We start from the raw sequence: 565,365 nt of genomic DNA, 5'->3' as shown, positions 1-565,365 counted from the left end.
TGGGTTGAGCAAGTGATATGGAGATGTAAGCCAAATAAACCCTTTTCTCCATAATTTTGTTTTAGCCACGGTGTTTCCACTGCAGCAATAGAAACCCTAACCCAAGTTTCTGAAGAAAACACTTTTTAAAAACAAAGAACATGGTGAAAGATGTCCATTATCATCAGTGATTAAAGAAACAGACAAAAACCAAGTCATAGCCATTAGGATGCTATAATCAAGACAGTTAAAAAACAGTCACTTGAATTTTGACAAAGAAGCCAAATCTATTCAATGAAAAAAGGATAGCATCTTCAACAAATGGTGCTGGTCTAACTGGATTTCTATATGTAGAAAAATGTGATTAGACCCATATTTGTCACCATACACAAAACTCAAGTCCAAGTGAAATAAAGACCTCAACATAAAACCAGAGACACTAAATCGGTTAGCAGAAAAAGTGGGGGAAGAGCCTAGAACACATTGGCACAGGAAGCAACTTCCTGAACAGAACAACAGCCCAGGCCTTAAGGTCAACAATTAATAAATGGGACCTCATGAGGCTGAGAAGCTTCTGTAAGGCAGGAGACACTGTCAAGAGAACAAAGCAACAGCCTACAGACTGGGAAAAGATCTTCACCAACCTTACATCTGACAAAGGTCTAATATCCAAAATATATAAAGAACTCAAGAAATTAAACACCACCAAACCAAATAACCCAATTGAGAAATGGGGCTCAGAATTAAACAGAGAATTGTCAACAGAGGAATATCAAATGGCTGAGAAACACAAAGAAATGTTCAACATTGTTAGTCATCAGAGAAATGCAAATCAAAACAACTCTGAGAATCCATTTTACACCCATAAGAATGGCTAAGATAAAAAATTCAAGTGACACCACATGCTGGCGAGGATGTGAAGAAAGAGGAACACTCCTTCATTGCTGGTGGGAATGCAAACTAGTACAACCACTTTGGAAAGCTATCTGGTACTATCTCAGAAAAACGGGAATAGGGTTTCCTCAAGACTCAGCTATTCCACTCCTTGGAATATACCCAGAAGAAGCTCCAGCACACAACAGGGACATATGCTCTACCATGTTCATAGCAGCCTTATTCATAAAAAACAATGTAAGGAAGACTCAGACAGAATTCTACCTAGGCCTGAAATGGTCCAATCAGGAGGCAATACGGTCCCTTCCTAAAGGGACATTCCTCAGTACTGATCAGCCCTTGAAATAAATCATGTTCAATCCTGATGTGATGAAGCCCATTAAATCAATTATCTAAAGAAATCCACATCAGTACAAGCATGTTGTCCTACAGAGCTGGGCTTCAGACTAGTGTTTGGAGCTCATTCGGTCCACTCATCCACTGAGCAGCTGAACTGACTATTGAAGAAGTAGCCATTGTTTGAATATACTGATTTTGTCAACTATTTTAAATGAAGCCTCTCTCATTTCATCCTTCTGCCAGTTCACAGCAAAACTGATTATTAAACTTATCCTTTATAGCTTAGCCGACCTAGGTCTTTTACTCAGGGTATGATGTTTGCCAGCGCAATGGTATGCACAGGTAACAGGAAGAGTTCTAAGATAGGGCTGTGAACATTAAAACTTTCTGCCTATGAAAAGGAATTGTCTATCAAATGGTGGCACAGTATGGTGTTCAGCTATGTATTTACACCAGAGCTTTTATAGTATTTATGCTAGACATTGGGTGAAGGCTAAGGTCGTCTTTATTTCAAGTTGAGCATACTATTGAAAATTAGTAATAATTAAATTTGACTTTGTAATCAGTAGAAGGAAAGTCATCCTAGGCATGTGTCAGCTAGAGTAACCAACAGATAAAAGAATTGACACATAACCATGTTATGTGTTCTTTGAGTTCAACAGAGTTCTTGGATTTTGATAAGTTTTACTTGGAAAGTTAGGATGCCAGAAGACCAATGTTCACCAAACCCACCCCCACAGTAACCCCTAAGTTCAGTTTCTTTCCCAAAAATATTAAGGAATCATTGACAAGGAGCTAGAATAGGGAACAAAGATGCATTAAGGAGTGGTGGTTAGAGAAGGAATGGCCTCCATGGATTGCGTATATGAATGCTTGCTTCTCAGCTGGGGGAACTGTTTGGGAAGGTTTAAATACTTTCCTTTGTAAGTTGCCTTGGTCATGTGTTTTATCACAGCAAAAGAAAAGTCATGGCAAGTGGGAATGAACTCATCCTGAGAGGCAGAGAGTTTCCAAAGGAGGAGTGTTGGCTGTGTTGCCCTGAACCAGAGTTTTGATGGAACTTATGGCAGCAATCAGATAAAGGCTGAGGTATCTTTATTAGGATTGGTCCTTTGTGAGTGCATCACAGGTTGGGCCAGTAAAGGGCCTCCATATCTTTCACCTCCTTCTGCAACTGTCCTAACAGAGAGATGACCCAACAGGAGAATGGTCACATGTAACTAGCTCATGCTCAACATGAGCCCCACGGGGACTGTGTAAAGGAAGCTTAATTCCTGCCTCAACTTTTATTAGTGAATAATATACACATTTATGAATGCCTGAGCATATGTTTGTATACTATATAATCACATGCAATAAAGTGGCAAGAAATGATTATTTGGCTTAGCACATTTCTTCTTATCATCTTTCCCTCGTACAATTTAATATCTCACATTTTGTCAATAAAGAATTATGTACAGTGTTCAATTAGCATTTAGCATCACATACTATTTCAGAGGCCAGAAGAAGGTATTGGATCTCCGAGAATCAGAGTCAAGACAGTTGTGAGCTGCCATGTGGATGTTATAAATTGACCCCAGGTCTTCTGGAGGAGCAGCCAGTTCTCATAACTACAGAGCCATCTTTCCAGCCCATGGATTTATTTTTTTTAAATAAAAATGATATTATAGGACTGGAAATATGCCTCAGAATTTAAGAGTAAATTCTGTTCTTGCAGAGGATGCAAGTTCAATTCCCAGAACCCACATCAGGTGCCTCAGAACTGCCTCTACAAGAAGCTACACACACACACACACACACACACACACACACACACACACACAGAGAGAGAGAGAGAGAGAGAGAGAGAGAGAGAGAGAGAGAGAGAGAGAGAGAGAGTTAATAAATAGCCATCCTCAGAAGAAATCAAAGTTCAAATTATCCTCAAAAATCAGCCAGAATCCAGAATATGCTATAAACAGAACCCTGGTCTACTCTTGTATGCTCCTCTGTGTCCTACACAAATTCATATGCAGAACCCTAAGCTCCAAGCATGGCTACTGGGGAGACATGGTGTTTAGGAGGTAATTTGGGTTAAGTGCGGTCATAAGAGTGGGATCTATCCCAGCTATACTGTGGTCTTATGAGAGAAATGTGACTCCACTCTCCTATGTCAGAGGACACAGCAAAGCACCAGGAGGAGCCCCTGCACTAAAACAAAGTCTGCCAGAAACTGGAGTTTAGATTTTTTCAATCTCTAAAACTGAAAAGAAAAACAGACTTCTATTTTGAAAGCCACTTTGTTCTGCAGCCCCAGGTGTCTGATACCATCAAGGACCTAATTTATGGGAGAGTGAGTCAAGATAGTCCTAAAATTCTTTTTATCTAATCCTAGATGATCCCTCAAGACCTCCTAAGGTCTCACAGTCTGATCGCTCCGATCTTACAGACTCAAAAGATTTTACCTTGAATAAATGGAGTGCAACTAGCTACCATGGAACAATTAAAGCCTGTGGGTGCATGTACACACACACACACACACACACACACACACACACACACACACACACACATTCAATATCACTGTAGGACCAATGCTGCCCAAACTTTAATTCTCAGTCTTACCGAAAATCTAAGTATAACCTATATTTTTATTCACTTAAAACTTGCCTTTAAAGTGTAGAGAAGAACAGTGGTCACCAGGCTAGGAGGGTGCTAAGAGGTGGAATAGATAGAGGACAGAAACAGGACCAGCTAGAAGGGAGGAGGAAGTTCCAGTGTTCTATAGTGGGATAATCTTAGTTACAATAACTGTATATTTTAACATAGCTAGTATACAGAAATTGGAATGCTCCTAACACCACACAAAAATGATAAATCTTTGAAAAGCTAAGTACCCAACTTGAACATTATGCGTTGTGTATCTTATTTTTGGTTTTGTTGCCTTTTTTTTTTTCCTTTGGCTTTTTGATACTTGCTATGTAGCCTAGTCTGGCCTTTAACATTTAATCCTTCTGTTAGGATCAAGTCATGCATTGCCTCACCTGGATGTACACAGTATACTTGTATTGAAACATATTATATGACATAAACATCAACATCTACTGTGTTTTCACTAATTTGTTTATGTGAGAAGAAATTGATTGGGGATGAAGTTCAGTAGTAGAATGTTTGTGTAGCATGTGCAAGGCCCTGCTTGCCATCCCCAGCATCATCAAAAATGAAATGAAATTGGCTCACTCAAAAAAAAAAAAAGTAGCTACATGCTAAACAATCACAAGTTGGATAGTGGCCATCTTTACTCATTTTTGCAACGATAAAAGAATGCATATTCCATACAACAGAGTAAGCAGCCAAAATTGCATCCTAGAATTCTGTGCCTCATCTTAGTGGCGCATGTGCTAAATTCAGGGAGCTAGCAGAGTAAGTAGTTCATGAGAATATGGATACAAACATTTCCTTAGAATGGAAAACCTTATGTTTATTAAGGAAACTTATCTGCTACATTTGTTAATTTTCATTAGTTTGAGGGTCTGATTGCATATATTGCTGCTGACAAGGGACAATAGGATTTTCAGCCAATGCGTAGAGTTTTTGTTTTGCCTCTGAATTAGCATAAATCCCACTCTCGTCATGCCATGTGTTGATGCCAAATCTTTTGGTGCCATTTAGGTCTGTGAACTGAGAACGGCACTTCCTGTAGACTGTGGAGCACTCATCTTGACGTGGACAAGCCTACAATGAGAAAAAAATAATATTCAGTGACTGACATATATACTCAAAGGAACATGCCCCAAAAGTTGGTTCTTATAACTAAAAGTGAATTTTCAAAAACTGTTTAATGAAGCACAACCAAACACTTGCTACGGATTTATAAATACTTCCAATCCAGAAAGAAGAATCTAGCTCACAGCAGTTTGATTTATAAGACTTTAAAAAGTATGCATGTAAAAAGTTTCTAAACTAAGTACAAATATGGAGGCCAATTTAAACACTATGGTAATCTAAATAAAACTAACATAATCAGAGTTAACTATGTTTTTTAAACACCTTTTGTTGATGAGTCAGGATTATTATGAAGAACAGTATCTCGTGTTAAATCTTTGATAATTATGAAATCATGCTTCCCACAGTGGTAGATGTCAAGCTCCAAGGCTCATTCCTATTAGAAATTGGACTCAAAACAACCCAATATAATTAAGATGCTTATCTTTAGGCCACTTTAAGCTTCATAGGGATAAATATGATGCTATTATCGATCATTTCCCAAGGATACACTGGTTCTTTCTGGCTACTCCAGGAGTGATGGAAGACTCATGAAAACTCATCTCCTGCTTCCTGCTTTAAGTCAGTTCTAATTTTAAAGCCCCAGAGCAAGATTGGAATGAAACTTCCCAAGCTATAAAACCATTAAGAACACCAAAGACACACCTTCATCTTAGGTTTAGGTTTTTTTGTTGACATTTTAACCATATGTTCACCCATAATGTCCACTTAACTGTGGTGTGCCCACTATGGGCTGAGCACAAATATTTTAGAGTTGATATCTTCTGGTCCATAATGGGATACTGGGTTTGAATCTTACTCTCATTTTGCACATAGATAAAGGCTTTCCTAAAACTCCAGGAGAGTGGGTAAAGGAAGCCAGTGCTAACTAGCTGAGGCTGGTTACAAACCACATCTGACTTAAGACCAGTGTTGCTCCAGAAGCTTTTAGGAGATGAGAAGGGTCTAAACTATGACATCACAAAGCCATACAATATCTGTGATGCTGTTTGAACATGGTTTGGGATTTGGCTCTTGTCATTGTGTGGCACTTTCAGGATGGAGGGACTTCTCTATGGCTTGGTTGGTTGGTTGGTTAGAAGGAAGGAGAGCTAGATGGAGGGGTTCATGGATTGATGGTCCATCAATCAAATACAAGTATCTTAAATGAGATTTTGTATTACTGAACAAAATTATCCCTTCAGAAGAATCAGAATCTTCTCATTCCTTTTCTTCCTGGAGTCAACCTGAAGAGAGTTTCAAACACAAGATCAGTGTGTTCCTTTAGCGTCTCATAGGCTGAGAGGACAATGTATTTTTATGAGGTAAATGGCATGTCAAAGAGTTATAAGAAGAATGAGTCTGGCAGCATAAATATTAAAGGACTAGATATAGAGAAGACTGGATTCGAGAACTGGTTAAAATTGGGTCTCAGTAACTCAGAGGGCATTTTCTGATGCATGGATAAACAGATATTACTCAGAACCAAGAGAAAGAAAATGCTAATGGATGCCATGACATGAGTGAAAACATCGCTCAAAATGAAACAAGCCGAGTACTTAAAAGGGATGGATTGTGTGGTATGTGGATTAATGTTAGCAAAAGGGTTTAAAATCAACATGTGCGTTGATGAGGGTGATTCTGAAGTGAGAGAAACTAGATAAAAGTGCCTGTTGACTCGCAATCCAGCACGCCTGCCAGTTCAACAAAGGAGACAGTGGGTAACAGTAGCCAGCTTCTGCGGCATAAATAGCCCTGCTGTTGTTGGTTTCAAGAGACCAGAGTGGTCAGGGAACTAATGAGGACCTGAGCTTAATTTTTGACACAAAAGTGTTGAACACTCTCCCATGTTGCCCGGAGTCCCCTTTCCCAGCGTGTAGCTGCCAGTGTGAAGTAGGGTGGCCTCAGCCCAGAAGTAGAAATAGACTCTAAGTGGACTAAGAAAATTGGTGTCTTTGTGCCCCATTCTCAAGTCAGCAGGTCTTAAAAGATTAGAGTAGGCCATTAGGAACCTTGCCAACCTAAACCAGAAAGCGTATAGACCAGATCGCTACTGGAAGCACCCCACCCCCCACCCCCCTGCAGCCAATATATCATGAAATCAAGTTTTTCCTTTTCTTTTTATTTATTTTCAGTGTGGTATTAAGCCCAAGGTCTCTCCAACCCCTAAAGCCAACACTTGTAAAAGGTGGCTTGAAGAGTCAGTAAGAAACAGGATACATTATTGTATTGATCCTTTCCCAAAGTCTAACGTTTCAAAAATGTGAGCCCAATTGATTGCTTTTACTCCTTGGATTTTGTGCATCTTGCTAAAAGCATCTTGACATAGTTTCTCATGTGACATGAGAATCCTGAGGCCCTTGGAACAAGGAAATGAGTCAAAACTATTCACTAGAAAGAGAGAGTGAAGGCAAATGGTTTGTCACAGGTAGATGACTGGGAATCAGAAAGGTCCACATACAGAGCAGGTGAGCAAAATAGGCATTCAGAAACAAATAAAAATGATTGGAACTAGAAAGCTTAAATTTCTAGTAGGAAGCAAAGCAGAGCTTGTTTCTTTTTAAAGAAAACAAAAACCCTGAGATGGAACGTGAGAAAAAAGCAGGGACCCCACAATGACTGCAGCTCAGATATGAGGACAAAGCCAGGATAATGGGAGTTCCAAACAAGCAAGCCATTTGGAGTGCCATGCAAGTCAATAAACGCAAGGGGATAATATAAAAATTAGTGTGTTTTTACCTCAGTGTATGTTCCCACTCATTTGCTCAAAGGGAGTTTAAAATGTGTTTCAGGACAATACCAGTCAAAGACCAAAGCAATGTTGACTTGCTGCATGGAAAACAAAGTTCTTTTTTTCAGCAAGATATTAGCCTCGTTGTAAATGCACAGGCTGGAGGAGTTAGAACACTCCAGTGATCAACCCCTGGGCCATAGGGTTCCCTTCAATGTATACAGAAAACACTTTTTACTCCAATGGCTTACAGATGACTTGGGGAGAGAAGAAAACAGTCTATCTGGGAATCCTTAGGAAGAGAAGGTGAGAAAGAAAATCAGGACAGCAGAAAAGGCCAGTGTTTCCCCATCCCTGTTCTTTAATTATGGAGGGTCCCTTTCTTCTAAACAGGAAGAAGTATAGTAGAGAAGAAAAGAAAAATCTAGAGTTCTCCTGGTCCCAATCCAGTTGAGAACTCTTATCATCGGTGACCTCTCACACTGCCTTTTACTTGCTTTGGGTGGTTAAGCAGAAAGGACCTCTAAGAGTCATCAATCCTGCCGGGTGGTGGCAGTGCGCGTCTTTAATCCCAGCACTTGGGAGGCAGAGGCAGGTGGATCGCTGTGAGTTCGAGGCTAGCCTGGTCTACAAAGCAAGTGCAGGATAGTCAAGGCTACACAGAGAAACCCTGTCTTGAAAAACAAACAAACAAACAAACAAACAAGCAAATAAATAAGTCATGATCCTGAGCCACTTTGGGTATCATGGTGTGGCGAAGATATGGGAAGTAGCTGCAGTTCTGAAAGGGGGGTAGTAAGAAAGCAGAGGTGCGTGATGGAGTAGAGACAAAAACGTGAGTCAAAGAGGCTTCTGTGGCATCTATAGTACCAATGAGAATGGAAAACGGCCAAGCCATCTCCAACTATACTCAGGAAGGAAGAAGGCTGTGAATTACAGCAGTGATCTACGTTAGACACTGATGACAACAAGGAAAGAGCACCAGGTGGACCAAAGTGCCTTGCCAGAGATGGGAACAGATAGAGAACACCACATGTAAACTGCTTTCTTTGGGCCAGGAGTTCAGACAAGGTACAGCAAAGATATAACACAATGTGTAGGGCATCAGCTGGGATAACCTGAAACTGAGGGTTCCTGGAGGGCTAGGGCCTGGGAGCATCACCTTACTACTGTAGCTGGTAGTTGATGGTAGGTTTCCACTGGGATCTGCCCTGGGCTACCGGCTAGAATGACTGCACAGGCCCTTCCTGTGTGTTTGCTTCAGCTTCCTCGGTGGTGGCCAAGTCCTGAGAATGAACGTGACACAAAGCAAATCAGGAGGAATGGGCATTGGTGTAAATCAAAGCCACACAGCACCATTTCCAGCAGAGGCACAGCTCACCCAGATCCCAGGGCAGGAAACATACCCTGCTTCTAGCAAAGGGCATCTATCCATGTGTGTGGGTAGGGGGCGGGGGACACCGAGTATAGGCATTTTTATCACATTTCTTTCTCTTCTCTTTTGGGAGAGAAGCGTAAGTTGGATCAGGAACCTCAAATCCCCCTCGAGTGTGATGATTTTCTAGGAAGACTCGTAGCTGGGTAGCTAGAGCTCTACAGAGCACTGCGGCTATCTATCTCAAAAGGACAGAAAGCAAAATAATGACAGAGAACAGGTGCATGGGCTAAAGCCCAGAGGACAGCAGGTGCAGACCTCTGGACTGCTACCCCAGCGAGCTGACAAGGGCAAAGCTTCTGCCCAGAGCAAGCTCACTAGAAACACATGCCCAGGGTTCTCATTGGGCACTGGGCACATCCAACCTCAGCACGCACCAAAATCTCATACGTCCAGAAGAAAAAAAACAAGTGTTTGGCATAAACCATGTGGGTTGCATGATTCGCTTTGGCACAGGGAACCATTCTGATAAGGGGATTGTGATTCTGAAAGCCAGGTTTCCTGACACAAGCCAGGCCAAGATCACAACAAGGACCTTGAAAAGATAGTCTCGGCTCTGATTCATGAGTTCGTGGCACACAGGGCAAAGATGATGTTTGAGAAAGTGAGAGTATTTTCCAGAGAGACCGAGCTGCATACAGTGGACCAGTACTATAGTGGCCTCACTTAGGAGGCTAAGGCTCAAGGACTGTCTGACTTGGGTTTAGCCTGAGCTACAGTGGGAGATCCTGTCTCTACAAACAATTTCAAGTAGATAGAGAAGGACAAGAAGGCAGAGAGAGAGAGAGAGAGAGAGAGAGAGAGAGAGAGAGAGAGAGAGAGAGAGAGAGAGAGATGGATAAATGGGAGAGAGGAAAAGACTTAGAATACTTTGTATGGTAACAAAGTTGTGGCACTAAAAGAAGGTTTTATGTGGGGAGAGGTGTCATCCACAGTGATAGGGTTGGGAAGAAGGCTGGCTATCACCTCCTCCTCGGACACAAGCTGAAGACAATTATCATGCACTCAACACTCTAACAGAAGAGCTAAAATTTTTGTCTATTATTTCCTTAGTGGTTGTAGGAAGAGTTTAGAATTATATAGGTGAATATATATATATATATATGTGTGTGTGTGTGTGTGTGTGTGTGTGTGTGTGTGTGTGTGTGTATGAGATGGCTCAGTTGTTAGAGCACTGACTGCTCTTCCAGAGGGCCCAAGTCCCAAGTTCAATTGCAAGAACCTACATGGCAGCTCACAACTGTCTGTAACTCTAGGATCCAACACCCCCACGTAGACATACACACAAAACATCAATTTTTAAAAATAGAATTATATATAGAAACAGACATTTGAATAACTATACATTGTTGGCGAGCACAGTATTCGGTGCTATAAAGACCATGGTTTCCGTCTGTTTCTCCGAGGCAGAACTAGGATTTGATGGATCTTTCTGAGCTGTGCAGGTGGATGAGGACTGGGAAGCACGTGCTTTGTGTGTAGTAATAAGTATTATTGTACTGACATTCCCACAGAATCTAGAGAAAGGGCATTTCACAGAAGGAGCTTAGAGCACTTTCGTGGCTAACTGGGCACAAAGAATCAAAGATGATTCATAGCATCAAGTCTGCATGGTGGGGAGAGTTGTAACACCACTAAAAAGAATAAGGCACAGGGATGGGGGAGGATGTGTTCTATTGGGGGGAAATTATGAGTCACACTTTAGACATTTCTAATTTGAGATTGCATCAGTACAAAATGTTTATTTGGAAGACGGTGCAGTGGGACAGATGGCCTGGAGAGAAGTCAGTGCCCTACACGCAGCAGTGATCATCGGCAGGGGACAAATAGCTGCAGGGAACGTTACAGGACCCATGGATGCTATCTGTTGTAAACTGTGGGTTACGTAACTGTACCCCATGCATTTCCTCCGAGGTTGGAAACTGTGTCATAGCTACGCGCCCTTGCTCTGGCTTACATGTCAATTTATTTACGATAAAGAAACATGGTTCAGGTGCCTATTTCCAGAGGATAAGCAACTGCTGACCCCAACAGAGCCTATGTGCATGCGTATCCCTGTGCATTTACCGAAATGTTCTTATAATATTTAAATTATTTAACAACCAAAAACTGTACCCCCAGAATGACGGGTACAGAGCTAACAGGGCAGATGACTTCTCTAAGGTTGGGTAAAATTGGAGGAGCAGTGTTCGGGGACCCAAAATGTTAAGGGCACCCATGGCTGGGCCTAAAAAAGCAGAAGTGGGTAAGGAGACTACTGTAGCTCTAGGAGGACCGGGGAAGTTGAAGAATTCAGTGGGAGCCAATAACACTAACTTTGAAAGAAGTGACAGAGCAAGACCTAACAAAACACAGTGGGATGAGTACATTTCTAGGGACCTTAGCATAGGCTGCTCAGAAAAGGGTTAAGGAAGTTCAATTAAACATGCTGATAAAAGGCAGAGACGAAAGGAGTGCTGGGGGCTAACCAGCCCTGTACTGTAGACACTGGAACCTACTGAAGCTGCAGCAAGATCCTACGAAAGGCTAGCCTGGGGAAAACTGGCTGAGGAGGTTTCTTCTTCCCATCCTTTTGTTCTGCTTTCTTCTTTCTCTTCTATGAATCATAGCAAGACAGGACAGGATGTTACAACAGGCTTCTCAGTGAGCAGGTTTCCCAACTGACCTTCACTTACTTGGAAGACAAATGGCATGCTTTTACCCTACAGACTGACACACCATCTCTACATAACAGGCTTGCCCGAGACCGTACCACCGCACACCCTGCGCTTCCTGGGTGCTACAATCTCATTCTTTACGATGAAGGAGCATGGTTCAGTCACCAGTATTCTGTGAATAAACCACACTGACTCTGCCAGAGGTTATGTGGGTATCCCCAGTGTACCCCTAGCTCCTGCATCAGTTTTCCCTGACAGAATGACACCGCTGTTCCTTAATCAACCTGCGTACCTAATCCTCAGCCAAGTTTTCCAAACCATCCAATAGGACATTCTGTGGTTATACTCTTCCTGGTTTCGTTCTGGTTCCTTGACTCCTTTCTAATTTGATAGGTTTTTCTCCCCAAGGTCGTTCTTAGTGGGTGACCAGCCTTCTGGAACATTGTTAACTGCCTAATTTTGTATCATAATTTGAAAGCAGTCTCAGCCCCTCCATCCAGCTCATCCATAAACATGCATAATGGGTTATTTCCTGGCCAAATCAGTCACTGTGAACTAACCTTGTGTGGACTGTAAAGACAGCCATTATCCACCTGGCATTAGGACAGCAAAAGCCACCCTTCCCTAGGATGCCCATAAGTGTATTCATTTTGGGGACCTCCTTTACTCTTAAAAGGCATTTGAAGCAACAAGCATCTGATGTGAGTGATGTGACTTGTCACATGGACAAAACCAAAGTACATGTATTTTATAGATTGCCTATGAGACTTTATTTTATTATTTTTAGTATACATCATGGATAAAAACTCCATGGTTCCAGTGCACCTAAATGAAGACCCCCCACCTCCTCCTAGTGACATCTTCTAATCACATATACAGAGCAGCATGGGAGGAAATGAGCAAGAATCTGCTTTACCTACCCTGGGTGACACTGGGTGACAGCTTACTCATTTCTTCACCAGACATCACATGAATTGGCTCCTACTGCTCAATGGTTATGTTACAAAAATAATAGTATTCAGCCAATATAGCAAGAATAAATATGTAACTAGTAGGATGTGCTTTGCTATATATTTAAGAAGTACTTACTATTTATCTTTACTTAATAATTTTCTAAAGGAAATTTGTGTACGTCCAGACATTCAATCACAAGGAAATTGTTACAGAAGGTATAAAGATGCTGAGGCTGCGAGCACAAATATAAATTGCTACAGTTTTGAAATATAGCAAAGCATCTGAAACACACATATCAATTTTTATTCTTCAGTCCATATTATGCGAGGACATTTTTCTCTGACAATGATTTGTATTTATAACCATATGACACAACATGTTGCATGTAAATCCAAAGCCTAAGGCTCGCAATTTTTAAAATATTTCCCCTTTATAGAAGGCAGGTGTGTTCCTGTAGAAATGAATCAGTTGAAAAGAAAGTAAAATCTCTCATAGTCCCAAACTCTCTGACCTCGCCTAGAGGCAAAGATACATGGACGCTGACTACTGTTAGGAGGAACATTGCAATCAGGACAACTGTGACATCTTTCTAGGGAAAAGATATGACACAAACTCACTTTGGAATCTGACTTTCCTGAAACACAACCCTAGAATATCAGTGACTCACCAAATGAACAGAAAATTATAACATGTATTATCCAGTTTTCAAATTGACAGAATGAAATGTCTGCCCAGGTCTTTAAAAAAACTACTTGGTAATAAAACAAATACTTTTCTAATGGAACAGAGTCAACGAGAACAAGGTCACGTCATCTCAAACAATTGAACTAAGAGGTTGGAACTTGGCGGGAAGCAGGCGGGCTACCTGCAGGTCTTCACCTCTCCATCTGCTCTCCAAACCCAACCCCAAGCCCTACCCCCAATTCTGTAGCAGCCCACTTGCGATCTGACCCCATTCCTAGCAGATCATTAGATCTTCTCCTTCAGAATTCCACCCCCTCCAGTTATCCCAAGCCCCAAGCCCAGCAGACATTCTCTGTGAACCCATCAGCCAAGTCTGTCAAGAGAAGCAAGTAGGGCCAGATGAGCAAGTAGGCAAGCTTCAGATAGTCACTCTCCCTCCTGCCCTCCATATCCTATGCCCCAGTCTCATCCCTAGCTTTGTAGCCAACTACCTGTTGTGGCCTCTCCTTCCTCTCTGCCCCAGTTCTCAGGGAACTAAGCAAATACTTGTAGAACTGCTTTCTTCCCTCCTCCACTCCATCATCCTCTCCTGTCTGCACCCCTCTCCCCCATCTCTGTTTCTAAGTGTCAATGTCCAATACCTAGAAACAGAACCTCTAGTGGCCACAACCTGGAAGAATTCCTTACCAGGCAACACACAGCTACCACATTCCCCTAAGAACAGGAGAGGGCAACAGAAAACAAGGAACAAAACACCCACCCAACAAAGACCAAGACCAGTGATCAGTACCTAGAATTACCATCGTCACAAACCCAGATGCCAAGACTCTATAATAAAAACAAAATCATAATAGCAAGACAATACGTCTCCACTAGGTCCCAGCAATCTTAATACAGTAGGACTTGCAGAGTGCAACATGGCTGAAGCACAAAACAAACCTTAAAATAGCCTTTACAAATATGCTAGTGGTCTTTAAAGAGGAAATGACTGAACAAATGGTGGAAGGAAATGAATAGAACAGGAACTTTAGAGGCAACTCTCACCAACAGAATACAAGAGATAGAAGAGAAAATCTCAGGCATTAAAGGCGTGACAAAAGAAATGGATACCTCAATCCAAGAACATGTAAAATTTAAAAATATTCTGACACAAAAAAATTTTCAATGAAATTATAGAAGAAAATTTCCCTAACTGTAGAAGGTAACGCCTATGAAGGTACAAGAAACACACAGAACACACCAAACTTGGCCACAAAATTCTCCAAAACACTTGATAATCAAAAACACTACACATACAGACCAAAGAAAGAATATTTTAAAAAAGACTAAATAGTATACAATGGCAGGCCTATTAGAATAATACCTGAATTCTCATTGGAGACTCTAAAAGCCAGAAGGGCCTGAGCAGATGTATGGCAGACTCTAAGGAACCACAGACGCCAACCCAGACTACTATACATAGCAAAACTTTCAGTCACAACACAATATACAGAGAAAAGAAGATATTTCATGATAAAACTAAATTTAAGCTGTATCTTTAAACATCCCTAGCACTATAGAAAGTGCTAGAAGGAAAATTCCACCTTCAGAGGTTAACTACCCACAGGAAAACACAGGGAATAATTAATCTCAGACCAGCAATCAAAAAAGAGTAAGCACATGTGAGTGCGCGCGCGCACACACACACACACACACACACACACACACACACACACACACCAGTAACAACAACAGGAATCAACAATCACGTCCACTGATATATCTCAACATCATTTGTCTCAATTTCCCAATAAAAAGAGACTAGCAGTGTTGATGCAAAAACAAGCTCCACCTGTCTCTGCATTAAAAAAAAAATACACCTCAATATCAAGGATAGACATCATCTCAGGGTAAAATCAGAGAAGAAATTCCAAGTAAGTGGATCTAAGAAGCAAGCTGATATAGCCACTGTAATATTTGTCAAAGTAGACATCAAACAAAAATAAACCAAAGAGATAAGGAAGGACACTACATACTCATCAAAGATAAAATTCTCCAAGAGGACCTCGCAATTCTTAACATCTATGTCTCAAACACAAAGGCACCCAAGTTCATAAAAGAAACACTATTACAGCTTAAATCACATATTGACTCTCACACATGGACCACTCTTTGTAGCTTCCTTGTCTGAAAATGCCATGTCAGGGCTTTTTAATTTTGTGTTTTATTTATATGCATATTTCTCTCTCTCTTCTCCTCTCCTCACCTCTCCACTTCTCTTCTCTTCTCTTCTTTTCTCTCTCTCTCTCTCTCCTTCTCTCCCCCCCCCCCCATCTCTCTCTCCCTGCCACCCACCCCATAGGTCCTTTTTGTATATATTATGGCTTTCAGTTTTGTGTTTTTATGTGATTTCTCAGTGTGCAATGAGTAAGTCTCTGGGTGTATATCTGCTTCTTGTGCCTTTTCTTGGTCTCTTTCTCTTCTTTTTGTTTGTTTTTCCCTATTCAATATGTTAATTTCTGTTTTAGCTTATTTTATTTTATCCTTTAGAAGCCTGGTTGTTTTCTAATGAGAGACAGGAAAGGAGTGGAGTCAGATGGGAGGGGAAATGGGGAGGAACTGGCAGGAATAGAAGAAGGGAAAACTGTAATCAGGATATACAATATGAGAAAAAAATCTATTTTAAATAAAGGAAAAAAGAATTTGGAAGAAATGAGAGGACTAGATAAGGAGGAAGGGAGGGAGATAGAGAGGAATAATACACATGTGCCTAGGGCGCCTGCCTAATTGTGCACCTGTGCTAGCTCACCTCATAAACACCCTGTGAAACCATCCCATTAGAATTATATATTGGGAAATCTATGCTCCATACTTGGAGTTCTACACTCTGTAGAGGTTAAATCTTAGTAATAATGCAGCAGATGAGTATTCAAAATGAACCCGTCTGATGTGAGATGCCGTTCTTTGAGCCACTTGTTACAAATATGACTCAATTGTATCCTTTGTAACTGCAGGCCTTGTGTTCATCATTTGAGGATTATTGGCTGAAGCAGCCTCCCCTTCTCTCCTGTCTCCTCCTCCTCCTCTTCTTCTTCTAAATTAATTATTTTTTAAATATATTCTTATAACATTTCTGTGTTTTAAAAAAGATTTATTTATTTATTATGTATACAGTGTTCTACCTACATGCATGCCAACGGGCCAGAAGAGGGCACCAGATCTCATTACAGATGATTGTAAGCCACCATGTAGCTGCTGGGAATTGAACTCAGGACCTCAAAAAGTACAGCCAGTACTCTTTTCCACAGAGCCATCTCTCCAAGCGCCAGGCTGGTGCTTTTTCTCTCTGCTCTGGACTATTCCAGGCACCTCTGGATATTTTCTCTCTCACTTTTCAGTGGTTTCCTTACTGTGCCCCTCTCAAACACTGGGGTGCTAGTGTAGTCTACAGAGGTGCTACTTGCTGGAGAACCCCACCATGTTCCAGACTCACTTTCTGTCCCAGTTCTTGTTCTCATGAGCTATTCTTTGCCTTGTCTCCTTCTGAAAGCCTCTGGTAGGCACCTTCTGCACAGCAATTGGTATACTCAAGCAATTCCAGCCTTCAGGGAACTCCATTTTTGAGAAGGAGCCAAATCGAACAAGAGTCTAAATGCTTTCAAATTTGTCCAAGAATTGCACATGTAAAGGTTATAGGCCAAATGAGTGGCAAAGCCAACTCATGCTAAGGTAACATGGTGAACTCTCCAGCAAGGTAACATAGTCTGCTTTCTTTGTCAGTATTTTATGAGTCATGCACATGTTAACTTCATTGTAAGAGTCCAGTGCAGGTCTTGTGTTGTGACCATTGGCAGTTACAATTTAAACTATCTTATTGTTCTACCATAATATAATAGCATAAGCATTTGTTATAAAGTGTTGTGAAAAGCAGTACGAAAATCAGCCCTCAAAATCAATCACTTTGGCATCAAAATAGAAGTGAATGAACAAAAGTCCACAGTTAAAGCCCAGCAAATGTTCTGGCATGTTTTGCAGCTATGGTGGAAGTGAGCAAAGAGTGGAATATTAGAAGGAATGCCAAAAATGTGAAGAGCAGGGATGGCTAAAGGCTTATGCATGCCAAGAACACAGCTCGCATTCTTCTTTTTTTCTTTTTTCTTTTGTTTTTGTTTTTTGTTTTGTTTTGTTTTTTGAGACAGGGTTTCTCTGTGTGGTCCTGTCTATCCTGGACTCGCTTTGTAGACCAGAGTGGCCTTGAACACACAGCGATCCACCTGCCTCTGCCTCCCTTCCGAGTGCTGGGATTAAAGGCATGCGCCATTATGCCCGGCACAGCTTGCATTCTCTAAAGGTATATTTTGTCTTTCAAACTTTGTGGGTTTTAATGGTCAACTTGATGCAAACTACGGAGCTGCCTGGGAAGACAGATTTTCCCCCAAAGTGAGGAGTTTTGTACACATACGTTGATCACATTCACACCCCCAACTCTTCCTAGATCCCCTCACTTCCCCACTCGCCCAATGTTGTGCCATTGTTGTTTCTTTAAAAGCCTTCAAGACCAATTTTTATTACTCAAATATCTGGAAATATAGTCTTACTGAAGAATTGTCTAGATCAGTTGGTATGTGAGCATGATTGTGGGATATTGTCTTGATTATTGGGATGGGAGAGCCACCTTAAACATGGGCAGCATCATTTTCTACTCTAGGCCCTAAGCTCTATAAAAATAAGAGAAGCTAGTTGAGCAAAGGGGGCAAGCAGGTAGCATGGGAGCGTTTGTTTCTGTCTGCCTTTACTGTATATGTGTGTGGTGGTTTGGATGGAAATAACCCCCAAGGGCTCATAAGTTACATTACTTGGTCTCCAGTCAGTGTAACTGTTAGGGAAGGGTTAGAAGGTACACCTTGCTGGAGGAGGTGTGTCACTAGGAGCAATTTTTGAGGTTTCAAAAGATGCTTGCCATTCCCAGTCTCTGTCTTACTCTCCTCCTCCTTTTCTTCTTCCTCTCCCTCTTTTCTCCTCTTTGTCCCTGTCTGTCTCTGTCTCTCTGTTCTCTATGCCTCTGTCTCTTCTCTCTCCTCTCTCTCTCTCTCTCTCTCTCTACACACACACACACACACACACACACACAGAGAGAGAGAGAGAGAGAGAGAGAGAGAGAGAGAGAGAGGGAGAGAGAGAGAGAAATCAGAATGATGTAAGCTCTCAGCTGCCATGCTCCCACCATGACGCTCACACTCTGACCCTCTGAAACTAAGCACCAAATCAACTCTGTCTTTGCATAGCATCTTATCAGAGGAATAGAAAAGTAACTAAGACAATATGATATGGCCAGTTCTTTCAAGCTCCCACTGTTGTACCTTCCCCTGAGGGATGGGCTACAACCTGTGCTTGTAGTTAGGATTTTGTAACTGCAGCATACATGAGATTAGAACTCACACGTTCTTTGTTTAAAGATAGAGACAGAGCTTTTGAAAATAAGGGAATAGGTCTGAAATTCATTTTGAAATAATGTGTTCATTTCCTTATGCTTTAAAACAATTTCTTGTATTTATTCATCGTGGGAGGCAGAATCATGTATCATGACATATATGGAGGTCAAAGGACAACTTTTGTGTGTATGTGCTCTCTATCCACCAGGTGGATTCTAGGGATGAAAACAAAACAAAACAAAAAACCCTGAATCACCAAGACAATCCTGTACAATGAAAGATCTTCTGGAGGTATCTCCGTGCCTGATCTCAATCTGTACTATAGAGCAACAGTAATGAAAACAGCATGGTTATGGCATAGAAACAAACAGGTGGCTCAATGGAATCGAATCAAAACCCAGAAATAAGCCCACACACCTTCATTTGACAAAGAAACCAAAACCATACGATTGAAAAGAGATAGCATCTTCAACAAATGGTGCTGGTCTAACTGGATGTCTACATGTAGAAAAATGCAAATAGACCCTTACTTATCACTCTGCACAAAACTAAAGTCCAAGTGGATTAAAGACCTCAACATAAAACCAGATACACTAAATCCATTAGAAGAAAAAGTGGGGAAGAGCCTTGAACTCATTGGCACAGGAGAAAATATCCTGAACATAACACCCAACAGCTCAGGTTCTAAGATCAACAATTAATAAATGGAACCTCATGAAACTGAAAAGCTTCTGTAAGACAAAGGAAACAGTTAACAGAACAAAACTACATCCTACAGACTGGGGAAAGATCTGCACCAACCCTACATCTGACAGAGAGTTAAAATCCAAAAAATATAAAGAACTCAAGAAATTAAACAACACCAAACCCAAAAATTCAATTAATAACAGGATGGACTATAATTTTTAATTATAAATTATAGGTCCTGTTTCAGTAGAAATTTCTAAAAAATATAAAGATAAAGAAAATCATCAAAATTTCTCATTCAATGGTCTATTTTGCCAACAATTTTGAGAACTTCTCCATGTTTTTAAGTTTTCTCTAGATTTTCAGATACCTTTCATGAAATATGCATGTTTATGCTAATTTTTAACCTTCAGTGAAAATTTATTAAGAACTATTTCTGAACAATGTTAAGGCTTCACATCGCCACCTGTGGTTATAAAGTATCAATATTATCTCTAATGCTATTAGTTATGCGTTCTCCAAGTTTTGCTATTATAAATAACACACTGACTAGCATATTTTGTAATATTTTATTTTGAATTATTTTTCTTCAAAGAAATTGCCTTCAAGGAGACTTTATTGGGTTAAATGGTAACCTAAAATAAGCTGACAAATTTCTTCCCAGGCAGGGTGAAATCTCCAAGTGTATAATCTCCTAAATAAATCAAACTCACCACTTCATCCCATCTTAGTCTCGCCCTCACTATTTGAAAAAATATTGCTAATTTTATTTTAAGAACAAATTAACTCATATTTTTTACTTTTAAATGGTATCTTTTCCCTATATTTAATTAATTGGATTTCTTACCATACAAACCTCTTGTATATATTCTTTGATCATTTCTGTAGGGTCTCTAACACTTCTCTGCAATAATTGTTTCAATATGTGTTAAATTTATCTACCCATAAGCTATCATAGTTTCTGTTTTTATGTACTGAGTTATTTTCAATAAGAAAAAAGAGAGTAAGAATGCTACAATAAGAGTGATATCATAAATTATTTTCTTCTCTAAACTGGTAAAAGTTCAATTGGCTTTACAATTTTTTCAAAACATTGTTATATTTCTTATTCTATTTGTTCTTGCAAATAATACCTATAATCTTAAATTCTGATAGAAGGCAAAACTCCATTGAGGCCCTAGTTACAATAAACTTGTACATTTTAAAAATAATTTGTTTCCCATTCTTGTCTCTTTTATTCGGCTCTTGGAACCTTTTGCTTTTGTTTTTAGCAAGCAAAGGAAAGAACCCAACAGCTCCATCCTCCTCCAGAGTGTCTCAGAAGCTAGAGCAACTGGAAGCTGCAGTTAGACTCCAGCCTTAACCAAGATGGGTACCCAAGATGGTTTCCTCTATCTTGAGCCATGCCCTTCAGTGTTCCTCCCCTTACCCCTCCCTGGTTACTCAGGACAGCAAAGGATGAAGTAGCTAGCACAAGGCCAAATCAGTCACCTGCCAGTCCAGGCTCTAGAGACAGGGAAATAGTCACCTCTTGGTGAAGGAGGAGCTGCTGCAAGTTAGAAAGTCTGTTTTCTTGCCTTGACCTTGGAAAATTTCTCTTCAAAAGAGTTTTTCGTGTTGAGTTATTATAATTGTGTGGTTTTCTCCTTTACAATTTACTGACTAGTTAGTGTTGGATGAAGGAAAGCTTTTCCTCAACTTGGATACTTGTCAGTTTAATATCTTGCTTCTTCTAAGTAAGTAATCATACTATTTGAGAGAATGATGGCATTTTCCCTTCTTTTTCAATTGTTAAACATTATCTCATAGCTACTTTTCTGGTCAAGATGCATAAGATAAAACCAGTAGGAAGCCACTTTTATTTAGGTTCTGTTGTATACATTTCCCTTCCCCTCCCCTCCTCTCTCTCTCTCTCTCCCTCTCTCTCTCTCTCTCTCTCTCTCTCTCTCTCTCTCTCTCCCTCCCTCCCTCTTCTCTTCTCTTCTCTTCTCTTCTCTCTCTTTCTCTCTCTCTCTTTTTCTCCCTTCAACTCTTTGTTCTTGAGGTGAACCCAACACTTTTCAGACTACTCAAGTGCCTTAAAGCGGAGATGTTCCCTTCAGTCCTATTGTCTAATTGTTAAAATATAAATATATTTAAAACTGTAAACTGGACTTCAAAAAAATCAATGCTCAATTTCCAGAGCTAAATTAAATCCCATACTTGTGTGTGCTCATCAGATAAAAGTAAATAGAAAGGTAGTTTTCATTTGGTGTAAGTTTCCTTCAGGGTGGAGGCAATAAACAAGCAAGGGAGAAAGTGATTAATATGTCTTCAATAGTATAATATTTTCTCCACTAAGAAGTCCATTAATTTCCAAAATAAATCATAGCTATTAAACATCCTATCGATTCTCCCAAGCAGCAAGTATCTCTTAATAAATATAAGACATCGTAAGTCTCAGCAGTCCCTTCTCTCCAAGACTGACTCATGCACCAGATATGACGAGGCATGTACACAGGTAGGATTAGAATGTGAGTCTTTGTACTTACAGGTGGTTGATAATCATATTGCGGAGCATAATCTTCAGAGTACGTTGTCAAAAAACACCTAGGATGGAAAAGCCAAGATGTCAGAAAGATGCCTGCCAAAGGAAGATACCAACATGAAACAAACACATTTCAGGGGAGATTGGCACTGATAAAATCAAGTCCAGTCACCCCAGGGCCTCTTCACAGTGTGACCTACCACCAGCAACAGCCCTTCATTACTTCTAATTCTTCACAACTCGCCACCAAGACCCATGTCTGCATCTCCAGGTGCTCTGATTTCTCCAGATTCTCTCCATCACCCGCTTGCTGCCTGAAAAAGCCTTTGACCTCATGTCCCACTAAAGAGATTGTGGTCGATACCCAGGTGGCTAAGATCACAGAGTGCCCCCAACCTCCACCAAGTATCTAAGCCGCTGTAGCCCAGTTCACACAGAAGTCCCTAGAGTTCTGGAGATGAAGGCGCATGCTACGAGAACCACAAAAGCTGACATACTAAGCCTACAAAGAAGAAGTTTAAGTATAGATAAAGAGCAAGAGAAGTGGTCCTAGGTTCACTGTATATGCACATTAGGGAGACTGGGGAACCCCAGTTACAAGGCCAGAGAAACTTGCAAGAGTCTCTCTGTTTTAGAGCTCTGGGAAAGGAAGAAGTGATTTTCTATAGAAATGAAGCCATAGTTGTGTTCCCAGCAATATTATAAGAATGGGTGGTCAAAGAAAATGTCTTGGTTTTTGTTTTGTTTTTCAAAGCAAGAGCATTAAACAAGAATCTCAAAACAACAAAATCCAACTCAGGCATGCTCATGGGTACAGATGGTAGATTTAGTCTAATGGTAACCACTGATTCTTGCCAGCTTTCTGTGTTGTTTCTTGAGCAGTGGCAGCACCTAGGGGCCTGAGACTTATGTGAATTCAGCCTTCCCTGGGTTTGGAGGAAGACCCCAGTGGATACCAAACTCTATGGATGCTCAAGACCCTTCTGGGACTTTGTATTTGTGTATAGCACATGTACATCCACCTACATGTTGCATATCTTCTCTAGATTGCTTATACTACTTAACATAATGTAGATGTTAACTCAGGAGTTCAGACACTACGTGGTTGCTGGAATAATGGTTTTTAAAAATCTGTACAGGTTCAGCAGAAAGTTGTCTTACTTCCAATTACTTTCAGTCCATGATCGGTTGAGTCTGCTGATGTAAAACCTATGGATGTGATTGTAGTTAGGTCCTACCCCAAGTCTACTGAATTAGAATTTCTATGGGCAAGGCTCAGCATTCTGGAGTTTAACAATCTCTCTAGATACTTCTGATACACACTTGCATTTGTGTACTGATGATTGAAAGAACAAATATAGAAATTCATATGAGGGGAGAAAAGCCTTAAAGGAATAATAGAACATATAATACAATATAATATATATAACATATAATATAATACAACATATATGATATAACAGATAAGGGGGCCATGTTAATGTTTAAGATTTAAGCAAAGAGAGGGGATAAAGTGATGAGGAGGGATTAGAAGTGGGTTAACTAAAATTAAGACTGTATGAAGACATCTCATGAAAACCTACTGCCTTGCAAACTAATTAAAAATACAGTTTAAAAGTTCGAACATAGGTAGCCTGCAAGGGGGGAACAATGCTTCTACTAGAAGACATGGGATATTAAATAAAAATCTCAGCATGTGGGAAGTCCCTTACTGAAGTTATTGGTCAGGGAGGTCCCCAAAGATCCCTGAAAAAAAACCTCAAACTATCGTCACTGCTTTTGGTTGTCCACTACAGCTAGATGGTAAGATCATCTTGCCAAAGCCATTTGTTGAAGGACACAGAGGAAATGAAATAACTAACCTGGAGTCTCTCCCTGCTAGATAGTTTTCTTAGTACTAGAAGATGCTGTATATGGTAAGTCACTGGGAGAAAAAAAGCCATCAATAGACTTACCAATAGCGGACTCTGCATGTTGTGATATCAGCCTCCTTATACCATAGCAATAGTGGCATGACTGTTATAGTCAATAGCTTTCCAGTTGGATTTGAGGATGGCCCCACAGAAGGAAATTCGTGCCTGGTGCTGTAAACCTGATAAAACCCCATAGTTGGGGAGGTCAATGGCCCTAGGGAGTAACTTACTACTACTGTCTTGATAATTAGGCATGTTATTAAACTACCTTGTAAATATTTATGTTTATACCAATAAATTTGTGTAGCTCTCAACCTTGGTCAGAGAAGCTTCTTTTTTGCAGTGAGTAGTAAGCAATCAATGCAGAGTCTCATAACAGTTCAAAAGCACAGAGAATAAGTGACTGTACTCAGGTCTAAATTGGTTACCTGTCAGCATCCCTCCATATACCTCAAGGCTCAGGAGATATACTGGAAGCAAGGGGCAGAAAGAATTTAAGATCTTGAAGATGGGGAAGAGTTCTGTGTAACGATGTCTTCCAGACACGACATCATCACTGCAGTCATGATCTCACAGCAGCTGTGGTCATTAGCATAAGACACGACACATACAAGAATAAATCAACCTATGTCCCAGCATGAAAGAGCTAAAGGCAAGTGATGGCTGCTGGAGGAAGGAGGTAAGTTTTCTTCCTCGGGACTTTGACCATGCTTTGGTGGATGGCCCTATACTAATGAGAATGCAGGCAGCAATAACTGGACCCAGTGACCAATGGGTTGATATAAAAAATAGAAAAAGGGGGAGGAAGGAGGAGTAGAAGCAGGGGGAAAAAAAGAAGGTGGAAGGTAGACATACGCATGGGATCCAGGGGTAGTGAGGAGGTTGGATGTGCTTAAGGTAAATTGTACACATGCATGAAATTGTCAAAGGATAAATACAAATTATAACATAGATCAGATGCCCAACTTTTAAACCTTCAAGTCAGTAAATGAAATCTGAGAGAAAGACCACTTGAAAAAAAGGAAAAGGGAAGGAAGGAAGGAAGGAAGGAGAGAGGGAGGGAGGGAAGGAAGAAAGAAAATAAAGGAAGAAAAAAGGATTAAAGTAGGAAAAATAAAGTATTTAATATTGTTTGGCCCTAAGTTGCATATCACACTATTTCTTATAGACTAATCTATATGCTTTAATACTTAACAAAATTGTTTTCAAAGAAAGCTTGAAAGCAAAATTATGAAAACACACACAAGTACTAGCCAAGAGATATATTCTTCTGGCAGTAGCATTTGTTAAAGATAAAAAAATTTAAAACCACTAGTTATAGAAATCATTTTAGTATTTTCTGATTCTAGAATTGTAAATAAAAGCCAGACCTTTGCATCTGTTACAGTTTCGACTTTGACTCTTTAAGCTTCAGTTTGTATGTGGATAGGTTTTAAAAATCCTGTCAATAGAGCTAAATCAAAGCCATAATCCCACCCTGATGTGGGGAGATGCTAAGATAGGAGGATTTGAACCACAGTTTTCAAGCAGGAAGGACCAGAAGAGGCAACTAAGATATCAGAAAAGAACAACCCTGGAGCTGTAACACAGCAGCATCGCAGCATCAGCAGGCCTCCACTTCTTACCCCACCCCTGGTGTCAATTAAACATTGCTTCAATGGTCTAACAGAAGATGGCACTCTTGAACTAAGATAATGAGCAAACTTCCCATACTCCTCATTTCCCTCCTTAGGATTACCTGGATGGGATTACCTGTGATTGCCACTAGTGCAGGAAAACTCAACATGGAAAATCCAACATAATTAAAATAAGCAGAGATAAGTAACATTACTATGAGAAAAATTAGAATCAAAATTGAGCTCATGAATATCTTTCCTCCAGAAATATTCCCAATCACTGAGTGAGCCCTCCATTAGCATTTTTATTTAAAGAGCTACTGCAGAGCCTACAAAATGAAACAAAAATGAGTGTACTACAATAATTAGAATAGGAATGTAAAATCTTACTTTCCAAAGTTGAAAAAAAATTTTTTTTAATCCAGGAGAATCCACAAATTATACCAAGCAAATCCCAGCAAGGTTGTCAGATACAGGGTTATTATACAAAGTAGTTAACCCACCTATTAAGAAACAAAGAATGGCAACAGGTAAGTGGAAAGCTCTCACAATTGCACCACATTCTCTAAGTTTTCTAGAAGAATCCATATAATTAATGCTTTATAATACACCTGAAAAGGAGAAATTGTGGTTCTCCTCTTCCCTGTGGGGCTTGCTAGCCCACCAAGGCAAGAGGAGCAGGAGGAGAGATGCAGAGCTCGGAAGACCATGAGCACAATGGAGATCAAACACTCCGGGTACCACTTCAGGGAGCTAGTTCAACCTTGCTCAGGGAGAACAAAGGCTATATAGTCTTTGAGGAGCAGATGGGGGACTTCCAGGATAGGTGTACATAATTGGTTGAAACTAGGCGCTGTAATGGTGCTTGATTTACATTTGATAACACACAGCAGGAACACAGTACCTAATTATCCTAGAGACACAGGGAGGGAGAGCTGGCAGGGAGCCGTGTCAAGGGTCATATATCAAATGTGGTTAGGGGCATCTATGTCTATAGACACTCTCCAGATGGACTCAGGCAGAGAGTAGGAGGCCCTGCTGGGGAGGGGTTCTGCACTTAATGCTGAGCTCAGAATGGCTATCTGGACTGGGAGGACCGCAACCTCAAACAGCAGGGTCCTTCTAACAGAACTTAAAAAATTTTGATGGGTATAGAATAATTCTTTACTTATGAGTAAGATTATTCATTGATAATGATAATTTTTCCATCTAGCTGATTAAATGTCACAAATCAAAGTACTATGGTATTCCCAAAACTAAGGCACTTCATGGAACTTGACAAAAAAAATTATAATAGACATAGAATTCCATAGAATGCCAAATGGAATGATGACAACTTGGAAAAGAACTGGTTAAACTCACTCCCCAAGGTACAAAGAAGTAGTCGAAAGTCACAGTAATTAAGATGCTACTGTGGCTGAAAGGCAGGATAGGCTACGGAGCTCAGAAACCAAGCTGCTTACATGGGGCTATGCAGCTATGATGGAAAGGGCTTAATGATGAAACATTTAACAAAATGATGCTGCAAGAACTAGCTAGTCTCCTGTTACAAGCAATGCATGGACATTACATATGAGATCTGTAGCTTCTAAGAGGATGAAACGGAGCAGTTTGGCATTTCGTATATCTTTACTGCTACTGGACAAAACAGTACCTTACATAGTTACAAGGAAAGTTAAAGAAGATATTTGCACACATTTTACCAAGACAGAATTAGTACCCAGAATTTTTTTTTACTTTATACACACACACACACACACACACACACACACACACATGCCAATAGGAAAATAAACTGAGGCTACACACAGGAAATCCTGAAGGGTCATTGCTGTTGGGCAATAAATTCAATCATAAATCCAGTAATTAGTGAAATATAAAGTAAAAAAACAATGCAGTACCATTTTATTTACATTATGAAATTTGTTTACATTTTTTACAGTATGAAAGAATGAGTATTCATATGCCCCTGGTATTTACTAGTGTCCAGGAATCCTGTGCTCCTGGGGTTATAGGTAGATCTGCCAAGTCTAGAGTAGAGCCAGAAGACCTCAGGGTCGGGCACACTAATCAGACTCAATGGCAGCCTACAGTGAGTTGACATCATCATTGGGAACCACTGGGAGCGCCTTTGTGCCCTACCTCTCCCTTCCCTACCTGGAGCTAATAGACCCAACGTCAGACCCAGGCCCACATTATCAGGGATCTCTTTGGGGATTTCCTTTAGTAGAAACTGATAGAAAAGAGCCAGTCACACATCTGTGCCAGGAGCCGCAGACGATAATGTCTCTACTTCACGGAAGAAGCTACAGAGAGAAAATGCTGCGGGACTGGAGACCTAACAATAGGCTCCCTCACAGACTTTCCAATTGTGCCGTTGGGTCTTTTAACACACTTACTCTTTGGCTAGGATGACCTTGTATCTCTGTCACCTACAACTACAAGAGTCCCTTTGCAGAGTGTGTGGCCATTAATCATTGGAATCGTATAACCAATTCCCCTTGCTCAGAGGCCAAACAATCTGATCATAAGCTGGCTTCCCATATGGTTTCTGCAGAGGGAGAATGCTTCATTAAGCTGACACAACTGTCTGGGGTGCTTGGAATTGTTCTCATTATAAATTAACTAATTAGAAGTGTGTGTGTTTGTGTGCACGTGTGTGTGTGTGTGTGTCAGAGAGAGAGGGGGAGGGAGAGAGAGAGAGACAGAGAGAGATATAGAGAGAGACAGAGAGAGAGAGAGAGAGAGAGAGAGAGAGAGAGAGAGAGAGAGAGAGAGAGAGAGAGTGTTTATCGGGTACGAGTCAGTCTACATGAGTCAGGTAAATGCTGAAGCACAGATAAAAACGGCCTTTCCGGAAATGAGACCAGATGCTAGGAGATTCATGAGGACAATGCTATGCTGTCAGGGTGTCTGGAAGTTGGACAGCTGGCTTTCATCCAGCGCCACCCACAATTTGCCACACATACCCTCACTGACCTTTAACAGGTGCAAAGAATAACTAAAGGTGTTTTGTGAGAAGAGCAAGTCTGATATTTATCATCAGGGCTGTGGCATTAGTAAAGTATCTACACGTGCACTAACACAGGGCAAAAACTGTAGATGGGTGACAGGATGATGCACCCCAACACATGGAGTTCCCCTTAACTTCCAAAAACCTTAAAGCTTAATGGCTTATTTCCTATTTTGTCAGAGGCACAAGGAGCTATTTTCTTACCACATGTCCTAGGGACTAGAACAAGGATACAGCATACTTATCACATCCCTTGGTGCCATCTAAATATGAGTGACTCAAAGAGAAATAATTGATTTCAAATTAATCTCTTCCCTGGCAACAATAGAAATACTAATTACTAAGACAAGTCTAGTCACTGACAGCCAAGGGGTGAGAGGAGAAAGTTTATGTACTCTGGGAAATTACATCCCATTGTGATGCATAATTTTATTGTAAACTGCATGCTGATCTGGATACAATGGTACAAGTCTGTAATCCAGCATTTGGGAGGTAGAGGCAGGAGGATCAGGAGGCCGAGGGCCATCCTTGACAGCATGGCAGGTTGGAGACTGGCCTGAGTTAACGTGAGACACTATCTTCCCCTGCCAATCTTACACTGAGCTGACTAGAATGCGCCTGTCATTTCTCCCTGCATCTCCCTCCTGACTAAGTCAGATGGAATTCAGTTGCTGTTCAGCAGCATCCAATCACAGGCGGCTTTTAAGAAACTATCTCCTAAGAAGCCAGTGAGTATGTGATGGAGAACAAAGATGAGTTGCAGGACAATATGGATCTACCGGTAACCCTGACCCAAGGTCAGTCCTTGCTGAAAATCCCTAGCAGCTTTGTAAGTGTTCTCCCTCCCACTAAGATATAACCCAAATGTTCTTGTTTCTGCTTTGCCCTTGAGTCATTCTGGAGCAATCAGAAAGTCACTTAAACACTCTGCATCTTAACACCTCCCATGTGTATTTATTCCATAAATATTTATGAACTAGATAAGCAGATTAATTAATGGGGAATCAGATTCCTTGTTTCTCTGCCTTAATTTCTTCCTCTACACAGATAAGGTCAGCCCCACCCAAATGACCTTGGATGGCCCTTGGGAAGGACAGGATACAGGAAACATGTAGAAGTTCTGAAGGACTGCATGTGTTACTCAGATTTAAGTGTGAAACACAATGTATTTATTGATGAAAAACTCTGCCATCAACCGGACCAGACCAAACCAACAACAACAAAAGTTCTACTGATTTCTAGGTCCCTTCCTGATTTGGGGAAAGTCACAATATCCCACTGAGCCCTATTTGGTGAGAAGTGTTACAGCATATAAAGTATATTCTTTATACTCTTAGAAGAAGAGTGTTAGCCGGGCGGTGATGGTGCATGCCTTTAATCCCAGCACTTGGGAGGCAGAGGCAGGTGGATCGCTGTGAGTTCGAGACCAGCCTGGTCTACAAAGCGAGTCCAGGACAGCCAAGGCTACACAGAGAAACCCTGTCTTGAAAAAACAAACAAACAAACAAAACAAGAAGAGTGGTCAGCTGTAAGATGGAGAATGATTGAAAGGGACAAAACCGGAGAAAGAAGAACCAGCTCGCATACTGATATCAGCCACCGAGGATGAACCCGTCTGTTCTCCAGTCTCAGACACCTGACCTCTGATGCAGCCTCAGCAAATGGCCTCATCCTCCTCTGGATACCTAAGCTGGAGGACAAGGAACCAAGCTGAGGTCATCTCACCCTCATAATTAACCAGGAATCCAGCAAATGTCAGTTCTCAATGCGTCAAGAAGCTGCGCCCTTCTCTCCTGCCACGCCGCCACTGCTGAAAAGCGGGTTCTTGTCTTGGTACATTCCAGAGCCTCCTGATGGCGGTCTCCGTTATCTACTAGTGTTGTGCTTTCTTAAACACACATATCTGATTTCTTCTTTCCTGTATTTGAAAACGTTTCACATCGCTGGCACAATCAAACTCAGATTCCTCCCATGGCTTTCAGCGCCTGTTCACTCAGCTTTCATGACCTCAGACTGACCCGGTGATATGCCCTGGTTGTCCTGCCTCAGAGTGTCCCATGTCCCCTGATGAAGAGTGTCCTTTTCTCCCATTGATCTGGCAGCTCGGGTGTCACTTCTTCCTGGAAGCCTTCCCAGTCTGCGTCACCTCGCTGCCCTGTATCTTGTGTTCGCCCCAAGTGTGCAGCAGTTTTCTGGTTGCTGCGTTTACTAATCCAGCCTCCCTTCTCTCATTTTTCTCCACCTAGAAGCTGAAGACTATACTGTAGTCAAGGTGACCCTGCTAGGGTCTGCTCACGAAGTGTGGGATGAAGATCCTGGACAGGGCTTCCTTTCTGCTCTTCACTGTGTCCTTTCTAGAATAGCTTTATGTTTGCAGCGTAGGGACCAACCTAAGACTGTAAAGATGAAAAGTAGCTAACCTAGGTTCCTTAAGATATTGGTTAGCACCATACCAGTCATGGACTCCTTGTGCTTAAAGTCCATGTGAAGTGGCCAAATTGATCAATGACTCAACTCCTAGCTAAGTTTTATGTTTCTTTTAGCGGAGCCTTTCTTGCTCATTCGCCAGTACTGATGACTTTCCCTGCAAATGAGCCTGTCTTTTCCATCTGTACTACCAACGTCAAACTTCCTGGCTGGTGCAAAGTAGGCAGTCATCAAATGGGTATGTTGGAAGAATTTTCACAAGCCCAATACTTTTCGGAAGCCATTTGAAAAAATAAAGTATCCGGGTTTACATATTTCTTTATTTAAATGGAAGCACAGACCCAAATATACACAGCAGCAAAAGTTTCTGTAATTCTAGAAGGTTCTTACTTTCTTAAACAGTATCTCTACCTCAAAGATGTACTACCCACTGAGACCAACTGAAGACTTCAAGTGATTGTCTAAATGACAACTGCATAACTTATAATATTATGGCCGCAGTCTCATCCTAGCTTAAGCCCTACTCTCCCTGAGTGTCTTTTTGCTCATTGATCTGGCAGCTCAGAGTCACCTCTACCGGAAACTCTGGCTTGGGACATAAGAAAGTGGCAGATGCTTGTGAACTGTCCCTCATGACCTCACCACTCATCTTGGGCTTTGTTGTGGTTGCTGTTGTAATACAGAGTGCTCATGGTTCTGGTGTGTGGTCAATGAATTTATTAATACTGCCAAACTCACAGAAATATCTCCCGGCTGTTGCCTTTTATTTTGTGGTTTGAATAGTCATGATGCACTCTCTTAGCAAAATTCAAATGTGTAATCCTAAAGTGTCAATACAACACCTAACTGTACAATAGATCTCTAAAACGTAGTCATCCTTCAAGATGGGAATTGTGTGTCCTTTGATCAACATTGCTCCACGCACCGCACCTTCTAGTCCTTGGTAACTACCGCTCTATGATCTGATTCTAGAAAGCTGAACTTGTACATCTCACTTGTAAATTAGACAGTGTGGTACATTTTTGTGTGTATAGTTCACACTCTCTGATTTCACCTATAGTTTTAAAAATAAGACTTCCATGTTTAAGGCTAAATAATACTCCACTGTATACATATACCATGAAGTCTTCCATCAAAGCATTCCTGGTTTGCTTATCTTTGCTTATTGTGGTTTATGCTGCAATAAAATCCAGTGTATAAATCCCTCTGTGAGATATCAGTTCATCTCCTATGGATATATATACAAAAAATGAGGACACTACACCATAGCACAGTTCTATTTTTAAAATTCTGAGTTATTTCCACACTATTTTTCATAATAGCCTTTGGACTCTACATGCTCAGCAATATAAAAAGCTCCAGTTTCTCCTTATGCATAAACTTGGCATTTTTGTCTCTTTGATAATATATATCTATAGTAAGAGGAATGAGGAGGTATTTCACCAAGGTCTTGATAATGTGTGTATGTATGCTTGCGTGTGCATGTGCATATGGAGGGCAGAAATCAACCATAGGCTTTGCTCCTCAGAAACTAGCCACCTTGTTTGTTGCGACAGGGCCTCACCCATTAGGCTAGCTAGCTAGTGAACAGCTTTCAGGAGTCCTCCTTTCACTGACCAATAACCTCCAGGGACCCTCTCATGACAGACCTCCAAGGATCCTCCTGTCACTGAACACTGAGCTCCAAGTATCCTCCTATAATGGACCAATGAGCTCCAAGTGTCCTTCTGCAATGACCAGTGAGTTCCATGAATCCCGTCACTGACCAATGAGCTTCAGGGTCCTTCTGTCTCCGCCTCCTCAGCACTGAGATTATGAGCACACGGCACCATACCCAGCTTTCTACATGTGTGCTACAGATGAAGCCCAGTGTTTTAGTTTGGTTTTAGTTGCTATAAAAATACACCATGACCAAGACAACTCTAATCAAGGAAAACATTTTACTGGTGCTGGCTTACAGTTTCAGAGGTTTAGTCCATTGTCATGATGTCAGGAAGCATGGCGGCATGCAGGCAGACAGGGTGCCGGAGAAGGAGCTGAGAGTTCTACACCTTGATCCACAGGCAGCCAGGAGGAGACTGTGTTCCATACTGGGTGGACGCTGAGCATAGGAGACCTCTAAGCCCTCCACACAGTGACACACCTACTCTAACAAGGCCACAACTCCTCCAACAGGACAACTCCTAATAGTGCCACTCCCTTTGGCCAAGTATTCAAACACAGGAACCTATGGGAGCAATGCCTATTCAAACCACCACATCCAGATACTTGTGTAAGCACTTTACTGCCTGAATCCTCAGGCCCCTGGATTTGAGTTTTGTTTTCCTGATTTGTCATGTTGAGCACTTTTTTTTTTCGTATACCTACTGCCCATCTCTATGTCTTCTTTAGAAAAATGGCTATTGAAATTCATTGCCCACTCAAGCGATTAAAGCGTTTATTAATTTGTTTATGAGTCCCCAACATTTGACCTGCCAGTATCTCTATTTTGCAATGATAAAACTGTACCTACAGGTCTAATATCAGGAGAAATAACCGCATAAACATGGTTCTAAGATTTGAAGCTAGTGGCACAAAATAGCCACTTTATTATCTGATCATTTTCTCTGATCGTTTGGCGGGGTGATTGGGCTCAGTGGGGTTTTCTGTTCTACCTGATGTCAGACCACTATGCTATCCAAGATGGCTCACTTCCACCTGGGTGCTTATTATGTAAGAACTCGGCTGGAGATGTCAATACAGTGCGTTGTCTCATCTCCATGTGACTGCCTTATGCATTTTAAGCTTCATAGTGTATCCAGGAATCAGAGAGTAGAGGTCGTCAGTGTTCTTAAGGTCTGTACTGGGAAGTTTGGAATCTCACTTCTGCCGCACACTGTCACAGCCATCACAAAGCCAGCCCGGCAGCAGAGGGGAGGGAAATGACCGCTGGCTCTTTCTGACATGCACAGAAAAGAAGAGCTATGGCAACCACCTGAAAGGCTGGTACCCACAATAGGTAATCAAGGATGCCTAACTCTAGCATCTTGATTACCTCTTTGAGCATGTCTAAAAACCCAAGAAGCCCAACTTTGTGGATGGACCTAGAAAGACTACTGTAATGGACTCAGGTGTGGAAAATAAATAAGGAACAAAGGGCAGTGTGTATCAGCCATTAGTCAGTTGTTACGTCAAACCTCGAGATCCAAGAGACAGGGCATTACACGTTTTGACATAAATTTTGTTATCAGATTATTTGAATTGCAATGCAATGATAGCAAATGGAACAAGTTATTACCAGGTGCTAAAACAATCCTTGCTAAGGCACACAACCCAAATTTCATATCAAATCAGGACTTGTACCACTACTCCAAATATTGCTGTAGGGCAAGGCATCCCACTGATCTGGCAGTGGTATACATCAGCTAAGCAGTGATACACTACATGCAGGAGTCATGTGAGGAGAAATGGTACTTAGTTGGCTCTAAGTACCATTCCAGCCAGTATAGCCAACTAGAAAGGCTCTCAGTCCTCCAAACATCCCACTCCGGGGCCAGAAGCATGATCACATGATCTCTGCCTCACAGGGGAAAGTGTCAAGCCAGAGTCTATGCATGTCTGAGTAACCAATAGCCCCACTTGATTAAAAATGAAGTGATTTATTTGAATGCTAGGAGCTTGGTACTCACAGTGGTTAATTTTATATTAATCTGACTGGGCCAATAGATACATACAGAGTTAGTCAAACATTATTTCTGTGTATGCCTATAGGAGTGTCTATGAAAGAGACACAATTAGACTTAGGAAGGATGCTTCCCCACCCCCTACCCTACCACCCATGTGAGAGCACACCCTTCAGTGTGTGTACAGTCCCAACAGAATAAAAAGCAGGACCATATCTATTCTCCGTGTGCTGGGAAGTCATGGCCTCCCACCCTCAGACACCTGAGTTCCTTGATCTCAGGACTTAGGATTCTGAACTTACACTCTATCCTCATGTTTATTAAAAAAAAAAGTAATGTACAGAGAACTAAAGTACATATCAAAATTCTAGTCATTCTACCATTCTTCTGAATAACAAACATCTCAGATCGCAAGTTTTGGTGTTAATAAAATTTTATTACATTATTTTGTGGGTGTGCTCACACGTGGTGGCTATTTGTGGCCATCCAAGGACAGCATCTGGGAATCAGTTCTCTTTTTCCATTATGTGTGTCCTGGGGTCATTAGATTTGGTGGCAAGTGCCTTTATTTGCTGTGTCATCTTACCAACATCTAAATGTCTCATCTCAAGTCCTGACTTGTTATTAAGTACTACCTGTGAGAGTAGTGAGTAACTTTAGTCTCTCTGCATATAGTTTACTCTACAGAATGCAAATGAATCAATTTAGAGAATTCTTAGGAGAAATGGATTAAGATATATAAAGCCATTGGAATAGTGTTGATTCATAATTAGCAATTTGCTTTAATTAGTTTTACTTGCATGCAAGCTATTGGAGCCCAACTCAAACTTGAATAATAAAAGAAAATACTCACATATACAAAAGGATGTCTTCAGAGCTCTTGCTTTCTAGATCTACTTAACTTGACTTTCTGATAGCTGTTCTCCCATGAGCAAGATGTCCTCTGAACTTGAAACTGGGGCAGGAAGAGGCATTGCCCCAAAACTCTATTTATTATTATAGCATGTTCCCCAAATGTCTCAGTCTGGATCATGTGACCAACACCTGAGTTTGTGGGATGATAATAGGAACAGAATTGACCTGGCCATCACATGGCCTAGCTGGGTTACAATGGATGCAGGCAAGGGCTGCCCAAGAGAGCAAGCCTAGACAAACAAACGGTTCTATAGGAGATAGAGATAAGACGTGGTGGTGCCCGCCTTTAATCCCAGCACTCAGGAGGCAGAGGCAGGTGGATCGATGTGAGTTCGAGGACAGCCTGGTCTACAAAGCGAGTCCAAGACAGTCAAGGTTACGCAGAGAAACCTAGTTCAGATCTGTTTGCCTTCTACTCCGTGTTCTTTCCGCCAACCTCACACTCCTTGTCACAGTTTCTTTATTATTATCTACTCCACGTCCTCACAGGGACATTTTTTCCCCAGTGTTTTCCTTCTTGAAATATGTTCAGCAACTAGATGGTATTTCACCAAGAGACTAGCCATCACACAGTAAGTAGAAAAGAAAATAAATGTTTTGCTTCATATTTTCAGAAGGGAAAAGACAAAGAGAGCAAAAACACTCTCGTGATTTATGTGCAGTCCCTTTTTCCTGCAAAGAGTGCAGCAGGTTTTAGAGATGCCAGCCGCCCTGTGAGAGGAACAAACTGCAAGCATAGCAACTGTGGCAGCCCAGCTTGCTACTGCTACTGTGAAGACACCACCTCACTCAAGTGGCGAGGAGCTTCTGCCAACAGTGGACACTTAGCTGCCTCAACTACCCTTTGGTCTCATTTAATTTGCCTATTTAGATACCTTTCCCCTTTCAGCCATCAAATTAGCATAGTAAAAAGGGTTTTTACAGCTCATTTGGTTCAAACCTTTCATGTTCCAGATGGAAGCAAGAGAGGATTATTAACCTAGAGCAAGGTCACCTAGTACGTTCCCTATTTTCCCACACTGTACTCCTTCTGAGAAGTCATTTAGTGTCAAAAGCAACTCAGTGACTAATGTACTGTTAATTTTTTTCATCTGTATTCTGGAAACAAGACACCTATTACAAAATTTCAATGAATATGCACCAGTCACTCCCACAGAAGGCAGTGAAATTTGATGACAATGACAAGATGAAGGACTCGGAGCTGACCTTGTGCAAAGTCTTCCTTAGGTATTGCCCCACCCAGCAATGGGTGCTCAGTAGTGGATTCCTCTCAAATAATGCCAGCCTCTGTGGGCATACTTCTCATTCCACAAACAGCTTGTGCCACAGTGGAATTTTCTCTACCCAAAAAGGAAAAGAAAAAGGAAGGCAGGCAGGCAGGCAGGCAGGCAGCAGGTAGGCAGTGCTGACTTCTCCTATGGACTCTTATCGCATGACCATACATAGGTACATAGGTGTAGGTGTGCGTGTGTGTGTGTGTGTGTGTGTGTGTGTGTGTGTGTGTGTGTGTGAGTGTGTGTGCGCGCATCTTCTTATAACTAAGACTTTTGATAAAAATGAGTTTGTATTAGATAACCAAACAGTCAAGGACCCACTTACAAGCAAGTTTCCCACATCTCACAAACATTGCTTCCAAATTAAGTCAAACTTATTTTAGAGGCTTGGAGCATATTCAGTAGACCCATGTCCCCATTTTTTCCCCTATGTGTTTTAAGGAACTGTGCCTCACCCTGACTGCAATCATGGAGTAAAATTAATGTATATTCAAGATTGTAAGTCAAAGACCAAAAGCAAAAGAACACAGTTGGTATCCAAAAGATATTTGAGCATCCTTGGCTTTCAACTCTCCTATCAGCAGCCATGGTCAATACCTTGATCATGGTCAATGCCTTGAGAAACCTACTGGTAAGAAAGAACTCTCTCACAGGAGCGGAAACACTAAATAACTCAGCCACCAAGTCTACAAATGTCATTTCAAGCTTATGTCTTTGATGTCAATTTTAGTCTCCATCTAACGGCTTTCTTTGTTACTCAGGGTCCTCTAAGGGAAGGGACCTGACAGAAAGAATATGTTTATTAAAGGGGGAACTATTGGATTGCCCTACAGGATGTGATCTGAGTAGTTCAACAATGGCTGTCTCACACTGGAGAAGGGAAAATCAGGTAGTTGCTCAGCATATGAGGCTGGATGTCCTTTCTAGCAGTCCTGAAATGGAGCTGAAGGATTCCTAGAGAGATGCTGGGGTTTGGTCTGTATTGGAACCCCAAAGAAACTGGTTCTCACATCAGTGAAGGGCAGCCTCTAGGAGGTGCTTCTCACATTTTAGGATGTGTCTCCTGCTTCAAATAATCTAATCAAGAAATGCTCTCACAGGAGTGGCCAAGAGTTTGTTTTAGTTGATTACAGATGCCATCAACTTGGCAAATCAAGACCAGGGCCATCACATTTCTCTTTGACAAGTCTTCCCTTTTTCCTTAGCCCATAGCCTGTGAACAGCACATTGCTTATGTCTCAGCAATGTTAAACTAGCAGTATGAAATCCTATGGTTGTTCTGATAGCCAGCATTTCACTGAGGTATCTGCCACCAATTTATGAATAGTGTTTTCTTCATATTTGTGCAAAGTGGTGTAGCAGCCATGGTTTGAGTCATGAGGAAATGAAGCAGACAGACCAACACCATTATAATATAAATGGCATTGTCTAGAAATTAAGGTAACAATGGATCCTAACTAGTAAGGCTTTACCCACATTCTAATTTTGTTCCTTAAGAGATAACATGAAGTTTAAAGTTACATTATGAATACAGCTTTCTTTTTATAAGCTGAGGTACCTTATTTTGGTCCATTGAGCAAACTCATTCTTATTCATTGCCTTTTAAACTTGACATTTAACTTCCACAGCTGTACCGCTAGCAAATAGCAAAAGAATTTTTAATATTCAAGAGGGTAGATTTCAAATCACCACAGAATTCTACTGTATGTGGCATCCTGTAGCTAATATACATTTGCTGAAAGGAAGAATTACATATGAAATTAGTTCAAGAGGCTTTAAGTTGCTCACATATTTATTTCTTTGCTCATACTCACAAATCAAATTACACAAACAAGTAATTCTTGCAATTCAAGCTAGTGTTGGTTTCTGGAAGGCTGTCTTCTAAAGCATTTACTAAAATAGATTTGAAAATATTTGAATCTACAGGCCCTGAATCCCTAAACCAAATACGAATTTGGCATCCCTCTTCCCTTATAATTTTCTGTGCAACCATAGAAATAAGTAACGTGTTGAAGATGTAGCTGAGCTACAGCTACTGCAAATCAGGCTCTCCACAGCCCAGAACTCGTAGGGCACAGAGCCATGGCAGCCTTGCCCTTTGGAGAACAGAACTTAGCAAAAAAGACAGGAATCCAGATTATATAAGAAGATGACCAATGCTTAGACAAGAGGTTCACAGTGCTCTGGGCATGTACAAGGAGGGACCAACGCACGTTGTGGGAATGGAGGTGACATTGTAAGGTTGTCAGGAGAAGATGATCTATCAGGAGAGATTGCATGGCTTTAGAATTAAACCTGAACGTGTGCATTGTCATGCTTCTTCAAAGACACCAAAACTTCAGATTGTATTTATTCATTTAGGAATATATGTACACACACACACACACACACACACACACACACACACACACACACACCTATGTAATAGCAATTAATTTTTAAAAAGAGAAAAAGAGGTCATGAATTTGAAAGAAATCCAGGAGGACAGTTTGGGACAATTTGGAGGGAGAAAAGAGAAGTGGGAAATATTATAGTTATAACCTCAAAAATTAAAAATATACTTTAAAAACTTTATTTTTAGACTCTTTTAGAAGTTAGAGCCCAAAAGAACACAGCAGAAGAGACAGAAGAAACAACGTTTGGGAGCTCAAGAGAAGAGGGACAGTTGGTTAATCCTAAATCGGGAAAAGGAGTTGGGAGGAAATATTTGCTCCAACCCCTCCCTCCCTCCTAGCCCCACCCCTCCTGAGCAGGAGTCACACACAGGAAAGGGTAAAGGAGAAAGTCCTTGGTCAACAACACAATCCATCCAGTGACTCTACAGTGTAGATTTGGTACTGGCATCCCAACAAGATCACCCTTGCCTTCAAGGACAACAGTCTGTCACCCACCACTGAAAGACTGGGAGCCTCCACTTGGAACCTGCCTGGTGATGCTGCTTTGGAAGGATCACCTGCATAGAAGCCACCAACGAAGCATCAAGTTAGAAAGTTTCAAGATCATAAATAAGCAAAGACTGATTGCCAGCCTAGAAAACTGCGTCCAGGATAGCTAGACAGCTCACAAGGGAAAAAAAGAAAAAAAGAAAAAACTTGGAGAAAACAGGATATGCATACCAGAAAGAAAAATCAAGAAAAATATTAATATTCCAGATACAGAAGAGAAATTCTTGTGGGTATGAACTCAGATAACAAAAGGATGTCAAGAGAGAGAGAGAGAGAGAGAGAGAGAGAGAGAGAGAGAGAGAGAGAGAGAGAGAGAGAGAACCAAGGAAAAACCGGGCACAATGGCATATGCCTTAATCCTAGCACTCCAGGAGTCAGAGGCAGGTGGATCTCTGTGAGTTCGAGGCCATCCTGGTCTACAAAAGTGAGTACAGGACAGCCAAGGCTACACAGAGAAACAACAACAACAACAACAGCAAAGTCAAGAAAATCAGAGGGTATAGACAAGCAACCCCCAAATAAAGGATTTGCAGGTACATCCAACAGAGTGGTTATAAGGCCAGCATCAGCACTGTGAGTCCCGTAATATACAAACGTATACTTCTCATGATGCTAATGAATTTATTTCTGTGTATTTATACATTAGGAAGGGGATGCTGTGTCTTCTTAAGGAAGATGAGTGGGTAAGAATTGTTTATGCAATGACTGCTCTCTTTACCCACATGGGTAAAGACATCCACGTCTTGCTGTACAGTGGACTCTCTTTGTTCACTGCCACACTCTAGGACAAGGTCACAAAAACTGAATTAGCAAATACTGAACCATCAAGAGAGCAAAGGAGATGTTAGGTTCCTGCAAGCCTCTGTTTTTGTTTGTTGCTATTTTGTTTCGGTTAGAGACAGAGTCTTATGGTGTAGCCCATATGGCCTCAAACATGCAATCCCCCTGCCTCTGCCTCACAACTGCTAGGATTACAGGTGTGAATGTATCTCATCTTTAAGCCTCTGTTCCCACTTGATCAGCTGGTCATCACACAACCTTATTGTGTGCCTCTGCTTAGAGACACCTTATTTAGAATATATTTGTGGTTCCAGACCATCGACGTTAACCACCACTACTCTATAACTCTTGCCTGAATGAAGCTTCCTTAATGCCTGGATTTCCTTAACTCCAAAAGGCACCCCAGAGTTCCCTTGCACAAGGCATTGCTCCAGCTCTACATTTAGGCATCATATTTAATGGGACTGACAAAAGGCACGGAAGTTAGCAAAGCACAGCACTTAGTGATCCGCGTGTGAGAGCCACAACAGCAACACATCTTTTTTTAAACCTCAGCTAGAAGTGTGTGCACAGGTGACCAGGATTATCTGCTCATGCTCCAGATGATTTCATCTGCTTCACAAAGTATTGATTTTTTTTCAGTGCATGTTTGTTTTGCCTGTTTTGGAGAAAGTTCCCAATATATAACCCAAGCTGGCCTGGAACCCATAACACCGTCTCCTCAGTGTCAAAAGTGCTGGCAATACCAGCACGTCCATCATTTTAAGATTGCAAATAAATGTTAGAGAGGAGGAGAATCCACAAAGAAGTATTGTTGTAGTCATTGCTATTGCTATTGTCATTATTGCTAATTGATGCTAATGCCTCTTTATGGACAAAAGTCTGCTGTTAAAGGGAAGTGCAAGACATCACATAAAGGGCATTTTGTTGACCTTGAACCATTCCTCTCTCCAGGAAACAAAGCTGTGGAAACAACATTCTGTACAGTCAGCAGCAGTTTAGGGACAACTCACGGCTTTCTCTGATTTGGTGGGGATTCCACATTAACATCCCGAAAGCCTGTAGGAGGTAATTCAGGGTCCCTGTAAAGCAAGACAGAAATATATCAGCCCGCCACAATTTCACAATTCCAAGTCATTGAGAACTACTTTAGGGATGATGACTTTTAGGGAAAAATTTTAAAGTTTGCAATGTTTATATAGTTTGAAAGCTAACTTAAACCACTGTGATTTTAAAATATTTTGCCCTTATTTTGGTCACATTTTCCAATAGTTACAAAGCAAACTCTCAAGAACTCTCTTCTCTCTCTACAGAAGCACACACCAAAAAAACCAACCAACCAACCAAACAAACCCTCCAGTGCCCTGTGAAACAGACTTAAAATACAATGGCAAGAGCAGCTAACTAACCCCGGTTGGTGACAGCTCTCCTTATTCCGACCATCCAGCAGCATTTCTAGGCACATTTGCATTTTATTTCTTCTAAATAATTCCCATTTTGCACACGTGCAAGCGGGATCATAGATGCCAAGTAACTTTCACAAGAAAGTTGTAGCAGCGAGGTTTAAACCCAGATAGTAAGAGCCCTGAGCCAGAAAGCTATCTAAATAAAATGCAAGCTTTAGTTGAACACTGAGTAAATTAAACCTTGATTGGTGAATGATTAAGGGTGAAGAATCCTCTTGCATGAGAGGCAGAGAATAAGCAGAAAGGGACATTGGTGACTCGGGCTCTGCACACGGCTGGGACTACTTGCATCTTTCCTGTGAATATAAAACCCTCCCTGGGTTGTTGTGAGGTCTACAAGTAAAAGAAGAGACAATAAACACCTTTCCAAAATCCCAGGACATGTTGTTTTCTCATTGACCAAGGCCTTTTTTTTCTTTTCCACGAAGTCTTTGTTTAAAAACACCTGGGACATCTGTTCATGTGTTTCTGATATCCACACCTGGAGAAATAGAAGCCACATATAAGAAAAATTAATTAATCACCAACAGGGTCAGCCACTAAAATATTTTCTTACTAAGGCATATTCTGATTCTAATCACTGACTCCAGGTGACATTTAAGTCATGCTATTTCATCATAGGTATCCAAAAATAACAATCCCTGTGTGTTGTTGAAAAAATGGGAGGTGTTCATTCAACAAGGTACTGATGCCTCCTAGTTCCTTTTTTAAAAACAATTCCAGAATTGATTTTTTTTAACTTCCCTAAGAAAACCCAAAAGGTTTTCAAAGTCTTCAAACATCACTGTTGCTATCATCAGTGTTGAATTTGGGGATTATCAAGCAATTATTACTATGAGGGGCCATCTGAAAATTATAAGACATTCTTAGACCATGTGCAGAAGCATTATGGGTAGCCTCTAGGATACCTTAGGAATGGAAGCTGTTCTTTCTAAGAGCAGGAGACTATGGTGAGCTAAAGATTCAGTATTTGTACCATAGAGTTGTAGATGATCAGGACTCTAGAGGCCCAGAACAGAGAAACAGAATTTATCACTAAGAAAATGTATTATTTTCCTAGCCCAGAAGACTAGATTTCCCAAGACAGCCAGTGAAATTCCAGAATACATAATATCTCAAAGAATATGTTGTGTGTGTATATGTGTGTGTGTGTGTGTGTGTGAGAGAGAGAGAGAGAGAGAGAGAGAGAGAGAGAGAGAGAGAGAGAGAGAGAGAGAGAGAGAAAGAGAGAGAGAGGAGAGAGAGAGAGAGAGAGGAGGGGCACAAACTTTGGAAACCTCAACTCTTCCACTGCAGGATTATCATAGCTACAGTCAAATGTTTCTGTACAGTTTGGATAGCACAGGCTCTGCTGTAGCTAGCCAAGGCATTTCTAACCCGTGACTCTGGGCGTGGTTCCTTGATCTAAGCCATGGCCTTCCTGCTCCATGGCCTCTCTGACCACTGATCTCAAAAGATCACAACCTTCTGAATCACAGGGCCTTCCCAGATTACTTTCTCAGCTCTGATCCATATGCCTTCAGCTGAGTTAGTTTTCTTCTTGGATTTTCCTACTTAGAAATTAGGAGCAAGAAAAACTAGATTGGGCCTTATGTATCTTAGCCATCATTTTATTTCAAGGTATAAGATTTTAAAAATTAACTTCCCAGCCCTCTGAAGGCTATGTGAAGCAAAGGTGTTTCCAGATATGAGGAGTTTTAAAGGTCCATGTAATAGTTAGAATATAGTAAGTGGTAGACAAAGAAGTAAAGAGAGACAAATGTTCCCCACTGATATTAGGTTTTTCTTCTTCTTTCTTTTCTTTCTTTCTTCTTCTTTCTTCTTTTTCTTTCTTTCTTCTTCTTTCTTCTTCTTCTTCTTCTTCTTCTTCTTCTTCTTTCCATTCTCTTCTTCCTTCTTCTCTTCTTCTTCTCTTCATTAACAGAATCTCACATTTCAGCTGGACTCACGGAGTTACGGACTACATTCTCCAACCTCCCATCATGCTTAGACAAGGTATACACTGCACTATGGAGCAGTAGTGGAAGTCAATGATGAAGCTTCCTGAACCAGTCTTATATATTCCTGCTCCTATGACACAGAGGGACTATTGTGACTGGTATCCAGCAGCCATTCTGGATCTTTCTCAAGGTATGGCAGAGCAGAAAGCTACAGGAATAGGTGTCTTGTGACCGTATGTGAAACTTCCACACTACTTCTACTTTACTCTCTCCCAGACATTTTACAGAAGAAATAAAATCTTCTCCGAACAGCCTCTGTTGATCTCTGGGCTTAGGTGCTCATATCCAAATGTAATCCTACACCATCTTGGTGTGAAATCACTTTAGAAACTAGCATAAGCATAATTCATAAAAGCACTTCCATATGTTCAAAAGTTTTTTGGGGATATATATACATACATTGTGAGATTGTGAGATATATATAATATATATTATATATATGTGCTGAAGATTGGCAATTTCATACATGAGACAGCTAAATTAACATAGCACAAACTCACAGGATACTCACTAAAGTTTCCTTTTGATTTGCATAATAAAGTCTAACTTGAGTCCAGTGATACTATTTTTTAAAATTTTTTTACAGAAAGATCATTTCAGTATATCATTGATATTTCTTATTTTCTTCAAAGTCAAGTTGGTTTTTTTTTTATGATCCCAATTTCTAAATTTTCAGAATAAACTCCCCAATGTGTGTTCCGTTTAAGAAAACGCAGTAAGTACAAAGTCTAAGTAACAGGATAGAATGGGAAAGCCCCTTATAACTTCCTCATACATTGCCTATCTGAGAGGCGCCAGCATCCTGCTCAGTGTGGCTTACAGCATCCCAAGGCTAGGTTCATTTCAGAAGTTCTTACACTGGTAATTCGTCTTGGTTCCTATAGGGCCTAGGAAAGCATATTCCTCTAAAAGAAGTACAAATACTTCCTAAGTCAAGTGTTTCCTCTGATATCACAGGCTGCTTCTGGAACTTTCTGTTCTGTAGTCTTTTGACTTGTATGGCTGAAACCCTAACCTATAGGGAGCACTATGTCCCCTAGGCAGTATTCTCAAGGCCTTGACGCTTACACTTTACCCTTTAGATGTGATCACTCCCTTCACTCTCTTTTCACATGATTCTTCCACCCTCCAAATAAATACTTTTGGCCAGTTCTTTTCAATTTTACATTGTTTATTTTCAAAATTCTGAGTGAATAAGAGACCAAAATATTGAAATCTAGTAATATATTGCCCAAATGCTTTTTTATGGTCAATATGAGCAGCATGTCACTGTACATTAAGATAAAGATGAGATATTAGCTCTTTGGTAACTAATAAGGAATGTCTTAAGCCTGTCAATTGTACTTTTATTCAAAGATGAAGGTTTTTTGCATCATTGCCAAGAAACGTCATCATCATTATCAAATAATAGCCATGCACTGTAAAAAGCCGTCTACTCAAAAAACACCAGTTCTTTCATTCCACTATCCCCTGACTTCCTTTTCATCCTGCTGTAGCCTCCAGAAGCTTCTCCTCTCCCTCCCCCTCCATTCCCTGGGGACTCTAAAGGCCTCTTATTATGGACCCAGGGTCCCATGAGCTCCTTCTTGATGCCTCTCTCAGCCTTGATTCCTACTCCATTTCCGTTCCTTTTTGTCACTTAAAAATCTGAAGAAACACTCTCTACCAGGTACCTCACTGTCATCCCATCTGCCTAGGATTCAGTGTGGGCAAGGGCAACCAGAGAACACAACATCCACTCAACAAAGACAAGACCAGATACCTACATCAAGAAACAGCCCAGCCAGGAGTGGTGGTGCACGCCTGTAATCCCAGCACTCAGAGGCAGAGGCAGGGAGATGACTGTGAGTTCGAGGCCTGTGGTCTACAAAGTGAGTCCAGGACAGCCAATGCAACAAAGAGAAACCCTGTCTCAAAAAGCAAAACAACAACAACAAAAGAAACAAAGAAAAGGAAAGAAACAACCTGATAGGCTGTGATCATACAGTGGAGGAGAAGGTCCCCTTCTGTCACAGACATAGGGGAGGGGAATAGAGTGAAAGAGGGAGGGATGGGGGAACAGGAAGATACAAGTGAGGGGATAACAACTGAGATGTAATCTGAAAAAAATCACTTAAATAAAAAAAGAAGAAGAAAAGGAAAGAAACAAAGAAAGAGCCCAAACATCAGAATTCCAGACGCTTAAATCCCAGGACAAAAGTACTAATATGAACAACCAAGACAGTATGCCTCTTCAAGAAGACAGCAATCCTATTGCAACAGGCCAAGAGAAAAGCAATTCAGCTGAAGCCCAAGACAAGTACTTTGAAATACCAATTACAAATATATTCAAAGACTTTAAAGAAAATATTAATAAATGCCTTATTAAAAGATCATGAAAATACAAACTGTTGAATGAAGACATTTCAAGACATGAAAATACATTTAATAAAACAGATAGGATCACTAAAGAAAACCCAAAATGAAATAAGGATGGAAATGAAAAACTTAGGATATCAAACAAGAGGCCCAGAGATAAGCCTCATCAACACATTGAGAGAATTTCAAGTTCTGGAGACAAGGTAGAAGAAATAGATATCTGAGTCAAAGAAAATGTTAAATCTAAAATAAAAAAAATAAAAAAATCCAGTCATTGGTTTACAGTTTCAAAGACTTAGTCCATTATCAATGCAGGAAAGAGGGCTGTGTGCTGGAGGAGCTAAGAGTTCTATATTACGATCATCACACAGCAGGAGGACACTGCCTGGAGCTTAAGCAATAGATGAGGCCTCAAAGCCCTGCCTACTCAGTGACAGGCTTCCTCCAACAAGGCCACACCTACTCCAACAAGGTCACACCACCTAATAGTGCCACTCCCTATGTGCCAAGCATTCATACACATGAGTCTATGAGGGCCATACCTATCCAAACTACCACACTAGAAAAATACCAAAACTACAAATAGTAGGGGTAAAAGAACAAGAAGAAACAAAGGCATAGAAGAGAGTTTGGAAAAGTCATAGAAAAAAATTTCTCCAATCTAAAGAAAGAAGTGTCTATTAAGATACAAGAAGCTGAGTGAAGACCATGTAGACAGGACCATAAAAATATTCACTATAATGCATAATAACCAGAACACCAAGTGTTCAAACCATAGACAGGACATTGTCAAAGAGAAAAAGACCAAGTTACATCTAAAGGCGGGCACATTAGAATAACGCCTGGCTTTTCAATGAAAAAATGAACACCAGAAGGGCCTGGACAGATGCTCAAAAAACTTGAGAGACTGCAGATGCCAGTTCAGACTGTGGTATCCATCAAAACCATCAATCACAAATAGGCGAAGAAAGAAAAACATTCAACAATAAAAACAAATTAAAGCAGGACCTAGCTACAAATCCATCTCTACAGAAGGCACTAGAAGGAAAACTTTAGTCTGAAGAGATTAATTGCACCCAAGAGAACACAAGGACTACATAATGCCAGAACAATAAGTCAAAAAAGGAGGGAGAAGCCTACCCCATTACAAGAAAATAGGAATCAATAACTACAGCTCATTGATAACTCAATATTAATGGTCTCAATTTTCCCAATTTAAAAAAAAGACATGTACTAACAGATTGTATTGGAAAACAGGATCCATCTTTTTGTTAATCAAAGAAAGACACTTCACCATCAAGGATATGCAACATCTTAAGGTAAAAGAATGGAAAAAGGTATTCCAAGCAAAGGAACCCATGAAGACAGTATGTGTCACCATTTTATATCTGGCAAAATATACTTCAAATCAAAACTAATCAGAAGAGATAGGGAAGGACACTACATACTCATTTTAAAGGATATTACAAATTCAAACATTTATGTTTACAACATAAAGACAGTCAAGTTCAGAAAAGAAACATTTCTGCAGCTAAAATCACATATTGGTCCTCACTGTGGGTGACTGTGGGTGACTTCAATACTCCACTCTCACCAGTAGACAAGCAATCCAGACAAAAACTAAACAGAGAAATGCTAGAGTTAAATCATGTCTTAAATCAAATGGACCTAACAGATATATGCAGAACATTGCAACCAAACACTAAATAATATGCTTTCTTTTCTCCAAAATTCCCCACATATATACATACTAGCCAGAAATTAGAAACAGCCTACACACCCATCAGCTGATGAATAGATCGTGAAAATGTGGTATGTGATGCAAATAGATTATTCAGCTATTAAGAAAATTTAATTTATTAAATTTGCAGGCACATGGATGAAGCTAAAAACAGTCACCTTGAATGAGGTGACTCAGATCCCAAAAGACAATAACTATTAATTTGTTAGCTTTCAGTATGTGTGCTGCAATCCTAATGACCACAGAGGTCAGGCACCGAGGAAGCGACCATAGGAGGTACCAAGGAAGGAGAAGTAGAATACAAAGCAACGGAGTGGGAAAGGTGACACTGGAAAAGCAGGATTAAGTAGGGAGGGGGGTGGGAGAGGAGGAAAGGGAGGAAAAGGTGATCATCAACCCAGGTACAAACCCTAAGACCTGCAACTGACTTACCTGCAGGAAATGCTGACGAAGTAGGGGCACAGATGTTATGGTACTAACCAACCACTTTTCATTGGATTTAAGGCCCACTCCATGATATGAAACCCATAATGCTGAAGGGACCAAGAACCTGAGGTTAGATAGGTCATGGGCCGAAAGGAAAATCTACCACTATTATTTTGCAAAAGAAACAGTAATAAAATGACCCCTAATGATATACTGCCATGCCTGTAGATCAGTGCCTTGTTCAATCCACATCCAAGGAGCTTTTTGCAGTAAATTAGAATTAACATAGAGACCCACAACTGGACAACGTGCAGATAGTGAGAGACTTTGGGTCACTCAGTCATAAATAGAATTTCCTCAACAAATTCCTTCCTTCGAGGCTCAGGGATCGGTGGAGCATGTGCACTGTGTGTCCAGGGGAACTGGCCCAGAGAAAGTGAGATTGAGACGTGTTCAAACCCCAAGAGTCTCATCTTGAAACCAGCAGGAGTAAGGATCACTCTCTCCCTGGTTTGGGTCTGTATGTCCTAACACATGACACGGTAGTCTTGTCACCCCTACCTCTCCCATCCTAGAGGTGTCATGTAGTCACATGGCCTGGTGGCCAGGTTTCAGGGTTCCTCATAAGGACACCTCTGAGCTAGCACCTGGAATTCCTTTCCGTTCAAACGAAGCATTCCCGGCAATTCTCAGCCCCAGCCCAATGATGCACAATCACCCCCCCCCCCGAAAACCCCTACCCACTTCTGCAAGGTTTATTTAGCGCTATTCCCCCGCCCCTCCCCCCACCCTATAAAGCAGAGCTTTATCACTGGAAGAGCTAACTGTATTGGAGAAGGCTTCCCTGCACCCCAGCACTCACCCGTCACTGCTGGACCAACAGCCTGCTAACCCACCCGCCCTGCTAACCTTCATTCATTCCGGTCCAGCGTCTGTAAGCTTCCATGCCTGGAAGCCCCAAGGGGAAGCAGCAAAGCCTCTGGCTAGGGAACAACAGGGATCCAAGAGGAAGAGGAGGCAGGGAGACTGTGAGAGCCAGAGGTCACGGATTAATCCAAGCAAACAGTGTCTCTAGGCACAAAAGGACTGAACTCGAAGAGACTGTGGCAGCGTGCCCAACACCTGAAAAGGCTCAAACCATACAGCGCTCGGAGAGGGAAGTGGACAGAGTCCCAGCCCTAACCAAGAAACTGTAACAGACACCTGCTGGCGAAGGGCAAGCCAGTTTTCTCCAATAGAGCTTCACTAGGTGTATTGACTACACTTCAGAGCAGGTCTCAGGCCCATGAGAAGTGGGCCAACGCAAAATAAACACAATGGTATGTTTGTGAACTTCTTCATTTTTCTGTGTTTTGGCATTCTTTTGTCTTATTGGTCTTTTACCTGTTTGCACTGATTTTAGTTTTTCTGTTTTGTGGGGCTTATTTGCTTCAAAAAAAATTTTTTTTTTGTTATTTTCATTTTTGCTTCTTGTGGGTTTTTTTGTTCACTTGTTTTTAAGAGAGAGAGAGGAGGGGAGAGGGAGAAACTGTATGCACATAATGATGGGTGGGGAGGGGAACTATGGTCAAAACATATTAGAAATATTTTTAATTAAAATAAATTAAAAATGAAAAATACAACCCAAGCCACCTGCATAAATAAAAAATGATCTCCGTAAAGGCCATTCTTTGTTGTTGTTGTTTTGTTTTGTTTTGTTATTTTGGTTTTTCAAGACAGGGTTTCTTTGTGTTATCTTGAATGTCCTGGACTCATTTTGTAGACCAGGCTGGCCTGGAACTCACAGCAATCCACCTGCCTCTACCTCCGAGTACTGGGATTAAAGGTGTGCGCCACCACGCCTGGCTCTGGAAAGGCCTTTCTTGTTTCTCAACAATTATGCTGTCCTTGGGGACCTGCTTCCACATCTAGATCAACTCAGAACCTAACAAACCCCTGAAAGGTCCCCACGAGTAAAATCACCTTTGTTTTGAACAAATGGGACTCATAGGATACAATCAGAAAAATATTTCATTCTCCCCACTACCTGTTCAAGCAAGCCTTTAAAAGACTAAAAGAAATAAATTCTAGGAGATCTTTTTTCTTCTCTGATCTTTCTGACATGGAACAATTTCCTGTCACAAAATAGTTTTGGCTATTTAGTTAATAGTAGACAAATAATCACAAAAGTACCTTCTAATTGTTGTTCCGGTGTCTGAAGTGGGGAAAGCGGATCAGTTAGGAAAATAGAAAATTAGTCACCTTCCCATCCCCTCTGCAGTCTTTTCTAGACCCAAAAGTGAGCTGTATATTTTGATAGAAGAGAAAATCCTAGGCCTTAAATGAAATTCACCATTTTGATGTGATATTCTAATTATTGGAACACAACCAATAGGCTTTTTTATGATTTAAAACTGACCATACACTTGATGGCACTTGTACAAGATATGTACAGTGGAATTTTATTCGGCCATAAAGGAAAAAGTGAAACTAGCAAGAAAGTGGATGAAACTGAAAGACACTGTAGGCAGCAATGTAACCAAGGCTCAGAAAGACAACTGCCACAGGCTCTCTCCTCTGTAGATCCTAGCCTGTAGCTGTTAAATATTTATATCTAGGTGGGAGTAGATACGTAAAGGCCAGGAAACTAGAAAGAAGCCCGTGAAATGATAAAGAAAAAAGATGCTTTAAGGAAAGGTGTAGGGCAGACAATAAAACTGAGTGAAAAGGGGAAACAGTGAGACAAAAGGGAGCAGCGGAGAAGGGAAATAGAGAAAGGAGATGTGGTGGGGCAGCGACAGAATCAGCCAAAATGATGTACGAAAATGTCACACGTAAACCTGTTACGTTTTGTCTTAGGTGTTTAAGTGCTTTGCCAACATGCATGTCTGTGTAACATGTGAACGCCTGGTGCCCGTGGAGGTCAGAGGAGGGCAATGGATCCCCTGAAAATGCAGTTACCAGCAGCTGTGAGCCACCATGTGGGCACTGGGAACTGAACCTGTGTCCAGGAAGTGCTCGTAACTGCTGAGCCATCACCCCAGCTGTTGCTTTAGAAGCTAATTTTAAACAAAATATTTAAATAAAGAAAATAAGTACTAGGGATAAATTATGACCTACTTTGGGTAGACACTGACTCAATAAAAGGAAGTAAGTTGAAAGTGGAGCAAAAAAAAAAAACTGATTTTTTTTTTTACTGAAGGAAGTCTAAGTTTTTTTAGTAATTTATTCAGATTACATCTCAATTGTTATCCCATCACTTGTATCCTCCCATTCCTCCCTCCCTCTCGCTTTCTTTCTTTTTTGTTTTTTATATATATATATATTTGTATGGTCTTTTTAATTAATTTATTCAGATTACAACTAAATTGTTATCCCATCACTTATATCTTCCTGTTCCTCCCTCCCTTCACCCCCACCCTATTCCCCTCCCCTAGGCCCATGACCGAGGGGGATCTCCTCCCCCACTTTATGGTCACAGGCTATCAAGTCTCATCTTGGTAGTCTGCCTATTCTTTCTTTGAGTGCCACCTGGGATCCCCACCAAGAGGAGGTAGTCAAATATGGGGCACCAGAGTTCATTTCAGAGTCAGTCCCCGCTCTCCACACAACTGTGGAGAATGTCCTGTCCATTGGCTAGATCAGAGTAGGGGTCCGATATTTACTACTTGTATTGTCCTTGGTTAATGCAATAGTTTGAGCATACACCCATGGGCCCTGATCCACCCATTACGATGTTCTTCTTGTAGGTTTCTAAGATCCTCTGGATCCTTCTATTTCCCCATCTCCTACAGATGTGAGGACATCCTACTGAGACTCTGGTTTTATTTTTAGTTTAAAGTTTCAAGAATCCCATATATGAGTACTATACCATTCCTGGTGCTCTCTCTCCCCCCTCTGAAGCTCATTTCCATGTCACTCCCACCTCTCAAATTCATGACTTTATCCAAGCATAAAGAAGCAATGACAAAGCAGTGCAAACAGATGGTGGAGGCAAAAAAAAAAAAAAAAAAAAAGTGTGAATGTCCCACCATGTTTGCTTATCCATGACCATACCATTTAAGTTTCATTAATCAAATGTATACCTGCTTAAACAAACTGCTATTCATGGGGGGGAAACTAGTTTATGCTAATGCTAAACTAAGGCACGTTGACTGATGCAGATGCAGAGCAGCAAAGGAGAGGTGTGTGATCTAAAGGTCTGTGTCCTGCTTTCCTTTCTGTCCCAAGCCCTTAGAAATTGCAGAGGCAATATTTGGTAGAAGAAATAAACCCACAGATGCAGCAGAAATCAGGCAAGAAACACTCGATGGGCCAAAATGTTAATAGAACTCTTGAAAGAGAAAAGGCAGATGCAGTCTCGTTGATGCTAGAAAATATGGTCCAGAGGAGTTCCAGGGCAGGATGGACAAGAGGCTGCCATTAGGAGGATGCAGAGGGGAAAAACAAGAGGATGCCCTGGCCCAGCATCCCACTGCCCCCAAAGGACCCCCCTTTGATAAAGGCACTTGAAGTGATTTTATCTGTAGGACTCTGGTTTATGGGTTTCCTTCAGTTATTTAGGTGGAAACACAAGAGGCATCTTTAAGATTGCGCCATCACATTCCCATCTACTTAGTCAAAGACAGCTATCTAAATTGATGGAGTGCATTGTACTGGAACTTCTGGGGTGATATAATTATTTCCTCTCATTACCCCATTAGGGTCATTAAATTTAATGCCGTGTTTTCCACCAACACAGTTTACATTTCGGCATATAAACTGTCCTTTTAAAGGTCTTTTCTATTTTTATCAGATAAATACAAATTATATGAATTTATAGGATGTGATGTTCCAACGTGTTGAATTGTACAACGACCAAACCCGAATAATTGTTATATTCATTACTTCAAATATTTATCATATCTTTAAAGTAAATACATACAAAGCCTTCTCTTTCATCTAATTTAAAACCCCCACTGTTATGAACCACAGCCCTGGTGCTGTGCAACAGAACACCAGCACTCACCCCCACCTAATTGGCACTTTGCACTACTTACTTACTCTGCCCACCCTCCCTCCCCAAACTCTCTCCTTCAACTTTACTCAGTTCTACAAACAAGATTTTTACTTCAAGAGGAGGCACAAAATACTTCTTGAAAAGTGGTCCTTTCTTGTGCTTGGTGAAACACAAAACCAGCCCCAGGACTCTTCTGGTTACCCTTGTAGTATATATTTTCTCTGGCTATTTCTTTCCCAAGAAGAACCAAGCTGGCCAGGTGAGATGCTCAGTTGCTATACAAAGGTCACACCTTGTTTAAAGTCAAAGAATCTTTGCCTTGGGGCTTGCTTTGGCCTGCTTTACTTCAGTGGGAGCAGGGGCTGCAGCTGTCTTCCTGCACTCCTGGAATTGGTCCCTGCTCTGCAGATCCCTCTTGTCTGGGTCGGAATGAGAGGTTGCTGATGGAAGGATCTCGGGATGCGAGGCAGGAGAGATTCAAGAAGGGCAGGATGCAATCCGTTTCTTGCTTCCTCTGGGGATGTCTGTGTTTTACCACCCATTCCTGACATATATTTATGAATATTCAAAGATGACCTTCTTGAAATGCTCTGGTAGCTTTGAGCTCCTCTCCGGAAGAATAAAAGGTAGTTCTCACGACTCTGGCTGGGTTTTAAATTACTGTTCCAAAGGTCATGAATTTGAAGTCAAAAGGAAACAGGAGGAGTTGTCAAGGGAGTGGAAATTATGCCAATACAGTACTCTTGTGTGAAATTCCGAAAAAAAAAAAAGAGTTTAAATGAAATAACAGCCTGCTTCAACCCTTTGAAATGCAGGTGGTCCTCCCCTCAGTCTACGTGAGGACAGGCTCTGAGGTGACCACATGTCACTTTTCCCTTTCCCATGGCACGCACTTGGTTCACAAGAGCCACTTTTTGGCCCAAGGATGTCCTTGTGCTACCCTAGACAGACATGCAGCCAGCTCCTTCCTTCTGTGCTGCTTCTCCCGGTAGATCGCCAGAGCCTTGTGTCCGTAATTCCCTATTGTCCAAGGAGCTTTCCAGATGCAACTTAGAGCACAGCCTTACCCAAACCCTCAAACTCCTATGCCATTCACGTGAACGGGGCCTCATGGTGCCAACTTCTCTGAGAACCTTGCACAAGTAAGTTCATGGTTCACTTCAGCTTGCGAAACTTTTATTTTGTTCTTAGCCCTTTAGAGCCTTAGCTGAAATATAGACAGAGTATATGCTGTTACAAATAAGTGATGCTCACGGTAATCCCTGCAGCCAGGGAATTAAAGCATTACAGACTTTTAACCAGCTAAACAGAAATATTATTGGACATAAGAGGTGGCCACTCAGCAGCAATCTTTCAAAAAAGGAAAATGCTAAGAAAGCATTCTGGAGGGGAAACAGATGGGAAAGAGCTAGCCAGCATGTTTGTACACATAAGTCAAGGGAAGGGGACAAAAGATGAAGCTACCCAACATATACAGCGATATATAACTTATTATATACATTATTTATAATAATATTATACACACACACACACACACACACACACACACACACAAATATATTATTTCAAGCAAGACCACAGAAGTCAGGATGCAGTTGTATGAGGATCAAAAAGCTATCAGACTCATTGTGAAGCTGTGTGGCAAATCCAAGTGGCAGATGGAAGAGTATTTAAAGCATTAGACTTTGGTGCCAACTTGAATATTTGACCTAGCTATTTGACCTTGAACAAGTGCTTTCATAGGATCTCAGTTTCCTTCTCTGTACAATACAGGTCACAGTTGGTACCTGTCTGAGTCATGAAGAAGGTAAAACCAGGCACTTTTCATACTGAACTGAAGTATCATCACATTGATAGGGGAAATCACAAAACTATTGTAGCCAGGCTGCCCACGTCTGTCCCCCATACCCAGTGTATTCCCATCTTTAGCTAGATAGAAGGATTAGCCCAGTTTTATAGATTTTCTGGGCTCTTCATGTGTCCAGAATTATATAATTCCATTTATAAAAGTCCCCAGTCCAGCGAAATTAGCACTTCTATTATACCAAGTGCCCCCTTTCTCAGCTCAAGGCTGCAGGCCTGGGAGTCTGCAACTGCAAGGATGGAGCTTTGGACTCTGCTGCTGCTTCCCTTTGCTGACTCCCTTCTCTTTTCATGGTTGCCTGCTAGTTCTGGCTGAGGGGGAGAGATAGGTGGAAAGATGTGATTATATATATACATATTTTTTTTTTCATGACAAGGTTTCTCTATGTAGCCTTAGGTGTCCTGGACTCACTTTGTAGATCAGGCTGGCCTCGAACTCACAGAAATCTGCCTGCCTCTGCCTCCCAAGTGCTGGGATTAAAGGTATGTGCTACCATTGCCTGGCTGGAAAGATGTGATAATATTAAGTAGCCCTTACTCCCTTGACATGAGCCAGAGAGCATGGGTTTGGCTAACGGTTGAAATCAACTCCTCTCCTAGGACATTTTTTAGATTGCTTTCTGACATTCTTTTTACTGAGCATTGCAGTACACTGGAGAGGCAGAGCTTCACCCCTCCACTCGCTATCTGACACCCCCAACCCCCAGCCCCCGCCCCAGGCTCAAACAAGGTAGAACAGTTCCTTCTAGCATGTGTTTTACTTCAAATATTTTTTTTAATGTTAACTCCAAAGATATGAGGAGAAAGACTACTGACCCAAGTCACCAATGGCCAAATTAATTAAAGCAAGCAATTACTTGAAGCAAGCTCTTTTATTTCTGTACACTGGCTGCCTCTCCTAAGGCAAGGTTCAAGAGATCAGCATTTGATGTGGGGAAGATAAAGGGTAGCTAAAGATAGCTCAGGAGTAGGGAGTTTCCAAATTGGAGGGTTGGGCAGGCAAATAGACAGAGTTACAGAAAGAGAACATAACAAGGTAGTCATAGCAACAGGTGGTCATAACAAGGTAGTCATAACAAGGTGGTTATAACAAGGTAGTCATAACAACCATTGATCATAATAACCTTTTGAACAAAGGTAGGGTTACAAGATGCTCATAGAAACTTTTGGAAACAAAGACATAGTTGATGCTTCCTGGGACAGGCAGTACAAAACAATTTGTACTTAAGGTTATAAGTGTGGTATAGCCCAATCCCTGAGAAACAGAGGTTTAATCATAAACATAAATGAACCTACTTTGTCTTTACTATAGATGGCTTTCAAGCTTAAGGCAAGCTGGTTCATCATTTATTTTTCTGAAGGGGCAACTCAGTCATTGTCTTGACTGATTATATTTTACTACCCCAGCTTATGATCTGAGTCCTTTCCAGTTTATCTCAAATCCCTGCAGTAGTAGCCCTGATGTCTACATACTGTGACTAGCCAGGCTGGTCCCTAACTCCAGGCAGAAACTATCATATTATAACTGAACATGAACTGCCACCATTTATGCAATAATGATTTCCCCTGTGCCAGTAGGACCTCATGGAACCAGGCCTGAGATCATGACCAAGAAGACCGCAGTTTAACCAAGATGACTGTGTATATTTCTTGGCTCCTCCCTTTTATTCTTCCATATAATCCTGAAGTTCTCATTGGTACCCTGTTGAGGGTTTAGGATGTCTCTCTTTCTGTTCCTTCTCAGTGTGGCAACAGCAGATGAATTCTTCCTGCCATCGCCATGTCTCTGACTGGACTTTGGAAGCCGTGTGGTCTATTAGAAAGATCCCCTCCCCCCACATACACAGAGTCAGTCCTCTAGCCTAGCATTGCAGTAACAGCAATCCCTCTTCTGGGCTTTGGTATTTAGCAGATCTTTTGTGCTGCACTGTTGACTCTCTGCCCCAGTTCTACAGTCTTTCTGAGAGGACTCCAGCAGATTTTACCTCATGACTCATCTCAGTGAACACATTCAGAGATACTTGGACATTCTGAGGGCAGCTTCCTCCCTCTGTCCTCTCTTCTGCCACACCAGGAACCAGGCCTAACATTAACATTCTCAAGCTAGAGTCACATACCAGGGCCCTACATCTTTGAAATGTCAGGACACATGTCTCTCAGAATAGTTTCCATGACATCCCTCTCAACTAGGGAAAAGGGAACAAGCAATCCTCATGTACACAAATCCTCTTTCTTTGGACAGCACTTTCCAGAAACCATAACAAGCCAGGACCATCTCTCTCTGGTTTGGAGGTCTCAGGTGGCCCTGCCTAGGCTGACTCGCTCCTCAGGTTATGTGATGCCTGATGACTATCAGGAGTGTTCACAGCTGGCTGTAGTGGCGACACTTGGGAGGTGGGGGAAGAAGGATTAGAAGTTCAAGTTTATTCTCAGCTTGAGGCCAGCCTGGTCTACATGAAACACTAGCTAAATAAATAAACACACAAACAAATAAACATTTACAGAGTTGTTCCAGACTTTAGGCTTCTGTAAAAACTTTGGGAAAGGGGATTAATTAATTAATTAATTAATTAAGCCAGGAAGCCCTGAACTAGTGTCTACTTCTCCCTGGACACTGGGGACATTGAGTGAGTGATGTTAAGATTGATAAGGGTAGGTTTAGAATGAGAATAATAACAGCTTCCTCAACAACTTTATAGCTTATTTTTAAAAAAACAAACAAAAATGCATAGATTTCTCTATCAGGGAAACTACAGCTTATTAAAATATGAAAATTGTGATTTTTATCAGAAATAGTAGTTTCTTGATCCATTTCCTTTGTATCTAAACCAGACTAGGAACTGGTAGAAGAAGGGCAGAGCTTTTATGATCACCACCAAATGTGTAGGAAAGGCCAGCTGTCCTGTTAAATCTAAGCCTTGACCACGACTGTACAGAAGCCAAGGAAAGAAATATCCAAGATCCATAAACCTCAATTTCCCCTCATCTCCCACAACCCAGACACCAGTGTACTTCTTGCTTGACTTTCTCTTGTTCTACTCAATCATCTGCTTAACAAGCCTGGAGTTTGGGAAGAGCATAGCAGGGCTGCTATTGACTGAGTTCAGCATCAGATACATAAGCTCCTCCTACATTCTGGTTGACTGCCCATGAGACATCTGGGAGCAAAGAGTAAGGAGCTTGGGTGAAAACAGAAATCTCACATTGCCTATGTGATTTGGGCTGGATCAAGAGAAAAATATGAGAACTGAGAAATAGAGATGTCAAGGGAACCCTGTGTGTGTGATTGGGAACGCTGCAGAGGGAAGTGCCTTCTCTGCCATTTCATTGGCCCCTGAAAGTTGCCTCATTCCATATCAAGGCAACTGTAACTATACTGCATCTCATTTCCCAGGTCATCCTGCTTGGACTCTGCTCATTACAACTAAAAGAAATGGAGGAAACCAAGCTGACACGCTAAGATAATTTATTCCTGCTACTCTAGAGAATAAAAAATATTTTAGAATAATTTTAAATCTATAAGCATGTCTTTTCTTAGGCTTGCCAATTTCAAAAAAGTGATCTGAGAGTATCGGCCTTTGGGGGAAAATATGAGATATACCCAGTGTTCTCAGCATGTTCACCTTCAGAAGCTCAAGAACGTCCGGGTTTGTAAGTGGTGTAGCAGCGGTGTCATTGACTGAGTTCAACATCAGACACCTGATCTCTACCCACATGCTGGCTGATGGCCAACAAGACATCCCAAGGTTCAGACAGATTTGTTGTGATCTTTATAATTTATTTGTGTGCATATGGTTTTGTATGTGTATGGTGTATGTGTACACATATGTGTAAGTGCTCATGCCTTAGATCTCAGTGCCAACACAGAGGCCAGAAGAGGACATGTGTCACTCTCTATTATTCTCCCCCTGTTCTTCTTGGGGTTGGGTCTCTTCCTGACTCTGGAGTTCCCTTGTTTTCTTCTGACAAGGCTGATCTTCCTGTGTTATGTGTGAGCCTCAGATGTCCTGCTTGTTGTGTGGGTACTGAGCTCATACCTCTGGTCCTCATGTTTTTGCAGCAAGTGCTCTCAATGATTGAATCATCTCTTCCAGCCCCTAAGATGCACTTTTATGTAGCCCCAAAGCTGCTGCCATTGTTCAGCACAACAGGGAGGAGTTTTTAGACCACTAGGCTCCTTCCTGTCTTCTGTTGACTGGGCAGACACTCAAGTGGACAAGCATTAACCCACTGCTTAAACAAATGCATATTCTTTCTGTAACTGGATCCAAAAAATGTTGTGACCATATTAATAGGTTTAATTTCTTGTACCTTGAGAAAAGCATTTTTTAAAAAAGAAAAAAAAATCAGAGGCCCGGGTTCAATCTTTATTTTCCACTCTCAGAAATCTCTCTTCCTGCCTCTAGAAAATGGAGCTAAATGCCTGGTTCACAGGGTTGTTCTGGAAGATAGAGAGGTTTATCCAGCAAGATGCTACTGCTGCATCACAGCATCACAGTCCTTGCAAGGCAGAACTGGGAGCCACCAAGGATCTTTAAGATGAAAGAGACTCTCTTTAAGAGGAGTTCTTGAGGTTATACTCTCAAAAGAAATTGGGGGACCAGTTTTATTGTCCCTTTTGTCTTGCCTCAAAATGGGGCTACTCAGCCTGACATGCATTCCTCCAATGACACGCCACCTTTATCAGACCAGGGAGGTGACCATATTTTGCACTTCCACCTGCAGAACTGTGAGTCACAAATAAATATCCTTACTTCATCCATAGCATGTGTCAGATATTTTGTTATAGCGTCAGAAAGCTAACTAATACAGTAAGGCAGCAAGCTAAGCACTTTGTGGTGTCTAGCTCACCCAATAACCTTAAGAAATAGGTTCATTGTAAAGGTTTGCTAAGTGCATTGCAACTCAGCTACATAATTAATTTCACAAACGACTAACACCATGGGAAAGAATACTCCTCGCCTTACTTCTTACTGGTTCAGTATGATGATTTCAGAAAAAGAAATAAACAGCAACTACTTACAGGACACTCAGTTCCAAGTCGCCAATATGTTGAATTACATAGTTTTCTCTCTGTCTCGGGATTCTCTATATCATAATCTTTTGGGTATCCTTCTCTGTCACGGTGCCTTCAGGGAAAAAAAAATTAAAGTCCCTTAGGAATAACACCTATTGATCATGTATTGCATTTAGAACTTTAAGTTTACTATATTTCATGCTATTATTTTAATCCTAAATTTGTACAACTCATGATGAATGATGTATTTCTCACCTCTCTTCAAGGAATGCTGAAACGACTGCTTAAAAACAACCTGGCACATTCAATAAAACTGATACTGTCACAAAAGCACTACTTAACCAACACAGTAATTACCCAGTAGCTCCAGTGAACTGAAACTTATTTAATAATGTAGATTAATTACTGACAATAAATTCTAAAATGAGATACGGGAATAGCTTTAAGATGCAACTTGTCACTTTAGAAATTCCCTCTACCGTGAATTTTAATTACATTGTTTTTCAAATGAGGGAGGATGCATTGATTGGTAGCCTTGTTTCCAAAGAGCACCTAAGGAAGCTGATAGCCACAAGCTAAAAATCAACAAAACCCTACTTCTTAAAGTGGGAGAGGGAAAAAAAACAAAAACAAAAACAAAACACTCCAGTCATCTTGGCTAAAAAGTGGTTGGGACTAATTTTATTTTTTAATGTATTTTTATTAAAATTTATTCACATAACATCCTGATTGTTATCTCCTTGCTTCTATCTTCCCACCCCCACCCTCCCTCCCTCTCCTGCCCTATTCCCCTTCCCTAGACCTCTGATAGGGGGTGCCCTCCTACCCCACTATCTGGCCTGTTAGGTCTCATCATGATATCCTGCATCCCCTTCCTCTGTGTGCCTGCAACGCTGTCTGGCCAAGGGGCAGTGAAGAAATTGTGGGCACCAGAGTGCATGTCAGAGGTTCAACAGAAGTCCCCTCCGCTCCGAGCTCCCCCCCCCACATCCCCACGTGGAAAATCAGCTGTCCATCTGCTGCATCTGAACAGGGAGTATTGGTTGGTGCATCAGTTTGTGCAGGAACCCCTTGGTCAAGGTCTGCAGGCTTTGGTGGTCTCCCAGGGGAGTTCCTGTTCCCTCATGGATCTTCCATCTGCCCCGAAGTCTTGCCTACAACTCTCAATGCTTCCCCCCTGAGTCTAGCTTTGAGTCCCAGCGTCTGTCCCAATTCCCCACTGGGTGGAGTCTTTCAGAGGGCATCTATTTTGGGCTAATATCCACTTATAAGTGAGTATATAACATACGTGTCTTTCTAGGTCTGAGTTTCCTCACTCAGGATGATCATTTCTAGTTCTATCCATTTGCTTGCAAATTTTAAGATTTTCTTGTTTTTAACAGCTGAATAGTATTCCATTGTGTAAATGTACCTCAGTTTCTTTATCCATTCTTCGGTTGAGGGGCATCTAGGTTGTTTCCAGATTCTGACTATTAAAAATAAAGCTGCTATGAACATAGTAGAGCAAATATCCTTGTTGTATGATGGAGCATCTTTTGGGTATATGCCCAGGAGTAGTATAGCTGAGTCCTGAGGTAGCACTATTCCCAATTTTCTGAGAAAGCGCCAGATTGATTTCCAAAATGGTTATATAAGTCTGCACTCCCACCAGCAATGGAAGAGTGTTCTCCTTTCTCCATACCCTTGCCAGCATGTGCTGTCACTTGAGCTTTTATCTTAGCCATTCTGATAGGTGTAAGATGAAATCTCATTGTCATTTTGATTTGCATTTCCCTAATGACTAAGGACATCGAGCATTTCTTTAAGTGTTTCTCAGCCATTCGATATTCCTCTCTTAAGAATTCTGTTTAGCTCCATTTATAAATTGGATTATTTGGCTTATTGGTGTTTAATTTCTTGAGTCCTTTATATATTTTGGATATTAGCCCTTTGTCAGATGTAGAGTTGGTGAAGATCTTTTCCCAATCTGTAGGCCGTTGCTTTGTTCTGTTGGCAGTGTCCTTTGCCTTTCAGAAGCTTCTCAGTTTCATGATTTATTAATTGTTGAGGCCTGGATTTGAACAGGTTGTGCCCCCACTGAAGGAGGGAATAATAGAAAGAGATTTGTTATAACGAGAAATGAAAAAGATGTGCTGTGGTTGACAACAGAAGTAAATTTTCCTATAGCTTTTTTTTTTTTAGGTTAAATAAAGGCAGTTGAGACCAAGCATCCTACAAAAGGGACTCAAAGGGATGCAAAGCAAGAGCTTTGCGTGGGATACTCAAAAATTCACTTAACTATCTGTTTATTCAGCTACAATTTGTAAGGTCCAGCTTGGTGAGTTTGAACAGGATATGCCCCCTCTGAAATTCAGGTATACATTTTATTTCCTCTGTGGCAGTTCTGGGGAACAAGGCTAGAAAGAGTTAATTATATCATTAAGAGACACTGGAGCTTTCCCTTACTGGCTTCACTTGGTAACACTGGGTGAATTCCCCACCTTGAGAGACTGGGTTAGTTACCTAGAGAGCCGACTGCTAGGTGAAACCACCCCTTGCCCTGTCTGGCATCTTCTGCTCCTCCAGCCTGACCTAGTGTGCTTGGTGGGTGCCATCACCTGGCCTTGAACTTCCAAACTTAAGTGCCATGAGCTTTCTTTTATAAATTACCCAGAATTGTGGTCTGAATGTGAAACTTCCCCCACAGGCTCATATTTTTGGTCCCTGGCAGTTTGGAAAGTTATAGAAGATTTTAGGAAGTGGGTCCTTGCTGGTAGAAGCGAGTCATTGCAGGTTGGCCTTGAGGTTTGACATCTAGGCTGTTTCCTGTCTGCACTCCCCGCTTCCTAGCTGAGGCTGTCTTATGACCAGTCAGCTCAGGTTCCTACCTCTATGCCCCCTCAAGTATAATACACAGCGTGTCCTTGAACTGTGGGCCATAATAAACCCTTCCTTTCCTCCTTCCTTCCGTCCTTCCTTCCTTCCTTCCTTCCTTCCGTCGCCTCTTGTCAGGTCTCTGGTCACAGGAACAAAGAAAATAACAAATACACCCAGCCACCAAGCGTTTTGTCTGAGCAACGGAAAGCCGACTGAGACAATGTTACATTTTATTGGGCTACATTTGCAACAGGCAAAAGAAAGCTACTCCCAGCCTCTGCACAGACAGACATTAACTTAGTAATTAGGAGGGAAAACCTTAACTTGGCCACTTTCTTCCAGCTATGAGAGGGCTTTTGTGGTATTGTGACAACCAGGATTCCTCTTTGCTGTCTTTGCATCTACAGAAGCATCCCCAGTTCCCTCGGTCTTCCATTATGAATTCATCCATGATGCTGATCACTCATGTATCTGTTGGCCATCTGTATGGTTGAGAAATGTCTGTCCAAGTTCGTTGATATTTAAGTTGCCTTACTGCGTTTTTTGTGATTGAAGTTTTTAGTTCCTTGCATATTTTGGACATGGACCTTCTGCCAGATGAATAGTTGGTTTATATTTTCTCCTCAAACTGTCTCCACTACTGTGATGAAGCTTTTAAAATGATGTAATTTAGTTAGTCTGGTTTTATTGTTATTGTTCTGTGATTTTTCTGGGTGGGGGTCTTGAAATAATGGACAGCACCCCAAAATTGGAAGATGTCTTGGTTCTAAAACCAGCAGCCTTAAAAAAAATCTTTGACATGTTGTTTTTAAGCTCAAATTTAAGAAATAAGAATTTTTGTGGCTTTAGCTCACTAGGTTGATACAAAGATTTTATATAAAAATATAAAAACACTCAGAATAGAAAAGCAACAGAGAAAGTTTTAAACATTGAACTATTTTAGAATCCTAAATATAGTGCAACATATATCATTAAAAGTCATAGTAAACACAAAAGACTCTGGGCAGCCAAAGTAATTCTCAGCAAAGGACATAGATGTAAACTAGAGCTCCAAGCGCTCGACAACAATGGCAAAAATACATATTAAAGGGGAAAAGACAGTATTTTCAATAAATGATGTTTGGAAACTTGGTATCTGCTATGAAAAGGTAATTTGATCCCTATCTCTCACCCTGCACAAAAAAAAAATCAATTACAAATAGTTTTTTTAAAAAACTCAATATAATACATAGACCTCTGAAACTATTAAAAGAAACCCTTCATGGGACGGGGTAGGCAAAGGATTTATCAATAAGACTCCAGTCACTCAGGAAATAAGACAAAAGCCTTTTAATTTCATGAAGTCCTATTTTTATTTGTCAATTGGAAATAGCTTACTAAGTGAGTAATACCCCCTACAGGGTAGTAGAATGTCTTTAACATCTATACATCTAACAAAGGAGTAATGTTATCTAGCATATGCAAAGAGCTCAAAGATCTAAATAATAGTGTTCGTTGTGCCACTTTTCACAATAACTAAGTCATGGAACCAGCTCAGATGTCCACAACAGAGGAATGGACGTTAGCCATAGGGAATGAAGTTTGCAGAAAGATGGCAACTGGGGATAACCATATTAAACAAACTAAGCCAACTTTAGATAGACAAATATGTTTTCTCTCACTTCTTACTCCTAGATTCTACATAGATAGATAAAATCACACACACACACACACACACACACACATATGTATGAAACATTAAAATAGAAGCAAAATTGTCTAGAGGGACAAAGAGGATGGATTGACAGAGAAGAAGATACGGAGGAATTGTAGAGAACATGCTTAAAAAGTATTATATGTTTGCATGAACATGTCCCTATGAAACTCAGCATCATGTACAGTGAAATTTAATTTAAAAGAATAACCACGCTACAAGGATCTTCCTGGGAAGAATAAATAGATTAGATTCTGCAGGTGGACTGGAGGCAGGTAGTATTGGGTACTGGGAAAGATGACTGGAATTAGGGGGGGGGACATTTGGGGAACAAGATAAAAATGTAGTGTAATGGAAACCCCACGGAATTTACAACAGTGACACTAGCAACGACTCCTACATATGGCGGAAACAGAGCCTGAGCCAGCCATCTTCTCTCACCAGGCAAGGCCTCAAGAAGAGGGATTGAGATACCAACCCATCCATAAAGCCTTCCAGTCTACAGTATGTCATGCTTGCATGTTGTGCTAGGACCAGAGCTGACATAATCATCATTCAAAGAGACCAGAGAGATTTCATCCAACAACTGATGAAGGTAGAGTCCCACAGCCAAATATTAGACTGAGCTCAGAGAGTCCTGCTGAGGAAGGTGGAGAGGGTGGAGGACTGGAGGAACCAGAGGGGTCAAGGACACCACAAGAACATTGCCCACAGAATCAACTGACCAGGACTCAGGTGAGCTCATAGAGATCAGGGAGCCTGTGAGAGTCTGACCTAGGTCCTCTGCATATATGTTAAGATTGTGTAGCTTGGTGGGTTTGGGGGATCCCTAACAGTGGGTCAGGTGCTATCTCTGACTCTTTTGTCTGCCTTTGGGGACCCTTTTTCTCCTACTGAGTTGCCTTGTCCAGCCTTGATTTGAGAATATGTTCCTGGTCTTATTGTAGCTTGTTATTGTACATTTGGCTGATGTCCCTGGAAGGCCTTGCGGTGGTTTGAGTAGGTATGGCCCCATAGACTCATGTGTTTGAATGCTTGGCCCACAGGGAGTGGCACTATTAGGAGGTATTGTCTCGTTGGAGATGGCATGGCCTTGTTGGAGGAAGTGTGTCACTGTGGGGGTGGGATTTGAAGTTTCTTCTGCTCAAGGTACATCTAGTGTGGCACATAGTTTCCTTCGGCTGTCTTTGGATCAGGATGTAGAACTCTAAGCTCCTTCCCCTGCGCCATGTCTGCCAGCACACTGCCACGCTTCCACCATGATGACAATGGACTAAACCTCTGAAACTGTAAGCCAGCCCCAATGAAACAGTTTCCTTTATAAGAGTTGCCTTGGGGAGGTCGTCAAATATGGGGCACCAAGTTCATGTCAGAGTTAGTCCCTGCTCTCCACATAACTGTGGGAAATGTCCTGTCCATTGGCTAGATCAGAGTAGGGGTTCGATGTTTACTACTTGTATTGTCCTTGGTTAGTGCAATAGTTTGAGCAGACCACCCTGGGGCCTGAAGAAAGAATAAGCAGGCTACCAAGATGAGACATGATAGCCTATGACCATAAGGTGGGGGAGGAGATCCCCTTGGTCATAGACCTAGGGAAGGGGCATAGGGTGAAAGGGGGAGGGAGGGAGGGAGGAATGGAAGGATACAAGTGATGGGATAACAATTGAGTTATAATCTGAATAAATTAACAAAATTTAAAAAAAAAGAAACGTACTTCCCATATGAGTAACAATTAACTTACAAAAAAAAAAAAGAATTGCCTTGATCATGGTGTCTCTTCACAGCCACTGAACCCAAACTAAGGTAGGCCTGCTCTTTACTAAGGCAGGTAAGTTGGGTAGGGGGGAGAAAGACTGGGAGGGAGGGGGAACTGCATATTTAGTTAGAATGCAATACATAAGAGATTTTTTTTTAAAAGAATGGGCCTTTTTCTTCAGAAGACCTTTCTACCAAGCAAAATATGGCTATTTTTTTACTATTTTTCTTTTATTTAAAATAGATTTTTATACAATATATTCCGATTACTGTTTTTCCTCCTAAAACCCCTCCCAAATACTCCCCTCCCATACAAATCCACACCTTTCCCCTCTCTCTCCTCTCTCCCCCCTCTACCTCTCCTCTCCTTTCTTTCCCTCCCTCCCTCTCTCTCTCCCCTCTCCTCTCTCTGCTCTCTCTAAAAACAATAATAAAATAAGATAAAACAACAAACTATAATAGGATAAAACAAGCAGAAGAGAGACAAAGAAAAAGCCCAAGAAACACATATAGCTACAGAGACACACATTCATACACAGAGAAATCCCATAAAAACATAAACACGGAAATCTCACTATATACTCTATGACAATTTCTTTATAAAAAGTTGTGAAGGATAATTTTATGTCAGCTTGATGGAGTCATTTGAGAGGAGGAGACCCCCAACTGAGAAAATGCCTCCGTAATATTAAATGGGCTTCCGTTGAGCTTATAGGGCATTTTCTTAACTGGTGATTGATGGGGGAGGACCCAGCCCATCGTAGGTGGTGCCACCCCTAGCATACTCGTCCTGAGTTCCATAAGAAAGCAGGCTGAGCAAGCCAATGGGGAGCAAGCCAGTAAGCAGCATCCTCCACTGCTTCTGCATCAGCTCCTGCCTCCAGGTTCCTGCCCTATTTGAGTTCTGTCTTGACTCCTTTCAATGATGAACAGTGCCATGGAAATATAAGATGAATAAACCTTTTCCTACCCAAGTTTCTTTGATTATGGTGTTTCACCATAGCAACAGTCACCCTGGCTACAACAGAAATCCTATCTGAGGGCTGGAAAGGCGCCTGCTGCCAAACCTGCCGATCAGAGTTCAATCCCTAAATCCCACATGGTGAAGGCTGAGAACTGACTCAAATCGTCTCCTCATTTCCATTCAAACCATGGCACACATACCCGCACACACACATGCAAGACACATACAAATTAATTTTAATTAATTTTTAAAGCCTATCCTATCTGAGCCATCAGTAGATGCGGCGTTTTTGGCTCTCCTATTTTATGAGAGAAGCCACATGGCAAGCAGTATGACAAGCCGTACGACATCCATCAGAGTTTAGAGGAAGCAACTGGTTTAGACTAGTTTTCTACACAACCCTCCAGCAGACCAGACGAAACCAGAATGAAATCACTGTGCCAAATGCTATGCTGAGTCAGTATGATGTCACAAATGTCCTCAATCTTAACGCTCTAAAGAAGTCTTTGAAATGGCCAACACACTTTTTAACGTTTCTGTTTTCTCAACTCTTTCCTGCCCACAGGAGTAAGGTTTGTTTGTTTGTTTGTTTGTTTGGTGTTTTTTTTTTTTTTTTTTTTTTTTTTTTTGTGCTAGTGTTAACCAAAAATTGTGTTTCCTAGACTGAGATTCTGCCTGGTTGTAGAGTTATAGTAAGGGCAACTTGATTCTTACACCAATTTTGCTGCACGTTTCTATTTTCACACTATAAATAGAATTAGGAATGGAAAAAGGGGCTGATGAGGCAGATTCCAAATTGCAAGCTATATAAAAGCAGCCTTGAATTCTGACCCTGTTGTCAGTGATAGCGGGCTCAGGGCAAAGACCAGCACAAGTAGGTCCCACACTGGATGATGCCCTGAAGACCCGTCTAATTGGAGCAGAGCCTCTAATCACCGACATCACCTGACCCCTCCAGCCCTCCATCCTCCTCCTGCATCTTGAGCTTGACTCAGTTGCAGTTCACTCTTTCATCAAAAGGATGTGGCTGAGTTGCAACCTGGGGCTCTGTGGGAGCATGAATACTCCTTCAAGACTGGTATATGATTCTATACCCTATAGATCGGCAAGCCCCTCTTACACAAACCTGCATCATATTCCCCAGATGATGTAAGGCTCAGCAAACTACTCCAGAGCTTCAGGTGAGGCAGGAAGCCATAGCTCCCCCCTTCAAGCTGCCCCACTGCAGAAGAACCCTGATCCCCACTAGTGGAAGACAGGTGGATTTGGGGAGTAGGGTTCTCACAGTCAGGGTACACTCTAGAGTTTCTGTGGTCTCTTGTTTATAAGGAATGGGGATGGAGGGGGAAGTTTGCAAATACACTTTTTGTTGTTGTTGTTGTTGTTTTCTCACTGTGCCATACTTCACACTGTTTGATAACAATCCATTAAGCGTCTAGCTCCCCTTTGCGCGTCTGGCGCGTTGCAAATGATTAGATCTTCCGTGATTGATGGGCAGCTCCCCTTTGCGCGTCTGGCGCGTTGCAAATGATTAGATCTTCCGTGATTGATGGGCAGGTTGAATCTTTCCACATTTTGTTTCTGCCATCCTAATATAAATGCTGAAAGCAAAGGCTTTCAAACGTGTCCATAAAGATAAAAGAGTATCCTGGCTTGGTCTTCAAAAGCACCAGTCAGGAAAGCGTGATCATGCATAGAGGCAAGCTAGCTCTCTGCAACACCAGCTTGTCCCTGGAGGAATTGTAAATCTACCTGCTAAATGGGAACACTCTCACTACGCATATGTATCACATGGATTGCAAAAGGCTTTGAATGTGAGACGTACCTGACACGGGAACAATGAAAGCCTGAGCTGAGTTCCAGCTTCTGGTTACTTGACAAGAGACACATTTTCTTTGCAGATTTCAAAGATGTTAAAAAATGTTTAGTTAAGACTCCAGATGGCAGAATACATTAACTTTAAGCTTTAGAATTATTAATGTAGTTTGCAGCTATGCTGTCAGCTATTGTATTTTCTGATGTAAATGTGGTGCAAATAAGAAGAGAGATAACATTTCTGTTGCGTTTCACAATCCTCAGCAGCCTAACAGAGGGTTACCCTGGAGAGTCAGCTAGATTCCCTGACACATTAGAAACTCAAACCCAATGGAAGGAAGAACTGCAAAGAGAGATTTGACAGTCCTTTTAAAAATTACATAGGCAAAAAGATTAACACACCACTCTAGTGTTATTTAGTGGTTTATACACTAAACCGGCAAAGACATTTAGATATATTTGTGACGTTGTAAAGGAAATGTTATGTTCTCGGGAGAGGAATTCTGTCATTTTAGAATGGTGAACAGGGACTTTAACAGTGTATCCTATGTTGTGCGTGATTTGCACATCTGCACCATGGTCCCAAAATTTGCAGCCCAAACTGTGCTCTAGAGAAAATTACCTGATGAAGATGGATATGCCATATTTTCTTCATTCAACATATATGGAGTGGCATGCAAATAAAGAATTATCACTATAATAAATTTTCTACATAGAAAAATCTTCCAAAACAAGAAATCCCATAGAGAATATTGTGAGGAGCTGGGGGTGGGGGTGGGGAGAATGAGCACAGCAGCTGGAGGCATAAGCAGTTAAGGAAATGTCAGTGTGATTGACTGCCAGACATATAACTCACAGATAGCTGAAGAAACACATATCAGGACGGTGACAGTACAACTGATTACACCTCCTGGGACACTTTTCCTGATATGATGGCCAATGGAAGTAATGACAACCATCCTGCTCAGTCAAACAAACAAAAGCGCCTGGACCTCAATTAGCTCCACGTTCTGGTATGCTTCTCAGGGTTTCTGTGACCTTCACCTCCAAAAAGTAACTTGCATTGGTTGGCCAAAGATGCTCTTGGGCCTGGTATGGTAGTTCAGGCCTATAATCTCAACATGTGAAAGGCAGAAACAGAAGGGTCGTGAATTCAAGGCCGGCTGTGGCTACATAGTGAGAGACTGTGACTTTAAAAAAAAAAATGGTATTCTGGGTGGTGGAAAAGGGGGCTCAAGGCAAAGAGAAAAATCTTCAAACATGAATTATACAGTCACTAAAGTTTACTATAGTGCAAAAACAAGAAAACCTAGGGCAATGTAGGCATAAGGTTATTATATAGTTTAAATTCTGATTTTTTTTGTAAACTCTGCTCCCCAATTGTCCCCTGGATATGTCAATAAAGTAGTTTACAGCCAATCAAGGAGCAGGGTAGAGAATAGGGCTAGACTTCCTGCCAGACAGAAGAGGAAGCAGGAGACTCAGCCTGGGAGTGGAGGGAAGTCCAAGGAAGATCAGGAGGGAGGAGGGGGAGCCCATAGCGATGCAAAATGCCAGTATCACTGTGATGTTTGCTGGGAGCTGGACAAAACAACAGAGAGAATTAAGAATAGGCAGAAACTGCTCAAGATTGTGTTGTGAAGCTTATTTTTAAACAAATATTAAAGAGTCTCAGTTATTTGTGTGTTGGCCGGGTTAAGGAATAAGCTAAGAGAAACAAACACTGTTTTATAAAAATAATTTCAACGGAGCAGTAGTTCTTAAGCTGTGGGTCACAAGCCCTTTAGAGGCTGACCATGCCCTTTCACAGGGGCTACATATCAGATGTTTACATTACAACTCCTAACAGTAGCAAAATTACAGCTATGAAATAGCAACAGAAATAATTTTATGGTTGAGGGGTCACCACAGCATGAGGAACTGTATCAAAGGGGCGCAGTGTTAGGAAGGTTGAGAACCACTGCTCTGGAGAGTATTAGCTGGCATGGAAGTAAGCTGCCCTTCATGTGCAAAGGGGCAAACAGCATCTGCTTCCTCTCTCTCTACCCTTGCTATCATTCTAGAAAATATCAGAGGGCCATATTAAGAGAGGCTAATGTTATTTTCATGTGTATTTCTGTGATCCTTAGTACCATACACATTGAATAGATAATACAAGGTTATTTGGTTTCAGAGCAATTCATTTCATCTTATTTCTAATCCTCTGCTACCTAAGACTTAAAAACAAAAACAAAAACAAAACAAACAAACAAACTACCCAGGAGAGTCAGCTAGATTCTCTGACACATTAGAAACTTAAAACAAAAACAAATGGAATTTTCCTTGTAACTAGATCTAGAGTTAAATGTTGCATCATAAACATAGCTAAAGAATGCTCATTTTCCATATTCTTAAGAGGAAATCATTCAAAAGCAGAAAAAAAAAAGAAGAGGTAGTTAAAAGTGAAGCTAAAATCCTGGCAGAACCAGGAACTATAAGCCCTATAGTTATTATATCAAATATATGAGCTACTGAAAAGGAGCCAGGACCAAGTGAAAATGAGTGGGAGACAGACAGAGGAGACGCTGTGGAAAGCAGTCTGTACAGTCTAGCTTTATGTCAATTTGGCATAAGCCGTAGTCATCTGAGAGGAAGGAACCTTCTTAACTGAGCAACTATCTACATAAGATTAGGCTATAAGGCAAGCCGGGGGTGATTGATAGGGGTTAAGGGAATCCCAATGTGGGTGGGGTTATCCCTAAACTGGTGGTTCTGGGTTCTCTATGAGAGAGCAAGACCATTTGAGCTATGGAGAGCAAGATGGCAGGCAGTATCCCCTGTGGCTTCTGCATCAGCTCCTGCCTCCAGGTTCCTACCCTGTTTGAGTTCCTGTCTTGACTTCCTGCAATAGTGGATAACAATGTAGAAGTATAAGCCAAACAAACCCTTTCCTCCAGAACCTTTTTGGTTTTTTGTCATAGTGTTTCACCATAGAGAAAGTAACCCTGACCTAGACAAGGTCTCGGTGATGATGAGAGGACTAACAGGTGGGAAGCTGCAGAGTACTGACTGGACCAGACCACACTGCCTACGGCTGTGCCCATGGACTCTTGTGATGTGAACACTGAAAAATGCGAGGTAGAAGACACTTAAATTTTGTCTCACATACTAATTCTCAAGAGCTGAACATCCAGGTCAATTTTTAAATGAAAGCCAGTGGAAAGGTCAGAATAGCCTTTGAGTCAACCCTGCCCTCAGTGTTTTCCAACACTACTCTTCAGCATGGGTGACAGGTCCAGCATCTTACACACATCAGTGTTAATGGATACAAGCCTATCCCAGAGTCTGCTTATGGGACATTTACAAAACAGTCTTCTACGTGTGGCATACACTGTGCTCACTAGTACAATTTCTCTTTCATTCCTGGGACTACAGAAGATCAGAATCCCAGGGCCTTTGGTAGGGACTGCAGAGACATTTAACTGGTTACAGCATGAAACTCAGAGACCGCTGAATGCATGACCATGGAAGGGATTGCTATGTCACCTACTCCAAGGCTCAGATTGTATCACGAAGATGGGGTGGAAAAGATGTAAGAGCCAAATGAAGGAGTTGAGTGAGCAGGACCTTGTCTTTGGGATGTAGCATCACTGTTGCCTCCTTGAGCTCACAAGAGCTGTGATACAGGAACAAGACCTGTGTAAGAGGGACCTGTCAACATCCTTCATGGCAGAGGAAAAAGGGCCTTGAGCTCCCCACTCCCAGGACCTATACCCAAGATCATGGTAATGGGGCAGGGCCAGGGAGAGGGGTGCCCAAGAGGCTCCACCCCTCCCTGAGCATCAATGGGCACTTAATGCTACTGTAAATAATCTTTCAACCAGTACCCTGTAGGCAACGCTAATCAAACTCACTGGGTCAACAAAATAAGCAATAAAGACATGGAAGTAGAAGAGGGACTAGGTGGGGAGGGGAAGAGAATCAACAGGAGTGAGGGTGGGATAGTTTAGCGTGGTGAGGGAAGATAGGGTAGAAATACATGGCATGCATCTATGGAAATGCCACAATAAAACCCGTTATTATGCGTAATCTGCATATATAATGAAAAGAAATTAACTAAAATGATGCCCAAGCCCCTGCACCAGACCAGATCAGACCAATAACTATGAGCAGGAATTACATGGTTGGAGGGCTAAGCTGAAAGTGGAGGATTTTTTGTTATGGCACAACATGAGGATGGCATCACGTGGTGGGGGGAGGCTGAAAAGGAGAGGGGGATGCCTGCCTTACAATGGAGCCACTGTCAAGATAATAGCATCAATCCATTCAGGCAGGGGCCTTGAATGACCCACTTTCAGTTAGCATCTCAGTAGCACTTAAATTTCAACATGCATTTTGGAGGAGACAATTTAAAGCTGGTAAGGAACTGGCCTCAGAAGGAGCAGTGGTTCACCGCCCCTCCCAGCAAACACAAAGGCTATTATGACATCAAGAAATAAATGTTTATACGCCACTGTGGTGGGGGAGGTGTTTGTTATCACATATTTATTCAGACTTATAGGAATCTGAAGCAGAAGTGGGGAGAAACAGTGTCACAAAAATCTAAAGCAGAAAGCACTGACATAAGCCGCACAAGATGAGAAACTAGGATGTTCAAGTTATTTATTAGTCACAGGAAGAAGAAAGTCAGACCATGTGCCCATGAGGCCAGAAAGGGGAGCAGAAAGGTAGGTGGTTTATAAACTACAGCCAACCATTTCTGCCATTTTCAAAAGTAAATGAGTTGAATTTAGAAAGTCACCAGGCTGCCTAACACAGAGGACGGAAAGAGAAATGACATATCACAATAGTTGAAGCCTTCAGATATTTGTTCTCTGGGTTTAGAACCAACCACCCTCCAGAGCTAGAAGCAGGAGAGAAACTAGTGCGTATCGATTGCATTGGAGAGTGTAGCCTATGATTAGAATGCGCGTCCCTTCCTTGGTTAAGTGTAAGCTTGCACCACACATGGGCAGAAACTGAAAGCACTCTCTGATGACCTCCCTAAAGAGCTTCAATTCAAGCACATTTCCTAACAGTGAAGAAGCCATATTTGAAACTATGTTATGTTTTCTAGCTACCGAATAACAGGTGGTAAAACTAGAATTAATTAATAGCTCAAATGATGTGGAGATAAGCAGCTTATCAAACAACTTGAGTCAAAGATCATTACAACCTTAAATTGCCAAATTCCGTGGAAATGCAGACAGTAGAACACCACTCTTTGCTAAGTACCCATGATTCAAGCACTTGACAGGAGGGTCAGAAACTCCAGGTCAACCTTGTCTACATAGTGAGTTCAAGGCCAGCTTCAGCTGCATGAGACCTTATTAAACAAACAAAACAACAAAAGCCACTCACACGAATACATGCGATTTACCCAGAGAAAATGCCAAAGCTTTACATATGTAAGTACTAGCATCACTAACTATGAAGGGGGAAATTTTTAAATAAAACATCAAATAACAACAGAACCAAGAAGTAAATTAGTTTCTCAGAGGACTTCGGGAAGATACGGAACTTGCAGCCAGACCCTGGGCCAAGAGCTGATGCACCAACCAAGGACAACGCAGACAGAGTACCTAGACCTCCTGTTCAGATGTAGCTGATTCTCCATGTGTGTGGGGAGGAGGGAGAGGGAGGACTGCCTCTGACATGAACTCTGGTGCCTGCAATTTGATCACTACCCTTGGCAGGGGGGTCTTGCAGGCATACAGAAAAAGGGGATGCAGATACCCTGTTGAGACCTGATAGACTGTGATCAGATGGTGGGGGAGGAGCCTCCCCGGCCTCCCCATCCTCGCCCCCCTCCCTGGCCTGGCTAGGTAGGGGAGGGGAATAAGATGGAGTGAGGGTGGGAACTGGAGGAATGAGGAGGGGATAACAATCGAGATGTAATATGAATAAATTATAATAAATAAATACATTAAAAACAGGAAAAAAAGAAAAAAGAAATAAATGACTAAGTAAACCACAAAAGTCACTATTTGTTGAGTCAAGGAAAAGCAGGGAGTTTGGATTGATACAGTATCCATACTATAGAATAGTAGCAAACAGAAAAAAGAAACAAGCCTTGGAAACAGTATACTAAGTCACAAAAATCCAGTTTTGTCACATGTATCAGTTCTGCAGCTCCCTTTCTATGAAGCGAAAGGCAACTGTATAAAGACAGAAAATAGCTTAGTGCTTGCTGGGGCTTGGATGTGAGGGCTAGGGCATGTTTGGAAGGAATGTCCAAGGGGCGAAGAGGTTCAATGGGGGAGAGTATTAGTTATCTTTCTCTTGCTGCAGTTAAGCACCATGACCAAGACAACTTACAGATAGGAGAGTTTATTGTGGCGTATGGCTCCAGAAGGATCAGAGTACACTCCTAATAGAAACAAGAAATTGGTCGTAGTGGCAGACATGCTCCCGTGAATGCAGTAAACTCGATGAATTTTGTATTCTAAAGGGTTAATCTGTGTAAAATGGGACTTATAACAATATATCATTTCAGGAGATGGGATACAGCTCAGATGGTAAAGTGCTTGTTTGCCTGATATGCACAAGGCTTTGAGTTCAATCCACACACTGCATAAAACTGTATGTGGATGTATGTCTATAATCCCAGCGCTTAGGAGATGGAGGCAAGAGGATCAGGCGTGCAAGAGGATCCTCAGCTATGCAAGGAGTCTAAGGCCAGTCCATATATATGTACATGTATGTGTGTGTGTGTGAAATGTATGTATGCATGTATGCGTGCATGCATGTATGTATGTGTGTATGTGTGCATAGAAATAGAAATCTTAAACCCTACATTTCCAAAATTCTATGCATATATATTTAAAGCTAGGCGCCATACAGAACTTGCAAAGAAAAAAATTATCAAAATTTCTCCTAGTGGAAACAAAAAGCCACAATAGATGATTACTAAGGCCGAAACAGAGAAAGTTTTCAAGTAGCAAATACTTATCCTTCAGGACATTATCAGTCCCAGATGGTTTTATAGGGGGAAGACACTTCAAATCTGTGTCTGACACATGACAGGACATTTGACATGCTGTGTCCAGTCTATTTGTGGAACAGCACTGGCAAGTGCAGGAGCAGTGAGGGTGGGTGTGCTCAGTAGAGTTTCTACTGCGCTGATGAAACCATAGTCAATCATATGGGGAGGAAAGAGTTTATATTTTTAAGATGTATTTATATATTATTTATACAATATTCTGCCTGCATGTCTGCCTACACACCAGAAGAGGGCACCAGATCTTATTAGAGATGGTTATGAGCCACCATTTGGTTGCTGGGAATTGACCTCAAGACCACTGGAAGAGCAGCCAGTGCTCTTAACCTCTGATCCATCTCTTCAGCCTGCATCCTGCTTTCTTAGAGAACCACCACCTCACATGTGTCACATGTGGCGACACCAACAATGGGCTGGGCCCTTCCCATCCATCACTAATTAAATGCCCCATAGCCAGATCTTATGGAGGCATTTTCTCAATGGAGGTTTCCTCCTTTCAGATAACTCTAGTGATGTCTAGGTGACATAAAACTACCCAGCACAATGGGCCAGTAGATGAACCTGAATTCACCACCTTGACTTTGACATTAGTATATCTCAAGAAAACGTAGCTCCCAGAACACTTCTGTTTCTTAAAGGATTGCTTAATATACAAAGAAAAATGCCAATTTCAAGAGTGGCGTTATCTATATAGACTAATATTTTTTAGATTCAGCTGGTAAGGCCAGGCCAGCCTGGCTATGTAGCAGAGAATAACCTTGAACTTTTGACCCTCCTTCCCTTACCTCCCAAGTTCTGGCATGTGACACTACACCAAATTTTATTCCTTCTTGAATATCAAATCCAGAGCTTTGTGCATGCTAGGCAAGCACTCTATCAACTCAGCTACACCCCAGACTATCTTTTTTTTTTTTAATGTTTAGTGTGTGAGTGTGCCTGTGTGCACATTCATATGTGACCCATGCTTGAGTATTCAGTTGTGCACATGTGCACAGAGGCTAGAAAAGATCATCAGCTGTCTTCTTTTATTATCTTTCATCTTTTCCTTTGAGGTGAAGCCTCTCCCTAAAGGCAATACTACTGCTTTCTCAGCTAAGCTGGAAACCTGCAATCCCCAGAGATCCTCCAGTCTCCATCCCAGTCAAAGATGAGTTCACAGGCCTGCATAGGATGCTCAGCTTTCTGTATGAGTACTGGGATCCAAACTCTGCATCTCACAATTATGCAGCAAGCACTCATAACCACTGAGCCATCTCTTCAGTTCCTAATTAATTACGCTTTCGTTTATTTTACTTATTGTATGCAGACATATGTGCATGGACAACCTTGAGGAATTGGTTATCACACTCCAGTACATAGGTTCCTGGGACTGAGTTTAGGTCGTCAGGCTTGGCAAAAAAGCACTACTTTTTCAGCCACCCAGTAGCTCTTCTCTAGATGGTGGGGCCAAGATAATGATCTCTGAGAAACTTTACCTCATCTGCCAGGCCTAAGACACATGCTTCTCCTCAATGCCCCCAACGGGTCAGGAGAGGAGGCATATAGGGAGAGAGGTCGTGAGACTAACATGTGAAAAAAAAGTCAACTGGCGTAGATACAAAGCCTTCCCTCCTGAGCTGTAGAATTGCAGAGTATGGAGTAGAGAAGCCCTCCCCTCCCCCATACACAAACAGAAGGCAGGCACTATGAAAATGACTTATAAAGCACCAAAACTCACGAGGCCCTGGGCCCTTGAGCATCTGTCTTCCCAGCTTGCACCCTCAAGAGAACCGTTTCCATTTCTCAATAAACCGTTTCTATTGTTATCCGTGTGTCTCTGTTCCAATTCATTGTTCTGAGTCACAGGACCTAGGAATCTCAGTGGGTGGGGTCTGGGCTTTGATCCATGCCTCATAACCAGGACGCCCTGCTTATTTTAGTCTTAACTGTAGCACAGGCCATCCGTTCTGCAGCCAGTCACTTAGCCCTCCCCACTGCTGCCTCACTTCCCCCTAGTGGGCCTGCCTTGTCAGGCCACCATAGAATAGGATGCATTCAGTCCTGATGTGATTTGATGTCCTAAGGAGGGGTAGGTGTGTGGGGGGGGAGGGGCTCCCTTTTCCTGAGGGGTAGGGGAGGAGGGAAAGGAAGAATAAGGAGGAAAGGTAGGCCTGGGGGGGAGAGGAAGGAGGAGCCACAATTGGAATGTAAAGTTAATTAATTAAAACAAGAAAAATAAAATAAAACTGAAAAAAAAGTGGCACCCACAAAAAGCCCTTCATCCGAGGGGACCATAGTTGAGGAAAAGTTTGAATTTTCGAGTTCATATAACACTTCTGGCTTCTGGGTGAGCAATTTGAAGTTTTCCTAAATGTTTAAAAGTTGTTTTAATTTGCTTGTTTTTGGTGTTGGTCTTTCTGCTTTGTTTTGTTGGGTAAGGTGAGAGGGTGTTATATTTTAGGGTAGGGAATTGTATCCCTCCCTCCTTCCCTCCCTCCTTCCCTCCCTCCCTTCCTTCCTTCCTTTCTTCCTTCCTTCCTTCCTTCCTTCTTTCCAATCTTCTTTCAGATAAGGTCTTGCTGTGTAGCCCAGGCTGGCCCTGACCTCTCAGGACTCTTGATTCAGAGTGCTAGGATCCCTGCTTGCACCACTACATCTAGTTTGCACTGAGAAAATTGTGACAAGTTATTAACTCTTACATTTTAATCTCAAAATAATCTTACCAATAACTTCTATGTAAATAGACTAAATTATTTGTGCTAAAATTTAGAGAGCAGTAAATAGTGTTGTATTAATTCTTCCATTTTATTGAAGGTTTAACAATCTGGTTAGAGATTTAACATCTTACCAAAGAAGCATATTGCGTTCCTGCCAATCAATTATCTTCGTTAATGCACAAACTATTAAATCACAAAAGAAAATATAAAGCATGACTAATAACAATTAAAACATAATTGTATTTCAAAATGAAATGAAAGAAACCGAGCAAAGGAAGATTAATGCCTATCAAAAACAATATAACAATATTTAAATTTTTTCAAAGCATCAGAAAAATGTTCCTACCTAATCTATGTACACGGTTTCTTTTTCTGTTCACTACGTCTAACTTAATTTTTTGTTTTGTTTTTACCAATACTTGGGAGGTGCAGTTTTAGCAAGAGAGGAGAATTTTAAAGTAAAATAAACTCAAAAATGTGTGTGGAGGGGGAATCTCAGAATATTAATGTATTTTGTTCTAAACATTTGCTATAAAGCTGAATGCATGGAATATGGGATCTTTCTCCAGACAATAGCTGTCTCTGGGATCTCGAGTCCATCACATCTTCTTTCTCCTATGTACATGTCTCGATGCCACCTGGAGAGGTACCAAGTTTCAATTTGATGATCCCAAACAGACATTTGGCCTGGGGGCATACAACTGACTTGGGATCTTTACAATTGGAGGTGAAACTACCTTAAAGCCAGGCTACGTAACTCACCCATTTCTACAGCGACAGTCATGTTTCCCCTACTCTTCCATGAGAAGACGAAGAACAGGTGCCGAGAGTAGAGGAATGAGTGAGGAACCAGTGCCCCTTGCCCCACTGTTCCTAAGATTCAGTAGCCAACCCTACAGGATGTCATGTGTTACTCCATTTGTCTTAAGCTAGTAAGAGCTATCTGCCGTTTATAACCAAAAGGGGTCTGATTGATGAGCATGGGAAATGGTGTCAAGGATGGGGGACTTGCAGAGATATTTGCTTAACTACCTCCAGTGCTGTTTAAAGAACAAATGAAGATCTGGGCCTGGAGTAGTAGTATATGCCTTTAGTCTCAGCACTTTGGAGACAGAGGTAGGCAGATTCCTATGGTCAAATCCAGCCTTGTCTGAGTTTCAGGGCAGCCAGAGCTCCATAGTGAGAATATGTCTCAAAAGTCTGAGCCTGTACTTAAGTGTGTGTGTGTGTATGTGTGTGTGTGTGTGTGTGTGTGTGTGTGTGTATGTATGTATGTGTCTCCACAGCCTAAATCTCAGTATCAAACTATCACTAAGCTCCACTTTCTTCTCGCCCCTTCCTCTCCCCTAATACCTTCATCTAGAACAGTGGTTCTCAACCTTCCTAATGCTGTGACCCTTTAATACGGTCCCTCATGCTGTGATGACCCCCCCCAAGCATAAAATTATTCCACTGCTACTTCATAATTGTGATTTTGCTACTGGTATGAACTGCAATGTAAGTATCTGAGATGCAACCCTAGTGAAAGGGTCATTTGACCCCAAAGGGATCATGATCAACAGATGGAGAACCACTGGTTAGGAGCTCACCAGTGTAAGAAGCAGCAAAGTCTAATGAAATCAGACTCAAGATTCTGAAAGATTACATCCCCATGGTGATGAGGATCCCTGCCATCTCAATTAGGACAACATAAGGATGGGGAGTTGTCTGGAGGCAGAGGTCTCTCTACATAACAATATCTTTCTAATTTCAAGCTTGTCTCCCCAAATGGCAAAATGCCTGTACTCTGCCTCTCAAGGGCCTGAAATTTTCTACCCCCTTACAACACAATCTGACAAGAACAACTCAAGTAGGAGGGAGCACGTGTTCTGCTCACAGTTTCAGAGGCTCCAGTCTGTGGTTGCTTGACCCAAGTGCTGAGGCAAGACACTCTGACAGGAAAAGGCCCTGGGTGAGGGGGCTTCTTCACCTCATTGCAAACAGGAAACTAAGGAGGAGACAGGAGGGGGCAGGGACAAGATATCCCCCAAAGCCCAGCCATTGGGACCTACTTCCCCCAGGTAAGTCTCACTTAGAATGCCAGAAACCTCCCCCAAAAGCACCGGGTGCTAGGGATCAAGTGTTTAAGCCAAGATCCTGAAGGCTGGTGCAGACAATTTCACACTCAAACCATAGCACTCTTTCCTGCAAAACTGTTATCCTTACAAATGCCAGCTAAACAAAAAAGACTTCCATGCAGGTGGCACCATGAAAATGCCATAAGCATTAGGTTTATCAAGACAGCATTTGATTGGTTCCATCAAAGAGAACAGCATTGGTGAGGGGCGATAGGAGCCCCAGGGTGAAGAAGGCAAAGCCTCTTGAATTTCATTTTAAAAAGAAAAAAAGAAAGCGCTTCATTCCCCCAAAAAACTACTTCATTCAAAAAGCAATGGGAGGCAACAGCATGAGTATATTGAGGAATGAAAACATAGACTAGATTCAAAATAACTGTGGCGTAGGAGCTACTGTCACAGCACACAGACGCGAATGGAAGGGTAGCTAAACCAAATGAGTGTGCATCATGATTCCTACCCAGCAAAAAAACCACCCAGCAATTAAAAAGATATTTTTAAAGATTCGTAATAAGCCATTTAGAGTGAGTCGGATTCTGAAAAAGGGAAAGTATTATGAATACATTCTGATCACTTAGGGAATGAGTGCTTCACAGGAAAAGCTCTGGAGAATGCTGTCGATTGTTAACAGGGCGTTGACAATAGTCTCACTGTAAAATCAATCCATATCCTGTATGGAAGATGTAGACGTAGCAAAGGAAAAAAGAGGAGGCTAGTCTGCGATGCTAATTTTGTTGTGGTACATACCAATGTCCTCCTGATGAAGACTCCTGTACATTTTAAATAACAAGGCTCTAAAGCACGCTTGTTTTGTTTAATTAGTATACATGTATTATACAAGATAATAGATTTTTATCATGACATTTCCATCCACGGATGTCACGTACTTTAGTCATATTGCACCCCCATCTTTCTCTGGACATTCCTTCCCTTCCCACTGACCTCCTTCCTGTTTCCAAATTATCTCCCCTTTCTGCTTTCAAATTCTTTATTATTATTATTATTATTATTATTATTATTATATTATTATTATTATTAAGACCATTCCAGAAATTTGAGAAAATGTAAAATTTGTTTTTTGAGTCTAGCTTATTTCACATGACATCATGACATCTCCAGTTCTACCCAAATGTTAAAATTTAAAAACTTTCTTAGAATGACGTGGTGTCGCCAGGCACTAGTCCTCATACATTGCTGGGTTCCCTTTAGAATAACTTCCACTCTAATAAACCGGAGGCCTCCACATCTGTCTTGGGATGGGTTAGGAGGCCTCCACATCTGTCTTGGGATGGGTTAGGTGGCCTCCACATCTGCCTTGGATGGGTTAGGAGGACTCCGCATCTGCCTTGGGATGAGTTAGGGTTGTTTCCGCAGAAATATGGCAAACAAGCATTGCTACTGAGAAAATAAATGAAGATTTTTGGTCCTGAGTAAGATGCTTAAAAGCCAGCATTGTTGAGAAATAAGAACTAATTTTTTAAAACTTTATAATTTGCCTTCCAAAGACAAACACTACAGAAACTGAATGAGGGGCTTTGATATACGTAGGCCAAGAGGAGGGAGCTATCCTGGGTGTTACAGCTTTTAAAAGAACAGTCTCCCACAGTCTTGTATTTTTTTGTCCAGGTGGTCCCTAGCTGCTGGAGAAGTTGTAGGAACTTTAGGTGAGGCAGAGGTGGAGGAAGTAGATCATCGTATGTGTGGTGGGAGTGGGCTTCATCAAATGTGCACACACCGTGTCTCAAGCTCAAGTCTGCAGCCACCATCCCCGTCATGGCAAACTGTACACTCTGAACCATGGACCAAAATAAACTTCTCCTTTCTTCAATTTACTTCTGACACACATTTAGTGACCATGATGATAAACACTAACAGAACAGAGCATATGCAGTCCACTTAGGTGGAACCTGGGCTGTCAGTGAGCTGCAGACCACCGTGCTGAGCCTGGCTCAGGTAGCTGCTGCAGAACCAACTGGAGCCAAGTTGGGAATAAATCTGCAAGCACACATACCACGTCTTCAAAAAAGGATAAATTCACCAGCAGCAGGCAGAGGAGTGGGAGGAGAATGGGGACAAGGAAGTTGCCACGCTTCTGGAAGGCAAACCCACCTCCACTACTGGCTGCCACACAGCCCTGCTCCCTTGATACATACGAGAGGAACTGGAGGAAGGAGAATGTGGAGGAAGGAAACCTGGAAAGAGTGGGTTCTGTTCCGAAGTTGACGGTTTTAATCTAAAACAAGTCGTTTAAAGTTAGAGAGGGGGAGATAAGCTTTAATTGGCCTGTTGAGATTTGTCTGAAGTAGGCAACAGTTAAAAAGTCATGAGGATCAGTTGTAGGAAATAAATTTTATTATATGCATATGGATCGTATGCAAATTTTTACTGGTTTTTTTTTTTTTAAACAGTCATCTCTATATGTAGCCCAGAGAAACTGTGAACTCAAAGCGATCTCCCTGCCTCAGAATGCCAGGTGCTAGGACTGCAGGCGTGGGCCACCAAACCCACTGGTACGCAAATGTTGGATTTCGCTTCCCACTAGATAGTAAATATATTTCCATGTCCTCAGTCTACTTTACACTATAATAAATGCACGTGTGACATCATAATTTGAACACTTGTCACACACATTATATTTATTTCTACTCTAATATGCGGTATTGTACCCATACAATTCAGGCAGGATACAAGGTTTCCTACCTTCAGTACTTTGAAAGTGCTAGTTCAGGATGTTTAGGATAAATAAGCTATACAAGTTCATTGTTAGTTGATCAAATCATGGCCAGGTTAATTACTAGTCTATTTCTATCACAAGAATATAGGTTTAACAGATAAAAAGATTCTACGGATATATAAGGTAAAATAGTTAGATAAGGTCTTCAAAAACCTCAGAGACTTACAGAATATGGCATTCAAAGATATTTTTATTAGTTTAAAGGTTCGTTGACAATAAGACAAGTTAACTCCTGGCAACACCCTGCCTACCTCAAAGAAGATGATGAGCATCAATGAACCTCCTTATGGAGATGGCTTCAAATGTGGCAAACAAGCCACCATAGAAAATATCCTCATTTCTGCCACTGACAGAATTCTGCCTAAATATGGGCAAGCTTGGATACAGGAAGAGTCTTAGGCCAAACTCTGCCGAGAAAGGGTAAGCAAGTCCTCAATAGTTCCTGCCTCACAAATATGTCTGTCAGATATATTGGGCCAGAAGGCTGAAGACGATGCTCCAGCATTATAGAGAGTTATGGATGTCTGCTCAGGCAGCAAACTGTCTCTGTAGTTCTTTTCACTTTGGAAGCTGCTAACCTGAACTCCTGTCTTCTCAGGTAATTAATTTTATTCCTTCTCAAGTCTCTGATGGATTTGAAGACTAGATAGTTTAGTTTTACAATTAAGCTTAGTTGTTTATGGGGTAAGATGTTTTTAGGTCTAGCTAGATGTTTTAAGTTGAGAGAAATGAGATATGATAGATATTGATTTACATTCAGAATTTTAGACTCGCCAAGATAGGAAAAATGTTTTCTTCAAGGTTGCCAAATACAAACAGCCAAAATACTACGATTGTAACATTTATATAATTCCTGATTGTTTCATGGTTATTCTTGCTTATGTAGTTTATTATATGTAAAAAATTAAGCCATAAAAAAATAAAACATCAAAAAATATTTTGAGTATTTGTAAGAAATAAAAATATTTCCTTGCAGTTTAAGTGCCTGTCCCGACCTTAACTCGAAAATCCCCTTAGGATCCACCAGTCCCTGGTGACGTGTCATGTATTGCAATTGAGATTTGCACAAGTCCATCCCCCATTTGTTAATTCTCCTCCGTTGCATTACTTGCTGTTCTATGTGACCAAAGACCTGACAAAAAAGCAACTTAAAGCAGGAAGCATTTATTTTAGCATCTACCATGAAGCGATACAGTCCAGAGTGGTGGAGAAGGCACGGCCACAAGAGCTGAGACACTTAGTCATACATCACCAACCGAAAGACAGATAAAAGGATGCCAGCTTTTCACTCACTCCAGTACCCCAGCCCATGGAACGGTGTGGCTCAGAGTCAGGGTCTGTCCTCCCACTTAGCTAAGCTTCTCTGGAAAAGCCATCATAGACTTGCTTAGTCTAAAACATGCTTTGTAGCTGATCCTAGATCTAACCGTGATTAAATGAGTAATCATCATGGAAGTCTAGTGTGTCACACTCTTCCAGATTCATGCACACAGGAAGGGACCAACATTTCAATCTTATCCTGCTGAACTGGGTTAGCTATGAAAATCAACTCTAGTTCTGTTAAGGGTTCATGATATACTATACATCTTACCTCAGGTTCTTATGAAAATGTATGATTCCAGAGTCCATGTTAAAATAATAGACAGGACATATTTATTGAAAATTTCTCTTGAGGTTCTGCGTCTGCGTTAAAGTTGGAGGCATGATGGAAGAGGAAGCCTTTGTGAACTTCAGTGACATACAAGCTAGAGCACATGGTTAAGAAGTGCTTTTTATCTTAGTGTGGGCTAAGAAGGGCTTTTTATCTTAGTGTGAGATGCAGGGGGACACTATCGGCCAGCAGAGCTTTACCTAACTCTAGTTTGGCCCTCAGTGATGTGAAGATTCTAAATACTTAGAGGGTCATCACCCACAAAAATCACTGATTAAACACAAAAAGGGTGACACATCAAATGAATCTAGGCACTCTGTTTTCTATGCAAGTATACAAAGATAGCCCAGCCCTTGGAATGGGGTGAGCCTTAAATGTGCATGCCCTCCCTGCTAAGGTAGCAGCAATGCAAATGTCTCAGAGTCTCACAGAAATAAGAATTTCCCCTTTACCTCTAGTTATTATCCATGCCCAAATTAGCTTTTGTAAAAATCTTTTTTTTAAAAAAAAATGAAGTTCCCTGCCCCCAGTGACTGCATTTAACTTCTCTTTTCCCTTTTATATTTTGTGTTATTATGGGGTAGGGGAGTGGCATGGGGAAAGTATAACACTCAAAGTCTTTAGTCTGTGGCTTAGGCGAGAAAGAAAAAAGATTAAAACTACAAATTTGTAAAAATTAATCTGAGTCCTTAAAACTAGATATTGCCATGGAGACCAGAGCAGGATCTGTCTCCATGGAGATCTGGATGATTTTTTTTCTTTATTATCATTTTTTACCAGATGCCAGTTTGGCCAAGGAACAAATGAAAATGAATGATGAATGAATGAATGAATGAATGAAGTCAAGGAGTAAATAAATTCTTCTCACATGAGAAAATGTATTAAAATAAGTATAATTTGTTCTGTTCCTTATTATTCCAATGAGTGGGAAGATATCCCAGGAGATAATTTTCTCTTACCTTATTCAAAATTTCTAATTGAAACCTCTTATAATATAGTTCCATAAATGCTACAGAAAGGAGTGAACAAAGATGACTTTGAGAAAAGGTATTTCTGATGCAAAGGGAGCAGGCCATGATGAGAGAGATAGGCTCTATTTCGTTACCACTCCAGCTTTGAGACAGAGATGCATCTTAGGGGATGTCATAGATTAATGGACCAGCGATACCCCTTACTTTCCATCCTTTATCATGTCTACCATGCATATCTCTATTTCAAATATGTGCAGTGAGGTCAAACAGACTTCTATTACATGCCAGATAGAGAGGAGGAAAACAACAATGAAGAGTAAACTGAGATTTCTCCTAGCTACACACTGCATTTGTACCTGCAAACATATAAGGTCCCTGATGCAAGTATATAAGGTCCCAAGATGAAATACTCAGTTGGAGCGGTCACCAAAATAGTAAGCATAGGACCTTAGATATTTGCCAATTGAACTGGAAAATCACCAATAGATAAAACTTAAGAAAAGTGCAAAAAATAAAAATAAAAAAATAAAAAAAAAAGAAAAGTTCAACTGTGTCACAAAAGAAGGCAATCAAAAGCTAACAATCATGGGCTGGCTGACACTGCTCATAAGTGTACACATTCAACTGTATGCTGCCTTGTTGGCATAGATATTGACTGGTTGATTTTGTGAAAAGGCAGCAAGGAATCGCCAGCTTCCAGCAATGCTACTGTTTCTAAATGTGTACAGCAGATTGTCATTAGTGCATGTTCTACAAAGCTATCACAGACACTCATGAACACTAAAGCGATCTCTTCCAGGGGAAACAGGCTTAGGTTCCTATGACCTCTGGCCACATTGTCATGAATCAATCAATGTGCTTTTGTGTGTGTGTGTGTGCCATTAAGGATGGAAGCTAGGCCCTCCCACTCACCAGACAAGCAGTCCCCTACTGCATTACACCCCCAGCCCACACGCACGCATATCTAAAGACATCTTATTTGATATATGTGGGTACTTCATCAACACTGGACACTGACAACACTAGACTTCACACCTCAACAAAATCTGTCTAATGCATGGTTCCCTCATAAGATGTATTTACACAACCAACCTTCTCACGCTGAGAGACATCAGGCAATACTTCCTCATGGTGCCTGTGGGCATGCGAACAATAGCAGTAACAAAAAGCACAGAAATGCAAAAGAGAAAATATAGCATGAAGCAGACCACCAAAACGATATCTATGAGAGGAAGAAGAAAAAGAAGGCAGCGTTTTGCCTTATTAGATAGACCATGCACATTGGGGGAAAAACACTGAACCATTTGTCCTCTTCTCTGCACATCTGTATGTGCTGGGGGAAATGTCTCAAGAACTGATTCTGGTTTGTAAGTACTCATCACCAAGTAGGTGACTTTACACAAGAAATCCATAAGAAGAGTCAACTGTGTATTTACCATTTGACGTGAACTTTTTCTACTTCTTGTGTTGTTAATATCCTGTTCTCATTTGCCTGTCTTCAGAGTTCCTATTCTTTCTTGAAAACCCTACTCAGAAAACACACACACACACACACACACACACACACACACCTACCTACCGCACTGTAGGCATAATGTTATCGTGTAATTAAAATGCTGATTTCTGTACTCCTCATATCTGGTTGCTGCCTTTGTTTTGAGAATCTCCTGTCTCAGTGTTGTGTAAACACTGCTCCCCAATTGTCCCCTGAGATGCCAATAAAGCAGCTTACAGCCAATAGCTGAGCAGTGGAGAGAATAGGGCTGGACTTCCTGCCAGCCAGGGGAGGAAGAGCTAGAGAAAGAGGTAGGGCATTCGGCCATGGGAGAGTTCTAGGTGGTGTCAGGAGAGAGAGCTGGAACAGGGAAAGCTACAAAATACATCTCTGGGGTGTGTGCTGGGAGAAAGCTAAATTAGCTTAGAGGGTGAAGGATAGAGCAATAACTGCCCAGTTCTTGTGCTGTGAAGCTTGTTAAAGTAATATAATAGAGTCTCAATTATTTTTGTAATAGCTGGATTAAGTGAGAAACAAAAAGTTTTATAAAAGTAACTCTAATGCTGCATAAGATCAAGCTGTACAGAAGCAGATAGGACATTTTCTTAATTCGTGTTTGATATGGGAGGGCGCAGCCCGTTGTAACTGGTGTCATCCCTGGGCTGGTGTCATCCCTGGGTTGGGGTCATCCCTGGGCTGGGATCATCCCTAGGCTGGTGGTCATGGGTTCTACAGGAAAGCAGGCTGAGAAAGCTGTAAGGAACAATCCAGTAAGAGCATTTTCCATGGCTTCTGCATCAGTTCCAGCATCCAGGCTCCTTTTCTTTTTTGAGATCCTGTCCTGTCTTCCCAAAATTATAGAGATGCTGAATGTGGAAATATAATCCAAATAAACCTTTTCCATCCCAAGTTGCTTTGGTTACAACTTTCATCCAACAATAGAAACTTTAGGACAATGTACTTTACCAAAATCTCAATGATTTTTTTTTCCAATTTCTCCATCCCTAATATGTAGCAAAGCGTATGGCATATAAATACTTGTGTTGAACTTAATTTTTCTTCTCCCTTGTGAACAGAGGGAAGCCCTGTACATGTTCAAGAATGACTGAAGTGACTTACAGCCCTCCACTGCCCTTCTTTCTTGCCAGGCCGCACACCATTCACACGTCTGCTCTGCTATTGATATCCACACTGCTTACAAGTTAACTTCAAAGCAACAGTAATGCAGAAGGGAATAGAAGTTCTGTCTCTTCGAAACCCCTTTCCCATTAATAACTTACAGAGGTGATATCTATTATGTCCCAAATCCTTACAGCATAACAAGTCTGCAGAAGAGCTAAGTGCTTTTGCTTAAGGGCAAAGAAAGAAAGAAAGAAAGAAAGAAAGAAAGAAAGAAAGAAAGAAAGAGATTAAAGACCTGCATGTATGAAGCCAAAACAGGGTGCTTAGGGCTCCACCCCTGCCCAGCAAGTATATCATCAATGTGAAGAAGTCCGTTTCCATAATTAACTTTATTGTTGAAAAAGAGTCTGTTGCCCTGTGTAGCTTTGGATTTGGTGCCAATATAATCTTTCGCACCTAGTTTAGCGAAGGCAGAGGATATACCTTGGGATGAGAAACGAAGGCAGAAGGAGTAGACTTTGGAAATGTAGCGAGTGAACAGGCATTTAAAAGCCTGCAGAGCAGAAGTGGCAGGCATCACAAACAGCCCAGGAATGGTGAGGTCCGAGCAGACCCAAAGTCAAAATCATCATCTGTCTTCAAAGGCAACGGCACCATAAAGTAGCCGAGATTTGTGACTTCATTTCTGTCTTTTCACTTCCTCCTGATATTACAAATATTTAGAAAGTAATTATTGTAAGAAACCTGACCCACCCACCCACCCACCCCGACACGCACATCTCCTAAAAGTGTCCACGTTTCTCCAGCGTTAGCATTGCAGCTGTTGGCGACTTTAACACATAAGGGGAGAGTTCGAAGTGAATTCAAGGCACAATACCCAAAGCACGTAAGTTGGCCAAATGCTTCCTGGTGTCCTGAGAGCTCCATCTTCAGAAAAAGATGGACTCCAAGCCTTTCAATTTTGCAAGGGAACAGACAGCCCTGGGTTTTTGTGTGAACTTTGCAATTAAGTAATTCAAATGAAGAAAACACAAGCAGAGTACATGTCAAACAAATGCACTAGCCTTCCCCAAAGAGAGGCTAAATTTTGCTACCTCTGGCTGGAAGGGTCTTTGTGAAGGATGGCCTGCAGGATGCAGAGGGACTGCTTTCAAGTGCCGCCCCCCTTCCGCCCCTAAAGCATTGGCAGCTCAGGTCCCCTTCAAGGACCTTTGCCTCTTGCCAGTGGGCGTGGCTTTCTAAGTACTTCCAAGTAAGCATTGCCTTTAGATGATTTTTCAAGCCTTTTAAGTGATTCCCACTCCTTTCTCCTGTTTGGATGAGCTTAAGTTTCCGTGGCCAAAGCACTGGCAGGGGCAGGTCTCAGTGTGTGTTCTCCTAGCTCACTTTGATAAGGTCACTGCTCTGTGGGAAATACCTCCCCATCCCCCCCCCCCCCGTCTCCCGCTCCCACCCCCCACCCCCACCCCTCCCGCCCCTTACCCTCGCCAATCCTTTTCCATACCATTTCTCTCTTGTTCTGTTTACCTCGTTACTCTCCTTCCTTTCATTTTCCCCCTCCTCTTTGCTGTCTTTCCACTATTGTTTACTCTGTTACTCTTTCCCGCCTCCTGCGTCTCCTTCCCTAGGACCCAAGAACTGCGAGTGTTTGGCTCACCAGGAATACACCAACACTGGCTTCGAGTATTTCTTGTGATGAGAGCGGAGAGTTAGGGAGCCTTTGCGCTCCAGCAAATCCGTGGGTCCAATCTCATACCAGTCCTCTTTACTGCCGAAACAGTCCTGACCTATGCTACTAAAGGTCCCCATGCCTGGGAAACAGCTGCGAACAGCCCACACTGGACTTCCCTCAGCACCAGTCTGGCCCTGCGTAACAACGGCCAACACTCTGCGTCTCTTGTCTCCTAAGCAACCTAGGAAGAGGTCAACAATGGGAGAGCCGCGGAGTCAGAGGAAGGCGGAGTTTTCCCCCCTTTACTGTCTCCTAACTGCCTACCTTCTGATTAATGATTAAACTACATTTCCCATAATGCAGTGAGAGTGACTCAGAGGCTTCTGAAGGAAGAATGCATGCTAGGATTTATGCTTGCACTGGCTAGCTAGCCTAAGCAAGGGGAAAAATAACGAGAGGTGGTGCAGAGTCAGTTAAGGAGAAAAAGCACAGCTCCAAGCCTCCAGATTGGAGCTGAATCTGTAGCAGGTTTTAACTGCCCATCTTCACTCACAGTTAGGTTTAACTAAAAGAGAGTAAAAGGAAACCCCAGTCCTAGAATATGATCTCTTTATATGATTTTATTGCCTATCAAATGGTAGAGTCATTCAGCAAATGGGCTGAACTGTTCTGAGCAGTCAAAAGTTTCGTTCCAGACCCAAATGCTGCTCTCAGCCTTGCTAAGCACTGCCTCCTCCCTCGGACAGACAGACCAGGGTAAGAACTGTACAGTGTGGGGGAGGGGAAGAGGAGAGCAAGGAGTTCTCTTTCAATTCTGGAGGCCAAACTACCGCTAGAATACCGGGCAACCAACTCCCAGAAAAGATCTCTTCATTCTTCATTACAACATGCGACATTTTGTGACAACACGAATTCTTTTTATTGTTTTGTTGTGTGTAGCCAGTACATGTGTCTCCAGTGTCAAATGCACAAATGGATATGACATTGACTTCCCTTTTATTCAGATTTCCACAGGCCCCAGAGAGTACTGAGTGATCCCTGTCTGGTGAGGCAGGACAAGTCATCCCTGGCCCTCAGGAGGCTGAGGCGGGAAGACTAAGTTTGAGACTAAGCTGAGATACATAATGAACTCTGACTAATAACTATTTAAAAGGAGGCTTAGAGTTCATGTTAACCAAGTAGGGTAGAAAAACGTATTTGGTTCCTGATTCAAATATACAATCTGGAAAAAAATTAAAATGAGTCAATTAAAAAAAAAAAGAAATCACACAAAGATTCATACTGAGGAAAATATAAAGAAATAATTCACATTACAAACAGATTCACTTTTCAAAGATTATTGTATTGAGACTTTATGTCAAGGAGTGCTGGATCTCTTGACAAACTTGATTACACACATCTTCCAAGTGCTTCTCTGTGGCCTTTGATCATAGGCTGGGCACTGGGTAGGCTACAATCCTTATTTTACTGGCAGCCATGGCAACCCACACTACCTGAAATCAAATGCATGGTCTCCATTTGTCAGCTAAGTGCCAGCATAGTGCCAACTGCTGCTGTTTCAGCCTTTCCCTTTTGATACAGAAGTGAGCTGTAAAGGGGCTAAGGACAGCCACACATTCAATTCTATCCAATCCAAGCATGCAGCTTGAAGTAACACCTTCTGTTTACATGTCTTCAGCCCTCTGTTCATGCCTCCGGGTCAAGCACTCCACCACTGAGCTACACTCCAGCCCTAAGTGTCTTAGTTTTATCAGACCTCTGAAAAGTCTACCAGGAAGAATTGAGTAGGACAGCAAACTCAAACCAAATAAAAACCAATTAGATGTCTTAGTTTCCTTTCCTGATGTTATGAGAAAACACCCTGACAGAAGCACCTTAGTTTATGTCTGCTCACAGCTCCAGGTTACAGTCACCGTAACAGGGAAGTCACAGTAACAGAAATGTGAGGAAGCTGCTCACGTTACATCTGTAATCCCAGAAAGCAAAGAATACATGCGTGAGGTCTATCCTCTGCATGTTATACAGTCCAGGACAAAACACACACACACACACACACACACACACACACACACACACACACACACACACACATGGAATGATTCCATCTACAATTAAGACTGGTTTTTCCACATCAGTTAATGATATACCTGGAAAAAGGGGCCACCTCTCACTCCCTCCTTTCCTATCCTAGCTAATAGCCAGGAGCTTGTGCTCAGTTCCCAGGAAAGCCCTATTTATGACCTTCCAAATCAACAGCAGCATGCACTCCCACACCATTAAAACTACTTTTCTTTACCAAATATTTTCTTTCTATTTTTTGAGATGTGCATGCATTTCTTAATGATTTATTTTTATTTCATGTGCATTGGTGCTTTGCCTGCATGTGTGTCTATGTGAGGATAGCATATCCCCTGGAATAGGGGTTATAGACAGTTGACAGCTGCCATGTGGATGCTGGGGACTGAACCCAGGTCCTCTGGAAGAGCAACCAATGCTCTTAACTGCTGAGCCATCTCTCTAGCACCGACCAAATATCTTTCTATTAAGCTAAGAGACAAAAATTTAGGATGGCTGAAAATTCATTTGTATTATCTTTATGTCAGTTGAGTTTAAACAGATTTAAAACTGTACTTAAATTGTATCATACTTAAAATAGAAGAACTAAGCATTAATTAAGGATTGCATGGCTATTGTTCTTTGTTATTTTAAAAGAAAGAAAGTCCCAAACATTTGATTTTACCAATGAAGACTCAGGAGCCAGATGCTGGGGTGAAAACCTGCTAGCTCAGAAAGGCAGAGAAAGCACCCAGCTGACCTTCCTACTCAGCTCACGTCCCAGAAAGAAAAAGCCAAAAAACAAATTCTCAAAACTAAAAACTCCAAAAGCCAAAAGCCCAAGACCAAAAGTTTGTTAGGTCACCTGACAGCCCAGGAGTAAAAACCCAAAAGCCAAAAAAGGCTCTTTCTTCTCCACACTGTCTCAAATACCCTTCTCTCAAAGTCTTTCCTTTCTACTTAATCCCTGTCAGCTGGCTTCTTGCTCCACCTCTTAATCTAGGGTTAACTTTATTAAATCTTGTGTAAAGAAATATCTTGAATTAAAAGTATGTGCTAGGGCTGAGCCACCCCATAATCAAACAAACAGGTTTTCACAGTTCATAATCCTTGGATTCACATTAGGATCAAATATCCGGCAACAGTTCTCCACAAACTAGGACCTCCCACCATGACCCACATACTCATGCGTGGGTGCTTTATCAGACATAAAAATGTTGGAGCCCACCAAGAAGAGACTTGATACCCTATGAGCATATACAGGGGGAGGAGGTCCCCCTCAGTCACAGTCATAGGGGAGGAGAGTAACAGGAAATGGGAGGGAGGGAGGAATGGGAGGATACAAGGGATGGGATAACAATTGAGATGTAATATGAATACATTAATAAAACATATTTTAAAATGTTAGAGCCCACCTGTTATATCAAAATAATATGTTATTATTCATTCTGATCCTCTCCGTCTCTTCAACCCCTCTCTTTTCCCCCCCTCCCTCATCCTTTCTTGACTTTTTCTCCTTTTTTTTTTTTTTTTTTTTTTTTTTGCTTTTCAATGTCGTGTTCCTTATTTTCTTCATCTCTTCATTTGTTTTCTCCTCTGATTTCTCTCTTTATCTCTCTCTGCTTTCCCCCCCCCTTCTTCCTGTTTGAGATAGTACGATTTGAGGAGTCAGAATCATTTCTCAACATGAGGAGGAGGTGGAGGAGGAAGAGGAGATGGGAGGGAGGAACCAGCATGGTCCAAAGTTATATAAAAATGCGAAATAAAGATAGCTGGACCTATAAACAAAGTCTTATAAGCTAGAGCCAAATTTTATGAATCAGGAAGGAACTGACTCTGAAAAAGGCATCTTTTCCTCCAACTTCTAGAAAACTACCAACAGTTCAACTCCAACTGCCAGTTTTAGAACAATTTTAATTTGAGTGTGATTCTCCTGTGCTTCCAATTTGGACTGTAAACCACTTAGGCTCTACTTGCCCTCAGGCCATTGTGGTTAAGTGTCGTTAAGTATTGATTAAGTGTTAGAATGCAACAGGCATTCTTTCAGAAACTTCCACTAGCAACATGGGATTGATTTGTTAAATATTCAACATCAAGTGTTCCATAATTTATCATTTCCCTTATTTTAATATCTAATCTAGCCAATAAGTAAAATTCCTTGGCAGAAATGTCCATAACTATCATGATAAAAATTTAATTTTGTAGAATAGTAATGACATGCTCTAATGTAAGTGTAGATTAGAGCCTTCCTTAATATCCTACAAATGGTGTAACCTTAATTATTTAAAGACTAAATATCCGCCATCACCAGTGGTCTAAGGAGCCTTTCATTTCTCCTTTTTTTTCTCCCAGTGCAGCTTTGATTTCTGGAAGCTTCTGCATTTGCCAGTAGCAAGGATGAAACAGTTTAACTATGTTAAACAGCTCTTAGGAAGAGAGAGGTTCAAGAAATTCAGGTCAACATTGCTGAGGCTTGGTTGTCCTTCGAGCACTTCAATCTGGTCAAAGAACTCACTGGAGAAGACGCTCAAAACGAGGGGAAACATTGGGTGCCTTTTTGCTACTGGTGAAAGTGGAATTGTTTTTTTTTTTTCCCAATAGGCCCACCTAAAGATGCTCAGAGGAACAATGGGTAAGAGACTAACAGAGGATCAGTAAGTCCAGGAGGTTCCTAGCTGTTTAGTAAGACAAGTGTGCACTTGAGCCTGAGACTGCCTTGCTATTGCCCTTGGGGTTGCAGCTAGGAAGCTGGGGACCTTGGAGCTGGCCCAGAGTAAGAATGGGGTTGAAGTGTGTCCAAACCTGGAAAAATCTCACCCTGATATTGACAGGAGTAGGATCACTAGACCCCCCCTTCACCATCCCCCCACCCCCACACCACCTCTCACCCTTGCCTGCATGTCCTGGTGCACTGTAGCCTTGTGCACCTCCCTCCAGGTTAAACTTCTTCTCCCCTTATAAGGTCATGTCCAGCAGCACTTGGAATTCTTCCTCGTGTAAATGAGGCATCCCCAACATCCTAGCCTGGGCCAATGATGTACACACCCGCAAAACTCCTACCCACCCCAAAAAGGTTTAAGTAGCCTTTGTTCCCCCATTAAAGGAGCTGTCACACTGAAGCCTGTCTGTTCCCCTTGGTTCACTGCTGCCTGGGGTCTCCTCTGCTCCCAGACTTTTTTCCCCTACCTCCCCTGTCAGGGTCTGCCGGATCTCAGGCAGGGAAACGAAGCCTGAAAAGCAAAGCTGGAAAGCTTCCTGACCCTGGTTGAGAAAGGAAAAAGCCCCAACAGAAATCAAATTCTCCCTGAAATTGTTTTAATGTTAGGTCTAGGAATTCTCCAAGAAACACCAATGACCTCTAGGTAAAGCTTCGCTGAGGGCAATGACTGAGCAAGTACATTCTTGATAACAAAGGACGCAGCGCTGAGTCAACCAAACTCATTAGGTCAAACAGAGGTATTCCTGGCCTCTCCAGCTCAGTATGCAATGCAGAATTCCAGGAATACTGCAGCTTTAAACACATGAGAATCCCAGGCCTGGAGTGTTTGGGCCAACTCTGTACTTGAGCCTCCGACTGATGAAGCAGAGAGGATCCTAAACATTGGCAGAGCCATTCCTAGATTTACCCAAGGGGATATGAAGATGATGCGATGTTGATCCTGTGGTTAGCTCACCTCACACATAAAAAAGTTTTTTCCTGATTAAAAGCACCGACTACTTGACTTTGAGTTGACCAAAAATGATTACACAGTAGCCCCGATCTTGTCATAGGACAGTTTTCCTGGCTATAGCGGAAGAAAACATTGAAGGAGGTGTCAGCACTGAAGATGAAAGGGTTATGCAAAGTTTGAAGGAAGGATCGAGAAGGCTAAGAATGGAGGAGAGCTGGCCACCAGCAGGAGAATGAAGACGTCTGTCCTACAATGGCAGAGAACTGATTGCTACCACCACGTGCCATTCCCTCCCACAGCAGCCAGATCAGAAGCTGATTCAGCTGACTCCTTGATTTGAGATTTATAAGAAGAACCAGAAAACCCAACCACGACTGGCAGGACTTCTGTCTTACAAAACTTTAAGTTAATATGTGTTTGTATAAAGCTCATTGCATCTACGGTCATATGTCTTGCAGCAAAAGAAAATTAAAAGAAATGAAATTCTAGAAAGTATCATTTAAGAAAAGCAATCTCTGAAGGCAATGAACTGGATCTTCCTGTGCAGGAGCCGTGACTGGTGGGCAGAAATCACACTGGACATAGAGGAGCACGTTGTCAGACAAGCTTCTTGTGACTGGCAAAGCAGAAGAGGGCTAGAAGAGCCTGCTATTATACTCTCCCTGACTGTGTGAATGAGTCTCTTTATCCTCTTTGGCAGGAGAAAATTTGATTTTAAATTCTATCCTTTGCTCGATTTTAATTCTTTCGACCCTGAATTGTCTCATTTTACATTAATATTGTGATATCTGCTCTGATTTGGGAAGTATCTTTTGAGCTGGGTGTTCATTGGCTTGTTGGTTCTTTGAGACAGGGCATGCCCTGTGGCCCAGGCTGGTCTCTAGTTCTCAATCTTCCTTCCTAAGTCTCCCTAGTGCTAAGATTGCAGGTACACATCACCATGCCAAGCTTTTGGCTTACCTTTTTTAGACTTAGACGTCTATATTCATTTAGAAGGAGGTTCATTCACAAGAACCATGTAGTGAAATTTTTCTTTTTTTTTCTTTGAAAATTAAACTGTTTATTTTTATTACTACAATTTATATTTTGTATAATGTTTTCCTCCTCTTACAATATTTCCTTGCCGTGTTCTCGTTTCAGCCTAGTCTACGGGACATGCTCATCCCACACTATACTTTTTAATCAATAAAAATACATATTATACCTTTGTTTTCTTAGTAGCTCTTGTGAATTTTTTGAGTATTATCTTTCTCCTTCAGTTCCCTATTTAGATCAAGAGTGAAATGTTATCCTTGACATTACGGAAGATGACAGGGCTAAGATGAAGGCACAGCATCAATAGACACTTATCTGATTAGACTGAGCTAAAGCTAGTTTGTCTTCAATCCCATCTGAAGTCATTTGAGACATGGAATTCATATAATATCTCAAGCATCCCAGAGAGAAAAGAAGTGGCCTCAAGTAATGCACACAGAGGTGTTCCACCTGATGGGAAGACAGGACTGCTAAAGTTTCCTTACTTACTTATTATTCAAGAGGAAGTTGCTGAGAGCCATTGAAGTGGGGTGATTTCAAACTGTGTGTGAAAATCAGTTCAGTATTGACAATCTTCTCTCTTCCTCTTCTAACAAACCCCAAAGGAGAATGACTGGTTCCTTTTCTTTCAGCTAAACTTCTACGCCCAGAATGCAACCGCACCTCTACACTTCCTAGAATTACCTCTGAGCTGTGCACATGGTGTCCCATCCAGGTGAATTGGCTGTAGGAAAATTTCCTCAAGCTCTTCAGCAAGTTGCCCACCTCATCACTGAAACATCATTAATAGCTTAATTTGGAAGATTCAGTCCTAAGCCTGAACACAGTGAGAACAGTCTCAAAGATTAAGGTTTCCAGATAAAATGTGAGGATCATGAAGGTGGTTTGGGAGAAACAACAGTAGCCAACTTTTTGCTTTGAGTTTCTGCTCATTCTATTTCTCCAATTGCAGAAAACTTTACATCGTACCTATGGTTTTGGTCATGTGAATCTCAGAGGCTTTAAGGAAACACTATTCTGCCTTCACAGGGCTAAGTTTAAGAATACATTTGAACTAGGATGTAGCAATCTGGAAGATCATGGGCAACAAGTGGGACTGCCCATGCCTGGGTTTACAGTACCCTTGCAACCATGTTGCTGAATTGAGACACTGGGTAGACAACTGAGCAATGGTTAGACCAGATAGAACAGTAGAACTCTGGCCCACAGTCTATAACTTTTCAGGGAATCTACCAGCCTGGAAAAAGCAACCCATTATAAGTCAGATTTGTAGGAAGCTGCATACTACCTGTAGTGACAGTCTCGCTGTCATGGGAAGGATACGCCTGATACAAGTCTCTTCAGGAAACACAGAGGGCTTGAACAAGAAGCCTCATAGAAAAAACTCTTGTGACAATGAGGAAAGTAAACATGATCTCTTAAAAGTTCCATTGAGAAAAACTCAGTATATAGTGACATATGCCTCCTGGGAGAAGCAAGCCAGTGCTCTGCAACACCTTTGGGGTACCACAATTCTACCGAGACCCTTTCCTTGCTACTGACAGCATGGCTTGAGAGGTTCTCCAAAGGCCTGTGTGCCACTGGTATAGTAATGTTGACAAGTATTGGAATCTTTAAGAGATGGAACCAAATCCAAGAAACACAAATGCCAATCTCATAGAGTGATTAACTCCTGTCAAAATGTGTTATATAATACAACAAGCCTGGTCTCAAAAATCATTCTGGCTTCCTATCTCACCAGATGACTCTCCTTTTAGTAGGAATCTACCATGTTATAATTTAACCTGACATATCTTCACCAGAGCTGAGCACGGATGTAAGCACCATGTTCTTGAACCTCCAGAACTGTGAGCTAAATAAATATCTATTTATAAAGTAGCCAGTTTTTGGCATTTTGTTATAGCAACAACAATAAAAAACAAAAACAAAGCTAGGAACTAATAAAGTTCCTAAACTCCGTAGTTTATATGTATATGTATACTTACTTTTTAGCCAGGCAGAGGTGGCGCATGCCTTTAATCCCAGCACTCAGGAGGCAGAGGCAGGCAGATCGCTGTGAGTTCGAGGCCAGCCTCTACAAAGTTAGTCCAGGACAGGGACGGTTACACAGAGAAACCCTGCCTTGAAAAATCAAAACTCAAAAACAAAAAACAAAAACAAACCAAGTTGAAGACTTACTCTTTTTCACTGATGCACTGCATCCTGCAGCCCGCCCTCCCCAGGACACCCATCACAGTAATGACACAAAGTATCTCCCTGAAAAAGGTTACACAGCAGCTGCCAGGCCCATGAGTTTCCTCCAAGGCCACTGACCACACCCAGAACAGTCCCTTTAACAGATTTACAGAATGTTAGTTATTTGCCTGAGCCAAACTTTTATTATCAATAGAATAAAGAAGACTGCAGTTCAATGAGAAGTTTCTTAAGTTCTCTGACAACTCAAGACTATTCTCTTCTGGTATCGTGTCAAAGTCTATAAACCAGACCACTTGCCAAATCACCGCTATATCTTTCTTTGAGGAAAGCAAGTTGTATGTTGCATTGTTGTAGCTTGCTGATGTTTGATTTGCTCATTTGTGGGTTTTAATGACGTCATAACTTGAGATACAATTGATACCACCAACAGTGGTGTTAATGTTTCAGCCCAGTTGGACTATATTCTGCAAATTCTCCTTATCTTGATTTGTTTTCCACAACATTTACTTTCTGGTTGTCAGTGGATGAGTTTCATTGTAGTAACTAAATAATTCAGGTGGCACATGCCTTTAGTCCCAGCACTTGGGAGACAGAGGCAGGCTGATCTCTGAGTTCAGGGCCAGCCTGTTCAACCTGAATAGTGAGTTGCAGGACAGTCAGACATACAAAGATATCCTGTCTTGGAAAAAAAAGCTTCCTTAAAATAATTTTATTAGACTTTGACTGGAAAGTTTACCATTTGTTTCATTTATATATGGACTCTTCCTATAGTAAGGATTCTGATTATATGTCATATATTCTCAAGTCTATTATTTTATTTGTTAGTATTTTGGACTTTATTAACATGAACAGTAGATAAATATACCTTTGCTTCCTGGACCATGATCTTCTATCAATATTTTTATGTTTTAGATTTGGGAGGCATGTTTTGAAAGACCCTGTCATTCTCTGAGATCAGCTATAAATATCCATTAACTTTCCCAAAGAATCCCAAGCCCAATGTTATGTAAACATAGGATTTCTGTATGTGTACACTTAAACATTCAAGTACTGAAAACCTTCACGTACCAAAAAGAAACTTACCTGGTGCCCTACAGTGCTTTGCCCTGTCGGTGAGGTCTCTTCCACCTGGGTTTGCTCCACCTATGATGCCACCATCACTCATCACTCACAGCTATCACAGTTGTCCCCAATGCCTGTGCCTCAAGCTTGTGGCTCAAGAAGTTAGCTCTCAGCTATGACTGCAGCTCCATGCCTGCCTGCCTGCTGCCATACTCCCCACCATAACAGCCGTGAACTCTACTGCCTTCTGGAACTGTGAGCCCCTTTACATGTTGCCTTGGACATGGTGCTGTCACAGCAGTAGAAGAGCAAATAAAATACAATATATAGAAGAACTATCTTTGATTGAAAATCTAAAACCTGTAAAACATATTAACAATAAAGAATCAGTTGGTCTCAGTTTTTCAAAATGAATCAATGGTAACAAATTCAATATTCTTACACAGTACTTCTTTTTTTTTTTAGAAACTGATTTAGCAGTGAGACAATTAAGGATGCAGGTGTTGGGTTTGCTTTGTTTTGAACAAACAATGCACTAAAATGTTTGGCTTAGGGTTTTCCAGGTGTTCTGCAAGAAAAGGGAAGGGAGCTTCCTGAGGATTTAAAGGTTAAAAAAAAAAAAAAAAAAGAAAATGGACACGTTAGAAAAGTGAAACTAAGGACAGATTAAGTGGCTTTGTGGTTAAGAGCACTGTCTGCAGCAAACCTGGGTCCAGGAGGACCTACAGAGTCAGATGCACCAAGCAAGGACCATGCATGGAGAGGACCTAGATGCGCCCCCTTCCCCTCTGCAGATGTAGTGGATACATAGCGCAGTCTCCATGTGAGCCCAATAAAATGGAGAATAGAGGCTGCCTCTTCCATGGACCCTGTTGCCCACCTATTGATCAATTTTCCCTGTCGGGGTAGCCCACAGGGGAAGAGGAAGCAGGCAGTTCTGATGGGGCTTGATAGGTTGGGGTCAGATGGTAGGAAGGGCTCCCCCCTTTCTGAGGACTAGGGGGAAGGGAAGGAGGGGGACAGAGAGAGGGGGGTTGGGACTGGAAGGAGATGAGGGAGGGGGCTACAATTAGGATGTAAAGTGAATAAATTAAAAATAAACAAACTTAAAAAAAAAAAACCCAGCACTGGCCTCTCTCCCAGAGGACCAAGGCTCAAGTCCCAGGCCCTTCTTGGCAGCTCACAACTGTCTGTAACTCCAGTTCCAGGTAATCCAACACCCTCACAGAGATATACATGTAGGCAAAATGCCAATTCACATAAAAAAATTTTTTTAATTAAATTATTTTTAAAAAAACAGAATATAAAAGTGAAACCATCTTGACCAAGGACACACAGCTGGAAAAGGGCAAAACTAGGACTGGAAATAAGGCTTTCGGACGCTAAATTTGATATTTCTTCTGTTTATTTTTTTTATACTGAGAATAAGTAGCCATCTGGATGCAAATGTCTGCAAATGGTTTGGTAACTATAGACCACCCAGAAGATAAGACTGTGATGAGGAAAATCACAAGTCATATCCGCCCCTCTCATCAGACTTTGAGACAAAAAAGGGAAGAGAGGCTGCAAAACATGACTGATGCGTGACACCCAGAACCTAGAAAACTCTCTCCCGGATGACAAACAAAAAGAAGAGCCAGTCATTTCCATACCGGAAGACATGCCCTGCCTGGTTTCAGAGCCCAATGGAAGACAGCAGGCTCTCTTACAGACTCAAGTCCCACCCCAGACAACTCATTGTACCACGAGAACCTAAGCTACTTCCGAAGCCTTGAGTCTCTCCTCTAGAGAATAAGAAAAATAAAGGAAATAAAGCGACCACCATTCAGCATTGCTAAGGACGAACTTGAGTGGTGTGGAGGAAGTACTCGGTGCTGCGCTGGACACATGCTAAACAGAGGAATCTCTCACTATTGAAGAGCAGTAGTGCGCGCGCGCGAGTTCCAAGAGGCACCTCTATACCCGTCAGTTCCAGAAACTAGGGGTTTCTTCCTCGCGTGTCCTGGCTCTTTGAATCAGAGAGTGCATTTTGATGTTTATCTCTGATGATCACAGAATTCAGAGACAAAGGAAGTCAGACTTTAATTTGCTGTATAATTTCCTACCAGCAATTTAATCTCTTTAGACTCATTCCTTATCTCCAAATTGAACATATCAATAAGATCTCCGGGTTGTTTCGTGGGCTATATAAAATAGGTGTGTACAAGACAGCATTTTGCATGAAAAAATAAAAACAACCCCTCCTCCCAAACCCCTCTACAGACTTTAAAGTGTCAGAGGATCAAGATGTAATTACTTATTCTACTTACGAAGGTGTGGCCTGTCAACAGAGCCTACTGTTATTTTGACTGAAACAGGTAATGGATCTAAGCCTTTGTTCATCGTACTTAATTACCCAGGGTTCTGAATCATGGTGACTCCTGCTCTGAACACGAGTTGACTTAGAACATTTCAGCTGCTGAGCTGCGGCAATCTGTCTGAAATCTATGACATCTCTAAGGTTATAACACCTATTTCTCCTGTGTTCTTCACAGTGTTGCACAGGTACCTACAATAACAGTGACTCTGAAAACTAGCTCAGATTGTTCTATGAAAAGCTCCTTTGTCAAGAACAGATTTTTTAAAAGTCAGTGATATATAGCAACTGAAAGTTTTTAAGTGTAGAGTTGACACTGTCATTTTTAATATATATATTAGAAAAATCACTTCAGAAATTTATAGACCTTAAAAGAAATCTAAGCCTGGAGGTAAAATATACATAATCAGCATTATCAAGAAAAGAAAAAATAAGATAAGAACCGAACCTATTAAAGATGACAAGTATAAAATAGTCCATTAAATAAGGTTAAACTGTATGGTCAATTATATAATTGACATACAATTATTGAAAAATGAAAAGACACAGGGAAACATACGTAGGGGAAAAGGGGGATGGGAGGAAAGAAAAGTAAGATGTGAAAATAAATAAAAGACTTGAAAGAATTGGGAAAGAGGGGTGAAAGTCAGAACTATTTATGTAAGAAAGAGCTTTCATGGGGTTTGCACCAGTTACTTCCTGTGTTAATGGGGCAAAATGCCCTTACAAGAGCAACTTAAAGGGGAAAGAGTTTGTTTTGATTTACAGTTCAAGAGTGACTTCACCATGATCGGGAAATCCTGGTAGCAGGATCTCAAGACAGCTGGTTTTATTGCATCCAGAGGCAGGAAACAAGGAGCAATGAAAGCTCACACTCACTAGCATCCAAGGCCAGAGAGAATGGTGCTTCCCTCCTGTGGGCTGAGTCTTCCCATCTCACGTAATCTAATCGAGAAACTCCTTCACAGCCACACTAAGAAATAGTCTAAAGAATCTAAGTAATACATCACAGATGTGCCCGGAGGCTTGTCGGCAGGTAATCCAAGATCCTGTAAAGTAATAACCATCACAGGGTTTAAAACTACAGTCCAAAATCAAACCCTTCAGAAGAACCAGAAGGGCAGCTGTGAGGAATGGGCCTGGGGGCTGGGAATAGAATATGGAAGTGGCAGAGTTTCCACTTAAAGACACATTTTGACGTGTTGAAGAGAAGGCTTATTGGTTAAGAACACTTGCTGGTCTTAGAGAGGACTGGAGTTTGGTTCTCAGCATCCACAGCTACTCACAGCTGCCAGTAATCCCAGTTCCTAGGGACCTGGCACCCTCCCGTGGCCTCTGAAGGAGCCACACCTACATGTGCCCACACACACTTGTACAATAACAAGGTTGTGTTTTTTTTTTTAAATAGACAGAGCTATATATCACATACCATACAATTTACACTCTTGGAAATAGTCAATGACTCACTTACTCACAGTTGTCTATCATAGTGAATTTAGAATGTTTACTTCATCTCAAAAAGAAGTCCCAGCCACTCTCCCTTAGCCTTTGCCCCCCAACTTCCCTCATTCCCCCCAACTCTAATGTCTAATCAACTTTTTGTTTAAATGTATTTATATGTTCTGGCCGCTTGACATAGAAAGAATCATGACATGTGAGTCTTTCTAACTATCCTTTTATTTAGTAAAATATTTTCAAAGCTCATCCATGCTGTAGCTTTACTTTAAATTTTTCTATGCCAATGTGCTTGATTATGTGTATGTGACATTGTTATTTATTACTTTTGAAATAGATACTTTTTTTAAATGTCTGTCTGCTCCTCCCCATTCCAGAGACAGCTGCATCGTCCCATGTGGTGCCAGCCTCATCCCTGAGACAAGATGGCGAAGGTCAGAGTGAATGGATTTGGCCATAGTGGTGACCTGGTTACCAAGGCTGCCTGTATGTCTGACAAAATGGATATTGTTGCCATGAACGAGCCCTTCATTGACCTTAACTACATGGTCTACATGTTCCGGTATGACTCTACCCATGGCAAGTTCCAAGGCACAATCAGGGCTGAAAAAGGGAAATTTGTCATCAATTGGAGCAAGATCCCACTAACCTCAAATGGGGTGATGCTGGTGTCAGTTATTCTGTGGAATCTACTGGTATTTTCACTACCATGGGGCAGGCTGGGGCCCACTCGAAGGGTGGAGCCAAAACAGTCACCATCTCTGCCCCTCCTGCTGATGCCCCATGTTTGTGATGGGTGTGAACCATGAGACGTGAAGTGTGAGAGCTCACTTAAGATTGTCAGCAGTGCTCCTCCACCACCAGCTACTTAGCCCTCCTGGCCAAGGTCATTCATGACAATTTTGACATCGTGGAAGGACTTATGACCACAGTCCATGCCATCACTGCCTCCCAGAAAACTGTGGATGGAACCTCTGGAAAGCTGTAGCATGATGGCCACGGGGCTGCACAGAGCATCGTTCCTGTGTCTCCTGGTGCTGCCAAGGCTGTGGGCAAGGTCATCCCAGAGCTGAATAGGAAGCTCACCGACATGGCCTTCCACGTTCCTACCTCACAATGTGTCCATCATGGATCTGACATGCTGTTTGGAGAAAGCTGGCAAGTATGAGGACACCAGAAAGGTGGTGAAGCAGGCATCTGGGAGCCTACCAAGGGCATTCTGGCCTACGACAAGGCCAGGCTGTCTCCTGTGATTCTTCCAGCTCTGACGCCGGAGCTGGCCGTACTCTCAATGACAACTTTGCAAACATCATTTTCTGGTATGACAATGAGTACAGTCACAGCTGTAGCCTCTGGGTGGTGGAATTCATGGCCTACATGGCCTTCAAGGAGTAAGAATCCCTGCACCCCACACCCCACACCCCACACCCCACAAAGAACATGAGAGGAAGAGAGAGACTCTCTTGTCTGCTAAGGAGTCCCAACTCTGGCCTGCTAAGGAGTCCCAACTCTGCCCTCCAAACTGAGCATCTCCCTTCACAGTTTCTATCTCAGACACCCAGAAGAAAGAGAGGGGCTTAGGGAACCCTATTCTCTCGAATGTCGTCAATAAAGTTCAGTGCACTCCCCCAAAATACAAAAAAGTTAAAGTGAAAAATGTCTTATTAATATTAATAAATATCAAAGGGATATGCTTTTTGTAATTTTTTTTACTTCAAGTTATGTGACAAATAATTAGCACGTATTAAGCCAAGCATTGTTGGAAGCATTTCTAGGATTATGTTAGTTAATAAGAACAACAAAGTCTTGAAATATTGCACTTGTTTTGCACAGAAAGAAACTGAGGCAGTTTTTAGAAGCGATTACAGAGTTGCGGAGACTGGATTTAAAGCCAAGACATCTGTTTCTAGAGCTTTCACTCTTTAGGACAGCAAACACAGCCGCCTCCATAAGACCTTAAGGATTCAAATCTCAACCAGTAGCTTAGTAATGTGGAGCACCTCATCTTTGCATATTGTGAATCATTTTTTAAAAATCTGCTATACACACACACACACACACACACACACACACACACACACACACACCGGGGTGGGGGTGGGGAACAGGGAAGGAGGGAGGGAGACGGAGGCAGAGAGACAGAGAGACAGAAAGACAGAGATAGAGATTCCAGACTACAAAAGAATTCATTACAGAGTTGCCTCAGCTCTCTCCTGAGACACACAGTTCAGTATGATGGCTGAGTGGCGTGCCACCTGGTTTACCTAAGGCTGTGACCTAAAGCAAGATATCTTTACATTAGTACGGCTGCTACTTTGCAAACTGCAACCCATTAAAAAATTAAGTCCACTTTGCTGGCCACAGAGAGTCATCCCTTCACTAGTTAGGAATATTTACAGATACAAAAAGCTCTCCCCTTTCCACCATTTGAAGCCAAGACTATAAGTCAAAATATTTAGCTGTTCTGTGTTTGTATTTGTTATTAGCACATGCTGCTTCTGTTAAGACTTCCTTTTCTGAAGGACCAGTCCAGACTGAAGAGTGAGCTCCCGAGTGACTCCATATGGCAAAAGGCACCGAGTTCAGGGGTAAAAAATGAAGCCATCTGTGGTCGTTCTTGTTTCTTTCTTGTAAACCGATGTTTTCTTTTCTCTTTCTTTTGTCCTTTCAATTTTTTTCTTAGGACTTAGCCCCTGGCCTTGTGTGTTGCAGGAAAGCACTGAGCTGTATCTTCAGTCCTAAGCTTGTCCTTTTAATGGTAAAGAATTAGAACATCTGAACATATTTCCTCTTCCCCGCATATCTTCATTAGAACTAATTATGTGTGACCTACAAAGGTCGTTCATTTTATATGTATTTTTTTTTAATTTTTTGATGGATTTTTCATGACTACACAGCTGATTCTTCTTCAAAAGCAAAACGAAGTGATAATAAATAATAATTTCAGCGATTCTGTTTTGTGGAAGTTTTGGTTTATATGTAACCATGTTTTTGTATTAATCCCAGGTGTGGGATATGGGGCCTGCTCCAGTTTGTCCACAGCTGATAACTGCCTCCTGAGAGGGCACGTGATCTTTGTCAGCTGAGAACTACCTCGTGCGGAGACGTGGTCTTTACCAGTGGCATTAAATGCCAGACCTGAAGAGACTGTGGGAGCTCTGAGAAAGAAGGCTGCTGGTGCTTCCCCCCTGCTGCTCCTGGTTGCTGTTAATGCAGTTTGACAAGAAGAAATTAGAGATATCCTGAAATGGAGATTGGACTTGCCCCAAGGAACCTGATGACCCTAAACAGCAGGAAGTAGCTATGGAAAACTACACCCCTTCCCCAACTAACTTTCTTTATCTTCTACCTGGTGTTGGGGTTTTGGAAGGGACTGGGGTGGAAAGGGGAGAAAGAGATATAAGGAACCCAAAATAAAAATAGATTTTAAAAGTACGCGAACAAGTCTGTATCTATTTCTTTTCATGGAAAAGCTGAGACTCTCCTTGTAGGCTTCAACATGATTTTTCTTCCAATTGATTTCTGTTAAGATGTGGAAATGAACAATGAAAGGCTGAATTATTAATTCCTGGTTCATTACCAGTGTGGCGAAATTGTCACTGCTGAGCAATACCCAAAGGACATAATTTAAACGTAAACTGACATTTGGAGGACTAAGGCAAAATAGACAATCACCCAGATTACACATTTTTAAAGCTGGGGAGATGGCTCCGCCAGTAAAATGCTTAATGTACAAGCATGAAGAGCTGACTTCAGACCTCCAATACTCATGAAAAGGCAGAAGTGGCAGCATGCGTCTCTAATCCTGGTACTGGAGAGGCAGACATATGAGGATCCTTGGCGCTTGCTGGCCAGTCGGTCTAGCCAATAACTGAGCTTTAAGTGCAGTGGGAGGCCCACTCAGAAAGTAAGGTGAAGAGACTGGAGAGATGACTCACTGGCTGAGAGTGTGTCCTGCTCTTTCAGAGGACCCAAGTTCGGTTCCTAGCATCCATCTGTAGCTGCAGATCCAGGGGATTTAATACCCTCTTCTGGCCTCTGATGGCACCTGTACATATATGGTGCACATATGGACAAGGAGGCATCCATGTACATAAAATAAAAACAAATACAAATTTAAAAATCAGGCAGGACACAATCAAGGAAGTCACTTAACATCAGCCACTTACTTCCACATGCACACACGTGCACACGTGTGCACACACACGTATGCATACCTGCTCAGTAATGTGCACACATAAACACACATAAACATATTATACATACATAAATTCTCACACACAAAAATTTTAACTGCATATTAAGTGAATGAATGACTGGATTAACCAATGAAGTAGAATTAAGTTTCCTCAATATACATCCCGAGTTCTGCTTGTTCTTGAGAAAATATGTTTCCTTTTCACTTTGGCAGCCTACAGAATGGAAAAAGATTTTTTTTTCCAACTATACATCCAATGAAAGACTGATATCCAAAATATATAAAGAACTAAAAAAAAACCCACCTAGGTATCAAGAAACCAAATAACTCGATTTAAAATGGGGGTACATACCTAAACAGAGAATTCTCAAAAGAGAAAACTCAGGTGGTCAAAAAAAACTTAAATGTTCAACATTCTAAGCCATTAGGGAAATGCAAATGAAAACTACTTTGAGATTTCATCTCACGCCTGTCAGAATGGCTAAGATCAATAAAACAGGTGACAGCTCATGCTGGGCAGAATGTGGAGCAAGGAGAATAAACATGCATCCATAGATCCGGGGACTACAAACTTGTACAGCCTATATGGAAATCAATGTAGTATTATCACTAAGATGCAAATCAATGTACCCCATGATCTAGCCATACCTCTCTTGGGCACGTACCCAAAAGACACTTCATGCTACCACAGAGACATTTGCTTAACCATGTTTATTGCTGCTCTATTCATAATAGCCAGAAATTAGGGCACTAAAGAGATGCCCTGGCAGTTAAGAGCACTGGTTGCTCTTCCATAGGAGCTGGATTTGATTCCTAGCACCCACATGGCAACTGACAACTGTCTGTGGCTCCAGCTCCTGTGGGAAGGATCCGACACCCTCACACAGACATGCATGCAGGCAAAGCACCAGTACACATAAAATAAAAATAAATAAATAAATAGTAACCAGAAATTTGGAAACAACCTAGATGCCCCTCAGCTGAAGAATGGATAAAGAAAGTGTAGTACATTTATACAACTTAATATTCTTCAGTCATTAAAAAAATAAAAATTTCAGGTTAATAAATGGAACAAAAAATCATGAAAAAGGTAACCCAGACCCAGAAAGACAAGTACGGTGTGTATTTGCTTATATATGGATATTAGCCATTAAATTAGTAATACCCAAGCTACAGTTCATTTGACCACAGAGGTTAGATATAGAGTAAGAGACTGCAAGGACAGATAGATCTCCCTAAGAAAGAGAACTAGAATAGTTATGGATGGATGGGGGGAGGCACACTGGTATGGGAGGAGCAAGGAAGGAAAGGGAGGGGCAAGGAGGATGAGGGAAGGAATATAGGGAGGGACAGCTATAATTAAGGGCCACTTGAGGGGTGGTATGGAACCTAATACAGTAAGAGTTTCATAAAATATACACATGAAGGCAAACTAACTGAAATTGTCAAATAATGCAGGGGGAAGGGGAGACAGAATTCCAACTGGACAATTCTTGTCACCAAATGAAGTTTCTAGCACCAAGATTGGGTTATATCTGAGTTGTTGGTTGGCCAAAGGGGTTCCCCCCAAATAACCAAGGCTGTTGCTAAGACTATAGGTTTGTCTCCACAAACTGATGGCAAGGTCCCATTGCTCAAGTCAACATCTAAACAACTTATTGAACTTGGAGGAAATGAGCTGGTGCCTACATAGAGCCCTCATCCCAACATTCTAGCATCTTTGGTACAGGAAGGTACTCTGCTTGCTACCAAGAGAGAAACATAAACACCAAGCCACCAACCCTTTATCTACAATGGTGTCCTGCCTGCCAGATATGCTGGGGAAGTGGTAGCCCAAAGCTTGTATAACCAATCAGTATATAATTTGACTTAAAGCCTTCTCCAGGAGATGAGACCCATACTCTGTGTTGCTTGGGTGACCAAGAACCAGACACTAGATATCCCAGGGATATAGGATAAAACCAAATGCTATATTTTAAAAAATAGCAATAAAATGACTCTGAATGACACTCCACTGTATTCATTGGTCAGTGAATTGAGCCATCATCAAAGAAGCTTCCTCCTGTAGCACATGGAAATGAATGCAGAGACCCATAGCTAGACGTTATACAGAGAATGAGAGACCTTGGAACACTCAGTCCTAAATGGGATATATCTTTCAAATCCCTTCCCTCAGAGTTCAGGGAACTCCATTAAAGAGGAAGCAGAAAGAGTGTAAGAGCCAAAGAAGATGGAGGACACCAAGAAAACAAGGCGTCTAAATCGACATAATCAAAGCTCACATGAACTCACAGAGACTGAGGCAGCATGCACAGGACCTGATTGGGACTGCATCAGTGTGTTTTATGGCTTCCAGTTTAGTGTTTTTATAGGATTCCTGAATGTGCAAACAAGTGAGTCTTGTGCCTTCCCTTGGCCTTTTTTCCTTCTGATGTTTGTCTTGTCCAACTCCAATGTGTTTGGTTTGGTTTTATTTTTTTTTTCTTATTATTATCTCTTAGATGGGAAGGGATTTGTGGAGGAACTGGGAGCAGTAGAGGGAGATGGAACAGAGAGACAGAGAGACAGAGAGACAGGAGAAGAGGGGAGGGGAGGGAAAAATGGGAAAGGGAAGGGAAGGGAGGGTAAGGGAAGAGAGGATAAGACAAGACAAGAGAAAAGAAGAGAAAAGGGTTGACATAAAAATGTCTAAGAGGGCTGGAGAGGGGCTCAGAGGTTAAGAGCACTGGCTGTTCTTCCAAAGGTCCTGAGTTCAATTCCCAGCAACCACATGGTGGCTCGCAACCATCTATAATGAGATCTGGTGCCCTCTTCTGGCATGCAGGGTACATGCAGGCAAAGCACTGTATACATAATAAATAAATAAATCTTAAAAAAAAAAAAAGAATGACTAAGATTGTCTCAAAATTGGTGACAGAAAAAGACCATAGAGCCAAGAAGTTCAGCGAACCCCAAATAACAAAACCACACACACACACACACACACACACACACACACACACACACATGCATGTGCACACACAGTATTTTCTTTTTTTATTAATTAAACATTTACACACAGTATTTTCTATTCAAACCATAGAAAATAAGAAACAGCATCTTAAAGTGAGTGAAGTGCCTTCCTTGTAAGCGGTGGGGGCATAAAAAGTGTGTGACACTGCAGAAGTGTGTCACACTGTTCTTCAGAAGTTATGCTACAAGCAGTCAAGATAGTTAATGTTGATACAATTAAAAACTCCTGGCCTGGAACTCAATACCAATGAAATGATCCTTCAGAAATAGAGACATCCTCAGACTAGTGAAAACTGGGGCAAATTGGCCAATTTGAAAGTTCTTCAGAGGGCAGTAAAGCTACATAGACTGAGAGCTTGGGTTTGTGCAAAGGAAGGATGGCTCTTAGAGAAAGAAAACACAAATTTTAAATGAATAATTTTCTTATACTTATCCAAAAGAAAAGTCTATTCACAACAGTAATGCCAATATTGTGCTTGATAATTATCTTTCATAGATAAGAAAAACAAATGGTACCAATGTTCCAAGACTCTGGAAGGAGCAGCCTTTAACTGTCCATTGCCTTGAAATATTTAGGCCACCCCTGAAGCTGTAGAGTGTCCATTGGGAGTGACCTTTGCTTAGCTGAGGATGGAGATCTTCACACTCTGGGGTGGTAAACAGCACAGTTTAAAAGAGGACAGTTGCTATGCAGTGTGGTTTGGGTTAAACCCATCCACACATATGTTTCTATGCTAAAGCCCTAGCTCTCAGTAAATCAGAATTTTGCTGCCTTGGTGATAGGATGTTTAAAGAGGCCAGTAAGTTAAAATGATGGTACTGCATGAACTCTAGTCCAGCTTGGCTGACACTTTCATGTGAAGAAAAAATCCAGACACATGGATACTGAGGATGTGTGTGTACAGAAAGAAAACTTCAACTGAGGGCACAGTAAGTAGGCCGCTGCCTACAAGCAAAATAGGCTTTACTCAAAGCTTCTAGAAATGTGAGAAATAAATGTATGTTGCTATACCATATATCATACTGAGTTTTCAATTTAAAAATTATAAGGCATGGTAAAAGGAAAAAATGCCAAATATAAAAAACAAACCAACAAACAATCAAACAAAACCTACCTAAAAAAACATGGCAAACACCAGAGGCACATGTAGTGTGGTTGGGGAAGTTGTCAAACTACTTGGAATTCGGTGGTGATCATTATATAGCCCACCTCATAAATACAGTAGAAAACACGAAGTTATATACTTTAAAGGGGTAAAAATGTTGGTTGTGATTATCTCAAGATTATTTTAAAGACATATGATTATTGACAGTTCTTTCCAGCAGAGTTCCTAGACTTTATACAATCTTCAGACTGGTAAAAATAACAACAAATAATGAATTACCATGAACTTACATATTTATAATAAATGAATGGTAGATTTTTATAATTATGGTTCTCTTCTTATTATCTTTGCCATCTATAACACTAACAATAAAATAATAATTATATTTGTTTTTTTCAATAATGATACACTTACTATTCTCATATAAGAAACTGCACTACTTTCTGTGATGCAAAAATGAATTTGACAACCCCTTCTAACTTCATAAAAATAGTGATTTGCATATATCAGTAACTGTAAAATATGACATGTGAAAAGTGCCAAAGCTTACTGAGTTCAGTGAAGTTCCAGGCTCAAATGTTCAAGAGAACATTTCCAACTGGGGTGATCCCAGAAGGTGGCAGTTTTTAAGGTGGTATTTTAATTGAGCCTTTATTTGTTTATTTAACAAATAGTGAAGTGTTTGCTACGTCCAAGTTCTGTGCCAGATGCTGGAGAGAAAATCTCAGATCAAATGTTCTCTCGTCTCACTGTCTGATAAAGCTTGGGAGTGTGAAGATAGGTGTATATGTGCATCTTTATGCACATTATGAATGTATACATTCATATGCGTATACATTATGAGTGTATACATGCACGCATGTATGGCCAACTTAAAGCATAAAGTGATGAAAACAACCCTGGAGAATGAGCAGATGTCAACAAAATGTATAAACCTGTTCAATGTCTACTAACAACCTTTTAGAAAAAAATTTAACTGACAAAATGTGGACCTTGGGGTCCTGTGGCCAGGCTCCTGGCCAAGTTCCTAGGAGACTTCCTCCATGTTCCCTTATATACTTACAGTTCATATCAGTTGTCTTATGCTTACGATTTTTTCCTCATCACTTATTCCACCAAGTCAGGCCTCTATTGAAGTATTAATTGAAAAAGTATACTATATGCAGGTCAAGGAATAGGGAACGTAGCACTGCACAGTCTACTGGGGGTTTCAGTTTTTGTGTTAACATTCTCTAGTGCAAAGATTATAGTCCAGTATAAACAACTGCAAAATTCTATTTATGTACAAATGCTTATGTGTGTGCAATGAGGGCATTTGGTCCTTCATTCCATTAAGGGGTTTGGTTTTGTGTACAGGAAATAGCAAGTACTCTTGCCTTGCCACATAAGTCTCAGAGAATGAAGAGGAAACATTGAGGGTCTCACCAGTTTAGTGGTGTTCCAAGGCACACCCCAGTATTTCTACTGAGACTTTGTTTTATGGGTTCTGTCACTGAGGCACATGAGCCTGTTTGGATTCTGGGTGTAGCATGTGCTCGTTGAGTTTTTCGAGTCACTTATTGAGTAACGCATAGTTCTGAGTGGCTTCCCGAGCAGTTGGAGACTGAAGCAGACATAAGCCTCCATGCAATCTGATCTGGACCACATGACTCATCATGCCAAACGGTACTTGAAATAGCAGATCAGAATGCTCGCACAGTAGGAAATAAAAATGTCATGGCAATACCCTCAGGAGTTTGGAGAAACCAATCTTCTGTTGAGAAGTGTTATTGGGGGGTGGGGGAGTGGAGTTCTGGCCTTGCTCCTGAGCCATTGGCATTGAAGACCTGAGAAACCAAGGGATCATGTGATCTAAGGTGTTACCTGGCTTACAGGGCCACTGTGTTGTAAGCAGGACACAAAAGGGGCATGAGTGAGTGACTCAGACATGTACACCACCTACCCCTGCTGCGGTGACATGCCTTTCCCTGTCATACTCTTTACAGAATTATGGAGAATTCCCCAAGATGTGTGACTGAACATGTCTAGTTTCCTAATAGTTCTTCATGCTCTGTTGGTGCTGTGTTTTAGCATTTTAGCCTACTTGTGGCCTTAAAGAACCCAGTAAAAAAGGAGAGTCTCTCCAGGTGAACATCAGACTGTGTGTCTAGATGTCCACTCATGTTGGAGGAAAGCATGACCAGAAGAGTGAGCTACATTTCTCTGGAGATAGCAGCAAATAGTTTGGTTAGAATATAAAGGTATTAGTAAAAATCAGTAATTGATAATGTCTGGGAAATAAAGATGACATGGTTTGAAGGATAATAGTCCCCATAGGCTCATACTTTTGAATACTTAGCCCCCAGTTGGTAAAATTGTTTGAGAAGGATTAGCAGATATGACCTCGTGGGAGGTGGTTTTTCACTGAGGTGGGCTTTGAACTTTCAGAAAATGCTTGCCACAATGCCCTGCTCTCTCCTTCTCCCTTCCCCTCCCTCTCTCCCTCTCTGTCTTGTGGTTATGGATCTGTTAAGGAGTGCATGTTTTTCCTCCTGGCCCCAAGCTCCCAGACTAATGACTCATGGGACTCAAAATATATTTACAAAATCCATTGCCGTATAGCTAGGCTCTTCTCTGACTAGCTCATAACTTAAAATAACCCATTTATACCTTCTGCCATGTAGCTGGCTACCTCTGCTCAGGTACCATGCTTCTGTCCTCCGCACATCTTCCCAGATGAGTATTCCACACCTGGCTCTATCCCAGAATCCTTTCTGCCTGCTGGATGTCCCACTTCATGGATTAAAATATAAGCTTTCAGTTACTGCTCCAGCAATACACCACCTGCCTGCTGCCACGCTCCCTGTCAGGATACTCTGAGACTGTAATCCCCAGATAAACTCTTTTCTTCTGTAAGTTGCCTGGGTCATGCTGTCTTATCACTGCATTAGTAAAGTAGCTAATTCTAGAGATAATGGAAAATATCTTTGCACAGGTACAGATCCTGGTGGCTAGTCTATTATGAATGCTCACCAAAGGGTATCCACTACAGGAAAAAAGTGTCAATAGTCAGGTTAGGTACATCCAAGATGGACAATGATTATACAATCGACTCATGAAGAAAGTGGACAAAAAGATTAGACCTATCTTCAATAACAGGTTTTTCCCACCCCAGGGAGCTCTAATTAGTTACTCAAGCTTTTGGCAGCAGCCAGCTAAGGATGCCAGCATATTACTAGACATGGGTTGTCTATGGCGCATCTCTTCTAACATAGGGGCAGCAGCTGGGCCTTTCCCCACTCCAGTTTCTTCTCACAGTGAGACGTCTTACGTCTCGTGCCATGCTATTAGCGTTTGTAGGAGATCTTCTTATCTACTGATCAGCAGAATTATACCTTACAGCCAGCATTTGTTTCTACAGTATGATCTTCACACCCTCCAGTGGGACTTTCTTCATTCCCGCAGATCTTGGCAACTGCTATAAGTGTTGTGCTGCGACTATTTTAACATTGTGAAACTGAAGCCATTTAAAAAAAAAACTGGCCTGAGATTCCACTTCCTTGCTCTTGGGAGCCAATTCCCATGTATGGTTTCCTGAGGTCACCATGTTTCCACTCTGCTTCCAGAAGAGTCCTAGAGCAGGAATTCTTCAACTTTTTTTCTATTCATAACCCCTTTTTGTTTGAGAAATGTTTATGTGACTATAAAGTAGATAGAAAAATAAAACATTTGCAACCAGAGGTGTAGCCCAGGGGTTAAGTAAGAGTCTTTACTTTGTGATAACGACCAGATTCCAGCATTTATATAAAAACCAAGATATTCTCACAAATGCCTGAAATCCTAGCTTCAAGAAGAGCTAAGACTGGAGAATCATTGAGGCTTGTTGGACTTCAGTTGCCCAAGATGTGATCCCAGGGTTCACTGACTGTCTTAGTTTGGCTTTTATTACTGTGAAGAGACACCATGATTAACACAACTGTTATAAAGGCAAACATGTCATTGGGGCTGGTTTACAGGTTCAGAGGGTTAGTCCATTATCATCACGGTAGGAAGCATGGCAGCATGCAGGCAGACATGATGCTGGAGGAGCCAAGAGTTCTACATCTTGATCCAAATACAGTTAGGAGACTGTCTTTTGCAGGCAGCCAGGAGGAGACTGTTCCACACTGGGCAGAGCTTGAGCACTAGGAAACTTCAACGCCTACTCCTGTGGTGACACACTTCCTCCAACAAAGCTACACCTACTCTAAAAAGACCACACCTATTTCAACAAGACTCCACTTCCCTATGGTCCAAACATTCACACACATGAGTCTATGGGGGGTCATTCCTATTTAAACCAACACACGTGCCCTACAAATAATAATAAATAAGTTTTAAAAAATATTTGCTAAATATTGATATGGAAAGAGTAGAACATCTTCAAAGTTTTTCAGAATTGATCAGTATTTTGATCTTAGGGTCATCAGTGCTGAGAACCTGGCTTTGCGGAAATTCATAGAATAAAATAGTAGGAGTACATTTACAGACATTTCAGAAAATTTTGAGAATTCTAACCTAATCACAAGCCAATTTCACTTGCCAATTTATTTTAATGAAACTCAAGTCAGCAATTCCAACATCGATTTTCAGAATCAAAGATTCTTGCATAATATAATGCAAAGACAGACTAAGTTGATATGTGTTGAAGAATAACGGTGGGGAAAAAAGCACTAAAAGCCTTTGCTTTCCTCAGTGCAATTGTTATGCTTCCTGAAGAGCAGGAAAGTTTATTTGTAAAGTACAAACACCACAATTCATGACATCCACTAGTCTGGAATCTGATTTGAGGCGTTTCAGACACTGTTGTTGCATGGTGGGATGGCAGGTATGCTGCAGAGAATACGTGCTACACGTGTGTTCAGAAACAAGGCTAGAGTGAAGCCTCACAGTACAGCCTGGGCAAGCCCCACCGGAAGCACCTTGGGTTCATGACACATTCGATTTTGAATTAATTTTTGCATGTTGTATGTTCAGAAACCTTCCATTGCCAACAAAGTTTTCACAGTCCCTACATTCAGTTTTGTGCCTCTATGTGGGATTGTGACTCCCTGTTTAAGAAGCTGGGCTCACACAGAGAACACCAAGGCACAGGACAGAGGAAAGCATCAATCTTGGATAGCCAGGCTAGCTAAGCCTTCAGCTGATGGTAGCCATGACCTGCCTGCAATTATGGAACCTCAACTCTTCCCCACCCCAGTTGGTCCTGGTAAGTAAGACTTGTGGGAAATAATAGCCATAAAGTTGAGGTTATTTGGTTACACAGCAACAGACAATAAGACCTATAATTTTCTATTAAAGCTCTCATTCACAACAGCAGTCGCAAGAGAATAGGCTTCACATCTGCCGGGTTCACTGATGACAATGTCTCCCTGTCATTTGAAGTCGCTTGCTTAATGAAACAGTGAACCTACCGTGGACTCACAGACTGTGTGATGGGACAGCACACCATGGCTTCTGGTGCTACACTCCATGATAGACAGATAATCCAGGGCACCATCCAATGCACAGAGCTGTTTTTCTATAACCAGATTCCAGATATCTAAGGACCAAGATATATCCACTACTTCTAATCGTTAATCCACTTTTTTTTTTCTCATCAAAGTAAGAAAGCTGATCTGTTCTGGAATTTCTATTGCCAACCTAGAACCATTATCATATCATCAGCACCACTGGCCATTAAAAAAAAATCTCCTTTGTAAAACAGTTGGGCCTGTTAGCAATAGCAGAAGCATTCTGCAAACAATGAAAACTGTCAAAGATGACATGATGACGTAGGAGGCTGTCGGTAGAGACCTGTCATCGTAGCATACTAAAGAACACAAAAGGACACAGAAAGGAAGAGAGGGTTGGAGCGAGGCGGGTATGCTCTTGTTGGTGGTAGTCAGGTGTCAATCATCCTGAATCTGAAGTCACTTTATGGATGCTCTAAGATTGCAGGGACATAGTTTGGCTTCTTTCAATTCTTGAGTAATCTCCCATTATCCCCCTGCTTCACACAGCCTTCGCACCACTCCTGAAGGCCTTCCCCTGTTCCTCACAGGCCAGGTCCTCTCTCTCTCTTCAGGCTTCACTTATCACCAAGCACACTTTTCTGACAATACTGCCTAAAGCTATACACTTACTTACACTAGCATCATATATAACTTGCTTTTTGCCTTTGTGTCATTTTTTAAAAATTTATGAACTTGTCTGCTTCTTGACTGAATCTATCTCTTCATGAGAAGGTAAGGCCCACAAAGGTGCTGACCACCTGTTTCTCTCACCGTCTGAATAGCCAGCATAGCAGCTACCACAATGCTTTAGATTCAAGAACACACTTGGGAATAACTAAGCAAAATTGCTTTTAACCCTGTCACCTCAGGGATGGTTTTTAGTGCTTTCTACCTATAGCCTCACATGTCATCTTTGTGACTGTTTTTGCTGTTGTGTTGTTTTGTCTTTGTCCTCTCATCCTGATGACTTGGAAGATGGGACCATCGGAAGTATAACGCTTACAATCAGAAGACTTCACGTAGGGAGTTAGTTTTTGACATTCCTTCCTAAATCTCAGACTATACATCTCTATAAAGGTTATACTGCAAGAGCACAGTTCAACATTTCACAGGGAAAATTCAGCATTCTTACAGGTAACTTTGGCTTAATATTAATGTTGATGGGTCTCAGAGGTGGTTTTAAACATAGAAGTAGGATAAAACTGTGAAATAAAGCCGGACAGTGTGGTGCACACCTTTAATCCCAGCACTCAGGAGGCAGAGGCAGGTGAATAGTCGTGAGTTCAAAGCCAGCCTCATCTACAAAGTGAGTCCAGGACAGCCAAGGCTACACAGAGAAACAACAACAACAATAACCAAAAACAAAACTGTGAAATAAGTACATTTTTATTATAGTATTTCCTGATTCTTTTTGAAAGAGAAAGTATCCCCTTTGCTTTTAGCCAGATACCAAAGACTGTAGTGATTTGAATAAAAAATATCCCTTTAGTCTTGGGTCTTTGTGGTGGTGCTTGGGGAGGTTTAGGCAGTACAGCCTTGGGGGTGAGCTTTAAGAGGAAAAGTCTTAAGCCACTTCTAATTCACCTTCTTTTCTTCCCTCTTCTAGTTCAAGACGTGAGCCCTCAGCCCCTGGCCCTGCTCCTGCCACCGTGCCCACCTCTTGTTACCACGCCCTCCTTCTTCCATCATGAACTCTCATCACTCTGGAACCATAAACCAGAATAAATTCTCTCTTCCCTAAGTTCCCTTTGATCCCGGTGTTTTATCACAGCAACAGAAAAGTAACTAAGAGAGTTCCTGAACCTCTTCTACAGTAAAATTAAACTCCTACTTATCTTTACAATTTCAGTTAGGACTTATGGTTTTCATCTATCAGTTCTGTTAAAAAAATTATTTAGCCATCCATCTAAAAGGCACAGTACTCAGAGAAGTCCTATGACAACTTGGAACCTTTCATACATGGGGAGAATTTATTGCTCTGCATTAGGAGAGGAAGCGTTCTCTCTGGCTGTTGCTATGTGCTGGTCCTGGATTGGCTTTCTCTCTAGATATTTTTCCCTATTCTTTCCTAATAATCAGGGGTCCCCTGGGCCTCTGTAGTAAAGAGGAACAAAGAAAGGAAAGTGAAGATTTAGAGCCACCAGATGCCAAGGAAAAGAGTCAGCTCTTAGCAACAGAGCCATGGGCGTTACTAGTATCTCCATGGATTATAACATCAGCGTACATTGGTCTTTTAAAGGTCATTATTATTCTCCCCTTGGTGGCATTTACCTTCCTTTCCAGGTTAAAGGCAGTTCGTGCTCTATGAGATTGCTTGCACTGCAGTGCAATACCCTTTGCACGTATTAAGCCGATTTCATAGTGTTTCCCTTAGTCTTCTTTTACTATCGTTCTTTTTAATACTGATTGGCAAATCATACTGCCTCCCTCATTCACAGACGTGAGGAATCATCTGGATGGCGTCTCTCAGCTTAAAGATGCTAACACATCTACCATATTTTTTATTCTAACAATAGGTTTATTCTAACAAGTGCTAGATGTGTCATCTAAAGATAACAAAAGATGGCATTAGCATTCTCAGGTAATTTTATAAGTAGTCCTTCTATGTGAAGTCTTGTGTTTGAGGAAATAAGCCAACATGCTCAAACCAAGGATATCTACCAACCATCTCTACATTTAATGCGTGTGGTCCTAAAATGTATTTATTTCTCTTCCTTTTCTCAAAGTCTAGTAAAGCCTATGAAGACAGTCACTGTCCCCGCTGCCTTTTCCTGTATAAAAGGAAGCAGATCATTGATATTGTACCTTGTTTACTGATATTTTGTTGTTCTGTTTCTTTGCTGATAAGTTCTTAGGCTTTAGACAACAGTGATGGTGTAGAGCGCTGAGGTTTGACTGATACAATACAAGCACATGACAATATTGTATATCACAATCAAGTATTTAAAATGGACATCTACTTTTAGGTGTGGGGGGCAAAGCTAAAATGTAAACCTGTGACCTCACATGTTAAGCAAGCACTGTGTCAACGGGCAATATTTTAAGCCAACACTTATTTATTTGATTCTTAGACAAGTCTCACTGTGTAGCCCAAGGTAAACTGGAGCTTACTATGTGGTGAATTCTGGGCTTGAAGTCACAGTCCTGCAGCCCTTCCTCTTTGGAGGGTGGGGATAAGAACAAGAGCATACCACCACACCTGGGTCAACTTGCTAAGGTGATGAAAGAAGCTTCCTATGTTAGGAAAAATATCTAGCAATGTTATGAGCATATTTAGTACTATATGAACCTTGTATAATGTTATCACAAGGTACAATTCAAAGAAAAACTGGTGGAATGCATAAACAAAGTATCAGAGTAATGTAAGTAGAATAACACAGAATAAAGACATGATCAGAATCCAAAGTCATCTTCTCATCACAAAAGTATCCATCCCTGTGCCTTCTAGGGCTCAACATATACATTAGGATTTTCACTTCATAGTGTTTGCGGTATTTAGTAAGGCTTACAGTATGCATGCATATGTATGTTTCTTTTCACATGCGTGGCATACATGTGTGATGTGCTGTGTGTGTGTTCGTGTGTGCTTGTTTAAGCATGCATGTAGAGGTCCCTGGTTGATACTGGGCATATTCTTCAAATGCTGTTCTGTTGTATTCTTTGAGGCAGAGTCTCTCACTCAAATCCAGAGCTTGCTAATTTGCATAGTTTAGTTAGCCAGCCTTGCTTTAAGAATCTTCTGTCTCCATCATGCAGAACTGAAATTACAGACAGAATACCATGCCCACATGGCATTCACGTAGTGTAAAGTAGCCCAGCTCTTGGAACATGTATGTATAAATCTCAATTATCTCCATTAATTCTGTCAAACAGAGATTATTGTTCATAGCCTTTTTATTTTATATTCTAGCCTGTTTTAAATAAAATAAATCTGTGCAAGCTTATTGCAGGTGTACTGTTTTTTTCCCCCAAATAATATTATTTATTTTGGATTCAGCCAACCATGTGTGGAACCTGCAGATACAGAACGCTCACTGCATAGTCCTTCAGGTGTGTTGTGAATTTTCCCTCCTCTTCGGTTTGATTCAAGGACAGAACTCAGGTCTTCAAGCTTGTATCACTAGCATTTTTACCTGCTGAGCCACTCCCCTGGCTCCTCATCATAATTCGATCAATCTTCTATCGTCGGGCATTTGAACTATTTGCTATGTATTTCATTACTACATATTTGTAGGCCCTAAATATAAATCTTCTGGTCTTTATACAAAATCCTCTTAAATTTAACTACACACTATTTATATACCATTAGTAAGGGCTCATGAATTCCAAGTCTATCCTCTTATGATTTTAGCCCTTATTAATAAAATTGAGTTGGATCAGTATTCTAATACATCCCAGATGTAAATATTTGCATTCTACACTTAGTAGATCTGTAATAACTGGGTGAGGTCATTTTTACACTTAGAACCATGAGGTATAATTCACAGCTTTCATATGAGTACAGAGTGAAGGAAGGACCAATACAGAATCATATAGAGATATTTGTTGGGTCTGAGGGACACACAAATGAAAAGAAAACCACGGAAATCTAGGCATGCCAAACAGAGACTATCTTCGGTGCAGATTGGGTGGGGGGTGGGGGGTGGGGGGAAGGTGGGACTTCTAGAAAGCTAGGACTGCAAAGGCTCAGAATCTGTTGCCACCCCGAAGGGAGTGAATACATTTCTTTTAAAACCAAAAGCCACAACTAGGCTTTCAGGGGAGGACTATGAGGATTAAGTAAGCATTCAATCATTCTTTGAGTAAACATTCAGTCATTCTTTGAAGTAACGGGCCCCTCCCCGAGTAAAGGGCATCTTCTGAGATATAGTGGTTTTGTGATAGCGGAGATGTTTACATAAATAAGCTCTAGGTGAAGAAGAGGGGCTATCTCTTGCCATTGCCTGAGGAAGGCCACCTGGTCTTTCCTGCAACTAGGGAAAATCTAAAGACGGGCAAGCAGGAATCTGCAGTAAAAGGCATTCAGAAAAATGGGTTACATATCTGAGATTGGGGCTCTCTCTGACCCTTCGATGTTACCTCTCTGGAATATCAGTTTCATTTGGAGATTTGAGGATCAAGCTTGGATTTTTCTGGCTAATTGCGAGTATACTGGACAAAATTACAAAAAAAAAAATCAAGTTTTAAGATTAAAAAGAAAAGCTTTGAAAAAATTTCTATTTCTCAGTGTATTCCTCCATCTTTGTTCTCAGAAGTCATTGCTACTAAGGGAAGGATAAAAGGTTCTGATGAGACTTGTCAGTTATCTGAAACCATTGGAAAACTGTACCCTATTATTAACAACAACAACAACAACAACAAAAAAGCTAAAGGTAGGTGTGTGTGTGTGTGTGTGTGTGTGTGTGTGTGTGTGTGTGTGTTCCCACAGAGTCAGAAGAGGATGGAGCTGGAGCTACAGGTGTTTGTGGGTGCTAGAAACAACTGCTCTTCATTGCTGAGCCACCTCCCCAGCCCTGGCCTAGGAACCCTGACACACCCCCTTGTTTCACTGCTTCTTGTCACACAGTAAGGCTAGTTTGGTTTTACTGTGTCTTAAACAGGTCCGGCTTGCTTTCTACAATGTCGTAGACGTTCTCTTTGTTTCTTTACCAGGACAATACCAACCATAGTTTGCTTTGTAAAACTTTGGGTTTTTAGAGATCCAAGTTTCATATAGCCTAGTCAAAGATAACCTTGAGCTTTACATCCTACTGTTTTCACCTCCCAAGTGCTGGGATTATAGCTATGTACCACCTTGCCAGGGGAAAGATTTTTTTTTTTTTAAGATACAGATTTTAAGCATGGGGGGGGGGTTCGGGGGGGGGGAGTGTAGGAAAAGAATGGAGGAACAACCACTACCACCAGAGGCAGTCAGATTCTTGTACTCAGAATAAACAATAAACACAAACAAACAAAAACACCCTAGCATATAACAGTTTAATCACAGCACTTTAGAATCCAAATGGAACAGAACAATCTTATAAAAAATCATTTGTGGGGCGAGAGAGCATCAGGAAAAAATTGTCAGGGCCTAGGGTCTTTATTTTTCTTTTATATTCCAAATTAACGCACTGATCACTAAACATTGTGCAAATCGGGTACAGTGGGTTACTTTTTTTTTTTTTTAACCTTTCCCTCTGTATCTGGAGTATAATTTCTCCTTTACTTTCTTTTTCTTTGCTTAATGCATTACAAGATCTAATTAAAAGGGCTACTTTAAATTTCAGTGATACAAAGTGGCACAAGAATGCAAAAGGAGGTCAGCAACAAGCCTCCTCCCGAGGTGGGCGGGTGAGGCACGCAAGGAGCTGCGGTCCAGAGGTCGCAGGGCAGGAGCCACCCCGGCACACGTCCGCTCCGGAGGTGGGGGGAACCCTCCTTCCTCCATGCCAAGTGAATCAAAATTCAATCAAAGCTAAGGAGCATGGAAAACGAGCCCAACCCAGCAGCAATGCAGCCCTCTCTGACCCGGAAGTGCTCGGCGGCCCCAGCGAGTGCGCGCGTGAGCCAGGGCGCGCGCGCGCGCCCCCGCGGAACTCCCGCCGGTGGCTGGATTCTCCCGGAGGCGCGCCCGATCGCGGCTGCCGCCAACATGGCCGAGACGAGCGAGGAGGTGGCGGTGCTGGTGCAGAGGGTGGTGAAGGACATCACCAACGCCTTCCGCAGGAACCCACACATGTGAGTCGCGCGCCCTGCGCCTCCGGGGTGGTCGGGGACGGGACGGGGACGCGCTCTAGTCCACTCGCGGCGGCCGCTCGGGGCCCACGCGCGCTTCCGACAGGCGGAGCGCGGCTGGGACTGTCGCGTAGGGCCGGTTGGCCGTTACCAGGACGCGTGGTGGGCCAGTGTTGGGAAGCCACCTCCAAGAGCCACGTTGGAGCATGGACTTTTCTGCCCTGCCCGGCGCGTCCCGGGAGTTGTGGCAACTCTTCTCCCGGCCACCCTCTGCCTGAGTGCGCTTTGCTCCGCGGGCCACTGCTGTGGGTCTCTGTCTTGTAGGCGGCTCTCGTTTGCATCCCGTGCGTGGCTGTAGAGGGTCATCCACCCCATCAGACCCCCGGCAACCTCCTTTTAAGTTATCTAAAAGTGATTGGAGGCTGTGTTTGACTTTTCCACTCACTTGTCACAAAATTGCAAAGCGAGTCGGATGTAACAATTTTTGAAGGTGACCTGGGTGGATCTCGTAAAGCTGTTGCAAACTAGATACTTTTTTTTTTTTTTAAATCAGAAGCACATCCGAAGTTACAAGCATCTTAAGGCATTCTTACCCAGCACCCAACTTTGCTGCCCTCTAAAAAGTTCACTACAAAACTGACACATATCTCTTTCTTTTCTCTTTCCATTTTACTTGTTATTCTCTAGAAAGATACTCTCAAGATTGTATTTTCTCTGCCACTCTTCCTTTAACAAATGAAAAGAGCTACTAAGGAGTTATCTACATCAGTATACAAAATAAGAAAGAAGTCAGAGTGTCGCCTATTTCTCACCCCCGCCCCCCACCCCTCCTCCTGGGAATCAAACATGGAGTCCAGTTTTGTATTATTTTTTTCATTGATTATACAATTTATCTTCAATATTTTATCTTTTTAACTAGAACACATGAATTAACTTTAAGCATTCTAGCTGCCTTAGCTTTTTCTACCAAATGAAAGGCCTAAATCTACATTTTAACAAAGTGTTCTTCTCCTCCAATGTGGTGATCATAAATGAATTTAGATGTCCTCGGATGGCCTGCTCCCTTGTGGCAATTAGGGGCTTATTAAAGCTGGGCTCTGTAACTGGCCTCTAAACATACCTGCCAGCTCTGACAGCCCCCAAGCCTCTTCCTCTTTTGACTGCTGACTTTTTTCAGATTGAACATTTGGAGTGATTTCCTGGCAGTAGCCGCAGTGGCTGCTGGGCCTTTTAAAGAATGCTTTGATGTCTTGTGTGTGAGTCTTTGAGGGCCTTTTTGAGAATTCCAGCCACAGTGCAAATAAGAGAGACATCCTTAAAAGAGAGTTGGACAAGTGAAAGGTTATTTTTCATCATTGGGGTTTTCTTGTCAAAGAAATTATAGAAAAGGTTAGAAGTTTAATGTAGTAATCACTTTAGTTTCTCATCTTTGAGATAGACTAAAACTAACACATTAGGCAAAACTAAGATTATGGTTATTAGTTAGACAGGTTGACCCAGAGCAGTGTGGGGCAGGTCCGTTTTTTCTAGATCACATTTATCAAAACTCTTAAAGGGCTTCAGTACCCCTCTCTTCATCATAGTTTTACTCTGCACTCTGCATTCTCACTAATATATCCTCTGTCAACATATAATTTAGGATTATTTGTAAGTTTTTAGGTCATTTGAAATATGAAAGTTTGGGATTAGTTGGGCACTTGAAATAAGTTATGTTAGCTGTAAACATTTAAGTGGCAGCTGTATTTTAGTACACATTCCATACAGTAGAAGTATCTTCTAGCTGTTCCTCTTTTAAAATGTCTTATATGGCTGGAGAAGTGGCTTAATGGTTAGGAGCACTGGCTGTTCTTCTAGAGGACGCAAGTTCAATTCCCAGCACCCACATGGCAGCTCACAGCTGTCTGTAACTCCAGTTCCTGGGCATCCGTCATCCTCACGTAGACATACATGCAAACAAAACATCTATGCACATAAAATAAAGAAGTCTTTTCTTTTTAAAGCCTTGTCTTTTTAGACTCAAAAAGGCTGTATTTCTAGTTTTAAATATTTGTCTACCTTTAAAGTTAGCAATAACTAATAACAGTATCATAACAGTTTTTCATTATTTACCTTTTGTCTCCCCTTTTTCTCCAACATGAAATAGGTTGCCAGCTTATTTGCTAACGCCTACTCTCTTGAATATATTAACTTTGTTTCTGTAGAGCTATCTACCTGAAGCAAAGGTTCAGTACGTGAGACAGGAATGATGCTTCTGTCAGGTATGGATTGTTTTTCCCCAGGCTCAATGTCCTCTTGATCTTGGAAGGCTGAGGAGAATTCAAAGCACTGGAGTTAACCTGGGTTCCTCCACTCCTTGCCAGAACACTTTGCAAAGTGGGAAACATAATACAGATATTGTTTGTGTGGGTGGCTGGGAATCCTTTTGGGTTCTCTGCAACTAGTGGCTTAACCCAGGAATATTTATTACCACGAGGTATGGACTGTGCCTTACTGTGGAAGACAGCTGTCTGCTATATAGCCTAATTAGCTCATCATGTTAATATTCTCATATCCAGCACATTTCTTTTTATTGAATATCTATATTGATTTGAAGTGCATATTCACTATGTGGAACAAAAAAAAAAGTACAAAATACAGTTTACACTGCAGCCTAATTTCCGGTGTGATTGAATTGTATATCTGCCATACTAGCCATCCGTAGCTACTGGAAACTTGGAATGTGCTTAATGTGAAGAGAACTGAACTTTTGATTTTAAGCATAATAATCAGATGAGAAGTGAGTACTATGTTGTCAAGTGTGTGTTTAGCGGAGACCTAAGACTTGACCTGAACCAACAGTAAATTAAGCCTACAATATAGTTCCCAGTGAAGATTGTGTTAGCAGTGCTGTCTGTTGGAAGAGAAGGGAGGCTGGGTAGATCCCATGGGAGGCAGTTTTTAATGTGAACATCAAAGACTGGGTAGGACTTACAGTGCCAGAAGAAACTGGGAGCAGTATATTGATCAAAGGCAGCAAGATGTGATTGAAAAGATCGCACAGGAGCGGGTTAAAGATGTCCTTGGCCTAATTGTTGTATTCATGTGTGTAGGAAAAGAACACTCCCATTCGACAGGAAAATGCTAGTCTGGGGATAACCCTACCAGGAGCTGAACATGTAGATGAGTGCACAGTTGAGAAAAGAGCCCCATCCTTAATGGAGCTTCAGATCAATCTACAGGTAGCTTGTGAAGGTAGGCAGGAAGGGGAAGAAAAACATCATATAGTGGTGATAACCAGGAGACTTTATCTGGATTACAAGGCAAAGATAGTTCTTTCAGGGGAACTAACATTTGAACTGAGACGCAAATGATGGTATTTCTAATCAGTAGGAAAGCCCCATGGAAAATTGTTAAGTAAGGGGGCAATAATGAAACACAGTTTAACGCTATCTGCAGGCAGAAAGTTATGAAGCCACAGACTATAATGGTCTTATACATGTGTTTTGTTCATTTAAATGATAGTATGGTTTTTTAAAGTTTTTGTTTAGAATTTGAGTTCTGGATTTGGATCATGTGCTCTGTGTGTGTGTGTGTGTGTGTGTGTGTGTGTGTGTGTGTGTGTTTTGCTAGCCCAACATACTTAGGTAAGACTCTCTTATCTATTAAATGGGGTAAGATTTTTACTGTAGATTATTGCATAGAGTAAACACAGAGTGTGGCATGCAATAAACAATAAGCAGAAATTTCTGATTTTCTAAATAGTTTCAGAGTGTAGTTTCAGTAGTACACAGTAATCTTTAAAATTAACGAGGAAGCCTATTAGCTCTCTGAAATATCTTCACTACCAGTCAGGTTTTAATTATTTATATACAAGTGTCATTTCTTGTAGATATTTTACTGTTTCCTTTTTGGTCAGTCTAGAAGGAGTTCCAGCTAATAGTTACTCCAAAAATAACTATTCAATAAAGATATTTGCATGTTTTCCTGAGTCTAGCCTGTGCTTTGTTCTGTTGTGACGCTTTATAGACTTCCTGTTTAGTATTGGGAGCAATGCATCTCACCTAGAGGGGGAACTTAGTTGAGACAGCTTTCATGAGCAGAAAAGTAAGTCATAGATAACAATTATTTCTGGAGCATACAGACAAGAGACACTGCTACACATTGGAACAGAGTTGACGTCCATGTAATATGAACCTTAAACTCCGTTGGCTCTCCGCTGTAAAGTGAGACCCCCCCAAACACATGCTCTGTGCTGTCTGTGTGTGATCTGATGTAAAGATGCTGGTCCATTCCATGTCCTCTGTGGGGCGAACTAGCAATGCCCCGAACCATTGAGCCCTGTAATATCTGTTTGAAAAGATTGAAACGTGTTGCTGCCCCAGACTTGGGTTTCTTTGAAAACCCTGACTTTAGTCACGCATAGAGTATTTACTTGAGCAAATGGTTTAACACAGGACTCTCAATTTTTCTAGAAACTTTTAAAATATGGGGGAAAGGAATTTTGTGGTAGTGAAAGGGTCAGGAATCCCCTTTTTGGGAGGAATAATTGGGAATTGTCTGAAGGTTATAGTCACTGTGAACACTAAAAATATCAATTATGTAGGAAATCTTAAATGTTAATTTCTAAGTTTTGTCCAAAGTTTTATGTCCGATGCGGTTTAGCTTTCTATAAAATCCCTTAATGGAGAGCAAAAAGACTCATACCAAATGTCACTTTTCCTTTGTATTTTCCCTGAGTTTTCTACATTTTCTTGAGTATGAAATTATAATTTAATTTAAAATAAAGACCCAGATTCTTAAGTTAGCTGTGAGTAATGTTGACTTCAGGTCATCCCCTTAAGCTCAGTGAACCTCATCTAGTAAAAGGAGTCACAAGAATGAGCTTTCATCATTTTAAAGTGCGTTAGAATTCTAAATTGCCTGAAAAAATTAGACACCAAGCTAAAGAAATAGACCCAGAAACCTAAATTGAAGCATTCTTTTATTTGGAAGTTAAAGACCGTGTGTGTGTGTGTGTGTGTGTGTGTGTGTGTATGTACGTGTGTTTCTAAAGAAAATGTTGTAATTTTTTTGGAAGTAACAAAACATTATTTTCTTAGGGTTGAATAACTTGCCAAAGGATTAATGTTCTTTGCCTCAGCTTTCTATTGCCTCCTAACCAAGAAACTTGACACTGACTGACCTCAGGCTGCTAAAGGAGTTGATAACACTTATCTTTGCCTAGCATTTCATAGTTTGCCACATCCCTCACCTTTGGCTTTCCTAGCAAACAGGGAAATTATTCCCGTATTTCAGGTGAGCAGTCCAGAAGTAAAGGACTTAGCACATCACACTGACCATAGTGGTAGAAAGGAGACTCACTAGTCAGGACTGTTATTAGGAGTGTCTGTCTCTATACAACACTTTTTACATATGATGGCTTTCTTCTTCTTCTTCTTCTTCTTCTTCTTCTTCTTCTTCTTCTTCTTCTTCTTCTTCTAGTTTTATATTCTCTTTACATGGAAAGCTGAGCACATTCTAGCCCTTTTCCTTTGCTGGGGATATAAAACAGTTTACCTCTTTACAGATGGGGAAAGTGAAGTCTGTCAAGGCTGAAGTTGCACGTTAGATGGCCAGTGCTGTTCTCAGAACAGTGTGTTACAGAGGTGACAGTCTCCTGGAGTGACCTTTGAAAGCTATGTCACTGTCACTGAAGAGCAAGGATGACCCTCCATTCAGATGTGGTTACTGAGCACAGGCCATCCACAAGGCTCTTTGTGTGTGTGTGTGTGTGTGTGTGTGTGTGTGTGTGTGTGTGTGTGTGTGTGTTTTAAGTTTCTTGGGAGGGGAACCAGCCACAGTAGTGTGTTTTTTATTTCTGCAGATGGCTTTGTCCTATAATTTAGGTACCAAATTAGCACTTAGCTATTTTATATCTAGTACAACTGTAGTGAGTGAACTTGTTTTTAACATTGTGAATTTAAGTTTAAAAACCTCCTCCCAAACAGTGGATCCGGAAGCTGAGAACCTTTATTCTTGCTAATATACCATTTATGTTTTTAGCTCCTGGAGTTCCTTGAAGTGTTATAAGTAGTTATTAGATCTCAGAGGACACAATCTCCTGAGTAATTAAGTTGAAGGGTTGTTTTTTTTCATTTGGTTGTGCTAATTTTAGGTTACTCATTTTTGTTTGAGACAGGGTCTCACTGGGTAGCCCTGGCTGGCTTGAATGCAATATGTAGACCAGGCAGGCCTTGAAGTTACAGAGATCCTCCTGTCTCTGCCTCTCAAGGGATGGAATTAAAAGGAGTTATTTATTTATTTTTTTTTACTAATAGGTTATTTTCTAAAACATTCAACTTCATATAGCAAAATACAAATACCAGGAAACATATTATCCCAGTGGCTAGGCATGGCTGGATGTGCTTACAGTGAACTAGGTGGATTCAGGTTCTTATCTCCAAATCCAGATGCAGAGGCTTCTTTGAAAACTGAATTCTGACTTCAGGAACTCTCCCAGTCTTCTCCTCACAGAACTGCTTTTGTGTTACAGGGATAGCCAGCCAGTGGTCCCCTTTTATTGTAGATATGGACTACCTTGCCAGAAACTCTTTGAAGTCTGTGGGACTTTGCTGCTGCTTCTTCTTCTTCTTCTTCTTCTTCTTCTTCTTCTTCTTCTTCTTCTTCTTCTTCTTCTCTTCCTCCTCCTTCTCCTCCTTTTCCTCCTCTTCCTTCTCCTTCTCCTCCTCCTTCGTTTTTCAAGACAGGGTTTCTCTGTATAATCGCTGGGGCTGTCCTGGAACTCTCTGTAGTCCAGGCTGGCTTCAAACTCACGGAGCTCCACCTGCCTCTGCTAGGATTAAAGGCATGCACCACCAGTGCCTGGCCTTTCATCGTCTTCTTTTTGATTTATTAGAAACTAAATATGCAGTATATTCTGTGCAGGGTTTTCATACGATGATAGTACTGTTGTGGTGCATGTGTATCAAAGCGACCTTTGAATCTGCTGAGCATATTTGTAGGTCCCAAATCTTCTGGAGAATTTGGCTACTTTGGAAGAAACGTTAGCATCTTCGTTTATTGACAGATCCCTGTGTCACTCAGGAAGTGCTCAGTAGAAAATAAGTAGCTTCTGAACTAGCCAGCTCAAGGTTTTCTCTGGACGGGTTTATTTTAGGTCTGTGCTTCCTTCTGACTCGTGGTGGTGACTTAACAAAAGAGGAGTATTCTTATAATCTGTAATTAAACATGTTTGTCCCTTTAAAAAAAAATCTATCAGACTGCTGTCTTCTTGGCAAAATCCCAGGGACTTAAAAGGCCAGGTCATGCATAAGTCCTGAAGATTAAGTTTTTGTTTATTTTTAAACTTTATTTTGGTGGGGGAAGGGGGACAACATCTTCCAGTTGTACAGCTTCTGCCTTTTTATTTTTTGAGACAGGATTTCTCTGTCCTAGAACTCACTCTGTAGACCAAGCTAGCCTCCAACTCACAGAGATCTTCCTGCCTCTGCCTCCCAAGTGGTGCAATTAAAGGCGTGCACCACCACCACCACCCAGCAACATTCTTTAAAAAATTGAAATAATTCCATAAAACAAAATTCTTTCTCATTACCTTTCTCAAAAAAATATCTCCATATCTTTCCAAGGAAAGATTATATTTAATTATATATACACACACAAATGTACATATATATATATATATTTAATTACATGAAAGACTTTTTCATTGTGTACAGTTTGCTTTCTCCACATATTCTTGGCAGGCATACCAGTTATGTAGACTTACTTCTTTACTTAACAGATATTATACTGATGAGCTGTACTTACTTTACTGGTGGTATGCTGTTAAACAATTGGATTGTTTCTGCCTTGCTGCAGTGTTGTATTGGGGCAGGGCGTGATTGCAAGATCAGAGTATATGCTTTGAAATTCCGAAAGGGGTTTTCAGATTACCGTCTAAGGGTAGGCTGAATCTTCACTTCTGCCAGCAGGTAGGGTTGCAAAGGGCTGTTTCCCCTGTACTCCAGCTGTTATCAACAGACTACAAGCTGCATTTTAAAACATTATTTGTTTGCTACAACCCCAGTAAATGAGCTTAGTTAAATTCCTAGGAGAATTAAATATATGAGGTTTCTAGAATGCTTTGAAAATTAAAAGTCGATAATGTCTCTAACTTCTTTTTATGCCTTACATATTTAGAGATGAAATTGGCCTGATCCCATGCCCTGAAGCAAGATATAACCGGAGTCCCATAGTCCTGGTTGAGAACAAACTTGGTGTGGAGAGCTGGTGTGTCAAGTTCTTATTACCATACGTCCACAACAAGCTCCTTTTGTACAGAACAAGAAAGCAATGGCTAAACAAAGACGGTGAGTGTGAGCCGCTCATCTTCCCTGGGAGGAGCCTGAGCTGGGGGGGCGGGGAGGGAGTGGCATTCCTGGACTCCAGTGTTGGCTCTCCTGTCTGCACTGCCTAAGCAGGTGCATCGCCTCTCTGTCAAATGAGTTTGGACTTGGTGGTTAGTGTTCCTGTTTGTAACCACAGTGACTATAGTGGAAATGTCTCAGGCACGAGTGAGCCACCTGCTGCAGTCAAAAAACAGAAGACATCTGAGCATCACCAAAGAGTTTTCTAGTTCATAAAAGCACCTGAATTCTGATCCCTTAGCATTTTTTGGTAGAGAACTTGTTTCCATAGCTGTTCAAAGGAGACAGGCAAGGTGCTCTCCTCGTCACAGCATGACCCCACCCGTGATTGCGACTGTGCTGTTCTCTTGGGTCCCAGTTGAGATCAGGCCTTCTGGCTCATGTTGAAATGAGAAAGTGAAAAATAAGAAGAGAGAGAGAAACGTTGGCTTTTACTTCTTCCGTGGTTCTGGGGGAAACTCTTTACAACACTGATAATCCCTAACTGGTCTCTTTTTCCAGCGTTTCCTTAGAACCAAGGCTCTGAATGCACAAATTCTCCATGTCCTCGGAGGCTCCCCTCAGGTCTCACTTCTGGGGAGTGTTCATCTACGACCGTGTCCCTTCTCCTTTTGTAAAACCCTTCCTCTTCCCTCATATAGCATTTGCAGAAGTGCCCATGGTGCCTGGAGTAAGAACTTGTTTTGGAAACAGTATTAATTATCAGTTCAGTAGACATTACCAGGGGCTGCTCTTACCAGAAGCTGCTCTGAGGACTGAGGGCATAAAAGATGAATAATACATCTCTCCTTTATCTAAGAAGTTTTAAGTTGAGTACCAGGAAGCCTCTTTAGGGGAAAAGTGGTTGCAGATGTATCACATCTGATATCCCTGAGTTTTTCTCAGTACTGTCCTTGAAGGACTGTCAAAATAGGTTAATAGCACTTTTTCCTGTGTGGCCCATTTGATTGGTCCTCTGATTCTTGTTTCTAATTTGCAAGTGCTGCCTAAACCTGGTGTGATGTTAATGGCATGACCTGTGTTTAGGGCATATACTTCAAACAAATGTACAGGTATTTGGCTTTTTTTGCGCTTCCTTCTGTATTCTGTTACCGTGACATAGGGTTCAAAGAGCCATAGGACTCCACCAAGTTACCCTTTATCTGGTGTAACTGAGCCACTGTACTTCAGTGGGGAAGAATAACTGTCTCATAGAGAAGAAGAAGTAGTAGGAGTTTTTGAAGATCCAGTCTAAGTTGCCTCAGAGCGTTAGACTGTGCCTGTTCTTGTGTCTGAGCTTTGCCCACCTTTGTCCTGTGGCCATCCGAATCCTTCTTTGCCTTTCAGCTTCTTGTCTTGTCAGTGTGTACTGCAGACTTTGCCGTCTTCTTCTCTTGATGTCAGTCTTGATGGCCCGCCCCATAGGACACTATCAGGAGCACAGCGGAGGCGGCTTCTTATCTTACCTTGGTCTGGATAAGAGCTGACCTTTGATGGTCTAAGGCTTAGGTAGGAGGGGAGCATAGTTGAGTGTGATACCATAGGCTGCTCAGGTCATACATATGCTGTATTGCCAGGAAAAGAAGCAAATCTCTGCTTTGATGTCTGAAAATGCTAGTGCAAAAATATTGTGCCAGGCTGATGAATTAATACATTTAGAATAGCCGACTCTTGCTAAAGAAAGATAAATTCAAATTTTAGGAAAATTCCATTTCTTTGAAAATTCTTGTTGGTTGATGATGTTTTGTTTGTTTTTGGTTTGGGATGTGTATGTGTGTGTATGCATGTGTTTTAAGATTTATTTATTTATTACGTATACAGTGTTCTGTATACATGTGTCCCTGCATGCCGGAAGAGGCCACCAGATCTCATTATAGATGATTGTAAGCCACCATGTAGTTTCTGGGAATTGAACTCAGGACATCTGGAAGAGCAGCCAGTAGAAGGGCTGGGTTTTTTTGTTTTGTTTTTTAATTTTTTTCACATACACATTTATATTATTACACACATATGAAATAAACTACATACAACAAGAAGAACCACGAAACAATCAGGACTTATATTAATGTTACATTCATAGTGTTTTGGCTATTTGTATTTGGTAACCTTGAAGAAAACATCTTTCCTATCTTAGTGAGTCTAAAATTCTGATTATAAGTCAATATCCATTATATCTCATCTCTATCAACTTAAAACATCTATCTAGACCTAAAAACATCTTAGCCTCTAAACAACTCTTAACCACTGAGCCATCTTTCCAGGCCTCAGCTTGCTTTCTTCTACATCCCGGGACCACCTGCCCAGAGGTGGCACTGCCTACAGTGAGCAGGGTCCTCCTACATCAATTACTACTGATTAGCAAAGTTTGCCACAGACTTTCCCATGGGCAAATTATGGAAACAGTTTTCCCAAGTGAGATTTCCTCTTCCCAAATGACTCTACCTTGTGTTAAACGCACATAAAATTAGCCTGCACGGCAGTATTAAAAGTCCCAAATGGAGCCAGGTATAGGTGGCGCACGCTTTTAATCCCAGCACTCGAGAGGCAGAGGCAGGCGGATCACTGAGTTCGAGGCCAGCCTGGTCTACAAAGTGAGTCCAGGACAGCCAAGGCTACACAGAGAAACCCTGTCTTGAAATACCAAAAAAAAAAAAAAAAAAAAAAGAAAGTCCCAAATGGGCAGATCTCTGTCCAAAATACTATAAGTATACCTTCTACATTTCTTTTTTGTTGTTTTTTTTTCCTCACTAGACTTTTATTTCTCAGCTGGGAAAATGCCAATGGCTCATTGCAGGCCCCTTTGTAATTTTTGTCCATGCCACTAACCAATCGCTTCAAATAGTAGTTTCCAACATCTTTTTCTCTTAATTTTTTTTAACTTTAAAATATAATTATATCACTTCTGTCATCCCTTTCTCCCCTCATCCTGTCCTTCCAAGTTCTCCATTTCCCCTTACTCTTTCTCAAATTTGATGGCCTCTTTTTCTGACTACTATTGTTACATATACATGTATGATTATATAAAAGCTAAGAAGCAAGTAGTTTTAATATACTCACATCTTATTTTTATTATTATTATTATTATTATTATTATTATTATTATTATTATTATTATGCTCCTATCTTATTTCATTATTCTCTCAAAGCCAATGAAGTATTAAAATTCCATAGATGGTACTCAAGGCCTTTAGTCGTCTTTTCAAAGCCTCGTTGCCAGTGTTGTCTCTGTCCCATATTTGGCAATAGAGATTGCAGGTCCTTGGCTCCTAGTCTGATACTTGTCTTACAGACCAGTTTAATTTTGGCTTTTATGTTTCAAAAACTGTCCTTAACTAGTTGCATAAGTGTTTAAAATCAAGATGGAAGTTTGAATTTCTGTTCTTACTTGAAAAATCAGTTGGCCTGAGTGCTTAAGTTTCTACATAGCAACAGTAGCCTACAATTTTCCTAGCAGGGCAGGGCTTCTGGCTTACGGTAACTTCTTCATACCAGTCAGAGTCTGTGAAGAGTAACTGCTTGCTACTTAGCATTATTGTGTTGCTGCCTTTTGACTTGTATTTGTATTTGTAGTATCTAATCTGTATTCCAGTCCTGATCGACACTGTTTCATTCTCTGACTTCGTGTGCTACTCCCTTATTTTGTCTTTGTGTTGTCATCATCAGCTTGGTTGCCAGCATTAGCAAGCTGACTTCACACGCATCCCAGAAGCCTTTCTGCCTACTTCCTGAAGCAGCTGATCTCTCCACTCTATTGGCATCCTTTATTTGGGGGACACTCGCCATACTGTATTGTAGATTGTTGTTTAAACATTTCCCTGCTCGATTGTGGGTCACTGAGAACAAGGATTATGGCTCTTAGTCAGTCCTGTTAAATGCTAAAGTGACCTTGGTTAGATGGTTAGCAAGAATTCTTAGCTTAGTTCACCACCCGGGGTCTGTGTACTGTAGTAAACAGCTTTACCTTAAGCTTCTTTTTATATGACACTTGAGTGTATCGTGGAAGGAGATCAACCAATGCATTATCTTTAATTTATTTAGCTTTACATGCATAGAAACCATTCTCTGTCAGAGGTTGTAGTAAAACCAGGACTGTTGCTAAAATGAAGTCCAGCAGAGAAAGTGTGCTCACTTAATAAAGTGTATCAGTTTGTCTGTATATGTTTTTCTGGTTCCAGCTATATTTCAGCTACTTCCCTGTGTATGTGCCCGTGCGATGATGATGATGATGGATAAGTCACACTACTTTGGCTTTCCCTTACCGTCCATGGTCTGCACTCATTCATAGTCCCCACGCATACACTAGTAAGAATTAGTGTGGTGGAAGCCAGCCAGTTTGCCCCACCCCACCACTCTCATGAACAGATATGTGATGGAGAGATGGAAAGATAGAAAAATGGAGCAGTGTGTGTGTTGACGTCCAGGCTGATGTGAGTAGTTTGTGTTGCCACTGAGGGCCATGTCTGGTTCCGAGGCCTTACTGCAGCTGCAGTCTGTGTTGATGTCCATAGCTCGTGTTACCACCGAAGGTCATGTGGATGTCTATGGTCTGTGCTGTCCCCTAAAGCCATGTTGATGTCCACAGACCATGCTGCCTCTGGGGGTGGGGGATGGTTGCATACTGATCTGAGTGGCCTGGGCTGCCACCTGAGGCCATGGTGATGTCTGTGGTCCAGGCTGCCTCTGAGGGCCTTGTCTGGGTCTGTGGTCTTACTGCAGTCAGAGCCCAAATTTGTGGACTGTGCTATCACCAGAAACCATGTGAAAGGCCATGATCTGTGCTCCTGCTCACTGTAAGGAGCAAAGATAACACTTTTGCTGTGTTATTAAAAAAGAGTGACATGGAAGGCTTCTTTGACAGCCGCTGCCCCCATGCCAAACTCCATCCCTCTTTCCCCTCACCCCCAAAGAAGCAGCCTAAACAGGAAGCCATCAAAGAGAACTTTTAACAAGTATAATATGGAAGCCAGAGTAGCTCTCCACAATTGATGACTCCTGGCAGGACATGGGAGGGAAGGACTCAGATCTATTGAAGGCAGGCTGCTGAACGTGGTGGCATGCAAGTGCAATCCCAGCATTGAAGGCAGAGGCAGGTGGATCTCTATGAGTTCAAGGCCAACCTGGTCTACAAAGTGAGTTCAGGACAGGCAAGGCTACACAGAGAAACCCTGTCTCTGAAACAACAACAACAACAATTAAAAAAAAAAAAAAAAAGGCAGGCCACTGAGACCTTGACCATGCACCAGAAAGAATATAGATAACATATACTTGGACTCTTTCTTTCATCCTTACTTTCTTCCTTCCTTCCTTCCTTTTTTTTTTTTTTAAATTTTTATTTTCTTTTCATGGTGAGCTGTAAAATTGGATTAATAAGGCAACAGTTTTTCCTTAACCCGGTTAGCTCCCAAAAGAATTGACACAGAAAGACTGTTTTATTTTATAAGCCTAAAACACAAACTAGGCAGATACCAACCCTCTAAGCTATTTTTTAAATTAATTTATTTATTCACTTTACATCCTGATCCTAGCCCCCTCCCTCCCTGCTTCCCAGTCCCCCGTCTCTTCCCCAGCCCCCTCTCTCATATTCCTAAGAAAAGGGGAGCCATCCCCTCCCCTCTCCACCCCAGCTCATCAAGTTGCATCAGGACTGAGCGCGTCCTCGTCCTTTGTAGCCTCGCAAGGCAGTGATCAAAAAGCAGGCAACAGAGTCCATGTCAGAGACAGCCCCCATAGCCTTATTAGAGGACCCACATGAAGACTAAGCTGCCCATCGGCTACTGTCTATGTAGAGGACCTAGGTCCAGACCATGCATGCTCCCTGGTTGATGCTTAAGACTTCACAAGCCCCTCTGGGCCCTGGTTAGTTGGCTCTGTTGGTCTTCATGTGGAGCTCAGTATATCCCAATATGTCTCTTTAGCACTAGAGCATCTTCTTCAGCCTCTGGCCCAGTATATCTGGAAGACATATTTGTGAAGCAGGAACTGCAAAGGACTTGCTTACCCTGTCTTGGCAGAGCTTGGCAGTCGACTTGCCCACCTCTAAGTTTGCCCATTTTGGTCAGCATTCTGTCTGCAGGGGGATTCGGACATTTCTTTGCCCAGTGGCTGGCTTGCCACATTTGAAGCCATCTCCTAATGGAGGTTCTTTGATGCCAGTCATATTTTTTGAGGTAGGCTGGGGTGTTGCCAGGAGCTGACATGTCTCATTGTCAAAAAGTCCATAAAATAATAAAAACATCCTTAAATGCCATATTCTGTAGGTCTCAGAGGTTTTTGAAGATCAGTTTGTACAAATAATCACTATCTATATTATACCTGAATAGGAAAAAACATTGCTTGTTTCTAGCTACTTACTATCTATTCGACCTAGGAAACACATTTCTGTGATAAACTAGATTAGTATCTAACATGATCACGAGTTTGATTGACTATTAACTTGCATTACTTATCTATCCTAAATAGTTTTAATAGTAGCTTTTAAAAGGACTGGGAGTAAATCTGGTATTTTTAAATGAGTTGCAAAGATCCAGTACCCAATACAAGGGTAGAATCATCTATACATATGTGTATCACTTAAAATTTGTATCAGTATATAAAATTCTATACCAGTGTATCAAAAATATTTGAGAATGAGTTCTACTGTTGAAGAGCAGATTCAATAATCTACCCTTTTATTTCTATTCCTATGTTATTCCTATATATGTCTATATTTCCCTTTTTCTTCTCATCTCTTTTCCTCTTGCCTAAGGAAGAAAGATAGAGAAAAGAGATAGGAAGAGAGAAATCCCTGAGTCTAAGTTCCTATACCTTGCTTTGTCTCTGATTGAGACCATTAATAACTTGTAACCAACCCATATAAGGACAAGCACCCATCACCCAATAGAACAACCAAAACCTACGCACCCTACCTTAAGGGAATGGGACAATGCTATCTTATATTGCTTCCTGCTGATTTGGGGGGGGCATAGGATACCTTTTTGGAGGGCCCAAAGGAAATTGGGGAAAATGGTTGAATAAGCTAACAATAATATTTGCTGCTGAGTCTATAAATGCTGAGAAAATACAGTCTTAAATAAAGTCCTGTTTGGAATGGGCTGTTACTTCGGATGATTTGAGCTAGCTGCTTTGAGGTTGTCCTGGAAGCAAGTTTTGATAAAACAGCAACCGGAGCAGTGTGATGCTGCATTATGCAAGGTGCTGAAATAAATGTGTCTCAGCATTCTTCTGGATGAATCTTGTCAGGTCTGATATAATTTCTGATGTTTAGTCCTTCCCCCTCACCCCCCATAAACATATAAGTTCTTACTAGTAATATTCAATTCTACAGTTAACATGTGCATGGCATATACTCTGTGCATGGATCAATTAAAGATGATTTTCTTCTCTTTGTATGAACAAGTAAAAGACTTGTCTTTCTTTAAGCCAGCCTAGACTGTATACCAAATTGCAATACCAATTTTTATTTATGCCATTTAAAAGGATGGCATGATAAGTCCTAAGGATTTTATAGCCATCAAGATTTATTGGTTATGCATAGACATTTATGCCTCAGCCAGTCTTAGAGGCACCTTAGAGGCACCAGCATATACATTACCTGCTTTGGTTTTGATTTGTTTCTTCTTTTTTAAAAAATATATTTATTTATTTATTATTTATATGAGTATGCTGTCTTTATGTACATCAGAAGAGCCATCTCATCATAATACATGTGGTTGTGAGCCACCATGTGGGTGCTGGGAATTGAACTCAGGATCTCTGGAAGAGCAGCCAGTGCTCTTAACCACTGAGCCATCTCTCCAGCCCCGATTTGTTTCTTCTTGTGTGTAGCCAAGATCTTCAGGAGGTCTGCTCTGTCAAATCTGATTTCCAGCCGTTTGGATGGAAGACACAGGTGTTTTTGTTATTGTTGTTGCATTGCTTTGTTTTTTGTTTTTTTTTTTTTTTCTGTGAAAAGAAATGCAAAACATCCTCCCCAATACAATTTTTCTCCTTTCTTATCATGTATATGCTGATCTACTTCACCAGTCCTCTCTAAGTTCCAGTGCTTTTTAACAGCTGCATTAACTGTTTCATTGACAACAAAGCACCATTTAATCTATCCCTGGGATGACCCACATCTCCCTTCTGTTCTGTGAGCACCTCCTCTAAATTCCTATTAGATCTCTCCATAATCATCTGACCTGCAGGATTCTAAGTTATATCTATAACACCTTCCATGCCAAAGTGTCCAAAAACCCATTATATTTCCATGGATAGATATGTTGAAGTACCGTCATACCCAACCTGCAAAGGCATCTTCTAGACAGTCACCATCTCTAATAAATGTGGAACCTCAAAATCGTCCTTTTCAGAATTCAAGGCAGACGCCCCTTGGAATTCTGAACATGCTTCAATAGTGTGATGCAGGGGACAGGCATGGAAGGACCGGGAAATGAGTGTGATCAGGGTGCATGACGTGAAATTCCCAAAGAATCAATAAAAATGTTGTTTTGTTTTGTTATTTTTAAAGAATTGGTCATAGCCCCTTTGGAAGGCCCCAAATGTGATGTATGTGCTTTGTTTGCCTTTTTCAGCAAGAAGATAACGTTATGAAGGGTAAGGTTGAGTTCTATTGGAATTACACTCATCCTTTGAGTCTTACTAGAATTATACCCATTCTTTGAGTCCTGGGCCTGTTAACCTTTGCTCATTGTTCATACCTAGAATATTTGTGGAATTAAGTGAATATTGATAAAGAACATTATATTAGCTTCCTTGACAAACATTAAATTAGTGCTAAAAACTATTAAAAATGAAAGGAAAAGGAGATGAATTAGATTGGTCTTTATGCGCCCAGCATACTTGTGTGTAGGAACGTGGAGCGGGGAAATGTGGGTCACAAGTTCCAGCTTCTCAACCTTTGAGTGTTCAGCGTGATCAGTAGTAGTAGAATCATATTTGCTGAACAGTTGGTAATCTTTTCAGTAAGATTATGTGAGAACAGAATAATTAATAGTGAACTGGATCACTTTTTCAGTGATTCCATGAGGTACTTACGTGTGTGTGCTCTTATGTTTGAAGTTTATCTCGTATGAAGCACTAAAAACATCTCATTTATCTTTTTAAAGACAAGCATTTCAATTTTAGTATTAGCAATATTCCAAAAGTCTCAGAGTTAACTTTGTTACAAACTAATTGATTAAAACTCTAGCTCTCAGAGCTGGAGACTTGCCTTAGTAGTTAAGAGCACTGGATGCTCTAACGTAAGACCCATTTCGGTTTCCTGCACCCACGTAGTGGCTCACAACTGTCTGTAACTCCAGTTCCAGGGCATCCGATGCCCTCTTCTGGCCTCTGCTGGCACTAGGCACACAAGAGGGGCACAGGCATAATATAGACAAAGTATTCATATACATAAAATAAAATAATCTTTGGGAGCTCTCAGTTTCGTTTTCCATCTGTAAAGTTGAACAAAAAGGCTTGGATCATGACTAAGAATGCAGTGAACTAATTTGAGTAAAGCAAAACGTAGATTGTGCTGCTCCCGGCAGTGCCACATCACGTGGACCAGAGACTTCTGTTATTTACACGTGGCACTTAGTACAACTGGTGCTGTTCCCTACTTTAGCATTATGTCTTTAGATTGATAATGCGATTCTAAAGTGATCTTCAATTTTAGTTAACAACAAAATGTCCAGAATTGGCCAATTTAGTTCTTTTAAAAAGCAGGCTTAGGAGTCTCTTTGTATCTGTGGACATTTTTGTAAGACCGTGGAGAATATCTTGTGACTATGAGTGGCATGTCACCAGCAGATTGAATGTAGTAAACAATAGTGAAAACTGATCATATGACCGAAGATAAAGAGAAAACATAGTGGAGTGTTTTTCTTTGAAGCCATCACATTGACATTTTAAAATACAATTATAATAGGTTAGAATTGGGGCATAAGTAGTCACCTTACTCTCTGACAGTAGAAAGTAGTCACAGTCCATTTAAAGGATAATCTGTAACACAGTAGGAGTCACATCGATGTTTATACTATTTTGCCAAAAGTCTTTTAAAAAACAGATTACTGTACTTTTATCATTGTTATCACTATGTAAAATGTGTAGAAGGATTTTTTTTTTGCCACAGAATGTAAATTGAGCTATGGGTAATTTTCTCTCCTCTCTTTGAAAACTTCCATATAGTTAGTGCTTGAGACATTAGTAGAATTAAATGAATGGTGGTTTCAAAATTGTTTCTTAGTGCAAATTAGATTACTGCCAGATCTTCTAAACGAATCAACGATGAATTATTCTTTATGGGCATATTATAAAGTTGTTAACTTTTAAAATAACTATACAAATCACAGAAGAAAATCTTGAGGATAACAGCCACACCACTGACATCTTACAAAAATGTGTCTGTCATTAAAATTAATATAACGTGGTATAGGTTGGTATAAAAGAAAGTGGAAGCAGGCTTTGACAGGCAGACTGTGTTTAATATGGCTCTCTTTATTTTAGAATTGATAGATGTCACCTGCACGCTGCTGCTTCTCAACCCAGACTTCACCACCGCATGGAATGTGAGGTATGACATTTTCTTCAGTGCTAAAATGAAGTTTGTCCAGATTTCTGGGGACATATAACCCTGTGAGTTTGTGAGCTACTCAAAAAGTGAGATATTTGTCCGTAGCATCTTGTGTTTACCTATTATGCAACCTCTTCATAACGTCTCTGTGGCAGTTCTAAAGCATGCACTTGTAACTGTCTATTTCCCATAAGCATTTCCCCCTAAAATAGACTGTCCTGCTGAGTTACAAGGTAGTGTCCGGTGCCTGCTTGTGTTTCTTCCCCGGTTTGGGGATCACAGGCACTTTGACTGAGTAATTGGATCACAAGGCATTGCTTGGCAGTTTAGCTGCCCTGGTCTTCAGTTAGCCATAATCACTGTGATGCTGCAAGACTGGCCCTTGAAATGGCTGGCACTCGGGGGTTGGAAAAGGGATCACATTTGATTAATTTAGAGAAAAAACAAAAACAACAACAACATTTTTATTGAAGGTTTTTTGTTTGTTTGCTTTTGTTTTACAGCTAAATGACCCAAATGTGTATATGGGCTTAAATCAACTGGTATTTCATTAGACTAAAGGTAGAACATGAGTGATAAGTAAAACTGAAGTCTGTTGAATGTTCTGAATGCTTTTACGTTCTCTCACAGGAACAAGCCATAAAAATCATAATCCTTTATCATTGGGGATTACTTAAATCATATTTTATAAGTTCCTGTGTATTTTAAACAAGATCACATTACAATACTGTATTTATAATTGATTTTTCAGACTTTAGATAACATGTATCATGGAATTTTTCAAGGTGTCTTTGAATAGTAGTGCTGGTTCTGCCAATTGGAGCGAGTTGCTAAGCCCCTCCACACTTCAGTTTTCACATTTGTAAAATCAGGATATTTACTTGAATTATGTGAAGCTGTTTTTAGTCCATCAGAACTGGTTGAACCCAGCACTCAGGTTTCTAGTAAAAGGGAACTGGGTCTACTAGAGAAATGACTTCTTCAAAGACCAAGGCAGGAAGTATTGCAAAATGGGCCTGGGGCATCTTAGAGCCAGAATGTAAAGAAAGCACTATTAAAAATAAAGTAAAACACAGTGGGAGCTGTTAAAGGGGCATAGGACCAGCTGAGAGAACTGTGGACGCAAAAGCTACAATGATTTTAGTAGAAAAATACAGACAGTGTAGTCTCTTTTTATCCTGAGAAGATGTGTTCTGAGGCCCCTGTGCTATCAAATCTACTGAGTTGATTGCTGGCTGTATTCATAGAACATACTGGGCAATGAATTTGCATTCTGAGTTGTGCAGCACGAGATTTCATCAGATGTTCAGGGCCACCTGTTATTTAAAACTTATTTCTGAAAATCTTCCATTTAAAATGTTCAAACCGTGCTTGACTATTGTGTTGGTTAGGTCGTTGTTGCTGTGATAAAACCCCATGAGTCCACTCAGCTCCGGGAGGAAAGGATTTATTTCAGGTTAGAGGTCTCAGGTCACACACAGTCTGTCACTGAGGGAAGTCAGGGCAAAAGCTTCAGGAAGGAACCTGGAGGCAGGAACTGAAGCAGAGGAAGTGGGAGAACTCTGCTTCCCATGCTCAGCCCACTTTCTTATGTAACTCAGGACCAAGCGCAGCGCAGCCCACAGTAGGCTGGGTCTTCCTACATCAATCATTAATCAAGACAAATGCCCCAAAGACTTGCCCATAGGACAGTCTTATGCTGGCATTCTTCTCAGTTGAGATCTCTCTTCCCAAATGATCCTAGCTTTCGCAAGATGACAAAAAAACTAACCAATATGATAATAAACTCTGAAGCAATAGTCTTTAGACTTTAATATGGTTCATACAATTTCTGGTTTAGTGTCTTTAGGATAAGACCTGGGGACTTGCATATTTATTAGATTATTGATTCCTCGGCCTCACTTTTTGTTGTCCATTCTTTAGTAATTCTTGGTGAGTCACCATGAGATTTTATTAAAAGCAATAAAGAATGCTTGGGTAGAAAAGTAACGCTTTTTTCTTTGTGTTACAGGAAAGAGCTCATCCTCTCTGGCACTTTAAGTCCAATTAAGGACCTACATCTGGGAAAATTGGCCTTAACTAAGTTTCCTAAGAGTCCAGAGACATGGATTCACAGGTGTGGTTCACAGTGCTGTATTCCTGTTCAGTATTCCAAATTACAGCTTATGTTTGTTCAGAATGTAAATTCTAAAGTCAAATTTGATTCTAAGAACTATAACTTGCTCCCTGAGTGTCCATGGTAGCAAGTTCTTCCAAGTCTGAGTTTTTACATTCATAAAACATCAGCTATAATATTTGTCTCAGTATTTGCAGTTCAGTGCTCCTGAGATCGGGTGGACAAACACCACTGTAGTGTCTGGCATATAGTAATTGTTCAATAATGCTGGCTGCTTTCACCCATTTGTGCCAGTTTTGGAGACTGAGTTTAGATATTTTACTATAATGCACAGACTTTGAGTTCCTGGTAAATATGGTGGTCTGTCTGGTGGTTGTGATGATTAAACTCAATTTTAAAGGAAGCTAAGGGTAACTGAGGTGATTGCTGTTTGGACTAAGCAAAAAGCTATTAAACCCATAAATGCAAGGAACAGTTTTAGGGTGGGAGTCTGAGACAGCCAGAATACAAGTAAGGACCCTGAAAACTCTGCTGTTGTAAAACATGCTTCTCTGGGGGTCTCATTGGGCTAAAATGTGGTGGAGTAGCTTGCTGGTTGGTGTCCTCAGAGGAGAATTTCCTCTCAGGAGTTTGCCCTCCTTATACCTCTAGCATGTCTCAGTCACGGGCAGCATTGGGATCTTCCTAGCATGTCTCAGTCACGGGCAGCATTGGGATCTTCCTAGCATGTCTCAGTCACGGGCAGCATTGGGATCTTCCTAGCATGTGTCAGTCACGGGCAGCATTGGGATCTTCCTAGCATGTCTGAGTCACGGGCAGCATTGGGATCTTCCTAGCATGTCTGAGTCACAGGCAGCATTGGGATCTTCCTAGCATGTCTGAGTCACGGGCAGCATTGGGATCTTCCTAGCATGTCTCAGTCACGGGCAGCATTGGGATCTTCCTAGCATATCTCAGTCACGGGCAGCATTGGGATCTTCCTAGCATGTCTGAGTCACGGGCAGCATTGGGATCCTCCTAGCATGTCGCAGTCATGAATGCTGTTGGGATCTTCCTAGCATGTCTCAGTCATAGGCAGCATTGGGATCTTCCTAGCATGTCTCAGTCACGGGCAGCATTGGGATCTTCCTAGCATGTCTCAGTCACGGGCAGCATTGGGATCTTCCTAGCATGTCTGAGTCACGGGCAGCATTGGATCTTCCTAGCATGTCTCAGTCACGGGCAGCATTGGGATCTTCCTAGCATGTCTCAGTCACGGGCAGCATTGGGATCTTCCTAGCATGTCTGAGTCACGGGCAGCATTGGGATCTTCCTAGCATGTCTCAGTCATGAATGCTGTTGGGATCTTCCTAGCATGTCTCAGTCACGGGCAGCATTGGGATCCTCCTAGCATGTCTCAGTCACGGGCAGCATTGGGATCCTCCTAGCATGTCTCAGTCATGGGCAGCATTGGGATCTTCCTAGCATGTCTCAGTCATGAATGCTGTTGGGATCTTAGGTTTGAGGAGCCACGGCTGTAACCTTGCTCTTACCAAACCAGTTAGTTGTATTTTCTTCCTTTCTAGAAATTGTCATGATATGCCCAGAGAGCCATGTGCTAGTGTCAGTGGTTGGGGTCCGTAATTTAAAAACAGGACAGTGCTTCATTGTGAGACTTTATTGTTTAACAGTGGGATGAATCTTCTTATTCGTTTTTTTCTGTGCCTGTGGGTTGGAACTTTTTTAGTCTGAAAGTATGCATCCATAAAAATATGAACTGGTTAGAAACCTTTTCTGTGGGCTTTTGACTGAAATGTGTGCTGATGCAAATTATACATAGACAAAAGGAAAATCTGTGATTAAAGACATGTTAAGCCTTGGTGCTTCAATGTATTTTGGTTTTCCCACATTTCATGCTGTAATATAGAAATTATGCTGAATGAAAGCTATCAAAATGGAGCATGCAAGTGAGGCATGCACATGAAACTGAAGATGTGGGTCTGCTGCCTCCTCTCCTCGTCCACAGCCACTGACTGATACCCCACGGCCAGCCCACCGCACACAAGCATGTGGACTGGCCCCCTCTGTGTTTCCTGGCCAAGTAGAATTTGGAAGTTGTCATCCTGGAACTAACAGCCTTCTCTTTTTGACAGATTTTGACAGTTTTAGAAAAGTTTTCCTTTCCTTTTTGTGAGTCTCATATACTCCTTCTGGCTCGTATTGCTAGGTGGAATAGGTTCCCAACACACAGTGGCAGCAGCCCCCTGACATCCCCATGTCTGAGCTTATAGATAATTACTGTTTTGTATTATCTGCACATGGAAACTAAGAGCAAGGCAGACAGATTGTTTCCCTCTCTCACTTGTGTTTGCCCCTCCTGTTGTGTTAACAGGCGCTGGGTGCTGCAGCAGCTATGTCAGGAAACTTCCCTGCCTTCCTCTGCGGCCAAAGGAAGCTTAGGAACAGTTCCTGCAGAGATGACACAGCGGCTAATACAGGAAGAGATGGAAGTCTGTGGTGAGGCAGCAGGGAGGTATCCCAGCAACTATAATGCCTGGTCTCATCGCATCTGGGTCTTACAGAACGTGGCCAAGCTGGATCTCAAGGTAGGACTATTCTTTCTCCATGGCCAATGCAGCCCATCCACCCTTTAAATCTCTGTGGTAATTTATCCCTGAAATAATGTTCCAGCAGCCCCGGAGGAGCAAGGCAATTGTGGTTTCCAGAGAAATCCTCATAGTTACTGAAGGGTTTGCGTTCTCAGCTGGCACAGCTTGGCGCACTGGTAGGGGAAATACAGTGTTAGGCCAAGGGCATCTGGAACCAAATGAGAAGAGTCAGCACAGCTCATTAAGATTATTAAACTACCTAGAATTGAAATTAGTTCATGGATTTCTCTGGACACATGTCAATGAGCCAAATTAACAGGCATTCTTTGTATCCTTCGCTCTCAGAAAGAAAGGAGAGAGTGAGAACAGACTCAGAAAAGAGCCTGTAAATCACCTTGGGATTCCCAAGACCCTCCATAGGCCTGTGATGTATCAGGGCCGTGACATCTACACATAAGCTTCCCCCCCCCCCCGCCCAGAAGTTCTGTATGGCTCTCACAGCCTTTTTTCCCCCTTTAGAAATGGGGAGATGGAGGCTTGCAGGGTATTTGGAGGCTATGACTTAGCCACAGTTGGACCACTTGCAACAGTTAGCACTCGGCAGTCAGGATGAGAGCCTGATAGCCCCTGTGTTCCCTTTTCTGTTATAAATCATCTCCATTTTCCCTTTGTTGTTTATGGTGTTAGAATTTCATAACAAGATATGGTGCCTTTCTAAAAGCTTCCCAGGGTTGGGGAAATTAAAAGGTGAAAGTGAAGGTCAGCCTGCCCTAAGTAATGATGGAAATTCACAGAGAGCCTCCCTGTACTTGTGGTTCACCAGCCTATCCTCTCTTCGTTCCCAGTTCCTGTTCCTCCTTGTTTCCTAGTTGGGGGGTCTTTCATTGTCACTTACAAGGGAATTTAAGTCAACAGTCAGAGAAGAGTAGATTTTCCTGTTTCTGTTCCTGTCTGTGAGTTTCAGGAGCAGCTAGATGCTCTGGCCCCCACGTGGAAAATCATCCTTTGAGATTTTATTTAGTTTTTAAAAAATTATTTATTTATGTATACTGTGCTTTGCCTGCATGTACACATACAGGCCAGAAGAGGGCATCAGATCACATCACAAATGGTTGTGAGCCACCATGTGGTTGCTGGGAATTGAACTCATGACCTCAGGAAGAGCAGTCAGTAGTCTTAACTGCTGAGCCAGCATCTCTTCAGCCCCTGAGATTTTATTTTTAAATGAAGAACTCTACTGTCTATCCTGAAGTTAGTCTGAGGACTGCTGAGCACTGGGTTTCTTCCACAGAGGTGTCTTTCCCTGATTTCCTGCTAATAAAACGGTTAGGATGCTAGCATGCTTAGTTGGCTTAGGGCAGCATATTCATGGGAAATATTTCAGGGCTATCTTTCCTAGCTGCTGTGCTGGGCACCAGGCTAACAGTGAAGATCTTGCTGTCTCCAGCTGCAACTCTAGTTGAGAGAGCCAACTAACAGGAAGTAGCACAACCCTTGGAGGGCCTGGGGAGCTCTGAGTCCAGTTGGAAGCACCGGAAATGGTTCATTAGAAACAGCTGCTGAGTGTAGAGATGGGCAGGTCATGTGGGGTACTGTTAGGGATATGGAGTCCTGCAGCTCCTCACTATAGCATGGTAGGAAGGGCCGCCCTTGGGAGAGAGTTGGTACCGAAAGGCCAGTGAGATGAAATGTTACTAGAAACTTCCTTGCTAGACTTGGCCCCTTCACAACATCAGAGGCAATGGGCCAATATGACATTCTTGGTTATTTGAGACCATCTTATCTTTAAATATAGAGTTTATTGATGAGGTTTTGACTCATCTCCTAGGATCTACTTCTGAGCTAAGATCTTGTCACCCCTTCCTTGAACTGCCTTCAGGAGGACATGCTGTACACCACTCCGCTAGCATTTCTTGCTATTTTGTGGTTTTGGTTTGTTTGTTTGTTTGTTTGTTTGTTTGTTTTGTTTCAGTTAAATGTACTGAATGTTTTTTAAGCCTCTTTCTGTTGTTAAGAAGCCTTTGAGCCCAGCTGGAACATGCTCTGCTCTGTGCTTTGTCTCTGAGAGGAAGTAGTTAACAAAAGAACCAGTCATCTAGAGCAGCTTAGAAGTGTATGTCAGTCTCGGTGTTAGAGGTGCACACTGGTAATCGCAGCTACTCAGATGCTTAGGCCGGGGAGGACTTGGAGTGGAATGCGACCTGGGCTACATAGCGAGTTCAGAGAGGATGTGGATGGGCAACTTAGTGAATTCTCATCTCAAAATAGAAGTGAGTAGATTAGAGAAGACATAGAAAATGATGCAGCATTAGATCCAAGCACTAGTACTGAAAAAATAAAAATAAAAAAAGACATTTAAAAAGTGAAGTGCATAGAAAGGCGCTAGCATTCTCTCAAGCATAGAAAGTTGAAAAGAGTGTCTTGGAGAGCTCTGTGTCCAGCACTGGTAAGAGGGCGGCACTGAGCTCTGTAAAAGTTGTTGCTGCCTTAATAAAAGGTAACAGGATCACATTTCGATTTTAAAGTAGGCACAGCCATAGCGTTCTCGTCTCATGGAATTCATCTGACTTAAAGAATCAACGGCAGAGACAGTATGCGTGGTATAATAATTAAGGGTGCCAGTCTGTGGTCATATAGACTTAGTTTGCATTCTAGTTGTTCTACTAATTTGCTGTGTGGCCTCAAGGAAGCTCCCCAGCCTCTGTAATCCTCGTTTTCCTGCCTGTGAAAAGAGTCTCTGGTAATTCCTCAACAGCTGTCCTGTGGGACAGTGATTGCCAGTGTTCCTCCTTAGTGCTCAATAAATGCTGGCTATTAAATACAAAGGCTTGATATATTAAAGTAGCATTAATAATTGTGAAAAATTAGAAAGGCTTGCCCTCTGAAGTGAGGCATTCATAAACATTTCTAGTCCACCATAAACTGGAGTGTTTTAGTCTACTAAAGATATACTTTATTAGATGTTTTGAAGCAAAATGTTTATGGTAGGTTATTGAAATAAAGCTAAATATAGTATAGACTTTACACAGTTTTAGGACATTGGTATTTAATGAAACAAAAGATACTTTTGAGTGGTTGGGCAGTGGCTGGGGTATTGTAAATGCTTAGCACATGTTTATGTGTACGTATAGTGTTGTTATGGTTAGGGTTTTTATATGCTTGTTTTTAGTAGTAGACATAATAGTGTTTTAGTCATGAAGAAGGGTTAGAGACAACATGGCATTCTATTTTATGTTTTTATGCTTAAATAAACATGTGATTTTGTAAAATTTAAAGATTATTTTAAGGGTGAGCAGATGATAAAGATGAGCAAAATTTATTGTGACTAGCTAATTAGTGATTGGTTATCATGTCATTTGAAAAAATAGAAATGTACAAACATTCAATAAAAACATTTGGCATCATTAACAAAGGAGAGAAGTGCAAATCATAACCACAGTGACTGAGACACTATTTCATTCCAGTTGGAGTGGCAACAGTAGGGGCAACAGTAATGGCGGGCAGTAGCAAGTGTCACTGAGGATTCAGAGAAGGGGCCCTTAACATGGCTGGCAGGAAGTAATCTGGTGCCATCCCTATAGAAATAGCTTAACATTCTCTTTAAAGAGAGAGAGAAATGTAGATTGACTGTATATGGGAGAGACCTAAAAGAGTTAAATTCAGTAGAGTGTATTCTTGGAAGAAAAAGGATGGTTATTGATGCTCTGTTCTGGAGAACTGGAGGCATGTCCATACTGAATCCTGTGTGAGTGAGAATGTCCATAGTCCCAAACTAATACAGTGCAAATGTGTACTGTACGAGAAAAGGAATACCGAAGGTGACATTTCAGTAAAATGAACTGTTGACCATAATAAAGGAATGCATATGGAACATTGTGATGTAAATAATCTGAAAACATGATTAAAAGTAACCAGATTCAAAACCATATCGTATGATCCATTTATCTGGTAAGTTCAGATGGTCAATGTTTATTGAGTACCTGAAACTAGTCGGGGGATGGGAGGTAAGTCTCCATGGTAATGGAGGACTTTTTTTGTTAAGTGTGTATGTGTAAAAACATTTGAAATCAGCTATAATGACTACACAGTTCTGAATACACAAAAGTATAGATTTGCCTACCAGTTTCAAAACTTGAAGTTGATTAGAGAAGAAAAGTTTACAAAACAGCTAAGAAATTAAACAGGCACTGTGCCATTAGATATTTAGCTCCACTGAGTAATTGAAAGTAGAACTTTTTCAAAATAGACTAGTTAATGATAAAAACTTATAAACTCTAGAAATAAATCTTAGTACATATAACTATGTGTAGACTCTATTAACAGTGAATATGGCATGCTACATAGAGAAAACAATCTCTGCTTGGTTTGTGATAACTAGTAAAACTTGGGTTGACTTTTTTGTGTGTGTGGTAAAACTCTTTGCACTTCTAATCAAGCATGAGTCAAAGCAATGCCACAAAACTGTACTAGTGGACAGTCTATTCTTCATTGACATACCCTGCAGCAAACAAAGTCATGACATAAGTAAAATATAATTAAAGCATTAGTTTTTTTTAAAACAAAGAATATGTTCAGCAAGGTGCGGTGGCACACAATTTTAATCCCAACACTCACAAGCAGAGTTTGATTGAGGCTACCTTGGGTTCTTTAGTGAATTTTAGGTCAGCTAAGTCTACAAGGTGAAACCCTGTCTCAAAAACTATGCATGTATAGATAGATAGATAAATAGATAGATAGATAGATAGATAGATATCCATAGAATATTGCCAGACATGTTAGCACGTGCCTGTAAACCCAGCACTTAGAAGGCTAAGCAAGAAATACTGGGTTGACTTTTTAAAAAATAATTAAGTTAGTTTTTTTATGTATAAACTGAACTAAAATAGATTTTTTTAATCTGAGAAGAAAATAGAGTCCTGGAGGGTGGTATGCTAGGTAAAATAAGCCATGTAAATATTGAATGATCTCACTTTTATGTAGAATCTGAACAAGTTGGAATTCACTGGAAACAAAGTAGAATGATGGTTGGAAAAGTTGAGAAAGGGACCGAGAGAGTTGTTGGTCACAGGGTCCAAAATTACAGTTAGTTAGAATGAGTAAGCCGTCAAGATCTCACACAGCTTAGTGACCATAATTATCATCTGTAGGGGCTAAAGCAATCACTAAGTGGTTAAGAGCACACGCTTCTCTAACAGAGGCCTGGAGTTTGGCTCCCAGCTCTATGGTGGCTCACAACTACCTGTAGCACCAGTTCCTAGGGATCTGACACCCTCTTCTGACCTCCACAGGCACAAGGTACATACATTGTGCTCATACAGACATGCAAACAAAACACTCAGCACACACAAAAATATCAGTATATTTAAACAAGAATAATATCTTATGTACATAGCTAAAATTTGCTGCAAGGATATCTTAAATAGTCTCACAATGAAAAATGATAACTCAGTGAGGTAATTACTTTGGTTTTTTTTTTTTTAGCCTCACAATGCACACACACCTGTGATTGATTACATTGTATATCACAAATGCATACATTTTTATCAGTTACTCCTCAGTAAATCTGGAAAAAAAGAAAAATCAATTGGAATAGTATATACTGAGAAAATGTATCATAAAAGTATGTATGATGAAAGTAGAGATTTAATATCTCCTTAATGTATAAATATCTCTAAACCCATTAGAAGAATAAATGACTTACTGATAGTAAATTGAGCAATTCATAAATGAAGGGAACAAGACAAGTTGGTTATTCATAAAGAAATAACAGAAGAAAAGCAAGCATATAAAAACTCTTAGCTTTCCTTATTTTTAAACACTACCATTTTATATATTATTAATAAATTAGTAGTGATTAATATTTTCATAAAAAGTTTAGGAAACGGGCATTAATAATGTGCCTCCAATAGGAAGATACGTTGTATAGCCTTTCTAGAAGCACTTTATGATATATGTCATCAATCTTATAAAGTTGTTCTCTTTGTCCCAATAAGTAAACTAAACATTTCTCTAAATAAGATTAGACATGCATGTGTTTTTCTGTGTAAGAATGTCACTCATGTGAGTAGAGACAAGGGAAAAGTCTAATACTCATCTTGAGGACGAAATGCTGTGCAGTAGAGAAAGGTGTCCTTGCAGAATGCTCATTGCCATAGCAGTGTCCTACATTAGCTACGTTGCTTGTTGCTGTGACCGAATACCTGACAAGTAGGAACATGTGGAGGAGGGTTTTACTTGACTTACAGTTTTGAGGGGACATGGTCCATCATGGCGGAGAAAGCATGGCAGCAGGCGCATGAGGTGGCTGGCCACTTTGCGTCCTCAGTCAGAAAGCAGAGCAATGTGAATGAATGCTGCTGCTCACACACTTTCTTCCCAGGGCTGGGGCTGAGCCCATGGGATGGTTCTGCTCACGTTCAGGGTGGGTCTGCCCTTAGTTAAATCATGGTGGAAATACCCACAGAGACATAGAAAAGTGCATTTCCACATTGATTGTAAATCCAGCTAGGTTGACGATGAAGACTAGCCATCACTTATGTGCTTACAGGTTAAGCAGAATAGAATCAGTTCAAAAGTTAGCTCCTAGTGTGTTAATGTGTGATGTGGTTTATTTTATTTTTATTCTTCCGTATTATTAGTTTCTAGAATGATCATTTTTACCTAGTTAGGCTTAGTTCTATTTCATCTCATAACTGTCAGTATAGCTCTCAGGCCATACTCTATCACCAACACAGGCAGGAACTGCAGCAGGGGCCATGGAGGAACACTGCTCACTGGTTTGTTCCTCATGGTTTACTCAGCCTGTTTTCTTTTCTTTCTTTCCTTTTCCCCCCATTTTTATTATGTTTCTTTTTAAAACATAAAGATTTGTATATTATACATAAATAAAATAAACTATATACAGCAGGAAGAACCACAAAATAATCAGGAATTATATTAATGTTACATTCATAGTGATTTGGCTATTTGTAACTTGAAGTAAACATCTTTCCTATCTTGTTGAGTCTAAAATTCTGAATGAAAATCAATATCTATCATATCTCATTCTATTAACTTAAAACACCTATCTAGATCTAAAAATATCTTAACCCCAACCAACTAAGCTTAATTGTAAGACTAAGCTGTCTGATCTTCAACCTCATCAGAGACTTGAGAAGGAATAAAAGGAATAAAATTAATTACCTGAGTCAACCTGAGTGCAGGTTAGCAGCTTCCAAAATGAAAAAAGTGACAGAGACAGTTTGCTGCCTGAATAGTCACCCAAAACTCTCTATAATGTTGGAACGTCATCTTCAGCCTTTTAGTCCAATATATCTGACAGACATATTTGCGAGACAGGAACTACTGAGGACTTGCTTACCCTGTCCTGGCAGAGTTTGGCCATCAACTCTTCCTGTATCGAAGCTTGCCCATTTTTAGGCAGATTTCTGTCTGTGGCAGAAACAAGGACATTTTGCCCAGTGGCTGGTTTGCTGCATTTGAAACCAACTCCATAAGGAGATTCTTTGATGCTCAGTATCTTCTTGAAGGTAGGCTGGGTGTTACCAGGAGTTAACTTGTCTTGTCAAAGAATCTTTAGAATAATAAAAACAAATGCCATATTCTGTAGGTCTCTGAGGCTTTTGAAGACCTTATGTAATTATTTTACCTTATATCTATAGAATCATATCTATTTGTTAGACCTAGGATACATATTCTTGTGATAAAAATAGTCTAGTATTTACATGACCATGATTTGTTCAACTAACAGTTAGCTTGTATTACTTAATTATTCTAAATAGCCTGCAGCCCCACTAAGGTATTGGAAGTAAACCTTGTATTCTAATTGAACTGGATGGGTATAATACCTCATATTAGAGTAGAAATATATGTGTGTGTGTATGTGTGTGTGTGTGTATTTATACATATATACATATATAATGTGTGAAGAATAATCTTAGATTTGAATTCTATACCAATGTATCAAAATTACACTTATTTTGCATTAGTATACAAAATTCTGTACCAAGGAATTAAAAATAACCATATTTGTGAGTAACACTTAAGGCCTAGAGCTGAGGAGTAGATTCAATAATCTGCCTTTTAAAGTTGTGTCATCCCTCTATTTTTCATATCCTCCTTTCTTTCTTTTCAGCTCCTATCTCCTTACCTACCAAAGAAACATAAAGGAAAGAGAGACATCCCTGAGTCCAACCTAGTTTTCTCTCTGTATAAGACCACTAATAACTTATAACAAAATAAGCATGTGTAGCCCAAGAGAGCCAACAGAAACCTACCCAACCCCTCTTAGAGGGAATGAGACACCATTCTCTTAAGGTTTCTTCAGGCTGATTTAGGGCAAATAATATGTTTGAAAGGGCCTAAATAAGATTGAGGGAAATGGTTAAGCAAGCCAGGGATAGCATTTATGGTCCATTTTCTAAATGTTGAGAAATTCCCAGCTTAATCAACCTGTTTTCTGAAGCCATACAGGACCACTGCCTCCCATGGGATGGGCCCTCCCTCATCAGTCAGCACCCCACTTGTCTACCGGCCGGTCTTATGGAGGAATTTTCTCAGTTAAGATTCATTATTCTTAAATGACTCTAGCTTGTATCACGTTGACAAAAACCTAACCAGAACAATCACTTCTATAATAAGTAGGGAAAGTTACTAGAAATGTTTATGGTGCTGGCATGGGTATTTTCAGTATTTTGTTTTAAGCCAGTCAACCCCTCTGTTCTATAGCCCTGTTACTATGTTTACTTATTCATCTTTTTATATGAAAGTTGGAAATGAATAGGTACACTTAAGGTATATTCCAAAAAAATATTCATTTTTGTCAGTACTGACATTTAAGCCATTCCCTTGTGTTTTTAAAATCACTTAAAAGTAATTGCTGTCTTTGTTTTAAAATCATTGCCTATGTGCCATTTTATTCTAATTAAAAAAAAAAACTAATAAGAAAATGCTCTGAAATCCCTGGTTTCTTTTATGACGTGATATGAACACTTACACATAAAGAAAAGTGCAGAGTAGGGATTTTTCCTTAAGAAGTCTTCAGCTGGGAAAACGCATGCATATGTGTGCATGTAGAGGCCAAAGGTTGATTTGGGGTCTTTCAGTTGCTTTCAACTACCCCCTCAGTTCTCCATTGCCTTTCTCTGCCTCCTTCTCCCCAGTCCTCTCCTCCTCCTCCTCTTCCTCCTCCTCCTTCTTCCTCTTCTTCTTCTTCTCTCTCTCTCTCTCTCTCTCTCTCTCTCTCTCTCTCTCTCTCTCTCTCTCTCTCTCTTTCTCCTTGTTGTGTACATATGAGTGGTGGGATATGCATGCCTGTGTGCACCAGAGCAAGCAGGCAGGTTTCTTCTTCTTTTGCTCCTTTTCTTGATTGCCTTGCTGCAGGATCTCTCACTGGAGCAGAACATCACCATTCTGCCTAGCTGGCCAGCCAGTGAGTCCTTGGCATCTACTTGTTTTCTGTTGCTTGGTGCTGGGGTTACAGGCATGTACAGCCATGCCTGGCTTTCTTCATGGGCACTGGGGATCTGAACTCGGGTCCTCGTGCTCATGGAACAAATGCTTTGCCATTGAGGCATCTACCCAGCACCCTTTAGAGATACAGTTTCTTACTGGACCTGGAGCTTACTAAAGTGGCTAAACTTACCTGTCAACAAAGCTCTGAGATCCTCCCGTCTCCCTGACACAGGGATTGCAGATGTGTGCCCTTATGCCTAGCTTTTTTTCTGTGGGTGCTATCTGTACTCAGATCTTACACACCCTTTGTGTGTAAGGGTGTAAAGGTGAAGCAAGGGCTTTACCAACTGAGCCATTGCCCCAGCCTCTTTAAGAGCTTTTTTAAATAATAAGTAAGTTGGTTTTATTGAAAAATTTCATCTATGTGTTGCTTTGCCTCAAAGTTAAATAATAAATAAAACATTTTTAATAGAGAAATATATAGTCAGAAATAATCTAAAAGTGTTTCATGTTGTTATATACACTCAGATTAGATAGTTGTGGTATTATCAGTCCATATTAGAAGCCACACTAAAAGCAAAAAACTTCTGCCTATAGGCTATGGGCCGAGTCTTAAAAATTATACTACTAGTAGCCTTAATATGCTATTTCTCAGACAGAGGCACAAGTGGAAATGGCTGGAGGTTTGCCAGATGTTTTTCTTGGAGACTTGTCAGCTGTAGCTTTGTAAATAGACCTAGTACAGTGGTTGAACCATCAGAACATAAGGACCCAGCCCTCAGAGGCTGAGGCAGAGAGAAGTCATGCTGTAGGCCAGCCTGAACTACATACACACCACACTGGTCCGGTCTCAGCACAAGTCAAATTTAAAAGAAGAAGAACTTAAGGAAGATGTGAAAAACACTTAAATGGTACACTTTGCCCACACAGGCTGGCAATTTTAGTCCTTTATGACTGTCACTGCATTCATTAAATTTCTCATTCATAAAGTATTGGCATATCTACTATGATGCTAGTGAGCAGAGGAGAATGGAAATATCAACTTGGACTGGATAAGTTCCCTGTGCAAATTTGTTGTTATAGTAAAAGTAAAACATCCTTACAATTTAGTGACAGTGAAAACACATACAACTGTTCTTCATGTGAATCATACAAGTACTGTGGAAGTTCAGAAGGGAACGATTTCTTCTGACAAAGGAAAGGTATGTGAGACATGGGGAAAGGATCTCAGTACAGGAAAACCATTTTTTGCTGGAACCTTTGAAACAGGTGAGAGTCATTTGTTATCACATTGTCTACGTTGTTCTCTGCTCACAGTTGTGTGGTTTTCTCCTTAGCTTGTCCGAAAACCTTCTAATGAAAGCCAAGTACGGTGGCTCTCACCTGTCATCCTACCACTTATGAGCCTGAGGCAGGAGCATCACCGCTGGTCTGAGGCCAGTCTGGGCTTCATAGCAAGTCCCAGGAAGTCTAAGCTACAGAGTGAGACACTGTCTCAAAACAAAACAGAAAAAAAAAAACCCAAATCGGAACATGTCAGGCCTGTGGTGACACTTTTTATATGATCAACTACCTGTTCAAACTAGTACCAAACACTTCTTCACAAATGTTATATTAAAACCTTTAGCATCCGATATGAAGTTCATCAATTTGTAATACAATGTTCTAAACACTTTAGAACTGAATTGTATCTCATTCATTTATTACTGTCATCACTGATAGGAATTTGAGACAAATAGTGACAATTGTGATTCCCTCGGAAATTCTGTTGTTTGTACATCAGAGTTTCTACTTAGCTTTTAGAATTAAGAAATGGGACAAAACTGACACAGTCTCTGCCTATATGGCATTTATTGTAAAAAGCTGCTACTTTGATTCTCTTACTGAAAGTGTAGTGCATATTCATATGCTTTGAATGTAGAAAGTACTAAGTACAGTAAGAATCAAAACCACCCTGAATTTATGTTGTGTGTTTTCCCTTTTACAATAATATTAAAAGCTGGGCAAGGTGGCACACGCCTTTAATCCCAGCACTCGGGAGGCAGAGGCAGGCAGATCTCCGTGAGTTCGAGGCCAGCCAGATCTACAAAACAAGTCTGGGACAGCCAGCTCTGCACAGAGAAACCATGTCTCGAAAAAACCCTAAACAATAACAAACAAACAAATAATAATATTACTTGTAAATAAATACACTAAAAATTCACTAATTTGAAATTTGGGGTTTTTAGGAGTGGTGCTGGTAGTCATTCACAGTGTGGTAAGGTTAAGGGAAAGAATGACAAGTTCATAAACTTTGTGCCCTTAAAAAAAAAAATTCCTTTTTGCTTTATAAGGGAAGCTAGTGTGCATTCAGCATCCAAGAGAGCACCATGCAGGACATTATATTACAAGACACTGGCGACAGTGAGTCAGAGAAAGCGCACAGGTGTTGATGGAAAAAGCAAGGCCTTTGTGGACACTCTTCTCACTTCTCTTTTTCTTCCTACAAGATCCTTCTTGACGAGCTGTCTTCCACTAAACACTGGGCGTCTGTGCATGTGTCGGACCACAGTGGGTTTCACTATCGCCAGTTTTTGCTGAAGTCTTTGATTGGCCAGACTGCGGTGGACAGTTCTGCACTGCAGCAAAACTCTCTGAAAAGTGAGCCGAAAGATGAAGAAGCAGTCGCCCCAGCAGAGGATCCGCGGGTGAATCTTCCCCAGCTCCTAGAAGAAGAAGTGGAATTCTGCACAGATCTTATCGATTCCTATCCAGGGCACGAAACCCTTTGGTGTCATAGGTAAGAGAAGAGAAAACCCATTTCCTGTGACCAACTGGGTGTGTCCTTAGAGACTTGCACCGACCTGTGTCAGTGTATGCAAATGTGGCCACGTGACTGCAGAGCTCACCTGGCTGAGTGAGAAAGGGGCCATTGTTGATCATACCACTGCCACTGTCGTGGTTAATATGAAATTTCTCACACATACATCTTTGCCTGTGGTTTAGGTTCATCCTTAACTGCGCAATAGAATGATTTGTGTTACTTTGAAAATAGTAAAAGCAAACAGAAAAATGTTCCGTGACTCTTTGATCCTGACAATTAGCATACTGGGGATGGGGTGCTACCATGTGTTTTTAAGAAAAGTAATGTTGGGATGAAGTCCAGGTAAGTCAGCGCTTTGCTCCGTTTCTCTTAGATCTTCATCTGTCTGGAAGGGTCCCCATGTTTACAAGTCCATGTTCTGCTTCAGGCCATAGGAATCTGTTTGTGAACAAAAGACACGGCTTTGCCAGGCAAGGATGCGGACTGTAAAAGCTGTGTTTCCTAAGTCACCGAGTCCCCATCCCTCTCTCCAGTCTGCTCTTTCTCATGGCCTGCTTAGGCAGCCTGTTAGCTGGCTGCTAATCCATGCTAAGTACATGCAGAAGGCAGAAGTTTTCTTTTTTATAGAAGCTTCACGAATAGACATTGGTCCTTTCTCTTCACAGCAACCAAGACCTGTGATTGCACAGTTTTGGGGAAGACAGGATGTGAGGCTGTTGTTTAGAGACTTTGCTGTATGATGCATCTCCCCGCCACAATAGCAAGGCCTTAGAGACTTAACAGGTTGATATTAAAGCATTAGCACTTGAATCAATGAGGAGATATAACAGGTGAGGACCTGTCCTATGGAATTGCATAGCTTGTATAGCAGACGTGTGCCCGGGAAAGCTGTTTGTAGATCACGCAGAGCAGTTTTCATCTTCGTAAACAATTCCAGGTAGTAGCTGCTCCTCGGCTGAAGATAGGAATGGCATCTTTTGTGTGCTTTGCTCAGAGCCCAGCTCTCCTCTCCTGAATACCGAGATGGAAGACTAAAGTGGAGGTTTAGGAGAAATCATAAATGGCCCAGTGAATAAAGGTGCTTGCCAACTAGTCTGATGGCATGAATTCTACCCTTGGAACGTAGAACATAGAGCATGGTAGAAAGAGAGAATTGACTTCTGTACCACGTATCACACACACACACACACACACACACACACACACACACACACAATCAATAAATAAATGAGATAGATGATAGACAAATAGGTAGGTAGATAGATAAATAGATGGATAGATAGATAAGATAGACAGGCAGACAGACAGGCAGATGCAATAAAAATATCTTCAGAAAGAACTAGATAGAGGTTATGAACTACATGTCTATTCTGGAGAAACTGTTTCATGTACCTTGTTTCTGAGTTGCTTCAAAGATTCTAAATGAAGTTGGTATTTTGTTTTATATAATAATTTATGGCAAATAATTTTGAGCATTCACTATTTCTAACTCATGTTAGTATTAGGTCTGTAAACTCATCATGATACAAGTAAATGTTTATTAAAAAGCCCTCAGAGCAATCCTATGTTCTAGCAAACCAACCGGCAGCGAGGGTGGATGCTCTGAGATGTCAGTCATCTTTCTCCTTCTCTCAGACAGCTGTGGATTGTGAAATAGGTGTGGGCTGATACTGTATATTTTTAAGTTATCTTGGCTTCTTTTGCCTGCAAATCTTGAGTTTTGTTATGATTTTTTTTTCTTCCACCCCACCTCCCCCATCACAGGCGGCATGTTTTCTACCTTCAGCATCACTTACATGGCAGGTCTCCTCCAAGCTTGACTCACCTGTCCCCTGCAGACTACTCTGGGGGAACTTTGAATAATGACTTGCACCTGATCCCAGCAAGCGCTCAACCATCTCAGGCAATGGAAGTGGACGGACTGAGTGACTCTAGCAAGCAAGGCTATTCCCAGGAAACCAAGCGCCTGAAGCGGACCCCAGCTCCAGACTCTCTAGGCCTAGAGATGGAGCACAGGTTTATTGATCAAGTATTGTCCAGTTGTCGGAATGTAGAGCAAGCCAGGTATGCCAATGCATACAGGAAGTGGCTGGTGACTTTAAGTCAGTGAAAAGGGTAGATTCATCCTAAGAAATTCCCTTTAGTGCAATATTGCTTTTTTTCTCAATGCCATAGTTGCATGAACTGACTAGCTAACTATGTATTCTTTCATCTATAGCTTAAAAGTCTATAAGAAACTCTTTGATTTATTTATTTTATTAAGAGCCGGCATTCCTTTGGGTATAAAATAATTGTATAGTTCTTTCCTGCTAAACAATGTCTTAATTCTCTCTCTCATTTTTTTTTTCTTTTTGATTCCATGCCCTTTATATTTCGATATTTGGGCTTCTCATTTGATTCTTGGGATTGGTTCACATAACTTTACTCACCTCAGTTCAGTTGCTGCATAGGCACTTTCTTTAAACATTGGAAATTTATGTTGCAGTTCAGCTTAAGAATACTAATACATGTGCAGAAGGACTTGATCTGATTGCAATTTTGAGAATAAAATGGCTAGATGGATGGATGTGAAAAGGTAAGCCACTTCTTTCTCAAGTGTGTTCTCCAGGTATTCACGAAGAGAACCAAAGCCAGGAGTGTTGGAATTTATATAGAAGAAAAAATAATGCTTCCAATGTAATATATTTTTTAAATGATTATTTAAAAGAAACTAAACTAATTTAAGAGTTTATGTAATTGTAGTACTGAAAAAATTATTTTTATTACTAGTTTTGATAGATTGTTTTTACCTCATATTTGGTATATGCCAAAACAGCAAGTCAGCCCTTATAAAATAAATTCTTTAAAAAAAAAAAAACACAAATGCCATTTTTAGTTATTACTACTTTTTTCCTTCTAAAGTCATTCATGAAAAATGGGAGAAATCTGCATAGGAATTAAGTCTATAAAGCTTTCTTTTTAAAAATGTAAATTACTGAGATTATACTGGATAAACTGAGAAGTTTTTGTCAAGTGGCTAGTCAGGGTTTACTGGCAAAATCTAGGGAGGAAGACCAGTTTTAAGCATTAGTTCAATTTTTACTTTTAAAATGAAACAAAACACTTTGATACTAAATTCATCAGGGATAAGAACCAAAGTCCACGTTATAGCTGTGTCTCAATAACAAGGGCTGTGTGTTTCAGGTTGTGAAGTGGGGGAGGGGGTGGGTCAGGCACTGGCTCCGGCTCCTTTCTTATTAGATCCGCCGCTTTGGATGAGCTATGATTCCTCTGCGCGCACACCTTCTCTTTATCTTGCCAGCCCATCCCATCCTCTCCATCACTCAACTGTCCGTATTTTTTCTCTTGTGCGTCTTTTTTCAGGGATGCCCACTAAAGCTATTATCTCTCTTATAACAGCTTAATGCCTATCTATAAACACAGGAAGTATGAATAAGAGGTGCCCCTCTCAAAGTCCCTTCTAATGGTTGTCTTCGTTGGGTTTCTATTGCTGTGATGAAACACCGTGACCAAACCTGGAGAGAAAAGGTTTGGTCCTGACAACCTCCCGGGCAACACCCGTCACTGAGGGAAGCAGGGCAGGAGCCTATAGGTAGGAGCTGATGTAGAGGCTATGGAGAAGTGCTGCTTACTGACCTGCTCTCCATGGCACCACTTACAGTGATGGGCCCTCTCCTGTCAATCACTAATGAAGAAAATTCTCTATAACCTTGTTTACAGCCAGATCTTATGGAAGCATTTTCTCAACTGAGGTTCTCTCTCCTCATGTGACTCTAGCTAGGGTCAAACTGACATAAAGCTAGCCAGCACCGTGGTAGAAGCTGTCTCTTGTCCTGTGTATGCGCAAAATGCAAGTGATGATTACAGAAGTAAGCCATCATGGTTTGCATGTTCTCCTTTGCACACTTGGTGATGTATAGTGTAGGTTGAGGGACAGAGGGGAAGGCAAACCTCCCCTGTCTTGCTCTAGTAGACACTTACACTTGCATTAGGTATCCTGCACTAAGAGAAAAGAAACACATTCTTTCTTGGGCATTGTGTGTAGCAGACTGCTGAGCTAGGTGATGCTTAGAAAACCAGAAAAAAAAAAATCTATGATCTTGCTCTCCCTAGGTCAAAGTTATTATTTGCTATTCTGTAGTACCTAGATAATAAAGTACTTGCCATTATGAACATGATTCCACAGCCTTCTATATACAAAGGATATTCTGAAGCATCAAATACCTCAGGTTCTATGTGGACCTCTATAGGGAAAACCATTACACGATATTAGCTCCTATGAGATTGAGTAGAAACAACACAGCAGTTCCTGCTGCCGAGTCCCGTCTTTACTCAGTGCTACCTTTCTTCTCAACATCTTTTTAGCTTCCCAAGTAATAGGGCTTGTATTCCATGTAGTGTGTGTCAGGACATGCGCATAAGCTATGCTTTATGAATGTCAGCTAAAGTGTGAGTGTTCCTTGTCTTCTAAGGCTCAGCCCCTGCCTTCCTGAAGCCGTGGAGTCCTCTAATAATGCTATTTTTTTTGGCTTCCTAATAAAATTGGAAGTACATAGTAAAAATGAAGATATGTAAAAGATCCTGTTTCTGTGTGGGTCTTTGCAACATTATTTCTGAAATTAGCATTTTCAAGTGCTCATTCACAGGACTTAGGATTTGATTTCCCTGTATGTTTTCCCTAAGTGTTTGGCATTTACCATCACTAGCAAGCTACTGTGTTTTTGACCAAATGAATTCATGCGGTAGAAAAAAAATATGTGTAATCTAGGGGCTTGTTTAGTCATATTCTTCTGCACATATGTTGCTGTTAAAAGGAAGAGATGGTTTGGGTTGGCATACTGCATCTGATTTTCACTCCTGTGGATCAAGAAACCTGCTGATGTGCAAAAGGCAGTAAAATCTGTGATTTTCACCACAACCCCATCCTACTTTTTTCTTTTTAAGACTGTCTAGTTTGGTAATTACATTTCCAGATTATGTCATATGCCCTGCACATCATAAGGACTTAATAACTGCTAGGTTAAGAACTAATTAGCTCTTTAAGGGAAAGGTCGGTCATGAATGATGGAATAAATGATCAGGAAATTAAGAAGTTGTGAGTGATGTGGGCTAGCTCTGGAACTCTCAAGGACACTCCCACATGTAAACTTAGTGAGGCTTAGACTTGGTGTCTTCATGACAGTGTCTGGACTTGCTAACTCTTCACCATGAGATGGGACTCTAGAATTCTCTTAGCTGTTCTTTGTCCACACTGGAACCTCTCAGTCAGTTAGACCCATTTAGTAAGAAAGCTGTTTTCTTTCACTACGCAATGTTGGGGAGCAGCCCTCGCATACAGAGCCAGAGGCATACTTGAGCAGCTGGAATAATTCTTGGAATTTAGAGACTTGTTGATCTGTGTTTGCACGTGAGTCATCCTAATCCCCAGCTTGAACTGTGGCCCTTTTAGGTACTCCTGGAGCCTGTGGGAGTCATTTGCTAAGCCTAAGGAATTCATACCTTCTTTAGAAGCTCTGGGCCAAGAATTTCATCACATTTCTTATTCTTATGGCACAGTTCTAACTTAAGCTAAATGCTTCATTAATTATTTTCTCTTTGTTTTGCCAGTGTTGAGGCTCAAGTTCAGATTAGTAACCAGTCATAGAATTAAATGTATATAGATTATCACCGAAAGCCACTTATACTTTCAAATAAGGGCTATGTAACATATGAAATAGAAGCAAGCTTTTGAGTTTATATGCCGTGATCTGTAGAAAGCATGTGTGGTAGCCTTTATCACTTAGAGAGTGTTGAGATCCTCTTAGTTCATGCTGTGTGTGTGTGTGTGTGTGTGTGTGTGTGTGTGTGTGTGTGTGTGTCTGTAGAATTGCTATAAATAGAAAGTTGTGCAGTTTTTTCTTATCCAGCACAAGATAGTGTCTGATGTGGGCCAAATACACCTTTGGAGTGGAATGACCAGCATACAAGCGTCTCACTTGGCTCCCTAAGTCAGGGAAGACTCAGCTGTAAAATGAATAGCGAATACCTCCTCCCCCCGACAAACTTTTCTTTTCCTAAAATGCTTTTTGGGTTTACTGCTATTTTTCTACTAGAAAATTGTACCTTAAATTTTAAAATGCTTTATTCTGAAGTTTGTAAACAATTTAAAAACCATATCTTTGTCTTAAATAAAGCTGCAAACCCAAGCAATATTTCTCCCCTGCCCCACCCCAACGCATAGTCTGTAATGAGCTCCTGCTTATTAGAGAAGCATGCTGGGGTACCAGGAAATTTTAGCAAACTCAGTTTCATAGAATCAGTAAGCAAGAGAGAGCCACCCCCAAGAAGAAGTCCACATACTGTCACACAGTGTCTTCTTTAAAATAACTGTGCAATGTTTTAACTTGAGTGCCTTTCCAACTTCAGTGTGTGGTACAGGATTATGTTATACCAAACACTTGTGTTCAAGCAGTAAAAATGTAGAGCTTTTATTAGCTTGTTATGACACAGTGAAATGCTGACTGGAGAAGATAGGACCTTTTGATTTATATGTCATTAGTGGGCATTTTTTAAGTGCACTACTAAGAATACCAAGACTTTGAATTAATTCTTTGGCAACTAACGCTTTGAGTTTTGGAGGCATCATAAATACAGGCAGTGTACACACAATCAAAGTCACAGAAGTTATGCAGCCTGTGCTTGAAGGGAAGCAGGCATGCCGGCTAGCACACCGCAGAGAGCAGGTGCTTGTCCCAGGTGACCTTTTGCCTTATTCTGAGGTCCTGCCTTTCCTCCTGAACTCAGACATGGGGTAAGATAGTTAAAAGGGGGGGAAATGGGGCTGACTAATACCAAGAGGAAAGTAGTAAATACTAAAATGAAATTTCAAATTATAAGTATTTATGTGTGGAAGGGGAAAGTTGGACTGTCACAAATCATGATAGCAAATAGTTTGTCATTGTGATTCCTATGGTTAAGATTCCAAAGTGCTCTGCAGAGAATTCTTGATTAATATATCTCTGTTTGCATAGGGTTCATAATTGACACAGAGACCAATGTATCCCATGTGGATTTAGGGTTAGAGGGGGAATTCTCATGCCAGCCCCATTACCATGGAACAGCCCAAGACCGGTCGCTTAAAAATAAATGGCAGTTCAGTTGATCTGCTGATGAAACAGTGTACTTCAAAGGATATGAGCTGTTGTAGTTTGTGCTTCCTGAACAAACACACGAGGCACAAAGCTGACCCTGACATTTAGTAGTCTGCTTTACTCCTTAGGGTGTAGAAGACTTAGTCAGTGCAGAACATTTTATATGCTGTGGCCAAAAAGAAAAGGCAAAATATACTAAATGCATTGCTAGTTAGTATTGTGCAAGAGCTAATGCATACCATCTCGCTGCTTGCCCTGGACTTGTGCTATGAATGTTACCATGACTGTTGCCCGTGAAGAGTACTTCTGTGTTATATTTCTACTTTGGGGAGGTGGAGGAGGTTATATTTTGTTTCAGTTGACTTTTTCAGCCTTTAAAAACCATATTGAGGAAAACAATTACTGTTGTTATATAAGCTGACAGCTCTTTTTCTTCCTAAGACTCTTTTCTCTCTGCAAGTATGAGATGCAAAAGCCAGACAGGTTCAGAACATCACATAATGAGTCTGAACTGATAAATGCTAGAGAAGGAATATTATTAGCATATTTCTATTTTACCATTGTCAACATTGTTAGTTTTGGGTGAGCTATACTATTTTGTATGAAATATACATTATCATGTTTAAATATACAAGGCAAGATACACAATTGTATAACATCACAACCAAAGTTGTGGTTCTTCTTAAGTATCTAAATGTTTGTGTGTGTCTGTGTATGCCTGTGTGTGAGTACATGCATGCTTACGCACAGACATACATCTAAAGAGATCTGGAGCTTAGGCTTACATGAATTTTTTACAAAAGATTTTATCCTTTGAATTTTTATTTTCATATTTGCTCAAAGTGTTTTTATTTAATACAGATAAGCTCCTCCAGAAAAGTTGGAAACTGACATGTGTCCATTCGCCCTACTTAAATATTTGTGAAAACTGTTTGATTAGGTATTTGGTGGTTTATAAACCATGTTATTCTGTTTTCTTCCATATCGTTAAGGAGTTGGCGTTTATTTCATGCCTAGCAATCACTTTCCTAAAAGCGCTGCACAGTGTACAACAGATGATCTGATCATGTTTCTAAAGTGATGACATCACATGAGCCACGGGGATGTATAGGAATGTTAACCCTGTGACACTTCCCGGGAAATGTCCATTTATCCCCACATCCAGTGTCGTGCATTTGAGGCGAGCCGGTGGTTTTGTTGGTTAAAGTGGTGTAGATGGGGTGCAGAGATGAGCAGTTGTTCAATGCGTAGCCAGCTATTGCTCTCACGTCAGGCTAGCCTAGCTCTCACCAAGGAGACTGTTGCCATCTCTTCACCCAGGAATATGTTAGACAATGGAAAATGTTACTGTATGACATTAATTATTACGCTTGTTTTTTAGGCTGGAGTTAGACACATAATAAAGACATTTAATAAAACCATGGTATGGAGGGAGACAGGAGGCGGAGGAAGTTTAAGCAATATCTTCCTGGACAAGGCGCATTTAATAAATGGCTAAGCACTGGCGGCTAAACTCTTAAGAGAGCTATGAAGTCTTCTGCAGCCCGCTTATGTATTGGCAGGTCCAGTACTTTCTAGTAGCGGCTCATTTTATTTCTCCCTACTTCTCAGTTGCTTTCCATTGTCTTAAAAGTGATGATAAAATAGGAAGTTACACTGAGTAACTTTGTATGCTTTTCTCAGAATATGTTTGGCATGAGGAAGAAAGTTTTGCCAGTAGTAGTGTACTCTGGGTGCCTGTTCTGAGTTGACCTGACGCAAAAGATTAAACAGTTTTGAAACAAACATTCCCACCTGAACTGTGAGGGACCAAGTGTATAGTGCAAGTGTAGTTAGGGTTTGCCTTCTGGTGAGCTTGCTGCTGCACGGTCGTGTCCGTGGCTGGAGTCAGCTCTGTCGTTTTGGTGTGTTTTGTTCTAGGAGAGTAATGGAGCATGTACACTAGGCTGGATCACATACTGTTTCTGGGCCAGAAACGATAAAAGATGAGGTGTTATAAGTTTGCCAAATATTTGTATACTGTTATAAAAACCTTAAAGGAGGACTTCTTAAAAGTACAGCAACGGGGGCTGGAGAGATGGCTCAGCGGTTAAGAGCACTGACTGTTCTTCCAGAGGTCCTGAGTTCAATTCCCAGCAACCACATGGTGGCTCACAACCATCTATAATGTGATTTAATGTGCACTGTATACATAATAAATAAATCTTTAAAAAAACAACAACAACAAAAAAGTACAGCAACTACTTTTTCTAAACTCCGGGTTTCTGTATGCTAGTTAATTGCTTAGTTTAACGTAAAACTGGGGGGCTCTCATGACGAGAATGATCTCACTGTATTCTACTGTCAGAACTCACCATCCGTGTCGTTTACATTGCTTGTGGGCTGTCCGAAAAGAGCATTTAGTAGGCTGCAGTTAACGCCGGACACGTTAGTGTGATCATGGTGCGCCGTTAGATCCCGGGCATTAAGCGTTAGTTTGACTCACTTGTGCACTGGGGACAGCGGCTTCTTTCCGGATGATAGGTAGATAGCACTTCCCCGGGTATGACACTCTGCGCTGGGGCTCCTTTCGCTCTTACGAACAGCAGCCCACAGTTTTCAAAGGATCAAATCCCTTGTGAATTCTTTACGGTTAAAATGTATACCCTGGAGGGGAATAAGAAAAATTTTGCAAAAAGATATGTGCAAAGTACACTTGTGGTATTTTGGGGTTTGGTTTACCGGGCTGATTATATTATGTTAATTTCTAAGGTTGTCACTTGGACTTTTGGCTAAAATTAAATGTAAATTCTAAGGTTAATGTAATTATGCATTGTTTATATGGTAGTCAATGAAAATGTAATGTGAGCCACAAAGAAATTACAATTTTCTACTAGCAATGTGTAAGAAGTGTAATTAACTTTAATAATGCATCTTATTTAACTTTTAAAATAACCATTTCAACATATAACTAATGTAACAAAATTAATGAGCTCTCTTATCTTCTCCTTTTCCTTTATATTAGTCTTCAAAACTCAGCGTGTGGTCCGCACTCACGCTGCCCCTCCATTCTGGCCATGTGTCATGTCCTCATACGGCTAGGTGCTGCTGCATCAGCAATGCAGGTTCATAGGGTACAAAGTACGAACTTGTTTGAATTTTGAGGTCACAAGACAAGAAATTTCAGCTCTTTAAGAATTGTTTAGAAAGAAATCTAGTGGCGTTTTCCTTCATTTTAACTTAAATTCTATCTAGAAACTGGGTCAGCCTGATCCAGTTTGCCAAGCATTGTGTGAAGAACAAATCCTGTGCCATGTAAAATACCACACCTAACTGTCGAAAGGTACTGATGGTGCAGTAACAACAGAATTTTTAGTTTTCACTAAAGTCTATCCTGTTTCTTCAAAATATTAGCTTAAGTTGCATGCTTGCTGTATATCTGTACCTATTTGTTTTTATTATTCTTGTTATATAATGATATATATTAACCAGCAGCCCTAAGATTCTAATCTATGCAGCCGTCTTCCAGAACATAATGATGTACCTATTAAATTATGATAGGGCCAGGCAGGCATGGTAGTGCACGCCTTTAATCCCAGCACTTGGGAGGCAGAGGCAGGCAGATCGCTGTGAGTTCGAGGCCAGCCTGGTCTGCAAAGTGAGTCCAGGATAGCCAAGGCTAACACAGAAAGACCCTATCTTGAAAAAAAATAAATAAAATAAAATAAATTATGATAAAAGGCAGAGAAATAGGATGAACCATTTCTTTTCCCATTAGATTTGTTTTCTACATGGTGTCATATACCAAACCAGCTGCAAATTACTGTATTTCTGTAGAATGGAATCGGTGTTGTCTTTGCTGATGTCTAAGTAAACATTACCTCTCCTAAAACAAGGGCTGTGTGTGATTTATCTCTATGCGTATTAAACTTGGCTACGTCCATCTGCTGAGACGCCTAGCTGAGTGCTTTGATTGTGGTAGGTAGGAGAACTATTATCTAAACAAAGTCAGTAACTGATTATCATATACATAGAAAAAATAGAACATTAAAAAAAAATATCAAACTCTGAGAAATTGCATAGTTGTCCTTAAAACATATCACCAGTGATAGGCTGACTTAGGAAAGTCATTGTGTCCAGATATACTCTTATTTTTATGTGTTTAAATGAAGGTCTAAAGTGAGATATTAATGGTGTTACACCTGTCTTGTTGCTGTGCTGTAAACCAGAAATCACAGCTACTTATACTTGGTGAAGACGCCTATAGATGGACCAAGAAAAGTGGCCTCTGAACTAAATACTATTTTCACTGAGATTTTAGTACTCCAGACAGTTGTTTGCGGAGAAGGGCTTTCTTAAAGCCGTGGTTATGTTAGCAATGATGTGCTATTATCTATGCATGTTTTATAGGAAACGGATTGTGCGGTTCATTTTGCATCATTCCAAAGAGTTATAAAATACTTCAAATTGCAGGAGAGTAGCTTATTAAAGACAGTCTTAATTTGAACTAATAGGCAGATGGTATAAATATGACAAAATTAGTATTAGAAAAGTGCTTCTCTGGAAAATCATACTGTTTACCAGCATGCTTCCCCAAATGCAAGGTTAGCACTAGTAACATGTGCCTGGCACACCGGCCAGCTACGTTACCATGAGGACCCTTTGCTGTTGGTCACACTTAGCAAACACACCATTTTCCTTGTGCTATGATCTCAGAGTTTTACTTTTAGCATTGCATTATTTTAAACGAGTACATGTTGAAAAAGACATGAACAGCGTAACGCCTGTCTCCTAGGCACGCCTTCCCAATGGCCAGGGTAGACAACAGCTTTAAGCAGCAGTGTATCATGTGTGCCCTGTGTAAGAATAGTAAACACTGAAAGGCCTCTTGCCCACTCTTCTAAGCCTCAGAGAAAGTAATGATTAGCATGTGCCCTTCCACAGAAAGATCCTTGAGTGATATTAGCTTCTAGAATAGACAGAATTTAATGCTTTAAAATCTGTGTGCCTCATAGCGAAGCACTGGGAGTCGCCAAAGGCTTGTGTTACACGCTTTCTATTCCTCTTGGAGTAACTACACATGGTGGAAGGTCTACTCCTTGCCTTGGGAGCTAGTGGGATGTTGTGTTTTGGTGTTTTTAGGTTGCTAGTGATCTTAACAGACAGAACTAAATGGGGTTGGTAAAATATTAGTCACCCATTTGTTTCATTTTTAAATAAATTTCGTAATTTTGCTCTCTACTTAGTCTCTTGGTGGGGGCGGGGGAGAAATCTCCAGTTCTCTGAAGATTTTCTTTCTCAGATGATTTGTGTACATTCTGTGATATAAAAGTCATCATTAATTCAGTGATGCCATAGGGGAAACAGTGGAAGCATTCTGTGTAGCAGTTACTGCAGTAGGAAATCACAAAGACTGGCGCCAGTTTGAGTGAACTGCTCTTTTTCCAAATACGCTTAAAAATAGAAGAATGCAGAACTGCGTGGAAAATAGTCCACAATTTAACTTTTGGAATAAGGTATAAAGTTATATCTAAAGTAAGAGCCTTTTTTAAAAAACAAGGTTTGAAATCTTATTTTCAGTCATTGCGGAATTAACTTACTGAACAATAGTAAAATTATTGGAGGAAAAAAAATTGTTTTTCTAAAGCAGAGTAAGCAGGAAATCCTACTTAAACCAGAACCCTGATGGAAAGGGTCTTGAATGAAGCTTAAGAAAGAGGATTAAACAAAAAGCCCCTTTTGAACAACAGCATTGAAATGATCAATGTGCTTTAGATAATGGAAGTGACGGTCTAGAATTATAGAAGTAAAAATTGATGACAACTGTAAGTAAATACACACATGTACACATGCCTGTGTGTGCACACGTTCACCTCCAGGCACACACACACACAGTTCTACACACATAAAGCCTTAAAATTAGATGCTGACATCTTCGAAGAGGGCAAGGAGAAGGGAGCAGCTGGGGAGGTGGCTCAGCAGCTGAGAGCTCACAAACTTGATTGCTGGTCCCAGAGTAGAGCGGATCACAGCCACCTGTGCCTCCAGCCCCACATGATCCAAAACCCCCTCGTAAGCTCTTTGTGCACATGCAACCACATGCACATAGCCTACAGACTTACAGGCATACATGAAATTAGCAATAAAAATTGTAAATCCGGAAGACAGTGGGACCCTGACCAAGACTGGAAGCAGATGAGAAATGCGGAGGTTGCTGGCTGGGTTCTGTTTCTTACCTGTGCGGTGAGAACATCTTCACATATACATAGGTACTTTTCTTATTATTACGTGAGAGAAAACATCAAAGAAAGCAGGGTGCCATATTCATGATTAGACAATATAGAGACAATTTTTCCACTGTTGATCTGTAGATTCAATACTGTGTCAACTCCAACGGATTTTTTTTCACAGACATTGGCAGGTTATATGGAAATATGGATGGGTTCACTATCTTGATTATGGTATTGGTATACAAATTTGTAAAGGCCTATTAACCGTGTATTGTGAATATGTTCGGTTCCATTATATGTCAATTGTACAGCAAAGCTGGTTAAGAATAATATAAATATTCTACTGATCTATTGATAATAGTTTGTGTAAATTTGGTACTAAATAAACAATGATGTTTACAAAAGTATATAGCAATAAAAAGGATTTAGTATAGTTATTACAGCCTTTTAAGATTTATTTATTTATTCTTTACATGCGTGAGTATTTGGTCTGCATGTATACACGTGTACTGTATGCGTACAGTGCCCCATGAGCCCTCAGATTTGGGGAACTGGAATTATAGATGGTTGCAAGCCACCATGTGGGTTCTGGGAACTGAACCCAGGTCTCTGGAAGAGCTTTGAGTACTCTTGGCCACCAACCCATCTCTCCGTCCCCTAACAATCTTGCTATAAAGCCACAAGAATTAAATTATGGTGACACAAGACTACTAGATAAACAGACTGGTGGAACGAGAGTCCAGAAATAGGCCTGTTGCCATTCTGTTAGTTTTCTCCCAGCCAAAGAGCCACGCCATTTCAGTAGGCAAGTTCAATGATAACTAGTGCTGTGTCCATACGGAAGGGAGAATTTTAATGACTGCCTCACATAAAGACAACTTTAGTGAACCATGATGAGGAACAAACAGCTAAGTCCGTAAAACTACTGGGAAATAAGAGAACAGATTGATAATGAGGAAGCACTAGTAAGGAAACATTTCAAAGCCCAGGTTATGTGTGCCTTTGATTCCACACACACATTCAGAGAAGACCTGAGAACAAGGGTGCTCTTACTCACCAGCAAGATGGAAAAGCTCAGGCAGAGCTGGGAGCTACCTGGGTGAGTGCAGTTCATCCCACTATGCAAAGTGGGGGCTTATCAGTTCAAAGAGTCTCTGCCTTAGTCATGAGCTGGCCTCCATGCTATTGAAAAAGACTTCCCTGGACACAAAATGAAGAATATAAGAGTATATTTCCAGAAAGATGCCAAACAACAATTTTACAGCAAACTCGAAACTAGTGGAGAAACAAGGCTGGCACATTTTTCAAAATACCCACCTTTCAACCAAAATATTACACAGTACAGAAAGGAACATTATAGACTATTCCCAGGCTTAAAAGGAAAATAGGTCCCAGGCACGGTCTCAGAGAACAGCCAGACATTAGGCTCAGCAAGGCTTGAAAGCAGCTATTTTTAATCTGTGCTAAAATGGCCAAACTTAAATGAAGAAAACAGAACAACTATGAACAAAGAGATGTTTTACAGTTCTGGCAATTTATACTGAAGGATTTTACCATAATCATCATCATCTACTGAAGTGGCTGATTTTTTTTAAGCTTTTTTTTTTTTAATTATGTATATTTAGGAGGAGGAGTAAGTGCAGGTTTCTGCAGAGGCCAGAGGAGGGCTTTGGATTCCCGGGAGCTGGAGTTCACAGGTGGTTGTGAGCCTCCTGGTGTGAGTGCTCTGAGGGAGCTGTAGATACTGTGAACTGCCGGACTATCTCTTCAGCAACTCATCCCTGCGAGTAGTAGAGTCAGGAGGAAGAGTAGTCAGTAAACTTGAAGAAAGGTCAATTCCCAATAACCAAGTGGAGGAGCAGGAGGAGGAAATGGAAGACAAGTAAACAGCCCAAGGGATTGCTGGAACCTCACCACTCTTGCTGATATGGGGTTCATGGATAATAAAAGAGGGAGCAAGGCAAAAGGAGTATTGAACTTCGGCTGGCTGCAAACATCCCCAGTTAGATGAGAGACACCGATCTTCATCTTCCCATCACAAAATGCCTGCGAAAGTTAGGAAGGTGAAAGATTTATTCTGGCTGACAGTTTAAGTCTCAGACAATAGTTGACTAGACCCATGGCTTTTAGGCTTGATGGGGTTCCAAATGGCAGTGCTGGGAAACACTTAATGGAGAAAACACCTTAACTTCAGGGTAAGAAAGCAAAACAAGTCCCACACCCTTTTGGGGGTACCCTGGCAATTACGCAAGAATTGCTATCCAGGGTATCTATCTCCTAAAGGTTCCATGACAGCCTGAAGGTGGGAATGAGTATGTCAGGGCAGAAATCTTAGTCACCATTTCCATTAACTCCAAAGAAATGGTGCTGAGGCTGCTGAAAGCTCAAGTGAGCCAAATCAAACACTTATCAAAGTAATAGGTTTGGGAAAAGACAATGCTCATGCATCTGATTTCCCTGAAAGGCGTGGTTATGTGGCAGTGGGTCATGTTGGGCTGGGTGGTGACCATCTAAGGTTATCTAGATTCTGAGAGAGTGAGCCTATTCCATGTGGACTGGTAAGAGAATGAATCTTAAGTTGGAGGTAAGTGATTTTATATTTCCACTTGATTGTCTTATATGTGCCTCATCTCTTTATTCCAATTACTGCATTTTGTGTTAATTCTCAGTCTATAGTAGTAGGCACATTTTGTGGTAAGTTATGACAAAAACAGCATAACTAGGATGGGGCAGAGAACCATACAGAAACAGTTTTGTATACTGTTAAAGTTTAAGTGGCGTTAATCTCAACAAGATTGGCATAAATTAAGATGCTAATGATAGTTTTCAGGGTAAGCGTTAAGAGAACAAAGCATCTAATTGTACAAGAAGTGACTAGAATTATACAATAAATAACAAAAGGGGGATTGCAGAATAATTAAGAAGTAGAGAGAGTCATAGAAAATAGCAAAATGCCGGGTGTGGTGGCACACGCCTTTAATCCCAGCACTCGGGAGGCAGAGGCAGGTGGATCGCTGTGAGTTCGAGGCCAGCCTAGTCTACAAAGTGAGTCCAGGATGGCAAAGGCTACACAGAGAAACCCTGTCTCGAAAAAAACCAAAAAAAAAAAAAAAAAAAAAAAAGAAAGAAAGAAAGAAAGAAAATAGCAAAGACAATGTAGATCCTACTTTATCAGAAACCAAGTGGATTAAACACTCCCAATTAATGGGGAAGATTGAAAGAATGAATTTAAAAAGGAATACTTCAACAGTGTGCCATCATTACGAGACATATTTATATGCAATGACCGATACAAATGGGCTGAAAGTAAAATGGAAACAGAAGTATGCAAACAGTAGGGAAAAAAAGAGCTAAAAGAGATAAAGTGTTATAAAGAAAAAAATCTCAAACATTCCATTTTACCAATGGAGACTCAGCAGCCAGATGCTGGGGTGAAAGCCTATAGCTTAGAGAGGCAGAGAAAGCACCCTGCTGACCCTCCTACACAGTGACATCCCAGAAGGAAAAAGCCCTTTTTCCTCCATGCTGTCTTAAATACCCTTCAACTTAATGTCCCACCTTTCTGCTTCCTGTGCATCTCTATCAGTCCTCAGGACTTCCTCTCTCTATGGTTTTTTTCCCATGTTGACTTCGGTCAATCTGGTTGCTTGCTCTGCCTCCTGACCTAGGGTGAACTATTTAATCCTGATTACAGAAAGGTTTTGGGTTAAAGGTGTGCGTTAGGGCTAAGCCACGCCACAACTAGAAGCAGGTGTTTGCAGTTCACAATCTTCGAATTCACAATTGGGTCAAGTACCCTGCAACAATAAAGTAAGGCTTCAAGGCAAAGGCTGTTTTCAGAGATACATCTTGCTGGTGATAATTCATCAAGGTGACAGCAATTCAACCCCACATACTGTCAGAATTGAAAGCAAAGACAATTTGATAGTACTAGTTAGAGGCCCAGAGAAGTAGCTCTGCAGGTAAAGATGCTTGCCTCAAAAGACTGACAGCCAAGCTAAATTGCCAGGGCTCACAGTTGGGAAAGAAGAGACTGAACAAAATTGTCCTCTAACTTCAGTATTCACACACCCACTCCAGTGCATAAACACACACAATATACTTAGTTTTACAGAATAGTAAGTTGGAAGTGTGTGTGTGTGTGTGTGTGTGTGTGTGTGTGTGTGGTTTTGGGTTTTGTTTTTTTTTTCTTTTTTAAGACAGGGTTTCTCTGTTTAGCCTTGGCTGTCCTGGACTTACTTTATAGAAGAGGCTGTCCTTGAACTCACAAAAATATACCTATCTCTGCCTCCCTGAGTTCTGGGATTACAGGCGTGAGCTACCAGACCCAGCTAAATTGGGTCTGGTAATGTAATGGTGGTTTGTAAGTCACATGTGTGTAGGAAAGACTATTAAAAGCAATAATAGCTATTAAAATTTGTCAATGGATATATCATTCAAAAAGATATAAATTGTTACATCAAAAACATAAATGGGGGGGAGATAAAAGTGCTTTTTTAAAATCAAAGTTAACACATTAGCAGTTTAAGATACCAAAGTAAGCTCATGCTTTTATTTCCAGGTGGTTCACAACAAAGGTACCCAGACACACCCCTGGGGAGGTTGCCCTCTTTAATAAGTTATGCTGAGAAAGTGGGTGTCTGTTCATCTGAAGAAAATAAAGGGCATCAAAGCTTATCTGATGCCACACACCCAGAGACATTTGTAGGGATTTATACAAAGCAGTCGCTCACTGATATATATTTATTTTAAACAGTTCCCTGGTGTACACAGTTTTTCCATTTATTGAAGATGAAAGCAAATATGTTTCTTAATGAGATGGGACTTGTTTGCTTTTCATCAACAATTAGATCTTGGCTGAATATGTGATACCGTGGGTTAAAGAGCATCTTCAGTGTTGGCTGATATTTTTATTTCATAACCATCAATGCTGAGAAATCTACATAAATATGCAGTACAAAATAATAGAAGTTTTATGGCCATTTCATAAATGGTTGGAAGTCCCAATTCAAAGCCAAATTTAACTTTTGGTAGGTTTTTGGTTTTGTTTTTTGTTATGTTTTGCTTTTTGGACATGGTTGACATGAACTCCCTTTGTAGACCAGACTGGCTTTAAATTCGCAGAGCCCTAGCTGCCTCTGCCCGCAAATGCTAAGATTTAAGGTGTGTGACATCATGCCCAGTGTTCATTTAGGATTTTTTAAAGAATGAAACTTAAGTCAGCAATTTCAGTAATAAGGTATTTTTGATTAAATGTTTTGACACAATACAACCCAAGGATCTACTAATTCCAAACTTGCGTGCTAGAGGATAAGAAAGTGTTGAAAAGCATTGTTTTCTGTAAATGAACTTGTTTCTAAAGAGCAGAAAACTGTGTTACAGTGAGAAGCACAGTGGTCTCCATTTGACCTGTGGAGCCTGAGGCAGCGCTAGTCGGCTCTGGGTGATGTGACGATCTCTGCAATGCAAAGCTGTGATTCAGATCCAGATCTGGTGGAGATGTTTGATGAAGCCCAGCCAGACTTCGCCAGGAACACGTTATTCATTACTTTCTTAATTTAGGTTCGGTTGTTGTGCATTCTGAACCCTGTCACTGTTGTGACTCCCATATTCAGTTTAGTAAGCCCAGAAGGGATTGGCATCCATAGTGTAAGAAATGGGACCATGTACAAAGATAAGCCCAAACATTTTAGGGACTTAAGTGAATCTCCCGGACACTAGTAAAGGGAAAACCAGGTCAGAGATCTATAGCTTTTTTTCTTTTTTTCAAATAAAACCCTGAAATCACAGAAAGCAAAAGTAAAACCAGGCCAATGGGCTTACATAAATAAAGTGCTTGTAAGCAAAGGAACCAGTTGACACAAAATGGAAATGTCATGGAAATGTAACCAACAGGATGATGGTATTATGACGTATGGCCTTCAGGAGGTAATCCTCACAAGTGTTCTACAGTTTCACTGCCATCATCAGGAGAGTGCTAGTAAGAACAGCCTTGACAGAACCTAGTTGTTTTATTTTTATTTTTATTTTATATATTCACTTTACATCCCAATCACAGCACCTTCCCTACTCTCCTCCTGATCCCTTTCTCCATCCCTTCTCCTCCTATCCTCCCTCTCCTCTTCAGAAAATGGGAGCGCTCCCCCACCCCCAGCCCAGCACATCAAGTCGCATCAAGACTGAGCTCATCCTCATCCACTGAGGCCAGGCAAGACAGCCCTGTTAAGGGGAAGTGATTGAAACAGGTGATAGAGTCTATGCTCAACTTACTAAGGGACCCACATGAAGATCAAACTGCCCATCAGGTACATCTGTGTAGGGGTCCTAGGTCCAGTCCATAAATGCTCTTTGGTTGGTGTTTCTGTCTCCGTATGCCTCCATGGGTCTAGGTTAGTTGACTGTTGTTCTTGTGGTGTTCTTGTCCCTTCCAGGTCCATCTGTCCTTGCCCCAACTCTTCCACAGGACTCCCTGAGCTTAGCTGTGAATCTCAGCATCTGATTCGATCAGCTGCTGGGTGGGGCCTCTCAGAAGATGGCTAGGCAAGGCTCCTGTCTATAAGCATAGCATAGATTAAGCTGGGGACATGGAGACTGAAGAGGCCACCTTCTAGCCAGGCAGGACTTATAGGATAGGAGGAGAATGCAAATCCACCTACAAAACCTTCAACCCGAAATTTACCCTGCCTACAAGGTATACAGAGATAAAGATAGAGACTGAGGGAATGTACAACTAATGCCTGCCCCAACCTGAGACCCATCCGTGGGAGAGCACCAACCCCTGGTTGTTTTTATATCACATGAGAACACAGAAAAAAGGTGCCCTCTTTGAAGCAGAAAGTCACCCTTTTCCACAGAATCTGTCGGTGTCTCCAAAATTATGAATAGTATATTAGTATTATTTATAAATTGCCCAATCTGAGATATTTTTATCTGAGGGAATTAAGACAGAAAATATTTGTAGGCCATGCAGCTGATAATAAGGGAGACGTTTGTCAATGGATATAAAATGTCAATTTGGAAGAATGAGTTCAAGAGAAATGCCGAGGAAAAGCCAAACTGAAATGAAATGATAAGCTAAGTAAGGCAAATTAAGAACCTCAGTGACAAGCCTCACCAACAGAAACTGCAGGGTCAGGGCTAGAAGGCAAAACACAATTGCCCTGTGATTAAAGCTCAATGAGAAATGTAAAATAATGTATGCAAACCTGAGAGAGCTTTGGGACACCATGAAAATATGGAACCTTTGAGTTCTGAGCATAAAGAACACCATAGCAAAGGCATACATAATTTTTTTTTCAATGAAATCATAGAAGAAACATTTCCCAAACCTAGAGCAAGAGATGGGATCCAAGCCCCAGAGGCTTACAGAACACCTAACACACAGGACCAGAAAAGAACACTTGAATCAGACACATGGCAAGGATCCCCACTCTCTCAACCCCAGGTTAATACTGTACTTGAACTCTTAGCTGGAACAGTAAGACAAGAGACACTATCAAAGGAGATACAAATACGAAAGGAAGAAGTCAAAGTGTATCCAGGTAAAATGACTGTACACACAAAAGACCCTAAAGACTCACCCAGTGAACAGCTACACGTGACAAACACATTCAGCAAAGTAGCAGGATACAAAACACACAAAACTCAGTAGCCTTCCTACACACTGCCAACAAACACACGAGGAAAGAAACCAGGGCAGGGAGCGCATTCATAGTAGCCTCGAAATATATATCGTGGGTTCCATCACACTAAGGTAATAAAACCTTGCACAATGAGCCCGGCATGGTGGTGGCGCAAGCTTTTAATCCCAGCAGTCAGGGAGGCAGAGACGGGCAGATCACTGTGAGTTTGAGGCCAGCATAGTCTAGAAAGCTAGTCCAGGATAGCCAAAGCTACACAGAGAAACCCTGTCCTGAAAAACAAACTTGCACAATACACTGCACAAAGAAATACACTGTACAAAGAAACCGAGGGAGATATCAGAACACCGGAAGATGCCATGATCATAAATTGATAGGATTGACATTGTGAAAACATCTATCCTACCAAAAACCATCTATAGATTCCATGCAATGTCCATCAAAATCCCAACATAACTATTACCAGGAATTGAAAAAGTAATCTTAAAATTCATATGTAAACACAAAAAACCAAGACAGCAAGAAAAAAAAAAACTCTGAATAATAAAAACACTGCCAAAGGTATTACCATCCCCAATTTCAAGTTATAGTAATAAAAACAGCATGGCTCTAACAAACACAGTAACCAATGGAATAGAACTGAGGGGCACACACACCACACACACACACACACACACACACACAAACACACACACACACACATGCCTGGATCCCTACACTCATCAGTTTTTTGACAAAGAGACTAAAAACACACATTGGAGAAAAGACATAATTTGTCTGCAGTGAATTATGCTGGTCAAACTGGGCGGCTCCATGTAGAAGAATGAAACCAGCACTTTATCTCTCTCCCTGTAGAAAAGAACTCCGTATGGGTCAAAGGACCTCAATGGAAGGCCTGAAAGCCGGAATCCAGAGAACCAAAGTAGGATATGCTTTAAATTGTAGGCACAGGGGAGAACTTCCTGAGCAAGACCCCAGTAGTAAAGGCACTATGGCCATTGATAGTAAAGAGAGACCTCATTGAACTAAAAAGCTCCTGTACAGCAAAAGACTCTTACCATTTGAGTGAAAAGGCCACCTACAGAATGGGATAAACATTCTACCACAGAAAAGAGACATGATGTCTAGAATACACAAACAACAACAACAACAACAACAAACTGGCTTAAAATTGGTTTTAACCTCCATCGGCATCAGAAAACCACAAATCAAAACTACTTTAGATGTTTTACTACTCCAGCCAGGATGGCTAAGAATTTTTAAAAAGACAACAAATGTTGTCATGGATATGGAGAGAGAACATTTATTCGCTGATGGTGGGATCTTGAACTGGTGCAGCCACTGTCAAAATCTGTGTGAAGGTTCCCAGAACAGGGAGAGAAAGATGATGATCCAACCACGTCCCTCTGGGGCTGCACCCAAGGAGTCCATATCCTACATCAGAGGTGCTTGTTCATCCATGCTCACAATAGCACGGAAATGGAAACAGCCTAAATGTCTATCAACTGATGGATGGATAATGAAAATGTAGCATATCACACAATGGAATCCAGTCTTTGGTTGAGGAAGAAAAGGCAATCTTTAAATAAAACCATGAATCACTACAATTTCTTCATGCTGATTTTTTTTTGTTTTCTTTTTCAATGACTGTCTCCGTGTAAGAATAATTAATACTTATTATAAAAGTTTCAAATGCTCTAACTATATAATGGAGAAAGTGATTACTACTGTGTTAGCTGGGTATATGACTCCATTTTTTTTTTTGCATGCATAACATTTTAAAAATAGCGTTGAGATCAAAGCTGGGGAAATTGCTCAGTGAGTAAAGGGCTTGTCTTCAAAGTATGGGTACCTGAGTTTGAGCACTAAAAACCCGTGTGAATAAGGCTACTGGTGTTGGCGCACACATTTAACCCCAGTGCTGGTGACACTGGGACCAGCAGATCCCTGGGGCTCATTGGACACCCACCCTCGCCTATTTGGCAAGTTTCATGCCAGTAAGAAAACACATTTCAAAGAGAAAAAAGAAAGTGTGACCCTGTTTGAGGAACAACACCCAAAGTTGTTCTCTCCCCTTCACATGTATGGATGTACACATGCATGAGTGTATATACACAATAATCATTTTAAAAAGCAATAAACAATAATGATAATTAATTTAAATATTTGGCTTTAACTTGAGGTTTAAATTAACTGTATATTGTAGTCACTTTTTATTGTAAGAATACATCTGTGTTAATTATTGATAGTTTTCTTCTATACGTTAGAGTTTGTTTAACCAATTTTCTACTGATAGTCATCTGTGTCACCAATTCCTCCTTGCCCGCAATACTATATGGAATATTGCTTGTGGCCTTGAGTACTTGCGTAACAAATGTAAAATGTTTGAAGATTTTACATAAGTGTGCTCCTCTTACGCACCTTTGCATACTTTCCTGGGGCTGGAATTAGGGTGTTGTTAAGCAGGCTTATGTGTTGTCTATCCTGACAACTACTTCGTAGGGAGGATGCCTGGCTCCTTATAGCCTCAGAAATGTGCGGCACTAAGTTTTGTTTTGTTTGGGCCAATTTAGAACACAGCAGTGTTTTCTTTGGTATTTGGGGCATCTTTTCCTCAGCTTGCTGGATGATTGTCATCCTTCTAGGAAAAAAAAAAAAAACAGAGTTGCCATGGTCCTCCTCTAGTGTCTATATTTCTATTTGTTTTTCTTGTTTACTGAGCTTTCTTTGGGAAAGTATATAACCATCTGTTATTGAATATGCATATTTTTCTAAGATCTTTTGACTTTTTGTTTTCATTTTGACGGAAAAATTCTTTAATCTTAATGTAGTTTAAATATTTTCTAAGTCTAGATTTTTGTTATGCAAAGGAAGGATTTTTTCCATTAGAAAATTATAAATAATATTCTCCCTTTTTAGTGAGAGTCTATGTTTCATTATTTTACCTTTGTATGGTTTGATTTTGGAAACAGTGTTGTTATATCACCTCACCTGGCCTCAGCTTCACTGTCCTCTTGCCTTGTCTCCGTAGTGCTAAGACTACACTCTTAGGTCACCACATCTGGCTTGTGTTTTCTCCTTTTGAAGCTCCTTGACCTTACTTTGTTGTAAGGGTTAAGACAGAGCCTTTTAACAATGGCTGACTAGCAGGCCGATCGCCACAAAGTCAGTAACGCACTTACTTCCTACTGTTAAAGTGCCATATATGTACATATGGTGGGCTATATTCAACTATATGCCTGTTGTTTCTGGAATCCATTTACCTCTGCTCTGGAACTAGATGGTGGCCATTTCAAATTTGTGTATATGTGTGTGTTCACATGGGCATGAGCACTTATGTACATCGTGTGTATCTGAAGGAGGCCGAGAAGACCAGAACAAAGTGTTGGATCCTCTGGCACTGCAGTTAACAAGATCAGTTTTGCCATGTAGGTGCTGGGAACAAAAGCCAGGTCCTCTGCAAGAGCAGTTAAGTTCTCTAAACCCCTAAGCCTGCCCTCTGTGTTTGTGTCTGTGTCCGTGTCCGTGTCCGTCTCCGTCTCCGTCTCCGTCTCCGTCTCTGTCTCTGTCTCTGACTGAACCCTTCTTTTAGAGAAACAAATTGCTGCTGTCCTGGAGTTAACCATCTCTGTATCACATGAAAAGGCCCTCACTACTTTTTTGTTTTTTTAAAGGAATCCTTGCTCCTTGAAGATTTCTTACCATAGCTAATAGTTCAGTGTCCTTCCCAAGCCTGTGTGAGCATTATCTACCATTCTTTCCCCTATTTTGTTTATTTTTTAATTAATGATGTTTCTGATTCAGTGTTTTTTGGTTTAGTTTGGTTTGGTTTGGTTTGGTTTTTTGAGACAGGGTTTCTACTGTAGCCTTGGTTGCCCTGGGCTCACTTTGTAGACCGGGCTGCCTTGAACTCACAGCAATCCACCTGCCTCTGCCTCCCGAGTGCTGGGATTAAAGGCCTGGCCCTGATTTAATGTTTTTGATCAGTGACTTCACCATAAGAAGTGACCAGAACAGTGACCTCGTGTGTGTGTGTGTGTGTGTGTGTGTGTGTGTGTGTGTGTGTGTGTACATAAATATAATTCAGGTTGGCCAAATCAGTCTAAACTATGGAACTTTTCAAAGGTGCTGTGAGTACAAACGCATGTTTCAATTCGCATGTAGAAGTGAGCAAGAATCTCATTTTCCAGGCAGTGTATAGATTTACAAGGGAAACATTCAACACAGAAAACAGTGTTTCAGCTTAAGAGAACATGCTGAGCAGCTACAGTCGCCACAGAGCAACTAATGTGCACACTTGCTGCAGTCCACTTCCTGCTGTATTGCATTCGTGGAAGACTACCATGTGCTGTCACTCACTTCAGCATGGAGGAAAGAAATGACTGTTTCTCGTGGTCTAAGGGCTGCGGATGGGTCCCATTTTGTGCCTATAAAGACCCCATTCTGTGTATTTCTATGTAACTCATTCTGCCCATGCCCACCTGGCAACTAATGTCCGGGATCCACATGGTTTTAACATTTTCATATTTTTATTAGTGGTGTGTGTGTGTGTGTGTGTGTGTGTGTGTGTGTGTGTGTGTGTGTGTGGTTTGTGTGACATGCACATGCCATGTCATGCATGTAGAGATGAGAAGACTTTCAGGCTCCATTCTCTCCCCCCACTTGGTTTCCAGGCATCTAACTTGGGTCATCAGCTTGAACAAACAAACAGACAAACAAATTAAGATGCACACTTACTGCTCTGTGAGAAACATGCTAACAACACAGCCTTTCCTGTCCAGGGAGCCTCACTGCTGTGCAGGTTTGAGGTTCGTGCTACACAGCTCAGTGGGGCTCTTGTCGATTCTGTTTCCTTGATCGGCTCACAGCACCACGAGGATGAGAATAGTTCCCAGGTGACAAGGACAGGTAGAAAGCTGCTCCCACAACATGCAGTTCCTTAACCCACAAGACCTTGCTACGACTGGCTGAGCTCTGTCAGCACCCGAAAGGTTTCTTGGTTCTGTCTTGGCTCCTGCACCTCCCGCCTATTTGACTTGCAGTGCTCAGCTGTATGGGGCCTGAAATGAAAATGTGCTTTGGAAATTCAATCCATAGCAAAGCAGAACTAACTGGAAGCATCTCCATGGACAGATTTAATAAGAAGATATGAGTTTGGGGTAGCAGGTAGAAGGGAGATAAATTCTGAGGAATAAAAGTAGAAACTGTGTGTCCCTATGTGTTGTATGTCTATGCGTGTATGATTGTTATGAGTATGTATGTATATGTACATGTGTGTATGTAAGTGTATGTGTGCATATGTATGCATTATATACATGTGTTATGTGTGTTGTATATGAGTTCATTGTGTGTGTATGTATGCATATGAGTGTGTTGTGTGTATTGTGTATATGTGTGTGGTGTATATGTAATGTATGTGTATATTTTGTATATGTGTATGTATGAGTGTGTTGTATGTATGCATGGTATATATGCATTATGTATATGTGTGTGTTATGTGTGGTGTGTATGAGTGCATTGTATGTATGTGTGCATGTTAGTGTGTTGTGTATATGTGTGTATGTGTTAGATGTGTGCACATGTGTGTATAAGTGTATTGTACATATTGTATATATGTGTGTTGTATGTATGTGTGATATGTATATATTGTGTATATGTATGAGTGTATTGTGTGTATGTAAAGTATATATGTATTATGTATTTGTGCGTGTGAGTATGTTGTGTATATATGTATGTGTGTGTGTGTGTGTGTGTGTGTGTTAACAGTTTATGGTGAGTAATGTGCTTTTTTCAAAGTCAGTTTTCTATTTTATAAGAAATGGGAGAGTTGCAGGTTCTTTTCAGAGGTTCCATGCATTCAGAAGGTGATCTGAATGCTTACCTCTTTCCTGAAGCTGACATGTATGTCATGTAGTCACAGTATTTCCAAACGTACAGCTCACCTAAAAGAAACCTTCATGCCTCTGGTTAAGAGGAAAACATCAAATCTAACTGATGATGCTTTCTTTTCAAAAATTTATTGTTGTTGTTGGGTTTTGGTTTTTGGTTTTTTGAGACAGGGTTTCTCTGTTCTAGCCCTGGCTGTTCTGGACTTGCTTTGAAGACAAAGTTGACCTCGAACTCACAGAGATCCACCTGCCTCTGCCTTCCAAGTGCTGGGACTAAAGGCATGCACCACCATGCCCGGCAAAAATATTTTTAATAAAATTCCTTTTAAGGAAGAAAACTAACTCTACAGCAAGTCACATTACTAGACATTTGATTTCTAAAAAACAGAATTACTTTCATGTCCTAAATGCCTGCATTTAGCAAAGCAAACAAATGACATCTACAACCAAAACACCATATTTGGCCCTATCTCCTGTGAGTAGCTTTTATCACAGCTAGTATATATTTGTAAAATGGCCTGGGTCAGGTTTGCCTGACTTCCTCAAGACAGAAACATCCTTGGAGACAGAACTCGGCCTCTTGGGCCTCAGATTCCTACCACAGTGGCTGGCATGTGGTAGGAGATGAGTGACATTTGCAGACTGGAGATCTATTGGTTTGCTGTCTTTTTCACAGGGCAGTCTATTGGAAACATGAACATCGTGACGACTGGTAATTACACTGCTATTGTTTATCCTGGTGATCCTCTACAAGCATGAGTCGGGGGGGGGGGGGGGCGCGACTCAGAGAAAGATGAATAAGTAAATATGTTACTTTTCCTGTCACTGTGATAAAATACCCAACAAATCGACTTAAGGGAGGGTTTGTTTGGGCTCACAGTTCTAGAGAAGTCGGGGAGCAGAAGCATGGGGCAGCTGGTCTCATCGCACCCATGGCTAGGAGGCACTGAGATAGGCAGTGATGCTCGGCTCCCACACACAGCCAGGAGACAGAAGAGATGGACACTGGTGCTCAGCTCCCCCAGGAGATGGACACTGGCGCCCAGCTCCCACCCACGGCCAGGAGGCCCAGGAGATGGACACTGGCGCTCAGCTCCCACCCACAGCCAGGAGACAGAGAAGATGGGCTCCAGATCCCAGGCCTGGAATGGAGCAATCCTCTCACTTCCATTACCCTAATGAAGAGAATCCCTTACAGGCATGCCCAGAGGCTGAGATGCTAGACAATCCCTCACAGGTGTGTTTGCAGGCTTGTCTCCATGGTGATTCTAGATCCAACGATGTTGACAACCAATGTTAACCATCACAATGAAAGAGGGAGAGAGACAGACAGAGATAGAAACAGATGGAGACAGACACCCAGTGAGACAGGAGAGAGATAACATGATCTCCCTTGGCTTGCAGAGGAGATGAAAGTGAAAAAATTGCCTGTATACTATTTTCTATTAAAGCTTTATCTCAGTCCCTTACTTTTAAGTCAATAAATGCCCCTGTCCTCCACCCCCCCACACTCAGAAACCATTAAACCTTAATAAAAATAAACAATTATTTTTTTAAAACAAAATAATCTTAGCCACTCTGAATGACCTAATTAGATAATTAGACATTTAATGAATCCATCAGCCTCAATATGTGATCACATTCTACAGCATGCCAGATGTTTGGAACAGGAGCCAGCAAGGGACATTACCAACATTGAGTTACCACTGTTTTTCAGGGCTTAGAAACTATTTTGAGCTGTGACACCATGGTACTTGGGACAAAGTATCACACACAAAGACATAGTGGGACTAGAGCAGTGATTTTAAGTCATGCATTAGTATCTTGGTGTTGCCCCAGAAACAGCACCAATAAGGTATTCTGTCAAAAATGATCAATGGTAGCCTATTTTTTCTTTGTTTCTCTGCAAACTATTAAAAGAGGAATTAATGGCTATTAAGCTTCTCTAAAGTCTTTTTTCCCCCCTTTCATACATTTTAAATTTATTTGTATATAGTGTTCTGCCTGCTTACCAGAAGAGGGCACCAGATCTCATTATAGGCTCCTTACATGGTTATGAGCCACCATGTGGTTGCTGGGAATTGAACTCAGGACTTCTGGAAGAGTAACCAGTAGATGGGCTCTTAACCACTGAGCCATCTCTACAGCCCCAAAATTCTCTGAGTTTTAAATATTTTTATCCTGGACACATTTCTTTCTGCTACCGGTGTTTAGTAGCGTTTGCTTCTGTAAATATGTTCGCTTGGCTCTGTGCAGGCGTGCAGGCAGTTATGGTTACACACAGGTGAAGATCAATGTCCAGTGTCCCTCTTATCGTTTCTCACTTTATTTTTTGCAACTAGGTCTCTCAGTGAGTCCTGAGGTCGTTGACTGGGCTGGGCCTACAGGCCAGTGAGCTCAAGGGATCTGCCTAGCTCTCCTTTGCCAGCCCAAGATCACAGATGCCTGCTGTTGTACTATTGTACTTAGCTTTTATGTAGATGCTATGCATGGGAACCCAGACCCTCCTGCCTGTGCAGCAAATACTTTGCTAGCCGAGTCTTATTCCCCAGCCCCTTTGGTGCATTTTATACGATGACAAAAAGATCCACATCTGAAGCAGACATGTACTGACAAAAGCATTAAATCACCAAGCACTTAATTTCATAGCTCCTTATTTTGGAGGAAATGTGCCCCCGACTGCACTGTTATGTTTTATAGCAAACACAAAGCCGTATCTTCTTCTAGTAAAGTTTTCCCTGGTTTGTAAGATGAATTACATATATCAATATTTTATGATACTCCAACAAGATGGGCATAATATCCAGGTACTTTATTTCGGAAATAAAGTTCAAAAGAACGAAGAGTATAAATGTTGTTTTTATTGCCTCAGATGAGAAGATGAGATAAGAGCCATTCCCAAGCCTTTCTAGCTCTTTCTCGCTGGCTGGGTCAACTCAGCTGTTCTGGTACAAACTCTTCTCTGAGCTGACTGATTCGAACTGGTTTCTCTTGGATTCTGACCGAATTTCTCTGCCTAGTCTCAAACTAATTCTACCAATATGTTTTAATCTTCTGGCTCCTTCTCATTCTCTGGATCATTCTGTCTTCACCTATGACTAGTTTGTTCTCTCTGCATCCTGACTTTGTAAAGCTGTCCCAGTAAAAAAAAAAAACTCTTGGTTAAAAAAAAAAAACAATCTCTTCTCTCTCCCTGTGCTGCTCTTAAGCAGCCTCTGTTTCCTGTCCTATTCTCCTGAAAGTTAGGTGTATCCTATCTCTGACTCTACTGTCAAATCTTTCTCTCAATTAGATGTCACTTTCAAGCATGGCTGCTTTCTCCTATAAACTAACCTTACCTTCATTGTTTGGGATTCACGGTATATACTAAGGGCATGTCTGTACTCCGCCCAGGTCATACTGTAATCCAGAGTGTGTCTCCAGTCCAGCCAGACCACATAGACCCAGAAGGTCCTTGGATGTGATCCTTTTCCAGAGCAGCCATTCCTTCACTGCAAGGACAAAACTATGTCATCGCAAATGTGAGTCAACTTAAGTTCTTCCTTCCCTAAACTGTTCCTTGTCAGGTATTTTTGCCCCAGCAAGGTGATAAGGGCTAGAAGCTCCAGTGTCTGGCTTCCCCTATGACAAGTGCACAGGGAAGTTGGTGGGGTTTTTTTTTCCCCCTTCTGCTTATTCTCCTCATCTTGTGGATCTAGGATTTGTTCTTGCTGCTGCCAGAAGATGGCGGATTTTAAACTAATACCCAAAAGGCCAATGGCATTGACTAACCAGCCTATCAGGTCCCAGTCTTTCAAGTCACTTGGTGGACTGGGAGCTGGTGCATCTGTAGTAGTTACTTTTCTTGAAATTGCAGGGACCAGACGCCTGACAAAAGCAACTAAGGGAGAGAAGGCTCCATCACAGTGGAGCAGGCATGCAGCACGCTGTGGTAGCTGGTCACAGCATCAGTGTCACTGTCAGGAAGCAAAGTGAGGACCTGGATGCTGAGCTCTATTTAATTTCTTGTTTATAGCCAGGCTAGAGTCAGTCTGTGAAAAACGGTCCGCCCGTTTTAGGGTGGGTCTTCCTGCTCAATCAAATCAATCTAGAAATTTCGTCTGAGAGAATCTCTAAAATGTCTCATCAGGTTGAGAGATGAACTGCCACAGCAGAGGAGCTTTATCATCATCATCTTCTTCTTCTCCTCCTCCTCCTTCCTTTTCCTCTTCCTCCTTCTTCTTCCTTCTCCTCCTTCTTCCTCTTCTTCTTTTCTTTTCCTCAAGAAGTCAAAGTTGTGGCTGCTGCCTGCCTGAGGCATCCTGTGCTTCAGTCCTGATTATGGGACCTTCACACCTTTCCTTCCTTCCAGCTGGTCTCTTGGAAAGGCCTTTTCCTCAGGCAACCCAGGCATCATCAGATCCCTCTGCACCTTCCAAGTTGGAAAGCCCACAGTTGCTCTTGGTTGTGTAACATTTTCTCCAGGGTGCTATGAATTCTGGAGGGACAAGGACCCTACCTAGCTTTCACCCGTGACAACATCTTGACTGACAATAGATAATGAACGTCATAGGACAAGCAACAATGGTACATTCTTCTAGTATATGTTGTAAGTTTTATTAAAATATATTTGGGGTCAGGAGAAGTTATAGTTTTCTTCGTCAAAGCGAAGAAATTCATTATGGAGTAGAATGCAAAAATTTATATGAATTTTAAAGCTAAACGAGAATTTTAGAATGCTTCAGGCTACACCCGAAGATATTTCTGGAGGTACTGTGCTTAATATGGAAAGTCTGTGTAGTGATAGATTCATCTCTCCTGAGGTCGAATAAGCAAGGCTTATCTTCATTTCACTAGATGAGAATATGTGTAGAAAGAGAGAACTTGAAAATTATAAGGTTTCAGAGGAATATGACACTTAATTTTTAAATTGAGAACTCTGGCACAAAGAGGGAAAAGGATGTAGCTATCACATCGCCTATTACGGGTGGGGCTGGCGCCTGAACCCAGACCCCCCGGGGACAGAGCAGCTTTTCATTAAGGCACAGCACCTGCCACCTGGTCCCTAATGTAAAGGGTCCTCATCCTCCCGAGATCCGAGTCGTGTACCAGGCGGATTGCCTGTTCCAGGCTGGAAGACTCTTTTAAGCTCCTAGCAACCGCAACCAGCACGGTGAAGCCAAGCGGACCATTTCCCGACCCCGCCTTTTAGACGCTTTCTGGGTGGGGCGGGACTGGACAGCGCCCCCGGTGGGCGGCCAGGGACCCAGCTTGTTCCGCTCGAGCCCGCGCGTGGGCCCCCTAGCGGCCACATGCAGAGTGCAGCGCCGCGTTGCTATCCCGAATCCTTTACCGCGGCGCCGCGGGGTTTCAGGCCCTGGAAGCGGGAAAGCTGAGAGTCACTAGCAAAAGGACACGCGCAGCCGTCCACGCGGCTGCTTGGTTCTGTGCCCTAAGTGTGGTCAGACCCTCTACTCAGAGGTCAGGCCCGGGATGTGCATTAGGGACCTGAGACTGAGGACGGTGGAGATCCCCTTGGGTCCCCGCGGGAGGCAGCCACGTCGTCCACTCCGGGCTCCTGGCCACGAGAGGCAGGGACTCGTGCAGGTCCACGACGACGGGTGCGGACACCTCTCACGCTCACGCGCGCCAGAGCGGGACTCCTGCGCCGCCGTGTCGGTCCCGCGCCGCGCGCACACGCGGGTGGGCGTGGGAGGCAGGGGCGCTGCTGCACGCGGCGTGCGCGCGCTCCCCTCGCCGTCAGTCGCAGCCGCCCGGCCCGGGCGCGCGTCACGAGGGCGAGCGGGCGGCGAGCGGCGAACAGGGGGTGGGGCCGTGGACGGAGGGGGCCCGAGCCGCTGCCGAGCTAGAGCCGGAGCGGGGCGCGGGCGGCTGCGGTCCCGGTGGCAGCGGGGGAAGATGGTGGCGCTGCAGGAGGGAGCGGCTGGAGAGCAGTTTTATTCCCAGGCTTGGCAAGGTTGCTGTCACTAGCGCCGCCTGCTCCCGTGGGCCCGCGGACCCAGCTGTCAGGCAAGGTACCACCGCCAGGGCGGGCTGGGTGAGTGCCGGGCGCCTGACGCCCCGGACGCCCCGGACAGAGCTTGGGTCCTCCTGGAGGGGCGATCTCGAGAGCTAAGGGTGCTTGCGTGGAACAATAGTGCAGATGAACAGGGATGGCAGGCGACATCCAGAGGGCAATGCTTGGAGTCAGCAAGGCGGGGGAAGGGTGTGTTCCAGAGAGATGCCAGGCGTCCGGTGCGAGCTGAGATACCCGGCTTTGGAAGCTGGCCTGATGACAGTCATGGCAGGAGCATGCGTGTGTGTGTGTGTGTGTGTGTGTGTGTGTGTGTGTGTGTGTGTGTGTGTGTGTGTGTGTGAGCGCAGAGGGGATGGAGGTGGCAGATCCTAGGTGTAGGGGGATGACATTTCCAGGAATCCCCGCTAGGATCCCTCTTCTCTGGCTGACTGATGTTGGAAACCATGAGGTGGGCAGGATGCACTTGGTGTGTGAAGTGTGGAGACAGGCAATAGGGTAAGGCCGGGTTTGTAAAATCCCGTGTAACAGTGTGTAGCGTGCAATTGGATCCACGCTCCAAAAACTGCGTCCCACATCCAGCGATCTGCGTTTCCTGACTTGATGCCACCAGCTAACACGGTGGCACAGAATTGATTATTTTGACCCTGCAAGTCTGAGAACAGTTTCTGTTCTGCTTCTGTCTTGGGTGGCTGGGTGTAAGTAAGGCTTCCCCACTTCTCCTTTTCCTGACCTCGGAACGCTGGGATGTGGAAGTGAGCTTTTTGCCTTGAGGCGCATGGCAGGGAAGCAGGCTAATGATTACATCTTTTGAGACCATTGGTGTCCCTGGTTCTGAAGTGAGCTTCCCTGACACTTCCCAGCCTCTCCTGACCGCCTGACTCTGCAATTTCTATTGTTTATCTCTTGTCAAACCCGAAGAGAAGGCTGTTTAATGGTCACCTGCCTCTCCTCTTCCCACAACTTTTATCGCCAGACTCTCTTCCACATTTAAATACTGAAAACCTTCTGGCTGAAGTACGGGTAGTCTTTGTGTTTCATCTTTTAGAATAAACTCTGGAGGTGTTTAAAGAAGGTGGGGGGAGGGGGTTAAAAAACGAAAGAGATTTGGAGGGAGGTTAAAAAAGAAAAAAGAAAAAAAGAAAAAGAAAGAAAGAAAGAGACCATGCCAGGAAATGTTGGGTGTTTTTCCATGGGAAGTGGTCTACTTTATTTCTGCTGGTAGCATCCACTCTCCCAGCTTTCACAATGGTTAGAAGGTCCATTTAGGAACCGAGAATCTCCTGAGACCCATGGTGATAAGATCTCCAGTCGGTCGTGAAGTCCTCCCCTTTCCTCCCCAGTGCAGCTCACTCGTAGGATATTTGGCAAATGTCCGGCTCTCCAGTGATGTCTAGGAACCAGGACAGAAGAGAGCACTCAGAGACTATAGATGCTTAAATTTCTCTGCGTAATAAAGATAGGGTTGGGTAGACAGAGGAATTGAGATGGCATATTCTGAGTGTCCACTGCAGCTTGGTTCCCTGGAGTCTGTATTTCTCCTGCAGTATCCATAAGAGTGAATGCGCCTTTATGCTGATAGCTCAGTACTTTATTGAAACCGTATGAGTGGATTAGCCTACTTGGGACATATTTTAGTGACAATTACCTTAAATTCCTCTGAACTGCTGGCAGAACCCAAATGGGCTGCCCTGGGTCTCTTTGAGAAGCCTCTCATAATTCAAGGCTATACAAATACATGAACAACATATTGATACCAAAGATTTCTTTCTTTTTCTTTAATTTAAAATTTTTTGTTTTGGGGACAAAGATTGCATTATCCCATCGATACATTGAAAATTATAAAACTAAGCCTATCCATATATGATTTTTTTCCTTCTCATTTGTTTTTAAAAATTAATCATGATATATGGACCAGGTGCTTGGGAAGCTGTCAAAGTAAAGTAAATTTCCCCATGTCCTTCAAGTCAAGCCTTCTAAAGAATTAATGTGAGGTTGTTGGATCTCACCCAAGATTTAAAGGAGGATTTATAAAAATGAATTTTGAATCTTAGTTCTTTACTCTCTTACTGCTTCCGCCATGTCTCTTTCTGATGGATGTAAATCATCTAAGAGGCTTTGGCTTCTTTACTTGAAAAAAGTTATCATCTCTGTATTTGCAAGTAAAACCATATATATGAATTTCTTATTTAAAAAAAAGCTCAGGATTATTAGAAATTACTAACAATTAGCCTGATTAGAGAATTGCATGGCAGCACAATCGATGACTTGGGAATTTCTGGTTTCCTTTCTCATGTAAATGAGAAAAAATTTCAAATGCCAAGCCCTGCTTTTCTAACGTTTGGCCTGGTGAGGTTAAAGGTACAGCTCGGATGTGTAATTCGGTTTGGTAAATGGCTGTGCCGTTCTGTGCAGCCTGCAGCAAGCCATTTGTTTTGTGCAAATGCCTTTTCTTCACTTAAAGTAGCTTTAATGCTTTTTAATGCTGTTTTCCCCCTTCTATTATGAGCCTCTTTTTAAAAGTTTGTTCTTTCAGTAGAGTTGGAAGTAAAAGACATTTGAAAACTGACCTGCAGGGCCAAAAGGGATAAACCATGGTGCCACGGGGGAAATTGGGCTTTTATGGTACAAGGAAGAAGAGATGGAGAGGTCAACAAGCAGGGAAAACGGACTTGTACTTTAATAAGTTGGGTGCTGAAGGAAAGGGCAATACATCAAAGCAACGGCACAGCAGGGGGGAGGAAGCCTGCTTCATAAGCCTAGGTGTGAATCCATTAAGGGGAAGGGGGATGGAAGGGGGATGGAAGGGGGATGGAAGCGGGAAGCTAAGATGAAAAAGCTTTCAAGATGGTGGGCCATACTGGGTGGAGATGGAAACAGGATTTTTTTTTTTTTCTGGAGGTGGAAACATGAATTCTGAGATGGATGGAAAAGAATATGGTTACAATATCTTAGAAAAGATGCAGGCATGTTGAGGCCAGCTGCACAGTAACAAACACGTGTGGCAATGTGGAAAGTTGGCGTGAGTGAATGACCATGGCTCAGCAAGGAGGGCCTCTGTGTTTAAATTTATGGAGGAAGCAGCAGGCTTTGTTACTTATGTCAAATTATCATCAATAAGTTGTCAATTATGCTTTGACAGCTACTTAGTTTTTGCAATACTAAGCACTCAATATTGTTAAATTCAGTGGGATTTCTGTCCCTTATTCTCCATGGAAAGAATGCTTACTTTTAATTTGCCTGAATTGTCTAAAACTCCATTTGAAGGCTTTCCCATGAGAACTTTCTCTTGGGGACTTTTGAGTTCAATGAATAATACTTGTAATAAAACGATAGAGAAAAACAAGGCTTTTTAAAAGATAAACTTTTCTTATATATTATAGTAAGATATGGCTTATACAGTGAAGTGTAAAGTTGGCTTTTGGGGGTTTTGTTTTTTGAGACAGGGTTTCTCTGTGTGGCCTTAGCTGTCCTGGACTTGCTTTGTGGAGCAGTCTGGCCTCGAATTCACAGAGATCCACCTGCTTCAGCTTCCCAAGTGGTGGGATTAAAGGCGTGAGCCACCAATGCCCGGCTCAAAGTTGACTTTTCAAAATGCAAATAAAACACCTTACCCAGCACCATGCCCATCATAAGCACCCCATATATTTTTGTCACGTGAATTCATGAATAAATTAATTTCTTCCAATAAATCACATATAGCTTCTGAGATCTGAAATTTCAGAATTTATTTATACAACGGATATTCAGTGAGTTGTATCCTGCAACCTGTACAAGGTTATGGTAATATAAACTTGTTTGTGTATTCATACTGGCTACATGCACTAATCTTGAAAAGCAAGGACGGTGTTTTCCACAAAATAACAATGAATGCTTGAGACCCTTGGGTATGATGATTCCATTTGAGATTATGAAATTTTATCTGTAGCTAATGATAATTTGAGGCTCTAATGATGAAGTCTGTTTGTACTTTTAACAAATATTTATCAAACGACCTCTCTGGGCCAGGCTAGCTGCGAGGAGAGAAGTGGGACATGGGAGTTGGAAGAGCCCCTAACGTAACAAAGCTTTTAGCGGAAGTAGACTATAAGGAGATAAATAGGTGGCATTGGATGTCACGTATGGATAAGAATGGAATGGTGGGGAGAGGGACTGGGCAGAAGGCTCAGCCATGAAAGTGCTTGCTGTGCAAGCAGAAGGACCAGAGTCTGGATTGCCGGAGCCTACATCAATGCCCGGTGTCTGCGGTGGCGACAGACAGGGTCCCCCGAGCATCCACAGACATGAGCCGTATCACCAACCTTGATTAAGAGGGCTTGCCTCAAAAATAATAAGGTAGAAAAGTACATGAGGACCATCCCAGCAGCCATCTAGAGCCTCTTCATGCATGCACATGCAAACATGTATACATGTATATATACATACATACCACATACACAAACACAGGAAAAGAAGGAAAGGGGGAGGGAAAGAGAATAAAACGGGAGGCAATACAGTGGGAGGACGGAGGGGATGGTATCATATAGGGTAACCAGAGAGCACTGTAAAGGTTTTAAAACCAGAGGGGCTTGAGCCACGGAAACATTTGAGAGAAGGACTGCAGGTGGGAACACACTTTGCAAGATGAAGGGACATCAGGGAAAAATACCTTTGGGTTCTGTGGTTTACCTGGAAATAAGGCGTCCTGCTTGATTGAGGGAGCAGCCACGCAGAGACATCTGCTTTGTCTTTCAGTATTAAATCTGCCACCCACAAGGCTGTTACCTTGTACCAAATTGCACTGACCTGAGAGGCGATGCTGGCTTCTGAAACGGTACGTGTTCTCAGCCAAACATACTAAAGTTAGAAAGCCTGAGGAGTGACCGTAGGTAGCGATGAGCTGCTGGTCTGCCAGAGCAGCCCCCTTCTGAGGTCTGGATCCTCTTTTAAATGTGGTAGTCTCATCTCCCCTCTGGACACATACACGCTTCAAGTCCTCCCGGCTAGAACTCCATTTTGTTCGAATAGCTAGACCCCCTAACACATCGGACAACTCTTTGTATTAATAGGAGGTCTTTACGTATCCATTGTCAGCCATCAGATCAGACACTTCCAATGACTTTCACAACCCAGGTCTAAGAGATGAGGGTGTAACACTCTTCTTAGTTTGCTTTCTGCAGTCAGCTTTCCAAAGGAGGATAGCACATCACCATATGACACTGAGCTTGTTTATGCATGTAGACCCTGGAGCAAAGACTTGAATCCAGATAGTTTCTTTGGAAGACAAGACCAAGAAATACAAATTGAGAGTGAAGAACCCGCGACAAAGAGAAAAAAGCAAGCCAATAAGAGATGAGCTAATAAGCAGGCCACTGCTTTGAGCAGCTGACCTGTGCACCACAACTTACAATTACTCATCAGAGGCTGGGGGAGCCCGGAGGCATTTTCCCACCATTTCCCCTGTAGAGGTAAGCCCTCAGCACTTCCAGGCTGCTGGTATAAGCCCAAGCACGGCTCAGAAGCACTGAGAAAAGCCTGCAGCAGAGAAGCAGACAGAATGAACTACCTGGAATGCCAAGCAGTGTGTTGGGCACAGTCGATCAAAGTTGTAGATAGACTCAGAAGTGGCCTGAGGAGGCCCAGAGCTCTGTTTCATATGGCACAGAGACACCATAAGAAAAAAAAAATTTTTTTGATGGATTAAGAATTGGTAGCGGGGTGCAGTAGCACATGCCTATGATCCCAGTACTTGGGAGGCAGAGGCAGATGGATCCCTGTGAGTTCGAGGCCAGCCTGGTCTACAAAGTGAGTCCAGGACAGCCAAGGCTACACAGAGAAACCCCGTCTCGGAAAAAAAAAATATTGGTTTGACAGCAATTATTGGAATTTTAGTATAGGGATTTAAATTGCTGCAACAGCTGCCCATATTCCATTTGCTCACGAGCCAGCCACTGACAGCACTCAGCAGTGGAGGTGCGCACCATTCTCAGTTCTCATGTGTAAAGCACTCTTGATTATATGGTGGCCCCAAATTTTCCAAAAAAGAAGGTTTTGAAAAAGGTTTCATGGCTTTTTGAATATATACTTTCTAGTAATATATGTAGATAGTGAAAGCGTCTGCTTATACCTAACGTGTTAATTAACTTGGATATGTTTAAAGTTGATTATGTAAAATTAATAATTTGGAAATAGTACATCTACTCTCCTGAATTATGGAATCATTTATTCTCATAAGCCTCTGACTTCTGTGCTCTCTAAACTAGCAGGTGACATAAACTAGAGTCACCTGGGTATAGGGAACCATCTGATTGGCCCGTGGGCATATCTATGTGGCATTTCTCCAAAAATGGTTGATAAGAGAGGGCGCAGCCTACTGTGGGCAGTGTCACCCCTGGGCAAGTGTCTGGTCTGTGTAAGAAAGCAAGCTGGGCAAGCCACGGAGAGCAAGCTAGTAAGTGGTGTTCCTTCACGGCCTCTGCTTCTGTTCTTGCCTCCAGGTTCCTGCCCTGCCCTCCTTCAGTGACAGACCGTGACATGAATGTGTAAGCCAAATAAACCCTTTCCTCTCTGAAGTTGGTCTGGTCAGTGTTTTATCTGAGTATCCCAAAACAAACTAGGGCAGCGTCGCACTGTATTATCCCATTTCCTTCCTTGTTGGGATACGGCACCACTTGACTTTCTGCAAAATGCCACCACTCTGAGCTCATTTCTTAGTTCTTCCGACAGGAGTATCATGATGTCCCAACCCATGCTTTCCTGTGGCCAGAGCAGGACATCCAACAGAGGAAGTTACACACAGCTCCTCCCAGGAATTTCTACTTCAATTCCCATTAGCTCTTGGTCTCCTTTCCTCCTGGACACAGTCATTTATGGCACGTCAATCACACGGCCTTCATAAGCAGCCTCTGTCTTGTACTGTTCAGGCTCTTCTCTCTCCGTGGTTGTCAGGCAGCCCGTGGAACACTGTTGCTTTTCATGCAGCCTGCAGGCTTACAGCTTATCCACTGTAGACATGGCCTGTGTCTTTAAAGTCAGTTGCTGTCACCCCTGCATTAATGACTTGCTTGAGTTTTAATCCCTGTTGTCTCACAGGTAATAATAGGCTTTTGCGTTTCTGACAATCAGGAGAAAGTAACTAAGACAATGCGCTTCAAAACGGGGAAAGCTTTGTAGGCACTCAAAAATAAAGCAGATTTTTTTTTCTGTCCTAAACTTTAATTTTTGTTTTCTGTTTGTTTGCTTGTTTGTTTTTGCTTTTCACTCTTTTGGAATGGCGGTTTCATTTCATGTTGGGGTCTGTGAAGTGACCATGAGAAGTTGTCAGGATATGATTGTGGCAAAGCCAACTCTGCCTGCCAGGTTTCTCTGGAAGCTTCCTCTTGCATTCTATGGTGTACTCATTAGTGTACAATTACTGTGAAAAATAACACTGGTTTGCTTTGTAAAGGAGCGATTGTTCCTCTTCCAAATTATGTAAGGATCTGTGTGCCTGACTTTTGATGATTCTGCATCTCTTGATTGATTTTTTATTTATTAATAGTTTATTATTTATTAATAGAAACATTTATTTATTAAGATGTACATATTATTTATTACATAGTATATTACATATATGAATAGTTACATATAATTTAAAGACATACACTTGACAAGGGATACCTAAGTATATCCTCTCTCTATACATAGTAGCACTATTTTGCAGACAGGATCTTATGATGTTGCCCTAGCTGCCCTTGAACTAGCCACTCTCCTGCCTCAGTCTCCCTTAGTTGCTAGGATTGCAGGCATGCCAGTCCAGTCCAAGTTTTAGCATATTTTAATGCAGTGAGAAGTTTTGTCACTTCAAGAAATGCCATTTAACAAGAGTAATTACCACCTACCTTCCCTATGTAATGGGCTACGATGACTCTACTAGACTGTGCTGTAGTGATTGGCATTTGGTTGTAAAGATGGCTGCCTGCTTTGGACCATCATTCTTAGCAAGAATACAACTTACCACGGCACCATTAGGTGCGTTTGTGTGAGTACACTCACGCATAAACAGCACAGAAACAAGCATGTGCAACAATATCAGTCTTCTGCTAAATGTGATGCACAGTTTTCTGCTCTGTTCTGCTTCTATTTTTTCATTATTTGCCAACATGCTAAACTGATGTCAGCAGTAACGGGTCTTGACACGCAGTGTAAAACACACTGCCCCATTATATTAAACCTGTCAGAAGAATATATGAAATAATTTATATCTGAAGGGCTTTTCTGTTTGTTTCAAATTATTAACATATTTGGGTATTTGGTGTAGATGTCACAACACTCAGAAAGGGAAAATTTGTGGGGTTTTAAAAAAGTATATATTTTATTCCCAAAAGAAGAAGTTATGCAAAGTATTGAAAACTGTGTAAAATGGAATGGGGGAAGGGGGATTGGGCCGATTCCTAGTTAGGTCTGGTAGCTTCCTGGGAGTGTGACTCTGGAGGAGAGTGTGGCTTCCTGAGGGGTGGGCTCCTCCCTCCCCATAGCTCTTTCCTGACCCCTTCCCCCCCACCCCCCAGCTTGCTTCCATGTAGTCTCTGGATGTTCAAGTCAGATACTGAATTCTAATTTTAGTTTACTGTATTTTTCCTAGTTGTGGAAATAGTTTTTATATTCACTTTTCTTTCAAATGACTTGGGAATACAAGAATCTGTTTGTCTGAGCTGACACCTGGGGAAGCTTTGTTCTGAAGGAGCTAGAACTTGGTCCGTAGATGAAGGTTTCCATAGTGATGGGACGAACAAAAGCTTGAATCTCTTGTGCGTTGCTGAGGATTGAACCCAGGGCCTCATACATGCTAGGTGAGCACCCTACCGATGAGCTGCATCCCTGGCTCAAATCTGCATTCAGGAACGATTGCACAATTTATGACTGTCTAGTTGGGTAGCGGACATACATAAGAAACCCTTCTCTACAATCTCAGTGTGTCCTCAGTACAATGACTACAAGCAGATGAACACGAAGGAGTGCCAGGTGTTGTGATATTATACAGCATCCACATGCCCAAATCCTACTAATCTTCCAACTTCCAAAACTACATTAGCAGAAGAATTATAGCTGGGATGGAACCTTGAGACCCACACTGGTTCTCTCAGAAGCTACAGAACAAAGCAAAGGAAAATATCCTGAGGTCCATAGGTAAGGAATGGGGCTCGATTGCTCCTGGTCCCCAAGTCTCTTCTGTCTTTCTGGCCTCAAAACAACTTCTCACTTTATCTGCTCAAGCTAGATGCTCATTTATGATGACCTCATTTGTGTGTGTGTGTGTGTGTGTGTGTGTGTGTGTGTGTGTGTGAAAGAATGTGTGTGATTGACAGTCTGTGTGCAAGTATGTGTATGTAACTGAGTATGAGAGAGAGTGTGTGTGATAGAGCATGTGTGTATGGGAGTGTGTGTATGAGTGAGACTGTATGTGAAAGTATGTCTGTGTGAGTGAGAATGTGTGTGTGTGTGTGTGTGTGTGTGTGTGTGTGTGTGAGAGTGTTGTATGTATGAGTGAGGGTGTGTGAGTGAAAGTGTGTCTGTGAATGAGAGTGCAAGTGATAGTGTATGAGTAAGAGAGAGAGAGAGAGAATTGCGTGTATTTCACGGACTGGGAAAGACTCAAGATGAATCGGAATACGGTGCCACCATAAGTCACCAGCATTGCACAGGGCTGCGCCTTGCCTCAGCTGTCCCACCTGCCAAAGGGCAGTAATGAAACATGGGCTTCCCACTGTTTCCCATACTGCATCGGGAAAGCTAAGCCAGATCTGAGAGGCTAAAGTAAGGTAGACACACCTCCTCCTTCATAATAGCACTAAGCAAAATGGTTCCTAGTCCTTAGCGCTGCTTTCCTCTACTCCAGCTGTGGGCAGGCTTTTCTGTCAGAGTTTCTCAGCTCTGCAGCTGGAGCAGGGAAACAGCCCTTGACAGCTGTGAAGGCCAGCGAGCATAGCTGTGCTCTGACAGGCATATTCGAGGACGCTGGGCTTTGATGTGATTTCCACATGTCAGAAATTTTTAACTGCTCTTAATTTTTTTTCAGTTATTTAAACTTTAGGCCTGTTTCAGTTCTGAAGCAGTACAGTGCCAGAAAATCGGGTAGGTTTGTCTCGTGAACCCCAGTTTGCTGGCTCATGGCCTGGGTTTTCATAGAGCTTTGCTTCACCCTAACACAGTGCACCTGTGCACATTCACACACTTCCTGCGTAGTGAGTAACTATTCACACACAGTAAGTGTCAGGAGAACCTTGCTTCTCTGTGCATCCTATTTTTTCTATCTATGAAAGAAATTCTGCCTTGATTCTAATAAATCCTTGGGAGTGACTGGGTTAACATTCTATGATTAAATTTAGGGGCTCTAAGATTCCTGCCTTAAGGTTTTACCCCCTCTGCTATCTACCATAAAAGGAAAAGAATGTCAGGGAAGGAAAGAAGAAAAAACAAACAGACAAAACAAAGCCAGCATTTCAGCAGAAGAGGGGCTTGCTGGAGCGTAACTGCCAGGGCCAATGCTTCCGCCCTGAGGTTTCTGTCCCTCCAGGCTTTCTCTCCCTCCAGGCTGCCACTTCTGGGCTTTGCTGGTCAACAGCTCTGCTTATGAGTGTGATTTCTCTCAAAGTACTTTAAGAATTTGGACTATTTGGAAGTGTATAAATTGTAACTCATCTTCTCAAATGAGATGTGCAAACACTGGGTGATTGAGTTGTAGTCGCATGTGTTTCCAGTATCCTGTGGTAAGAACAGATGCTCTGAACTTATGATGAGGCTATATCCCGATAAACCTATTAGAAAAAAAAATAAGTAGGAGATGCATTCAGTACCCCTAACCTACTGAGTACTCTGGCCCTAGTGACATACTTTACTGTAGAGAACGGCTGATTGCTCTTGTAATCTCGTCTGGTTGGGAGCTTCAGCTGTGTGCCCCTTCCCAGCAGTCTGAGAGTATGCTATCCACGTGTCATCCCAAGGAAAGATCTATATTCCCAGTTTGAAATTTATAAATTTTGCATTATCACAAAGAGAGAAATCATACCTCTAACTATTCTAACTCAGAGACTCCCTTAGGGTTCCTGTTGCTGCAGTGAAACACCATGACCAAAAAGCAACTTGGGGACAAAGGGGTTTATTTGGCTTACACTTCTATATTGCTGTTGAAGGAAGTCAGGACTGGAACTCAAACAGGGAAGGATCCTGGAGGTAGGTGCCGATGCAGAGGCCGTGGAGGGGTGCTGCTTGCTGGCCTGCTCCCCATGGCTTGTTCAGCCTGATTTCTTATAGAACCCAAGATCACCAGCCCAGGGATGGAACCACCCACCGTGGGATGCAGCCCTCCCCCACTGAAAACTAATTGAGAAATGTCTTACAGCTGGATCTCATGGAGGCTCTTTCCTCTCTGATGACTCTAGCTTGTGTCAAGTTGACACACAAAACCATCCTGTGCAGATACCATCTGCATATAACTATAATAAGGCGTGTGTGTGTGTGTGTGTGTGTGTGTGTGTGTGTGTGTGTTGCATGCATGTATATAAGGGATTGGAAGAAAGGACTATACTAGATAATTGAGATGAAAATCATTAATAGCATAAATTCCTCATTAAATTTTATTCAAGGAAGAGAACAATTATGTCAGTTTTCAAGTAGATCCTTTATCTTAGCCTGCCAAAACACTGATTTGCTATAACTTGGAAAAATACATGGTGTCCTCCCCTCTTACCCACTATTCTGGTAGGTACAGTTTTTCATGGGGACGTACACCTTGGACTAGTGTCTCGATATAAGTGAGTATATACCATTTAGCTCTTTTTGCTTCTGTGTGAACTCACTCATTATGACAATTTCTAGTTCAATCCATTTGTCCACAAATTTTGGAAATTCCTTGTTTTTAATAGCTGAGTAGTATTCCATAGTGTAAATGTACCACAGTTTCTTTATCCATTCTTCTATAGAGGGACACGTAGATGTAATATGTATAAATTAATAAAAATGTATTTAAAAAAAAAAAGGAAAAATGCATGGTATGTGCAAAATAAGTTGTAAAGTGTGCTTTTGACTTGGCGTGCACTATGATTGCCTCGTCTTAAAGACAGAATGTTAAGCAAATGTTAAAAAGTATGTGTGTTCCATGTAAGTGATGGGAGATCGCTAAAGCCTGCTGGGGAAGAGCAGAGGACGAGGGGCTCAGGATTCTGTTCCTATTATGTCTAAGCTGCTCCACATGAGACACAACATAGTGCTTACCAGCTGTGCAAAGACCGTTTGCAAAATTACTCTCAGTGAATGAATGCGGAGGGGCGGGGCATTCAGGGAGGGCAGGCTTAGAAATCACTGGGGGGGGGGTGGGCAGCTAATTATCCATCTGTTGCCAGTGTCTCGTGTGGAAAAAAACTCCCCTCGTAGAAATGGAGAATGTGCTTATGAAGGTGAGTGGTTTGAGCTTCATTTACCGTGTTATCTGTGCCTCACTGACTGACCTTGGCTTTTCTTAATTGATGCTTCACTTCCCTCCCGTGCTCCATGCCTTCCTTCTCCCACTTGTGAAATGGCAATGGGTTTATTTGGCTCTCATTTTTTACTTTGATGGCTCTCTTTACTTACTTACTACTTAATGTTTATGAGTGCTTTATCTGTATGTATACCTGCATTTCAGAAGAGGGCATCAGATCACACTATAGCTGGCTTTGAGCCACCATGTGGTTTTTGGGAACTGAACTCAGACCCTCTGGAAAGGCCTCTTGACCACTGACCCAGACAATCTATAGTAGCTGCTGAGGTCTGGGTGTTGCCTGTCAGATTCTGTCGAAGCAGACACGGAGAAGGGAGTTTGTGCACCTCTGGGCTGCTTTATTAAGGAGAGAGCTCTGTCAGGGAAACTGGGAGGGGAAAAGAAGTCAGGCCAGGGTGTGAGCTCAAAGTGCCTTGTAGGGTGACCTCACTCTGGAGTTTGGGGGAGGGAGGTGGGGGCAGGGCAGGACTTAGAGGTTTCTGGTTCCTTCTGTAAGCCTGTCAGACACTGTTGAAGAGATCCAATGTGTCATGAGAAAGAACACCTGCTGGCTTCAGGTGACAAGTGTGTTGCTCAGAGCAGAGGCCCAGAGAGCACTACTGAATTTGTCCAATGGATCCTGTTTCCAGAATGTTCTCCATGCTATTCTTTGATAGGCTTATAAACACTAAGTTCTACAGTGTACCATTCCAAAGAAATGTGCTGAAATCTCTGCTTTGTGAATCTTCTCTCATATTCTCGTTGTAGACTTATATCAGATCTATATCTTATACTCGTTGAAGTAGGTTCTTGAGGGGGAAAGATAAATTAATTTAGTCTATTTGCCATCTTCAACCAGGGACCACACCAAACAAAAGCAAAAAGGGGACTTTACAACTTCATTGGAAAACAAGATTGCTTGCATGCTTAAATTTTGTATTCCTGGGGCTGGAGTCATACACCTATAATTAATTAAAAATAAGATTAAAAAATCTTTGAAAAATTATATTCTTGTAATTTCACAAAAAGGGGCCCAGTAATTGCTAATTAGCTGATCTAAACTTTTACCCAGGAGAGCAATGTATTGGTCAAACCAAATAGCTATATGCTATGATCATTAGGTGAGTGTGTGTGGTGGTGGTGGGGACATGGCTATTGCGAGATCTTTGGTCTAATCGAGTTTTTTTTCTATGTTATACAACGTTTTGCATATCATCATTAGACACAGGCCTTCTCATGTCAGCTGGAACTCTGCCTGCCATGTTGTCACACCACAGTTAATCTGTGGTACTGAATCATGAGCAGGACACTAAGCAATCACTTTGGCAGGGTTACTGGGTGACTGGATCGCTGGAGTGCACACAGCAGCGTCTCCAGCTCTCCCCAGCTCCTCCGCACCACTGCCTAGGCCTGGCTCCTCTTTGTTGTAATAGAGTCTTGGGGAAGTCCCTTGGGTTCCCCTGTTCTTAAGTAGCACAGAATCAAATCCAGACTCTCACTCATGGACTACAACCTAGTGTAACAATAGAAATTAAAACCTCCTATCTAATATTAACTAAATATTACAGAATGCTTTAAACATAGTAGAGAGTAGAAATACCAGGTGCCTAGTTTGTTTTACTTTTGTATATCTAAAACCTGTATGATTAGCACTCAGATCATTACCTAGAACAGAGCCCCAGAGGCCACTTAAAGTCCTTTTCTAGTCACTGTTACTCTACAACATTGACTGGCCCTATCCTGACTTCTGTCACCAAAGAGTTTTCCAATAAATGGACTCATAAGTAGTGCATAACATCTTTGTCTAATATTACTTTAAATGCCCAGCTGTTCTGTGGATCAATTGTTTCTTCTTTTTGCTGTCTGGTCTATGTATACTGAGTTTACCCATTCTTCTCTTAAAGGACACTGATGTTGCTCCTGTGTAAACACTTACACACATTTATTTTGATGCACATACATACTGAGTTTTGTAGCGTGTATGCTGAAGAGTGGGACTATGAGTCATGATATAAATATGTATTTAGCTTAGGAGATTTTGCTGAATAGTTTTCCAAAGAGGTTAAACCAGCCAGTTTACATCCCCAGCAGCACTTCACTGTTACGTGTCTGCATGTACCTGGTACCCTACCATGCATTTAGCACTGGAAAGTCTAGTCAGGGTGTAATAGTGTTCAACTTGTCAAAATTTAAACCAGCTCTTCCAGCTCAGGCAGGTTACTCGTACGGGGCTCACACCGTGGCCACAGAGAACACACACCCTGTTCCCTTGCCATTAGAAGGGCCTCCAGTCCCAGCACAGTCCCTACTCCATCCTTTCCCAGATAGATCTGACTAGCCTTTGTTTATATAATAGCAAGAATAAGAAGCCAACACCATGAGGCCTGCGATGACCCCCTGAAGTTTGTCTCAGAGGTTTCTTTTCCTGATGTTTTAGTCTCCTCAGGATGCTGTAACAAAACACCTTAGACGGGGTAACCTAGGAAATCACTTAGGTTCTCCCAGTCTGGTGGCTACAAGTCCAAGTTTGAAGTTGGTGGATCCAGACTCTCTGGAAGCTTCCTCCTTGGCTTGCATATGGCCATCTTCTCGCTGTATCCTCACATGGTCTTTCCTGCCTACGTATCCCTGGCAGCTCTTCCTCGCAAGTCGCACCACCCTGAGTCCTCCACTTGCCTTAATTGCCTCCACCAGGCCATCTTCAACTAGAAGCAGGTTAGGTGTTCGGCTTCAAAGAATGGCCTTTGTGGGCTTCACGGCTCCACCTGTAATGCTTGGCTTTGTGTGTTTGTGGGTAGAGCACTCTGCCAGCTCTCCGGTACCATATGGAATAAGCAAAGGGAAATTAGTTTTGTGAAGTTCACGTACAATCAATCATAATTTAAATTACTGCTTGGGCGCATTTTTCCTAATGGAAGTAAAACACACACATACATAGATTGTTGATGAATCTTGCACATGTATAAATCAAATTAATCACTCCTCAAATCAAGAGATATACTAGAGCTCGGCGTGGTCGTGCACACCTTTAATCCCAGCACTCGGGAGGCAGAGGCAGGTGGATCGCTGTGAGTTTGAGGCCAACTTGGTCTACAAAGGGAGTCCAGGACAGCCAAGCCTACATAGAGAAACCCTGTCTCAAAAAACAAAACAAAACCAAAGAGAGAGCCGGGGGGGGGGGGGGGATGGAATAATAGAACATTGTTCACATCCCCTAAGAGTTTCTCTTGCTCCTTCCTAGTCTGCACCTGCTTCCTTCTTCTTGGGTTAATAGTTCTCTGACTTCCTAACCATGGCTGATGATTCTTAAACTTCACATAAACACAGTCACTGTGTTAGTAAACTTTTCATCACTATAGCAAAATTCCTGAGATAATCATCTTGTAAAGAAGAAAAGCTTATCTGCTCTCATGAGTTTGGAGGTTTCTGTCCATGTTCAGTTGATGCTGTTGCTTTGAGCCTGTGCCAAGTGCTGTCATGACAGAAGTAGGTGTGTGAGAAAATGCTCATGTCAAGGCCAGGAAAACTAAAACAGAGAGCATGAGGGATCTGAGTCCTAGAATTCTTTTTGAGAGCATACCCCCCTAATTACCTAAAGACCTCCCACCTAGATCCTCCTTAAACATTTTACCCCTTCTAATACCATGCCTTCAACTCCCATGTCTTTGGAAGGAGTTCAAGATAAATTTACAGTAATCATACGTGCCAATAATATAGTTACATCCCTTTGATCTGTATTCTTTTATGTGACATAATTTCTTTGAGTTCCATCCACACTGCTAATATATGACATTCAGTTGTATAATCATACAACAGTTTGTTTATGCATTCTCCTGTTGATAGGCAGCTGTGCTCTCTTCCCTTATGGGCTATTATGAGCGAGCTATCGTAAGCAATCCTGCTGTTATCCTTACTCATGTCTTGGGTATATATTTAGGAGTTGAATTCCTTGGTGGTAGAGATATTCATGTGACTGCTGCAAACATTTTACTCCACTGTTTTGTTTTATTATTTGAGTTTTTATAACTATTTGGGGATTTTATGTAGTTTTATATAATTGTGTGTGTGTCTTTGTGTGTGTGTTTTTAATATGTACACAATGTTAAGCAAGTATCATACCACTGAGCTACAGCCCTAGGTCTTTAAAGTATATTTTTCATGCTTGGGTAGTCAGGAGTATATGTGCTCTGCTTTAGTACAATGACTTGTTGAGTTTGGTTCATTTGATTTTGGAGCACAGCTAACTGAATGTGATTTTTGTTCTTTATGTATCAAATGTAAACAAGGCCATGCGCATGTGGATTCGCTGGCTATGAACAGGCTATTATGCATATTTGAGGAATGTTTTTTGTCACACTCTGTTAAGCCAACAACCATCCGCTAACAGACATTTTGTTTGTTTTATCTGGATCAACAAGGTTATTCATTCAGAATATTTCCATTAAAACAGTTTTATGCGAAAGAAAACAAGCTAGTGGATATTTTAATTTTAACATTTTCGTTTTAAGCTTTGAGTTCTATTGTGGCCAAAATGTAACAGCTTCTGCCAGAATGCTGTGAAGGCTCTTTTGGAAACCACACCCAGTCACGATGGAATGGTAGGTATCTGTGTACTGTTTGCCGTGCACGGCATGAGACCCTGCTCAGAGCATATAACAAATACATCAACTCATTCAGTCCTCACATCAGCTCTACAGGATGTGCTGCAATCACAAACCTCTTTCAACTGAGGAAGGCAGAGAATTTTAACGGCTTGAAGCACAGAGACATTAGTTGACTTGCCCTATGTAGGAGAGTCAGTACACAACAAAGTCAAGATTTGCATGCAGCTAGCCAAGGTCTAGAGTCTGTGTGCATTTACTCAATAAACTATACTGCTTTTTAAACTTTTTAAAACTTTTGATTACACCTGGGGAGCAGGTTCTTGGGGAGAACATTCCTTCCCTATTTTGGGGGCATCTCTTCAGCTTAGACTGAAACCGCTGAAGTCTTATTATTGCTTTACTGGAGCCCACTAGTCAGGTGTTTGAAGGATGCCAGCCTGCTGACATTGCCCTCAAAAATCACATCAGAACACCACTGCCCCGCCCCCACGTACTCTAGGAGGTCACACTTGGGGGATTCTGTTAGAGGGGGACATTGTGGCTAAAGAACTTCAGAGACCCTGAAAAACTAACCTTTAAGTGGCAGGGAGACAGGAGTTCCAGCATTTGACTGGGAGACCCATCTTGTACTGGCTGTCTGGGGAGTGACTTGGGTTGAGGGGAGAGACTTTGGAAAGGAAGCCCTATGTCTGCAGGTGACAGCAAGGCTTATGTGGCCCCCGGACTGAGGTAGAGAGCTAGCCAGGCCAGAGCTTCAGGACACCCCAAGAACCCCCTTTTTTGTACAAAAATGGCAGGAAGTCATTTTAGCATTTCAAATAAGAACTTGTTCAGTCAGGTCTGTGACCTTCTCTGATCCTAGACTGGGAAGGGACTGGGAAGTTATAATTCTACACTGCAAAAGTTGCTTACTCACTCAGAGGCGCTGCAGAACGCAGGGGGAGGAGCTGTGGGGCATGCTGGAATGGAGCGCATTGGGTGCGAGAAGCCGGGAGTAATGGAGAGTGGGCAACAGGAAGGACTCCCAGGTTTCAGTCACTAAGTAGGAGGTGAAATTAAAACAAACAAACAAACAAACAAACAAAAAAGAAAGCATTACTTAGTTGGATGGGTAGGCAGGAAGTAAAGAATACATTGTGACTAGTATGAGGCCTCCAGGAAAGAGTATAAATTGGGCCTTTTTATAAGATCTAAAACTCCAAGGGGTGTTATGCACCAGTGGATATCCCAATTAAGCATCATGGATTTAGAAATTAAACTCATGAACCCACACTTAATGCTTTGAGCTTTGGAAGATCGAGCGCTCCCAAAAGACAGCACCAAGAAGCTTGAGAGATGACTCGGTTTGATTCCCAGCACCCACAGAGCAGCCCACAACCCTCTGTAGCTGCAGTGTCAAGGGATCCGACACTGTTTTTCTGCTCTGTGTGTGCACAGACACATATACATAACCAAAACACTTGTACATATAAAATTTAAAAGAAATAAAAAAAAAAAAAGCAGCCTGGAAATGGGTATGGTGGCCCCTTCCTGTAATCCCAGAAATGGAAAGGCACAAGAGTGAAGGGCCAAGCTGATTTCATACTGGGAAACAGAACAAACACAAACGAAACAAACCAAACCCATCATCCTGGGTGAGAGCGCTAGGGGCTACCAGGAAGGAAGGTGTCTAGATTTATCCTTGTTGAAAGGCAGGTGACTCTGCCTGGGACCTGCTTTGAAGTCCTCAGACTGTAGAACTTTGTAATGGCTGGGTGTTCTATGCCCTTAACACGCAAAACCTCTACGTCGTTTAAAAATACTTTTTGCACACTGTGCAGTGAACAGATAGGTTGAGAAGGGAAGCAGCCAAGCAGATGTGGTTTGCCGGTTTGTAAGTATTTGATGTTTTCATTGTTTATCTAGGTGGGAGGTGCGTGTAGACACATGTAAGCATGTTACCATGGGAACCTGGACAGTAATAAAGCTTGCAGCACCCCCCCCCCATGCTGGTTTACTAGAAAAGTGACTTCATTGCAGAACTTCCCGTTTGTAGGGTCCCCTGTCACTTATGTTTCTGACCCTTAATTTCCACCCTTTTCTTATCTCTCTGGATTTTCCCCAATTACCACTTCTGATACGAAATGCCAAGGCCAGTCACCCTCTGGCTGGCAACTGTGAGGAGCCAGGAGGGAGCGTTGAACACACATCATCCTTCCTGTCAGGTGACCAGCCTTCAGCTGCCTGGACACGGTGAGCAGAGTCCCCAAGGGCCCTGCAATCCTGGCCTATGGGCACGGTCCCTATCAACCCTTATCCTGGTTGCCCAGGGCCAGCCACTGGAAGCCCAGGCAGCGCCTTGCACCTTGTTTAAAAAGGGCTGTGCAATGGCTCAGCGGTTAAGAGCACTGACTGCTCTTTCAGAGGTCCTGAGTTCAATTCCCAGCAACCACATGGTGGCTCACAACCATCTATAATGTGATCTGATGCATACTGTATACATAATAAATAAATCTTTAAAAAAAGGGGGGCTGTGCAAGCTTCACCCCTCACTCAGCGCTGTTGGCTGGATTCTTGGGAAACCGTTCTGTAAGAACAGTTTGGGGGAGAATTGCGGACAGCCCAAAGAGAGGTTTCCATTCTTGTGTGCCCGCACCCTCTCATTTGTGTAACAGACTTTGGTTCTTTCTGGAAGCCACTTAGATGTGGTAAGGCTTGTCTTCCTGTTTAAGGGCAGGAGTGGTTTAAATTACTGCTTTTGTGACCTTGAATTATAACCTAGGAATGAACTTGAGGAAAACACAGTCAGGAAACCCCAAGAAAGAAGGGACCGACTTTGGTTATTGTCCACCCTGAGAGCTGCCAAGTAAAGATTATGTATAATATCTGAAATTTGGCTGGCTGCTCCTCTGTTTTTAAAGTGTTTTCCATATCTGGCTACTTTGTAAAATGCTGATAAACTTTTTGGAATACCCATGTGTCTTTATGGATTTTTAAGAATCATAATTTATATAAGTTCCTTTATCTGAGGGAGGCAAGAAATAATGAATTTTGGATCCTAGGCTGGCTTCTTATATATTTCATGAGGAAAAAAAATGTAGCATTGATAAGCTGTCTATGGTTGAACACTATTTTCTAAAGAAAAAAAAAACACCCTATAATAACCATTAAAATTTAACACTGTTAATGAGACCTCTGGCCTGAGCATCAGGTCTTTCTTTGGTGACCAAGGAGCATAGGCTTCTGCGACTAAAGCACGGAGTCCTTAATATTAATCAATGACTCAGTCAATTAATTATTAAATAATATATAATAAGTATATAGTAATACCTTATGTAATGCTTTATAATTAATTACTAATGGCATATTAATTATTGATCTTGCTACTGTTCTGAAACATCATGTAAACATCCAGTGACCTCTGTGAAAGAGTCATTCAACCCTTGAGGGGTCACGAGGGGAGCTTTGGAGGCAATGGAGAGAGGCTGCGTGCAGGCGTGGCATATGGCCGTGAGCTGCATGTTCCCTCCTTCTTTACTAGTGAGCTAGAAGAATATGAACCCGTGTGTGTTCTTCTATGTCCCACGGCTTACTCAGGAAGGCACTGAGGAGCCTGAGCTTCCTAGGTTTTCCTGGGTGGCTGGAGTCACCCCATCCTCATTCTCTTCTCACCACAGCTTAAGTGTTCCCTCCAGCACTCACACTGCAGCGGTCTTCCTTATCCATGGCACGGGGAAACTGGGCTTAGAAAAGGGTCTCAGAGAGGGGCCTGCATTATGGGCCTGGTGACTTCACAAGGAGAGGCGAGGGACCTGAGCTTGGACATGGTTGCACATCTTGCTGTGTCATGATGCAGGCAGACAGTGTCATTGCTCTTGGATGTCCCAGCTTCCAGAAGGGTGTGTTAAATTAGCCACTATCCTTTGTACATGAGCCCAACTCGGGTATTTTATTACATCAGCAGAATATGGCCTAGGATACCTCTCAGCTTTGGAACCAGATGAGGAATAAAATGAGGAGACAGATGGAGCTCTGCAGATGGCAGTGCCAGCTGGAGGCTGTACCTTAGGTGCTGGGCTGCCCAGGACAGTCTGGAATCGTCATCATGCTAGCTCTCACACCACAGGGCAGTGCTACCCCATGCCTGGAGACTCACCTGTGGACAGAGAGGAGCCTAAAATGTAGCCTCCCCAGATGGTCAGAGGAGAGAGAGAGGGGAGGCGGGGAGGGTGTGCGTGAGCTTGTGCCTAGCACCATGCCCAGAACGCTTCCTCCTACACTGTTCAAAGGAGGGAGGGCAGCAGCCAGAGGGTCAGAAGCAGGCCCAGGTAAGGGCGTTGCTCCTAAGCTTTCTGGAGTGGAGAGTGATGATGATTCACATGTTTGCAAAAGGAAGCAGACAGCTTTTATATGTCCAGAAAATAGATCTGTAGCAAACGACCACACCATGCCCCATAGCGATGCATGATTATTATCTGTCATTAAGAATAACTTTGTCATACAAAGACACATGCATGTCAGCCAAATGGAGGGAGCTGATGCCACTCTCTTGAAATTCCAGGATAATGGCAACATTCTGGTGTAACGGCTTCTTGTGTAACCGGAACACAAACTCTTTCCTGCCTATATCTTGCCTCCTTTCACTTAAAAAATATCCTATTTTAATTTCCATAATTCTAGAAGAGAATTCCTATGTGTTACTAAAAGTCAACGTTTCAATACAGGTGCTAGTGGTGCACACCTTTAATCCTAGCTCTCAGGATGCAAAGGCAGACCGATCTCTGGGCTCGAGGCCAACTTGGTCTACAAAGTGAGTTTCAGAACAGCCAGGCCTACACAGAGAAACCTTGCCTCAAAACACACAAACAGTAAACAAAGACAAGGATTCCTATTCTTATCCTACAGGGCAGTGCTGCGGCATATACATCTCTCTCTCTCTCTCTCTCTCTCTCTCTCTCTCTCTCTCTCTCTCTCACACACACACACACACACACACACACACACACACACACACACACACAGTTTTAGATACAATAGAGAAAGTGACTTTGGCTGCCTCTGCAGAAGAGTGACTGAGTGGTTGCTGAACTGGACCCAGATGAGGGCTCATCCTGAAATAACACCCAACAGGAGACCTCAGAACAGAACAGGTCTGACAAGAAAACACCAGCTCTGCTGCTCAAACAGCTCAAAACCACGCTGTTTCTGTGTCAGGCCCTCCCCTTAGTCACAGCTGCTGGCTATGCCATCCTTGACCACTACGGAGCCCCTCTTTACAGCTTACCTGGCTATCAGAGCCCAGCTGCCCCTCAGCTCTTCCCCAGCTGCAGCAGAAACCCTGGAGCAAGTATCTGGATTTTCCCCTCACTTTGAGAGCTGTCTTGGCTGGGCCAGCCTGGACCCACAAAATACCACTCAGAATGCAGTTTGGGCTGTGCGTGTCCAGGGAGAAAAACACATTCTGCATGTGGGTCTCTGCCTCAACTGATGTTTCTAAATGGCTGCTTTCCTGCCCAGTCACAATTGAGAAACTGACTTCATTTTTCTTGGCTTATGTTCCTTAAACAAATTAGATTTTTTTTAAACCTGCTTGTCCTACAGAATAATGATTGAGTAACAAGAAAATACACCGGAAAAAAAAAAAAAGATAAAGACTGTGTGTATGTTGTAGCCCCTCAAATCCTCAACCAATCTCTTAAAGCCTTTCATCAGCTTCTTCCTCAAACTGTCACCTGAGGACTGCCCTGGCTCTTCTGCTAAGTGATCCAGGGATTGTTTCCAGCTTGACACCTTGTCAGCATCTACAGTCCCCCCACCCCACCTCTGCTCCTATCCCCACACACACCTTCCGTTGCTACAGTACAGATGCTTTGCCTACTTTCTGCGGCTGTCTCTGTCAGAACCCTACTACTGTAGTGCTGCTGAGACTGGGTATCTCCCTGGAGCAGGGCTCTTATCTCTTCTCAGAATCCATCTGCAGCTCCCAGCCAATCCCAGAACAGACTCTACTTCCAGAGCACTTGGGGTTGTGCTCTGTCTAACCTATTTTACAGTCCTCAACAAACATTCCCTATTTCCTCTGTGCAAACCAACCACACACTCTCACCATCCCCTTTGCCACACTTTGTCCTGTTCCTGGGTGCCTTCCCTGTCCATTAAAAATGTTCCATGCTTGTGTTTCTAAGACTGTGTCACATCTGTCATTATTTCTCTAGTTTCTTTCTGTTTTTTGGAATCCTCTGTTTTGAACTAGTCAGTTGAAATGTTTATCTTATTAAACCTTCTTGGTTCTTTCTTACTAGGATATATTGTTGTACAAACATGACGCATTTCTTTATAGCACTCTCATTTACATATTTCGTGCACTGGGGACTCACTCCCTCTCAAAGAATCCCCTGTCATCATTCTCTCACTTACTCATTTCCACCTTAAGCATTTCCTTCCTTTTGATTCTTTGGGATTTCTCTGCTTTTGGTCCTGTCCCCCCCCCCCCACACACATTTCTTCCTCTTTTTCCAAGATCTCCTTCCTAACCTCAGCATCAAACTTGCAGGATCTGCTTCACTCCAGATGGGGAGTCTTTGATGCTGAGGTGATTTCCTTTATTCATGGAGACCCCCCTCCCCTCCCCTCCCCTCCCCTCCCCTCCCCCGCCCCCCCCCCTCTCTCTCTCTCTCTCTCTCTGTGTGTGTGTGTGTGTGTGCATTCACACATGGCACAACACACATGGCGGTCGGCATATAACTTTTGGGAGCCAGTTTTCTCCTTCAGTTCTGTGGGTGCAGGAGAAGGAACTCAGGGTGTCAGATTTTTACCTGGTGAGCCATCTCGCCAGCTGCCATGCATTCTTTGGTGGTGTGAGAGGACCAGGAGTTGCTCAGGTCCCTACCACAGTGCAACAGCTACACAGTGGTCATGATTAAGAGGTCATCTGGAACAAAGGTTCCCATGTTTGCCTCTCATTAAACCTCAGTCCACAAACATTCATGGAGCAGCTTTTGATTTTAAGTCACTGGATAGAAATCCTGCCATTAAGTTTAAAAAGCTTAAACTCCTAGTCTCATCTAGGAAATGGCCAAGTTGGAAAGAAAAGAGCAGAGCCTCCGAAGCTCTCTTGGCTCTCTTAGAAGTGTCATTCTAGGGGAAGAGCATGGGTCTTTCAGATGAAGAAATGTAAGTAGGCGCTGCCAGATGTGTCTGACTGACAGCAGAGGAATTGGAGCAAGGCTTACTGAGAACTAACAGCAGAAATCTAGAAGAGGGATTTGCATTGGATAGTACAGTATACTGAGATAAGCATAGCCAGGGATCTGCACTCTGAGACACAGTCTTGTGAGCAGGCTGTGGTGGTGGCCATTTAATTACTGTAAAACAAGCAAATTAGCATGTGTTCAGCAATATTTAGGAAACATCTACTTTGTGCAAGGAAACATCCCGGTGCAAGGAATGTTGGGAATAATGTATAGCCATTCCTCTGCCACTTACTCTCTCAAAGGGAAATGGATAATAAGCAAACTAACAACCAAATACATATGATGTTTTGTTTTACACTGGTGGAGAAAATATAAAGGTGTTACGACAAACACTATGACTGACGCAGCAGATGCTATCTGAGATATGGTGGTCAGAGAAGGCTTCATAAGTGAGGGAGCAAGTCCTGTGAATCTCTCTGGGAAGAGCCTTGTTGGCCGCAGCAGGAGGAAGTGCAAAGGCTTGCATGAAGCAATGTGCCTAGCGAGGATGACCAGGCTATGTAAAAGCAGTAGTCAGGGGTCAGCTCCAGGTGGGCTTTTTGGCTCAGGGGCTGGCTACTTCTCCTCTGCTCCATTTTCCCTCTCTAAGCTTTGTCTTCTAAGCTAACTCACTCAGTCACATCAGCCATGGATATATAGCCAAATGGATGTCATGATCAATCACCAGATTGATTCTCCTGAGAACTTGGATATAAAGACTTTATGAAGTGGTTAGAAGACCAGCTGGGCTGGGCTGGGCCGGGCCAGCCATATTTAGCTTATGGGCAAAGAGGAGTAGAGAAGAACTAGGAGACGGGAGGGAAAAGAAGCAGAAAGAAGAGCACAGGCACCGAGGAGGACAGATGTGCAAAGTCCTAGTGCCGAGCTCTCTCTAGGCCAACTGTCTTCTTACTGTTCACATGGCAGGGAACGACCATCTAGAGCTCCCGTTCCAGGGGTTCTGACATCCTCTTCTGGTATGTGGTACGCAGACATACGTACAGGCCAAACACCCATACATATAAAGTAAAGTAATAAAATATATGTATTTTAAAGATTCATATCATCCTCAAAAGGTCCTTGTGTCCCCTAGTCATCTCCTAAGTCCCAAGGCCCACCTCCCCCCAGTCTCTGTCAGCCACTCATGTGATTTCTATCCTTACAGAATTGCTTCTTGTGAAATCTCCTATGGATGAAATCCTACCAGTATGCAGCCTTTTGTATCTTATTTCACTCCGCGTGACACTTAAAGATTGAATCCCTGTTGTTGCATGGATCTGTAGTTTATCCTTTTTTGTTGCTACGTGTATTCCACTACCACAGTTGGTTTATACATTGCTTGATGTATATTTTGGTTATTCCCCCTTTTTACTAATAAAAGAATAAAGCTGCTGATTTATTTTCATAGGTATAAACAGTTGGTTTCTGTCTCTGTATAAGAGTGAGACATAAGAATAAGACATAAAGGAGTGAGGCAGAAGTCGTACTTGATTTTGTAACAAACTGTGTTAGAGAGAGAGAGAGAGAGAGAGAGAGAGAGAGAGAGTGTGTGTTTAAGTGGAAAGAGGAAAGTACAGAAAAGACAGAAAAGGGAGAGGGTGAGACAGAGAAAACAGATACAGAAGGAAGAAGGAAGAGTGTGGAATTGGTTAACTCTAGACAGTTGACAAATCTACCATCTTCAGGCTAGGACAGCAGGCTAGAGACCCGGAGGAGGAGTTCAAACTCGGGCTCATTGGTGTCTGCTGGTGGAATTCCTTCTTGCTCAGAAGCCAGTCTTTGTTTCATTAAAGCTGTCCACTATTTGCCTGGGGTTCACCTACATTATGAAGGATTATCTGACTTATTCAGCACCAACCGTTAAATGTTCATCTCATAAAAATTCTTCACAGCTACACTGAGAATCTTGGGTCGAATGTGTAGGTATCTGTATGCCTTTTTCTTTGTCTCGCCCTCCCCCTCTTCTGTCCTCTCTCTACTTTCCTCTCTCTACCTGAACACACACACCTTCTCTAACACAGTTTGTTACAAAACTAAAGACACACTTGGTTCTGTGAGGAGCAAAGTCACCTGTAATGACTTTGCTTTGGCCCTGCAAACTCGATACATACCGTTACCCATCAGGCCACTACTTTCCAGTCTCAGTATAGGAGTTCTCGCCACTCTGCATTCTTGCCCACACTTGGAATTTCGATTATTTTGAATTTCAGTCATTCTAGTAGGCCGTAGAGCTGAAACAATGCATCGTATTTATGACAATATTGTCTAATCTTTTTCCATGTAGCAATTGGCAGTTGTGTGTTTTATTTAGTAAAGTGTCCGTTTCAGTATTCTGCTTATATTTTTAGTGGATTGTTTATCTTGCTGACTTGTAAGAGTTGCTTACAGGCCATAGGTGCAAGCCTATCATTGGGCATAGGTTTGCAAATATCTTTCCATCTATCATTTGTTTTATCTTCTGGTTGGTTGGTTGGTTGGTTTTTCCAAACAGGATTTCTCTGTGTAGCCTTGACTGTCCTGGACTCACTTTGTAGACTAAGCTGGCCTCAAACTCACAGAGATCCTCCTGCCTCTGCCTCCCCAAGAGTTGGGATCACAGGCCTGCCCGGCTCCTTGTTTTATCTTTTAGAGGGATAGACGTTTTTACATTTTTGACAAAGTCAAAACTGTCAGCATTTGCTTTTGCACTGTGTGCATCTTTATGTAATATTTAAGTCATCGCTGCCTTACCTCAAACCAGACCCCTGCTCCTGTGCTTTATTCTAGAAAATCTTATACCTGTGCCTCTTACACATCGGTCTCTCTGACCTATTTAAAATTAGTTCTGTAGATAGTAAGAAGATGGAATCTAAGTTCTTTATCTTTGCTTTGCTTTCCACTTTTTTCTCCTCCTTCCTTCCCTTTTCCCTCCTTCTTTCTTGGTGCTAGGGATTGAATTTAAGGATTTACAATGCTAGCCAAGCACTCTACAATGGAACTATGTCCCCAGACTTCTTTTATTCTTTATAAATAAATATCTGGTTAATCCAGTGTCAATTTTTAAAAAAATATACCATTACCCCCGCCATTGAATTATCTAAACACTTATCTTGTTAATCAATTTATCATATGTGGTGAGCCTATTTTTAACTCTATTGTTCTATTAATCTAGTGTCAGTCTTGGCTTAATATTGTGTTGTAGCTTTACTGTAACTCCTAAATTCAGATAGGATCTATCCAATTTTTTTTCTATATATATTTTATAATTAAATCTTTGGCATTTCCATGTAACTTTTAGATTCCACTTACCAACTTGTATAGGAAACACTGTTGGGATTTGTCTGGTGTTATATTGAATTTGTAGACCATTGGTTTTCAACCTTCCTAATGCTGAGACCCTTGACATAGTTCCTCATGTTGTGGCAACCCCAACCATAAACACATTTCATTGCTACTTCATACCTGTAATTTTGTTACTATTATGAATTGTAATGTAAGTATCTGATATGCAGGATATCTGAAATGCAGCCCCCAAACAGGGATACAACTCACAGGTTGGGAACTGCTGCTGTAGATCCTTTCAGACACGAGACACTCCTGAGTTTTCCAATCGATTAGGGCAGTAGATCTCCCAACTTCCTACTTCTCCCTTAATTTCCTTTAGAAACAGTTTATAGTTTCTACTACACCTCTTCTGTTAAAGTTATCTGTAAGTGTGTAAATTTGGATGTTTCCACTTTAATTTCAACTTCTAGTCACTGTGATATATAAAAATGCAATTGATAATTTTATATTGACCATGTATTTTGTAACATTGTTACACCCAGTAGTTTTATACCTTGCGTATATTGCTAGGAATTTTATGCATAGGTGATTATGTCATCTGCAAGTAAAGAAAATTTACCTCTTTATTTCTTTTTTTTCCTGCCTATAATCCTGGCTAAGACCATCAATACTAAATAGAAGTAATAAAAAAAATAAGTAGCCTTTCACTGTTAAGTGTGGAGTTAGCTTAAGGGCTTTTAGTTGCTGCCCTTTGTCAAGGTCATTCTATTTCTAGTTTGCTGAGAATTTTTATTACAGATGTGAGTTGAATTTTGTGAAATGATTTTTTTTTTTGCATTCATTGAGATGATTGTGTGGCTTTCTAAACTGGCTATATAGCTTTAGGCATGTTACTTCCTCTTGTTCAAAATGAAGGGATAATAATAGTTGTGCCATGCCTGTTACATAATGTGGGTGATGTCCAGCAGAGAATCTGGCACTCAGCAGTAAATTTAAACTGTTAGATCTTCATACCAGCATTATATACATTAAATAATTTTAAAGTTTTCAAAATACAAAATTACATTATAAAGCAAACCACTGCAAATTAAGAGTCTCAGTAACTATATATTTCTACCAAGAGGTGATCTGACTGTGTCCCAGTTGAGCATTGCTGTACTAAGTTATCTAAATCTGCTTTATTGCCCAAATATGAAAAACTCACGGCACTTCATGATTTCTAAATAGGATATTATGTTTTAAAATTATACTTGTTTGCAAGTCACTTTCAAAGAAACTTTTTATTTATAGTAGGGTGTGTGTGTGTGTGTGTGTGTGTGTGTGTGTTGATATTAGGAATTACATATATACACATGTGCAAAATAGATGCTATTAAATCTGGATAAAGCTTGCTTTAATTCATATTCTCATTTTATCTATCTCTTCCCCTTGTAATTGATTCTGAAAAATATGAAGGTCCCCCATCCCCTGCCCTGGTGGATTTCTCATGACCTGGATTTTATAGAGTTGCTCCTTTCACCACAGACACATTTAGCATGCCCTCTGGTCTCTGTATTTTATTCAAATTGGCAGGAAGATATAGAAGTTTCATCACATTCTACTTGTACTATTTGGGGGGACTATAAATTTAATTTTCTTCTAAAACTGTAATTTTATTGGGAGCTTTTTAGATGATGATACTCTTACTTTACATTCTTGTGTGTATAGGTTAAACTTCCTCTCTAGAGAGAAAATTACCCTCGCTTCTATCTAGTTCTTCTGAAGTATAATTCATACTGGCAAGGCAGAGCAAATAAGAGCTTTCTCTCTCTTCTCTCCTCTTTCCTCTCTCCTCTTTCTTCTCTCCTCTCTTCTCTCTTCTCTCTCTCTCTCTGTCTTTCTCTGTGCGTGTGTGTGTTTCCATTCCCTAAGTTACAAAGTGAGGAGTTGGTTTGTTAGCACTTCTAGTGACAGCCAACAAGGAGGAGCAGTTGCGGAGGACCTCAGTGCTGGGACTCTGAGCATACTTCACTTCAGTTGGAGCTGGCCAACAGGAGCCTGTTCTCTCAGCGTCCCTTGGGGTGACTTCTGGGGTGAAATGGTCCATGGTCATCTTCACACATCCTGCATCAGATGTGCAATCAACCATTCCCCCTAAGAACTCTGCTTCCTTTTGGTGAGAAATAATATCCTAAGCCAGTTTCAGAGGGAGGCTTAAGAAATACACTTAAAAAAAAAAGATAGCTCACTTCGTGGTTTAGCCTTTCATTTGCATTCAGTATGAGGGGATTGCTTCTGTTTCAGAAGGGGAGTTCCCACAGCTCATGCAACCTCCATGAACTATACCAAGGTCGAGAACCGATGGATGAATGCAGCACCACAAAATCTCTTCCACCGCAGACTCTCCTTGCAAAATGGAAGCCTTTGTACTTAGGACTCGAAGAACAATGTAGAGTAAATGAAGGCAGCAGAGCCTTGGACTGTGACAGGATGGGAGCCTCTGTACATTCCTATACATTCCCGGGCTCTTGAGAACAGAGCCTGGACCCTCCAGCTTGAGAAGCCCCATCTTGGTGGATAGTTCCATACTGGCCTCTGTGACTCTTCTTGAGTTGTTTGTCTGTTTGTGTTTACTCATGTGTTCTTCTTGACCTTCTGAGTGAGTACTGAGATATCTAAAAGCAAAATGTTTTTCCTATCTTCTCTTAGACCCCCCCACCCAAATCTTATAGTAAACACCCTGCGTGAATTTTAATCACTTCCACGTGCCTCGTTTGGCTTGAAACCTGAATGGTCCCTTCATTTAAGCATGCAAAGACCTGCGTTCACATCCACACTTGCAGCACACAAGCCAGAGGTTAATCTCTTGAACGCAGAGGAAGTGAGGGCCGGAGCAAGGGCTATATTATTCACTTTACAAATTATTCACTTGAGTGTTCTGTCCATGAGGCCAGATCCCCTAGTGCATTTCAAATGTGGTTGTCTGGACACAAATCAGATTTGCATACGGCAATTCAGAACCATGTCTCTTGAGTAAACAGAATTATAGCTCATCAGTTGTTTTGTGCTAGGGAAGAAGCCACCCTACTGCTGCAGGTTGCTGATGCCGTTCAGTTTGGGTTCTGCGTTTGTGGTAATGGCACCAATCCTGAATCACGTGTCACAATTGAACATGGAAGTTGGCCCTGCTCACCTTATTTTTTTCATCCCTTCCTTGTGTCATATTCTTTCCATGTTTTCTTCTGTTGACCATCGCTAATCTGGCTTTTCATTTAGGCATTATCCACATATTGCTAAAATGTAACTCCATAACTTATTGTTCATAGTTTTGGTTTTTAAAAATATTGAAACAGTTGAAGATCATGTGTACTTGGCTCTTGGTGTTTGGGGGGGGGGGTCCCCAATTCAATTTTCAGGAAACAGTGTAGAAGACAAGTTTCTCTGCAATGAGAACACATCAGCTCTACTTCTTAGCCTGAGCTTGCCCTGCCCTGTTATTAATAAGACCGTGGTCCCGTTTGTTTATGTGAGGTGATGGTTTGTCACTAACGCAGCATACAAACACTTAATGGAATCATTGTCTCATATAGATTATGACCTAAAGATGCAGTTAATGATTAGCTCATATTGTGAGGCTGGAAGCTTTTGCTGGTGTCACCTTCTAAAATTACTCTGCTGGTTCTAATTAAGTGCTGCGGCCCTGGGGCATACAGTGCTACCAAGGGCCTGGTTACCAGCGGGCTGCATCTCTAACGCCAGCTCCTCCAGTTCAGCTTGGAAAAGATGAGGCAGCAATGGAGACGCTTGCGTTTGAGCTCGTTCTCCAGGGCAAGGGGTCAAGTGCCCTCAAGGATTTGAACTGGGTGCAGAGACGACTGAGCATCTGAGAGCTTGAGGATGAGCAGGGCCTCTGATCTTACACACTGTCCAAGGAAATGACATTTGCATGAACAAGCCAGTGAAGCTGGTGGATGCAGAGACCCTCACTTGGCCCGTTGTACCAGCTTCCCAACTGTGGTGGTAGGTGAGTTTTAAGTGGAATGCTTTGTAGAGGATCTTGCGTTTCACTTGAATAAAATGTTTAAGCTGTCACCTTGCCGGCATTGTTTGAACAACCACATGACACTACATTTGACTTGTGTTTCAGCCTGGGTCCTAGCAGGAAGCACACCCGTTCAAAAAATGTCTAGTGAAAGGCCTGTCTATAACAGAATATATAATGGAACAAAATGACTTAGGAAGTATCCTTGGGCTCGCAGCAGTCAGGGACTTCACTTCTGCTCTGCCTCATCAGACCAAGAGAGGGAGGGCTAGAGGCTGCCTACCCAGAGCCACAGCTCTGAGGAGAAAAATACCATCTGCTCTGATAGCCCCCTCATAGGTGCTTAGTCTGAATACCCCATTTATAATCGTGACCCTCCCCATATGCACTTCTAGTCACCCCCAATCTCAGGTACCCAGCCAGCAGGGAGCTAACGCATAGACAGATACCCAGATCTTTCTCTTCCACTTTCCTCTACTGCTGATGTTTCCATTGACTGAATCCTGCAGAAGCCAGAGGATAAGGTAGCCCACTGGCTCAGGAGGCTAGCCTTCTGGAGCACAGAGTAGGACAGTAGTCAGCGCAGATGCAAAAGGAAAATATCCAGTAATGTCTCCTTCCTGTAATACGCACACATAGGGAGTGTTTTTCACAGAAAAATGCCAAGTGAGGAAAAGTAGTTAGGATGCCTGATATCGCATCACTGAAAGGGCGCCACATGTCACTGCATTTGACCTGGGTCCTAGCAGGAAAGGGGAGCTCCAGTGATTGTAGGGCCAGCTATGGCAGCAGCTGTCATTGTGGTTGTCATCTCCATGTTTATTGGGTGCTGACTTTCTGCCAGGTACTGTCCTAAGCATTTCATCTGTACTAACTCGCTTACATTTCCAAGCAAGCCCACGTAGTGCAATTATCATGGCATTACAGAAACACAAGAAACCCAGGTCCCTTGCACAGACTCTTAGCTGCCAAGGTACGGGGTAGAGACTGAAATCCAGGCTCCGAAGCTGAACTACTTTCCATCCTGTCTCTCAATAAAGAAAAAGACACATAGGGCCAGATGTGGTGGCACATGCTTGTAATCCCAGAACTCAGGAGGCAGAGGTAGGAGGATCTCTGTGAGTTTGAGGCCAGCCTGGTCTACAAAGTGAGTCCAGGACAGTCAAGGCTACACAGAGAAACCCTGACTCAAAAAAGCAAAGAAACAACAACAACAAAAAGAAACAAAAGAAAAAGCACATAAAATGGGTCTGAGGAGTGAGGCTAGACTGTTCCATAAAGATTAATATTTATTTTCTGTTGATACCTAGAAGATAACTGAAGGAGTTCGGTGTGCTTGAAGTCTCTTCTCACAGTAAGGAATTTTAGGCTAGATTTGTAAGGCAATAGTTAATTTGATTATGGGTCATTTACAGTGACCCTGCCCACAACAGGTTTAATGGCATCTTTCCTCTTTAGTATAATTCTTTTCCCCCTGTTGTTTAGATGGAAGATGCTTTTCCGAGCCTCTGGGGGACATAAGCAAGAAAACAGTCTCTGCTAACTGCTAGGTATTGGTTGGAAACCTTGAGGATGGCAAATCATTTCATGTGCACGATAGCCTCACAAAGCAGCTAGTTGGAGTTCCATTTTACAGGTGACAGGATTGGAGCCTGGAGGTGTAGTATACTGCCAGAGGTAAAGTCATTAGAAAGCGGCAAGCTCTGGCAGGTCTCCACCCTTGTGTCCCTGTGGACTATGACTTTTTCCCAGAGTCAGCAAGGCTATCAGGTGAGCCTTCGCTGCCTCAAAACGGCTGAGTGTGTCTTTATTTTGACATCTATATTTACTCCTGGATCATTTCCCAAAGGAGTCATTGAGGAGCATCCAGAAATGGTACAGAAAGTGAGTATGGCTCTGATGACAAGTAAGCATGACCACCTTTGCCAGAGGCAGCAGAAAGTTAGATGAGTAAAGGCCACGCGTCCCTTGCCTTTGCCTGTGTGGAGACCATTGGTGGCTTTCCAAGGAAGTGTGGGGCAGACACCCAATGAAGGGAAGGCAAACTGGACGTGGCAAGGCCAGGCTAGGGATTGCATGTCTAGATTTCCTGTTTGAGGAAATGGAGGGAGGAAGAAAATGAGTGGTGACCAAGAGAGTGAGAGAATTAAAGAGAATGTGTTTCCAACTCAAAAATAGTATCCAGAGACGGGGAGTTCAGCCGTGCAGCAGGCAAACAGCTGAGGATGCACGCAACGGAATGTTAGATGACCTGGCCCTGCCCATGTTGTAGGTCCTGACGCTTGATTGTCACGCCCTCTCACTCTGGTTTTCTTTCTAGACAGCCATGCCAAGCAGTCAGATGTTGGTGCTTTTGTGTGTGTGGTGCCCACTCCTGGGGATGGTCTGCTTCTGGGTTCATGTATGTATGGAGCCTTGTTGGCACTGTAATCTCAGCTAGAATTTCTTTTTCTCAGAAAGGACTTTCCTGGCCACTTCTTTGAGAGCAGTCCCCTGCAGCTTTGCTCAGTCTCTCTGACTTATGGTCGTGTGGTCCCTTCTTCATAGTCCATTTCCTCCCTGGGTCTGCTCTGATGGCCCCTCATAGGTGCTTAGTCTGAATACCCCATTTATAATTGTGACCCTCCACATATGCACTACCAGTCACCTCCAAATCTCAGTGTCTACTTACTAGGGCATGCTAGTTTTCATCACAGCATATAACCCACTACTATGTGCCTGTCCCTTGGCAGATAGATCGGGTATTATCTCCATGGCGGTGTGCACCCCTGCCTTTTTTGCTTGCTGACATAGCTCATGCTCCACAGTGCTGCCTGGCAGGGTGTAGGACATTGAATCAGCCTAACTTGACTCTTAGAAATCACTTTGACTTTCTGTCCACCTTCTTGTTTATTGTCTGGAGCACAGAAGCATGGCCCCACTAGTTTTACACGATGGTCCAGCAGACAATAGCTCAATGAGCAAATACTGTATGATTGGTGGCTCCGTCCCATACCGACCAAATACCCAGCCTTTGGCCCTTTGATGTTGCCTACAGCCCAGATGATCCACAGTTCTCAACTTGGACTGTCAGTTTCCAGATCTCTTTCATGCCTTGCCCTTCCAGAAATTTCTACAACGTCAATATTGACAGTAACACAAAATATGATTCTTCATTATTTTATGCAACTTGTCATTTTCATACAGATGACTTTCTGTCCATTTTTCCTATACGTTCTTCTTTCTTGTAAATCCTTAATGTCTTTAGATAATTAAGAAATAATTTTTTAGCCAGGCATGGCTGTGTACTCCTTTATTCCCAGTACTTGGGAGACAGAGGCAGGCAGATCTCTGTGAGTTTGAGGCCAGCCTGGTCTACAGAGTAAGTTCCAGGACAGCCAGGGTTACACAGAGAAACCCTGTCTCAAAAAACCAAAAGCAACAACAACAACAAAATCAAAAACAAGAAAAGAAAGAAAGAACTATTCAACAGTTAAGCTTAATCATGACTAGTGAGCATTAGGGAGAACCTTAGAACCCATTTGCATCTGTAGGATGTACTGTGATTAATATTAGGAATGTTCTGGCATGGGCATCTTGTCTAATCATTGTAGGAAGTAAGACTTCAGCTAAATGCTTCAGATATGTGAGCACTGAAGAAGGGACAGAGTGTGTCACAGAACCCTGAACACGCACACTGAATATGTTTAAAAGTCAGAAGTACTTTCAATTCTGATTTTAGTCTGCTTTATTACAAGGGCCACATGTTCTAAAGTTAGTGTTTACATAGTTTTCAAGGAAGAAAAAAAACCCTATGTGGTCCTACTAACAAAAAGCTGTGAAGTTTCTGAAATTATAGGAAATGTAATTATCACAGGAGTAAATTAATACACAGACTATCACAGCACTGTTGGAAAAAGTTTCAAGGTCAAAGATCATGTGAGGTGGGCTTTTCTTTTTAATTTAATTCTGTTCAAGAAATCTTCTATGAGCTCATAGGTTTGGAGACTTAATGGAATCTCACTTGCAGGACGTCAGCAGATGAAGACAAATTGATTATCTCTCATTGTTCTTCATTTCCAGTAATTTCAAGCAAAGCTACTTAGGCACTTCCTGTATAATGCAATAAGATTTTCGAACATGTTACTACGGCCGTTATTTTTCATTATCTGCTTCAGAAGTTGCTCTGGTTAATAAGGTTTCCACTGTAGAACTCAGAGCATCTACGAAGCTGACAGACACCCTTTGGGACATTCCACAGCTCTCAGCTGGCTCCCTGTGATGCTTTCTGAATGTGTCTTCCTATGATTTTTTTTCTTTTTTTCCTTTTTTTTTTCTCAAAAGAGAGACATTGACAAAGACTCCTTCAGATAGGCTTAGACTGATTTTTGACTCAGTGTAAGGATAAACAGGACCCTCATTTCTTCTCTCAGTGTGTAGTTTTCTGTTCCTGCATAGCACATCGCTCTGTATTTAGCAGCTTAAAATAACACACACTTCTGGCCACACATTTGCCATGGGGCAGAAGTCTGGGCTTAGACCAGGATTTCACAAAGCTGCAGTGGAGATGCCTTTGGGCTGTATTCTAGTCTAGGGAGAATCAGCTTCTGCGCGTGTTCAGGTTCTATCTTAGTAACTATGGCTGCTGTTGAGGAGTCAGCCTTTTGTTATTTGTAGACTAGGGTCTACCCACAGTTCCTTGCCATGTGGCTTTCCCAACATGGCCACTTACATCTTTAAGCCAGGGAGAGTCTCACTCTAGCCCATGAAACCCTGGTCTGATATAACAGTGTTGGAAATAGGGGTCCTAACACTTGGGTTTTGTTCTGTTGGTTAAAACAAGTTACAAGGGGAAATAGCAGACACTGTAGAGGACCAGGCAGAGTCTTCTGGGTCACTGTGGGGTCCTGCTCCCCTACTCAGTGTTTCATACCCCTCTGCACTTGTGACCTTTGGTTATCACATCACATCTTCTGCTTAAGTGAAGGAGGGCAGAAGACCAAGGCAGCTCGCCGCGATTTTTGTTCCTAGGTACGTGACAAATTGGTGTTGCGTTCTTACTCTTCTTTCCATTGTGGGATCCATCATGGCTCCCCAGGGCATGCTGAGAGCTCCTGGGGATATCCCAGGGAAACAGAGACTGCTGCAGAGGAAGGAAGTTTGGCTAGCTGTCTGTCATCCATGCTCCGCGTGGCATTAACCATATTTCTGCTCGGCTTCTCATTATGCCACCCAGGAAAGCCATTTAGGTTATAACAACAAATTAACACCCAGATGGCACACACTCTGTTGAAAGAGTCCTACAATTAGGGAGAAGCCCATCCCACCCACAATTTCTCTGGGTTTTGCTACAAAATTAGAATGTCTGCCCTCTCGTGCAAGCCTGCAAAGGAAAGACTTATCCCTGGAGAGCTAGTTAATGAAAGAATTGTTTTTCAGAGTCTGACTGGAGGAGAAGGAAGGAAAAATAAAAACCCTAGGGTGAATCTTACTGTACTGAACTATAATGAACATAAAGATAATGTAAAAAAGAAAATAAAAAGACAAAATATAGTGGCCCCTCATAGGTTATATAGTAATACTATATTTTTCATACATTCAAGTTTTTCTAAAATTTAGGGACCATGTTTTTATAATTACAATGTAGCTTATTTCTGTTTGTGTTCTTATTAATGGTTTGTTTTTAAGGCGCTTTAGAAAAGGCCCATAGTGTAGGGGTGATGCTCCCTGTCCCCCTTACCCCACGCCACTTGTAGCAATTAGAAGAGCTGGATGCAAGGTCAATGGAGTGGGGCGCAAGCCCTGCACCTCCCCTCGACAACACAGTAGCGCTGAGCTGGGTAGTATGGATGTGGCAGAGGCTTTGGGCTGACCAACTCACCCACCACCCAGGCCCAGATCCAGGGCTTCGAGTTGGCCCACCTCAAAATCTACCTCATCGATGGTCTGCTGGAGCCATGAAAGAGCCAGTCCTGCTGATCCAAAGCTGCAGGATCTCCATGACACAGGGCAACAACACCACCACCAACAACAATAACAACATATCCTAGAGGGGTCCCGGTGAGGATCCAGTATTGATGGTGTGGCAAAAGTCAGAGGCCTCAAACCAGACCAACAACTCATTGCAATGACCATTTGCAAGTAAAGATGTGTGGACAAAAAGGTACCCACTGTGAGACCTCTGTGACTTACTACAGCTTCCACAAAGGGGTATTTTCTATGCTTTGTTTTGTTTGTTTGTTTGTATTTGTGTTTTCTTTTGAGGGGGGTTGCCAAGATGGAGGGCAGATACGAAGGGATAGGGAGATGACTGGGGAGCATGATGTGAAACTCACAAGGAATCAATAAAAAGTTAGAAAAGCCCACAGATAGCATTAGTTTTACTCAGAAGAAAGAATGGGTCAGCAGTGGCCCACGTTGATTGAAAGGTTCTGAATAGTAACTCAGAGGTACTTGGGAACACTGACAGCCAGAATTATGGAGGTAGAAATGACAAAAGTAAGGGCATTGTTTGAAATAACCACGCTGGATTTGTCCAAGTCTTCCCCACCCACCATAAGTACTGTTTTTTTCTTTCACTGGCCTCAGGATTATAAGCCTTGGGGATGTACAGTCTGGCATTAGTAGGTAAATATATGAGGAGAGAAACCACTAGCTTTTATGGTGATCAGCATGCCTTGGGACGTGAATATAAAATCATAATATTTTTTTTCTTCTCTTAGATTTGGAAAGGTCATATGCCAATTCTGTTCTCTCCAGGAGGCTTGGCCAAGTCTTACAAGTAAATTTATATAAACAAACAGAGGTGCTGTGTGCTTCTCAGAAAAGTGCTGTCCAAGGAACGGCCCCTGCCATTTCCCTAGCCTGTGTTTTTCAGGTTCTGTCTGTGCACGATGCTCACAGCACATTCATGCTCTCCTGTGTGTACATGCATAACTGTCTCCTCTACTGTAAAAGGAGGGCAGTTGCAAATGGAGAAATACTGATTTAAAGCTTATTTATAACTTCCCCACAGTTACCAACTATATCACACTTTAATAGCACTAATAGCTACTGATGTACATTTTTAAAATAAAGTAATTTCCATGCAACATTGAGTGCTTTATAACCTAACCTATGTCAGCACCTTCTGGCGAGGGCTCATGGCTGAAGCTCAGTTTGTCTTCAGCAAAGCCTCATGCTTCCCACAGGATGCACCTGTTCTTTGATGACCTTTTAGCTCCTGAACTATATTTCAAATCTACCTATTATCCTGGAACAATATCACCTCTAAATACTTGAATAAATATTTCATATGGCCTGTACAAATTACTTTCCTCCTAGACCCTGAATAATGTTTCGGCGGTAATGTTTGTGTTTGAGTCTCCCCGGGAAACCTCTTATCAGAATTCAGTAAAACCTTTCCAAATGATTGGGTTGTATTATACATACCAACCCAGCAATGCACTCAGGAATGCATCTGCTGCTTTATTCGCAGAGGGCAATTTGGGCATCGGTAAAATCCAGGCCTGGTGGCATATACATTGCACCCTTCTAGCTGGCCACATGCCGCTGGGCCTGTCATCGTTAGGGGAGTATTGCTTTGACTCAGTAGCACAAAGAACAAATGACACACGTGTGCTGCGTGTTAATTAAATTAGACCATGACTCAAGTTAATTGAGTCTGCGAAGTGACACATTTCTGAACACAAATGCTCGGGTCCTAAGACTTTGTCAAGATGTAGCATTCATCAGGCATCTTCGGGGTTCCCTTTCTTCAGTGGCCCTTGGACTTACTCTGTTCCAGTCACAGTCCCAGACTGCAGATGTCACGATGGTCAATAGAAAGACATCCTAGTCCCTAAGACACACTATTACCCCATTTAAAGCAAGTAAGAAAAGTTAGATTGTGGGTTTGTTTGTTGGTTTGTTTGTTTGTTTGTTTGTTTTAAGCATAAGCTGGGGATCAGTCCTGTGTAGATAATGAGTGAGGTTGTCCTGAGCAAGGGTTATGGATCAGAGACTTTGGATAGAGACGCTTGGGAAGGTTTTATGGGAAAACACTACTTTGAAGGAGATCCCAACATCTGGAAGGTTGGGCTGTGGGAAAAGTAAAAGGAGAAGACATTCCAGAAGTTTCTGCTGGTGCAATCTTGGTTTGTTGAAGGACAGGTCAAAGGCTTTTGAGGCTATGACATATCGGGAAAGAGGAAGTGGTCTAATACAAAGGCCAGCTTTTGTATGGCATATGGAGAAATTGAGTTTTAAGTGCCGATGTAACCAAAGAGCCTCTGCATGCCTGCTTCGTGAAGGCAGGATGGAGCCAGAGGCCTGGGGGATTCTGCTGGGGCTTGGTTCTTGTAGCTCTGAGCTAACAAAGGCTGCCGGTGACCTGCCTTCTTCTTTCCAATAGGAAGAAAAACCTGGGAAATATGTTCTAGTAGAGAAAGAGAATTTACCATACTTTTTTCTTTATTGTCGCTGGCTATCGACCTAAGCCTCTGCATTTGTGAACAGCTAGAAATCATGATTTGCTTTTAAAAACTTTTGGTCACACTGCTACAGTTTTGTTTTGTTTTTTTTTTAAAGACTGGCATAGGTTCTTAGAAATTTGGCTCTAGTGGATTGCTTTCTAAAACCCAGAAGATGGTTACTCTTCAGATGAGGCAGGCTGAGGTAGATGAGAACATGAACTGCATACTGTATGCTGCTGGGTGACTTCTGTGGAGTCATGGTAGGGCCAGGGCCAGGGCCCAAGCTGGATCTCCCGCTCTTGCAGAAAATGTTCCTTATGAGCACTAATAAGAATTCAAGTAATTATTGGGAACAGAAACATTGTTTCCTATTTGAATGCATTTCTCCATCTGGGACCCTGCTCTGGTCTGACTAGATGATGTGGCAGTGCACAGATGAACACTGTGGCTCGGGAAGCATATCTTGCCTAATCATATCTTGCACTGATCTAATGCATTCTGGACACCCATCTTAAATTCTTGCTATTCCTTATTAAACTTCAAAAATGTTGATTTTCATTGAAAGCCATCTCAGGCTGTGCACTAATTCTACTTTATCATCTAAGACCTTTTCAGCATTTCATACCCAGAATCCTTCAGAAGCAGTTGGCCAAGATATCTTAAATACAGGGTGTATACATATATATGTGTGTGTGTGTGTGTGTGTGTGTGTGTGTGTGAGAGAGAGAGAGAGAGAGAGAGAGAGAGAGAGAGAGAAAATGAAAAGAGAGGATGATAATAAATTATCTTCTATACTTACGTTGCTTTACATTTCTAAGACTATGTCGATACCTACCTTGTGTGTATCTATGAGACAGACTACAGGAGCTCTCAAGAGGTGTCAACACAAATCAGACATCAAAGACCTCCTCAAGGGCACAGGTTAACACAACAAAACTGCCCACCAGTTCTCTTCAAACATTATAAAGGGTATAAATTGTGTTCCCCAATATTAAGACTAACATTTTTTGTGAGTTAATTTTATATCCAGCTACTTTGATAAAAATGTTTATCGGGTATAGGAGTTTCCCAGTGGAATGTTTATGGTCACTTTTATACTGTCACGTCATCTGCAAATAAAGATCTTTTGACTTTTTTTCTTTTTATTGTATACCCTTGATTTCCTTCAGTTATCTATGGCTCTAGCTAAGACTCTTAAGTACTATACTGAGTAGGTACAGAGAGCATGGGCCATCTTGCCTTCTTCCTGCTCTTGGGGGGATCTTTTCCTGATGTTGGGTTGCCTGCTCTGGCCTCCGTGTGACGGTTTTTGTTTTATCTTATTATATTTTATTTGTCATGTTTGTTTGTTAGTAATTAGAAGCCTGTTCTTTTCTAATGAGAGACAGAAAAGGAGAAGATCCAGAGGGGATGAGAGGTGAGAGGAACTGAGAGGAGCAGGGGAAGGCAACCTATAGGCAGGATATATAAGCAAGGACTCTATTTTCAATAAGAGAAAAATCCATTGTTAAAAAGGCTAACCAAATGCTTGTTTAGAGTACAGGTTCCTGTGAGCCCGCAGAGCCTCCTGCATCAGACTGTTCAGTTCCAGAGGCTAGGAATCTGCATTTAAAGGCCCTGGCTCCCTGGCTGACTTACGTGGGTTTAGATAGAGAATGTGTGGCATAAAGAACAGGTATATCTTTCATTCAGTACTTCATATTTTTAATTGTTCAAGAAAGACAAAGACACATTGAACAAGTCTAGGGACAGGGCCAAAAAGAAGTGGTCCAAAGGCAACGTTCAGGACCAGAAACCTACATTATGACAAACTCTGTAAGGAGGTTCCCAGCTATAAGCTTATTGCTCCAGCTGTGGTCCCCGAGAGACTGAAGATGGGAGGTTATTTGTCCAGAGCAATAATTCAGGAGCTACATAGTCAAAGACTTATCAGGCTGGTTTCAAAGCACAGAGAGCACAAGTAATTTACACCAGGAACACAAACGGTGGAGATGCCCCAGCTCCTGGCAAAGATGCATGATAGATTCAATCAACTGTATATTTGAAAAAAAATAAAACTTTATTAAGTCAAAAAAGAAAAGAACAGTTAGGTCTAAAAAAGTCAGCCCTTGGCTGAATTTGTGAGATCAAGGAAGATTTGTGTGACTTGTCTTCCAGCTCTGAATATGTCCCCCTCTATGACTTCAAGCTTGCTCTCTGCTGCTGTTGATCAGACATCTTTTGAGAGAAAAATGAGTGAAAGCTGAAGCTGCCACTCTTCTGTAGGACTTATGCTTTTAAGAGATGTATTTGTAGGAGGCATTTGGGGATGAGGGAAATGATGCCCCCCTGCCCCCCCCCCCCCGTAAGCTATAAGATCACCCCATGTCATCTATTTCACTGCAGCCTCTGGCCAGTTTTGGTCCCAGAAAACCAGAGAAAATGGACACACAGTGAAGTCGAAGCATGTCTCTTAAAAAGCACATTTGAAAACTTAATAACTTAATATTTAATAGCTTAGTAACATAGGTTTTGGATGCGTCTTTCCAAGCTACTCTTGAATATGCTATTTTCCAGACTTTTCAATTAGAGTTTGTCTCTTTGAGACAAAGACCCATGTCTGATAGTGCCCTGCTGTGGCAAAGTCTCAGCCTTATCTTTGTAGCAGGAGCTGTGCCTCTGCCAAGGGAGTGGACCGTTGAGTCATGAGGTCATTGTTCAGTCTGTGGCTGCTTGTGCTGGTCACAAAGACAACACCGCTGTTTCTAGGGACTGTGACTGCCAAGTCCACTGTGGATAACGGGCTCCTTTCCAAACATTAGAAGGCTTTTGGGGTTGGGAAATACTGTCTCCTGTGCTGACACTTCTGGAGGAGATCTTTAGCATGGCAGGAATTCAGAACGGTTGTTCTTCGGCCCGTGGAATCATACCTTAACATTGTCAGAGGCTTCTCAAAGTGAAAAAGCCTAAAGTGGGCTTTGCTTTCTCTTTACACTGGCCTGCGCATGCATGTCACCAAGTGACCTCACAGGTCAGAGACATCTTGCAGTAGCATTTGTCTCTGCAAATGCAGAACTCCTGAAACCTAGCCGTGAACAACGTGTAGACACTTAGTCCTTAGCCATCTTTAGTCACCCCCAGCATTAAGCCTATGGTGTAACGTTTATGTCTTTGTTTCACTTGCATGCTGGCAATAGGTATGACATGTCAGTTTTGCCTTGCCTCTCTTGCTGAGATACGAGGCAAGCAGGCTAATTCTGTTTTGTCTTCAATTTATCATATTTGACAAGAAGAAAATGGATTGAATCAGTGACTCCAACAAACATATATTATTCTAGATTCTTTGGACACATCCCACACCAACCGAGGCACAATCGGAGGGGAGGGTCTGGGGTATGTACTTTCTAGATGTGCCTCTGATGTTTCAGGCATTTGGTAGCCAGTTTATCAGAGTATCTTTAAGACCGTTCTAGCTTTGATGGGACAAGGGACGATGTCTACCCTGGTCATCAGGCGTATGTGGGATAATAGAACATACTTTGTTGCTAATCATAGCCACCATTGGGTTCCAATTAATTACTTCACTTCTGCCAAATGCCATGGCTTAGTCACTAGTAGAAGACAGATTAAGGATCATAAAACATTTGCCTGAGGAGCCTGCTGGGTGTTATTCACACATATTGTTCCTGTTATGTTCCTGGGGAAGAGGCATAATAATGATCTAACGCTCTTTGTCTAAGTTGTGGACTTTCTACGAACCTATTGAACTGCCACAACCAATGTCACAGGGTTACTAGTGTGTCCAGTTTACAGATGTGGATGGTGGGTCACAAAGAGAACAAAGAGCTTGACCATGGTCCCACAGTTGATAAGTGGTGGGACCAGAACTTAATCCTAAGCCATCCAACACAAGACCTGGGCAATTGGCCTCTATACTACGTGGCTTTTGTTGGCTTCCCTCCAGGGTTGAAGGCTGGTTGGAATGACTCCAGTTGGTCACCAGAGCAGTTGCCTGTCTGTTGTACTGGCTGTGTTTGAGGTATGTTCTGGACATGTGGAATACTCGGCTCTCACACTCTAAGTGTGACTAGAAGGCAGACTGAGAAGAAACAGAAAACACATGGGCAGCATGGGGTGAGTCACGAGTAGACTGCCAGGAGCACGGAAGCAGCCATGGCAGTGGCCTCCCTCCTGAGCCAAAAGTCAGGGAAGGGCAAAGCAAAAGTCAGAGAACAAGAGGAGAGCCAGGAAACAGCAAGAACAGATTTTCTCTGAGCAAGGTGAGATCAGCAGCATCAGGAAGTGCTGTGTCAGATGCGTGGAAGCCAGAGGGGAGATAGAAACCCAACAGCAGTGGCACTGCCTTCAGGAAAGGCTTTCCTAGCATTTGAATACTGCAATACTGGATGACAAGTTACCAAATGGAGTAATGTGCTATATTTAATTCACATAATCTCATGTAATGCATTGAGTGAGAGATTAACACTACCCAAAACCCTCTCATGTCCCAAGGACAAGATGGCCATGCAGGAGGCTCTGCTGTCCTCAGAGGCCTTGGAAGTCCCTTCTGAGCACTGGCTCCCTTGCTACCTGTGCTCTGTTCAGCTCAGGCTGCCATTTCTGTCTTGGTCTGGCTACTGTTCGTTCCTATAGCTGCTAAGGCAGCCAGACGGGCCAGGCCTGCTCACTCTAATTTCCATGGAATGCAGTGGCCTTAAGTGGTTGAAACAGGGCCCTGCTGCAGCTTTCTGTCCCCAGGTGCTTCCCTGCCACACACACAAGGAAGAGGTGACTGTGGACTTGGTTGTCGTCTCTAGAGCCAATCTCCCTGCCACACTGCCAGGCTGGGTATCACCCATCTTCTTATCACATCCTTTCCATCTGCTCCTCACCTGACTCAACACTGGCAATGCCAACATGGGTAGAATTGATGTCAAGCTTTGTTCTGGACTAGAGGATAATTTTTTTTAACTCACTAACCAGACCATTCTTAGGGGGAAACTAGACGCCCCTAATGCTGCCTTCCTGCCCTGACTTGGCAAGACAGGAATAGGTATATTTGTAGCTTGGACCAAGTTTTTCAGAGATGTGCTACTTGGAGACCGAGAGCAAGATGTCTGGGGAAGGCCTTCCACTGCAACACTTAATTGTTGTTTTTTTGAGTGTTGGGACTCTGTTTTCCTGATTCTGTAGACTAGTTTCAGGAAACTTTTCACACAGAAATACGGAACAAGAAGTTGTGGTTTTGTAAGAAAATTTGGTTGTTTGTACAGACATCAAATAGAACTTTTGCTTTTACGTTGTTAAGCAGAACACTGTGTGTGTGTGTGTGTGTGTGTGTGTGAGAGAGAGAGAGAGAGAGAGAGAGAGAGGGGGGGGGGGAGGGGGGGTAGGGAATATATGAGAGAAATTTCCAAGTTGATGTGCACAAGTAGGTCAGGCCACATCCATTCAAATCCAGAACTGAAGAAGTGAATGCATATCTGACTTGACCTTTTTCATAAAGCATGCTCTATTGTATAAGCTAGGAGGCTTTCCTGTCTGTCCAAGGCTACACAGAAGTGGGGAAGGAGGCTATTTTAATAACTGAGATTATTCTTATACTCTTTGAGGTGCAGTAAATGTAGCCTCTTACATTTATGACTTCTAAAGATGGTGGAATCCGTGCATGCACATTATCCTCAGTCTCACAAGAGAAGGGGCTATTAATCTGGTCTTTCTGACAAAGGAAACATAAGACCAGAGAAATTAAGCAACTTGTACAAAGTCACACAGGTAATAAAAGTGAGGGCTGAACCAGCAAACCTGTTGCTAGTATTTTAAAAACCTCATATTTATTCTCTAATTTATTGAGGTCACGAGGCTTGCATAACAAACACCTTTACCCACTAAGCCATCTCACTGTCTTGGCTTTTAAAGATATATGTCTCTTCACTACTTGATAAATACCCAGGGTTTGGGATGTACTGTTTAAATTTCATTTGGATTGCCTCAAAACACCAAATCCTATGCTTGTTTCAGTAATGGTGGTGGATGTTATTTTACAGCCCACTCTTCTGCCTAGAGCTTCCTGCCATACCTGAGTGGCTGCTTTGCAGACCACATGGTGGTTTCTTCACATTATCGGTGGGTGGGCATTGCCATTCTTGTGATGGAGCTGAGAGCTGGCTGGCTGACTTACCCTGATCTGTGGACCCACATCAGGGAGCCTGCAGGGTTAGAATGTGAGCTCTGATCTTCTGGCTTCACCACACTCACACCTTTTCCTCTAGGTAGTGTCTTTATTTATAAATAAATAGACAAATCACGCTAAGGGCCTATGAGATGGCTCAGCAGGTAAAGGTGCTTCTTGTCAACCCTGGTGACCTGAGTTCAGCCCCCAATGTGGTAGAAAGAGTTGACCCTCCCCCCACATAAGCTGTCCTCTAATCTTCATGTGTTAACACACACACATACATACACACACCACACACACACACACACACACACACACACACACACACACAGAGAGAGAGAGAGAGAGAGAGAGAGAGAGAGAGAGAGAGAGAGAGAGAGAGAGAGAGAAAAGGCTGAAAATACTTAGCCATGAATTTCTGTTGATGGCTCTTGTGCCCCAGCCTGGTGAGCCATGTGTCTTATGCTTCTCTCCCTGCTTTGCACATCATCCTAGCTTGGTGCTGCTTCTCACAGCTCTGACTTGTCATGGCCCAGATGGGCCTTGGCTGAACATAGCTGGTGATTCTGACTTTCCCTGTATCTCTCTCCACAAGAGGTATCATCTCCATCTCCAGCAGCTGTTGTCCAGGTTCATATCTTAACCCTTCCGGGGCATTGACCATATCCATCCCACTTATCACTTAGTCACTGTAGAACCTAGACTACCATCTCTTCTGCCAGGAAGGATACGCCAAACACTGAGTAAATGCTGTTGGGTCAAGAGAAACTGAGTAGTTCCAAGACAGACAGCTGTTGCCAACCCAGTGGCTTTCGCCATTGGCTCTTGAAGAGTCTGAAGAGATACAGTGATGCCCCACAAAGCTAGCATCTGTGACTGTGTGCCTGTCAAGGAGTTGAGCCCTATTCCCTTCGCATGGCCCTATAATGTAGTGGCCAGTCCAGAAGTGACAGGTATGCAGGTCACTTTCATTCATTACCCAGCCCACACCTGAGGCAAACTCACTATTGAATCACTATTCTGTCTTGGTGCTAACCGTGCCCACACAGCATTTGACATAGACATTTAAGAAGATGTATTTACTTCACCTGCACATGTGTGAGCATGTGTGAGCATGTGTTTGTGTGAATCTACACGTGTAAGTATGACAATAGGGCAGCTGGAGCTCAAGACGTCAGCATTGCTAGACATAAGTATGTCAGTAAGCAGCAGACCGAGTCTTCTGATTGAGGAGAGAGAAAGATGTAGAAAGAAGTATAGTGGCCCAGCCAGTATAAAAGTATTCAGTAGTACTGAGTACGGCTATGATAGTAAGTTCTAGCTTGTGTATATTTCACTACACCTTTTTTGAAAGACACGCCCATATGTTTCTTGTACCTTTTCTTTGGCTCTTTTTCATTCTGTTTGTTTTTCCCTATTCTGGGTTGTTACTACTTTATTTTTTTCAGATGCCCCTTTGTTTTTTCATGAGAGAGAAAAAGAAAGGGTGTGGTTTTGGGTGTGGGGAGAGGGAAGATATGGGAACATTTCAGGGAGAAGAAACTGTAATCAGACTATATTATATGGAACAACAAAAACTATCTTACGTTGGAAGAAAAGCTCAACTGTTTGGTGTTGATACTATCATGGTGCGTGGTGAGGACACGGGGAGGTTTGGGGGACAGTGGAGAGGTAGTGTGGTCCCTACTTACTGTCTGTGATTCTTCTGTAACATTTCCTGAAGTCTATAGCAAATAGATACCATGATCCAGGTGCACTGGTCATGAAAGTGAATTTCTGACTCTTATAGTGGAGTCCACAGGTGCTTGTTGGTGGCTGTAATGTTCAAATATAGGCTGGATGCACAGAGCCTATATTAGCCTGTGCCCTGGCCTATTTTATGCTGCTAAAACAAGAGTACCACAGACTGGCAATTGGTAAAAGACGGAATCTCCCCTCCTCGGATTGGAGGTGGGCAAGTCTAAGGTCAGCACCTGGCTGCTGGACAACATGGCAGAGGAGAGAAGGGAAATGGTGAGACAGCTCCTCCAGACCTTGCGCAGGGATGCATAAGCCTCCGCACAGAGCATGGGCTTCCTTACCCCAAGGATCTCGTAATGGCTCCACTTTTAAACATGACCGTGTTGGAAATGTGACATTTGGAAGGGGCATTTTTGAACTATAACAGCCACTATTGATTGTGGGGGACAGATAAAATGAATTCTCAGTTGCTACATGATGCCATCTCACTCTTTTGATGTTTGGCTTATACAAACTAACTATATGCCTATGAATCTGGCATGGGGAAACAGTACTGGGGATTGAAACCAGAGCATTGTATGTTACAGAGAGGTACTCTATCACTGAGCTACACCTCTTAGCCTTTTCTAAAATTTTTTCTTAAGTCAGGATCTTACTAAATTGTCAAGTTGGCCTTGAACTTGTGATCCTTCTGCCTCGTCTTCTGAGGTAGCTGAGTGGCAGACATGCAGCACCCACCATGTCTATGAATCTTACACTTACTATAGTCAGCATCATATCTTCCTTCCACTCCTCAGTGTAATGCCCATTAAGAATATATTAAGCATTTTACAAATTGTTAAGTGAAGAATTAGAACTGATATCTTATTTGCTTCTCTGTTCTTCATAGTGCCTAGAGCAGCAGCCTCTTATACATACAACACATGGTTGTTTGATAAACAACAGATATTGCACCATGTTAAATACCACCCACTTGCACATGGCAAGAGCTAATGAGATACTAATGGTTGTTAGTAGACTGTGGGCTTTGATCTTTTTAAAACATACTCTATTAAGGGTTCTTTAATGCCTCTACCTCCCTTCCAACCCACCTACCCTAGATAGGAGAGAAAGAAGGTTAATAGGGACAGTGGAAGTAGAGCGTTTTAGACTCAGTTCCTTGGGGAGATTCCATTGTTCGTCATCAAGATTTCAACAGAAAACACAGCAACAGGAAGAAGTAGTAGTGGAAGCAACAGCAGACACAGCAGCCTCTTCAAAGTCTTCTCTGGAGTGACTCTCTCTCTCTCTAGGAGCATCTCAAAGGAGAGTGATTAACAGCCAAGCAATGCGAAGGGATTCAAAAGCGATTGTTCTTTGTTATTTGGACTATTTATACTCTCCCATAGTCCATACAGAATGTTTTGCAACTGTACAGTAACATGCCCCCACAAGAAGCAGTTCCCTTTCTAGTAGACAAACATTACTCGCCCTCTCACAAGTCTGTTTCCAGTGGACAAATATCATATGACCTCACACAAGTCTCTTTCACATCCCACACTTGAGATAAAAAACATGTTTACATCCACTACAGTAAACTATATCTAGAAAATAGAAAATATTGTGGTGAGGTGTTCCCTGGTGGCAAGAAGGGACATCTAACATGGAACAAAATGGGAAGAGTTAGAAACCAGAAAATTTGGCCTCAAGGTTGAGAAAGTATGCTAGATTGGGACTGAGGCCAAACCATAGTTCTTACTCTGGGTGCTCCTTGCTTTAATTTGGTGAAGGTAATTGTGTAATTACTCTTTATGTCTTTACCATTGCTTCTTGGGAGGACAACATGACCCATTTGGGTACTTTTGAAAAGCTTGGCATTCATAGAATCCTCTTCCTGGAAAATATTGAAGTAACATATTAGAAATACTGCTTTTAAAGGGGCAGTGCCTTATATAAATAGGACGTTCCTATTCTCTCTCTCTCTCTCTCTCTCTCTCTCTCTCTCTCTCTCTCTCTCTCTCTCTCTCTCTCTCTCCCTCCCTCCCTCCTTCTTCCCTCTTCCCTCTCTTCTCTCCTCTACTCCCTCCTCTCCCCCCCACTCTCTTTGCATATTCTTTCCAGACTTTGAAACCCAAGTGATAGTAGTGGGTATTTGATTATAGTTCCACTCTCTGATCCACCTCATCCTGTTTCCTTTTTAGTAGGTGATAACAGAGATTCAAAAATGCCTTCCAGTTAAGAAAAAAAAGTGTGCCATATGGATTAAGATGTGTCTAATCTGGTGTGGGCGCATTAATGTATCACTCTGGAACTTTCCACCTTGGTAAACATTTCTATTTTTTACTACTGAGTTTGCAGCCAACAGTATTCATTATTTTAATTAAAAAGATTCTGTGATTTCTTTCCCCAAATATGGTGCTAAGTATGCTAGGGGGAATACCGCGCCTTACAACAAGAATGAGTTGTGGAGTCATTTAGAGTATTATGCACTTCCTATTGGGTAAATGTAATCTATTATGATCAAAGTAATCTAAAAATAGTAGCCTGTTTCCATCAGATGCTTCATTGTTAGCTCTACTATTTTCCAGAATACTCTGATTAAGCATTGATTTGGTTGTTATTATAGCAAACACACTCGGTGCCTTACACACATAACGCCACAAAGGCTCTCCTTATGAGAGAGCTGTTGGCAACATCCCCATTCTAACAATAAGGAAATTAAGGCTTACTCTACTTAAGAATAGGTTCAAAGCTACATAGCCAGAAAGGAATGGCGCTGAGATTACAACCCAAGGCATGTCTGTGGAGCCACAGCTGGCTCAGTTCCTGCCTAGTCCTCCATCCCTTGAGCCTTCACTTGGCGTTGACTAGTTTCAGAAGTCAAAATTTGAAAAAAAAAATTCTTGATGGAAATACCAGTAAGGATGATATGTGTTGGCAGGGCTCAGGATGCAGCTTAGCTGTGTTTGCCCATCGGTCCTCAGGGCACTGGTGGATGCTGCAACCCCCACACCGATGAAGGTCAAACTTCTCATCTCTAAGGCAAATAAAATTCAACCTGGAAATATGGGAGTTTCCAAATTCTGCTGTGTTTCTTAGAAATAAGTGGGACTACATACCTTTTAATGATCTGTCTCTTGAAGACAGGAGACCATGTCATCCTCTGCTGTTTCTTGCCTCCTTATTCTCTCATTGCCACGTGCCACTTCTTTTGGGAAGGAGGGCGGCCTGAGAGCTGTGATAAGACTCCACTGGACAGACCCCAGACCCACTTCCCTACTCCCTGTGTGTCAGTTTGCCTCACTTGTTGGCATCAATTTCTTTGTCAAACGATAAGGAGCTCAGAGCTGGAGAGATGGCTCCGTGTTCCAAGTGCTTGCACCTTAACCCTGAGGACCAGGGTTCCAACTCCCAGAATCCACTGGAATTGCAGCCTTGGAAGGTGGAGACAGGAGACTCCTTAGAGGCAGCTGGCCAGTGAGAAGAACAGTGTGCTAATGAGCTCTGGGGCTTATTCACTCTGCCTCAGTGAGTAAAGTGGGAGAGTCATCTAGGCTGATTCCCCAAATAAACCTTGGGCCTCCCATCTGCATGCATGTATGTGCACGTGGACCCGCACATACTTGTATGTGCCCCCACACACGTATGCACACACGCATGCGTGCGTACACACACGGGCAGGGAGAGTGGGGAAAATAGGAAATACCATAAAGCTGCCTAACAGAGTTCTTAGAAAGTTTAAGCAGCAGATATTAAGTTCCCAGCACAGTGCCTCTGGCTATCACAGGTGCTAAGCCATGTATTTGAGTGCTGTCCTTGTCCTCACTCACTTCCTCCTGTTCCACTGCACGAAGTTTGATAATGCTGGTTTTGCTGATCAAAAGCAATTATTTGCTGATGGTCAAAGGTGCCCTCTCAAGCTGCCTTGGTATTCTTGGGAAATACCAATGAGTTGTTTGCACATGGATGTTTTTTATTCCCACAGTGATTTGAACATAAAATCTAGTTAGTATGAGACTATGTCTGTTTTATGTATGTGTACAGTGGTCAAACCTGTTGGTAGAACTCTTGGCCTGTTATGTTCCTTCAGATCTCAGTAGGCTGAGGACCATAGACATATTTCTTGTGGTCATAAGAGTTCTCTTTGAGAATTTCTCTTCCATTCTTTAATCATCAGTTTATTGACTATGAGTCTATAGAATGTATGTGTATGTTTATGTAGGTGTATATATATGTGTACATGTATGTGTGTGAATATGTGTATATGTGAATGTGTACATGTGTGCATACATGTATATATGTGTATGTACACATATATGTGCAGGTGCATTATATGTATATGTGTGTACATATTGTATATATATATGTGTGTATGGGTATGTGTATATGTAGGTGTATATATACAAGGTGAAAAACGTGTTATAATATACTAGGTACACTACAAAGCACTGGAAATAACTACAGTCAACAAAATATACTCGTGTCCTTTACTACATGGAACTTATAATTTTAGTGAAACTCAGTTTGAGGATTTAAGCCAATTCAATTGGAGCACATTCTGGACTCTCTAGTGACCACCGTGAAGCTAAATGCTGCTGTGAGGTTTTAGTGCCCATATTGTTATGTGGCCATTGGTGCCCTGTCATCAGATAATGGATTTTGTTTATTACTATCAACTCCAATGGCAGAAGTGACTGTAATTACAAATGGTCCTTTGCAGCTGAAGCCAGGCCAGAAGACAGTGTAGGGAAGCCTTGGTGACACTGAAGGCTGCATTTGTGCCTGAGAGGCAGACGCAAGTGGAAGCCTAGGTTACTGCATGCCATTGAGCAGAACAGGCCAGACAGAGTCTGAAGAGTCAGGCTACAGTGAGGAAACTAATTTCAACGCAATATTCTTACATATATTAATGTGATTCATTCAGATTTTATTGGCTTTGTGGCCTTATTTATATTATCGGTTATAAATTTCTGCTGATTTTATAGCACTGTAAGAGCCTTAAACATAAGGCATTCGTGGTGTTATAATAATAATAATAATAATAACTTTTTTTTACTAGCCCTTGGGAGGCCTGAAATAAATTCTCTTTTCTGTAAAGATGGCCAGCACCATTATTCAAGCACAAATGCTTGCTCCAGAAAAAGATTGCCTATAGGTAAAATTCTTTCTGGGTATATGAATAGTTTAGGGGAAAAAAAACCTACCCATATCCTTGATTTATCAGAAAAAAAGAAAGAGCTGTGTGGAAAGATACAACTATTTTTACCCCCAGACCTTTGTACTTATGAGCTGAGCTTTCATGCTCTTACGTTACTCACAACAGAACTGTCATGTGTCTATTTGCTATGATTATTTGAATTAGTTGGTTAATTCTGAGACACAGTCCCGTATATCTCAGGCTGGCCTCAAACTCACCCTGTAGCCTTGTCACTGGAGCAAAGTCAGAGCTATGTTCTGGAAGCCTAAGACCTTAGGCTCAGCCACCCGCCCTCAAGAGACAGAGGAGACACCAATGTGTGAAGAAGAGAGAAAGGCGAGTGCCACAGTGTGGCCACATTATGATAAGGAGGGAAGAGACCCAGTGACCCCTGCCCCACTTCAGCTGCTAGGGCGCTACTATGACATTTAGGTTTAGAGGGCAAGAGGTGTGCACAGCCTTGGCAAGGTGCACTGCCACTGCCATCATTTCTGCTCCAATCTCTCCAGCAAGGTGGTGTTGACGAGTCAGAACTATACGCAGTCTCTTTACAGGAGAAAAGCTGTCCCTGGACCTGGCACCAGGATTTCAACTTCTCTCTTCTGGCAGCATGCTATTCTTAAGGGATTTCAAACCTCTGGGGTTCCATTGCTTCTAGAATCTGAGAGCCACAGGGAAGGCCATGGGTGTATCTGCATTCCTGCCAGGACAGTTACAGCAGAAGAGGATCTAGAAGTCTGATCCTCCTCCCTCTACTTGGGAAGTAGAGGACATTTACAGGCACGTGTGACTTGACTGGTCCTCATAATCATTTCTAAAGGGAAAGGGGGCGGGGTACAACAAAGTTTCTCATCCTGGCTGTTTACCCATGTTCCTACATGTACACTTTGGGCTCCTGTCAGTAACCTCCTCCCACTAAGTCACCCTAGTCACTTGTTTCCCACACAGACTGCTCTATAGAACGTTTCAACATTTGGCCTCACAGGCTTTTAAGATCCAGGCCATCTTAAGCCTGAGATTAGAGCAATCATAAGAGATGACCTTTGTAAAATAATTAGCATCTTCTACAATGTAATATAGCAGTGTTTTCATCTTTCCTCCAGAGTCTAGGCTCTGGGTCAGCACTGAGGTACAGCTCTCCGCTAGCACCCAGATGGTGCCATTCGTAGGGTGACCACACGTCTCTCCCAGTTTGTCTGGGACTGCCCAGATTCATGACTGATGTCTCACCTTACCTCTTAACAGTGACCCCTTCACTCTGATTCCGATGATAAATTATAAGCAGCTCCATTTCCACAAAGAACTTGGCCTATGGCCCTACTGGATCCAATTAAGGCTGTTTCTGTTACTTTCCTCATTAACCCTCTGTTCTCACTGAACCATGTTGACGTCTAAAGAGATGATATTCACAGACTTTTCTGTAACGTCTCTCTTAGATGCTCAGAAAGTGTATAACAGCAATGGTAAAAAGCTGGTTACCTCAGAGCAGTGATTGGCTGGTTATCATCAGCAAAACCTTTTGTAAACTATGATCTGATGAGAAGATTCAAACATCCAGGGGTTCAAAGCCTGCAAACCCTAGTCAGGGAATAACAGGATTTAGACATATTCTTCCTTCAAAATATTAAAAGACAAAATTGCACTACCTTGTCCCACCTGAAACAAATGCATCAATGATCAACAGGGGCTCAAAGGCTTGGGCTGCCACCTGCCATTTTGAATGCAAGTTTTGCTTTTGTCAGGAACTTATTTTGGTGTTGAGAGGTGGGACATTAAACCGGTGATTGGGCTATAACGGCATCTGATGGAGTAAGGCCTGCGGACATACGTGAGAACATGTCTGCCATGCTGAAGCCAACAGTCTAGGCTACCCACAGTGCACACCTCACTCTATTCCTGTCTTTTGCTCTTGGGCTGTTTGGCTTGACCCTTAGCCCCACCCCTACCCCACCCCACCCCACCCCCACAGAGGACCAGGAGGACAGAAAGGGGGAATTTCTGCTAGTGTTTTTCTGGGAAAAGCTAAGGAAGATGATTAGATCTGTGCTTATATGTTGTAATGTGTGTGTGTGTGTGTGTGTGTGTGTGTGTGTGTGTGTGTGTGTGTGTGTCTGATTGAGCAGGAAGCAGTCCTTCCTTACCTGGAGTTTGTGGGAGGAATATAGTGAAAGTCCCTCAGAGGAAGACTGAAAGCCCAGGCATTTCTGAACTCTACAGTCTCTATATCTTTTTATTATGCACACAAAGCTATGATAAAGTTTCATTCATAAGTTAGGCACAGTAAGTCTCAGACTATAACTAGTGATAAAATGGAGGTATAAGTAAGGTAGTGTAATAAAAGTTTTGTGAACATAGTTTCTCACTCTCGCGGGGTATCTTACACTGTATCCATCTTGCTGTCTTGCTGTGATGATCTGAGATGAGGTGATGCCAGGGACGAGATGAGGTAAATGCCTCAGCACTTACGGAGAAGCAGCTTGAGAAGTGACAGCAACACGAGTATGGACTTTTTTTTCTTCTTCACAATTCTATGGACAATAAAATGAAACAAAATCCTCCTTAGCATAGACCCTAGCAGCCTCGAGTACAACTGTTCCTCTTTCTTTAAGAATTTTTCCTCCTTCATTTACAGGAACATCACACTGCTTCTCTTTGGCGTAGCTGAGTTGCCAGCCTCGCTGCCTATGGGTGATTACTGAGTAAAATAGGGGTTACATGAAACCCTGGGATAGTGTTACAGTTGGTCTGGCATAGCTAAAACATGATTAATGGGAGGTCAGTGTTCGGTGTGGATGTCCTGGAAGCGTGGGTAGGAACTGACAGACCGCCAATCCCCAGAAGAGCATGCATTTGAAAACCTATGAATTAGAAGATGGCTTGCCCAGGGCTTGCCCCGTGAACATGAGGACATGGGTTCAATTCCTAGCACCCGCAAACAAGGCCATTGGGTGTGGTGGGGATATTTACAATCCCAGTGCTGGATGAGTGGAGGCAGAAGGTCGCTGGTGCTTCACGTGAGCCAGCATAGCCTATTCAGTGACTTCCAGGTCCCTGGAGTCCCTGAAGGTGGGAGACCTTGCCTTAAAAAACAAGGTGGGCAGCTCATTAGAACAACACTTGGAGGTTGTCCTCTGGCTTCCACACACATGTTCACATGTGTGTATGTACTCACGTCTGCATGAACAAATGTGTAAACTACATGAGTACACATGTGAAGGCACACAAGAAATTATGAATTGTGTATTCCTGCAACTTTCTATTTAACATTTTCAGACCAGTTGAGTAAAACTGAAACTGTGGAAAGCAGAACAGTGTACAAGGAGCCCTGACTGTGCTCTCACTTATTATATCTATTTCTGTGTGACCAAAACAGAGGCTGTCTGTCTCTCTGTCTGTCTCTCTCTGTCTGTCTCTGTCTCTGTCTCTGTCTCTGTCTCTGTCTCTGTCTCTCTCCCCCCCCCTCTCTCTGTGTGTGTGTGTGTGTGTGTGTGTGTGTGTGTGTGTGTGAAATGCGTGTCGTCACTGGAATTAGAAGTTCCACTGAGGCTATTTGACCATGTCGCTTGGACGGGAAGACCTGGTGACACTCAGAGGAAGGACAGCAGGTTACCAAGAAGAGACTTGATACCCTATGAGCATGTACAGGGGGAGGTAATCTCCCTCAGTCACAGTCATAGGGGAGAGGAATAAGGGGAAAATGGGAGGGAGGGAAGAATGGGAGAATACAAGGGATGGGATAACCATTGAGATGTAACAAAAATAAATTAATAAAAAATTAAAAAAAAGAAGTCCCACTGAGGCAGACTTGAAGCCTATTGTGTCAAATCATCTCCCCTCCAGCACTTAAACCAGTGTGTAACGCCACGTAGGAGCTCACAAGCTGTAAGCATGAGGGGCTGGGAGTCAGCAACTGAAGGGAAGAAGAGTCTGGACAGTAACTGCTACTGCGTACATTTTTCTTTGCCTGTGGTGGGAATCTGCTGGGATGAGATAGTGGTAATGAATGCATGGTTATCTGACCACTTTATTAAGCACAATTTCATATTTTAAAAGGATTTTTTGTCTCAGTGTATTTCTATTTCAATTATTCAGTCATATTGACTATGCAAATTAATGGATTTCATTGACATTTCTGCTCAAGGCATGCTTCCATCATGTGTTTCTTCCTTTCTCCTCTTTCTTATCATCTTCCCTTTTCCTCCTTTCCCGGGGTCTCTTCCCCTTCCCTAGTACTCCATTTCCAGGCTCAGGCCATTACATAGATTCATTTTGTGGAATGCTAACTCTGTCTTATTTTAACTCACGAAGAAGAAGAAAGGCTGCATTCTAGACCTTCTGCGCTGCTGTAGTTGGTGTCTGATCACTGTGTCTTTTGGGAAAATTGATGATTGCTTTTCTATACCAAAATACAGTAAAGAATTGCTTTGCTCAAAGCATTGCTTGTGTGTCCCTTGTGTGTCTGGGTTGTGGCCTGGTGGAGCGGAGTTATTCAGGCAGAGGAGGAGTTAGGATGCTGGGAAATGGAATGGCGTCCGAGATGATAAGAGTAACAGCCTGTCTGTCGAGCCTGTTTGATTTTAGCATTACCAAAGGAGAGGACAGTGGGGGTTCTTTTTGACATTTTTAATACTGGAGGAAAGAGAGACCTCTGTTAGAGGGAGTCTTAGTTCACACCAGTCCAACTCCTTTCTTCTGTGCTCCTGTTAAATCCATTTAAAGTCCCTATGAGTCTGCTACCCTTCAGAGAATGAAGTCTGTCAAAACAGGTTAATGCCACCCCACCCCACCCCCCCAAACATTAGCTCACCTGTGACAAGTAATCTGGAGGGATTTATCAGAATTCGTGTAATTCAGCCACTTGCTGATGGCCAACAGGTGATTGTATTGTGTCATCCCAGGCATCAGAGGGTACGAGGGTGGACTTGTTTTTCTCTCTTTTTCAACACGAGGTCAGGCAGAAATTAAAACAATGTCTTTCTATATTTATGGTGGTCTTTTTGAATGGTCTTTTCTCCCAAGCAGTAGACATAAAATTAGTCTGAAAAGAGTGTGTCTGGCTGTGTGGCCATGCAGAATGGCCCTTTATCGTAGCTGAGGACTCTGCTGAGAGCAATGGAATACTGGCTTTCTTATCAGAAAAGGAGTTTGAGCCTTCTCATGTTTCTGGAAGGTGCATATTAAGTCCTATTCAAGTTAAAATGATGGTCTTCATAACTTGAATCATTTTTTTTGTTGTTGTTCAAGTGTTTGAATCTTCTCCATGTCCCATTGTATCACCAGGTAGCCTTTTACTTTCTTTCTTTCTTTCTTTCTTTCTTTCTTTCTTTCTTTCTTTCTTTCTTTCTTTCCTTTTCTCTCTTGAGACAGGGTTTCTCTGTGCAGTCCCAGCTGTCCTTCAACTTGCTTTGTAGACCAGGCTGACCTTGAACTCACAGAGATCCATCTGCCTCTGCCTCCTGAGTGCTGGGACTAAAGGCATGTGGCAATATCTAGTATTTATATAGATGAAATCTTTATAGCGTTGTTAATATTAAATGTATCTCTCTACTGTGTGGGGGAGATATACTATATGTATAAAAATATGATCTCAGGGCTGAGGAGATGCCTCAGATGTTAAGAATACTTACTCCTTTTTCAGAGGACTCATGGTTGGGTCTCAAGACCCATATGATGGTTCACAACTCTTTGTAACTCCAGTTCCAGGGGATCTGATGTCCTCTTCTGACCTCTGTAGGCACCAGGGACATACATGGTATACATAGAGGCAAAATATTCATAAACACAAAATAAAAATATGCACATCCTTTAAAAAACTTAATTCTCATAATTTTTAAATATACTTGTGTTTTCCCCTTTATCCCAGGCTGACCTCAAACTCTCTAGGTAAGTGAGACTGACCTTGAGCTCCTGATCCTCTAGATTAACCTCTAATGTGCTGGGATTGCAGACACGTTCCACCATGTTCAGCCCAATATTTCCATTCTGAAGACAAGGAAATTTGCTACAGCATGGGGCATGAACTGGCAAATGATAGGGCAAGGTTCAGACTGTGCCCTTGGGCTGATTTTCATGCATAACAAAAGAAACAAAGGCCACACAATTAATTAGAGGCTAAAGTTGGACTGGAGATAAAGCTTTCTGCCATTGGCATTATTTTCACACAAGTATTTGTATCATAGGAAGTTGCTAGTGACCTCAGCCTATGTATTTCCTGTGTTTCCTATGAAAGCAGAGAAAGAGTTACTAATGGTACCACAGTTGTGACTATCCCCATCCTGGTCATAACGAAGGACACCACAGACCCAAGAAGGGAGAGGAGAGCTGCTGATCCCTGATACAGGCCAGGGGGTCACGGTGTGAGTATGTGTGTGTGTATGTGTGCTACCCAGGCAATGTGTGCCTTCAGCCATTGCCGATCCAGCTTATAACCCACATCAGCCTTCTGTCACTCTCTCCCTCCTTCTTTGCTGCTTCCTAACATTTTGGAGGTTCCAGACTTCCAAGAGTGGGAATTCTCATACTTCTATATACGTGGTCATTCCCTCAAGGATATGGAAAGGCAAGATTTCTGGCTTTCCCCTCCCCCCTCCCCCCAGAGTCTCTGGGTGAAAACCACCAGGGTACCTTGGGAAGGTTTGAACATGGGAGATGACAAATTACTGACTCTGCCAGCTGTTTGAAGAGCTCTGGTAAGGTGGCCGGAGAACTGCTTTAGTGATAGAGAACATGTCCTGCTTTTGTGGAGGACCCAAGATGGCTTCTTCCCAGCGCTCATGTCAGGGCGGCTCACAACTGCCTGTAACTCCAGGAAATCCAACACCTCTGGCTTCCATGTCGCCTGTGTTTACATACACATAGCTCTATATAGACACTTGAACGTAACAATGATAATAATAATAATAATAATAATAACAACAACAACAACAACAACAACAACAACTGTTCTTAAGAAGCTCTGATGAGCAGCTGGAAGGCAGGGGATGGGAGCTAACAACCAATTTGACAGTTCCATCAATTGATTAGAAACAATGCCTAGGACCAGAAGGAACTCTTGAAAGACTCAGACTGGGCACTGGCTACTGTGGGTGAGGTGCAAGCTGGTGCCTGAGCACACAGACCCGCTCTCATCTTTGGATCAGTGAACTTCATTTCCACTTCATAAAGGAACCCATCTTATTGATGCCCCCAGAGAGGGCACAGCCCTCCACCTCAGCTTTTCATTTGTTTGTTGGCAGAGACACATTTACCACATACTAAATGTAGATAGGCCCCCACTCAAGGGTCATGGAGAGAAGCTTATATGCCTTCTCATTAGCCTCCCCACCCCCAAAGACTTCAGAAGGCCAAGAGAGCTAGAGCAAAGGCTGTGCCCCTTACTGCCTGCACACAGTGAGATGATGTGCAGGAAGCCAGTTCCACATGAGGAGGCTCTGGCTCTTAATGTCTTCTAAAATGCTTGACTGGATGGATAGAAGTCCTTCTGTCATGTGCCTTTCCTCCCATGCCTCAGCAGAATGTACAAAGGAAATCTAACCCTTGCTCCGTAACCAAGGTAGGTGTTGCCCTGCACAGACACATTTTCTCTGTCCCCTGCTATGTGGCTCAGAGCTTCTCTGCATAGCTCAATACAACTGCTGTTTCACTTGTCACTTCTCAAGGTGTCTCCACGATGCCTCCTAATTTATTAGCTCACTGAAAATCTGACAAGAACAGCAGATATGTCAATGAGTCATGAACAAATGCAGCATCTAAATGTCTTCTCTAAAGGTGATGGGCACACTGCTCTGTGATGCTTAGACCATGGGTGTGGTCAAATTCCAGTTCAGACCATAAGAGAAAGAAGACCACATTTAGGAGAAAATGCAGGGGAAAGCTTAAAGCTATTTGGTTCCACATTGCTGGTGCCATCACACTAGGCTCAATCTGAATTTTATGCAAAAGACATAAACATTCGCAGTGTGCTGACATCATGGTTACTTGCAGGGAAATCTCACTGCAAAGGTACATAGATAAATTGGATGGAGGGATATAGATGCCTGACAAATGGGGTGTTCCACATTGTCGATTTCAAAAGCCAGCGTCAGCAGAAGCACTGTATATGTGGATGAGAGGAAGCAGTCTGATTGGATGGTGTGTTTGAAGACCTCCCTCTTCTCATCTCAGCCTTCCTCCTCCCCACTTCAGCTCACAGGCAGAACAAAACTAGCATATGTGGAGAAGCTTCCAGAGCCTAGATCTTGGGTGGTCAGTAGAGTCCTCTATTGTCAGTCTGCTGCGATGGCTGAGCTCCCCTTAAGTGCCTCCTTGGGCTTCAGCCTCCTGGTCCTCCTTATACCAGACCCCTGGACACCGTATGGATATGGATAGATTTACCACCATCTCGGTGAACTGATATCAATTTCCCTCACCTGGAAATGATCTGTGAGTCCATAAACAAAAAATAATATCTTTGAATACAAATGGAAATAGTCCCTGGTAAAATGTATATCCTTTATTGCTCGGGTCTTATGGAGTCACCCTCAGCTTGCAGCCAAGCGGACATAAAGTGGCGTATGAATTAATGACCTGATAAAATAGGTCTTGAAAGAGTGGCAGAGACATCATCACTAGAGGTCAACCAGGACAGTCCAGCCTCAGTGGTCTGCCATTGTAACAGTGAGTCTGCTAATAGAGAATGTGAAAGTAGGAGCTAGGTGAACTTGCTTCAGTCTGTGCAAAAGTTCCTCAAAAGCATGGATTCCCATGGAAGTCAAAGAAAGAAAACCGAAAATAGTAAATACCTAATATTTCTTTGTCTTATTGCTTATGTAACATTTAGCGTTACAACTCAGGCCAAAGGCAGGCATGGTGGCATGCACGTTTAATCCCAGCACTCAGGAGCCTGAGGCAGGCAGATCTCTATGAGTTTGTGGCCAGCTTGGTCTACAGAGAGTTCCAGGACAGCCAGAGCTATGTAGGGAGATTCTGTCTCAAAAACAAATGAACAAATACCTCAAACTAAAAGACATTATAGTTACTACCCAGGCACTCCATGGCAAGTGAACTGTAACATATTCCCCCCCTCTGTGTGTGTGTGTGTGTGTGTGTGTGTGTGTGTGTGTGTGTAGGTCAGAGGACAATTTTCAGGACTCAGTTCTCTCGTTCCATCATGTGAATCCTGGGGATCTAACTCAGGTTATCAGGTTTGACAGCGGATGCCTTTTCCTGCTGAGCCAACTCGCCATCTTGAACCTGTGTCCCACTGTTAATAGTGTTTATATCATTTGTCATGAATCAAGCGATTGTTTTGTGTTAAGTGTTTCATTCTATATTTCCTGTTTAATTCTTGCAACTAAATTCTGATTGTTAATATCACATACTACAGGTGAAGAGATTTATATTGAGAGACACTAGGTCATTGCCTAATACTGCAAGTACCAGAAAATCATGATTCTAGGCTCTTGGCAAACTCGAGAGCACTGCTCTTGCCTGCTGTTTCCTATAGAAAGCATGGTGTGGTTGGTCTGAGTAATACCCACGCATCAGAAAAGAGCTAAATTATTGCATAGAAGGCATTAAAGAACCCCTTGGAAGGCAAGTCGGAAGAACTTTTCTATCAGTATTTATCTCATATTATCACCCTAAATCCTCAGTCATGATATTAATATATGACTGTATTCCCATCACACATGGTCACGTGATCATGGCATAGGCACGCCCAGTTGTAGTATTCTCACCACAGCCCCCTCCCTCCATGACGTCATCCAATAATTATATGTCATTCTTTTCTCGCCACCCCACCCCTAGTTCTCCCACCTCCTTCAGTTATTTTTATTCTGAACCCCTAGATGGATAAAGCGGACTGGTCATACAAAAGTACTCTGAAACATTGACCCACCAAAAGAGGTCATAAAAGTAGAATTATATACTTAGCTCTTGGGGGCTTAGAGTAAAATGTGTAGTCAACAACATTGATGTCACCTGAGAGCCCAACAGAAACACAGGCTTAGTGTTCATCCCCACTGGATCGTAATCATTGCTGTGGCCCTCCTCCCCACCCCCAGAGAATTTTTGGCCCATGAACATTTGGGCAGCTTGGCCCTTTCTGTGCTGCAGCCATGATGTGACATAGGTCGGTCACTCCACAGGCTCATTCCAAGTTGGAAACAGGCAGAACCAACAGAAAGAAGACCCAGCTTGTACTCAACTCAAGGGCATGACAAGCCAAGAAGAGGCTTAGCAGCTTCGTCAACACAGAGAATGCCCGGGAAACCTAAAGCCAGCACACCCAGCCACACCATCAATGTGCACATGCAGTAAGTCCAACTTGGGAACAGTTAAGTAAAAGCCAGATGACCAAGGTCATGGAGGTTATTCAAGAGACAACATTAGAGAGAGCGTTCCTGAACAAATTGCATGAGTAGTGTATCCTTGAGGGATGAAAAAAAAAAAGCTCATTAAAAAGAAAGTCTCCATTTTAACAGCAATTTTGTTTATTTGGCTTAATTTTAAAACATCCTCATTCTCTTCTCTATGTCTGGCTTTCACTAGGGTCAGTAGATTTGTGAAAGAATTCAGTGCATTTGAAACTTCCAGTCAGCAAATGGTCAGACCTTTGTCTTCTGCCCCATTGTTTTCCAAACTGATGCGTAAAAATGCTTTGTTGCTTCCAGGCAAGAGCAGGCAGCCTTAACTTCCAGCCATTTCCTACTCTAAGATCACATCTGTTCTCCGCTTCCTTGGCCTCAGCTCTGCGAGCTCCCTGCTCCTCTGCCTTCTCCACCACTTAGCTGATAGCTGTTGATAATCCTTATGGTTATAATTCTTTCCGTATTGTCTAGGGAGGATGAGGAATTAATTGCACACTGCACCTTCCACATCGGAGTTGTTTAATATCATATCTGCACGCTAGTGTAACCTGCTAATTTAAAATCCAGTTCTTGAAGCAAAAATGTCATGCTTCCAGAGATTATAAGTAAATAGACACAGAAGAGCACAGGTATATTTCTGTCACCCTTCAAACATTCTGATATGGAGAAAGAAATAGTTTTTTGTTTGACTTTCAAAGGGCAACTGGTGCATAAATCAGGCTCATAGTCTTGTATTTTAAAAGCATTATCTTGGAAAACATTATGATATTATGAAGAACGGGCACTGTAAAGCCAAAGGCTGGGCCCTTCTCACAGTAGTTGACTGGCTAGTTTTCTTTTTTCTTTTTTTTTTCTTTTTAATTAATTTATTCAGATTACAACTCAATTGTTATCCCAGCACTTGTATCCTCCCATTCCTCCCTTTCTCCCACTTTCACCCTATTCCCCTCCCCTAAGTCTATGACCTAGGGGGATCTCCTCCCTCACTTTATGGTCATAGGCTATCAAATGTCATCTTGGTACCCTGCTTATTCTTTCTTTGAGCGCCACCAGGCTTCCCCACCAAGGGGAGGTCATCAAATATGGGGCACCAGAGTTCATGTCACAGTTAGTCCCTGCTCTCCACCCAATTGTGGAGAATGTCCTGTTCATTGGCTAGATCGAGTAGGAGTTCGGTGTTTACTACTTGTATTGTCTTTGGTTATTGCAATAGTTTGAACAGACCCCCCTGGACCATGATCCACCCATTACGATGTTCTTCTTATAGGTTTCTAAGATCCTCTGGATCCTTCTATTTCCCCGTCTCCTATATTTCTCTTACCAAGAGTCCCAGTGTGATGTCCTAGCATCTATCCCAATCTCCTGGTAAGTGAAGACTTTCATGGGACATGCCTTTTGGGCTAGTGCCCAATTATAAATGAGTATATACCATGTGAGTCTTTCTGCTTCTGGGTTAACTCATTCAGTATGATTGTTTCTAGTACTGGCTAGTTTTCTTTTTTTTTTTTTCCTCCTTTATTAATTTATTCTTGTTACATCTCAATGGTTATCCCATCCCTTGTATCCTCCCATTCTTCCCTCCCTCCCAATTTCCCCTTATTCCCCTCCCCTATGACTGTTCCTGAGGGGGATTACCTCCCCCTCTATATGCTCATAGGGTATCAAGTCTCTTCTTGGTAACTTGCTGTCCTTCCTCTGATTGCCACCAGGTCTCCCCGTCCAGGGGACATGGTCAAAGGTGAGGCACCAGAGTATGTGAGAAATTCATATCCCACTCTCCACTCTACTGTGGAGAGTCCATTGGCTAGATCTGGGTAGGGGCTTAAGGTTTACTGCCTGTATTGTCCTTGGCTGGCGCCTTAGTTTGAGCGGGACCCCTGGGCCCAAATCTGTCTATCATAATGTTCTACTTGTAGGCTTCTAGGACCCTCTGGGTCCTTCTACTTTGCCTTTCTCCCATGATTCTCTCATCTAGAGTCCCACTAGAATGTTCTCTCCTCTGTCTCAGTTTCCTGGTAAGTGAAGGCTTTCGTGGGACATGCCCCTTGGGCTAATATGCAGATATAAGTGAGTATATACCATTTGAGTCTTTCTGCTTCTGGGTTAACTCACTCATTATGATCATTTCTAGCTCAATCCATTTATCCACAAATTTCGGGAATTCCTTGTTTTTAATAGCTGAATAGTATTCCATAGTGTATATGTACCACAGTTTCTTTATCCATTCTTCTATTGAGGGACACTTAGGCTGTTTCCATGTTCTGGCTATTATGAATAAGGCTGCTATGAACATGGTTGAGCAAATTTTCTTGCTGTGTGCTGGAGCATCTTCTGGGTATATTCCAAGGAGTGGAATAGCTGGGTCTTGAGGAAGCCCTATTCCCATTTTTCTGAGATAGCACCAGATAGATTTCCAAAGTGGTTGTACTAGTTTGCATTCCCACCAGCAATGAAGGAGTGTTCCTCTCTCCCCACATCCTGGCCAGCATGTGGTGTCTGGCTAGTTTTCTTATCAGGCATTCTTGGTAGTAGAAGCATTTGTCATTTTACTTTACTTAACTTGGTAAAATGACATAACAGTCCTCTTTACACACAAAAAAACCCCTCAGTTCCTACTACTGGATTCTATACACACATATGTACATATATATGTACATGTATATATGTAATGTGTACACACACACACACACACACACACACACACACACATATATATTTCAGTTTTCAGGCTCAGGACAATTTTATTGTTAAGAGTATGAATGGCTAGAGAGCTGGCACCATGGGTAAAACACTTGCCACAAAAGCGTGAGGACCCAAGTTTGAGTCCTTGTAAGGCTGGTCGTGGTGGCATGCATCTATCACGTTATTCTCCAAACATGAGGGGGGGGGAGAGGAGAAGAGAGAATCCTCAGACTCTCACAGGTCTAGTATACATAGTGAGGAACAACGAAGCTGCCTCAAACAATGTGGAAGGCAGCCTCCACGCAAACACCACTGCGCGTACATACCAGACTCACAGGCATGAACAGACTCACACACAGAGGGGGTGTTAAATATTGTGAAGAAAACCTCGTACAAGGAATCACTTTCTTGGGCTTAAAAGTGGTGAGTTTTATTCTTAAAAGCAAAGACATCGTAAAGCTCTGTGACCATAAGATGTGGAGACAATGAAGGTCTCTTTTCAACCTTTAAATGGGGCAGTTTAGGTAAATTGCTTTCTAGTTATCAAAAGTGATGAGCATATCCACTTAAAAAGTCACTTTTACAAGTAAGAAAATGCAACCCGCCCGAAAACATTATGTAATTTTAATGTCAGCCACGAACAAGTAAGGTGAGACTGTAAGTTGTGTTTTAAAAAGCACCCGTCCCACCAAGTCATTTGGAAATTGTGAATACATGCTAACGATCTGACTTGTTGACACTGGCCATGGATTATTAATGGCTTGAGTTATGTGACGTTCAGGAGGAGTGGCAGGTGTGGTGTTTAGCTTTCGAGGATAAAAAGATGGACACTTTCCATATTGAAACATAAAAGAACTGTTGGAATGCTATCTCATTGGCTTGATTTGGTAACTAAAAGGGAAAGACTGAATATAAGAAAGATTGAGCCTCGGGGCCAGAGATGGCTGAGTAGTTAAGAGCACTGACTATTCTTTCAGAGGACCTGGTTTTGGCTCCAAGAACCCACATGGTGCCTCACAACCACCTATAACTCCAGATCTAGGGGGCCCAATGTCCTCTTTCATTCTCTGCAGCCACTTACATGCATGTGGTGCATAGGCATGCATGCAGGCAAACTACATATACATATAAAATAAATAAATACTAAAAAAAAAAAAAGAAAAGATAGAAAACTAAAGAGAAGAGAAGACACATGGCCGGAGAGGGACAAGCAGAGCCCGAGGGGCAGCGCACACACACCCTTCCTCCAGAGAAAGCATCATTTCTCTTTTCTGCTTACTCCACTCCCAGTTTGGGACAAAGGAATCAGGGCCCTCTTGGAGTCGTGGCCACCATGGTAGAGGATGTTCCTGAAGGATCCATTACAACCTTTGCTGACAGAAACTTCACACTTAAAGCCCCCAGCTGTCTCTTAGGACTTTGGTCTTTATGTTGAATTTGGAAGCAGGTGAATATTACAATGTGCACAATATTCTCTGAGATGTTACATGCCCTGTCATAGGTGCCAGGGAACAGGAAAACCTGTCACTGGAGATTTTGCTATGACCTTTGCCTGGTCCCATCTTAGGGAAGCCAGGTATGAGTTGAGAAAGTGCAGTTGTATGCAAATACTGACTGGTGGTTTTAAATAGGTGTGGCCCCGTAGACTCATGTGTGTGAATGCCGGCCATAGGGGGTGGCACTATTAGAAGGTATGGCCTTGTTACAGGGCGTGCGTTGCTGTGGAAGGGGGTTTTGAGGTCTCATATATGCTCAAGCTATGTTCAGTGTGGCACACCGTATCTCCTTACTGCCTATGGATCAAGATGTAGAACTCTCAGCTCCGTCTCCAGCACCATGTCAGCCTATGTGCTGCCATGCTTCCCACCATGATGACGATGGACTAAACCTCTGAAATTGTAAGGTAGCCCCAATTAAATGTTTCCCTCTATGAGAGTTGCCTTGGTGGTCATGGTGTCTCTTCACAGCAATAGGACCCTAACTAAGACACCGACACAGTTATTAGAACTTAAGAGTGTGATTCTGTCTGGGGATCCAGCTCCTCTGTTGCTGGTTTCCGCATCCTTTGTGGGTCATTTAGAAAGGGACTTTGTCTAGTTGGAGAGCTATGATTGGTGACAAGGGCCTTGTAGAGCTGCCTTGTGTAAATGCGTTCTCCTCCATTGATTGCTCATCTTCACCCACACATCATTGATGCTAGAACAGAAAGCCCTTCGGAGCTGAGTTAGTCCAGCCTTTATTTTTAACTGATGAAGAAATAGAGCCCCGGAGGTGTATAAGGAGCTCTCCAAAAGCCTGGGCTAGAACCAAGGCTTCCTGTCACAGCATTCTGTCTTCCTGTCTGCTCACCATGTGGTTCAACAATGATTTATTTTTAGCCATATTTAATCTGCCAGGACCTGGTCTAAACCTTAGGCTTTCTAAGATAAGACACATGTGACCTCTCTTCAGGAGGAACCCATAGTCCACGGAGGAGACAGGGGATTCTTTGGTAGCATAATTTATAATTTAAAAACATTAGATGGTGATCCCCACAGGGATAGCGATACAGTGGAAGAGCACCTGGGCTTTATTAGGAGTAATAAGGGAGGTTGAAAGGATGGGGGGTGGCGCGGGGGGGCTGAGCAGGGCCCCTCACAGTGCTGCAGCCAAAACAGCACCACCACAGAGATTCCTGTGGCCCTCTGCTGAGAAGCAGCAGCTACCACTCCACTTTTAGGGGTCCTCTATGGACAAGCAGGGAGGTGTTCACCTTTTCTTCGGCACCTCATTTCTCTTGAAATTACGATGAAAAGATGCTGTGAGCGTGTATTGAATTGTCCTTTTTCTATTTCTATTTCATCAAGTGAAAGATTGACCTAAACCGTTTGGCCAGGGAGAAATAGAAAAGCCAGTTCCAGTTTGAATTGCTCTAATCTGATTCAGTCAATTCCTGCTCGTGATTGCAGCAATTTTTGGAAACTCTGTGAGTTGGGAGATGGGAGTGTAGTGCACAGAATGAGCTCTGACTTTACTAACCACTATCCCAGTAGCCTGGAAGGCCCCGCTGAAAACCACAAAATGAATGAGATACTGAGTGAAAACTGGACTGAGACTCCAACCTCTTATGTTCTTGACAACTTTAGCCTTCAAACCCCTAATGACAGGCAGAGCGTGTGCCTCTGTATGGCTCTCTAACTCCAAGTGGAAGGGGGAAGTGAGGTATTGGGCTGGAAGTCCCGTACTACAAGGAGCAGATGAATAAGGAGGTGAGAGAGGGCAGAGAAGAGATCAGCATGGAAGGCTGATTCAGGACCCCTGCTCTCCTCCGAGGAGCGAGGAATCAAACAGCGATGGCCGAGTGCCGTCTAAGTACAGAGCATTCTGCCCAGTACTTTAGAGACTCAGAGAGAAAAAAAGACATGGTTCTTCCCCCCCCCACAAAGAACTGTGCATGTGATGAAGTCTCATGGCATAGACAGTAGAACTCTTCTATGTCTTTAGTAAACATGTTACTATTGACAAGGTTTTGGTGTGTGTAATCGAGGGTGCTACCTGACAGGTCCATCATGAGATTTAATGAGACAGTCTGTGTAAGACAATGCCAGACATTTCATAATGCTCAGTGAATATTAGCTGCCATCATCAACATCACCGCCACCATCATCACCATCACCACCACCAAAATCATCACCACCATCACCACAAACAGCACCACCACCATCATCACCATTACCACCACCAAAATCATCACCACCATCATCACCATCAACACCACCAACATCACCACCATGACCATCCTCATCATTATCTAGAGGGAGTTAGCTCTGACATATAAGCACTGATGTCTGTGCTGACATTTCCATGTGGACCCTTAATAGTCAGATCAAACTTAGCATGTCCCCAATTGGAAGTCCTGATGGTTTATTTCCCTGGGTCCAGCCTTACCTTGCATCTGATTAAATGGTAATAATAGCTATATGTTACTTTTCATCACCTAGACTAAATACTCTGGCAGAAATAGCTGCACGGAGGGAAAGTTGGGGAGTTTTAGTTTATTGCAGACAGAAAGGCATGGCAGAGTTCATGGCGGAAGGAGCATGTGGCAGAGATTCTTGTGCATCTTAATGGACCAGAAAGCAGAAAGTCTGAGCCAGACACAAAATTGATCAGGACCTTCAGAGTCTCGCCAGCCCAGCTAACCTTCAAAGCTCTGTAGCTGTCAAAATGGCAGCATACTCTGGGGACGAAGCACTCAAGCCATGAACTTACTGGGCTGGGGATGGGGTGCGATGATGCTCTAGAGTCACGCTGTAGCAGCTTCTGTAAGCCACTCAAGTCAAGTCAGCAACTCAGGAGACATCGTTTTCTTTCCTTTATCGCATCCCTAACTTCCAGCCAACCAGTAATCTTTGTGCTGTTTCCAAAAATACTGTAAAATCACCTCCTTCTTTAAGACTGCAGTCAAGGCACCGTGGACCACTGGACCGTTCATCCTCCTGCAATTAAAACCTCCTATAATGGGAACTCCCACCTGATTCTCCAGGGTGCCAAGCCCCCTTTTGCCTGATGATCTCTGAATTCAGTTTTTATCTAGAGGAAACAGTCTTTCTCAACTCTTTTGCTTTCTCAGTTTTTCAAATCAGGTCTCTGTTCAAATGTCATTTTTATAAAGATTCCCCTGGCGGTGCCTCCCCCCCCCCCCCCCGCCCAGTTCCATTCCAACTTCTTCCATCCCTTTTCTTGTTTTAGAACATCTTCAGGGGTACTTTGTGGGGTCAGAGAAGTGAAGGACCTCAAAGGCTGTGTTTAGGAAAAGTCTTGGGAATGGCTTACCTTACTCCTGCATACGTCTCTAGCTAGAGTTCGTTCTCATACTTCTTTCTGTAAAGAAGGCCATGGGGGTATTTTTGCTCAGGAAAATGAAAATGTCACTGACTTCCGCATCACAAGGAGTCTTAAGTGTGTGACTTCGTCCAGATGTTTTGTGACTCCAGACTCCTCAGTCTTCCCTCTCCATCCCAGGTTTCCCTTTCTTTGCCCAAATTCTTGGGGAGACGATCTCTCTCTGTGTTTCCTCTTATGGTGCGACAGTAGCTGGAAGCTGCGGTCGAAGTTTGTTCACTCAGTTGGGTCCGTTTCCATCACTTACAAAGGGCGTGTGACCCCTTGCAGACCGCAGACCGATGCTGAGCTCTCCATCTTTGAACTTGAGGCCTGGGCTGGGAGCCCTGGAAGCCATATTGGCTCAACATTGAGGTAGGCGCTAACCGTGAAAGGTCTCTTATTGAAAACAAGAAGAGTAGATGACAGGGTTTGAAAATAGTTACAGCTTCTATTATTTAGCATCCAACTATATACAACTCCAAACACTCTCCAAGTGACCACATTTTCCTCTTAAATTATTCCTAGAAGAATTGGCCTCTGTCAGAGCATAGTGTGCAGCCACCACAGTACTCATAAGTACGTGGAAATGCATGGCTCTTTGCTTCATTTTACTTTAGCCTGAATTTTCTTTCACCAAGAATAAATGTACCTGGCTTCATTCTCGTAAAGTAATAGGTACTGTACGAGTTGCTAGCTGTAACAGTCAGCTGGGACTTCCAGTGTATGAACTCAACCTACCTCTCCTGAGTTCATAGAAAATTCAGTGATGTTTTAGAGGGACATACACTAACTAACGTAATGGAAGAACAAGATCCTTGGAGGAGATAAATTCAAGAATGTAGGAGTCACGTTTCTTTTGACATCATCCAGAGTGATGATGGCCAGGAAGTAGCCAGAGCCCAAGGATGAAGGTAAGTGAGTCAGACATAGCTGGATGCCTAAATCAGCTTGAGGGAGCCTTGGAGAACGAGAGTAAAATGACAGAATCTTTATTGAGAAATAAGGAAGAAAGCAACTGTTCCTCTGGTACAGAAAAATAAGAGTCATGCTAAAGAAACTGTCACCATTGAAAACATTACAAGGGAAGGATGGCTCTGTTGAGAGCACTAGGTTGTGGCCATAGAGAGTCTGTAAAGAACATTCTTAGATTAAGATGGTCCACACAGAGCCAGTTTTTTTTAAAATCATGATTTCAGTTGTGTCTGTCAACCAGAAATTTCTTTGGTAAACCAATAAAAAAGAAATGTGTGTTGATATCTGTGGTGACCAGCCCTGTATGGAGTTCAGCAGATACAATATGATCAAACCAAACACAGCGTTTATCCCTGTGGAGTTTACAATCAAGAAGAAGAGCTTGGATCTCAGACTTCCCTCAAAGGCCCCTGTGTTAAAGACTTAGTCTTCAGTGTGACTCTGAGGAGTAGTGAAACTTCATAAGAGATGGGGATGTGTAGAAGATTTTATGTCACAGGAACATGCCGTTGAAGGAAATGTTTTTTACATTGTCTCTTCCTGTTTCCCTACCTGGCTACAAGGTGAGCAGAGTTGTTTTTCATAGTCTCACTGTTATGATATACTCTTTCACCATAGGCCACAAGTAAACACAGACTGAAACTCCAAAATAGAGGAGCCAAAGGGAAACTTTGGCTGCCTCAAGTATTTGTTACAAGTAATGGAAAGCTGATGAACACAAGAAGAGAGACAAAGTCGTCACATATAATATCAACATAGATGTTTGGTAATAAGAGTTTGCATTTGGAATATAAGATAGAGTTCTGGCTCATTCTGTGTCAGAAGGCTAAGAAGACTATAATTGCCACTCCCCTGGTTGATGCTTATGGGTAACCACTACAGTGGTGGAGCTTTAGAAATATACTGCTCCACTGTTTTCAGGGTCACCCTGAGTGGAAGGGCACTGAATAATGGTCCCAACTGCTTGTCCCAGCAGGGAAGCTGTAGAGCTGCCCCAGTGAAGGCTCAGGAGATCCATGCATGAGAGCAAAGTCTTGGGCCATGCATCTGGCGATTGTGGCAGGGTCTACCCTGAAGTAGCAAGGCAGGCATGTACATCAGTGGACAGCACAGAAACAAGCCCACTTGGGAAATGCTAATGAAGCACGCGGGCAGGTAGAATGACCCACACCGTGGCTGTGTGGATGGGATGTGGAAGAGATGAATGCGATTTATAAATGGGATGGGCTAGAAGAGATAAGCAACTGGGTCTAAGTTCTATGCTTGGCAGGTGACCAGAGCGAGCTCTGCTAGACAGATCAAACAGGAATCTCATCAGACTCAGAAAGAGAGGGAAAGTCCACTTTTCATAATAGTGAGTACAGATCAGAACTGGTGGAAAGAGGTCTGGATACCGTACCAGGATGTCAGACACTATTGCTTATTTTTCTTGTTACTATAATAAAATGCCTAAGATATATAACAATATAAATTAAGAAGGAGCTGTATTGAGCTTTCTGAGTGGTCAGCCTCAGTGTTGCTAGGCTCCTTGGGAAGTGAGAACCTCATGATGGTGGGGCTACCACACCATGCCTCAGATGCCATGGGAGCCTCTTCACCTCATGCTGGACAGGAAGCAGAGAGAAATCAAATAGAAAAGGCCAGAGGGGAAGGTGCCCTACTTCTCTGACTTGGACTCAACTCAAGTTTCTACAATCTGTTAAAATAGTGCCACCAGCTGAGAGCCAAGCATCCAACATGTGAGCACAGGCGGATTCTGTGGGAAACATTTTACCTTCAACCCAAAGCATAGATCATAGCTTCAAACATCCTGTCTCTCTAGCACACATCATGACCAAGTTGAGAGGACCTGGCCTTGCTGACCTGCAGATGGGGTTGGACGGAGTCATCATGGCCAGGGGAGAGGTACAGAAACTGTGTCCCAGAGCTGGGACTGGACCAGTCTTTGAAATGCTCTCTTCACCAAAGAATTTTGGCCTAGGCCAGCCATCATTCCTAGTAGGTGTGAAGGAATCTGGTGACAACCCTTCTCTTGTGCCATCATCAGAGAATCCGGGCAGGCGTGTGGAGTCACTAAGCTAAATGGCCTGACATATTATTGCAGTGCAGCAGTAACCTTAAGTCTTTAAGCCTTTCTGCTCTCGTTTTAGTATTTTAAGATATTTTGCAAAACACAAATTTAGCAATGAGATATACTGCCTAGTATGTTACATATGAAACCATTTGCTAGCTCCCTCAGTCAGGCAAGATTGCAAGCTCCTCAAGAGCAAGGTCTCTGTTTTTGTTTACTACTGGGTCCCCAGAACCTAGTAGGATGTATATAGTTGATGTTCAGCATGGTTGTTGAGTGAATAGATTTAAATAAATGAATAAGCAAGTAAGCACTTGTTCTGTTAGATTTTCTCTAGCTCTACTCTTTCCATACATTTTTACCATGTTAAATAACTCATAGGTTTATGCTAAGTTACCTAGTGTCCTCTGGATATTGTAGGTAAATAATGCCTAATTCTTCCTGGGCACCAAATGGTTATTCCTTCATCCTCTTTGCTGTTCTTTGAGTAGTTCAGATTTTTATGTCAAATCAAAGTTTAGCCTTTAATTTTTCATGCAGGAAATGAAAAATGACCTTGTTTGCCTGTATTTAGAATGAATAGAATCAATTTTACTTCATAGAAAAGGTATTATTTCCCCCCATTAAAATGGATATAATAAATTAACTAAAGTTAACAAGAATACCTAAAGTGTGCCTGTCAGTATTTTAAGTCCTTAATATATATCCTGTCCTTTTTCTAATAAGTGCCTGTGGTGCTATATTGTTTTTGTTATGATTGTCACTATTCTTAGTCTCATTTTGCCTTTGGAGAAATTGGTATACAGAGACACTAAAGCAAAGTAGCTTACTTAGGGTCATACTGCTTGGAAGTGGGGAAGAAGGGAGATTTTGGCTAGGTTTTAAATAAATAGCTGAAGATCTAAAAAAAATAGCTACAAGACTGAGTTTTCATAAAGCTAGCTACCCAATGCATTATGACCATCATGTTAAAATGTGCATTAGATACTATACAAAAACAAACAAACAACCATTCTTCATTGAGCCATGTGTTTTCTGTTTGTTCCTTTTTATTTTCACTTCTAAAAAGAACAACATGGACCCCTTGCTAAGGATGGTCTCTTTAAGTGCTGTTTTAAAAAAGAGCAGAAATAAATGCACATATCCTGGGTTACACACGCTGACTTGAACCTTTGGCACTGGAACTAGAGCATTCTGTCATAGAACGCTAACACCTGTTATAAACGTGCATACTGTCAAAGGGACAAAACCACTGACACTCTACAACATGTCTGTCTGTTGTCCATCACTGAGTACACTGGTATAAACGGAGATTAAAAAAAAAAAAGGTAAGGAAAAAAGGCGAACAAAAGGAGCAGTGACTCACTGTATTTTCTGTTTAAAACCAAACACAACAAAGACCCATTTTGTTGTGGACTAACATCTTAAAAATACATCGTTTGTACACAAGAAAGCCAAACTGAGTGTACAGAGACCCAAACATGAGTGATGAAAAACACATCCCTAACTCTGCTTTTCTATGGTACTTATGGGAGCTACTTGTCTTCGCTTGTCCTAAGAAAGTTTCAGACTTCATCACCAGGTACTGAGGAAACAGTGCAGCCATAAAGCAGAGCTTTTCCCACCCAGGGATGTATAAGCCAACATCGCCACAGTTCATACAAATAGTCTCCATAAATGCTTACCCTACTTTCTCCATTTTAAACAACTGGATACCTTTTAAAGGTACAGCAGTAAATACCATGTAATTCTTCAATTTCTAGATGAGTAAAAGATAGGTATATTGACCACCACCCAGGCTTCTTGGGAGCATCAAATGCAAAACACTTAGAGTAGGATCTGATGCCTATGTAGCAATTGTTGGCCTTGTCCACCTATCAACCCCTATAGGGACCCCAAGTCCTGTAGGGAAGATAAACACAATGCAAATGCCATACGTACACACGTATGCACAGATGTGGGTATAAATAAATATGGATGGGTAGACTGGACTTAGCGGGAGAAGTTAGGAAAGATGAACCAAAGCTGACATCATCAAGTGAGGCCTATTCTGTGACCATCCCAAGCAGGGTGAGAGAGTGCAGGCTGTAGCTGCCCTTTAGCTGACCTGATGCAGAATCTCTGTGTAGCGGAAGGATGGCGGCTGACATTTGTGCAGTGCTCACTATGCAGAAAGGCATATTTGAATGTTTGCCGATCCCTGCCAGGCAGGTTCTGTTATCCATATTTAGGAGATGTAGCAATGGGAGCCTGGGGAGGCCAGGTGCTTGTCTGGGGACCTCAGCTGGCTAATGTACACGAAGGAGCCCATACCCTGAGTGATTCTGCAGTACCATGCATGAGAACCTCGACATTGCTGCCTGGGTGAGAGGGAATGGGTCATGAAACATCCTGCTCTCTAAGGCTTTTCATGAAGTGCAAGGCGTCATCAGACAGAAACTCTGGTAATTTTTTTTAAAACTATGTAATTAGAAATCTTTTCGAAGATTTTTTTTTCTTTTTAAATTCCATTCATTTGCTGGATAATTTTCCTGAGCTAGCTCTAATAACACCATTTTAGTATAATTACTTGAGATACAGGAGCCTAAGATAGAATTCTTAAGAACACCATCTGATTGATGCAGGGTAATTTTGCAGTGCAGTTATAGATTTAAAATAAATCCTCATTGTCATATCCATTAACACTCAAGGCTTTTGTGTAGGGTGGTTGTCTGTTTCTTCATTCACTGGCCTGATTCATTCATTCACTCAACAAACACATCCTGTGAGCCTATCCAGGGTTTGTTCTGAAGTAGCACGACAGCTTCCATCTTGCATGGATATCAGCCCCTCACCTCCCTAGCTGAGAAAGCAGGATTCAGGGGACCGGAAGAAAGGCTAAGTCCCCAGTAAGAGGAAGGCGCCATCAGTAGTGGGTAGAACTCATTTGAGACTGATGTGGACGAGGCTAGAAAGAGAGAAGGCCGTGTGAGAGCGGAGCGTAATTCCTGAAGAGGTTGTGGCACTGCGACAGTGTCCCCCTCACTTCACTACGAAAGAGGCAGGGCTGGAAGAAGGAGGAAAGTTATGATTGGAAGCACCTGAGCTGAGGTGAGAGGGGCAAGAGGCAGAGGCATCGAGCGGGCACGTCTGTACACTTCCTAGGCTCTTAACATTTCCATCTCAGTATCTGAATCTCATGGGTGGAGAGCCACTGGCACCGAGAGAGGGAAGACTGTCTGCGCTGCGGTAGGAATTGGGAGTGTGTAAGACCTGACTTCTTGTGTGGACCCCCACACTGCCAAAGGAGGGACTGAGCTCTGCAAGAGTTGCCACTGTTAGCCTATCTCACTGTCTGGTCCTTTAAGTCTGCAAACACATCGTGCCTCCCCTTACTATGTTAGACACTGGTTAGCTGTCCATGGAGTCTCAGACTATGTTTGCCCATTTGCTAGGGGGGAAAAATTAGCTTTTTTCCCATCATACCTGTAGAATGACTGAAGCAAGGACATTGGCCTTCTGTAGGAGTCACCTGGAACAATGCCATGATTCACCCGGTCCTAGTAGGACCACTGGTATATTGGCTCTCAACCCAGGACTCTGTCAACAACTATACTATGCTGGGCTGTTCCACATAGACAGGTCTCCATCCTGCTCACTGTCTTCAGGCAGATTCTGAAAAAATCATGCCCTGGTCCTTATTCCTCAGATCACCCCTCAAGGAGACTAAGGCCCAGTAACTGGGGAGACGTGGAAGAGTCGCACATTAGAAAGAAGCAGTGCAGGTAGGAAGTGGATTTGGGTCTTCTCTTCTCTGTGGGAGGAGGGATTTGAATTCATATCTGCTTTCTAAGCCTGTTCCCCCTCCTCCCCCAGGGCATTGGCATGAAGGAATGGTCTTGCTGGAGAAGCGTTCCCCCATCATTTAATAGTTCCGGGGCGCCTACCATGTACTGCTGTTTTCTCTAATGGTTATGGCAATACAAGAAAGTAGCTTCTTGTATTGGAACCAAATTTCAAAGGGGAGAATACAATTGTCCTTGAAGCATGGGAGTTTCCAACAGTCAGCCCCACCATAGCACACCTGAAGACTGTGTGCCTCCTTAACAAAATAATTGGTGCTTTTGTACCACAAAGCTGTTTTTGAAGGAGACAGGCGTTTGTTGTCCGAGTTCCCCATCTACTGACCCACTCTCCCTGCCCCTTTGTCTTCGTCATCCATCCTTAGAGACATGTGCTAGCTACACTAAGTATTCTGAATGTGCCATAGATAAATATCAGGGATGTTTTCTCAGCGAGCCTCTTCGTGACTGATCTTAGTTTCACTTGCAACAGAAATAATAGCAGTGGCCTGGCAAACATATAATCTAAGGTGGAGACATATAAACTAACGTAGAGAAATTGCAGGGCAGGGTTAAGGCAGATGCATTTTTGACACTCTTTGCCATTTTAAACGGTGTGCTGGGAGCCCGAGTTTGATTTAGGTCAGATATCCCAAAAAATAACAAAGCCAGAAAGTGTGCGGAGATGATATCATTCGCAGGGTTGTATAGGTAGCACCACCAATTGGGGTCATCTTTGATCTCTGTCCCCTGCTGCTAAGAAAATGCAATATCATTTATAAGTTATATAAGATGTCCGAGGCTCAAAGAGGCATGTCAAAGACAGACCCGGGTCAGAATACCTATCAGGTATCTGTCAAATAATCCAGCTATTCAGTGTGGAGACAACCACTGAGCTCACAGTGGGTCTTCCTATGGAGCTGCTGAGGTGACACCGAGGGGACACCGAGAGATACTTGGAGCTTCTTTAGTGGAGAGTGGGAAGGTACTTTCTGTAGCCTGCAGGCATCTGTAGGCTCAATCCCTGTGTCCCATGGAATGCCATTCACTGGCCTGAAAAGCATTTCACGCTTTTTAGTTTCCCAAAGGAGACCCATCAGCAAGTTTCCTACAGAACAAAATAACTGAGCCCTGGTGAGACTTCCCTCGGAGTCCTGTCCAATCAGATGCTGTCAGACCACTGCAGGGAGGGATTTGGAGCCTTGCTGGAATAATGCACTACTGATAACTACCAATAGGATTAATTTTTTTTATGGTGCTGAGGATTAAAATCAGGGCCTCACTGTACTAAGCACATGCACTCCCATGGCACCACATACTGAGCCCACCAACAATGCATTAGTACTGGCCAAGAGAATGGGCAGTGCCTCTCATACTCCCCGTATACCCTTCTGGCTAAGTTTGCCTTCCCTTTTGGATATCTGGTCTCTGTCTTGAGTTCAGGCTCTGCTGCTCTGGTCAGCATAAAGGTTTCTAAGCCTTCATCTGAAGAAGGGACTTGGTGTGTGACGATGCACTCAGTGTTCTTACACCAAAGATGTCCATGTTGTGTGCCCTAAGTGGACATCTCAACTTATCACAGCACCTATTTCAGAATGAAACCCAAATCCAGGCTGGGAATCTGCTTCAAAGGCGCTTGGCCGCTGCAGTGAATCAACAGGGCTTGGCAAAGCCAAAGGATGCTGTCCAGGCATTTAAAATGAGTTCCTCAAGGACAGAAGGCCAGCGATGGGACTCTTTACATGGCTATCTTTGTTGTCCTGGGAAGGTCAGCTGTCAAGTTTTTGTTTGCATTTTGAGAATGGTTTTAGTGGGCAGACATAGGTATATTTTTAAGAAGTAAGAAGAAAAATCCATCTACGACTACACATAATCATCACAGCTGTGAGCTAAATGCTGTCTGATCCAGCTAGGTGTGTTCACAGCTATAAAAACTACTCCTGCGTTTAATTGGCTTTTTGAGAGCTGGGATAAAATGTGCAAGTATCTAATTAGATCTATTTCCAAATTGGGTTTTCTTTTTCTCTCCTAAAGACACACACACACACACACACACACACACACACACACACACACGCATGCACATACATACTCACACATGCACACACACATACATGTTGTCCTCCCGCCTTGCTTTCACTTATGGCATATTTATAAGAGGTCGGACAGCGTGCACATTTGGCATCTACCACTTTGTGTGCACAATAATAGCATTGATGAGGTGCTTAAAAACACTGGTTTAAAAATTATACTGCCTGGGTTTAATTCCCCAACCTTTCCCACTTGAGCCATCTGACCCTGGCCAATTTATTCAATTCTTTGAAACCTCAAAGTACTTAGCAGTAATATAAGTCTAAACCCAGGCTTGGGCTAGTGTGAAGATGAGAATGCTATTACATGGACAGCCATAAAATATACCCCCTATCTACCTTTTAACTGAAGAATTAAAGTAGAGAAAGGATTTAACAGAAAAATACAAACATTCCTTCTATAGTTGAAGTCTGCATGAAGCACAAGATTATGAATAGGAAATCTCTAACCAGAATATGATGTTATGATTTGGGTCTGAAATATCCTGCAGATGCTGTGTACTGTGGCTTAGCCACCAGCCTTTGGCGCTATTGGGAGGTAGTGAAATCTTTAATTCACTGGGAACATCCTTGAAGAGGATACTGAGACCTTGGTCCCCCCACCTTTGTTTCCTGGCCACTGTGTCCCTGTCTCCTCTCCCCCACCTCCCCAACAGGATATTCTGCCTCTTATGGCTCCAGGACAACCAATTGAGTCAAGGGACTGTGACTGCAGCTCCTGACAACATAAAGCTAAATCAATCTTTCTTCTTTCTAGTAGGTCATCTAGGGTATTTTTCACAGAAACTGGCAGCTGCCTAACAAATGGTGTCCCTTTTTTGTCGCCTTCAGTGATACTGACCTTCTAGGACACAGAACTCAATTATTGCTGGGAACTCCATGTCCTAATCCACTTTTGTCCACTGAAAGAATGGTTTTCTATAAAGCTACATTTGACCAAACATTTCTTATTCACACCCAGCGACCCGGCATCCACACATCTGTCTATGGAAGGAACATTCAGTGCTTTGTAAGAGCCAATGAAATGCTCTGTGCTGAGTGCAATGTGTGCGTGTACACAAAGACAATGCCCTTGTCCTCACAGAGCCATGTATTTAAAGTTTGCAGTTTCCATAAAATGGTTGGTTTCTAACGCAAATCTTATAGCACACAGACTGTATGTGCTAAGTGGGCTGTGTCTGCAAGGGGACAGAGCAGGGATGACACCAATGTTGTCCAGGGTAGGTGTCTTCAAACCCACCACATCTCCCCAGCCTTCTGTATAATATTCCAACAGTGAACAATGATTGGTTAAAATATGAATAAAAAACACTTTAGAAGCTGCAACTTTGTATTTGAAGAACCCAAATAGTGTGTTTGCTTTCAATCAGATCACAATCTCAAGGCCACTTTCTACCCACAGTTCTGAGCAGAATTCCCAGGAGAAATCCGTGAAGGTGAAATGACTCCAGAACCCTCCAAATGTATGAGTTGAACCTCAAAAGATGATTAAAATCTTGACCTTAGATGCCTCAGCCCCCTTTCCCCCGCTGGGGAGCCATGGTGTGGTAGTTGTGCCTTCTGGGGGTGGTTGGGTCTGATTTCGTGTTCCAGAGAGCTTGCCTGGTGAGCACAGAAGGGGCCCTGGGTCTCTATTTCTTATGCCATGGTGGGTCTGGCCAGGCTGTCTCACCACAGCGCCTGTGATGCTCTCACTTTGCTTGATTTAATTTCTCACTCTAGAGGGAGAAACTGCAATCAATGTTTGTTAATTGGCCCAGACTCCTTTAGCAGGTACTTCCAGCACGACAAAGCTCAAGTGCTTTTTGTTAGATTAGCTAAGAGATGCAGAAGAGGGTGTTGCTAGTCCCCCGAGACAAAGGAGGCCAGTGTGGGTTCTGGTACTTGCCCATGCTGCTGCCACATAGGAAGAAGTCCAAAGTTGTCAATTCCAACAGGGTAGCCTTAGCCACCTCTCAGGACCTGTTATGAATCATATAAAATACAAAGAATTTCAGTTAAATAAAACATTCCCTAGAATAGTTAGCTAGATAGTTTTATACTTGACCTTAGCTGACAGGCCAAGCAGAGATAGTCGGGTGATTTTAGGTAACTAAAGAATGAGCATTGCTTAGCTACTAGTAGCTACTAGATTATCTCTATTTCTTCTGCCCATATTCCAGTCACCTCAGGTGTATACAGCAGTATACAATAATGCTGTGATTTCAAATTTCATTTGAATAATCCAGATACAGTTACACACTCTTATAATTCCAACATCAAAACTCTGAGCAGAATTGGGAGTTTGAAACAATCCTGTAATGTATAATCCCGTTTCATAATAATAATAATAATAATAATAATAATAATAATAATAATAATAATAATAGTTGTTATCATGAATTTATTATCATTTAATTGAAAAACATTTCCTCATGCTGTTTCTTCACATTCAGGCTGTCTACAGCTCCTTAACTGTCTTATCCTGATGGTCCTGACTGGTCCATGTTCTTCCCAAAGCTTACTCACTCTGTTTCACCCTTCCTCTCTGCATCAAGTGTGTCAGAGTGGGTCCTCATTAGAAAATAAGAAAGCATGAAGACTTTGCATGGTACAGGGTTGGTCCCTCCAGGGCTCCCCAACCCTGCCTTTCTCCCCTTCCTACAGCTTTATAATCAGTCTAAATATTTCATGTTTTCTTAGACTGAGTTTCCTCTTTACTCATACAAAAATAAATTAAGATTCTTATAAATATGTTTCTTGTGCCCTAAAATAAGGGTAAAACAAGCATGCTGCCTTCTAAAGACTGAGTGATCCTTTATGCTGGCTAAGCTAAGCTCTCATTCCCCAGAAACCTCCGGAGGTCCCTTCCTCCGAGTTCAATAAGAGACGTCTATTTATTTTGTTGCAGATTATCTCTATAAACATGACATTTTTAAAAAGTGTTAACTTACTAATCTGCTGACTTTCATTTTCTTTTTTATATTTTTTATTTATTCCCTCTCTATTCTAATCATAGGCCCTCCCTCATCTCTCCCCAGTCCCACCTTCCTTCCCTCCCTCTTTTCCTCTCTCCCCTTCCCTATTCCTCAGATAAGGGGAACCCCCTCCTCCCCAACCTGCAGCAGCAGCCTATCAACTCACATCAGGACTGAGCACATCCTCTTTCCCCGTGGCCTAGTAAGACAGACCCACCAGGAGGAAGTGATCAAAAAGCAGGCAACAGAGTCCATGTCAGAGACAGCCCCTCTCTCCTTTCTGGAGGACCCACATGATGACCACTGGCTACATATGAATAAGGAGCCTAGGTCGAATTTGTGCATGGTCCTTGGTTAGTACATCAGTCTCTGTGAGTTCCCCTGGACCCAAGTTACTTGGCTCTCTTGGTCTTCTTGTGGAGCTCCTGTCCCCCTCCGGGTCCTTCCCCCAACTCTTCCACAAGACTCCCTGTGCTCTGCCCAATGTTTGGCTGTGAGTCTCCCGCAGGGTAGGAGAATGCGTGTGGAGAGAAATGAGGGTAGAGATCAGATGTAGGGAGAGGAGGCAGGAAGACGGAGGGCTTGAACAGAGAAGAGGAAACACTGACCGCGGTATCTCTGAGACAAGTTGGAGCCCTACAACAGGGTAGGCTCCTGGGAGGAGCCAACTGCTGACACTTCTAATGACACTCTGCTATGCTTGCGTAGGGGAGCCTGGTATAGCTGTCCTCCGAGAGCCTCCACCCAGCAGTAGATCTGACCTCCATTTTTAACACCGAGTGAAGCATGCATAATCATTAGTTAAGGAAAAGTATATACAAGCAAATGTTTGCCCTTAAGATGGAAGGCAGGGTGAAATCGTGTTTAGAGAGGTCATGGTCATTGTGCAGAAGGATGAGGTTCTGTGTTGATGGTTTGTAACGTTTAGCCAACTCATGATTATTCTGGCAGATTTTTGAGCCTTGTGCCTCACATCAGACAAATATAAATGCAGACATCGCTTACCCAGTAACAGAGGCTGAGTCACGTTTGAACGTTTTAAGGTATTTGCTTTATTATTAAAACATTTATTTGAAGAGGTATAATTACATGTGTACACACACCCATAATTGTTACTATTTTATAGGACAAAAATGTTTGGATATCACCAATTTCGTGTAATCTAGTAAGACAGAGCTAGAAGGAGCACAAAGTAACCAGGTCAGAGAGGGGCATACCCACACAGGAATGTGGCAAGATCCCAGTGCCGAAAGGCAGAAGCTGCTGTTGAGTCAGCTCCGCAGCTTCCATGGAAGCCGAGGAAAGTGACCAACCCTGAGCCTTCCCAACTTGTCAGTGTTTCACCAAAGTCAGTGGTCTCGGCAGCAAAGTGCCAGCTCTCAGGGAGGGTGTTAACTCTTGCTGTTGTGTCAATGCATTTAGAATACTGCAGCAGTAAGATAGGATGGAGACTGGGTGGGCCCCAGGATTCAGCAATACAAGCAATCCTCCTGGATTAGCCAGGGCTCTGCGAAGGATCAGAACTGAAGTGATGAGTGTGTGTGTGTGTGTGTGTGTGTGTGTGTGTGTGTGTGTGTGTGTGTGTGTTATACACAATGCACATGCATATGATGTATATGATGTATGTGTTGCCTATAAATATATATGATGTACATATCGGTATATGATATATATGTATATGTGGGAATTAATAGAGTGGCTCACATCATAAGAGGCTAGATACATAAAGTAGATAGACAGAAGTTGGGCACGGTCAGAGGAAATGAAGGGGTTTCCTAAAAGAGAACCATACATGGCAGCCCTAGCAGCTGAAGGGAGGGGGAAGTGGTGGGGTATTCAGTCTACTTCTGCTAGCTCTGATGGCTGGAGTGAGTGCTCAGGTGGCTGGGGAAGGGTGGGGGAGGAGGGAGAATAACAAGAGCAGCCATCTTCTCTGGGCGCCGTGGACATGCGGGAACATCATCTCCTTCGGTTTCATCTCATCACTGAGATCTTAAGGGTTGGTAAAGCAGGATGCTGAGGCGGAAGTTTCACGCTCACATCTGTGCCTGCATCTCTACACTGTGCTTAGCATAGTTGGATTGTTGGCAGCCTCAATTTTTTTTTTTTAGAAGCCCGAGCAGAAATTAATTCAGCGTGAAGGGGCACAGGACAGGCATTCCTAATCTGAAGCCCGAAACACCCCAAAGTCCAGAACCTTCTGAATGCAGACCCACTGCTCAGAAGGCCTCAGATTTTTTTTTTTTTTTTTTTTTGCCATTTCAGATTCTGTGGATGCTCAGCCAGTCAAGTCCCGCAGATATTTCAGAATGGAAAATTTAACAATCTGATCCTACACGTTAGATATGAAACACCCAGCCTACACGAGTTTTAAAAAGTAAAGTGATCTGCTTTTCCTCTCTGAAGAGCCATAATTAATAGAATCATATATGATATTGAAATGATAGTTACCAACACTAAAAACATGGAAAAGTTTTATTTCCTTTACATGATGATAAGTGTTGACTACAGAAGCTGGGGAAAAAATGCTTAGAGATAATTCTGCCATCCCCAAACTGTCGCCTATGTCCCCCTGCCTCTCTCTCTCTCCCTTTCTCTTTGTCTCCCTCCTCCCTCTCCCTCTCGCTCTCTCACTCTCTTTCTTGCTCTCTTTCTCGCTCTCTGTCCCTCCCTTTCCCTCTTTCTCTGTGTGTATCTGTACACTTAAAAATTATGGTCATAATTTCACAGTTTTATATCTTATATGTATCATTTAACTTCCTAGTGAGGAATTTTATTATGCATGTAATTAAATAGCCTCAGAAAAGATAGCATCTATATTATATTCCATGTTATAGAGAAATAATTATTTCAATGAATTGCATGGAGTTCATGGCTAGAGCTTCGGAAATTGGTATATGTAACAATAATATTAAAATTGTTGACAATTTGTCTTTTATTTTTTAAGGTGGCCTTTTCCATAAATTTTTAAATGGTTTCTCAGCCTCGGCATCCATTCATTCAATAATTAACATGTTTATCACGTTAGAATTTCCAAAGTTACCAGTCGGTAATAAAAGCTATGCTTCTGCCTCACATCCCACTTGGATTTAGATTTACAAAGAAATACGTGTCAGACAGAGGGATGAAGAAGTCCAAACTCGGCATAATGCCTTCCTAACACCATGGCATCTTAACGTCCAGGAAAACTGACCTGCTCACAGCCACAGAACAGTGGAGAACTTCAGAGAATGGGAGTTCTGTGCACTGTGGGACAGGCCTTCCAGAGCCCCCTCCACCCCTATCTGCAAGGAGGCTTATCTGCCAATGTGAAATAAGTCATGAAAACCAGAAGGGACTTGTTTTATTGGGCCTCAGTTGTTCATGTTGATTTAATAACACAATATTCTTTTTTCTTTGAGTGCACTCACAAACAAACCAAGAGGGACAGCCAAACTGCACAGACCTTAGGGATCAGTGGCTCTGGGGTGAAGTGCAATTTAATTCAGAGCCTGCTCACATTCCTGTGTGGTACCCACGATGCTGTGTAGGGAGAGAGTACAGATGAGTACAGACGCTAGCCTGCAGCTGTGTTGCTAGAATTGTTATTTGGGTGAAAAGGATACAAAGAAAATGATGGGCATTTCTCTACAGCATCTCTAGGCTCCTTAGGCCAGCAGCAGCACTGGCTAGAAAGGGGAATTCTGGGACTGTAAATACTTTGTCTCCTAGAAGGGAACCATCCTGTCATATCTGTTCATAAATCTCTATTGTAAAAGGCTCCAAACTCTTTCAAGGAGAGTCACTCTGAATTAAGATAAAGAGTAGGCAGATGTGGTATCACGTGCCTTTAGTCTCAGAATTCAGGAGGCAGAGGCAGGTGAGGCAAGCCTACTCTACATAAGAAGTTCTAGGCCAGCCATGACTACATAGTGAGACCCAGTCTGTCTCTGTCTCTCTGTCTCTATCTCTGTCTTTGTCTCTCTCTCTGTCTCTGTCTCTGTCTCTGTCTGTCTCTCTCTCTCTCTCTCTCTGTCTCTCTCTCTCTCTCTCTCTCTCTCTCTCTCTCTCTCTCTCTCTCTCTCTCTCTCTCTCTCACACACACACACACACACACACACAAAGCAAACATAGATTATAAACTAAACTATCTCAAAATGGTCATACGCAATGACAACGACACTTAACTTTATGCTACTACAGCTACACTTAGGAGCTGGGGAGATGGATCAGTTTGGTAAAGCATATGGTGCGCAAGCATGAGGATCCGAGTTCGAGTCTCTGACACCTGTGTAAAAGCCAGGCATGGTCATACATGTCAATAACTCCAATATTGGCGGTAGAAGAACAGAGATAGTTGGATTCCTGGTGTTAGTTGGTGAGCTGTGGGTTTAGCAGGAGACCCAGTCTCAAAAGATAAGGTAGAGAGCAACAGCAGAAGACTCTGGCCGCTACAACATGATCTCACACATGTATATGCACCTGCATGTACACATGCAAAGACATGAGTTACATGTGCGCACACACACACCACCAACAACAAAAACAACCCATGCTTATGTGTCTAGCTCCAGCAGTTATTTCTAGTGACAACTTAGAGTATATTGGCTGTGCATGGTGACATACGTGTTCTTCCAGCTCCAGGAATCCACTGTTGAACCTCCTCATGTGCCCTGACATTTTAGACCACAGTACAGTACTCTGCCTCTCTACACAGGAGCCCTCCGCCCAACATTTTGTCTGGCAAATGGTTCTGCATCCTTCAAAAACCAAGAACACATCCTGCTTCTCAGAAGCGTGCCCACAGCTACCCTATTATGACACCCGGGTTTCTGATAAGATTGTGTGAACATCAGGTGGTACCACCGTGTTGGCGCTGCTCTTCTGTTCTGAGTGTCTCCATCTCCAGCCAAGGGAAGCCTAGGATGTGCCTCCCTCCTCTGTGTCCTTGTTGCTTAGTACACAGCAAACACGTAATGTAATTTATATTAAATACAACTGAAATAAGCACGTTGTGTTTGGGAGGGTCACTTTGTTTGCTTGCTTGCTTGCTTGCTTGCTTGTATGGGTGTGGTGCTGCAGACAAACCCTGGAGCTTGCACATGCCAAGCAAGTTTGGTATCACTGAGCTACATCCCCAGTCCCAGCTAATGACTCTTACTCAGATGTGCTGAGGGTGTAGAGATGGATGGAGAGAAAGGAGAGATCAGTTTCCAGGATCCAGTTGGGCAGCTCACAACCTCCTTTAACTCTTGCTCCAGGGACTCCTGACTGCCACCTCTGGCCTCTTCAGGTAACTGCATTTCACATGCACAGACACCCACATGTATATACACATTTAAAATTAATTTTTAAAAATGTATTTACAAAGCTGTAGTAAACAGGCTTTAAGGCCCCAAATCTGTACCATGCCCAGCTTCTAAAATAATGGTTCTCAACCTGTGGGGTCGGGACCCCTTTGGGGGTTGTGTATCAGACATCCTGGGAATCAGATAGCTACACTACGATTTTTACCAGTAGCAAAATTACAGTTACAAAGTAGCAATGGAATAATTGTATGGTTGGGGCTCACCACCACATGAGGAGCTGTATTAAAGCTTTAGGAAGGTTGAGAACCACCCACGGCTCTAGAAGGAAAGGCATTGTGTTATGTGCTCCTCCAGCTTCCCAGATTCCTGATCAATGATTCAGAGTCTACATTAGAACACATTTAATCCTCACCTCAACCCTGAGCCACCTGGCAAGGGGGCAAGAGTGTCTCACAGTGAAGAGTGTGTGCCTGGCAGCCTCTTCAAGCCTATCTGCGGCTTCATTCAACTACTCTTATCTGTCTGGGAAGGAAGAAAGACTCTAGGAAGTTTTCCCCACCCCCACCCCGCCCATAGTTTGAGCTGGTTTGACGTTGCTGCTCTTTCAGACTATGCACAGCTCTCCTCTCCACATTAGTAGGAGTCTTTGCCTCTGGCAGCCTCATTAGTATGCAGAAGAGACATAGGTGCATGGGCTTTTCAGCTTCTCAGCCTCAGCTGGACAGTTCTTATGTTAGTAAGGTTTTAAAAAAATGTTTTTATTAGCATGTACTGGTTAATAATGGGTTTCCTTGTGACATTTTATACATGTACATAGTGCATTTGGATCCTGTCACTCCTTACCCTCTCTTGACCCCCTCACTCCCACTAACCCACTAGTCCTCTTCTACTCAGGTCTTTCTGGGTTGGAGGAAGTGACTCGGGGGGTTTTATTAGAGCTATTAACCTTACAGTGGCTATCCTACAAAAGAAAATCTCCTTCCTCCTCCTCAACCATTATAAGTCCTCAGAGAAGTTGGGACTGCGGGGGGGTAGGAGTGGGGGGACTGGGGGGATTGGGGGATTGGGGGGGTGAGGGGGTGGGGACAGAGGCAGGGGTGGGGGCAGGGGTGGGGGCAGGGAGGAGGGCGGATGGGAAGGTAGAAGCCTCTCCCTTTTCTATGGCAGGATGTTCTAGAGGCCCAGTCTTGTGGAGCTCTTAGTCCCACAATCACAGTTCCCATGAGTTCAAGAGAATAAAGGCCTAGAAGTCAGACTGTCACACCGGTCCTGCTCCACTTCAGCCCAGGGTCAGCCTCCATGATAGATTAGTGCTTTGCTGTGGTGACAAAATGCTGTAGAGAAATAAAGGAGGCCTTGTGACTTCCCCCCAGGCCCATGGCTTAGGACCTGAGACCAGCTAGCCCATGGCGGGGTGGGAGCGTGTGGCTTCAAAGGCATACCCCAGTGACCTACTTCCTCCAACAAGGCCTTGCCTCCTAAGAGGCCATCTAGCTATGACCTCGCCGGGAGATTTATCCACTGATGACCTCAGCGCCCCTAGGATCCAATCCCCTTAGTAGTTCTACCAGTCAAGGACCAAGTTCTCAACACGTGTTGAAACTGTGTGTATCTAACCATAGCACGTGGACTGTGCAGTATATGAGGTTTAGTGGCATCCCTGGCCTTTACCTCCTGTACCTCCTGTGTCTACAGCAAACACACACACACACACACACACACACACACCATAATAACAAATGGCTTCAGACATTGGCAAATGTGTTGGGTATGGGAACAAAATCCCCAGTTGAGAATCAGTCACACTCATACACTAGACTGTGTGGCAGTTAATGCATGTGACATACATTCTCATCCTTGAATGTATAGCATTCTGTTTGGTTCTCATTTGCTAAATGAAATCCACGTTTTAGGAATACTTGTCCAGTTTACAGATGTGATGATGTGATTAGGTGTATAAAGCCACACCTGAATAAGAAAGGTAGCCTGGAAAGGTGACAAATTTAACACATATCTGCTTGTAGCTAAGTGAGCATTGTGTCAATGTTTGTTGCTTCCTCTTCTAGATCTTTCCATTTTAAGCATCCTTTCCCACTAATAGATCAGAGTGTGAACACTAGGCCCTTCTTTGAAGTTCATGTCTGTGATTCTGGCTCATATGCACCTCTAATAGTCTTGGGTGGAAGTAACAGCGCTGATGAGGATTGCTCAAGACACGCCAGACACTGTCCTAAGCCTTGACTCTCACTGTTTTCTCTTGTATTTATGACAGTCCCACAAGGCAAACACCGTTAATGCCACAGTGTAACACCTGGAGGACCAGATGTGGACCATGCGTACACACAGCCACTCAAGGGCAGGGCTCACTCACAGCCACTTCACTGTGTCACCACCCAAAGAACACCTGCATTTGCTTTTCAAGAGCCTCAACTGACCATAACCCTAAGCTGGTCATGTAGACAGGACCTCTTCCTCCATTGCTGACAAGAGGGTCGTGCGCCCATTTTAAAACATACAGAAAATTCTAGCAGAGGCAACCAGAGACTTGGGGGGAAACTGCTGCTCATTCTGCTGCCGTGCACATGATAGAACGGAAGCATTCTGGCTGTATTTTTACAGCAATTAGGTAGAAGATGTAATTAGCTCTCTTCTGATTCAAGTAACAGATTAAGCTGTAAAATCTAGGGTGCTTGGCTAGAGTCTTTCTGCCCAGATTTAGACATTCAGAGGAAGAAATGGTTTGTTACAGGCTTAGAGGCTGCCAAAGTGTCCCTCTGCTGCTACTGTTGACATGGGCTCATGGGCCTACTGAGAAATTCCACATGGTGCATGGGGTCTTTTCAGAACATTCCAGTGGCTTATAGCTCTTCTCCTAGGTAGGCTAGGCTGTACAAGAATGCAGCCACCCCCCTTTCTGGCCCATCTCCCTTACTTTGCATTTTTGACCAATGTTATGTTGCTTTTTTGAGGGCTGTAAAGGGAGTTTTATGGGGAGCCTGCCAACACAAGCCTGTCTTCCTGGGTGTCTGACTGGAAGGCCACTGCCTTGTTCTAGAGCAGTAGAAGGCACAGAAGCACTTTAAATAGAAAAAAAAGGAACATGATCAGATAGACATGTGTTCTAGAAGTTTATCTTCAGAATGGAAAACGTTTTAGAAAAGACTGAAAAGCCAAAAGGGAAACAGTTGGAAGCTATGCCGAGGCCAAGGTGAAGGTCAGACATGGTGGACGTAAGCAAGTGAGGAACGGCCTGAGAGAGAGGGCGGGGAACTTGATGGAGGAAGGTGGAATCTCAGTCGCTACCACAGTGCAGGCTGGAAAACGGTGAGTGTTGGGCTGTCTACCAACAGAAGGAGGAAATGTCATGCGGAGAAGCAGTGAGCTAGGGGTGGAAGGTGATGCGCTCCTTTAGGAATACTTTGTGGCCCCTCCATGGTGTATGTAGTAAGCCGTTGGCTATCTGGTATGTACCTCCACAGAGGGCTGACGTAGGGCTGCGGGCTGAGGGAATGGGCAGATGGTGCCACGCAACGCGAGTATTTTCCTCAGGTCTCTCACAATTGGCCTGTGGCAGAGGTGTACTGTGGTGTTTCAGGACACACTGGGAAGCAGAGGCACACTGCAGTCAGGAGGGGCTTTGGGCAGGTGGCCTGCAAGGTGACCAATGAGTCTAAGACTCTGCCTGGCAGGTGCCTCCCTTCATCTTCATATTTGGGCTGGGCTTTTTTTGCAGCCATTTCCTGCTGTGGCTCTAAGATTAGAACAGGCGTTTTTGGATGCTTCCTTTTCATGGGTCAGTGCTCCTTGCTATCTGAGGAACTACAAAGGAAGATGGCTTTTCTTCCTCCTTATTTATCCAATCCGAAGCTTTTCAACTAACTACCTTACAACAAATTTATTTCTGGAAGTGTTACTGGACTCTCAGTTCAAAAGAGGGGATTTCCTTTTGGGCTGTTTTCACTTCGTTACTGGTTTTGGCTAGGTGCATAAGGCCGTTAGGAATGCTGGCGTACAAGCATCTTTTGGAGTCTCTGTTTCATTGATTGTGAGTAGAAACCCAGAGAGGTGGAGTTGCTGGGGCATGTGGTCACTCCAGGTTTGGTTTTGTCTGAAACAGTATTCTGTCTTCCATAGCAGTGGCCCCATCCACCATCCATCCATCAGCAATGCTTTATGGTTCCAGTTTCCCCAGTCTTGCCCGTCTTGTGTTCTGATTTTCATACAATAGCCACTGGGATGGCTGCGAGACCACACCATCTACCTCATCCCAACCGCTCGCCGAATGCAGCACATACCGGATATTTACTTAGAACCTGACAAGTTGAAATCGTGGGCTTTTACTGTGGTCAGCTGAGCAAGAGCATGCAGAGGTCACATGACCTAACCTCATTTATAAAGGCCATTGAAATGCAACCCATAACCCACGAAGATGACAGGAGCTGGACCTCTGGTAGTTGAGAAATGTTGTCGCTGAAAGTGAAGACAGGCTTTTGTTTTTTAACTGTTCTCTGTAATGGCTCTATTAATATTCATAAAGCTCTTGAGAGGAGATTGTCACTTGGTATTAAGTCCATTACAGTTGTCACTGGGTTCAGAGCGCTGCTGCAGAGATTAAATTGCCCCCCCCCCCCCCCCCGCTTCTCCCACGCTCTTCAGAAACTTAACTGTTCGGGTATGAGTTCCATCATCCGTCTGCCTGTGCCCCTGAAACGTAGATGCAGTTATTACAAGGGCAGAAGTCAGAGTGAATGTTTGGGCAGGAGTTCCGGGACTCGGCGAGTTGGAGAGTCACGTTTATTATGCGCTTGCGTGAGATGGGGCTGCTGGGACACCTGTAGCTTCAGTGAATGCCACACTGAGGAGTGACTGCACCGTCTTCAGAAAGGGCTGCTTGTGCTTCTTGACCCTCGGTCCTAGTGACTTTCACATCAGCAAAAGCTAAATGGGTACTGTGGAAATCCTCAGTGCTGGCCAAGTCAGAAGGCTCTGCTCCCTGGCCTCGCTGTATCCAGTGTCAGAAGCATTGGGGTGCTGTTGAGCTGCTGAGCTGTTGAGTGGGGAGGGCGGGTCCTTTAGTGATCTGGTCTTAATGGACACATCGGACTCTCTAGAAAAGTTGCCTAAAAATTAAAGCTAAGTCATTGGCTATATCGGAAGTGATATGTTCTCTCCGCATAGGCACCAGTTGAAAGGATGATGCCACTGCCCTGGTTTGCTAACCACGCAAACCGCAAAATTACATTAACCCGCATAGTAACCTTTTTATTTCTACATTAAATTGATTTTTTTTTTTTTTACTTCAGAGGATAGACACTGTAGCTTACATTGTACCTTGAGAACCATGTTAGCAACAGGGCAGCTTTGCACGCAATCCTTAAGAAGGTTTGCTGTCCCCTTTTTACTTTCAAAGTCCATTTTTTACGAATAGGGGAAACAAACCAATTCTGGGTAGAAAAGTTGGAGCTGGCTACACTTTTTAACCTAAATTTATTTGATTGAATCAAGGCATGAAGGTCCTATAATTCATTTTATTTAGGGTCTTTCCAATTTGGGTCATTTAAAGTTTATGGGCCAAGATAGACTTGAGGCTTATGTGATAAAAAAAAAAGGGGGGGAGGAGGAAGCTTTAATTTACAAATGAAATGGCCTAGCCTAGGGCTTCCAAAGGCCAGAACAAAGTGTAGTAGAAGGCCTTATGTCTCATCTGATAATTTTAATTTCCATTTTCTGAAAAAAATGCTCATTTCTGAAGAAATAAGCTAAATTGTATAAGCAACTTTGTACGAAATTGGTAGTGATAGTAAGTGTTAAATATCTTTCTTTTTTTTTTAAGCAGTGTTTCTGTCTACCAATACCATTTTTTGTCAGATTGGTTTTTAACCTTCTTGTTTTTATTATAAAATAGCACTGTCATATATTTAAGCTCAGAATGAAAATGTTCTACGTTCTACTTGGGGGTCTGGAGAGATGACTCAGCAGTTAAAAGCACTGGCTGCTCTTCCAGAGGGCCAGCACCCACCCTGCAGCTCACAATCATCTGTAACTCCAGTCCCAGGGGACCTGCTGCCCTCTTCTGGCCTCCATAGGTACTGCAAACTCATGGCGCTCATAAAAAATAATAATACAATAATTTTGAAGTTTTTGTTTAGGTAGACTTAGTCTGTTCTCTTTGAAAAGACTAAGCTCATTTAGTCATGTATAATACATGTGTGCATATGTGTGTTTGTCATCCTAGTGATAGTTAAACTAGTTAAAGCAGAAATACAAGTAGAATCAATAAAAATCGATAGTGTTGAAATTGACATTAAAAGGCATATTCTTGCTGTGGTTGAAATCTAATGTTTGCTTTGGCCTTATGAGGACCAGCTAATTTCTCTAAGTGTACATGGAAGCTATCTTGTCTCTTTGGAGTGCAGCAAGTGATTACAACAGATGCTTGTTGGGGAAAATAATGATAAACCTAACTTAGCATCACCTCACCCTCACCCTCATTCCTCTGTTAGAGATCAAATAGCAGAATGGATTGCTGTAGCAACCACAGTCACATACACCCAAGTCTCCTAGACCCATAAATAGTAAATTATAGGATGGGCAGAACCGTCTGTATCCCCAGATTCCCTGCTCTCAAGGCTCCAGGGAGCCTCTGGAGTCTGCAGCAGATGCTGTTCTCTGTTAAATGTCCTCTGATGATGTGACAGGATTCATTCTACACCTGCCTGAGGTTACTGCTTTACTCTGGCCCTGAGCCCCCCGGGACACATTCTACAGAACAGTAGCATCGCTCTTGCCATGGTATTGATCTTTACCTAACACACTGGGCCAGTGATCCTCACTCCGGTCACTGTGCTGTTTGTTCTGAGCCTGCGGTGAGCCACACCCTCACAGAAGCCAGTCACCACAGAATACAATCTTCTGTGGGCCTCTCATCAGGGCGCCTTTCTCTATGCACTCACTTATACACTGAGGCAAGACCCTGCCTCGTGTTCATTGGTATGCCTCTCTATCTTAATTTTCCCTCTGACTTTAAAAGATTTCTCTAAACTAAGGAAATTATAAGAGCATGGTATTTTGTTGTTGTTGTTGTTGTTGAATAGTATTTGAAAGAATAACTTTACATAGAGTAGTCGCTCTTATCTGTGGTTTTGCTTTCAAGAGTCTTCCAGGGTCTGAAAACATGGTGAATTGCAATAATAAATTGGGATATTTAGAGATAAAGAGATAGAGAGTACAGTTATATACATTACAGTATATTATTATAGGCCTATTTTATTAGTAGTAATTGCTAACCCCCAACTGTGCCCAATTATAAAGCAACCACTATCATAGTATTTATGTATGAGGAAAATAAGATACATGTGATGCTATTGTCCAAGGTTTCAGGAGTCCACTGGTGTGCTTATAAAGTATCCTGCATGTAAGGATTTGCCATTATACCCAGCATATATGAAATCTATGTTATTATATCCAGCGATTCCATTTTATTCCTTTTCATGAAATTCTTTATGTCTGGAATATCAACTTATACATTATCCACTTCCTGGGTGGGCAAACTAACTAAAGGAATGGTATTTTCACCTTGTTTAACAATATTAATAACTGGTCAGGCTTTACTGAGCACTACCTGCTTTATATACAGCCACATATTTTATCTTTGCAATAGTGCTCCAAGGTAAGAATCTCTATCTGTCTGTCTGTCTGTCTGTCTGTCTGTCTGTCTCCCTCTCCCTCTCCCCCCCCCACTCTCTCTCTCTTCCTCTCCCTCTCCCCCCCCCCTCTCTCTCTGTGTCAAGGAAACAAAGACACAGAGATCTAGTGTAGAATATCCAGTGAGTGGTATTGGGGCCCTCTGGAAATCAACAGTATCCTAACTTCCCTCACTAAACAAGCAACTTGCTTAGGACAAAGAAGTAAGCCTTTAAAGGACAATTAGCTTTTAGCTGAGATCCAAGTTAAAAGCATGAGCAGTACACTGTTACTGGGCATCAGTGCGCACTGCCCAACAGACGCACAGGTCACACAATGTTAGATCCGGCGCATTTGAAAGCCGGTAGTTTTCCTCTACTTGCCTATGGTAGCAATGACCAAGATTTAAATCTCAACTTACAGGAACCTGACTGTTAACCGTTCACAAGGCTGTAGATAATATAAGGCAGAGAAGTAAAGGAAGCATTTGGCTTCTGGCAGCATGGTAGGCAAAGTCCATGCAGAGTTATGAAAACTGGTTAAATCTTTTCTAACGTTTTTTAGTGTTATGATAGTTGAGATCAAAATAAAGAAAAAGAGAGGGTGGAGAGATGGCTCAGTGGTTATGATCACTGGCTTTTCTCACAGAGGACCCAGGTTTGATTCCCAGCACCCACACAGCAGCTCACAACCATCTGTACCTGCAGTCCCAGGGCATCCTCTAATGACCTCCAAAGAGACCAGGTATGTACATGGACATGGACATAGACAGGCATGCAGTCAAAGCACCCGTACGTATAAAATAAAGTTTGAATAAAAAAGGAAAGAAATCATCAGGAGGAAGGAAGTAGAAGCTCAGAGGAGCCAGAAAGACAAGTCATGGTGCTGGGAGCTGCTAACTCTAGAGAGAGGCAGCCTCCTTAATCCCCAGACCTGCAAGGGCAGTAGTCAGGGCCTGACCTGTGCATGCAGAGAGCGAGCACACAATATGAACCCTAAAAGCTGAGCACCTCACAATCCTTTTCAAGAAAAGAAATTAAAGCTTTATCTATCACATTCTTCTATGAACTGGTATACTGTGTGAGTCCACACCTTTCCTCCTGGGACAGATGTCTGAAGTGGGCTTCTAAATTAAAGGGTCATAAGGCTATAGACTGATGAAGCACATTGACTTCTGGGTAATATTCCTTAAATATTACCCAAAGCAAATTGACACTATGATGTATCATAGACTTTTAGAACACCAAAGATGAAGGAAGCTCTTTAAAATAGAGGGGAGGAAGTAATGACTATAGGAAATGGTCATCAAAGGAAAAGCAATTGCATTGTCATGATGGACCTTTCTGGCAGTGATGAAGACTAAAAGAAATTAGAATAATCTTCAAAATATGAGAAAAACAATTATTACCTCAGAATTCTATACCCTCTTAAACTATCACTTTATTGTGATAATGACATAGGATGCACAGTGAGAAAGAAGGAAAATAATTATAAACACAGCAATCTTCAAATATATCATATTGAATAAACAGGCCAGAAGCAAGAGTGATTACTGTACGATTCTATTCATATGAAATTTAAAATAGGGAAAATTAACAGCTAGGAATAGCTGTCTGAGTGGCAGGGATGGTGACTGACAGACAAGGGCTACAAGAGAGCCATCTGGAGAAATGAAATGTTTTAAGTTGATCTAAGTATTGTTTGCATGGTTATGTACAGACCCAAAGCTCACTGTCCTGAACAACTTTTGCTCACACGCATATGCCATACCTCACTAGTATGTGTTTCAAGCCTCCTGAACAAAAAGATACTGATTAAAAAGAAGGAATGTATAAGACAAAAACATTAATTTTGCTTTTTTAGGTATTAAGGAACTACAAAAGAACATTTCCCAAAAAAGGGGATAGAACTGAGAAGGTTGGAGTGGGCTTTAATAACGAACAATGGGGGAAAGTAGTAAATGAGCACTTTATTTTAAGCAAACATTGGCAGCAACAGCAATGACGGCTTTGATGGGAATGCATGAGAGCTAGATAGAACTGACACGCTAAGAACCATGGGAGGTGGGACGTGGGAGCTGGAGCCAGAAGAGTTGACGGTCCTTGTTTGCTTTACTCTAGAGAAAGTACAGTGTGGTTTAACTTTGACTTGATCTTAGAAACATTTTTAAACTGAGACCTGATATGCTGTGGCCATATGGTGGGGGAGGAGGTCCCCTTCTGTCAGAGGTCTAGGGGAGGGGAATAGGGAGAAGAGGGAGGGAGAGAGGATGGGAATGGGAAGATATAAGCAAAGGAATACATTCAAGATGTAATTTGAATAAATTATAATAAATTCTAAAAAACAGTAGCAATAGGCTATCTGGTTTTCATGAAATGGTCAGGAAAGAAGAACTAAGAAGTTATTCTATCTAGTAAAAAAAAAAATCAGGAAAGGAGAAAATACAGAAAAGGAACAGGTAGTAGAAAGTAAGAGAATGGAAAAGACAGCCAGCTAATATTCATAATACAAAAGTAATTTATGAATGTATATAGCACACATGTACACACACATGTGCTCACATACACTTCACATGCACCATAGAATGAGGACTTTCACACAGAAACAGTGTTTTATAAACAAATCACTAGGAAAGTATCAAAGTCCTGAGCCTGGCCCCTGTAAATAGACGTGGCAAGGAGAAGCCAGCAATTTTATAGTAACACTCAGGAATGTAAGACACACCCCTCACACGACCATAATAGATTAATCAACAGAAGACGAGCAGAGGATGGTTTAAACAACACCTATACATGAGCTTGACTTTGACTGTGTAAAGACTCCTGCCCCTAGTCAGACACAGCGCCCATCACTGATACAAATTGAAAGTAAGGCCACAAAAAGAAGTGTCTAGAAAGGGTCTTCTTAAGGCAAAACCTACCTAAAGCAAAAGGCTTCTACTTTGAAGTGCTAATCTGAAATCACCCAGGGTGAAGCACTTGCTGCTGTTACCACCCCACCTGGTCTCACTCTCAGGTAGACTCATAAATAGTTTTCTTCCAGGAAAGAGTGAAGTCATCAATGGATAAGCCTCCCAACCAGTCAATTTCATGTTACAAGCATTTCTTATTTGGGAGAGTGGAAGAATCCAAGAGGCAGGAAGTGACAATGTCTAAAGTTTGGTTTAAATCTTCTGTGATGGATTTGGATTTCGTTCTTCCTGGTCCTCAGTAGTTCACCTCCAGGAGAGGCTGGATGAAGTATTTCTCTGAGCACATGAAAAAACAGATTAAATATCTTTTTTCCTGTAGTTACACACTGCATACATTTAGTAAGACCCACCCACACATACACACATACACTGTTGGACATAGATTCTCTGTGTGAAGTTGAATAAACACATGGTTTTTCATGGTGATTCTAGGAGTTCCACTTAGACATTTATTTGTCCCACCTCTTCTTCATGGTGTGTGAATAATCATTATCATAGCTACACTGTTCGAGGTTTAGATGCTCTCGTTGGCAAGCCTAGAGTGTTCTTTTTTTTTAATTAATTTATTCATATTACATCTTGATTGTTAGCCCTTCCCCTGTTTCCTCCCATTCCTCCCTCCCTCCCACTTCCCCCCTTCTCCCCTCCCCTATGTCTGTGATTGAGGGAGACTTCTTCCCCCTATGTATGCTCTAAGATTATCGAGTCTCTTCTTGGTAACTTGCTATCCTTCTTCTGAGTGCCACCAGGCCTCCCCATCCAGGGGACATGGTCAGAAAAGGGGCACCAGAGTTCACGTGAGAATCAGATCTCACTCTCCACTCAACAGTGGAGAATATCGTGTTCGTCAGCTAGGTCTTGGTAGGGGTTCGAAGTTTACTGCCAATTTCTCCTTGGCTGGTGCCTTAGTTTGAGGAGGACCCCAGGACCAAGATCTGCCTGTCATAAAGTTCTTCTTGTAGGTTTCCAGGACCCTGTGGGTCCTATTATTTCCCCATTCTTCCATGCTACTCTCGCCTAAAGACTCAATAGGATGTCCTCTCCTCTGACCCACTTTCTTGGTAAGTAAGGTTTTTCATGGGACGTATCCCTTGGACTAGTGTTTTGATATAAGTGAGTATATACCGTTTGTCTCTTTTTGCTTCTGGGTGAACTCACTCATTATGATAATTTCTAGGTCAATCCATTTGTCCACAAATTTCGGGAATTCCTCGTTTTTAATAGCTGAGTAATACTCCATAGTGTAAATGTACCATAGTTTCTTAGTCCATTCTTCTACTGAGGGACATTTAGGCTGTTTCCATGTTCTGGCTATTGTGTATAAAGCAGCTATGAACATGGTTGAGCATATGCCCCTGTTGTGTGGTAGGGCATTTTCTGGGTATATTCCAAGGAGTGGGATAGCTGGGTCTTGAGGAAGCCCTATTCCCATTTTTCTGAGAAAACACCAGATAGCTTTCCAAAGTGGTTGTACTAGTTTGCATTCCCACCAGCAGTGAAGGAGTGTTCCTCTCTCTCCACATCCTCGCCAACATGTGGTGTCATTTGAGTTTTTGATCTTAGCCATTCTGATGGGTGTAAGATGGAATCTCAGTGTCGTTTTGATTTGCATTTCTCTGATGCCTAACGAGGATGAGCATTTCTTTAAGTGTTTCTCAGCCATTTGATATTCCTCTGTTGAGAATTCTCTGTTTAGTTCTAAGCCCCATTTTGCAATTGGGTTGTTTGGTTTTGTGGTGTTTAATTTCTTGAGTTCTTTATATATTTTGGATATTAAACCTTTGTCAGATGAAGGGTTGGTGAAGATCTTTTCCCAGTCAGTAGGCTGTTGCTTTGTTCTCTTGACAGTGTCTCCTGCCTTACAGAAGCTTCTCAGCCTCATAAGGTCCCATTTATTAATTATTGACATTAAGGCCTGGGCTGTGGGTGTACTGTTCAGGAAGTTGTTTCCTGTGCCTTTGTGTCCCAGGCTCTTCCCCACTTTTTCCTCTAACTGAGTTAATGTCTCTGGTTTTAAGTTGAGGTCTTTAATCCACTTGGACTTGAGTTTTGTGCATGGTGACAAATAAGGGTCTAATTGCATTTTTCTACATGTAGACATCCAGTTAGACCAGCACCATTTGTTGAAGATGCTATCATTTTTCCATTGAATAGATTTGGCTTCTTTGTCAAAAATCAAGTGAGCAAATGTGTGTGGATTCATCTCTGGGTCTTCAATTCGATTCCATTGATTCACCAGCCTATTACTTTGCCAGTACCATGCTGTTTTAATTACTGTTGCTCTGTAGTACAGCTTGAGATCAGGTATGGAGATTCCTCCGGAGGATCTTTTATTGTATAGGATTGTTTTTGCTATTCTGGGTTTTTTATTTCTCCATATGAATTTGAGAATTGATCTTTCAATATCTTCAAAATATTTTGTAGGTATTTTGATAGGGATTGCATTGAATTTGTAAATTGCTTTTGGTAAGATGGCCATTTTTACTATGTTAATTCTCCCGATCCATGAACAAGGTAAATCCCTCCATCTTCTGATGTCATTTTCAATCTCTTTCTTCAAAGGTTTGAAGTTTTTTTCGAATAAGTCCTTCACTTGCTTGGTTAAAGTTATTCCTAGATATTTTATATTGTTTGTGGCTATCGTGAAGGGAGTAGTTTTCCTAATTTCTTCCTCTGCCTGTTTGTCATTTGTATACAGAAAGGCTACTGCTTTTTCGAGTTTATTTTGTATCCTGCCAATTTGCTGAAGGTGTTTATCAGCTGCAGGAGTTCTCTGGTGGAATTTTGGGGATCGCTTATGTACACTATCATATCATCTGCAAATAGGGATAATTTGACTTCTTCCTTTCCCATTTGGATCCCCATGATCTCCTTTTGATGTCTTATTGCTCTGGCTAGAACTTCCAGAACTATATTGAAGAGATATGGGGACAGAGGGCAGCCTTGTCTGGTTCCCGATTTTAGAGGGATTTCCTTGAGTATCTCTCCATTTAATTTAATGTTGGCTGTTGGTTTGCTGTATATAGCCTTTATTATGTTTAGATAAGTGCCTTGTATTCCTGATCTCTCCAGAACTTTAAACATAAATGGGTGTTGGATTTTGTCAAATGCTTTTTCTGCATCAAGAGAGATGATCATGTGGTTTTTCTCTTTCAGTTTGTTTATATGATGGATTACATTGATGGATTTCCGTATGTTAAACCATCCCTGCATGCCTGGAATGAATCCTACCTGGTCATGGTGGATGATGTCTTTGATATGCTGTTGTAATCGCTTTGCGAGTATTTTGTTGAGTATTTTTGCATCAATGTTCATAAGAGAAATTGGTCTGAAATTCTCTTTTTTTGTTGGGTCTTTGTGAGGTTTAGGTATCAATGTGATTGTGGCCTCATAGAAGGAATTTGGTAATGTTCCGTCCATTTCTATCTTTCGGAATAGCTTGAATAGTATCGGTATTAACTCCTCTTTGAAGGACTGGTAGAACTCTGCGCTGAAGCCATCTGGCCCTGGGCTTTTTTTGGTTGGGAGACTATCAATGGTTGCTTCTATTTCTATAGGCGAAATAGGGCTATTTAATTTGTTTATCTGGTCTTGGTTCAATTTTGGCAAATGGAATCGGTCGAGAAATTTGTCCATTTCCCTTAAATTTTCGAATTTTGTGGCATAAATGCCTTTAAAGTAGGTTCTTACGATTCTTTGTATTTCTTCAGTATCTGTTGTTATGTCTCCCTTTTCATTTCTGATTTTGTTAATTTGGATAGTGTTTCTCTGTCTTTTCGTTAGGTTGGCTAACGGTTTGTCTATCTTGTTAATTTTCTCAAAGAACCAGCTCTTGGTTTTGTTGATTCTTTGGATTGTTCTCTTTGTTTCTAATTTATTGATTTCAGCCCTGAGTTTGATTATTTCTAGGCGTCTACTCCTCTTGGGTGTTTCTGCTTCTTTTTTTTCTAGAGCTTCCAGATGTGTTGTTAAGTTGTTTATGTGGGATGATTCCATTTTCTTTTTAAAGGCACTTAGTGCTATGAATTTTTCTCTTAGCACTGCTTTCAATGTGTCCCACAAATTTGAATATGTTGTTCCATCATTTTCATTGAGTTTCAGGAAGTCTTTAATTTCTTCCCTTATTTCTTCCATGACCCATGTGTCATTAAGTAGAAAGTTGTTTAGTTTCCACGTGTTAGTATGCTTTTTGTTATTTCTGTTGTTGTTGAAGTCCAGCCTTAGACCATGGTGATCTGATAAGATACAAGGTATTATTTCAATCTTCTTGTATCTGTTGAGGTTTGCTTCGTGACCAACTATGTGATCAATTTTAGAGAATGTTCCATGGGGTGCTGAGAAAAAGGTATACTCCTTTGCGTTTGGGTGGAAAGTTCTGTAGATATCTGTTAGATCCATTTGATTCATGACATTGGTTAATGAGGTTATTTCCTGGCTTAGTTTTTGAATCAAAGACCTATCCTTGAGTGAAAGTGGGGTATTGAAGTCGCCCACTATTAATGTGTGGGTATCAATAAGTGGGGCAAGCTTTGTTAATAACCCAAATGTGGGAGCCCTTGTATTTGGAGCATAGATGTTCAAAATCGTGATGTCTTCTTGGTTGACTTTACCTTTGACGAGTACGAAGTGTCCATCCTCATCCCTTTTGATTAATTTTGGTTGAAAGTCTATTTTATTAGATATTAGAATGGCTACCCCAGCTTGTTTCTTGTGACCATTTGCTTGGAATATTTTCCCCCAACCCTTTACTCTGAGGCAATGTCTGTCCTTGTGGTTGAGATGTGTTTCTTGAATGCAGAAGAATGTTGGGTCGTGTTTATGCAACCACTCCATTAGTCTGTGTCTTTTTATTGGAGAATTGAGAACATTGACATTGAGAGATATTAATGACCAGTGATTGGTAAGTCCCTTCATTTTTGGTATTTGTAACAGTCAAGATTTTGTGAGGTTGTGATTTTGCAATGGTATAGTTACCTATTTCCTATGTAGTTTTGGTTGGAGACCAGTTGGGGTAGAGTTTTCCTTCTAGTAACTTCTGTAAAGTCGGATTTGTGGCTAGGTACTGTTTGAATTTGTTTTTGTCATGGAATATCTTGTTTTCACCATCAATGGTTATTGATAATTTTGCTGGATATAGTAGTCTTGCCTGGTATCTGTGTTTTCTTAGGGTTTGCAGAACCCCTGTCCAGGCCCTTCTGGCTTTCATGGTCTCTGCTGAGAAGTCAGGAGTAATTCTGATAGGTTTGCCTTCATACGTTACTCGGCCTTTTTCTCTTGCCGCTTTTAATATTTTTTCCTTGTTCTGTATATTTTGCGTTGTTATTATTATGTGAAGGGAAGATTTTCTTTTCAAGTCTATTCTGTTTGGTGTTCTGTAGGCCTCTTGTATGCTTGTATGCATCTCCTTCTTCAAATTGGGGAAATTTTCTTCTATTATTCGATTAAAGATATTTTCTGGACTGTGGAGTCGGTTGCCTTCTCTTTCCTCTATCCCTATTATTCTCAAGTTTCGTCTTTTCATGTTATCTTTTATTTCATGAATGCTTTGTGTCAGGAGCTTTTCAGATTTAGCATTTTCCTGGATGGTTGATTCCAGTTCTGCGATTGTATCTTCAAGTCCCGATATTCGTTCTTCCATCTCTTGCAATCTGTTAGATAATGCCACCTCTGAGATCCTTGTTTTCTTCTTTGATGCCTCTTGATCACGTTTTTCTTCTGTGTGTTCCTGTATCATAGCTTCCATTTTTATCTTCATGTCTTGGACTGTTTTAATGATTTCCTTCATCTGGTTATTTATATTTTTCTGAAATTCTTCAAATGCCTCTTTATATGATTCTTTTAACTCTTCAGCCCTCTTGTTTGCCTCCTCCTGCAATTGTTTACAGATTTTAATTGTTTCTTCCTTTATCATTGTCTTTACTAGGGCTTTGAGGTCCTTTTCTTGACTATCCATTGCTGTTAGGTTCTCCAGGTTGTTTTCATTGGGAATGCTGGTATCTGGAGATGCCAAACTGTTTTGGTTTTTGTTAGTATTCTTTCGCTGTCCTCTTGTCATTTTGATGTCTCTGATGTTGGAAGATATTTTGTAGTGACCTTCGCTGGTTGAGAGTGGTTAATTGATGACTGATTATAGGTCAGGTGCTCTTGCCTGTGGGGATCAAGGAGTATTTCCGTGGAACAGGTAGTTGATCTGGTTTCCCTTCTGGTGATTTTCCTCTGCACCGTGGGCTCCAGGCTGAGTCATCCAAAGTAGATTTCTCTTTGGATTTTACTGCTGTGATTCAGATCAGCAGTTTTGGGACCTAGATTAAGGTCCACACACAGACGTTCTGGTTGTGTAGGTTGATCTCTGCTGCCTGTCCTTCCTGTGGCTTTGTAGTCAAGATCCCAGGTAAATCAGATCTTCTGGAGGTGTAGCTGTCTTTTAGGTCTATCTCTATACCCTGTAGAGGTGTTCACCTTCTCCCAGAACTATATGCCTGGAGGGACCAAGGTCGCTCCTGGTCAGCAATTAGATACTGCAAGCAAGACCCATGTTTTGTCTCTTGATATTGTGAGATTGCCTGCCTTGTTTGGGCCAAGAGCCCCTGATAAGCTCTCTATTCCAGGGAGTGCAGGACCAGTGCCTTGTGACTGGGTGGGTAGGCACAATAGCAGGAAAGCGGTGCAGAGCTCTGGAGAAAGCCCGCGGGTTGGAACCAGATCTTCCTGCAGAGCTCTGATGCTCCACTAATGCTCTGGGTCAGCAATTAGACACTGCAAACACGACCCACCCAATTCTCGACTCCCGATAATGTGAGAGTGCCTGCCTTGGTCGGGCCAAGGGCCCCAGATCGGCTCTCTAGTTCAGGGAGTGTAGGGCCAGTGCCTTGTGACTGGGTGGGTAGGCACAATAGCGGTGCAGAGCTCTGGAGGAAACCCGCGGGTCGGAACCAGGTCTTCCCGCCGGGCTCTGATGCTCCACTAATGCTCTGGGTCAGCAATTAGACACTGCAAACACGACCCACCCAAGTCTCGACTCCCGATAATGTGAGAGTGCCTGCCTTGGTCGGGCCAGGGGCCCCAGATCAGCCCTCTAGTTCAGGGAGTGCAGGACCAGTGCCTTGTGACTGGCCGGGTAGGCACAATAGCGGTGCCGAGCTCTGGAGGAAATCCGCGGGTCGGAACCAGGTCTTCCCGCCGGGCTCTGACGCTCAGCTATCGCTCTAGGCAAGACCCACGTCTCCTGATATGTCTGTGGAAGCAGTTCCAAGCTGACTTCTCACTGCCGCTGTTTGCAGGCTCAATCCACTGTGATTGGTGTTAGGTTGGGCCCTGGATGGCCAGCGAGCTGCAGTCCCTCCACCTGTTGGGACCCTCCGCCTGCGTTTCCACTCGCCCCAGGCGGGTGATCTCTGCAGTTTGGAGTGGTGTGGAAGGAGGACTCCTAGGGCAGATTCCCCCTCTTCATTGAGACTCCTGGCTAGGGTCTCCAGAAAATCCCCTCCCCAAACAGCGAGTCGGTGCTTTCTATGCAGCTGTAGTTTGCATGTGGATTCCGTTCTAGAGTTTGGGGAGTGCGTTTTGCACCTCCGGGATGTTTGTCCCCGGGGAGGGGGGTGGGCCCCCTGTTTGGACTGCAGTCTTTGGGGCCCCACTCACCTACAGTTCTCAAAGTCCAGCAATCTGTTTCTCTATTTATGTCCCTGGTCTTCTCGGAGTAAATCAGATACGCGGCTTATTGGTCGGCGCCATCTTGGAATCCCCGCCTAGAGTGTTCTTAACCACTTACACATGTGCATTGTAGCCCCTCACTTTGTTAGGCTTCAGTACCTCTTTGGCATCTTTTGTTAACCTAGAAATTCCACAGACAGATCCATTTTTAGGCTGAATGGAATGCAGCATTCCCGAAGTGACCCAGCAGTCTCCCACAGGTAGCTTTCTTCAGGCTTGAAATGATTCCACTTATTACCATGGCTCCTGCCCCTGAGAACATTTTAGTTGAATTTTCACCTATTTCCCTTCTCCACTCTGCCTTTGCAAATTAGAGAGCAGACCGTCTTTTGGAGTCCTCCTTAACCTCCTTCAGTTAAGGCTTTGATCACCAAATTATGTATCCCGTGGGTGTTTTGGTTGACACAAAAGGCATAAAGCAATCTGTCACCGTTTATTTTATACTGTAACTGAAGAACTAAAGCAACTACTGAGGGCAAGCTTTGTCCTATGTCTGGGGATTAGATACAGTGCACAGATCTGTGCTTTTCAAAATGCTACTGGTTCCATCACGGAACATTGAAACATGACTGCGCTTGGTCACACACCCAGCCTGGGCATCAGAATTCTTCACATGTTAGAAGCTGCCTCTGGCTGCGTTTGTATAAACCGCAATGAGCTGTCCATCTTAGCATCTGTGTCCAGCATGTCCCTGCTTTCCGATATCTGGCCCAAGACTTCAGACTTCATTGTGTGAACAAAATGACCATTTGGGAGGCTGTGGCTCATTCTTGCTGACCAGAGAAACTTAGCTTTATTTTGCATGCTGATATATTTGAGTTGACTTCATATTTTCCACTGGATATACAGTATGATGGCAGCAAATCTGGGAGTTATGTTTGAATAGTTGCTATACTTTAAAGTTTCCTGTGAAAGACTCAGTTCACTGCATCTGAGTCCCCATGAGAGAACTAGCTAATGTGTTTTCTCAAGTAACAATCATGTCTCATTGTTAAAAAAAAAAAAAAAAAGGACTGTTTTGTTGTTGCTTTCTCTGCTTATGCCACAGAGACTATTTTTTCACTTTGAGTTCATCAACTTTAGTTTAGATTAGGCAGGTGCCTGAATCATATACAAAATTTTACAGGTAAATGGAGCAGAGAACTTAACAGTCCCCTAAAAAGAAAACCAGACAGCCATGGTGCACCGAGAAACTGCCCAACTCACCAGTAACCACCAAAATGTGGATTAAAACAACCATGAAACACCCCTCTCTAAAGCTTCTGAAAATAAAGCCAGGGAAATAGCTCAGTGGATAAAGCGCTTACCGTGCAAGCCCAAGGACCTGTGTTCAGATCCCACGTGCCCACACAAGACACAGCATGTCCATAGCCCCAGTACGGGGGTAGCATAGTGGAGACAAACGGGTCCCTGGAGCTCATTGGTTAGCCAGCCTACATGAAAAGATGAGTTGAAAGTTCAGCGAGAAATCCAGTCTCAAATATAGGTGAGAGCTAATGAGCTGGCTCGGTGGGGGAGGGCACACTTGTTAGCAAGCCTGGCAGCCCAGAGTCTGTCTCTAGAAACCAGGTGGTGGAAGTAGAGAACCATTTCCTGAAAGTTGTCCCCCTGACCTCCATAAGGATTTCTGTAGCTTGGGTGCCCACATGTACATCTCACACACACACACACACACACACACACACACACACAAATACAAATTGATGATGATGATGATGATGCACAGGCATTCAATTTTTGATGAGTCTTGTTAAAAAACAGTAAGTTTTCATGTGTATTGACAAAGTATTTGCTAAATCGTTCTACCATTTTTGTACTTCCCAAGGATGTCCATATTCAGTGAGGTCCCTATCTCTCTGCGCCTTTGTCTAGATTGAAGTGATCATATCTTTGTTGTTAATTTTTTCCCTAGGTTGGTTTGTTTCTATTTTATGTGTATGAGTGTTTTGCCTGAATGTCTGTCTGTGTACCACAGTCATACAGTGCCAACAGAAGCCAGAAGAGAGTGTCAGATCCCTTGAGACTGGTGTTCCACATGCTTGTGAGCTGCCATGTAGGTGGTGGGAATAAGACCAGGGTCCTCTGGAAGAGCAGCCAGTGCTCTTAACCATTAAATCATCTCTTCAGCCCTGAGGTAATTGTTTTTAAATGTTGGCAGTGACTTAACCATAATACTTTCAGGAATTAAATACCCATTTATAGAGATGTTTTATAACCTAGAAAACGGTATGAAAAAGACAAATGCTATTTTAGGTAGTCCCAGTTCCCACTGCTCACCTCCACAGACAGGTAAGGGTATCTGTGTCCAGCTCAGGGTAGATATCCATTCCCTTTACTGTCCCTTCATTCAGTCTACAATGGTTCTCAGCCTTCCTAATGCTGTCGCCCCTTAATACAGTTCCTCAAGGTGTGGTAATCCCCAACCATAAAATCATCTTGTTGCTACCTCATAACTGTATGAATAGTAATATAAATATCTCATATGCAGGATATCTGCTATGGGACCCCTCAAAGGGGTTGTGGGCCACAGGTTGAGAACCATTGGTCCAAGGGATGCTTCAGAGCTCACTGAGCAACTCAGTGCTGTAGCCCAGTTCTTCCCATGTACTAGGAAACAGTTATGCACATGTCACGAAACTCATTTGCATCGTTATATCATGTTTAGAGGAAAGTTGGACTGTCTCCAAGCAGATAATTGTCTGATGATGGACCGTTCTTGTCCGCTGCTGCCTTGCTTAGTTCTGAATCCTTAAATTATGGAAACGGTGCCTTTTTAGGACACGTGCAAAACTCGTCAGCAGCTCTCCCGATGGCTGTCTACACTGTCACCTGCTTACACGTGCAATGCATCCTGAAGAAACTGTCCGCTTGTGAAGGGAGCTGACTTTCCCATGGATGCTCTTACTATAGAACCAGGAAGAACTGGGAAGCTTAGACACAAGGGCTTGCCATTGGGATCTGAGCTCATTACATATGTTTTCAACCTACATGTGTTTCCATTCCAAGCTGCTTTTAAACTATCTGTCTTATATGAAAGGCAGTGACAAAAAGGCTCATGACCAAAATCATTCTATTTTAATGTAGAAAGAGCAAAAGGTGAAATGTTTTTGGCTGGGTAGCACAGATCACCAATGGAGTTTGTTCCTCATGGCACATGAGACACATCTTTGCTGTCTGCGTAAGTTCTCTGAAAAGGCTGTGTGCAACGGAAACTTCTGGAGTCTATGTGCTACTCTTTCAGAATAGAGATATTTGAGGCCTTCAACACCGTGGGCAAGTCACCTGAATTTCCATGCCTTCTACAAGTAGGAGCCGTGCGATGCCAACCCATTGGTGTCTTAGGGTGGAGCATGAATGGGCTTTGGAATGTGGCAATCTCAGTCAAAGTCTGACTTCACTAGATACTAAGACTTCAGTTTACCTAATGCCCTCAGTCTAGCCCTTCCTCTGAAAAATGAGGGAAATGTGCATTTATTTGGCAAAGAAGTGAGTGCTTGGGAAAACATGATATATTAGAATCAACATGAGGTTATCACTAAGTTATCAGCACAGGTGAATTGCACAGACCAAAGATAATATAAGTGATATTCAAGAATCTGCATATGGTAATTACAATATTTACATTCCATTTTGGCTAACAGTGTCTACAGGAGGTCTTTGAGTAAGTTGCTTTTTGGATGACTTAAAGTCTGTACATTGTGATGTTCATTGGTAAATGATGTTAATTTCTTGTCTTGAGTGAGGAATTTCCAGGGGTGACACGCACTTCTCCTGCAGCTTTCTGACCAGTAGCAAGCCCTGGTGAGAAGGATCAGAGGTCACTGTTGTTTTTCAAGACCAGGAAAAAAGAGCCCTTTTTTTACTAGAAAAGCCAGCAAGCCCATGAGGACTCCACATATACTTGCAGTCATTAGCTCTGTGCTGAGCCAAAGAGAATGAGCTGCACACTTAATAATTCTGAGCCAGACACTTTACAGAATATAACAAAGATGTGTTCTATTTCTGCCAGGAACTTATAATAAAGCATCCACAACAATTTGTAAAAAAAAATCTACACTGATAACTTAAAATTCTCAGCTCTTTTCTTTTTTAAAAAACCTTTTAATATGTTTTTGAGAATTTCCGCACATGAATACACTGTTTTTATATCCTTTCCACCCCTTCCTTTCTCCAGCTCCTCCCTCCCCCATCCCTTCTTAGATTCATGAGTTCATCTTCTACAATTATTGTGATTACACACACACACACACACACACACACACACACACACACACACACACATCCTTCCAGATACATTTAGTGTTGCTCACAGATACATGTGTCTAGGGATGACCACTCGGGTTTGGATAAGCTATCAGGGCTGTCAGCCCTGGGGAAAGCTGATTCTCCCTCTAAATCCACTCCTGTCTGTAGTTCTCACCTAGGAGTGGGGCCTTGTGAAATGTCCCCCATCCCCGTTAGCATGCCGACTGCTGTAGTCCTTATGCAGGTCTTGTTTAAGAAGCCATATTGTTGGGACTTCACGGGAGCCTTATCTCTGCCATACCCAGCAGACACTGCCTCAAGGCAGAACCCTAGTCCTAGTCCTCTGGCTCGTATCAGCTCTCACCCTCTCTTTGACAGAATTCCTGGATCAGTGCATTTCTGATATCCATCTCGCTCAGTCTTCAACTCCATCAAGGTCTCCCAGAAACACTATCCACAACAGAAACAACTCAGATGTCCATTAATGAGGGAATGAATGGATGGAAATATTGACGTATATTCATGCAACAGTATACCAGTCCACAATGAAAAATTCCAAGGAGCTGTGGGATGCAACAATCTTTGGAATTATTTGTTGAGCCAATATAGTCAGACCCAAAAGACCATTTGCTGTAGGATTCCATTGATAGGGTATCCAGGAATATGTAAGTCTAATCTACAGTGAAATGGGTAGAACTGGGAACCACAAACAGCATAAAGAGAGGGGATATTGGCTAGAAAGCGAAAGACTTTTCTGAGTGATGGCAGCATCCTGTTATTTACACGTAGATGGATATGCAAGCCCGCACACACACAAATTCACCAGACCCCACAATTCATATGCAATATGTAACTGACACATCCATTTATTATAGTGCCTAAGAAAAGGATGAATGAATACGGAGAAGTTAGGAATTCATCTCTTAAAAGAGCCCTCCTGGGTCTGTGAGACATGGTTCGGTGGTTAAGAGCACTGGCTGCTCTTCCAGAGGACGTAGGTTTGGTTCCTAGCATCTGCATGGTGGTTCACAGCCATCTGTAACTCCAGTTCTAGGGGATCCAGTGACCTCCTTTGAGCTCCCTTAGCACTGCACACATCGGTGCAAAGGCATACATGCAGGCTAAACATCCATAAGCATAAAATTAAATTAAAAAGAAAGACTTCTCCTTACAAGGTTTAAATTTTTACACACTCTAATATTGTAAAATATGTTTTCTATTTTACAGAGGGTTTTTTTCTTGGAGAAAGGGTTTCTCCATGTAGCCCTGGCTATGCTGGACTTCCTTTGTAGACCAGGCTGGCCTCAAACTCACAGAAACCTGCCTCTGCCTCCCTGGGTGCTGAGATTACAGGTGTGCACCACTGTGTCTGGCTAGAGTTTATATTCTATAAATTCTGTTATACTAATAGATTCTATAAAATTATATTTAGAGATTATAAGCTCTGTAAAAATGAAACTACTATTGAACCCTGCTATTAAAACTAAGTAAAACCTGCCAAGTTAGATTTTACAGCATGAATAAATTATTTCATAATTTTTAAAGATTTTTTTTTCTGTTTTTAGATTTTAAAAATGCCTTGTTTATATATTTTCCCTTTTATTTATTCAGTTGCTTTACAGTCTGACCAAAGCCCCTTTCCTCTTCTCTTCCCAGTCCTGCCCTTATGCCTCCCTCCTTTGCCCCCTCCCCTTCTTCTCAGGGATGGAGAAGCCCCCCCCCCAACAATAGATACCAACTCATCCTGGCACACTAAGTCCCTGCAGGACTAAGTGCATCTCCTCCCACTGAGGTCAGACAAGGCAGCTCGGCTAGGGGAAAGGAGTCCAAAGGCAAGCAACAGAGTCAGAGACAATTCCAGCTCTAATTGTTAAATAACCCACTTAATGCCCAAGCTGCACATCGGCTACATATGTGTAGGGGGCCTAGGTCCGGCCTATGCATGCTCTTTGGTTGGTGGCTCAGTCTCTGTGAGCCCCCATGTGCCCAGGTTAGTTTACTCTGTAGGTCTTCTTGTGGTGTCCTTGACCTCTCTGGCTCCCTCAGTCTTTCTGCCAACTCTTCCCCAAGACTTCCTGAGCTCCACCTATTGTTTGGCTGTGGGTCTCTGCATCTTTTCTGTCAGCTGCTGGATGAAGCCTCTCAGAAGACAGTTATGCTAGGCCCCTGTCTGCAAGCAGAGCAGAGCATCATTAATATAAGAGGGGTTGGCTCTCTCCCATGGGGTGGGTTTTAAGTTGGGCCAGTCTTCAGTTTGCCATTTCTTCAATCTCTGCTCCCTCTTTATCCCTGCACTTTTTGTGAGCGAGACAAATCTTGAGTCAAAGGCTTTACCGGTGAGTTGATGTTCCCTTCCTGCCACTGGGAGCACCCCCTCTGGCTACAGGAGATGGAAACTCCAGGCTTCATATCCCCCTCCCTGCTACTAGAAGTCTCCACTAGAGTCACTTCCATAGATTCCTGGGAGTCTCCCCTGTCCCAGAGATGTCCTCCTATTGATTTCTAATCTTCCTCACCTTCCCATCCCCAACCTTGACCTCTCTACACCTGATCCCCACCCTGGTTACCCTCCCCACCTCATCTCCCACCCAGTTCCCTCCTCCATCTACTTCAGATGTCTATTTTATTTCCTCTTCTGAGTAAGGTTCAAGCATCCTACCTTGAGCCCTCCTCCTTGCTTAGCTTCTTTGGGTCTATGGATTGTAGCACAGTTATCCTGTACTTTATGGCTAATATCTACTTATAAGTGAGTACATACCACGTATGTCTTTCTGGGTCTGGGTTACCTCACTCAGAATGATCTTTTCTAGTTCCACCCATTTGCCTTGAAAATTGCATAATGTCTTTGTGTTTAGTAGCTGATATTATTCCATTGTGTAAATGTACCATATTTTCTTAATTCATCCTTTGGTTGAGGGATATCTAGGTTGTTTCCAGATTCTGGCTATTATGAATAAGGGTGCTATGAACATAGTTAAGCAAATGTCCTTGTTGTATGGTGGAGCATCTTTTGGGTAAATGCCCAAGAGTGATATAGCTGGGTCTTGAGGTAGATCTATTCTCAATTTTCTGAGAAAGTGAAAATTGATTTCCAAAGTGGTTGTACAAGTTTGCACTCTCACCAGCAACAGAGGAGTATTCCCCTTTCTCCACATCCTCACCAGCATATGCTGTCCTTTGAGCTTGATCTCAGCCATTCTAACAGGTGTAAGATGGAACCTCAAAGTTATGATTTGCATCTCCTTGATGACTAAGGATGTTGAACATTTATTCAAGTGCTTCTCAGTCATTAGTGATTCCTCTGTTGAGAATGCTCTGCTTAGCTCCATACCCCACTTTTTAATTGGATTGTTTGGTTTGTTGATGATTAATTTAAATATATATTGAATATTAGTCCTCTGTCACATGCACAATTGGTGAAGTTTTTTCCCCATTCTGTAGGCTACCATTTTGTCATGTTGACAGTGTCCTTTGCCTTACAGAAGCTTTGCAGTTTTATGAGATCCCATTTATTAATTGTTGATCTTGATACCTGAGCTGATCATGTTGTGTTCAGGAAGTAGACTCCTGTGCCAATGAGTTCAAAGCTATTCCTTACTTTCTCTTCTATGAGATTTAGTGTTTCTGATTTTATGTTGAGGTCTTTGACCCACTTGGACTTGAGTTTTGTGCAGGGTGATAAATATGGATTTGTTTGCTTTCTTCTACATGCAGGCATCCAATTAGACCAGCACCATTTATAGAAAATGCTGCCCCTCCCCCATTGTATGGTTTTGGCCTCTTGTCAAAAAATCAAGTGTCTATGGGTATGTGGGTTTATTTCTGAGACTTCAACTCAATTCCGTTGATCAACCTGTCTGTTTTTATGCCAGTACCATGCAGTTTTTATTACTATTGCTCTGTAGTACAGCTTGAAGGCAGTGATGATGACGATACCTCTAGAGGTACTTTTATTGTACAGGGTTGTTACAGATATCCTGGGCTTTTATTTTTCTATATGAAGTTGATAATTGCTCTTTCCAGGGGTGTAAAGAATTGTGTTGTGAATTTGAATCTGTAGATGGTTAAAAGGTAAGATGTTGATCCTACCAATCCATGAACATTGGAGATCTTTCTATCTTCTGATATCTTCTTCAGTTTTTTTTTTTTTCTTTAGAGATTTGAAATTCTTGTCATACAGGTCTTTCACTTGCTTCATTCGAGTAACACCGAGATATCTTATATTACTTGTGGCTATTGTGAAGGGTATTGTTTCCCTAGTTTCTTTCTCAGCCCACCTGTCACTTGTATACAGGCGAGCTATTGATTTTTTTAACTTAATTTTGTATCCAGCCACCCTTTTCATGGTGTTTATTAGCTGTGTGAGTTCTCTGGCAGAATTCTTAGGTTTGCTTATATATACCATCGTATTACCTGTGAATAATGATACTTTGACTTCTTCTTCCATTCTAATTTGTATCCCTTTGATCTCCTTTAGTTGTCTTATTGCTCTAGCTAGCCCTTCAAATACTGTATTGAGTAGATATGGAGAGAGTGGGCAGCCTTGCCTTGTCCCTGAATTTAGTGGAACTGCTTTAAGTTTCCCTCCATTTAATTTGTTGTTGGCTATTGGCTTGCTGTATATTGCCTTTATTGTGTTGAGGTATGCACTTTGTCTCCCTCATCTCTCTAAGAATTTTAACATGAAGGGGTGTTGGATTTTGTCAAAGGCTTTTTCAACATCTAAGGAGATAATCGTGTGAGTTTTTTTTTTAATTTCAGGTTGTTTACATGGTGGGTAACATTAAAGGGTTTTCATATGTTTAACCATCCCTGCATCCCTAGTATGAAGCCTGCTTGGTCATCTTGGATGATGCTTTTGATGTGTTCTTGGATTCTGTTTGTGAGTTTTTGTTGAATATTTTTGCATCAATGTTCATAAGAGAGATTGATCTGAAATGTTCTTTCTTGGATGAGTCTTTGTGTGGTTTAGGTACTAGGATGACAATAGCCTCATAAAATGAGTTTGTCAATATTTCTTCTGTTCCTATTTTGTGGAATAGTTTGAGGAGTATTGGTATTAGCTCTTCTTTGAAAGTCTGTAGAATTCTTCACTAAAACCATATGGCTCAGGGCTTGCTTTTTTTTTTTTTTTAGACTTTTAATGACTAAAGACTACTTCTATTTCCTTAGAGGTTATAGATCTATTTAAATTATTTACCTGATCTTGATTTAAAGTTAGTAAGTGGCATCTATCAAGAAAATAGTTCTAGAATAAGATGCAGTATAAATAATACTTTTATAGCTAGAGAGGATATCAGTTTTAAATTCTAAAGTGACACTGAATTTTTAATGTGTCTTTGGATGCATTAATATTTTCACCTAGAAAAAAAACAGATTGTTTTGTAAATTCATCTTTTCAGCTTGGGCTTGTTAAACTCCTCCATAGGAGAAATGGAATGAATACACTGCCTAGAGAATAACTCAAGTACATGTTGGAATGCTGTATATTGATTTCATGAAGGGCATCTTCATCTTGTGTGCAGCAATGTGCCATCAGCTGATTGCTCTCATTTGCTCTGTGGTATTTGCTAAAGAGGAAAAGCATAATGTATCAGGCATGGTGGAAGCAGCTTGTAAGCTGAGTCTAGACACAGTCATCACCCAAGTTGCGAGGACCATCTGGAAGGTGGACACTGACGCCTTTGGTTCATTTTTTTACTCTTTGAAACCTTCATGATGGTAAAACGTTCATAGACCATCTTGCCTGTCTTATTCATGCAGTCTTTTTAGCTGTATTCATCACCTGCATGAAACTTGACCCCCAATTCTGTGTATTTGGGCCATGTGGCACTTCCTTAAGCCTACAGAGCAATTCCTCTCGGTCGCTCTGCAGTCTTTTCTGCACCCTGCAGTGTGTCTTCACCTCCCCACTGTAAGCACAAACCTCACCCCCTCCAGCAAAGCAGCCAAGCAAGGAGCTGAGCTGAGGGAAACAGAGCCTGCATCCATCTCTACAGCAGACTAGTTCTCAAGCTGCAGTGTTTCTGATTTGCCATTTCCTGGTACACAGGTGTTTTTGTTGTTGTTGTTGTTGTTGTGTTGTTTTGATTAGTTTTGTTTTATTTTTTCACCAAAAGATTGCATGGAACCTCTCGGCCTTCAAAACTTCGTAACACAAAATATTAGAATTTTAGTCCCAACAACAACTAAAGGTCACCCAGACAAATTTTTCGTGACAAAATAGCAATTGTAGCAAAAGAAGAAAGAAAAGGCTTTGACTCTGAAGTTCCACCACTAAAATAAGAAGGCAGAGACATCTAGTTGTTGGTTTTGAATAGAGATGTTAAACTGTGAAGCTCCACATAGCCCTGTGAGCCCGGACTTGTGACAGCAATCCAGAGCAGCTAGGACACGTCACTGGAATCTGTCACAGAGACCCAGCAGCTGGTTAGAGACTCAGGTGTATTTGTAAGCACTTCCAAGTATCTGAAAGCATAGCACAGCGGCACCAGTCTCCTCACATCACCTCTGATAATGCCTTAGTATATATCTTCATTATTTCCCATGTGTATATATATATATATATATATATATATATATATATATATTAATACACCAAATGTATGTGAAGTGACTGTAAATTATAGATGTTGGTAAACAGTGTAATATTCTTGAGTCTACCTCAGGACCTTTAAACTTTGAGCTTGCTGTTCCCTCTCTCTGGATGCTCCTCCCTCCCCAGATAGCCAGACATCCATCCTCCCTTCTCCTGCATCTTCACTTTGCTCATTTTGGAAGTCCAAGTGTATATATCCGTATTGTAAATTCCTCTGTACAAGTTCCATTAAGGGCAACTACCCTGTCTGTTTTATTCAGTTCATGTTCCTAGTGTTTACCACGATGCCACACATATCATAGAAACTCAAGAAATGCTTGCAAAACTGGAAAGATGAGTGGATGATTTCAAGGAGATCTGATCCCATGCTCTGTAGTGTACCAGGCACCATTCCTAGTAAAAAGCCTTGTGTGTGAGCTAACACTCTGGCACCCACAGGACAATCTGACAACCAACTGAAGACAGAGTGGTTAAGGAGGTGGGGGAATAGTCCACGCTGAGCTGAGGAAAAGGAGGGAACTTTCCGAAGGCATTTAGGAGGGTGGAAGAAAGAGACATGGCTGTGGCCACTGGTGAGGTGTGCCGTGAACCAAAAACATCAAGGTCCAACCCAGTCAACACCATATGTGCCTGCTCACGTTGTACGGAACCTCCTTCTCAGGTGTACAGCTTAAGTATCAGAGAATTTAAATGGGGAGAGGAGGGGCAATGCATATGCCTTTCACGTACTCAATGCTAGAGTTGATTCTTTGACTTTGGAATCTGACACCTGAGATGTAACAAGATTTTTGCAATGATCTTGAGTTAAACTCTTCCAGAGGACCTGGGTTCAATTCCCAGCACCCACATGACAGCTCACAACTGCCTGTAACTTCAATATATGACACCCTCACACAGACATACATGCAGGTAAAACACCAATGTACATAAAATAAAAATAAATAAATTATTTTTAAAAACCAATAGGAAAATCATATCTTCTCTGCTTTGATGTAGGCCTCAGTACTAGGTTTATATTCGCCTAAAACAGTTCCCTTTTTGTTGTTTTTTGTTTTTATTTTGTTTTTACAAACTTATTTTAGAAGCTGTCTTTCTTTTTCCTTTTGGACACTGGCTTAACAGGAATCAAATTCAACTTGAGGTTCTTCACGCTGCAATTACACAGACTCGCCACAAGGGGTCACTCACAACCCGGAGAGGGCAAAACCTTGGCACTTCTGAGTCTTGAAGAACTTGAGGGTGAAAATTTATAGATCCTGACAGAATGTAATGACTCACTGTATCGAAGTGGTGGGAAGTGAGATTTGTAGCTTCGAGGAGCACCTTGGGTGGAAGGGGGCTGGAATACAAGAAAACAAAAAGACCCGTAGGCTCCTCACTAACCACGGTCCCTGACGCTGTTCACTGCACGTGCAGGGTCCCGGGCCCAGGCTGTGGTGTGCTAGGAGAGTGAGAGCCAGGGCGACTGACCTCCCGCAACCAGCATTTCAGGTGACTAGTGGGCTGCTGGGACCCTTACCCCGCCTTTTGCTTTAAGGACAATTGCAGACTGAAGGCCTGCACTTAGCAGCAATGTTAGGTATTTCGGTATGTCCTTTTCTACCTGCTCAACCGTATGGACTTTTGAGGTTGTCCCTGGAGCTCCATGTGGCTCTCTTTCACCTTGTCCTCCATGAAGACAAGCTTCTTTGCTCTTCCTTTAGGAGGCCGTCTCATGTCCACAGCCCTAGGTCTTTCAGAGCCTCCACTGCCTTCCTGTCTCACCAGCTGCATCTGCAACAAAAGAGACATCCGCACACTCTCCAACAGAGACCTGAAGCACATGACCTTGTCTGCCTCAAAGGATGGGGGCTGAGTGGGTGGACAGGATGTTCTAACTAGGGCATCACTGTATGGCAGGCCCTGTGGGCATCTGTGTCCACATGCCACTGGAAAGAGGCAGCCTCCGTGAGCCCGTGTCCTTTCTCTCCTGGAGGTTTGGTTCTCACTCTCCCTTCTCTGGAAGCCTTCGGGCACCTTTCTGTCCTTGCCTCTTTTGCCTGTCTTGCCTTCTGGTTTCCCGCCTCCCCTGGTGGCCCTAGCGAAAATGGACGACCCTGCAGCTTCATTCAGCCTTTTGCTGGAACTGTTTGCCCAGCGCCACATGTTAACTCGCACTGCCTTGAAGAGCTTCTGGCAAGGTATGTTCCCTTTAGTCTCCACACAGAAACCATCACAGCCTCCCACTGGGTTCCTTTATTCACCTGCCGGCCCTGGGTCTGACCCCTCTGTGTACCTCAGAGGTCAGTTATTTAACGAACAGATATGGGCCCTGTCCGTCTTATTTCGAAGACAGCAGGACATTCACTGAGGTGTCCTGAACACCCTGCTGCCTTTTATCTTAAGCATCGTACCTTCTGTAGCCCTTTGAGAGCTTTCATCCCCATTGGCTTGTTCTGTGAGGAGGACGATAAGGTATGTTCCCTTATCACCTTGCTTTAAAACAGGAAGAGCAGCTTCTGCCCGCCCAGGTGTATTCATTTCCTGTTGCTGCTGTAACAAATGACTATATTCCTAAGACTGGAACGGGACAAATGTGTCAACTTGAGAAGGGGACACCAGAAGCTGACCCAGGCTTCACAGAGTAAGACTGGGAACACTGCTCCTTGCTGGAGGCTCCAGGGAGGGCCCGTTTCTTTGCTTGGTCTGGATGCCAGAATTCAGCTGCTTGTGGTTGCAAGATTGATGTCCCCACTTTCCAGTGGCTGTTGGCAGAGGGCAATTCCCAGATGCTTACATTGTCTGATTTGGTGTCCTTCTCCCAGTACCCGCCAAGTCAGCTGTGGGTCAAACTGTCCTCGGCCATCAAATCTCTGCTCTTTGTCTGCTCTGTTATGCTGGCTCAGCTTGGTATTAGGCAGGGCCCAACCTGACCATCTGGGATAATCTCCCCATCTCAGTATCTACTCACTTCTCCCAAACTGCAAACGCCCTGCATGGTACAGGACAGCGTGCTCCTGAGCCCCGGCACCTGATGTGGACATCTCTGGTGGCTGTTGTTCTGCCTAGCACAGCACCCCACAGTTCTTTGCTTGGAAGGAAGCACACATGGTGGTTTTATCTGGAAATGGCACTTTGTGCCCTCAAGCACTTACAGGAGACAGTGAAGTTCATCTTCTTTAAGCCTTGTATTCACGAGCCTGGCCAAGGCTGTGTGGGCTACGATGTTTTAGAACACTACCAAGTAGGTCCAGCATTGAAGTATAATAAACAAATTGAAGGTTTATTAAACAACAACAACAGCAACAACAAAAACCCAAGATGGGCATGGTAACTTACACCTGTAATTCCAACACTCAAGCAAGAGGGAACAGGAGAATCACTGTAATTAATGATCAGACCGGGTCACTGCGCGAGACCCTGTGAAAGAAAGAAAGGTGGGGGGAGGAAGGGGACGGAGGGAGGGAAGGAGAGAGGAAGAAGAAGTAAGGAAGGGAAAATCTATTAGCATTCTGTTGTCGACATGAAGCGATCCATTCAACATCCATTCTTGTCTTTCTAATTGTCCATCTTTGCTAAGAGAATCCAGGTTTTACTTGGCTCAAGCCAGCTCAAATAGAGAGAGGTGATGTTCACAGCCTCCTACGGACATCCAGACCCAGTAAGTGAGAGGCTCCCTCACTCCCTCACCCAAAGATTCCAAGTGTAATCAAACCACAGCAGCCTGGACTGAGCGCCTTGTAGAGCAATCCCTCAAGGAACAGGACCGTGGCCAGGAGAGGAAGCCTGCGGCGTGAGTTGGCCAGTTATGTCACAGCAGAGTGGATGAATGATCTGGTCTGAAGAATTACAGTTTTTATAAGTCTCAGGGACTTGCCTGAAAGGCAAAACATTGATTCTTATATGATCAAATAGAATCTAGGCCAGAAGGCACACACTATACCCCCGAATAGAAACGGCACTCTCATATGGCTCAACTGAAGAATTCTCAGCCTAAACTGTGAACTTCTAAAGTAAATTTATCTTGAGGTTGGGGACTTAGCTCAGTGCTAGAGAGGTTACTTTTTAGCAAATGCAAGGAGTTCCGTCATCAGCAATGGGGAGAAAAAGTAAATTTATCTTTATAATTTCAAAATTCACCACACGTTAGAAAATGTGCAAATCTCAGAGGAATAAAGGCACAGCTCCCACCAGTGGAGGCTGACATCTCTTCATGCGTTCCTTATTTCCACAGAAGAGGTGACTTCCACCTGGATCTTCCGTGACATTTAAAACATTTAAAAGCCAATTTGCTGAAGGTCACCCAGCGGTAAGCTAATTGGCTTAAACATCCTGTTTTCAAACTCTCTTTCTAACATCTAAAAATCATTTAAGGGCTGAGCCCAAAATAGCAAGAGCCGGGAGGCTGTACAGTGATTGTTATGGACTTGAGTTTAGAGGCTACAGTTCTCACAGGGGCTTGGTCCCTGCCATCACTGTGCTCGCTGAGGGGAGAGCCCCATCAAAGGCATGGCAAAGAGCAGGAGCAAAAAGATGCAAACGCTTTTTTGAGGCCATCTCCCAGTGCACCAGTGGCTGTGCACCTGCCCACCAACCCCCTGCATTCTTGTTTCTAATGCTCAGAATTATTGTTTGCAATAGAACCAGTTTTTTTAATGGCTTAGGGAAAGGAGAAAGTGATCAGGAGATATTTGAAGGGTATGTAAGTGTCTTATGGGTCCCAAGACCCATATGGCAGCCCAGCCATCAGGGGGACCGGACTGCTGCTAGCAGGGCTAGGCAGTTTGGGCTTGGGAGTTCAGGCTTGGGGTTGGTTTTGGTTTGTTTAGCCCTGGTTCCTCTCACCTGCCCTTCCTTTCTCTGTGCCAGGTAGTGCACCCACCAAGCCCATCTTGTGTAATCCAGAGAAGGTGCAGCTCCTTGTGTGTTTTGTTCTGTTCAGAAAATCAGGCAGCCCAGAGGAGACCTGAAGTCTTAGTCTTAACCCTTGCTAACTTTGTACAGAGAGAACTCTAGCCTCTAACGGGTCAGTTCACTAAGTCAAGGTGGCATGAGCAAGGCTGGCAGGTGCCAGTCTTTAAGAGTGCCCTGGAGGGTAGGGAAGCAACTCCAGAGAAAGGAGACTTGCAATAAGCTGCATGCAGAGCCTCCACAGGTGTCCTGGAGTCCTGACTGAAGAACCTCACATTGGTTTCTAGGCTGTGAGCCCAGGCCTGGGTGAGAGTGGACAGAGAGGAAGATAGACTTTCATATTTGTTGTGAGTCTTTCTTTGCAGCAGCTACCTAGGTACCAATCTCTGAGACTCAGTCAGTGCTACACACCCTGAGAAGATGCGGGCAGATGCTATCTAGATATGTTTCCATGTCAGTGAATTCAGGCAGTTTAAACTCCTGTCCCTAAGTAACTTTTATCTTGTCGTCATCATATACCTCAAATCACTGGGCACTGGTCACAGGGCCATTTTTATTTAGGGAGTTCCTGCCTTGTACAATATTTCAAAACCCCTGTGTGTAAGGTGAGGCACGGGCCAAGAAACTGTGGGCGTGTGCTGGCTGACAGGAAGTTCTCCACGTGAATTTCATTTTTATTTGTTTCCCTCTTTGCTTGCATCCTCGTGAACTTGTCTAAAGACACTCTGCTATGTGGAAGCACGCTAGATGCATACAGATAACGAATTGTTAGAATGTTCATTCTGAATCTTAGAGAGTGATTAAATTGACAACTTCTGTATTATTTTCAGCCACACTGAGTAGCAGGAACTCAGCCAACAAACGGCTGAGAAAGCAAAGAGCTCGTGCAGCCTGCCATAAGGAAAATTTAGGCATGACTTATAATTTGTGGGGTGGTGGTTGAAATGTGAGCAAATGCCTTCAAAGTGTTTCAAAAATAGCCTTTAAAGATGCCGTAAGTACTGAAAACACTGACTTCACTACCTTACCACCTCTTTTCATAGAAATTGCAAAAGGAAAGGCCAATTGCCGCTTAAAAAAACCAGTATCATAGAAGCTAGTATTGTTCCACACTTTCTTGACATGGGGTATCGGCTTCTTCAAAACCTCTCTTTGTCTTACTCTTGTGACAGACATGGGCACTGTATCTATGTCTGTTTTATCCAGAAGGAAATTGAGTTTATGATCCATGAAATTCATGTTAAATTATTTGGATCTAAATTAATGTGCTTTTACTAGTTTGGACGACAACTGTGATGAGAGAGACCTCCAATTAGCACATTGGGTTAAGGTAGGAAAGAGCCAGACATTGTTGAGATAGCAGAGAAGCTCATGGCTTTGGTGTTTATTATTCAGGAACAAGCCAGAGTCCACAAGTTCAAATCTCAGTCTCCTCACTCACCTCTCTGTGGCCGTTGAGAGTCACCCAGCCCATCTTGTTTCTCAGCTTCCTCCTATTAATGCTGAAGGCGTGCAATAACCACTTCATAGAGTTATTTTTTAAGAATGAATAATAGTTAAGCACACAGAATAGCCCCTGGAACATAGAAAATGACATTCACAGCCTGGAGCATGTATGTGTACTTGATGTGGCGGAAGAGCTAAATGGTATGTTGAGCGCAGCAGCCTCCTCAGCCGGGTAGGATGCAAGGCACTTAATCAGGCTTTTCTTGCCTGTTATAATTCTCCATTTCCTGCTGGTTTTCAGACTGTCCCCCACACCCTACCCTCCCCCCTCACCCCCGTGCACACACACACACATGAGTAGGGAAACCAAGAGCAAAGAAAAAGAGAGCTGTGTTGTACCAGTAGACAGGAAGGCCAGCAAAATGGTGTGGGGAGGCAGAGGGCTCAGTAGCCTGCAGCTCTGCACATGCTCAGAATTATCAGGGCGTCTCTATTTTCATTAGATGTCAACCTCCGCCCCAAGTCCGCCATGGGCTGCTTAAACCTATGGGGTACCATTTGTGGAACCCAAGGAAGCCTTGATAATTGGGCACTAAAGGAAGAACTCTGGCCTTGGGAAGGGTGTGAACACAGAGCGGTTGGAGAAGCCGGCTGCCGTCTGAGGTGCAGTTGGGTGGCTGGGCCCACAGAGCTCAGTGTTCCTGGAAGGAAAGATGAGAGATGGGCTCACTTGCCCTCTCTTTTCTCCATAGTCATCCCCAGAAGACTATTTGCTATCTGTGATGGGTTTTGATTTGTTTCAAAGAGATGCAACTATAGAAACACTAAGGTGAAATGCCGAGTTTCTGTAATTCATGAGAAATTATCTGTCTTAAATATAGTAATGGTCTGATTGAACACCTAAATTTGGATAGTTTTGAAAACCAAAGGAGGTAGTCAGCATAACTAAAATTATGTTACTTTCCTTGGACGATGGTTTGGCAGCCTCTTAACAAAACTAAAAATATGCTTACCATATGTATGAGCATCATTTAGGCATTTGGTGCGTGCCCAAATGTATTGAAAATTGTTTCCATAGAAATCACACACAGAGATGCTTAGAGCAACATTGATCATGATTGACAAAACGTATCAGCAGCCAAGATGTCCTTCAGTTGGTACATGAATTTTCAAATTAGCATTCTGTACTAAAAAGAAGTGAGCTATGAAGGCACAAAAAGACAAGGAAGACTGTTCAGTGTGTACACTATACAAGTCAGTCAGAAAATGTACATACTAATGGCTCTATTCCTCAACTCATCCCAAAGAACTTGTCGTAAGTTAGAAACATCATCAAGTCTAGGGTGTACCTACTGCTCCTAGCCTCCTAAGCATCTTTGCTTGGCGGCAACAGAGCACAACACAAAGTACCAGAGTTTCCCTGCAGATCCTCCTTGGCTTACTTGTGCTGTCCCAGCATCTCCAAAAGGATGTACCTTCTGTTGCTAAGCTGGGAAGAGACCAAGATGCAAAGCTTGAAGTACCATTGCTACAACATGTGTATTGCTGTAGAAATCCGAAAGTCAAAAAAAAAAAAAGGCATAAGTCAGATATCACAGGTTGAGAGGATTATCTGCATATGACATTCTAGAAAAAGGCAAAACTATCAAGGCAGATAAAGTCAGTGATTCCCAGAAGCTAGGTAAAGGGAGGGATAGAAGGAAGAACAGAGAGTCTGAAGGGCAGTGGATGTGCTTCTGTATGACGTTAACGATGGAGGAACATGTTCCAATGTCTATCAAAACTCATAGAACACACACCAGACCTGAACCCCAATGTAAGCCCTGGCCATAAGGACATGCCGATGTGGTTCACGTACTGTACCAAATGCCTCGCCCTGGTGGAGATGACAGTGGTTAGAAAGGCTGAGGGGGTTGTCTATGTGGGAGCTTGCTATGCTTCTAGCTCAGTTTTTGTGTGAACCTAGACTGTTCTAGGTAGTCCTTCACCTTTAAAAAAAATTTTTGTTTGCTTTACATCCTTAATGTAGCCCACTCCCTCATGGCCTCCTGGTCCCATCCTCCCTCCCTTCCCTAGTCCTCAGAAAGGGGAGTCCTCCTCCCCTAACATCTGACCTGAGCCTATCAAATCTCATCTGGACTGCCTGTATCCTCTTCCTCTGTGGCCTGGCAAGGCTGATCCATCAAGGGAAAGTAATCGATGTGTGGAAGCCAGACTCCATGTCAGAAGTAGTCCCTACTCCCCATATTATGGGACCCACAAGGAGACTGAGCTGCCTATCTACTACATCTGAGCAGAGGGTCTAGATCCTCACCATGCATGGTCCATAGTTGGTGCATCAGTCTCTGCAGCAGCCCCCTCTTCTGCCCAGTTTTGTTGGCTTCACAGGGTCTCCTTGTGGAGCTCCTGACCCCTCCAGGTCCTTCTACTCCCCAACTCTTCCATAAGACTCCCTGTGCTCTACCCCAGAGTTTGGCTGTGAGTCTCAGCATCTGCTTGGATCTCCTGCTGGGTGGACGGTCCTTCCCTTTTAAAACCATGCTGCTTGCACATATTTATTAGCTCTGACACTGTCACACTTTAAAATAATTTCCAAAAATATTTTTATCAAAATGGGATTATTTTGGAGAGCGGGAGCATATGTTCACCTTACTTCTGAGCAAGATGCTCTTAATTGGAGCTAAGAGGAAAATAAATGTCAGCGTGCTCAGTAAGTCAAGGGGAAGTAAGCTGCTTTTCCACAGTGTCTTTTGCACTCTGTATGGGAGCTTGTACTAAAGTCTCTCCGCCCGACTTTCTAGGTTAACAGTAGTGATTTGTTCTGTTGTTTCCAGTGTACTGAGGTTTGTTATGTGCTTTACAATATGTTGGTTTAGTCATCATTAGCTGGAGACATTCATTCATTCATTGATTCATTCATTCATTCAAAAATATGTATTGACCTATAACTCAATAGCAAGAAAACAATAATGAAAAAAGAATTGAGGGTACAAATGGCCAGTGGGTACATAAAAGGATGTCCAGCATCTCTAACAAATGCCAGTCAAAATCACCATGGTGTATCAGCTCACATGTGTTAGGGTGGCCACTCTAAAATAAAGAAGCCTTGATGTGGATGTAGAAAAACTAGAAGTTTTGTATTTTGCTGGTAAGAGTATAAAGAAAGTCCTATACCTGCTATGGAAAATTGTATCAAGATTTTTTTTTTAAGGGTTCGTTTTTTAATGTGCATTGGTGTTTTATCTGCATGTGTGTCTGTGTGAGGGTACCAGATACCATGGAACCTGAGTTATGGACAGCTGTGAACTGAATGTGAATACTGAGAATTGAACCTGATGTCCTCTGAGCTATATATTCAAAACTAGAAAATTAATATACAAGGAATACTCTTCTATTTTAGAACCTGCCTTTCTCTTTGGTTACAATACTTTCTTTTTATTTGTATTTTTATTATAATTTATCTACATTACATCTACATTACAGTCCCCCTGCCCCCACCCTCCCTCCCCATTCTGCCCCCACTCCCCTCCTCTAGACCTTTGACCGGTGCAGCCCTCCTCCCCCACCATCTGACCACAGCCTATCAGGTCCCATCTGGATAGCCTGCATCCCCTTCCTCTGTGTTCCCAAGGGGCAGAGGTCAAATCAGGGACTAATGTGACGGTCATAGCTTATTGCTCAGCAATCTCATTTCTAGGTATTTACCTAAAAGAATTAAAATGAAGATCTCACAGAAATATCTACACTCACATGTTCTCTGTTGCACTGTTTACAATAGCCGGGATGCAGAAACAGCTTAAATGTGCACTGATGGAGAAAGATAGAAAGTTTATGCATATAGCGGAATAGCATTCTTGCCATTTGCAGCAACACAGATGACTGCGGAGGACGTTCTGCTAAGTGAAATAAGCCAGTCACATAAAAGCAAATACTGCATGGCTCGCTTACACGAAGAATCTAATCTTTGCTGGCAGAAGGAAAGGGTAGAATGACAGCGGCCAGCACCTGGGGAGTAGTGGAGGGAAGCTGCCATCCAACAGGTAAAATCCTCCGGTTATACAAAGTAAATAATGCCCAAAGATCTGCTGGACATCTTCCTTAGAGTTAACAAACCCCTATTACACTGTTTAAATCCGTTAGGGTTGGCCCCACGCCCTGTGTTGTACTGCAATAGTAATAAATCATTGAGCACTAGTTAAGTACCACACTCTATTTCCCTAAGGACACAGTACATGGAGTGCAATAAAATGGATGAGGGAGGGGGCTAAATAAATGTATACTATATCAGGTGACATGTAGAAGAAGTAAGTATAGTGCTGGGGACTGTGATTCAGGGGACTTCTCTTATATGGTGACATTTGAGCAGACACATAACAAGAATAAGTTTTGTCTTGTCTGGGGGACAGGACAGTACATTCAGGCAGAGGGACAGAGAACGCAGAGGAAACGCTGGCATTTCGTGAAATTGCAAGGAGGTTCCTGTGGCTGGGAGTATATGTGTAGAAGTTGAGGTCAAAGGTCACTGAAAGTAGAATGAGACATAGCACATCATTAGAAGAGATACATCTAACTTACATTTGGGCATGGTGGCTGAAGCCTAGAAATCAATTGCCCATCTCCCTGTAAGAGATGGTGGAGATTGTGATGGGGGAATAAAAACAGTTTGGTTAGTTCTTGGTCAGGTAGAAATGATACGAGTTTTTCACAGATTTGCCAGAGAGTGAAGGAAAGGACTTAAGGACGATGCCAAGGTTTTGTACAGCTGGAATCGCTGTGAAAGCGGTAGTAGAAAGAATAGGTTTAAGAGAAAGGCAGAAGTCTGCTCTTAAACATCCTCCTTGGAGGCACCGCCCAGTTACCCATGGCAGCATGTTAGGGAGGCAGATTACATCTATAGGAGCTCAGGAGAAGGGTCTCTACTGTCAAAATGAGCCAGAGATTCATCACTACAGATGACTAAGCCTGTATAAGATTCCCTGAATGATCCTGGGTAAGTAAACGAAAAGATCTAAGAACCCAGTATGGGTCCTCCAGTGTAGAGAAACCTAGAAGAAAAGAGGAAGCTGTATATGAGACGGGAGAAACAACCATTAAAGCTGAGGACAAAGTGGTATCGCACCCAGGAGAGAAGCCTGCTTTGAGAGACCGGGTGTGGTTGGCTGTGTGAAATGCTGCCCAGGTGTAATGTCAGGAGGGCCACCGTCTTTACTGTAGAGCATGGTACATAGGGAGAAGCTGAGCCCGTGGAGCAGCAAGGATGAGGGCCCAGCTGGAGGGCGTTTAAGGCAGAACTGAGGGAAAGGAGAGGCCCAGAGGAGACAGAAGGATGGAAGATCTTGCTAAAGGGCTATAACTCGCAAGTGACAGAACTAGGACTTAAACTCACATGTTCTTCAAAGCCCAGGTTGTGTGCTACAATGGTGCGTTCTGGACCAAGAGTCAGGGCAGCTTGGATCCTTGCTGGTCATGTGACCATGAGTCCCACTACCCAACATCTCTGACAAAGGCCCGTAATATGCAGGTGGATAAATAGCAAAGACCCCTTGTCCTGACTTGGGGTAGAGAAAGAAGATGAGGACAGCCCTAGAAGGGGTGGAACCCTACTCACATGCTCACCATCCTGTAAGCAGAGAGTTCAGACCAGGAAAACTCTAATGGTCTTCCTTGTCTTTTGATTCCCATGGGTTTGTGAAGACAACCCTCTCATCTCAGATGGACAAGGGCGAATGGCACAGATAGACTCTCCAGAGGGTTTTTAAAGGTGTCAATGCTTAATTAGAATTTTTAATTGGGAGAAAAGTGTGCAGGCACTTTAGGTGCAATTAGTGTAGTAGATTAAAATCATTTAAGTGGCCTCATTCGCTTTCCAAACTGTTTAAATTGGTTTTATAATTCTGCCCATGTAAATAGCCAGGTGTCATATGGATAACTGAACCACTCATAGATTTTAATGAGGTTTTTTGTTGTCAACCAGAGAGAGAAGGAGGAAGTTATTATAGCATGGCTTTTTATTGCACTTGTTGGAGAGAAAGCTCATTCACAAGGTAATCCTCATCTTTCCTCAGTGGCATTAATGAAATAAGTTTTTCTTGAGAAAAAGAAACCACAGAGGCAGCCAGCGGGCAGATGACACATTGGGAGAAAATACTTGCAACCATGTGACAGAAAAAAAATTAATATCTCTAATATTCAAAGGCCTCCTTCAAGTGGCTACAAATTAAAAAGTCAGTCAAGAAATCAAGCCATTGAAAGGAAAGGAAATATGATAGCCAGCCAGCCTGCCTATGAAAAAGAGGCCTCCTTATTAACTGTTATGGAAACTTGAGTTAAGCCATCCCTTAGCAGACTAGCTAGGATTAAGTCTATCCGTAACATCTAGTAAGGGAACACCATTTCCCTGCCTCTTGATTCGTTGTGGTCTAGGCCTCTTCCTGCCCCTCATGCCCAGAGGGGTGTATTGTTATTAAGTTTACGGAAAGAGCCCAAGGGGACTTGGTGCCATCTGTGCCCTCTTTTCCCATAAGGGTGCATGTCATATACCTATAGCCCTGTTCTGAGGCTTCTCTGGGTGGGCTGTGCGCCTATGAGGGGCACCATGGCTTCAGATGTCCCAGTAATCACATAAGATACCCACCTAGTGCAGAGATGGAAAGTAAGACGCTCTGGCAAATCTGAGGACACACTGTATCGGGTGCAAATTTACATCTGTATTTCTGTGGCTAACGTGTATTTCTTTGATAGTTTAGAACTTAGGAAGTAAAAAAAAATTTTCCAGAGAGAGAGAGAGAGAGAGAGAGAGAGAGAGAGAGAATATGCCTATGGTTACATGTGTAAGAAGAGAAATTCTTCAGAGTTAGCAAGGAATTGCCAAGAGTTAAGGAAGCCACTCTGTCAATATGCATTACAACATAAGTATGTAGCATAATATCGGGGGTTGTAGCAGAATAAGAAGGCCTTTAGGGCCAGTCGGATGGTTCGGCAGTAAAAGCACTTGCCAATCAGCCTGACAACCAGGGTTCCATTCCCAGGATCCACAAATGGTGGAAGGAGAACGCTGACTCCAACAAGTTGTCCTCTTGCTTTTCTGTGAGTGCAAAGGCATGTTCACACACACACATGCGCGTATAGGCACACACATACACATCTAATAAAATGTTTGTTCAATCAGGTGAAATTATTGGATTGCTTGCATTTACCTCAACATAACCCAAGAGGAGGCGGAAGTGGGGAGGGGCATGGATGGGCCACAACGGGCCTTCATCCTGTCTTCAACCCTCAAAATCAAAGTGATTGGATGATAGCATTGTTCTTTCTAGTTTTCCCTGTGTTTCAATTTTTCCACTTAATTATACTTTCTGAACATTCTCTCATAGAAATAACCATACCTACACATAATGACATATGTCTATAAGAACATTTATCAAACATATTATAGACAAATGTGAGAAAGCCAAGTGATCATGAGTGGAGTAGTGGCCATCTCAACAACAGTTTGATTTCATTGCGTTTCAACATGATGTTTAATGGTGACATTCAAATCACAGATGGGGGGAATGCATTCAGAATTTTGCTGAACAATAAACCACTGTTTCCAAATGCCCACATCCAACTAGCACTTGAACGCACCCTGGAAACGTCGGGGTTCTGGGATGGGAGAGATGATTTATTTGAGTTATTAGTATATTTTTAATTCCTTGCTTTTATAATCGCTTAGTAGGTCTGGTTTTTTCAGGCCCACGTCCTTACCTTAGCACTATGGTGGAAGAGCAGAATGAAGTTCAGAAAGAGATCTAGCGACCAGCTGCTGCTTTCAGACGATCATGCCTATGGACAAGCTTTCTATTCCTGGCCTTCATTCCCTATAAAACAAGGTTCTTGTTGCCTTGGAGATATCTTCAATCCCACTACTTTATAATTATGTCCACGAGTTTATATCCATATGTTTCTGGAGAGCAAACATGAGTGACCACAGCCTAGACTGGAGATCCCTGTGGATGTATGACTCTTGAGGCCATTTTTACCAACACCTCCCCCAGCCCCACAATCCGTCTACAGAGATGTTGCTCTTGAAAAATGAGGCACAAAGACAGAGGTTGGATGCCAGCATGGCATCAAGAAGCCTGACAAATGGTGATGGGGTTCAAAGCACAGCAGAAAGATTACAGGGATGCAGCCCCAATTGGGCGCCTTCCTCAACAAGGGAGAAGGGCGTGGCTCCCAGGCCCTCTACATTGCAAACGATACTTGACATGCTGTCTAAAGGCAGGATTCTCACTGTGTGTTTGGAGTTTAAACTAGGTTTGTTGTTCTAACATCAGGGAGTGCTTATGCACAAGAACCTACCCACCTCTCATTCCTGCCTCTCACCCTGAAGGGAGCAACTGGCATTGCTTTCTCCCTTCTAGACTGTGTGTGTGTGTGTGTGTGTGTGTGTGTGTGTGTGTGTGTGTGTGTGTGTGTGTGCGCGCCGCATGTACCACACTCACACTTTTGGTACTTATAGTGTACTAGATACAATAGTGCCCCTTATCCATGGTCTCACAGTCAGTAAATCAAGGTCCCCAAACACTATAGTACAATAATGAGAGTACTTGAGAGTGACCACATTCATGTGACTTTCATTACAGTATGTTGTTACAGTTGTTCTATCTTATTATGGGTTATTCTTAATAACCTCCTCTAGCCTAGTTTACATACTGAGCCTTGGGGCTCATTACTATCCACAGTTTCCCACGCCCAATGAGGGTCCTGAAGCCTATGTGCCAAGGATAAGAGGGCGAGGTGGCTGCATTCACCACACTCTTTCTGGCCTTGCTTTTAACTTAATTGACTGGGGAGTTCTTTCCACGTCTTTTGTGTTTATCTATTCTTCCCCATGGGCAATCCATTATTACATGTGTGCTTGACCAATTTTCTCATGGTGGACACTGTTGTTGTTTCCTGTATTTTGTGAACAAAACCGTAAATCGCTCTGTACTTGAGTCATTTCATACACCTGTGCATAAATATGCCACATAATGTAAATTCCTCTAGATGGTGATTTCAATAGATGCTTTCAAGTTAGTCCTCTTCCTCATCTCATTTTATAGGTGAGGAAAGAAAAGAGTGAGTGATTGTAAATCAAAAGCTGGAAACAGTTTACTAGTGCTAGGGTTGTTTTTTGTTTGTTTGTTTGTTTTTGTTTTTTTGAGTTGGACACGAAGTATCACAAGGTCAATGAAGCTTGGTGTGTGAACACAAGCAGAGCCACTCAGCAGTTCACTGAGGAGCAGGGTAGAACAATGAGGCTTGGCTGCAGCTAGTTGGAAAGTCACAGCGGCAGCTGGGAACTGAGTACTACAGTGGGTGAGCAGGCACTGTGAGGCAGAGTATTGGAATCAGCTTGGGAGGAGGCTTCCAGAAATAGCAGACACATGGTGTGCAGGGCGCACACACACACACACACACACACACACACACACACACACACAAAGGGGGCGGGGCGTTGAGCCAAGCAAAGAATGAGAACCCTTGGCCCAGTCGGGGTCCAGTCACTCACACCTATGCCCATCAGGCCTTAGAATCAGGACAGTGACAGAACGATGACAGGCATAGATATATATAATATAAACACAGAGAGATATGCTTATATACATGCTTAAGAGCAGCTTAGGCTTGTGGGAACATTTAAAGGAAACTAGTGAGTCCCCATGTACACCATCTGCCCTTCAGGGAACATCCCATCCCTGAACATTGGTTACAGATGCTGAAGTATTGTCACATCCTCATCACCCCAAATCCTCTTAGGGTTCACACTTGGCACAGTCTGTGGTTTGACAAATGCACTGTTGTTCTTGTTCTCGGTGCTGCATTCACTCCCCCAGTATTCACAATACCCACCGGGGCTGAGGGCAGGGAGGGGGACTGATGTCACTTCCATTTGGAAAGAGGATAAAGAGACACAGGAAGGCTAAAATGACTTGCCGGCAGTTATGTGCCTGGCTCCTATTCAAACTGAGGCTCGAACACAAGTAGTTTGGCTAGAATTTCTTAACCGTCTTCGATCCTGCCCCTGCCTTCATTCCCGGGCCCTGAAGTTTCTTTCTCTTTCCCGTCCCCACTGAAGGTAGGTAGGTGGCTCTTCTTCTCTGGGCTTGCCGGAAGTCCTCGGTGCCGCTTTGGAGACTCTTTGAGCAACTTTCCCGCTGTTTTCTGCAGTGGAGCCTTGAGCACTGGAAGGCATGAGCTGCTGTGAGCTAGGTGGGGTGCCCTAGAGGATTACCTTGAAGAAATGTCAAGGGAGGGGAAGCTGAAAGAGATGAAGGAAAGGGGAACACTGCAGCTACTGGATGCGGGGGGGGGGGGGCGGAGGGCGGGGCGGCTGAAGGACCTGAACTTAGTGGACAGCAGTCCAGATTGAAGGAGATAAAGTGGAGCGGCCTCCTTGAGAGACTGATGACTGCTATAGAATACTTGGTCCTGGATTACAAGGAGAACCGAGCTTCACTTGCGCATGCGCATTCCCAATCTTCTGTTAGGCGGGAAAATTCTGAGCTTCTGTTCAGCGAACAGGGTGATGGCCCTGTAAATACAAAACTATTTCCTAAGCAGTTCTTTTTCTATTTCACTTTTTAGGTTAAATACTTTTATTAATTAAATTTGTTCTTTGACGATTTCAGACATGTTTGTAATGCATTCTGATTACTCTCACCTTCTACCCTCTCTTAGCTTCCTCCTCCCATCCTTGTCAACTTCTTTTCACCTCTATGCATCACTTGCCCACATTCATGGCTTTTGTTTTGCGGTCCACTGAGTTTAACCAAGACCATCTGTGTGACCATGGGTTTGGAGCTATCTCCTGGAACCTGGTGGGCTCACCCGTGGGTAAGCAACTGAAGACAATAATGACTCTACATCTCCCAGAATCCATTGCCAGCCAATAGTTCAGCAGGGAGAGGTAGGGCCCCATGAGCCCACTCCCACTCACATCTGACATGGCCAGTGTTGTACAACACATAACTTAGCTGCTCCAAGCTCATGTTTGTAAATACCTTTGTGATGCCCAGACAATGCCTTTTAATAGCCCTTCTCTCTCTCACCTGGCTCCTACATTATTTCTGTCCCACCCCTGTGCTGTTCTCAGAGCATTAGAGGAGGTGATATAAATGTTTTATTTAGGGCTAAGCAGTCAACAGTCAGCAGTCACTTGTTCTTAGCTACCATGAACACCATGACTCGCTGCATTCACAGTTCACCACCGTTCCCAACAAAAGAGAGATTTCTCCAGTTAGGACTGAAGGTAGCATTTATCTATGGAATATTTAGATATTTAGAAGGTAATTTAATGCTATGTCAATTTAGCTAAACAATACTAGTAACTTCCTCACTAGGGCCTATGACCTCACCAGCCATGTGTGTGTGTGTGTGTGTGTGTGATAAGTATATTATATAAATACAACAAATGTATATTATACCAAATAATTAAATAATACATTAATAATATAATCATTTATGTTAATAATAAATATTAATATATTTTAAAACATTATTAAAATATATCTAATATATATGTGTGTGTGTGTGTGTGTGTATATATATATATATATAATTTTGCTGGGCTTACACTGTCAGGAATTTTGCAGAACAAATCTCAAATCCAATCAGAGAGTAATTGGTTACCACCATCCATGCCACTGTTGTACACATGGGCTCATCTTGCATAGCAGGTTGGTATTTCACAGCTGGATAAAACCATCTATGTCTTTTTTCCGTAGTGGCCTCCATAGCATCTTCTGGTACTATGAATGCTAGCCAGCAGGGTAGAACTTTCCATCTCCATTAAAGCTTGATTTCTCTATATTTTGCAATCCTGGTTGTGGTATCTTCAGCAAGAAGATTATATCCTCTAGTTCCAGTGGGAGGACAGGGAGAGGGTCTAAAGTTTGTAGTGTTTTAGGGTCTCTGGAGCTTTCCTTCACAACAGTCATGAAGAGGTTTCACACACCTGGCCTTGGAATTTTCGTTTAGTAACCCATGGCTTCTAGGAATAGCATTATCCAACTGTGCAGAGTATTTCCCTTCTAATGCTTTCGTAAATTTCATTTTTTAAAACTTTTTAAAAATTTCAATTAGCTTACAAAGTAGTGGGTTTCCGTGTGGCATCTTTATCTGCAAAATTTGCTTGCCCTTCCCTACCCTAACCTCTTTGCCCTGTGTGCCTATCTTCCTCCCAACTTAGACCCTTTGGCCCTCAGCATTCCTTCTTCTACCTTCTTATCACATGTGTCTTATGACCCTCCCCACCCTGTCTCTTCAAGCTCCTTTTCCCTTCTCACGGGCCTCTATAAACAGCTTCTCCCACACAAATACATGTACATGAAATTTAGAAGCTAGGATCCGCATAGGAGAGAGAAAATGAGGAGAATTATCTTTCTGAGCCTAGACTAGGTCAATGTAGCATATTCTAATTTCATCCCTTTTCCTATAAATGCCATAATTTCATCGCTTTTTTTAATGGCTGAATAAAGTTCCATTGTATGTGCACAAGATACTTTCTCAGTCCATTCTTGTGTTGAAGGGGATCCAGGCTAACTTCACTTCTTTGATATTGTGAACACAGCAGCAGTAAACATGGATGAGCAAGGATCTCAGTGGTAGACATGGCATAGCTGGATCGTATGGTACTTAGATAATTTTAAGCTTTTGGAGAAACCTCCACATTGATTTCTAAAGTGGCTGGGCTAATTGACACTGCCACCAGTACCGAATATGGAGTCTTCTTCTGAACAACCCGTCAGTATTTGTAGTCATTTGTTTTCTTGATGATAGCAATTCTGACTTAGGTTAGATGGGGTCTTGGGGTAGTTTTAACTATGAGTTTCTTCTATGGGTAAGAATGTTGAACATTACATAGAGCTTGTATTGGCCCATTTGTATTTCTCTATTGACAACTCTGTGTTTAGCTCATTAGCCCATTTCAATTGGGATATTTCTTTCTTTTTTGTTTTTTAGTTCTTTGTACATTCTAGATGTATATGGCAAAGATTGTCTCCCAGTCTATAGGGTATCCCCTCACTCAGTTAACTGAATAGAAAGTTTTTACGGGACCCGAAGATGGCCCAGTGGGTAAAAGTATGGGCCACACAAGCCTTATGGCTTGAATTCAACACCTAGAACCCACATAAAAGGTTCTCTGGCCAGCTAGCCTAGAGGCGGCCAGACATGTAGCATGACAGACAGAAACAACAAGAGACCTGCAAGGGGAAGATGGAGGAGGAGGAGGAAGAGGAGAAGGAGGAGGAGGAGGGGGAGGACAACAATCACGATGACGATGATGACAAGGAGGAGGAGGAGAGGAAGGACAGGAGGAGGAGGGGGAGGGAGATGGGAGAAGGAGAAGAGGAAGGGCGGGAGGAGGAGGAGGAGGGAGATAGGAGAAGGAGGAATGGCGCTTTTTTTTTTCATTTCCCAAGGTCCCATTTGCACACTGTTGGCGATATATCCTGAGCAACCATCGTCTTATCCAGAAAGTTCTTCCTATACCTCTCATCTTGAAGTGTTTTCTCTGTTTTATCCTCTGAGGGTTACAGGTATTATCGTTAAGGTCTGTGATCCATTTGGATTTATTTTTCTGTGCAGGGTGGTGAGTAAATCTAGCTTGGTTATTCTACATGTGGATTTCCAATTTCCCAGTCATATTCCTATTTGGGGCCCCTGAGACATACTCTTTAATCAACACAGTCCATGGATCCTGATGGGTTTCCAGATTACCCATGAATCATATGAGCTTTCCATCTTTCCCTCTATTTTTCTTTCCCTATAAACTTTATGTTAACGTGATGAAACAGAGAGCTGAGTGGGTAAACTTTGACTCAATATGGTATTTTTGTCTCATCAAATTCAAATTCAAGTCATCTCCATTGTTATTACATAGTAGTTGCTTAATGGGTTTTGTTTTAGGCTTGTGAGTGAGGCGCTTCCTGCATGCAAGTGTTTTTAATCACTAAGGTTAGTCCGTGCCTCACAGATTTGAGAACTCAGTGAAAATATTGTTTGTGTGTAATGGACAGATCCTGGCTGACCCATTCCTGACCCATGAACAAAAAGAAATCCAGAAACAAGAATTTGATTCAAGGTTTTGTAATTAGGGCCTTGACTGCCATTCTGGTGTGGGTTTGGGAAAGGAAAACTAGGGGGAGTAAAGAAGAGTGAGTTAACTGGCTTTCTTTTTTATATATATAAGATTTACTGATTTATTATTATGTATACAGTATTTCAAAACTGCATGTCAGAAGAGGGCATCAGATCTCATTATAGATGGTTGTGAGCCACCATGTAGTTGCTGGGAATTGAACTCAGGACCTCTGGAAGAGCAGCCAGTGCTCTTAACCTCTGAGCCACCTCTCCAGCCCCCTTCACTGGCTTTCTAATGAGCCAAATAATTTGTAAAAGTAACAATAACAGTAACTCTGAGGTGATGTGGTCTCAGAGGAAAGATTGCATTTTAATGAATTACTGCTCAGTTTGTCCTTAGCTGGAAACTCCCGTCTCCTTCTCCTCTCACAGTATAACTTAGTGTGCCCAACAGATTTTAGAGTCTCATCTTTAACTCTATGGTGGTGGAGGGATGTGTGTGTGTGTGTGTGTGTGTGTGTGTGTGTGTGTGTGTGTGTGTGTTGCGTATTTCTGTATGAAAGAAATATCAGGAAAATGTTCAAGATTGGCTATAACGGGTAACTTAATACCTTTGAACGGAGTGTAACCCAGCAGAAATCAGAAATACATAGAGATTGGAAGGACATTTGGGGCATACAAAAAGGAATTATAACAGGAAAAACCATATCAAACTCCCTTAATATTCTGTAAATTATGGATTGTGTAGATATGTTTGATTTTATACCAGAGGCTTTTCACAGAAATTCAGAGAAACTTAATCAGCTTTGATTTCTAGACAATATCCCTAGAGTTTTCTATAAAAATCGTAAAATTTCCCCCTCTGACTTTCTGTGGTTGCCTTGGGCTTACCGCATGAATTTTATTGGAATCCAAATGATAAATGAGTGATTTGATCATTAAAGTGTGAGACGAAGAGATAGAAAATAAGGAAATCTGAATACATTTAGAAAATATGTTCTTAACCAAAGGCTGGGCTATGGTGGAGTTTTGTAGCTGAAATGACTGAGTTCATCCTAGTGGGTAAGTTAATTGTGCTGCCTGGTTAGCATTAGTGCTGACTGCAAATGGGATGATAGTAACTGACCTGACTATGCAGAAATGGCACAGTGGTCCATCCATCCAGTTATCCTTTCCATCACTGTTTCTCCACTGAGGATAAAGTCTCATTATGAAAGATGGGGCTGCTGACCAAAGCAATTCTGAGGCTATCCTCTGGAAGGATCTTCAGAGACTTGACTAATCTTTAGTAATTGTGGCAGTTGTACATCTGTGTCTCTTAGGAACATATTTGCTATTTTCAGGACACTAGAAACTACCAAGAGACAAGAAAATTGAAAATTTAAAAACCACTTATAGCCAAATCTTTTGAGTGATAGATCTGGATGATACATGTTAGGTTAAAAAAAAACAGATATAACTAAGGATGACTATAGAATGTGAAAAATTACTCCCTGGTAATTTCAGAACCCTTCAGTTAACTTAGAGATCAATTCCAACCTGAGAGTGCTCAGAGTGCTTTGAACAAAACAGCGGTACTCGGAAAACAGGTAAATGGAGAGTCTGCCAAGGTCACCACTCTAGAAGCGATTACACCAATTTAAATGTTTGTTTTTAAGGAAATCAACCCCATTACTTTCTGGGCTCAGTGTAATGCAACAGGAAGATTACAGTGAGAGCCAGCAGATCTGGCTCCATCCTTTTCTGCTCTGCGTGACCTTGGACTATTTATTTAAGCCATCTGAGCATCTGCTTCCCAATCAGCATCTGGAGATAATGATTCCCACCGAGATGGTTGTGAGAGTCAGAGATGGAGCATAAGAAGCAGTGTGTGTAGGTGGAGCAGGTGTCCACATTGCTTAGTGAGGCGACTGGTTGTTATCTCATGGACTTAAATACATCTAATCATATTTCAAGGTGGACTAAAAGAGCCTTAACTGCTTGTTCTCTGCCTGCTACTCAGTAAATTGTAATAGTAAGAAATATGTCATGTGCCCAACATTCATATTAATACTGTTTTAGTTTTTACTTTTTAAAATTCTATATTGGCCTCTTAAATACTAATTTATGCTGTGTCCAGAAAAATGTACTAATAGACAATGAATAGCAGTTAAACTGAATCTGTTATTATTATAAGTACCATACACTAAGAGGCATAGTCCTTATGGTGACTCTGTTCTGTAAGTACTACTGTTATAGCTGTTTTAGAAACTATAAAATCCCCATTTGCTGTCAGTTATTCAAAGTCAAAGCTGGTAAGTAATAAAACCAGGGCCTAGAGTCAACCTTTTGTACCCAAAGCCTGTACTTTTAACCACTACAATACCATATTACATAGAGTAAATGATGGGATAATCTAGGGACTTGACAGGTGAAGAATGCCAAGTGCCATTGATTTCCAATACTTGGAAATAAGGAAGTAATGCCTCCTTTGAAGTAAGAAAAAAAACCCAATGTAATTAAATATTACAATAGTATGGCAAGACAACCCTCTGGTAACTTCACATCCTATCAATCAACTTTCAGAGCTGCTCCCAAAAAGGAGTATCCAAGGTCTTTCAACAAAGGCAATGCACTCGAGACATAAGTAAGAGTCTACCAAGGCTGGTTGCTAAAGGATCAGGCTTCACATACCCGTGCTGGGTAAGTGTTAAAAGGCACATTCAGCTGCAGCTGTGGATGGAAGTTCAGTCTAGCTGACAGTTCACATCTAGGGTACATAACAGCCATAGCATATTGCTACCCAAGCCATTGGCATATTAAAAAAAAAAACGGGGGGCAGGACCTAAATGTTAGGGTTGAATTATGAAATAGGCCAGTGAAGGAGGGTCAAATGGCTTCTGCTGAGGTGAGAGGAGAAGTGTGGAGGCTGAGACTCAGGTAAAAGAGATTGAAATATCCCAGTGACTGAAAGAGAGATGGTCTCTGCTCTGGTGTAAAGGAATCTGGAGGTTCTTAGGCCCATCAGGCTTCCTGTGTGAATTTCCTGTGTCAACTCATTGAATATACATAACCTCTGGAGAGGCCCTGTCATGGAAGCAGGGGGAGAGAGAAAGAGTGGAGCCTGGCACAGTGCATCTCATTACAATGTCACCTTCATCGTTTGACTACAGCTGTACTAGTTAGACTATTATCTTTGTTATTAAGTGGACTAGCTACTATGACTAATTTTGCCACCTGTTAATACTTAAGTATAAGCATCCCACCTTAGATGACAGTTAGGTACCAGTAGAAAGTCAATGGGTATTCAAATCAGCTAATGTACAGAGATGCAAGAACTTAGTATCGGGACTAAAAAGACAGCCTTTCAGGACCCCAGCACTAGTATGGTCCATAAGACTAAAAGGGAAGTGTGAGAGCCCTCATATTTCTACAGTTCTGCTCTTAGAGTAGACATGTTACTGTCAGAGATGACCCGGGAGAATGAACACCTCAACTTCAGACTCCTTCATTTCATTGCTATCTCACTCCTTGTTGGCCAAACAGAAACGGAGGACCACATTGGTACTGCAGTGTCCAAAGAGGCTGTCCTTAAAGGGCACTGGCAAGCAAAGCAACAGAGTGACTCCAGAGGGGAAAACACAGATGTACACATCTTCATCTAAGCCAGACAAGGTTCAGCCCAAGGACCCAACTCTGCAAGCTGACTTACACTTAACCTCTTAGCAACATACCTTTGTTCAGGTAGCCAATTCAGAAATCATGGCAGGTGCCATCTGCCAGCTCCCGCTTCATGGTATCAGGTACAAAGATAGGAGGGGGAATGAAATATTTTGCTGGAGCCACATAGTCCTATGTTGAAAGAGTTTTTCTGACTATGTGAGCTCTCTGAACGGGACATGATTTTAGGAAAGAGAAATGCATTTAAGTGCCCATCTTTAGGCTACCATTATTACCAAATTGAACTTCCCAATGAGGGGATTAAGTTTTAATGAGCCCTAGTCTTCGTCATCCTTGTCTTTTATGTTAGTATTGTAAATAGGTGCATCATGTTTAAAGGAACTCATGATCCAAGGCTCTTGAGGTCCTTTGAACTCCTTATTGGATGTTTCACAATTGATCTAACTCAGGAAGCAAAGAAGGTTTGTAGTGTAGGAAATGCATGAGTATTCTTACTCTCTCGTCCTTTGTGCAATATTTGAAACATTAGGCGCTGGGGAGGGGGCTCAAGGGGTGAAACACTTTCAAAGACTTGATCCCCAGATTCTGTGTCTTAAAAATAGCCATGTGCGGTGTTGTGAACACTTGTAATTCCAGCACTGGGGGAAGAAGAGATGGACAGATCTCCAGGACTCACTGGTGAGCTAGTCTAACTTTCTTGTAAGCTCCAGGTCAATGAGAGACCCTGTCTTAAAGAAAAGAAAAGGAGGGACTGCATGTAAGGAATGCCAAAGATTGTCCTCTGGCTTCCATATGCACACACACACACACACACACACACACACACACACACACACACACGCATGCACACCGCACACATATGAACACATGAGAGTGGGCACGCACACAAGAACCGTTAATCGCAGTGTATATAAGACATGCACATACCCACATATTGCATCCAAGGCATAATCCTATTTAGCAACCACAATTGTTTTTTGTTTGTTTGTTTTCTTTTCTTTTCTTTTCTTTTTGCTGTGAACATCAATCTATCTCAGGGCTACATGTTGCTGTTGTCATAACTGATTAACAGACATCATATTACTGAAATAGTATATTATGTGTGGATATTAGGACAGACTTCAGTCTCAAGAAATGGGTCTTGACTGCCAACTTTAGTGGGAAAGACAAGCAATGGGCATTGAATGCTTTGGAGGTAGTTGTTCAAATATGGGGTATGCCAAGGCTAGTTGAGTGGGGACAGAACCCAGCCCCTTGTGCTGGGAGGGCATCTGGCTCCTTCCCAGAGGCACCTGGGCACAGATATAAAAGCCTAAATAAGCACAGATATAAAAAAATCTCCTATATAAAAGAATCAAATTTTCTTTTTCTTTTGCAACACCCTATCCCACCTTTAAGTTCTTCCCTGCATCTGCCTAGCACCCCTTTGACAGCACGCGCGCGCGCGCGCACACACACACACACACACACACACACACACACACACACACTGTAACCTGTGTGTTAACAACCTGGTATGCCTACTTTTGTTCTGTTTTACCTTCTTGTCTACAGTCACACTTTTCTTCTAAAGCTACTTTTGAATATCTCAACACCACCAAAACAAAACAAACAAAAGACAGTCAACTGGCAATGCTTGGCCACAAATTAAAGAAAGGTGAATGAAAGTAAATGTATAGCCTCCCCTTCGAGACTGTCCTACCTATGTCTTCCTGGTCCATAGCTTTTTTTATAGCTAGATGGAAGGGATTTCCTTCAGCCAGCTCCTCCTCCCTTTGCTGCTGCCTCCTGAGGTGCATGAGACACTACCAAGGCCCTAGTTGGATGGTAGAGCCATTCTCCTAAGCCTGAGCTCCTGGATGCTGGGGAGCTCAAGAAATGCAGAACTCTCAGGAACCACAGCACTTAATTGGACCTCCAGCTAAAATAGCAGCTTCTATTATTTTTGGTATAGGCTCCTTCCACGTATTGAACATATTTCTATTTTTGCATTCCTAACCAGGTATTATAATTATTATAAAGATATTTTATAATTATAATAGTTAATATATTTTAATATCATACATATAATATTTATGATCACTGCTTTAAAACCTTTGAATGTCCTTTGCCTTACACAGTATCTGGCAATGGGCCAATGGGTCAACACACCCAAATATGAAAGAATGCTACATAACTGCTATGTTCTTTAATGGAGGAAATGCTCTGTTGTATTCAAACCTCATGATTTTAATGGTATTTCCTGCAAAGAACTTTCTTTACCAAGATTTGGTATATATACATGTACAAAAACTCCATTTTTATTGAATCATTGTATCTGGTACTCAGATATGATTTAACTCAGTGCAGACTGAATTTTCTTTGTAATACATCTGTGAATAGAAAAGCCCATTTTCACAGAAAATAGTGGCTTTGTCAATTCTGTACCTGGTATCAAGAACTCTTGGCCATTCAGGTTATTGTGTTTCAAGCATTGACCCACACAGCACAGGGATGGCATCCAAGGAAGCCTGCCATGTTCCTCTTGTTGAAAACTTGCCATGGGCTCATTAGAACTGGGTTGGTACACAGGTCAGTGTTCCTGTAAAGCTTTTGTGTCTATTGTCTGTATATGAGTCCTTGTGAAGGAAACAGATACAATGACCTTGTGCTGTATTGAACATTTGTTCTGTATGTTCCACAACCCACTGGAGACCTCTTAGCCAGGTGTACCACAGAACCAATGCTTGCTTTTTCTGTTCCATTTATTTATTATTCACCTTTGTCAAAGCCCCAGTGACAACTTATTCTTATTTGGGAGAAACTTTCTTATATTTTGGCCACAGTTGGGGTTTAATAACGAGTCCACATTTTTTTCAGAAGAGAATGATTCTGATCTGGGACTCTTTTTCAGCTATGGGGCAGTAGGTTTGGCTTGGTAAACCATCCTTGTTCTCTAGTGAGAATCGGTGGGGGGGGGGGAGGGGGAGGGAACTCACCGAGGTGGGGATGTGATGCTCAGCTTGAAGGTAGATGTGGCAGCTCCAACATAGCCTCCATTTCCATCTGGTCTGTCATCAGGTTGGAATGGAATTGCTGTGGCTCGGGGGGTGGGGGGGGTGGGGTTGAGTGGACTGTAATGAATGTTGGCATTAAGAGCTGATTAGGCATCCCTGTATCCCTGCCCGTTTGTATGTATTTGACAAAAGAATACAATGAGAGAAATCTAAGAATACAATTGAATCCGGGTCCTAGTTTGCTCTCTGTTGCTGTGATAAACCACTCTGACAAAAAAAAATTAGAGAAGCAAAGGGTTTATTTCATCTTACAGCTTGTGGCCATCACTGAGGGAAGTCAGCGCAGGTGTACATCGCAGGAGGCTGAAGCAGAACTCACAGAGGCATCCTGTTACCTGCATTATACAGCCCAGATCCACCTGCTTAGGAACGGCATGGCTGGAGTGGGCTGGGCTCTCTGGCATCAATTAGCCATAAAGAAAAGGCCTGATCGACAAGGCATCAGGGCAATCTGATCCAGACAAGTCTTCAGTTGAGGCTCTGCCTTCCCCCGGTAACTGGGTTGTGTGAAGTTGACAGCTGGAGCTAACTATGACAGCTCATTTACCACAGGTTTCTGGAAACCCAAAGATTCCTGCCTGGCTTCTTTGTTCATTATATTCTGTGTCTCTTTCTACATACACTGTGTACAGGTTGTGCTTAAGTGTGCAAGCACGTGTGTGTGTGTGTGTGTGTGTGTGTGTGTGTGTGTGTGTGTGTGTTGTGCACATATGGTGGGGCGCTATACCAATACACAAACATGCTCGGAGGCCAAAACAGGATGTTGGACATCTTCCTTGATCATTCTTTACCATACTGTTTCACAGAATCTATGTGAATCTGAAGCTGTCCATTTTAGCTAGCGAGCCAGCTGGCAAGCTCCCAAGATCCACCTGCCTCCATCCGCCAACACTGCAGTTACAGGCATCCACAGCCATGTCTGGCTTTTTTATGTGCTGGGCATTTAAACTCAGGTCCTCTTGCTTTCATACCAATCGCGATCACCCACTGGGGCCATCTGCCCTGTCCTTTAAAAACTGCTCTTGTGGTGAGAATTGAAAAGAGTTGGCATCAATCTCCTTAACTGTAAGTTTCCCCACAAATAGGTGGAGACCTACTCTACTCATACTTTCTGAGAATTAGCAATGTAGTCTAGGTTTAAATGTCATGCATTCACAGAATTACAGAAATTTAGATCCAGGGCACACAAGGAAAGTACTTGAAACTGCCTACTCTGTGTGTACGTCAGAACTCTGGTTTCTAAGGGGAAAGTGTTTCTGGGTCAGATGAGTTAGAGAAACCCTACATTTTGTAACTTCTTCCCCCTTGGATAGTCACAGTGAAAAGCTAACTGTCACTTGGCTAGTCACAGGATTATTTAATTATGGATTCCATTTTTCTCCTGTGCTCATCCTGCATGTAAGAAAAGAACCTCATGTCTTTGTGAAGGTCTAGAAAGCTAAACCCTTGTTGGAGGTAAAAAGAACCAAGGACCTGTTGGTGGTTAGCAGCCTCTCCAGAAAGGCTACAACCTTACACTCATAGCAATGGTGTGTGTGTGTGTGTGTGTGTGAGAGAGAGAGAGAGAGAGAGAGAGAGAGAGAGAGAGAGAGAGAGAGAGAGAGATTGATTTTGATTCTGATACACACACACATGAAATTTATTAAAAGAGTTGCTTTTAAAGTATCTAGGATCCTAGTGTAGAGATATTTATCTTTGAGCAGGTGGGAAAAATATGCCAAATGGCCCACCCAATTGAGTAGTCCTCTATGCATAGACCTCAGAAAAGGCAACCTGAGGAGCATGCCAAGAACGAAGTACTCGCCAAGCTCTCGGTCTGGGGACACGGGAGGGAGAATGTAATAAGCAATTAAACAAGTAAATATGTAATTACAAATTACGAGACGTGCGTCAAGACAAGAGTACTGTCAGATTAAGCTTAAATTTGCAATCATGTCTTAATTGCCTCAGCTTCAGAAGGGATCGATAGCAGGTGTTTTTATGTCTGCCTTGATGATCAGATCAGCTACGTTTGGACCCACGCAGTAGCCTTCTGTCCTTGTTTCTTCTAGGCCCCGTGGAGCAAAATGAGAGCGCAGTGAGCGAGCGCAGCCTCTCCCCAGCCATCCCCCGCCCCGACGCCCACCATGAACCACTTGGAGGGCTCTGCGGAGGTGGAGGTGCCCGACGAGGCTCCAGGAGGGGAGGTGAACGAGTCCGTGGAGGCCGACCTGGAGCACCCCGAGGTAGAGGAGGAGCAGCAGCAGCCCCTGCAGCCCGCGGGCCGCCACGGTGTGGTCGAGGAGCCCCGCGCGCAGCTGGCGCAGCAACAGCAGCATCAGCAGCAGGAGGAGGAGGAGCGCGGTGAGTGCCTGGCGCGCTCCGCCAGCACGGAGAGCGGCTTCCACAACCACACCGACACGGCCGAGGGCGACGTGCTCGCCGCGGCCCGCGACGGCTACGAGGCGGAGCGCGCGCAGGACGCCGAGGATGAGAGCGCCTACGCCGTGCAGTACAGGCCCGAGGCCGAGGAGTACACGGAGCAGGCGGAGGCCGAGCACGCCGAGGCCGCGCACCGGCGCGCGCTGCCCAACCACCTGCATTTCCACTCGCTGGAGCACGAGGAGGCCATGAACGCGGCCTACTCGGGCTACGTCTACACGCACCGGCTCTTCCACCGCGGCGAGGATGAGCCCTACGCCGAGCCCTACGCCGACTACGGCGGCCTCCAGGAGCACGTGTACGAGGAGATCGGGGACGCGCCCGAGCTGGAGGCGCGCGATGGCCTGAGGCTCTACGAGCAGGAACGCGACGAGGCGGCCGCCTACCGCCAAGAGGCCCTGGGCGCGCGGCTACACCACTACGACGAGCGCTCCGACGGGGAGTCCGACAGCCCCGAGAAGGAGGCGGAGTTCGCGCCCTACCCGCGCATGGACAGTTATGAGCAGGAAGAGGACATCGACCAGATCGTGGCCGAGGTCAAGCAGAGCATGAGTTCGCAGAGTCTCGACAAGGCGGCCGAAGACATGCCCGAAGCGGAGCAGGACCTGGAGCGCGCCCCGACCCCAGGAGGGGTACACCCTGACAGCCCTGGACTGCCAGCACCAACAGGGCAGCAGCGGGTCGTGGGACCCCCGGGCGGCGGCGAGACCGGGCAGCGATACAGCAAGGAGAAGAGAGACGCCATCTCACTGGCCATCAAGGACATCAAGGAGGCCATCGAAGAAGTGAAAACCAGGACCATCCGTTCGCCTTACACCCCTGACGAGCCCAAAGAGCCCATCTGGGTCATGCGCCAGGACATTAGCCCCACGAGGGACTGCGACGACCAAAGGCCCGTGGACGGAGATGTAAGTATGTTGGGTTCAGGCTGGCAGGGGGGAGGAGAGATGAAAGACTTGTCTTTGGGAAATTACTTTATGGGATTAATGGTCTGTAGGGGGCGCTAATGCACCTCCCCTCGGTAGTTTAATCCAGTGTGGTGCTGGCAACACTGTTAAGAGTAGACCCCACTTATTAGACTCATAAGGCATCCCCGTGCCATCCAAATGGTACCCGGAAAGCTTCTGGAACGTTACAGCCCCACCCCCACACGCCTCTCTTTGTGCTTACTGAGAAAGTCTGAACTGGGGAGTCCCAGACTTTACATCAAGTCCACTCTGAGTAGAAGAGCCCTGGAGAGGGTATTTGCAAAACAGCATCTTGTAAGTACAAGATCTGCCAGCATTCCTGAGGGGAAGGGGTAATCAATCTGAAAAAGAACAGGTGGGTGGAAATGGGATGGCATGGTGGCCGAGCTCAGGTGGGCATCCTGATAAAGTTTTAACCAGAAACCAATCTGTTCTCACGTGTGTAAGGGGGGGGGGGGGGCACCTGGGGAAAGGAGAGAAACTCCACCAAAGCCAGTCTATGTGTTCCTCCCCCCACCCTCCACCCCACGGATTCATCAGCAATTTAACTGATCACACTTAAAAGGTGAAGTATGTCAAGGTGTGGGGGGGTGTCTGTGTCAAGCCCTGTCATGAATAAGCAGGGCGTCAGAGAGTTTGAGTAATACAGGAGAAGGGGGTCCTTTGCAGTAGACTGTTCCGCAGCACCTCAAGAGTGGTTCTGAGATTTTTAATTATTTATTTTACTTTTTTGTTTGTTTGCTTGTTAGTTTTCTAGGATGGCAGTGCCCAATGTTTTCCCAATTGGCAAGGTCCTAGGTTACACTGTTGACCCTAGGCCACAGTTAGAGAACCACTGCCATTAAGCCTATAGTAAAGGTTTGGATGGTCACCATGGCCTCTTTAATGGAGATTGCTCATGTCCTGTCAGGTGATCTGCACCGGCCCCAACACACACACACACACACACACACACACACACACACACACACACACACACACTGACACCCTGTAGCACTCAGTGAGCTTCTGTCATATTTCACAGAGGTGTGTTTTCCACTTAAAACCAGATGTGCTTCATTGTGAAGAGCTACACGCAGAGCTGTTGCTGCCTCTGTCAACAGACAGCTTATTTGCCATTTTTGAAATACCTAAGACCTTTGAGACAGTGTCAAGCTCAGGTGTCACAGGCTATTGAAAATAAATCAAGAAGACTAACCTTTGGCCCCTCTACCTTGCTGTAAAAAATGCTTTTTGCCCTAACTCTCCCTTTTCTATACTCCTTGGTAATTTCTAAGCAATTTCATGGCTTAAAGTCAGAGAAGGGTCAAGAGGTTCAATTCAGCATCATTTAATCTGGTCCAGCCCCTGCCTTCTCCATCAGCATCCTTAGCTGCATCAGCCCCCTTAAAATCACCTAGTAACTGCTTGGCTTGGGCAAGGGTCACCCTGAGCTCCAGGACGGTGGTGGAGCCAGGGTGGTTTTCGTTCCTTTGAACAGGAGAGACACTTTAAACGTCTTGGGTTATGTTTTTTTCCAGACAAAAGTCATTACAAAGTAATAATACGTAGGACCCCACACTGTTAGGCATTCATCTTGATGCTAAGGAATGGCCTGGTAAGGCTTACCAGGATATGAAGAGTTAAAAGAAAGCAAAAGCCAAAACCTGTGCTGTAAAATATGCCCCCATCATCCATAAGCCATTTGGATCTATGGGCCGTATTTCATCTGCCATGCTATATTTATAGGAAAGACTTTCATTTGCTCCCCCTTTGATGGTATTATTCTACCTCACCTCAGCATCAGAAGTATTTACTGAAATCTCATTCCACGCATGCTATCATGGAAAATAGAAAGGCTCCATTAAAACTACTGTGGTCTGTAGTCTGCAGCAGTCTTGTTAAAAATGCAGAGTTACTCCCTTCCGTCCTAAAGCCCAATGCCTGAGGCAGAGCCTACTGATCTGGTGGGGTTTTGTTCCATAAATTCTCCCTGAGCCCTCAGTTGTATGAAAGATTGAGAACCATTGGTTAAAGACGGGGGACCCATTTAGGGCCTGTGGACTTGAGGCTTTCTCCAGTAAAGGACTGCACCACTCTGAATATGGTCTGCAGAGACAGAGGACGCTGAAAGAAAATCTTACTCCAAAAGCCATGAGGAGGGTGTCTTAAAAAAAAAAATGGCAAAATCAGAAAGTGCAAAGAAACAGGTTTGGAAGCTGGGAATAGCCATGTTACCAATTGTTGGAGGTAATTGCTAACAGTTAAGCTTGCTCCTGACATGCCTGCCCATGTCCCTCTGAACCCCAACACGTTGCATGTAGAGCAATGCTTTGCTTGTTTGCTGGTGCGGTAGACGGAATAAGCAGAGGGGAAATCAACTGTCCATTAGACTTTCATTTGCTCCCCCTTTGATGGTATTATTCGACCTCACCTCAGCATCAGAAGTATTTACTGAAATCTCATTCCATGCATGCTATCATGGAAAATAGAAAGGCTCCATTAAAACTACTGTGGTCTGCAGTCTGCAGCAGTCTTGTTAAAAATGCAGAGTTACTCCCCTCCATCCTAAAGCCCTTAGGTATGTTTGAGAACTTATTTCCAACCCTGTCCTTGAAAAATACTGATAGTGAATGTGTTCAGAAATTTTCCCTGTCAGTTGACCTCTCTCCGGGTAGCACAGACATTCCAGGACAACTGTTTTGACATCAGCCAGCATGGTGCATGCTGGGAGATTTGGGCTATTCTGAATGGCGCTGCAGACTGATAGCTGCCCACTTCTGCTCTCTCCTAAAACTTCATTAAAATGACAGTAAAGAAATAAGAAGCAGGAAAGAAACAGCAGAAGTGGGGGATCATAATAAAGTGTTGTTGAACTCTTCGGTAGTGCTTTCTTGCTGGACTGTATTTCCAGTTTTCTTTGAGAGGCTTGCTTGCACTTCCTCCTTCCTGGAAACTTCTATGAGGCAAGGCCAGTGACCTGTGCATTTAGTGTGTTACTTCTAGGCAGGAGCAGCAGAAACTATTCTTCTTGCTCTAATTGCAACCAACCCAGAAGTCACATGGTTAGGGGTGGTGTGACCCTGAGCACAGCAAGGCTTGGCCCCGGAGCAAGCAGGATTCCCTCGTGGCCCCTCTGAGACATTGAGGCAACCTGAGCTGAGGCCACAGGAATTTGGGGGTGATTTGTTCCCACTGCCTGGCCTGCTTAGTGCTGAATCATTCACTATGGAGGTTTCTGCTTCCTCCTTTCTACTAAGATTTCTGAGGATTTGAACTTAGACACCCCAGAAAGGCTTAGGAACTTGAAATACCCCTATGGGTCAGGTAGCAGGAATATGAGGACAAGGTTGAGAAAGAAAGGTCAATCAACAGGCGGTCACGGAAGAGGACGTTAGGCCTCTGGGTTCCTCTAGGGTGTGCGGCCAAGTGACCCTTTCCTGGAAATGGGTGGCTTCTATAAGCAAGGACAGGGCCGGGGCGGGGGAGGGGGGTGCTCCTAAACAAAACCATAAACCAAGAAAAGAGGAGGAGGAGCTCCACCACAGGAAATACAGGAAGGGAGTCCGCTGAGATGCATGAAGAAGAGGCGCTGGGCTGGCTACTATGCAGAAAGTCAAGGAGGCAGCGAATCCAGAGGTACTCAGATTCCAGTAGGAGGCGCCCAGAAAGAAGAAAGCAGAGAGACCCTGATGAACCTGGGCTTGGAGGAGCAGCTGTAGTTAGAGATGGTTTAGCTTACATTGTAGACCAGCCCATGGAACGCCAAACAACAACAAAATTCGAACAATTCCAATTTTCTTTGGTTATTAGCCTTCCTGAAAACAACTAAACAAGCCAGCAGAAACGCAGTACCCTATGCATGTGGCTGGGCCGGGAAGAGCAGAGGCAGAGTCTTCAGAGTGCAAACGCTAAATGCTGATTAAGCAGAAATGTGTAGTAGAAAGGACTTAGACTTCAGCATTTACAGCGGACACCATGAAACAATGTCTAAATCTGAAAATGAAAGCGAGGCAAATACAGGCACATCACCTCTGAAAGTCAAGTAAACGTAGAAGAAAGTTTCAGAAGAGTTGAAAATGGGGTCATGAAGCGAGCAGCACGGAAAAGAATTTGAGTTTTGCCCTTAAGCTGTGCAGTGTGATTTGACTTTGAAAACTGTGTTTGTGGATTTATGCGGAGATGGCTCACTGAGCAAAGAGATTATCTCATTGCCCTGTCGGCTTGAACATAAATAGAGAAGGGCAAATGCTTCTGTGTGCTTTGTGTTCAATTCATAGGAAGGAAAGGACTTCTCTGCCAGCCGTTGACCTGCGGTAAAGGCAGGTGTACTGAGTTTTATGCAGTGTTTGCATTAAGCATGAAACTCCTATTTGCCTGGCATTACAAACGTAAGAATAAGGAGCTACAGCAATTAGGATAAGAGGAGGCTATAGGATACTGCCGGACAATAAAGAACCTGAGGTGTTTAGAAGCCATGGGCTTGCATGTGCGTCTAGAGTTTGGAAGCCTCAGAACATTGGTGGGAAAGAGAGCAGTAAGAACAGTGCCTGCAGTGGGAGTGATGCGTGCTGGGGTCAAGGGCAGTGCACTGAGGGGTCAAGGGCAGTGCGCTGATTTCTCCGGAGATGTGGAAACTTATGTAAGACCACAGCCTTGGCTTTAAGGATGAAATGCTTCTGAGAGCTGCCGTTCACCAGGGCGGAGGGAGGCACCACGGTTGCAGCATTTACCAGCCCAGGCTGCACTTTTCAGATGCACAGCAGGGAGTGGTGCTCTATGTAGCAAAACTCAGTTGTCAATAGCAACAGCCAAAAGGAGCCATTTTTCTGTGAACCACGAGGACCCAATGTGACCGGGGTAATTTTCTTTAAAGACATAATAGTCTTTAACTGTTGCATCTTGGAAATGAAAAGGCTTGACCTTAAACTCCCGTTCAGAGAGCAGATGATTCATTTCAACCATGAAAAGAGCAGAAGGGGACAGAGAATGTTTGCTTTGTTCGCGTCTCCTAGACTAAAGTGCTACCTTCAATCATCTTACCGCAAGCCCTGGTAGGTGCTTGAAAGCTGTCTGCCGTGTCGGAATCACTGGGGCAGAATCTACACTCGTGATGCCCCACCACAAGTCAAGCATCCCAGCTACTCTGTGCTCCATGGCATTAAAAACAGTGTGATGGGGAAGTGTGAGTGTGTTTTTTAACCCATGAGTTTCAGCTTCTCCTCGTCGTCGTTACCTGACCCCACCCCCAAGAAAGAGGAATCTTTCCCTCTGAGTATATATGTGAAACCATGGGAGAAGCAACAGGGAAGCAAAAAAAGCTTTCAGCTGAGAAAATTTGTCCCTAGAGTTAGCACACAGGACACAGTTGATGAATGTGACAGGTTCAATTAGAAAGTGGGGCCTCGAGACTATTTGTGTCACCCTCTTCAACACTGCACCTTACATGTGGTAGGTGGACTGTGGAGAAAGGGCCGGCATGGGGAGGAGAGCAGCTGTATGTGGACCCAGTTAAATACTCGGGCCACGCAGCCCTGCAAAATCACGAAGCATGAATTGTCCATACATGGGACCTTCTTTAAGTTGAAATTTATTCCTATTATACGCATAGTTGGCATTATGTCCTTAACACAAAAGGAGTTCCTCAGTAATTGTAAGAAGGCGTTGTGGCTGTGGAGTGCCCTCTGGAAAGAGATATGTGGGTATAGGTGTGGCGCGTTGGCTCCTTCGGGAAGTTAGGGCTCACCATTTAGAGTGGGTCACTGCCAAGCTGAATTGGTGTGCTTGGCCTCAGAGCTTCCTCCTCAGCTTCCCTGCACTGGGGTTTCCATCTGCTGTCTCTCAGCACACCACTTGTCCTGGTCCCTTCCTTCATTGACCCTGGTTCCCAGCTTCTGTGGCAAGCAACAACCCACCAGCCTTTTTAAAAAATCCATGACTGCTCTGATTAAATCACACTAGCCTACTAAAGTCAGTGAAAATGGAGCGTGCACCACCCACTTCAGGTAATACTTATTTTATCTTGGCATCCTGTTCCCCCCTCCAGAGTCCAGTACACAAAATATTTCAAGGCAGGAGGTTGTTCAGCACTAACATTGCTTAGCCAGAGTCAGAAACCAGCCACCTTCATGCTGAAAAGGAGGCAGCATCAGCATCCTGGGAGGTAAAGGCCTAACCTTAGCACCTGCCCTGGTCACCTGCACTCCTGTAAGCTGATGGGAGGATGCAGTGGGGAATACCCAGGCTTCATCTGGCTCGTACATTTCTTGATGTTACCTCCTCTCTACCCTGCATTCAGCATTAGAGCCTGCAAGGATTTTGCTTTTTTTTCTCTTTACTGTTGCTAGGAGACCGTCAACCAAGGTCAAATGCACATGCTAATTAATTAAGACTCATTAGCAGCATCTTACCCTGTTGACCTTGCCACTGTGTTGTGGAGCCCACAAGGACAAGAAAAAGAACTGTGTTGCTGCCGAGGATTCTATTTCTGTGCAGGATTCCTGTGAGGTGCTCTGAATTGAGGGGTTCCCTCTGCACATCTCCCCCCTGTTCGTGAGGCCAGCCACAATATTTCCAGGATCACATAGCAAGGGACAGAGTTGAAATGGGATCCAAAGTCAAGCAGACCGAATTTAGGATGAAGACATGTTCTGTCAGCGCCTCATTTCCCCCCAAGGGGGTCAGTTCCTTGCTGGGATGTGATGTTTTGTTCTCGGGGGGGGGGGGGGGGCGGCCTTACAGTAGCTCCATTTCTGCACACATTTATATAAGTAAGCACCCTTCGCTCAGGTTGCTATGAAAGAGTACATATCCTCTGGGATTCAGACTGTTAGATAAAGAGCACAGACGGATGCAATATTCCCAGCATCCCCGAGACTTGGACAGAAGTATAACTATGGCAGCAGAGGGCCTCACACAGAGGCAACAGAAATGGCTCGGTGTGTTCATTCCATCAAGCTGAAGTCGGAAAAGCCAGCAGTGTAGAACGGCATTGTGGTTTTAACTGAGTCCTTGGACACATAGAACATTGCTTGAATAAGAAATACGCCCTAACTACAGGCAGTGATTTTCATTGCTTTTCCTTTTTAGAATCTTAATTATTTATTTATTTAAATGCTTAAATAATAATTTCTTACACACATATGCACCAAATTAGGATCATTTTCACCTCCCATTACCTTCTCTCATTTTTCTCTCCCACTGCAACTTTTTCCCCCAAAAGCCCCCTCTTAGTTTCATGTCTTTTTTTTTTTTTTTTCTGACCCACTGAGTTTAACTGTGGCTGCCTGCATGGGCATGAGTAGTGGGAGAGTTATTTACCAGAACATAGGCACCTTATCAGTGGTCACATCACTGATGAAAATGCACTCCATCTCCCAGCACCCCTTAACTGCTCCTAGTCCCTCGAGCATTTGGAACCTCATGACTCCTTCCCCCATGCATGATGCAATAGTGACAGGCCCAGACGTGAGCAGATCGGGTGCAGGTAACCATAGCCTTCAGTGAGTTCATGAGTCCAGCAGCCACGTCATGGCCAGAAGGTAGTGTTCACAGCACTTCTCCCTAGCCTCTGGCTCTTATGTTATTTCTGTCTAGTCATCTAAAGTGTTCCCTGAGCCTTGAAGGAGGCATTATAGAGGGCAAACACTCCACAGTCACTTATTCTCTACCCTATGACTGATTTTGAGTCATTACATTAATGGTCCTGTAGCTTCATGACTGATGACAAAGAGCTCAGATGGCTCTGTCCTTCAGGCTTGGCTGCATGCAACACACTTCTCTCTCTTGGGCTGTTCCCCTCCCTATCTGTAGCTTTTCTTGGCAGATGTCTCATGGCTCTGGCATCTCCAACATCTGGGCTGGGGGTGTCTCCAAACCAGGCTCTGTTTCCAGAGCTTCAGGAGATGACTTCTCAGAACTTCCATGCAGGGACTCCCGTGCCACGTGCCTAGCATCAGCAGCTCTCCTTAACCTCAGAGGAAGATTCTAGAACACCTTTGCTTACTCCTGTGTCCTTCATGACTCTAAAACCAGAACCACATGGTTAATACAAGTTTTGGGGACCACTTAGGGTGGAGCCTGCTCCCCCTTGAATAACACTTGTAGCAGCAGCCTTTCTTTGTTGTTCCATTTTGAAATTTCCTGGTGTTCTTTTTTCACTTCTTTTTGCCCTGCCTGCCCTTTTTCATTGTAGACCTGCAGAAGATTAATTACTAATAAGCACAGGACAGAGTCGGTATTAGGTTGACTTGAAATCTCCTCCACCAAGGAAATTAATCCAATACTTTTCATTTAGCCTCAGGCAGATTCGTAGGACAAGAACAGAAAGCAGACACATATATAGGCTCTTATTCAGTTGCTAATATGTTCCTCTGACACCTCTTGAGCTGGGCATCTAGAGTCCACATTTTTCTCAGCACTATTGTATTTCAAGCTCCTACTAGGATGCTGTGTCAATCCCCCATTTACAGCATTCAACTGCTTTCCTAGTCCAAGGTCCCAATAAAGCTTTCCACATTCCTCAAACAACAACATAAACAAAAAAAACAACAAAAAAAACAAAACAACCCAGTATGGTCAGGCCTAACACAACAATATCCCACTTCCTGGTACCATCTTCTGCCTTAGTCACTTTTCTATTGCTGTGATAAAACACCATGACCAACTTTTAAATGAACCGTTTTCTTTGGGGATTTGAGGTTTCAAAAGCCTCACACCATTTCCAGCTTCTTTCTCTCTACTTAGTGGTGTAGATCACGACGTAGGCTCTTAGCTAATGCTCCAGCACCATGCCTGCCTGCCTACTGCCATACTCCCTGCCATAATGGTCATGGACTCTAACCCTCTGAAACCATAAGCCCCAAATAAATCCTTTCTTTTGTGAGTTGTCTTGATTATGGTGTCTTATCACAGCACTGGAAAGGTAGCCAAGACAAATGGCAACCTGTTATAAAAAGAACCTTCCCTGAAAAGGTTGTGAGCAGTATTGATCTATAGATATTCATAATTAGAAAGCAATTTGACACCATGTCCATTTAACAAAACTATAGTAATAGGTTCTCCACTAGAGCCTATGACCTTCTAGCCATAGACCAGATTTACAGTGCCAGTTATGAGTCCCTCCTGTGGAACAGGCCTCAGACCCAATCAAAATGTTACTGGTTACTCCCATAACAGCCTGCCACTGGGCATTTTTGCCAAGGAGATTGTCATTGTGGCTTGTGGAGTCAACAGGTAGATTATTTTTAACTGATGACTTTTCTCCACAGAAGTTTACATAGCATATCCTGGCACTATGAATGCTATCCAGCAGTGAGGAAAATTCCATCTCAGACTCAGTTGATTTCTCAATGTCCTCCCACACAAGTTTGAGGTGTCTTCAGCAAGAGGATCTTGGGGTCTAGTTCTGGTGACCAAGCAAATGCATTGACAGTAACCCATAATGTTTTGGGAGCCTCTAGAGCCTCCCTGACTGTCTTAGGGTTTCTACTGATGTGAAAAGACATTATGAAGATGGCAACTCATAAAGATGTTTAGTCCATTGTCATCATGAATGCATGCCAGCAAACATGGTGCTAGAAAAGTAGCTGAGAATTCTACGTCCAGACCCGAAGGCAGCAGGAAGAGAAAGTGACACATGGCCTGGCTTGAGCATCTGAAACCTCAAAGCCCTCCCCCTCTAACAAGACCACACCTCCTAGTAGTGATGCTCCCTATGGACCTATGGGGGACATTTTCATTCAAACCAATTCACTGACCAATATCACATAGGGAGATATCCCCTACTTGGTACTAGAGTTTCTGTTTAATAAGGTCAAGATTACAGAAAGAGCATTGTCCACCAATGTAGGGTTGTTTGGTTTTGCTGTATACACAAAATGGTAAGTTTACATAGGGATTCTTCATAACATCCTTTAGTTTGGCTATCCCTTGCCCTACCCTCTCCTCTGTCCTATCCTACTGCCTCATTCCCACTAAAACCTTTTCATCCTGTATTTTCATATCACATATTCTTCTATCCTCCTGTCCTAGTTTGGCTTTCATTACTATGATAAACACTACAACCAAAAGAAATTTGGTGAGGGGTAGTAATTTCATCTTACACTTTACAGTCCCTCATGACAAGCCAGAGCAAGAGCTCAAGGCAGAAACTGAAGTAGAGTTTGTGGAAGAATACTGCTTACTGGTTTGCCCTCCATGACTCTCTCATCTTGCTTTGTTGTGCAACCTTTATATACCTGCCCAGAGATGACACTGCCTATAGTGGGCTGGGTCCTCCCACATGAGTCATTAATCAAGAAAATGTCCCCACAGACTTGACCACAGGGCAATCTGATGGAGACATTTGTCAGTTCAGGGTCCCTCTTCCCAAAGACTTTTAACTTGTATCTACTGAAAAAACAAAACCACTTCCCTCCTATAAGGCTTCAATTTTTTCCTCTAGTACATCCTTTCTAGCTTCTCAGCCTTTACAGGCATTGCGGTTTAAACATGCTACTCTGAAAGTTCGTTGCTAGAATCTGCATATGAGAGAGAACATGCACTACTTGTATTGGTGGGCCTGGGTTACCTTTTTCAGGGTAATTTTTTCCATTTCTATCCATATTCCTATTATTTCCTTTTTTTTTTTTTTTTTTTGGCTGAATAAAATTCCATTTTGCTGATGGAATCCATAGGGTCTTTTATGTAAAGACGTATGCCATCTGCAAGCAGGGATGCTATTGTTCCTCCCTTCCCTGTTTGTATCAGTTTTATTTCGTTGTCTTACTTCTCTAGCTAGTGTTTCAAGTACTATATTAAATAGGATTGGAGAGAGTGGACACCCTTTTGTTGTTCCTGGTCTCAGTGGTGTTGCTTTGAATTTTCTCCATTTAGCATGATGTTGGCTATAGTTTTATTATACATATAAGCCTTTATTATGTGGAGATATGTTCTCTCTAGCACTAGCTTCTGTGGGGATTTTATTATGAAGAGATGTTAGATTTTTCTCAAAGGCCTTTTCTTAGTCTACTGAGGTAATCATGGGGTTTCTGTCCTTGGGCCAATATACTGAATTAAACTTACTGATTTATATACATTGAAGCATTCCTGAAACTCTGAAATGAAGCCAATCTGATCATGACATATGATCTTTTTGAACTGTTCTTGAATTCAGTTTGCAATTATTTATTAGGTTTTAAAAAATATATCAAATATTTGTTCATCAGGAAAACTGACCTATAATCTGGTCTATAATTTTCTTTCTTGTTATGTCTTTATCTGCTTTGAGTATCAAGATAGAAATTGCTTCATAAAAAGAATCTGGAAGCATCCATCCAAAAAGCATTCTCTTTTTACAAAATTATTTGAGGCTTACTAGTCTCTGAAGGGGTGGTAGAATTATACAACGAATTTTCCTGAACATGGGATTCTTTTAGTTGAAACGTTTTTTTTCTTCTGCAATTTCATTGTTATAGATCTGTTTAAATTATTTATCTCATTTTGGTTTAACTTTGGTAATCCTAGAAATTCATCCATTTCTTTCATACTTTTTCAACTTAGTTAAGCATATGATTTTAGGGTATGTCATGCTTTTCTGAATCTTATTGGTATCTGTTGTAATGTCTCCTTTTAATCTCCAATTTTATTTATCACATGTTTATGTCTATGAGTGTATGTGATGCATGTATATGTATATTTGTGTATAGTTTATACTCACATGTACATGTGTATGTATGTTGATGCACATGCATATGTGGGCCAGAGGAGGATATCTGGTGTGTTCCTCTATATTGCCCTCCAGCTTATTTTTTAAGCAAGGTTGCAAAATGAATCCAAAACTTTTCAGTTTAGCCTTCTGGAATCTCTATCTGTCTCTGCAACACTGTGCTAAGGTTATAGTTACATGCAGAATGCCTGGCTTTTGAGTAAATAATGGAATTCAAAGCAGGTCCTCTTGCTTTCATAGCAAGTGCTTTTACCTACTAAGCCATTTCTCTGGTCCTGTCTGAATTTTGTTAATTTGGGTCTTTATTCTCTCATTAGGTTAATTTAGCTAAGGATTTGTCAGTATTATTTATGTTTTCAAAGAATGAAACAGGCCAAAAAATCTTCGTTTTATTCACTCATTAAGTTGGTTTTGTTTAGGTTTTTATTTTTGTTTCTATTTGTTTCATTAGGTCTTTTGCTTTTTGTTTTTGTTTTTATTTTTGTTTTTGTTTTGTTTTGGTTTTTTGTTTGTTTGTTTTGTTTTTACCTTAACCATTTCTTCAGATCTACTACTTTGGGTTTAGCTTCATCTTGCTTTTTCAATGGCTTTTGGTACATCATTAAATTATTTATTTGAGATTATTGTTATTACTTAATGTAGGCACTTAGAGTGATAAACTTCCTCCTTAGAACAGCCTTTTAGTAGTTCAGGTTTTAGAATGTTGTCTTATCATTTTCATTGATACCTAAGAATTTTTGTTTTATTTTCCTTGATCATTCATTGATCATCCAATAGTGTACTATTTAGTATCCATGACTTTGTGAAAATTTTTTGTAGTTTCTCTTACTGTTGATGTCTAGCTTTCATCCATTGTGGTCAGCTAAAGTACAAAGAATTATTTTAGTTTTCTTATGTTTGAGACCTTCTTTATGTCTTAGTATGTGATCTGTTTTAGAAAAGTTCCATATCTACTGAGAAGAATGTGTAGTCTGTAGTATTGGGTTATATGGTTTGTAAATATCTATTAGGTTCGTTTATTGTGTCATTTAATTCTACTGTTCCCCTGTTGAATTTTTTCTGGAGGATCTGTCTAATAGTGGGTGTGAAGTATTATTAAAATCATCCTCTGTTTTGATATAGAGTTAATCCATGACTTTATGCATTATAGCATTTTTTATGAAGTCAGGTCTACCTCTGTTTAGTATGTATATGGTTGTAATTGTAATGTCCTTTATGGATTGTACCCTTTTGATGTCTTCTAACCAGATTTTGTTAAAATATATATTGTCATATATTAGAATATTGATCCTGCTGTTTCCTGTTTTCATCTGCCTGAAACACTTTTTCTAGCCTGCCAGCCTAAGATGGTATCTACCTTTGATAGTTATGGATGTTTGTTGGAGACAGTGAAAGAAGAGTCCTGCTTTCTAATCCAGTGTGCTATTCTCAATCTTTTGATCAAAGAATTCAGACCAGTAATAGTTAGTATTATTATTGAAAGGTATATATTGATTCCTGTCTTTCTTTTTTAATTTTGTGGCTGTATGTATGTTAGTACTCTTTTGCTTAATACCATGCTAGTTTTATTTATCCATTGGGACTGGGCTCCAGAACTCTGCATCATGATTGGCTGTGATTTTGTGTAATGGTCTCTATCTGTGACAAAGAGAAGTTTCCTTGATGAAGAATAAGGACTACACTTACCTGTATGGGTATAAGGACCAATGTTCAGAATGTAGGTATAGATTATACTTGTTTAGTAAAGTGGCATTTACGTTCTCCATCAAAATCTATGACTTCACTAGCCCTGGGTATTTGGCTAAATTTTTAGTACCAGGCATGAATTCTCTCTTTTTAAATGGATCTGTAGTCCAACAGAGAGCTGTTGGTAACTGCCAAGGTATGTGTGTCACTATTGTACTCTTAAGTTTATTATGCCATGTGATTGTTATGGCTCACTGTCATCATAGCTGGGTAGGGCTATTGGTTGCGTCTCTCCTTTGGAAACTTGCGTGGCATTGTCTGGTACCACGAAAGCTAGTTCTTAGGGAAGACTCTTTCAAATCAGTTCCAGCTAAGAGTCCTCTGTGCCCTTTGTCTAAAGTGTGTGGTGACTTCAGCAACAGGGACTCACTTTATACCTCTGAGAGGGGCGACCAAGGGCAATAGCCATATCCTATTATATTCTGCAAGTATCTTGGAGGATTTTGTTCAGCAACTCAAAAGAGGGCTTCTCGTGTCTGATGTTGGGGGTTTTGTTAAATAGCCTTTGGCTCTTGACGGAAGCATTGTCAGATGGGAAATTTTCGTTTAAATTTTATATGTATATTTATATACCACCTTATGCATGCTATAGGTATTTTATGTAGTTAGTGAATATTCCTTAGGACTTTTTCAGACATCCTTACTACCAATTTACCCTCCTTCCGTATTTACCTTCCTTTCTTTCGCTAACTAGAGCACCCTCACACCGTGATTTTCCCGTTTCCCCTATTAGATCACTTATACCTTGGTATCCCCCTGACCCCACCTGTTGCTCCCTGCCTCCACTCCAGCAACGGACCCTCTTTACTCTCCTGCTTTCTTCAGCTACTCTGGGATATGCACTCCTACCTGAAGTTCTGGATTTAAGAGCCTAAGATGAGAGAGAATATATGACATTTCTCTTTCTGAGTCTGAGTTACCTTACTCAGTGCAGACTTTTCCAGTTGCAGCCATTTACCTGGTAAACTTCATGCTTTTATTTCCTGAATAGTATTCCACGGTAGGTATATACCACATTTTTATTTTCCATTCAGCACTTGAAGGGCATTAGGTTTGTTTTTTTCCACTTATAAATCTGACTAAGGATTACTGTCCAGAATATATAAAGAACTAAAAAACAAAGAGTAAAAGAACTCAAATGACCCATTAACAGAAAGTTCTCAAAAGAAGGGGGAAAAATGGCTAAGAAATCCCTTAAAAACTGGTCATCATCCCTAGTAGTTAAGGAAAGTCAAATTAAAAAAAAAAAAAAAAGAACAACAACAACTTTGAGTTTCATCTAGTCCCAGTCAGATACTCCTCAAACGTCCACTGTTTGGGCAGTGTAAAGGACATCAGTATTACTGTGTCAACTAGTCTACTAGTAGTTGTAGGTCTGAAGAGGAGATAAAGAAGCAAGAAGTGGTGGCGAGGTTGGTGGTTAGTGTTGGGACACTAGACAGGAGTTAGAAGGGGGGACTACCATGGGGGTAGAGGAGGTGCGGATGAGCGTTTGGGTGCAAAGCACACTGAAAAGAGAAGGGTAATGACATGCATTTAGATCATGTAGAACAGCCTCATTGCTTGTGGGGTGGGTCGAGTCACAGAAACCCTACATATCACAGCAGCCTCGGTAGGATTGCAGGAGAGGAAAAAGAAAAGACCCAAAACAGTGGGGGACAGGTAACTTACTGTGTTCCTGACCGGTTATTTTATAGATAAGGAATCTCTGTAGAGAAGAAGGAGAGCTGGGAGGAATCTAGCTTCGTGTCAGGAGTCCTATTCTTAAACTTATTTTATCTCATTTATCATGTATGAATGTTTTTGCTTGCATGTCTGTACACCACATATATGCCTCATCCCCCCCAGAAGCCAAAGGAGAGTGTCAGATTCCCTGGAACCAGAGTTACAGATGTCTGTGAGCCAGAATGTGGGTGCTGGGGATCTGTATTGAATATGATCTACCTACCCTTCACGGAGAAACAGACAGGTATCTTTTTCCAACTGCGTGGCTTATTGTTCATGCATAAAAAATGGGAACAACCCACAGCAAGCAAATCTAACAACCTAACAATATCTCTCAAAGAGATACCACCGATACCCTGAGGCAGGATTCACTCACAGACAGCGAGTAGGCCTAGCATAATAGCCCAGTGCCCAACAAGCCACCACGTCTGCCTGCTGATGGAGGCACAGTGCCTGGGTGCTGGCTCTGTAGCTGGGTTCCATGAGAGATTGAGAACAATGAAGGCTAGATGGTCACCCGATTAGCCAGGTCAACCACAGTGCTGGATTCTCAGTGGTCACCAAGGTCAGAAGCAGGATATCTTGGAGAAGACATGGTCACAGGAAGGGTCTTTTGTTGGTAGTATCCATGGCTCGTGTGCATTGAGGTACACTGGAGAGCAGCAGCGCTGAGCTGCCTGGAGCCTGGGTTCTTAGGTTCTTCTGAGCTTTGTCTAGACCTTGCAGACTCATGGTTCCTGCTTGAAGTGAGGGCTGGTGAGGGCTGCCTGATTCTAAGGCATCGATGGTTATATCCAGTGCTTGCTTTGGCTGTCAGCAGGTTCTGATGTCCGGACATTGAGCAGAAGTGTCTCTATCATATAAACCACTACAGTTTGTTTTCTTTTTATTCCTAAGTGTTCACTATGGAGTTGAACCTGGGTCCTTTGGAAGAGAACCAGTAATTTAATCACTAAGCAATCTCTCCAGTGGGGCCAGAGTCTTAGTATGCTCCCTTACCTCACAGGGCTAATTAGGGTGGGGACTGGCCAGCAGTGGGCACTAGGTCTTGTCCTCCTCTGTGACCTCAGAACACAACCTGGCAGTAGGGTCCTAAGTCTTTGCACAGTTCCTGACCTCAGAGCATGAGAAGCAGTTAGGTTCTAAGCCTTGCCTCCATCCATGACCTGTGCCTCACTTTTCTGCTGAACTAGAAGAGAATTAGGACTGTGGCCCCTACTCATAAGGTGAAAGCCCGTCTTAATATGTTGTAGTGTAGTCTGCACCCAAGGCATTGTACAAGACCCCAGGGATACTTGTGTGATGGACAAGGGTCTGTCTGCATAGTGTTCTACCTAGGCCAATCCTTTATCCAGTCCACAGGCAGACCTTTCAGCCTATTCTGATCTTAAGACTTTCATATGAACCCTTACCTGATGTCTGAGACTACTGCCACATAACAGATCATCCTGAGATTTAACAGCATAAAACAACCCACATATTGTTTGAGAACCTCTGTGAGGCTATAAAGTGGGCATCAGGGAAAAACTCTGCTTCCAAGCTCCCGTGCTGTGGGCAAGATTTAGCTCTTCAAAGCCAATTGGCTGACAGCCTCAGTTTCCCATTGATAGTGGCAGGGCATTCTCTATACTTTGTCCCATGGGCATCGTGTCACCCTTGAAGTGACACAAGAAGGCTCCAGAGTCTGATGGCAAGATGAAAGAAATAGTCCTTGGTAATCCAACACAGAATGACGTTGCACCACTGTCATCTTATTTCAATGTTTAGGCTGATATCTGACCCATATGTCCTTCCCAGGGAGAGGTGTCTCTCTTGACTTTGAGGACAGACGTACCTGCCACAAGGCTGTAGCCTTCAGCCCTGCTCAGCCTCACTTGGGCCTCTAGTTGACCCAGTGTATTGTATATGAAGTATGTCATTTCTCTCTGGACCAAGATGCAGGGATGATTGGGGGCGTGGAATTCAGGGGAATTCCTGGGGTTGGGAGAGGCCTTAAAGGTGGGAGGCCTGCAGAGTGAAGCGGCCTTGAGGCTGCCTCTTGTCCTAGCACTGTGCTGTCTCCCTCCAGTGTGCTGTGTGGTTCCTATTCCTTATGCTCCCATCTCAGCACCATCTTGCTGCTAGCAAATTTTTCCATCACAGATGTGATCCATAATTGATGCGGCCTGGGGAAGGTGGTGATGAATAATGAAGGAGGTTTCAGGTACAGAGTGAACATTAAAGGGAAGGAAGAATGAAAACAAAACAGCCAGGGGAAGTGGTTCACGTTCCAACATGCCAAAAGGATACTGCGTGAAGGTGCTTCCTATGTCACAGAAGGCCTGGGCTTTGATTTAGAGTCTTCTGTTGTCTGATAACTTAACTTGTGGGTGAGCTGGTCCTCTCTGGCTAATAGCTGAGAAAGATGACAAGCTTTCTGTGGCAGCAATGGCTTCCAGAGCCTTGTTCTAGTGGTCCCAAAAGCAGTTTCTGAGCCAGAGAGAGTTAGCTGGCAGCAAGTCTTAGTCCGGACACTTCGTAACCAACACCCAAAGATTTCTTCGCTTAAAATAGGTAATGGAAAGAAAAAAACCATGTGGAGAAATGTCTAACTCAGTCATCTAGGAACACCCTGGTCACGGTCCTGCAAAGGGCTTTCCTTCTTGAATGGTGGCTAATAGTTACAGGTATTGCGGGCCACTAGCCAGGGACATGGAGGGTACACTCTGATCCCACCAAGACTGATCAGACTCAGAGGATGAGAGAGGTGGGCCAGTCCAGGGAAGCTTGCCCACACATAGGAAACTACCAGTTCCGAACGATTGGTTTTCCAGCTATAGATTGCTTTAGATCCTGTGTGTTTTGTTCCACCATTTAGCCCCGTCCACAGCTCATTAACTAGAGCCCTGCTGACAGGTTTGACAGAGGGCTTGCTGAGTAGGAAGCTGATGCTCCTCAAGGGCCTTTGTGCCTCCCTGCCACCCCAGCTCCATGAATCAGAGCGTAAGAACTCTGGAGCCTCCCCCATCTGGTGCAAACCCCCTCCCACCTCAGCTTCCCTGTGTTCTCTCCAGATCAGTTCTACTGATACGTGTCTTCCTTCCTCTTGTTGGCTCTGGCCCAGCAGATACAGTTATATTCTAGCTCAATTTGGGATCATCTGTTGGCTTGGCCCAAGCCATGCCAACCACAGGGCAGCTCTTTTCTGACTTGTCAGAGGCCCCTCTCACTTGTGGCACATAGGAGGGGTTGTCAGAGCACAGTGACAGAGCATGCAGTTAGTGGTAGAGGATGCACTTCCAGCAGCCTGTGCCACTGGGGCCCAGCCATCAGTTGGTCAGAGTTTCCTAAGCACGCTCTAGGCACCCAGATGCATTCTGATCAAGGCCTAAGAGCGTTTTCAGCCACCTCCGTCCCCAGAGCTGGATGCTTCTTCACAGGTTCTATAAACACAGCAGAGTTTGGGGAGTGTGAAAGTCTCTGGTAGCACCTCTGAGCTGAGTTTATTTTCCCCAGAAATAGTAGGTGCCGCTGACGGCAAGGGTGAGCCAGATTCTTCTCAGAAATATCAGCTGACGATGCTGCACCAATGACTTGAGACATTCCCGGCCACCGGCCACTGAAGGGTTAATATGGAGGGTCAGACACTCTGGAGGTGGTCACATCTCCTATTACTGGTTGCATTATTGACAAGGGCACCTGACACCACCAAAAGTGTCCACCAAGCGGCACTGAGATCAGTTCACTCCAGCTCACAAGTGGATGCAGTAGGATTCACCCCGTTGCCCAAACAGCAGTTGGAAAGATGGAGAACTTTTGGATGTACCAATTTGAAAGTCATGAAGAAGAGGTATGTGTCCCCTGGGCCGCACCAGGATCTGCTGCCTGGCTTCAGTCCTGCCTGCTTCTGGCCTGGCCAGACTGAGCTGTGCTCTGCATTTCCCTTGATAGGAGGGGATAGGCGAGGAGAGGGCGCTACCCAGGATGAAGAAAAGCGAGCTTGGAAGCGAATGGTAGCCTAGAGCAGGGGCTGTTTTGTACTTAGCCAGGACCTGGGGAAGGTGTGCTCGTTGCTGTGTCTCCCCAGGAGTGCTGTTTTTTATTCTCCCTGTTCTGATGGATGAGTTCATCTGGACACTGCATTTCTGCGTTCTAGACTGTGGTGTCATTTACTGCCAAAGCTGATGCATATGAGTGGCTATTAGTGCCTTGTGCACAAACAATGGTAACAGCTATAATGTCCCCTGCATGGTGCCGGGCATACAGTAAGCCCTTAGAAAACGGTAGCTGTTACCATTTCTAGCAGATGTTGTGCTATTATAAATTGTGAGTGTAGCTGCAGCTCCTCCTCTGCCTGCTTTGATTTGAGACAGGGGTTTCCTAGGCAGTTCAGGCCAGCCTTGAACACACCATACAGTCCAGGGCATTCTCAAACCCTTTGCTCTTCCTGTCTCAGCTTCTCGAGTGCCAGGATTACAGGTGTGCACCACCACACCTGGCTTGGTTACACTCAGCTCAATTGCGTTTACTAACTTATATTTAAAGTGCCTGGGGTTTGCTCTCAGAAGCAGGTAGGTGACTGGGAAAGCATTAGGCAAGCATCAAGGAGTGAACAACAGACTTGAAAGTGAAGTGAATGAAACACTTTCTCGTTAGTCCAGTTTGATGCATTTCAGATACACCAAGTGAGGCCATTTGGAGAGAGAGATGCCCTGTTGATGCCCACAGCTTTATCAGGTGATGGGTGGTTTATAATTAACTGGTTAAGCTTTTGCTTTGAGAGCATGGCTTCAGAAGCTTACTCTCTGGTGACGGTGACAAAAAAAAAAATTATGTGTGTCGTTCCCATGACGAAATCACACTCTGAGCTGAGCTCTGCTGAGCATGGCTCCCTAGGGTCCTGGCAGCTTCCACACAGGCTTATGAGCTTAGGAATGGGAACTGAAGGATGTCGTCTGTAGGAAAAGAGAACAGAAATGCTTAGAGAAGGTTAACTGGCAGTTCTCTCCAAGTATTCCACCAGTATTAATTGAATCCATTATGAATGTATATAAAAAACACCTCATTAAGCCCAAGCCATTATCATCTTAATGACATAATTATGCTCATTCAATGCCCATGTTAACTTCACTACTGCCCCACATTAAGGAAATACAAATGTGCATAGATAATATTGTTTGAGTTATACTATAGAGTAGATAATTATGTACTTCTTAATGAGCTTCAGATTTCAGAAGCATGAATATACACTGGAGAAACAAACAACTTGATATGTTTAGGGTTTTTTTTTTTTTTTCAAAATAATTCTACAGTGGAATTGGGTTAATTTAAAACAACTCAGATAAGTAGGGACGCAGTGTGTGCTGAACTGGAGAAAGGGATAAAGGCAGCACCTGGGAGCACTTCGACTCAGAGGTCCCATGCAGTCTCAGAACAGAGTTGACCGAAGAACCAGGGCGTGTACCATGGCTTACCCCATGCCTTATACCTTTGAAATTCCATGTAGAAAAGTAGTAGAAGCAGGTTGCTGTTCAGGCTGTGAAGGATTAAATGGCCGAGTGCTCACTCACAGTGTGTGTAAAAGCCACTTCTGTGAATGCCAGTGCTTACTGCTGTGCCTACTATACTGTCTCAATCTTGCGGGGATGCATGATTTGCAAGCAAGGGTGGCAGACCCTCATCCAGAATGAGTAGAGAGCCATGGATGCTAGAACCTCATCCAGAATGAGTAGAGAGCCATGGATGCTAGAACCTCATCCAGAATGAGTGGCGAGCCATGGATGCTAGAACCTCATCCAGAATGAGTGGCGAGCCATGGATGCTAAGAACCAAGTGTGTTCTCAGAGCTTACTCTATTACATAAAACTCATTCTCATTTGCTTTTTCAAATGATACAAGTTAGGTGTCTGTGCATTTTTTATTCATCATATGTTTTGAAATCCTATTGTATATTTCATGAGGGCCTTTGTCTTAGGTACTTGGAGAAGAAACATGTAAATTAATTATAAATCCTGCCTTTGTTGGACTTATTAAAATATTATGCTAGAGTACTGTAGTTTTGCGAAAATACAAGGGAGAAAGTCAAGGAGTACATCAAAGGCACAGATAAAATGCATGCAAGACATTCAAGAGGGAATCCTCGGGCCCTAAGAGGATTGGGAAGATCGAATAAGAGGAGTAATATTTACAGTGGCCTTTTGAAGCTCATGTGTACACAGAGCCCAGGCAAGGGTTAGAAATGAAGTCACTGAGCAGAAGCGTGAAGGTCGCAGGCTGGAAACAGGGCATGATTCTCTTTGGCTCAAAGAAGAAGAGTTAGAACAAAGTGGCAGTGCTGGGGGGAGGGGGGCTGGGGAGTCAGAGCTGAGCCTCGGGTGCCTTAAGTACAGAGATGGTCTGGAACCTGTGCTCCAAGCAAAGAAGGTAGATTAAAGGCTTGAATCGAAACCGATTTGTTCAAAGCTTTTTATGAAAAGAGAAAATAGGCCCCTGGTGAAAAAGGCTTGTGAACTCTTCATGCTATCTCATTTGGTATATGGCTCCTCAGTCATTGGGGGTGGGTGTTGCCGGGAGAAAAGCAGGAAGGAAAACTCAGATGTTTCTCTGAATTGTTCTCTGCAGGTGACATTACTAAGTAACTCAGCCCCAGGTGATTTGGCCAAGCTGTATAAGCTTTTAATATTTATTTTTCTCCCTGCCTTTCATTGCCGTGAATTTCTGTCCCTGATTTTCTTTGGAAGAGAGGCACCAGTATTTGCTTGGACTCAAGGCTAGGTAGAGCTAATTGCTATCTTTTATGGGCGTCCTGACTCAGAGGTTTACTGGTCATCTCTACTATGCCTTAATTAACAGTAGGGGAGGTGGGCGTGTCCTTGTAGATCAATCACTACAATAGTATCACTTTCAACGTACAGATCTGCAGCCCTTTCTTGCATGGAAAGCAGTGGATGTGCCAGAAATTATACACAGCAGTTGCAGACACCAGCCCCCTAGCTATAGCCCCTAATGAGCTATTTTTAGCAATATGCCATTAAAGTATTAGAGCTTATGAATTAATGTAAAGTCTGTGGTTTGGTTTTATAGAGCCTTCTGCTTTCTTTTTTCACTTTATCCATGAATGAAATTTTAATGAGGAAACAAAATGAGATGAAGAAAGCATCCCATGGCTGTCCTGGCCCTCTAAGGACTTGTTGAGAAATACATACATACATACATACATACATACATACATACATACATACACACACACATACATACATACACACATACATACATACATTTGTGATGTTGGAATTGTAATAGACCGCTAACATTAGGTGAATGTTGACTAGGTGCCCAGACAACTAGCTACCCATCAGTGTGCGTTTACACCAGCCAGTCCTCATGCCAGCCTTACAGTGGGTCAGAACCGTCTTGTCCTATTCTCAGGAAGAGTCAGAAAGGATCAGCTACCTGCCCAGCCTCGGAGCTATCAATAAGGAGGGCTAATTCAGTCTCCCATCTATTAAGTACCAGGGCAGGGATTGAGAATTTAACCACGTTTTCATTCTAAAACACAAAATAAGCCTTTTGTTTTTTACTATGATGTAAAATTAAAAGAGCCAAGTCACTTTCAAAGGGAAAATGTCAACTGTCTTTCCTGTGATCACACTGTGTTATAAAATGGGCCCTTAGTGTCACAGAGCCCCATCTCGGTAGCTTTGCGGACTCAACCTAATGTCTTATGAGTTGACTGGTGTATGCTTTAGCCAACCACAGACTCAGAGGTCCCCAGAACAAAGTTGGGGTACTGGGATAGGAAAGGGATCCCTGTGGCCTCTGCTTCCTCTCAGACTTGGGCTGCATCATCGCAGCTGTCATAGTGCATCTGAAAATATTTAGAGCATTGATTTGAAGGGAAGAGAAAGCAATTTGCTTTTTAAGAAAACTCATTGAAGCATAAAATCAAATAGCCTTCTTTATCCACGTGTGACTTTGGCAGCATGATCAGAAAGGATCTTTTAAATGATGGACATTTCAGTGGCTGTTTTCTGAGGGCTTCACTCAGTCATGTGATGCCCCCGTTCTTTCAGGATACCGCTAATATTGTCATCATCCATTCACTTATGTCTTCATCTTTGTCTGCTTCGTGCTGAAAGCAGGCTCGTGTTCATAAAGAATAGCTTATTTGCTTCATGGTTCAGGCAACAGAGTCCCAGAGTACAGCACCCTCATCTTCCAAGGGCCTGTGTGCTGTGTGATAGCCTGGTGGAAGGCAAGCATGCATAGAAGAAAGGAAAGATGAACTCTGTCTGGTTTGGTTTGGTTTCCATTGCTATGATAAACAGCATGGTCAAAAGTAACTTGGGCAATAAAGGTGTTATTTTAACAAACACTTGTAGGTCATATTCCATCACTGAGGAAGTCAGGGCTGAAACTGGAACCGAAGATATAGAGGAATGCTGGTTACTTCTGTTCAGCCGGCTTTCTTACACACCCTAGAAGCCCCTGTCCAGAGCTAGTCCTGTCCGAAGTAGGGTAGGCTCCCCTGCATCAGTTAACAATGTAGAAACTGCCCTCAGGCCAGTCTGACTGGGACAGTGCCCCAACTGATACTCCCTCAGATGCTCTGGGCTGTGCAAGCCCACAGACAACTAAAGCTGACTAGGGGCCCCTCCCATCCTCAGCCCGTGTCCAGGAACAGCCAAAACATCTCATGCAGAACAGGTCATGTCATTAAGGTCTCACCCTCAACACTGGGAAGCTGAGGATTAAGTGGATAATGTAGGGACACATTCAGCCTTCCTGGGGAACATGGGAGCCCCCTTTTCAGCGCTTTCATCTTATAGGTAATTTTTAAAGGGCATCTGTTATAAACTGATCCTTTTATCACCATAGAATGACATTCTTTGTCTCTTTTTTTTGCATTTTCTCATTTAAATTCTGCTTTATCAACCATCACTATAGTTATTCCTGTTTGCTCATGTTTTCCATGTATCATTTATGATATATTTATTACTACACATACATTAAACTACATACAGCAAGAAGAACCACAAAAAAAACCCAGGAATTATATTAATGTTATATTCATAGTGTTTTGGCTATTTGTATTTGGCAACCTTGAAGAAAACATCTTTCCTATCTTGGTGAGTCTAAAATTCTGAACATAAATCAATATCTATCATATCTCATTTCTCTCAAATTAAAACATTGATCTAGACCTAAATACATCTTAACCCCTAAACAACTAAACTTAATTGTAAAACTAAACTATCTGGTCTTCAACTCCATCGGAGACTTGAGAAGGAATAAAAATAATTACCTGATTAACAGGAAGTACAGGTCAGCAGCTTCCAAAGTGAAAAAATGATTGAACCGTCACCCAAAACTCTGTAACATTGGAGCATCATCTTTAGCCTCCTGGCCCAGAATATCTGACATACATATTTGTGAGGCAGGAACTATTGAGGACTTGCTTACCTTGTCTTGGCAGAGTTTGGCTGTTGATTCTGCCTGCATCCAAACTTGCCCATTTTTAGGCAGAATTCTAATATTGGCCAAAACAAGGACATTTTTTCAGTGGCTGCTTTGCCATTTTGAAGCCATCTCCATAAGGAGGTTCTTTGATGCTCATCATCTTCTTTGAGGTAGGGTAGATGTTGCCAGGAGTTAACCTATCCTGTTGTCAGTGAATCTTTAAAATAGTAAAAACTTTTAAAAATTAAAAAAAAAACTTTAAATGTCATATTCTGTAGGTCTCTGAGGTTTTTGAAGACCTTATCTATTTTACCTTATCTATGTATAGAATCATATTTATCTGTTAAACCTAGGATGTATATTCTTGTAATATAAATAGACTAGTAATTGACGTGACCATGATTTGATCCACTAACAATGAACTTGTATAACTTACTAGTCCTAAACAGTCTGAAATAGCACTTTCAAAGTATTGGAGGTAAACCTTGCATTCTACTTGAGTTGTATGGGTACAATACCTCATTTTACAGTAGAAATACATATAATGTGTGTGAAGAAAAATCTTAAATTTGAATTCTATACCAGTGTATCAAAATTAAATTTCTTTTGCATCAATATACAAAATTCTATACCAATGAATTAAAAATAACCTTGTGAGTAACAATTAAGGCCTTAAGTTGAGGAGTAGATTCAATAATTTACTTTTTGTCCTAACATCCCTATATATTCCTATATTCCCCCTTCTTTCTTTTCAACCCTATTTACAAACCTAAGAAAGAAAGATAAAGGAAAAGAGAGACATCCCTGAGTCCAACCTCATTTTCTCTCTGAATAAGACCAATAGTAACTTATAACCAACTCCCAATGAAAATAAACATCTATATTCCAAGAAAGCAACCAAAAACTTACCCAACCCCCCTTAAGGGACATGGGGCACCATTCTCTTAAGGTTTCTTCCAGCTGATTTTGGACAAATAATACCTTTGTAGGGACACAAATAAAGTTGGGGGAAATGGTTAAACAAGCTAGGAATATCATTTGTGGTCCAGTTTCTAAATGTTGAGAAATTCCAGGCTTAGTAGAAGTCCTGTGTGGAACAGTCTGAAATGCTGGACCAATTGGGATCAGAAGCTTTGTTCGAAGCTGTCCTGGGAGCTGTCCTGCTCTGATAAGGAACAGCAAACTGAAACACTTGGTGCTGGAACATGAAGGATGCAGGATAATTGATCTTTCAAGGTCTGTAAAAAAATGTGTAGGTATTATATTGCTAGGGGTTGCATTGAATCTGTAGATTGCTTTTGGTGGGAGGGCCATTTTTACTACGTTGATTCTCCTAATCACAAGCATGGAAGATCTTTCCATTTTCTGATGTTTTCTTCAATTTCTTTCTTCAGAGACTTGAGGTTTTTCACATAAGTCTTTCACTTGCTTGGTTCGGGTTATAGCAAGATACTTTATATTATTTGTGGCTATTGTGAAGGGTGTGGTTTCCCTAATTTTTTTCTCAGCCTGTTTGTCGTTAGTATACAGGAGGGCTACTGACGTTTTTGAGTTGATTTTGTATCCAGGCCCTTTGCTGAAGGTGTTTATCAGTTATAGGAGTTGCTTGGTAGACTTTTTTGGGTTATTGCTGAATACTATCATATCATCTAAGAATAGTGATACTTTGACTCATTCCTTTCCTATTTGTATCCCCTTGATCTCCTTTAGTTGTCTTAATGCTCTAGCTAGGACTTCAAGTATTATATTGAAGAGATACAGAAAGAGTGACAGACTTGACATGTCCTTAATTTCAGTAGGATTGATTTTAGTTTCTCTCCATTTAGTTGGATGTTGGGTAGAGGCTTGCTGTACATTGCCTTTACTATGTTTACTATGCTTTGGTATGTACGTTGTGTCCATGACCTGTCTTAAGACTTTTAACATGAAAGAGTATTGGATTTTGTCAAATACTTTTTCAGCATCTAAGGAGATGATCATGTGAGTTTTTTCCCTTCAATTTGTTTATATGGTTGATTACATTGATGGATTACCACTCCTGCATGCCTGGCATGAAACCCTATTTGGTTGGTCATGGTGGGTGAGATTTTTGATGTGTTCTTGAATTCAGTTTGTGAGTATTTTATTGAGTACTTTTCATCAGTGTTCATGAGGGAAATTGGTCTGAAATTCTCTTTCTTTGTTGGGTCTTTATGTGGCTTACGTATTAAAGTGCTTGTGGTTTCATAGAATGAGTCTGGTAGTGATCCTTCTGTTCTATTTGGTAGAATAGTTTAAAGAGTATTGGTATTAGTTCTTCCTTGAAGGTCTGGTAGAATTCTGTGCTGAATCCATCTGGCTCTGAGCTTTTTTTGATTGGGAGAATTTTGATGACCACTTCTATTTCCTTAGGGGATATGGGACTACTTAATTTGTTTGCCTGATCTTGATTCAACTTTGGTAAGTGGAATTTATCAAGAAATTTGTCTATATCATTTAGACTTTCTAATTTTGTGGCATATAGGCTTTTGAAGTAAGACCTAATGATTCTTTGGATTTCCTTGGTATCTGTTGTTATGTTTCCCTTTTCATTTCTGATTTTGTTGATTTGGATACTCTCCCTTAGCCTTTTAGTTAGCTTGGCTAAGGGTTTATCTATCTTGTTGATTTTCTCAAAGAACCAGCTCTTGGTTTTGTTGATTCTTTGAATTGTTTTTTGTTTGTTTGTTTCAAATTTATTCATTTCAGCCCTGGGTTTGATTATTTCCAGCTATCTACCCCTCTTGGATATGTCTGCTTTTTTCCCCTGTGGTTTTCATGTGTTCCATTAAGTTGCTTGTATGTAATGTCTCCAATTTCTTTTTGAAAGTACTTCATGCTATGAACTTTCCTCTTAGCACTGCTTTCACTGTGTCCCAAAGGTTTGTATATGCTGTGCCTTCATTTTCATTGAATTCTATGACATTTTAAATTTCTGTCTTTATTTCGTCCCTGACACAGTTGTCATTGAGTAGAACATTGTTCAGTTTCCATGTGTTTGTAGGCTTTTTGTTAATTCTGTTGTTGAAGTTCAGCTTTAGGCCATGGTGGACTGATAAGATAGAGGGGATTATTTCAATTTTTTGTATCTGTTAAGGTTTGCATTGTGACTGATTATATGGTCAGTTTTGGAGAAGGTTCAGTGTGGTGCTGAGAAGGTATATTCTTTTGTGGTTGGGTGAAAAGTTCTGTGCATGTCTATTGTTTGATTCATGACCTCTGTTAGCTTCATTATTTCTCTATTTAGTTTCTGTTTCAAAGATCTGTCCATTGGTGAGAGTGGGATGTTGAGGTCTCCCACTATTAATGTGTTGGGATCTATGTGTGATTCAATCTTTAAAAGTGTTTCTTTTACAAATGTGGGTATCCCTGTTTGGGGGCATAGATATTCAGGATTGTGATGTCCTCTTGGTGGATTTTTCCTTTGATGAGAACAAAGTGTCCTTCCCCATCTTTCCTGATTAATTTTAATTGAAAGTCTATTTTATTAAATATTAGAATGGCTACTCCAGCTTGCTTCTTGGGGGTCCGTTTGCTTAGAAAATCTTTTTCCAGCCTTTTACTCTCAGGTAATGTTTATCTTTGCTGCCGAGTTATGTTTCTTGAATACAGCAGAATGTTGGATCTGGTTTCTGCAGCCATTCTGTTAGTCTGTGTCTTTTATTGGAGAGATGAGGTCATTGATGTTGAGAGATATTAGTGACCAATAATTGTTGGATCCATTTATTGTGGAGTTGGTGGTGATCATGTATTTCTGTGCCTGTTTTGGTTTTGCTGTTGTGAGATTTATTTATATATTGTGTTTGCTTGGATGTGGTTGACCTCATTGTGTTGAGGTTTTCCTTCTAATATCTTCTGTAGAGCTGGGTTGGTGTATAAATTTGTATAAATTTGGTTTTATTGTGGAACATCTTGTTTTCTCCATCTATGGTGATTGAAAGTTTTTCTGAATATAGTAGTCTGGGCTGGCATCTGTGGTCTCTTACTGTCTGGATGACATCAGCCCAGGTCCTTCTTGTTTTCATGGTCTCTGTTGAGAAGTCAGGTATAATTCTGATGGGTCTGCCTTCATGTGTTACATGGCCTTTTTCTCTTCCTGCTTTTAATGTCCTTTCTTTGTTCTGCAGATTTGGTGTTTTGGTTATTATGTGGTGGGAAGAATTTCTTTTCTGGTCTAGCCTATTTGGTGTTCTGTAGGCCTCTTGTATATTCAAGGGCATCTCTTCCTTTAGGTTGGGGATGTTTTCTATGATTTTCTTGAAAACATTTTCTGGTCCTGGGAACCTGGCATCTTCCTTTTCATCTACTCCTGTGATCCTGAGTTTACACCTTCTTATGGTGTCCTTGATTTCTTGGATGTTTTATGTTATGAGTTTTTCTGTTTTAATATTGTCTTTGAGAGATGTATCAATTTCTTCTATTGTATCTTCAGCCTGAGGTTCTCTCCTCCATGTGTTTGAGTTCTTTGTCAGTACTTATCTATTAAATTCCTAATCTCTTCTCTAAGTTTTCCATTTCCAAAGCTTCCTTGATTTGTGTTTTATTAATTGATTTTAATTCCATTTCCATGCCTTGAACAGCTTTGCTCATTTCCTTCACCTGTTTGATTGTGGTTTCCTGTTTTTCTTCGATAGCCTCTGTTTGTTTGTATTTTCCTGTAATTCTTGGAAGGATCTATTCATTTCCTCTTTATAATTCTCAAATGACAGTATAAGCATAGCTTTAAGGTCATTTTCCTGAGATTCCGCTGCATAAGCATGTCTATTGTTGCCCGTGCTTTCTGGAGGAGCCATGCTGTCCTGGTTTTTGTTCTTTGTCTTCTTACTCTTTCCTTTAGTCATCTGCTGAGGGGGCTCAGCTTTTCTAAGCTGTCAGTCAAGGCAGCGAGTCCCTTTGGAAGGCAGCTGTTTTGTTTACTGGCTTGGCAGACACTGTCCTCCTGGAGCTAGATTCATCTGAACTCTGCCGCCTAGGATTGGAGGGTTCCTCTCACTACATGTCTCCTCAGAGGTTGGAGGCCAAACCACTGACTCGCTGTATGGGCTGTCTTGGTTTCCCTGTGCTGGTCTTCTGTTCCCCAGGGGGACTACACTCACTCCAGTACTCAGAAGAGTGCCCTGTGCTTGGAGCTTGTGATTCCCAACCCCAGGGAACTTCCAGCCGCAATAGGGGTAGTGGGAGGGGGGCTTCTTCTCATCCTCCCCAATTGTTCAGTCTGAGAAGTCCCCAAGACTGTGTTTTAGATCGGCAATCTATTCCCTCACGGGTATTGCTGACCTCTGCAGATCCTCCATTCCCCAGGGGCCTGCACTTGCTCCAGTATTGAGAGGAGTGCAGGGTACTTGACATTTGTGCCTTCTGAACTGGAGGTTGTCTGGCTGCGATGAGGAGCTCGATGCTCCTGGTTTGTTCCCTTCAGTCCATTTCCCAGCTGCTCCCCTGCTCTCCATATGCAATACATGCTAGGTGCCCCATCTGGTCCATCAGCCTATGTCATTTTCTAAAATGTTGCTTTAGTCTCGTGATTCTTTACTGGAGAAGTGAGTTTATTGTAATAAGTATATAGTCTTTTCAGTCTGTTTCATTCATTCATTCAGTCAGTCAGTCAGTCTGTCTGTTTTGATTGGTAAGTGCAATCCATTTACATTCAAGGTTGTTCCTGAAAAGCATGAACTTCCTGTCTTGTTAATTTTACAGGGCTTGCTTTGCTGTTCCCCTTCACATTATGATACTTTTCTGTCCTGCTGAGGCTAAATCTCTCTGTGTGTGATGCATCTGTCCTCCTAGTAAGCTTTGTGTGTACTCAGGTGTCTCCATGGCAGTAACTACCCTTCCGTTTTTACACTAGGGTCCCTTAAGTACATCTCACAACACTGGTCTGCAGGGGATCTGTGCTCTTCATTATTATCTGGCAATGTTCTTGGCTGTGGTTCTGCAGGGCTTTCTCCTCCCATTATTTTGACTGTATCATCCCATTCTCTTGTTAGTGAGGCTTCTGCAAAGCAGCCTACCGTGAGTCTGGGGGACATTCCCTTACATGTGACTCTTCTCTTGCTAGTTCAAGATTCTTTGCCATGTGCTCTTGTCGTTTTGACTGTAAGAAGCTTCAGTGAGGTTCTTTTTGGGTTGGATCTATTGTCATGTGAGCTTCCAGAATCTAGATGTCCACATATCTGTAAGGTTTGAGAGCTTTGGGGACATTTTCCCAGGTAAAAATATTTCTGTGTCTTTCCCCGTTACTTTCTTCAGTTCCTATGGTGAAAGGGTATTTTTACTTAATGGTTTCCCATGTTTCCTGGAGTTGCTTCATTCTCGTATAGTGTTGTTAATTTTTTGTCTGACTAGGTGACTTCTGAGAGGAGCTGTTCTCAAATTCTGAGATTTCTTCTTTAACCTGATACGGAAGCTTCCTTTGTATTTTTCATGTCATCAATGGACATTTTTACTTCCAAGATTTTTTATTGGTTCTTTTTAATGTGACTTATCTTTGGAGGATGTCTCATTCACATCCTGAATCCTGAATTGTTTTTCTCATTTCTTTGTACTATTTATCTCTTTCATGCCTCACTGGGTTTCCTTCAGAGTGCTGCTTAATTTTATTTATTTATTTTAGGCATTTCATAGGTTTCTCTCACATAAATCTATTTCTGCATAGGTATTTTTCCTTGCAAGCATCATGTTCCCTTTCATATTTCTTTTGCCAATGATGTCTTCATATCTGGTGTAGCATTCTGTTTTTTTATAAAGTAGCTTTCGTAGGAAAAGATATTTCTGTTTAGATGGGATACAGGACATCAGCTAGATGGGTTCTTTTGAGTTTAGCTCTAGTGGGTTCCAAAGCAACCTTTGATTTCTTTGCCTTTGATTGGTGTCAGCAGTGTCTATATTATATGGAGTCATGGCATAGGCTTGTGTATGTGCCTGTAGAATTACAGAGTTGATCCCTGAGTACACAGAGGCAGCATGGCAGCTGAAATAGCTTAGGTAGCTTAGGTGTTATGGGATGTGGGGAGGACAGGTCTGTCTTCATGTTGTCATGGGAAGGACTGGTGACACTGTTGGTTGCAGCAGCAGCAGTAGCAACACTGCCTCTGCAGCCACACCTTGTGAAGGAGACCTCCAGGATTCTCAGGATATGAGTGGGAGATGCTGGGCCTGATGTGGAGCTGTAGAATGGGGCCAGGCTTTCCTTGGCTCTATAAGATGAGCATATAGATACTAGCATTTGTGGCTTACACAAGCAGCTTCCCAGCATTCATCTTGTGAATTATCAAATCATGTTTGCTTCCTACCCTTTGTCTAAGATTGAAGACCCATATAGGAGCCCAGTAGGCATGAGAATCTAACACAGATATGTCGTGATAATGTCTGCTTCTGACGTAGGCTTTGAAAGTGATACCCATTATCTAATTTCTTTTTACTTTATGTATACCCAGTGAGAGGTTGAGGAAAACAGAAGGCATTGAAGCAGGTATTTGAATAGCTTTGTAAGAGCTGGGTCTGTCTAAAGGAGCCTGTGCATGTTTGCCTTGGTCAGTATCTTTGGGTTTTATTGCTGTGAAGAGACACCATGACCATGGGTAATTCTTATAAGGAAAACATTTAATTGAGCTATCTTAACAGTTTCAGAGGTTTAGTCCATTATCATCACGGCAGGAAGCATGGCAGCGTCCAGGCAGACATGACGCTGGAGAAGGAGCTGAGAGTTCCACATCTTGATCTGCAGTCAGCAGTAGGTGACTGTGTGTCACACTGGACATAGCTTGAGCATAGGCTGCCTCAAAGCCTGCCCACAATAACACACTTCCTCCAACAAGGCCACACCACCTAATAGTGCCACTCTCTATGGGCCAAGCATTCCAACACATGAGTCTGTCTATTGAGGGCCATTCCTATTTAAACCACCTCGGTCAGCAAGTGACAATTTGTAGCCCTGTGTGTCAAAAGAACATCACTGGAGCCTAAGTTAGAGTCCTCACAGGAAAAATAGATTTCTAGAGTTCAAGACAAGCAGTGAGTGTTCTACACAGAGAAGCAGAGGGACACTACAGCAGAGGACTCACCACTGACCACTAAAAGAAGTCGTCCCAGGGAGGCAGTGGGCAGTGTTGCTCCATGCCTTCTTTCAGTGCAGGTTGGAAGCAGGGTAACCAGTCCTTTGTCCATGCCTCCCTTTGCTGACCACCTAACCACTTTGAAGACCTAAGCCTAGACACCTGCATTGTCACGGAGACAGGATCCCTACTGATTAAGAGTTCTTGGGGATTAGGCATACTCACAAACAAATTTTAACATAAACCAGAGCACATTACATAGGGGAGAAGTGAGCTGATTGGTGTCTCAGAAAGCCCAGTAAGGGGCGTGCTTCTGAGCTGAGCTTTGAACATAGGGAAAAGGAAGGGAAGATGTGGATGGAGAAAACCCACCTGAGTCTGTCTGTACGTGGGCCAAAGGCACAAGCACAGGTGTCTGGCGAGAGTGGGCCCCTGCTCAGGTCAAGGTAGGGCTGTAGAAGCTTTATCCGGGGGGAATGACCAGCATACTCGTGTCTTCCTCTTCCCTAGCATTCCCTGGTAGGCACCCGGTACTAACCATAGGTATCTTACTGTTAGTGTGAGTTCTGCCTTCCACATCCCTGCCCACTGTCCAGATAACTTGTCTCCCAACATCACCAGAGGAAGGTCCCATGCCCACAGGGTGGGAAGAAATCTATTTGCAGAATATTGGAGTGGAAAATAAAGAAATGGGAAATGTGAGGCTGTCAGGTAGTTCTGTATGAAGATGTCCAATATCCTGAAAGCAAGCAGTTCAAAAAACCCAACCACAGCTTTGCTAAGACTCAGTGCAAACTCTGAGACAGAGAAGATTTCTTTGGGGGGAAAAATCAAGCTACAAATATCAAAAGATGCTTTTTAAATGTGAAAAACTGGGGAGATTTAAAGCATTAAGTTCTCATCCTTTTCCACATTAATTTTGAGTCGGTCAGACAGTGCTGAGTCAGCAAGCACCCAGCAGCTCTCTTGGGCACTGACTGGAAACTTCTTCATGCTTCTTTTAAAAGGTGTGTAAGGCTGCTTTATTGTGGCCAGGGGCTGTGGAGCCTGGGCTGCTTTATATCTGCTGTCACCTTATGCTTGCCCTTCAGCTTTGACTGTGGTAACATGTCTCAGTGCCACCATGTAAGGGACTCATGGGCTCTCATCTCCCCACTTAGAGTCAAATAACCATATGATCAGAGATCAGGATCCCACAGCCTCTTAGCTAAGTAGTGCCTTGCACTGTGTCATCTTTCAGTGTCCCCTGTATTTCTTGTAATTCAGACTTTTGGAAAAGTTTTCCCCCCAGTTTTAAATAATGCCTGCTGGGTTCTCTGATCTGTTAACATGCTTTCCCCCAACCCCCAACACACACACACACACACACACACACACACACACACACACACACACACACACAACTTCACTGTTTGTGAAACATTCTTCCTTCCTGTGAGAAGATATTTTACTACTGTCTCTGTGCCTTAGCTTCCCCCAGAGGAGCCACCTGCTGAAAGTCAGATGTGCACACGTGCTGCTTTCCTTAGCTGAGGATTTGCCTTGTTGGCTCCCATCTGTACACTGGGAGAACACATCCTGCATGGCTCCTCTTATGTTGCACGTGGGTCCTCAGATATCACACACAGCTGGGAAGCACCACAGACTCCCCCCCCCCCCCGCCCCAGCCCCCAGTGCCATCACTGCGGAATTGGTAACCATCTCTGAGGCTACCCAAAGATGACCCTCATCTTTCAAGATTTCAGGTGCTCACAGAACTTTCTGGTGTCATATGGGGGGTGTTTCCAGGCCTGTACTTGCCATATTGCTTGCTTTGGGGGCCATTCATTCAGCACGTACTTACAAGGTACTTGCTGTGTTCTGTGTTCACAGCTACCACCTGCCTGTGCCCACCCACTGAGGCACTGCCACACTGGCACAGGGACCTGCTTCCCAAACCTGTTTGTCTACACCTTATTTTCAAGTCTGTCATTTAACAGAGGATTCTAAGCTACGCTGACATGTTCCAGAACAGTGTGGTTTTAATGTTGAAATTTGTCTGAATTTTCAGTGGTCTACGAATTAAGAGAGACAACAGATAGACATCTGAGCTGACAAGGAAAATGCAGTGGGTGGTTTTAGTTTTCAGTTTGTCCATTCAGATCATCCTAGGCAGGTGATGTGTAAATATGTGTAATCTAAGTATTTAACTTTAACTAAGGAAAAATTAAAATATTGTATAATACCCTTATTTAAGTTTGATGCCTTGTGTCGGTCTGTATTTTCTTTAAAATATTAGCCCAACGGAAGAAAAAGACTCGGAGCTATAAAACTCCTTTGAAGAGATGGAGTTGGAAGTTTGCGTGGCCAGGTCTGCTCAGTGCACGTGGCAGTTGTTGCCACAGGCTTCTCCCCATGGCAGTGTCTCCTGGGGCAGTTCTGCCCCTTGCCGCTTGCTACACAGCCCGCAGGTTCTCACTGCTGTCTGTCCCTCTTGCTGTGTTCCAGTCTCCATCTCCTGGCAGTTCCTCACCTCTGGGTGCTGAGTCATCAAGCGTACCCCTTCATCCCGGTGACCCCACGGAAGCCTCCACCAATAAAGAGGTAGGGCACCATCCTTATTCTTCATTCCTATTTCGCTTCACCCCAATAACGTTTTATTGCTTTTACCTCTGTCCTCCCTGATGTAAACTGCCCTGAGGAGACATATTTTCTCTCCTCTCCTCTGTGCAGTTTGTCAATAAAAGCCGTGACTGATTGGTCCAGTTTAGTCATCAGTGGCCACAAGTGTCTGTTAATTATTGAACATGAGAGTTCACATCCTCAGGCATACAGCTTACACTCCAGGTGTTCAGTGCCATCTGCAGCTGGTTACAGAAACTTTTGTATCGCAGGGAGTTCTACTGGACATGGACTCTCAAAAGCTATCTACCAGCATCTTTTTCAAAACAATCTGTGAGGAAGGAATGCTCCACATCCGTAATGTCAGGGCTATTCACTAGCCTCGGGTTCGCATAGAGCTCATGAAATAAGGCCAGGAAGACCGCAGAACTGAAATTCTCATCTAATCCTACCTAGGCTTGGGGCTACTCAATGAGAAGGTTGTAGGGTGTCACTTGGGGGCAAGTCTCATGGGGACATATAAGCCTGACAAAGCTCTTACATAATGAGATGGGACTAAGATTTCTGGGGCTCGAAAAAGGCAGAGTTTTTTCCCCTGAGTAGAGCCACTGCCGCCTTCCTGTTGGAGGTCCACACCAGGTGAATGTTTCCCTGTGCAGAGACTGTGTGGGCACATGTGGATCCAGCAGTAGTTTCTCCTTCATCAGCACTGAGGAGATCTGGTGAAGAGGTATGTCTCATGCTCCCCAACTGTGCTAACAGTTTCATGTTAAATCAACTTGGAAACCCAAAGCATTGTTTTTACCCGAGTAACAAATTGCTTCTAAAATGTATGTTATCTGTGAGAGAGGGCTATAGTTTTTATTAAAAATTTTTCTTCAGGTGATACTAACATTAGACTGGAAATATGTTTTCTCCTCTGGTCTGTTCACAGACTCTGCCACTGGATTATAGGTGGCAGGGTCATAGTTTCTGCTGGCCCCTTTTGTATTACTTGATACTTTATTCATAGCACATGGATGGGTAAGAGGAAGGGGTGCCATGCCTATGGACTCTAAACAGACTTCATGTGACCCCTGAAAACTCTTGATGTCTTGGCTTTAATATCCTCTATTGTTTTCATTTTATGTGAGAAGTGCTGTGTTGCTATGGAGTCCAGACTGGCCTCGAACTCACAATGCTGGGATTACAGGTGTTCCCCACCACATCCAGCATAGCGCCTAATGTCTTGAATGCAACTTTATTAATTCATGCTAAGAATCAACTGATGTTCATCTCAGTCTGCACGTGAGAAGGCAGGTCTAGCCAGGTGTCTGAATGTTAAGCTTTCAATTATGCATTGGCTGTAACAAGCATGGTAGATGTATTAGTCTCCCACTTCCTACAAAACCTGATACGTGGTTCTGCATATCTTTAGAAATAATGATGAAAATCCTCATTGTGTGTAATAGAGATCCTTTCATTTCACAAAACTTTTTTTCCAGTATTACCCCAGAAGTGACATTGATGATAAGCTAACAAATGGAGAGTGTGAATGTACCAACCACCTACCATTGTCACTTTAAAGAAATGCTGTAGCTTCTGCTAAAACAAGTTTTAGCATTCAGAGAAGTATCCTAGTAGCCCAAGAAAACCAAGTCAGCTTTTTAAGGGCACCTGGAGACTAAGCCACTTTGATGAAGCTAAGTGACTTCTCATTACCCCTGGAACACTGGGAACAAGGACAGGGAAGAGGGATGGGAAGTGACGTCTTTGGCCCCTGTGAAGCCAGCTGCTTCTGCAAAGCATGGGGCCTCCTAGCCATACCTTGCCTCATCTGCTGTGAAGTTCTCCACAAATGGGATAGCATCCAAGACCCAGTTTCTTTGGTGTAAAGTGCCATTTTATTCTAGTGAGAACATTTGCAAGGGCCCTGCTGAATATTGCCTTTTGTGATCTGCCATGCGATTAGTGTGGAATTCCTGTCACATTTTCCACATAAAACAATTAGCATGCGGTGTTAGGAACTTTTGCATATGAAAAGTGACACCCCAGTCCTTATCTACCCAGCCTGCTCACCTAGCCCATCAGGTCCCCAGAGCGTGCTGTCATCTACCAGATCAGTGGACTGAACAGATGGCCTTCTCCAAAGGATAGGTGTTTAAGTGATCTCATGCCCCCATGGCAAATCTCCAGAAATGAACATCTCAACCATGCAAACCCTACCTTTTGCCCATGTTAGGTGATTGCTTCTTAACATGAGCCTTTGATGCCCCCTACGTTTCAGCTACAAGTTCTGTTACCATTTAAAACAGAACTGAATTCCCTGTCCTCCTACCATGCAGAGTCGCTTCTAGCCTATGTGCTTCTGAAAGGAGCCCATGGCAAGCTTTGCCACTTGGCATCCTGGCATTTTTCCTGGAAGGTTTTCCAGCCAGCCGGGTTCTAGCTCATCCCATCCAGCAGCACTGTTAGGCTGACTTCTGATATGAGCTGACACTTAAATTCAGGAAATGTTTGTATTTTAACTTACCCTTTCGTTTTTATTTTAAAGAAACACAAATTCATGACTTACAGAACGGAATTTTTCAACTTAAAGAGTCAGTGAGAGATAAAAAGGTATAAGAGTATATCTTCCCTGTGTCAAAGACCTAAAGAAAACTCCAGGGAGTCCTGTCTCCAGGGTGTATTTCCAGAATACACCATTGTGTTATTGGTGCATTTAGTAATCAATAGTTTTTCACACTGAATACATTCTTAAAATGTAAAGTATAGTCTTTATTGCTGATTATACCTTTTTTAAGCTGACAAACACCTCTCTGAAACATAGAGGTATTTTGATCTCTTCAAACTTCAATGGGCATCTCTGGGCTTAGGTAAGTAAATGCATATATTTATCCACACTTCACTCGGCAATGAGAAATGGCTGATAACTGGTTAACAAATGCCAATGCTGATGTATTTTTTTGTTGTTGTTACATGGATGCTTGTCTAATGCATATTTCATCATGCTGTGCCCTTTTCTGAAACTTCTTTGTCTTGATTACAGTCAAGAAAAAGCTTGGCATCATTCCCAACCTATGTTGAAGGTAAGAACTGAAGAGAAAATATTGAGTATTGGGGTCACTCGTGAATCTTTTAGCAGTTGGGGGCACTAGATGTAAAACAAAACACTGGGAAAGACCACAAACCTGTTAACTCTGAGTGTCTTAGACTCATGAATCGCTCGTTCTCATCACAGACCAAGGGTAGAGGCTGGGGGCTAGCCAAGGAGTAAACCTACACCTCAGACATATCGTGAAGGTCCTGACCAACTTCCCACTTCTCTGTTTTGACCACAGCCTTAGTTGTTGAAAACTGAATAATACGCTGGGTGGTGGTGACACCATTAATCCCAGCACTTGGGGGACAGAGGCAGGCAGACCACTGTAAATTCGAGGCCATCCTGGTCTACAGAGTGAGTTCCAGGGCAGCCAGAGCTACACAGAGAAACCCTGTCTCAAAAAAAAAAAAAAGGAATAAGTTAAGTTTGTACCCTGGCCAGCAGTTTTTCATGGGGAGGAACTCAAGGGGAGCTAGACGATTAAAAATGAAAATAAAAATGACTTCAGGTTAGACCCACAAGAGGGAAAGCAATTGTTTCCACCTCGAGTTACTTCATTTCTAGAACCTGGGGTTTCACACTGTTTCACATTTTAGTCTCCTCAGAATTGTCATTCAAAGAAAATACATGTTTTACTTACGATTAAAATGTTTGTCTGCAGTGAACCCATTATACATACCAGTTGCAGACATGCTTTAATTTGGGCTGTGGATTATAGAGACTATGATTAGAATCAGATGCCCCTCTATTTAAAACAGAGATTTGATTTAGTGAGAGTGAGATTGGTGAGTGAGAACAGAAAAATCTGATTTTCCTGGACATTGATCTCTACGTGAAGCCAGGAGCATCATGGTCCGTCAGGTGGCACTGTTGCCAGCATGGGACCGTGGCTTTGCAGTGATGTTATCAACTTACAATGTTGGAGTCTGGAGCCATTATAGGAAAGAAATATCCAATTTTCCTCATGGATGAAATGTAGTTTCTCCATCAGAGACCAAAAAGAGGAGGAAATTTTGAGTGGGTAGAAAGGAAATAGGAAGTGTCAGGAAATGATGTTTTCCATTATTACAGCTTTCTGTTCCTCTAGCCATTCTCCCAAGCAAACATACAATTTATAGACTCACATGACAGGCACGAAAGTCAAAGATGAGTGTGACATGGCCCTTGTTGGCAAAGAGCTTGTACTCCAGTCCGCAGTACTGTGTTCAGGGGGTGGGGAATCATTTTGCCTGAGGCCTCTCACATGAACAGACTGTCTTCCTGCCTCAGCCTCCCAAGCAACTAGGATTACAGGCCTGTCTAGGAGACTTTTTTTTTTAACTGTTGGACTCTGATTCATATTTAAGTAAATACATCATTTCTCATAATAAATGACTCTTAAGATGTCTTTGACTAGCAGGTTGACTACATATTTACACGGTGAGCTTGGGGCGTGGCATGGGGTATCCCCCCCGTGACATCATTCACCACTGTGGCTCTGTGTGTTCCAGTTCCTGGACCTTGTGACCCTGAAGACTTGATTGATGGAATTATTTTTGCTGCCAATTACCTTGGTTCCACTCAGCTACTCTCAGACAAAACTCCCTCCAAAAATGTGCGCATGATGCAGGCCCAGGAAGCAGTAAGCCGAATCAAGGTGAGAGGGTCTGCGTGATCTGAGGGGTGGTGGGTGGCTGAAGGCACTCAGTGCCAACCCACAGCTCTTAGAGAGTGGACTAATATGCTGCAAGTAGGGCGTATTCCTGCCTGGATAAAATCCCACGTCTTTACATGTAAACACTATTCAGGTTGCTCTTAAGAATAAATATATGTGGCCGTGCACTTTGCTCTTTCTGCCTCTAAGGCGAGGTTCCAGCACTGGCTTTCTATTGGCAGCTAGAGGTCATTGGCAGGAGCAGTCTTCCGTCAGGTTCCGTTCAAACCATTCCACTGCCATTAAAATGAACTGTTTGATCAAACCTTACTTGAGTAGTCTGAAGAAGTCAAGCAAATCCCAGTTTAACTAGTTTGCACACAGTCATAACCTATTTAAATTAGTTTTTAATCAAGACTTGAAGAAAGCCAATTATGGGTACATCAAGAACCAATTTGATCTGCTTTCAATAGTTCACAAGTAGGTTGAACCACTCAAAATCAGTGTATAAATGCAGAACTCGAGAATCTCCACCGTAATGCCACCTAGAATTACAGACATGCCAGAGCAGCAGGAACACTGACTTTGCATTCATGCTGTCCAGATGCCCTGTGCTGCCAGCACATGAAACACACAGAGCCAGCACCACTCCTTAGATAGAACCAGAAAATTGAAACGTTAGGGTTCACCAATTTACTTTTTTCTAGTTTCAACTAGTTACAACTAAATCTTCTCTGCCCCTCTCCTCTGGTACCATAAGGGCTGGTACTTGTATGGTTATATAGAGTGAGAAAGGGACAAGAGAAAACAGTTAGAGGTCCTGGGCTGTTGATAAAAGAAAAGAGAATCCTTGAGCTCTGTCTTGTGTAGGACTATGGGGAAGGGTAACAGTTGAGGAAGTGAGTCCCTTCAGAGGGAATTAACCATCCAATAGAGGCACTGGGTGTGTCAGGAAGAGAGGATGTCAGATGTGGAACGCCATGGGAGTACCCTAGAAGCAGAAGGAGGGAGGCAGAAGAGAAGGGAAGTGCATTCCTGAGAGAAACACCTTAAAAGGAAGTGAATTTGTTGAGGCTCATGATTTCAGAGGTCCTGGTCCATGGCTGGTTGGGTGTGTTTTTCTGGGCCTGTGACAAGGCAGAACAGTGAGGCAGAAGAATGTGGGGAGCAGTGTCACTCACCTCATGGAGACAGAAAGAAGAACGCATGCCAATCCCCTCTTCAAACACCCTCGCCAGCCAGCATCCAGCTGTATCCTTTCCTAAGTACTTGGTGTCTCTCAGACCAATCAAGAGCCAAATTGACATGAGTAACCATCATAAGTTCATCTTTTCTCATGCTAACACCCTAAGCATACCTGCTCAAGCCATAATTAATCTCCAATTGAAGAAAACAGTAAGGATATTATTAACTCTCCCACATCTCCCCTGGTACACTAGACAAACTCTCAACTGTGAGCCCCTGTGAAAAGCAAGTGAAACGCCTATAATATATAATGACAAAGGACAAACATCCTCGTTCCAGAGGGAAGAGTAGAAAAATGACAAGAAGGAATTGAACTGTTAGAACCAAACCCAGAAGCTAACAAAGTCCTGTAGCCCCCTGTTGAGTATCTGGAGGAATGTGGTGGCATAACGTGAGCTTCAGAGGTCCTGGGCAGCCTCTCCTGCAGCCTTGCTAGTGTGTAGCCCACATGCTTTGTCTGAGAAAGCTGTACTCACTGCCTGCAGCTTCAGTGGCACATATTTCCTGTCCTTGCATCTGATTTTCTGTCATCTCCATTTCATATCTTACCTTGAGCTCACCACCAAACCAGTATCACATGGACAACAGCCTTGTGTGGCACCAGCTCAGAGCAGCAGCTGGACCTCCTTGGACCATAGCTACAGGAGCCTCTGAATGCCTGGGCAGCTGAGCACAGCAAATGATTCCTATGATAATAACTTCCTGGGCATCTGCGTGCAGTCAGGGCACCCCACCAGCCTTCTCCTTCCAGGCAAGGCCGTTCCAGTCCTTACACTGTTATATCACTGTTATACCTACAATGCGTATGATCTTGCTGATTCCTGAGATGCCTTTCAAGGCATCTTGTACTTGTTACAAAGTACTTTTTCTCTTTCTGAGGGTTACTTTTTAGAAATCATGCCTTTCATAACTCCAACTTTTCAAGGACTTTAAATCAAACTGCAAGGCTTTCACATCTTTTCACCCTGCTTTTGCTCCCTGTTCTAACTATAAACCTGACCAAAAGCCATAGCAGTGTCCGTGTAATAGCCTGAAAGGCAACTGTCTTAAAATTCCTATGCCAGGGGGACCTAATACAAAGTCTTGGGATGTGGACAAAATAAAACACAAATGTCCTCTAGTCCAATTCCAAATAAACTCCCCGTTTCTGTTTGAAACCCCATGAGCACAGATTTACTGTCCATGGTGTATTATTTGAGCTCTCACCACCCCTTAAACCTTAGTGAAAGAAACCTGGGGACTCTAACACGCATCTGCAAACTTTCCTCACATACCACACGCTAGGGCTTCTGAACCTGCAGTCGGGTGGCTGTGAAGACAGCACCGTTCCTGGCGCCAGGGTTCTGCTCCTCTGTAAATTGCCATAACAAGTGCTTGAGAGGACAGACTGGTTTTACTTCACAGCTGCAGAGCTCATTGTCAGCTAAGTGGTGGGTCGAGAACCATGGCAGGGAGCTGAAAAGCAGCAAAGCTGCTTGCCTTGTGGCAGCCAGAAAGCAAACAGGCATTGAGAGTGAGTGCTTGTCTTAGGCTTCTACCCACATTCATCAAGACTAATCGCTAGGACCAGTGTGCTGACATACACCTGCCATCCCTGTGCTCAGGAGACTAAGATAGGAAAATGCCTGGGCTGTATCACAAGTCCTGTCTCTAAATAATCAATCAATCAATCCGACTAAGCATCTTAAGTCTTCAGCTTTCCACTCACTCTGCATTTCCCCAGGATGCTCTGTGATATTTTCTCACCTCTCTCATCGCTTCCTGATCTAGTAGCTCTCCAGGGCACCTACTACTGCAGCCTCTGAGTGTCAGTTGCTCTTATGAGAAGTTCATTTGTAAAGTGAACATCTCTCTTCTGAGCTCAGAGCTGCCCTCTCCTTTAACTGCCCATAGAACACGTAGTAAGATGTGACTTTCTAAGTTACCATTGATATGTTAGGATTAAGGGAATAGTTGACAGCTGCCTCAAAGGGGGTATGATCACAGAACTGATAGCACTCTTGATGTTGAGTCTGGATTAACAGTTATTTCATGTGTCAGGGATCCACTCAGCCACTTTATCTGTGACACACAAACGTTGCCTGTGCCTTGACGTCCCTCCCATAATGTCTTATCTTAAAATGAGCCTCTTCCAGGAAATTGAGGGGTTGTTTTTTGGTTTGTTGTTGTTGTTGTTGTTTGGTTTGGTTTGGTTGTTGTTGCTGTTGTTGTTGTTGTTGTTGTTGTTGTTGTTGTTGTTTTAAGAGAAGTTCTGTCCTTGACTCCCAACAGGGCAGCACCTTGAAAGCGAAGTAACAGTTTGACCTTCACACTTTGTGGGTTTTCAAACCAAGTAATGTTTTCAGTAGAACGTTGCTGGATTCTTACTGAGCTGCCCATGCTTAGTGTGTCAGTCAGCTTGGCGCAGCTGTGAGCTCCACCGCTGTACAAGTACAAGATAAACAAAGGAAAGGGGGTTTATTTGGGCTCATACATCCATGAGTGTGTCAGCTCATAGCCCCTTGGCTATGTTGCTTTTGAGCAGTAGTGCTCCGGACCAGTACCACACTGGAAGCACATGGCAGAGGAGGCTGCTCGATTCACAGTGGCCAGGAAGCAAACAGAAAGGAAGGAGTCCCTTCTCAAGGGCATGCCCCCAAAAAACTAACTTCCTTCCCCTAGACCCCATGTCCTAAAGATTCCACCACCTTCGAGAATTACCAGAGGCCAGTGACTAAAACTTTACCCATGGACCTTTGGGAGAATAGTAGTCCAGATCCAAGTCACAGCAGTTGGCCTAAATTGCTCTTGTTCGCCTCCCCACCCCCAGCCCCTGCCACCCCCTGAAGAGATTCACAAATGCCAGAAAGTTTCCTCAGGGTCGTCTTCATCTTAATTTAGCACCTCCCAGCACAGCTCTTGAAATAATGTATAAGCGTCTTAAGAAAAGCAAGCTAGTTTTTATTTTTTTAATGATTTATTATGTATACAGTATCCTCCATATACACCTGCACACCAGAAGAGGGCACCAGATCTCACTATAGATGGTTGTGAGCCACCATGTGGATGCTGGGAATTGAACTCAGAACCTCTGGAAGAGCAACCAGTACTCTTAGCTGCTGAGCCATCTCTCCAGCCCCCATGCAAGCTAGTTTTTAAATGGCGTCTCAGTCCAGACTGTAAGGGGACAGTCCTGCAAACACCACATGGAGCACTAAGTCCCTCAGGTGAGCAGCACCATCAGCCTCCCATGGCTAAACAGACTGCAGTGACCTGCCACAGCCTGCCCAGTGACCCTTGACAGATAGGAACTAGCTCTGCAAGATATTCCTGAGAATGGGTCAGGACATCGCTGACTGTCACACTAAGACAGGGCCTTTCCTGGGCCAGAACCAAGCATGCTCCACACTCTGTAATAATCCAGAACAAAGCCACATGTGAGAATTGTATCAAAATACCAAGTCCAGTGACCAGGGCCACTTAGATGATCTTTCCAAAGGAAACAACAGTCTGACTTTGATGGTTACTCAAGACTTCCTGCAACAGAAAACTGAGGGTTACCCCGAAGCTAGTGTCTTATCAACTCTACCTATCAAGTCTCCCAAATCTGGCTGTATTTGTTGGGGCCCCTTGTTTGTTCACCTCCTGACAGCTTTGTACTCCCACATATGAGCATGTGTCTTTCCACTTAAGAAGGGCTCAGATGTGCTCAGGGTGGGTGGGGGTGACAGGCACAGCATCACCTGGACAGAAAGCAGCCACATCTCTTCACCAGCTCCTGGTACCAGCTGTACCCTGAACTGCTTTCTTGCTTCCATAGTTGGGGCTAACAGTATGGTTTTACCTTTAAGTCCATTTCCTTCATGAAAATCAGACCCTTTACTCTGAAACTCCCAAGCAACCAGCACCCAAAGATCCCACAGCTCAGTTAAACCTCAGATCAAATGGCACTTTCAAAGCAAGCAGGTGGCCAACTGATTATGTTTTAAGCCTTCCCAGAGCACAGTGGGTATTTGAAAAACATGTATTTATCTTTTACAAGTAAATTGGTGTAGTGTGAGGAATTCATTAGAGAGTGGTAAAATTAAATGGTTACATTTCACTTACTGCTTATAAGTATCATTTTACAATGTGCTTCTGTGTGCTGGAAGGAACTGCTGGCTGTCAATAAATATTTTCTGCTTCATGTTCCTGTTATATCCATCTAAATGCTTGTTGGGATAACACTGCAGACAGCCTGAAGCCTCTTCCATGATAAGCAGAGATGCTTGTGTAAACCATCCCACCCAGAAATCAGCCGAGTTGGGAGCTGGTTCAGACTGGATGGCAGGAGGAAGAAGTGTGTACCCCAGTAGCCCAGTGGCCATGGATCCCACCCATGCTCAGGAGACGTCACTCTCTATGAGGCTGGGTGCTATGCTCTTCCCACAGAGAGTCTGGCCTTTCGAGAACAAGTTTTTCTAGGTCACCTCAGCACAGTAGCCATAGAATACAGCGGGGCCATAAATGTCAGTGTCCACCCAGGAAGGAAGGAGAAAGGAAAGCAATGTTAAGTATTCATTTTCCAGTCTGTTTGTGAGAGTTTATAGTGCCAAGCCAATAACAATCTCTGGTTTGGCCCTTCCACTTGCTTAAAGTTGGCTGGTTTCTTCACTGGTCTCCTGGCCTTATCTTCTCTCTCAGTCCCCATAACAACCCCCATTTTGTTCCTCTCTTTCCTGTGCCTCTATGGTGTGTATAGCCAGAGGGAAGAGTGCTTTCTGGTTTTGTAGCAATTTACCCAGCAGGTGCCAGCCTGAAGCCAAAGCTTGCAATTTATGAGCATCCCTGTTCTGCTGGGTGGCATCCATCACAGCTGTGGGCCAGGGATGGATTCACACTTGGAATTTTGAAGATTTTTTGAGACAAGTTTTCTCTGCATAGCCCTGGCTAACCTGGAATTCAATCAGTCCAGGCTGGCCTTGAACTCACAGAGATCCACCTGCCTCTGCCTCCTGAGTACTGGGACTAACAGCATGCACCATGACCACCCAGCAGTTACTTTTTCTTCAACAACATAAATGTCCAGATTTATTTGCCAAATGGAAAGAGAATTTAAGACTTGTATTTGACCAGGCACTCATATATATCTGAGACTTGGGTTTAAAGGGCTTTTTCTATGGAGACTTTTATGATAGGCACTTTAGAAGTTAAATTTAACCAACACCCAGTATTAAACCTTAAGAAACTGTCACGCCAATAAATGGGCCAAAACGACTGCATGGATGAAGCTGCTGCATGGCAAACTGAGGGATCTGAAAACAAAACCCAATTCCATCTACCAAGATACAAGGAATAAAATAAGTCTGAACAGCAGTAGCAGAATTAGAATTCACTTGCCATTGCTTTCCCCTTCTTTGGTTGGCATGCACACACATATAGATACACACACACACACACACACACCAACAACAACAACAATAACAACAACAAACAGGAATGCATTAGAACTATGAGTCTCAGCATACGGTCCAGGGACCAGCAGGCCAGCGTTGTGTAGAAGCCTGATGGGCATGCAAGCTCTCCAGCCTGAGCCCAGACTTCCTGAGACAGGAGCTTAGACAGTGATGCTATGTGAAGAGTCTGTATTGACAAGCTCCAGGAGAGCCTGCTGTGCATGGTGGCCTATAAAATTGCTCCCTGGAAGTGTTATGAAACATCTTCTCTTCAGCTGTGCTCTCCAGAACACTAGTCAAGCTGAGCACTTGCTACTTAGTAGATCTCCATCGGCAAGTGAGTTCATGAAGTGCTCAATCTCTGGGTATTTTCCCAATTCTTTTCTTTGTTAAAGGATTAGAGAATGGACTTCCTAAAATGGCTGGATAGAGGTTCCCAGAACTCACGTTTCTTCTGCAAACAAGAAATGCAAGTAAAGGGTGTGTGTGGCTGTGTTTTAAGCTAAGTGGTTAGAGTTTTAAAAAAACAAAAAAAAAACAAAAACAAAAAACAGGACAACATAGTAAGAGAAACACAGCCAGGGGAGAGGGAGACAAGCCTGTCCTTTGCAGAAAGAAAGGTGAGGTGGACAGTCATAGCTGAGGAAGCTTCACGATCCTCATGGGCTTGCGTACCACTGAAGTACCCTGAGATCTTCCCTGTAGCTTTACTACAGAAGAGAATCTTACAAACACTAACGATGCTATAGTCCAGAGCCATAGGCAGTGTTTTGTCTCTGTAGCCAAGTTCTCTTTGCAGTTTTCTGGTCTCTTGAGTGCTGGGATTGCACGATGCACCGCCAGGCCTGGCTTGCTGGGTTTGCCTTCAGAAAGCAGCTGGCATCTGAATTAGAACTACTCTATGGGTTCGTATCCCCTAATATTTCCATCTCTGAGACCCTGGCTACATTCCTCTGCCCTGCCTCAGTGTGTAGCTGCCTCGACAACTTAACTAAATCCATCAGAGCAACTGACTGGAGCTGGATACTTCATCATAGTGACAAACAGATGGTGAGCCCTTAGGAACCAGCCATCAGACAAGCATCCTCTGAGACCATTTACCGTGGTGATCTGCCTGAAGACTCATACCAGCACCAGAACTGAAGGTGACTCTCACTCAGACACCCTGTGCCACACCCACCTGCCACTGACAGGACATGGTGGCTGTCCGGCTGCTCTGTCCACCGGAATGTGCTGAGGTAGCCTTGAATAGTGCTGAGACTCCAGCTGTCACCTTTCATGCATGCCAGACTAAAGAGACCTTAAGGGGAACTTGGCCCTGTTCCTGCCAGGACGTGCTCCTCAATCACTAGGCTCCTGGAGTCTAAAAGAAAGGCAAGAAGCCCCAGCCATTATCCTGCCCCTGGACGTGCAAGGCTGGGGGGAGCTGAGGGCAGTCTCTCAGAAGCCAGCAGAGGAGAATGCTACAACAGTTGCTGTTACCTCACCTATCTACTTCCTGGTGTCCTCACACCTTGTCTGACAGGAAGTGCCATCCAGACTGCATATAATCAGGCACCATAGAAGAGAGGCTGTGGTTCCCATTAGCCTCTCCCTGTGCAAGGTCTGTTCCAAAGCCACTGTCTGTTCACAGGACAAAGATTTTGTGTCCCTTAACACAGCTAGAGCTGCTCGTACCAGACGCCACTGCTAGGAGCAGAGTTGACATCAGTAGCTGAAAACACATGGCTGGGCTGGGACCACAGCCCCCATGGTAAGATTGGCCATACGGCCCTCCATACACTCTGCTGTGGACACTGTGCTGCCTAAGCTGCCAATGTAGCCTCAACTTGGCGTAGGCCACAGTACCTCTCTGACTCTGACACAGCATGCCCAGTGCCCAGTCATGAATCATAACCAGCAAAGCTACAGGAAGGCTACACGTCGGTGCCCAACTGGAAATAAAGCCAATTGCCTAACAAACTGAACTCTCCAGCAACAAATTGCAAGGAAATAGAAATGGATTAAATGACTGCTAAAGAATTTCAAGATGTAGCTAACAGAAGCCCAGTGAGATCCAAGAGAATGTTTTAAAAGAATCAAGGGAAGTTAGAAAAACAGTGCCAGACAAGAAATAGAAATTCATCAGAGATTTTTAAGAACAACTAAATAGAAATCTTGGAATGAAAGAAAACAGTTAACCAGAAAATACAAACACACTAGATCAAGTGGAGGAAATGACATCTGAATTTGAAAAGCAGTTTCTTGTCTATCCGATCAGGCCCCAGAAATCCCACAGGAAGAAAGCAAGAAAGCAAGGGAGGGAATGGGGAAAAAAAGAAATATACACTTAGGATCTTTGAAAGCCATGGGTGATTGTATATTTCTATAATCCAAGCATCATTGTAATTAGATTATATATACCTATAATCACAGCAGCCTGTAATTTCCATACTTAGAAGGTTAATACAGGAGGATTGAGAATTTGAGGATAGCCTGAGGTACCTAGCAAGACTGTCTCATACAAACAAGAATCGAACAAAATCTTTGTAACACTCTAAAGTGAATAAATATAACATTGTTTAAGGACACAGGAAACTTATTCCATGAAATAATACCAGAGGACTTCTCTAGTCTTTGGAAAGATAGGATCATCCAGATAGAAGAGTCTATGGAACCTCTAATACAGCTAACCAAAAAAGATTTTTCACCCCAACATTGTAGTCACATTGTCAAAAGTCTAAGAAAATAACAACCTGCTAGAGAAAAGCACCTTTTCACTTTTATCTTATGCTCATTAAAATAGCGGTAGACAGACATCTCAGCTGAAGTCCTGAAATCTGTGATGGAACAGAAGAAGAATAGTATATTCAAAGCCCTGAAACAAAATGTCAAATCAGAATTACTCTACCAAGCAAGACTCTTCCAGACATGCAGAAAAATTAAGGCCTTCCGAGATAATCAAAATTTGATTTATGACCACCAGATCACCTAAGGGAAACCTTAGTGAGAGAAAGAACGACCATTGCTAAAGCCTGTGAACGCGTAAATCTCCTTACAAGAGTAGCCTCACCATTACACCAAAGACAAGTGGAAGAGAACCAAGCATTACCTCAGCAACAGCCCAAAGGTAAGACAGGAAGAAAATGAAAATATTCCAACACTAAAAGAAAATCATCAGGGCTGCAGAGATGGCTCACAGTGTGAAGACCTGAGTTTGGATTCTGAGCACCTACGTAATTGTCTGTATGCCTTGCTCCAGAGAAATAGAGACAAGATTCCCAGGGCAAGCAGGCTGCCTAAACTAGCTGGATCACTGCACGCTGGGTTCAGTTGAGAGACCCTGCCTCAATAAATAAGATAACTGAGGAAGATGCCCAGTATTAACCTCTGCCCTCTACCCTCATACACTACACATATGTATATGCATATATCACATACCCATGAAAACATCAAAATGACAGCAATAAGTCCTTACCTATCAGTAATAACCCAGATGTAAGTGGACTAAATTTAAGGGGCTTAATGAATGGATTCTAAAAATACAAAAGCCACCAGTATGCTGCCTGTTAGTAATCTACTTTACAAGTAATTACACAGAGACTGAAAGGGGAAAGATGCAAATGGTACTCCAGATGAATAAAAACCTGAAGTGAGCAATAATCGCTATCTATAGGAATAGACATTAAGACAATAACTATATGAAGAGATAAAGGCAGCCACCATGTGATCATGTATTAAGTCAACAGTAAGACATAAGTTAATATGCACCTAATGTTGAAGCATCAAGTTTTATACATAAGCATTAAGACACAAGAGAGGATCCAATACAGAAATAGTATGGACTTATGGAATTTCTGCACTCTGCTCTTGTTAATGAACAGGTCATCAGACCTCCTCTAAAGTCCAATTAACACCAGAGTTAACTTATACTATAAATCCTATGACTTCCAGATATTTATAGGATAATCCATCCCATAGCTGCAGAACACATTTTTCCTCAGATTAGGATTTCTCTGGAACAGATTATTATGTCACAAATTTTAAAACGTTTGAGTCATATGCTAGATCCTTTCTGATCACAATGATTGATGAAACCAGAAACCAACAAGTGAAACTCTAGAAATTATACAAATACACAGAGCAGTAGATCACTGAGGAATGAGAGGTGGACTAATACTTTTCTCAAATTGGCAGTTAGAGTGTGTATAAGTTATTTTTTCTATTGCTGGAATGAAACAACATGACCAAGGCAACTTATAAAAGAGAGGATAGAGTCTGTGATGGTAACGAAAAGGCGTGGGGGCAGAAGCAGCTGAGAGCTCACGCCTCAAACCCTAAGCAGGGGCCAGAGAGCGCACTGGGGATGCTGTGAGTCTTTAAACCTCAGAAGCCTGCCCCCAGTGACAGACCTCCTAATCCTTCCCACACAGTTCTACCAAACATTCAAACACATGAGCCCATGGGGGTCATTTTTACTCAAACCCAAACAGGGAGTGTGGCTAATGCTAGGTTCTCCATGCTCCAGTGGATGGCCCTGCACCAGTGCACATGGGCACAACTAATTGTACTTAGTACATTATAAGAGAGAGAGATGGGGGGGGGGGGGAGAAGAGGAAGGAAGGAAAGAAAAAAGGGAAGACAGGCAAGACATGCAGCTAGGAAGAGAAGTTATTGGGAGAATGAGAGTATTGGTTACATTTTCATTGTACACATATATGAAATCCTTAACAAATAAAAAATTATAATAGAAATAAATATAACACAGTACAACTGTGAGATGCACCGTAAGGTTACACTTATGAGTGCCCACATAAAAAATAGAAACTTTACAGATACCCTGTTGAGGTACCTCAAAGGTTTGAAAAGAACTAAAAAAAAATCCCAAAATAACAAAGATCAGAAATAAAACAATATGAAAGAGTGGTGAAGCTAAGAGTTGGTTGTTTGCAAAAATAAAAGCAGAAACGTAACTGATTCAATAGAAAGTCAAAGTATCATGGGGGATGAGTTTTTAAAACTTTAAGTTGACAAGTTAGAAAACCCCTGAAGGCATAAAACATGTGACTAGCATCTTAAATGATGGTCAGAATTCCTACTGTGCAGCAGTACCATTCATAATATTTAAACAGTAGCTCCCATAATTGTTTAAGCAGGGACTATGAAGACCGTGGTGTATTGCCTGCTAAAGCCTGCTGGTAGTGCCTTAGAAAGGTTTGTGGGACAGACCTCAGACCTCAGGAGAGTTTTTACTCCCATGTCCTGATGCTCTGGAATAGCCCTTTCCACTCAGCGGGGCCGCTGTGACTGTCCCCTGTCTACAGTACAGTAAGCCTGTGCTAGCTCCCTTGTCATCTTTTCCCAGGACTCTCGACTCCTCAGCCAGAGGTTGGGGTGCTCCTCTGAGGCCGTGGGTGTCCACACAGAGGGGGCGTCCTCATCTCCAGTCTCTCTGTGAGGCTCGCACAGTGACACCACTGGTGCTGTTGAGGGATTGTGTGTGCACACGTTTTTGTTCATTTCATTCGTTATCATTTTTCTTGTATGTCTTTACTAGCCTGTTCCAGAGTTCTTATTTGTCCATGCCTTTTTTATTTCTTTCAAATATCAAAAACTATGGCTTCATTGTAAAATTAAACATTCTATCATTGTAGCTTTGTCTAAGCCATGTCACTTCCCTGCTTGCTTGAAGAGACCTGGGGCAGTAGAGAGGGTGCTGCTGGCTCCCACCAGGCCTTTCATGTATTGCCTCATTCACTGCTGAGACAGAGGCGTCGGGTTGAGGGTAGGGAGTGCTGGGAGTTAGGTTTTATTGGCCCCATTTTATGGGGAACTGAGAAAGTCCAGAAGAGAAGCCTGCCTAAGCTGCACAAAGGGGAGCATAGACTGTAGGGCTAGATTGCCTGGGTTTGGATAACTGTCCCGCTACCTCACTGCTGTGTGACGTTAGGCAAATTACCTAGCCTTTCTGTGCTTTGTTGTCGTCTTCTGAGTGTCTTACTATAACTCCTGCGTCACAAGACCGTTGTGAGGTTTGACAGTGACATGTGGAACAGTTCTAAGGATCCTGGCACAGAACGGTAACTCAATAGGTGCTAGCTGGGTAAAGAACAGCCAAAGCCCTCCCCACACCTAGAAGGGCTGTCCTCAGGTGAGCGTCTGGTGCACACTGAGCCTGGAGAAAGAGGAGCGAACCCTCCCAGGGCACTGCCATCCTCGGCCTTAGGAGGTTTTAGGAAGCCTCTTTCAATCTCTCACTTGGGCTCTGACCCTCTCATCCTGTCAGTGTTACACCTAAATGTTATGATCTGCTGCAGAATTCTTGGAAATTCAAGAGATTTCAGTATTGCTCTACCTGCATAAGTATTTTCTACTTTGTGGAAACCATGTCAGAACACCAGTTGTGAACATCAGTTTGCCTTCCTCATCTTTCTGTAGTTTCAGAGAAAAAAAATGGAATTTGGGTGATATATTGATGACAAAGCTGGAGTATGGGAATCTTGTTCGGCTTTCAATATTATCAGGAATAGGAATTCCTGGGCCATTTCACACCATTTCAAGAGAGGCAGAGAAAAGAAGCATCTGAGATCCTAGGGGAGAGGTTACCAGGCAGGTGACTGACTTGAAGTCAGAACATCCAGGGAAGGTCTCTCACTCCATGAGCATCGGAGTGGTACATAGCTGTGTCTGCTTAGGGTCTTCTCAGAAGCAGAAATACACCCACTGACTTCCACAGCCCTTTGTGTGGTTTATTAACTTCAGAGTCTTCCAGATCAGACTGCTCACAGGAAGAATGGTGAGGAAGCTGTGTAGGCGTGGGGTCGCCCTTTTTCCTGGGTATAGCAGCAATTAGCTGTGCGGTGTCTGGATGGCTGACTCATCCAGTTTCCACAATGGGGTAACGCAGCAACACATTGTAATCACTAAGTGAGCTAGAGACGCAGTGCTGAGAACAAACTTTTTCCAACAGGTAAGTACCAAGGAATGGTACCCCCATCACCTACCCCGTCACAACAGCACAGCCTCACCCACTAGTGCCATACTTTCACAACAGTCTGGCTTTACCACCCCACACACAGCACAGCAGTGAAATCTTACCCACCCCTCTCTGTCACAATAGTCCAGCCTTACCCATCCATCACAATGATGCAGCTTTACCCACCCCACACCCATCATAACATCATCCACAGTTTGGCCACTGACTCACATTTACATAAATAACTGCATCCTACACATATAAATAATAATTGTATATAGCAGACACAGATATAATACTTAGTTCCTTGTTCAAAGGTTTTTTCATGTGTTCATTTTATCTTTTAAAACAGCCCTGTAAGGTAGATTCTATCTTAATCCAGATAGAAAATAGATATGCTAAGTGGCTTGCTTAAAAATCACACCAATGGTAGGTAGCAGAGCCAAGATCTGGATTTAGAAAGTCCAGCTCAGCTTCTGTTAACTATGCTTTCTTTTAATTATGAGTAAAAGGAGAAATATGTCCATTTTATTGGTACAAACTATATTAATCTTATAAAATTTAAGAGGTAAAATTATAGGGTTGACTCAACAGGAAGGCACACTACGCTAAATATATATGAACTCTCTAACACGGCTACACACAGAGATGGTAAAGGTCGGGAGAACCAAAGCAGTACAAAGATAAGCCACAGTAACAGCCCGCAGTCTTAGCACATCATTATCAATAAAGTGATGGGGCCGGGCGTGGTGGCGCACGCCTTTAATCCCAGCACTCGGGAGGCAGAGTTGGGCGGATCGCTGTGAGTTCGAGGCCAGCCTGGTCTACAAAGTGAGTCCAGAACAGCCAAGGCTACAAAGAGACCCTGACTCGAAAAACCAAAAAAATAAAAAAATAAAAAAAAAAAAAGTGATGGGACAATCAGGACACATGCACAAACCCATGTGAGAACTGAAAAATCATCCTAACCGACAACTGAAGATGCGTACTGTGCAGTCTACATGATATGTTCACCAAAGTCAGTCATGTGCCCGACAACACCTAAGCGACAGCAACTTCCAAAAAGAACATACCATGTTCTCAGGTCACAGGAAAATTGATTCCAAAACCAATAACAAAAGGATAGCTAGAAAACCTCTAAGTATTTTGGAATTAATAACACAGCTCTAAATAATCCAGGGTTCAAAGATGTCCCAGCTGAAGGGCAGTTATGTGCCAGTAAAGAAATTGCAGTGCATAAAACTACAATACGGCTAAAGCAAGGATAAGAGAGGAGTCCAAAGCCTTAGTAGAAGAAAAAAGTCTGGACAGCTGTAGCAGTTTATCAGAAGCTGAGGGAAAATTCAGCAAGTTACTCCCAAAGAAAGTAGATAGAAGTAAACATGTAGGCTGCAATCAGTGACGTAGCAAATGAGGCAAGGGTTAAACAGACCCAAAGTGGCCTCTTTAAAAAGTCAAATTACAGTAAAGCATAAGAAGCTCTTTCATGCCCTGTCCCAGCACGCGCATTATATTAGGAATATTTCCCCTTAAAGTGGGGTGTTTAGCCCATCTTCTTCCTATAAGCGCTTTAACCCGCTAAGCAGTGTTAGTGTGTCAGTTCCCTTTTGACTGAGTCTGCAAATTCTTTTCTAACTATTCTCCTGTCTCTGTTTGTTCCATGCTAAGCAGACGGCCCAGAAATTAGCCAAAAGCAGGAAGAAGGTGCAGTACAACTTCATCCCTTGGTGTTACGCCTGTCCTTTTCTTTTATGTTTTGCCTTTTTATGATTTCGTGTTTTTGTTTTCTGCATCCAGCAAGTTTTTGTTCCGATTTCGTTTTGAATCGCTCCATAAGCCAGCCTTTCTCCAAACTCAGTTGCCTCAAGTGGCCATTTTCTGTTGCTCATTTGGTCATTTCACCTCAGAGGAACGACAGGGAGCAGATTGGAGATGCTAAATGAATCCTCTAGTGTGGAAGCTGCAGCCGTTCAGGAGCAGTGATGTGGCAGGGACCTGGGACTACTCAATTGCAGTTACACTCGATTTGAGGATTTCTCAGATTGCTGGATGCAAAAAAGAAAACTCACTAATAACCACACATGCGCAGGGTTCAGCCCTAAATGAGCCAGGCTGCACTTTGGGGGTCTCAGAGCTTCTAGGTGCTTGTAAATTACTCCGAGGATGTGAGACACTGGGGGCTCTTCTGTAATGGGGTGGCTGCAGGAGCAGGCAGCTGCGGCTGTGTTGCTATGCTGATGTGTGAACATGAAGACCCTGTTACCAGAACTGCATCCAGTGGCTTCATTTGCACCTACTTCAGACACTGTCCTCCATCAGTTCTGGCAGGGTAAACCGAGTGACTCTTCTGAGCTCCTCACTACGCACTAGCTGCTCTTACCCTTCAGTCCCCAACACCCTTGCAGAAGGGGCCTCCTGCCATCAAGTCCAGAGTTAATCTGCTGCAGTGACTGCTGCTGTAGGGGAGGCGCAGAGGGGACCCTGCCTTTCCCCTGTAACATAGAGCTAACCCTTGCCCATGTGTCCATCCTCTCTGTAGTACCTTCAGCTTTGGCAATTTAACCCTGTGTTGCCATTCTGGTGACTGTGTCTTGGTAACCCAGTGTATGAGCTAACCTTTTCCCGTGCCTCTGGATTAAGATAATATAGTAAAACTTCTTTTTGGTGTACTTTCTTCTTAGGCCCCTGAAGGTGAATCTCAGCCAATGACTGAGGTGGACCTCTTCATTTCTACCCAGAGGATCAAAGTATTGAATGCAGATACACAGGTACCAGCTTGTTCCTGCCTTGCATCTCAGTGGTGAAGGCCAGGGGACTTCTAACATAAACTCTCTGCCTGTAAAGTTGCTATGACCAGGTTCTGGGGTACTGTACCTTGCATGCTGGGTCTTGGAAACCTGACAGGGGTGATGAGGGAATGAAGAAAGGACTGACACACAGAATAGCTGGCATCTGGTGGACCGTGTGCTCTGATGGAAATGTACCATCAGCAGCCTCAAAACTCAATATATTTCCCTTACACCTCTGAAAAAGAGGCAGGTTAGCTAATATCAGTAGGAGGTGACTTTAGGGGAGCAGTCTCTGGCTGTAAACACTGGGGAGGACAAAGCTTGAGTCTGTGTTTTCTGCACACATTTTGTCAACATCTACGCATGGACCGGAGGAATGCTTTGCCATCCCCATGGGTCTGAGACATTCAGATCCTTCGTGTCAGTGATACACATTCAGTCAGGACTTCATCCACTCCTCACACCAGATTCCAGTCAAGCTCAGATTTTGTTCACAAAGCCTAATGCTAGGTAGGACTGTGACTAATTTCTTAGAGCACAAAGGAAAACTTAGGATATGTGTATTGTGTATCACTCACGTCACTTCTCTGAGGAAGAGTCATTAGCCTTAAGGAATTCTGTTTAAAATTGCACAGCATGCATGCATACACATGCACGCACATGCAGACACACATGCACACAGTGGCGTTTAGATTTTTTTTTCAGCTTCACCACAAGAGATTCTGTAAAATGTAAAACGTTTGATATTTCTTACTTGTTTTTCTCCTGCTCATATCGCTTGCTCTTTACCAACCAAAACAAAATAAAATAAAATAAAGCCTCAGGCCTTGGAAGTGGGATTCAGAGGTCCTGTCAGTGAGGGCTTTGCCCTGGCCCATCCAACCTAAGTTCCATATTCAGCTGGAGTGAGGGAAAAAGATAACCATCTCCTAAGTCCTAAGGTCCTGCACAGCACTCATCCTGCTCTGCACTTCCCCTCTAGGAGCCTATGATGGATCACCCTCTGAGGACCATTTCCTACATCGCAGACATTGGGAACATTGTTGTGCTGATGGCCCGCAGGCGGATGCCCCGCTCCAACTCCCAGGAGAATGTGGAAGCCTCGCACCCTTCCCAGGATGGAAAAAGACAGTACAAGATGATCTGCCATGTCTTTGAGTCTGAGGACGTAAGGCTGGCTTCCCCAACCTCCCTCTGAGAACCTCAGTCAGTGTAGTTCATCATACATTAAACGTATTTATTGAGCACCTACTGTGTGCCAGGCATTGTTCTAGAACTGTAGGTGTAAGGCTGAATAAAGCACAGGGGTTACTCTTTATACAGGCTGAAGGGGTAGAAAATAAGGAGACAAACCAACTTAATAAATGAGACACGGAGAGTGGTTTACTGAAGTATAAAACAGGGTCAGTGCACAAAGGACAGCACTAGCTCAAGCTGGGTGATTAGCATAGTCTATTTTTTTTTCAAGGAGATGACATTTGAACAGAGACCTGAATAAAATGATAATAGACAATAATTAGTGTAAAGGCCCGAAGGCAGGGGAATACTGAGTTTGCTTGGGAGGGAAGAGCAGCCATGCTTTTTGGGAGAGGGAGATCCAGATTGCCAGTCTTCGTGGCCCCAGAGTGTCTGCAGAGGAAGAGTTCAGAGGTGTGCAGAACTGTTGGTACTGTCATAGTTAAACTAGTGTATTTGTTCCTCCCAGCCTAATGACAGAAGAAGCATCTCCCACTAGACCCAGACCTCTTAACCACTGAGCCATCTTTCCATTTCCCTTTTTTCCTACAAAATAACTTATAGTCATAAATTTAACAAAGAAAAAGAAGTTAATATAAAGCCACGATACACTGTATAAATGCTTGGGGCCAGCCATTCCAAAGGGCATCATGAAGTAGCCAGATGTTTATACCTGCTTACTTAAGTTTGACTGTGAGTCTAGAATTGCATTCAATGCAATGCTGCAGGGAACATCTACTTCACATTTTGAATTGAGGGCTAAGCAAGAATCCAGGTCTATAAACGCAAGCAGACTCTCCATGCACCATAGAGAATCCATGGGTTGACAGGGATGTGATCATTGATAACTCAGATGCCATACCCACGAATGGCATGAATGATCTTGAAAGACATGAAACTTGCCTATAAAATCTCAAAGGACCTTCGCCTTGCATAGTATTATTCTTAAAATGTGTAGTGTAGCCAGGGCTGCCTGGTGAGTCTTTGTATTTAAATATAAAGTAGAATCCAGCCATGGATACAGTTGTTAGAAACAGGAATTACATATAATATGAATGTCCAGTGGGATATCAAAAAATTGCACAGGATGTCGGATGACTTGTCGTAGTGTGTGACTGACCTTTATATGATAGGATGTCCTGTCTACTGTGTGGTCATAAGAAGAAACACATTCATTTTTTTTCCGAATAGTTCCTGGTATGCCCTGGTCCCCTGATGTGGAATGACTGACTGGCTTGTTATTTAGAACCCTCAAATGCCACAAGGGATCATGCAGGGGTGGGGGTGCCAGGAGTTCCCCCATTCACCACTGTCATCCCTTATGCTGCTGCTATAGGCCCAGCTGATCGCACAGTCCATAGGACAGGCCTTCAGTGTCGCATACCAGGAATTCCTCAGGGCCAATGGGATTAACCCGGAAGACCTCAGCCAGAAGGAATACAGTGACCTGCTCAACACCCAAGACATGTACAACGATGACCTGATCCACTTCTCTAAGTCGGAAAACTGCAAAGATGTAGGTACCTCCCGGAACTTGTTCCCAGGCTGAGCTAGCTGGGTGAAGGCAGGGGGAGGGCACACGGGGGCGGGGCTGGCAGCCCTGCTGTGTGTGGAAGAAGAGGCTGAAGACCATGGTATTGACAGGACATTTTGTGGCTCTCATGCCTGTCTCTGGCTTTGCCTCCTCAGAGGACTCCTATCATTAATAACTATCAAAATCAAGTGTAAATATTGAGGGAATTCTATAGGTATGAGTACAGGACCTGATTTCTGTCCTTACGAAGTCCCCAATCCAAGTAAGGGCACTGAAAATGATCGGTGACAGGCCACCGCAAGCACTGATGGAAGACAGCTGCACTTGGCAAAAACAGAGCACGTGACCATACAATAGATGCTGCTTTGGTCCTCTGCTCTTTCAGGTTGAGCTCTGCAGGGGTGTCTGGAGGGAGACAGGGCCAACCAGGCTGCCCTGAGTTCTGGGTCATTGCAACATTCAGGGGCAGCTGAGAATAGAAGGCTAAGGAACAGTGGGGAAGCCCAAGGGTTAGAATGCTGGGACATCAGGAAGGAGGTGAGTCAGCTGGAGCAGGAAGTGAACACTGGAGGAGGCAGGAGAGATAATGTGCCAGTTTGAAAATCCAGCCAAAAGGTTCAGACACTATCCTCCAGATAAAAAGAACTTTGAATAAGAAAGTGAGCTTTGGACCCATTTGCTGTCACTGGTCAGGTACCTTGGACCACAGCCTAGAAGATTCTTAATGAGGCTCAATGGAAGCCTGTACTCAAAGCAAATACGGGGTTGGGGAAGGTGCTGAGGAAGAGTATATGGTCTTAGTGGGCATAGCCCTCCTTCCGAGCCACAGGGCAGAGGACCTGGAAGTAGCTATACCCACTGTCTCATTGGCCCAGGATGTGCAGGGATATATCCGTTTGCCAGGACTGCCATAGTAGACACCAAGGCTAGGCGGCTGCAACAGTAGGCAGGATTGATTTCGAGGTTCTGGAGGCTGGAAATGCAAGGTCAAAGTGTTGGGAAGCTTGAGTCTTCAGAGCTGGGAAAAATGGCTCTGCTCACACCTCTCTCCTTGGTTCACGGTTGGCCCCTTCTGTGCATGTCCTGTGTCATCATCTATGCATCCAAGTCTCTCATGAGAGCAATGAGTCACACTGGATTAGAGTACACCCTAAAATGCCCAGCTTAGCTCGGCTGTCTCCACATTGAGGCCCTGGAGGAGGTACTGGGAATTAGAACTACGACAGGGGGATTTTGGGGTGTGGTCTGGTGCTTTGTCTTTGTTAATTGCTGTCCCCTGATCCCCGAGATTCTTCCTGCAGACTGTCATGTACCCCAGGTATTGCCATTGAACCTTGCCTCCCTGTTTGACTAATAAAGTGTCTCTCTTTCCCCACACACAGGCAGGGGGACCAGCTCTGATACCTGTCCCATATAGCTGCTGATTTGAGATTTCTGTATATTTTTCTCTCTGCAGGTTTTCATAGAGAAACAGAAAGGAGAAATCCTGGGCGTTGTGATTGTGGAGTCTGGCTGGGGGTCTATTCTACCAACCGTGATCATTGCCAACATGATGCATGGGGGCCCCGCAGAGAAGTCAGGAAAGCTAAATATCGGGGACCAGATCATGTCCATTAACGGCACCAGCCTGGTGGGCCTGCCTCTCTCCACCTGCCAGAGCATTATTAAGGTACCTAGGCATGAGAAAACCTTCTCAGTAACAGACCTGAAATGATGTGAAGTGTGACTGCCACCAAGTCCTCAAAACCTGTGAACACGTTTAAGCCCAGGCCCTGAGGAAGACCCAAATACAAATGGCGTGGGCTTGCACTCAAGGCAGCTAACACTCAAGTTACTGTTATAAGTTTCTCCATAAGTCAGGATAATATATGTGGCTTACATAACACCGACCTCTAATCCAGTGCCCATGCGAGCATACCTCATCAGTTAAGTCACTCTCTCCCACGTAACCAGGCTCAGCCCCAGCAGGATCTTTCTCAGCTCTCTACCGCAGGTAATCCTTTATAGCCAGCCAGCCACACATGGGCGAGATGACTTACCACCCTCTGAAGCTCAGGGCAGCGCTTCAGCTCCTCAGAGAACAGTGCTGCAGGTCCACCTGTCCCTTCCCCCGAGCCGCTGCCTGAATGCCATAGGGAGAAAGCCTGCTGTAGTCCACACGTTCGTTTTTGTTCAGCCCACGCCAATGCCATCACTAACGAAAAGAGCTACTTAAGGAGAAAATGAGTGTGACTCCTTGGGGTAGGGGAGGGGGCTGGATTTTCATAGCAGTGAAGCAGCTGTGTGTGTAGCCTTAGAAAACACTGACCCCGCTGCTTTTATAGCCAGTATGACCCTAACCCACACCCAGCAGTGGGCAGACTGGGGGCTCAGCTTGGTCCCTGGGCTTCCAAAGGGAACACTACTCTGGGAGGAGTAAATAAATCTGCACATTCTACGGCAAAAGAAACCCAAAAAAGTCAACACCCTCATCTGAGGAGCCGGGACAAGGGTGTGAGCGAGCATACAAGGCAGAGTGATGTGTCCCTGCTCCTATCACCAGAGTATACTTGTTGCTTATACAGCCATGTGTAGAGAAGTAAGTTCTGAGAGATGTGTCATTAGGTGTTTCTGTCATTTTCCATATCACAGAGTACTTGCACAAATTCACGCCTTCTGCTAAAACCAAGAGAGGCAGTAATTGTAGGGCTCATGAGGGGCTGAGAGCATAAGACAACATACTATCTTATGTTGTGTTTTAACAAGTAGGGCTACACCCTAAAATAATGATAGAAAACTTAATAAAGGCTAGTAACATAGCCTTTATTAAGTATCTTGTACATTCATGTGTGTGCATGCATAAAAGTTGGCAGAGCAGTGAGTCTACACAGATGTCACCACTGGCATGAGGAGTGAGTTGTGCTATGACATTAGGAGGCCTATGGGGTCTCCAGGTCCTGGAATCTGTCAGTTCCACTGTTGTCTTTCAGGACTTCTATGGTTGACTAAGCATAGCTGTGCCACACATGGTTGTACAGAGAATCTGCGTAATGCACAGATTCCTTCAGATATGGTTAACTGGACCTTTGCTAGGTGCTGAGCTGAACCCTGGAGAAGCCATATATGTGGACAATAATTACATTGCTGAAAGGGTGTGTGGCAACAAAGAGGTAAAAGGCTGCAAGTGTTTAGGAGAAGAAACATTAGTAGGACAATGTATAAGCTGACTTTGAAAGAGTTAAAGCTTGGGTTTGTATCAGGAAGGACAGTGGTCTTTAGAGGTGTCTGTCTGAATTGATGGACAATGGGCTGGCATTGAATCTGGGCGAAGAACTTAGCCTGACCTGCAAGGTTTGATCTGGCATTGTCATGGTGACCTCTGCTGAAAGGCAGGGCCACTACCCATTGGCCTGTCCTCTCCTCTCTCTCCTGTGAGTAAATCACTTGTGTGTGCCTGTGAGAACTCCAAGGAAATATGTGGCCCAGACAGTGAGTAGGCCCTCACCCAGGAGCGAGGCCTAGTAAGAAGAGGTGACTGGCCCCACAGTTACAGAAGTCAAGGGCTGTGCACCCAACACTGACCAGAGGGTAGTTGTAGATTAGCTTCTGGTTACACATAAACTTCTATGCACCAGGCATTGTTGTCAGTTATTGCACAAGTAGAAAACTGAGGCACAGAACAGTGAGCACATACATAGCTGGCCCTTGGTGGAGACAGATAACTCACCCAGTGAGCAGTCTGTTCCCAAGACAGCGCTGTCCAGGGATGGTGTCTCTCCAAATGTACATCCTCAGCCATAGGTAATAATGTATGCCCCAGAAGCCTGGAGGCTGGCTTGGCTGTTCCACTGTGAAGATGGTACTATAGCCATATCCTGTGATGCATAGGACAGCCCCCAGCACAGCCAAGACTTACCCAGCCCCAGCTGTTGACAGTGCTTGTCTTGAGGATCTGTGTGTGGGCTGCAGGTTTCAGATATGAGAGAGAGAAACTGGTGAATGAAGTCGGTGATGGTGATTTACAGAGAGTTGATCTGGGTCAAGAAAGGTTGGGGGTGGGGGGCGTGTTTTAGCCTGAATATGTTCCTTTAAAATTCATGTTGAGGCCCTGACCACAGGGGACATTGGGAGGTGATTAGTCCTAAGAATGATGCTTTCATGAAGTGGATCAGTGCCTTTATGCAGGGGACCCTACAGGCCTCTCTTCCTCCATGTGAAAGCAATGAGAGGCCAGGAATCTGCAGCCCAGACGAGGCCCCTCATCACTCCTGATTGCCTAATCTCACCCTAGGGTGTCACTCCTGGCACCCTAATTTCAGACTTCTGGCCTGCGTAACTAGTAGAAGTAACTTGCATTGACTGTAAACTACACAGTGTGTAATATTTTGTTGTGGCAACCGAGGCTAACTGGAGACAGGGGGGAAGGGAGAGAAAGGAGAGACACAGAGAAACTTGAGTGAAGATTGGGATGGACTTGAGTTTGAGAAGCAGGAATTTCTGATCACTCCCAGCCCTGTGTCCTATAAGCCACCCCTTACCTGAAACCCCAAAGGCTCAGAGCCCCCAGCTGGCCATTCACCGGGCCCCAACTCTCCTCTTACCCGTTCCTATCGCCCTCTAAGTGTCAGAGACAAGATGAAGGCCGTGCTGTGCAGGAGGTCAGCCTGGCCACCTTGACTGCTGCCTGGGGCCATGGGTCTGTCCACAGATCGCCTGCTCAATGCAGAGGGGCCCTAGAGCTGCCTGAGGGGAAAGTTTCTTTGAGGAGCTGAGCTTTGATGCCTGTAAACGGAGTCTCCATGGACTCGGAAGATGAAAAAGCCGTGTGATGATGAAAGATAGAACAGCTGAAGAGAACGTGAGGAAGCAGCAGCCTCCCTCTCCTGGGATGTGCACAGCAGGCAGGTCCAGCTACAAACTGTCCATGTACCCTCAGTGTCCTGAGAATCTCAGCTTTGTTGAGCTGAAAAATCAGATAGCCACAAGACAGTGTCTTGGCTTGGCCTGGGCCCATAATACTAACTGAGGACTGGCACTCAGTAGGCTTAGTGTCATTTTTATAGTTCTGTAGACGTCACTTTGTACCTGGGGCTAGAAGGATGCTCACGCTGCCCAACCCCAAACCCCTCAGCTACTGCAGAAGAATGTCTAGGCTTCAAAAATTTACCACAGTGCTGCTTATTTCAGCTGGCCCAGTGTACTTCGTAGTTACTCTACCCAGCATCCTGCATCTTGATCAGCCATTGCTTCTCAGACTCACTAGAGCTACCCGGGGATCCTGTTAAGACGTCGGTTCTCACTGACAAGCCTTAAATAAGGCTCTGCTTTCCAGCCAACTCCCAAGAGGGAGTCTCCTGGCCTGCACTTTGAGGAACAGACATCTAAAGCGATGTGTTCTGTGTCTTACCATTTCAATGCCCGTTGGCCTTACCCTCTTCCCCCAGATTACAGGAAGTAGAACATGTTTCTAGTTATAGAAACCCTCTGAATTATTTCCTGCCTAGCTCTTAGCTTTCCAGTTGTAATTTATTCCAAAAGTATAGCCACTGGGAGGCGAAGCATGCTAGCAGCTGTCTCTGTTCACGCAACTGCCTCCAAGTGTAGTCATCTGCTCTTTTCCAACCTAGTGCCCAGCTTCCCTCTCCTTCTCAAGAGTGTTGTGGTTCTGCTCCTGTTGCTATAGATACCATTCTTGCTTCTTCCCTTCTCACCATTGTTTAATTTGCTGCATCATTCACTGTTGTCATGGGGACGAAATGACCACTTATTTAATTGGCACCTCCAACCAAATGGCAGGTAAGAATTCTGAGTTAATGAGACCCAGCCTGAAACACTGATTAGGGATAGCAGAGCAGATGATGCCCTCGCTGCTTCAGATGGCCATTTCCTGAGCTTTACATTGGAGCACATTTTCTCCAGCCTTAAAATCATTTTGCTGAGGGACCCAGCAGGCATCTTAAATCAGTTCACCAGAGCAATGTGAAATCCTTAGGTAACACTGGGAAAACAGTTGCATTCTCGTGGGTTTTGATGTGTCATAATGACCTGAGCACACCTAAATAATCCTGGGCCTCCAACAGGCATAAGCATTTAAACAGGTGGCTTTGTGTGAAGGCCCACAATTCCTTAGTCAGATACTGTCACTCTCAGCTTTTGTTTTCCACAAATTCCTGGCCTCAAGGTGTGTGTGGTCTTGTGGGGGTGGGGGAGGGTGTACAGGAGAGGGGGAAGATATGGTGTGAGGATGTAGTGGGACTCAGGCTGTCTCAGTCCCACCTCATGTCTTAGTTCTGATACTCTCTGTGTGTCTTCTCAAAGCCTCTCATGCCCACACCCCCACCCCTGTTCCAGGAGACCTAGAGAATCTTCTTCCTTCCAGTGCCCAGCACCTAACCCTTTCCTTGGTATATAAGTGACTTTTAAGTAAACAAAAAAAAAGGAGGCGCTCAAGGAAAATTATAATATATATGTGGCAAAGTCCAAGCTGCCATGCTCTGCAATACTGGTTTTAACGTTAGGGAGTGAGGTTGCATTTTGAAGCTTAATGGCCGAGTTTAGTGTCATAGGTTGAGGCTTTTAGGAAGACGTATATAGAAGCTGGACCTGGCAGACACCTCAGTGAGTGTCACCGTGTACAAAGCAGTGGAGAAAATAAGGTAAAGTGCCTAAGAGCTTCCTGCTTATGACAACAGAAACATGGCAGGAACTCAGGTCTAGGGCCACCAACCATGTCCTCGCCTGGCTTGTCCCAGTGCTGGGAGCAGAAAGCTAGACCTTCTCCCTCCCTTGTTGACATAGCTATGAGACTCGTCAACAGAAGGCCCACGTCTGTCACTGGCATCTGTCACTGAATTGAAAATACTGCTCCCCTAACAAGGAGTCCCCTGGCCTGTTTCAGACCACTGGGTGACACCAACATGAGTTTGAACATCAAGTCACATCCGGTGCTAGCTCTAGGGGATATCATGGAGCTGAAGAAAACCTAACTTTTCCCCAAATCCCTGCCCTTCCAGTTGTTGTGCACGTTCTCTGTCTCTCTGTCTCTGTCTCTATGTCTCTCTGTCTCTCTCTGTCTCTCTCTGTCTCTCTCTGTCTCTCTGTCTGTCTCTCTGTCTCTGTCTCTGTCTCTGTCTCTCTCTCTCTCTCTCTCTCTCTCTCTCTCTCTCTCTCTCTCTCTCTCTCTCTCTCAGGAGAGCCTGCTCACCCACCTTAAGACCCTTCACTCGTGCTCCCTTAGAGGAAAGTCTAAGTGACCTTGAGCCTTTTTGGTTTTTGTTTTGTTTTGCATCAGGGTTTCTCTATGTAGCCTTGGCTGTCCCAGACTTGATTTGTAGACCAGGCTGGCCTTGAACTCACAAAGATCTGCCTGCCTCTGCCTCCCTGAGTGCTGGGATTACAGGCATGGGCCACTGAGCCTGGCAAGGAACCATTTCTTAATCAGCTGGTCTTGGCAGATAGGAGTTCAGTGAGACAGGCATTTCCTGAGTGCTCTGATCTCCCGGCCTCATCTGTAGCAGCATGGCCTCAGACCAGTGTGGTCCATTTGCTCCAAGACGCAAAAATCATCACTTTCACTCTTAATTGGGATGTGAAGCATCTGTTGGAGAGCAGGTGCAGGGAGTGGCTCAGGGACCTTTGAGCATGCATTCTGCAGAGTATCTGCTCTAGCAAGCAGGAGGCAGCCTGGGCAGAGCAGGCCTTCCTCAGAGCCAGTAGCACTAGAGGGAGCATGGTTATTTCTGAGCTGGCTTCTTCTGCCTGGTCCTCACTTCTCAGCACCTAGCTGATGAGCTGGTAGATGGGCGTGCCTGAAGGAGGCTAGTATGTAGAAAGCGCCAGCAGGCTTTCTGAAAAGTGTTTCCTGATCATAATTAAAGGCTAGCTTTTCTTCTACAATCCATTCTGAGCTAGAGGAAGAGCAGGTGACCAAGGATGAACCCTAGTACAGTCTTTCTATTTCATTTCTCCATAATCCATCACATCCCAAGAAGGCAAACACTCACTGGAGCTTCCGGTTGTGGTAGTAATTTCCATGAGCAGGAAGATCTCTCCAGACAAAGGAGAGGGAAGAAGAGGTCAAGACCAGAGAGCCTCAGCTGGGCGAATGAGCTGTTGCTGTCACGTGTGTGCCCTTTGTGTGCTGGAGTCTGCCTTACAGAGGGAAAAGCCCCTGTTCCACCTGGCTCTCTACCGGTAGGGTACACCCCTCATCTGTCAAGCACATGTGACTCGTTTTCTTATAGTCATACTTTCCTCAGATCCCTTGACACAGGCCATTTCCTAAAATGAAGATGCCATCTCCAGGACACCCATCTCACACAGACTGAATGGGTTCCAGGGAGCCGTCATGGGGAAGGCCCCCAGCTCAGGTCCCTACAGCCTGCAGGTGGCAGTGAGGACTTCAGAAAACTACAGGTGTGGATGCCGCCTCTGTTGGGTGACATCTGCTTCTATATACTCTGCCTGACTCAGTGGTCACCATCTCCACTGTACTTTGTTCATGTTTAAGGGCTTAAAGAACCAGTCCCGAGTAAAGCTGAACATTGTGAGGTGCCCTCCGGTGACCACAGTGCTAATTAGGAGGCCGGACCTTCGTTACCAGCTGGGTTTCAGCGTGCAGAACGGAATTGTAAGTACAAGGCATGCCACACCCTTTCCCCAACACTGACAAATGAAAATGGAGGTATATTGAAATTTTTTTCCAGCTGGCCCATTCCCTTCATCTTTTCCTTCAGTGGAGAGGTTGGGGTTCTCAGTTTTGACTAGCTTCTTGTGATTTTGCTTGTTTGGGGATGGCATATGCCAGGCAAGCGCTCTACCAATGAGCCACAGCCCAAGCCTAGACCCTTGGTCTTGTCTCCACTGTGAAAGCAGCTGAAGAACGCTTTGACCTGAGAGTCACTTAGAGCCAGAAGGACCCATTTACCCAGAACCGCTAAACTGCCTTGATGCAGGTCTTGTCTGCATCAACTTCTGGATAAAAGTGCACAGTCTGAAGTGTAAAGTCAGCTTTAGTAAGTTCACACATACTCTTGCTTCCTGTGTAAGGTGGGGGCACCCCAAGCTGCAGCGCTGGGGGGGGGGGGCTTTGCTGACCAGTTGGTGACAGCCTGGCCCTGTGCAGTGGCTGGCTGTACCACCGACTCCATTCCTGTGAGTTTGGCCTGGGACCACCAAGTTGAGAACAATGAATACGCTCTCCTCGAGCCACACTGTGCAACAGAGTAGCTTTCCCACGCCTCTTTGGGTCACGCACTAGCAATTCTCAGATGCAGGCTTCCAGCGGCACCAAACAGTTCAATGGGTAAGCCTGCTTGTGTCTGTAGAAGGCTGGCTGAAACACTGCCACCAGCTGATAAGCCCAACAAGGATGGAAAGCGGTCAGAGTTCAAGACACTAGTAAGTTCACACCTGCCATATCCCCTGTGCAAAGTTCTTGCACAAGGCAGCCAGGTGGGCCTACAGAACCTACTTTTGCTGGTGCTGTATAGCAAAATAGGGACCAGACACAGGTTGTGTGCATGGCAGTAAAACATTTGCCCCTTGCGCTCCATGCAGAGCTACAGAGCCCATCACTCATAAGAAGAACCTAAGAGCTGCAGCTTGACATGGCCGAAGACTCACCAAGCCAGCTTCTCAGAGGCGGGCACTCGAGCACTGGGGCTGCAGGGAAGACAGCCTTCCACCTACATGTGGTTCTGAGGTGTGGCACTGCCCACCAAGTGTAACCTGGTGTTTGTTTCTGGTAGATCTGCAGCCTCATGAGAGGGGGAATCGCCGAGAGAGGAGGGGTCCGCGTGGGACACCGGATCATTGAAATCAATGGCCAGAGTGTCGTAGCCACGCCACACGAGAAGATCGTCCACATCCTCTCCAATGCTGTTGGGGAGGTAGGATTGAGGCCCGGGGCGGAACAGGGCTGGGGTGCTGTGTGTGCCCCTGTGTTGGGGAGGTAGGAATGAGACCCGGGGCAGAACAGGGCTGGGGTGCTATGTGTGCCCCTGGTGCCACGCTAGCCTTCCTGGGAACCTTCCAGAGCCTCCTTTCCCCTCCCAAGATGCTCCTCAGTAAGCAGGCCATCTGCCTCAGACCTGGCTGAAGCAAGCTCACCCCTCACCTTCTCTTCCAGTCGTTTTGTTGTCACCACTCTTTGTGGCTCCCCAGATTCTCTCCACCAAATGCGCTTGGGAGACACAAAGTTGTATTCAAGACCCATCAAGCCAGCAGCCCCCAGTGTCAGCATGGGCTCACACCAAGTCCTCACATCATGTCCGGGCCTGCTGCCCTTGCTTTTGTGGCAGAGCAGTTTCGGATGGGTTGGCATGTCCACACGGCCAAGACAAAAAGGGGAAGCAGGCCACCAGAAGCCCAGAGCCCTTCTTTGCATGGAGCCACCTTTGTTTCTCAAAGGGCTGTGGAAACAAAATCCTTTAACAGGAAAACTGAGCCTTACCCAGATTTTCTCATCATTTACAATAACCCAACTTTCTAGAAAGCCTGTGGGCTTCACTCTTGCTAGGCCAGGTCCCAGGATCAGCGGTGGTGTGGGCTATCTTGGAAACTCTGTATGGTCAGAAGCACCATGGTTAGGGCCCCAGCTGACATGGCTTCCTGCCCTCTCCTCAGATCCACATGAAGACGATGCCAGCAGCCATGTACAGACTGCTGACAGCCCAGGAGCAGCCCGTTTACATCTGAGCCGCACCTCCGTGGCGGCGGCATGCATGGAGGACTCTCCTCACCGTGGTCGTCTCTCTTGTGCTGCATCGTGTGCCCACTGAGACATTCCCCTCTCGTGCCCAGCATTTGGTCTTAAACAGGAAGAGAAGAATCGGCAAGGACCTCTTAGCTCTCTGTCTGTCTCCCTCTCTCTCCAGTTTGCTTTTTTCTGTTCCTTCCTTAATACCAGGGAAGTTTTTGTGTGTGCCCCCTTGAGGGTGGAGAACAGCTAATATCTACCTGGGATCCTTGTGGAGGGCCTTTTGGGGGATCCTAAGGTGGTTGTCACTGCCCAGGGAAGCACCGTCCCTCCCCAAGAGGCACAGCTTCCTGGAAGGAGCTCCCGGGGGCAGCATAGGAGCTGACTGAGCAGTGAGCAGTGCCTAAAACTCAATTGCTGACCTCTCTGCCCTTTTCGCCTCACTTGTTGGGAAGAGTGGTGACAGGTGATGGTGGTGAACACCCTTAGAGCTGACATCTTGACGGGTGTTTTACTGTCTGCTATATGGGTGGCGGGCGCCCCGTACATTGTTTCTGCCCAGAATTTCTGAGCCAGTCTTAAATATTTCTTCCATAGTTTATTTTAGTGTGTGCTAACACAGGCCTAACTGCAGGGAAATGAGGAGGTGACACCTGGACAAGGCTGTGACACTGAAGAGATCCTGGCAAGTCACAGGGCCTCTGACGCCTCTCAGATTGTCCCAAGGTTAGCAATTGTGGAGTATAGCCACAGGCAGATACTATCTTCCTGTGCACTTACACAGGCGCTTACGAGTACACCACACACACACACACTGCATGGTGTCTCATTTGCTCTCTACCTGCACTGAAGCAGGCTGAAAATCTAGCACACAGAGCCTGTGGGGAATCCCAGCACTTTTCTAGCAGAAGGTTGACACACACGAAAGTGCCCAGCCTCATCCTGAGAAAGAGGCTGTCCACCTGAGGTATGGCCTTCCCAATCCTGATAGGCTCAGTGTGCCCTCTAAGTGCCCCCCCAACCCCATGTACACACTGGATGTGATGTGGGTGTGCCCAAGTGTCATGCTTCCTGCCCCAAGGCTAAGCCAGTGTAGGCCCTTTCACAGCCACTAGTAAGGATGTGATATTTCAAAGGCTGGAATATAAGCCACAAAATCAGACACGTTTAACACTTGGCGTTGGGCCTAGGAATCCCCAAACGTACCCCAGAAACATCCTCTACTGTCTTGTAGGTCTGGGAGTTTGCAGCTGGTGTAGAAGGCTTGATGTCTCCATCAGATGCCTCACGTTTTGGATTACGTCTCAGTCTAGAACATGTGTTTTAATAATATCATTCTGAGCCAGTTTCCACTTATTCTTGGTCCAAAGAGCAGTTTGTTTTCGTGTGGGATGTGGCTAGTTTTTGTTTTGTTTCATTGATGACCTCAGTAGAGACAGGGAAAGAAAACTAATATATTTTGTACTATGAATATAGCCCCTGTTCTCTGCATCTGGGATGTTTGCGTTGTATCTGTGGAAATGGGAGTTCAGCGAGCAGTGTTGGGGTGGATGAATTTATGGAGGGCAGAAAAGGATCTGGGGGAGGGAGGGATGTGAATAGAACAAGACGAGGAACAAGAGACAGTCAGCCCCCTGGGGTCTCTGGGAGAATCAGGAAAGCCCAGGGCTTGCAGTAGAACCCTCAGCTTTACTTTAGCACAAAAAGCTGCCCAGATAGCTGCCTCAGAAGGAGTGGCCCTCATGCTGCTCTGGAGCTCTGTGGAGTTAGAGCCACAGGAGCCAGGCTGTCTGGGCTTAGTTTTAAGGGTGACTAGCAGAATGCTGCTGCGTGACCAGGTCCAAGGCCAAACGCCAGCAAGTGAGGTGTGAAGACCAGGAGCCATGGCCCGGCTTTCCTTCCTATCTGCTGAGCTAACTAATCTGCCGGGTATCTAATATAATACACACTCAAGAGGCTATCTCTCCTCCGCCAAAGAGATGCTGCGTAGGACAAGAAGAAACATTACTTGCTGCGTTTCAGGCATTGGAAACCTTGCAAAGTCACTTGAGAGGCTTAGGCTTGCCTGATCCAGGGTGGCCACATGGGCACATGCCCAAGCACCTGGACAGGAAGGCAGAAGTGGGACAGCAGAGGCTCAGTCTGGTCAGGGACAGGCTCCACAAATGTCACGCCCGGTATAACCCCCAAGTGATCACAAGGAAGTGTCTTCGCCCCAGGGAAAAAGGAAAGAGAAAATACATTCCATTCTTGTTGCACAAGAGACCTGGAAACTTTGAGACAGGCTGGAAAGCCAGGTTTTCCTTGTGAGTGCTCCTGGAGAAAGAACAGTTTAGCATGACTAAGGATGGCTTAGTTTCTCTGTTAATCAAAGTGGCTCCTCCCTCTCAGAGGAAGAGTTTTAGGAGCCTGGCCCAGGCTCCCTGGCTGAAGCACTAGGCTGAGTGGTTAAACTTGGGGTCAGGCCTTCTTCTGGGGCATCCTCATATGCATAGCTACATATGTAAATATCTCATCACCCCCAGCAATGGGGCCAACTACATAAGGAGCCACCTTCCCCAAACTGCAAGGCATAAAGCCACTCTGCCCACTCAGCTGGGACATTCTGGTGGCTTGCCTTTGGGGACAGGCTCCAAGATGCCCCTCCCACTCCTAGTCCAATGAGGTTGCACCACAACCCACTCTGCCTCTGCCTTCTCCAGTGGGTACATTTCAGGGAGCCACCATCAGCCTTGAGTTAGTGAGAGGGAGAAAGCCCCACAGATCACTGGTGGGAGCCCACTTCCTGAGCGAGCCCTTCCTTCCTCACCACAGCAGGCTCCTGGGGGTAGCGCACACACACACGGCAGGCTGCCACCTCCCTGCACAGGTTTGCTTTCTGAACTTCGCCCATCAACATTGGCCTTCAGGGAGTCCAGAGTAACCTACTACCTCCCCCACTGCTCCCCCTCCTTCCTGCAGCCCTGTCCACACACCTAATGCTCCCTGTCGCACACTGATGAAGACCCACCACAGAGCCCTGCTAGGGTCTCTCCACCCACCGGTGTAGCTGTCACCAATGTTTACAACCAAGGGCCACCTCTTCCTGATGTTTTTACTCTCACCTTCACAAGGCTACCTGTCGGTTTCAGTTTCACATCCATCTGCTCCTTCCCTGGGTAGGGTCCACTCGAGCACACAACTCTGATTTTATTTTCCCTCCATCCAAGGCAGTGTGTGAGGACCGTGTGGGAATGAACTCTCCTGTACATACTTAGCACAGCACCTGGGATATGAACCCGCACTCCCCCTTCTGTAGCGGGGTGCATTAGCGCCTACTGTAAAACATCGGGAGAAGTATAGTATTGTATTTGTAACAATATCGTTCTTTGTATACATGAAACTCAATGATCTCTATATATAAATATAAATATATATAAATAAAATATATCTACACATGAGCCTGGAATGTTGACACTGCACACCCACTGAATGTATTTCCTCTGACAGTCTGGTCACCGGTCCTGGCCCACCCTCCCCTTCTTTGTGCCGTGGCCGCAGTTGTCTAGTTTGGGGTTGTGATGTATTTAATGTGTTATCTCCTTATTTAACTGAACGCTAACGTCTGTATAAGAATTGCTGCAACAATAAACAAGGACTTTGCCTCTTGGCTCTGGCTGAGTGTCTTATGTTTCAGGAGGAACAGGGCTCTGTGTGCAGGGAGGGAGGATTCTGTCTTTTCCTTAGTGGGCCACTTCCAGCCCTAAGGTTTATGGGAACTGCTTGCTACCTAGGTATTTATCTTGTGAAACTGGCTCAGTGGCCTGTCACCCGACAGTGTTCTCAGCCTCCTTGGGGCACACTGAAAGGGAGAAGCGGGCCCTTTGGGTCTCATACTTTGTATCATCACTGAGGGAAGAGAAGCAAAAATAAATCCCCACAAGAAAAAAGAACAGAAGTGATCTTCACTGAGGGCCGGAGCCAGAGTAGAAGACAGTGTCTCAGTAGAGACCACCTGAACATTCTGTAAAAATGTTCCAGAAGCCTTTTACCTAGTACTCTTTGCAATTCCACTTTTCAGTTTTTGGTAACATGAATTTCCTGCTGCCAGGGGCATGAGTGGGCCAGCAGGTCCCCATCACAGAAGACCTGGTATCCGACTAGTGTCGTCTTCATTAGGACAACATCTGCCTTGTCTTTCTTGAAAAACTAGTTGCAGGTCCCTTAGGGGCTGTGCATCTGAGCTGCCGGAAGTCCTGGGAGGTAGTGACTGAGAACTGGAAAACCCTTGTGGCAGCCAGCTGAGCTCCTGCACTGCTGGGTCTCTGTTGCTATGTTTTATATCTCTGAAACAAAACACTCAAGGTTGAAAGGCTTAAAAAGATGACAGTGGGCTAAAACCCTCCCAAGTTGTCTCCCCACAGAAACATCTTAAACATCTCTATTCACCAGTAAAGTCACTTTTACAAGAGCTAACAAAACCAGGTGAGAGATCACAGACTGTTGCAAATAACTTACCTGTATGGCCTAGGAAGCCAATTACTGATAAAATGAAATTATAGTGTATTTTAAAGCTGGACGCATTATGCTGGGCAGAATGTATACTACTACTAATCTACTAGTAAACTAAACCAGCTAATCCTATGGCTTCAAAACATACATGTATCCCAATCACTTGCCAATCTGATGCCTCCCTAACTCTCAACTGTCCAGCCACCAGTTTTTCCAACTTTCCCCTGGAAGCTCTGCCTTCCATTTCCTATCCTGTCCAGCTGATTGGCCAACCAGTGCTTTATTGACAACTGCTATGTCCACTCAAGGCATTCCTCCACAGTAGACCTAGTTCTAGTGTGATGAAATGATGTGTTGGCCAGAAAGAACTGCTTATATCACTCCCAACTCCAAAGGACACAACATGAAGAGTGATGCTTCCAACCTGTGGAAGGGAAAGAACATTGAATGATGCCCTTAAACGTGGAACCAAATACCAAACTTGGTACAGACTCCATGACCTCTGTCCTGATCCAATGTCCATGAACATTGATTTGGTGGCCAATGGACCACTTCCATTATCTTCCTGTGACCTCAGGAAGCAGAGCATAGGGAAAGACTCCAGTTGCTGGGGACAAGGAAGTAAGCACAGTGCTTTGACATGGATTCAAGGCTGAGCGATAAGAATAATGACGTGTAGTCTTTTAATGTCTTAAAGCATGGGCCTTTTAGCTCGGGCAGTCTCCCAGTTGACTCTGTAGCTTAACCTGACTAATCCTGGCATTACATCCCAGCATGTAGCTAGCTCTACCTCTCTACTCCATTATGTTTGTTCATTCACCTCCATGTCTACTGGCGAATCTCCCACATTTTCCTTCTCCCAGCTTCACCCCCTCCCCAATTCATTTTCTACCTTCTGCCCAGCTTTTGGCCATCAGCTCTTTATTAGAACCAATAGGCAAGTGAAGAAGGATGAATATTAACAAAATATAAGACAGGTGATATGCCACAGAAATAACAATACCAAGATCTGGCTAGTACTTAACTCTCTGCCAGTTTAGCAATTAACAATTGAATATACAGAGACACACCTTTACACAATGTAGACCAACTACCCTGGCTCCAGGCAGAGAACTGAGCTCTAGTGGAATAGATTTGTAGCCTAACCTGCATCAACCCCATGCGGCATCAGTCTCCTGCCACTAGTACACCACACCATACCACTGTGGGTTTACTGAACCAACAGATGGGTTACAACCTCAGAGCCAACTATATGCTGCTTACAAGAAATTCACTTCTAAAGATATGTAATGGACTGAAAATGACAGGGTAGTGTGATAGTTAACTTTCATTGTGCATGTAGCTGGATTTAGAATCACATAGAAGGTTGGAAAGCCATACATATAAGTGTATCTACGAGGGTGTTTCCAGATTAACTAAGGTGGAGGACACCTAGCCTGACCATGACTGTCATTGTCCCATGGGCTGGTAGCCTGGGGTACAATAAAAAAGCAAAAGAAAAGAGCCAGCTGAGCACTGGCAATCTACACTTCCCTGCCTCCTAGACCATGGTGACATGAACTGCCTTGTTGCACACATCACTGACTGACCCCTCTGGAACTGTTAGTTAAAATAAAGGTTTCCTCCCTTAAGTTGTTCTTGCCAGGTATTTTGCCACAAACACATGATTACTGCAGATGGAGATATTCTGCATAAACAATCCAAAGAAAATCATGAGCTGCTGTATTAGAATTAGTTAAAATGTACCTTAAATCAGAATCAGTAACAATGGGCTGAAACAATGTTATAATTTGGGGGGGTGGCTTTTCTAATTACTCATTCTAACTCCTAAATAAATGACACAAAGACCTATATATTTATTAATAAGCTTTAGGTTCTACAACTGGGCCAATGTGATCTATTCTAACTCTCTATGGTATTCTGGCTACTTTCCAGCCACACACTCTGAATTATTTACCACATTGGTTCTGCGTGGGCTGTTACTGCTTCATTAGGTCAGTCTTCATGACCACGCCCTTTCTCTACCTCTTCTTTCTTCTCCTTTCTTCTCCTTTCTCCTTCTCTCATGGTCCCTACCTGAGAACCCCAGACTGGGAACGGAAGTCCGGCCTCCTGTCCTCTTGCCCAGCTATAGGCTCTCAGCAAGTTTGTTAACCAATGTCCATGTCTGGAATGCAAACAGATCTTAGGGCCCAGAATTTAGCATCTGAATACACGGCACACCAGACCAACCCCCAACAATGGGCAAGGAAGGCTATTTTATATGTAATAGAAATGTCAATTCAACAAGAGAAAATGATGTCTAAATACACATAGGCATCATTGAAGAATATAAAACAAATGTTAATAGAGAGGCCACAATGCGATGCTGATTGAGTTAGTTTAACATCCTACTTTCAGCAACGTACACGGTATCCAGCCAGAAAAATCAAGAAAGAACTGACAGAGGTAATCTGCACTCTGTTCTAAGCATATCAAGCAGATCAAACATTCCTACCAACTTCTATAGACTATATACTCTCAACAGCACATGGAACATTCTTTACAATAAATTATATGTATAATAGGCCACAATAATGGCAACAGAATAGAATCTCCCATCAACTATCTCTTCCAATCACATTGCAACAAACTATAAAGAATTCTTAACATAACCTTTGGTAATTGCAAATACACGAAAATTAAACAACTCCTAGATAACTAATAAATAATGAAGACATAAAGAACATTTTTAATGTCTTTAAATTACAGCAGAAACATAACAAATCCAACATATGGGAGAAAGAAAAGGAAAGAGGGAGGGAGAGAGGGGGAGATGGAGGGAGGGAAGGAGGGAGGGAGGGAGGGAAGGAGGGAGGGAGGGAGGGAGGGAAGGAGGGAGGGAGGGAGGGAGGGACTGAGGAGAAGAGGCAGGGAGGGAGGAAAGAAAAGAAAAATGAAAGAGAAGAGGATGAAGAAGAGAAAGAAGGTTCTTAAATAAGAAGCCTATCATTGTACCAGAAAGAAAGAAAAAAATCAGGGAAGAATGGGAGGATACAAGGGATGGGATAACAATTGAGATGTAATATGAATAAATTAATAAAATATATTTTAAAAGAAAGAAAGAAAGAAATCAAGACAGATCTGAACCCAGAGTTAATAGAAGGAAAAAATAAAGACCAGAGGAAAAAGAAAAGAGAAAAAAAAAATGAGCCATTAGTAAAAACAAAAAGTTGGTCATTACAAAAACAATTAAAAATGAAGGAAAAATAAATCAAACACAAAAGCAGAAATAGGAAAGAAATACAATGTATACTATAAAATATGAAAACATTAGAGACTATGAACAATAATATAAAAAATGGTAAGCTAAAAAGATGGACAAATTCCTGCTCATAATCAACTTTCCAAGACTGAGGCATAGAGAAATAAAAAACTGAAAAGATAAATGGCTTGAGCGTATATTTAGACAATTCCAAAGACCCCACCAAAGAACCCAACTATGTAATAAGTGGACTCCACATAATTGTAGGGCAACACACAAAACAGGCTGAAATCAGGAGTGTTTCTGCATAGCAACAATGAAATGATTGAAACAAAAAACAGTAACAAAAAAAAAAAAAAGAATTATCTAGAAGAAAATAATTCCACAGTGAAAACTATAAAACACTGACAAAATGAACTGACTAAAGCAATCCACAAATCCAGTGCAAACCCAATCAAATACCAATGACTTTCTTCCCATGTGTAGAAAAACACTCTAGGATACATTTAGAATTACCAAATAAATATTAGCTAAAGCTAAAAATAATTGTAAAGCCAATTTGAGCCCAAATTTTGGCCCAAAGAACATAGAATACATCATCATATCATCTGGCTTAAAAGTACACTACAGAGCTATAAGAATTGAAACAAGCTACCGATATAAAATATGGGCTCATAACACAACGGAACAGACTAGACCATGTAGAAGAGTAAAACTGCACCTCAATCCCTTACCACATATAAAAGCCAACTCTAATTAAAGGCTCAACCATAAAACTAAAAGAGTGGAAGCAGACATAGGGGAAATACATTAGAAATCAAAGATGGCCAAGAATTTTTAAATAAGAAAACACAGGAAATAAAAAATAGGCAAATGAGATAACATCAAACTGAAAAACTTCTAAAAGAGTGAAGGAGACAAAATATAAATAGAAGAAAAGTGGGGAATAGCTTTGAACTCATTGGCACAGGAGACAACTTCTTGAACAGAACACCAACAGCTCAGGCACTAAGATCAACAATTAATAAATGGGACCTCATGAAACTAAAAACGCTTCTGCAAGGCAAAGGACACTATCCATAGGACAAAATGACAGCCTACAAAATGGGAAAAGAACCTCACCAACCCTACATCTGAAAGAAGGCTAATATCCAAAATATATGAAGAACTCAAGAAATTAGATACCAACAAACCAAATAACCCAATTAAAAAAATGGAGCGCAGAGCTAAACAGAATTCTCAACAGCGGAATCTAGAATGGCCGAGAAACTCTTGCAGAAATGATCAGCATCTTTACTCATCAGGGAAATGCAAATCAGCATAACTGAGATTCCATCTTACACCCGTCAGAATGGCTAAGATTGAAACTTAAGTGACAGCGAATGTTGGTGAGGATGTGGAGCAAGGGGAACACTCCTGCATTGCAGGTGGGAGTGCAACTTGTGCCTCAAGACCCAGCTAAATCACTCCTGGGCATATACCCAAAAGATGTTCTGCCATAGCACAAAGACACTTGCTCAACCTTATTTATAGCAGCTTTATCCTTGGATGTGCCAAAGACCTGGGATAGGCGAGACCCCATAAAGTCTATGGGGGCCATCCTAGCTGAGACTTCTAGAAGCAGAGGATATGGAGCCTCAAGTGGCCACCTCCTGTAGGCACGCAGGACTTTCAGAGGAGTGGTAAGGACACCAACTCACCCACAAAACCTTTGACCCAAAATTTGCTCTGCTTGCAAGATGTGTAAGGACATAGATGGATCAAAGATTGAGGGAAATGTCCAACCAATGATTGGCTCCCATAGGAGAGAACCAATCCCTAACACTACTGATGTTACTCTGCTCTGCTTTGAGACAGGAGCTTAGCATAACTCCTTTGAGAGGCTCCTCCCAGCAGCTGATGTAAACAGATGCAGAGACCCACAGCCAAACATTAGACATGTGGAGACATATGGGAGATCTGCAGGAACAATTGAGGGTGCTGAATGGGTCAAGGGCACCATAAGAAGTCTTATAGAGTCAACTAACCTGGGCCCATGGGGGCTCACAGAGACTGAACCACCAAGCAGAGAGCATCCATGAACTGGTCCTAGGCCACTTGCATATAGGTAGCAGATGCATGGCTTGGTCTTCGTGTGGGTCCCTCAGCAACTGGAGCAGAGGCCCTCTCTGATTCTGAGGCCTGCCTCTGGATGCTGTTCCCCTAACTGGGCTGCCTTGTCTGGCCTCATGAGAGAGGATGCACCTGGTCCTGCAGGAACTTAATGTGGCAAGGTAGGCTAGCACCCATGGGGGACCTCCCTCTTCTCTGAGGAGACGGGGTGTGAGGAGGACTGGGAGAGGAGGGGCTGAAATCAGAATGTAAAGTGAATAAATAATTTTTTAAATGGGAGAAATATTTTCAAACTACGCAACTAGCAAAAGGGTGATTTTAGAATATGTAAGGAGATTAGTAGCAACAACAATAATCGTTTTTAAAATGGGGGTCCAACCTTAACAGCTGCTTCTCGTAAGAAGAAAAGGGAAAACAAATGACAAACAGGTGTGTGGCACCGTGGGCAACATCACTGATCATCAAGGAAAGCCACTCAGAGCCACAATCAGATGAACCTGTTCCATGTGGCGTGAACAATGGCAAAGGAGACAGGAATGAATGTTCACAATTTACATGGAGAAAGAGAAGAAAAAAAAATAAGATGCGAATTAGTAACATGACATGAAAATTTGGGTGCTATCTGATGCCTTTCTTAGCCTCTGTGTTGGTGAAAGGTAGTGGTCTGTTATGTCCTAAGAGGGTCATAGGATAGTCACTGACGCTAGGTCAGACACAGAGGTGGCTAACACGGATGGCTAAGAACGGAGCTAGAAATAGCCCAGCATAATTTGAGTTGGGCTCTGTTAACATTGCAACTCTCCAGAAGCACGCTCTTCTGATCAGCCAATCAACCTGGTAGACTCTTCAACACAGGTATAGCTTTTGTCTGAGAATTTCAGTTCACAATAACCCATACACATGTGAATTTTAATGTCAAATTTCTTTTAAAAAATTACAAAGGACAATATCTTCCCAAGAAAATCACTTGACTCACAATTCTGGAAGCTCTGAGCAGCCTCACACCACTGTCCTGCCCAGAGGCCCGAAGTGAAGAAAGGGAGCCAGTGGCCTGCCTTTTTAACCTCCTACTCTAGAATGACCGTAACTCATCAGCCAATCCCATTTCTCCAAGACAGCACTGACCTTCCTGGAGGGAGGTGTGCCTTAGCCTTGATCACCTTTCACTCAGCTGTGGTGCTTTAGGCCCCTCCTCCACACAGCCACTCCCCGGCGGCTGCAATACCACCTCAAAGCTTCTTGGTTTCCACTTTGGGGGCGCACTAAATCTAAAATAAGCAAGAGCCTCTTCTGCCATCACATAAAGCAGAGAGCCCCTATTGCAGCTGACAGGTTTAAGAGTTCACAGGATGAGTCTCAGCTGGTCCTAGGGCAAGGCCCAGTGGCTGGGCTCTTTTCAAAGTACCTCCTGTAACTAGCTTAAGCCCCACAACACCTCAGGAGGCAAAGGCTGCTTCTCATGTATAGCCAAAGAACCTAGGGTTTAAGAAATCAGTTACTGCCTCAGTGCGTCTAGCTGGGCTGGACCCCTGACCAGTTTTAAATGCACTCTTCCCAGTCACCTCTGAAGTAATTAACACTGGCGCACCTCCCAGCAGGAACTTGATGGGGCTTGGAGCTGAGAAAAGAATCTTGCTTGCTTGCTTGCCTTCTCTCCCCCTCATTCTGTGAGATGGTGACAGAATTCCTTTGAGAAGGTCACAGACCACCCTTCCCGGCCCACTCAGCTAGCCTATGCTTCTGGCCAGGAGTTTCAAGAGATAGAGAGCCACCCCCGCCACCCCCCACCCCCCACCCCCCAGACCCTGGCAGGCTAGTCTTATAAAGAGAACCATCTTGATCGAGCTGTGTCCCTGGCTGCAGGTAGCACCCTCCTTACCAAGAGGCCTTGCCTCCGGTTTGCGCGTCCCCACCCCTCCACTGCCCACTGCCCTCCATTTGCCGCTACCGGTTGAACTATCCTCCACAACACTCACCCCATCCATCGCAGGGGTGAAAAGGGCCACCTGCAGTGAGTGGCACCAGCGTTCTCCAGGGGGCCAGGTCTCAAAGACAAAGGAAATCCTTCCTTACCCCACCAGAAGAGAAGGGAGGACAAACTACTTTCCAAATTGTTGTATTTGCTCAAAAGACAACGCCCCCTCAACTGAAGGGCAGTACCACCAGATGAACCTGAGAGAGTGTCTTGTGAGCAAGCCGCGCCCCTCGACAAGCCCCGCCCCTCGGCAAGCCCCGCCTCTTGGCAAACCACCTTAAGACTCACGGAATTGCTTGATTTTACTCTTCTAAAAGTAACCCAGCACTCTGGAGGCAGAGGTAGGCAGATCTCTGTGCTTTCTAGGCCAGCCTGGTCTACAAAGCGAGTGCAGGACAGCCAAGGCCACATAAGAAAACCCTGTTTCGGAAGAAAAAAAAAAAAAGTAACCTGAGACGAAAGTGCACTGCCTCACTGCTTAGATGGCCAGGATCCGGAAGCTGGGTAGCTCAGAGACCTAGGGTAAAACAAAATTCGACAGACAAAAAAAAAAAAAAAAAAAGCAATGAAATGGTTCCTAATGATACTCTGGTGTACTCATAAGATCAGTGCCTAGCCTAACAGTTATCAGAGAGGCTTCCTCCAGCAGCTGATGGTGGGAGATGCAGAGACCCACGGCCAAACATTAGGCAGAGCTTGGGGAACTTCGAAGAAGAGGGAGAGGAAGGATTGTAGGAGCCAGAGGAGTCTAGTACACCAGGGGAACCACAGAGTCAACTAAGTGGGGTTCACAGAGCCTGAAGTGGCGACCATAGAGCCTGCACGGGTCTAGAGGCGGCGGCCACAGAGCCTGCACGGGTCTAGGCCAGGCTCTCTGTATACGTCCTGTGGTTCTTTAGCTTGGGGTTTTTGTTGGACTCTTGATGAGAGAAGGGATGTTAATGAGCAAGACATTAAGGCACCCAGAAATCACGACCTTTGTCCAGCATTAAATGCAAGTGATATATATATGCAAGTGTGCTCCCAGGGTTTCCGGGCCCCTCTACGAAATAATCCCTTCTTTAAAACAGCTGCAGATGATGTGCGCACTGAAGGTTAATTGTACGAGTGTTTTACATTAGTTACCCAACTGCTCTCTTAAGAACAACTGACGTCATAATAGCCAGAACATGGAAACAGCCTAAGTGTCCCTCAGTAGAAGAATGGATAAAGAAACTGTGGTACATTTACACTATGGAATACTACTCAGCTATTAAAAACAAGGAATTCCCGAAATTTGTGGACAAATGGATTGAGCTAGAAATGATCATAATGAGTGAGTTAACCCAGAAGCAGAAAGACTCAAATGGTATATACTCACTTATATCTGCATACTAGCCCAAGGGTCATGTCCCATGAAAGCCTTCACTTACCAGGAAACTGGGACAGAGGGGAGGACATCCTATTTGGACTCTAGATGAGAGAAGCATGGGAGAATAGCAAAGTAGAAGGATCCAGAGGGTCCTAGAAACCTACAAGTAGAACATTATGATGGGCAGATTTGGGCCCAGTGGTCCCGCTCAAACTATGGCACCAGCCAAGGACAATACAGGCGGTAAACTTTAAACCCCTACCCAGATCTAGCCAATGGACAGAACATTCTCCACAGTTGAGTGGAGAGTGGGGTATGACTTTCACACGAACTCTGGTGCCTCATATTTGACCATGTCCCCTGGAGGGGGAGACCTGGTGGCACTCAGAGGAAGGATAGCAGGTTACCAAGAAGAGACTTGATACCCTATGAGCATATACAGGGGGAGGAAATCCCCCCCCCCCAGGAACAGTCATAGGGGAGGGGAATAAGGGGAAAGTGGGAGGGAGGGAAGAATGGGAGGATACAAGGGATGGGATAACCATTGAGATGTAACAAGACTAAATTAATAAAAAAAATTTTTTTAAAAGAACAACTGACGTGGCTGAGGGAGAAGTCTTGGTTGATAAAGTGCTTGCCATGTAAACATGTGGACCTTGGGCCCACTCTCCAGCACTGGTGCAAAAAGCCTGTATTCATTCCCAGCCTCGGGGAGGGGGAGAGGGAGGATCCTCCAGACTTGTTGTCTAGCAGTCTAGCTAAACCTATGAGTTCTAGGGTCACTGAGAAACCTTGTCTTGAAAAGTAAGAATGGTTGAGGGAACCACCTGATGATGTTGACCCCTGGCCTCCACACGTGCCTTCACACATGCACACTCATGCACTCAGTACCCGGGAGCACTTACATGCCTGCACATGCACACACAACAGCTAAGGTCAGGTAGGCTTACAGCTCAGAGGCAGACTGATCACCAAGCATACATGAGGTCCTAAAGTCCAACACTCAGCAATGCAAATTATGTTTAATGTACGTTGTACGTCGCTCAATTTTAAATTTTTAATGGTTGAAATGGCAACTTTTTGTGTTGTCATATCCTCTACCACAATTTGAAACTCTTAATTTAGCATGGAATTAATTTGGTGATGTTTATTTTATGTAGATTGGCGAGAAAGGGCCTTTCTGAGACTAAGGAGAGGGCTCTATGGGTGTCTAACGAGTGAGGGTTCCAAACTGACTGAGATACTTGAAGCCAGCCTTCTGGCTCCGGTGGCGGCAGCTGCGCTTAGCAGGCAGAGGGTAGCCCTGGCAGAAGGTAGCCCTGGCGGAGGGTAGCCCTGGCGGAAGTGGCTGGAAGAACGGTCGTGCTACACAGCTCTCATTGCTAATTGCTCCAGCAAGCGGGGCACGTTTTCAAGTCTCCCCAGCTCTTCCCAAGGAAGAGGAAACCCAAGGAAACCGGGGGCTTCACAAACCTAATGATAGATTTGGCGCCCTCTGGTGGAATAATGAGAGAAAAGTCACACTTACCGGTTCTGACTCACAGAGGGCAGCTGCAGGGAATGAGGGATTTTATAGACCTAGCCTAGATGAGGACACTATAGCTGCAGGCAAAGTTAGTGCTAGGACTCACTAACTAATGCTCCAGTGTGAAAACCCAGAGGCTGACAGCAGGCTCTTCAAGCTGGTCAGGTCCTGGAGCCCTGGAGGCAAGCAGATTACAATGCACTGACCTTGCTTAATAGCCACCCCAGAGTTTGTCAGGTCATTTGATGGAGACCATAGAATTTAAAGACATAAACCCTGGAACAGTGGGGCGAGGAAATCTGCACACACTCGGCAGCATAAAGAGAGTGTTGATTCCCTGAGTCAACCTAAACTTTAGACTATTGTTTTCGAGAATTCTGTCCATGTGACTCCAACTTCTGGTTGGCCACAGAAGCACAAAAGAGATTCGGAGAGGTATTCAAAGCCAGGGCTGTGTAACATCAGGAGAATTGAAGCGCACACCCACGGTCACTGGCTGGTGGTGTACATGGCCAGCAGCACACACACACACACACACACACACACACACACACCAGCTGCTGAGTCTGGGGCCGGGTGCAGTACAGTTGACCCCTTCTGCAGGTTTCCACTATAGAAGTGATGGGCAACAGTGGCTGGCTCCATGCCACTCTGTCCTCATGACCTGCTGGGGCCAGAGGTCACACCTCAAACAGGGCCCTCTTCCTGGCCAGTACAGGTGTGCTTGGCTGAGCTGTGGGGGGGGGGGGGGGGTGCCTTCCTCCCTCCCACACACTGAGGGAACCCAAGCACAGAAGGGAACAGGAGAAGCCTGAGGCAGCCCGCCCAAGCAGGATGTACTTCATGACACCTGCTAAGTAGCTTTGGCTTGGCGGCCTTCTGCTCCTTCTACTCCTGCCGTCTATAAGAGGAATCTGGTCCTTGCTTTACGGCAGCAGCAGAGACAATAGCTTCCCCCATGTTAAGTGTGCTTCCAAGAACCCGAAGCTGGAAAGGACAGCTCCAGCTTCTGCAAAGATGACCCCCCCCCCCAATGGCTATGCCATCCAACAGATCTGGGACCCCATGGCAGCTGGAGGGGCCTCCTCATCCTCCTACTGTTGTTAAGGAAGCAGGCGTGGATCCTCCAGAGGGCAGTGGGCCAAGGACACTGCGCTGCTAATTAAAAGGGCTCAGATTGGATCCAGCTGCCTGTGGTTCTGAGTCCCTAGGAGAATTCCACAGAGCATCCCACAAGAGACACTGAAGGGAACACACTCATCTCCCAGTCAGGGAGACAGACAGCTTCCTTCCTGTGCCCACAAACCAGCCCTGGATCCTCATGAAGAGATCAAAGCCCAAAGGAGGAAGAAGTGTGGGTTGTCACAGCCTCGGCGACTCCCGAGGGCCACTGAGAAAATGACTGCAGCCCTTTATTGTGCTCCGGAGGCTTCACCAGAGGGTCAGGTGTACACGCTGCTGTGGGGACAGCCCAAGCCCGTGGTACATGGCAGCCGCTGATTCCCCTGTGTGGGAACCAGTGTTGAGCACAATCATTACTGAAAAATTAATTTGTGGACTAAAGAGATGGCTCAGATGATAAAGTGTTCAGTGTGCAAACATGAGAACTTGGGTCCTATCCTGAGGGCCCATTAAAAGCCCCAGTGTGACAGCGTGACAATGTGACAGTGTGGCAGTGTGGCAGTACAGGCCTGTTATCCAAGCAAGACAGCCAGGAGACACAACAGGCTCCTGAGAGACTTGCTTGTCCAGTCAGTAAAGCCTACCAGTGGGCTTCAGGTTCAGCGAGAAACCCTGTTCCAAAAACTAAGGTGAAGAGTAACATAGGAAGACACCCACTACACACACACACGCACGCACGCACGCACGCACACATCAGCATTAAAGGCTACAATGAGTCCAAGTGGTTTCAGCAGCACTCCACACCGGGTGGGCCCCTAGCACCTGTTGGGTGCATGCCCACATAGCTATCTCTTCTCAGAGGAATTCACACTACAAAATCATATAGGTCAGGGCCTGATGGGTGACTTTGGCAGTTAACAAAACTAATAAAGAAAACACTAGCCACACATAGTAAAGTCTCTGTATCAGTTGGCGCAAGAATGCGTGTAAATTTGAAGAAGTGAGTCGGAAAACAGAAATCACGGTGGAATCAATCAGGGGGTTTTCTGACGTGAAGAGCACAACCGGGCAGGTGCAGTTAGATTGTGGGATCCACGTAGTAAAGGGCAAGATGAACCCTGTTTTCTATTTCATTTCTCACTAAAAATAAGCTGTAAGTGAAGGCAGAAGCACTGAAAACCCACAGGAATTCTGGGAGTCGCCATGCTTAGCATGGTAGCGCCCAGGTCGGTGCGTTAAACTGTTGTACTCTGCCGCCACCTGGTGGCACACAGCAAAATGCTGCAGTACTCTTAGAACCTGGTGCAGGTACAAGCGAGCTCAGGGTCTACGCTGCCCTTGTTTCTCTAGTCACCTGGTTTCTCCTTCCAAGTCAGGTGAGGGCGGGCCAGTGAAGAAGCCACTCCCCTTTGATTGTTTTACTCTTCAAGATGCTTTCATTAAAACGTAAATCGAGCAGAGAAAGTTATCAAGCCGGAACACTTGGCCCTTAGGGGGCTTCCCAGCAACCCCATCCACATTCCAGAACATTCCCTCCACCACCGTGGCCCCCACTGGCTGTTCAGCGTTCAGCCAATCTGGCACCAGGGTGTGTTTCTCCTGACCTGAGACACCCAAGATTTCCACAGCTCAGAAGTGTGCCACATCCACTTGCGGCTGCAATCTGGAGGATATGGGGTGATGATAGCCAAAAGGCTTCAGGAGAAGAGAGTCTCCCAACCCACCGATCCGGCTTCCCCAGCTACTTGCTACCAGAACATCAGGCCCTGAGCAGCTTCGCGCAGCAAAAGTCCCGTGAGCACTGGCCAGGCCTTGCTCTGTCCCTGCACCGATGTCTATCTGCTATCTGCTACCGCCCTCCCAGCAAGGAACCCCAGACATCCCACCTTGCTCCCTGCACAATCATTTTCTTTTCTGCTGCCTCCTCCAATCTGAAAGTCAACTGGATAATATGTATATGTTGTTCCTGGACACAACAAAACTGACCAGTGGGTAATTAAAATGAAAAATAATGTGGAAACAGAATTCTTTGACATGCAATCTAACTGGGGGGAGGGGGAAAAACACCGAGAAAGGTTCCTATTTTAAAAAAAGAAAAAAGAAAAAAAGCCTAACCATTTGTAATACTTTAAATAGCCAGTGGTGAGTCAAAAGGTCTTTTACTGTTACGGGCTCTTTTTAGATTACTACTCTCAGTCATCAAGCGTGGCTTCAGCTTTAATTCTGGGTAACTGGGCAGAATCCAACAAATAAGGAAAGTCATGCGTAGGGTGGCAGCTTGGGAAGAGGGAGGGGGAGGAGACGTCCGTATGAACGTGGGAAAGCCTGACACAGATTCTGAGCAGCATGCTTGGGATGGTGGGGAGTGCAAAGGCCCTGAGGCAGAACAGGTCCTCCGCCTGTTTAAGGAATACAAGGGAAGCCACGGCTGCACAGCCAGGCCACAGTGGAGGAAGGAAGGAGCTGGTGGAAGAGTGGGCGCTGGAAGACTAACGCAGAGCCGCACATCTGGGCAGGTTGAAAACCCGACTGCCTCAATATCCCAAGAGAATCCACAACCCTACTGGCCTACGCAAGGCAGGCTTCCTTTCAGACTTTTAAGTATAAAGTTAAAATTATTTGGAGTTATCTGAAAACATTTTTAATATTTGTATTATGCTATCTAATATGTATACTGTTTTAATCCGTGCTGGGGATCAAACCCCATGCTTCAAATAGGCTATGGAAGCGTTGTCACTGAGCTACACTCCAAGCTGGGAAGATAATTCTAAAGCAAAACTCTCCTGCCTCTTGCTAGATAGTAGGCAATTTTGATGATTTTCTTGGATAACTTGTATACAATTCATTCATATCTTGGTTCTTAAATCCCTAAACCTTTCCCGACGTATGAGCAATACTATTGCAAGAAGAGCCCATGTTTCCAGTCCTTTGCACTCGGAACCTCACTGCGGGTGGCTAGCTTCCAGGTCGCTGGCTGGGCAGACAGGATGAAGTCCTAGGCCTTAACGCACCAGGGACACCCCACGCCTGGTTTCAACCTCCGTCCAGGCGCAGCCTCTGTGATTCCTTGAGACTCCTGGGACCACACAGTTCTCTAAACTCTTCAGTCTCAGTGGCTGGGGACTGTCAGGAGAAGTCCTATTCAGACTCCAGGCTGTTCCCAGGATGCACCACTCGCTACTCCTCCACACCCGCAGGGAGACATGGCGTGCCTTTCCCAGAGCTGAGCATATTCACTTGACGCATCTGCCCTCTGCCTCTCTTCCCTGCTACTCTGTGAGTGCTGTGTGGGTGAGAAGATGTCTGTCTTGTTCACTTCTAGGCCCATTGCATCAGCATAGTGTCTGGCACTCTCTAGAACCTGGGTGTTTGGGGAAAGTCATCAATTGGCCAGGAATACAGAGAAACAACAGAAACTTCTGGTGTTGGGCCCGGAAGCGCTGCCTTTGGTATACAGTGATTATAGGAGTACTTGACTCTGACCTTTGCTTCTGACCTACACTGTCCTTTTTATAACTAGCTGCCACCGTCTACAGCCCCCTCCCCCACCTACAGTAGCCTGCCAGCTCCTATCCTCACCACCCCTGCTTCTTAGCAGGAAAAAAACTGGAAAGACCTAATTCTATCCCCTTCTTTGAGCCCTCTACATAAGTTTCATCCCACCGTCCTACATAGCCTGAAATCCACGGTCCTAGAAACCCCAGCAGCCCCTCTGGTCTCATTTCTCATCCCCACCCCACCCCCAGATCCCCCTCTGCAAACCCTCTGTTCTAACCACAGCACTCCATGGACACATTCTGAGACTACTGGCCCAGTACCCACATGGCTCATTCTTCTTGCGTTAGGATTCTGCAGGGATGTCACCTACCAGGGAGGACTGGGCATCCTACACTGTGTAGCATGCCCTATGCTGGCTGCTGGGTCTAGGGGAGGAACTCCCATCACCACACAGCCCCACCTGCCCATGCTGGTATTTTTTACTTCTTCATCCATTGCTCGGCTCCTGCTGACCAAAGATGCGCTAAAGGAGATCAAAGACCTCTGTCCTCCTCTTGCTGCCTGTTTCCTATGTTTTAACGTTTCCATAATTGTAACAAAACACCAGACAGAAGCAATTGGGGGGAAGCAAAGGCGTATTTGGGGGTCACCATTCAAAGACATTTCAGTCCATCATACAAGGCAGGCGTGGAGGGGTATGGAGACAGGGGTGACTTACAGCAGTTAGGCAACAGGAAGCCGAGTATAGGTCAGAGCCAGGAATAGCTATAACATTTAAAGCCCTCCTTGTGTGACCTACTGGGGCGAGGCTATTGGTCCTGCTGGGGACCAAGTGTTCAAGTATGTGAGACTTTGGGGAACATTTTACCCTCAACCATAGCACCCAATGTCTGCGGTCATACCTGGTTATCTATTCATTGCTTGAGAAAACATGCTGAGTGAGTGGATGTGTGAATGCAGACAGCTCCTTGTCTGAACCATAGAAAAAGGCAAGGCGTAGAGTGAGCCATCGTGAAGACGACAGCATCCTCCTGCTCAAACTCCCCTTTGTGACAAACCTTAACAAGGGTAAATCCTTGAGTCTCCATGTGCACCCAGTGTCACTGTCCCCGGGGGTGGGGGAGGGAGGGTGCTAAAAGAGTTCATAGGAGATGGAGTGAAAATCTCCTTCACCCATCATAGGTTCATGAACAAGACAAAAAAAAAAAAAAACAAACTTACAAGTTTCCTTAATTTAAATTTTACAGGAATATTGCAGCTATGAAGACCCTAAGAAACATGTACCAAAAGGTGTGGAGGGGGCATATATTAACAACAGGCATGTACTGATGAACTGTCCCCCACAAAAGAACCAGGACAAGAAATCTATCATCATCATCAACTCTATCATCAAAGATTCCAACGCTCTAAGCTATTTCAGGGCACAAAAAAAAAAAAAAAAAAAAAAAAAAAGGAAGGAAAAACATCCTAATTAATTTTATAGAGCAAATATAATACCTGTGTGGAAACAAGAAGAAATCAATGTAAGAAAATATACAAACACCACTAAGTTTTCTAAATAAAATATTAGCAGAGTCCAGCATTACATTAAGAAATAATGCATCACGAATTAGTGGGATTTGTTCAATAATTCAGGAGTTTTGCCAATAGAAATCCATTAACATCATAGTATGGGCCCATCTTAATATGATAAATAATATATATTTGGAATCTAGAGATATAGCTCGGTTGGTGCAGTGTTTGCTTAGCATGTCTGAAGGGTTCGATTCTCAGCACTGCATAAACCATGCCTGTAATACCAACACCTGGCAGGTGAAGGGCATGGAGGCAAGATGTTCAGAAGTTCAAGGCCAGCCTAGATCACATGGGTCCCTGTCTCTAAACATAAAAAGTAAGAAAGCATCCTGGAGTGTTTCCTCTAAGATCAGTAAGAGGGTAAAAATGTTTATATTATCAATTCTCCTCCACATTGTAGTAGAAACACCAGCCACTGCAATAAGGAAAGAAAGTTCTAGAAGATCTCATAATAAAGTCAGACTTTTTTGAGGCAGGGTCTTTTACAAAATCCAGACTGGCTTCAAACTCATGATTCACCATCAAAGTCTCTTGAATGCCAGGATTACAGACTGACAATCCACACTTAGTGTCATTATGACTCTTTAGAAAAGTGATGTCGGGCTGGTGTGATAGCTCGGCTGCTAAAGGCACTTGCTGCTAAGCCTGATGACCTGAGTTCAATCTCTGGGACCCACATAGTGGAAGAAGAAAACCAAGTCCAGCAAGGTGTCCTCTGACCTCTAGAAATGCACTGCAACATGTACATATACACAAACAATACATAAATACACAAACACAAATGCAAAAAAAAGTTTAATAAGAGTAATGACATCATGGTATTAATCTGTCAGCTCCCACTTTCTCTTCACCTCCCAATATCCATGCATCAGTGTCCTGAAATGAACAGTTTCTGACAGAGGCAGAAAACACTACACTTCGACTGCTTGTAGATTATGTAATCTCAAGCAAGTACATTTCTTTCGCTCACTATAAGTCTCCTCATCTACAAAATAAAGTGGCAGCCTTCCCTATCATGTGCATCTGGCTTGTGACTTGGGTTGACTATTGAAAACCTGCTCACCTTCCACAAGCCAGCATGAGGCACGTAGGCTAAGCAGCTCACAACCAAAGCAGAAATTTTCTAACCATTCTCCTTGCTTGGGATCTTCTCGTGCCTAATCTCTCCCCAAGTCCACTGTGAATTACTCTTTTTTGGATCAGAATCCACGCACAGTATCTCAAGGGCACTGGGAAAGCCTCCACAGCCCTGGGACCTACAGCCACTTGGCAAAAGCAAAATGATGATTCATTCTGAATTTTGGCTCTCATTTTTTTGGTTAGGGCAAAACCCAAGAGAGCTTGCCAACTGCTGGAATTAAGAAGAGCTCCCTGCTCAGAAGCCACATGCCTGAGGCAAGAAGAAGGGTGGCAGAGCTTCCTACTCTGAAAAATGATACAGACTCCGGAGTATCTCCTGGACCAAACCCTGAGATCCCTGACCTTCTCAAGTCCCCTTTAGGATGTTCAGGCTCTACTCCTGACCTACTTGGTGCAATTTTAGCAAAAAAAAAAAACAAAAAACAACAAACAAAACAAAACAAAACAAAACAAAAAACTGCACCCTTTAGATCTGACCGATTTCTCACTCTCCATTCTCCGTCTTCTCACTTTGACATGCCTTCCGCAAGAATTTTATTAAATAACTCAAAGGCTGGGTATATGGCTCCTTAGAAGCAGGCTTGCCTAGCGTGCACAGAGTTCTGGGTTCCAACCCCAGCACCACTACCATGACACCACTATCACCACTATGGCACTACCACCCACACCTTCACCACCACTACACCATGTAATCCCAGCACCACTACCACAGCCCCACCATCAACACACACACACACACACACACACACACACACAACCTGTAAACCCAGTACCACTACCACAACACACACACACACCCTGTAATCCCAGCACCACTACTACAATACCACCATCAACACACACGCACATACACACACACACACACACACACACACACACACACACACAATCTCTAAACCCAGTACCATTACCACAACACACACACTCTCTGTAATCCCAGCACCACTACCACAACACCACCATCAACACACACACACAATCTATAAACCCAGTACCACTACCACAACTCACACACACACACACACACACACTCTGTAATCCCAGCACCACTACCACAACACCACCATTAATACACATACACACACACACACACACACACACACACACACACACACACACAAAACCTGTAAACCTAGTACCACTACCACCAAACCACCATCAACAAACACACACATACACACACACACACAAAACCTGTAAACCTAGTACCAATCACTACCACCACACCACCATCAACACACACACACACACACATACACACAAAACCTGTAAACCCAGTACCACTACCACACCACCACCATCACCACCACTGTCACCACTGTCACCACCACCACCACTACACACCCTGGTACACATCTCTAGCTGTCCTTGTACTCCGGGTTGAATCTGACCTCTCTCCTTCAGTCCAGTAGTACTCTCTTGAATAGCATGCCTTTAACCAGCACAAAGCTTTTCTTTTACTGCACTTTTTACTTGTTTTCTTATTATTACTTGTCCTACTTGTTAGGGTAACTAGCACCTACCCACCCCTCTCTTTCCTCAGCCCCTGGCCCTCTGCCTAGGATTCTGTAGCTCAGTAAATACCTGTTGAGTGACAAGCAGAGAGCAATGGGAGAAAGGTGATGTCTTTTGGCTGCAGGCCTGACTAGCTTTTCAGAAGCCCCAAGGAGGAACACCTTGTAAACAAAGATGGCTTTGTGGAGGCCTTTTCCAGGGGCCCCTCCGTGGTGCTCTGTTGCAGCAGCTGGGGAAAGGTAAGAGATGGGCTTACTGTTCTGCTTCAAGAATTCCTCTCCCACTGGGTGGAGGGGCTGGCAGCAGCTCCCTCTCCTTCTGCCAGCTCTTCTTGCTGCTGAGGGAGTCAAAGAGCCTTGGGCCTTGGCACTACAGGCCTCTCCAGGGAACCTCAGCCTCTAGCAGCCTCCTGTACAGAGAAGAGGTACAAAGCGAGGTACAAAGCCCACCTGCTCCTGTTCCGTTCCAGTCCTCTTCTTCAATGCCCAGGTGCCACCATAGAGAACGTGCTCAAGGGAAACCGGGTGACTCAGACCAGAGTGGGCCCCAGAGCAACCCCAAGCCAGTATAGGCCAGAGACAAGATTAAGTTCAAAAAACAAATAGAAGAGTTTTGAAAAATAATCTGAAAGGTCTTTTTTTTTTTTTTTTTTTTTTTTTTTAGGGCTGAGCCAAGGAATCTGCAATCTGCAGGTCCTGCTGAAGCAGCAACACTCAAGAAAGCAAACAAAAGAAGGTAGGCAAGGGTAAACCGGTTAAGACTGGTAACTGCCAAGATGGGTGCCAATCTGACCAAAGACTGGCCTTGTTCCAAGAAGCCATTAACCACTGCAACTAAATAAGAAAAACAATACGGTGACAGCCAGGTTTCTGATAGACCTGACCTGGAGGGTTAGCTGAAGGAGACCCCATGGTACAGCCTTCAAAAGGTCACCAGCCATAATGGGGCGAGACTTTGCAGTAATGTTTGGGAATACCCATGTTCTTGTAAAGAAACTGCTTGGCTCACCATACTGGATTTGGGTGGAACCCTACCTTTGGTCTGCTGTTGGTGCCTTAGCAAAGAGGACCAGATGGGATTGTTCATGCATCCCCAGGAAATGTTAACATAGGAACAGTACGGCATTCCAGCAAATCTGAAATTATGGCGACTACAAAAGATCCTGTGGCTTTTGGGAGTTAAAGGAAACAGGAGTAAATACTCACAACGAAGAGGGTTTTTAGACAAATAAATCACTATGTGTACTACACTATTGTCTACATTCATAAGATATAAATAAAAAGTGAACTCTCATATGCACCACTGCCTTGCCCTGCATGGCTTACGGAATGAAGAAACGACAGACACAAACACCCACGCTTAGAAGAGCTGGGATCTGGTGAGCTGTGCACTCTGATGCCGACACAGCAGCAGCCCAGAAGCTCAGCTCGTGTGTTATATAGCACTGAATGAGGAGGGACATTCACCGTAAACTGCTGAACAAGGAGGGAGCTTCTCATAAACATACAATGGAGGGTGGGTTTAATCTTGGTAGGTGTTCTCTAGAGGAGAGAATTTCCAGGTTTGTCCAGGAGGAAGATGCTGTGGTTGATAGTCTCTGCATACACTGATGTTAGCTAAAGGTCAGTCATTCATAACATCTGGACTTAGCTCAGAGGAAAGCTTTGCCATTTCTATGGGTCTGAGGTATTGGGGTCCTTGACATGTCAAATACGCACATTCACTCAGGTTTGTGTTCAGTCCCCCCCCACACAGAGACTTGGGTGATAATTATGGGTCTACTGTAATGAGTGTGCCATTCAGGTTGGGGGTGTTGATAATAAGGGAGGATACACCGATGGAGGACAAAGGACAGACAAGAATCTGTGATCCCTCCACCCAATTTTCCAATGAGCTTAAAAGCACTTGAAAAATAAGCCTCTTTTTACAAGAATATGCTATAGTCTTGTAATATATATTATATATGCTATACATGTCTCTTTTTTGCTCTTACTTAATTTTCCTATTAAACCTGTTTACTATAATTTACAAAAGTTTTTAGCCCATGACAGATTTGGGGAAAAGAATTGTTCTTTTATCCCAAATTGAGATTGCTCTGGCCTTGACTGAAAACTCTGGTCCCAAAACCGGAAGTGCCGGTCTCCCACCTCCACTGCACAATTATAAGTACTGTGCCTCAGTTTCCTCACTTGCAAACTGAGAAAGGAGAATAACCAGATTTTGCCAGACAGTGCCAGCAAATGTCTGGTCCCTGTGGTACGTGAAAGCAGCTGGAACTCAGAGCCACCTCCGCCAAACCTCACCACTTGGCAGGCCTCTGAGGAAAGTGAGCCTTCGGGCAACGGCCAGCTAGACATGCCTCAGCCAGTCTTCATAAAGAGCAAAAGCCAGGAAAGTCCTCCTCTCTGGCCTTGGACACCAGACACCAGACAAAGAGCTTTCTGGAACATTCTGAAGGAGCCGCCCGTCCTGCTTTATCCTGTGCCCATCTCACTAAGTGAGCGCCATGTTCATACTCACTGAAGCAGAGCCAATGATGATTGTACAGTGTTCCAGCCAGCCAGATATCCCGAATGACATTCAGTTCACTAGTAAAGACTTACCTCAGGCATCTCTATGCTCAGTAATCAATGCTCTGTCATCATTCTGACTGTGACCCTGTATATACTCAGTTAACCTATGAGCACACATGCCACATTGTTAACACTTTGGTATTTGAGAGTATTTTCTCTATTGACAAACAAACAAACAAACAAAAACCCAGCAGGGAAATGAATGGTAGTACTTCTAAGTGCCCCACAAGATAAATATTCATAAGATACTGTAGTATCATCAAAATTGCAATATTACAGGGAGGTCAGCGGTCAAGGAAGAGAATGGAGTCTTCACCAACAGCATCAAGTTCTGGGATTACATGAGACATTTTTGACCCTCCAGAGGCAATTCTGATAAACTGAGGCAGCCCCTCTGCCTCCTGATACCCTTTTGGGTGGTACACTCAGGCTTCGCGTCTTCCTCAGGCCGTCCAGGAGCATCTTTGTACCACGCCTCAAAGGTTCATACGTCTGCCATCTTGCCATGTACCCTGAGGCTTTGAGGCATGCTGCAAGCTTGGTGGTGTGGCCATGGGGGCGTGGCCAGCACTCCCTTCCTCCAGCCATGGTGGGGAGCCTCTGGTAGGCCTAGAACGCCTAGGCCTCCCTTGAAAAAGATGGCTGGAGTGACTGCACGGGGACGTGGCAAGACCAGGTTCCATGGGCAGTCTACTGTGTGAGCAGGCAGCAGCAAGCAGGCCAGAGGTTTGGGTACTGCAGAGACTCACAGAGAAGACAGGTTTGACCGTAGGCAGCAGACTCAGGATGGGGCGGAGGTGGTAAGGACAGAAGCTCGCTTGGGCACAGTCAGCCAGCACCAGCCTGTTCATGGCTCTACATTTCTCCTTTATTTTTATGTACCCTAAGCCCACTTTCCATGCCAGCTCAGTGGCACCCTCTGCCCAGGAGGCCACTCCAATTTCTACTCTGGCATAAGTGGTTGATGTGGAGCCTGGGGAGTCTACAGTCCCATGAACCAAGCAGGAAGTTCAACAACTTTCTTCTTTTCATTTTTTTTCCCTATTGATTCTCTTAAGCCTTTAAAAAAATCATTTATTCAGATTAAATCCCGGTTGTTATCCCCACCACTTGTATCTTCCCATTCCCCCTCCCTCCCTCTTTCTCCCTATTCTCCTCCCCTAGACCTGTGACAGAAGGGGACCTCCTCCCCCACCATGTGATCACAGATTATCAGGTCTCATCCTGGTAGCCTGCTTCCCCTTCCTCTGAGTGCCACTAGGCCTCCCCACCAAGGGGAAGTGGTCAAATAGGGGGCACCAGAGTTCATGTCAGAGGCAGTCCCCACTCTCCCCACAACCATGGAGAATGTGCTACTCTGTGGCTAGATCTGAATAGGGGGTCGAGGTTTACTGCAGGCATTGTCTTTGGTTGGTACAGCAGTTTCTGCAGGCCCCCCTGGGTCCAGATCTTCCAGCCTGATGGTCTTCTTGTAGGGTTCCAGAACCCTCTGGGTCCTTCTATCTCCCCATGCTTCCATACCACTCTCACCTGGAGTCCCAATAGCAAGTTCCAGCATCTGTTTTGATCCCCCGCTGAGTAAAGACTCTCAGGGGACATCCATGGTGGGCTAGTATCCAATTATAAGTGAGTATATACCATGTGTATCTTTCTGGGTCTGGGTTAACTAACTCAGGATGATCATTTCTAGTTCCATCCATTTGCCTGCAAATTTCAAGATTTCCTTGTTTTTAATAGTTGAGTAGTGTAAATGTACCAAAGTTTCTTTATCCATTCTTGGACTGAGGGACCTTTAGGTTGTTTCCAGAGTCTGGCGATCATGAATAAGGCTGCTATGAACATAGTTGAGCAAATGTCCTTGTTGTGTGCTGGAGCATCTTTTGCGTATATTCCAAGGAGTGGAATAGCTGGGTCGTGAGGGAGCCCGATTCCAATTTTTCTGGAAAAGCACCAGATTGATTTTCAAAGTGGTTGTACAAGTTTGTACTTCCACCAGCAATGAAGGCATGTTCCCCTTTCTCCACATCCTCGCCAGCATGTGCTGTCGCTTGAGTTTTTGATCTGATGGGTGTAAGATAGAATCTCAGAGTCATTTTGGTCTGTATTTCTCTGATGACTAAAGACATTGAATATTTAACTGTTTCTCAGCCATTCGATATTCCTCTGTTGAAAATTCTGTTTAGTTCTGAACCCCATTTCTTAATTGGGTTATTTGGTTTGGTGGTGTTTAATTTCTTGATTTCTTTATATATTTTGGATATTAGCCCTTTGTCAGATGTAGGGTTGGTGAAGATCTTTTCCCAGTCTGTAGACTGTTGCTTTGTTCTGTTGACAGTGTCCTTTGCCTTACAGAAGCTTTTTAGTTCATGAGGTCCCATTTATTAATTGTTGACCTTAGTGGCTGGGCTGTTGGTGTTCTATTCAGGAAGTTGTCTCCTGTGCCAATGAGTTCAAGGCTCTTCTCCTACTTTTTCTTCTAACAGATTTAGTGTGTCTGGTTTTATGTTTAAGTCTTTAATCCACTTAGACTTGAGTTTTGTGCATGGTGATAAATATGGATCTACTTGCATTTTTGTACATGTAGACATCCAGTTAGACCAGCACCATTTGTTGAGGATGCTATCGTTTTTCCATTGTATAGATTTGGCTTCTTTGTCAAAAATCAAGTGCCCATAATTGTATGGATTTATTTCAGAGCCTTCAATTCAACGATGTTCTCAAAGAAACAGGAAACACAAATGCTACCTGGGAAGTCAGACATCTCCATGTCTGAGTCCAGCCACGTTGGTGTGAATGACAGCTCTGCCCCTTGGCTTCTGTGTGATCTTGGACAAGCCATAAAATATCATTATCCTTTAAAATGGAGACAAACAACAGCTCCAATCAAATAGGCTGTAAAAAAAAAAAAAAACATCAAATGAGAATTTAACACCCTTATCCTAGAACTGAGGTGGAGCCCAATAAGAGCCAGTGCTCACCTCCCAGGAAGCCCTATTCCAGCTCCCTGGTTCCTCTTCCATCTAAATTAACTGTTTTCCCAGTAGCATGACAACCATTTTAAAATATGATTAAGCCAACCTTTCTTGTGTTAGAAACTTCCACAGAATCTCAGTGTTAGCACAGAGCACAACTTGCCAGGCATCCATCTACCTCTCCTTCAATACAAGCCTGCAGTTCCTAGTATGCCTGGCCTTGCTCCCTGCCTCAGTCTCCCCTGGACCTCAGAGTCAAGGTCCAGCTCAAATGTCATTTCCCCAAAGCCCTCCCTAACCACCTCCTCGCTTCTCAGCACTAATCCTATCAGTAGTTGCTTTACTAGTTTTCTGTTTCTGGCCCCACTAGAATGCAGGTCCACAGTGCCCTTCAACCTAACATTTTTAAGATTCAGGTCAGGGCTTGCCTGATGCACTTTTATCTGTGGGATCCAGGTACTGTGGAAATTAAACTCCGTTACGTTGGTGACCTATAAGGGGCACCACATCCCCAAGCTCCAACCCCTCCATGAGTTAAGGCCTGGCCATTTAAGTACACACAAAAACTACACACGGAGTCCAGAGTTCCAAAGCCAACACTTTATTCTCGGTTCTGTCTTAGGTCTAGTTTGCAAGCATGAATAAATGGAATCTAGAATAGTCCTCCCCCTCAATGTCCCTCATTAAAAAAAAGAAAATCACCGCTTAGCAGGTCCCCTGCTCTTCCTAAAGAGGATGGGGTTGAGAGTAACCTAAGGAGGCTGGAGGACGGGCATTAATCATCCAATCTGCTGCCAGTTTCTCTCACCGGGCAGCCAGAGGCCGCAGGCAGCTATATATAGCCCGGCAGGCAGCTCTCCCTCCCCTCACAGCGAGGCAATGAACTTGGCAACAACAAGAGCCATAAGGAATGAGACAGGCAGAGTCATGAGCCCGTTGTCTGCCCACCCAGTGCCTGCCCTTTGGGGATGCCATGACAAAGGAGAGCTCCCTGCCTTTGCCTCCAATGGGGAACAAGCTGACTGGAAAGGCCGGGAAGAACCTACTTCCTTCACCCAAGTTCACCAGAGTGCCCTTGTCAGCTAAAAAAAGGAGCCAAAGAGGAGAAATAAGTGTGTCTCCCGAGGCTCCCTGTTTAGGGGCTTCCTAGAGGGGAAAACCCCAACTCCCAGACGGTACCCAGCACTGAGAAGGGACACCCTTCCTTTGGACTGGCCTATCCAGGTCACTCAGATCACAGGACAGTCTCTCGAACGACACCGATGAGGCTGTGCGGGCGCTCAGCCTCAGCTCGCGGCTGGGGCCTCCTCTCAGCTCTTGGCCTTCCCGTCAGGGAAAAGGTGCTCAGGTCGCCACAGCTGCGCAGGTGCAGCAGGCCCAGCTGTCTCCTGGAGGTCAGCATGTGGGCCTGGGAAGTGCTGGCCTGTGATGGGGCCATTATCTTTGGGAAAAGAGCAGGAGAGGGGAAGATGTTAGCAGCCTCACCAGGACTGACCCGCCCCCCTTGTGTCCATCTGTGGATTTTAATGCTTAGTTGCTTTAGATTAGAAAGGCGTGTTTTCCAAAGTAGAATCTATTTAGAATTCTGAAGATGTCTTGAATTTTGCCTCTTTATAAAGTTTTGAAGAAATTCTCCTAATTTCTTTTTGTTTCAGCAGAAGGCAAGCCACTATATAATGGCTCGATTGTACTTTCTTATTTTATTGGTAAGGTTATAGTCTTCATATTTCTCCAGAATCTCTGTGTTCCAAGCCAGTGACTCCTAGTGGGTGGAGAGGGATGTAGGCAGTATAGTTTCTTAGGAACATGGCAGGCCACCTGCCACTTACTCTGACAGTCTACATGGAAGCCTGGTGTGTGTGTGTGTGTGTGTGTGTGTGTGTGTGTGTGTGTGTGTGTGTGTGTGTGTGAATGTATAACCTAGAGGTGACAGTGTCTTCCTCTATCACTCTCCACCTTATTATTATTTTTTTTTTTTGGAAAGAGTCTCTCTCTCTCTCTCTCTCTCTCTCTCTCTCTCTCTCTCTCTCTCTCTCTCTCTCTCTCTCTCTCCACCTGATGCTGGTCATTTGGTTAGACTATGTGCCCCAAGGATCAGCCAGAGTGATAGGCCAGTGCCACCATGCCTTGTTTTTACATGTATACCTGGGATCTGAACTTTGTTCCTCAAGCTTGCACAGTTAACATTGCATCCACTGAACTGTCTCTCCAGCTTTGTGAGTTTTAACCAGAAGCAGGTGGTACAACACAGAACCACTGACTGGTCTGGATTAGGTAATGAGTTTACAAAATGCCAGTTAAAGTCAATGATGCTTCAGGAAGGTCTGATAACCTATGGATAAATAGCATTTAAAAGCAGGACACTTTATCTGTGAAAGCTGGAAAATGGCTCTACTGCTAGGCCTGTCTTTAATGTGTCATGTCATGTGAAGCATGTAACAATATCACTTCTCAAAAATGAAAAAAAAAATACAGACTATTTATGATCCAAGTAGAACTGATGCAGGAGGGATTGGCCAGCTGATGGATCTGTGGGAAGTTGAGCTTGCTATGGTGTGTAATGCTGTTAGTGCCTTGGGAAGGAATCAAGACTCTCACTGCACTGAACCTCACAGGACGATTGTCCCAAAGCCACTCTGTTTCAGTCCGAGACACAGTGCACAAAGGCACTGTGGCGTATTAGGTCTACAGCATCTAACCCAGGAAAATGAGTAAACAGGCAAAAGGTAACAAAACCTCTTAAAGAGAAGGTTCTCGCTGGGAGGAAATCTCACTTACTTGGATACACAGAGCTGGAGACTACCTAGCCCAACCCTTCCCTGTAAACATGAGAAACCCAAGGCCCAAATGGACTCCATGTGTGCCTACTTTTGTCTCTTTCCAGGGTAGCTTCAGTTTAGGGCACCTTTTACTTTTTAATCTATGGAAAGAAAAGTGTTTATTCCTCTAAGTCGGTGGTTCTCACCCTTTGGGGTGATCAAATGATCCTTTCACAGGGGTTACCTAAGACCATTGGAAATACAGATAATTACATTATGATTCATAATGTAGCAAAATTGCAGTTGTGAAGTAGCAACAAAAATAGTTTTATGGTTGGGGGAAAGGGGTGGTTCCCCACACCATGAGGAACTGTATTAAAGGGTCACAGCATTAGGAAGGCTGAGGACCACTGCTGTATGCCCAGTCAGCTATTTTGTCTGGCCCAGCAATTGACGGGCACGGGAACAGCTCCTAGATAGAACCTTGACAATCATGAGATTCATTGTGTCATTCATGGGGGGATCCTGGGCATCCCTAATTCAGGAAATCATGAGAGTGACGAACTCCATGATACCTTTCCACCAGGCTTAGCTCCACCTCCCAAAAAACAGGGTGGGGGGGGGGGTGTCTCGTCCCTTAGGCCAAGAGCACTGTGGAAAAGTGATGAAGCCCAGAGGAAAGCTCTCTGGTTTCCTCTCTGATGACATAAGCGCCCCCCCCCCCAGGTCCTTGGAGACTGTGACTGTGAACTTAAACTCGGTCTTGGATGGGAAGTCAGACAAACCACTTCAGCCCCGGTAGACATCGGCTATTGGATGCGTGCCTGATATTGATCGTAACAGTACCTGCTCTAGGAAACTGGCGCTTGTGATGGCTTCCTCCATGTGCTCCTCATCGGACTTGAGAACAGATTTGATATTTTCTACGAGCTCATGGATGTCCGGAGTCATGCTGCAGGAGGACTGCTCCAGGAACCTGGCCACCAGCAGCTTCGTGTCTATGTAAGACCTGTAATCTATCAAAGAGCGGGGTCTGCATCTGGATGCCCTCGGTCTCACACCTCTCCTCAGAGTCACCGCAGCCAGATCGAGCCTCCTTTCGGTCTGAGTCGCTGCTTCGCAGCTGAGTACTGGGGTAGCTGTGGACAGAGGTAAATAAAAACGTCACCATTGGACAAGCCCCTCTGAACACTGGCCATAAAACTCAGTGTGGACAACATCTGGCAGATGCCCGAGGCCATGCGTGTACATCTCGCCTTCATCTCGAAGAAGGGAGGGAATGGAAGAGAATGAAACGAATGCAAGCCTATTGTGTGACGTGCACCTCCAATCGGCTATGTCCTGAGACACTGAACAATGGCATATAAATGGTCCCCGATGCAAAGACAGATGACACAGCAGAGAATCCACAGTGCAAGCCACAGAGGGGTGTGTTTCATGGAGTGCAGCAAGGAGATAGGAATGGATGGCCAAGCAGAAAAAAGCATGGTGGACCAATGAAAGGATGTTGGGAGCAAGTACATTCGGAAGAATCAAAGAGATGAAGGGATAGATGAGAGACTTCTGGGATGAGCAGAAAGTTCACTGTCACAGTACCTTTGTCCTAAGCATCCTCAAGGGCACTGCTTCTGTTACTGAGGCTCACACCGTGACTATGAGGTACATCTATGGCTATGACAGAAACCTTAGGTGCAGAAAGTGACACCATTCCAGAAGTGAAGTCAGGGTCTAAAAACCCATCGCAGGCTCTAATTCCCACAGCTGCCTCTATCAATAAAGGAATAAAGACTGGCTGGAGGCTATTTCACCATGAACTGGGTGGAGAAATTAATGCTCAGGTCTGATTGCCGTGTATCCATAAGCCACCATCTGCCTTCAGTGCACACAACTGTCAACTTAAAATGTGTAAAGGCCTCGGAAGTGAGGATTACGATGTTCATGGAGGCAGGAGGCACAGGATGGGGGTGGGAGGGGTAATTGGAGGGGGAAGAACAGGAGGACAGGAGAAAGAAGGGAAGGCTTCCTTTGCCTCTGGAGAAAGGTAGACAGGAGCTCTGAACCAGGGTTAGAAGCTGTCCTTCCAGCTTGCCATGTGCTCTTTATAGACAGCGAGCCTTGCAGAGGTGCAGGGTAAAGCTGTGTGAGGACAGAGTGGAGTTTACACTTGCTCGCTAAAGGCAACTTGGTTCCTTCCCCAGTGAAAGAAGCCAACAGGTAAATGTCCTCTCCTCCACAGGACTGCAGAAGGCAAAAGGGCTCCGGGAAGGTCTCTACTTGTTGCAGAGAGCTAGGTGTTCCTAGAAGCTGGCAGGTGGCCAGTTGAAGACTCAACTTGCCAGATAGCATACAGGAGATCCACAATAAAGGTGGGTCTTTGGACTACAGGCCAGGCTGCTGGGCCTACTGGTTTGCAGAGGCACACAGCTAGTCTCAGGGGGCAGGACTCCCTCCCAACCTGGAAGCTGCTGCAGGGACAAGAGAAGTGTCCACTCTGGGTTCCATATGGTCAGTCCAGAGCTGTGACAAATGACACTGTCAGAGGGACAGACAGGACCCGAGACAGCAACATTAGAGGGTATCCAATTATTTTGCACAGAGTTTCCAAAGAACAGAGTGTAAATCTTAGACTAATTTCTCCAAAGAGGCCCCTGCTGGTTGAATTACAAAAGCTGTTCACTTTATTCCTTTGCTTCCTTTTTTTTATATGTATACTTTTCTATAATGAGACATGCTTATGGATATTTAAGTATTCAAATATTCAAGAAAGCCTCGATGTTATTATTTTGAAATTTTTAAGTTATTCAACATCTGTATTCAAGTAAAACCCAAAACAACGAGGGAGAGAGATGAAGTAAGGTGAACATGCTTCACTATATCCAAAGTTTTAAAAATATGGTCATATTTCAATAATTGAGACTACTCAAGCCCAGTTTAAAAAGACAACAAGCACACACCCCTAGACTGGCTCTCACGAGAAACCAGGATACAGTTTACATAATAATCTTGCAGCCATGCTAAGCACGCACCATGTGCAACCAAATGCTATTGCCAATGACTTCAGGAACAAATTCTACCAGGATCAAAGTGCCAAGCCCAGTGAGATGGCTCACCAGGTAATGGCACTTGCCTCCAATGTGATGACCTGGGTAGAGTCCCTAGGACCCACATGATAGAAGAAAAGAACTGACCTGTACAAATTGTCTTCCATCCTCCATAGATGCACCATAGTGTACCCACTCTCCCCCACAACACAATGTATGTGTGTGTGTGTGTGTGTGTGTGTGTGTGTGTGCGTGTATGCATGTACATTTAAAAAGATACCACATGTATTTTCCCAATGTGAACATAGACTATCTTATTTTCCCATGGCCTCTTAACCTCTCTCAAGATACTGCTTAATCTTGCAGGGTCCTCACCTTGCAGGTACCACCTGATTATACCTGGCACCTTAACCAATACTTAGCAGCAGTCAAGGAAGCACAGTGGTCTACCAAGAGCCTGGGGCATGACATCACCTCTTTCCTCGGAATGGTGAAGCACAGGGTCGCTCTTTGATCTTGCCCTCAGAGGTGGGAGAGCTCTCCGGCTTCTTGGAGGTTGCACCAGGTTGGAAGCAGGAGCTGCTGCAGATGTGGTTTCCTCATTGGTTGTGTTAGGAAGAACCCCACCTGATTTTTTTTTAAATAAAAATAAAAGAAACACATTATTTCAACAGCTGTAGCCTTCAAAATGTTGGCTGCAGGAAACACCTGCAGGCCCAAATCTGCCAGGGCAAGTAGAATATAATTAATAACATTTACTTAGGCTGCTGGCCCAGTCAGTGTTTAGTTCCCAGCACCATGGCAAAGCCTCTATCTCCAAACCACCCTGCCACACTTAAAACTACCAAACAAGAAAAAAAAAAAAAGATAAGCCCAAAGGGCAAAACAAAGAAGCCTTGCCAGAACACTGGTTTGGTTTGTTTCCTAGAGACATTTAGACTCTTTCTCACTAGGGCAACCTGATGTGGCCTCCAGGAGTGCCAAAGGGTTTCACAGCGTCTAGCTCTTCAGCAGGTGGAGCCCACATGGGTGTGGGTGCTATCCTGTGGGCTGCAGATCCAAGGCTCGAAGATGCATACTTGCCTGGCCCAGAGTGTGCCCGGGACACTCTCAATAGTCTAGCAAAGCAGCCAGTGGCTGGGAAATGAATCAGCAAATCACACTGGAATTGGATGACCCCTGCTCAGAAAATGCAACTACATCACAGTGAAAGCTGAGTTTCTAATTAGAAAATTCCTTGTTAAAAGAAGAAGGAGAGGCTGTTATCACACGGTGGGGGAGGATGGCCCCTGCTGTCTCAGGTCTAGGGGGGAGGAATAAGGTGAAAGAGGGAGGAAGGCAGGGACAGGAAGATACAAGTGAGGGGATAAGAACTGGGATGTAATCTGAATAAATTATTTAAATAATAAAAAAGGAAAGAAAGAAAAGGAGGAGGAGGAAGAAGAGGAGGAGGAGGAGGAGGAGGAGAAGAAGAAGAAGAAGAAGAAGAAGAAGAAGAAGAAGAAAAGTGTTTAAGGGGAGTGAGTGCTGTTTTATAAGTCCTCTGAAGGTAGGTTGGGATGAGGGTTCAGTGGCAGGGGCTCAGTTTGCCCTCTCCCAAATGTAAGGTGAATAGAAGAAAGTTTCAAACATCACAGCTGAAAAAACTACCTCCATCTGAAATGGCTGAAAGTCAATCCATTATTTATTGCCATCTGCAATTTTGTACCAGTGGGCAATTCTCTAGGCCATTTAAAACCTCCCCAAAGACAGAAAGCTGGAACAATGAAGTCCTTAAATTACAAGGATAAATGTAAATTGACTCTAGCATTGGCCACAGGACTGAAAAAAATCTTAATTTGGTAGGCATCAGAACCCTTGGTTATAAATGACGGTGTGAATACACACTGCAGTACATGAAATTCATGTTCCTTTGAGGAAGCCCAGCTCGTTTCAACAGAACAAAGAAGATCAGGAAACACAGGAATAACAATAAATTAACATCCACCCAATCCATGGGTTCCTAAGGATAGTCTGATTATCCATAAACCATTTTTAAGTAGTTCTCCTTAGTTCAATTTATAGTTCTTTTTCCTGCTCATATTTTAGATCTCACTTCTAAGCCCTAAGAGCTGACAGAACTTTGACCCTGACAAGAAAGACAGGCTGAACCATTTGCTCCCAGAATGCCTTACCTCTAGCAAAACACTAGTCAGTTCCTTTTTCTACCATGTTCTAACCTATTGAATGAAGGCTCGGCGGTGAAGATGTACGCTACCTTGAGTTATTTGTGTGCAAACTGGCTCCACTGGGCTCACAGCAGCTTCTGGTCCTTCTGGGATTTGGAATGAAGACTCCTGCATCACAAAGGAAGGGAGAAAGAGGATTAGGGTTTATTTTATTTATTTATTTATTTATTTATTTATTTATTTATTTATTTATTTTAATGATGCTCAATTACTGCTCAGAGGACCCCAGTAAACTCCTTCAGATGAATCAAGGGCATTTTCTTTATGATGTGTGCCCCTGTTCCCTCTGGACCTACCTGTTCCTGGTCGATCTGGCTCACAACAGCTTCGTATGGAGGTGGCGGGTCCAAAGGACAGAATACTTCCACACCTTTGATTCGTGCTCCATAGATATGTGGCAGTGGGATGACATCAGGACCAACCATCCTAGGAAAAAGCACCTGGTCTTCAGGAAGTGTGCTCTGCACACTGGCCCTCTAATTGCAGCAGCCCCTGGACCCTCTGACTTCACCTCTAAACTGGGGGATTTGGGGGGCAGAAACCACTCGCAGTGGCTCAGTTCAGAAGAAGGAAAATGGTCCACGCTGTCCTTAGATAAATGCCCAGGGGGTCCTTAGACAAATGCCCAGGAGGTCCTTAGACAAATGCCCAGGGGGTCCTTAGACAAATGCCCAGGGGGTCCTTAGACAAATGACAGTGTATAAAACATAATACCTTTTTTCCTTTTAAGTATACCAGTGGAAATGTAAACACAGTCCATTGAGACAGAAAGCATGGGTGGCTGCCAGGCTCTGAGGGGAGGAGACTGGAAAGTGACTGTTTATGTGTTTATGGACCTGGCATTTCTATAAGAGGCAGAATAATGCTTTGAAATGAGTTAGAGGTGGTGGTTGCACAATGTGGTGAATATACTGAATATCACTGAATCATACAGTTAACGACAATCAAAACAACTAAGGCTAAGAAGAACCTCGGTTCTCTCCTAATATTAGTACATAGAAAAAGTTTCTTGGTTTCCTTGGCGTCAGATTCATGCTAAATAACTCTTTAAGGGGGTGGGGGGCCGGAAGTAGAATTAATTTCAAAGAAAAGGTGAGCAATGGCACAGCTCAAAGACAAAACAGGAGCTAGCAGAAAGGATCACAGAGTGACTCCCACATCTTCCTCAGGTGGCCACTCTACACACCACGACCAATGATGCACTATCCCAGGTGTCAAGGTAAGGACAGTGAAAGAGGTGGGTTAAGGTTGGCGGTCTGTTTTTCCAGCCAAGGACAATACGAGCAGTAAACTTTGAACCCCTACCCAGATCTAGCCAATGGACAGGATATTCTCCACAGTTGAGTGGAGGGTGGGGTCTGACTTTCACACGAACTCTGGTGCCCCATATTTGACCACGTCTCCTTGATTGGGAGGCCTGGTGGCACTTAGAGGAAGGATAGCAGGCTACCAAGAAGAGACTTGATACCCTATGAGCATATACAGGGGGAGGAGGTCCCCCTCAGTCATAGGGGAGAGGAGTAAGGGGAAAATGGGAAGGAGGGAGGAATGGGAGGATGCAAGGGATGGGATAACCATTTACATGTAATGTCAATAAATAAATAAAATATATTTCTTAAAAAAGCTTGGCAGTCTGTTTTTCTCTGAACTAGATTCAGCAAACCCAGCCGGGTTGACAAAAACATCTGTGCTCACTTAGGATACGGACACCCCACTCCCAACAACACAGCAGCTATAGCTGCCAGTTTCATAAGAGAAATTTTTGAGTTTCACAATGACCAAGATTCACAGAGGCTGACTTAACACAGGGTTACTCTGTCATGTGTGGTGGAGGGACCCTTGACAGCAAAATAAAAAACAAAACTCACAAGAGTCTCTGTCACTCTTTATAGCACTAATCAAAAGAAAACACACTAGAAAACAGGGAACTGAAAATGTAAACTAATTAAAAAGTATAAAAAGACAAATGGTAATACAAAAGAGAACCTTGTAATCAGGATTACTAGAGAATGAAAACAAATAAAAACCCACCCATAACAATGTCTGTTCTTAAAAAACAACAACAACAAAACAAACAAAAAAGCCCATCCATAACAATGTCTGTTCTTAAAAAACAACAACAATAACAAAACAAAAAAACCACCCATAACAATGTCTGTCCTTAAAAAACAATAACAAAACAAAACAAAAAGCCCACAATATCTGTTCTTGGAATACAAAGAAAAGACAAGGGGGAAATCTTATAAAAGTTGGTGAAAAGACAGATTCAAAGCCAGATGCACTTGAGAGACCGATTCTGAGGGGGAGAGGCATTAACTGGATTTAAAAATTCATCTTATTCATTGTGGCCATTTATGCTACCCCCAAAGGGAAGAATCGAGGTTTTATACTGGCACCTAACTCGAGATGTTCCCCAGAGTGGGTGTATAAAATGTTAAGAATCCAGTCCACAAAGAAGTCCCATGAAAGACTCATCCTAGGCTGGCTGGAGGGCTCCTGACAAAGCTTCTGCTTATAGAAACTCAGGCATGGATTTCATCCCAACTCCCCTACCTAGCTCCCACCGTTTAAGACTTGTTGGAGGTTGGTCTAATGTATTTTGATGCTAATTACTGCTTGCTGTCTCTGTGCCCCACCTTGTACCTTGCCTAAGAGCCTAGCCTTGTTTGACCAATAAAAGGCCATCACACCTGGCCAGGGCACATGGGATAGGTGTGGCTAAGGGTCCCTGGCTTGGAGAAACAGAGAATCTTGGGAAGAGAGGAGAAGAGGAAGAAGGCTGCATCATGGATTAGGTGGAGGAGAAGCACACGGCTGGCATGGATGGAGACTTGGTCCAGATGGTGATAATTAGCAAGTATTTGGGACTATGGATGGGAGGTAGCTTGACAGAAATTATTAGAAGCAGATGGCATGGGACTGGGGCAGGTATGGGATGCCTGCCCCACTATGGGAAGTAGTTTAGGGGGTTAATATCTGCCCTGCCTCAGGTTACTAAAGCTATTTTAAATTATAACAGGTGTTACTGATTGATTGCTAGCGGGTTAGAAAATACTGCCGTAATAATTATAGGCCTAATAATAAACATTATTAGGCCATGCTGATAAATTAACCACAACAAAGACTCCAGCTGCTGGATGATTCCAAGAAACTACATTCAGTGCAGGAATCCTGACCAATGACCAGCACAGCTGTTTGATGGGGGGCGGGGGAGGGGGGCAGGCAATCTTCTCCGTACAGGGCCAGTCTTCAGACTCTAACCACCATAACCCCGTGCGTCATCCTTTTAGCACTACTGCCCACAGCTCTGCTTGCCTGTCTGTTCTCCTCTGATAGTCTCTGGCGCTCCCAACACATTGTCTATCTATGCATTGCAGAGGTAAGGTGCTGGATTTCCAAGGGCCAAGAGGTTAGGAGAGCAGGCTTTCACCTTAGATGCTAAACTACCACAGAATCTCTTCCAGAAGGAAACCCAGAAGTTGGGGAGGGCACTTTACACAACATGATCACAAAATGAATGACTCCTATGGTAGCTTTCATGACTATTGATCCTGCATTTGGATGGACGACACCTCAGAGTCAGCAAGAAAGGACAAGCCACTTCTTTACCATACATCACTTGGGCAAATAAGGGTTTATGAAGGCCATGGTGTTTTGACTAGGAATGTCCAACATAGGGTTATATGTTTGAATGTTTAGTCAATAGTGGTGGCACTACTTGGGAGGGATTAGGAGGTGCGGCCTTGTTGGAGTAGGTGTGTCATTGAGAGTGGGCTAAAGTTTCAAGGGCCCAACCAGGCCCAGTAGCTTTCTCTCTACCTGATACTTGGCAGGTTTAGATGTAGAATTCTCAACTCCTTCTCCTGCACCACATCTGCCTGCACGCTACCATGCTTCCCACCATGATGACAATGGACTAAACCTCTAAAACTGTAAGCAAGGCCCAATCAAGTGCTTTCCGTTATAAGAGTTGCCATGCTTATGGTGTCTCTTCACAGCAATAGAATACTGACTAAGACAGAGACGAACAGGATTGTTATTTTCTGGAAAGTTATTTTCTCTGTTATCCTTTATGACTCAGCCCTAGCAATGGAGAAAAATCATCTTGGGGAGGTTCTAAAACTCGAGATGGCTCACAGAGACCATGTGTTTCACTGCCATCCCTCTTCAGAATCTGTAATTCTCCCATTTTCTGAAAGAATCAGAATCATTTGGTCCTGGCCCCTGGTGCTCTGTAATGCCAGCAGAACACACCCTTGCTGTCTCAAGACCAACACAGATCATCTGTATGCCCAGCTGATAGCCCCCTTCCCTGGCTTTGTGGACATTTCTGCCTGGGGAAGTGTCCTGGGGGGAGTAAGGTAAGAATCAAAGACCAAGGGTGGTACCCAGGTGGGACCTGTTTCAAATGCTTGGGTAGATGTCTTGAACATCAGAAAATTTTTTCCAACAGCCCCAAACCTGTACCACATCTGTCTAATGATAATATTGATATTCAAAAATATATGTGCCTGATGATCCCAAATAAAAAGTTAAAGATGCTAATATTCCTGTAGAACCCAGAGATTTTTTTCCTTTGGGGTTCAACCTTTAAATTCAGCATAAGTAACTTCTCTGGGGATTCCGGAGCTGACTGGGTGACCCAGTTGGCTATTCTGGGCATTGAGTACTGGGATCCTAACACTCGTGTTAGTGATCTGGACTGAGCCCCTGGCTTGGAGCAGAGGAAGAGCTCTAACTCATTTTGAATTCTATAAGCTAGCACAGCACCAAACAATCAGTAGAAGATTGATAATGCTTGCTGAATAAATAATTGAGATCATTCTTTAATGGTTCAATCCTAGGCATCACTAACAATCAGACACATGCATGTTTCATTCTACAAATAACAACTTCTGAGATTTAAGGAAAACAGTCAAAATTTGAGATGGAAATTGAAAAGGGAAAATAAGCAGTGCCTCCACTTTTTTTTCCCTAGCCATGGAGATGCAATTAATAATTAATTTTTTCTTAGTGGCTGCAAAGAATTTCATGACTGTTGGGACCCATTGATGGTGTTATAATGAAACATCGATTCTGCCTTACTGGGCACGTTTCCAGGGCAACAGAAACTCTCAATCAAGTCAAATAACAGCTGTTATCTCTCTGGGTGTCTGTTTTCCCTAGGAAGCTAATTGAAATTGCAAAAGTTTATCTCTAGGTCAAGGTTGGATTTATCTTCGGAGTCATCTGGTTTATCAGAGAGAGAAACAAGAGAGGGAAAGAGGGCTAACCAGGCAGGACAATCTGTCTGGACTTTGGAGAAAAAAAGTGAAAGTTCAGGCTGAGTGCTCTGGAGACCAGATGTGTCTCAGCACAGAACGCACCACGCACGGAGAGGCCAGCAGGACTTAGGAATGCTACCTGCGGTTCATGCGCGGTGTGCAGGAGTAGAAGGTGGCAAAGTAGGAAGGGGGAGGCACCGGCGGCACAAAGTCATCCGGATCTGGAATCCGCCCATGCTCTTCCGCTTCTTCCGCAGACATCTGGGATTCATCCTGATCAAACGGCATGATGGGAGGGGGAAAAAATGATCACACAGTAGGGATGGACAGATGGACAGCTAGACGGAAACACCACACAGCGCTTCCACGGCACAGTACCACAGTACGGATGAAATGCTAGGTCAAAACACTGCATAGTGTTTCCTCACACTTACAAGACACGGCCTTCTGCTGGCAAAGATCTGGAGGTAGCGCAGGGCGGCAGCCACCAAACACACTGTGGTGGTCAGGGCGTTCAAGGCACACAGGGCAAACAGGACTTTCTGGAAATGGCAAGACCACTGATCAGACAGCAGTATAGCAATGCGCCAATAACATGCTGCCCAAACTGGCAAGCTCCCAAGCGGATGGGGGCAGGGGGTCAGACAGCATCTGGCTTATGGAAGCTAAAATAAATGCTGCAAGTGTAGCTCCCTGCCAGAATGTAGATTTCTTCATTTTAAAACCTTATCATTTCAGCTACTTTGAAGACTGAGGCAGGACGGTCATAAATTCTAACTCAGACTGGGTAATATAATAAAACTGCCTAAACACACAGAACAACCTAGACGGAGTCTAGTGAGGCACCCCTATAATCCCAGCATCCTGAAGGCTTGGGGAAGGAGGATCTGAGTTCCAGGCCAGACTCTAGCTCAAAATATAAGTAACCCCAAAAGCAAGCATATCTGGAAGCTCCCTGTCCTCCAAAAGCCTAGTGTTAAATCCGGGGCAATGATACCTCTGTTCACCTTCACAGAGTCAACTAACCCCGAATGGAAAATCCTCAGGAAAAAAAAAAAAATACAAGACTGTCCTGAACATGTGCAGATCCCTTTTGTGTCATTTTTTTTTCTTAAATGATGTAACAACTATTTGCAAAATACATTGCACCAGGAACTGCATCTAATGATGGCTCAAGCGTGCAGAGAACGCGTGCAGGTTATGTGAAAACCTATGCCATTTTATGAAAGGGGTTTGGGTGTGACAGAGTGTCCTCAGGGGTGCTGGAGCCAATTTCCCGGGGACATGGGAAGCATCTAAATACTATCTAAACACAAAGCTCCTTCCAGAAGAGCAGTGAGACTCCTCTGGAAGTGGTGTCCCCAGAGGGATAGAATCAGCTTAATGTGTGGCCACTGTTCTGCGACCAGCACTGAAAGTTGCAGTGACTACAGCCCTGGCTCCTTCAGGGGTGGGAGAGGACTTTCCCCAAGCTAAGTCGGGCTTACAAAGTTCAAGATGACTCAACTACCAAACATGCAGAAGCCAAAGCAAGCGGGTCATTTTAAAGTCGGTACTCCCCAAAGCTGGCCACTCTGCAGAGTTCTCTCCCCGAGCTTTCTCCTCCTCCCCAAAAAGCAAAGATCTAAAGAATGCCAGAGGTAGTTGACTAACCAACAGCGAATGGGCCACTGTTTTGCCACCCTCTGCTGCCAGGCTCCAGTTATCTGGCTCCATCATAAAGGCTGGTTTTGCATTTCTCTTTGACCTGAATCCTTAGTGTATTTTCCTAAATTACTTTTCCTTATTATAATATCTGCCCACTAAACAAGATACAAAGAACTCAAGTGTCTCCTGTACTCTCTGGCAGATCTTAGTCTATGGGCCATATGCAACTCAACAAATAAGCAATGCCAAGGGACTGTGCCACTGAGGCTTTCCTGAGAGCCACCCCTCAGATGTGTGTGCAGAAACATATACATATGTGTAGTTAGACTCCTTTGCATTTTTTTTTACCAGTTTATAATTCTTAAATGCAATGAAACCTCTCTTCACGTAATTAAAGATGCAATCTGTAGCCTTCTCTATGCTCCATTCTGACTATGGGTCATTAGCTCATACTTGCTTTCATCAGCTTGATGAAAATACTCAAAGAGCAGCCCTCTTGGGCCCCTGTGGTGCATTTCCTGATGGGGCCGTGAGCTGAGCATCATACCTTAAGCAGAAGGTGAACAGCGCTACAAGGCTGAACGGGAAAGAGTTTCAAGGCATTTTCTTTGTCTGTGCACTTGGCTGGTTGAAATTCTTCACAACAGAAGCAGATCTTGCCTTCACCTAGGTCCACCTTAAGGAGAGATGCAGAACAATGATCTTATTATTTAAGGGGGAAAAAACACTCTTGCTACACCACACAGCGTGTGTCATACAGAATATGACGTGCATGGTTCCATGTCAGGCAATGCTAGTATCAGGCAAAGATCCATTTTATTTTTAAGTGTGTGTGTGTGTGTGTGTGTGTGTGTGTGTGTGTGTGTGTGTGTGTGAATTCTGTGAACAGTAGCCCTGGACCATGGAGAAAGACCTTCCGGTGCTCATTTCAACGCAGGCATAGGTTTTTATAGAAGTGATAATTGATGGATAACCTTGTAGCATCTTAATGAGATGCTCTGCCAACTTGTAGCAGCTTTTCCCACTTTTTCTAAAGACAAGCTGAGGAAATATGTAACACCTCCCAAAGCCTGAGGGCAGAGGCAAGCTTCCTAACTTGCTCTGCAGTCTGTGCTGAAGTTGGCTTTGCTTCCTGTTTTCCTAACAAGAACAGGTTACAGCTCATTTGCTAATTGTTAATTAGGCAGCTCAGCTCTCAGCTCTCTTAACTGCAAACTCTGAGGCAGGCTACACTTTCACCCTGTTCTAACTGTTGTGGAGGGGCGGGGATCTTTCTTGTTGAATTAATGTTCTTAATCTCCAGGTGCAGTTCTGAGTTTCATAGTTTTGTGGAAATTAAGGGAAGGTTTGGTTCTTCATAGTGTAGGTGAAGTAGGAAAGTAAAGGGAAAAACGCCACCACTGGATTACACAACATGGGATCCACAACTATGGTTTATCTTCTCTTTTGAAGTAAACTTTGCATATATATATATATATATATAAAATCTCATATACAAGTATTAAGTGCATCATTTGAGGAGTTTTTCTGGCAATGTACTGTATGACCCAAGCCTTTCCAACACCAGCTGAAACTGTCATATCAGAGACAAGTCCTTCATGGCCCTTCCCCCTCAGTCTCCGCCCACTTCCTTCCCAGGGACAAGCATCACTCCTTCTTTTTGCGCTTATTAATTTGACCTCTTCTAGACCTCCATGGACTCTAACATTTTTAATTCTCTGTCATAAAATTAAGTTGCAGGGGATGATTATATCAGTTTTTATGTAACTTCTGTCTCGGATACAAGGAATAAGGATCAGAGTTACACCGATGGTTTCCATAATTACCTCTACCCAAGTTCATTCCCATAACTTGGTGCTTTCGTGTTTTATCTGCTGACACCATAACTTCAGCAGCACCCCCATACCTAGGGGCTGTTCGTATTAGAATTTTTCCACAATTGTTCCCTCACAGTGTTAAGGGTAAGCCCCACTCTTTAACGTTGACACTAGCCTCTCAGCCTTTATGTGAATTGGTCACTCCAACAGGCTCTCTCTCTCTCTAAGCCAGGCTCCACAGACTCCACACACTCCTCCACCTTTCAGAACCCTTGGCTTCCCCTTTCCCCCTCTCCTCCCACAGTCAGTGGCTCCCTCACATTAAGCTGAATTCAGCAGAACACTACTAGTAAGGCCTCCCTCCTCTGAGCTTCCTGTTGGACAGTACACAGGTCAGCACCCACAACAGTAGTGGGCGGTAACAGGTCAACCCTCTGCAGATGACAGCCAACATTCACTCTGCTTCCTCCTCGTGGGAGCCAAACTAATTTCCACATGACTCGGGATGGTTTCTACTTCTGGTCCTTGGTGCAGGCCTCCAGACCTCACCCAAGGACCCATATTCCGCAGTTCCTTCTCATGGTGCTAGGTGCCTCCAACAAAGGACCCCTTTGTTTCAGCCCATTCTCACTGTAAGGTGTTTACTGAAGGAAGATGAAGGCCTATGAGGAAGGGGATGCACCAAGGCTACAGTATCCCACCAGACAGCCAAGAGCGTGGGAACTTCTGCTGTCTGCAGTCTTTAGAGTGAGTCCGAATAGACGGCAACACTGTCCCGATGAGTGGAAGTTAATCCCTTTAAACGGGACTACTTGAAAGTTTCATCATTACACGGTCATGAATGGCAAGTATTATTCCTACTTGCCACAAGGAAGTCCTGAAGCTGTATGCAAATGATAGCACGCGACAGTGCATTTTGTGTTCCGATTCCTCCACTATCCACTTGCCACCTGAACACCCACGCATTCATTCTTTATCCTACCTCTGCTCTGTGTGTCTAAAGATTTGTTCTTCTTGCTCTTCGATTGCTTTAGGTCATCTAGAAGCATGTTCACGCTTTCCCCGATTCTAAATGCTAAAGTTCCACCCTTCAACCTTGAAGAAAGTACCTGACGCTTTCAGATCCTTGCTCTCCCTTGTTATGCCCAACACTGGGGTTCTCAACCTGAGCTGCACGTTAGAATGCCCTGGAGAGCATTGAAAAAGCAAGCTGAAGCCATATTTAGCAATTAGGGAACTACAAATTAAATTGCAATGAGTGTGTGTGTGTGTGTGTGTGTGTGTGTGTGTGTGTGTGTGTGTGTGTGTGTGCGCGCACATGCACATGTATGAATGCCCACAGAGGCCAGAAAAGGCCATCAGATCCCTTATAGATGGAGTCACAGATAGTTATGAGGACAGAGCTCAGATCTTCAACCAGAGCAACAAGTGATCTTAGCCACAGAGCTACCACTCCATTACCAATGACTATAAACTCTTACTTTAGTCCCTCAAAATGGAAACATCTTCTGCTGGTGCAGATGGGAGTCATTGCTGGAAGCATGAATTGAAGCTCTTCAATACCACTATCCATTCCAAGATGCAAATACTAGCCAGGCATGATGGTGGGTGCAGACCTTTAATCCCAGCACCCAGGAGGCAGAGGCAGGCAGATTCTCTATGAACTCCAGGCCAACCTGATCTACAGAGTGAGTTCCAGGCCAACCTAATCTACAGAGTGAGTTCCAGGCCAGCAAGGGCTATATAGTGAAACTTTGTCTCAATCAATCAATCAATCAATAATTTAACATATTTATTTTGACCAACTACAAAGGAAAATTGTTTAGTAGCTTCTTGTAAAGTTGAAAGCCTTTACCATATAATCCAGCATTACATGTGCAGTGTTTCCCCAAGAGAAAGGAAGGCAGGCACTCTGTGTTAGAACACGAGCCTGCACCTTATGCCAGACCATAGAGCCCAAATCAGGACATGCATCCCTGGCAGCTCTCCTCAGGGCAGTGTTAAGAAGCGGTCTGTGCCATGACCTGACAGCTCTCAATTTATGACACCTGGCTCCTCCATGCTCTTTGCCATGCACGCTGTGTTGAACTAAACAATGTGATGTAAACCTTCCTGCCACCCTCTAAAAGGTTATAATATAAAGTCAAATGTTTTTTTCCTTTGTTCTGGAGGTTGAGCTGAAGACATCTCATGGAAAATTTCATCATAGGAGTGTTCTGAAGGCTACTCCCTAAAGAGGCTCCTCTTCTGCACCCACTGTCTACCACACCCCTCCTGCTCTGGCCTCCCCCTGTCCTAGCCCTAACCCCTCTAATGGCAGGGATCGTTGTAGCGGGCCCATTGTTCCCTCTCAAGTATATTGCACACCTTCTGTCTAATGCTCTCCCTCCCACCTTCAGGTCCATCAGAGCCTTGAGGCCATGAATGCCAGTGGCTCCCATAGTGTTATGTCTGAATACCTGGTCCCCAGTTGGTAGAATGTTTGAAAGGATGAAGAGGTGTGGCTTAGTTGAAGAAGGCATGTCACTGGGGACAGGCTTTGAGGGTTCAAAAGTCCATGGCTAACCAACCTCTGAAACCATAAACTCAAACCCTTTCTGTTATAAGCTGCCTTGGTCATGGTGTTTTATTATAGCAATAGAAGCCAGTCCCTTTCATACCATTAAACCTCATACCTGAAGGGACGTCAGCTTCCTTTCTATTATATTAAACATGTGCTTTCAATGTCACCTGAAGGCATTCACATCATATCAACTTGTCAGCTTTTGCTCATTACTAGCAGCTGAACAAAAAGCTTTAATGCTTGTTTTAAGATTTGTGAAGAATGTGAGAAACAACAACAGGTGTTTTGTGCCCCTGGGGCACTTTCCTGATTGGAAAGTTTATGGGTTTTGCTGAAAGGGTTTGACCAACGTTTTCCTTGTTGGCTCATGGCCTCTTAGCTTCTATAGGGTAGACTGCAATGGAACAAAATTCCAAACATATAAGGTTTACTACAACCAGTTAAGGGTCTACACCTGTTGCTTTGTACTGAGACATTTATAGCTAAAAGTCTTTGTTTAAGGTTTAGAGATTCAGACATTCTGCTTTGGAGTAACATGCCCAAAAGAACTGACAGCAGGGCTTGGGATAGATGCGTGTGCATCTCTGGCCACATCAGCTTTATACACAATAGACAAAGAGTGGCAACAACCCAACGATCCATCCACAGGAGAGTGGGTAAAGTGCACCACAGGTACAGATGATGGAGTATTACTCAACCCTTCAAAGAATTCAAAGACTTCTGACACAGACTATACTGTGGTTACACCTCGAGAACCCACAGAAAGACAAAAACTGTGTGATTCTGTTTATGTGAATGCCTCTGGGGTATTTGAATCGATAAGACAGACAGTGGGACGATGGCATCTGGAGAGAAGGTGACGATGGACAGATTTGAAAAGCTCCAGAGACTATTTGCACAGCAGTGTGAATGTACGAAACACTACTGAACCATACATAGAAAATGGCCAGAATGGACTGTTGTATGAGCAATTTATAAAAACTGTTTATTTGGGTTGTTTTTGTTTCTGTTTGAGATGAGGTCTCTCTCCATAGCCCTGGGTTTCCTGGATCTCACTATGTAGACCAGGCTGGCCTTGAACTCACAGAGGCCTGCCTGCCTCTCCCTCCTGAGTGCTGGGATTAAATGTGTCTGTCACCACACCGGCGCTATACAACCTGTTTTAAGTCAGAAATTCTGTAAGTTCACAGCCTGTTATCCACAAATGTGAGAGTCAGAGAGCTCTTGATTACAGTCTCCTGTCCCAGATACCCCTGGCATGCTACATAATTGATGGCCTAAGCATCATGTTTCTCTTCCAAAATCAGAAAATCTCCAAATGCTGACACATACCAGGCCTCTAAAGCTTTCAGTTAAAGGATCTCTGACCTGGATCCTGGTAATAGCCATCTTTGCTCTTGAGATGCAGGTAGTCCCGCCCATCAGTTGTGGAGACCTGATCCGTTCACCCCTAACTAGTGGCTACATCACACTGCTCTGATGCTGGGTTGGCACTGGCCACTCGATACTCCAGCCAAGTGACAGACAACTGAGGAAGGTACTTAGCAATAAGCTTACTTACTTACTTACTCCACCCCACCCCCACCCCCCACCCCCTACTTCCCTTTTAGCAACATCAGGACAGTTTGTGCACATGGCACAGCAGCAAGGCTGCTACAGGGAGCTTACCAGATCGCATCTGGGGACACTGGACACAAACTGGGCTCCTTGACAGCCTAGGATGAACCCTGCGAGATTTAAAAGGATGCAAACCACAGAGAGCAGCACGAAAAGATTTACCTGTAATGAGAAAGAAAGTAGGTGCTTAGAAAGGAGTGGGGCTAAATGTGCAGATGGCTTTGCACGCAGATACATACTAAATATAGCCATTGACGCTGGACATTACCTTTCAGGAGGAAACTTCAAGGGAAAAGTCCAAAATCAAAAGTAAAAACTTGAGGAAACAAAGTGAAGTCATGTTTTTACATTTTTTTTTCACATTTCTGAGCACTGTGAACTCTCAAGTCTTCGGGTCCCTGTTTTCTTCCTCCCTGTAAATATTTCTTGCATCTGTATCTTAAATGAGGCTCCAGTTTTTTCCTTCTGGAGCCATTCAGACTTTGCCTGAGTTTTGCCAGATCAGTAACTGCAGGCAGGCAGATGTAGAGCCTGGGGGTCTAAGTGGACCACAAGAAGAAGGAAGAGCTGAGTCATTGACACCTAGATTTCTTTACAGTGAACAAATTAAAGGGGTAAGGCTTTTGTTTCAGTCCAAAAACCGTTTAGGTTCTAAAGAACGTTTAATAATCTTCCGTGAAATTTTTTTCCAAAGTTAAAAATGCTATCATTTCAAATAATTAAGGACTGCCTGAAGCCAACCAAGGAGTCAGTATTTGCTTGTTACCATGTCTTTCAGCTTGATAACTATTACAAAAACAAGACCTTATCAAAACCAAAAACAAATATAAAACATCAGCCAGCAATTATCAGTACTAAGACCAGTCATCAATTTAGATAGCTGATAATGTCTGAGCTGGCTAGCAAAGGAGTTCACAAAAAATAAACTTCAATATGCAAAAAAACCCCAAAACCATCAACTACTGTTCTTATTTCAAGTCAAGCTAGGAAGATCTCCCCAGACCTATTCTGTGAGTCAACAGTTGATGCCACTTTCCTTGGGGGGGGTGGGGGGGAAGAGAGAGAGAGAGAGAGAGAGAGAGAGAGAGAGAGAGAGAGAGAGAGAGAGAGGGAATGTCTGTATGTCTGTCTGACTGAATCTGTATGTGAGTGTGTATGTGCCCTTCTTCCTCTGCAGTAGGACTTGGCTTCTTTCCTTTCTCTGTTTCTTTGCACACATGCCATTGTCAAATCTTTGGGAACTCCTGCAGCAGCTGCTACTGTGACTGTCACCAGCTGGCATCCCTGCTGATGTGAGCAGCATACAACACATGCCCTTCGCACTGTATCATTCATGCTACTGCTCACAGGGGGAAAAAAGGATGAGGAAGTGGTGAAGGGCATCGTGCAGTCTTCCCACATGGCCCTTCTCAGCACTGCTAGCTGCTATTTGAAGAGCTGTAAAATGTCTGCAGTCTTCAGGCCCAGCAACACAACCAAGGCAGCCACAAGAAAGACTTAAATTTGGCTCTGAAAATGTTCTTTTATTTCAAGATAAGATACTTTGAGAAGAAATTTTTAAAATGTGACTATGGTCCATATCCCCACCAGCATAATCACTAATCTTTATAACTAAAAAATAAGACTACCACATAAAAAATGCACGAAGACCCATCACTCTCAACATGGGACCCCAAAACTCCTCAGTAGAATCTTAATTTAAGCTCATCAAAAGACACAATTGGGGAAAAAAAGACACAATTGGTAAAATCAACAGGCATATCACAGACTAGGAGAAAATACTTTCATGCACATAATACATTTTACTTACATATTTCTTTAAATATGTTTGCAGTGTATATGCAGGTGTGTATACACGTCTATGGACATATGCATGTGGTAGCCAGAGGAAAACCTCTGGGGTTTTTCCGCAGGCACACTCCACCTTGGTTGTTGAGGCAGTGTCTCTGGCTGAAGCTTACCGATTTGTCTATATTGCCTGGTGAGTGAGCCCCAAGCATCAACCTGCCTCTGCCTCCCGTAGCTCAGACCACAGTACAACACTTTACCTAGTTTCCTTTCCTTTTCTTTTCTTTTTGCATGGGTTCTGGGGCTTGAACCCAGGTCTCATGCTTACAATGTGAGCACGTTACCAGTCAAGCTATGTGCCCAGCCCCATAGTAAATATTTTTGATAGATTATAAAAAATTACTTACCTTAGTAATGAAAAGGCAACCCAAATAAAGAATGTAGACAAAAGATCTAGTCAAACATTACATATGCATACCCACTATACACACACACAAACATACACACACACACACGGGGGGGGGTGGGGGTGATAATAAAGAATGGCCAAGAAGCACATGAAAACTGTATTAGTCATCATGAACGGAAGTTAATCGACAATGAGATGTAGTTCTGCACCATCTAAAATGGTTAAGTTATCAAAGCCAATAGTGCCAAGTGTTGCTGAGGGTGAGGAGTGTGAACACAAGACAATACCATCACTTTGGGGGAAAAGGCACTTCCTTGAAAACTAAATCTAAATCTTGCATGTAGAAGTGTCCCAAATGATTCATGAAGACATTTCACCCTCCTGTCTCTACTCCCTATCCATGAATGCACAAGGCAACTTCCTCCCAAAATCATAGCACCCAAGAGGGGGGCAAATAACTTCCAATCAGATACATCAACAACACCCCACCCACCAGGTGACATCATGGTAGCACCTCAAAAAGGTGGACTTGGCAACTGTAACTCTCCCTTCTCCTCCTCCTCCTCCTCCTCCTCCTCCTCCTCCTCCTCCAAATCCACACTGGCCTTCCATCTAATCCTGAGTACCACATCAGACTACCTCAATCTTGCAAAATACACAATAAGCATTATTCAGATCTCTCTGTGTCATCCAAGGGAATAAGGAAACCCTGAGAAGCTGCCTCAGCCAAGAGGAGCCTCGGCAGACCGGCAGCTATGTGATGTGGTTCCCTGGATGGGATCCCAGACAGATGCTGCCCAGAGGAATGTGAAGAGTGGGGTCTTTAGCGGACAGTATGGTATCACTGCTGATTCTATCTTGTGACAAGTATGTCTTACTATAGTTAGATGCTAATAATAATAATAATAATAATAATAATAATAATAATAATAATAATAGTCAGTTTGGGGTCCTCTGTGGGGGTTTTCATCTAAACTGCAGCCAGACATAGTGGTTCATGCCTTTTAACGCAGCACCCGGGAGGCAGAGGCAGAGGCAGGCAGATTTCTGTAATTTTGAGGCCAGCCTGATCTACATAGTGAGTTCCAGGACAACCACAGCTACATAGTGAGACCCTGTCTCTAAGAAAAAGTAAAAATAAAATACAAAAACAAGTCTGAGATTCTCAAGCATTCTAAGATCTAAAATTTTTAATTTTTATTTTTTAAAAAAATGCAACACGCTGGGTATATAGCAGTTTATTTAAACAGCAGAATATTTGAGCAATAGGAAGGAATGAGCTAAGGACACAAAAGAGACAGAATGAAAGTCAAAGCCAAAATGCCAAGCGAGACATGTTGTGATTTCATTTGTGTACAGTTCATAAGGAGATAAAAATCAGCCTGGATGGTAAAATAAAACAAAACAAAACAAAAACAGAATAATGATTTGAGGCATGGAAAGTGAAAAAAACACAAGGAACTTCTCAGGCGTGACAGAAATGCCCCACAGCTTGCCAGGGACAGTGGACAAGGGTGATTGTTATAACCCTCAGTTCAGCTCCATGAACACTCACAGGCTGGGGTTTTACTGCACATCGATTATTTACATTGCTTTTAGGAAAGAGCCTGAGTCACTTGCCAAGGCAAGAGTGTAAGGTTGTGAGAAGGATGCCTACACATGCCATCCTCTAGGCAAACTCTTTAGCCAATGGTCACCTGAGTTATCCTAGTGCAGACCACAGCAACACAGACCAGCAGGGATAAGAGGACTCCTCTCTCAGAGGCAGGTTTGGGTACCAGAGAACTGCTGACTTATAAGGGACACACAGGTGTCCTGGGTACCTTCAAACTGGACTCCTCCCACTTTACCCTGAGTGTGATGGTGTGGCCTTCAAGGCCTGCATTCCTACCCTGACTTTCACTGATGATGCACCATCAACAACAAATACTAGGAAAACATCAGCTGTTAATGACAAGTGTCAATGTCACAATCACTATCTCTAACACCCAAGAAGGGGAAATTTTTCTTATGTTTCTTATATTTTAATTCTTCTTTCCTTAAAAGAATATCACTGCAGGTGACTTGAGTTTTTCTTTATGTAAAGCATACATAAGGTTTATTTTTATAGACATGTGAGGTCAGGATCCAGTGCAAATTCAAGCTTTCCCACTTACTTTTTGCAAAACCAAGCCTTTTCCTATCTGCTGAATGGGTCTTTAGCCTTACTGATTTTGAGAAATCAATGTAGTATATAAATTTTCCTATTTTAAGTTGCTCTGAAAACTACTGTACAGACACTTTCATTACTAATAACAAAGGAAAGAAAACTGGGCATAGTGGCATACATGCCTTTAATGCGAGCACTTGGGAGCCAGAGGCAGGTGGATCTCTGTGAGTTCAAGGCCAGCCTGGTCTATATAGTAAGTTCCAGACCAGCCTCAGCTACATAATGAGACTCTGTCTATAAATAAATAAATAAATATAGATAGATAGAATAAAGGACATTCCTGTTTGGAGGAGGCAGCTTGTTACTACAAAGTGAGTTTTATAGGAATTTGACTCGGCCTGGTGCTAGCCTTTCATTCTTTACTCTGTGACACACCTCAACTGAAGTCAGCTGGAAAGGACACTCAGGTGGTGACCAGTGTAACCAGCAGGTATGTTGCTTTCAAAATACCTTCACTGTACCTCCTGGAACATGTGGCTGTGGGCATCTGTGTGGCACTCCTGTCCATGGGCCTGGCCACCTCCACTCCCCACCCCCACTGTCCTTTCCACCTGTGGCTGCAGTAAGGGGCTTCTTTGCCTTTGGCCCCAGTTTAATTAAGTCCTGGAGAAGCCCTGACAGAAGATCAGATGGAGAAGAGCAAGGGGCACTGTGGAGCTGGTCTTCCAGCTCTTTCTCTACAGCTCTGGCCAGCTGTGCCCTCAATGGAGAACCATGGGCCTGCTCTGGGGCTCTGCCCGGGATGCTGGCTTTCAGGTGCTGACCACAGCCACAGCTCTCCCCGCCTTCCTCCAGGTTGAGAGAACAGTAATAGTATGCTCCCCACAGCATGCATGAGTGCTTGGAATTGTCCTTTTCTTAACCTCATGTCATATTATAATTATGCCATCTGTTTTGTTCTGGGGGCCTGACACAACTTCTCCACAGCTTTCCTGTATTTGACCCATGCTCTCTACTCTTTAAGCTCAGACTCTTGCCTTCAAGTCAGTCTTCACCTGCTCAATGGCATAAATTGGGCCAGAGAAGAAACAGAAAGCCCAGGGTGGAGGGGGGAACATCTGTCTACAGCTTGTATCTTAGGCAGTGAGATGGAGGGAGAGCCAAAACATCACCCTGAGATCTTTAAGGATGAGACGTGCAACTCAAAGTCCAGAGAGGAAATCCTCCTGGGGGAGCCTTTCGTGTGTTCTTAACTTATGTGAGCTATAGTTTATGACTACTTACATCAAATGCTTTTATCCAAAAGATATTTTTTAAATCTGGTATTTTGAATTCACCTCAATTCAGATCTCTTGCAATTGAGATGTCATTTCAATCCAGGTTTTAACTAGGTCACCCCAAACAACGAATACTTGGCAGAGCCTGGAGCTACCCAGAAGCATGACCCTGGGTTTACCCATTCCTGCAGGCTGCATGTTTTCCATAGTCCTAACACACAGCATCATTAAATAATCATGCCCGACATGGCTTGTCATTGTTGAGTGCCTCCAAATGTCCTTCTAGAAACAGGATGACCTTTCCGTCTTGGCTAAGGATTTGTACATTTCTCCTTGCTTCCCTACTGTTCCAGGTTCAAGAAGGACGCAAACTTCCTGTGTCTAGATGATAACTCATTCCAGGAACTACAGGATAAGCTAAGCTTAAAAGTTAGTATGTTTTAAAAATGAACTGACATATTTTGTTTCCATTGTATGTGTCTGAGTGTCTGCCTGCATGTACATGTGTCTGTGCACCCTGTGTGTGCAGTGCCCACAGAAGCGAGAGGAGGACATTAGATCTCCTGGAACTGAAGTTGCTTTGGGTCATGAGCTGCCATGTTAGTGCTGGGAAACCAGCTCTGGTCCTCTTCAAAAGCAGCAAGTGTTCTTAACTGCTGAGCTAGCCATCGGCTGCTCCCCACCAAACGACTGACTTTAACATGGTGAGCTAAGAGTATTTTAGCATATTAGTTGCTGGGGAGGAAAAAAAAAATCCTAGAAACAGCATTAAAGTGAAGTCTTTAAGTACAGACATTTTAAAGATAGGTAACGGAGGGAAAACACGAAGCTTTGGAAGGGTGGAGTTGATTTGGGGTCCTGAGGAACTGGGTCCCAGAGCAGCAACAAGGAAAAGATAAGCAACAGGGTTTACTCATCAGAATGCCCAGATATTCAGAAATGGTCAACCATCAGATCCCTCTGGAAGCGAAAGGAAGATTAAAATTAAAATTGATGGAGTCTATTGAGGAAGCTATTATAAAATAAAAGAAGAACAATGGAATACTATTGGCCTTTAAACACAGCCATGACTCAATAATTCACAAGGACTCTGCAGTGGAATCAAGCCCAGCAATGACCAGGAGCATATACCAGGCCACTGATACATGTGACAATACGGATGATCTCAGAAATAGTCAAGGGAGTGGAAACATATATTCTTTGTGCTTCCATACATGCAAAGTTCTAGAACGTGAAAGACGAAGGCGTTTCATATATGTAAAGTTACAGAACATGAAAAACTAAGGAAAGGAGGGAGGGAGGAAGCAAGGGAAAGAAAGAGAAATGGGCAGATAATATTGTCTGTCCCAGTGATCAATAAGCTCATATTGATTAGATAGTCAAGTATTTCATATGACAACTGAAAAGTTCTGACACCAGAAAAAATAAAACAAAAAACCCTAAGGAGTTCATTTCTACCTGTGCGCCTACAACCAAGCCTGCCATAAGGCATGTGCTCAATAAATGATCACATAGTTACTGATTATTTCCTGAATGCTCCCATTGGTTACTGGTTCTCTGGGAGAGTTTAACAGATAATCAAGTAGAGAAAAGGGGAAATCAATGTGATTGAAACACTGAGCATTTCTGGGGAAAGCTGTTACAACATTCAGATAAGCTACAAAGCATCAAGGTTGCAGTGTGTGGCTCCCTCCTGTTGATGCAGGTCCTTCCCAAAGACAGCCACCTGATGGAGGAGCTGGTGTGATATCTCAATGGTTCAGAGACCTCTACTTGTGACTATTTTTTTTTATTCATGCTTTAAACATAAAAGACTGAGTTGTCCAAATGTCATCAGTGACAGTCATATTACAAGAAGGGAGACAACAGACAATGTTACACATAACAATGTGAGCCACCACCAAGGAACTATTTTGACTTCCAGAATGCAACCTGAGCCAAGTCAAGCCTACAGATTAAAAACCAGTTACAGGATATAAAAGGGATAGAGGAGCATGGCAAACCAGACACTCAAACAGACAAAAACAAAAAAAAACAAAAAACAAAAAACAAAAAAACAAAACAACAACAACAACAACAACATGAAGCAGAAACTAGACACTTAGCAAGCTCAATAGAGTATCTGTCCTTTATAAATATATCCCAAGGCCTTTAAAGATGAAATGGAAATGCTGGACTTTACTTCAAAGCCATCCAGAGGCCAAGGAGGCGGGAAGTCATTAGGTGTCTCCATGACATCATTTTAGACAAGTGTTGGTCACTGTAGCTGGACTTGAGGCTTGCTAGGTTTCTCTCCACTTGCAGTATGTTTGAAAGTCTCCATACCAGAAAATGATAATGATGGACAAGAAAAAGAAGTTGGCTCAGTTTGATCCCCAAAACCCAAGTAAAAAGCCAGATGTGGTGGTATACATCTAGATCTATGTTTCTATGTTTCTATGTTTCTATGTTTCTATGTTTCTATGAGATGGGAGAGAAGCAGGAGAAATCAATCCAAGAGGCTCATGGGCCAGCTAACCTAGGGTAACGCAGCAGAAACGAGAGAGAGTCCCCTTCAACAAGGTGGAATGTAAGAACTGACTCTAGAAGGCTGTTCTCAGACCTCCGTATGTATGCCATGGAGTACGAGCCAACTCATTTCATGGTATACACACACACACACACACACACACACACACACACACATACACGCACACGCACACATGCACACACATGCACACATATACACACGTGCACACACACATATGCACACACATGCAGGCACACACAGGCACACACATGCATGCACACTTTTTCGAAGACTTACTTTTTATAGTAAATATGTAAACTTTCTTTTATTTTTATGTGTTTATTGTGTTATTTTATGTATATGAGTATCTTGCCTGCATATGTGTGTATCATGTGCTTGTCTGCTGCCGTCACGGGTCAGAAGAGGACATCAGACACCCTGGAACTGGAGCTACAGACATCATTTGGGTCTGGGAATAGAGCCCAGGTCCTCCTCAAAAGTAACAGGTGCTTCAGCTCTCCAGGCCCAAAATGATACAATTTTTAATTGGTTGTCTTAGTTTGGGTTGCTTTGGCTGTGATGAAACACCATGACCAAAGCCACTTGGAGAGGAAAGGGTGTACTTGGCCTTACAGTTCCTTATCATTGTTCATGTTCAAAAGAAGTCAGGACAGGCACTCAAGCTAGGTAGGAACCTGGAGGCAGGAGCTGATGCAGAGGCCACGGAGGGATGCTGCTTACTGCCTTGCTCCCTGTGGCTTGCTCCACCTGCTTTCTTATAGGACCCAGGAGCACCAGCTCCAGGACGGCATCGCGCACAATGGATGGAGCTTTACCCTGCCAATCACTAATTAAGAAAATGTCCAACAGGCCTGTTGACAGCCACATCTCATGGATGCATTTTCTCAGCTGAGGTTCCCTCCTCTCAGATAACGCTAGGCTGTGTCAAGGAGACATAAAAGTAGCCAGCACATGAATCTAACTTAAGCTCTCCAGAAAAGTTCTGTTTCATATTTAAAGTATAAGATATGCTCTTACATGTTTTTTAAAAATGTATTTTATTTTGTTTTATTTTATTGGTAGCACATAAAGTAACAGGTTTTATATGGCATTCCATATATACTTCCTGGCATCATTTCTTTAACCTGCGGTTGACTTCCTTTCTGGAACTGAACCAGCATTTCTCTCCAGCTAGAGTGGAACAGTACTGCTCACTACAATGCAGGAAACCTATTTCTCAGATAACAATGTATCAGTGTATCTCATAAATACCTTCAAAGAGAGATGGGAATATAACATATACCAAACAAGAACAGCTGCCAAGGCAAGAATGATCTGGTGATCAAAAAGTGTTAATAATTTCACAAAAATATAATTATGAGATAATTATATGGTAATGAATGGTAAAAGCAAAAATCAAGAGAACACCTAGAAGATAGATTAAAAGCTGAAGAGGGGATGGAGCAGGCTCATGGTTGAGAGTGCTTCCTGCTCTTGCAGAATCCACTTCCCAGCATCTACATCAGGCAATTCCCACTTGAAAAATCCAACACCCTCCTCTGCACTCTAAATCCACATATTGGGCATATTCCTATTCCCCCCCCTCTCTCCCCATCTCTCTCCCCCCCACCTCTCTCATACACACACACACACACACACACACACACACACACACACACACACACTTACATAAATAAAAGATAAATCTTCAGAAAGTAAAATAGAGAACACAATTAAAACTGAATTGAAAAAGTAAGAAAAGAAAGAGACTAAATCCAAGCAGCTCTAGTTCACACTAGGTCCTTTGACTATTTGATACTCAAGAAAGAAAGAACAGAGGAGGGAAAAAAAACTCATGAAAATTGTGGGGAAAATTCAGTGTTTAAAAATGATGTGTCTTCAAGTTAAGAGGTCACTGACACTCAGTTTCAGTTTTACTGAAGGAGCTCGCTGGCCGCTCTAAGGCTGAAGGGGAAGCACACTCGGCTGGATGTGCTTCTGCAGCCTTCAAGGGTTGTCAGAAATTTCCAATCCGGAGAAAGAAGCTGTCGAGTGCTCCCCATGCCCACACAAGTGGCTGCTTGACCCCTCCACAGGGCGTTTACATTATAGGTTTTATTTCATTAGAAAGAAAAACAAGTTCTGTCTGGTGGAGCAGAAAACCTCAAAGGTGACAGCTTCTGGCTTTTCTAGTTATTAACCAGTTTCCTACTCACCTCCGCCACCCTCTCCTAAGGCTGATGTGAACACCTAGCTTCTCAGATGACCTCCGAGCTACTGGAGTCTCCCATCACTGACTCCAGCTCATTTTACAGTTTCTTTAAAAATTCTTAGGACTATCTTTCTGAAAATTAAACTACTGGTATCAAGGTAAAGGATAACTCTAAGAGCTTCCTTTCAAAGACAGACAGACTGGCTGACTACTGGGGCTCAAGAACTGACATAGCATCAAGCTTCTCCTCATTGTGAAAAAGGGGATCAGACAATGACTCCAAAATATGGGCCAGAAGATATTTTAAAGACAGGGTTCCATAGCCAGCCAAATACCCAGATATCTATATAAGCAAATCTTTTTTTTTCTTTTTTTTTTTTTTTTTTTTTTGGTTTTTTCAGACAAGGTCTCTCTGTGTAGCCTTGACTGTCCTGGACTCACTATGTAGACCAGGCTGGCCTCGAACTCACAGCCATCCACCTGCCTCTGCCTCCCAAGTGCTGGAATTAAAGGCATGCGCCATCATGCCCGGCCCATATAAGCAAATCTTGAGACGAGAAGGGTGTTAGAGGTCTCACAGGACTGAAGGTAAGATAGAAAAATGGGAAATGACTTCTGAGGAAAAGGGACACAGGGTTTCTTTACAGGGAAGACAGGAACCGACGGCAGAGACACACGCCAGCTGCACAAACCACTTGTGGCTTTTAGACAAGTAAAATGTACGTATGTCAATTGTAGCATAGTGAATCCACAGTTAAGAGAACGAATAAGAAGCAGGCGCACATCAGAGGTGAGATGTGTTGCTTTGCTCACACAGGAAAGCAAAGGGTTGTTTAAAACCTCTAGGGACACAGGATGCTATACATCAAAGCCATGGTGGCTTGAATGAGAAATAGCCTGACAGGCTCAGGCATTTAAACATTTGGTCCCTGTCTTGCGGAGGTGCTTGAGGAGACTGTAGACTCTTTGGGAGGCACAGCCTTGCTGGAGGAAGAACATCACTTGGGGTGGGCTTTGCGTCTACAGCCTGACCCCACTTTCAGTTGACCCTTCCTGTTTGCGGCTAGAGATGCGATCTCTACGCTTCCTGTTCCTGCTGCCATACTTGCTGCTTGCTGCCATGGCTCCCTGCCACGATGGGCTCTCATCCATGTGGAACCATGAGGCAAGGTAAACTCCCTCTTCCTTATGTTTCCTTTAATCACAGGGTTTTATCAGAGCAAGAGAAAAGTAACTAAGGCAGAGAAGTTGTGGTCCAGGGAAAATATGATGTCTGCTGAGTAAAAAATAGGCAAGAACAGTAATCTATTTGGCTTAGCTGATCAAAACACTGCTCCCCTGAGTGGCACGGGATGACATCTCCTGCTCCCTTGCCCATCATGCTCCTGGGGTGACAGGAGGCAATGTGTACAAGTGGGACTCTTGAGAGAAACAGATCGCTGTTCCTTTCCAGCGTCAGTCGAGGCTGCCCTGTGGGTTTTACCACTCCTCGTCTATTTAGAGGCAATTCATTCCCTTGACCTCTCTTCCAGTGTGAGACGAAAAATGTGCTCTGATCACTTCAAGTCATAATTAAAATCCAGTCATTAAAATGTCCATATTTGTATACTAGTGAATGCTTGAAACTTCATTTAAACTTTGGCTTGTCTCCCTGGCACTCGACTCATTCCTGTGAGAAACAAGCACGGCTGCATGGGAAGGGCAAAGGGCAACTGCAATGTCCTATCTCCTATGTTTCGTGTCTACCCCTCAGCTTGCCATCTGGCTGGATCCCTGACTACTAATGTCTTGTTATTAATCATATAAGGATTGACATCAATCTTAGCATGTGTGCGGTCCCATTGACTCCTCTGGGACACCTATTGCTGAGACACAGTGCCTGGCTTGACATCAGCAGTGCTAGCACAGTCTCTTTCCCTGTGGCCACCACTCTCCTACAGGACCATCGGCCAGCTACAGGCATTTTGCTAGAGCCTGGTCTGTGAGTACATGGCTATTTCCCAACTGAGGCCATGCAGCATTCCAACCAGCCTTTTTATGTACAAGGCTGGCACAGTCCAATACCAAGGGACCCATATCAGGTCTCCAAGTGCTTATCTCTAAGTACCCCTAGGGGGAGGAGTAACTCATAATGCCACCACAATCCAGTAACTTTCTCCAAAACATGTGTCTCTTTAAGCCCTAATCTCTTTCTAGGACATGGGACAGAGATCAGCTAAAGGCTGCAAAACAGGTTTTCATTAAAATAAAAAATAAGGAAAAAAAGTGGCCCTAGTGAATATTTTAGAGGTCCTTAAGAAATAAATGAATATTCGTGCCCACCCAGGGACGCCAAAAAAATAAAATAAATAAAAAATAAAATAAAATAAAAATAAAAATAAAAATAATTTTAAACAAAGAAATGAATGAATAAATTCCTTGAAGAAATCTATTAAATCAAATAGTGAAAGGAAGTGAATAAAACATTTCAAGATCTGAAAGTGGAAATAGAATCAATAAGGAAAACCCAAACTAAGGGAAATCTGGAAATGGAAAAATGAACCCGAATAGGAACCTCAGAGGCAACAGAATGCAAGCAATGGAAGAAAATAATCTCAGGCATTGAAGACAAGGTAGAAGAAATGGATGCCTCTGCCAAAGAAAATGTTAAATCTTAACAAAAAATTCACACACAAAATACCTGTGACTCTACGAAAAGACCAAATGTAAGAATAATAGGAATAGAGGGAAGAAGAGAAACTCAGGCCAAAGGCACAGAAACTGTTTTCAACAAAATCATAGGAAAAAAATTCCCCAACCAAAGGACAGAGATGCCTATCAAAGTACAAGAAACATACAGAACACCAAATAGACTGGACAAGAAAAATTCCCCACAATGAATAATTGTAAAAACACTAAACACACAGAATAAAGAAAAATAATAAAAGCTGAAAGGGGAAAAGATCACACAAAAGAATATACCTGACTTCTCAGCACCTCATGGAGCTTTCTCCGAAATCGACCACATGCTCAGACACAAAGCAAATCTCAGCAGACACCAGAAAAGTGAAATAGCATTCTGCATCCTATCTGACCACCATGGATTAAAATTGGATATAAACAACAACAGAAACTTGCAAACACGTGAGAACTGAATAACTCCTTACTGAAACAAACTGAAAGACAAAAATCACATGATTGTTTCATTAGTTGCAGAAAAGACCTTTGACAAAAATCCAACATGATATGCCTTCAATATAAAAAAAAAATCCTGGTCAGATTAAGGGTACCAGGGAAATACCTCAATATAATAAAGGCAGTTTACAGCAAGCCCATAGACAACATCAATTTAAATAGAGAGAAATGCAAAGCAATTCCACTGAAAGCAGGAATACGACAAGGATGTTTACTCTCTCCATATCTATTTAATATAGTACTTGAAGTCCCAGCTAGAGCAATAAGACAGCTGAGGAAGATCAAGGGGATACAGACTGGAAAGGAAGAAGCCAAAGTATCTTTATCTGCAGATTATATGATAGTGTACATAAATAAGCCTAAAATTCTGCTAGAAAACTTCTACAGCTGATAAATAATTTCAGCAAAGTAGTTGGATACAAAATTAACTCACAAAAATCAATAGCCCTCCTACATATGAACAAATGGACTGAGAAAGAAATCAGGGAAACAATACCTTTCACAATAGCATTAAATAACATAAAACATTTTGGGGTAACTCTAACCAAGCAAGTAAAAGATTTGTATGATTAAAAACTTTAAGAAGCTGAAGATGTTAGAAGGTAGAAAGATCTCCCATGCTTATGGGTCAGCAGGATTGATGTAGTAAAACTGGTCATCCTACCAAGAGCAATCTACAGATTCAATGCAGTCACCATCACATTCCAATACAATTCTTCACAGAGCTTGAAAGAACAATCTTCAGATTCATGTGAAAGCACAAACAACCTAGGATAGATAGAACAATCCTGAATAATGAAATACCTGTCAGAGGTATCACCATCCCTGATTCAAGCTGTATTATGGAGCTATAGTGATAAAAAACAGTGTGGTATTGGCACAAAAACAGATACATTGATTACTGGAATCAATTGAACACCAAGAAATAAACCCACACCTGATTTTTTAAAATGAGGAACCCAGAACATTGGGAAAAGCTTTCTCAACAAATGGTACTGGTCAAACTGGATGGTTACCTGTAGAAGAATCCAATAGACCCATACTTAGCACCCTACATAAAACTCAACTCTAAATGGATCAAAGGCCTCAACATAAAACCAGATACTCTGAATGTGAGAGAAGAGAAAGCGAGGAGCAGCCTTGAACTGATTGGCGCAGGAAAAGACTTTCTGAACAGAACACCATTAGCACAGGCACTGAAGTCAACAATTAATAAATGGAATCTAACAAACAAAGGGCACCATCATTCAGACAAAGTAGCAGACTACAGAACGTATGTACAGAAAAGATGTATACTAACTACCCATCCAGCAGAGGGCTAAAGTCCAAAACATATGAAGAACACAGAAAACTCGGTATCAAGAAAATAAATAACCCAATTTAAAAATGGGGCAAATATCTATATAGAATTCCCCCAAAGAGGAAACGTAAATGGCTGAAAAGCACTTAAAGAAATGTTCAACATCCTTAGCCATTTCACCTTACGCCTGTGAGAACGGCTAAGATCAATTTTTTAAAGAGACAGCTCATGCTGGTGTGGGTGTGGAGTAAGGAGAACAGCAGCCATTGCCGGTGGGAACGCAGACTCGTTCGGCCACTATGGAAACCAATGTAGCAGTTCCCCGGGAAGATGGGATTCAGTCTACCTTGAGCCTAAGCATGACCCAAGCTCATATGAACTCATCCAGACCAAGGCAGCACGCACAGGGCCTGCCTGGTCTGCACCAGGTCCTCTCTCCATATACTATGGCTTCTAGTGTAGTGTTTATATGGGATTCCAGCATGAACGAATGAGTCGGTCTCTGGGCTCTTTTCCTCATGTTTGTTTTATCTAATTTTGAAGTGTTAGTTTTTATTTTATTTTATTATTATCCCTTTGAAGCCTTTTTGTTTTCTAATAAGAGACAGAAAGGACCTGGATGGGAGGAGAGGGTGGCAAAGAGCTTGGAGGAGCCGAGGAAGGGAAAACCATGATCAGGATATATTATGTGAGAGAAAAAAAAATCTACTTTCAATAAAAGGAAGAAAATAAACAAACAAACTCAAAGCAGGGACCTGGCGGCAGGAGATAAAGCAGAGACCATGAAGAGTACTCAGTCTCCAGCTCTTTTTTCATCTATCACCCAGGAATACCCAGAGGTGTGGGTGGCTGGACCTTCCTATAGCAACCATTAATCAAGACAACCCCTACCCTGACTTGTCTGCAGGCCAACTTGAGGCATTTTCTCAGCTGAGATTCCACCTTCCCAGATGACTCTGGCTTGTGTGTCAAGTCACTGCCACCCACATTTACGGTGTTCCCCTCCCCTACCTTAATTCATCCTCTAGAAACACCCTCATAGACATCCAAAAGTGTACCTCAATCTTCTAGATGATTCTACGTCCAGTAAGTTGACAGTGAAGATTAAATAGTGCATCCCCTGCTTGAAGGGCATTTAGCAAATTATGCAATGTCACAGGAATGTATTTGAAATACAGACAGATAAGATATTTATAGGCAGAGACAGATGCCAAATATATGGGACTTAGTCTCAGAGAAGTGGCTTAACATGCCCAGAGTTAGGGGACCCAGTACAGACATGGATCCTGCAATAGTGTGCAGAATACCCACTAATACACAACCATTCTCTTTACTCACAGGTTCTAAGAGCCACCCTAGGGCATCTTCATTGGTACAACGATTTGCCAGGACCACCCAAGCCCTGATACCCCTTATCCAGCCTACGCTGCTTAGGCCAGGGACCCACAATGATACTGTCCAGTGTTGGCACTCCTAGGCCTCCTGCTATTCACTGGGTTGCCATAAATGCCTAGTGCTTTAAAACAGATCTGTGTGTGTGTGTGTGTGTGTGTGTGTGTGTGTGTGTGTATGTATGTGTGTGTGCGTGTGTGTGTATGTGCGTGTGTGTGTATGTGCGTGTGTGTGTGTGTGTGTGTGTGTGTGCGCGCGTGCGTGTGTGTGTGTGTGTGTGTGTGTGTGTGTGTGTGTGTGTGTGTGTGTGTATGTGCATGTGTGTTAAGGATAATATTGAATTCATGGGGGTGGGGGGAAATCATACAGCCAGAGGCCTTAATTATGTTCCTAACAAGAGAAGCCAGTCAGCCTCTTTAAGCAGAGAAGGCATTTCTTGCAAGGCTATCAGGTAGCTCACAAAATCCACAGGAACCTGGGAGGGAGCCAAGGAGACGGAGTGCTGGGACCTCTATCAAGGTCATGCAGGAAAACCAGGCCCCTTGCCACCAGCCTGAGGACTGCTGCCACCCTCTCCTCATGGATTCTAAAAACACAAGCTGCTCGACATGGACACCCCAGCATACTCTGCAATGGGTGGCGCGGCACAGCCTCATGGAGACCCGAACTCTAGAGAACACAGATGCTGAAGACACTGAGCAGGAGAACTGAAGACACTGAGCAGCAGAGGACTAAACAAAGTATAACGGTGTACAGCCTCCTCTCACACAGTGTCTCTGACACAATTCAGAAAGTAAGTCTTCCTCATTCCATTCCCAGTTTCCTGGAAAATCTCTTCAGAAAGTGTCCGTGTAAATGCAAGCATTTAAACGGATTCCCCAAGTGGCCAGTACTGTCCACTTGGTAAGACCTGGAGTCCCCTAGGAGGCAAGGCTCTAGGCACTCCTGTGAGGGACTGTCTAATCTAACTGTATTGAGATGGCTAAGCTTATTCTAAGTGAAGGTGGCACCGCCCTACTGCTGCTTCCTGTCACCAGACAAAAGGAGACCAGCTGCCTCAAGCTCCTTCTGCCATCACTTCCTCAACATACTAAACTGTACCCTGGACCTATGACCTTAGGTCCCTCCCTCCTTAAGTTGCATCTGTCAGAGCAACAAGAAAAGGGATTGACACACTGGGGCGGGTCAAGCACTACACAACGGTACCCTCCGTGTTGTCCGTAACACCTCACAAGCCAATGGCCTAAGCTCAAGTTGCTTCTCTTCTCGTCCCAAGCCACTCAAAAGCTGCAGTCTCCTCAAAGTCATTTCAGAACTGGAGAAGCACAGTCCATGGGACCCTAGAAAGCCAGGACACAGAACAAAGAAAGCCTTCCTTCAGCACAGCCCGGCACTAGGCTGTCTGCCGGACCCTTCAGCAGTGATGGTGTGGCATTATGGATGTACCAGCTGGCCTTCGGGACAGCCAGAAACTCCCTTTTCAGGACCGACGTCCAGCACTTATCAGCAAAGCCAAACTCCAGAAGCCCTCCGGTGCTTTATCTGCCAACAACATCAGGTGTCTTTGCTAAAGCAGAATAGCAAATGTAGAACTGAGGCCAGCTTATTTAATTAATAGAAAAGATGCTACAAGTGGGTCTCCGTGAAGCCTGTAAAGAGAACTAAAGCCCACACTAGCACCTGTCCCTGAGCTAGCCAGCTAATATTTCACACATTCCAGCCTTGAGACGCAGCTCAATCCCTGTCCTTGAACCCATCAGTTCTGGGTTGGGCTGTATATTTCTGACAATATTTCAAACAATACTAAAAACAACAAAAACAACTTAGCCGCTTTCGCTGGGTAATTCTTATCCCTCACAAGCAAGACGGGTACCCGGCTATCCATCTATGTATCATGACTTAGAGCTGACACCCCAAATTCTACACCTGGACCCTTCTCTGGCTGGCCAGCCCACAGCTCTTCTGACACATGCATATTCTGTACAGTCCTTGGCTTACAAAATTCAACTCCAAGTAGCCCAGCCAGAGCCCTGGGACCCTAAAAATATCCCCTGTTCCCTCACCCTTGCTGAGATCTGCCAACCAGGAAGCATTTCCCCTACTGAGGTAGACTGAAGAGACTACACTTAATGTGCATGATCCACGGGCTCTCAGAGAATCAACCACAGGGTTCAAGACAAGTGGCTACAGAAACATCACTTGTGCCCCCTGTCCCATGACAGGGCTGATTTCATCATTTCCTGAGCCGCTAACCCACGGAAAATGACAGGTCTGAGATGCAAAAGTGAGCCTTGTGCTCTCTTTGTTGTTGTCTGGCTCTTTAAAGTGAAGGATAAAATTCCCCCCAAAAGACTTTGTCAGTTCCAGATTTAAAGGGCATTGTACAGGCAAGAGTAAGAAAACAACTTATTTAACTTAAGACTTCATGCCCCCACATAAGCCACTGTCAACTCCAGCGAGGTATCCACCATTTTCCAACTAAAGAGGTTGTGGCACAGGACAATGGGAAGAACGTGAAGTAGGACCAGTCTTTCTAATAATGCATCCTCTGACTGAGAAGTGGACAAGCCAGTTAGCTTCTGAGCCACGGTTTCCTACGAATCAGGCATGCCTGCCACAGAGATCTCATGAGAATCTGTATGTAAGGAACCTTGTAAATTCTTAAGCATTATAGCCATACAGTAATATACCATTAAGAATTCTAAAGAGTAAGACCCACCTCATCTGCCCCCCTCACATGTGCACTTGTGTTCATGTGTTGTGTGTAAGTATGTATGTAGTATGTATATGGTATGTGTGTGTGTACATGTGTGTGGTATGTATATGTGTGTATGCATGTGTGTATGTATGTGGTGTGTATGTGTGTGTGTGCACACATGTGTGTGTGTGTGTGTGTGTTTGTGGGGTACAGGACCTAGAGCCTAGAGCCTGCTAGGTAAGCATCTGCTATTCAGCTTTTTTTTTTTGAGACAGAGTCTTACTAAGTAACCCAGATCTGCCTCAAACTTGTGATCCTCCTGCCTCAGCCTCCCAAGCAGCTGAGATTACAGTTGAGCACCACCATACCCAGCTATCCAGACATTTTTATGCCTTAAAGGACAGAGTGGGGCTTTAGATACAGCATACATGGTAGAATGCTTCCCTGGTGTGCATGAAACCCAGGATTCCAGGTCCAGCACCACGCAGGGTGGCACATGCCTATAGTCCTAACGCTCAGAAAGAGGAGGCAGGAGGAGCAGAAAGCGTAAAGCCATCCTTGGCTACATAGCAACCTTGAGGCCCCTGGGATCCATGTTAGTCTATCTCAAAACATCAAGAAGGAAAGAGAGAGAAAGGGAGGGAGGGAGGAGGAAAACTGTATGATCACTACACAAAGGGAACTTTCCATGCCCACCTGAAATTAAAATAGCACCAAAATAACTAGGGAGGGTTCTGGAAATCTCTAATAGCACAGCAGGAAGGACTCAAACACTGTTCTGAATTAAAGCACCTGTTTCACAGACACATACATTAAGAGATTTGCCCCCCACAGGTACCTAATAATTAGGGGTTAATGTGTCAGCACTGTGAAATAATAAAGGCTCATTCCAAATTATGGTCAGCCACAAAATGTCTTCAAATGAGCCAGCCAACCCAGGCCCAAAGAGCCTACAGCTCCTGTCCTTCACATACAGAGAACCCTCAACTGCATGTGATGGTTTGGACCCCAACACTTGAGACCGTCAGGAAACAGGACCTGACTACAGCTAACCAATCTTGGAGGTTAGTCCTCAACCACGCTGAACAAAGTATGTACATCTCCCATGATTCTCACAACAGATGAAGGGCCCATGAATCTCAAATGGCTTCGTGGAATGGAGCCATCTCCCAAGACATACATTTGTTTGTTTGTTTATGGGGGTGTGCCGCAACATACATGTGGAGGTCAGAGGGCAGCTTGTAATAATTTGTGCTCCTCTTCCACCATGTTCGTCCTGGGGAGCAAACTCAGGTTGTCAAGCTCCAGCCATCACACTAGCCCTGAGCCTTCACCTGTAACCTTAACAGAGACTTCCTCATGCCAGTTCGAAACTGAAAAAAAAAAAAAAAAAAAAAAAGGTAGCAACAGTTCCAACTACCACTTCCTAAGCAACAAAAGCTATAGCTGTCAGCTGGACTCTCACCAGTGGTAAGTCTTACTAATGGACCGCCAATGAGACGCATATAATTAAGACGATTCCATTTGCTAACTGAGGTTCTTGCCCATGTCTATTTTTGAGGCCATTTCTAGAACTGCATCTGAGTTTTGAAACAATTTGAAAACATTTTGTTAAAATCAAGAAGCAATAAACAGTAGAAAAATAAGAATGTATTTTAAACATGGAAAATGTTAGTCTGTTGTGGAAAACTCTCAGCCTAGACTACTACACAAAGGCACATGATTGACCCTAATGACAACTACAAGCATTTAAACCCTATTTCCCGGCATTATTATTGTACTGGAGATGTGAGCACTCTTCCAATACAAGAATAGTATTCAGTGAATGAAGCTCTGGGCTCCCATGAAAGCCTGAGTTTGAAGGAACTGGGGCAAAGTGATCCTCTTTTGTTCGAGCTCATGAACAACCTGAAGCCATCTCAGCGACAATCGGAGAAAGGCACACAAAGGAACTGCCCCTTACAAAGGAACGCTCACGTGTTCCAGGCTGGTGTGGAGACAACTGAAAACGAGGACAGCTGGCCTCACAAGGGACTGGGGGGGGGGGGGGGGCAACCTTGCCCCAATCTCTACACAGCCACAAAAGCATATGAGTGAACTGGCCCTGGAGATGGAAGGGTAAGTGGGGAGCCCCCCCCTCCAACCCCCACCCCACCCCACCCCACCCCCATCAATACCTAACTGTCTTCCTGGAGAGAGAATGATAAACACTAGGCAGCCAGTCCACGGGCTAAGCAGATTGCCTTCAATGGTCTTGGCTAGGCCACTACACTCTGGAGAGCAGGAGCCAGTCACTGGGGTGGCCAGTCAAAGTGCCCCTTGAGGGTGTGACTGCTGAGCTGAAAGCCAAAGAAGGCTGCCGCCAAGTACCGAGCTAGTGGAAGAAAGACCCAAGGCAGACGGTGCCCAGTATGTGAAGAGAAGTAAAGCTTGGTGGTGCCAAACCCGGGCAGCCGAGCCCAGATCTGCAGAACGCTGCCCTAGCAGAAGCACTGGAACATTCATAAAATCCCACCCCTCAGAGGCAGGAGGACGCAGAGAACAAGGCCAGCTTCAGTTACGTATGTGGTTCAAGGCTAGCCTGGGGTGCATGAGACCCTGTCTTGACAAACACAATAACAAAAGGCCCCACTGGCTTCTCTAATGGAACAAGGCCTCTTCCCTACATTTAGCCCTGGCATATTCCAACACTCAGGAAGCAGGGGAGGGGAGGCTGCGTAACAAAGGAAGGAAGGAAAGGAGGGAGGGTGGGTGGAATACACACGAAAGGACAGGGTGGTGGAGCCCGTCCTAGTATCATAAAACCATCCCCTCAAAATCAGAAAAAACCAAGCTCCCAAAGGACAGAGTGTTGTATGGCTCAGAGGGAGAGCCAGGCATGCGTGAAAGGGGCTTCCAATTTCTTTCTGCACACACTGTTTGTCTTACTTAATACAACGTATCTGATGCAGGTTATGATGGTGTATGTGGGGAGGGTCGCTTGTTTAGTAAAGGTTTTAAGATTTTATTTTATTAATCAGGCATGTGTGTGTGTCTATGTGTGTGGATACATGCGTGTGCGAGGGGGGGGGAGAGGAAGGAGGGGCCTGCAGAGGCCAAAGGGGATGTCAGATTCCCCCTGAAGCTGGTGTTACTGGCAGCTGTGAGACACCTGACGTGGGTGCTGGGAACTGCAACAAAATGCTGACCAAAAACAACTTTATTTCAGCTTACAACCATCAGGTCACACCCCCCATCACTGAGGGAAGTCAGGTCAGGAACTTGGAGGGAGGAATTGGAGCAGATACCAGGAAGGAATATTGCTTACTGGGTTGCTCCTCGTGTCTTGCTGAGCCTGCTTTCTATAGCACCCAGGACCTCCTGCCCACTGCACATAGTGAACTGAACCCTTCCCCATCAATCATCAATCAAGAAAATGCCCCACTGGCAATCCCACAGGTCAATCTGATGGGTCATGGTGACTGAAGAGGACACCCTCTAACTAGACAGGACTCCTAGTAGAGGAAGAGAAACATCAACGCAGCCACAAAATTTACCCTGCCTACAAGATATACAAGGGTAAAGAGAGAGCAGAGGTTGAGGGAATGTCCAACCAAAGCCTGTTCTAAACTGAGACCCACCCCATGGAAGAGAGCCATGCCCTGACACTGTTAACAATACTCTGATGTGCTCGAAAACAGGAGCCTCACATAGCTGCCCTCTCAGAGGCTCCACCCAGCAGCAGATCAAAACAGATGCTGAGACTCACAGCCTTAAACACTGGGCAAAGCATAGGGAGTCTTATGGAACAGTGGAGGGAAGGCTAGCAGGACCTGGAGGTGGCAGGAGCTCTACAGGAAGGACCAACAGAGCCAGCAAACCAGGGCCCAGAGGGATGTGGGGAGACTGAAGCACCAATCAAGGGCAGTGCATGGACTGGACCTAGGCAGCCTACACAGATGTAGCTGATGGGCAGCTCTGGCTTCATGTGGGTCCCCTGGTAAGAGGTGTGGGGGCTGTCTCCAACATGGACTCTATTGCCTGCTTTTTGGTCACTCTCCCCTGACAGGGCTGCCTCACCAAACCACAGGGCAAGAGGGCACTCTCAGTCCTGATGGGACTTAATAAGCTAGGGTAGGTTGGTGGGTGGGGCTCCCCTTTTCTGAGGAATAGGGGAGGGGGGCAGAAGGAGGGAGGGTGGGACCAGGAGAGAGGAGGAAGGGGGCTATGATCAGGATGTATAGTGAATAAATAAAATACTTAATTTTTAAAAAAAAAAAGCTAACATGGGATAAATATGATTAAAGAATGTTTTTTAAAAGTTCAAATGTCCAACCATATGGCAAAAATTAATGATGGGATAGAAATATAATAGAAGGTTACTTAGCAATAACGAGTGACACATGTAGAAATAGTATTAGATAATACTGATTTAAAGTACACTGAAAAGGCAAGACCTAAGACCATATATATACACTGGTTACAACTTCTTGGGTGTTATTCATGTTGTATGTTCTGGGTGTGGTGCATATATGTGAATGTCAGTGCGTGTGCCCATGTATGTGCATATGGAAGCCACGGCTGAACACTGGGGTCTTCCTCTGTCATGCTCCGGTGTATGCCTTGACCAGGGTCTCTCACTGAACAGGAAGTTCATCATTTTGTCAATTCCGCATTGGCCAATGAATTCACAGGATCTGCCTATATCTGTCCCTCAATGTTGGGTTGTGGCCATGAACAGCTTTGCATGGCTTTTATATGTGGGTTGTATGTGGGCACTAGACGTCATGCCATCTCCAAGTGCCCCTAAATTGGATACAACTTTTCAACAAAATCTATGTGTGTGTGTGTGTGTGTGTGCATGTGTGAAACGATGATGAAAACAGAGTAAAAAGCAATTAAGGAAAGTGGCTTTTATTAAGGTCATGTTCACCTATGCTTGTCAATACTCGATAATTAATATATAAGTGACCTTTCCAACTGAAAGCAGTTGATGAATAAATGCCTTTAAGTGTGGGCTTTCATAACTCTACGTAGGATTCGTATGCATATTCTTTTTGTCATTTTGAAATTTTAGAATACAAACATCAAGGGAGATGTTCTTCCCTTCGTTTACTTTAAAGACTAAAGTACTTTAACACTGACCAAATAGCCCACAATACCACAAAGGTCATTCCTATAGTCAAATACAAACACGGAACACCATCCATCCAAAAATTTCCTGCAGAGCCTAATCTCAAACAGCTGCAGCAAAACCTGCCTCAGCTATGAGCCACGGGTCCACCCAGCACCTCCCTCCCTCCTATCCTGTGTTCCAACATTAAACGCCACAGTAACAGCTTACTCCTGCCAATATTTTAACGGTGTTTCGCTAAATGCAATGAATGATGGAGTTACAAAACGATGCGCATGTTACTGGAGGAGCTGCAGACAGGTTGGAGTTCAAGGTTCTCAAAGCAGCATGGGGCTCTGGGTCTGGCCATGGCTCTGGCACATCTATTTTACACCATGCTGTTCCACCATATGCTGGAACTGTAAGTGGCCTCCCATAGCTTACCCTGTGTATCCGAAACAACTCTCGGGGTTGGAGAGACAGCGCAGTCAGTAAACTGCTAGCTATACAAGCATGAAGACCCAAGTAAAAATGCTGAGCGTGGTGCCATGTGCTACGGACGGGCATAAGGGGGGACGCCTGGCTCTCCCCGGCCAGCCACTCTAGCCTAACGCTTAGCTCCAGGTTCAGTGAGGGACACAGCCTCAAAGGAGACAGCGTTCTTGAGGATGGCACCAAGGTTGTCATGTAGCCTCCACCCCCACATATATAAAACAAACCAATCTTAAAAATGACTTCTGGAAATAACTAAACTCTATATCAAGATATATGAAAGAGAAAGAAAGAAGAAAAGCTACCACGTGTAAGATGTTACAAATCAAATGTCCTAAACTCTATTTTAAACTTGGCGATTACATAAACACCAGTGCCGTTTATCTATTTATTGTCATCACCTCCTAAACTCCCACAACAGGTAAAAACATAGGACAAGGGTTCGGATCATTCGCACTGCCGCTGGACGCTGGAGACTGGTTGGCTCATTTTGGAACATTGAATTCAGCGCAATAATAGAAAAAGAAGGATAAAGTCTGCATTTTTTTAAATCAAATTAACATTTGTGGGCTAAAAAGACAATGTAGCAAATCTCAGGAACAAAATTATGATGTTGCCCAACCAAACCATTCTAACAATAAGAAGTAATGTATTTGTGGTCAACACATGTGGGTTGCTTGGGGCAAAGAAGAGCATGGAATGTGGAGGGTGGCAGAGGTTCAGAGCCGGGTAACAGGCACACTGAATTCATTGTATCATTCCCTCCACGTTTGTATCCATAGTGACCAGACCCTGAGCGGGGTTCATGTGTGTGTGCACCAGAGGAGGATGTCAGATGCTGTCTTCCGTCATTCTCCACCTTAGACTTTGAAACAGGACTGCTCACTGAACCCTTGACTAAGCCAGCAGCCACCTGGCTTCCAGGACCCACCTATCCCCACCCCTCAGTGATGGGGCAATAGCTATTCATGGCCATGGCCAGCTCTTACCTGGGCACTGGGGGTTTGAACTCAGGTGTTCTTATTTGCGCAGCAAGCACTCTTACCTACTAAGCCTTAAACAGATGTTTTTCTGTTATATCTTCAGAATGAATTTAGTTCTGGAACTGGAAACATATGCATAACTCTAGATGTATACAGAGCTTAAGACAAGTCATAAACCATCAAGATTATCATCTTTTATCATTATCATCATTATTATAGGAACATTTACTTCTATTTTATTATTTTATCTATCTATTTTTGGGACTTGGGTTTGGGGCTAGTTTTTGTTGTATTTTTTTTTGGTTTTGTTTTGTTTTGTTTGAAACAGGGTTTCTCTATGTAGCCCTCTCTGGCTGTCCTGGAACTCACTCACTCTGTAGGCCAGACTGGCCTCGAACTCACTGCCTCTGCCTCCCTGAGTGCTAGGATTAAAGGCATGAGCCACCAGGTCTGGCCGTCAACTTATTTCTCAATGAACAAGGATGCTTAAGGATTTCAACAGTTTGCCTCAGTGGCTTCATGCTGTATAAGGGTAGTGTCATGTGATCTGTACCTACCAGCAGTATCATAGGCCTTTTCCAAGTTGTCAATCCAATGACCCCAGAGAGTATCACCTGTGGGGATAAACACATCATCAGCCCAGAAAATGCTAGTTAAACACTTCCCATCCTTGCTGGTCATATAAGCCATGGCAATCCACTCTGGACTGTCTTACAGACCCACAAAGCATATTTACTGGCTGTGTGTGCTTTCATGTGTGTCAGGGGAAAAAATCCATATCTCTGACCAAGTTCCATAGACTCATCTGCTGTCACAGTCTGTGATGTACATAGCACCTTCATGAGACAGGTAAACTCCAAAGTGGTAGACAAAACTCATGCGACTATCCCTGGGTTCAACATCATTTTACACACACACACACACACACACACACACACACACACACACTCCTCCTTTCCAAGCACCCCTGTCCTTCCTCAGCCATCCAGGATAGACATTCCAGGACTTTGAGCTATGCCCTCGTTATTATAGGACTCATCTTGATGGCCTACCTAGCTGCCTGAGAGTTCATATCTACCTACAAGCTCCTGCGTGTCACCTCCTCTGAGAAGTCTTCAGTAATCTCCTCACTCCACATGCCTGCCTTGTGTGTAGCAACTTCTCTTTTCTCTTAAAAACTCCCCATTATGGAGTTGGAAATATATCTCAGCAAGTAAGAGTGCTTGTTCTTGCAGAGGACTGGAGTTCAGTTCCCTACACCCATGTCAGGCACCTATGTGCACATAGACAGACACACAGACAGACAGACAGACAGACACACACACACACACACACACACACACACACACACACACACACACACACACACATCTTTAAACTCAATGGTCATCCTTTGTGAGGTCCATCTCTATATCTCTGCCATGAACTCCTGTCCTGTCTTTGAATCCTTGGCTCCCAGCTTAGTGCCTGTCATGTGATTATCAATAAATGACTTGTCCCTGAACATTTACTCCACAGCAAGGAACTACAGAGGGAAACCTCTTGTATGGCACAACAATGCTTCAATGAAGCACACACACTAAAATTCTTGGTAAAGAAGAACCAGAATGTTGCCGAAACGCAGACTGGAAGCCACCATGGCCTTTTGGATGACACAGTTCACTAAGCCACTGGCAAGAGGAATCAAAGTGATCATTCACCCTGGACACCCTGAGGCCTCCTGAGTACACTTCCCCTGAACAACAGGGTGTGGCCACTAAGTGCAGCTAGGAGGAGTTTCCTTCTTAGAGCATCTCCCTTGCTCAAACCCCGCCATGCACATAGCCACAATCTCTGTTTATTAACTACACATCAGGCAAGGGTGTTCAGACTAACACACGGTTCACCACAATGCCCAGCTGAAACTGAATCAGCTCATAGCACCGAACTATCAGAGGACAAAATGCACTCATCCAGCCTTGACCCAGAACCCCCTACACGTGCAGGCAAGTGATGCGTTCCCTCCATCCCACTCTATCCTCCCAGCTCCGTCAGTTCTATGAGGACTCTGCTTGCCTTCGTCCCTAGTGTGTGGCCTTGGTTGACTCTCCACATCGGAACTAGAACTCATGAGACCCAAGGCTCAGGCCTCCTACTCAGTCATGTGAGCTTGGCTAAGTCTCCTCATTGCCAATGGCCCTAACTTTGGCCTCCTGTGAGACTTCTGGGTCTCTTCAGACGGCTGATCTGGGTGTAGTGGTGTATACATATAATAGTCAGGATGCTGATGCAAGAGGACCACAAATTCAAAGTCAGCCTGTTCTTAAACAACTAAAAAAAAAAAGTCACAAAAGATTGATCCCACCATAATGACAGATTCCTCAGAAGCCCCAATGTCCACTGAGTATATGAGCGCACACCCACGTGCCCACCCATGTTTGCATGAGCACACATGTTTCTGCTAGGTTGGCACACTTATTCATGCATGTACACATACAAACATCTGCGAGTGTGCCCTTGTGTGTCTCTGCCTCCTCACCCTAGAGGGGCTGGACTTCACTGAAGAAATGCAAAGTGGTTTTGTGTGAAAACAGGACTGAAAATGTCCCTGCCCTTGAGGGAAACACAAACTGCCCACTTCGGTAGAAAATAACTGATTTGAATTATTCATTGATGTTTGTTATTTGTGCCACTGTCTCATATAATACCCTGTGGTCCACTCTCAGGAGCATTTTCTTTTTTTTCCATTAAAACAGTGTTATTAAGATGAAATCTCCAGCTTGGGACATAAAAGCCTATAAAACAATGATGTGTCTAAGCTACACTTTCTATTTCTGTATCAGCCTTAACATCCTACCTCCTCCATGCTCACAAGTTAGTACATTAAATGTGTTTTATATGAGTACAAATCGCTCCCCTAAAATCTTACTGCTACATTCAAGTGGCACATGCACATGTGTGTACATGTGTGTAAACACCTATTCATAAGGGTGTGATTTCCACACAATCATCATGACAGAGTGGCTTTTTCTGATCTCAGTAAATGTTTCTGAAATAGCTGTAGTTCATTTCAGAGTGATGGCTGTATTATCTTCCATTGTGCAGCAGTGCCCAATGTATTCAGTCTTTTCCATATCCCTGGGCTTTCACTCTTGTGTAAACAATACAACCATTAACAGTCATATGTTTTATGAATATATCTTTAAAGACATGTGCTTTTTAAAAAATTTTTTATCAATTTATTCTTGTTACATCTCAATGGTTATCACATCCCTTGTATCCTCCCATTCTTCCCTCCCTCCCAAGACATGTGCTTTTATTCCTGTTGGGAAACGTTGCAAAAAAGGCATGGCTAATCAGGATTTTATTTATACTTTTAATTCTGATCCAGCCTCATACATAGAGGTCTCTCTAATGAAGGCCTTCTGAGACAAAGAGAAGCCTGCATGCTCCGTTTCTTCCTTTGGAGGTGGTATTTTGTTTACAAAGTAGCAACCCCAGAAAATGCAATTGAAAAGTATGAAAAAAAAAAACACATGATATATAAGAAATATCAATTACCTCACAATATATTTGGCAAAAATACTTAAGATTTGTTAGAGAGAAAAACAAAGCTTATACAGCAATATTAAACAAAAACCCAAATAAATCAAGACATAACAAGTTCATCAATTAGAAGATACTCCATTTAAAGGCATCATTGTCACTTGAATTCTGAACAGATTCAGAGCACAGCCAGCAACCTTGTGTGAAACCACATTCCCTACCATGCGCTGGAAAGTAAGTTTAGTCAGGCCTGACAGAGCTGGTTTACATTCCCAGTACTTTAGGAGGAGGCTGAGGCCAGAGGATCACAAGCTCAAGGCCAGCCTGACCTATAGAGTAGCTTTAAGGTCAACTGAGCAAGGCAGTGAAATTCTATTTCAAAATAAATAGTGAAAAAGAAGGCAGGGGCACAGTGAATGGCTCATTCCCCAGCACTGGGGTAGGGGCAACACAACTGCATCCCAGTTCCAGGTGGGAGCCACTCAGTCCCGAACCTGCGAACCCACGCCCTGCTGAGTTTTACCCAGTGGCTCTGCTCTTTGCAAAAGGCATTGTGGGAACACTGCGAGTGGGGAGGGGAGAAGGGAAAGCAAAGGAAGGAGAAACAGAGGGTTAGAAGCCTCTGGGATGGTGGCAGGAAATGAGGCTCTGCTCTGAGGTCGGGTCCTTTAAGAGTTCAAGACTCAAGGAGCAGATGCTTGTGGCATCCACAGATGCTTGTGGAAGGCAAGAAGTGAAACACGAAACAGGTTCTCTAGGCTTCACCTCACTCTGTGCAGCAGTGTCTGGGCTCTGACAGGAAGAAGTCCAGGAAGTCCGTTAGCAATGGACTCACTCAAGTATCGCGAGCAGCTTCTAGAAGGCACTTGGTAATGGCAGGCACCAATGAATGAGTGAATGAATGATTGATTAAATACCACCAGAAATAGAACTTGCTTAAAGATGATTGCTTAAGCCTGAACACATCCCCACCCCTGGTGCTTCCTGAAAGAGTAGAGCTGCAGAAAAGGACAGGACATCAGCATTCTTCCATTCAGCACAATACGCAACAACGTGCTCTGAATGTGCAGGTCAGGACTCATCATCAGCACCAAACCAGCTCCGGATTATCATAACCGGGGACCTTATCACTTCTCTTTCTCTCAGTGTACGTCATTCCTGAAGCTCATAGGCACAAAACAGATCTCTCCTCTTCCTGATGACACAAAGGAAGTGACCCGCCATGTGTGGCCAATGCCTTAATTTTCCAGCTTAGAAACAATTGTTAAAATCAAGAGCTTACGCTTCTACCACCCTAGTTCCCTTGGCTACTCCACAATCACACCTTCAGGCAAAAACGTTCTGGCTCCTTTGACAAAAACTGCTAGATCTAAACAGGTGTCTGAAAGCCACGCTGCAAATGCCCTGTTTATCTTGTAAACAGGCAGAAAATAATTTATCAAACTTCTCAACAACTTATCTTTCCCTATAACTAAGAGAGAGAGAGAGAGAGAGAGAGAGAGAGAGAGAGAGAGAGAGAGAGAATCTTCCCATTTTATAGCATAATTCATTTGAAAATCTGAATAAGTGAGCAGTGACATCAAAGCTGGAAACTGTTTTTCAAAAACCACATGAACAACCCTCTACTCTTTTATTAACTGTAGCTCAGAGGTGCCATCTCCCACAATCCCAATGGAATCAAAATAGTATTAACTAACACACACCTAAACTGTAAGCCTGGACAACACAACCTAAATAAAACAGCAAGCTCTTCCCTCAGCCGCTTACCAACTGTGTTTAAAGATACCTGGCTAATCTCTTAGCGCTACAAGCTTTGGGCAAATAGTAATTAACGCAGGTTGGCAAGGGGGAAAATGATCATAGCATGCTCAAGTAATAACATCTAAATCGTTTTTCCCCCTGAGACAGAATCTAACTTAGCACAGGTGAGCCTTGAGCTGGATGCCAAGGATGATCTGGAAGTCCTGATCTGCCGTCTTCCACCTCTGAGTGGCTTAGATTATATGACAGACAAGTGTGCTTCCATTACCTCTTTAGCAGTGCTGGGGAGTGAACCCAGGGCCTCTGGTATCCTAGTTAAGTGCTTTACTCACTGAGCTACATCTACAGCAAGCGAAAAAGAGCGTTTACATTAGGGGCCACCACTGAGCTGGCCCAGCAGGTAAAGGCACTTGCCACCAAATATTACAGACTAAGATGTGGGACCCACAAAGTAGGAGAAGAGAACTAATTCCAGGAATTACTCATTCATTCATTCTCTCTCTCTCTCTCTCTCTCTCTCTCTCTCTCTCTCTCTCTCTCAGGAAATTTAATTTTAAAAAATAAAGATTATGCCAGGCGGTGGTGGCACACACCCTTAATCCCAGCACTTGGGAGGCAGAAGCAGGCAGATCTCTTGTGAGTTCGAGGCCAGCCTGGTCTATAGAGCGAGTTCCAGGACAACTAGAGCTGTTACACAGAGAAACCCTGTCTCGAAAAACCATAAATATATAAATATATATATAACATCAAAATGGTGCCTTCACATTGCTTCGTATTGACTTAAAAGTGTGAGAAGGCTGCTTACAGGACTTGATTCCTAATGTCTTTTCAAATAGATGAAGCAGCACCTTGGGGGTCAGACAAGTGGAAGAAATCTCAGCTGTGACACTTTGCCAAAGATGAGCATGGAACACAGCCTTGACTGTGCCATTTAACAGCATGTATGTGTCTCTTGAACCTGCTCTTACATTAAACACAAAGCAAAAAGCTTTACAAAAACCAAACTAAGATTTGCCAGCTTTGCAGATGCGGCAAAGGTAAAGTGCTCATGGTCAGTCGGCCATTCACAGTCTGACAGAGGAGCGTTTTCTCCAGAGCTCACGTGTGGATCCCAAGTAGCGTTAGGCTTGCGGACCACTTGCTCTCAATACTAGATCAAAGGGCTGAGTGAGCTAGGTGTAGCTCAGGAGTAGAGCTCTAGCCTCTGTCCCTGAGTTCAGTCCCCAGATCTGCAAAAAGGAGGGAGAAGAGAGAGAAGGGAAGAAGGAACCAGAAAGAGACTCTAAGTGGACATAACCGTGGTATGGCTAGCCAGTGAAGTATCACTCCACAATTAACAGGAACAACTTAGTGCTAAACTAGATGAGCCTTGAAAATATCCTAACTAAAAGAAGTTATTTGGTCATAAAAGACCATATACTGTAGGATCGTGTGTGTGTGTGTGTGTGTGTGTGTGTGTGTGTGTGTGTGTGTGTGTGTGAAATGTCCAGGGTAGAAGTAATCTACAGGGCCAGAAGTAGGGAAATTGGGGGCTGGAAAGATGGATGAGAGGTAAGAGCATTGTCAGTTCTTCCACAGGTCCTGAGTTCAACTCCCAGCAACCACATGGTGGCTTACAACCATCTACAGTGAGATCTGGTGCCCTCTTCTGGCGTGTAGGCACACATGTGGGAAGAATACTATATAAGTAATAAATAAAATTTTTTTTAATTAAAAAAGAGAAAGTTGGGAAATTGGTAGTATCTGGACAGAGGGGTGGGGAAGGGAAGAGAAAGGAGATCTCGGGGTGATTAGGAAAAAAAAACTTCCCAAAACCCATTTTGGTGATGGCTCAGTGAACCCACAGGAACTACCAGACAGCGTTCTCACCTGATGGTGATTTGTCAGGCATGCAGGCTACAGCTCAATAAATCTGGGTTATTTTGTTTTGTTTTCATCTCTCCAGTCCCGAGTCACAATTGTTCACCATTTCCCACTAAACACCTTCATTCAGCCACCTGAGTTTGTTATAATGTGTCATTAGGCCCCTTCTTTGAGATTACACACTAGAGTGTTTAATAGCTGAAGTTGCACATGTGTAATTTGCCTTAGAATAACCCAGTGTGTTTGGGGCGGGGGGGGGGGGGGGTGTCAGATATTCAGATGTTGCTAGCTCCTGAGGCTCGTGATGGGTCAACACATGGGGTTATTAATTCTCATTTCTACATTCGTTAAAACTTTAATTTTTTTTTTTCACAATGAAATGTTAAAAGTGGAAGGGAGTCTTAAGACTTCCCAGTCACTGGTCACTTCTATTAAATCAATATCTCTATCTCTATCTCTATCTCTCTCTCTCTCTCTCTCTCTCTCTCTCTCTCTCTCTCTCTCTCTCTTCCCCCCCCCGCCCCCATCTAGAAATACACACATTGACATTTTTACACATGAAATTACAATGATGTAATACTGAGATTTTTTTTTTCAAAACAATATGGGAATTTTAATCTGCCAAGTGGACTGGGAGCACAAAGAATCCAGTTCCTGTTTGACATTCCTTGTTCTTGCACCCATGAGGACACACAGGACCAGTGGCAGAGCCTAGGCGGGGATACAGGTGAAACCACTGTTCCAGTAACTGCAGGGTAGCTGCAGTTTTATTATACTGTGTCTGCTTAAATCTAACTTTTCTCATAATACAGAATTTTTTTAAGCACTCTCTCACCTACATGAGTTTAAAACATGAGACAAGCATAGTATTTTTCTTCCTAAAACACCATAAGAAGCATGCCATGTAATGAGATCTGCTCAAACCCTAGTTAGTTGTTCTGAGGATGCAGTTAGTTTTCACTGGTTCTAATGCCACTTCACAAATTCTAAAGTCAACCTTGGGAACAGGTCATACCTACACAAAGAAAGAATAAGTGACATTTACAGGTCTGAATACTGACCTAGGGGCACAGGGTGGACTATGGCATATAGAAGAGAACCTCTGAGTTCCAAATTCTTGATTCCTTCAGATTTGCTTATTGCCTGAGGACAAGCCCAGCCTATGACAAGATCAGACGCCATCCGGCACATTCTGGTGTGTGAGCTTTCTTTTCCGTGTCACCAAACACCACCGTGACTTCATTGACAGCTAAGTGCACTTACCTCTGAAATAATTCACAATTGCACACTGATTTCAGACTTTAATTTTAGAGAAGAAAAACAGGTTATGCATGTGGTGTGTGTACTCGTTAGGATGTCTGCATGTGCGTGGTAGCAGAGAATAACACTGGATACACTCTCTACCATATCTGATTTTTGGAGAGTGGGTGTCTCATCAGGTTGGCTGGCCAATGCATTTCAGGGATCCTCTGTGCCCGCCTTCTACCAACCCCACCCCAAGCACTGGGGTTCAGGCACTCCCCCCGGAACACCTAGCTTTTAGGTGAGTAACAGAGATCCAAACCCAGGTCCCCATATTTATACCACAGGTGCTTTACTGACTGAACCATTTCCCGAGCACCCTCCACAAATCTTCTCAATAAACTAGCTCTCTTGAGAGAACAATGGATTGTGGTTTTACAACGAGTTAATCCACAAAACTCATTCAAGATGCTGGCCCAGGGTACTCAGAGGAAAGAAATGCAGCCATCAAAATGACTAGCCTGGGGCTGAAGTCGGGGGGGGGGGGGGGGGGGGGCAGGGGAGAAGGGGAGGGAGCCTTGTTATCCTGCTTGCTACTGTATTTGGCGTACCCACATTCCAAGGTACTCCAGATCACAAACAAACACAGTAGCAGAGTCCAGGGACAGAGCTATAGGGTGGAATTCTATCTACCTAATATTGTAAAGTTGTGGGCTTCGCTCACTGTAGCAGAAAAGGACTGAGGTCCCAACAGAACCGCTCAGCAAAGGTGTTTAAAAGAAGACAAGATTGACATTGGGTGATACAAAACTCTGGGTGAGGCCAGAGAAACCTTGTGTTCTTAATGTTCCCGTTCAAGCAGTTACTCTAGGTTCAGCAAGTTCTCCCACATTTTTGAAATTTGGTCTTGACTCTCGATATGTTTTAACCAGCAGAGCACAAAATGTACACTCAGTGCAGATCATAGAAAAAGCTATAGACATCGCCAGGCTTCTATAAAAGGGCCATTTTCCCATTCTATAAAAGGGCTCATCCTCCCACAGTTATTGTGCAGAGAGACCTGTTCTCAAGTCTCTAGGCCTCTGGCAAACCTCAATGGGTTGGATGCCTTAAGAGTTGTGGCACAATGTTCCCTGGATGGGGGGAGGCCTGGTGGCACTCAGAGGAAGGATAGCAGGCTACCAAGAAGAGACTTGATACCCTATGAGCATATACAGGGGGAAGAGGTCCCCCTCAGTCAAAGTCATTAGGGAAGGGAGTAGGAGGTAAGTGGGAGGGAGGGAGGAATGGGAGGATACAAGGGATGGGATAACAACTGAGATGTAATATGAATGAATTAATTTAAAAAAAAAAACAGTTGTGGCACAGTTCGGAAGCAAGGATGAGTAGTCACCTACAGAAGCCTGCTCATTGGCAGCCACTTTTCCCAGAGGCCAGGCTTCCCAATACCCCATTGGCCAAGGAGGCAGGACCAGGTGCCAGGGCAGGGCAGACATCATCACCAGCTAGCTACCCCACACTTGGGGAGTTCTGGGGCATACATCCATAATGACAGGTTCTGTTTCTTGTGCACCCATTTCTGCAGAGCAGTTTTGGTGGTTCCAGGAACCCACCCAGGGTTTGAGCCCTCCTTTAATGACCAGGTACAAGCTATCAGTCACACACCCTCTTATTACCTCTGAGCTCCTCGGAGTTCAGTCATCCAACACCAGATACTCTCTCATTTATTCGTCTCTTAATGAAGAATAAAGACAAATCAACCCCTCCCACCCACCCACCCCCACTTCAATTTGTCACTTGTCCATTCCAGAAGTACCCCACCCTGTACTGGCATTGTTGTTGTATCGGCGAAGAAAACGTATCAAAATCCCTGCCCTCTTGGAGTTTTACTTTACCAATGCAGTAAAGTATTCAGTGGCCAAAAAAAAAGTTTTAAATAATTTCTCCCAGCCACATGCCAATCCCTCGAAGAGCCTGATACTGTACTTAACGTTAACTTGACAGAAACAAAATCCTTAGCGTGCAAGGGACAAACACTGCCCAGGTGCAATCCAATTCTCCCTTCAACTCGCCTGCCTCGCGACACGTATCCCCACCCCCACGCCCAACCCCACCCCCCCCCCACTCACTTCAGGTGACTTTAGGGTCTGAGCCCCCCAACTGAAGTCAAACAAAAACAGCTGAGGGGACCCCTCCACACACCCCTGCCCCAAGGGGTAGACCCCCGCAGAGAGGCACTAGGTACTCACCGAGGAGCCTGCCCAGAACGGGCAGGAGTTCTTCACCTGCGGCGAGCTGCTCAGCGACAGCGCTCCGAAGCTGAGCGCCACCATGCAGCAGCCCAGAATCAGCTGCAACAGCCCGAGCGACAGCAGCGGGCGGGCCGGCAGCAGCGCGGAGCCGGGCGCGGCGGGGCGGCGGGACGCTAGCGCTGGCGGCGGGGCCAGCACAGCGGCCGGGGCGCAGCGGGGCCGGGCTGGAGGCTGTAGAGCGCCCCGGGGCCAGCGCGGCCGCAACGGGGGCAGCGGCGGCTCCTGAGCGGCGGCGGCTGCAGCGCCAGGACCCCCGGCCTGAGGTCCGCCCGACAGCCCCGCCACCGGGCAGCAGGAGCCCGGGAGCACCACGGGCAGAGACATGGGCGCGCGGCGGGAGGGCGGTGCAGCGGAGCGGAGGGCGCCGCGCACCGGGCACCCGCGCCGGCGCCGCGCAGGACGGACTGCGCACGGCCCAACCACTTGCTGCCGAGGCCCGCGCCGGCCGCGCCCACCTGCCCCGCGGGGCCCGCCCCCCGCCGTTCCCTCTCGGTCACCCACGGTGACAAGTGCACCGCCGCCTTGGGGTCACCCAGGGAAAGCGTCCGGGCAAGGCAGGGTCCGGCAGCTAGCGGCCCACGGTTCTCAGAGTCTGTCCCCAACCGTGCGCCACGGGAAACGTCGTGGACCCCGGTTCCTCCGAGGGCCGGCCTGAGAGTGGGACCCTGGCTGTTTTTAAATAGGAATGGAGTCCCGCGTGACTCTCTTTCTCCCTTACGGCCGGAGGAGGGGCTGTGGGCGACCCGACGGAAAAAGGTCCAAGTTGGGGAAGAGGACTCTTCTCTGGACGGTACCCTTTAGGGAGGGCGACCTACATCTATGGCCTCTGGGAGAGAGTTCCCGGCCACTGACGCTGCAGCCCTACCGGGAAGGAAGAGGGTGCTTTCCGGACACCAGAGTGAGAGAACAAGAGTGGCAAGCCCAGGTTACCTTGGGAGTCGCTACTCAGCATTCACATTGGAAGAGCACAGGGCGGCCCTGTGCAATTAATTGGCAGGGGTCACATGCTCCATCGTTCTAGCTTTGACCTGGAGCTAATTGGCATTACCTGGTAAAACACAGCATCCCAAACTTGGCAGAAAATAGCCTAATGAAATCTTAATCTGTTTGGTAATTTATAATACACTTATCGAGCTTTAAGGAAAAAGCAACTATTTGCCTTTGCACAATAGTTTCCCTTAATAGAATGTCTAGCCGGCTAATGTATCATAGGTGAGATGCTGATAATGAACTTCTGTTCCAGGTAAGAACCAGAGCAGTGTCAGTTTGCAGCCAGTTGTGGCATTTGAAAGCGTGTCTTGCTGGAGAGGTGAGGGAATCGAATGCCCTCCTGTTGAGGAAAACAAGAGAAATGCAGATTTGTCTCTGTGTTCTGTTTGTGAAGATTGTACTTACGTTGGACATTATGTCACGCAGGATAATGTATTGCCAATGTGCATTATGTCACACAGGGTAATGTATTGCCAATGTGCATATGTTTGCATGCACACTTTTTAAAATCGTTAAACCGCCTGTGATTAATAGGGCCTAGAACTTCCTTTCAGACTGTTCCCAGGAGTAAACTTCAAGGTTTGGAAGAGAAAGTAGATTTTTTTTTAATGGACATTGAAAATCCGATGTCTCGTGTAGTTAAAAACAAACACAAAAATCTACAATAGATGCTCTTAAGTTGCAGGTCAAAACGAGTTGAGTTTCTTCAGTGCTGTGTTATAACTTTTATCTTAAACACAAGCTTAAAAGTATTTAATTTCTAAGGCTGGATGATACCCTGCAATACAGTATGACTACTGAGTGTTCAGACGTTCTCTCAGCTAAACAAATCTATTCTACTAGCCAGAGCCTGACACCAGAACCACACTATTAAAAATGCATCCCTTGTGTCTAAGAATGTTTGTGTTAGAAGTCAGGATACCCTCCTTCCCTTGGGGGGAATCCTTAGGACTAGGACAGGGTTGGGGGAGGTGCTAATGAAAATTCATTTCTTAATGCCAGTGCTAATAACACAGCAAGGGTCCCTGTGAAAATCCATATAGTTGCACTTGGGGTCTAATTGCTTCTCTATGTTTTATACTTTAGTATCTACCTAAAAGAGTTCGAATGCCCCAAGTTTCTAGGTGTGTTCTCTATGTAGAAACGGGATACCTGAAATCCACAGATGGCTTTCATCTACCAGCTCTACTCATTAGAAGGTCACAGGGCCTCCCTCCAAGCGTCTACCTAAGGGAGTTTGTTTTTCTGTTCCCCCATCCTCTCTCTCTCTCTCTCTCTCTCTCTCTCTCTCTCTCTCTCTTTCTCTCTCTTTCTCTCTCTTTCTCTCCCTCCCCCCGCTGTGTGTGTTTGTGTGTGTGTGTGTTATTGTTGTTATCAACATTGATGGCTGTGAAATTCTTTTTCTTGTTTCTATAAACAGGAATCTAAATAAAAATTGTCCCAACCTTTACAGTTCCACCAATCAATGCCCTCTGGTATTTGTGCTTATCCTGTAACAGAGCTTGATTCCTCACAACTTCACACAAACACCTTCTTAGGTAAGGATTCGGTCATACTTGACTGAGCTGTATGAAACAGATCCCTTACAACAGTGATTCAGAGCCACTGAGTCCAGCTTGGTGTAGAAGGTATTCATAAAAAGAGGCAGGGAATGGGACTTGAGTGATGGGATGGGAAAGGGGAGGAGCAGGAGAGGCAACTGAACCTTCCTTACAGGGGAGGGAGGGAGTTCCTCCAAAAAAACGACACTCGGAGTTAACAGGAATTCCCATCGAATGTGTGCACAAGTAGTCTCACAAGTCTCCATGGCCAGAAGACAGTTAGGAACAACCCAGCAGTAAGTCAACTAGATGAACATACAAGTAAAACAGGGGTTACCCACCCAGTGGAATGAAGGGCATGGACCCTGGCAACAGGCTAAGTGAAAGGCCAGTCAAAGAAGGCACACAGTATACCATGCTGTTTCGATGGAATGTCTGCAGCAAACAAGTCCATAGAGACAGTAAATTACTTTGTGGTGGTTGAGTGCTAGGGAAATGGAGGGATTGTCAGGGGAGGTAATAGCTAATAGGTATGGGGGGTTTTTGTTTGTTTTTTCCCAAGGCGATAAAATATTTTACAACTGACTGTGGTGACAACTGTACAATCCTCTATATGAAAAATGCTGAACTGTATCCTTTTTTTTTAATGGATGAGTTATACACATATGTGAATTATATCTCAGTAAGTGTGTCACAAAATTAGGAAGATGCTGTAGAAAACTTGACCCAGATGCCTTATTAATATAGGTAAAAGCTCAAGTTAACAACAGTTACACCGCATTGTTTCATGGAATCAAGAAGCCGATTTTCTCAAGATAAAAGTCAACTCCAAGAAGGTTCAGTTACCTCCCACCCAGTTTCCTGCTGCCCATCACACAAGTTCCGCTCCCTTCCTTAAAGCCTCTGCACAGAGGAGACCCACTCTCTGGACACTGTTCAACTCCCACTTGGAATTCTTCCATACTCCTCAGAAGACCCACCCTGCAAAGCTAATTAAAGGACACCTTATTCCTGCTACAGTAGGAGCTGGTGAAGACACTCTCCCCAAAGCATGTTCCTGGTAACCTGCCTCCAGCTGTTATATTTTACACAAAGACAAGAACTTCTCTGAGTTTATGAACTCTCACAACCTCTGGAGCAACTTCTCAAAGGATGTTCCACAGAGTCAAGAAACCATCATGGGGTGTGCCGTGTTGAAACACAGGGTCATAGGCTTTCCCCAGCCCAGTAGATCCAGAGTCTCTACTGGATGGCCAGGGTCTTGTGTTTTAAATTGAGAGAAATATTGGTACCACAACAGAATCCAGAGTCCAGAATTCTTATGTGTATAGTATCATATAGTAGAGGTCTAAGGACCGCCATTTTGTTAGAAGGCAAGAGTAGAGTGTTTGGTTTAAAAGCTCATATGTACATGTTCTGAGGTGGGGGCTTTATTGGTTCCCAGCTAAATATTGCAACACAGGTGACCACTAGGCACATATGGGTGAAAATGGCACGTGCCAACCCTCAGTGATCACACACCAGTCAAGAGTTTCGCTACCTTAGCTATTGGACAGCACAACCACACTGATGTCCTTAACCCTGGGAATCAGCCTTTTATTGTCACTGTTTCTTAGACTGCCAGCAAAAGAACAGCAGCTTAGAAAGGCACCCTGAGGTGTGGGGAAGTTACTCCTGTTATAGACCCAAAATATGCAGCACACACCCTCGAATTCCCCCTTCTAAAGCCCGAGTCCTGAGCTCCAGGTTGTGGTTTTTCTAGAGGGCGCTTTGATGTATAAGAGGATGTGGAGAAATTAATGAGTGGAAAGTTCCAGAGACCGTTACCCAATACAAAGGGCTGTGTGGCTGTTTTTTTTTTTTTTTAAGAGAATGGAATAAACATGGGCTAATGAATGAACAAAACTCTGAGCATACCTAGGCAAAATAGACACTGAATTGTTCTGAGGTCCTGGTACAAAAGGGTTGCGAAGAATTGCTGATACCTTGGTTCCAACACAGATTTGTGCGTTAAATAGGAAAGTTTCAGCCGTAGTTTTCTCATTGTTGAAATTAAATACGTCTTGCGTTGAAAACTCTCACAGAGGGCAACTTAAGACAACTGCCTTAAAATTTGTACTTTAAAAGTTCTAGAATAGATGAGTGTGTGTGTGTGTGTGTGTGTGTGTGTGTGTGTGTGTGTGTAAGACCTTGTGGTATCAGTTTCCTGCAGTTTCAAGTTTTTCTAGTCAAAGCTGTAATGCACTTTTGTCTGAGGGGTTGGTCAGATTTACCAGAGAAACTTTGAAAACTACATACACTTTCTAAGGCCAGAGACGACAGAGACAGAGACAGAGACAGAGACAGAGACAGAGAGACAGAGAGAGAGAGACAGAGAGAGGCACTGATGTAGGAGGTCTGTGGCAGAATTAAGGATAGGCAGATGTATTTAGCAGAAGCTTCCTTCAAGATCTAAGTGTTGATCTATCAAGAATGCTTGGGGACCAAGACACCGTTTGAGAAAAGGGTTTATAGAAAGAGGTGTGTGTGTGTGTGTGTGTGTGTGTGTGTGTGTGTGTGTGTGTGTGCTAAATGAAGCTGAAAGAGAACCCAGAGCCCAAGGCCCTGGTGTCAAGCTACCTGTGGCTTGAATATCGGGTGTCCCACTCACAGCAGTGTGTTATCTGTGAGGCAAGCCCAAGCGCTAGTCTGAAAGGACAGGAGCCAATGGCCCCTTCTCCACTGAGAGGCTTTGCAGCTCAGGAGGGAACTAAGATGAGCCTGACCTGTGCCTAGCTTCTCACAACACTAATGAACCACACCCACCCCATGCTAGCTGGGTTGGAGTGGTGGGAGAAGAGCTGAACTGGACAGTGCTGTGAGCTTTCAGTGTCTGGAGAAGAGGCAGGTGGTTACAGCTTGGCAAAACCACCAAAGCCCTTTAAAGTTGGCTTTGAACATTAAAGTCACTAACACTGAACTCCGTAGGGTGGGCATGCCAAGTGCACCTGAGAGCAACTTCTGGAACTATTCCAGGAAGCAGGAGCCTGTGCAGCAACCACGTAGGACATGGAAACCAGAGAGGATAAGGAAATAGACATTGGAGTCTTCAAGCTTCTAAATTTTATAGGAGACCTGAGGCATGTTTTTTAAAATATGTATTTGTTTTTATTTTATGGGTAAGGTTGGTCTGCCTGCTTGTATGTCTGTGCACCACGTGTAGTGACTGCAGAGGCCAGAAGACGGTGTCTGATCCTCTGGAACCAGAAATACCACTCTTGGGTGCTGTCATGTGGGTGCTGAGAACTGAACCCAGGTCCTCTACAAGAACAATTAACTACTCAGAGCTCTTAAACACTGAGCCATCTATTTCCCAGCTATGACGTCAGGCATATTCTCAAACTTAAGACCACCAGCAGCCATACCCAGCAGTTAGTTTACAATGAAGCCCAAGGATTACTAGTTTGAGACTTGGCTGGGCTACACAGTAAGACTCTGACAAGAACAAGAAAAAAGCAGTGGAGAGAAAAGGAGAGAGGGAGGGTGGAACTTGAGGTTTTAAGGTGACTAAGTGTGGTGGTGTTCTTGTTATTCCAGCTCCTCAGGAGTTTAAGACAGTTTGGGCACAGGAGTTCAAGACCAGCCTGAAACAGAATAAGACTCTATTTCCAAGAACAAACAAATAAACCAAAAAAAAAAAAAAAGGTTTAAAGGTTTAGAAATTTCCTTAAATTCAAACTATAAAGACATAGAAAAAAAAAAAAACCTAAGCCTAGGCCTTCTAGTTCCTATTTCAGTTTCCCAATATAGCACAGAGATATTTTGTGTCCAGTGACATTCAGGGTTCAGGAACTCATAGGCTGTGGGTAAAGAAGGGACTCCATATACCTTAGTTAAAGAAGATGTTTTTAATTATGTCTGTCCCATTTTCAGTGACTGTTTTGCCCTTCCCTGGATAAGTAATCTTCACTGTCACTGGGACTGACTTAAGAACCACCTAGCAGATACACCTTGGGCCATGGAGTGACTTCTTCAGTGTCATAAGTCTGACAATTCCTTGTGAAATGTTTTTTAAAAACCAAAATATCCTTCTTAATATTTTCTGAAAATGTTTTCATCAAATTCAGTATCCAGTATTCTAAGTGAAAGAAGCCAGTTACAAAAATACCCACATGCTAAATGGTTCTATTATATGAGTCCAACAAAGGCAAACTTAGAGTCAGAAAGTAAAGTAGTGGTTACTCAGGGCTGGGCGTGGCACTAAAGATATAAGGGGTGGGGAGTAACCAAAACTGTCAATGGTAATGGTTGCACATGCATTTGACTACACTGACTATTGAATTATAGGTTTTAAACAGTTTGATTGGTAGTATGTGAGTTTTATTTCAATAAACCTGTTCAAAAAAATCCTTATTTTTAAATCTCTTTTTTTTTTCCCAAGACAAATCTACGATTGGATGGTTGGGATCATGTGAGACTCAGGCCTGTTAATGGGAACTTCTGAGTACTTTGAGGGTTTTATTGTCTGTCTGTGTAACCCTGGCTGTCCTGAAACTAGCTCAGTAGACCAGGCCGGTCTCAAGCTCAGAGATCTACCTGCCTCTGCCTCCCAAGTGCTGGGATTAAGGCATATGCCACAACACCGGCCTTAAATCTCTTAAATAACATAATTTCTCTCTTTTTTTTTCTTTTTCTTTTTCTTTGATACAGCATCTTGCAATGTAGCCCAGGCTGGCCTTGGACACAAGAGCCTCTTGCCTCCACTAACTGAGTGCTGGGACCATAATTTCTCAATTATGGTGAACTCAAATTGTCAAGAACATTCAAAACAATACTTATTAAATTTAGAACAAGTTTAGTGTGACATTTGCTTCATCTTAGATGCTGCCCTGAGCTCTTTAGCAAAGCAATGAGAAATATTTAGAAGGATAATAATTATCATACTTTAAATATATAACTTATAAGCTGGACAAAAAAGTAAGATAATACCAACAAGACCATGAAATCACAGAGGAATCCAATCAAGTATGAACCATTTTACAATTAAAAATATATTGAGATTTCAGGTCAGGCGATGGTGGTTCATGCCTTTAATCTCAGCACTTAGGAGGCAAAGGCAGGCATATCTGTGTGAGTTCAAGACTGGTCTACACAGAGAAACCTCGTCTCAAAACTTGGGTAGCAAGGCAAGGTGTGTGTGTGTGTGTGTGTGTGTGTGTGTAATCCCAGTTAATTTAGGTGGCAGTGTACCTCCTCTACATTAAAGCACCATTACTTTGTGTCTCACTAAAAAAGGATACTGCTGTCAATTAACTGTTGTCACTGAGCAAGGCACATCCCACTTTCAGATATGTCCAAGTATGGATGAAAAGCACAGCTTAAAACAGGTAAGAGTTCACTAGTAAATAAACACCAAGAAGAGTCTCAAATTAACCCTGATGAGTTGGATGGGACTCTTATTATCCCTTACTGGATACAAGCTTTAAGTTGGGGAAGGTTTAAGTAACTCTGAGCAAGTCTAAAGGTACCAAAAACATGGCTTTGACATTTTTGTGTTCTGAAAATCTGTCTTTGTTTGGTATTTTCTATGCCTGCAAGATGAAAGAAACTTTAGCCTTGAAGAGTGACACTCGGGGGATCTGTCTTTAAGAAAGGCAACTGAGTAGCCAAGCTAATAAATAATGCCCTATTGGAAGCCTGCTAAACCCATGCATGTATGGGAACACTTACAAGAAAGTTGAGTTCTCCTTACGAGTGAGATTAATTTACTGCATTCTTGTGAGGCTTTGTTTTGTTTTATTTTGTTTTGTTTTTCATGACAGGGTTTCTCTGTGTAACAACCTTGGCTGTCCTGGACTTGCTTTGTAGACCAGGTTGGACTCAACTCCTGTGAGTTATTTACATGCTCAGGTGATTGATTGTTCAAGAAATTAAAATATTTAAGAAGAAAGTCAAATAAATTATAGTGATTATGCTTGAAATGTTGAAGTAATTTAGTTGGCTGAGTTTTTAATGCACATTTAAAGGAAGAGTTAGCCAGGTGCAGTGGCGCACACCTGCAATGCCAGCACTCAGGAGGCAGAGGAAGGCAAATCTCTGTGAGTTGGAGGCCAGCCTGCTCTACAAGGAGAGTCCAGGACAGCCAAGGCTACACAGAGAAACCTTGTCTCCAAAAACCAAAATAGGTAGACAGGTAGAGGAAGAGTTCTGCAATGACCACAGCAAACAAAATCCTGTTCCAAAAGGAAACTTCTGGAATCTTTTCTGAAAATAAAACCCTCAAAGTACTCAAAAAGCACCTAGTAGCAGGCCTGAGTATCACATGATCTCAACCATCCAATCAGAGTATTTGCCTAGCATTTCCAAATGGGTGCTGGGGCAGGAGGAGTGGGGGGGGGGTGTAGGTGAGTTGCGGGGTTATCAGTGAAGGGAAGGGAAGATCTTAGAGTCAAAGGTTGTGTGATCTACCCGAGGCCTTGTCTTGGAAGAGTACAGCTTACAGAGCAAATCTGATGGGCTGAGAGAGACACAGGTAAAACTCAGGAAAGGGAAAACAGAACACGGCACCTTCAAACCCTGGTGCCAGCTACCCTGACGTTAGGTCATACTTGCCCTCTCACATAAATTCTGCATTTAGGGAAAACTGTAACATCTTTCCAGGCAAGAATGGCAAATCTAATAGAACTAGGAAGTTCTTCCAGGATCTAGACGGATCTATTTAGAAACAGAAAGAGGTAGAACGGACAATGAATACTTTCAGAGCAGAATAACCCTCACCTCAGCCTGTGAACCCCACTCTTATGTCAGCCTGCCAAGAAAGACAAAATGGAAACCTGGGATGTTATTAAAATTATGTAAGCCGCCAAATTCCTTATCATTAAAACTGAAATGGCAGGGCAGTGGTGGCGCACACCTTTAATCCCAGCCCTTGGGAGGCAGAGGCAGGTGGATCTTGAGTTTGAGGTCAGCCTGGCCTACAGACTCAGTTCACACAGAGAAACCCTGTGTCAAACACAAAACAAAACACACTGAAATACCAGCCATAATTCCTTGGCTTTGCTGTAAGAAGCAAATGATGGGCAGGATACTCTACCGCTACAAAGCATGGCTAAAGCAAAGGGCCTCAGTTACGATGTCAAGGAAACTGTGACCCAAACCTTTCCCCAAAGCGACAGTAACCTGCACAGGCTAACACTGGCCTAAGGACAGACATACAGATCCATGGAACAGAACCGAGAGACCGAAAATGAACACACTTAAAGTCAACTACTTCTCAACAACAGTGCTAAATGGGGAATGCCTTCTTCAACAAACAGCACAGTGACCTGCTCACACACCATGTGCAGAAGAAGGGAGATGGAGCTTTCTTCCCGTCATGCACTGGAATTCACTCACAAGGCACCTGAGTTACACTCGGGTACAGACTTACTCTCTAAGTGGTGTGCGGTGGCGCATACCTGTAATCTCGGCACTTAAGAGACTGAGAGAGGACGGTTGAGGGTAAAAGGCTTAGGTGACATAGTAGAACTTGTTTCAAAAAACTAATTCATAAGCCTAAACGTAGACCTAGAGAGACAGCTTCGCTGTGAAGAGAACTTGCTGTTTTTGCAGTGGATCAGAATTCAGTTCCTGGCACCTGTATCAGGTGGCTTACACCTGAACTCCAGTCACGGGGCATTGGCTGCCTTATTTCGGCCTCTGCAGGCACCAAGCACACAGGTAGTATACAGACATGCATATAGGCACTAGCACAGACACATAAAATGAAAATTAAATAAATAGTTATTTTTGTTGTTGTTTTGTTTTGTTTTTTGATACAGGGTTTCTCTGTGTAGCCTTGGCTGTCCTGGACTCGCTTTGTAGACCAGGCTGGCCTCGAACCCACAGCAATCCGCCTGCCTCTGCCTCCCGAGTGCTGGGATTAAAGGCGTGCACCACCACGCCCGGCTAATACATCTTTATTTTAAAAGACTTAAATGTAACAACTGAAGTATAAAAAAAATCCTAAACAAAAGCATAGAAGATATCTTCAAAATCTTTAGTTGAGCAACAGTTCCTTGTCTACAATCCTAAAGTATAAGATAGGAACAAGAACAACCAAAAAGAGATAAATAGAGGCTATGAAAACCACCCCTACATTAGCCCGGCATGGGGGCACATGCCAGGACAGCCAAGGCTAACACAAAGAGACCCTGTCTCAAAAAACTAAAAAAAGAAAAAAGAAAAAGAAAAAGAAAGAAAGAAAAAGTAAAAGAAAAAGAAAGAAAGAAAGAAAGAAAGAAAGAAAGAAAGAAAGAAACTGTCCCCCTACTTGCTACTGTCTTTGATACTGAAAGGTACTCTATACACTACCAAAGGAGAAATATAAATAGTAGCCCAGCCACAAACTCTTTGATCTAAAATGGTGTTCTGCCTACAAGCTATGCTAGTGCAATGGTGACACAAAGCTTCTGGGAGTAACCAACCAATACCTCTGTCTGAGTTGGGGGGGGGGCGGCGTCTGTTGCCATGGAGAGACACCATGACCACAGCAAATCTTCAAAAGGAGAGCATTTAAATTGAAACTGGCTTATAGTTTCAGAGGTTTAGTCCATTGTCATCATGGCAGGAATCATGGCGGCACACAGGCAGACATGGTGCTGGAGAGGGAGCAGAGAGTTCTACATTTGGATTGGAAGGCAGCAGGAAGAGAGAGTCTCTCTCTCTCTCTCTCTCTCTCTCTCTCTCTCTCTCTCTCTCTCTCTCTCCTTCCCTCCCTCCCTCCCTCTCTCTTTCCCTCCCTCTTTTTCTCTCTGAAACCCTAAAGCCCACCCAAAATGACAAACCTCCAAAAGGCCACACCTACTCCAACACCTCCCAAAAGTGCTACTGCCTATGAGCCTATGGGGCCATTTTCATTCAAACCACCACAATCAATTTTGACTTAAGGTCAATTCCACAAGGTGGAACCCATACTCAATACCAGAGACTAGACAGCCCAGTGACCTAGGGTTAAACCAAATGCCACTATTGTTTTGAAAAAAAAAGTAGCAATAAAATGACTCTTAATGACATTCTGCTATGCTCATAGATCAGGGCCTTATTCAGCCTTCATCAGAGAAATGTCCTTCTGCAGCAGATGGGAACAAATACAGAGGCCCCCAGCCAGACATCATACAGACAGTGAGAGACCTTGGAACACGAAGCCATAAAAGGAATGTCTCCATCAAATCCCTCTCCTTGGGTCCAGGCAACTAGGCAGAAAAGTATAAGAGCCAGAGGGGATGGAAGACAGGAAGGACTGACACACATACGAACTTACAGAGATTGAGGCAGCATACACAGGGCCTGCATGGGTCTGCACCACTTGGGGTCCTAGAGCTGAAGGGAGAAGTGGACATATGACCGCACCCGTAAGCCAGAAGCCATCTCCAACTGATGGCCTCTTGCAAAGGAAAGTGTAGTTTTCTCCAAGAAAGTCTCACTTGGAAAGCAAACTACTCTTAAAGGAGGCTGCATGCCCAGCAGTAGATGGCCAATAGAAAACTAACTCAAGGGCATCTTTGGAGGTTCCTGTTTTATTTGTCAGGACTTTTCCTTTTTGAAGAAATTATATCTTATTTTTTATTTATGTATTCATATTTTCTTCTCTCTTTTTACCCTACAGGTCTTTTGCACATACATCATGGCTTCCAGTTTAGTGTTTTTATGGGATTCTTGAGTGTGCAAATGAGTGGATGCTCTTGGGCTCTTTTCCTTCTGTTTGTTTGTTTTGTCCTATTCCAGTGTGTTAGTTTTTGTTTTGTTATATTATTATCCCTTAAAAGCCTGTTTGTTTTTTCCTAAGATTTATTTATTTATTTTACGTACACAAGTGCTCTGCCTGCATGTACACCTGCAGGCCAGAAGAGGGCATCAGATCGTATTATAGATGGTTGTGAGCCACCATGGAGTTGCTGGAAATTGAACTCAGGACCTCTGGAAGAGCAGCCTCTTAACTGCTAAACCATCTCTCCATCTGCCTGTTTGTTTTCTAATGAGAGAGAGAGAGAGAGAGAGAGAGAGAGAGAGAGAGAGAGAGAGAGGAGGCGGATCCAGATTGGACAGGAGGTGAGGGGAATAGTAACAGCATATATTATGTGAGAAAAAAAAAAGTCTATTTCCAATGAAAGAATAAAAGAATGCTATAAAGATTGTGAAGACAATCTCAAAATGGGAGAAATTTCCATAAACTATGTATCTGATAAGAGACTTTATGCTAAAGAATTTTATGAGTTAACTAGTTAAAGGTAAGTAACTCAGTTTAAAAATGGGCGAAAAACCTACTTCACATGGCCAACAAGCACATGAAAAGATAGATGATCAATGTCCTCAGCCATTAGGAGAAAAAAACACGTTAGCACTTCACAATCAGCTGGACGATGAAACAAATATGATAGAAATAGCAAGCGTTAGAGAGGATGGGACAAAGTTGTGGCTGCGGGATAGAAAATGGAGTGGCCATTTTAGAGAACAGCTAGGCAGTTACTTAAGATATTTAACATCTGACCCAAAGTGACTATATGACCTAGAAACCTCACTGCTGGTTCTATGCCAAATGTAAATGAAAATTTTATGTCTAAAAAATTTCTGTCGATAAAGTTCATGTGCAAATATTCATAGCAGCACTATTCATAATAGACAAAAACAAAAAATAACTCATATGCTTTCTTCCTATCCACAGATAAAAAGGTAAATGTGGATGGAATATATCCATATAAAGGAGTTTTATTCAGCCATGAAACACATGAGACATTGACATGTGCTTCTACACGGATGCACTTCCAGAATATTATGCTAAGTGAGAGAAGCCAGACACAAAGAACGCACACTATAGTTCCCTATTTAAGTGACATTTCTAGACCAGGCAAACCTTATAGAGGCAGAAAGCTTAATGGCTGGCTGAGGCTGGAAGGGTAAAAATGGAGCGAGGGGTGGGTGTGGGTTGTTCCTAGAAACATGTATGTGGTTCTCTGAGGGGTGATGGTGAGGTCCTGAAATTACACTATTGTAACCGTTCCCCAACTCTGTGACTCCGTGGCAAGCCACGGACACCCACTTTAAATGGATAAATGATGTGGCATGGGAGTTATACTTCAGTAAGGCTGCTCTAAAACACCTAAGAGTCATACTTCCTCTTGGATTCCATGTTCCACTCCCAGGAACACCACAGCTCCCGAAGCAAACCCTCTCCAGACAAGCTTCGGCATGTGAAGCAAGCTCTTCTCCCTTAAGGATTGCAGGGCTCAGAATGAGGAGACGACTGAGAAAGAGCTGACAAGCAAGTCAATGTCCTGCATCTTATCTCGGAGTATCAGCTAACATCCTGCCTTCTTCACAACCAAACTAGCGCTTGCAGCCGAATTCATTTCTCCCTGACAGCTGGGAGTGCGCGCACAAACAGCTGTTGACAGAGGCCTAACCTCCGTCCAGTCTTCTGATGGCCAGAGCTCAGCCTTCATGTCTTCACTCAACTGAGGAGACCCAGCTTATAGGGCCCAGACACTGCCACAGTAGGAAAGCGGGCCAGCAAGGTCAGCATGGCGAGAAGGGAGACTGAGGAAGCTGTCAGTCTCGACCACGCAGCTTGCAGATGAAACCATACCCTCGACCCGCAGCTCTTTGGACAGTCCCGCCCGCTGACGCACTATCTCAGCTGGTCATTAACATTCTTCTTGTATTTATTTTGGGCAGATACCGTCCTCTCAGTGCAAAGCCCCAAAGTCACAGTTCCTCAAGAGATTAAAAATAGAATTATCTTGAGATTCTGCAATTCCAGAGGAACTGAATGCAAAGGTCTCCAGAGGATCCTCACCCACTGTCTTGGCAGAAGCCTTTTCATAGTAGCCTAGAAATGGAAGCCACCAGGTGCCTGTGAGTGGATGGAAATCGGGAAACTAGTGGAGTATCTTTAAGGCAAAGATCTGAAATCCAAAATGTTCCAAAACTGCAATATTGAGTTGCTGACGTGACTGTTTAAAGTATTATTTAAGAATTACCATTAGAGTTGGATGTGATGTAATCCCAGCACTTGGGGAGGCAGAGGCAGGGGGAGCTCTGTGAATTGGAGGGCAATCTGGTTTACAAAGGGAGTCCAGGACAGCCAAGGCTGTACAGAGAAACCCTGTCTCAGAAAAAAAAATTACCATTAGGCTATGTGAAGTACACAGGAGGCACGAGTGAGTCTCTGTTTAGACGTGGGCCCCGCCCACAGGATATCTCACTATTCCTATGCAGATATTCCAAAAGTCACAAAACCCCCGAGATCTGAAAAGCCTCTGGTTCTAAGCATTGAGGATGATTCAAGCGGTGTCTACACACAATGGAGTATTACTTATCACTGAGAACAGAAACTTCTTTCATCTGTGAACACTATATGAATGTGTGGAAACACATTGAAATATATCAGCTTATGCAGTTAATACAAAGCTAAAAAGTTAGAAGCAGGGATTAGAGACACTTGCAACAACATAGAAAAAAACAACCTTAGTGTTAAGTGAAATAAGCCACTCACAAGAAAGACAAATGCTGTGTGATCCCACTTACCACTTACGCCTCACGTAGACAAGTTGAGACACAAAGTCCTGAGACTCGGACATAAGAACATGGGAGGTTGGGGATGAATAGGTTTGGACTTTTGAGCTTTGCAAAGTGACAGTTCTGAGGCCTCGGTGTGCAGTCAAATAAATGCTTCAAAGACTGCTGAACTGCACACGTGAGATGGCTATGTGCTAGCATTCATGTTATATTTTACTACAATAGGTTTTTTGTTTGTTTATTTAGAGACAGAGTCTCGCCATGTACCCTTCACTGCCCAAGAACTCACTATGCAGACCTGGCTGGCTTGGAACTCACTGATATCTGCCTGCTTCTGCCTTCCCAGTGCTGGGCTTAAAGGCGTGTGTCATCAGGCCAAGGTAATGAATTCTTAAGCACAATTTCAGAGTGAGAGAGAGAGAGAGAGAGAGAGAGAGAGAGAGAGAGAGAGAGAGAGAGAGAGAAAGAGAGAGAGAGAGAGAGAGAAACACATATCCCTTTTCATCTCTCTCCCTTTCTCCCAGTTCTCTCCCCGAAGCCATATTGTTCTTTTTAAAAGCTTCTCACAAGGTCATCTTTCTTCTCTGTACCACACTGTGTCATGGGAACACCATGGGTCTGCCCAGCTACCTTCCTACAGACAGGAATCACTATGGGATGCAATTTGAACACTACAACATCTCTTTGCAGCTGCTGCTGTAAAACCCAGGGAGTGAATCCCATCACCTTCATCCTGCCTGACAGGAGTCCTGATGCTGGAGAGTCCCTCTGTCTGGGTCCCTGAACATTTCCAGGTCCTCTCCAGAGAGGACCTTCCATTCCAGACCTGCAAGCCAGAGACTCTACATCTGACTTCTAGATGGCCTTCTGTCCCAAAATTTATAGACAAATGGATTGAACTAGAAATGATCATAATGAGTGAGTTAACCCAGAAGCAGAAAGACTCAAATGGTATATACTCACTTATATCTGCACACTAGCCCAAGGGGCATGTCCCAGGAAAGTCTTCACTTACCAGGAAACTGGGACAGAGGGGAGGACATCCTATTGGGACTCTAGATGAGAGAAGCATGGGAGAATGGCAAAGTAGAAGGATCCAGAGGGTCCTAGAAACCTACAAGAAGAACATTACGATAGGTAGATTTGGGCCAAGGGGTCCTACTCAAACTATGGAACTAGCCAAGGACAATACACGCAGTAAACTTTAAACCCCTACCCAGATCTAGCCAATGGACAGGACATTTGTGGGGAGCCAAGACCATAGCCAGCAAGCATCTCGGACGTTGGCATAATACATTGAACGGACCTGGGGCAGGCTGCCTTGTAACCTCTTCCCCTCCCTCAAGGTACTCTTCAGCTGTTTTCAGTATTCCCGAAATTACAGAGGCCTTCAGAGGATGAGCGAAACAAAGTCTATAGATAACACCTTGTGGTTCCAGATGCCTAACAATTCCACCCAGCCCCAGAACCACAGGGGCCCTCGCCCTGCCAAACTTCCTAACTTCCTGATATCTTGCGAAAACCGCCTTCCTGGATCACCCCACTCAGCCTCCTGCTTCAATGGTATATAATTGCCTGTGAGAAAATAAAATTTTGTCAGCTTGATCAGACTCCTTGACTTGCTGTCCGTTCTTCGCGTCTCTTGTCCCCCATTCTCTCCCTAGGGGTCCGAGGGTCCCAGTTAATTGTCCAGCGGGTCCAGACAGACATTCTCCACAGTTGAGTGGAGATTGGGGTCTGACTTTCACACGTACTCTGATACCTCATATTTGACCACGTCCCCTGGATGGGGAGACCTGGTGGCACTCAGAGGAAGGATAGCAGGCTACCAAGAAGACACTTGATACCCTATGAGCATATACAGGGGGAGAAAGTGCCCCTCAGTCACAGTCATAGGGGAGGGGAGTAAGGGGAAAATGGGAGAGAGGGAGGAATGGGAGGATACAAGGGATGGGATAACCATTGAGATGTAATATGAATAAATTAATAAATTTTTTTTAAAAGACCAAAAGAATGTCACCAGTGCTCAGCTCCTGTGGGAATGACGCATACTGACAAATGAACAAGCTTCTGTTGAGTGGCCCACAGCATGGAGGAGGAGTCTGGTGGAACGGCAATCTGAAGAGTTGACTGTCCCTGCCACTAGCTGCCCATGTGACCTTAAGTAGAGCAATGCTTCAAATTCCTCAGCAGTAAAATGAGGTGCCTGGGTCGGTCTCACAGGATCCCACCAATGACCAATGAAAAGTTGAGGCTGTCCACGCTGCTCATGTCCCAACACAAATATCCCTTCTCTAGAAGTTGCAGGGGACAATGTCTGATGCTGGCTTCATTGTAAACACTGTTCTCCTTGCCCCCAAAGTCTCTCAACAGCTGCATTCATCTCAATTGTTTCTATGACATTTTACTACTAAATGGGTACCCTCTAATAACAAATACATCCATTCGTCATTCTGTGGGCTAGGTGGCTGAATGAAGGCATCATTGGGGCCTTGCTCCTTCTAGGGCTCTAGGGGAGAAAAGCTTTCTTGCCTCACCAGCTTCCAGTAGCTCTAGGTGTTCCTCTCCTGTGGCTATATTACCCTGATCTCTACATCTGTGTCCCCATGGCTTCTCTGCGTGCCTGTGTTGTTTCTCCTTCCAGCTCTTCAAAGGAAACTTGTAGTTAGGTTTCTGGTCTACCCAGAATCCTACGTTGATCCATTTCATCTCCAACTAAAGCTGCAAAGATCCTTCTCCAATAAGGTCACATTCCCAGTCCCAGGTATCATGGTATGGCCACATATTTGGGGAAACATCATATAACACACTATAGCATGTGTGAGAATTATCAAGAAAACCTGCAAAATGCAGCACATAGTTTGGGTGTATGTTACACATGTCACTGATATGGTACATAAAGAAGACGGAACATAAGCCATTACCAGCTGTTGCATTATAGATCACCTGGAAAGAATCTCAGAGCTAACAAGTTAAGCAGGAGCTCTTTTCTTGTATATGTGCTAATGTGCTTGATTTTATTTTGCTCCCACTCCTGCTGCCCTGGGAACAAGATGAGCATATATAATCTTTCCTGTGCCTGGCTCTTCTTGAATGCAGACTGTCTGCCAAAGGGAAGTAAGTATTCAAGTGCTATTTTCTGAAAGCAAACTGGAGAGCAATCACCTCATCTTTTCAAGAAGCCATTGTGTTTGTTTTTTCCATTCCAAAAATACCACAGTAGGTTTGAGAGACAGTTGTATGGCAAGGAACCAGGAAGTGGAATGCAAAGCCCTTGTGTTTCTTCTGGAAGGCTCTTGAGCACTTAAGTAGTTACATTCCAATGCCATGGGGGAGCTGAAGAGGTGTAAGTTAGCCAAATGAGGAGAGTGACAGACAATCTAAGACCATGAGACCCTGGAAAGTTAGTGTGCCCTGCAGGAGGGGTGGCCATCTCTGAAGTCTAGGTGCTCCAAAGTATAATTTTTAGTGAGAATTCTGGAATTTTGGATTCTTTAAAACACACAAAGATATTATAATAATAATGTTTTTGTTTTAATCCCAGGTCTGGGGATTTGGGGCTGCTTCAAAGGAGCTCACACTGATTTGCCACCATGCTCTACCAAGGGTGTGACTTTACCAGCTGCAGATTGTTTCTGTGATTGTGTGATGTTTGGAATTCTGGGGTCTTTTTAAGGGGCAGGTAAATGCTAGGTCCCTGAGAAAGCAGTTCGTTGTTGGTTGGTTGTTGCTTGTTGTTGGTTGCTGTTTGTTAAGTCATTGTACACAAAGAAGAAGAGGAAGAGAAGGAGGAGAAGAAATTAGATATCCTGATGGTGAAGATCGAACTCTCCTCAGGCACTCGACACCCCTACTCAGCAGGAAATAGTCTAAGGATAAGGTAGCCCCCTTCCCAACCCCTGACTTTATTCAGGGATCCCTTTCCTTTCCTCTCTACCCTTTCTCTTTTATCTAGTTTTAGAGGGTTGAAGTGGAAGGAGAAGGGTAGAAGGAAGACGAACCCACAAAGTTGTAAAAGACAAGCGACAACTACCTGGACACCATCTTGTTTGGCTTCGTGGCCTCCAAGGGCCAGCAGGATGAAGTGCAGCCTAACATTGCTACTTTGCCCGGTGGACAGTATGCAGACGCTTAAGTTTTGTTCTTTTTCCCACTATAGGTTTTCTCCCCCATTGAAAATGGATCATGCATGCATCCCCTCCCCTCCCCACACACCTCAAGCTCAAGAAGGGAGAGGAAGACATTCATAGTAGCCCACATCTTTAATCCTAGCACTCAGGAGGCAGAGGCGGAGGCGGAGGCGGAGGCGGAGGCAGAGGAAGGCAGCTTTGTATGAGTTGGAGGCCAACTTGGTGTACGTAGAGAGGCCAGCCAGAGCTGCACAGTAAGATCCTGTCTTCAAAAAGGTGGGGGGTAGGGAATGCAACATAGAGAACATGGGAAAATAACCACAATGTGGATCACAAACCAGAACCAGAACCACACCCACACCCCGGGTGTGGGGGAGGGGCACTGCAGCTGTGGAGTCTTAACTGGACAGCAAATACCAAGATACCTGAAGAAACTACACTTAAATATCAGAAGTCTTTTCTGTGTGTGTGTGTGTGTGTGTGTGTGTGTGTGTGTGTGTGTGTGTGTGGTGGTGGTGGTTTTGTTTTTGTTTTTGTTTTTGTTTTTGTTTTTGTTTGAGACAGGGTATTGCTAAGTAGCCTTGGCTGGCCTGAACTCACTTTGTAGACCAGGCTAACCTAAAATTCCTAGAGATCTGCCTGCCTCTGCCTCTTGAGGCACAGAATTAAAGTCATGTACTATCATACCTGGCAAAAGTAAATTCTTTACTCAAGCAAGTGGATCAGCTTTGTAAAAGTTTAAATATAGATATTTTTAATGTCCCAAACTTTTCACTTACTTAAGCAAATGTTTGGGTTTTTTGTTTGTTTGTTTGTTTAATCAGTGATTTTGTGAAAGAAGTCACCACAATAAAATGTCTATATAATGAGTCCAGGAATAAAGCTGAATAAAATTGCCCATAGACTCATTTGTACAATGTTCTCCTGACTGACCAGACAAAGGGCATGGGGTGGGTTCCTATATGCAAGCCACACACAGTGCGGGCAGGAGGGCAGAGTTGCCATTGGCCTGTGAGAAGCTGGCTGCCTACTCCAAGAACAGCCAAAAGCTCCCTTTGAGGAAAAAAAAAAAAAAAGACCTTGCGGCTAAGGATGGTGCCCCATGCCTGTAATCTGTAATGTCAGCATTCAGGAGGCTGAGGCAGGAGAATCTGAGTTCCAGGCAAGAATAGGTTGGACAGCAAGAGTCTACCAAAAACGAAAGGAAGAGGAGATGGAGACACAGTTCAGCTGATAAGAGCACACGCCACTCCAGAGGATCCACGTTCGAGTCCCAGCAGCCACATGGTGGCTAACAGGTGTCTGTAACTCTAATTCCCATTCCTGGCCTCCAAGGACACCAGGCACACATGTGGTACACAGACATAACGTGCAGGTGACACATTCATACAAATGGATTTGTACACATAAAGAAAGGGAGAGAAAGGAGGAAGTAAAACAACAAAGAAAGGAAAGGCAAACAGAAGGAGAAGAGAAAAAAAGAGAAAAGAAACAGTTACAGCAAATATAGTTTTATAAGTCTTAACCAGCTTTGTGAGTCTAGAATTAAAAAAAAAAAAAAGAATGGTTCGTTTACTGGTTAATAAGAGTGTGTTATAAGCTAGGTGTGGTGGCACATGTATTTTATCCCAGCAAGGGAGGTAGAGGCAGGCACATCTCTGTGAGTTTCAGGACAACCAGGGCTGCATAAGGAAACCCGTGTTACAGTCGGCTGTACATCAGCATAGGCTACAGCCCACCATGGACAGAGCTTCTAGACAGCTTCGCTCCACATGCAACTCAGTACAAGTTAGGGCTCCTCCGGTCAGGGATACAACACCAGGATCTTTTCAGGATGCCCTGCCATGGGTGTACCTGGCACCCAGAGAACATTTTGCTTCAGGACTGCTCCAGAATAAAGAATTCATACCCCTCCAATACACAGCCCACCTCGGAACACAGGAGCTGGACCATTGTTGTAGAAAACATGCAGGGTAAAATAATGCCCTCCATGAACAACTTCTTAAACAGTTACTTTTATGAACAGTTACTGACCTAGCATTAAGTCAAATTAACACCAACACACACACACACACACACACACACACACACACACACACACACACACACACACACCACACGGGGGGCGGGATTTGAACTTCCCACAGAAATATTTTTTAAGCCAGTGGAGTCTTCAGGAGGAACAACCACCAGCATCCTCTGTGTTTACATTATGGCTTTAAGTTTAGAATTTTTATGGGATTCCTGAGTGTGCAGAGAGTGGGATTCTGATTCTTATGTCTTCTCTTGGCTCTTTTCCTTCTGTTTGTCCTACCCACCTCTAATGTGTTAGTTTTTATTTTTTTTCTTATTATATTTTATTATTATCCCTGAAAAGCCTGTTTGGTTTCTAATGAGAGACAGAAAGGGAGTGAGTGGATCCTGATGGGATGGAGGGGCGGAAGGGGAACTGGGAGGAGTAGAGGGAGGGGAAACAATAATCAGATTATATTGTGTGAGGAAAAAAATCTGTTTTCAATAAAAGGAGGGGGAAAAGAAAATACTCTGCAGCTCACTGGATGGACTAGACCACACTGCCTTGGAGTTGAGTCTGGGTCTCTAAAAGCTACATGTCTAGAATGCTTTCCTCCAGCCGCTTCCAGGGAGTGCCCTGTCACGTGGCTTCTAGGTTACTCCTTAGTGCTACAGGTAGGAGGAGCCTAGACACTGCCCACTGTTTTACTGAAAGAATGACTTTGAGGATTCTGTCCCTTATATCACACAAAGACCTCCTGGAGTAATAGGAATTTCCAGAGACTCTGATTCCTTTGGACTTATTTTGACCTCAATGATTGCAATCAATGCTGTTGCTCACTTTGTTTTGACTGCCTGGAAGCAAGAAACACAGGGCCCCATGGCATTTGTTGTGTGCACCCAGGTCACCCCTGATCGCATCACACTCTCCTACACTGGACTTTCTTTACTCTGATGGCATCATATTTTTTTTTTAACTCTCCCCACCTCTGCCCTTTTGACTGTACTTAAAGGCTAAAAAGCTTGGTAAGCAGCTCAGATGGAGAAACAGCAACTTGTTTTAGAACACTTTTATCCCATTTTTGCTGTTGTTGTTTCTATGCCTGCCGTCCCTTGTCTTTAAATGGCTGTGTTTACAAACTAACATCTGCTGTGTTGAGTGAAGAATGTGTTTCTAAATGACCAGTGATATTTTTAACCTCTGATGGATTTATTCCCACTCGTGGACTTCTTCCAAGTGATGTGTCATAAAGAGCTTCTCCTGAGCTCTGTGAGAGCACCCTCAGAGAACTTCCCAGGCAAAAACAGACTTGGGTGTTTCTGGGTGCACAGAGAAATCTGTGCAGCCGTGAAGGTCACGTGGCCCAGTGGAATATGTCAGGGGTCTGAAGGAAAGTGTGTGAAGGGCTATCTGTTTCTTCTTCTTCTTCTTCTTCTTCTTCTTCTTCTTCTTCTTCTTCTTCTTTTCCTCCTCCTCCTCTTCCTCTTCCTCCTCCTCTTTCTCCTTCTCCTTCTTCTCCTTCTTCATTTTCTTTTCTCCTTCTCCTCTCTTTCTCCTCCTCCTCCTTTTCCTCCTCCTCCTCCTTCTTCTTGGTCTCAGGCTTCTCAGAGAAAAAAGAGGACAATGTCCAGAATGGTGTGAGTGGAGGAAGGCAGGAAACACAGGAGAACTACCTGTGGCACCACAGGACTACACAGAGATGGGGAAGGGCCAGTCTGTGTGTTATGGTTTGAATATGAAGTGTCACCCTCTGTCCTTGTTTGTTTTCATTTCTGTGATAAACATTATGAGCAAAAGCAGCTTGGAGAGGAAAGAGTTTAACTTCAATTTACAGGTTACAACTCATTGAGAGAAGCCAATGTAAGACCTCAACTAGGAACCTAGGAACAAATTGAAGCTGAAACCACAGAGGAATGCTGCTTACTGGCTTGCCTTTAATTACCTTTCTTAGACATCCCAGGCCCTCTGCCTAGGAATGGTGCTGCCCAGTGTGGAGCCTCCTACATCAATTAGCAAGGAAGAAAATGCTCCACAGACATCCCCTCAAGGCCAATCTGAACTGGGCAATTCCTCAACTGAGGGTTCCTTCTTCCAGAGTGACTCTAGTTTGTGTCAAGCTGTGACAGTAAAATTTAACAAGGGCCAAAATAAAAATGGACTCACGTTTGGCAGATGCCCTGTCTCTTTGCTTCCTGGCAGCCTTGAGGGAGCAGCAGCTCTGTTCTCGCTCATATGCTCACCACAAGGATGCTCCTCTGTAGCGTCCTGAATAGAGCCACTGTACTGTGGGCTGAAGCTTATGAAACCTGGAGCTGTATGGCTTCCTCTTTTTAAATTCTTCCTTTTAGGCAACAGAAACAAAATGTTTCTTGGTTCTGCCTATGAGCCTGGGTGAGTGTCCTCAGCTACTGTCTTAAAGACCCAAGGCCAAGGGAGGGGGCTACAATCGGGATGTAAAGTGAATAAATTTAAAAACAAACAAACAAAAAAGGCCTGGAAAGAAAAACCCAGGGCCTTGGAGTAAGGAAAGTGGGCCGGGGAGAGACCCAGCTTAGGGAAATGACAGTCCCACCTGAAGATCTGGATGCAGATTGTGGTCCTTCATGACCGTGGCTTTCACCACATGCTCAGTTTTCTCCTCTTCTTGTCCCTCCCATATAATTTTTTTAAGCTAGGCATAGGAAGCAATTTTATTGTAGTACACTATAGTATCATAAAGTTATGCCGCTGATCTGTTGGTGGATAATTCCGTTGTTTTGATCCTTACGGTACTGTGAATCACGGGTTTCAGAAGATAGGCACAGGGCCTCGGGAGACGCTCAGCAGTTAAAGCACGTGTTGCTCCCATAAAACGCCAGAGTTCAGTTCTCTCCAGTTCCAGGGGATCCAACACTGTCTTCTGACCTCTGTAGGCACCAGGCACACACATGGTACACACACATATGGGCAGGAAAACACTCATACACATACAAATAAATAAAACCTTTTTAAATTAAAGTGTACACATATCTGAAGGTGTGGTGTGTGTATATTTCTATACACACATATACAGACTTGCTAGGCCTTACACAGATCTTTTATTTGTTTGTGTTTTATTTTGTTTGAGACAAGGTCTCACTATATAGCCCTACTGTTCTGGACCTCACTATGTAGACCAGGCTGGCCTTGAACTCACAGAGACCTATCTGCTTCTGCTTCTGCCTCCCAAGTGTTGGGATTAAAGGTATGTGCCACCACCTCCGGCTCTCTTAGACAAACTTTTTTTTTAATTAAAATCTCTTTTCTAAGGCTGCAAAAATGGTTCTTGCAAAGGACCCACTCACATCTAGTTCCCAGCAATCACTTAGAGGCTGCATGTACTAAAATTTCAGGGAATCCATCGTCCACTTCTGGCTTTGAAAGGCACTGCATGCACATGCTGCACAGACAAGCAGGCAAAAACACTCATACATATAAAAATGACTCAAAATTTTAAATAAAATGTTTGAAATTCTTCTTCATAAGACTGTTTTACCTAACTTGGCATGGCAGCACATGCCTGTAATAACAGCACTCTGGGAGGCAGAGGCAGGCAGATTTCTATGAGTTTGAGGTCAGCCTGGTATACAAAGCAAGTCCAGGACAGCCAAGGCTACACAGAGAAACCCTGTCTCAAAAAACAAAACAAAACAAAAAATAATGTTTTACACTACAGAGAGAAACCCTGCCTAAAAAACAAAACAAAACAGAAAAAGAGAGAATGTTTATACACCCACAAAAGCAGATAAAATAGTTACATAAGCACCTACATCTGCACATCTGCACATCTGCCATGGCATACTTGTTACATCTGTATTCTGCTTCCTCTCACTTTAAGGCTGCAAACTACATCATCTCATTCTTGTAGTTCAGAGTGTACAACAGAAATGATTGGAGCATTTATTAGGGAGTAACATACATTGTGAGTGCCTAACTACCAAACACTAATGTGGGTTATTACTCACTGAATAACCAATAGTCAATGTGGCAGCCTTTCAAAAAACATGCTATATTACAAAACACACACACAAAAAAAACCTGAAGCAATCACCATGTGTCCACATCTAACCTTACCAACTGAGTACCCAAAATGATAAATACATCAAAAAATGTGGACAATGGAGGTAGGGAAAGATGGCTTAGCTACTGACATATGGAAGACCTGAGCTTGATATGGAGACCTGATGTTTAAAGCCTAGTATGGTGGGTGGCACACACCTGCCATCACAGCACTGACCAGGCACACACCTGCCATCACAGCACTGACCAGGCACACACCTGCCATCACAACACTGACCAGGCACACACCTGCCATCACAGCACTGACCAGGCACACACCTGCCATCACAGCACTGACCAGGCACACACCTGCCATCACAGCACTGACCAGGCACACACCTGCCATCACAGCACTGACCAGGCACACACCTGCCATCACAGCACTGACCAGGCACACACCTGCCATCACAGCACTGACCAGGCACTCACCTGCCATCACAGCACTGACCAGGCACACACCTGCCATCACAGCACTGACCAGGCACACACCTGCCATCACAGCACTAACAAGGCACACACCTGCCATCACAGCACTAACCAAATGAGGTAAAGACAGGAGGCTTCCTGAGGCTTCCTGGCCAGCCAGGCCAGCCAGATTGGTAACTCCAGGCTCATTGAGAAACCCTGTCTCAAAAAATACAGTGGATGGCAATTGAGAAAGGCACTCAAGGTCAGACACACACACACACACACACACACACACACACACAGAGAGAGAGAGAGAGAGAGAGAGAGAGAGAGAGAGAGAGAGAGAGAGAGAGAGAGAGAGAATTTAAAGTGGACAGCAGATGACCCCAGTGGCATTCTGATACTCCCAATGTGCTAGAGAGGACAGAAAGTGGAGCAGAAGAAGGGGACACCTGTCCTTTCTGGAAATGTCTGACCTGTCATTGCGGGCACATTTTCTCAGAGGCTGAATCCCTCCTGTAAGGGCTCATAATTCCCAGCCTGAAACCCCAGCCACAAATGCGACTGTGGTTTTGCTGAGCTCCCTTGTCTTCCCTGTCTGGCCACAGTCTGGGTGACTTTGAGCTTTCCCAGTGTAGGTGGCTATTTACAGAAGGGACAGGCTGATGTGATATTAAACGCGGTGGCTTAGACACTGTTTTTTCCTCTGCTGTAAGCACCAACAATATGCTGTCATGCAGTGATCTCATACAGGGGTCCAACAGTTGCTTAATAAGAAATTGGTAGGATTTTAGAGACAGGGGCACTTCTCAATAATTTTTATAACTAACTTTATCACTTGTCCCTACTCATATCACAAATTATCCCCAAAATGTAGTAGCTTGAAGTATTATCTGTCATTGATTCTTAGCATTCTATTACCTGTGAAATTAGGCTATGTCTAATCATCTATAACAGTGTAACTTTGATCTTCAGTTTAGTATGACAAAGCTGCTACTGCCTTCACAAATTGAACTTGGCCATGAGTGTTCACATTGCTGTTTTGGTTGAGTTGTGTAGAGGGATGCATGTGTTGTGTGATCCTCAAAAAGATTATCCCATAAATAGCCACAGAGAGATATTATTGGGGTATCCCAAAAGGTGCTAAAAAGAGATTGTTTTAATAGAAAATTAATGTTAGTTTAAAAAAAAACAATTTTAACTGTTAGAAAAATAGCTTTATTTAGATACAAATTTCCTTGTAGAACTATGCAAGAAAGGATCAAATGACCCTAATTTGAGACTTAGATGCACACAAAAGAATTGCTCATCATATGCCAAGAAAATTTCTCAAAGTGAATGTCAGAGGCATGACTAAACAACATGTGAGCAAACACTGAGTGCTCCCTTGGGAAAACTCAAAATAGCATTGCCCTAAAAAGCTCTCTGCTTGTTTCTCTGACATGTCAAATACATCTGGAGGACGCCTGCACAGGATTGCTAGATAGGTTCAAACGCCATCAAGATTATGGTGTCTTCTCTCTTGATGCTCACTAATCTCTGTATATGCACTGCACAATCTAATATATATTGCTGCTTTAGATGCAGACATCATACCCACAGTCCATCCACCTGATTAAAGAAAGGAAAGAGGAGGAAGCCAGGAGTAGGTACCAACTGGTTACAGCATCTTCATGGAGGCATGGCCACATGCAAGAAATGTCAATGTCTTCTTAAATTGTTTCTTTTAGTTTATTTATGCACATGGGTGTTTTGGCTGCACGATGTCTATATACCATGTGTGTGCAATGCCTGCAGAGGACAGTAGAGGGCATCAGATACTCCAGGACTTGAGTAAAAGACTATCGTTATATAGATTACCCTGTGGGCACTGAGAATAGAACCCAGGTCTTCTTGAAGAGCAGCCAGTGCTCCTAAACCACGGAGCCATCTTTCCAGGCCCAATAGTGTCCTTTTTATTCAAGCAGTCATGTCAACTAAAAATCAAAGTTTCCACCCCTGGGGGAAAAAATGAAAAGAATGGGGGCTGGAGAGACGGCTCAAAGGTAAGAGCGCAAACTGCTTTTCCAGAGGACCTGGGTTCAAACACAAGTAGACACATGGCAGCTCACAACTGTCTGTGGACCAGGGGATACAACACGCTCACACAGACATAATGCAGGCAAAATGCAATGTATATAAAATAAAAATAAATTATGAAAATTTTTTAATTGAAAGAATGGATTTGGGGGAAATGGCAGTCTTGACTACATCAAAGTTGTCAGATTTATTGGTGTGAAACTGTCTTCAGGATTCCCTTATTTTTATGCTTTAAAGGGATTCACTAATTGGGCATGGTGGTGCGTACACCAATAACCCTAGCACTCAGGAAGGCAGAGACAGATAGATCTCTGTGAGTTCGAGGCTAGCCTGGTCTACAAAGCAAGTCCAGGACAGTCAAGGCTACACAGAGAAGACCTGTCTAAAATTTTAAAACCAAATAAATAAGTAAGTAAATAAATAGATAAAAGATTTACTTTATTACTTATGTGTGTTTGTGTGTAGGAATGAATGCATACCCACAGAGGGCATAGGAGAGGGTGTTGGCTCTTCTAGAATTGGAGTTAGGATTGAATTTTGGGTCCTCTGAAGAGAATATATACTCTTAACTGCTAGATCAAACTCAATCTCCAAACCCAGATGCCCTTATTTCTAAAACTCCATTGCAGGGCTGAGATTGCAGCGGTGGAGCTTGCCTTGTGCATGTAAGTTTCTGAGTTCAGTTCCAATAATAATTATAAAACTCTCAATTGTGTCAACAATTCTTACTGCTTGGTCTTAACATTTCATATTTGTGTTTTTTCTCTTTTCTTTGGGGGAGGGAGTGGGGTGAGACAGGGTTTCTCTGTGTAGCCTGGCCGTCCTGAACTCACTTTGTAGACCAGGCTGGCACCAAACTCATGGAGTTCTGGGATTTTCTTTCTCTATATTTCTCTCTATATATCTTTCTCTCTATTCTCTAGATCAGCTGTGGAAGAATTTTGCTTATTTTTTTAAAGTATTTTCTTTCTTATTTCATGTCATTTGCTTACTGTAAGCTACTCATGTTTCTTTCCTAGCTTTGTAGATTCTAAACACAACTCACATCTTTTTAACTTGGTTTTGATTCAAGAGGAATTTTACTGTTGAGATAATGAAATGAAATAATACACATCTCTGCCCTATCCCCTGGCAACGATCCCTTAGTCTATTGGTGATGCCCTGGGGGACAGGAATATCTTTGGTTCTAATACAGTGGGTCTTGGTGAGGTTGAAGATACAGGCTGTCCACCCAAAAGTGTAAGGAGGACCTTGGTCCTCAAAGCCCTACTCTTTGTTCTCCAGGAAGAAGGGAAAATGGAGGACAGAGCTAGCTTGCAACTGTGCCAGCATCCTAATGACAAGATAAAGATCCCTGCATGAGGGGTTCCCGGAACACACTGACGTACTGCAGGGGCTCTCCTCCCCTCTCTCTACTACTTTACCTCTTGCAAATCTTCAACCTACCTGCTGCTCCCAAGACTAGCTCCGGGAACAGTGAAAAGGAGCGAAGAGAGGTGAATCCAAAGGTAGGGAGAATCGAGCAGGTGGTGAACGGCTGGTGAAGAGAAACCAACGGTTGGTTGAACAACCAGCTAGAGGAACTAGTTGTTGAGAAGTTGAAAAATGGGAGACTCGGGCATATGTGGTACAAGCTGAAGGTCTTAAAGCCCAGGAGAACTTTTCTTCTGGCTCTCTGTCTCCATCTCTGTCTCACTTGCTGTCTGTCTGACTCTTTGCTCCTTGCTTGCTTACTTGCTTGCTGCCTTTATATCTAACTATCTCCTTGTTTGCTGTTTCTAATTTTCTTGCTTGTTGTCACCCATCTACCTGTCTCTCTTACTGTTCCCCATCTATCCATCTCTCTTGCCATATTCCCCACTCTAGCCTACTGTCTCATGTCTGTTACTTGTTTGCCCTTTCTCCTTGAACCAACCCCACTATTTTACTGAAATGAAGTTCAATTTTTTAATCACAGATTACATCATGAATTTTTTTCATCTTTTACAATCACTATGGCAATCAAAAATCAACAGAGTAATAAGGAAATACAAAAAGTTCTGTAACCAACAGCAAAGCATACAACAAAAATCAATCAAATTTCAAGCAATGGTCAGCATGACCTGATTGTTATTCTTTAAACAATACACAGGAAAGTTTAATCATAAATTTCCCTGGGCTAAAGCCAATGTGTTTACAAGATGATCGTAGCAACATAGCTTGAAGTAGATGTTCTCTAATAAAGAAAAAACTTGAGTTACTCCCAGTCCCAGATCAACAGATGTACTATCCGAGCCTAGGCTAACTGCCAAGGGGTCCTCTATTGTAAAATATCTGTAAAACATGATGTTCCAGGCCCACCTTCTATTGCTCTCAAAGCAGATTCTAAGGAAACATTTCTACAGGTAACAGTATCTAGCCAGGTACTGTTATGTCAAGGTCTTACCTTTCTTTCCTGCAGTTTCTGCTGGTGTGCTCACACTCAAAGCAAAAAAACTCTATCATTGTTTCAAGCCCTTGGCCAGATGCTCTTTCAACATTCTCTGTGGGAAAAAGTTTTCCTCATATGAATTTCCTAAGGGCTGAGAAGTAAAGAGAAAAAAATAAGGAGAAATAGCAGATTTCAAGACATTACACCTGGACCATACATAATATTTAAAGGCAGTGGTGATCAGTCGGAGATCTTTGGAACTTTGTTGAGCACAGCCTCAACAGCTGCTCTGGATGTTCAGAGATCATGTCGGACAGTCAGAGGTCTCTGGAACTTTGTCAAGCAAAGCTTCTAGGACATATCCTCATGTCTGTGACACCTACCAGTTCATCTTTAGGCTTTGTCACAGGCTTTACAGTGAGCAAATGTTAAGTTATCTGTTTCTCTAAGCAAAATCAACGGAACCCAAGGAGGAGTCATGGGGAAGCCCAATTCACCACCAGTTGCCAGCCCGTGTCTGCTCTTCCCTCTGAGTACCCAGGCACCACTGTGCGCCTGCGCAACAGGCTGGGCTGGAGGGAGTGAAGATGGGCAGGCTCGAGTGAGTTAGGCAGGACCTCAGTTAACAGCTTTCTCTAGAGGCAGTTTTCAGTAAAACAGCTCTCTCTGTGAGGGGCCAAACAAGGGCTATATAAGTCTTGGGGAGTAGGTCGTTGTAGTGGATATAAACATGTTTTTATTTTTATCTCAAGTGTGGGATATATAATGGGTATAAACATATTTTTGTTTTGATCACAGGTGTGGGATGGGGTACAGACTTGTAAGAGAGTAGGTGATGTTTTTGGGGGGTTTTTTTGTTTTGTTTTTTTTGTTTTGTTTTGTTTTGTTTTTTTTGGTTTTTCGAGACAGGGTTTTTCTGTGTAGCCTTGGCTATCCTGAACTCACTTTGTAGACCAGGGTGGCCTTGAACTCACAGCGATCCACCTGCCTCTGCCTCCCGAGTGCTGGGATTAAAGGCGTGCGCCACCACGCTCAGCTGCAGGTGATGTTTATCTACTTGGAGGTTGAACTACCTCATGGTGGGGGCGGGGAGGGGGGGGCTTGGTTTTTGCCAGTTGAAAAACATCCTAGTACAGACTCTGAGAGGAGACCCATCTATGAGCCCAAAACAGGAGGCAGAGCTTTTTGGGTCTTGGTATTGTTTGACTATTCATCGCTCCACTTTGAGAAGCTCCTAGAGAGAACCGCTCCAGCGAAGGCTTTGAGGCTTTAAGCTCCGGCTGAGGCTCTGGGTTCCAGTTGCTCCAGGTTCCAGCAGCAACTTTGGTGGAATTGCTGGTCTGCTGAAATCCTGCCGACTACACCAGGAAAATTGTTGCCCAGGAACTGTAATCCAACAAGGTCTACTTCCCCTCTTCCCATAAACCTCCTTTCTCTCCTATCTAGGGTAAGTGGGTTGGAAGGAAGGTATAAGCATTTAAAGAAGCCCAAATATATGATGGGCAGATCTGGGCCCACGGGTCCTGCTCAAATATGGCACCATCCAAAGACAATACGTGCAGTAAACTTCAAACCCCTACCCAGATCTAGCCAATGGACAGGAGATTCTCCACAATTGAGTGGAGAGTGGGGTCTGACTTTCACACGAACTCTGGTGCTCCATATTTGACCATGTCCCCGGGATGGGGAGGCCTGGTGGCACTCAGAGGAAGGATAGCAGGCTACCAAGAAGAGACTTGATACCCTATGAGCATATACAGGGGGAGGAGGTCCCCCTCAGTCACAGTCATAGGGGAGGGGAGTAAGGGGAAAATGGGAGGGAGAGAGGGAGGAATGGGAGGATGCAAGGGATGGGATAACCATTGAGATGTAATATGAATAAATTAATAAAATGTGTTTAAAAAGTAAAGAAGCCCAAATAAGGTAGGTTTGGAAAAGTTGGAGCCTACAGGTAGTGGTTTTTGGGGTGAATGTACATCATTGGCTGAGGCTGAGGTGCTGAGAATGCTTCATTTGCATCAAGAGGAATGCCAGGCATTTGCTGGACATGGCTTTACAGGGAGAGAGAAAGTTTAACCGGAAACATGGCCACCAGGCTACTGACTACCACAAGGGTGGCAGAGGTGGGGGTTACAATGATACATGTGCGGGGACTTGCAGGCTAAGAGCAGGGTAGAAGCAGCCCTACTCCTGCCAGGCTCAGGATGAGATTTTCAGTGTTTGCTCACATCTCAACCTCACTCTTGCTCCAGACTGGCTCCCCTGTCACACAACTCTCCTTGTCCCTTAACCAGTTGGTTAGATGTTCAGTTCCTTTAACTCTTGATGACCTCTGAGTGGTGGTAGTCATGTAGGACTAAGTCCTGAAGCTGGCTACTGAAGAGAATAGATAAAGGTTACTTTTTCCTATCTCAAACAACAATATAAACAAGTATGATGACACAGCCTTTAATCTCAGAACTCAGTAGGAGAGGTTCTGTGAGTTCAAGGCCAGCCTGGTCTTCACAATGACACTCTGTCTCAAACAAAACAAAACACAATCAAACGACATGCACAGATTTTGAGCACATAAGTTTATGTATACTATTCTTAAGGTCATTTAAAAGTTCTCAGTACTATATAATTCCCAGTATGTTCCTCTTAAATTTAGGTTTTCAAGAGACAGATTTGTTTGTTTATCTGGTTGTTTGTTTGTTTGTTTTGAGACTAAATTATTAATCTTTTTTTCCTCTACATCCTACATGCTAAGATTACATGCATGTGCCACCATGTATGGCTTATGCTGTGTAGAGAACCAGACATCTAGGCAAATGTCCCACCAACTAAGCTGTATCCCTTTGTTGTAGGATATTTGATCCCATGGTGAACCCGAGATTGTGAACTATAAAAACCTGTTACTTGTTTGGTGTGGCTCAGCCCTAACACATTCCTTTAATCCAAGAACTTTCTGTACACAGGATTTAATAAAGTTAACCTGATGGTGCAGAGAGGCAGAGAAAGCACCCAGCTGACCTTCCTAACTCTACTATCATCACAAAGGAAAAAGCCCAAAAGCCAAAAGTCCAAGACCAAAAGCATACTAGCTCAGCTGACAGCCCAGGAGGAAAAAGCCTGCTAGCTCACTTGACAGCTCTCGGGGGTGGGTGGGTGGGGGAGTCAAAAGCTAAAAGCCAGAAGCTCCTTCTTCTCCATGCTGTCTTAAATACTCTTCTCTCAAAGCCCTGCCTTCCTGCTTAATCCCTGTCAGCTGGTTTCTTGCTCTGCTTCCTGACCCAGCCCCAAGAGATCATTTCTAAAGCTTAGGATCCGTGTGTGGTGTTTAAAATATCTTCCTAGTTTCAGCACAACTGGTAAAACCCTGTTTGAACTGAAATACTAGATCTTAAAAATACATTGAGACCTTCTTCAAAAATGGCATCTAAGAAATCTCTGTAACTCTCCTACTACCTCAAAAAGAGTGGCTAAGTCATTTTTTATCTTTTACTGCTTATTAAGAATATGCCTTTGAGCAGGACTGTGGTAGCTTATGCCTTTAATTCCAGCACTCGGGAGACAGAGGCAGGTGGATCTCTATGAGTTCGAGGCCTGCCTGGTCTACAGAGTGATTCCAGGACTGCCAGGGCTACACACAGAGAAACCCTGTCTCGAGAAACTTGAGAGAGAGAGGGGGGTGGAGGGAGGAAGGGAGGGAGGGAGAGAGAGAGTGCTAGAATGCCTCTGAAGCAATTTCAAGGCAGAAGCAATAAGTACCTTTGAAATTTGTGGACTAGCCTGGTCTACATTGCAAGTTCCAGGCCAGCTGCTGCTATACACTAAAGCTATGCCTCAAAAGAAAAAGAAAAAAAAGCTCCATTTCTCACCACATATGTCATATGTTTGTGTAGTTCTGCCACTTTCATGTTTTGAAGTGAAGCTGTTAGGTGCAGTATTTCTCTTTACCCTTAGAAGTATTTTTAGTTTCTAAACTTCTCAAACATTGGCAGTCTTTTTATCTCTCTATGTACATATGTGTGTGTATACACATGCATTTGTGTGAATATAAATGCCACATGCAAACATGTGCATGCTTGTGAAGATCAGAGGTCACGCTCAGGTTTTTTTTTTTTTAAACAAATTCTTTAACTGGACTACAGCTTGCCACATAGGCAAGGCTGGTTGGCCACCAAGCCTGGAACTCTCTTGGTTTTGTTCCTCAGCCCTGGACTATAAGCACAGGACACATAACCAGCTTTAGGGTGTGTATAAGTACTTGCTAGGTTTCAAACTTACGTCTTCAAGCCATGCAGAAAGCAGCTTACTGAGTGAGCCATCTCCCAACCCTCTCTTTCCTCATTTTTTTCTTCTTCTAGTGTTTCTTTATTTATGGTTCTGTGCCTGTACCCATGGTCTTGTGCATGCTATGCAAGCACTAAACCGCTCTCAAAGCAGGCTATTCACTAAGAAGCCCCTTATATGAAACTGGATGATTGTCCATCACAACAGATGGACAAACAACATAGAAACACAAGAAATGTGAAAAAGCAAAGTAAGACGATGCCACCAAAATTCATATTGAAATGCAAAAAAAAAGATTTTTCAAAAGTTGAGGGAGTTTTTGTCTTGTTATGTTGAGACAGGGTCTCACTGTATAGCCTTGGCTGGCCTGGAACTTGATAGGTAGACCAAGCTGGCCTAGAAATCACAGAGGTTCACCTGACTCTGCCTCCTGAGTACTGGAATTAAATGTGTGTGCCACCATTGCTGCCCAAATGCTAAGTTGGTTTTTTTTAATAATCAAGATTCAAGTAACCTCATAATAAAGTAAAGAAATCAATTCAAACTTGAATGAAAAATTCATCAGAGATAGACTTTGAGAAGAAAAAAATATATCGAAATCTTTGAAAGTAAAAGCTCAACTAAACTGGGTTGTGGTGGCACACACCTTTAATGCCAGCACTCAGGAGGCAGAGGCAGACAGATATCTCTGTGGGTTTGAGGTCAGCCTGGTGTACACAGTGAGTTCCGGGACAGGAAGGGCTACATGGAGAAACCCTGTCTCCAAAAGCAAAACAAACAGAAAAACTTAATTAATGTAACAAACAATAGAACAGGATAGATGGTGGAAAGAAAGCAATAAAAGACAAGGCTGAAGAATTCTTACATTCAGCAACAACACAAACTAAGAGACCAACCACGACCACCACCTCCAAGATCCCAGAGACATGAGTAAGGGACCAAATACATGTGTCTGTGATGTGGTGCTTGTGAGTCTCTGCCACTGTGACACAAACTTGAAGAGATTCCGAGCATCAGACTGGCCTGTGGGCACATCTGCCGATTCAGGATTAATGTGAGAGGGCCCAGGTGCCATCCTGGGCAGGGAGTCCCAGGTTGTATAATAAAGGCAGCTGAGCAAGCCAGTAAGCAGCACTCCTCCATGACCTCTGCTTCGGATACGGCCTCCAGGTTCCTACCTTGAGTTCTTGCCTGGCTTCTCTCCGGGATGGACTTTAACCTTAAAAGCCAAATAAACGCTCTTCTCCCTGAGCTGCTTTTGCTCAAAGCATTTTTAATACAGCAAGCGAAAGCGAGTTAGGATTGGTGCCGAAGGATCCAAGATAACAGACTGAAGGCGTATAAAACTTAGCAAACAAAATGATAGCAATATGGTTCCAAAGCCTGGGGGGAGAGGCAGACACCCAATTACAGAGGGTCATTCAGAACCCCAAATAGACATTATAAAACTATAAAAGATGTTGTGTTGGTTTGGTAGAAAGGAAGCTGAGACTGCTTGCCCTTCAGAGAAAGCTTTATTCGAAGACTTACCGACAGCTCCATTGCCACAGACAGCAATGAAAGGGCCTTGAAGTAAGACATCGGGCCGGCCAGGGTGGGCCGCTTTGTTACAGGGAAACACAAGAGTTCCCTTTAGGGCTCTTAGTCTCATTAATATAGGAATTTTTAAAAAGCAGATTCAGAAGGAAGCTTGTGAATAGTTTTGTGAGACTTTGAGAAAAACGGCAGTGCAAGGAATCCTCCATTCTTGGCAGATGCAAGAGGGTGATGGATGAGTTCGGGACCAAAAAAAGTAGGCAGGTTCAGCAGCGGAGGTTGGCAAGTAGCCACAGAGTGGAAGGGGAAGAGAGACAGAGTGAGAGGGAAGGCATGGTGGGGCGGGTCTGCACTGCTACAGGAGAGTGATTCCAAGAGAGAAGGCTCCTGGGAAGGACAAGTACACCATCTCGTTAAGGGGACAGTTAAGGCTTCCTCATCTTAACACATCTTTGGATGAACTAGGTTTGGGGGGTGGGGGCACACACTCCTGGCTGCATGATTCATGGGTAACTGAGGAGGAAGGAGCCCTCTCTTAAAGGGCCTCAATAAAGCCCTATACCTTAAGGAGTCTTAAGGAGCCAATTGAATGCTTGAATCTCACTGAGAAGGGGAAATAAAATAGTCATTGGGGGGGGGATAGAGGATGGAAGAGGAGGTCAGGGGAGGAATAGGAGGGATTAAGTGTGGGGAGCTAGAAAACTAGGACAAGAGCAACTCCCAGGAACCTATGAAGGTAACTCTAGCTAAGACCCCTAGCAATAGGGGACACGGAACATGAAACAGCCACCAGCTGTAACCAGACAAGACCTCCAACAGAGGGATGGGGCACCTCCTTCAACCCACAATTTGTCCTGCCTACAAAATGTACAGGGAAAAGGATGGAGCAGAAATTGAAGGAAAGGCCAAGCAGTGACTAGTCCAACTTGAGACACATGCCGTGAGCATGAGCTCACCCCTGACACTGCTAATGATGCTCTGCTAAACTTGCAAACAGGAGCCTAACATAACTGTCCTCTGAGAGGCTCCACCCAGCCGCTGAGGGAAAGAGATGCAGAGACCCACAGCCAAACAGCAGGCAGAGCTTGGGGAGTCTTGTAGAAGAGAGGAAGGATAGATTGAAGGAGCCAGAGAGGTCAAGGACACCACAAGACCACCTTCAGAATCAACTAACCTAGGCTCGCAAAGACTCACCCACCAATCAAAGTGCTTGCTTAGGATGGTACTAGGTCCCACACACATATGTAACTGAAGTGTAGCATGCTCTTCATGTGGGAGCTATGACAGCAGGAGCAGGGGCTGTCTCTGACTCTGCTGCCTGCCTTTGCATCCCTTTCCCTAACTGGGCTGCCTTGTCCAACCTCAATAGGAGAAGATGCACCTAGTCCTACTCCAACAAGAAAGAAAAGAAAGAAAGAAAGAAAGAAAGAAAGAAAGAAAGAAAGAAAGAGATCAAAACAAAAACATGTTTACATCCACTACATAACTCAGTTACAAAAGGGATGAAATATACTGACTGGATGAACCATATGCCTTGGTAGCTATTTCCCAAAAGCGCTCTTAAAATTCAACACAGGAATTTAAATCTTATACTGTTGAATGCAACATCAACAGAGGAGCCCTAAAAATAGTATAGCCAGTGAGAGAAACCTAACAGGAAAGACTGCCTTTTTTCCAACTCCATTTGTATGAGGTCTAGAAAAGGACATAAGGCAGAAAGAGGAGGCCACTTGTCTGTGGCTCAGAATGGGAGCAAGAAGCACTAACACAGCCATGAGGGACAGGTAGGTGATGGGAGCCTTCCAAACCTAGCCAAGTTGTAGATCTGGTCCAGTTTTCTGAAACTCCCTGAGCTGGCCTGGACTTCATGATGTGTAAATTATACCCCAATAAAGCTGCCTTAAAGAAGAAATAAAGCGCCTCCCAAATTTTATTGCAGACTGGTAGCATATTTGATGGTATTTCTACGCATCTGTGCTACTGTTTCATCTTGTTGGCCATTTTAGATTAATTTTTCTCTCAACAAGATACATTATAATCCTTTTTGTAAAAATCTGAGATTGTTAAACTCAGGGTGCTTTTGCTTTTTTTTTTTTTTTTTTTTTTTTTTTTTTTGTCTAATTTTGGGAAGCTGATGTGGACATCAAAAGTTGTCCTCAATCACTTGGCGAGCCATCTCCACTGAGGCAGTGTCTATCCATTGAACCCAAAGCTCTTCAATAAAGCTAGTCTAGGTATCGAACTCACTGTGGGGATCCCCCTGCCTCTGACTGCTGAGTTACCGGTGGGTCATCATGCCCACCTGACGTTTGCATGGATTCGGATGATTCAAACTCTGGTCCTCATGCTTGCTGGCCATAGGAGGTGGGCCATTGCCCAAGCCCTGTTGGCTTATTTGAGACAGGATCTCACTATGTAACTCAAACTAGCTGAAACTTGAAATCTTCCTGCCTCAGTCTCCCAAGGGCAGAAATGAGGAGCAGGTGCCAGCTCACTGAGATAAACTTGGTTTGTGTGTGCCTGAATGACATCCATATTGCTCTCGTTCTTTGATTGCTGGGCTGAATATACAAATTATGACTTCATTCATGTAAAATATGTTTTCTTGTCCCCACTGTCCTGGGGTTGGGCTCGTTGCTGACTACATCTGTTGCCAGAACAAAGTCCAGCAGACCAGTGATGTCAGTCTTCCTGTTGTTTTGCATTTCTGTTCCATGTTGCAGCCCTTAGTGTATCTTTGCTATTAGATATGGCTGCTCCCCTTCCCACTGGGACTTATTCTCAAAAACAAGTACAGCACTATCATCTACCATATAATTGAGAAAGTCCTCCAACTAACAAAACCAAGAACTTGGAAACAAAAGGCAGCTGGGAGCTCAGGGGAAAGACAGACAGTAATGGAAACAGAAAAAATATTTTTAAAAAAAACTAAACTAAATATCATCATGAATATTGCAGTGAGATGGCAGGTTTAAGATTATTTTCGGTAGCACTTAGAATTTAACACCAAAAACTGTCAATAGCAAGGAGATGGAAGATGAGTGGATTTTAAAACAATGTGGCTTGTTTATGGGGAGGGTGTTTCTGTGTGCCTGGGTAACGGATTTGCATTCAGCTGTACAGAAGGAAGTTAAGTCGCTTACAGTGAAGTGGATGGAGCTGGAGAGCATCATGCTAAACCAAGTAAGTCAGACTCAGAAAAAGATTGCGTGTTTCCCCTCCCATGTATGTGGAAGCTGGGTTTACACATCTGTGAGTGAAAGCAGAAGGGGCACTGTTTGGGGGAGGAGAGGATGGGGGTGGGGTGGGGGTGGGGGTGGGGGTGGGGAGAGGAGAAGACAATGGGGAGGTGAGGATGAGCAAAGTTCAGTGATGTGCATGTTTTAAAACGAAATCCATGGCCAGGTGGTGGAGGTGCACGCCTTTAGTCCCAGCACTTGGGAGGCAGAGGCAGGCAGATCACTGTGAGTTCAAGGCCAGCCTGGTCTACAAGGTGAGTCCAAGACAGCCAAGGCTACACAGAGAAACCCTGTCTTGGAAAACAAAAAACAAAAAGCTGTTTATATGTGCTACTTGAAAAGATATTATTTGAAAGTGTTTAGAAGATACGATTTTTGCTTCTTTAACTGTCTCCCTGTCCCAGAAAGAAATTGCTCCATTGCCCTGAGTTGGCAGAAAGAAGATGAGAAAAACAGAGCCACGGCCAGGCGAAGGATGACCTGAGTGAAAGAGAGCACAGGTCCTACTGTTACCTAGAAAGCTGGGTGCTGCTCGTTGTTGCAGCACATCCTAGTGTATCCTGGCCAACCCAGCCACTTCCCTCTCACTCCTTAAAAATGGAAGCTGAGGGCCGGGAGAGATGGCTTAGTGATCAGAGGTCCTGGCTTTGATTCCCAGAATCCACATGGAGGCTGACAACCATCTGTAGCTCCAGTTCCAGGGGACCCAATACCCTCTTCTGGCCTCTGTGGGCACCAGGCACATACATGGTACACAGACAAACATGCAGACAAATATCCCTATGCATAAAACAAGAAAATAAAAGTAAGTTGAGGGTTTTTTTTTCTTAAATGGGAGTTAGTCTAGCAATGGTGGCACAAGTCTTTAATCCTAGCACTTTAGAGCAGAGGCAGGTGGCTCTCTGAGTTCAAGGCCATTGTGGTCTACAGAGTGAGTTTTAGGACAGCCAAGACCACATAGTGATACCCTGTACCAAATAAATAAATAAATAAATAAATAAATAAATAAATAAATAAGTAGATCCACCAACCAAATTCCAACTTCTTTTACGCAAGAAAGAAGAAAATTCTATTTAAGTCTCTGATATTCTGAATGTAAAATGGGCAACATAATCTTATCTTTACGGATAAAATAACTGCTGGGATGACGGAAGGGAGTTTACGTAGGGATGGCTTTTAGAAGGCAACAACACCATCTTACTAGATGTGTTAAAACCAGCACAGGTTGGGCAGGACAGCAAAGATGGTGGAACAAAAACGAAATGAGTTGGAGGGTTTGGCTCAGAGAACAGACCAAGCAAAGGTGAAAGGTAAGGCAGGCTCTGCTTCATCTTCGTAAAGGCATTTTAAGAAAATGGCTTTAAACTGTAGGGATGGGAACATGGGATAATGATAAAAATTAAGTTCCTTAAAAAATGGCAAAGCAGCCCAGTGCTAAGGTTAAAACAGAAGCAAAGGGAAGTGTCCCTGTGTTGTGGACACTGAAATCTGGAGAGGCACAGAAGTAGCATTTTAGACAAAGCAGTGGCGTTTGCTAGGGAGAGGAACAGTTACACCTCGGAAGGCTTCCTGGAGGTGATGACTGCTGCCCATCCACAACTCACATGGAAAGGCTTCCTCCAGCTGGTTTCAGTATTTGGGGAGGCGGTGGAAACTTTAGGAAGTCGGGCCTAGCCAGAGAAAGAGAGTCCCTGAGGGTGTTCCTTTGAAGGTTCTGTCTTGTCTCTGGTCCCTTTCTCCTGTCTTCTACTTCCTGGATGCTGTAGGGTAAATGGCTCCCTCTGCTCTGCCCACACAGCTATGATGATCTCCTCACTATAGGCCAGACACAGCAGAGCCTATGGAGCAAGTTCTGAAACCATGAGACAGAAGAAATCCTTCTGCCTTTTGGGTTCTTGCTCAGGGGTTTGTCACAGCAGCAAAAGGCTAACTAACCCAGTGACAAGCGACACCGAAGCAAGAGGGAACAGCACCAGGGGACTGGCTGAGTCCTGCGGGACTTAGTCACATTAAAAGAGAGTAGGTGCCCTGGCATGGTGGTGCAGGCCTTTAATCCCAGCACTTGGGAGGCAGAGGCAGGTAGATCTCTGTGAGTTCAAGGCCAGCCTGATCGACAAAGTCCAGAACAGCCAAGATAACAGAGAAACTCTGTCTCGAAAAACTGAGAGAGAGAGAGAGAGAGAGAGACAGAGACAGAGACAGAGACAGAGACAGAGACAGAGACAGAGACAGAGACAGAGACACAGAGAGAGACAGACAGAGAGAGAGACAGACAGAGAGACAGAGAGAGAGAGAGAGAGAGAGAGACAGAGACAGAGACAGAGACAGAGACAGAGACAGAGAGACAGAGAGAGACAGAGAGACAGAGAGAGACAGACAGAGACAGACAGAGAGAGAGACAGAGAGAGAGAGAGACAGAGACAGACAGAGAGAGAGACAGAGAGAGAGAGAGAAGGTAATTGGGATTTCTACAGGAGTCAAGAGAAAACAGGTGCCTTGAACACCAACTACATTGCTCTCCGCTGGCTTTAGAGGCAGTGACAAGATCTGGTCACTTGACAACAGTTTTCTACACATGATTCCATGAGTGTTGCACTGGTGGACTGCCTCCTACTCCTCAGGATACCCTGAGCCCAAGGCTTTCCCACACTTTCTCCTCTTTCCCTGCCAAGCCTAAGATTCTGCTAAGAGTCTAAGATTCTGCTATGTTTGGAAAGCCACACCTGCCGTGTGGGAAGACCATTCGGTTGAGGTGTGGCCAGGAAAGAGTGGGTCTGAACAGGAGGATCTGAGGCAAGGATAACATCTACCCAAGGGGCTACTTGGAAGGAGAGGGGAAAAGCCCCAGACAGTGACAAGGGTCATAAGTAACTGGGGACTCCTCCCCAGCAGTGCAGCACTGTGCCTCTAGCCCCTCAGGCTGTGGCAGCATGAGCAAGGTGTGCGAGCTAAAGGAAGAGACGGTAATGTCTATAAAGTCAGCATTTCTGGATAACACAGGAGCCAAAGCCCCCACTCCACTCTTGGCTAACTTTGTCTGTAGGTTGCCTATCCCCAACCCTGAATGTTTCTGGGCACTGTTTCCTTTTCTTAGCATTTTCTCATCTGATTTTGGTGGGCTGCCTGATCTACATGGTCAACATAACACAATCTTATACCTGTATAACACCAGGTACCCAACATCACTCAATAAATATGTGCAAACTCACATGTGAGCCACCAATTGGGCCATGGAGGAGGGTGCTGGCTAGTTGGTTTGCAGACTGGCTTATATTTAGCTAGCTTTCTTACAGTTTGGGTACACATGTCTATGGTAAGCTGGGCCTTCCTACAGCAATGATAATCAAGACAACCCCCCCCCAGACGTGCCTACAGACCAACCTGATCTACACAATCCCTCAACTGAGGCTCCCTTCTCAGGTGACTCTGAGCTGTGAAAAGTTAACTAGCACATAATATATCCAAAGAGAGCACCTTCTCCTGGATCCTCTCCTGCATAAAGAACCTAGTCTCCCTGCACAACGCAACCTTGACAGAGAAGCTGGCAGAGGATGCTAACAGGATGTTATTCAGTGACCATCTCTTGCCAGGTACCATTTGAGATGCATGTTTGCCCCAAAACAATGAGAGATCAGTGATGCCCTTATAAGAAAGAAACAGTTTTTAAAGGAGGCAGATCTTAAACATTAACATGAAAATAAAAATCCTCAAACTGCTTATGAGTCATTTTCACACACCGGTCTTCCATGCTACATTGAACACAAGCAAGCACCCACCTTTCCATAAATGATACAGAGCCACAGCTGCTTATAACAAATTGCAATGCTAAGAATGAGCCAATGGTAGGGGCTTTAAAGTGGCAAACTGACCTCAGTCAGTGTGCTATTTTTCTCCTTCCTAGACAGCTAATACAAGAAGGTGAACTGACAAGAGAAGATACAGTTAGCCATTGTCTCTCCTTATCATCCATGTATCCTACATTCTAGGCCCAGACCAGCCCTTAACCTACTTCAAGGCTAGACTAAATTATATCAAGGTTAAAGACTTCTCCCTAGCTTGACCCAAAAGGGTAGAGCACTGATTCTGCACCCTGTGCTTGTACCATCTTCAGAGGAGAGTGATTTTGCACTCCCTTAATAAAGACCATATGGGACAAAGGCCTTCTCCTTTTCCCAGGTGCCCACTTTGCCTTCCAAAGTTTTAGTAAACACACTGGGCAGATTATATTGACAGCACTGGACAGGCAATGCATGTGTGCCAGTTTTCCAAGTCTTTCTTCCTCATGGGATGCCTCTGCTGCTAACGTCATCCTGGCTGAGGGCAGAAAGACAGGAAATGGGCAGATGTGCAAAAGATGTGTGCTGACTGTACAGTTGTAGAAATATAAATTTGCCTAACAGTTGTCATCTCTAGCCCTAATATGTTTGCTAGACCTCTGTCTTTGTTTTTAACTTATTAATTAGCTTATGTGTGTAAGTATTTTGTCTGCATGTGTGTATATGTTTGCCTGGTTCCTGCAGAGGCCATAAAATACATCAGATGCCCTGGAACTTGAGTTTCTGGTGATTGTGAGCTGGGATTCTCTTCTCCAAGAACCGCAAGTGTTCTTGATTGCTGAGGCATCTCGCCAGCTCTAGGGGCTCTGTTGTTAGCACTGGAATTTCCTAGTCCCACCATGTTTCTTAAAACAGAAGAGAAGGTACATAGGGGATGGTGTGAAGGTGTGTCTGTATTTTTCTATTGTTGATCAGTGTACCTGCAGAGAGCTGAGTGCTGGCAGGACTTTGGTGGTGTGATTTCTATGGCCCATCACTGCCTCTATGTCAGTAAATGCTTGCCCATCCACACCTTCTCAAAAACATGAAGGTCAGACTCTGGCCCTGCCTAAAGGCATACTAAGAGATGTGGCAGGTGATGTCTCACTGGTGATTAGTTGTAATGAAGATCTGGCGACCAATAGCTGAGGCAAGAAGTATAAGGGCGGAACTTCCAGGCAAAGAGAGTGCCAGAGAGACTAAAGCATGGAAAGGAATAGTCGGGTTAAGTTTCGATAGTATCTGGGAGATTGCCCCAGCAAAAGGCCTAAACTTTAAAATGTGTTACAAGTTTCATGTCTTATTTAAACCACAGGTGGGATCCAAGAAAGTCCCACAATACATATTCCTCTAACTTATCACTTCTAGTTTTCTGGCTTTCTTTGAGGTATCTCTCCAGTTAGTTGACATCCAATTTTTACTGATTAATTTGTGAAAACAAAGACCTGTAGAAACCAACAGACAGAATTCCCACAGTAGCAGCACTATCAACAACCCCATCGCAGTAATCCCAAACCTTATGAACATTGTGGTGGCCACAATCTCACAGAGGCGTCTGAGGTCTACTATCGTGAGAGCACGATTATATCAGCTTGAGGCCACACTACTGGCTGTATTCATCTTGACCTGGCTTCTCCCAAGGCAAAGGCCCACACAATGACCTGTGTGCAAGGGGACTCAAGAAAGAGGCCCAGAAGAAGGAAAATCCAGTGTCAAGGTGCACTTCCTGTCACTACTCACGGTCTTGGAGCTTGACTCCATGGGATTTTCTGAGAGAATGTGGGCTGACGTCCGTGAAGAACCCACCGTGCTGCTGACTTTCCACATTCAGTTTCTTATCACACTGGGGAGGTGATCTCCAGGACATCCCCCATTTTATTTTGCTGCGCTGGGTGTTGATCCCAGGTTCTTATGATCTCTGAGCATTGTCCTCAGCTTCCTCTCTGCTACACAGATGAAAAATCAGAAGCCTGAAAAACCGAAAACTGCCCAGGCCACCAGGACATGCCCACCCTCTACCTTCAAAACCTTTTGCCAATTTATCATGAAAGGGGACAGAGTTTCACTGATTTCTCTTACAAGCTCTTAGAAAATACAAAACATATCGTTTTGGCTTCAAAGCAGAGTGACTCTGCTGAAGCAGGAACTCCCAAGTATATCCCTGGGAATTGTCTGGCAACACTTAGCCCAGGCGACACAGCTGAAAGCTGTCAGGAGGGACCCACGAGAAGCTTCTAGCCCTGGATAGTAGCTTAATGGCTACAGAGCTGACAGGAAGTGTTTACAGAAAATTTGGAGTAGAAAAAGCACAGAACAGCAGTCAGTTCATCAGCAAAGACGGAATCTGAGTCTTAGGTCTTTTAGAGAAGCCCTGGCAGAGAGCAGAGTCCCTTCCAGCTTGCGCCTGTCACCTTCCTCCATCAGTCAGGATCCTATTCTTAGTTTGAGGTATCTCAGTTGTCAGAGGAGAGCATGCTCAATGGCTGAGTAATTACCGTGACCCAGAATAGCACATCTGAAGCAGGGAAGGGCCAACCAGACAAGCCCTGCCCAGCCAGGGTGGGCAGCAGCCAGTCTGAGGATCCTCCCCTCCCCCAGCTGGCCTGCAACAGGGCCTTCGTTTTCACTCCACGAAGATGACAAGAATAGCTCTATTGAAAATGCTTTAGGAGAGCAGAAAGCCCAAAGTAAATAAATAAATAAAAAATTTAAAATCCACCTATATAGTGTTTGTCCTATTTATTGAATTTAACAAGTGGAGGTGGCTACGTAGTCTTATAGTTGTAAAAATGAATATATTTCTCAATGCTAAACATTCAAGATCTGGCAACACACACACACACACACACACACACACACACACACACACACACACACACACGAAAGTAGAAATCTCCACTAACTCCATGATTCAAAGCTCAGAGACATCAGGCAATTTTTGGTATTTTCCCAACTCAACACGGTATTTGTTATTCAGTACTTTCCCCTTCTCCTAGGAAAAGTTCCCCCAAACTTCCTGATCAACATGTTCCCTCTACCCGTCCAGTTCTCAGCCAGTGGGTTAGGGGCCATTGGGCCCTCAGTGGCAGATGCTAACATCACTGTCCACTGCCTGGCTAAAGAAACGCATTCAGGCATTCATGTGATCCAAGCCAATTGAATCAGAGTGGTTTATGTCATTTTTCTGGGACAGTGACATGAAAATATAGTCCCAGGAACAGTTTCTTTTCTTTTCTTTTTTTTGTTTTGTCTTAGTTTTTGTTTTTCAAGACAGGTTTCTTTGTGTGCTCCTGGCTGTCCTAGACTTGCTCTCTAGAGTAGGTAGGCCTCAAACTCACAGCGATCAGCCTGCCTCTGCCTCCCACATGCTGGGATTAAAGGCATGCGCCATACTGCCCAGCTGGATCTGATTCTTAAAAGTCCAGCTGTTGACTTAGGGTCCTTTTCTTGCTTGGGAGTGCTCCTCAGACAGGAGAACAATGGGGTTCTAAGGTAGCAGAGGCTGAGTGGCCACAGCTAATGGCCAGGAACATGGTGGGTGTGGACGGTAGACTGGATCCGAATCAGCAGTGATTTCGGTGTGGGCTAGCTGGTTATACTGTCCCCAGAACTGATACAAGTGACTAGCCACATAGCTGTTGTTTCATCCATGTAACGTAAAAAGATCTGGGTGTGTTAGAAGGAGGTGTGCCTTAAGCCATCAGAATGGAGCGCTGCTGTCCCTTTTGGGGCTTGAGCCAGTTCAGACTCCATGGAACTCCAGGCTGGTTCCCTGGAGAAGAGAGCTCTCTTAGCTCCTGACAACTGTGTTCTCCACCCTTCCCCCAAGGGCACGGAGGCCATTTTCCAAGTGAATCAGGCTGGTTACTCGCTTTGCCTTCTCAATACTTTCTGGAGACCGAAAATGCCCTATTGCTACCAGTTAGTGAGGACCTGTGAAGGGCAGATGATCAGTGGGGCTCTTCAGGTCCTGGAGGTCTCTGACCCACCTAGGGTAATTGTTCACTTAGGGAATGCATAATTGGAACAGGCCTAGCAGCATCTGACATAATTCATATCCCATCCCCCACCCCGGCTACCCTTCTATATAACAAGTACTACTGCAATAACCTGACAATTGTCCACCAAGGCTTTATGGCAGCAGCAGCAATGACAACAGCTAACGCCCACCTTCTATGTTCTCTGGGCACACCGCCTTCTAACACACCCAGATCTTTCTACATTACATGGATGGCACAACAACTACATGACTATAGTGGACTCACTCACTCACACCTCAAGACAGAGGTTGCTTAGCAACCCATTTTTCATCTTTCCTGTGCTCCCAGAAGCCACGCACCAGTAAATGCATGTTCCAAGGCAGGCCTGTGACTGCTTTGTCACACACATGATGCTCCGTTAAAAGGCTCTTACCGTGCGTGAGCTTCTGGCTGCCTTTGCAGGGTTCCTCTGCCTTCCATCTTCCTGAAGGCCTTCAGAGGTTCTTAGCCCAATGCCAGCACCTGTCTGAGATCTGGATGATTGTGGATTCTCAGGCTGGCCTACATCTCAGTTCTTAAGGGCTGGGTTTCCCTGCCAGCCTCCTGCATGGCAGCTCTGGCTGGAAGCCATCCTCTGGATCTTCCTTCTTGTTCACAGAGCAGTACAGCCAGCCCTCTCCCTACACCTCTGTGGGGCTCCAACAAACTAGAAACATCTTTGCTTCCCACTCACTCCAGAATAACAAACACCCAGACTTAACAGAGAAAGAGGTTCCATCTGCCCTAAAAGATCATTTTAATTATTGTTAGTTTTTCTTTTCTTTCTTTCTTTCTTTTTTTTTTTCTTTTCTTTTTTTAAATCTTGTGGCTAGAGAAGCTCAGGGGTCAAGAGTGTTTGTTAATCTTTCAGGGGACAAACTCAGTTCCTAGCACCCACAATGAGTGTCTCATAAGCACTTACAACTACAACTCAAAGAGATCTGATGCCCTCTTCTGGCCCCTGAGGGCACCTGCACACATGTGCACACACTTCCACACATAAAAATGACAGAGATCTTTTCTAGTCTGTAGGTTGCAACTTTGTTCTGTTACAGTGTCCTTTGTCTTACAGAAGCTTTTCAGTGTCAAGAGGGCCCATTTATTAAGTGTTGACCTTAGAGTCTAAGCTGTTAGTGTCTTATTCAGGAAGTTGTTTCCTATACCATTGAGCTCAAAGCTATTCCCTGTTGTAACCTGCTTAAATTCTATAGCCCCTCTGTTAAGACCTACTTTAGCTCCTAGCATAACTGTGGCTCCTCTGCTAACACCAGCTGTTGCTCTTAGCACATTAGAAGCCATTTTGATCATAAGGTAAAACTAAGTTCACATACTCAGGCTCCACCTGCCCAGGAGATTGAACAGCCTGTTACTTATAATGCAACACTTGTTGAACATTCTACTTGAATTAATGATTTGTGTTCTACTTAAACAAAACCACAATACCCTGCTATGTTCCTTTCTCCCAGAAGAGAGGGGAATTGAAAAGTTCTGAAGCCTACATCCTAGCCAATCAGCCTAAAATGCTTTGTTTAGCTATCTGGACATTGTGCTCAGAGCAAAATCTATTCTTCTTGTGTTTAACTGGTCAAAATGACGTAATTCTGCCCTCCCCCTTGCTTCCCACCTCGTCACCTGGTTGTTACCTTGTTATGGTCTTTCTTCTAAAAAAAAAAAAAAAGTCTGCCTTAGAAGTAGACCAATGTCACAGTTAGGCTCCCGAGTTCTTTCTGTGTCCCTGGTCACGACCAGTCTTGAGGTGTGGCATCCTAATAAACCATTAATATCTCGTTGGGATTAGTGTTCAAGTGGTGTGTGTGGTAATTCTTGCATTATAGCTGTCCCCACTTTTTCTTCTAATAGATTTAACATTTCCGGTTTTATGTTGAGGTCTTTGATCCACTTGGACTTAACTTCTGCACAAGGTGATGAATATGGATCTATTTGCATGCTTCTACACGCAGACATCCAGTTAAACCAGCACCATTTGTCAAAGATGTTTTCTTTTTCCCATTGTATGGTTTTGGCTTCTTTGTCAAAAATCAAGTGTCCATAGGTGTGTGGGTTCATTTCAGGGTCTTCAATTCAATTCCATTGATCACCTGTCTGTTTCTATATATGCCAGTATCATGCCGTTTTTATTACTATTGCTCTGTAGAATAGCTTCAAATCAGAGATTGTGATGCCTCCAGAAGTTCTTTTATAGTACAGGATTGGTTTAGCTATTCTGGGTTCTTTTGTTTTTCCACATGAAGTTAAGAATTATTTTTTCAAGGTCTATCAAGAATTGTGTTGATATGATGGGAACTGCATTGAATCTGTAGATTGCCTTTGGTAAGGTGGCCGTTTTTATTATGTTAATCCTATCAGTCCATGAGCATGGGAGATGTTTCCATCTTCTGATATCTTCTTCAGTTTCTTTCTTCCGAGTTGAGGTTCTTGTCATACAGGTCTTTCACTTGCTTGGTTAGCGTTAAACCAAGATGCTTTATATTATTTATGGCTATTGTGAAGGGTGTCGTTTCCCTAATTTCTTTCTCAGCCCATATATTGTTTGTATACAGAAGGGCTGCTGATTTTTTTTTAGTTAATTTTGTATTCAGCCACTTTGCTGAATGTGTTTATCAGCTGTAGGAGTTCCCCGGTAGAAATTTTAGGGTCACTTATGTATATTATCATATCATCTGCGAATAGCAATACTTTGACTTCTTCCTTTTCAGTTTGTATCCCCTTGATCTCCTTTAGTTGTCTTATTGCTCCAACTAGGACATCAAGTACTATATTGAAGAGATACAGAGCGAGTGGGCAGCCTTGCCTAGTCCCTGATTTTAGTGGAATTGCTTTAAGTTTCCCTCCATCTAATTTGATGTTGGCTATTGGCTTCCTGTATATTGCCTTTATTGTGTTTAGGTATGCTTCTTCTATCCCTGATCTCTCCCAAGATTTTTAACATGAAGGGATGTTGAATTTTGTCAATGGCTTTTACAGCATCTAATGAGATAATCGTGTGGATTTTTTCTTTCAGTTTGTTTATATGGTATATTACATTGATGGATTTTTTGTATGTTGAACAATCTCTCGGAATGAAGCCTACTTGATCATGGTAGATGATGATTTTGACGTGTTCTTGGATTCAATTTTTGAGTATTTTATTGAGTATTTTTACATAAATATTCATAAGGGAAATTGATCTGAAATTCTTTTTTCTTTGCTGGGTCTTCATTTGGTTTAGGTAACAATGTAACTGTGGTTTCATAGAACGAGTTTGGCAATGTATTTTGTGGAATAGTTTGAGGAGTATTGGAATTAGCTCTTCTTTGAAAGTCTGATAGAATTCTGCACTGAAACCATCTGGAATTATAGGACTTTTTGCATTGTTTACTGTAGCTCTTTCTTTTAAACTCTATTTGGGGTGTTTAGGCCTCAACCTCCCTTCCAACTTTCCAATCCTATGCAAGAGAAAGGTTAGTGGGGACAGAGGGTACCTTTATTTCTCCTGGCTGTTTAGGGTCAATCAGATTCTTTTGGGCTATACCCATCTCTGTCAACAGCGGATGCAGCCAGCAGTCTCCTCCAAGCCATTGTCCCAAAGCATTTTACTCCATCTATCTACTCCAAACCATCACACGGTCCTTCTCTGATCTCTTCAAACGGCTACTCACCACATGCCAACACCACAGGCCATGTCATGCTCTCTTGGTGGTCTTATTTATATCCTCAGAGCCCTATACCATGCCTCTCTCTATGCAGTAGGAGGAAGGCCATTACCAGCTGGCTAAAGCCACAGCCCTCATGAGACAATTAACAGATGTGGACAACCTAAAGCTCAAGCTAAAATCCCACACTTGGAACTAGAACAAAAACATATTTACATAACACAACTGAGTTTGCAAAGAAACCAAATTTCCATTAGTTTACCTGATGGGTTGTTGTTGTTGTTTGTTTGGATTTTTTAAATTTTTGTTTTGTTTTTGTTATTGTTTTGTTTTGTTTTGTTGAGACAGGATTTCTTTATGTAATAGCCTTGGCTGTCCTGGACTCAATTTGTAGACCAGGCTGGCTTCGAATTCACAGACTCACCTGCCCCTGTCTCCCAGAGTGCTGGGATTACAGGCATGCATCACCAAACCTGGCTCCTTCCTCCCAGTCTTAAATTTGAATGCTATTTTAAAAATGGGGGCAAGACAGTACATTAAACCTACCCACTCCACCCCAGAGCAATTGGCTCTTCATTGAGATTTGAAAATATTTGGCTAGCATATAAGTTTGCAGGTTTTTGTTTCTGGACTTAAAATGTTCCTTAAAATTATTCAGAAAGTGAAACTGAGCATTTTAACCTTCTTAAATGTACAACTAAGCGGCACCAAAAACACTCAGTTTTCTTCAGGGGGCTGAGAATACTGACTAGGACTGTAAAGTAAAAGTGGAGTTATAGCCAGGTGGTGGTGGCACACACCTTTAGTCCCAGCACTTGGGAGGCAGAGGCAGATGGATCACTATGAGTTCGAGGCCAGCCTGGTCTACAAAGCGAGTCCAGGACAGCCAAGGCTACACAGAGAAACCCTGTCTCAGGAAAAAAAAAAAGTGGAGTCATGTGGGTAGAATAGGAACAAAGTTTCCCGGTGTCCCTGAGTGGCCAAGGTAGCACAGCTGCAGGTGCTTTCTCTTAACAAGGATGAAGAGCCAGGAGGATTTTCTTTTGTCTAGGCTGCAATAGAATGGAGTTACCCGGGACTCAACCTTCATCTGTTACCTAAGTAGAGATGTAGGTGGGCTCTGATTCCACATCTCCTTGGTCCTGGGAATGGAATCTGTACTTTAAGAGAAATTACTTAGGAAAACAAAAAACAAAAAAAAGAAGGAAAGACTACTTAGGGGCTAGAGAGATGGCTCAGCAGATTAGAGCACTGTCTATTTCTCCAGAGATCCTGAGCTCAATTCCCAGCAACCACATGGTGGCTCACAACGATCTGTAACGGAATCTGACCTTCCCTTCTGGCATTCAGGTGTATATGCAGCTAGAGCACGCATAAGTAAAGTAAATAAAATCTTCAAGAAAGAAAGATAGATAGATTACTTTTTTTGCCAGGCACAGTGGCACACGCCTTTAATCCCAGCACTCATGAGGCAGAAGCAGGCAGATCTTTGTGAGTTTGAGGACAGCTGGGTCTACAAAGATAGTACAGGACAGCCAGGGCTACACAAGGAAACCCTCTCTTGAAAAACCAAAGCCAAAGCCAAAGCCAAAAAAAAAAAAAAAAAAAGAAAAAGAAAGAAAGAAAGAAAGAAAGAAAGAGAAAAGAAAAGAAAGAAAGAAAAACAAAAGAAAAAGGAAAATTACTTTATAGCAGAGCTTGGTGCTGTTCACCTTTAATCCCAGCACTCAGAAGGCAGAGGCAGGATGAACTCTGAGGGCGTGGCCAGCCTGGTTTCCTAGCAAACTCTAGGCCAGCCAAGGCTACACAATGAGATCCTGTCTCAAAATTACAAAACAAAACAAGCGACAACAAAAACCTTTTTGTTTATTTATGGGGAGTGTGAGGCTATATTGCTGGCACACATGCCAGGGTGCTCCTGTGGAGGTCAGAGGTCAGCTTTGTGGAGGTTGTTTTCTCCTTCTACCTTATGGGTCCTGGCGATGGGACCATCAAACTTAGCTGCAAGCCCCTTTACCACACGAGCCTTCATGCCAGCCCCCAACCTCCCCCCACCTCCGTGCATGTTTGAATGTGTGTGCGCACATGTGTATGCTGTATGCACCTGCATGTGGAAGCCAGAAGTTGACATCAGCTGTCTTCCTCAGTTGCTGCCCACCTTACACATTGACAATGTCTCTCACCTGAACCCAGGGCTTGATGGTCTGCTAGTCTGGCTAGTCAGCTTGCTCCGAGGGGCCTTGTCTTAGCTTCCCAGCTCAGAGTGCAGCCTGGACGCCACACCTAAAAAAGCATTTACTGTCCTCCACGAGTGACATTTGAGTGGCAAGTGCCTTCCCACTGAGCTGTCTCCCCAGCCCCTCCCCTAATTTCTTTAAGAAAGAAAGAAAGAGAGCCAGGTGTGGTGGCACATGCCCTCAATCCCAGCACTTGGGAGGCAGAGGCAGGTGGATCACTGTGAGTTTGAGGTCAGCCTGGTCTACAAAGTGAGTCTAGGACAGCCAAGGCTGCACAGAGAACCTTGTCTCAAAAAAAAAGAAAAGAAAAAATAAAAAAGAAAAGAAAGAAAGAAAAGAATAGAAAGAAAGGAAAGAAAGATAGATAGATAGATAGATAGATAGATAGATAGATAGATAGATAGATAGAGATGTTTTATATGTATGGGTGTTTCGCCTGCCCACCACTGTCTGTCTAGTGCTCGTGGAGCCCAGAAGAGGGCAATGTAGCCACTGGAATTGGGTTTTGGAATTAAACCAGGGTTTTATGGAAGAACATCTCTTAAAACACTGGGACGTCTCTCCTACACTGACTCCAACTAAGCTTTGAAAGTAGATCAAATGAACCTTAAGAAAAAGGTTGTCTGAACAAATATTGGAGTCACAGCAAGGTTTGAAGGGGCTAAAAAAAGATTTGAAATAAATTTTCAAAATATACCACACCAGTGCAGTGTCCTAAGAGGTCAGAAGACGGCATGACGAGGTTAGAAGTAGTGCACAGACATAAGCTCAAACAAACACCCACACCAAAAGCACAGAATAACAATTATAATTAAACAAATTTAAAAAATCAGTTTGAGTTTGCCAGTTCTAATCAACACCTTTGTTTTCTTTCTTTTTTTCTTCCTTCCTCCCTCCCTCTCTCCCTCTCTCCCTCTCTTCCTCCTTCCTTCTTTTTTGAGACAGAGTCTCTCTTTATAGCCCCAGCTATCCTAGAACTCACTAATAGACGAGGCTGGCATTGAACTCACAGATATCCTCTTGCCTCCGTCTCCCAAGTGCTGAGATTAAAGGCGTCCACTGCCATGTCAGGCCCTCTTTCTAAGTGAGTGCCTCTCGGCACTGCTCTTCATGGAGAGTTGGAATTCTCCACAGGTTTCTCCATAGAGAAGATTAAGGTGTTTAACTTTGATTTAGTGTCAGTAACACTCGGTGGATGACCCATGGGAGCCAGAGATTTCTGAATATACTGTGATCCGATCTTCACAACCACGTTAGAGGGCCCTCCTGCTCCCCCTCCAGTCCTCCCTTCAGCCTCCCCGGCACCGCCCCCCACCCCAGCCATCGCCTCTTCCTCCAGCCCTCCCCCCAACTTCTCTCACCTGACAGAACAGAAACTGAGGTCACCCTGGTCTTCTGATGGAGACCACGATTCTTCTCGTCTTCCATCCACATCGAATCACAGGTGCTTGGTTGCTGTTCCCACTCACTGCCAGGAAGCGAGGCATCCATTCACTCTTCATTTGCATCGTCTGCAATATCAGCTTTGCACTAGGTATTGAGGTCAACAACAACAGCAACAACCACAACAACAACAAACAGAAGTCAGTTCCAAAGGAGCAAGAGGTTCTTTTGCTGGCCCTTGAAACATGTGATGGCTTAGGTTTTGCTTGGCTTGACTGTGGCATTGGTGTAGCCTGGGAAACCAACTCTGGGACACTTTTATTACCAGCATGGATCAATAATGGTCTTCCTGCATGCCACCTGAAGGTGCTATTTGGTACTCCAAATGTAGTCGCACTGCACATATCCAGGTATCATGGCACACCTGTAACCCTGTTGCTCTGGGCTAGGCAAGAGGTTGGAGAGCTCTATGCTGGCCTGGGCTACATAGCAGAGCTGAACCAACAGCAGCATATATCACAGACTCAGAGCAGCTGTATGCCTGTGTGTAACATTAGAGAAATACTTCCTCCCTTCCAGGATTGTAGTGAGGCCTCTTATGTGTAAAAGTGCTTGTAAACTGTAAAATGGCAACAAAAGCTGCCTCTTATTTCCATTTGAGAAGAATTTATAATGAGAAAGAGCTAGAAAAAGCCACACAGCTGCCTAGCACTCTTTAATTTACCTAACACTTTTCAGTTAACAAGTCCGTTTGTAATTCTCTCTGTAGATTTAAAACAATTAAAAAGCAATTTTTTTTTTTTAGAGCTGGGTATGGTGGTGTATGCCTTTAGTCCCAGCAAAAGGCAGGCAGATCTTGAGTTTGAGGCTAACCCGTTCTACACAGAACTGCCAAGCCTATGTAGTGAGACCCTGCGGAAAGAAAAGGAGCCAAGCAATTAATTTTATTGACCGTATTCATTTACCATCCACTTCACCTATTACAATGCATAATTCAGTGTATGTTCATCATATAACTATCACAGTGATGAACATTTTGTCTGCCTGAAAAGACCCTTCTCCTGTTGACCAGCATGACTCAGTCTCCCTCCCCAAATGTCCCAAGGGTAGTCATTGGCTGTCTTAGGTAGGGTTCCTATTGCTGAGATGAAACACCATGACCAGAAGCAAGCTGGGGAGGAAAGCATTTCTTTGGCTTACGCTTCCATATCACTGTTCATCACTGAAGGAAGTAAGGACAGGAACTCAAACAGCGCAGGAACCTGGAGGCAGGAGCTCAAGTAGAGGCCATGGAAGGGATGTTGCTTACAAGCTTTCTTATAGAACCCAGGACCACCAGCCTAGGGATTCCCCCACCCACCGTGGGCTGCACCTTCCCTTATTAATCATTAATTAAGAAACTATCCTACAGGCCTGCCTATAGCCTGATCTTATTGAGACATTTTCTCACTGAGGCTCCCTCCTCTGCAGTGACTTTGGCTTGTGTCAAATTGACATAAAACTAGCCAGGACAGTCTTTCTGTTTATAGATTCATCTATTTTGGGCATTCTTTATTTTTAGATTTTGTTTTAGATTGCTTGTTTACCTTTGCTTTGTTTTTTCAAGACAGGGTTTCTCTGTGTAGCCCTGGCTGTCCTGGAACCTGAGCTGTAGACCAGGCTGGCCTTGAACTCAGAGATCTGCCTGCTTCTGCCTCCCCAGTGCTGGGATGAAAGGCATATGCCACCACCATCAGGCCTTGTTTGTTTTTGGTGTTTTTTTTTGGGGGGGGGGCTTTTATCTGCGGCTTTAAACTGACGGTACCCAGCTGCTTACTGGATCTATTAATTTGAAAAGCATTTGTTAGGGTGGATCTTGAGCAGTAGCCTGTCAGTGTTTGTATTTGTATTCTCTGCCATTTTACTGTGAAAATCTGTTTGTTCAGCAATTGATGTCATTTTCTTGATGTCACTATTTGTTGGAGTTAAGCGGTCTCTTCCTTCCCCTCTCTGTAGCTCACCTAATTTGACTCCAGGGCACCCTTCATCTTCAGAGGTGCTGAAGCATCTGCCAGCACACTAGAACACGCCTCTACTGGGGGCACCGTGTGGATTGCAAGATCGTCCTGAACCGATCTGATGACTTACACCTCAGTATTGGTCTCAAAATTTTCTGGCCTTTCATGGCAATGAAAATTTTAAGAAAGAGATTTAAAATATTTTAATTTTAAAGAGTGTGTTATAAAATAATGTACTAAATTCTTTATTCCATTCTATCACAAGAATATATCCACTTATGAATCAAGTTATGAATTTTTTCTTTAAGTAGTGACTTTATTCTTTGAAAATTTTTATACAATGTGTTTTGTCCATATTTATACACTTCTCTTTTGGGAGGAGGTTAGTTTTGTTTTGCTTTTAGACAGGAATTTACTAGGAATACTAGGCTGGCCATAAATTTTCTGGTAGCTCAAGCTAGCGTTGAACTCACAATAATCCTCCTGCCTCAGTCCTCCTGCCTCAACTCTAGTGCTGGGATTCCAGATGTGTGCCATCATGCTCAGACAAAATATGACATTTTAAGTATATCAGGAATACATATACAGTTGAAACCACAAGCTTTAAATAATGCCATAAGTTAATGGTTTAAAATAAAGTTGATGATTGCTTTTTTTGTGTGGTACTTGAACCCAGGGCATTATACATGCTTGAAAATTGCTTTGCCACTGAGCTAGATTCCCCCAACCTTATTTACAGTTTTCAAAGTGCCATTTACTAAATTTTGTCAACATGTGTACATTTTTCCCTTGCAGGGGGGGGGGGGAACAACCTTAATATTGTTAAAAGCAATTTTGAAATATTAAACTGTTTTCAAAAAGTCTTTTTTGTGGAAAAAGCATAAGAAGCATCACATTTGGTTAATGATGACCATAAACTGCTAGAGCCTGTCTCTGACTGATAGATTGATTGATTGCATTTTGAGATAGGGTCTTTTGTTGTTGTTTTGTTTTGTTTTTTCGAGACAGGGTTTCTCTGTCTAGCCTTGGCTGTTCTGGACTCCCTTTGTAGACCAGGCTGGCCTCAAACTCACATCAATCTGCCTGCTTCTGCCCCCCCAAGTGCTGGGATTAAAAGCGTGCACCATCATGCCTGGCTCCCGAGATAGGGTCTTGTAGTAGTTTTGATTTCTTTTAAAACTCAGTTATGTTATGTAAACGTGTTTTTGTTTTAGTCCCAGGTATGGGATATGGAGCTGCCTCAGATTGTCCACAGGAACAGACTACTTGCCTCGTGCAGGCTCTGAGAGAGGCGTGATTTTTGCCAACTGCAGATAGTTTAATTCTGAGGACTCTGAGAAGTTATAAATGTCAGAGCCTGGGCGATGCGGCGGCGGGGGAGGGGGGGTGCCCCAAGGAAGAAGAGGGTGGTGGCTGCTTTCCCTGCTGCTGCCCACCTGTGCTGCTAGTTCGCCCTCCTGCTGTGCTTGCTATTGCTGGTTTGCTGGACTGCTGGATATCCTGACTACAAATATTGTGCTTACCCTAAGGAACTACATCCTTAAACAGCAGGAAGTAGTAAAGAGTCATGCACTGCCCCTTTCCCCTCTAACCTTTCTGTCCTATCTAGTGTTGGGGGGGTTGGCAGGTATTAGGGTGGATAAGGGTTGGAAGGGAAGTAAAGGTATAAGAACCCCAATAAAATAGCTTTTTAAAAAATACACACCTACAGAGTCTTATTTATGTAGCCCTGGCTGGCCCAGAACCTGTTAGGTAGATCAGGCTTGCCTCAAAACTTTTGGTGATCTCCCTTCCTTTGATTCCTAGTTCTGAAATTACAAGTATGTATCACCAAGCCTGGCCTTTTGATTTATTTATTTGTTGACAGAGTTGGGGGGGGGGGGGGCGTTGAACTCAGGTCTTGGCATACTTGGCAAGTGGCTATGATGACATCACAGCCCTTAGAGCTTCTGTCAAATGCAGAGCAGCTTTTCACAAGAGGCTAGAAATGTCTGTACTTTTTAATCTGCACATCGTGAAGTGTGGAGGTGCAGTGGGAAGCCGTGTACTCTAGGATATATTTTTGTAAAGATTTGTTTTATATGTATGAATATTTGGCGCTCGCACGCGAGAGCATGTGTGTGTGTGTGTGTGTGTGTGTGTGTGTGTGTGTGTGTGTGTGTGTGTATGTACGCTGTGTGTGTCCAGTGCCTCTGGAGGTCAGAAGGGAGTGTCGGATGCCATAGATCTGGAGTTGTAGCTAGTGGTGAGCTGCTGGGGACTGAACCTGAGTCTTGTGGAAGAGCAGTAAGTGCTGAGCCATCCCTCCAGCCCTGCAGGATATATTTTAATAGTAAGGCATTAGAACCCACCTAAGCCATTGATATGGTTAGCCCTTTGTAGTAATTACGGCTATTTAAAGTCTTTAACTAATTAAATGAAACTAGACACTCAGTTTTGGTCACAGTGGCCCCATGAAGTTATGGGTGTCCATATTGGACAATACAACTCTGGAGTATTGACAAGGCAGAAAATTCTAGGGTGCCAAGACAGTTAAGCACTGAGGTCTCCAGCGTTACATGCTATGCAGGGCTCTAGGGGACCTCGGGAAGTCCAGGGACTTGCGGCAGCTTCCAGCTGTTGGTGGGGTCACACATCCAAGGGTGTGTCCTCCACACTCCTGGTCTCTTCTCCAGTAGGAAAGGGATGTCTGTGCAGGCACCCACATCGCAGCCCTAACCAGGCTCACTGATAAAGGACAGAAGCACAGGTGTCTCTTTTCTGTGTGAGCCATCCTCTCATGGTGCCACAGGTCTGGGAGGATCAGTTTATCATGTGTGTGTCCCACAGGGCCAACCCTGCAAAGCAGCACTTAGCCCAGCAGCTGTAATGGGTAGTTTCTGAACCTGCCTTCTGACGAAGCAGTTTATAATTTCCTTTATCTTAGCATCTATTGTGGGGTGTCGGTTTGTGTGTGTGTTTGCTGTTTTTAAAGTGAAGCTGTATTTTAATGATAAATGGGCTGAGTCAGATTGAAGATCACACGCTAGGCGGGGCTGTGTCATTGTTACCAAATTAGCACCTTCCTTTGGGGCTTATTAATGGCTTCTTTGTAATTACAAATAAGGATGGTCTGTTTAAATTATGCCTTGCAGCTTAGTGTAGGAGAGCTATGAACAGAGGTCTTAAATGTAATTATCTGCTAGAATGTGTGTGTTATTAAGCTGGGGTATTTGTAGACTTGGATTCAAATTGTCCCCAGTCCCCTTCTGGGGCCTCACCATGAACAATCATGGGACTCCTGGGCCTGTGGTCCAGTTACGTTCATCAGTAGGTTTTTTTTCAGGCCCTGGTGGGTATTTTGTGGAAGCCATAGCTTCTTCAGTGGAAAAGAGACAGGCTGTGTGATCCCACCAACCTGGGTTCAGTCCTTTGCCACCTTTTACCTATATGACTGCCACCAGGTTTCTTTATTTTGGCCTGTGCGTGTGCGCGCGCGCGCGCGCGCGCGCGTGTGTGTGTGTGTGTGTGTGTGTGTGTGTGTTTATTTCTGTCATTGGCTGTGTCTGGTGTTTATTCAAATTGTCTTTGCTGCCACACAGGGCCCAGGCATGGAGAAACTGATATGGGAGCAGTACACCGTGACCCTGCAGAAGGTGAGTTCTGCACGGTCCATGCATCCTCCTCTTGGCCTTGGTGTCTCCCAGGTCATCATCTTACTCACTTTCACCTACACAGTCTTGTTTTTAATCTGTCTGAGGTGGGCAGCGCATCCCTACAATGGGCTGGCAGGAATGAGCTTGTCACAGAGAGTCACATACTCTTGTGCTTTTGATCAGATGCTGCTTACTATACAACGCTTCAGGGGATGCTTCTCTCCTCAGAGAGAAAGACTGTGAAAGGGAAGAGGGAATGAAAGTAACCTGTGTCTGCTTGAGGACGTTGAAGTAACATTTCCCAGTGGACACAACCTTCCTTCTCGATCTCACCCTCCCTTCTGGTGTTTGAGGTGGGAATTGAATTTATGCCCCCTCACATGCTGAGAACACAGGAGGCTCTTGGTCCAGTCCACTGGGCTACATATACCCTCTTTCCACCTCATCTATAATTACCTGTCTTTTAATAGTAGTAAGTCCGCAGTAAATTTTAAAAGACTGGCTTATAAGTCAAGAGGTTGTGTGAGTGTGTGTGTGTGTGTGTGTCTGTCTGTCTGTCTGTCTGTCTGCATCTGCCTGTCTATGGAGATGAGAAGTCAACCTTGGGTGGTTTTCCTAAGGTGTGTTTCATGTTACTTTTTGAGACAGGATCTGTCAGTGGCCTGGAGCTTGTTATTTAGTCTAGCCTGGCTGGCCAGTGGGTTCTGAAGCTACACCTGCCTCCACCTCTCCTGCTGGGCTTTTGAATACACTATAAAGTCAGTTTCTCTGTTTGTCTTGTTTTGTTTTTATTTTTGCTTGTTTTAAAAATCTAGGTTCCTGAATATATACACATATGACTTATTTATTTCTTTATTATGTATACAATGCTCCTCCTGAATGTACACTTGCACACCAGAAGAAGGCACCAGATCATATTACAGATAGTTGTGAGGTACCATGTGGTTGCTGGGAATTGAACTCAGGACCTCTGGAAGAACTCTCCAGCCTGACACCACCCCATCCCCACTCCCACCCCCCCCAATATATTTTTAAAGGAGTGGAGTTAACCACATTGTAGAGTTTCTGTCCATGAACTAATAAGATGCTAAGTGAGTAAAGTGCTTGTCACATTATCACAGGAGCCTAAGTTTGGTCCCTGGCACCCTTGTAAAATGATGGCCTTGCTGGTGCATGCGTACAGTTCCAGGACTGGGAAGGCAGAGACAGGTAGATCCCTGGGGTTTGCTGACCAGCCGGCTGGCCAAGTCCACTGAGCAAACTCCAGGCCAGTGAGAGACATTGTCTACAAAACCTCAGAAAAAGGTGGATAGTGCCTGAAGAATGAGGGTGCCCTCTGGCTTCCACGTGCACACACTTGTATCCTACACACACACACACACACACACACACACACACACACACACACGCACATGCACACGCACCCTCTAGGCAAGCCTGCTTCTGCCTCGCTTCGCCTTGCCTGCAGTCGGCTTGTGGTCTGTAGTCCTTACCTGAGCTGCCAACATCAGTGTGCATTTTCTGGGCTCCACAGAGATCGTCCTGCTCCAAATCATTCTAGGTTCTGCCACTTTCAAGAAAGATGGCCAGTTCCTATTTTGTAAGAACATTGGAAAGGGTTTAGTGCTTTCCTCTTTCAGGATCACAATACTAGCTTTTTATTTATTTATCTTATTAAATGCCTTATTCTTGCTTGTAGTTACATGCCACAGCACTGTGTGAGGTCAGAGCTTGTGTGGGAGTGATTGACTTTCACCTTGTGGGTCTCAGGGATTGAGCTTGGCTTGGCAGATTTGGCTGCAAGTTCCTTTGTGTGCACTGACCCATCTTCCCAGGCTCCTTTTCCCATCGAGCCATCTCCCCCGCCCTGTAATCCCAGCCTCCTTCTATTGAGGTTTAGGTTTTTTTTTTTTAATTTATTATGTATACAATGTTTTGCCTGAATATACACCTGCAAGCCAGAAGAGGGCACCAGATCTCATTATAGATGGTTGTGAGCCACCATGTGGTTGCTGGGAATTGAACTCAGGACCTTTGGAAGAGCAGGCAGTGCTCTTAACCTCTGAGCCATCTCTCCAGCCCCCAAGTTAGGTTTTCTTTTTAAAGGTGATGCAGTTCTTCTCATCCTAAATTGGGATGCAATTACTATCTCTCTAAGTTGAATTTAAAGATAGACCATAGTGCCGTTGTTCCTTTTTGAGAAAGGATCTCCTGCAGTGCTGGTCAGCCTCCAGTATGCCATGGAGTCATGGCTAGCCTTGGATTTCTGATTCTGTTGCTACCACCTATCAAGTACTGGAATAACAGGTACGGCCACGTTCAGCTAAAGATAGACTTTATAAACACAGTTTCACGTAGAATCAATTTTTATTAACGTTGTTCCAGCTCAGGCCACAGGATGCTGTGAGAGGTCTACCTGGTGTTAGAGCAGCTCATCCCTTGTGAGACAGCAGACGGTCCCTTTCTCCTGCCTCTTGAGATAACATCAGCCTGGGCCTGTCAATCTTTCTGCCTTCCACAAGGCTGTTCCCTTAGATAAACAATTTGCTTTTAAACCCCTGTCAGCTGACCACAGTGTGGCTTTATTTTGCTTTTCAAGTCCTGCCTTGACATTTTAGGGATAAACTGATGCAGGACATTGCATCTGGGGCCGGGGATGGGAGGCGTGGGGGGGAAGAAGCCAAAGAGCTTGTGGCATCTTGGTGTTTAGGAGCCAGCACTGTATATGACTAGTGTCTCACTCTAGACTTTCTTTAACTCTTAAATTGCCAGGCTGATAGCTTCTGGCTATCATGTCTGCTGACTAAAAGCTGTTTGCTTTTGGTGTCTTGGAGACTCTGAATTTTCTTTTAACTTCTTAACAGCCAGAGCTAGTGGCTCTGGTATCTGGAGATCAGAGCTGATGGCTCTAGCAATTGGGGCTAGTGAGAGAGAAAAAGAAAAAAAGAGGAAAAGGAATCACACATGTACAAGAATGATGAAGCAAAGCAGGCTCCAACTACTTCAGACATGTAGGGGGCGGGCTATATGGCCAATGTTCTTCCATCTTGTCAGAGCCTAGGTTCCTATTTCTCCAGGAGTCTGTCATTTACCAGAAACCAGCTGACCCTGTCATGGTTCGGCAGTTAGACACCTGTTGTGGTTTATTGTGGGGGCTGGTCATTCTAAGACCCCCGAGCTACTCCTTTCTGGCTATAAACTAGCTTTTCCAGTAAGACTACTGGTAAAATCAGATTAAAGGCCAGCTGCCTGTGAGCAGCAGTTCCAGGAAATTTTTCCTGACTAACCACATCTTTTACAACTTCCCTTTCTCTCTGGAATTTCTCCATCTTCTGTGATTATATCAGCTGTAACGGTAGACACCTGCTGAAACATTCCAGAGTTAGGTGTCCATAGCAAACCTTGCTTATGCAAATACCCATGCCTATAAAAACTCTGAAATTTTTCAATAAACGGGGCTTGATCAGAATCCAGACTTGCCCTCATTTCTTTGTGTCTCCTGTCCCCCCACTTGTTTGCCCCCTCCACAGGTACCCATTGAAGACCCCAGCAGGCTGGGTCACAAACAAACAGACAGACAGATGCATATTTGGTAGATGGTGGATCAAGCAAAAGCTTCATCTCCAATCAACCAACGGACATCACAGACACATTCACACATATTTGATGGCTAGAGCAGGCCCTAACAACCAAGAACAACCATACTATATATAGACAATATATACACATGATTGGTGGATAGAGCAAGGCTGTACTGAGCAAACTCTAACAGCCATCACATACACACACACACACATACACACACATACACACACACACACACGTGTGTGTGTGTGTGTGTGTGTATGTGTGTGTGTACAGTTGATGAATAGAGCAAGCTTTAACAAGGTTTGTTATTTCTTGGTTCCATATATACCCTCTAAGACAAAGTCTTCTATGTAAGAAGAAAAATTACCTCACAGCCACAAAAGCAATTACCACAGAAACAGATGATATCCCTGAACAAAAGGGAATACAGCAGGATTATGGATTATCCGTGCCTAACTAAATGTTTCTTATCTATCACTTCATTCCACAAGTTAGTTGTGAGTTCAGAGAAACAGGTTTTCATAGGTTAGCAAGGGTTAAATTCAACAGGGTCTAAAGAGTCATAGCAGGATTATATCCTTTCCATTAAGACTCATGTCTCACTAAATGTTCTTTAGCTATCTTTAAGATCATTGACAGTTCAAAGCAATAGTTTTTTTTTTTTATGTTACAAGTGCCTGTAGTAGTAAAAGTTTCCTATACTAGTTGTTTACAATTTGTATTTACCAAGAAACAGATTATCAGGGCTGAAAAGATGGCTCAGAGGTTAAGAGGACCAGCTGCTCTTCTCGAGTTCAGTTCCCAGCAATCACAGGGTGGCTCACAACCATCTATAATGTGACCTGATGCCCTCTTCTGGCCTGCAGGTGTACTTGCAGGCAGAGCACTGTATACATAATCATCATCATAACTCTAGTTACAGAAATATTTGTATGTGGGGAACATGGTATTGCTTTCTCGCTGTGAAGAGCACTGCCTCCTGCATGTGAGCCTTGTGTTTTGGGCACTTCTTTTCTCTGATTGATTAACCATGGTAACTATTAGTGCCTTAAAATGAAGCTTCATCTTTAAGTTTTCTTTTTCTTTCTTCTTTCTTTTTAAGAAATAAAAGGAGGACAGTTTAAGAAAGGGAAAGTACTTGGGAATGGGGCTAGTGAGCAGGGAAAGGTGTGTTCTGCCCTTTGATGGGATGGCACAATTGTGGCATCAGGCACATTAAAGCCTGCAGATTTTGCTTTCTTTATATTAAGGAACAAGCTCCCGAAGGTCTGGATGATAAAAAGGAAGATGTTTTGTCTTGTTTTGATGTGATTTCTTTTCATGGTATGTTGATGGAGTCCACAGCGCCCTGCATGCGAGGTAAAACTATACACACACTTAAGCTACAATACAAAAGTTTTTTGTTTTTGATTTTAACTCCGCAGTTGCTGGGAACTGTAGAGATGGCTCAAGGGTTGAGAGCTTCCCGTCACCCACATGGTGGCTACGACACTGTGTAACTCTACTTCCAGGGGACTCAATGCCCTCTTCCGGCCTCCACAAGCACTAGGCACGCACACGGTACATATATGTGCATGAAGAAAAATCTCTTATGAGTAAAACAAAACCAAATAAAAATCTTTAAACCCACAGTGCCTCAACCCAGGACAGCCCCAAGAACTTTTCTTCGCCCTAGTCCTGAAGATGAAGCAATATACGGGTATGCACTTCTATAACCCTCTGGTCCCCCTTCCTCTTCCACACAGCGCATTCCTAGCTGTCTGCACCCCAACCCAGGTGGTGACGTTGCTCTACTCAGCCACCTTTAACCAACCTTATTCCTGATGCTCATAAGAAAGAGGAATCATTGTGAAAACAAATCAAAACAAAACTGGGGTTGAGTGAGCTTGGCGGCTTTGGCATCTGTCCATTTACCCACCCAGCTTCTCCTCTGAACGTTTCTCTGAATGCTTGCACCATGCCATGTGTAACTCCCGAACAGGTGAAGCAGCTTCAGACTACAGTGTTGGAGGAGAGACTGCAGGGGTGTCATGGTCCCGCATGGGGGAAGGGAGGAGGAGACGGGTTGAGTGGTGTCCAGACTGCAGTTGTTGGACTAGGCCTGGCTTCCTTGGATCTGCACAATCTCTTTGTGCTGGAATAGACCTGGGAGGGCATCCTCCTATCAGGTAGCTAGAATCAATCCCTGGTTTCTTACTCTCTCATCTTAGATGAGCTAATGTGGTAAATTCTGTACTTTGGCTCCTTTGTGAGCTGGCAAACATTCCTATCACTGTCCCAGGGAGAGAAAATATCAGACAGATGAGAAAATGAGAGGGAACTTTTGTAAACTATGAAGTCACTCCTGGGCTAGAAAATAAATCTTTAATCTCTTGATGTGAATCCTTCATTTTATTTTATTTTATTTTATTATTTCTTTATTAGTTATACAGTGCTCTGCCCCCATGTGTGCCTTAATGCCAGAAGAGGGCACCACACCTCATTATAGATGATTGTGAGTCACCATGTGGTTACTGGGAATTGAACTCAGGACCTTTGGAAGAACAGACAGTACTCTTTGTTTAAAAAAAAAAAAAAAGAGTTTCTCTGTGTAGCCTGGGCTGTCCTGGACTCGCTTTGTGGACCAGGCTGGCTCGCCTCGAACTCACAGCGATCAGCCTGCCTCTGCCTCCCGAGTGCTGGCTTAACTTCTGAGGCATCTCTCCAGCCCCGAAGCCTTCATTTTAAACAGTATGTTTCCTCTTTCCTTTCTGAAACCAAACCTCCGACAGCCCTAACACTAAAATGGTGAAGTTCAAGAAGGGCGAGAGCGTGGGCCTCCACTTGGCTGGTGGAAACGGTGTTGGGATATTTGTGGCTGGCATTCAGGAGGGCACCTCTGCAGAGCAGATTCTGAAGGTGAGGAAGCCCGCCCCCTAGCGGTGACTTGGGAAGGTGCTTTTCTGGGTGTTTTTCAGTAAAGGAGTTCTGAGGACACTGGGTCTCTGGTTGCTCTAAAGGTTTGGCATGCTGAGAGCTGTCAGGATTTGGAATTTACTTATATCTATGTACACACACACACACACACACACACACACACACACACACACACACGCACGCACACACGCACACGTTGGTGAGAAATCCACATGTCATTAACTGGCTGTCTGGAAAGCATTGCTAGGCCCAAAGGAGAGGAAAGAAGCTACAGAATCGCTCAGGGAGTCAGACCTCAAGGCACAAGGACAACCCCGCCCTCCGCGCTCTGCTGATATGGTTCAGAGATGCCTGCAGAGTGGGAGGTGTCAGGCCTTGCTCATGAGCATTGCTAAGCTTTCCAGTGAAACTCTAGGACTTTCTTTGGCTGCAGGCAGGGCCCTAGAAGACTATCTTATCTGAGTGAACCTCGAGGCAACACATGATCCTAGGACATCTCTCCAGCCCCAGCTTCCCGTGCTACTGATGAAAATCTTTTCAAATGCCAGCACGTACTAGTTTGTACCTGGTGGACATGCTCATGAAGAGAAAGCATGCTTCCTGCTACTGGGAAGCCAGAGGCTTAGAGCTTTGCTCATTAACAACTGCTGTATAAAACAATATTAAAGACAAAGAGAATTGCTTTCATACTCAGAACTCTTCTAGAAAGATTTCTTTGTTTCCTGGCATCGCCGTGGCGACCAGGGAGATGCTGGTGGGCACTGACTTGTCCTGCAGTAGTCCTTGGTAGAG

General features: G+C 43.3%; 4 protein-coding genes and 1 long non-coding RNA gene across 9 annotated transcripts; 3 read left to right on the top strand and 2 right to left on the bottom strand.

The window, feature by feature from the left end:
• Positions 1–4,646: 4,646 nt before the first annotated feature.
• Positions 4,647–91,282, bottom strand: CFAP95 (cilia and flagella associated protein 95). Of its 2 annotated transcripts, none has more exons than XM_084774070.1 (6): positions 90,978–91,276; positions 60,443–60,548; positions 42,416–42,534; positions 41,601–41,669; positions 22,047–22,104; positions 4,647–4,926 (listed from the first exon to the last, which is right to left on the bottom strand). In XM_084774070.1, exons 1-6 carry the CDS (start codon positions 91,127–91,129, stop codon positions 4,702–4,704), a joined length of 729 nt encoding a protein of 242 aa, XP_084630196.1. In that variant the 5' UTR covers positions 91,130–91,276; the 3' UTR covers positions 4,647–4,701. The 2 variants fall into 2 exon arrangements, with proteins under 2 accessions (XP_084630196.1, XP_084630197.1); XM_084774071.1 differs by lacking the exon at positions 4,647–4,926 and adding an exon at positions 18,980–19,147 and having other exon boundaries at positions 90,978–91,282.
• Positions 91,283–125,202: 33,920 nt separating this feature from the next.
• On the top strand, positions 125,203–170,429 carry PTAR1 (protein prenyltransferase alpha subunit repeat containing 1). The gene is made up of 7 exons (XM_084800432.1): positions 125,203–125,368; positions 133,523–133,692; positions 144,214–144,280; positions 146,292–146,396; positions 148,768–148,981; positions 160,927–161,216; positions 163,005–170,429. Exons 1-7 carry the CDS (start codon positions 125,283–125,285, stop codon positions 163,348–163,350), a joined length of 1,278 nt encoding a protein of 425 aa, XP_084656558.1. The 5' UTR covers positions 125,203–125,282; the 3' UTR covers positions 163,351–170,429.
• Positions 170,430–193,969: 23,540 nt separating this feature from the next.
• APBA1 (amyloid beta precursor protein binding family A member 1) lies at positions 193,970–415,539 on the top strand. 4 transcript variants are annotated; one of them, XM_084773772.1, is made up of 13 exons: positions 193,970–194,121; positions 340,719–341,996; positions 377,211–377,306; positions 380,353–380,392; positions 381,897–382,042; positions 397,322–397,357; positions 398,335–398,421; positions 399,425–399,610; positions 401,015–401,194; positions 402,669–402,881; positions 409,701–409,820; positions 410,941–411,081; positions 411,818–415,539. In XM_084773772.1, exons 2-13 carry the CDS (start codon positions 340,794–340,796, stop codon positions 411,887–411,889), a joined length of 2,520 nt encoding a protein of 839 aa, XP_084629898.1. In that variant the 5' UTR covers positions 193,970–194,121; positions 340,719–340,793; the 3' UTR covers positions 411,890–415,539. The 4 variants fall into 4 exon arrangements, with proteins under 4 accessions (XP_084629898.1, XP_084629900.1, XP_084629901.1 ...); XM_084773774.1 differs by having other exon boundaries at positions 193,971–194,121; positions 397,325–397,357; XM_084773773.1 differs by having other exon boundaries at positions 193,978–194,144.
• A 26,029-nt stretch (positions 415,540–441,568) lies between these two features.
• Positions 441,569–498,506, bottom strand: ENTREP1 (endosomal transmembrane epsin interactor 1). Its single transcript, XM_084755400.1, has 11 exons — positions 498,035–498,506; positions 487,952–488,008; positions 461,971–462,081; positions 456,470–456,598; positions 454,710–454,817; positions 454,415–454,548; positions 449,308–449,437; positions 449,041–449,119; positions 447,258–447,410; positions 444,589–444,881; positions 441,569–442,424 (listed from the first exon to the last, which is right to left on the bottom strand). The coding sequence occupies exons 1-11, from the start codon at positions 498,419–498,421 to the stop codon at positions 442,218–442,220; spliced, it is 1,788 nt and encodes a 595-aa protein (XP_084611526.1). The 5' UTR covers positions 498,422–498,506; the 3' UTR covers positions 441,569–442,217.
• Positions 498,507–500,231: 1,725 nt separating this feature from the next.
• Positions 500,232–501,258, top strand: LOC311586666. The gene is made up of 3 exons (XR_014775611.1): positions 500,232–500,286; positions 500,541–500,625; positions 501,191–501,258. It is a non-coding gene; the product is annotated as an uncharacterized lncRNA (long non-coding RNA).
• Positions 501,259–565,365: the final 64,107 nt, after the last annotated feature.

This window comes from Acomys minous (genome assembly GCF_964271855.1).
Source record: "Acomys minous genome assembly, chromosome: 2".
Classification (NCBI taxonomy): Eukaryota; Metazoa; Chordata; class Mammalia; order Rodentia; family Muridae; genus Acomys; species Acomys minous.
Note: the sequence above shows the minus strand (reverse complement) of the source record. Positions and strands in the feature narration are given on the sequence as shown.

Excerpts from the sequence above, each read along its gene's own strand:
- PTAR1 (XM_084800432.1), top strand. The coding sequence starts at position 125,283 with ATGGCCGAGACGAGCGAGGAGGTGGCGGTGCTGGTGCAGAGGGTGGTG. Across the intron at positions 125,369-133,522 it reads TTCCGCAGGAACCCACACAT|AGATGAAATTGGCCTGATCC; the intron begins GTGAGTCGCGCG and ends TTACATATTTAG. Across the intron at positions 133,693-144,213 it reads GCAATGGCTAAACAAAGACG|AATTGATAGATGTCACCTGC; the intron begins GTGAGTGTGAGC and ends TCTTTATTTTAG.
- APBA1 (XM_084773772.1), top strand. The coding sequence starts at position 340,794 with ATGAACCACTTGGAGGGCTCTGCGGAGGTGGAGGTGCCCGACGAGGCT. Across the intron at positions 397,358-398,334 it reads TAGCCAAAAGCAGGAAGAAG|GCCCCTGAAGGTGAATCTCA; the intron begins GTGCAGTACAAC and ends CTTTCTTCTTAG. Across the intron at positions 402,882-409,700 it reads CCTGCCAGAGCATTATTAAG|GGCTTAAAGAACCAGTCCCG; the intron begins GTACCTAGGCAT and ends TTCATGTTTAAG.
- CFAP95 (XM_084774070.1), bottom strand. The coding sequence starts at position 91,129 with ATGGGGACCTTTAGTAGCATAGGTCAGGACTGTTTCGGCAGTAAAGAG. Across the intron at positions 41,670-42,415 it reads TGTCCTGGGATTTTGGAAAG|GGACCCTGAATTACCTCCTA; the intron begins GTGTTTATTGTC and ends CTTGCTTTACAG. Across the intron at positions 4,927-22,046 it reads AATATGATTATCAACCACCT|GCTTGTCCACGTCAAGATGA; the intron begins GTAAGTACAAAG and ends TTCTCATTGTAG.
- ENTREP1 (XM_084755400.1), bottom strand. The coding sequence starts at position 498,421 with ATGTCTCTGCCCGTGGTGCTCCCGGGCTCCTGCTGCCCGGTGGCGGGG. Across the intron at positions 449,120-449,307 it reads GCCAGATCGACCAGGAACAG|GAGTCTTCATTCCAAATCCC; the intron begins GTAGGTCCAGAG and ends TTTGTGATGCAG. Across the intron at positions 444,882-447,257 it reads TCACCATTCCGAGGAAAGAG|CTACCCCAGTACTCAGCTGC; the intron begins GTGATGTCATGC and ends CTCTGTCCACAG.